Genomic DNA, 461,087 nt, shown 5'->3' with positions numbered 1-461,087 from the left:
GGGAGAAGATGTACAGTGTATCCAAAGAAATTTAGGAGGATTCCCACTGAATACAGGAAAATTTTGCTAAGTGAGAAAATTGTTTTTTTTTTTATTGAAAAAGTTTTAAAACAAACACAATTTCCCCACAACCCTCCCTCCCAACCCCCTCCCCCTCCCCGACTTCCCAGAGCAGAACACAAGGTATTTCTATTGACCTTTAACAATAAACTAAATTGCATAACCAATCATTAAACTAACACCCCCTTAAAAAAAAATTCTTAACCCCCCATATATAAAATCCTATTTCTTAAACATAATACTTCTAATATCACTTATATAGCGCTTATACAAATAAAAGAGATCATTCATAAGCTATTTGATATTTTTTGGTCTGATACTTATTTTGTATATAATCAATCCATCTTCTCCAGTCCTGTATATACCTTTCTTGTGTGTGATCCTTCAGATACGCTGAAATTTTAGCCATTTCAGCTAAATTAGTTACTTTCAATATCCAATCATCAATAGTAGGCAAAAGTCCTTCCAGTGTTGTGCTACCAACAATCTTGCTGCTGTTATCATGTTCAAAATCAATTTAGTCTCTGCAACTGTACAGTCCGTAGTTATACCCAGTAAGAACAACTGTGGAGTAAATTTCAGTCTCTTTTTAAGAATATTCTGCATCACCCACCAAATCTTTATCCAAAATGAAAGTGAGAAAATTGTTAAATGAGTTTAGTCCCATTTTACAACCTTTCTTGCCACAGTTTCGCTTGCTAAATGAATCACTGCCCTTGTTAAGTTACTAACATGGTTGTTAAGTGAATCTGGTTTCCCCATTGACTTTGCTGGTTAGAAGGTTGCAAAAGGGGATCACATGACCCTGGGACACTGCAACTGTCATAAATGTGAGTCAGTTGTCAAGCATCCGAATGTAAATTATGTGACCATGGGGATGCTGCAATGGTGATGTCATTTTTTCAGTAACTTCAAACTGTCACTAAGCAAACTTGTAAGTCGAGGACTACCTGTATCACATACTAATAACACTATTATATAACACTATTAATGAATAAACAGGTTATACATTTAAAATCGGTTTTAATTGCACTGTGCTCTAATAGTTTTTTTAAAAAAATATTATCCAGACCTTGCAATACAATGCAAATATATATTAGATACTCTAAGTTTTTGTACATTATTTGTCTTGGGCAGTCTTCAAAGTGTTAAAATAACTTTTTACTATACAAATATTAGAGGAATTATTGGATGCAAAGGTACATACAGTATTTTGACACTAAACTACAGCAGCTCAGGGTCAGCTCTAGCACTGGCAATACATGGTAATCTACCCAAGGGCAGATTCTATTCTAGTTATTCTAGTGCTTGGCTAATAAGAGCTATATCATACAATTGAGACCATAGAAGGGTCTGTAGCTTAGGGTTGAACTGTAGATTCCTTGGTGCTCTCTGAGCTTGGTTGTTTGCAGATGCTTCATTACCCAACTAGGTAACATCATCAGGGCAAGGAAATGTAGATTTTGTTCTCTGTTTACATACAGTAATTTGCTCTGCCCAAAGTTCATGAGAGTATGTTTTTCTCTTTGGTAGTTCCTTAATTAGTATTTTTTTTTTATCAAAGATCAACATAGTTCCTTGATCAATAAACTACCAAAGAGTGATGAGAACAGGGGTTTGTAAAAAAGTAGCCCTCATGAGTTTGCAAGTTTTCCAATAGCCTAGATTAGGGGTCTGCAACCTTAAACACCCAAAGAGCCATTTGGACCCGTTTCCCACAGAAAAGAAAACACCGGGAGCCACAAAACCCTTCCCGTGCCTTCTTGAGCAGCCACAAAACTAGCATATATAGTTGAATTAAAAGTTCTGTTTTCTTCTGAGTTGGATTTATCCATAGGTGGCCTAATGGGGGTTGAAAAGTTCAATAAATTGCATGCCGGTGGATGTCACACATTGGCAGTTGTGGCGCATATTTTGAGTGACAGGGAGCCGCAGCAGAGGGGTGAAAGAGCCAAATGTGGCTCCAGAACCTCAGGTTGCTGACCCCTGGCCTAGACTTCTGGGTTGGGAAGAGGATGATTGTTCATGGCATCTTTGTAATGATCACATAACTTGCTCTGGTGGTGTCTCTGGACAGCAATCTTTTCTCCTTTCTGTTTGTTTTTCTTTGCAGCGTCCCTTCCCTGCCAAACAGAAGATGTAATGAATGTATCCCTTTCTGGGTGTCATATCAGTATTTACTTTGCACCTTATAAGACTAAGCCACTGCTAGTTTTCCATCCCAATAATAACAGTGTTCCTTAAAAATGTAACAAACACTAATACTCTGGTGGTGTGCATTGGAAGACCAATACCCATCAATAATTCAGTAAATTAAATTTGTAGCATTTTATACATAGTCAAGTTTATTGTTTTGAAGGTAAAACAAATATATCTGAACATACATAGTCTCGCTTTTAGCATAAAATCCACACACAAAAAACATTTCAGCAAATTTACTGAAGGTAAAAATATTTTTTAACAATTACAAATTCCAACTTGATTTCTTTCTAAAGTTGATGCAACTCATTAAAGACTTGCCAAATGATAAACATTAAAAACACAGGTAAAATGCATGCATATTTGTTTTATATAGCTATGTCTAATATTGACAATTCCAGTAAATATAAAATAACTTAATTTGTTAATTGAGGAACTGATGAGCAGCAATGTTAATTGTGGCAATAAAGCATCATGTAAAGTTTGTGTTTATGGATATTATGAGTAGATGCACATATCACATAAAGTAAGCCACAACTAAAATGAAGAGAGATTTCATGGATTTTTCTTTCATGAAAATAATTCTTTAAGAGCCCCTGTTCCAGTCTGCATAAGTTAAGACTAAGTTCTAGCCCAGCTAGAATGAAATAATCCAAATAGTTTAAATGATTACCTTTTTTGTATATAAACCATATAAATATTACACTTTAGGAAGAAATGTTAATAAATGTATTTATAGTTTATATATTAGATTTACATTGGAAAAAAAACTATATATTCAATAAGAATCCAATAAATGAATAACATTAAAACGTATAATAAGATGTAATGTTTAAAAAAAGTGTTTGCATTATTAAAAAAGTTTATCTTATTTTCTGAAATACTATCTATTTGGAACATCACAAACAAAGTAATAAATTAAAAAGAAATATTAACAGACATTTCTACATCAGGCTCATTTGACAATGGACTGATCACCTGAATAGAAACTTAAATCAAATATTTCTCATCAAGTCAGCCTGTTATGGAAGAAACTGCTGTCTCTGGATGAAAAATGTAAAGAATCTACTGGTTCCTGTTTTGGAACTCATATAATGAGTTCATGTTAGAGTCAGCACCTGCAATATACAGGGTTTTTTTTAAAATAAAACAATGAATAAACATGACTCTTTATCTTTAAATATTCACTCATATTTACCTCAAAACACTAGGAAATATTTGGGAATTTTAGTTATAAGTCAATAGTTATAACAATTTAATTAATTGACTCCAAAAGTTTTATACTGCTAGTAGAACACTCTCACTGACTGATTTGTTCTTTCTCTTATTTAACCTTTTAAAATTTTATTTCATATTTTAATAAATTGCCTACCTTGGAGTACTTCCTTTTAATTCTTGTTCTTTTGATTGATTAACTACATAACCTCTGCATCAATCACCAAACCAATCATAATATAAAACACTCATCTTTTACTGATACACAATCCATGCAAGTGAACCACAGCACATGCTTGGAGGACTAAAACTCTGAAAACACCTTATACATATACCCTAAATTGGCAACCTAATTTTCTGAAGAAAAGAAAATAATCAATTCACAAAAATATTTATATGGGAAAATTAAATTAAGATTTAAACAATCAAGTTTAATGACAAATTCTTTCAAGGAACTAGTTATCCTAAAAATTTTCGAATCCTGGTAGGAGTAACCAGCCAAAACATTCAGAGAAAGCTAAGTATAATTATCTACATATTGCAAAGTCACCATGTATGTACAACAATTTTTCTAGGCAATGATTATGAGTTAAATTCAATGTCATGTGAACAGCTTCAGTTTATGCGCTATGTCTTTTTACCTTCCCTTCCTGCAGCCTCTGAATGCCACTTCAGAACTACTGTGAAAAGTCCTCTACTTTTTTGCAGCAGACTCAGTGACACAGGGATGGGGTATTTTTTCTGCTAGTGCTTTTTTATTTGAAGTAATTTATTTAAATAAATACTTTTCAATGTACAGTATAATTTTTTTTAAAAAAATAGTGTCTATTCAGAATTCTTCTATTAATTTTCAGATCAATTTCTTCCACTATGCTATATTAGTCTATAGAGTGTTATTATATATGAGGTTTTCTTTTACAAAAGAAAATTAAAATAAATCTGAATTAAATAAATCTTAAAATTAAAATAAATTTGAATGATATATGCAGCATTTCTGACCTTGATTCCTATTTGCCTGGTGCAAAATTTTAAAGTCAAAGAATAACATTTTTATGGGTAATAAATTATTACCTGAGTTATCAACAGCATAACTATAGTGTAGTAGTAAACCTTTAGGAAAAGGGTGTAATAAGTATCTCTCTGCTAGACTAGCTAAAGATTTATCCTTTTTAAACAAAGAAAAAATAAAAATCACGAATTTATCATTTCAGTCAACGCAAGTTGTTTAATCCCCAACAATGATAAAAGAATAAAGAGGCTATATCCAGCATCTCCCACTGTCTTACTTTTCTACTAGCAGGATAAAACATTATATACAAGAAACAGGAACGTTGTTTAACTCTTGCATTGATCATTTTATTAATAGCAAGAAATAATTTGGTTTATTTATGTGGGTCTGATTGTGAAAAATATAATACCATAAAAGAACTTTGAAAACATAGCTGCACATGTACCATTTAATTTCTGTTATTGCTCCATCAATTCCTCTAATTATACATACCGATAGACAAAAGTATATAACTGTAAATAATTAACGTTTAAATATAGTACAAATTTATGAATAGACATGTTATAAATAATAATAATCAATTTACACTCGTTTATGCTTGTATTCATGAAAATCTTCTCCCCAAAGTTATAGCTCATCAAGCTTTCACAATAGCTGCCTGTGGAAGAAACAATGGAAATATATACAAAATCCTTTTCCTGAGAAATGCGAAACCATTACTTTGTGATTTTCATGACATCCTACCAAATTTTTAAATTTTGATATTTTAAAAAATCCCTTTATTTTAATTTCTCAAAGATATTAGATATTAAAAATAAATTGTCTATACCACATATAAATTCAGTTGCATCAGAATTAAGCTACTAAACTGTTGACATTTTGTTTAAAAATGTTTTATTCCGTGTTCATTTTGAAATGGAAAGTGGCATATCATAACAAGATATTTATGTAATTTACTGAACACACCATTTCCATCTCTTCAAGATACTTATCTGTATTATCGGAGAAAAATGTTTGAAATGAACTATATATATATATCCCCTTCATGGATCACTGCCTTGTTATGGAGAAGGGGCTTGCGTAGCTCAATGAACCTATGAACTATGCCGTACAGGGCCACCCAAGAGAGACAGGTCATAGCAGAGAGCTCTGACAAAATGTGATCCACTGGAGAAAGAAATGGCAACCCATCCAGTATCTTTGCAGTGAAAACCTCATGGACGGTACCAAAAGGCAAAAAGATATGATGCTGGAAGATGAGCCTCTCAGGTCGGAAGGTGTCTAATATGCTGCTGGGGAAGAGCAGAGGGCTAGTACTAGTAGCGCCAGAAAGAATGAAGCGACTGGGTCAAAGCCAAAAGGACACTCATCTGTGGCTCTATCTGGTGGTGAAAGGAAAGTCCGATGCTGTAAAGATCTATACTCCATAGCAAACTGGAATGTAAGATCCATGAAGCAAGGCAAGCAGGACATGGTCAAACAAGAGATGACAAGACTGAATATCGACATCTTAGGAATCAATGAACTAAAATGGACAGGAATGGGTGAATTTAATTCAGGTATACTACTGCAGGCAAGAATCCCTCAGAAGAAATGGAGTAGCCTTCATAGTCAATAACAGAATAAGAAAAGCAGTACTGGGATACAATCCCCCAAATGACAAGATGATCTCAGTTCAAATCCAAGGTAAACCATTCAACATCACAGTAGTCAAAATCTATGCTCCAACCACTGGTGCCGAAGAGGATGAAGTTGACTGGTTCTATGAAGCCCTACAACATCTTCTAGAATTAACACCAAAAAATGATGTCTTTATCATCATGGGGGATTGGAATGCTAAAATAGGAAGCCAAAAGATAACAGGAATAACAGGCAAGTTTGGGCTTGGAGTACAAAATGAAGCAGGGCACAGACTGGTAGAATTTTGTCAAAAGAATGTGATGGTCATAGAAAACACTCTTTTCGAACAACCCAAGAGACGATTCTACACATCGACATCACCAGACAGTTAACACAGAAATTGATTGACTATGTGCTCTGCAGCCAAAGATGGACAAGCTCTATACAGTCAGTAAAAACAAGACCAGGAGCTGACTGTGGCTTAGATCATGAGCTTCTCGTTGCAAAATTTAGGCTTAAATTGAAGAAAATAGGGAAAAGTACTAGGCCACTCAGGTATGAACTAAATCATATCCCTGATGAATATACAGTAGAGGTGACAAATAGATTTAACGAATTAGATCTGATAGACAGAGTGCCTGAATGGATGGAGGTTCACAACATTGAACAAGAGGTAGCAACTAAAACCATCCCAAAGAAAAAGAAATGCAAGAAAGCAAAACGGCTGTCTGAGGAAGTTTTACAAATAGCTGAGGAAAGAAGGGAAGCGAAAGGCAAGGGAGAAAGAGAAAGATACACCCAATTGAATACAGAATTCCAGAGAATAGCTAGAAGAGATAAGAATGCCTTCTTAAATGAACAGTGCAAAGAAATAGAAGAAAACAATAGAATAGGGAGGACCAGAGATCTCTTCAAGAAAACTAGAGATATGAAGGGAGCATTTCATGCAAAGTTGGGCATGATAAAGGACCAAAATGGCAGGGACCTAACAGAGGTAGAAAAGATTAAGAAGAGGTGGCAAAATTACACAGAACTATACAAGAACGAGCTTAACGTCTCTGATAACCACGATGGGGTGGCCACTGACCTCGAGCCAGACATCCTGGAATGTGAAGTCAGATCGGCCTTAGGAAGTCTGAGCAACAACAAAGCTAGTGGAGGTGACAGTATTCCAGATGAGCTATTCAAAATTTTAAAAGACGATGCAGTAAAAGTGCTACACTCAATTTGCTAGCAAATTGAGCAACAGCAGCCACAGGACTAGAAAAGGTCAGTTTACATTCCAATTCCAAAGAAGGGCAATGCCAAAGAATGTTCAAACTACTTGTTATGACCTAGGCCCAAGTAGTTATTACCAGACACAATCAGTCCTAAACAAACATATTTTATTAGAACAGGTGAGAATTACTTCATTCTCAGCTTAGTCCAAATTAAGTCCAAAACAAATCCTTCATAAACAGTCCTTCGGCCTTATCACAAACCTTTGTCTTCTTTGGCACCCTGCCAAAGGCTTTTCTTGGCAAAACCCAAGATGCCGACAAGAAACAAATATAGCAACGTTGCTTTCCTACAAAGATCCCAAGAGTTGTTGCTGCTATTTGAAGCCTTCTGGGAGAGGCCAATCATCTCCTGGCCTTACTCCCGAGTCTTCCTTTTTGCTTTAGCTGCTCTTGTCTTCTGGCAGCTCTTTGCATGCATGCATTAGGAACAGGCTCCTCCTGTTTCTCTGCTATCTGCCTCTGGAGGCTCCAGAGTCCGCGCATCGTTCCCAGATGGCCCTGGCCCCATCTCTGCCTCTGATGCAGAGCCCTTGTCCGGGCCTTCCCCTGATTCCAGAACTGGCCCATTGTCCTGCCCAGCCTCCTCACTGTCTGACTCTGCTGTCAGCTCTGCAGGCTGCTGGCGGACCACAACACTACCGCACCATTGTACTCATTTCACATGCTAGCAAAGTTATGCTCAAAATCCTACAAGCTAAGCTGCAGCAGTATGTGGACTGAGAACTACCAGAAGTACAGGCAGGATTTCGAAGAGGCAGAGGAACTAGAGATCAAATTGCCAACATACGCTGGATCATGGAGAAAGTTAGGGTGTTCCAGAAAAACATCTACTTCTGCTTCATTGACTATGCTTAAACCTTTGATTGTGTGGATCACAACAAATTGTGGCAAGTTCTTAAAGAGATGGGAATACCAGGTCATCATATCTGCCTCTTGAGAAACCTATATGCAGGTCAAGAAGCAATAGTGAGAACTGGACACGGAACTACTGATTGGTTCAAAATTGAGAAAGGAGTTCGACAAGGCTGTATATTGTCACCCTGCCTATTTAACTTATATGTAGAGCATATCATGAGAAATGTGGGGCTAGATGAATCACAAATTGGAATTAAGATTGCCAGGAGACGTATCAACAACCTCAGATATGCAGATGATACCACTTTTAAGGCAGAAAGTGAAGAGGAACTAAAGAGCCTCTTGATGCGGATGAAGGAGGAGAATGCAAAAGTTGGCTTGAAACTCAACATTAAGAAAACTAAGATCATGACATCTGGCCCTCTCAATTCCTGGCAAATAGATGCGGAAGAAATGGAGATAGTGACAGACTTCATTTTCCTGGACTCCAAGATCACCACAGATGGGGACTACAGTTAAGAAATTAAAAGATGTTTACTCCTGGGGAGGAAAGCTATGGCAAATCTGGACAGCATACTAAAAAGCAGAGACATCACCCTGCCAACAAAAGTGCATATAGTCAAGGCTATGGTTTTCCCAGTTGCATTGTATGGCTGTGAAAGTTGGACCATAAGGAAGGCTGAGTGCCAAAGAATTGATGCCTTTGAACTATGGTGCTGGAGAAGACTCCTGCGAGTCTCTTGGACTGCAAGGCAATCAAACTGGTCAGTACTAGAGGAGATGGCCAGATCCTGAAGATGAAACTCAAATACTTTGGCCACCTAATGAGAAGGAAGGACCCACTGGAGAAGAGCCTAATCTGGGAATAATTGAGGGCAAAAGAAGAAGGGTACGGCAGAGAATGAGGTGGCTGAATGGTGTCACTGAAGCAGTCGCGTGAGCCTAAATGGACTCTGGGGGATGGTAGGAAGGCCTGGAGGAACATTGTGAATGGGGTCGCGATGGGTCGGACGACTTCGCGACTAACAACAACAAAATACATGTATAGAAAGTAAATGTAATTTACACCAAATTAGTAATGTAATATATATGCACACAAATTAAGATCTTTGTGCTCTCAGCATATATAAAGAATAATCTAATCTTCAGTTTTCAATATTGTACTCAAATTTTAACTGATTGGGTCCTCTGAGTTTTGGGGGGTTTTTTGCAGACATTTCATTACAAAACTAGGTAACATAATTTGTATCAATGTATGCAATTAGCAACCCAATCCTATGTCTACTTATTGAAATCTCTCATGGAGTTCAGTGATGCTTACTCATGAATAAGAGTGCAGAGAACTGCAAGCTAAATAATTCATTTCTTTGAAACTCAAAGTTGTGCTACTTCACACAAAAAATTTAAGTCCTTTTAAATAGTTACCAATGCAAGATACTGTCCTGTCCAAGTTTGGATGCATAGTTTACAGAAATAATTTGAATGTCTAACACAGTGTAGAAGTCAAAATATATCTGATAGAAAAACAACTGATTCTATGTTTTACATATCTTGAAATTAAGATGTCCACAAAAACTCAGTAAATAACATAAAGATTCACATTATGTTATTTTTCTAAAATTCTTCATGAAAATATTCTCAGGCTTTTCTAGGGTTTTTTTTTTCAGTTTCCCTAAAGAAATATGTAAGAGATTTCTGAAAACTATAATAGATATGATTATATAAAGAAATTAGTTTTTATATAAAAGGAGTATTTGCATAGGATTTGGATTGTTCATTCTACAATACAGCAAGGTATTTCTAAAATCTACTAAGTGAGGTTAATCATGCCAGTATCTAGATATAAGCTTAACTTTATACAAATTGCCTCACTAATTACCAATAAGGCTACTTCCATATTTTGTTTGCAGAACTGCAACATGTGAGCTATGGAAGAGCTCTGCATATATTTATAAATCATACTTCATAGTTTAAAATATTACCATTTAAAAATGCATCAGAAAAATCCATATTTATGAATCCAAAATATAACCACAGTGGAAAATTTTACTATAGTAAAACACAGTGTAGAGATATGAAGCACAGTGCTTGACAGAATATCCCCTTAATTTTCTAATGTATAAATGCATTACAATATACTCCAGTGTGAAACGGGCAAACTCAGATATATTATGTCTAGACATGAAAATATCAGAAAAATGTATTGCAAGATTAAATAATATAAGAAGCTCATAATTCTTATTGAAATTGCTACAGCAAATTACAGCATCTCCAAGTTGTACTCACAATATCATTGTTACTTATCAAATACAATTATAACACCAACTACACAGATGTTTGATACAGAATAAAAATCTCTTGAATATTAAGCTAAAACCCAACTGCCAATTAGCTTAGTTTTTTGATCCGCGTGGTAAAGGAATATAAAATTCTCACAGAATAATTTTCTCTTTCTCTCTTGCTCACTCTCTCTCTCTCCAAGTCAAGTTTTAAAATCCCAAATAATTTTTCTTACTAGAAAAAAGTGGAAGAAATAAAGTTTTATATGGTCTCCAAGCTATCACATAAATTAAGTTGCTGCTTATGTGTTATGCAGGAACATCTTCATATGCTGAGGAAGTGGCTTGTGTGTATGTCTTGCATAAGAAAATAGCTTCTGCATTCAAGGAAATAAGTTATTTTTGATCCTGGCAAATATATTGAAACACATCTTTGTTGAGGATTTTATACACACATGAATTTGTAAATTTGTACAATAAAATATATCTTATATAGAAAACTTTCTCTCTCTCTCTCTCTTTCTCTCTGTATGCATGCACATAGGTATATTACAAAGAAAACCAAATGTAATGAAAAGACTTGCAGATTTATGAGAACTTGTGAAAGTCTAAACAGGAGAGGACCCCAGTGCAAGATTATGCCACTGGATTACAGACATCTTTTAAAAACTGTTGGAGATGCATACATATTAAAATAAAACATTTTATATCACTTTTTTGTTTTTTGAATTTTGATTCTGGCTACAGTCACAGTGGTATTTCAACATGTCCTAATTTCGCCTCAGACTGAAACAACAAAAAAAAATCAGAAGGGACAATTTGTAAACATAACTCATTATTGTATTAAAAAGAGCACAGGCATCAACAAATTTCAATTACTATTCAAGAGAACAGATCTTCAATCAGAGAATTGAAAGATATTATCTGAATTATTGCTATCTGTAGGATGTGTTGTCTGTAGTGTTTTTGTAGGGGTAGTTTTACCATAGGACTGAGAGGAAGAAGAGTGAGAACTTTCACTGGAACTGCTGCGGGTCTCTGTGCTTGTGCTTGTCTTTTTCATCTTTCTTCTTTTTGCAAGAGGTGCCTTGTCAACGTTCTGGAGGCAAAATCCTTCCCTTTTGTACTTGTTAAAAGCCTATTTAGAACAGCAAAAACAATTCTTAGTTCTCTCTGGTTCCATCTGATCAACCTTCAGTCTCCTCTTATATGTTTTTTTTTCCTAATCAGCACAATTTCCCACTGGAGGATTTCTTACAGTTAATTTCAAAATCTTCATATATTGTTTTATAAACACCCAGAAAAAGTATTCTTTCAAATGCATCTAGCCCTTTAAGTTAGTTTTTAACTTTCCAATATCAACATTCTAATCCCTCTTCTGCTGTTATTCCAAAATTAATTTTTTTCTGTTCAATCCTTAAACATTCTTAAATTTATTTCATCCTGTAGAAACTCTTGTTGTGATACAAGTAGCCCTTCAGAAGGCTATTAACCTCCAGAAAATCAATAGTAAGCAACAAACCTAGCATCTGTTTTGAAGGAACCGAATCGTGACTTAGGCTGGGTGATTTTCTTCTAGCTCCTAGAGATCTCAAACTGGTTGGCAATTGTTATTCATTATTTCTCCTCCTGATAAGACTCTGTATGGAGCAAACTTGTGGGAGATCTTAGTTCTCGCCTTGATTTGGAAAGGAGTTCTGAGGAGCCAATCAAATCACTGGCTCTTCCTACTGCTGTGGTTGTCAGCCATGTTCTTGCTTCCTCACAAGTGTGGCCTGGCCTATCATGAGTGCTGCATACCAATGATAGATTTGATCATTGTCTTTGCCTGTTATCAACTGCAAAACACACCTAGCCATTCCAGAGACATTTGAATTTTTGATCTACAATTTAGCTAAATATGAATCCTAAACAGAGAATGCCAAAGAGTAGACTCTAAAAAGAGACTTTTTAAAAAAGGGGTATGTATATAGGATTGAATAGAAAACCAGTGGGGAACCATAGGTTCTAGTCTTATTCTAGGGATGAATTCAAGTGGGTGATTTTGAGCTAGTCACTCTTAGCCCTAGAAAGAAGGCAATTACAAACAACTTCCAAAATGTTGCCAAGAAAACAACATTGATTCATCCAGGTAGTTAGCAGGAGTTCAGACTGACTCAAAGGCGAAGAAGGAGCAGAAGTGAAGCAGCAGAAGCAGGAGGAGGAAGAGGCTGAGAAAGGTTGGGAGCAAAACATGAAAGGGTGTTTAAGGCAGGGGTGTCAAACTCGATTTCATTTGAGGGCCACATCAGGGTTGTTTGAGACTGGGAGGGGGGGGCGGGGGGGCAGAGTTACTCATGTCAGGGTGGCCTGAATCCTCTGCCAATGAAAATGGGCTCCCAAGCTCCGTTTTCTACTGTGACAGCCTCCTGAAACCCTCTGCCAGCGAAAATGGAGCTCAGGAGGGCCGCCTGCGGGCCAGTCCCTTGCGGTTTCCAGGGCAGCCTTGCAGGCCACATCTAAGCACCCCACCGGTCGGATCCGGCCCTCAGGCCTTCAGTTTGACACCTCTGATTTAAGGTAAGATATACTATGTCTTAGAGGTTTTTTTCCTAGCTGTGTATTCTTGTTAATAAGTGTGACTACACTTATGAAAATCAGGGTTTAATTAGATACTGAAATTCAGACAGAAAATGCATCTTCTTATATTCAGCTTTGTTCTGCCATTACATTAGGATAAACTTTTTACTGTTTTCTCACTTGAGGCAGAAATAGCCAACCTCAAATTATCTTCTGGGAAGACCTAACTTTCTGGAAAAGTCAATAATGTTGGGAAATGACATTGAAGGAAGAAGTAGAAGAGCATGGCCAGTCCCAAGGTAGCTAGAAAATTATAGGGGCAATGGTGCAATGTTGGAAATCTGAAGGATCAGATTGGGAACAGACCCCCAAAGGAGAAAATCTATATAATTGCTCAGTCAATACCATCACTGAGAGCACATAAGCCATCAACTGATTTCCTCGATAGAGAGACAGCCTGACTCAAGTGAAACTGAATCATCTTCAATTATCTTCTGGCAGAATCCAGAATATATAATTTTAGTATAATTACTACAATTGAAAATTATTAGTATAAGAAAGCTGACATATGCAGATTTCCATCCTCAATGGGAATTGTATATAGCACCTGTTCATTTTTCCCTTCCTACAAACTATTTCTTTTGTCCAACAGAAAATAGTAAGAATATTTCATTTCATAAAGATGGAGAAAAAATATGCTAAAAGAATCAAAATAAAGCTTAAATAAAAATATTTACCTTCTTAATGCAAACTGCATCTTGCCTTAAAAGTAAATGATAGGCTGACATAAGAAATATAGTTTAATTTAGAGAAGTAATGTGAACTTACATTAAAAGTTGCCTTGACATGTATTGAAGTTCTTGAAGATCCTAAATTGTCTGGAGTCATTAATGGGTTGGATGACAGTTGGCAACCATCCTGAAGCCAATCATTGTGTCTCAAACTGGTCATTTTAATCCTCTTATTTGGATCCACTGTAAGAAGTCCTAGTATGAATGCATGAGATATTTTAAAGTAACACACATTATCTATTGAATGTTACTTATTTAACATTCATTTCTAAACATTTATAACTTAAATACTGGCAATTGGGTTTTTTTTAAATGGCTGAATTTATTAATCTTTATTTTAAATGTATATACTTTGATATTCCTATTACCATGTTTGCCTGAAAACATGACCTACCCCGAAAACAAGTCCCAGCCTGTTTTTTTTACATGCACCTAATGTAAACCCTACCCCAAAATAAGCCCTAGTGAAGGGGGTGGCCATGACCAGTATAGGAGGCGGCGAGCGTGCACGGGCCAACAATGTCTGGCAGCAGCTGCAGCCCATGCAGCATAGGTGAGTTGAATACCTGTGCAAGCAGCAAGCAGAAGCAGAGGCAGGGGGGAGGCAGGTGATCTGGATGCGCCGTGGGAAAACTAAACGTGGGCCGAAGCAGGGGGCAACTGCAGGAGGCTTGTCTTCACACAGCAATACCAACAGCAGACAGAGGCACGGGGAAGAAGCAAGTGATCTGGACATGCCGCGTGGCCCATGTGAAAACCGGCTGTCCATGAGAAATGCCATCTTCATGTTTCTCGACTTGCCTGTAGCCCATGTGGCGCATCGGGATCGCCTACCTTCCGATCTGTATCTTCCACTCTGCATAGCCCCAGAGTGCACCAACCAAGGGACCATCGGTCCCCGCGTTCTTGCTGGCTTGTGTGTGTGTTGGGGGGCAGGGCGCCCAGCCAGGCTGATCACCCTGAAATTGTGTTTCCTCAAAAATAAGCCCTAGTGCTTATTTTGGGGCGCAAAAGAAAATAAGTCAAGGTTTTATTTTCAGGCAAACGGGTATGTAAACTTATTACAATGAAACTTTATTTACAGAAAGGTCACAAAATAATATATTAAATAGGTTAAATCACCTTGTTAATTTTAATTTAGAAATGTCTATGTACATTTGAAACTTTTTTAAACATACAAATTTGAAAGGCGGAAGATCTGAATTAGATTCTATAAAAGTAAAAACTTAAAAGAATAAGGTATGAAGCTATGTTAAAGAAACAGAAATCTAATACAGTACATAGTTTTAAGTTATTCATTTATACAGATTGTGCTAGCATCCTCAGCAAATATTTTAGTAATTTCCAAGAATTAAATTGGGCCAAACTATTTAATTCGATTTTATTTCTGCTTTTTAATTTTTGTATGTATGTATTTTATTGTTGGCTGTTCACCGCCCTGAGTCCTTCGGGAGGAGGGCGGTATACAAATCAAATAAAAGTAAAGTAAAGTAAAAGTAATATCTCCATCTTCTTTTGCACTGCCGGGTCTATGCGGACATTTACCACCAGCTGATTACCTTTTTATTATTTATACAATATTTCTGGGGCCCTTCCAATAATTTTTATTTGCATTATTTGTTAGATAACCAGGATAATCTATATCTCTAAAAGTAGCAAAATTTTGCTACATTGCTTGTAAATTCACTTACAAAGTCATTGATATTAGGAGTTAACTTTGCTTTATTCATTTTAGTGAATGTATTTTTATTAGTCAATGAACAAAATAATGTCTGTATGTCTATCTAATACTCCTAAGAATTACTAGATAAGTCAGTGATCCATATATACCTTGTATCAAATCTTTGGCTTCCTGAGAAACATTTTTCCAAGCATCTCCTTCAAATGAAAATTCCCCTCTTTTAATTTTCTTCATCGTTTCCAAAACATTTGTACATATTATACTGGTATCTTGAGACTGAAAAGGTATTTGTCCTGAAAGCATTGTATACTTTTCAGGGGGGGAAATGAAATGTTTTAAATGATTAATTACAGATAAATGCAATTCTTATTTATCATATTTGTGTAGATATACTATAAATAGCAATCGGCCATTAAGCAAGGATTATCTACAGTATAAATGAAGTATCATTTTCAGAAGTTAAAGTATAATTGCTCCAGTCACATTTTTTTCATAAGAAAGAGTACAATCTTATTACACTCTCATCTTTTATAAAAAGTGGTTAAGTAAAATGCCATTGGTTGTTCAGCTCTGCTATTATAATTTTAACAACGGACTATCCAGACAAAATATGCTTCCTCTTAATTATTGCCGAGATCTGTACCCAATCAAAGATAGTATACTGAAACAAATTTAATTGTAAATAAGACTAGGTCACCAATTACAAATTTGACTGAATTAAAGGATTTACTATAAACTAAATATGTCACCAGGCTTATGATCTAATTCAAGTGAAATCAAAATTGTTTCTGCCATTTTCTCTAGCAACCAAGGCAAAAAACCCTAAGTAAATTTATTATGATGATAAATATATTTAATTTTATTATTTTCAGATATTTTACTTACTAGGCAGTTAGTCTAAATATTTCTGAATGTGATAGGTGGTTAACTTTTATAATACTTGACCTTGTTTTCAATTATAATTTTGTTAGATAGTTTTTGTTTCTATAAGGCTGTGGATTTTAGCCAATTGAATTGCAATATACTTTTGTTAGCCTTTTCTGCTAGATCTAATGAAATACTTCATATTCTGCTCAACGTTAATGCTGAACATTTATATACATCAAATACTATTAAGTTTTCCCATTATTATTGTTATCACTCATGCTTGATTACCTCTTTAAAAATACCAAAAATACTTACCAAAATAACTCCCAGACTCCAGAGATCACAGGATTCATCATAACCATTATGATTTAAGAGTTCTGGAGCAGCATAATGAAGGGTAAAACATGGAGTTCTAAGAGGCTGATTGTCTGAAGGTTTTAATCGGGCAAATCCAAAATCAATTATTTTTATTTCTGAATTATCACTTTCATCTGTGAATAACAAATTCTAAAAAAAATTAGAGAAGTAGAATTAATTGTCTCATTATAGCCAGTAATGCTGAAATGATTTTATTTTACCGATGACAAAAGGTACCGTAACTCCATGTTATATTTTATATACTCAGGAAATCTTTTCTCTAAAAGCCAAGAATGAAAAAAAACAACCTAAAGCAATACAGGCATCATTCAGAGACCACTCATTCAGCAACCGTTTGAAGTTATGATAGCATTGAACAAGGAGACTTATAAACTTATAGTTCCTCATAGTTGTAATCTTTACAGCGTCACATGATCATCATTTGGGCACAGTGCTCTGCTGCCATGCTTTTGCCATTTGCAATCTTCACTACCAGCTTCCATTAAGCAAAGTCAATGAGGAAGCCAGCAAGGAGTCACAAATGGTGGTGATAAGATCACAGGATGCCACAGCCATGTGAAATTCACCTAACAACAGCAATTGAAACTGCTGCTAATGCCATCATAAGTCTTGTGATCATGCGGCATTGCTTAGTGATGGAGCTCCCAGTCCCAATTTCCATTGTCAAATGAGGACTACCAGTCTAGTGAAAAGCAGGGCTAGGCATGCTTAAAAATGATTTAATAAAGTGGCTCAGACCTCAAATGAGTGCAACACCTCTCAGCTACTCAATAAACTAGCTAATAATTTTCACAGGAACAAATACAGCTTTAAGAAATACACTCACTAAAAGTTAATGCAACTCTTAAAGCAGCTTCAGTTTTTTATGCTCATATGGAAAACTGAAAAAAGCTGCTTTAATGAGTAAAAGAAATTCTGTGCAAATAAGTACAGAAAAAAATCAGACAAAATGATTAGACTTATTTAAAGGCTTCTTAAGAACAACTGAGATCTATAAACTCAACTGTTTATTCAAAGCAGTATCTTCTATTTCAATTTAATTTGTTACCCCTTCAGCATTGTAGAGCAGACCAGGAAATAAAACTCACAGAAAGGCTAAAACTACTTTTATTGAGATTGGCTTTAATAACAAGCCTGTGCTATACCTGCTTCTCATTTCTCTGGATTTAAAAATGATTCAACCTCTTTCGCTAGATAACGGGGAAAAGGGCAGGTTAAAAATATAATAATAACAAGAGTTCTTATATATTGCCATCAAGGTCATCTTCCTTACTCCCTACACCCACAGTAAGTCTTTGCCTAAGCATAGCTTTTCTTGTAGGATGACTTCAAATAATTTTCTTCTACGTATAGAAATATTCCATTAGCAGAATGGTGTGTTTCGATTTGTCCTCTACAGCCATACCTCCCACAATTCCAGTGAAGTGGAATTTACTAACTTAGAATGTAATTTCTATAGTTCTAACATTAAGCTGGAAAACAGTGCATGTATAATGGACACTCCATTTAATAAATAAAACTAATAAAAATACACAGAAGGCTATACAGGTAGTCCTCAACTTACGACTAAAATCTCTGTTGCTAAGTGGGACATTTGTTAAACGAATTTTGCTCCATTTTACAATCTTTCTTGCCACAGTTGTTAAGTGAATCACTGCAGTTGTTAAGTTAGTGACATGATTGTAAAGTGAATGTGGCTTTTTCATTGACTTTGCTTGTCAGAAGGTCACAATAGGTGAGATCACATGACCCCCACTGCAACCCATCATAAATATGAATCAGTTGCCAAGCATCTGGATTTTGATGACATGACCATGGGGATGCTGCAACAGTCATAAGTGTTGTGAAAAACGGTCATAAATCACTTTTTTCAGTACCGTTGTAACTTTGAACGGTCACTAAATGAACTGTTGTAAGTCAAAGACTACCTGTATTACAGGACAGGCGAGTAGGCAATTGACTAAAATGACACCTCTCATAACTCACAGGTTATGTATCTCTTATAAGAAAATATTACCTTACTATTGATAAGTTGTCCTTATCTTAATGGTTTTATAAATATTTTATTATGCTTTTATTTATATCAATTACTAAAAAATACAGCTATAATAAATTGATAAAGTAAAGGAGAATTAATAAATTAATATGAAGGGAGGAAAGGTGAATATGGTCAGACTTCGCAAGCTTCACACATTTCCTAAATTCATACCTCGGGTTTTAAGTCTCTGTGCACTACTCCCACATCATGCATATGGCTCACTGCAGAAACTAATCTGCGCATGATGTAACTAGCTTCAGTTTCACTGAAGTACTTCTTTTTCTGGATGCGTTCAAGTAATTCTCCCCCTTTCAGTAGTTCCATTACTAGAAACGTATGGAGCTAAAAACAAAGATAATTTTTAGAAAAATGTATTTCTAAATGTAGAGAAAGAGAAATAATTAGTTGGACAGATTTACTATTCAATTAAAATACAGTACAATTTTGAAAATTCTTTCAAGTGATATGTTGTAATGTATTTCCAGGAATCAAATCAGCTTCCACCATCAAAATGGAACAGATGATTCTTCTATCACACCTTCCTAAGTTTCAGAAGAACCCACAAAATTTATTCTAGAGGCTTAGCTCCAAAAACAAAATCTCAATGAGCAAGTAAACGTCTCATCATACACCATTGGATTCTATACTCTTGAATTCCAACAACTGAGAATGTGATATGATTTGGGTTATTTGGTAACTAACCCTGGAAATAAGTTGACACATCCTGATTAAACAGCACATTTTGCTGTTCTAGATAAAAGGTTAATATTTTGAGATTAGTAAACCCTATAGTTTAAATAATACCAAAGTAGCTCCTCCTATAATTATTTCATTGGATACGGCCAAAGGCTAAAAGTTACCGCAATACTGATATTTAATTTTTCCTTTGTTTCCCTTCAAGATCATTTAAAATGGATTAGAACGTTTTAGTCCTCTCTGAAAACACTTTTTACATAGTATTATTAGACGGGGAATATAACAGGTCTTCAATAGTTAGGATGAAAAAGGCAGCGCCACATTGCTAAATACTAGAGTATTTCTATCCAGAATTGAGAAAGGGGTTGAATTTATACTGGCTGACACCCTTTCACCTGACTGAAACCAGCTGGCTTCTCTCCAACAAGTAAAGTGTTGGTCACAGTAGCTTTACACTATAATAAATATATTCATTTCTTAACAGAGTAGCTGTTCTGGCAGAGTCTATTAGTGCCTCCCAACACAACATAGAACAATTATTAATTTAACTGAAGAGATGAAAATAGAGTTTTGAAAGTTAAAACATTTCCATAGAAAGAACTAACACTAAAAACCTTCAGTATACTGTCTTATTTGTGTTCCTTTCATTTTCATTTACCATAGCATGTTTCTAATAATCATACCACCCTCTCTCGCTTGCTTTCTAAAGATTATGCAGAGCAAATACAGAAAGCAAAGCATAGTGTAATACCTGATCATGATAAATTTCATGCAATTTCACAACATTGGGATGTCCTTCACAGAGTTTTAAAGCTGTAATTTCTCTCTGAGTGTTGACTTCTAGCCTGAAAAATTAAATCAGTGAATATTATGATAAAACAAATCTGTGATTTTACAATGCCATCTTTATAAATTAGACTCCAAATTTTTATTAAAACATTTCCTAAGATGTAAACAATGTTCTTTTAAAAGCCACATCTTAATATAATGGTCATCCAACAGTTTTCAAGCTGTGACAAAGGAGAAGGCTAAGATCCTTGTTACATTAAGAACTTGTATCTTTGTATTCTTCACATTGTATGATTGAGGGTAGAAACTGTTTCTTTTTCTTATCTTTATCAGAAAGGGTGCAGTTCTAGTCTATTCTTTGTTGGGCAGATCCTACACTGAGTACTAATTTCAGCTCTAAGGACAATATTTAAAAAGGATTTAATCCAGTGGTGAAATCTTCCCTGGTTTGCCACCAGTTCACTGCCCGCGCATGCACGGTGCACGCCAAATGTGTGCGCTGCATGCGCGCATACATACCAAATGCATGCTGCACGCATGCACAATACACACCAAACGTGCACTTCGTGTGGAAAAAGGAGGCTTGGGAAGGTAAGTAGAACTGCAAGGGGGGGATGGCTGTGCCGTGCGATTTAGATTCGCTAGAAAGCAGGATTTCCTGCTTTCTAGTGATTTTAAATCGCGTGGCACAGCTGTTCGTCGGAAATACCGGTTTGCAGGAATTGGTAGCTTTTTTTACTACAGGTTCACCCGAACCAGTGCGAACCGGTAGCATTTCACCACTGATTTAATCCCAAAAATATAAAAATAGAAATAGAAATAAGAAGACATTGACTTTCTGTAGGCACGAACTAGATGTGTTCAGTACTCAAAACAGAAGACTGATGGGTCAGAATAGATCACTCTTGAACCATCTGAAGGGATGTCCAAAAAAACTAAAAGCTATTTTCTACTATCTTAGAATGCAACATAGAGTAATGAACACTTAATTAGAATATTCCTCCCTGTAACCTATTAGGGAAAACCTCCTAAGAATAAGAGCAGCTTGATAGTGAAACCAATAACTAAATAAGATGATAGGCTTTCCATCATTAAATGGATCAGTTTTTTTCACTCATTGAGCAGTTGGATGGACTTGATGACTCAAATTCCCTATCAATTCAGGGTTGACGTATGTGCTATAAGTACTTAAAATGTTTCAATATTTTTATATAAGACAGTTGTTTGTTTCAATTAAGCATAATCTTTTAAAGCATTAAGAAACATTTATTTTGTTAACTAAGTAAAGAAATTTGAGATTCTCCTTCAGATGCCACTAACCTCAGAATGGAGGTGAATGGCAGCTTGTATGAAGATATAGATATACATATGTAATCATCATGCTGCTCCCTTTTAGAGTAAGCAAAGTTTAGAAAGGAAGTAAGAAATAGGAGATTGGAAGTTTAACAAAATGAGATACGAAAAGGAAAGAGAATGTAGCACTTTCCCAGGAGGGCTTATCTAGCCACTGTGTTATTTTTTTATATAGCATGCTTCTTAATTTCCCAGACTTTACTGTAAAATTATGATTCTGTTGCTTCAGGTTTTCATCCAAAGCTTTTCAATTTTAATTTTGCTACTGTCCCATCCTGTTTTCTTGTATATCTTAAACTGTTCAGAGAATATTTAAATTGCAGGGTTTCATAGAAATTAACATTACATTAATTTTATTTTTTTTATTTTTTTTAAAAAAAGAAATAATCTATTATTGAGGTTGTTGAGAGCGTGGTGGCACGACAGCTTCCCCGACACCTGGATGAAGCTATCTATCTGGACCCGTGCCAGTCGGGCTTCAGGCAGGGATACAGCACAGAAACGGCATTGGTGGATGATCTCTGGAGGGCTCGGGACAGGGGTTGCTCCTCTGTCCTAGTCCTATTAGATCTCTCAGCGGCTTTTGATACCATCGACCATGGTATCATGCTGTAGCGGTTGAGGGGGTTAGGAATGGGGGGCACCGTTCTGCGGTGGTTCTCCTCCTTCCTCTCCGACCGCTCGCAGTTTGTGTTGGCAGGGGGACAGAGGTCGACCTCGAGGCATCTCGCATGGGGAGTGCCGCAAGGGTCGGTCCTCTCGCCCCTCCTGTTCAACATTTATGTGAAGCCGCTGGGTGAGATCATCCGTGGTTTTGGGGTGAAGTGTCATCTGTACGCTGACGACACTCAGCTGTACATCTCCACCCCAGACCACCCCAACGATGCCCTTGATGTGATGTCTCGCTGCCTGGAGGCCGTGCGGGTCTGGATGGGGAGGAACAGGCTCACACTCAACCCTTCCAAGACCGAGTGGTTGTGGCTTCCGGCGTCCCGATATAGTCAGCAGGTGCCATCGCTGACTATTGGGGGTGAATCTTTGCCCCCCACAGAGAGGGCTCGCAATCTGGGTGTCCTCCTGGACGCACGGCTGTCTTTAGAAGAGCATATGACGGCCGTGGCCAGGGGGGCCTTTTATCAGGTTCGCCTGATTCGCCAGTTGCAGCCCTTTCTGGACTGGAACGCCTTGCACACAGTCACTCATGCCCTTGTTACCTCCTGGTTGGACTATTGTAATGCTCTCTACATGGGGCTCCCCTTGAAGAGCACTCGGAGGCTCCAACTGGTCCAGAATGCGGCCGCGCGGGTGGTTATGGGTGCAACCCATTGCGCCCACGTGACACCCCTCCTGCGCGAGCTACACTGGCTCCCAGTCATCTTCCGGGTGCAATTCAAGGTGTTGGTCACCACCTTTAAAGCGCTCCATGGCACAGGACCCGGGTACCTTCGAGACCGTCTTCTGCCACCGATAGCCTCCCACCAACCAGTCCACTCCCACAGAGAGGGTCTTCTCAGGGTGCCATCGGCCAAGTCATGTCAGCTGGCGACACCCAGGGGGAGGGCCTTCTCTGTGGGAGCCCCAGCCCTGTGGAATGAACTGCCCCCGGAAATTCGTAAGATTTCTGACCTCCGGGTATTTCGCTGCGCATTCAAGACCCTGTTGTTCCGCCAGGCTGGGTTAGCAACATAATTTTAAATTGGATGTTTTAAATTTTTGGGGTTTTAAATTAAGCCAAATTTATTTAATATTTTTAAATTATTTTAAATTGATGTTGATTCTGTTTTTAAATAGGTTGTACACCGCCCTGAGTCCTTTGGGAGAAGGGCGGTATAGAAATAAAATTATTATTATTATTATTATTATTATTATTATTAGTAGTAGTAGTAGTAGTAGTAGTAGTATTATTAGTATTAGTATTATTAGTATTATTATATTATTATTATTATTATTATTATTATACCTCTTACTGATTATTTTTACTGCATATTCACATCTAGTTTTCTTGTGTAAGCATTTTCGACAGATGGAAAAACTCCCTTCTCCCAGTGGTTTTTCTTTTAAGTCCAGCTCATAATGGAGATAAAATGGAGAGTCCTGAAATGAAATATTTCATTTTATTTATTAACAGTTACTGAATAAAATAAAAAATAGACAATAGTAAGCATATACACTTAAACGGCATATGCAAAAGGAACTTCATTACCAGATAGTTTGGGCTAAAAGAAAATATGTTTATTAACAAGTTGCCTATTCATCAGTGCTTCAAGCAGTATTAGCAGAGGCCGGGTATATTACTGTGTCCATGTATGCCCATGACACTGGTTATATTACTGTGTATATATACTGTTTATAAAATGTGTATTCATTATACATTCTGTATTCATTCTGTATTCATTCAAGAATATACAGGCAAATCTACAGAGCTTTCTAAGCTTATTCTTGTGGTATGAAAACATGCATGTAAGAACTTCCCTGGGAGACCTGGATAAAGCTTATTTCTATGCCTTACATCAGCTTACTAGATGCACCCATGTCAAATGCCAGCTAACAAGCAGGATATGAGAGTTCTACTGCTATTTTTTAAAAAAAATTCTATTGCTAAGTAGGTTATTAGCAAAAGTAGCCCAGATTAAAAAATATTCTTGTATACGCAGCAAAGAAAACTATTATTTAGTTTTATATTTCACATTAAAATACATTATGTACTGTAGACTTTTTATATGTTTAAATGGTTAATGGTTATGACTACCTTCATCATAGCACTTCTCGCAATATTTGTAACTCCAGGTTGGTTATGTTTTGTCAGAAAATAAACAGGATCCATAATGGCTGCATTGTGTTTGAATAAGATAGAAGGAGCAACAAAAGAATATCCCTAAAGGATAAAGAAACCAAACATCAGTTATGTGCAAAATTTTAATTATCTAATTTTAGCCCTAATGTCAATATTAGGTTAATCATGCTTGGAAAAAAATTACAACGATCACTGTGTTGAACACTGCACTCTGTTAAAATAAATCATGCAAGCATAGTAACTTAATTTCAATAAAATACTTTCATATTTTCTGTTACACAACCTCATAACAGTTAAATCACATCTTTCTAATGACAATTAACAGAACAGTGGCAGCAATACAGCATTCAAATTGCAAAGGCTTTCTGGAATATCTTGGTTTTTAATGCTTTCCAGAAGACAATTACAGTGGCTTCTAATCTAATATGCAAAGAGAGTCTATTCCTTCAAATTGGTGTTGTGGTAGAAAATGTTGCCTTCTGGTTTCAAACCCATACACTATCTCATTGAAAAATAGGATTATCAAAAGTTTATTATTCAGGCTAAATGAAGGCAGTCCTGGAGATATGTGACCCTGGGACAGTGCAACTGTCATAAATATATGCCAGTTGCCAAGCACTTGAATTTTGATCACATGACCATGGGGATCCTACAATGGTGGTAAGTGGGAAAACTGGTCATAATCACTTTTTTCAGTGTTGTAACTTTAAATGGTCACTAAATGAATGGTTGTAAGTCGAAGACTACCTGTAAAACCAGAGAAACAAGAACCCCTTGCAATAGAATTTCTCCTCCGCAATCATTTATATTGAAAGCCGCTAAGAGATCAGGAAGACCCAGGACTGTCATGCCATCCCTAGCCCACTTGTGTTATCCGCAATACAATCAATCCTGTCTCAGTATTATACCTGAGCCTGAAACACAATTAAAAAGGATCCATAAAGACTGCTTCTTCCAGGGCTCCCTGGGTTAAAAGCCCCATCATCTTCCCCCAAACCGATGCAGTTAGAGACCAGCCAGAAATTATCTAACAATGTATTCTTTACACCTTATAGCTTCTTGGTGGTCTCCTCATTTTATTTATTTATTTATTTATTTATTTATTTATTTATTTATTTATTTATTTATTGGTTCGATTTATATGCCGCCCTTCTCTGGAGACTCAAGGCGGCTTACAATGCGTTAACCATAGCTTTCATACTTTATATTCCTGCTTAGTAGGGCTTTCACACACACACACCCAGCGGTGTTCTTTTTTATACGAAGTCAGCTTATTGCCCCCACAAACCGGGTCCTCATTTTATCTACTTCGAAAGGATGAAAGGCTGAATCAACCTTGAGCCTGGTGAGATTTGAACTTGCAGTAATTGCAGGCAACTTGTGCTACTTAACAGCACTTTGGTTTCCTGCGCCACCAAGGCGCATATGCCTCATGTAGAGGACACTATCGTACTAATACTGGTGAATGAACAGTTTTGCATTTAGACATCTTTCCTAACCATACCAGCACGTTGCTAAAGGAGAGATCAGAAGCTGGGACCCCAGTGAAGTAAGAATTCTCTTCAGTGGGAATGTACAGCGCACAAAGCAGCAATATGTTTACTACTTTGAAATGACTCTTCATCAGTTGCAATAGCCCTGTCACAAGGATAGGCTGTGATCGCAAACCCCTAATTCTGTTATAGGAGAGGGAATCATATAATCATAGTATTGAGATTTCACTGTTGTCCGGAAGGGCCCTACAATACAATCAGTTGTCCAGTGTCCCATTCCCAAGTGTGGGCAATGGTACACCATCTCCTCATGATTTATTGTTTTGCCACTTGTGTTATATAGTACTAACCTGGAACAATTACTTTTAAGACAGAAACCAGAGAGGAAACCTATGGTTTGTTCTAAGTTTTTATTACAGGTAGTCCTTGACTCATGATTACAACTGAGCCCAAAATTTCTGTTGATGAGAGACAGTGAAGTGAATTTTGTCCCATTTTACGACCTTTCTTGCCACAGTTGTTAAATGAATCACTGCAGTTATGTTAGTAAGTTGTTAAGTGAATCTGACTTAACAAGTCAGTTGCCAAGTGTCTGAATTTTGATCATGTGACCATAGGATGTTACAATGGTCATTAAGTGTGAAAAAGGGTCATAGGTTTTTTCAATGTTGTTGTAACTTTGAACAGTCACTAAATAAACTGTTGTAAATCAAGGACTACCTGTATTGACTTAATCTTGATATACACATTTCAATTTATTAATTCTAAATAAACCAGATTGATTTGCCTGTTTTGCAATAATTATATTTAAAAAGAAATTTATAGTATGTTTAAATATACCAATATACAGTAAAGATTTAAGATTATTTTATATTTATTTACATATAATATATAAAGGTATTTATATATTTTACCTTTTTTTTTTTACTTTGTGGATATAGTGTTTTAACTTTTTTCCAGTGCACTCCGCAATTAGATTCTTAGAGCTATCAAATATATAACTACAAGAATTCATTTAAAAAAGAGCTGGTTGGTCTTTCTACAGCTGTTCTATCCCTTACAAACAATATGCTTTTCAAGTCCAACTAGCATTTCTGGATATTTCCTTTAACTTGCTATTATCTTTTACTTTCTATCTCTAAACAATTTGTATTACCTTTCCCCAAACCCTGATATGCCACTGACAGATGATAATTTATACTTCCCCAGCCTGTTTCTACATTTCTGCTTTATTGTTCAAGCATTCCTATGTCCAGTCTGCTACCTGTTCTTTCCACAACTGTCTTATTATAATTTCATTTTATATTCCTCACTTCATCTTCTCTGCAGGCAAAACAACACCAACCACAGAGAAAGCAAAATAATTGTCCTTCCCCTGAGAGGCCATAGAATCTCCCTAGTGCAATCAGGCCATAAGCAAGTTTTCCCAATCTCTGTTACTATTTTAAACTTGTAAAGATTTGCATCTGCACAAGCCATTTTTCTTATTTTATTTTAAAGTTTATAATCCTACAGATTTAAATCATTTATCAATAATGGATTCTCAATTTCTGAAATAATATTTCCTATAAGGGAAATGTTGGAAAAATCAAAATGTAATATTAAATTTCTTTCTCAGTTTTTTTTCTTTGTATTTAATCATTCACTAGTTGTTTCAATCAAACTAATCAATCACTAATTTTATCTCATGCATCACAGATGATGTTAGCTGGCATTTCATTCTTTTATATTTCTTTGTAGTTTATTATATACCAGTTATATTTAATATGATCCAAAGAATGCTACTTTTTTTAAAAAAACCTTTCTCTTAATACTGGAATAGAATTCTGTATGGGAACGCAAGTGATGAGACATGCATATGATGCAACCCACAACATGCATATTTATGCAGACATCAGGTCTGAGAGTGCAGAGTTTGCAATGTTGATGTAACTTCACTTTGCTATTGACACATATGCATGTTAGACACACTCTTCTCTAAAGGATAGTTGTAGCTGACATAGCAGTGATTATTTAGTTTTCTTCTTTATACTAATTTTAATATCTCTCTTCCAACACTACAGTTGCCTGTAGTTCAATCATTTGATAATAGGATGGATGGATGCTCTTATTTAATTTGTAACTTATCTCTCCAAAAATTTTAGTAATATTATTATATGGCTGGAATTTTCCAGTTACCTGGAACAGCTTGTCTGCAGCCTCTGGAGTGGTTGCTGGAGAATATGTTGGATCCATTTCTGTAAACTCCTCTGCAAAATTACTAACATCCAACTCATCACGAATTATTGGTTTAAATGGAGCAGACACTTTTTTGGCAGCCAAGTCATTCCAATTTATTTTCTGCATCAATATATTAAATTAAACATAGAAAAGAGTGAACAGACCAAAAGGTAATTGTTTCAGCTGTCAATATAAATTGTTCAGAGAAAATAGATCATGATTTACCTTTCCATTCATATCTATTCAAATATAAGTGGACTTATTCTATGCATAGGATTACAGGATTAATTATGATTTACAGGTTGTCCTGATTTACAACAGTTCCATTTGGTGACCATTTGAAGTTACAACAGGACTGAAAAAAATGAAGTGACCATTTTGCACACTTACAACCATTGCAGCATCCCCATGGTCACGTAATAAAAATTTGGATGCTTGGCAACTGACTCATATTTATGATGGTTGCAGTGTCCTGGGGTCATGTGATCACCTTTTGCGACTTTCTAACAAGCAAAGTAAACAGGAAAGCCAGATTCACTTAACAACTGTGTTATTAACTTAACAATTGCAGAGATTCACTTAATAACTGTGGCAAGAAAGGTCAGAACATGGGGCAAAATTCACTTGACAATTCTCTCACTTAGCAACAAAAATTTTGGGTTCAATTGCAGTCATAAGTCGAGGACTACCTGTATTATTAGCAAATATAGTCAAAGATAAATTGCTGAATGGTTCATCATGATCACCATTCAAAGAAACTGCTTAATGAATTACAAATAATGGCAGTAACACTGAGGAAAATTATTCATATATTTTTGAAAAAGTAAGGAGGCATTATTATTGATTGATTAGTCATACCCATACCCATACCCATTCAATATGGCTCCTATAGAGATAGGGGCAATGCCCAAAAGCTCACCTTTTGAGATTACCAGGCTTGTGCCCCATCGAACAATGCAAAAGCTTCATTTATTAGCATAATTTGAAACAGATGTTCTTAGGAAGTAAAAATGGTGGTCTTCTATTTGTTAAGTGTTCCCCATCTGCTTTAAAACCCAAATGGTAAAGGGGATGACAGAGGCAATTGTGTTGTCTTTTACTACATGCCAAACTGTGAAATGATTTACCCATAATTAAAATGTCTTTAAAATATAGAAAGGAAAAACTTATAGCACTTTATTCTAGAACAATTAGCCAAATTCAGGTTAAAGGTTGTGCTGAAATATGTGATTCTGCTTTTGAGGGCACTTAAATACTGTACAGAAGGAATCTGATATCTCTCTCCAGGGATTAGTATCTAAAATATCTAAAAAATATAATATCTAAAAAATAGCCAATATAAAAATGAGTAGTTTATAACAAAGACAAAATTGATTTTACCTTGAAGAAGGAATGTTGTTTGATTTCATCAGCACTCCCTGAACCACAACCCAATCTTTTCTTAGGATCTTTCATTAGAAGGCACTGAATTAAATCTTTAGCTAATGCAGTCATTTCTTGTGGATATGGAGGTTCACTTTTTAATATTCTCCTGAAGTAAAATTATAGTTGATTATTTTGGGAATTCAAAACAATTCTAAAACTTACTAAAATGTATTCATTACCCTGCAATAACAGCTGTAAAAACATACAAGGCAACAAACTGCAGTTAAAATATACTGTATTATTTTTTTTAAAAATTCAAACAGTAAAAACTGTTACTTAAAAGCAGAGATAAACTAGCAGAAATAAAACAACTGCAACCCTAACTTTAGAAAAAAAAATTAAAAGGCCATGTAAATAAGAAATTGTTCTGGTATTAGGGGGAAAAAAGCAAAGCCAATCAAGAAATGTTAGGAACAAAGAGAGGAAGGCCACCAAAAATGGCTGTACTACTTGATCCTAAATTGTGAAACATTTAAAATCCTTGTATTTTTAATTCAACCCTCAAACAAACCAAAATTATAATACACTAGCCAATGAATAAAGCCAATGAAATCAGTAAAGATAATATAATACTGATGTTATATAAGCATGATGCCTAATTTCCAGTTGAAGTAGATACTCTAGTAACCATATTTTGTAAACTGACCCTTCTAGATCATCATCAAAAATAGCTTTAGGTAATTTATTTATCTGACTTATAAGATACTCCATTATCAAAGCCTCAGGGTGACTTACAATGACACAAAACATTAAAATATAATAAATTAAAACATGACAACGAAGTACAGTGCATCCATTCACTTTACAATAATCTACATGAGAGTTTACCTTACTTACTGGTAAGTAAGGTAAACTCTTACTTACCTTACTTACCGGTAAGTAAGGATATCTCTATCCAAGATATAACCACAGGTAATATGCCTGCTTTATATTACAGAGGACATTTTTGCCCCTAATGCTATCAATGTTCCTCTGTGGCAGCTTCTATTTTATGGAACAGTTACCTGGAGATTATCAATTAGAAGGCCCTAACGACAGAAGTTGTTCTGGAGGACCTTAAGGAATGAATATCATTATACTTTCTGTATTATAGTTACGATTTTATCAGATTTTATGTATTTTTACTGTTTCTATGTTATAAACTGAGGGATGCCACCTTTGTTGAACCTAACAATACACAACACAAATAATGACAAGAGATGGGTCTAACATCCTATATGTATTTTGGGGAAACACAATCTTATCCTTTTAAAAACAATTGAATCAAATTAACCTGATACACAAATACAAGGACATCCTCTGATGTCTTTATTTGAATTGATAACTTACCTGGATATGTCAGTTTGTGAATTTCTCTCCCCATCAACTGTAAAAGGTGATGCTCCAGTCAACAATTCATACATAAGAACACCTAAACTCCACCAATCAACAGCCTATAAAATAATTATATATCAACGAAGATTATTAATGCAACTCCTCTAAGAAATAATAAACTATACATATTTTTAAAAATATGAAGTATATGAAAAAAATTAATTTGTAAAATAAAATGTACCAAATGTGAGCTATAGCTTGCATGTAAATAAATTGTATGTAAATTGAAATCTATTGCTATTAGTTCTTAAACAGATAAGATATTAATATTTATTTAGAGTATTCAGACACCAATATATAACAATATTACAATTTGAAAATGAGCTAAGGAAAGTTTTAAATTCATGTGTTTCCCATTACACTCTCCTCTAGTACATATGCAAAAATAAAAATGGTTCTCTTTTTTGATCACAAAATTCTACTCCTTTCAACTAAATAAGGTTTTCTTAAGGCTGAGAGAGCATGCCTGGCCCAATGCCATCCAGCTGATTTGACCTAAATCAAATTAGAACTCCTAGCTTTTTGGTCTTAACTACTATACTAAACTGGCTCCCAATCAATAAATACCGGTAGTCAAATTATATTCATTTTCATCAAAAACCTACTTTATCATGTCCTGTATTCCCTCCTCTGACGATATCTGGAGCCATATATTCTATAGTTCCACAGAAAGAATAAGCTCTTTCATTCTGAAAAAAATGTATGAGATTATAGCCAATATAATAACTGATATCACAATCACAGGGGGAAAAAAACAAAGGAAAAAACATATTACTAGGATTTACATCATTCTATTTAATCATCCTCTTCAGACATATTTGGCTCTCTCTGTATAATATCATTTGGACTACATCTTTTAAAACATTTCTCTCTCACTCCACACTCCAAAGGGTAAATCTGATCCCTCCATCTCATCTCAATGGAAAAAGTTCAATACCTGGATTTTCTGGTTTATTTAGAAAGTTACTTAATATGCAGATACTTACTTCATCATTAACAAACTCCTTACTCAGTCCAAAGTCTGTCAGAACTACATGTCCATCTGAGTCAAGAAGAATATTTTCAAGTTTTATATCACGATAGATAATTCCCAACTGGAAAAAAATTAAAAATAATTGTACATTATTGAGCAGAGTTAATTAAAATAAATTAATTAAAATTTGTTGGCATGTAACCATATATTTCAAATATAGACACCATGTTAAATTGGAAAAATGCCTATATAAACAATGACAAAATTGTATTTGCTCTTAAAGTTACATATTTTAGATATAAAATGAAGATATTTTAAATTATTTTTTGCCTGCTTATTAGCATTAAAAAGGATGTGTTTTTCACAGAACAGTAATTATGGCTTTATGATTCAAATCAGTGTAGAATTATATAAAATATGTCAGTAATAATTCTAAGTGGAAGTAGGCATTGCACTGAGCTTGCACAAGTGTATCTGAAAATGAAGTATGGGTAGATGGATAACATCATATCACTTCTGGGGAAGTGTCAACTGAAGGGTTTGTGACTTAATCATAATTCATGGTAGCCATGTCGATAAACATATTCCACAAACTATCACATACAGTAGTGAGCTGTTAAATACAGATTTTTGTGTCTCCTTCACTCAAAGTAAAAACACGATCGTACAATTAAACTAGATTAGATAATCTAATTTCACTTACATTTTTCCTTTCAATAAATTTATTTCAAAAAAGTTGAAAGTATGGTCTCACCTTGTGAAGGTGTTCCAATGCCAAAACAATCTCCCCAATATATATCCGTACCTCATCTTCATTAAATCTCTCTCTTTGTGAAAGATGGGTAAAAAGTTCTCCTCCATTTATGTAATCTAAGATACAGGAAATCAAGTTATATACTAGGGATCTGCAAAATTTCTGAATTGATTCCAAAAATACATTTTATACCACATTGTAGCAAATGTTGCACATACTGTTTTGTTTCTTTTGTTTTTTATCACTAGCCACAGTTGCTTCCTTTGGAAAAATTATTTGGACTCTCACATGAATACCATAAATGTCTCAATTAGAGGCTGGCTTTTTTACTTATTTATTTATAGTTCCTATTTCTAAACTGCCCATCTCCCTCAGACCTGCTTTAAAATAGTTGAAAAGTTTAAAAAGAAACCTCAACATAGTTGCAGTAAAATATAATAATTAAAAGCTTTTAAAAAAATATTGGGACTGTACTTTCTACCAGGCTAAAATTAGGTTAAGTAGTCTTTGCTTAGTTAGCAGATTCTACCAGGATGAATATTTCATGAATCAATTTGTTGTGCAAAGTCAAGAAATTGCAACGAAATAAGGGCAAGAGACTTGGACTATACAAGTTGATCTTCACTTATAACCATTTGTTTAGTGACTGTTGAGATTACAGCAGCACTGAAAAATGTGACATGTTTTCCACGTGACATTGCAGCACCCCATGGTCATGGGATTAAAATTTGGACGCTTGGCAACTGATTCATATTTATGACAGTTGCAGTGTCCCAGGGTCACATGATCTCCTTTTGCGACTTTCTGACAATCACAGTCAATGGGAAAGTCAGATTCACTTAACAACCATGCTACTAATTAAACAACTGCAATGATTCACTTAAATGGTTATAAAATGGGGCAAAACTAACTTAACAATTGTCTCACTTAGCAACAGAATTTTGGGACTCAATTGTGGTCGAAAGTCAAAAACTACCTATAGTAATTAAACTGCAAAATTTCCATAAGACTACTAGATAGTAGCAAAGAGTGATAGTAAATCTAATTAGAAGGCAGTAAAGTGTATCAGTTTGATTCTTTGTGGTAACTGTTCTGTTGTGTATATCCAAAATACATACCATTACAAGGGAGGGAGGGTGGAGCTCATTTCTTAACTGGAACAGCAAATGAAAATAGACCTTATTTTTTTCCCTTCCTTCTATGGTTCTTTCCTTTTTACACTTACCCAAGATGAGATGAAGTTTTGTATCTGTCTGGAAAGCGTAATGCAAAGTGACCAAAAATGGAGACTGTCGAATGTGCTCTAATACTTGTCGTTCAGTCTTTGTATGTTCAGTTGTTTTGGCTTTTTGAATTATTGTTGCCTTTTTTAATACCTTCATTGCATACAATTTGCCAGCATCATGACCACTGATTTTCCTCACCAGAAATACCTTTCCATAAGCTAAAACCAAAAATATTACAAAGGTAAAAAATAGTAGTAGCCAACCTCCCATCACAATTCCACCTCCAGAGCAGAGTGCTCAAATCAAGCTATTTTCAAAATAACAAACTTAACAACATAAATCTTTAAACCCAATGGCATTTGTTTATCTTCTTGATTTGATTAACACATAAAATATTATTTTAAGAGAGCTATGCCCCCAAAGAAATGTAAAATCCTAATCCTTAACAAGAGTCTTAGGAGAAGAAAGCTATCAGAGTTAAAATGGAGCATCTGAAAAACAAGAATATAGTCATACTAATAGGCTTACAAAGGTAATAAAAATAAATCTCAAAACAGCATCAATTGTATAGACAAAATCAACCTTATTATTCTTTTTATTTAATACAATCATTTCCACCTTTGTAAATAAAGATTACCAGATTAATCTCTTGCTTATATTTCAAGGAACCTGAGTATTTTATTTAAGGTACTTGGTTTTAATTTCAAAAAATGCTAGGAAACCAATGATTGTTTTTTTTTCTTTCATGAAGACTCTAGAGAAATATGCTCCCAAACTTTATCAAAGGTACACATTTGAACACTAGATACACTGATTCCTCTTCCTACCCTTTCTGGATCAACCAACTTGCTGATTGAACATGTCTTGGAAAAACAGCCACATACCATTTTTAAGAACATATATATTTTCTAGATGCTCTTTGGATTTTTTCCACTCGTAGCTACTTTGCTTTTTATACCTCATGGGATGACAATAAAATAAAGTAGTTCAGCACAATTTGACTATGCATAGGATGATTCAATAATCCTTTACTAGTTTGCATGTAGATTCAGATTTGAGTAACTATACTAATTCAACTGCCACATGTCTACTTAGAAGGAAGTCCCCCTGCTATTTACTTTGAGTCCAGAACTATTTTATAAGCAGCAGTGTAGGAATGTTATACCAGGAGCTAGGATAGTGTCTGGATGAATGGCACCAGATAGTAGTTGCCTCCTAATGACAGAATTAGTCATATAAAAAAAATTAGCTACCATTGAAAAGCAATTATGATAAGCACGAAGAAAACAGGGAAGTCCTCACTAACTAGTAACTCTCAGGAAGCAACAGGAAGCATATTGGCCAACACCACAATTGTGTTCAGTTACTAACTTGATAAAAACATGACCAATTTGAAAGACCTACTTATTGCTGTGAACTAGGAAATAATCTAATGCTTCATTAATATTTATTTTCTAGATAGTTCTATCATCCAGAATTGTAATTACATCAGGTCCATTCAGGTTTTAGGCAAGTGGATTTCACCTTTTCATAGGCCCAATGCAAACATGTACAGAATCCATCAAGCAATAGTCTTCACATCTTTATAGCACTGTAAAGTATTTAACATGTTTCACAATCTCTACAATAGTAATTCTGTGTTACAAGGTGCTATATTACACATGTTAGGCCTGCGGCTTAAGGGAGAAGAACTTCCCTGTGGTTCCTTGCTAACATGATAGTGGCTACAGGCTTGTGTATGTGCATCCTTATAAATGTTTCTCCTCTTCACAAAAGCACTCTTATGAAGGGCAAAAGTGTGTGTCTGTGCGCTTTTATGAAGGGGGAAGCAGGTGTTTGTGTGCATCCTTGCACACTTTTCCCCTCTCCACAAAAGTGCTTTTGCAAAAGGGAGAACAATGGCAACAATGAAAGGAAAACAGCTTTGCCAACGTCCAAGAAAAAGATGGCCGCTTTTCTGCCACATGGCCCAGCCTATTCTCCTTTCCTAGCTCCACTTCTTGAGCTCTGGATATCTTCAAAAGGTAAGTGAATGATCGGTGATTTGGTGAGGAGGAACACGTGGAACCCTGTGGGCTAGCAAAGCAGGCCCAGTGCCTGTGAGGACCTGGTAGGACAAGATCAGAGGGAAATAGGTAGGAGCATATTGCAGTGTCTTGGTGGTCGGTCGTAAGGGTGAACTTCCACTGTAGTGCTGCAACATATATAAATTCAGGACTAGGTTATAAGTACCTGGAGGGGGTGCATAACTTTGATCTGTTGTTACATGAACTGTCATAACTCGAGGACTACCAGTAATGTTTCCTTCGAGGGTTTGAAGTAATTAAATATAATTTAACATTTATGCATATTACTTTTTTATATATTGTTTATTGATGTCAGAGCCATCACAGAATTCACTTCAGGAGAGATCAGACCTTGGGAACTGATGGGAACCAGAATCTTAGACTTAGCATTGCAAGCAGGGAAGACTTAGAACTTCAACTGAAATACCAGAGCGACAAATCCCAATCAGGATTTTCACTATTTAAATCTGCAAAAGGAATGGCAACAGATCAAACCAGAAGGCTGAGAAGCAAAGAAGCACAAGACTGTAGAAAAAGCTTCTTGAGAATAATTCAGTCACTGTTGCTCCTCACTAGACCAATTCTGAATTGAACAACTGTGCTTCAACCGTGTTACAGCAGAGATTTGAAATATGGAATATAAAACTAAGTATATGGAAATGATCCAGTACTGAAAACAACAGTTTTTTGTTTCTATTACCAATTGCCTAGAATGTTTTTCCTGACTCTTTGAATTGAGTCAGTCTGTACTTGACTTTGCAGCTATTTCAGCCTTTCCAAAATGGATTTGGTTTGCCTGAAATGAAGTCGCCTTGGAAGATAAGTGTTGGAATTGGAGTGGGGAGACCACCTCTAACCAATCTTCATTTATGGATCTCATTGGGTGATTAAAAACTAGGAGGAGGGAGCAAAATTTACACTGCCATGAGCTCCTAATTGAAAAGAAAAATGCAATCTAATAAATAATTAAAAAATTATACTTCCTTGCCTGATTGCTTTAGTTGGGAAGATTTTGCTCTATTGATACCTCTCACTGCCTACCCTACCCACTCAAAATACTTATCTGTAAAATAGAATTTTATTTGGTTAATGTTTTAAGAAGTACATTCATTCTTTATTAGCAACATTAAATAATTCATACCTCCTGTCCCAAGAATTTTCAGGAGTTCGAAGTTCTCAATGCCCACCTTCTCTGTGTGGCCTGTCAAGTTTGCTAACAAAAGAAAAAAACATTCCAGCGTCAATATTACACACACTAACAAACAAACATATAGTAATATAAATTATATGGTATCCATGATTAAGATTCCTCCATTATTCATATAAGATCTATAACACAGCTGTCACTAAAGTGTCATTATATTCAGATTTCCAGGTATATAACAATTAAAATGAATATAATTTTATTTAAAGTGTATAGATTTTTATAATGAGAATTATTCCATTTCAACTAATCATTTCAAAATGTTGTATGAGTGTTACAATATACTAGTTAAGGTAGAAGGATAAGTCACTGTTGCCAGGATTCAGTTCTTAAATTCTGGATCATTTGCAATTATATATCACAACATTCTTAGTAATTGGATCACTTTTCTGCATGTAGCAAAATTTTGGGTAGGTTTATGTACATACATCACTTGAAGTCAATACATTAAGCCTCTACTAAACTGAAACAGCTAATATTGGTCTATCTGATCAATAAGCAAACTAGAGAATTATCTATTCAAAAAGATTCTCATATATGTTAAAATGAAATAAATATTTTTAAATCAACTCCCATTTAATTTTCAGTGCAATGTATACAGTACAATTATGGTACAATATTATGCTTATCATTTTATGCAAACTAATATGGTTTTAAAGGAAAACCCAAATAATAAAGATACAGTTGAGCTTTGTTATGCATTGACTAATGCAATTGTTCTATCTACCATAACTATACAAGTTGTTCATCAATAGGATATTATGAACTACTTGGAAAAACTGCTATATCAGATCATAAAACCAAATACTGTAAGTTATATTTAACGTTTCATCTTCTTGTAGCATCACACAGAAATAGAAAAGTGAGAACAAAATATTTCAATATTGCATACAAAAATACTGAAGATACATTCTGTAATCCACAACATACTTTAGCTACTAAAATGAACAACATTTATAAAATGAAGGCATCTTCATCATATATTCATTTAATTGGAACTTAGATAATATGTTAAACATAATTAATAAAATCTGCATACACTGAAGTGGTTACTCATGCAGACAGAAATAGAACTTCTTTGAAGAACTTCTAAAGAGAAAAATGGAATCTTGCAGAAAATACAATTATTCTGTTTCAAAAGTGATACATTATATGTGCTGTGTGTGTGTTGCTTTGCTTTTGAATATTCTTGACAGCCCTAGTAGATGTGTTTTTAGATTTCAAATATCCTCTGGAAGCAAGATGATTTAACTGATTAACATACTTTTTTATTTCAACAGTTGCAAAAATCATCTAATAAAATAGCTTTTTTAGAAAACTAATTTTTAAAATGATGTAACAGATTGCACATGAGTTTTCCTTGGTAGGTCATACAATACTTCTACTTCAAGGAAGTATCAGATACCAGTTAGCTTCCATGTGCAATTCAAGGTGCTGCTTATCACTTTTTAAGTAGTTGATGGTTCCAAGCTTGAATGTCTGCAAAACCACTTTCTCTCAATAACATCTCCTTGCCCAATAAGATAAAGAAGTGTAGGCTTACTCCAGGTCATACTCCAAGAGACCGCCATGAGGAAGGGACCTTGTCATCCTAACAATGTAGGGGGAATTAGTATGTTCTCCACTTTCCAATGCATTGAGTTTACTTACTCCTCACAGTTTACTTTTATCATCTAAATCATTTTTCCTCATCCACCAAAGCCACAGTTTCCTTGGAATCACAATAATAATCTGCCAAAACCAGCACCTACCATAACTGAACCCATGCTGATCTTTTGGCTCTTCTTACCAGTTCTTAGACTCAAACCAGCAATTTAGAGATCCTGTCAAATTCTCTATGGCATATTCAAATGCCCATATTCAAATGCCCTGAATGTTATGACAAATAGAGACCCTAAGATACAGAGATAAAAAATATAAAATTTTTGATCCAGATAATATTATTAAAAAAACTATTTTCAGTGATAAGAGTTAAAAAATGTTCTTTATACCAATCTGTATAAAAGAATGTATAATACTTTATCTACAGAATGTTTTCAAAAGTATTGTTTTAAATGATACTATTTTTAGGCATGTTTACATTTTCTGTATGTCAATTTTATCTATGTTAATTACTACTATACAGTTTTTTTCAAATAATATATTAAACATGCTATGTTTAAAAAATATAAGATTTCATTTTAAAGAACATAAAAATATTTCAAGACAATAACTCTTCGGATTTTATTTAGGATAGTTTATTAGGATTGTTGTTGAAATTTTGCATCTTATTGCTGCAGGTTCACGTCAAACTTTTCTGACAACTAATTCTTAACTAGTTCCATCTTTCTGTATAGATGCAATATGATAACAAGTACTTCTGACCAGTTGCTATCCTCTTGGATTAACAAAATGCATCTATCCTCAATTGTGGCTGAGGAGAGGCAGAGAGTATTTTGAAGATCCTGATTGGTTATTAAAGAGGGATATCTTTCCCATTTTTCATCAGGGCTATACAAATGACAATACAAGAGCCACATAAACAGATCTCCCCAAAAGGGCAAAGAAGCATACTAAAATTTATATTACATCACATTAAAATTTATATTACAGCCTTTTCTTTTCTTAAGCAGAAAAAAGTTATTACGGTTCAGTATAAAAAGGAAGAACACTGAGCTTGATAGGTAATTCTAGTATTAATTTAAATGACAAGTTAGAAAAAGTCATGAGTTGACTGGGAAATTAATTTTCTGGGAAGTTTTTTAAAAGATTGTATTATGATTGTTGCTTGGAAATATAGCAATTGTGAGCAATTGTCCAAAACATGGGCAATTTTAGGTACAACAGTACATATAGCACTTTTCGTATCTTATTACACCAGTCTCCAGAAATTATAGAACTGACACTAGCCAGGAATTTATTAAGAGATGAACTTTGGGCAAAATGCAGAGCCATTATTGGTTCTTGCAGAAGTTTTTATGTTTTTCCAAGACATCAGCCCCCTCCAGGCATGGGCAAGTGGAGAATCTGGTGGCTTCCTTGGCTGAAAAACGGATGTTCTAAATAGTTTCCTAAATAACTTTTGTTCAGAATGTACAAGAGTAATATAATGGAGAGCCCATGAAAGTTTCAAACCCTTATTTCGTCAGTCCCTTTAGTTACATCGATTTAATGTGGGTTTCACAAGATGCCATCATCTTCATCATCATCCGGATATTAAAGTGTCCACGCTTTTTAAGTACAAGACAGAAACCGTTATCGTTCGCGTATTTCGCCACCGCCTTAAGTCTTCGCCTAAGCTTCTTGCTCCGTTCGTTCTCCTCAGGGCCCAGTCGCCGCCCCTTCCCTGGGCTGCCAGCCCCAACACCGCCCTCCTGGCCGGCTGCCCCACGGCATCCCGCTCCCTTTTTACTCCCGAGGCGCCCTTCTCTCCTAAGCCTTTGTTTCTCCCTCGCCGCCCCTTTCCGCGCCGTCCTTTGCAACGCCGTCCACACTTTTCTACGCTGACCCATCCTTCTCCTTCGGGGCGCCCCCCCCCTTTTTTTAATCGGGGGACTTCTCGTGGGGGTGGAGGGGGGGGGAGACGACTCCTCCGGCGCTTCCCGCCCCTCCTGCAGCCTCCTCCCCACCTCTTTAGCTTAGGCGGGCAGACTCACCGTTCTTCAGCTCGTGCCTGACGGTCAACAGCGACGGCTCCCTTTCTTCCTCAGCGCCCCCGGCGGGTCTCTCCATCTCCTCAAAAGCTGGAGGGCCAACTCGGGGGAGGGGGCGTGAATAAGTAAAGGGACCCTGGGTCGGTGCCGCCCCACATGAAGGGAAGGAGAGGGGCGTTATTCCTTAGAAACGTACTCCAGGACTTGCTGGTGGTGGAGGGTTCCTGTCTGTTCAAACAAACAAACAAATAAATGGGGCGCCTACAGCTGACAAGCGCGAATTTAACTGCCGCTTAGCGCACTAACCAGGCCCTCCAGATTGCTTCCCCCCCCTCTCCATTCCCAGAGGAGGGAGAGAGGGAGGGACTAGCGCGCCAAAGAAAAAGCGGGGGGAGGGAAAGAACCTGGAACAGCCAAGAAATTCAATCTGCGCCCCCATCTACTAAAGCAATAAAAGAGAAGGGAGTCGAACTGAACGCTCATTGGCTTGAGAGATTACACTCCAGGCCGGGGATTGGTCAAAGACGGAAACAAAATACACTCCCTTCATCCTAATCATCCGCTAAGAGACACGGATCCTCATTGGTTTAGCGGCCACACCAATCGCGAACGCTGTCCCCCCCTCCCCCCCCTCTCTCTCTCCTTCCCCCCACAATCTTCAACCAATTTAGATCTTTCCTACCTGCGAGTAAGTATTTTACCTCCCTAGTGTAAAAAAGGCAGGTAATCGGTTGCGTAGGCACGAAGATTAGCGCGGTGAGTGACTTAAAGTTCATTGCAAGATCTCTTGGAAATATTGCACATACTGTTTACGCTTTCCAAAAACCACCCATTATTTACGGGCTGCATATATATATATATTTAATTCACGTTAAAAGGAAGGACATGAATGTTTACTGTAAAGAAAATAACTGAAGCTGAGACTGGTAGTTCAAGTGAAGGGCTCCATTAAGGACAATGTAGGATACTCACGAACCATTAATCAAATGCTGAATTCAATGCTGAATTCCTTGGAAGGCAAGGAAACGAGCCAAATAGAAACGACATTGCTGATCTATTTTTCGTTGGTGTAGAAGTTAATTCTTGTGTTCAGGTGTCTCACTACAAAATAGATCTAGAAGCTGTCATTCCATCCTAAGACCTAAGCACAGAGGGGAGGCTGATGGAAACCCTGCTTTAGCTGTCCAGGGCTTAAGCAACTTGGTAGAAAGAGCAAACTTTGGCAGTGGTTTGCTCTCCAAGCTTGTTTCAAACCCTGCTTTGGGGATAGGACAAGAGTCCAATTTCAGAGTTTCACTGAGATGAGAGCATATTTCTGATAATGGATAATTAGGCCTGTGATTTATTTCCCAAAGTTGCTCAGTTTGAGCAATAAATGAATGAAAGCAAGATAGAAACACTATCTATTTGCAATATTAGCTGATTTATAATTACCATTTTTATGTGATATGAAGAAATATTCTTGCTAGTTCTTTATAAGTTAATTGTTCATTATTCTAGAAATAATATACTCATAAAAGAAGAAAATAATACTCATACAGAATATAAAGTTGGGAAACATACGAAACAGTTCATAAGCAAACTGAGTAAGTGCAATTAAATTCAATATATGACAGAATGTCTGCTGTGTATCTTATAAGAGATATATAGAACGTATTTGAATAATAATTTCAAAACTACTTTGCACTTATCTCATCCTGAAGCCGTAGATGAAATCTGATAACTGATTTTTCTGAAAAAGTTTAGTGTTTTTTTCTTGCTTTTGATATCCTGTTGACTGACAAGCCTGATCGCTGATAACTGACAGTGTAATCATATCGGTACAGATGTTGATTTTATTATAAGTAGTCCTCAATTTACAACCACAGAATTTTTGTTGCTAAGCAAAGTGAAGGTTAAGTGAGTTCCGCCTGATTTTCTGACCTCTTTTTGCCGTGGTTGTTAAGCAAATCATGGCAGTTGTTAAGTGAATCACATCGCCATTAAGCAAATCTGACTTCCCCCATTGACTTTCTTTGCTAGAAACCAGTGGGAAGGTAACAAATTGGCCATCATGTGACCCCAAGATGCTGCAACTTTCATAAATACATTTAGTTGTCTAGTACCCAAATTTTGATCATGTAACCATAGTGATGCTACAACAGTCATAATTACATATACTAGTCATAAGTCACCTTTTTTTCACTGCCATTGTAACTTTGGTCACTAAATGAATGGTATGTAAGTTGAAGACTACGTACATGTCATTGGCTTCTGACTCTAGAGGCTCTTTATTTTGTACTGTTACTTTACTATTGTTATTATATTATACAGGTTGTTCTCAGTTTACAATCCTGGGCAGTCCTAGTTATTATCATAAATCCAAAATACACAGGTTAGGTGATGGGCATTACGATCCAACCATTCCTAGTTGGCCCCCTCCCAGCCTCAGTACGGTAAGAAACTATTTGCTCTTCAACTCCCCCGACCCACCTGTCTTCCCCTATCCCTGCACTTTGGGCCACCCTGCACAGGGGCATTCCTTGGTGGTAACTGCAGCCCAGAACCTTCAGCAGTCTCGGCTGGTTGCAACTGCCCCCAGGCATCTACCTGCAGCTAGAAGCCGTTACTGAAGAGTGACGCCTCAGGCACTGCACCACAGCCAGCCACCAAGCTCAAAGCCCCAGCTTCCTACCACCTTGCAATCTGCAGTTACTGCTAATTCCAACAACTTCACCATCTTCCTCACACTGCTGACAAGGTACACCCTTTGCAATGTAGCTGTTGGCCAGGCCAAGCCTTATTCCTGACACCACTTGCCCCATTCTCCAAGTCAAACACGGCATTCTCTGAATAGGCCTGGGATGGCGAACCTATGGCACGGGTGCCACAGGTGGCACGCGGAGCCATATTGGTGGGCATGCGAGTGTTGCCCTAGCTCAGCTCCAGCGCGCATGCGTGCACCAGCCAATTGATTTTCAGGCCTTCCAATCCCACCGGAAGTCGGGAAACTGGCTGTTTCTGGCCTCTGGAAGGCCTCCAGGGGGATGGGGAAGGCTGTTTTTGCCCTCCCCAGGCTCCTAGAAAGGCTCTGGAGCCTGGGGAAGGGAAAAAACAGGCCTACCGGGCCCACCGGGCCATCGCGTGCCAAAAGCAGGGAGAAGTATGGGGGGGATCACATGTACATGCGCCGGAGGGCGGGGTGCATTGAATTATGGATGTGGGCACACGCACACATGACCCCCCGCGACCCCCGCTTTTGGCACGCAATGGCAAAAAGGTTAGCCATCACTGGAATAGGCCATCTTGTTCTCACAATGCTACAGAAAACTTTTGGAAAGCTTCCAATGTCTTCTGAAACATTGTGAGAACAGGACAGCTGACCCTATCCAGATAGCTTAACCTGTTCTTGCAAAACCTTAGAAGATCTCAGAAGCTTTCCAAAGGGTTGCAGAAGCATCATGAGAATGGGGTACACTATTTGGAGAACAGTGTGACCAGACTTGGGAAGAAGGCCTGGCATAGCCAGAAGCTACCTTGCATAAGGTCAGGTTGGGCATAATCATCAGCAATGGAAGAAAGATGGCAAAGGTCAACTGGACATGGTAAGGCGGTGGCAACTGAGGCTTATGCTGTGGAGCTGGCCATAATGTGGAGCTTGAGACGAGATTTCTCAGTGGTGTGGGGGGCTGAGGCAGCTGGCTGAAATGTCTGAAAACTCCAGAACTCTATTTCAGTTCCAGCCCCATTGTTGCCACCCAAGAGTGCCTCTGCACAGCCAAAAGATCATCAATGGCACCAAACCACAGCATCCTGAGAAGCACCAACAGCTTCATTGTTTTCATGCATAACATGGTGCCCCACAAATATTAGCCATTGATGCAAATATTGGTACTATCTCCGCTCCTAAAATGACAGCTCTGTTTATATTTTAGTTTCCTTCTAGTGATAGAGCATTAGGAAAGAAAAATCAAGTTAATTAATGAGCAGAAAATATTTAGTATTCCACAAACGAGTTTGTGTTGTTGCTATTATCATTGTCTCAGTAGGACATAAAGGTTTTAAACCTTTTAGGAAAATAATTTTTGTTTGTTAGGTAAATTAGTAAAAATACAAAGTATATCTAAACTGATGTTATGCAAAAAAAAAAAAAAAAACCCTTCCAAAACCAAAATCAAACTTCAATGAAATTCTCACATAGATTTCTCTCCATAGCACTTAGTACGTACAAATCCATTTTGGAGCATCCTATAAGACCTCCCAAAGACAGGAGATAGAAGTATTAAAAATATGTTTTTCTGCTACAGCATGACTACTGGATCTAATCTATATATTAACCTATATATTTCAGAGTAAAAGCAGCCTAGGTACATAGACAAATAGGTTGAACGTGCTTTAAAATTATTTGAAAGAAGTACTTTGGAGTTTGCATGTAGACAGCAGATCTGTTCATTAAAGCAACCCATCCTTTTTTAAATACACATGAACATGGAAAAAATGGCTACTGAAAGTAATCATTTCAGGTCAAAACAGTCAACTGGAATCTGTAAATTAAAGTGATTATTTTGAGAACTATAGTCTGAAAACTGAATGTCTATGACATTCTTTAAGGTATTGGAAGAATACTGTCATATCCCTTCTAAGGTTAAAATCTAAACATATACAGGTCCTTCAAATCTTGCATCACTGGACTTATGGTAGTTTCTTAGCTAATATCCTGTTAACAGTCTAATTGCTCTTCTCTGAACTGGTCTAGTTTCTCTAAATCTCATTTAAAGTGTAATGTCCAGAACAGAACACAAAACTTAACATTGGTCAAAGCAGAATAAATTATTATTTCCTGTGATTTGAAAATTTTACTTCTGTTGATGCAGCCTATAATTCATTCATAGTACTATTTTGCAACTATGCCAATTGCTGACATGGTAACTTTCCAATCTACTACCACTTTAAGATCTTTTCAGATAAAAAATACAGTTAGATAAATGAAATACACATAAGCTATGTTTTAGTTATTCATCCAAGTAACAGATACTCTAAAATTTCTGGTTTTTAACAAGTAGATGATACCTGCATAAGTTACTGTCTATCACAATAGAGCTATAAAGTTTGAACCAGTTTAGGGGGAAACAAATAGAAGGAGCAAGAGAAGCAGCCTGTTCTTTAACACTAATCATTTTAAACCACTTCCAGGAGGGGATGCAAGTCAGATCATGAATTGAAGAGGGGCCATTATATAATTCTACTTTTACAAGGCTTGCTTCTTCTATAATATCCTGGCTTCTTGTTGCTGCTTCAATATATTTAGGAAATATAAAGGAATAAATAAAGGAATGTCTGCATTTTCATCCTGCGCGTGATGGCTTCAGATTGACTCAAGGGATCAACATGTACAGATGGAAAGAGCAAGATACTTTGCCACTAATACAGAGAATCCTGTATTTACCCTCTGAACAAAGGGCAGAGTTTTTTCAGTGCAAAACTTCCTTTCAAAAAGAAAAAAAACCCACTCTTTGCTCCTCAGCAGATTGATCAGGCTGAGATATCTCTCTACTCATCTGTTTGCCAGGAAAGGCAAGATTGTCTATCAGTTCTACAGTATCTACAGTATTGCAAACTCACTAACATGTTAATGTGCCCATTTCTGTAGCATTCTGCTTGTCTGAAAATAAAACTCTCTGAGTCAAATTATGAAATCAAAAGACTTGGCTTATGGAAGGACTGATCAACTGGAAATGCCCCAAATATCAAGGTGATAATATTGGACTGTTGATTTCAGGAAACAACTGTAGGCATGGCTGAAAAAAAAAGAGTTCAATCAGTTGCTTCTCATGAGTATTTTGTATAGAGGCCATTCTACATGATATAAGTCAAATTGAGTAATCCTAGAATCATTAATAATATCATTTCTTCTAAAAAGCTGAAAACGACAGATCCAAAATTACTGAAATGGAATAGTTTACAAGCCAATTAAATATACTTATCTACTGTGGCAACAATTTCCACAAATAACCATACCCATCTTAAGAAGAAGGCGTTTTATCTGTCTGTGGAAATATATAATTTGTTTCACAAATTCAGCAAATTATATACTTTTCCCTTCTGGTAACGTTAATCAGGATAGAAAATTCATTCGGTTCAGTGAGAGACAATACATTGAAGCTACACGTATTAAAAAGGATTATGAATTCATTGTGTAAGGAAAAAAAGCTCAGTATTGTGAACAATTTTAAATATAGTGAATATCAGTCAGTATTGGAATCAAAATTTTGATACGTGTGTTTTACGTGGAATATGCAAGAAACAACAAATGTTCATGCATAGTTTTAAAACTCCACTTACAGTCCAGTTATGAAAATAACTGTCCCTTAACTTCCCTTTGCAACGTATTTTTTGTGGTTCTGAAATGTTTGCATTGTTCTGTGGCTGGTTTGGCAACAATTCTGTTACCCTAATTAGTTCACTTGGTATCATAGAAGAAGTACATGTAATTCACTATGGAATTTGGCATCAGTAGAATTGACTATCAATAAAGAGAGCTTTGCAAGGTAAGGTTATCATAGTTCACTTGCTCACATCCATTTTTCTGATAATACTAGTAAGTGATGAAAAGGACTTCAGCTACTTCTTTAAAAGAGAGGGATTTATGCTTTTCTTGTTGAATTACAGTTCCCATCCTGGCTAGAACTACTAAGGATGTCATTTATTTTTCATCTAAATATGTAAAATATCTGGTAAAAATGGGTAATTCTATATACTTGTAACAAAAGATAGAAAACAAACAATATTCAGTTGAAGTCTTGCTTTGGACAAATACCAGAAATTTTTATTCTTTTAAACATTCAAAATATATAACCAATCATGGATTAAATATTAACTCCTTAATTTTAAAAGAACATCTGTGAATGTTCCATGCTTTAAATCAGTGTTACTGCTTCAGGAATTATTTTCCTTAGAACTAATGACTTCAATGGAATTAAAGGTAAATTTAGACATAAGATGACTGGAAGTTTTTTTGTAATGTTTTATCAGTAGTAGATCCTGAAGCTAGTAATTATAGAATGCTGAAAAGATTATTGAAATTAATCTTGAATTATTAAGGGGCAAGCGTGTGAGAGAGTTATACAGAATATTATATAGAATATAACTTAACACTAAAGGCAATAGCTTTTATGCCATGCTGCTATATGGCTGTGCCATGCTTCATATTTGAGCTCCAAAATCTATTTCATTAGAGAGTGAAGCCATATTTCTTTTAGAAACTAATCAGCTAGAATATCCATGAAGTGGAAGATTGAGCAATACACCATTTCAAAGACAAAGTTCATTGACTAAAATTATAATGTTTAAAATAATGGTTGTTTAAATTTTGATATTCATACATTGTAATAATAATAATAATAATAATAATAATAATAATAATAATAATAATAATAATAATAATAATAATTTTATTTCTATACCGCCCTTCTCCTGAATTTATACCTGAATTATACCTGAATTATACCTGAATATCTAGGTATAATACCTATCTATAAAACTAAAATATAGTTTTATCTCCCTTTTAGGATGAAATAGTTTTCCTGGCTGGTTTGAAAGGTCTTCTTCCTTCTGCTGTCAGAAATCTGATTCGATCAAATAAACTCAACATTAGCAATACCTCCGGAATGGCAGAAGGTAAATATAAAGGTAGATCAATGAAATCCTTTTGGTGAATCCTCAATGTGTATTATGAAATAATTTATAGTATTTTAACTTATAAACCTGTGTTTCTTAATTTAATCAGTTTTAGTACAAAAAAGAGATGGACTAGGAATAACATTCAATCTGCGTTGTAAACATTCATGCATGAACTAGAAGATACATATGTGAACTGCCACAATTTTGAATACTCTCCCTTTCCCCTGCAGTCAGGAGAAAGGATGAATGGGCATTCTATTCCATTTTGTCCAATTAGTTGTTGTTAGTTGCAAAGTCATGCCAACCCATCGCAACCCCATGGACAACGTTCCTCCAGGCCTTCCTGTCCTCTACCATCCTCTGGAGTCCATTTAAGTTCACGCCGACTGCTTCAGTGACTCCATCCAGCCACATCATTCTCTGTCGTCCCATTCTTCTTTTGCCCTCAGTCTTTCCCAGCATTAGTCTCTTCTCCAGTGAGTCCTTCCTTCTCATTAGGTGGCCAAAATATTTGAGTTTCATCTTCAGGATCTGGCCTTCTAAAGAGCAGTCAGGGTTGATCTCCCCTAGGACTGACCAGTTTGATCGCCTTGCGAGTCTTCTCCAGCACCGGTTTGATCGCAGGAGTCTTCTCCAGCACCATAGTTCAAAGGCCTCAATTCTTTGGCACTCAGCCTTTCTTATGGTCTAACGTTCACAGCCATACATTGCAACTGGGAAAACATAGCCTGTCCAATTAGTAAATCTAGTTAATTTTTAGACAAGACAGTGTTTTTGCTGATCTGATCACTTCAGGGAAATTCCTAGTTGATTATGCTCAAAGTCACTTCTTATGTATAAATTTAAGACTTTTTAAAGTATTTTTTAAAATTATATTTTATTCACATCCCAGCTTTCTGGATGAAAGCCAATCAAGCTGTCTCCGTTTGGAAGTTATTTTTTTAATGTCATTTTCTTAACATCCTGTTAATTAATTATTCTCCAAACTTCAGACTAATATGAAAAAGGAACATCATAGGCAGGTTTTTCCCCCAAAATGACATATAAACTGATTGAACAGAAGACTAATTAATTCATGAATTAATGTAAATGTTTCCCCAAAAATAGTTTATTTAAATTACCAGCATCATGTAGAAATTCTAGTTCAAGTTGTCTTAATTCTCTATTCTCTAATTCATATAAATTAGCATATTCAATTATTACATTTATATGGCAAACTAAACCATTTTATGGTTGTGCTTAACATGACTTTTGAATGCAAACCAGAATTTAAATATTGATTAAGGAATGGTAGCTTAATTACCATACGAATGTATGAGTTGTCATTGTTATTCAATATACCATCCAATTTCTATGGGAATTTTAAAAATATTTTTACATAAAACTTAAAAGAAAAACAGGAAATGTTAGGCAGTTTGTACTTTGCAGCTGTTGTGTAATTTTGAAGTTGTGCAACTCAATGGAATGAGAAGAAGGGGGAGGGTCATTCAGGTGTTACACTAAACTCATTTTTTGCACTTGGGGCAGTCTATCTTTGCAGTGGCAGATACAGCAAAGTTGCTCACAGTATTCCTTCCTGTATCTTCAGATTTTAATGTTTAGTATAGAGTGAGGCTCTTTTTCTGATTATGAGTTATTTATTTATTATCCTGCTTGTATAATTTTGTAAATAGCTCAAGGAGACAAACATACCTAATAGTCCTTCCTTCATCTGTTTTTCCTACAATAACAATTCTGTGAGATGAATTGGATTGAAAGAGAATAACTGGTCCAAAGTCACCCAGCCAACTTTCATGCCTAAGGTGGGACTACAACTCACCATCTCCTATTTTTAGGCCAGCACCTTCATCATTACACCAAACTGAATCTGCCTTATTGTTTTGTCAGCATAGAATTTTTTGTTTATCCAGCATTTCAACGTTATATTTTACCTATTTCTTACTACTCTATTTCAACTTCCTATGATGGCATCAGGGTGAGTGTCTGGAGTGCAGGCTTACCTTGATGTGATATTTTAATATTAAGTTTTGGTTGCAAATACACATTTTTAAAACCAAAGAAGGTCTGTTTCATGAAATCTCAAATGAATCTTTTATAGATGTGTAGTTTTGTTCCATATAGTATCAACCTTGTGAACTCTCAAGCTCTTCCTCTTTCTGATATGTATTTAAGATGGACAGTGATATATATTTATACACACATACACACCAGTGGTGAAATCCAATTTTTTTTTCTACCAGTTATGTGGGCGTGGCTTGGTGGACATGGTGTGGCTTGGTGGGCGTGGCAGGGGAAGGATAATGCAAAATCCCCACTCCTGGGGGAAGGATATTGAAAACTCTCCATTCCCACCCCACTCCAGGGGAAGGATATTGCAAAATCTCCATTCCCACCCCACTCGGGGGCTAGCCAGAGGTGGTATTTGCCGGTTCTCTGAACTACTCAAAGTTTCTGCTACCGGTTCTCCAGCACCTGTCAGAACCTGCTGGACTTCACCCCTGATACACACATACGTAACATACATATACACATGCTATATACATATATTTGTATGTATGTAAATAGCAGTGGTGAAATCCAAATTTTTTTACTACCGGTTCTGTGGGCGTGGCTTGGTGGGCATGGCTTGGTGGGTGTGGCAGGGGAAGGATACTGCAAAATCTCCATTCCCACCCAACTCCAGGGGAAGGATATTGCAAAATCTCCATTCCCACCCCACTCTGGGGCCAACCAGAGGTGGTATTTGCCGGTTCTCCGAAGTATTCAAAATTTCCGCTACCGGTTCTCCAAACTGCTCAAAATTTCCGCTACCGGTTCTCCAGAACCTGTCAGAACCAGCTGGATTTCACCCCTGGTATATAGCATGTGTATATGTGTGTTATGTATGTGTATACTTTTGAGAGCAGGCAACAGAATTTCAATTTTAATTTGTGCCAGTATGTCCACAGTAAAAAATGACAATAAAGGTTTTCAATCTATCCCCTTTGAGAGATGGTAGCATCTCTGAAAGATTTTGTTCCTGTATTAGTATTGATTTTAAAATGGTGGAAAATATTTTATTCTGTGAATTTTATGAGTCTTTAGCAGGATGTTACCTGGCAATATTTTAAAATCAAAACCAGGAAGAGCTGCTTCTTAGGACAGATAATCAGTTAACAATAGTAATTGGGATTGGAATTTCCATCACTAAACAGTACAATCATAACACATGACATCCCATGATTGTATGACTTAGCGGCAGCAATACCAGCAGTCCCCGTTGCCATTGTTATTTATTTATTTTATTTATAATGCAATTTATATGCCGCCCTATCTCCAAGGACTCAGGGCGGCTCACAACAGTAAAGATGCACAGTTCCTCATTAAAAGACAATATAAAATTAAAATTCCAATTTAAAACAATTTAAAATTCATTAAGAAACCCCCCATAAATATAAATGTAAAAAAAAATTAAGTATTAATGTCTAACCATTGAAACACAGCTGTCACAGTTCTAACCAATGCCATAATTAAATAATGAGCCTCGAGCCAAGCTTCAAAAGAAATCCAGTTATTTATTAGGAGCTTCATGTGGGCATGTTCCAAGTGAAGCCAACTCTGGCCTCACTTAATTCATGCCCCAGCTCTGACGCTGTTTCCCCCTCCCCCCAAGGTGTGTCATCAGTCAGATTCCCCAACGAAACAATTTCGCAGGTTGTAGAGCCCTTCCTCCGGCCACTGTGGGTATCCGTGGAGATGGCCTTGATATAGAAATGGCTGGAATGTGCTTTTGTTTTATTTATTTATTTATTTATTTTATTAAATTTGTATACCGCCCTTCTCCTGCTAGACTCAGGGCGGTGCACAGCCAAAATAAAAAACATCCCAATACAAAAGTTAAAATTTGTTAAAAGAATTACACAACTTTGGCCCAAAATTTAAAACATCCTGACAAAAACCCATAAACAATTAAAAATCTAACATCTTAAAAAAAGGGGGGGGGGTTACGCCAGCTCTGCTTGGTGGAAAAGAAAAGTTTTTAGGGCACGGCGAAAAGCCCAGAGATCTGGTATCATGCGTATCTCCGGGAGCAAATCGTTCCAGAGGGCAGGTGCTGCCACACAGAAGGCTCTCCCCCTGGGGGTCGTCAGCCGACACTGCCTGGCGGACGGCACCCTGAGGAGTCCCTCTCTGTGGGAGCGTACTGGCTGGTGGGAGGCTATCGGCGGCAGAAGGCGGTCCCGCAAATACCCAGGCCCTATGCCATGGAGTGCTTTAAACGTGGTAACCAGTACCTTGAAGCGCACCCGGAAGACCACTGGAAGCCAATGCAGCTCACACAGGAGAGGCGTCACATGGGAGCGCCCCCTCGCTCCCATAATCCCCCGCGCGGCCGCATTCTGGACCAGTTGGAGCTTCCGGGTGCTCCTCAAGGGGAGCCCCATGTAGAGAGCATTGCAGTAGTCCAGGCGGGAAGTGACGAGTGCCACTTTTGACTGAACTGTGATTCCCTCGCTGCAGCTGCGAGGCTTGGTTCCCCATCCCCTGCCTATGGCAACTTGAGTGCAGTCAGGAATGCTTCGCGAGTTGACAACAGCATTGTTTAAATGTAAAAAATCAGATACTGGACCAATATATGCCTTCAGTTTACAGCCAGTCACAGTGTAATCTACAGTTTGACCTGGGACCCCACAGTCACACTGAGGGGAGGATACTATGCCCCATTTATAAAGAGATGTTTGTTCTGTTAGGTAAGGCTTACTCTTAACTTAGAGTTATACTTAGAATTCAAGATATTAGATTTAAAAAGGAATACCAAATCTTGATTGCAAAAACAGACAACCACTGCGTGGAAGCAAAACAGAATTTTTGTCATATCTATATACCACATTTGATCTGTGTTACTGTTAAGGTGACGCTGAATTTTATCAAATCAGAGAATATAAGAGTATTGATGATTAGGTTCAATAGAATGCTATTTAAAAGTTGTGCTGAGAACGTAAGTGAGATAATTTATGATTTATCCATATATTTGTCAATTAATCTGAATGTGAGATACCGGTATGTGCATACCTAGCAATATCTAAGCGAGCAACATTGGAGAATGAATTTGGTACAATAGATGATCTTGCAAGTAAATAAACCACTATATCAGAAATATATATTTCACTTTTATGTCTGATTATATCCAAAAAATGATAAATATTTCTATTTGAATAAATAACATTAGATTAAACTTCTGCCTTTTTATATTTACAGGATTTGTACAGGCAAATGTTATCATTATGCATAAATCTTTTGCTGATGACTTTGAAAAATTTTGTCAAGCAAATGATGGACCGCTTCCCTTGCTGTATAGAAGTAAGCCAGGGGAATGGAAATGTCCTTTCTTGAGCAACAGTTCTGATATAAGGTATGTATAGATTTGTTCGTGTTGGAAGCTATCAAGAAATATTTTAGCACCATTTCTGTGCATTCTGCAGAGAACACTGCAGAAATATCAGTTTTTCTATTGTAATTATTATTTTCTATTATTTCAAACTTTTTAATTTTCAAAAGTCGATTTAGGGTTGCGTAGTTTTTATAAGCATGTGAATTATAAGGGAGAGAGAGATTTAAAATATATAAAACTAAGTTGTAATGATTTCTCATGACTCAGGAAAACCCAAATGCAGGTTTTTTTTGTGCAGGCAGAGTGATTCTATTTCTCAACATCTACATACCTTTTAAACATAAGAATTGATCCTTCAATTATCATCTAGATGACAGTGCATCCATTTTACTTAAAAGTATGTCCCATTGAGTTCAGTGACCATTTCTCTGAAAGTAAGTAGATGTTTAGTTACAGCCAGAAATCAAGTAGCTAGTCCAATGATGACGTTAATTCATTTTGCAGAAGTGACTGCTTGCAATACAAGAAATATGAGCACGGAATATCCACAGGAATTGTGACAAATCTGAAAGAATATTCTGAACAGTTTAAAGACATGGTGACCTTTTATCTAGGCTGTAGTTTTACATTTGAAAAGGCACTCCAGAAAGCTGGCATTCCTGTAAGAAATGTGGAACAGAAATGTAATGTAAGCATGTACAAGGTAAGAACAGAAGAAAACAATTAAAAAAAAAAAATCCCAAGAAAGTCAACTTTCTTTTTGGAAAAAGCACCTTTGGGACAGTATCTCCTGGAGATCTGCCAGCCAAGTATTACCGTATTTTTCGGAGTATAAGACGCACTGGAGTATAAGACGCACCTACCTTTTTGGGTGAGGAAAAGAAGAAAAAGAAATCTCCCTCTGCCTCTGAACAATTTTGCCTCGTTGCAGCAAACAGCCTGCTTTACTTTTATTTTTGTTTTCAGCATAGCTTGATTAGTACAAGGAAAAAAAAAAATCTGCTCCAGCAATTTACCTCTTTGCAGCAAGCAGCAGAGCCCTGCTCAAAACAGCTTGAGAGCAAATCAGCTGAGATTCAGGAGGCTGATCCAATCAACTTGTGCTAATTAGCCTGTGCTGAAGCTGAAAGGAGCTGTTTTTTCTTGCTGTTTGCTTGCAAGGAGGTAACTGCTGCAAGGCAGAGGCCAAAGGGTGGGGGCCATTGGGGTGGGCAGGGCTACATTCGGTGTATAAGACGCATCTAAATTTTCACCCCCTTTTAGGAGGGAAAAAGGTGTGTCTTATACTCTGAAAAATATGGTAATCTGGCTCAAACATCCATTAGCTTTAGACTCAAACAACATAAGCCAAATACTGCCACCTGGTGGGAATGTTTCTTAAAACACATAATAGCACAGGTGTCAAACTTGATTGTGTCACGTGATGTATCGTGACTTTTTTGTCTTTGCTGAGCCAGAGTGGACATGGTCCGCGGGCCACCAGTTTGACACCCCTGCATAATATTATATAAATAGTGGCAAATACAATCAAAATAATAATTAGTATTAGTTCAGAAAGAATGTTGGTAGGCATTCTTAAGTTGCACATGGGCATACAAAATTCTAATGCTCTTTTCTAGCGTCTAGTGAACAGAGCAGCTAATTCTTTCACTCTTTCCATTTTTTATTTCTTTTTTTTTTTAGCTGATAACTTCAATATTGTTTTATTCAATTGCTTTCAAATACAGAATTATTTGATTTGTAATATGTTATGCATCTTTTTTATTTCTCTTGTCTGGATGTGATCACTGCTTATTAAAAAAAATAGAAAGAGATGCCATTTTAGTTGTAGTTCCCACCCATTAACATGAACCAGTCATTTACTCAAACAATAAGATAAATAATAGTGTTTTCTTTCTATGTCTTTGAAAGTCCTGGAACCATATGGAGCCTATGGAGTATTGAAATTATGTCCAAATATTTCCAAATATACAAAGTGATTAAGACATTACTTTGGAAATTTCAGTTTTGTTTCAGAACATAGAAGTATTTGATTAATATAGTTTCATTAGCTGTTCATCAGAGCTAGCAAATAACCACCAGAGGGCAGCAGATAGATATATAAAAAATAATTCATGGCTGCCATCTGGTGGTCATTTGGATTTTTGTAGCCACAAGCAGGAAGTTTTCACTATTAGTGCTATAACCCATTCTTAATTGAAGAAAAAATTGCTTTTTTCTTAAAACAAATACAAATATTTTCTCAAGATCAGCTATTAATCACAGCAGGAGACATAAAGCATTCAATTTGCTCAGCTTCTCTTTTTATTTGATTGACAAGTACTATAGTCTGATGGAAGCTTATTCCTTTCTTAATGCAACCCTTCAAAATGAATAAGCTGATCAGCATGTGATTAACTACACTTGTTTTCATGTTGAGATTAGTTTAATTACAAGGAATATTTTTACCAATAAAATCTATATTTTCACTTCCCATTATTTTGGGGCGACGATCTTATATTTCACGCTGAACCTCAATTACTGTAATATCTGCCTATTTTATTTAATTGCAAAATATGTTCTTGAAACAATAATAACTTAATGCCATTAGAAAAAAAAATCTAATATGACGTTACTAATTTATCTAATATTTCAATGTTTAGTTGCTGTGACTGTGTAATTAAATAGAAATTTAGCAATAGCAATGACATGAGCTTAAATAGAATGCCATCTGAATCATAAAGGGGATAATAGATGATATGTGGTGAAGGCAACTGAACATGCTAGTGATTTATCTTGTGGCCTTTTATCACCCAGTTGCATTTACCTCAGAGGTAGGATGCCCTCTACTTGAAAGAAAAGGCCTTTGGAGATGTCTTCGTTGTTCTTAATGCTTGGATCATTTTTTTAAAACTTTACCAGACTGCTGTTCCTTGCTGTGATACTGAATGTTTTCACTGTAATCTAATAGTAACTATGAGATATATACCTAAAGATAAACTGAAGGAGTGTGTGCAAATCACCCATCCAATGAAAAAATCACATGGAGCACCAGTTCACATTGGCTCTTCTGGTCAGTCTATTTTTTTCTGTGTTTCTATGATCTATAATACAAAGCATGCATGAGAGAGAAAAATAACTGGCCCTAGACTTGTCTGGTTTACTAACGTACAGTCTAGCTTTTTAGTGACTTTATGCACAAGTAAGAGGATTTAAAAGAATTCCATCCTAGATCCTACTACTAATTCCAGGAAGTGCTGGGTAAGAAGCCTCTAGGTAAACTAATGTTTTTTAACAATTGTAAACCACCCAAAGTCATTGGGTCAGGTAGCATATAAAATCAATGAATTATGGTTGTTCACGCAGTCAGCTAGATGTATGTATGTATGTATTCAATATATATATAGCTTAGACTGTATTTACATGTAGCATTTTTCTTCTATTTTTATTTTATTCAAAAAAAGTTAAAATACAGAACACCAAGAAGCCAGATTCCAATTATTGTTGTCGTTGTCATCATCATCATCATTATTAAATATTAAAGTGTCACAGGCTTTTCACTGTCTGCCCTGAGGTTCAGTTTCACATATTTTTTCCAACAAAATAAAAAGTCATGCCAAAAATTTATTGTATGTCACATTTGTTACCTGAACCCAGTAATTCCTTTATACAGGTACAGGAATAAATAAACCATTAACTTTTATTTTATGTTCACCTCGTAATAAAATAAAGAAATGTCAGTATCCCATGCAACAGTATCCCACTAACATCACTTTCCATGCCACATCCCATGCTCTTCTAGGGAGTTGTCAGATGTTTTACAACATTAAGTCCCAGCCAGTGATGGGATTCAGCCGGTTCGCACCACTTGGGAGAACCGGTTGTTAACTTTCTGAGCAGTTTGGCAAACTGATTGTTGGAAGAAATCATTAGGGCAGAGAACCGGTTGTTAAATTACTTGAATCCTACCACTGGTCCCAGCCTAATTGGGTTTTCTACATTTCTGCTTGAGTATTAATAAAATTTCAATTTTAGATTTGTTAGGAATTAAAGATCTCTCCAGTCCAGAATATGGTGATGCAGTACAAGCTCATCCTGGAGATGTACCAGTCTTTTGGGCCTGTGGTGTAACAGGAATAGAAGCTGTCATCAATTGCAGTATGTATTTAGTGGAATTACCAGAACTGCTGCTTTATTATAAAAAACCAGGGATGTTTAAAAGTTGTTGTTCGGTCACTTCTGATTCTTCATGACTCAATGGACATACATACTTGCAGTAATTGCTTCTTTGGATTTGTTCATTTACTCATATTGTCTGTGACAGTATCAGCCACCTTGTCTTCTATTGGCTTCTTTTACAAATGCTTTTGTTTTTTTCCAAGCTCAAGGTCTTCTGCATTGAGTCCTGCTTTCTCATGTGTTTGAATTTTAAAATATAACCTACATAAAAGAACCAACAACGCTCATAATCCATCTTCCAGTGTTGGTTTTTTTTGCCTTGAACTTAACCAAGCTTTTTTCCACAAAGCTATAATTTTCCCTTAATCATGCACAGAATAGTCCTGTAAAATAATCTTATTACATGCTAATCTTTTAAGAATTACATGTCTTTTTTCTGTGTATCCTGCCTGAGAGTAAGGCAGGTATTTACCCGAGACCCACTTAGTTATGATACATTTTTTAAAAACTATCACCAAACCAGAACAGAGTGCAATGGTTGTTTCCTATTATTTGGAAATTATATTTCTATTGATGCAGTCTAAAATTTCTTAGTAAAAATTATGAACATTTGTTTGAGATTTTGACTAAACACTATTACTGTGTTTCTATCTTTTAGAAATTAAGCTACGTATTCCACCCAGCTGGTCATCATCTGAAAATTTATGAGCATTCCTTATAATTCATCATCCAAATCATTAATGAAATAGTGAAGAGTAGATGAGCCAGGACTTGATATCAAGCCAATGTGATAAGGAACCGTTGATGAACACACTTGGAATAGACTATTCAGCTAGCTGAATGTCCACTTGTCATGTCAGCCAGTCCATACAAAGTTGCTAATCACCATGTAGTGTATTAAATGCTTTGCTGAAGTACATTATGATTTTAACATCTTTACATTATACTGAGAAAGTTACATGATACACATGAATAGTATAGCAAGGTATATTCTTGACAAATTCAAGTTATATCAGGAATTTTGATTGCGTGACCATGGGAATGCTGCAATGGTCGTAAGTGTGAAAAAGTTATAAATCAATTTTTTCAGTGCCATTCTAACTTCGAATAGTCACTAAATGAACTGTTGTAAGTTGAGGACTACCTGTAATTGTTAATTGATAAAGTACTTGTAATTTTTATTCCATGTAATCCGCATCTGCATAACCAACCTATTTTCATCTGCCTTTTCCTCCCATCTTCTCTCCCCACATCATTTTAAAACTGTATCAGCCTAGACACTCTCTGTATCTGATGAAGTAAGTGGCAGCTCATGAAAATTTACACCTTTTAATAAAATGTATTGGCTGGAAAAGGTGCAACCAGACTTTATCAGCTATAGAGTAAGCAATAGTAAGATAACCATGTATTTGTTCTTTTTTTCTGGGTACCCACTTTTATATTCTGTTGATATTCATTTATTATATTTTCATTCATGACCATCTTTTCTTGCACACCATTTTTTCCATATCCTTTCCTCCAAAGAAAGAGGTTGATTACTAGACAAAGGTTGTCCAGTATTTGGGGGGCCAGTTATAATTTCTTAAGAAGACAGTGCATCACTGTATTTTCAGAGTAAAAGGGATCACCATTCACTCAAGGATAAATTCACCACCATTTTATCCCAGGCAGAAGGAACATGGAGCTAACCTATAGGTGATTGCACTAACAGCTCTCAGAACTCTGCCCATTTCTTCAAAATTCATGTGCTCAAACTCCTCCCAGATAGAAAGGCCTTGATTCCTCCTGTACACTGCTTATTGGGCTTCTCTTTATTTTCCAGAAGCTCCACTGGCTTTTACCCATTCACCTGGTTGCATGTTTATCACTGATTTGGAAGTTGAAGATGATGCATCTGGTAATGATAAAGATCTCCCTGAAGTCTACTGTATTTCTCAGGATCCTTTGCATTATAGCATTGCTTCAACAGCAGCTGTAAAGAAAATTAGAGGCTTAGAAAACATAATAGCGATAGATCCAGGTAAGAGAAAAAACACAATCATGTTAGGAGTCTAAAAGGTTTACTACGATAGAAAAAGCGATATCTGTATAATTTTCCGCAGCAATCCTGTCAAAAGGAAAATTTGAATTAAAAAATCCTACCTCTAATGCTTGCATTTATTTCCAAACTACCATTTTATGGTTAAATTAGCCATAGGCCATCATTTAAATTAATACTTAACTTGTAGATCAACTTTGCAGAGACTTCCTATAGAATATGAATGAATGATGTATCAAATGTTGTTCTGAAGAGGTAAAAAAATCAGAGGGAAGCCAAAACAAATAACTTTTCTGAGAATAATAGTTACCAAGCTATTTGCGTGTTCAGGCAAGAAGAAAAATCTGGTTTAGCAGCTCTGAGATCTCTTCTATCTCATTTCCTAATACTATGAGCCATTGCATCTGTCAGCTTTAAGATTTTTTTATCTATCACAATCAAAACAAACTAGTTTTATTTTTAAATAAATGCCTGTGACAAACCACTATCTTCAGGATGTTCTTAGTTTAAAATATTTGTATTTTCCATGCTTAGGGAACAGAGGTGTGAAACATCTGTTTTCTCAGGATGAACTTCTGAAGGCATGCCTGTCGCTTTCCCATGCAAAATCGGTGTTGATTACTACAGGATTTCCCACCCATTTCAATTATGAACCACCTGAAGAAAACGATGGGCCGCCTGGAGCCATTGCAATGGCAGCAATCTTGAAAGCCATGGAAAAAAATGTAGTTATAGTAACTGATCAAAGAGCTCTCGATTTAAACAGAAAGATTATCAAGGAATCTGTTGAGCAAGGTATGGCATGGCTCATTATAACCTGATTATGTTAAAGTGTGTTTCAGTTTCTTAAAAATTGAAACTGTCCACATTGTGCATTTTCATTTATTACTGTTGGTTATTTTTTATGTTACTTATGTTAAAATCTAGAATCTAAAATCTAGAATAGTTATAGAATATTTACTAGGTTTGCTTCACTTATCACTCTAAACTATAACGTGATTTATTTTCTTCATTTATTAAATTTGTATGTCTCCTCTTACCATCAAATGACTCTGAGTGGCTTAGAGTAGCACAAAAGCAAACTAAACAATTAAAATCAAAACCTTAAAATATCAAATCTTAAAATTGAAATGGTTAACATTATCAATAAATTAAATGAAGGATCAGTGTGTAAGTGGGGTACAGGTGGGATATTAGAATAGAATAGAATAACAGAGTTATTGGGGATGGATTTAGGATACATAATTAAGCTTTCTTATAAGAGTATTCCGTTTACCTGAAAGAAAGACAACATTTTTTTCCACCAAAATATTTCACTTTAAAATGGGAGGAGGTCTTGTATTGCAGCTAAACATTTCACCCAGTATCTTGTGGGATTTAATTATTCTGTGCAACTGAATTGGGAATAATCTAATCAAGGTATAAAGACAGAAATAATTTGGTTTTAAGAAAATTTGTTAAACAATATTTTAATATTCTTCTATTGAAATCAGTAGAGTTTCCACATGTTTAGGTCTGACTCAGTCATATCTTCCTTTACATTCATCCTATTTTACAAAAGAGGAGAATGTCCTGAAAATTTCAGCCACAGAACTGATCCTATTTAACATTGAGAAGACAAAACAAATAATTGTGAAACAGTGATCAGGCATGTGCAGATTATTTGGTGAGGCACTTTGCTCTTTAGCAACATCTCTCTCTGAATCTGCAGACTGTAGGAAGTAAGTAAGTGCAGGTGTTTGAAGGCACAGCAGCTCCTGCATGCCTGGAAGAATCCTATGCACAGGCCTAACAATGGCATGATTAATATCATGATCCAAGTTACCTTTGTCTTTCTCTATATTCTAGAAATACTTCAAACACCTGTTCCTGTAATCAGCTACCAAAGCAATTCTCCAGATTCAGCTCTGCAGTTCTTATGTGAAGATGGGAATCCAGAAAAACCGAGGTATATGTCCCCAAAAGCAAAGCAATGCCAAACTCTAGCTAGCATATCTCAGAAGGGTCTAGGACAATTTGCCGCAGCCAACTCACCGCAGCCAATTCATTGTGGGCCATCTTGCTGTAGGACAATTTAATGCTGTATTAAATTGTTTCATTCAATTACTTTTATTATTGGTGACCACGTTTTCTCAAAATTATTGTAACTTGTATTTCTGGACTGGCTTTATTTTATTATTATTGTCCACAGTTCTGTCAAAATTTAACTTTTGTATTTGTTGAATTGTTCCTTGGTGCATTGTCCCACAGTGAGTTGGCCACCGTGAGTTGTCTGTGGCGAGTTGGCCGCCGAGAGTTGTCCCATTCCAATTTCAGAGAGTCTTTAGTGTAGGATACGGGAACAAGGCTTAGCTCCTGAAGTCCATATAGTATCACAGATGCTAGCTAAATATCATCTGGTTGACTTCAAATACCAGAATGGCTTTAAAGCAGTTTTCTCTAGGAGTCTGTCTAACCTGCAGCTTTCTTTGGGAAAGATAAGAGACTAGTATATTTCCTCCAGGTACTCTCTTGAAACAGAAAGAAATAAACAGAGTGTAAAAGACAATGCTAGAGGGGAGAGCATAAAGGACATGTAAGCAGGGCAAAGAGAAAGATAAGAAAAATTTTAACTATTTGCAGGGAAGAATTTTACTCAGGTTATAAACTAGATTTCCTCAACCTGCTTAACTCCCAGCTATAGCTGTAATCCATGTCAGCTGCGGAGCACCATACTGTGAAAATTTTGGAGTTAGCCAAAGTATATTATTATGAAGACTAAAGTGATAGATTGGGGAACTGGAGCAACATTGAATGGAGCAGAAACTCAAGGACACAGAGTTGAGGAAATTGAATAACAAAGAAGTTTCCTCATGTTCTCTGATAGTAAATGGAGTATATGGGGTTTTGAATTGAGAAACCTTAAGAAGTAATGCTGAGTACAGCAAGCTATCATTAGCATTAGAACTGAATTTTAATTCTTTTTTAATTCTTTTTCTTTAGATTTAATCATTTGATAGCAATAGAACGTGCTGGGATGGCTGCTGATGGTAATTACTATAATGCAAGGAAAGTTAATATTAAACATTTAGTAGATCCCATTGATGAACTCTTTATAGCTGCACAAACTCTGCCAGGAATTACTACTACAGGTACAGTATGTGTATTTTCCTTCAATGATCTGATAAAAATACTAATGTTGCTATCTGGAGACATTAAAAACAGGGTCTATCATGCAACTGGAATAACTGTGGTGAGGCAAAAGAATTGCTGCTCAAATTGGTAAGTAATATTTAGCTCTCTTAAGATTTCAAATGTTCACAGTCATGGAGATAGGAATTTCAATGAGGCAATTTCCAATTAATCATTATTTACTGATGCTCTTTGAAATTTTCTAAATATGAGATGCTTTTTAAATATATTAATGTGGCATTTATTCTAACCCTGCTCTTTGCTTGTATGAAGACAAACCCAAGGCAAAGAGAGATCAGAAAAATGTACACAGAAGCAACACATACAGATGTGTTCCTGAAATAAACTGTAATTGAGCCTGCCCATTACGGTTGCATGTCAAGATGGCCGTTAAGTGAAATGGCCTTGCTTAATGATCTCCAGTCCTGCTGTCCCTGATGTGGCCATTAAACAAACATGAGGGTTCTTAAATGGAGCATGGGATGCTTCAGGGTGGGAGAGACCCTTGGAGGCCTAGCGCAGGCCTAGGCCTTCCTGTCCCAGACCTTCCATGGGCTCCTACACACACACACAGACCCTGAAACACCCTATGCTCTTCTTTCCATCTCTCGGGTCCCCACAGGCCTTTACCTAATCCTACCAGGTGGCCTCAATTCATACACCACCAGGCCAAGCACTTTTCCCCTCAGTTAACTTTTAAAGAACCCCAAGGCTTCTTGGGGTTCCAGAGCACTGGAGCACTGGAACAGATCACTTCCAGAGCACTGGAACAGATCACTGGAATAGATCACATCATCACACAGACATGTGATGCAATTGTGGAAGCTGCAATGATATATATAGCTAATTTTTGGTCAGTCATAAGGGTGAATGACTGCAGGGGTATTGCAGGAGCCATAACTTTCAAAACAAGATGGTATGGAGCTTTTGGGAGGTTTGCTGTAACTTCAAGTGGCTGTTAAGTGATCAGTCATATCTTGAAGACTACCTGTATGTGTTAGATTCTTAGATTCTGGGAAGAAAGTGGACACATATAAATTAAACATGTCAGTGGTACTCCTCAAAATAAGGGGAGACCAGGAACACACACCCAGTTTGGGCTTTGAGGAGAAAATCACATACAAATATACAGCAAGTATGACATTTCAGTATATTGATGCACTAGAAGGCAAATAAAGAAAGGATAAGTGAAAAAGTATGGCAGTGTCATGCCCCCATCGGAGTCTGAACCCAAGGGGGAAGACGAGCAGCTGACAGAGAGCGAGAGAGTGGCTCTGTTGGCTGTGGAGGAAACTGGAGAAGGGCAAAGTCAAGCTGGGCAGAGCAGGGGAGAGGTTGAACAAGGGAGAGGGGGTTCAGATGAAGACCAAGGCCCACTCCCTCCTCATCCTAGGGCATGCAGGGAAGAACGGAGAAGAGAACAATGTGGGTTGCGTGGCTTACAAGGGAGGAAAGGGCCCTGATTCTCTTCACAAGGCACACCTGGGGATGGAGTTTAAAGGAGAGGCAAATGGGAGGGGCGGTTGTCAGGAACAAATGCTGAGTTCATCTTGTGTTAACTGCTTTATCTGAGTTCCTGGTATCCTCCCAACTGGTTTGATTTACTGCCGTGCTACTTCACTTCTGGAACTCCTTATCTTGCTTGCCCTGCCAGATTAATTACCTTATTTTGCCTTGTTGGATTTATAGTTGAAAGTTTTCGGTTTATAACGCCTGGACTGGAGTATTTTCAGCCAATGGCTGTTCCAGTTTTGTGGGAGAGCTTTTCTGCAAACGGAAGAGTAAACAGGACATTGGGGGCAAAGTTGGAGCTAATAAAGCAGTGATTCTCAACCTTCCTAATGCCGCAACCCTTTAATACAGTTCCTCATGTTGTGGTGACCCCCAACCATAAAATTATTTTCGTTGCTATGTGTGTATATGTCAGCGATGGTGAACCTTTTTTGGCATTGCGTGCTAAAAGTCCAAGCGTGCGGGCGCTCACGTGCTCTCACGTACCAGCACCCATAATGCAATGCAAGGTCTCAGCCTGGCTGGCATTCAGAGTTCATTCTGAAACACAAAACTTTTGAAAGGAAGAAAAACGGAAGTGTCCAAAAAGAGATGTTTATGCCAATATTATGGATAAAAGACATTGATTTCATTTTCTTTTCTTTTTAAAAAACCTATCATGCCAAGGAACTAGCATGGACCCCATCCACTCCTTCCCAATGAAACAGGATGCCCTGATTTTATACACCCCTAACATCTTTTCTTTAAAATTCTACAATTTTATTTTATTTTTTTAACTTTTTAAATAATCCATCCAAAGCTGACAAGCGATCGCCTGGCTGAAAGGCAGGAACTGAACCTTTTTCAGTTTTTTTTTAGGAAAAACTTTTTAGGAAACCTCAGTATTTTCTAGGCCTAGAACCTGGGATGCCAAACAATGCCATTTTGCCTTTTTTTTTTTCTTTTTTTGCAATCTCTCGTTATCGTAGGATCTAAAACTCTCAACTTTTCCCTACTTCCTACTCCTAACCGGTCCCTTCCTCTTCTAAAGCAAGCAAGAACCCAGAAATTTGGCCTCTACGTTGCCCTCCGTTTCAAGCAAACCAGAGGAACCCAAGAGAGGAGCCCAGCCCCAGTTCTTCCCTTCGACATTTGGGGATCCTCAGCCTGCGCTCTATCGCCCCCAAACTCACTCTCCCACCAAGGGTCCCAAGTGGAAGAGAAACGATGGCCAATTGCAGCGGTGACAGCAGGAGCAGCAGCTCTCCTCCTGAAAGCCCAGACAGAAAGGGGTGGAGAATGGACTTCACCACTCAGCGACATGGGGGGGAGGGCTAAAAACATATCCCAGGAAAACTCCCTCTCCCGAAGGGTGACTTTTTAAATATATCCTGCGCCCAGATCCAACCCAGCGGTTCCATCTGCATCCGTTCCTAGAAGACGAATCTTCCCACTGCCTTTTAGCAGCCTTCCCACGCCTGCGAAGAATGGTATGGCCTTCCCGGCTTCAAGCTGAATGGAAGACGCGTATATTAAAGGTCCAAGGCAGGACTGGGTTACATCAGCGTTGCTCAACCTTTAGACTCTATCAGTGTTTTCTGATGATCTTAGGCGACCCCTGTGAAAGGGTCGTTCGACCCCCAAAGGGGTCGCGACCCACAGGTTGAGAACCGCTGTAATAAAGGGACTCATACTTATTCTTTGGCTGTGTTGCCTTTGTGCCACACCTCGGGTCATCACAGGGTGCTTTGTGGTCAGCTTGGTTTGTACATGTACAAAAATTATAAATACATAAAATTACTTGTCTATTGGAACTATTCAGCAGAAACAATGCATGCAAAAACTTTGAATTATATTTTAATTGAAAATTCAATAAAGCTAATTGGACAGTAATGAAATAAAATGCATTGCTCCATGCGTATCGTGATTGACCAAACTAGGTAATAAAGTTTAATGGCATCAGTAGCATATTTTAGAATGTGCTGGGAGGGAGTATATCCTTAATAATAACTTTATAGGATTTTAAATAGAATATCTCTCATACATTAACATTTAGTTCTGTTCAAGTTTGAAAACATGTATTTTGGCAAGGCATAGTCCAAATCAACTGCTGTCTGCCCCAACTATACTGATATTGGAGAGTTATTTACCTAACCTTGCAGATGGATAAACATGCACAAATCCTGATATTAATAAGTCAGCAGTTTAGACAACAGTACAAGTTTCCAATCACACTTATGATTTTAATTATTTTGTCATTATTTGGCAAAATTCTTTGTACCTGTGAAAGCAGATACAAGTGTTAATATGCACGATAAATAAAGCTGGGGTATTTCATTGGTTACCCAGAGTGTAGTTTTCATGGGAAGTATTCACAGTAGAACTATTATTAACAGTTCCACTAATTTTTAATTTTTCATCAGATTTTCTATAAGGATCATTGGTATCAAAATCTATGACTAGTATGGTAATATTCCAATGTAAATTTTTCCATTTTAATTTAGGTATTGGAGATGGAGGAAATGAATTAGGAATGGGAAAAGTAAAAGAAGCCACAAAGAAGCACATTAAAAATGGAGATGTCATAGCTTGTGATGTGGAAGCTGATTTTGCAGTTGTTGCAGGTAAGATTTGAACAAGCCAAAATATGTACATGTGCAAAATCGTAAGAAGAAACTAAAACAAAAGCTGCATTACTTTTTTCTGATTATTGTATTCAGTCATCACTTAGATAACTAAATCACTAAATAAGCTGTTTGTCATCTTTGATACCTAATGTGCTATCAGGGTGGCTCTGGATAGCTAATAGTTAAAAACAGAATATATAACTGGCAGCCAAGGTAAGAAAAAAAAAATCAAACTAGAATTATCCCAAAGGTGCTTTTTCAAGAGGCAACTGGACTTTCTTGTTTTTCTTTGAAGGCGTTTCACTTCAAAACTGAAGAAGCTTCTTGGATGCGAAGTGAGACGTCTTCAAAGAAAAACAAGAAAGTCCAGTTGACTTTTGAAAAAGCAACTTTGGGACAACCATGACCTGGATGATAGAGAATCTCCATAGACATCAAACTAGAATTAAAGTAGTATCTCATGGGCTCCAACTAACAATCTTACCTCCATGCCCAGGCACAGAACAACATTTTCAATCTTCCTTGCAAAAGATTGGCAGGGTTGAGGCTGGTCTGTTTCCCCCAATTCTCTGCGAAATATTTCAAACCACAAGGGCTACAACATAAAAGTGTCTTTTCCGCATAACTTCTGTGCCACTATTTTATTCATTTATTAATTTGTGTAGCTGCCTATCTCAAACCAGTGACTCAGAGCAGTGAGTATTCATAAAAACAAAACAGTTAAAACATAGTACAAAAGAGAATTAAATACAATGGCAGCCAAGAGATATTACAAGCCATTGTTGTCAACATAACGAGGAAACACTTGGGACCCCAGGCCCTGGCACATGGCCAGGTCTTCAAGATCATCTGAAAGGCTAGCAGGGTCTGTTATATAAGTATATAAGCAGGAAAAAATGGCCTGCACTGCTTTCTTATCTAGATTAAATCAAACCTCTTGGAGGTTAAACCTGAATACTTTTTTGAAGGAGGAGATGGTTCCGCTTCTTTTGAAGGAAGCCGTGGTTTGCTCTTTTCTCAAGAAGCCATTTTTGGATCCGATGAACCTGCACAATTTTCATCTGGTTTCTAACCTACTTTAGAGAAGGTGATTGAGAAGGTGGAAGGTTTCCTATGCCAGAGAAAGCAGATTGTACAGAGAGGCAGGTTTTCAGGCAGGTTTCAGATCAGTTCTGCAGTGGCACTGATCATACTTGCCGATGATCTCTGAGGGGCTTAAAATGCGGGGGGGAGGTACACCTATACTGGCCTTCCATAATCTTCCAGCAGCCTTTAATACCAGCCTTTGATCATGGTATTGTTCTGGATCAATTTAAGAGCTTGGAAGTAGGGAGACAGTCTTGCGGAGTTAATTATCATAAGTATGCTGAGGCTATTCAGCGCCCTGGTCTAATCAGGTGATGCCATTAAAGTTCTTTCCCAGTGCCTGGTGGCTATGGAGGTCTGGATGGTAAGGCATAGGCTTTAATTTATCTGTAACAAGATTAAGTGATTGTTGGTTTTAGGGACCCTAGAACCTGGAGATTATCCATCTGTGACTAAGGTAGCACAAATTAATTTATTTAAATAAATTAAGTAATAAAATTCTATGCCCTGACTGTTGTTCATGCTGAATAGAACTAGTACTAAGTGGAGCTCAAAATATCTTCTAGGCCGTCTCTAATAGGTGCTAAATGATGTTCTGAAAATAATCTAAACCAGGTTTTAGAGAGTCAGGAACAAATTTCACTATTGCTTTAAAAGGCATAGATCAACATATTACTCTCTGAACAAATAAGCCAAAGCACAACAAGATTCTGTTGATCCTAGAAATGATGGGAAAAACTGCATTTCCTCCTGTTGTCCAAATATTATGGTGCTAAGTTTCAACTATAGGCCAATGTTTTGTATTATTAAGTACCGTTCAGTTGTTTTAGCTAAAACATTTTATTTTAATGGCACTTTTCTTTGGCAGGTGTTGCCAATTGGGGAGGCTATGCAGTTGCTTGTGGACTATATATCCTCAAAACATGTGAAATACATGGCCGCTATCTGAGGAAAGCTGTTGGATATCCCAGGTTTTCCAAGTATAAGAACTGGGCATCAGCATTACCTTCTGTGGCTAAGGTAACTTTTTGGAAGAAGTTTTTCATGGAATAACTTTTTTCTATATAGGGCAATTGGAAGCAATATGCAGAGCTTGCTAACACTGGGTGATGCTTGGATAGCTATTGAAATTGAGTTGCCTTTGTTAAATACCATATGCTGATTATGAGTCCTGATTTCACCTATTAGTTTTCTAGAGCAAAGAAAGTTTGATTTAAATAAATGTGTGTAACTGAAATCTTCATAGCTTAATTATCTAGCTTTCACGATGATTCCTTTTTAAAACTTTCCTAAACTAACATGTGCTTGTTCATATCTAGCCATAATCTAGCTATTAGCCATTTCTTTTATAATCCCTCAAATTTATAATTGTAAAATAAATGTAAGTGAAAGTGTTCACCCTCATCAAGGCCATTAACAATTGTATGCCATTATTTATGCAGAACTAGAACTACTAGATTGGGGCAATGCAATGCAATTCTGAATTCATGCAACTTTTTCAGAGTCTTTCATATTGTAAAATACAATAAGGTTAACAATTGGGGCCTGAATTTCCATTGCTAAGCAATATGCAATATCAAGTGATAACATCACTTAGTGATGGCAAGCCTGACATGCCACATTGCTGTCATTAAGCAAGGACCGTGGATTGTTAAGCAAATCTTAGGTGCCTCGCAGATAGGTAAGCACGGGGTGGCTTCTGTTGGGCTTCTACAAAATGAGAGCAACTTACTGAAGCAACTTGCAACTTTCCCTGCCAGCTTCCCCATTGAAACCAGCAACAAATGGTGATCATGTGATCGCAGGACACATTGTAAGTGCAAGCCGGTTACCAAATGTCCGGATCGTAATCACATGCTGTGACGGCCAGAACTTTAATGATTGGTTATAAGTCTCCTTTTTCAGCAGTATCATAATTTTATAATTTTGATTATTTTTTCAAAAATATTTACAAATTTTATTTGTTCATAATGTTCTCTGAACAAACAGTCAGTAAGCAACAACTATCTCTAGTCTGTTGGCACAGATTCATTTATTCATCAAAACAAATGTGTGGGAAGCTGCTGAAATGTAATGTATTAAGATTAATATATGTTACAGAATACAGATCTGGAACTTAGAGTCTCAGTCACCAAGATGACTGTGAATCATAATATTAATGATGTTGCATTTCCAGATGGTACTTCTCCTTCATTTGTTTTCTTTCTCTTTATTTTTCAATGCAACATCATTGATCTGTCTTTTTGACCCTGTTGGATTTACCTTCGTTGCTTCATCCTTTTTATCCTCCTTCTGCCATACCTTGGCTTCAGACAGATTTTACAACTTATTCCTGAACTCATTACTTTTTTTTACCATTTTACTATGAAAGCAGGGCATTGGTAATTATAGATTATTTTATAAACTGAAATTATGATGCCAAACATCAACAGTATAAACCAGGGGTCTCCAACCTTGGCAACCAGCAGAAAAGCTGACTGGGGAATTCTGGGAGTTGAAGTCCGCCAGACTTAAAGTTGCCAAGGTTGTAGATGGAGACCCCTGGTATAAACAGTAGCTTGGAAGTTCTTCTAGTATAATATTATTCTAATAAAGATGCTAGAAACAATATAATACAAATGGATTCCATTCCTACATTTCCAGATTATTGTAATTAGATAGCGAAGAATGCATTTTAACATTTGAGTGACAAGAGTGCTGTAAAGCACTATGGGGCAATATATAAGCCTAAGTCCTATTGCTATTGCTATTTTATAGTTAATGTGGACATGTCTAGAAAGAAACTGGGAATAAAATCTTCCCCAACAAGATACTCTTATTGTGAACTTAAGCAGTAAATATTAAACTAAATTCCTGACTTTGAGCACTTTCAACTATTAAAGTTAAAAACCTAAATTTTAAAGAGAATAAAAATTGTACTTTGTATTTTACTATTTAGGAAGAAAACATGCTGAAGATATTACAGCGGCATCACGTTCGCAGTGGAATAACTGCAAGTTTGGCAATGGAAGTGGATGCTCTGCCGTTCTTTGACATTCATTCAAATTTAATAGAAAGACTGCGGGAGGAAACTTTCAAATAATACTCCATCTCTAACAATATGGTATATTAAACACATTTAATCCAGAATATATATTACCACTACATTCCCTGATCAGATATCCTGCCACAATTTATTATTCCAAATAGTATGAGGTTGAAGAATGTGTAATTATACAGTAAATTTCTGGAATAATGTGAAGGCAGAATTAATAGATTTTTCAGAATGATATCTTTTTTTAATTATCTGAGTAAAATATATCAACAATAAATTAATTGAGAATGTATTTTCTTAGATTTAAACAAGATTCATCCCTGCCTCATTTACCAGATGCCCTGTTAAAACTGTAATTCAGGCAGTAGCCATTTAATTTGATTGCAAGTGAGCCGACTCTATTTTTCTCTGAATTTCACCTCAGAGAATCCTAGGAAGCCTCCAAAGGAAAGTTGTAGACACTGAGTTCTGAAATACTTTCTTCTCTCCCATTAAATAATAGGAATAGAAGGGGCACTTAGGCTACTGAGTTCAACTCTTTGTTCAGGGCAAGCATCCAAATTAAAATCCACAAAAGTCTGTCTAGCTTTTCTTGAATACTTTAGTAGGCAATTGGTTGCGCTGTCAAGCTGCTCTTCTTAGGAGGAGATTCTCAACTTTGAACCAGAATGTCAGCATTCCAGAAAAAACCTCAACTCTAAGTAAAAACTCTGAAGCAAGCGTTTTTCAAAGTTCTATTTACTAGAATAGGTAAACTGGCACATCTGGGAAAACCCGAATCTGAGAGGTCCGGGTTTTCCCTTAGTAAATAAAAAACCCCCAAACCATCCCCTCAGTCCTCAGTCGATCACATGCTCCAATCAACCGCTGTCCTATCTCGAGACAGCATTCCGACCACTCCTTCTCCAGATGCTGGATCGGCCTGACCTTGACCAATAGGAAGAATGCTATTATGTCTAAAGTCAACCCCTCTACTAAATCCCCCCTCCTACTCCCACATGAGAAGGTGGCAGCATGGAAGCTTCCGGCCTAATATGGCTTCCAAAGCTGACAGGCATCCCCCCCTGCAGAAAAAAACACACCCTGAAAAATAAAACATACAAAACAAAAAATGGGGTTAACGCCTTGTACATAACCTCTTAACCCTCTCTCCCCCCTCCAGGAGAACCCTCTGGTTTCTCAGGGAATTTATCATGAAATTGCTTTACTAGAGTATCGGCATTCACATCCCAACTTTTCACCCAAGTAGCTTCAGACAACAGGTACCCTTTCCAGTGTACCAAATACTGTAACCAACCCCTGTATAGTCTAGAGTCTAGAGTCAAGGATCTTCTTAACTTCATAGCTCTGGACACAGAGTCTGTCTTCCACTAACTTGAGTTATTACATGCCTTGTCCTCTAGAATAATAAATAATGAGTTGTGGCCTTCTCTATGATATTACTCTGTGATTCTCTTCCAGTATGAAGAGAGTGGTAGCATATTCCCACTCAATTGCCTTTTCTTTCTAAATAAATGTATTCAGTTCTTTCTATCACTACTCATAGAATATAATTTCTAGTTCCACAGTCAAACTTTGCTGTCCTTTTCTTGAATCCTCCTTAAAGGCCATGCCCATGATAGAAATATAAAACACTATACAGCAAGAATCTGCCAGCAAAAAATACTGCCACCATTAAATGTGATTGCTTAATCTTTTCTGCCCTTATACAGGTAGTCCTTGACTTAGAATTTCCATAGCTAAGCAAAGTAGTTGTTAAGTGAGTTGTGCCCAGTTTTATGACTTTTTGCCACAGTTAAGCCAATCACTGCAGTTGTTAAGTGAATCACATGGTTATTAAGTGAATCCAGCTTCCCCTTTTATTTTACTTGTCACAAGCCAGTTGAGTAGCTCGAAAATGGCGGTCACATGACCAGAGGATGCTACCTGTGGTCATGTGACCACCAATACATGCTGGTTGCCAACCATTGGAATTTCGATCACATGACTGTGGGGATGCTGCAGTGATTGTAAATGCAAGGCCTGATCAGAAGTCACCTTTTTCAATGCTCTTGTATCTTTGAACAATTGCTAAACAAATGGGTGTAAGTTGAGGACCACCTGGGCTTGCTTGTTACTAAATTGTGTTGTCCTCCTTGGTGTGTGTGCTTTTCTCTCCTTTGTAACGTAACCTTCTCGTTGTGAATACCACCTTACCATGGCAAACATACCCAACTCAGTATGTTTTAACAAAGAAAAACAGGTCTACTGTATTTATTGTGGCATTTCTAATTTCATATTTGCATCCATTCAACTTAGTTCCTATCTGCCCTTTTCTACCCCCAAATAAATCAGAACATGTGAATTCTTGTTATTTTTTTAGTCGCTTGTGGTACTTTGCAAAAACTGGAAGGTAAAATTGACTCAAGATTTTTAAAAAACCTGTGAAATAGTTGAATACTTGGGCATTTAGAATACTTTTCTCTCTCATGCAGTAGCTCTCTGTTCTTCATCTCACACCTCCTGATTTCCCTTTCTAAAAGTATCCCTTTTTATGCCAAGGTGGGATATTGTGTTTGTGAGGTGTCTGATGTAGAACAACAGAAAGAGAAGTAGCTCAAGAGAAGTAACAGAACTGTATACAGTTAAATATCCTAATTGTAGAACCAGGGTTTCTTATCTCAGAAATGCAGCATTAAACAAGAGATTATAAATTGGACAGACACTAACACTATACTCAAGCTTGATCTTAGAAATTAGCAGAGTGTTGTGGTCAGATCAGTCAGAGCAGATGGAGGGGGTGCCTGGGTTACCATCGGGGCCTGCGGAAGCAGGAGGTCTTGGAGCCAGATGCAGAGCAGGGCCCATCTACTCATGCTCAGGCGGAGAGACAGCGGTTTTTGAGGCCTGAGCTGAGTGAGGGGGAGGAACAGCTGGGACCTGTCCCAGATGCACATATGCGCAGATAAATGTGGAGAGGAGGGCAACACAGGACTGAGGGCCAGCTATCCAGGAAAAGAAGGAGATATTAACAAGTCCCTCCCTGACTGGGATATAAGGAGGAGGGATGTGGGAGGTGTGGTTGTCGGAGACAACCGTTCATATTCCAGAAGAGTTCCCTCTGGCAGATTCCTTGCCAGGATTTCCTTACCACTGTCCAGGTTGGGCAGGACTCTTTGTGTTGGAATTGAAATACTAATTGACTTTTGGGGAACTCAGAGACAGCTTGTGAATCACCTAAGAATGTGTGACCTGGAGCTTTGTCAGTGAATGCAGTGTATTCCTGCCTTAAAAGGGGTTTCTCCTCATGAGTAGGCTGTTGAGTGAGGCTCGTGAAGGCTGGGTCAGAACACAGAACAAAAAACTATCTTGGGATTTGGAAGGTCAAATGCTGGAAGAGAAATAGTAACGATGCTGGCAGTGACCAGAAGGAAGGAAATATATTAACAGCTCACCTCATTACCTCCAAAACACTCTATAAAAATTTATTTTATATACATTTTTATTATGTGATGACAGAAGTCCACTTAAATTCTGGGCTGGGAATTGGACATTTTTGTTACAGCTCTTGAAGTTATTTTGATTTGTGAATGCAAATTTAGTAATAGAAAATTAGTTGTGATTCTGTAAACTTATAACTGAGCATATTCCAATGAAGTCAATTAGATCAGGGAGATTAAATTAAATTACAAACGGATGCAATTTCTAACTACTTAAAATCAATGTTCTCTGTAAGAATGCTTAGAATGGACCTCCCACAACTATATGACATATAGGTTAAGTTGTGACTTCTTGCTTTAATCATTGTTATACTGCAGTCAGATTAAAGTTTTAATCATCTTCAGCTATGTCTGTTTTAGAGTACCATGACCATTTCTGTTGCAATAACAAACACCAAACATTTGGGTATTCATCCTGACTCAATACAATTGCATTCAGAGAATTTTGCCCCCAGCTTAAGAAGCACATTAGGGGCAGAATAAATTGGAGAAAGAACTACTGTAAGCAAAATATAATCAACAGATAAATGCAGGTTTAGCTGTTCAGCTTAATATAGAATTTTGTTGCATAAAACTACTAATAAACTGTTGATCTAAACAAACTCAGTCTTTTTTTGGTGCAGAATATATTTTAGCAATGTATGTAATTCATTTCAGGTTCAGTTTTTATTCTGTGAACTATTTGCTTTTATATTGGACCACATGATTTAACAAGTTTGACTTAACATAAATTAATATAGAAGCATTAATACCTCCCATTTTTTTTACTATTCTAAAATTCCTAATTTTCATTGCTTTTGTTTGAGAAATCCACAATAATTCTTATCTAAACATGACTGAAGTCTTTGAATTAACAACTGTTAACATTTTAGTTCAAACATTTACAAACATAAGATTACTGCTAAAGCTTGTTTGGCAGTTCTCAAATTAATTCCTTACACATAATCCAAAGAATATGTACAAATGTTACAAAACTAACTTTTGCTGTTTATTCTGCATTAATAGTATAATGAAGAAATAGCACTAATTGTAAATAAATACTATTTTTTCTTAAATGCCCCTAAAGACGGGCATTTATTTTTTTCTCCACATATCTTGCAATGGCATTGTTTGTTTAAGGTAGTTTTTAAATAAGCTTCAGTTGACTGAGTTCCAGTATTGGCCAGGATAAATCTATGTTCATACAATAGGCTGAGCTGAAACCAAATAAACTGTATTATGTTTACATTAGTCTACTGCTAATAATTGATCTAGTTGTGGATTATTAAAAATTAACCTAGTTTTGTGGGTTTGCATGACACTCCTAACTATAAACTAACCACATAAGCTGGGTTTTCACAAGATACTGGGATAAAATTCAGTATGGCTATTTTTTGAAAACACTACCAGTTGCTTAGCACAATATGTGAACCATGTAACTATTTACCTCATATAGCAGAAGGGATCTGAAAAATTTCAGACACTATGACATACACACTAATTGCTAGACTTAACACATGATTATAAAAATATATTTTGACATCTATTTTCCAAGAATACACTATTAAAATCTAGAATATTATTTTTATCCAAAGAGTATGTGTCTGAATAGCTTATAAACTTCAAAGTTAATATAGTTTGCATAACTAACACATTGGGGTGATGTTCTGAATTGAATGAAGTTGATTCTTTTAAAGGAAGAAAGGAATTCCTCACATGGAAAGAATGCCAGTATAGCAGATTTTATTGTATTTTTAAATTATGAATCATTTTACAGGCTATAATGATTCTCATATCTATATTTAGATGTAAAAAAGTGAGGTGAGCAAATCTTTGCATGGAGAGTTTACATCACTATTTGGGTGAGAAAGAGTTCGTACTTCTATTTTATGAATAACAGAGTTCATTTAACCAATCCTGTGTTCAAATCAGCTTGTTCACTGTCTTTTTTCCTGGTTTCTGGAGTATTTAAGGTATAGGATTCCTTGTTTTCTATTGGAATACATCTTAGGCATTTTAAACAAGATCCTCCTATTTTGGCAAAATCCTGGTAGGTATTTTCACTTGAAAAGCAATATAGTATGGGATCTGCAACACAATTAAAAGTGGTCAACAAAAGAGAAATATGATAGATGTTAAAGATTTTGACAGCAAATTCACAGCTCTTCTCAAATAGGCTGCGTATTAACAAAAGAACATGATACGGTCCAAAGCAAATTAAGAAAATTAAGATTGTGCTTGAAACTAGGCGTTTAATTTGAATTTTCCTTTTTTTCTGAGTGCCATGACTCTTCCGGACAACACGTAGAATTCCATAGTAGGAAAAAATAAGGAGGCAAAATGGAAATAGGAAACCAGCTGTGAAACGGTAAAAGTTTATGTTATGTTCCCAGATTTTTATGGGATAATGCTCAAAGCACACTACGTGGCTCTCCGAGTCTTTACTCACTTCTCCATGTTTAAAAACCAGCAAACAAGTCACAATTTCTTTAGTCCAGATGACAGTGCTCACCACCACAGCAGCCTTCATTGTACGACACTGTTGGAAACGAAAAGGATGCACCAGTGCAAGATAACGGTCAATGGAGATACAGCAGAGAAAACCCACGCTGATGTAAATGTTTTCATAAAGGAGGATGCCACAAATTTTGCATAAGAGTTCATTGTAAGTCCAGTTGTCATGCTGCAAAACATACTGGAGCCAAAAAGGTAGAGAGAAAATGTAAAGCAGATCGGCTATGGTTAGATTGCAAAGGTATATTCCTAGTTCATTCTTGACCTTAACTTGCAAGTAAGCGTAGTACAATGAGAGACAATTGGCTGGGAGTCCTACTACAAAGACAAGTATATATATCACAGGTGACAACATCTGATGTATGCTATGGTCAATGGTGCAGTTCTGAGTGTGATTGTCCATCACCTCTTCTGGAAGAATCCCCATGTTCTGCAGTCTGTTAGCTCAGCAGGCATATTTTTTATTCTGCCATTTCACCATCTCTACATTTGTTTTATACGATTATCAGTACTTGTAATCACCTGCAAGAAAGGAAAAAAGTCACAAAACAATCCTTATTAAATTCAACAATAAATCAGTCTTTTTCATAATTCAGGAACACAAAGGCTATACTCTACCTAAAACTCTTGAACTTACTGGTCCCATATCATAGCACGCAGTGGTTCATTGAACCATCAGTTTTTGAATAAATGACAGTTGACTGAGTTCACAACTCACTATGACATTGTTCTGACCCAGCTCCCCAAACATGACAAACTCTCTGACATGAACTCAAAAGATTATTTTATTAGGAGTGCCAGCAGCCCTGGCAAAAAGTTTATCTCACAGGCTAACAAGTCCCTCCTATCTTTTATCCCTAGAGCTAGGATGGGGCTTAGCTAGCAGTGGTGGCTCTTCCTCCCCCAAGATCAGCCCATGGCTTTCCACTGCTCTCCTCTGACTTCTGAACAGCCGCACGTCAGGCACTGGACCCAGCTGTTCCTCCTCTTCATCAACCACCTCCAGACCTGGGGGCAGTTGACTCTCTATCTGAGGGCTGATGGATGGCTCCGCCTCTGTCTGTCTCTCTGCCAATTCCATTCCCACTTCTCCCTCGGAGCTCTTGGTTTGCCCTGATGCTGACCCTCACTCCCACACCTCCTCCTCCTCTGATTCAGCTGCTGGAGGGGCCAGCAGCCAATAGGCCACAACAGCCATAATATACTCACCGGTGATTAAGTTTACTTAATTAAACCTGTTTTCTCACTTTTGCTATGGGTGGTGGTGGGGGCGGACAGTTGTGGGCTAGGACTAGAAAGACAGAGTTCACATTCACCCTAATCCATAGTCAGCCTATCAGTACAGGGCTCCCAAGATCTGGTGATCACTAAATGGCAACAAAAAGTTCTTTTTGTCATTAGTACTGTCTGGAGTTTGCAGCCCAAATTTGATAGTCCTAGTGAAGGGATTCCTTGGGTGTCCCCAGATTAATTATTCTATCTCATCCGAGTTTGGTTATAGGGTAGTTGTGGGGGAAATATCCATACTGGCAGACTTTGAAGAACATAAATACAATAGTTCTGTTATTCTAATTGTATGGTTACCCATCTCATCCAAGCAATTCTGAGTAACTCACAACAAGTAATAAAAATACAATAAAGACAAATTAAAAACTAATATACAAACCTGGAAAAACTATCCATAATCAATTAAAAAAACAGAAAATAATGATCAGCAGCAGAATTAATTCTACATAAGGTCAACTCAGCCACTGATACTGAGCAATAAGTTAAATTGACCAAATTTGCACGCCACATCAGGCTAAATTGTAATTCACTAGTTTGTTGTTACTGTATTATAGAAAGCTAGTTTGTATACTACCTATTTGGTACTTGGATGAAACTGGGAATTCTAAGTTGTACTAAACTTATCTGAAGAAGATAATGGCAAGCAACTTTTTAAAATGTGACCAAGAAAAGTACATGAATGAAGTCATAAGGAGCTGAGCTCAACCAAAGGTATCATTACCTTTGTAAATATAACACAAAAGTTCAGACGTGGGGAATATATTTAGTTCAAGATTTGAATGAAGTTCTAAGAGTTCTGACTGCTTTTATTTTTGCAGATGTTTCACTGCCTACCTTGGTAACATATTCAATACTACGATCTTGGAGAATTGACGTCTGTTGATTAGAGAACCTCAGTATATGATTGGGTCGGTTCTACTGTTAGGTGTTTTTTGTTTTCTATCATCTAGTTTTTGCTTCACAGAAAAGGTTGCCCCCTTTTGTTTATCTGGGTGTTGGTTAATAGCTGCGTGATAAGGGATGTGGTGATTTTATGCTGTTTTTGCATAAAACCAACTTGCTCTTACCAAGTTGACCTTTGGCTATTTTATTTAAATAGACAGTGGTTGAGTCTAGGTTTATGTGTCTGTTGGTTGATAATTTTTCAGAATGCCAGTTTATTAGGGATTTTTATGTATTCTTGTACTTGGTCCAAATTAGAGTTTCAGTGGCTTCCGAGGCAAATTTATGATTGAATGTATCTGTGCACTGTGAAACATATGATGTTCTGTCATGTCTTCTAACTGCTCCTGAATATGTACTGTTAATGTTCTACCTATTTGATATTCACAGTTCATGCATTTCAATTGCTAAAGTTGAACACTGTGCAAAGACATAGAAAGCGTAAGAAAGAATTCCTCCCATGGGGGAAAATTGTTTCTGTCTCCCTCATTCACAGTTGGTTGAGGTTCCTAGTGAAAGAACATCCCATATTTGAAAGTGGCAGAAATGCTTTTCTGGAGATAAGAAATATGCTGAGGGAGAGTTGATGGAACATTGGCTCTGTTCCCAAAACCCACTTATCCCAGTCAGACACTAACCCCATCAAATGCCCTTATTGATGGTTCTGCCAGCACACAATTGCATTCAATGACTCATTTTCCTTTTGTTAAAATACGGGATTCCTATTCACTTAGATAAGCCAGCCAGCCTGGTGTGATGGTTAACCCACTAGGTTAGAAAGCAAAAGACTCTGAATACTAGTCTTGTTTTCAACATGAAGCCAGCTGGGTGACTTTGAGCCTTAGCAGTAAGCAATAGCAAACCACTTCCAAAAATCTTGCCAAGAAAGCTGCAAGGACTAGTCTAAACAATCATCAGATGTCACAACTAACATGAACACACAGAGACACACATAGAGAGACAGACAGAGAAATCACTTAATGCAGGACACTCCTGCTGCTGTATGGATTTTTTGTATCAGAAAGTACTGGCAATGCTGCATTGCATCACTAGTCTTGTCTAGTGACGCAAGCAGCTTGGATCTAGGACTGTTTGGGTCTAGGACTGTTTGGCGCCCAGGACAGTTAGCACCCAACAAATCAGCTAGAGGGGGTGGAAGTAAGGAATTCTTTAGAGTTAATAGAAATCCAGTGAAAGGAGAGAGGTGTACAAGAGTTTTCAAAAATGCCTCCCTCCCTCCCTCCCTCCCTCCCTCTCTCTTCCCCTCCACCTCCTCCCTACCCCCCCTTTGGAGTACGGATAAAGAGTTGGCCTAAAGCGTGGAATTCTGCGATTTGATTCCTGATGATAAATCCTGATGATTCCTCATCATGATTGATCATCAGGATTCTGAAGATGAGGAGGAGGAGGAGGAGGAGGAGGAGGAGGAGGAGGAGGAGGAGGAGGAGGAGGAGAGGGTTGGAAGGGAGTACTTTATCGTACTCCAAAGGGGGGGAAGAGGAGGCAAGGGGGAAGAGAGGAAGGCATTTTGGCAAACTCTTGTACGCTTCTCTCCTTTCGCTGGAATTCTATTAACTCTAAAGAATTCATTCCTTCCATTCCTATAATCATCATCTTCTTCTTCTTCAGAATCCTGATGAGGAATCACCAGGATTTATCATCAGGAATCAAATCGCAGAATTCCACGCTTTAGGGCAACTCTTTATCCGTACTTCAAAGGGGGGGTGTAGAGAGGGGGGGAGAGAGAGAGGGAGAGAGGGAGGGAGGAAGGCATTTTTGCAAACTCTTGTACGCCTCTCTCCTTTCGCTGGATTTCTATTAACTCTAAAGAATTCCTTACTTCCACCCCCTCTAGCCGATTTGTTGGGTGTTAACTGTCCCGGGCGTCGAAAAACCCAGAACGAACCTCCTTCTGTGTATCGGCCACTCCGAAGTGTGTGGGACAGAGTGGTCATGGCCCATTTCCCATGGCAAATAGGTGGAGGCATGTCAGCTGAGGAGAATAGCCAGTGGAGAATTGCCCGAGGGAGGAATGCCGGCAGAGAATTAGGGGCGGCCAAACATACGAGACGAACAGTCCCATTCCAGCACTAAGCTGAGTTGGTGCAATTAATCAGGAATTGGGAAGTGGTTTTGTATTACTAGGCCTTCTTAGTGAGTTCCATAATGAGGGGTTATTTTTAAAGCTCTGCTTCCCTTCCAACTCTTTTTTTCTTGGAGGATTAGATTGACTGAGTTTTGATGTTTCCATGGCATGGCGAAATGAATGGAATTTGTTTAACTCTATGAAGGACTTTTAGATATAGTTCACCAGATCAATTGACTCTTTTTCAGTGGTGGGCTTCTACTGGTTCGCCCCGGTTTGGGCGAACTGGTAGCTGCAGCGGGGGGTGCCTCCATCCACCCACCCAGACATCATCACAGACACTCTGCGCATGCGCAGAAGTGCTGTATGCGAGCAAAGGAAGTGCGCGTATGCACACACTCACAGTTCTGAACCAGTAGCGAAGGTAAGTGAAACCCACTACTGCCCTTTTTGATGTTCCTATAACACACTAATTCTACTACAGACACATATCCATTAACCTAGTTGTTAAGTGTGCTATGGAAAGAGGGCCACATTGATATCTTCAGTTTGTTCAGTAAAAGTAACATCTTCCAAGTGAACCTTTAAAAAATCCCTAAAGAGCCTCCAAGGAGGAAAAAGGAAACCTTTTTTTAAGTAAGCAAAGCATTTGTTCAAAGAGAAAGGAACATACAAAGGTTGGACAATGTTTCTATTGTTAACAGAGTGAAATGTGGGGAAATGTGCGCATTATTTTTCCAAATCTCAATGTCAGGAAACAACCATGAAAGGCAACATTCCCATTTCTTGTCAATGACATTGTCTAAAATCACAAAATATTAATGCATTCAGATTACTACGAAGTTTCACAAACATCATACAAAAATACTGTAGTTATTTCACTTCTATACTAAAGACTTACAGTACATTGCAGTAACTCCCATTGCAATTGAGTGTTTTTACAAGGGAGCACAAATGCTCTATAAGCCTCATAACCATTCAGTAGTACAGTTTTCTTCAATTTGACTTAAGACGGTAGCTGCAATCTAACATATCAGGGAAACATCAAATTGGGTAAGGCTATCATAAGATGACATGTTGTTGAATGTTATTTTTAACATTAACACATCAAAATATACTTTACATTCTTTTTGAAATGCCATTTTGATAAGAGTACACTATGTGAAGACTAAGAGTTAAAGAAGTTTCTTGGATGAGAACAGTGGTGAAATCTAAAATTTGTTACTACCAGTTCTGTGGGCGTGGCTTGGGGGGAGGGGTAATGTGACTGGGTGGGTGTGGTCAATTTTTTTTTTTACTTTTAAAATCATTTTTTACATGTAAAACCATGTAAAAAAATGCTTTCAAAAGGCTCTGATGATCCCAGTTGAGTTGCCTGATCGTCAGAGGGTTTTTAAAAAACCCTCTGCTGATCAGGCAACTCAGCTGGGATCGTCAGAGCTTGGATCGTCAGAGGCATTTAAAAGAAAAAAAGTCTCTGATGATCGTGCGGCTCAGCTGGGCATGGGGGGTGGGGGCAGGGATTTTTGCTACCGGTTCTCTGAACTGCCCGAGCCGGTCCGAACCGGGAGCATTTCACTCCTGGATGAGAAGCGAAATGTCTTCAAAGAAAAACCAGAAAATCCAGTTGCCGCTTGAAAAAACATCTTTGGAACAGTACCTATGTTCTGTTAATTGAGAAACTGGACAAAATAGCCTCCCTGAGGGACTTTTTCCCAATGTGGTATTCTTTTGATGTGTTGGAGGTCAGCTACAATAATTTCTAGTTAGCATGACCAATGGTATGTGGAGGGCACCAGTTCAGAGAAAACATACATAATGTGGCTGAGCCAATAGGGTAAAAGTCTGGAGATCTCAAACCTCTCTCCAGTTTCTATATAAACTGGCCATATTTCCTTGCCTTTGAGTAGCAACTTAATACCGTATTTCCCCGAAAATAAGACCCTGTCTTATGTTTTTTTGAACCCTGAAATAAGCACTTGGCCTTTTTGCAATGCACTCAAAAGCCCGATTGGGATGTCTTATTTGGGAGGAAACAGGGTAGTTCCTGCTACTATCATTTACAATATCTTCCAAGAAGTCCCCCTATGTCTGGTGTATGGGAAATATAGGGTTCTTGTGACTTGTGTGACTCTACTTGCGGTAAAAAGCTAAACATCAGAGAAATAATAACTTCTCTAGTTGACCCTAGCCTGTAGCAATGTAGCATATACATGTCTAATTAAACTTTGAGGTCTTCCTTCCCCCTTCTGGAAATTAATGTCATAAAAGATGAACAAAATCAAACTTTTTTAAAAAAATGTATTATACATGAAACTTGGTTTATAAAAATGCATGCAATGTTTTTTGCCAAATTTGAAAGCAAAATTCTCTGCTTTTTTTTCCTGGACCTTCGCTGACTTCCTGGCAATAATTCTAACCAATTATCAGAGCTGTTGGGGAAATCAGAAGGTCACACGTGATCACATGACCCCGGGATGCTTCAAACATCATAAATATGAACCAATTGCCAAGTGTCTAAATTTTGATCACATGTTTACAGGGATGCTGCAATGGTCTTAAGTCCTTTTTTTCAGCACTGTTAAAACTTTGAATGGTCACTAAATGAACTGTTGTAAGTCAAGGACTACCTTTACAATTCACCTTTGCTTGGTTTAGCTTCTCACCAGATTTTAATTTGATTGTTAGGGCAAACATTTTGACTGAAATCACAACATGCCTTGATTTGCCTACCATGTCTGTATCCTAGAAAAGAAAAAGGACCAGAGTACAGAAGAGATTTTTTTTTGTCTTCATTGTTTCATTTCCAATTTTCCAAATGCTGTTTCTCTTAAACTTTCTACATTTTTTTAAAAAATGGAACCTAGACCTGTATATTGTATGGTTGTTGGTATTTGAATAGTAGATTGCATAGCAATTACACATTAGTAAGTAACCACAGATATATTCTGAAAATTGCCGTTTTAAACAGGACTGAAATATTTAAATGAGACATAAACAATAGGCTAATTACTCATCAGTTCACAATTTCCCCCTTAAAGAGGACACATATTACTCATTACACCAAGTAGAAGTCTGAGCTTATTTACACTTGGAATTTCCATGTCTGCTTGGCTTCCTTTTAATCAAAGAGCATATTCATATGAAAGTTATGGCTATAATTTGTAAAACAGCTTTTTCACCTAAAGGATGTAGGTACAGTTCAGTATTAATTATTCCATTAATAATCCATTTATTTTTTTTAATAACAAACGTTAAATCTTGAATACAACCAAAACGCATTTCTTATTAAATCTAAAATATGTAATTCATATCTATCAAAGTTTAATATAAAGGGTCCTATCAATTGTAACTGAACTGCCTGACAATTAAAACCATGCTGAATATAATATTTCAGGAACTCTGTGGCATGATACCGCATAAATAATATCAAACCAATAAAACAAAAGTAACATGATAGTATACATCTGTTTCAGCAGAATCTACCCAGTTTAATTTTTGAGAAGTCTACAAAAATGTTTGAAATTCTAGAGTGGTGCTTCAGATATGTATTGATGATTCTGGCTAATATGGATCAATGGACTAGTGCAGATTTAAGAGATTATGTGTGATCCCAAAAAGTAGATATGGAAAACAAGACTAAGTACAAAGATAAAGAAAGGGAGTATCTATTCCAGTGAATAGTTTTTCAATAAATTGATTATCACCAGCAGTTAATAATGGAAAACATTGTTAACCATGATCTAGTTGCTATGTAGCTTTAATGGAGCATTACATAGCTAGAGGTCTAGTTGACATATCATTATAACCCCATAATGGCAACCCTATGGCACGGGTGCCACAGGCAGGCAGAGCCCTCTCTGCGGGGATACAAGCTGTCACCCCAGCTCAGCTTTGCCACGCATGTGTGCGCACCTCCCACCAGCCAGGTGGTTTTTAGGTCTCTGCTGCACATGCACAGGGGCCGGGGTGCATGCAGGAGATGTGCACGCATGCATGGGGTGCACGCACATGCATGGGTCCGCGCATGCATGCATGGGGTGTGACACATGGGGCCATGTGCGCATGCATGGGGGTGGGGTGCACACGGGGTCACACGCGCATGCACAGGCACACGGGGTCGTGCACACATGCGCAGGGGGTGCAGGGGGTGGGTGCCAAAAAGGTTAGCCATCACTGCTATAACCTATCCTCACAAGTAGCTGTAAAAACAAGAGATAGAGAAATAAAATGATTCTCCTAGCTGTAAAATATTTTGTTCACTCATCCCCCTGTTGTTGATTTTGCCAAATAAGTTTTATTTGAAACAAAGTGAGGCTTATATTATATTTATACAAGTTATTTTAAACAAAACCAGAATGTTACCAGGCACAGGCTCAAACACTGACTGCTGCACTCCCAATATGCAATTAAATAACCAATGTTAAACAGGAAACCAACTAAAAAGAGAACTGGGCTACAGCCAGCAACAGCTGAACCACCTCAAGCAGAGAGAATAGGAACAACAAGTTACCTCACACTAAACCTATTTTAATATAAGCAGCTTGAAAATTACACAAGCAAATTATACAGCAGAGAAAGCACAGTACAGATATCTCAGATCAGTACAACAAGATGCGTAAAACATCAGGACTGTAGGTTATACAAATATTTCAAATGTCTAAAATTTTTGTAGCAGAAGTTATACATCCAGTTATCACTTTGGTTCCATCTTTCATAATATCGCAGGCAGTAAAACCTCAAGCATAGATGAGCAGTATTGGAACAGATTATGGTATACATTCTTATACACCCCTGTTCATGCCTCTCATTGCTTTATGGGTGCAGGAATGACTAACAGTGCCCTCCTCCCACTCCCAGCTCATGGCAAGTATACCTGGGTTTTCCAGCTTCAATTAAAAGCTGTTCTTTTTTGTACTCCAAGCCCTCTTAAATCCTTCGGAGCAGATGGTCTCCAGCACTTTGTTCTATTCCAGTAGCAACCCCAGTGCCCAGGTGTTGTGGCTGGCAGGTCTCCGTCTCCCCTTCCATGGCTGATAGTTACCTTGGGCAGCCATTTTGTCCTTTGATGACAGGCTGCTCTGTTCTCTGATGGCTGGCAGTTGCTCTTTTTGTAATATTATGGTTGATCCAGCAATGGCCCCTTAAATTGCCAAACCATCCTCACTGGGAAATGAGGGCTCCATTCAACCTCACATTAGCCAGTGGAAGCCCTTCTCAGTTGCTGCCTACTGGATAAAGCATGCTCCCTTTGCTTTCTCAGCCCTTGGTCACAATACTGCAAAACTTCGTTTTCCTTTATTCTTTAAAACATCTTTAAGCTCAAAGGTAGGAATGTTGCTACCCTACTTTGTTTTTATGAAGCTGAATTATCAGTCCTTCCTTGTTTCCATGGTCCTTCAGAGCAAAGTAGGAAACAAAGAACAGGGGGTTCCCCTTTCATTACTTTGATTATTGCTGCAGAAGAACAAAAAGAACAAGAAAGAAAAAGGAAAGGGTCTGCTTTAGCATCAAAGGAGATAACACGAGAGGGTTATGGGTAGGTATCCATGTATGCAAACATCTGGAAAAGCAAAGGGAAGACCCAAGGACTAATGAAAAAGGAACAGCCCCTAAAAGGAAAAGTCAGACAGTAGAGAACAGCCCACTCAGGAAGAATCAGAGAAGATGAACTTCCCTGCATGGATTGGAAGGGCAAATGTTAGAAGAAGACCAGCCAGATCTTGCAGTGGCCATAATCTGGCCTGGCCTAACTCTCCTCTTTTAAATTTTTAATTCGTGATTTTATAAATTGGGTGTTTTAATCTGTGTTTCGGCCAAAATATTTAATAATTTTAAGGGATTTTTAATATTTGTATTATCTGTATTTTATCTTGGCTGTTCACCGCCCTGAGTCCTTCGGGAGTAGGGCGGTATAGAAATTTGATTAATAAATAAATAAATAAATCTAGACCCGTGATGGTGAACCTATGGCACACGTGCCTGAAGTGGCACACAGAGCCATGTCGCCTGGCACGCAAGGCTTTGCCCGTTCCTCTTCTGGGTTTCTGATGCACGTGCGATTATCAGCTGGCCTTCGCGCGTGCGGCAGTGCCAGAAACTGGAAGACCAGCTGGCCAGTGCGCATGTGTGTGCCAGAAACCGGAAGTTCATTTCCCAGCATGGGCTGCTCCTCTTCTGGGTTGCGTCCCTGATGAGCATGCACACGTGCGCACTTCCTTTTCGGCACTCGGTGCCAAAAAGGTTCGCCATCACTGATCTAGACAATGCAATAACCTAACACTGTTGTCAATTGATTCCAATCTGGGCTGGAGTTTCAGGTATTAACTCAAGAAACCATTTCAAGAACAGCATAGGAAACAAGCTGCTGTGTGGAATTCCCCATAGAACCTATTCATATTTTCTCCAGAAATTAAAACTATATTGTTAGTCCTTCCCCAACTGAAACTGGAATTTTCCTACACACAGGGTCCATACTTTTGTGTGGCTTTCTGAAATACAATTACTTATTTTTGGCACTGTCAAGTGTACCCATACATTACTTGATTTGAAGACTTTTTTCTAGGATTGGTTAACAATTAAATGGCCTCTGGGTCTTATTCCTCTTCTTAGATGTTTTAAAAAGCATAGGCATCCCTGACCAAATTGTATGTTTCAATTAATTCATAAGTGAACAGAAGATGATACAACTACCACATGGTACTAAATTAAACATAATATCTTTCTGCAAGTTTGAATGCATACTGTACCTATGTGCTGTGCAATTGTTTGCAGCATCAGAATAAGAAAATGGTGAATATCAGACACTCTTATCATTAACTGTTGTACCTTATGATTCTTGATGAATGCATTTTTTCTTTTATGTACACCAAGAGCGTATGCATCAAGACAAATTCCCTGTGTTTCCAATCACACTTGGCCAATAAAGAATTCTATTCTATTCTATTCTATTCTATTCTATTCTATTCTATTCTATTCTATTCTATTCTATTCTATTCTATTCTATTCTATTCTATTATTTTTTTATATTCTTTCAGTCAGTACTCTGAAAGTCCCCATTCTGGTTGCTTTTGCTAGCCAGATGGGACAATGCAAAAGTGACAGGACTAAAATCACAAAGAACTCTGCCCATATCTTCAAGATCCACAAACTCTACTTCCATCTGGCTTTTAATTCAGAGTAAGTATGAATTTCTCTTTGGTATTATAATAATTCACTCATAAATTAAAGAGCACTGACAATCTTGGAAAATCTCATATTCCAAATATGGGCAAGATAATTTCACTTTCTTCCAAAGCCTCAAAATTCTTTGATAGATGATAAGAAAATAAAACTGTCTCCTTGTCGATATGCTAGCCAAAGTGGCAACAATAAAGCCTGTAATTAAATCATTCTCCTTCCATATTCCGAAACAGAATTTTCTACCCTCTCTTTTAGTCCTAATACAGAAAGAAAAAAAAGAAAAGTTGGTCAGCTCATACAATGCAGGTCACAAGTCATAAAAAGTGACATATTGGTAGAATCGTAGGGTTGGAAAGCCCCTTGGAAGTCTTCTAATCCCCCCATTACCCACTCCAGAAATCCTCCTTCCATCCTAGACAAATAGCTGTCTAATTTTGAATACTAATGAACCATCAATGGCTTCAGGAGGCAGGATTTCCACTGGTTAATAATTCTCATAGTCAGAAAATTCTTCATTTTCAAATTGGATCTTTCACTATAAAGCTTCCCCAATGTTCCCCACTCATTTCAGTTCTTCAGCATCCGTTATATATTATCACACTACAACTGGACCAGTGGTGGGTTGCCCCTTGTTTGGACCGGTTCTATAGAACCGGTAGTAAAACTGGTGGGAGGCTCCACCCACTGACCCTGACATCATTAGAAGTGATCTGTGCATGCGCAGAAGCAAGGCGCGTGTGCGAGCAAAGTGAGCCCGCGCGCACAATCCCGTTGCGAACCGGTAGTAAAGGTAAGTAGAACCACCCCTGAACTGGACACAGCATTCCAAGTGTGGTCTGACCAGGTCTGCATAATACATACTACACTTCCCATGTTTTTAATATTATACCTATGTTGAAGTAGGCTGAATTGGCTCTTTTAGTAGTTGCACTACACTGCTGCTTTCTGCTTGATATGTGGTCTACCAAGGTCCCACTTCCTTCTTATAGGTGTGACTGCTGCACAGTTGTTTTTTCCTGCCTAACTGCAGCACCTTAATGTTTTTATGACTGAACAACATTTTGTTCAAATCCTTTTGAATCTTGATCCTATCTTCTGGAGTGTTGGGAAATTTTGCTTATTTTGTGAGCATCCCTTTTATTCCCTCAACTAAATCATTTATGAAGATGTTGAAAAGAACTGAGCTGAGGACAAGCCCTGTAATATCTCACTGCACACCTCCCTCCATGTGGACATAGATCCACTAAGGACCACACATTGGTTATGGTTGTTCAGCCAAGTATGAATCCATTTGGAGGGATCACTCCAAATTTTGCAGTTTATCAAGAAGTTGGTCTAGTTTATCAAATAACTAAGAACACTACAGACAGTCCTCAGTTACTGACTATTTGGTGTCCATTCTAAATTTTGACCGTGGTAAATGAGCAGTACTTATGACCTTTCCTTAAAATTCCAGCTGTTGCACCTCAATTTGGGTGCTTGGCAACCAACTCAACCAACTGGTTGCAGCTCCCTATTTGCAGTCACAATTTGCAACTTTCCCTGCTGGTGTCCCACAAATTCAGTGGGGAAGCTAAAGGTTGCAAGGTGCTCTGATAAATCTTCCTCTATCCTTCCTGCGTTCTGTGCTGCACCCTTCTTCTCTTAGAATTCCTGAACTCACCTGCACTATGCCTTCTTTCTCTCAGATTCTCTCTGTTTGCACATAACCATGCTCTCCTTCCCTTGCACATATGCAGCAGTTCACCACCTCCTCCCCCAACTCATGTGCAGCTTGCACAGGCCCTCTCACAACCTACTCTACCCATATGTGGCATCCCTGAACTGCTTAGTGGAGACCTCATCACTTCCTGCTTAGTGCCAAGCCTATCTTGGGGATACAATGGCAACCAAGACTGTCTGCATTGTCATTGCTAAATGATACAGTCACGTGCCATTGAGTTTTACAACCACATTGCTTAGCTATGGCAAAAATTCTGGTCCTAGTTGCTATCAGAACCCTAGGATTGTCTCTACAATACACAGCATTACCTTGGTGCACTAATTTAGTCATATTGTCAAAGAAAGCAATAAGATTTATCTGGCTTGACCTTTTTATAATGAATTCATGCTGCCTTTTGGTACTCATCCTGTTTGTTTCTAAATGCTTGCAAATATAGTGATTAATTATGTTTTTCCAAGATTTTCCCAGATCCCAAGCTGACAGTTGTCTGTAGTTTCCTGGATCTACTTTCCCCCCACTTTTAAAATATTGTGAAAATTGGCTCTTGGCTCTTCTTTAGTCCTTTGGCACATAGCCTGAGCTCCAGAGCTTCTCAGGCACATAGCCTGAGCTTTGAGCTTCTCAAAGATTTCAATTGTTGGCTCTCATGTGACATGACCAGTTCCTTTAACACCCTGGGATGTAATCCATCTGGTCAAAACTACCAAGTGTTCTCTCACCAATTCCTCACTGTTTATGTCTGCCTTTCTCTTCCCTTCCCACCAGCGTTGCTTCTGAAAGTCAAACTTTTTCCTTTTGTGAAAAGACAGGGGCAAGGTAGGAATTAAGCAATTCAACTTTGTCTATTTTGCCTGTAACCATTGGCCTTTTCCAACTAGTTGTCCAACTTTTTCCTCAACTTTTTTCTTGTTCTAGACATGTTATTTTTGGCATTCATCGCAAGCCTTAATTCCTGATTATCCATAGCTTTTCTGATCCCATCCATGCAGATTCTGCCTCTTTCCTGATATTCTACTCTTGTTATATTAAAAATGTCACATACTTTTTTTTTAAGTGTCCTGTTTGTTTCTCAGTTCATCAGAAGGCTCTTGGTACAACCACATCAGTTTTATCAAGCACCTTCCATTTTTTCCCCTGACTGCCTTTAGTTTTCCTATCTCCAATATGGTGAGTTCTAGGATTACATGGTCCCTCACTCCAAAGGTCCCTACCACTTACACTTCTCTAACTTACTCCCTGTTAGTCGGTATTAAGTCTAATATAGGAGATCCTGTAGCTCTTTTCTCCTCCTTTGAAAAATATGAAAAAACTCACTGATTACTGATCTATATGAAATATAGTGATACAAATAAGACAGAATGTAATTGTGATGGGTTACTCCAGCAAAATCATATGGCACCATGAGTTGCACATAAAATTTTGAGTGAATTATTAGCTATGAGCTAGTTCCCACAAATGCCATATTTAATTTGAACTAACTTTGTGCCTAAATTTAATATAGTGACGGACAACTTAAGTACATATATTGACTGTACCTGTGTGTTCAAAACAAGTCATTTTTAACCTATCACGTGACAATGCATGAATCATTATAAGCTCCTCTCAGTCTGTTTATTCTGAACTCAAATGCTATTCTGTTGTTTAACTCAATTTCCTCTGTTGGTTCTATTCTTATAGATATAACCATGCTGGCAATTTGCAACATGAACCATGGATTATATCCAAATAGCTAGTTAGTAAACACACAAAAAGAAAAGCTCTTCAAACACTCACCAACCGCCAATTTTGTCTCAACAAATAGGACTGGGACTACAGCTAATCAAGAGGTACAGTATTTTAGCTCTCACTATAAGAAAGAACTGTTATTGTGTTTGTCCATGCAACTCTTCTGGAAGGTCTTGGCATTATTCCCAATTTATTAATGAGGAACCATGACTGAACTTTCTTGTCAATTCATGCAGTCTGTTCAGGAAAATTACATATCTACTTTTGATGGTCACAGTTTACCTGCTGCTAGCAGGACATTAGGATTAAATATCAGGAACTATGGGCAATCAATTAGGCACCCTGGTTCAACTCAAACTTTGGCAGAGGAAACCTTTGATCAAGGAGAAGGTGATACTAGCATAACAGTATGAAAATAGCATAATAAAGTTTAAGATGGGGCAAACTATAGGAGACCAGACAGATACACTTAGGAAGTGGAGCAAAACTCTGAATTTCTAAGATCACTAGAAGCTTATTTTTATCATTTTCCAAATAATCAGTATTTTAAATTCAGCAAGTCAATGGATTAATGGTCAGTGAAATTCCTTAAGCATGGGAAAAATTGTTTAATTGTTTCCAAAGGCAACAATTAGAGTGCATGGCATTAAACACAGGATTAAGTAATATGTGTGGTACCATGTGCAGTATTTCAATTTTTGCTACGTTCAACACAGAAATGGCAATATGAGTTTGGAAGCATCTTAGATATGTAAAAACCAGCAGACAGAACATCCCTCAAACTTTTTACTTAATCACCTTGAGATTCCACTTGCCTTGAATATGGTCTTATCGAAAACAGTAACATTGTCAGTTCCCTTTCTTTTCTGTGACTGATTTTCCTATGTGCCTGTACAACTTACAAATCACAGCATCTTTTGCAAAACTTTGAATAACCGATGAAGAGTTTCTAATGTATGAGCTGTTTAGTGCCTTTGTCCCACAGGATGCATTCCAGAACAAAAACTTTTTTGGTACTCATTCACAATACATATTTTTAATATAGTGTTGAATTTCAAATTCAACAAAAGCCTGAAAGGCTTTATTTTCGGAAATAGAAATTTATGTAATGGAATCTTCACTGATTTCTTTGTGTGCATCTGTGTGTACATGTATGTAGGCCAGTGGTGGGTTTCAAAATTTTTTACTGTGGGTGTGGCTTGGTGGGCATGGCATGGCTTGGTGGGCGTGGCTTGGTGGGCATGGCAGGGGAAGGATCCTGTAAAATGTCCATTCCCACCCCAATCCAGGGGAAGGTTACTGCAAAATCCCCATTTCTTTCTGATCAGGTGGGACTTGGGAGGCAGAGAATAGCATTTTTACTACCGGTTCTCCGAACTACTCAAAATGTCCGCTACTGGTTCTCCAGAACTGGTCAGAACCTGCTGAAACCCACCTCTGGTGTGGGCATGTGTGAGAATGAGAGAGCATGAGTGCAGATATGTGCATACTTCCTTATTGCTAAACTTTTACAGTCACTACCTTCTACCGCCTCAAATCTGTATACTATTTCAGAAAAAAGAAGTGTGCAATTACATTGACTAATCCTGTAAATTATTCAGAATGTAAGAGCATTAGCAAGAATTCTACTAAATCACACCAGAGTGTTTCAACTGCAGCTTTCTGGTTCCTCCAGATCCAGATATCTGGGTGAAATTAGTGTTCAGCCAGATATCAGCCAGATATCTGCCTCCAATTCTGGAAGTTTCCTGATACTATTAAAATACTGTGAATTGCTCTCATTCTTTGCAAATGTTAGGACAGTGCAGTATTTTAGCATGAAAAGTGCACAAACATTCTTTTTCAAGTTTGTGATATAATGGCTTAAAGATATGATCCATGTCATCTGAAGATTAGTTGTCCATAATTATTTTCTTTTTTAAAAAATCTTGTTTATTTTCTGGCACAATGTGCCTTTTTTCCTTCCCGTTAAATCACTCACAGGAAACCAGATATCCGGAGAAAACAGACTCTACTCATAACAGTAATTATAATCCATCAGAGATACCTTAATAATTATTACCAATATTTTGCCAGATGCCTTTCTATGTGCTAGCTTTATATCTAGCCTCTTCTTTTGGAGCCCATTATATTCTACACTGGATTTTTTCTACTGTTTAACATAAACAATTACAAGTGAGAACATGAAAGAAGAATGAAAAGATATAATACAAATGGATAAACCAGAAATTTTAAAACATGAAGATTACAGCTTTCTAAAATATTGTTAATTATGAACAATGGCATATATCAGGTAGATATGTATATATAGAGAGATACAGATGTATAGATATAGATGATATAAATACAGAATTTTGCAGAGCTCTAAGAATTCAGAAGATGTGTTTCACAATGTGTATGGAAGTATTCAGACCACATGGGCATGCATGCACAATTATTTTTTGCTGGGAAGAAAGAGAATGCATCTTTTCCAGATGTTGTATGCATCCATAATATTTAGCTTTTTAAAGAACAGGGCTTTAATATACTCAATCCCCTTGAAGCTATGTTCAATTTTAATGAAACAACCTTGCTATTCTAAGCTTTGGAAGACCAGCACTGAGAGTAGAAGAAGGCAGCTACTAAATTTTGCCTTGCTGGACAGCTCCTTTATTTCTTGATGTTGTTTCATGTTTTCTAACGTAGCATTTCCAGGAAAATATTTCACCATACTGACGATGATCAAAAAAATAACCACCGACGGATTGTTGGTTTTGTGTCATTAGAAGTTAGTTCTTTAGAGAATTAAAATCTGTGATTAATCAGAAATGACTAACCTTTAAAAGCTCTTTAATAGCTCAGGCAAAAGTAAACAGAAAATCCATTTGCATTTACTAGAAATGTGCAAACGTCAATGTGAAACCCAAAGGTGCACCCCCATATCTGCAGCAAGATAGAGAGCTATGAAATTGAACATTTTCTTCAGGAAAGCAAAACCAACAAATATTAAAAAGCTGTCACAATAGCTGGTCAAATTTTTAATTCACCGTGGCACAATTTGCTATTGAGTAGTAGTTTATTTTAAAGAAGACAAACTCATTACAAATATTTTAAATGGGGTGGCAGGATTTTTTTTAAGATGCCAGGGGAAAGGAAGCTCAATAGATAAAAGAATTGATATGTCCTCTTCATGACAACAGACCTTCTGTCTGCATTCTGAGCATCTCAGTTTAAGTTACAGAGATCCTGTACCTACACAGAGATTTTATAGTGAGGCAATTATCCTGGCTTCACTCACAGAGGCTTCACTCCAGATGTTCAGCATTTGAAGTGATAAGATAGATGGATACTTTTTTAGTCAATGCTGCAATTCTGATCAATTAAAAAGTTCTTGCATTTCAGATTTCGCATGTACTGCTGTTTGTCAGCCACTGAGCTCAGCGGAACAAATATTGGAGGGGATTACACTGTCATAGGATGCTATGTGAAAAAAAGGAGGAAATCAGGATGGTTTTTTTGTGTGTGAAATGAGTTTAAGAATTTTTGGAAGGTCCCTGCATGTACAGCTTACTTATCCTCAGTTTACCACCACAATTTAGCCCAAAATGTATGTTGCTAAATGAGAAATTTGTTAAGTGAGTTTTGTCCCATTGTACGACTTTTCTTGCCACATTTGTTAAGTGAATCACTGCAGTTGTTAAATTAGTAACACAACTGTTAAGAGAATCTAGTTTCCCTATTGACTTTGCTGGTCAGAAGGTTGCAAAAGAGGATCACATGACCCTGGGACACTGCAATCGTCATAAATATGAGTCAGTTGACAAGCATCCAAATGTAAATCATGTGACCATGGGGATGCTGCAATCGTCATAAGTGCGAAAAATGTTCGCAAGTCACATTTTTCCGTGCCATTATAACTTCGAAAGGTCACTAAGTGAATTGTTGTAAGTCAAGGACTACCTGTATGCTTAATGAGTGCCTTTTGTACTTTTCTAAAGGGATGTTTGTTTATTGTAGGATCTTTTTAGTACCCAAAGCAAATATTCTGTTATTCTCAACATGCTAATCACATATAAGTGGTGACAATCAGTGCATACATACTTTTAACTACCATGCAATCACTATGAATCTGCTGCCCCATGGCATGCACATTAGTGTTACTAGCATAAGGAGTTAAACGTTAAATATTCATGTGCAGAAGGTTGGCCTTATTTCCATGCTATTTCCTGCACGCAAGCGTTTTTCTTATAGGAAATGTGTCACATCTGAAGTGGATGAAAACAATGGGAAGTTTTAAGTTAAAAGGATAGGCATGGCTTAAACTATATATAGCATATAATACTGAGTTGGCAAATGTTTGTTCCAGTCCAATGGAACAAACTGCAAATAAATGACTGCTTCATCTGCCACGTGGGAGTTGTGGTGAAAAAAGGAGTCATATAAAAAAAAGGGGGGTTAGTAAATGGACTTTTGCCTGAGGAATTTGTCTGAGCAGGGAGACCAGATCTACAGAGATATCTACAACTCAGGCTAAACAAACATCCATTATTGACACACATTTTAGATCAGACATGTGAACAGTGATGGTGACAAACATGGGTCTCCATCAAGAACTAAAATGGTTATAAATCAGTGATGAAATCCAAATTGTTTTACTATCGGTTCTGTGGGCGTGGCTTGGTAGGCATGGTGTGGCTTGGTGGGCGTGGCAGGGGAAAGATACAGCAAAATGTCCATTCCTACCCCACTCCAGGGGAAGGATACTGCAAAATCCCCATTCCCTCCCCACTCTGGGCCAGCCAGAGGTGGTATTTGCCGGTTCTCCGAACTGCTCAAAATTTCCGCTATCGGTTCTCCGAACTGCTCAAAATTTCTGCTACCGGTTCTCCAGAACCTGTCAGAACCTGCTGGATTTCACCCCTGATATAAACGTTGAATTTGCATGTACATTCATGCACACAAGAGTCCTTCCACTTCATTCTTTAACTGACATAGAAAAGTAGCCCAATTTAAAAAGCTGAAATATATTTAATTTTTATTTCTTTGTATCCCACCTTTATTATTTTTACAAATAACTCAAGATGACAAACACAGCCAAAATATTTTCCTCCTCCTATTTTCCCCACAACCATAACCCTATGACAGGGGTCTCCAACCTTGGCAACTTTAAGACTTGTGGACTTCAACTTCCAGAGCTCTTCAGCCAGCAAAGCTGGTTGGAGACCCCTGCCCTATCAGGTGAATTAGGCTGAGAAAGGGAGTGATTGGCCCAAAGTCACCCAACTGACTTTCATGGCAAAGGCGGGTGAAATTCAAACAGATAGATAATTTTGGCTGGGAGCTAGTTTCTTATACTTTGCTGCTATGAGCAAAAATATTTTTTCTGTCCTAAAGATCTCTTGATCCAAATGATCTGCTTAACCCAGGTTTAAGCATTGCAACTCTGATCCAATCTCTGCTTAAATAGTTCCAGGGAACTGTGTCATCTGCTATCTGTTCTGCTGTTGAACGGTCTCACTATTAAGTCAGAATTGACTTCCTAACAATGCTTGACCGTTCATTGGAGAAATACATTTTGGCTTCCTTGAGGCTCTTCCAACAGTGTCTTCTGTTGCTCTATCAGTGGCTCTGTCTGATTTTCTGGGGAATATGGCCCAGTAGCTGTACAACTTTTTGATGTTTCTCATAAGGTTTGCCAAAGGTTTGAGCACATTTTTCCAAAGTAACTCAGCTTCTCTTGAATGCTGAATTTATAACACACCCAGACATCTTGTTCACTTACTCATTTAGCATCCTGTCATTCTGTTCAATCTGAACATTCAAAGCAGCATATATTTTTTTAAAAAATATCCAAATACATAAAAAAAATACAAAGCAATCAAAACACAAAAAGTAACACTTAAAAGGCCCACTTTCCTCTGAGCGCAAACCAGACCTGTAGCATTAGGAATGTCTGTTTGCCTCAGAATGTAAAACCCCAGGTAGCTTAGTAGCAAGGACTTTCCTCTTCTAAATAAGGATTTTATAACATACCCCCATCAATGTCTATTCAAAACTTCATTCAGTTTAAGAGGAATCTATCCACTTACAATATACCTCCATTTCAATACTCTGGCTGCCCACTATTTCAGTTCAAATAAGGAACGCAAACCCAGCTGAGTTATTTCAAAAGAAGCTCCGTTTGCTTTTTTAGGAGTCAAAGGCATATTTATGGGTCCTCTACTTAATCCCAGCTATTTCCAACCTCTTAAAAGAAGTTCAGAAATAAAGATGTCACTATTTAGGGAAACTCACGCCTACATAGCATTGAACTGTTGCTGTTGCCCGGTTTTCACACCTATTTCTTAAAATGAGTTGATACTCACCTAGAGAAAAGCGCCAAGTTCCCTGGAAGTGGTGAAAGTTCTCCTGCCTGTGAAATGGAGCTTCTGCATCGGAGTTTAAGCGAGGCTTGTCTGACTAACCTCCTCCCAAAGAGAGCTGTCAGAGACTGATCAGGAGGAGGAGCAGCAGCAGCAGCAGATCAGCTGCTTTGTTTGTCAGTACCACACCACAACCCTGCCCTGCCCAGATGAATTGGAGGCAACTCCACCAGATGCTTCTCAGCATTTTCTTTAAGCTATTGTGTGAGGGTCTCTCAATGGTCCAGAAAGGCCCAAAAGCAAAATGTTCATTTGGAACTCTTATTCCACAAAGACCCCATTCTCACAGAATCCTAAGCAATGTATTCTTCCCACTTCAGCCTTCTTCTCTACAGTATAGAACTCAGCACTTACAAATTGCCCTGTTAAGTACTGTATGTATTTGCTTTTTTGTATTCCACCTTTATGATTTTTACAAATAACTCAAGGGGGCGAATATATTCAACACACCTTCCTCCTATTTTCCCAACAATTGGTACTTTCTGAATTTCCTTGATTTTAAGGAAATGCCTCCAAAATGTTGCTCAGTTACCTGTTGAAAAGTCCTCTGGCTCCATTCTGCAGGTTGTACTGATTGAGCAAGGAACGCATATTTACTGTACCCACTGTACTGAGACACGTAACATATAAATAAAACAACATAACCTGTTGTGGATTTAATTTCATTTTTGTATCTGACAAGATATTATCCTAAAGTTACAGGCATTTATGTATGCATGATTATATTAGGGAACTGTATATATTTCATGTACTTTATTTCTGAGGGATTTCACTGTTTACATTTTACATTGTTTAAGAGTAGGCTTGCCTAATGCTGCAACAAGTGATAAGGATTTAATATAAATATAAGATTCAAAATTGTCAGGTGGCAGGAAAAATAACAATCCTTACTTTGAAAAGATATCAAAAGTCATGAGGAAAAACATGATATGAATAGAACAGTCTCAACTTACTTATCCAATTTGGAATTTCCCCCTCTCCCCCTTTAACTTTGGAAATGTCAGAATAAAACTACAGTATTGTATTTTTTTTTGTTTTCTGAAAATACTAATGAAACGTAGACTATTTTAAAGCAACTGTTCTTTCCTCTAAGTCTTTATACCTGATATTCCAATGAAGTATTTTAAGTAACATTACAATCAATATAATTTTAAACTTAGAGAGGATAGTCTACCCATTGCCTTCTCAGTTTTCCACCAATCTTAATCAATAATGCAATCAGGACAGATGGATTCATAGGATAGATGACAAAGACAACTAGAAAGTTTACAGCTGCCCTATTCCATCTTACTCCTGCCCTCTTTCCATAATCTTTTGTTGACCCCTTTTTAATTGGTGGCTCCTTTGGGAGCAGACCTGCATTTGTGGGAGGGTACAACGTATGTAGCATATCTTGGAGAATCATACTATAGAAAGTCAACATTTAGGACTGAGTTTAAGTCCTCAATCAGCTTACAAATCCAAACTCAAGCAATTCCAGTGAATGTGCAGTATCGCTTAGCCCTTAGGCTCACTGTCAAAACAGCTTTTTCTACAATATGCCTTTCTGTAAGTTAAGACTATTATTCCATGTCCTGCACTCTGGGATCACAGACAAGAGGTACTGGTACATCTGTATGTTATCATACCTGATCTCAGTTGGGTTTTCCCGTTCTCAAAGCTAAACATAAATTCAGTTTGGTAATCTCTTTTAAAAATTGTTTTAAAGATGTTGCCCAGAACTGGACACAAAATCTGATTTGAAGTCCAGTATGGCAGAACTATTACTTCCTATGATATGGAAATTATGCATGTATCGATGAAGCCTAAAACAATATTTGTTTTTTGTAGTCCAATCACATTGTAAGCTTCATATAGTTTATCATCAAGTATATTTCCCTGTAGGCTTCCGGTTGGTGCCGCCGCCGTCGCTAGACGGTCTCCTCAAGACTGCCAGCCCCGCCGTCCGTAAAGAGCCGCCTCTACAGCTGAGAGGCGGCTCAAAAAACTCCGAGTTCCACAGGAACAGTGAGGAGAGCCGGCGAGATCAGGTAGAGCCCCCTGTGAAGTCCCCAGATTGCCTTTTTTGCTTCTGGGGAGGAAGCAGGATGAGGCTCCCTATTCAGCTCGCCGAGGCTCCGGACTTCAGGGACAACTCTGCATCCTGCAGAGCCAGACGACGCGACCAACTTCATCAGCGAAAGTAAAGAGAATTATCAAAATAAACAGGTTGGAATCAGGACCTGAAACTTAAAACTGCAAGTATTTGTACTAGCCCTGTGATTGAACCTAAAGAATGGAGAAAGAGTGAAAGTTTGTTAAAATGGCGTCCGGCTTCAGCGCTAGGAAAAGCTGAAAGCGAAAGTGGATTTGCATGATTGTTTCAATATGCTACAAAGTAATTAAAGTAACAGCGCTGGCTAAAAGAAAACGGAAAAGTCCTTTTTAAAGAGATTTTGATCTATTCTTTTTCCCTTAATTGATTAAAGTTGGGGAAAATTTTGAGAGGACTTTGTGGTGGTGAAAAGGGAGGGAAGACTTCCTTTTTTAGAAAAAGCTAGACTACATGGCAGAATGGCTTCAAAGCAAACAAAGACAGACACTAAAGCTGTAGGGGGGGGCTCCCCCACTTCTAAGTCACAAGACCAGCCTTCCAGCTTGCAGACACAGATCCAGATAAAGGAGACTGGTTTTGAAGATTTGAAGGAATTTATTGATGCGGCTCTGATCAAACAAGATGAAATTATGGATCAGAAGTTTAAAAAATCTCAACAGGAAATTAAGGAGGTGGTTCAAGAAAAGTATGACAAAGTGAAGCAAGATATACTGACAGTTTTGACTGGCTTCTCAGAAGTAATTGCCCAGATTGACAAAAAAGTGGAAGAACTTAGTTCAGAAGTAGAATCCAAAAGGAAGGAAGTTGATTATAAAATTTCTAATGTGGACAATAAAATGCAAAGGATTGAAAATGAAGTGACAATGATGCAATTTAGATTTATGGAGTTTGCTGTAAGATTGGGAGGCATAAAGGAAAATAACAGAGAGGATTTGAGAAGGGTTTGTGCTGATGCCTTGGCTGTGATGCTAAAGGTTAGCCCTGAAGAGATTTTGCGCAAGATTGACAAGGTTTACAGAGTGAATTCGTGGGTGGCAAGGGAAAGGCAATTGCCTAGAGATGTGGTGATCTACTTTATAGATAGAAGAATAAGAAATGACATCCTGCAAAAGTCTTTTGTTTCTACCTTACAAGTGGATGGAAGGCAGATTGGGATTTATAAAGAGCTTCCGCCTAAGATGTTAAGAGACAGAAAGGATTTTGGATTTTTGGTGACTGAATTAAAGAAACAACAAATTCCATTTAGATGGGATGTTCCAGTTGGCATAATATTGCGGTATCAAGGAGAGAGATATCGACTAAATACTTTTGAAAAAGCGGAAGTATTTTACCTCAATGTTTTAAAAATTGGCCCAACATCCCCACATACATCTTCAGTGTTAGGAATACAGAAGGGTGATAAAGAAAAGCAATTTGAACAAGAGATTGAACTGCAGCGGAAGCAGATGGAGATGGAAGCAATGGAAACACAAGGAGCCACAGGGGGCTATAAAGCTAAAGATCAGCGTATAAGTTTTTCAGCCTACAAACAAATTCCAGAAAAACAACAACAGCAGAGGTTTAAGCCACCATACAAGAAGGGAGTCAAGGATAAAACACAAAAACTCGAAGCCAGGGGAGGAGCCAAGCCGAATATAACAAGGGGGTAAAATACCCCCTTAAGAGGAAGCAGGTTCTACAAAATTAGAAAATTTTAGACTAATATCTCTCTTGAATACGGATCATAAAATTTTTGCAAAAGTATTAGCCAACAGATTAATGCCAGTTATCTAAGAGGTGATTCATTATGATTAAGCAGGACTTATAGAAGGCAGATATATGAAAGATAATGTGAGGCAAATTATAGATTTATTGGACTATTTTGAGAGGAATAAACAGATCCCTGCAGTGCTGGTGTTTTTGGATGCGGAGAAGGCCTGTGATCGAGTGAATTGAAACTTTCTATTATAAACTTTGAGAAAGAGGGACTATGAGTGCGTTGAAGGGAATAGCTATGAGGCAAGAGGAATACAGAACAAGGGCATTTGCAGACGATCTGGTTGTTACCCTAACACGATTTATGGAATTAACAATTTAGATGAAAGACATTATTAGAAGAAAAAACAAAGACGACCGTTGTGGTTGGTTTTTGGTTATATCATACGGAATATAAATATAAAGTCACTCGGGGGGGGTTATATATAGAAGTGTTCTTCAATGATGGGGGCAGATGGTAATTAAGGACATTAAATATTCTGTTGGAAGAAGGGATTAATCTGAGGTGATTGTTTGGATGTTACATATTATCATATATACCTGCAAGAAAGTGAAGGCTGTTTGGATAAAAAATTGATGGGTTATGTAAAATGTTTTGAGGAAAAAACTCCAATTTTTTCCTTAATTGTTTTTATTGGGTATAGTTAAGGATTTTTCACTGGGTGAAATAAAATTGATATTGTATATGGTGATAGCAGCTAGGTTATTGATTGGTTAATATTGGGAAAGGGATGTTATGTTTACTATTGAAGAATGGACTTTGAAGGTGGCCAGTTTTTTGGCGAAGATTTCAGCATATTTAAAAGACCGGACCCAAGAGATCCATGTACGGGAGTGGAGAAATGGATGGATTATGGAGAATAAATATTAAACCAGGATGTACCAGATAACTTTTAGCTGAACGTTGTGTAGAAATGTATAGTATATATGGGGTAGAATAGTTGTATGTTAGGAAGAAATGTATAGTACACAGGGGGTAGAGTAGATGGGCGGTAAAGTATTATATAATGTGATTTGGATTTGGATTTCATCCTGGGGAAGTCATGGGGGTAGGGGAGGGTAAGGGAGGGTTAGGGAGGGAAAGGGGGAAAAATCTGTATTTGTAAAACTTTTTCAATTAAAAAAAAAAGTATATTTCCCTTTCTTCTCTTTTCCAAGCTAAGCAAACCTATTACCCCTAATTGTTCTTGGTATATTTATCCTTCCAGGTGCCTTATTATTTTGGTTACCCCTTCTAGTCACATTCTAATTTAATAATGCCCTTCCTAAAATTTGGTGTCCATTGCTGGCTGTACATAACCATTCAAGGTACATAACCAATGCATTCAATGAACAGTTACTTCTTTTGAACTTGGCAATAGTCTTTGATTTATGCAATCTAGGAATGCACTGGCTTTTTTAATCATCTTCTTCATTGGAAACTCAACCTTTTCATATATTCATTGTTCATGTCTTTTTCTTTGTTTCCTTTTAACTTTCTTGTACATCTTTAATCTTGATATACATAATAAATACTTGAATTCCTGATGCTAACTACATTTCTCTCCTATGGGCAAGCTACTGATGAAAGGAAAATTGCTGCTTGCACCCTCCAGAGTAAACCAAAACAGTGAGGAAGTCTCCAGGGAAGTGGCTGGTGGCAGCATTATTGCCATATATCTTCCCAATAGTGTTGTGAAGGGTGTAATCATGTTTTAAGTGAAGGATTTAGAGATGTGCTCAAGGAAAGCAATGGGGCCAGATCTATTAAAGCTTGTATTAAGATTTATCATGCATTCACAAAACTATTTCCATATAAACTGGATACATAATCTCCACTGAAATACACTGTACTGCATTCATGCAAAATCAAGGAGTAATTCCATTAAATATAACTCAAGTTTTTGTCATGACTATCCATCACTTCAAAGAGAATTCTTACAGCAAACTTGCATTAAGAATCTGTTAAGAAATTTTTATATAACTTTACTAACAGCTATGTAGCATTTAGGGATGCGGTGGCTCAGTGGCTAAGATGCTGAGCTTGTCAATCGAAAGGTCGACAGTTCAGCAGTTTGAATCCCTAGTGCCGTGTAATGGGGTGAGCGCCCGTTACTTTTCCCAGCTTCTGCCAACCTAGCAGTTCAAAAGCACGTAAAAAATGCAAGTAGAAAAATAGGGACCACATTTGGTGGGAAGGTAACAGCGTTCCGTGTGCCTTTGGTGTTTAGTCATGCCGGCCACATGACCACGGAGACGTCTTCGGACAACACTGGCTCTTTGGCTTTGAAACAGAGATGAGCACTGCCTCCTAGAGTCGGGAATGCCTAGCACATAAGTGCGAGGGGAACCTTTACCTTTACCTTATGTAGAATTTGTCTTCCCCAACATGGCTGTTTTCAGATGTGCTAGGTAACTGTAACTGATTGCTGAATTAACAAAGCAAACATTGTTCTTGTCTACGTTGGAAAAATATGTACAATATTACACATTTATGAAATGCATTTAGTAGGCTTTGCTGTACTATGGAAGTAAACTCAAGCACTTCTATAAATATTAAAAGATGGGGAATCATACTCTGAAGTTAGAAGAAGGTGGTACCAGCCTACACACTCACACATATTAAAGCTCTGTTAAAAAGGGTGTGCATTGTGACAGCCTACATTTTGGAACAACGCTTAATAACACTTTTTTTCTGGGAGAAAGTGACAGTTTTGACAGATATTTGTATTTTAAAAAGTCTTTATTACATACCTGCTCTTCTCACAATGTGACTGCTATAAACTATGACACACTCTAATCACTGGTTGTGTGTGAGATCTGTTACAGTTTTTTCTATGACATCCAGAGAAGTTTTATGATTATGTCAATCTGTTAGAAAGAATCTCTTTATAAGCAAACAATTAAACAGGAGATCTGCACAAGGAGCCAATGAAATTCATACAATAAAATATTTCATCTGGATATAAATATGATTTCATAAAAATATGTATATAAATGGAATCTGGTTTCTACACAGATCATGCTGACCAAATTAGAACCAGAGCCTGAACTTGCAATTGTTTATTGAGATAGCTTGTAAGCTTCAACATTCCAATATCCATTGACATCATTTTAAAAGATCTCCTATATATCATTTAGACAAAAGAACTGTACACATTAGGAGGGCAGACTGGCTACACAGGTTCTCTAGGCAACCAATGGGGCCATTAAGTGATTGAATGCATGGAATGGTAAACAGATCGGCCCAGTGCAAAGAAAGTTGTCATTTAAAGGAGACTATGCCCCTCAATAAGGGTGCATTACTTCCAGTGTTTTCAATAAAAATATCACAGACATATAAAACGGCAGCATCTGTACTGCACTAGTGTTAAGTGCAGCAAAGAAGCCAGGATATTTTAAGAAGTCTCTAATTGGTAATAAGGTAACCAGTGCAAAGACGACACACTTGCATTATGCTGCTTTTAACAGCCAAAATAATATTTTAGAATCGTAAAAAGATAGCATTTAAAAAGAACAAGCAATTGTGTGTAAAGTGAATAAGATTTGAGCTCAGTAGACAAGCACACAGATACAATTTCCCAAAAAGTAAAAGAAAAAGGCCTGCAAAAGGCACAAGAGAACCAAATAGTAAGCACCCCAGACTATGGGAATACGATCCTGGAATCGAAGAAGAGAAAGAAGAGGAGATGGTTGAATCATTCTGTCTTCTAGACATCAGAACTGTTACAGTTTTAAACCTCAAGTATACCTGTTTCTACTGAGGTATAAAGCATCCAGAAGATAATTAAGACAACAGTGTTTAGCAAATCTCCCAGCGTCACCCGATGTCACTCAATTTTCAGTAGTGAAACATATCTTATACAATCCTCGGCAAAGTAGAAGCGTGGAGTCACACACAGCCATATTCATACCAAACCGTTTGCTGATCAACAGGGGGCTCGGTTGACGAAGGAGGGTTCTTGGAACCAAGCCCTTTGTTTGTTTCCTCAATGCCCTCTGCCAAAATTTTATTTTCTGGTGATGGATTTGGGCATTTGGCAATGTGAATGTCAATTGAACCAGCTCCCTGAAGATTGTTCCCTTCTGTACTGTTAGGAACAATTCTGACAGGAGTCCCAGTGGAGATCTCCCCACTTTGCAACAATGACTTTGATTTGGTTTTAGATCCATATTGTGGAGAACAGTGTTGCTCTAAATCTACTTTTGCCAGTTCCTGTGGCTGAGAGGAAAGATCATCCTTAGAAGTGGTGGAAGAAAAAGAAAATGGAGGGAACAAGTGTGATCTCTCATCTTTCGGAGGGGCAAGAGAAAGGCGCCTGACATCAAGTTGTCGACAGCGAGAATCCACACTTTGCAAAGAACCCATTATTTTTGTAGGCTGTGATCTTTCTCTCAGAAAGCTCTGAGAAATAGACGCTAAAGGCAGCTGGGAAGTCTGGCTGTCTGAGTCCTTGCCTATCTGCCTATCTGCAGCCACAGGCTTTGGAAGACTGTCATATCGTCTGTACACATCAGCGCTAGTGGCTCTCAGAAGATCTGCTGAAGCCAAGCTATAGGCCCGGTTCAATGAAGCGCTCTGCCTGCCCATGTTGTTATTCTGTTGAGAGGATGCCAATGGCTTTGATGCTCGACTGGCTTGATTTCGAGGTCCATGGGTAAGCTTATTGGAGTTTGCCACAGGTTCTGATTCTGATGGTCCAGGATTTGGTTTCAGGTAGTGGCCTGGTTTAGCTGGTCTTCCATCTTCAGCAGCGCCAGGCAACTTTATAGTTGGACTGACATAACTGGTAGGTGTCTTGCTTGGCTCCTTCCTGTGTGACTGTGGAAACTGACCTCCAGGGCATGGAAGCTCACTGGCTTTTCTGAAATAGTCACTCAGCAAGTCATCTTTACTGGATACATCCTAAAAAGAGGATTGAAATAAAATTTTATTTATTTATATACTAAACTTCTTAAATACCTATTTCACTCACAGAGAAGCTCTGGGCAGTAAGTTAATCAGTAATTGAATGAATATTAATTATTTATCACAAAAATACTTATTCTTCATAATAACTTATCTATAATATGAAATACAAACCAGTTTTAATGCAGGATTAGACCAAACTAAGTTATTTGCAACTAGCTGCACTTATGCATTAAGTATCCATAGCTGTTTACTTGTAAGCAGACACACAGACACAATCCGAAAACATTTTGATGGTCTTGAGTAGTATAATTTTTAAGCAGAAAAGAGGACAATATAAAATGTTTTAAACAAAATGCTTGTGTAATCACAATTGAAGAACAAACTGGCATAAAATCCAGGCCAAATGGATGTTTTAGAGCTGTAGTGATTTGCAATAGATTCCAGTGAAACAGGGCATGACTGTACAGCCAACTTTCCAATATGGTAAAAAAATCTTAGGATGCATTTCTAGAATGCAAGGCAGCAGAAAGTTTAGTATATTCATAAGCCTGCTTGTTTTAAAATATTATATTAATATAGAAGGAAGATAAGCTTATATAAAAACTAGGCTTCAGAACTGAGTTGCCTCCTACCATATTGAGATTAATGTCTGTCAGTACATCTGAGTATGTTTAGAGTGAGAATGGGACTGCAATCTTAAATTAATATAAATACAAGTCCATTTTAATTGTACATAGAAGTGAATACCTTATAAGGATTACAGCCTAATGGAAACAATGAGAACAAGAAATACAGGTTGTTTTCTTTAAGGGCCACCAAACATTTCATCCTAATTAAGGAGTGGGTATTCTTTTTGAAGATGGACCTTTCTCTGCCATGGAGGGCATGTCAGAACATCTATTTACTAGGAGAAAAACTAGTAAAATTGTTTTTAAAATTATAGCCTTTAAATTTGCACCCCATCTTATACTTTTGTCTTCCCCTCACAAAACAAGCAAGCAAACAAACACTGGAGTGTTGTTTTGTACATAAATATAATAAAGGTCAGAACCTTGCCTGCATGCAAGTTTAGTTTTTTGATATTTCCGTCTGAAAGGTATATTGCAGTAGTAAAAGATCCATATGGGTCAAACATTGGCCACCCCTACTCTTAAAAGAGTCTATATACTTTATTTTTACCTCCATTCTCCTTCCTATGGTGACAAACTGAATTACTACAATTACCTATATATAATACAAAAATAAACATGATATATCATTCAGTAATAATAATTTCCATAAATTTTTATCAACAGAACCAGGGAGGGAGGGAGGGAGAGGGAGAGAGGGGGGGGGAGAGAGAGGGGGTGGGGGTGGGGCTGACTTGTTAGTGGAATTCAAAGGTTTATTCAGCCTGTGGGATAAACCTGCTTGTTCCACTAGCAACCAGAGCCTCATAGTATGTAATGTAGCATTTCCCTTTCATGATCTTCTATCTCCATACAGACAACAATGTGTTTTCTGCATAATTTACTTACTTTCATTGGAGATAATCTGTTGCTTTCTTCCAGGAATTCTTCTAAGGTTACCATCTCATTACCCGGCGAGGCAGATTGGTGCTTAACAGATTGCTTCTGTACATGATTGCCTTTTTGAGATGTATCATGTAACAATGCACCATTCTTATTAAATGAGGAACTCTGTTTAGTGTTTGAGCCCACAACTGCAGAAGAGGTGGAACAAAACAGACCATCTCTAGATGTGCCAAGCATATTTTTCATTAGCACCATATCTTCACTGCTAAAGCTTTCTGATCTGTCACGAATATAGTCATAAGATCCTGTATCAAGAAATTCAAAGATATAAAATCACCTTCTTTTATTATATTAAAAATATTTGACACATCCTTATAAAAGGACTAGGGGCACCCATATATACAAATACTGATTTATTATTTGCATTCCATAGAATCTGCATTTTACGGAGCAGGGGGGAAAATGCAAGCCTTACCCAAAATATTAAGATTTAATGTATGAACATTCCTGCCTAATCATTAAGGGACTGTAGTACATGAATATTGTTGGGAAAATATCATACCTTTCAGGCTTAAAGGGGAGCTGTTACTGGATGTATTTTCACTGTTCTCTAAGCTATCTGACCCAGACACTGCAGGAAATTAAAAAAAAGAAAGAAAAAAAAAACAGAATAAAGAACAAAAAAATCAGAGAGAGAGAGGATTCTCAGCTTCTAGGCTGCATCAGGTTAGAAAGAAAGAAGACCGTGTTTCTCCATTGGAATAATCAGCCTCTAAAACCAATTTATTAGAGGACATGGGTCAATAGTAGAGCAAACACTTTGCAGGCAAGCGTTTTCAGGTTGGGTTTTTCTATCTGAAAACTGATACCTGTCTGAATTGACAGCAAAGGATAGAGGAACTAAGGTGCCTCAGGATAAAACAACTGCTTATCTTCCAAGAAACATCTTCAAAAGCACCCAAGAAGTCTGTATTTCTTCTCATGTTATGTTATTTTGAACCTCAAGGACTGGGGATAAAACTTCCCTTTAAAATAGAACTTGCTGACTTCATTCACCCTATTGTAGCCATCTTCTTCTGTGAAAATAACCCTGAATATTTGAGGATCATTCCCATCCAAGCCCCAGGACCAGAATCAAAGGCAAAGAGCTTAACTTACTGTGTTGCTTGTTGGAAAGTTGTGCTGCAGAGGAATTAGCATACAGGTCATCATCTGAATTATGGCCTGAAAAATGTAACATTTTTTTAAAAAAGTATTGTTTGCTCTTTGACATGTGGTATATTCAGTTGGCTAGTATAATGTCAGTCATTATCTGCAGGCTCGCTTCTCTTCAAGGACGTCTGCCTCACCAAAGATAAAGTAGCTAGATCCCTTCCCTTAAACATTACCATCTGTGGATGTTCGGAAGCATGCCTCTTCCATTGCAGCCCCTGCTCTATGGGACACTCTCCCCCTTGATATCCAACAGATCCCCTTATCCTTCCAGACAGCAGTTAAAACCTGGCTCTTCTGCCAAGGGTTGGAATAGGGCAAGATCAAGGTGGTATGAGAATGTGGGTACATCAGAGAAGTGTGATAGTGGCGTCAGGTTTTTCTGCTTTTAGTTTTATATTGTTTTATACTGTTTTATTGGCTGCAAACCACCCTGAAGTTTTTTGTTTTTTTTTAGTTGGGTGGCTATGTAAATGTTTTAAATACATAAAATTTTCTTTCTTCTGAACTTCATTTCTCAGGAACTAATAATATCTTACTGGGGAAAAAAATCCCCATGAAGATAAACATGCTATACACCTACCTTTTGGTCTGTTCGGTTGTCTAGAGATTGGAGCAGAGAAAGTCCTGGAACCTGAGTCCGTATAGCACTGTTTAATAGCAGGATCTCTTGTATTTTCAATGTGGTCATTGCTGCCTCCACAATGTGAAACTCTCTTCAGATTTGAATCCCCTAACATCAAATGGGAAAACATTGAAACATTTAAAGAAGTGAGAGACAAGAGACATAGGTTCTTATCGCCTTAGAAATGCATACTTAGAGAAAAACAGTACCATCAAATTCTTCTGATTTTAAAATCTTTTCATTTATGATCAGATATTATCTATTTTTATCCCATTTTCTAACCTAATTTTAGATCAGCAAGAATGAGTGACAAAGGAATGAATAGCACTTTACATACATTATGGAACAGAAGGAGCTATATATATATATATCATATGATTTTGGGGAGGGGAGGAATCACTTCAGTTATTGGCTGAAAACCTAAGCACAAGTGTTTTGGAGTATTATACCAAATTAAGTAGAATTTATTTATTTTTTAAAAAGAGAAAGTTGAGTAGAATTTGGCTTCTGAGTCTCTCTGTTCAATATTTCTGTTCAACATTTGCAACACATCATATCCTTTAGGGATTTCTGTTGCTAATATGATTTAATACTGTAATCCATTCCACTCCACTAAATATATTTGCTATAGTAATGAAGCAAAAATCATTCATTATTATGAGAGAGAACAGAATTCCTTCTTTTCTGGAAAAAAATGTCCTACTTGACTTTTTAAAGAATGAATTAGAAGCGTTCACATTCCACTTGTTTCAAGAGCAATGTTTGTCAATCTCAGCCACTTGAAGAGGTGTGGACTTCAACTCCCAGAATTCTCCAGCTATCATGGAGAATCTTCACACATCTTCAAGTGGCCAAAGTTGAGAAACCTTCTTTTAGAGTTATCTACATGAAATTCAAAGTGGCACAGATAATCCAAGAAGTAAAATAGTAAAACCTCAGTTATTTACTTTTTTTTTTTAAGTCTAAGAAAGATATAAGGAGACTGAGCCATTTATCTAAAATTATATATATAATTTCTCCTGCATTGTAGAAGCTCCTGAAATCACTCATAGCAAAGCTGGTCTAAGAGCATAACATTTTTAAGTCAACTAAAACAGCAAAGAAAAGGCACAAACCATTCCATGCTATTGAAGTAGCATGCTAAACTTAATCAAGCAAACCATGGCTGAAGCAGCAGAAGACAAATCAATTACATGTAGTTGCAAGTAGATAAGCATCTGTTGAATACAGTGTTCATTCTGATGCACTGCTATGGCATTTAATGTTAACTGGCTAAGCACAGCTGCAACTGTGGCTGTTTACTATCAGATTGCAATGGTGTTTGCCAATCAGAACAAAAATCAACTTTAATACCTATTTTGAAGTGACGGTTGGCTTAGCATTTAAAAAAAAGCAAGACATAGATTATTATCAAGCTATTTTCATCAATGGCAGAGGTCTCTATATTTTCATATTCACACTGCAATAATATTAGACAACAGACAAGCAGCACAATGGATATAGGAGAAATTGCAAAATTTGTTAGGAGTTATTTTTTAACGCAGAACAGAATATTATGAAAAGGATGCATTGCCAGTGACACAGCAACAAAAAAGCTATTTTAACATCTGGACAGGACATGAGGCACATGGGCAAATCTGCAAAGCATTAGTGTAGTACACAACAGGTTCACTTACTCAGTATGTGCACCATCACCAAAAGTACTTGCAAAATTATAGGTACAGTATGTCATGCCCCATTAAAGTGTACGGCACTGAAGAAATAGTCCACATTGTGCAACAAGGTCCTTCATTTTACTGATGGGAAAATGTTGTCCGTGTTGACTTGATTTGATCTTGCATTTATTCTGTCTCAGTTATACGCTGAGCATCTATGACTGTGTATAGAAGGGCTATAGATTTCATTTATTCAAAAATAAAACACTGGAAATGCATTGGGAATAAATGATAGGAGAAGACGTTAGAAATCTTTTGTTTCTGAGAAAGAAAATGATTCATTAGGAGAGGATGGGATGTCAGAAGATGACCAGAACCGGAGACGATTAGAGAGAGATGAGTTATTCGATGGAGACTTTGGAGACTTTTCCTTGGGCTTGCTTGTGCTTCTCAAAAAGGCAATCTTTTTACGCTGAACTGCTAAGTGTTATCACCCAGAGACCCCAGAAAAAAGGGAAAAAAATAACAGAAATAACTAAAACGTAATTTCAAACATCCAAGAAAACTGTTGACCTGAACAAGGACTAAGCATTTCTACAGCCCTTGTTAACCAGATAAGGTTTACGTAAGATAGTAAACAGCAGCCTTTAGAACAGTCTTTCTCAAGTGCTGTTCCACAATAGCTTGTGGCTGGGGAAAAAAACCCTCACATCATTTTCTGAAGGTTGCACATTAGGCAATGCTAGATGTAGCTATATTCATTTTTATGCAGAGGATCTCTGAGGCCTGAAAAGTATTTCAAGAGTTCCTCCAGGGTACAATACTGTTAAGAAAGGCTGCTCTACTATTTATGATTAAACATACATTATAATTTCTTTTATGAGATAAACATTTATTTATTTGAGTTTATAAAAATCAAGGCAACTTACAATAAAAACAACACAAAATACATAATATAAAACAAAAATAAAACCATACAGCAACCAGGCATCATCCATACAACCAGGAAGCCAGCTCAAACCCATGGTCAAGACCCCAGGCTCAAACACGAAGTTAAGTTTTCAAGGCTTTACAAAAGGCCAATAAGGACAGGACCAATCTAATCTCAGAGGGGAGGGAATGATGTTACAAAGAGCGGCTGCCATGGCAGAAAAGGCTCTCCTTCTGGGTCTCACCAGTCAGTACTCCCTAGCTGATGGTACCTGGGGATGCCTTTCCTGCCAGTAACTGGCTCCAGGAACTGCCCATGCTGCTGCGTTTTGCACCAGTCAAAGCTTCTGAATACCCTTTAAGGGCAGCCCCACATAAAGCCACTTGCAGTAATCTAACATAGAGGTTAGGAGGGCATGAGTGACCATGAGCAGTCCCTTCCCCAGTCCATAAACAGGTGTTAACTGGCACCTAACATGAAGCTGTGCAAAGGCCCTCCTATTCGAGGCCACTACCTGGCCTTTGAGCAAGAGCCATAAGTCCAGGATGAGGCCCAGTTTGCACACTGGGTCTGTCTGAGGGTACTGCCACCCCATCCAGAACCCATGAAAGATCTCTGAAACCAGAGATCCAAAAGAGATATTCGGTTTTGTTTGGGTTGAGTTGAAGCCTATTTTACTCATTCAGGCCTTCATGGTGACCTGGATGGAGATATAAAGCTGGGTATCATCAGCATACTAAGGATACCTCACTCTGAACCATCAGATGACCTCATCCAACAGCTTCATGTAGAAGATAAATAAGAAGGGAGAGAATACCAAGCCCTGAAGCACCTCACAAAGAAGGGACTGCACAGATGATGGAAATATTTTCTGGCCTGGAGAGATGTAGCTTGGATCTTTGGGATCCAAGGTTCATTTCTTTCCTCAGCTTGCCACAGAAGTTCCCTTCCACACGGGTGGGGGAAACTTCTGCACTGGGCTAGGGAAGTGAAGATTCCAGTTTTGTTTCTCCAGCCCAGTGCCAGAGTTCTCTTCTGCTTGTACAAGGAAGGGAGGAGAATTCCTGAACTGGAATGGAGAAAGATCACCCTAAAGATCTCAGCTTTGTTTCTCCAGTCCAGCACAGGGAAGCTGCCTGCCCTGCTTTCACAGGCAGTTGTTTCGCTCTGTCTGCTTAATGATCCAAGTGGTCAGTTAACAACCGCAACTGGGAGAATCAGGATTGTAGTTTGCTGAATGAAGCAGTCACATGGGCATCTCACTTAATGGCTGCTTCACCCAATGACTGAAACTCTGGTCCCAATTGTGATGATAAGTCAAGGACTACTTGTACAGTATCAGTACAGATCAAGAACATGTGTTACGATAATCAACATAGTTTCCTGGTTTTGTAGTGCTTAAGTCAAGGTAAGAATTAGGGACAGGTCTATTCCAGAAATGTTTTTAATTGAAGCAAATGTTACCCATCAATTATTATCAATGAAGTCTACTCAATTCTTTACCGAGACGTATTATGCAAAAAAATACATAAGCAAATATTATATTATTAAGGATCCTTCACATTTTTCATATTTGGATCTGTGTTGCTGATCCTCTTCTCTTTGCTCCCCCTGCTGTCATCAAGTCAGACTACACTTTGCAATGCAGAAAAATTAGGCGGGTTACAAACAAACTCTGGGGAATGTTTCTGCTTTATAGAAAAGTCCCAATATGCAAAAATCACTCATCATTGCAATTAGAAACCGAGCTTATTAACAGAATGCACCTATACTATGAAGGTAGCGTAAAGCAGATAATACTTGATAAACACGTAGAATTAGCATGTACATTATGGCATATAACAATAGTGCAATAGTTCAGTTATAGTTTAATTAGAGCTCCACGTGACTGATAGAATAAACAGAAAATTAAAATACAAGTCTAAGAACAGCACTACAACCTTAAAAGAACACAAAAATAATATACAGAACAACAAAATGGCAACAAAAAAAAAATTGGAAATGTATGACGCCATAGTAAAAATAAATCTTCAGGATACCAAGGGCTTTAAAGACAAGTGTCTCATCATAAAAAAGCCCTATTTGTTGCTGAGAATTATGATGCACTTTGTACTGAAGTATTAAAAAAAAAAGCCTGCATTGCAAAAAAACAAATGTATTTGTCTTTGTGAAAGAAACACCTGCTTAATTTTCAGAATTAATTCCAAAGTGGCAAGCTTGAACCTGAAGCTGACAAGGAACCCCATGCCAAAGGATTCTTTTTATCTGCACAACATTGGTGTCAACAACTCTGCCCTAGTCCATATTTCTAAATAGATGAAGGGAAAGGGAAAACACTTTAACATAATAACAGTATAACAGAGGTTGGATGGGACCTTGGAGGTCTTCTAGTCCAACTCCCTGCTTAGGCAGGAAACCCTATACTCGTGATGGCGAACCTATGGCACACGTGGCAGAGGTGGCATGCAGCACCCTTTTTGTGGGCACATGAGTCGTTGCCCTAGGTCAGGTCTGCTACGCATGCACGCGAGCCTCCTGCCGGCCAGCTGGTCTTCGGTTCTCTGCCGCATATGCGTGGAGGGGGGCACTGCATGGGGGGGGGGAACACACACATGTGCAGGGGGCAGGATGCATGCGGGGATGGGGTATACACAGGGGGCATGGGGGTGGGGCATGTGCGGAGGTGCACAAGCATGCACGGATGACAGGGTGCATGCAGGGGCCATGCGTGCATGCGCGGGGGCCACGTATGCATGTGCAGGGATGGGGAATATGCATGTGGCCTGCACACGCATTGCATTTTGTGGGTCTGGGTGCATGCGCGTGTGTTCGCGCGCACATGCACATGCTTTGGGCACTTGGTTTGGAAAAGGTTAGCCATCACTGCCCTATATCATTTCAGATATGGCTGTCCAATATTTTCTTAAAAACTTCTAGTGTTGGAGCATTCACAACTTCTGGAGGCATATTGTTCCACTTAATTGTTCTATCAGGAAATTTCTCCTTAGTTCTAGGTTGCTTCTCTCCTTGATTAGTTTCCATCCATAAGTCTATATTTATGGCTAGCTCTTTCACCTAGATACTTAATCACATTTTGTTAAAAGGCCTAAAGGATATCAGCGCCAAACATAAGGGATTATTAATTGGATTACAAACTCAACATGTTCTTAATTAACAAAATATTGTCAGCAAAAGCTAATCAGGATGGTGCTACAAAGCTAATTCACTCTCCAATGAAATGCAACGCCTACCTTTGACCATGGGTCCTGCCTTATGCTCTTTGTCCTCCACGAAGCTGAACTCTTTGGAGGTAGTTTCCAGACTCTTCTGTTGCTTGGGTAGCTGTGATGGAGATTGTGAACCTGCTGTCTCCATGCTTTCTAACTGAGATGGAGAACTATCTGCTGAAGATTTCACTCGTTCTCTTGTTGGCTCTTTCTTTGGCTTCATGAATTTAGCCAAGGCTTTAGCTCCTATCCAGTGGTTTTTCCTATTATTGGAAATATTTTTCCTCTTACATTTTAAATAATAATTATTTCACTTAATTTTCTCATTCTCTACAACAAGGATCCCCAACGCCCGGACTGTGCAAGCGGCAGGCAAAGCTCCATATGCACCAGCAGCAGGTACTTGCAAAACCACCCCCTCTCCCCCCCCCACTACAGTGGCCGGTCCACAGAGCCACAAAAAGGTTGGGGACTGCTACTCTACAGCAAGAAAGTAAGTAAGATTAATTAATTAATTAATTATTACTTAAAACAAGTGGTACAAATGGAATATTTTTGAATTCTGTTGGTTATAAAGGTTCTTTTTTTATCAAGGCCATAAAATGGGGTCACCATATAAAAGATCTATTTAAAATCTTTTTGGTAAAAAACTAGAAGTCCTTATGGTCCAATCTATTTACAAATTACCAAATATTTTACTACCTCTCTCTGAGTTATAGTAAAAATATAAGCAGTGTTCTGGTGCATTGGTACCCCTCACCCATCTAGACCAGTGGTCAACCAACGGCACAAGGAAGCCCACTAATTTTTCAGCAGATGGCACATCACCATCAAGGCAACACACATGAATTCCTATGTTTTCTATGAAATGGTCCAACCTGTTTTTTGAACGCAGTCAAATTGGTAGGCAGCACATTTTGTGGTAGAAAATTCAAAAGTTTAATTACACACTGTATTTTTCCCCCTTGCTATATTTTTCCAGGATTCTATTGGAATTGGGTGACCTCTTATTCTAGGAAATATTTGAAGTAAATGTCATATTTTTCTTCCGTTGAACTTTCCACTCTTTTATCAGCATATCATGCTAAAATAAATATTTGGCATTGTTGGAAATGTAACAAGCAGGTTGTATCTTTTGTGTGTGCATGTACATGTGTATGTTGGCAAAGTTGTAAAGCCTAACAACGGCAGAAAATGTTTTATTGTAGAATAGAAAAAAAATTGAAAAGCTGTAATGTCCCTGCAACCTGATGTTCAGCTTTGGAAGCCATATTAGGCCGGAAGCTTCTGCTGCCACCTTCTCATGTGTGGGAAGTAGGAAGGGGGATTAAGGAGTGGGGTTGTTAGTAGACATAATAGCATTCTTCCTGTCGGTCAAGGTCAGGGCGATCCAGCATCTGGAGAAAGAATGGTCAGGGGGCTGAGTCGAGTTGGGACGGACGTTGATTGGAGCATGTGATCGACTCGGGAATGAGGGAATGGTTTCTGGGGGGTTTGACTTACTGAGGAAAAACCCGGGCCTTTCAGATTCGGGTTTTCCCAGATGTGCCAGTTTACCTATTCTAGTAAAGAGAACTTTGGAAAATGCTTGCTTCCGTGTCTTTACTCAGAGTTGGGGTTTTCTGGAACGCTGGCACTGAGATTCTTATTAACTTGCACTAATTTTATTTATTTTATTTATTTATTTTATTTTATTTTTATACCGCCGCTCTCCTGCGGGACTCAGGGCGGTGTACAGCCGAGATAAAACATAGCATATAAAATTTAAAAACAGTTTAAAAAACAATTAAATAATTTCAGCCCAAAATTTAAAACAACCCAATTAAAACCGAATTCAATTAAAACTGAGAGGATGGGATCAAGCCAGCCCGGCTAGATGGAATAAGTGTGTTTTCAGGGCCCGACGAAAAGTCCGGAGGTCTGATATCGTATGTATCTCACTAATGAAGGATCATTGGTGCTCTCTGAGTTTGGTTGCTTTCTTGAAGATGTTTTATTATACAAACTAGGTAACACTATTGGTGATGTTATACCTAACCTGGATAATGAAACATTTGCAGGAAAACAACCAAGCTCAGACAGCACCAACAACCCTAATTTCAAAACTGAGCTAGAAATCTTCCCTTTAAATTGCACTAAAACCATGTATCTCTTCAACATATACTGAGTTAGTATTGTGTATGTTAATGGTTGCAAGGATTTCATATGTCTTTTATTGGAAAATATCTTTAATTCCCTCTTAGTATGACTAACTAAACTGTGTGAGCAAGCTTTGATGCCTAGATTAACTTTGTATTTAAAAAGAAAATCCAATGCAGAATTTAATTCTAATTAGAAACCATTCTTATACATGCAATTGTGCCACATCCAAAATTGGGGTTTTAGAAACCATATCTTAATTTGATGTATAATTTGCAGTACTGATTTAATGTACTGTCTACTATCTATAATTTTTTCTGAAACAGAAGCCTATAGCTAAGTGAAGGCTTCCTCACGTTTTCACTTACAGAAAGGGCATCATGGTTTATTCATATGTCAACTTAGTAAGTCAAAGTGTGATGACTGAAGTACAGCTTGTATCTTATGAATTGATTTGGATGTGATAATAAGACATATTTTCCTATATAAAACTTACTTTTTTGGAGTTGGATCATAAAACCTGTATTGATCCATTATTTTCTCTTCCAATTTTTCTTTGTGTCTCCTTAAGGCATTTAATTTATCACTGTTACAAAAAACATATAATGAAGAGAAAATTAGAAATTTACAGTTATTTGCTGAGGAGACATTACAATGCTAAAATTGAACTATAATATTTTTCCAGGAAAAGAAGTCAATATCCCTGATAGCAACATAAAAAATCCTTCTCAGGTCATATCTAACTTAATATCTAATTTAAACATACTTAAACATACTTAAATATTGCCTGAGAAATATGCCTATAAATAGGATTGTTTCTGTCTGTCTATCTATCTCTTTCTTTCTTCTCCCTCTCCCTCCCTCCCCAATCTATCTACCTAGCAACCAATCAATCACAAAGAACCTGGTGACAAGTATTACAATACACTGTGATATGACTTGACCCTAGCAGAAATTATACATCAAAGCTCATATAGGACAACACGTCATGCATTATTGGTGCTGACAACAATGGTGACTGGGAATAAACCTTTCTTTTTTTTTTTTCATTTAATAAGTCCAATGACTTGCACCTATTTTCATACCCAAACATCAGACTAAAACATACACAATGAACTGTACGCTTACATTTAGCAAAAGCATGCTACAGTTGCAGAGAAATTTCATGCATTGCTTTTTGGCTGCCCGCAATGATCTCTTTTAAAAAGCTTTCCTGCTCCCTCATCCCTGTGACATAATATTAATCTCATAGGTCAAGATCAGTATGCAAAAGGATTACTTCTCTTACATATATTGCTTTTGTTCCTCGTGGTATTGTTCTTTATTCTCCATGTTCTGCTCCAGTAACATTTGATTCTGATGACTTAATAGTTGGATTTGACTGAGAAGGTGATGATTCTCTTCTTCCAAGTTTCCTTTTAGTCGAGCAAGCAGCTATTTAACAGACATACCATGGATGAGGTTTTCTGCACACATTTGTCCACATGTTGCAAAGCAATCAAAGCGAAGACTTTTATTTATGAAAAATCTCTGCTCAGTGAGCAGTTCTTTGAACTTCAGTACCAGCATTCATAATACAACCACCAGCACTTAAGATACACAATTAGCACTGAGCAAAATTGGACATAATCAATACTAAATGGAAGGGACGCGGTGGCTCAATGGCTAAGCCTCTGAGCTTGTTGATCAAAAGGTTGGCAGTTCAGCGGTTTGAATCTCTAGTGCCGCGTAACAGGGTGAGCTCCCGTTACTTGTCCCAGCTTCTGCCAACCTAGCAGTTCGAAAGCATGTAAAAAATGCAAGTAGAAAAATAGGGACCACGTTTGGTGGGAAGGTAACAGCGTTCCATGAGCCTTTGGCTTTTAGTCATGACAGCCACATGACTAAGACTAGAGTCAGAAACGACTAGCACATATGTGCGAGGGGAACCTTTACCTTCTTACAATACTAAATGCAGTCAGGGAAAATTTTAAAGGATATTTCAAGTAGTCATTGACTTACAACAGTTTGGAATTGCAACTGCTCAGAAAGGATTGCAAAATGTTGTACCACCACAAATGTGGTCACATGATGGCGATCTTCACACTTACAACCAGTTGTCAACACTCTGCAACCATGTGATTGTCATTTGCAATCTTCTCTACCAGCTTCCCCTGAAAGTCAATGGGGAAGCCATCAGGGAAGTTTGCAAGTTGCTGAGAAACTGCTGAGAAGTTTGCAAGCTCCTTCTCCTCTCTGGAGGGCTGGTTAAAAGAGCTGCTTGTCAAGGAGAGCTGAACTCCCTTGGAAGGATACAGAATCAAGATCTGTTCCTGTGCCCCATTGAAGGAGTTCCTTTCTGCCCATAGAGAGGAGCTAAACGCCTTTAGTGAGGTCAGAAGCAGAGCTCAAATCTTGAACATGTGAATGCTGAAGGAGTTCTTTTCCATTCATAGAGCAAAGCTGCACTGTTTTGGCAAGCAGTTCTTTCAGCTAGCCTTAGAGATGAGAGGAAGGTGAAATCCAAGCAGAGACTGGAGAGGCAGCATGATAAGGAAAGGAGTGTAGGATGCTTCAGGGGAGGCCTGGGGAGGCCAGGATCACTCCATGCATAGATGCCTTTCTGCTTGGGGGCTGAAAATCATGCTTGGAGTTGAGCAGGGAGGATTTTCAGCTCCAGAGCCTCTCAGGGTCTTCTTCCTGCCTCTTGAGGTACCCCACACTCTGTCTGCTTAATAACCTGTAAGATCATTTAATGGCCACAACCAGAAGTGCTAGGTTTAGGGTCATGCAGCAGTGAAACACCACTTTGCTCAGTGACCACGATTACAGTCCCAGTTGTGATTGTAAGTCAAGAACTATCTGTATGGAGTTGAATTTTTATTTTCTTCTTTTGCTAGTCTAGAAAAAGTAAAAACAATTCTAAGATGGGGTAAATGGAGGGTTAGAAAGATTTTTCTCCCTACTGTCACTGAGCTTTAAAGACCTCTTTTTCCTCACAATTCAATTTTTTTAGGATTGAACATGAATTCCAATCCTAACCCATGGTTTTAAGAGTAAATCAGTTCTAACAGATTATGCATACTATATCTGTTGAATTGCAGTGATATTTCCTAGAGCCGTAATATTTTTGGATTTTCATAACACATAGCACTCACCTCACAGTGGTTGTCCAGTTTAGTTAAGGTGATATCCATAGTCTGGTGCTGCTCCTTCAGTTCATCATAACGAGCTTGCCAACGGTTCAGCTCTAGCTGAGAATTATTCAAGGATGTTTTCAGCTCCTTAGTGTGACTATGAAGCCCTTCGTACTCAGCTTTAAGTTTGGTGTGTGAGATATTCATCCTCAAAGAGAAAAGCAAAACACTCCCATTCAAATACACAACAACACTGTTAATTACTTTTGACTTTTGTAGAATTCAAATCTTAACAAGGTCAAGAACAAAAACTTTGGTTTAATCCATTGTTTTTACTACACAGATATATTTATATTCCCAAAACTTGAATATCCTATTCAATTTCTTAATATCCTATTATATTACTTAAATTAAAGTAACAATATGATTAAAATCAAGATCAATTCAACTAACAAAAGAGTTGTAAAAGAGATGGGCTTTTGCCATTTTCTAAGGACTTGGCATATTCAGGTGAACATTCCACAGCCTAAGGCTTGTCTGGTAGAAGGTCCTTTCCCACAACTGGGAAAGCAGGTTTATACCACAGTTCAAGACTTTTTAGAACTACACAGTTAATGAATTAATATAAAGTAACCTTCTCTTCCATACCTAGATAGTTATTGTAAGCAGGTGCAGCCACTGTAGCATAAATGTTAAGGATTCTCAGCTAATAGGCAGGCAGTCATTTGTATACATTTCTAAGAGTGATATGAATCAACCAAATTATCCCATTAATATACATTAACAGCCTGCATTATTTCTGAAAACAGATACCTTTCTAGTTCTTCTCTAAGCTTCTGGTTCTCTGCAGTCATTATTGTGCTTGTTCTCTTCTCCTGTTGTAAAGCATCCTTTTCTGTCTTTAAAATCATCTCCATTTCTTCCAGTTCGGTTTTGTGTTGAATTAAACTGCAGTATCTATATAAAACAAATATATATGTGCAATTTTGCCTTAAAACACATTATAAAGACGCTATAAAAATTTCAAACTAATCCAATTCAACAAAAGAGGGGGCAATACCAATTATTTTGAATGAATATGATCGGGTTGCCACAATCAGCATAGAAAGTTTAAACAAGATTTCTCTTTAACAATAATTTTTATTCTGTTGTTCTTCCATACTATTTCACCCAACTATTAACTATTTTTAAGCATGTTTCATTTGTTCCCATTCAAATCAACAGAACTATTGAATTTTGTCTACATTATGTATATATAAATCAAATTTCAGTATATACAATAATATATATTGTGAGACCTATATGAAATTTTCAAACAAATCCAATTTAACAAACAAGAGCTCAATACTGATACTTTATTAAAATATGTATTTATTCATTTCAAAACAAGTTATTTTGAATGGATATGATGGTTATGTCGTTAACTTTACCAAAAGATAAGTTTCTGAATGATATTTATTGTACTTAAGAACTTATGCTTCAGGGACATCATCTAAACATCACTGGCCGTAATGATAATAAAGATCAGATTTTCACCATATGATAATCTTCCCTCCATCTGCTGTTATTAGCTAGAGGAAAACTTCTACTACGAAGTAAAACCCTGTACCTTTCCCCTAGATCTTTGTGCTCCAAGTCAAGATTTTTGTGCAAGGTTTTTAGGTTGCTGTGCTGTTTGATTAGTGTTTCATATTCTGTAGACTGCCGTTCGTGCAGCAACACGAGATGTTCATGATCCTGAAGAAGGGACTCATATTCTGCTTTGAGCTGCTCTTTCTGCTTCAGCAGGTTGTCGTATTCATGCTCCTTGGCCAGCTGCTGATTCTGGAGTAAGGTATTCTGAGTCATCAAGGATGTGCTCTGGGAATTTATGGTTGAATTCTCCACCTAAAGAAAATGACAAATCTACTATTACAAAGAGTGATCCAGTTTCTGAAATTGTCTATTAAAACATATGCTCCTCTTTCCTACCATATCTCTCTTTGCTCTATCTCTTTAAGAATTTTCTTACTGGCTTACTTCCAACTATTAGAACTACATTGCATGGAACTTAATCAGAACATCCACAAACTCCATTTAGTGAAAGGCAATTTTAAACACAATTTTCCTTCTTTTTTAATCTATGTTTTTGGTTTTTATTTATTTTTTTGCCTTGTCTTTGTTTTTTTATCTTAGAAAAAGCAAAATAAAGCGTTTTAACAAATCAAATCCAAACATTTTCCAATTTTCTCAAAAAGTATAGGCTACTCAATTTATTGCCTTGCAGGTTGTTGAAAGGAAGATACATCACACCGACAATTGAAAGTAATTTGGATTAACGATAGAAAATATTTATTTTCTGCTTCCTCTGAAACAAAATAACCAAAAATTTTCAGATAGATTTCTTCTGACCTGCAGTTTAGCTGTTTGTGTTTGCATTGCAGTGTTATGCTCTTGAAGGAAAGCATTTTGCTTTTGTAGTGTCAGGATCTGGCTGTTGAGGGAGCCATTCTGCATTTCCAAACGTGCTAGTTGCTCCTTATGCAGCTCTATCCCTGTTTGCAGGGCTGCATTCTGAAGAGAGAAAAAAATAACTGGTAAGGTAGGAGAGAATAAAATGCTCACATAATCTGAGATCAACTGCTACACAGTATATAACTGCTATATCGGGCAAGAATTTGTATGTGGTTGGAGAAGATGACGCAGCAGCATATTGATTTAAAACCTGAGATATTCCTGTCGGGGATTCTACCAGGAAATTATAGTAAAGAAAATGTATATTTGATTATTCATGTAATAACTGAGGCTAGAATTGTATTTGCACAGAATTGGAAAGGGAAGAGATTCCTACAGATGAAAACATGGTTAAGAAAATATTGGAATATTGTAGAGCGTGTGTGTGTGTGTGTTGGAGTAACACGATTATCCTACTATTGAGTAGTAAATAGAAATTATAGAATAGAAAACTACAAAAGCGAAATACGTAAGTCGATACAAAATGCTGTAAAATTACCATTGTTATGTAATGTTTAATACGTTAAGTCTTGACATGTCTTGTTTTTATACATGTGTGATTGTTTTTTTGTGTTGTTTTTAAAGACAAACTGTTTAATAAAAATTATTTTATTAAAAAAAAAGAAAATATTGGAATGTGCAGAAATGAATAGATTTAACACTTGCAATTAAAGGATAGGAAGAATCTGATTATTATAATATATGGGATATATTTTATCAGTGGTTAGACAATAAATATGAAAGTAATGTATAATAAAATCAAATAAGTTAAGAAGAGAAATGTTACAACAATAGATATGTTAAGTATTAAGTATTAGTATTAAAATAAGAGTAGCTATAATAATGAATATGGTGGTAAGCTTTAACTGTTATGACACAAAAAATTTGTACCCAGACGACACAGTTTAATGAATGATGTAATGTTTGTATTAAAAGAAAATAAAAAAAATATTTTAAAAAAGTATATAACTACTATATCATCCAGGACAGAAAGTACTTGTGGGGTTTGCTTTCTTTCCCCATAACTAGAAAATATATTTGGCTATAACGGCTAATTGTTCTAAGACAGCAGAGCAATAGAGGAACCATTCTGGTGACACTGGTGAGGGAATAAAAAGTCGTAGGAATGGCACCCCACAATCTCAGGAAGTTCAATTCAGCAAAGAAGAAACCCATCTGTTTCTGTCCATCAACCTCAAAGACTGTACCTATTTCACTTGCCTGTATTTTATCTTTTTTTTTCTTTTTGTGAAATTACTATGGAAGATTATGAGCTAGGAATTGTCTTTTTAATATCCCTACATTCCTTACAACAGGGGTCTCCAACCTTGGCAACTTTAAGACTGGCTGAGGAATTCTGGAAATTGAAGTCCACAAGTCTTAAAGTTGCCAAGGTTGGAGATCCCTGCCTTAGAAGATTTGAGGTGATTTATGGTAGTTCCTGTCCTCAGTCCAGCTTCTTTTTGAAATCTACCTTAAGATCTGAAATGACTGAGGTTTTGCTATATATCCCACAGGAGTGGCAGGTGGTGGTGGTGGGTTACAGTTAACTGTTATGTTTGTGTCAGAGAGCATCTCTCATTCTGTGGTTTTTTCAAATGGCAGCACCTGCAATCTGCACAAGAGGATGGGTATTGGTTATGCCTATGTTCTACTGGCTGACAAGGCAACTGTATTCACAACTGCCATACTTGTTTTCAGGTAGCGTTGCAGTGAGGCGGTACAGAACTGTCCATTGCTCTTTTTGAACAAACAGTCACCATAAAAGTGACGCAGCATCCTCTGCAAAGTTGTTTTCAATCCAATCATTATGAAAAATGCTACCACCCAATGAAAGGAAGGAAGGCCTTCTCCGCTCTTTTTATTTAGGCAACTTCACCAACTTGAAAGAAAGGTTAAATGTTTAGAATGGTGAAACACAATAAAGAAAATAATTTTAAAGTATTATTCATAGGGATGCTTCATATATTATAATATGCTTCTGGAATGTTATATATAAAATGTGTATTTGTTGCAGCTTAGCACAGAATATGTTCAGAACTGCAGATGCATGGAGGAGTAGGCAGACACTACTCAATCAGTACATAGACATGTTCAGATATAACTCAATAATGAATTAAACTATGTGAATTGTTTGTAACCTAAAATAGAAATAAACACACACAGCTGACATCTTACATTCCTTTCTAGATCTATAGCTCTGTCCTTCACTTTGAGAAGCTCCATCGTTGCTTCCTTCTGACAGTTTTCCAACGGTTGATTCAGTTTCTGCATAAAAGTTCCCTCTTCTTGCTTCTGCTTAAGACATGCAAAATCCTTCCTCATCTGTAAATGTAGGCAAAGATTGTAACATGTGCAGTTATTTACTTGAAAAGATGACACAAAATTTAAGATAATCCTCCAACAAAAGCAGTGCCAGATTGGAAAAAAAATTCACAAATACAGACCAAAACCCTACATGGTCAACTATGTTTACCAACTTCCACTAAAATCAATTCTGGAGATTTTGTCTCCAAAAGAAGTACATACATGTTACCCATTTATACAAGGGCTTATGTATGCGCATGCACACAGATGTGTGTATATATGTTTAGTAAGCATAAGAATTTTAGTAGTTATTGCTGTCAAGCAAGTATGCCTAGATTACTGCAGTACCAAGGATGGATTTATTTAGAGCAGCTTACACTGGGTAAACTGGGGTAGAAACTTGAAAAATGATCTTTCGTTCATTGAACTGCAATGTTCTATGTATGCTTACTCTGTACTCTGTATGCTTACTCATACATCCCAATCAACATGAAGTTTTTAGTTTTGCTGTAAAAATCCATAACATGTTGGTCCTGTTCCATTCATATGTTAATCAATTCTCTTTTCTTTTCCCTCCATGGATAGAAAAGAATAAATGTCTGAAAAGGAGAACCTCTCTATTAATGGATTACAAGAATATTCAGTTAAGGATTCTGTTTTCATTCATGAGAAGACATTCCATAAATTTAAAAAAATTATCCATTGCATTCACTTCCTACATGTGGAAGACAATAAGAGAGCAGAGCTTAGTATGTTCATCTCCATTGAACTTGAAACGATGCTAGTAGCATCTCCTGTTTTCAGGCACTTGTTTTCATAATTTGCAGCTCCTAATCATTCCTTCACTTTGAACAGTGCATCTTCTACTCTCAAGAAATGTAAGATGACCCCACCTTCCAAATTACAGGTAATTATTTAGGAGAAACCCCTTTTAGGTAATTGTAAAATAAAACTGCATAGAGATCTAAACCAGGGGTATCAAACTAAAGGCCCGGGGGCTGGATCTGGCCTGGGGGTGCTTAGATCTGGCCCGCAGGGCTGTCCTGGAAACAGTGAAGAACTGGCCTGTGGTGCCTCTGCCAGTTAAAATGGAGCACGGGAGGGTCACGTGCAGCCCTTCTGAACTCCATTTTCACTGGCAGAGAGTTGCAGGAGGCCATCACAGCTGAAAACAGAGCTTGGGAGCCCGTTTTCGCTGGTAGAGCACTTGGGCCATCACAGGCACCCCCGACATGAGTGACGTTGAGCTGGCAACGCCCACCGCAGCCACGCCCATCCTGGCCCCCCCGAGGTCAAATACAACGCTGATGCGGCCCTCAATGAAATCAAGCTTGACACCCCTGATCTAAGCCATAAACAAAAAACAGAGACCTTCATCAATAGATTAGAAAGCACAGGGTCAAAAGCATTTTTATAATCAGGATGAAGACCTTCTGTATATATCAAGGTTTGCATTATTTCATAGGTGACCTGTCATGGGTCACTTGCTACTATTGAGCATTGTTTCTGGGTTTCTGTCTTACCATGTTTAGTTCGTTCTGTAACTGTTGGTTTAAGTTAACAAACTCTTGTAGTTTGGCCTCCAATGCAACAATTTTCTCTTCTTTACTAGCTAGTGTTGTCTTTAGAATACATTCAGTTTGGCTTTCCAAGATTTTATATTTCCTGAGGGGTGTTAAGGACAGCATGTCAGTAACTGAAAATATATGAAAGAACAAAGTCCATGTTTTGCAAGTATTAGCCAAATGCCTAATAAATATATTTACTTTATATCAGTATTTTATTTTCTCATCTGGGAAAAATCAACGAATAGGATCAATGTACAATGTATAGAATTGCAACATTAGATTAGGGGTAAAGCTTGTCCCATGCAAATGGGCTTACCTGAGAGACAAGCCAGGATGAGGAAAAATACTATTATCTCTGATAGTGATTATGTCACGTCATTTCAGAAATCCCTGGGTGAAACTTCCAGTATACCCATAAGATAGGTGCAATAGGATTAGAATTTTTAATTGATACAAGGGGAAAGTATTAAGTATACATGTGTTTGACTAATTTGATTATAATTTGATTTACACATTTATCAACCTTAAATTCATTTTTGTCCTGGTCCCTCTTGCTTTTATTCTGGCCCCCTCCACTTATTGTAATGTGGTATCTGGACCACTATCCACAAACTAACTGAAATCCTTTATCTAAAGAAGCTTTCATAATCTTTCAAGCAGTGATTGGAAGAAAGAATGCTTCTACAGAAACTTACTATCTAAGAATTTTTTTTCAACTGGTAGTTTTGTTGCCAATTGTAGGCCATTTGTTTAAATAAGAAAACCACCTGTTTAAAAGATTTAGATTAGATCCGGGACTTTCTTCCAGCTACCTGACAACTATAACTTCCAATGGCAAAGAAGCACATATGCCTAAAATCTGGAGGAGACTAAAGGAACAGAAGTTAAAACACAGAAAAATACAGACTCGAAAAGAAACTATCTTCTCACTTATCACTGTTGCCATTATCATCCTGCAGAAGCAGCTCCTTATTTAATCCCATCTTGTTTAGTTCCTGGTCCAATTTATCCATCTCACTAGATAACCTCTGGCTTTTCAACTTCTCAAGGACTAAATCCTGCAAATAGGAACAATGATGACAAACAAATAATTTCCAAGGCTGCTAGGGGGAAAAATTGTGGTGAAGATGTACACAATTTTACTGTGAAGAAACGTAAATCAAAATGTTTTAATCAAGGTTTTAGATGTAGCTGTATTTTCATGAAATCTTACTTGCACAATGATTTTAATCAGACATTTTCTATAGATATCTGGTACTTTCCAAATCTATTGGACTTCACTTCTCACAAACAGTGAGCAACTAAAACGGTTGTAGCTCAACATACCTGAAGAGTAATATATTTTTTTGGAACATGATCTTCCATAATTCGAATTATCATCTCTCAGCTTCTATACAATACTTAAGATTTTTTCCTAAAATAAAGTAGCTACTCTATGCCAAGCAATGATTAAATGAGAAAATCTATTGCGATTTCTCATTTCATTCAAATAAAGGGAAGTGCCATCAGTTATGGAACATCTGAGTATGTTAAAATTAACTTGACTGTATAATGTAATAATCTGCCCAATTTGAAATACCCATAGTTCATAAAAAGACTGATTATGTCCCATCATACAAAGAGGCTCCATGATTTTGCAAAAGGCTTGCACATACTACAGCATGATAAACTAAACTGAACTGTAGCGTAAGATAAATCTGTGCCTTTGTTGTATTGTACGTGAATCAGAGGTGGTATTCAGCAGGTTCTAACCAGTCCCGGAGAACCTTTAGAGGAAATTTTGAGTAGTTCAGAGAACAGGTAAATACCAAATACCAAATACTCTGACTGGCCCCACCCCCATCTATTCTCTGCCTCCCGAGTTCCAGCTGATCGGGAGGAAATAGGGATTTTGCAGTAACCTTCCCCTAGAGTGGGGAGGGAATGGAGATTTTACAGTATCCTTCCCCTGGAGTTGGTGGGAATGGAGATTTTACAGTATCCTTCCCCTGGAGTGGGGAGGAAATGGAAATTTTACAGTACCCTTCCCCTGGAGTGGGGAGGGAATGGAGATTTTACAGTATTCTTCTGCTGCCACGCCCACCAAGCCACGCCCACAGAACCAGTAATAAAAATTTTTTGAATCCCACTACTGACGTGAATCAACAATTGGCTTCCATGAATTATACAATCAATGACTGCGATGACTGCCTACAATTCATTATTCCTTATTTCTGAGGAAGTTGTAAAGCTTTTAATCACTACATCCTGGTTTCCTAATTCCTCATTAGATGGTAGGCAGTGAAATTTTGCTTACCTCTCTTAATGTAGCCAGAGTTCTCTTATCAATAGTAACTTGCTTCTGTAGATCTTTATTGTTTTTTTCAAATTCCTTCATCTTACTTGATGAATCACTGACTCTAGCAAGTTCTCTTTCTAAAATCTTATATTCCTTTTCAATTGTTGTCAATTTTATAGTATTCTCATCCAAGTTAGCATCTTTTAGCTCTACTTGCTGCCATAGTCTCTTTGTCTCTTTTTCCAGCATCTTTTTGTCTTTATCCAATTGAAACACTTCCTGCTCCAACAATTTCTTCTCTTTTTCCAACCATTCCACCTGTTTACTTGAGATCTTCTGTTCCTCCAATTTTCTCTGAAGACTTTGATTGTCATCTTCAACACCCTGGAGTTCTTTTTCCAGCTGTTGAACTTTTTTACTGCTACTTTCTAGAATTTGCTGCAGCTTTTGATTCTCAGCATTCATACTCTGGTAACTCAGCTCCAACCTTTCTGATTTCTTGAGCAGAACTTTCAGCATGATTATGTTTTTTTGAAGTTCTTCCTTTTCCTTTTCTAGCTCTTCGTTTTCTGCCTCTATCTGGGCTAATTTTGTACTGGTGAATTTCATAGTTTCTACAATTTGCCTGAGCTCCTTGTTTTTGTCATCTAGCTGTTTATTATTCTTTTCTAAATTTTCCAGCTGGATGGAAACATTGTGCAAAGTATCTAGAGACTTTTTCAGCGTTCTGTTTTCTACTTCCAGATCCTTGTTTTCTTGTTCAAGTACTTCTACTTTCTCAGTGGTAATTTTCATGGCTGCAACTTTTTTGGCAAGCTGGTCATTCTCCCTTTCTAGCCGATGAAGCTCTTTATCCATTTCTTCTACTCTTTCTACTTTTTCTTTAACTTGCTCAAAATCTTTTTGCAACTGCTTTTTCTCAAATTCAAGCTTACTGAGCTTGCTGTTGCTCTCACTAACTGCCTCGTGAAGTATTTTGTTTTCCATTTCAATGTTTTTCACTTTGGCCTCTGAACTGACTTGGGATCTCTGTCTTAGAGAAAAAACCACTTGATTCAGGTGGTCAGTTTCTTTTTCTAGGTCTTGTATCTAGAGTCAGAACAAAAAAAAAAAAGATCATCCATTATATACCAAAAAAGCACTCTTGTAGATTTCATATTAGACAAAAGAAAATCTGGATTAATAAAATGAAATTGATTGTTTTATAGCAAACTGTATATGAGAAAAAAAAAGTTATTGTTGGATTCATGCTTTTACTCTATTTTTTTAAATGACATTTAACACAATGAGTCATATGACATTTGTCTTTATCCAAGACAATGGCACAAATGTTAGAGGAATGGCTGAAGGCCATATGGGGTTTGCTAACACCAAGAATCAGAATCAGTGTCAGAATACATACTCAATCCAAAATTCAAGAGAAAAAGAATAAGATGATTCAGTTGAACAACCAAGCATTATTTCAAACAGATACATTTCATCAAATGGTACTCTGGAAGGCATATTTATTTGAGTCAGGTATACAAAGAAGCAATATTTGGTATTTATGAACTAAAACATTTTGGGTTTTTTTTTCTATCTGCATATAGTGATAACAAGTAACATCTCACAGTAGCCTTAGCATGTGTTAATATACCAGGAATTGAATGTAATTCCTAGTGAGTGGGATACAGGCAAAATACAAGTAGTCTTTGACTTACGACCACAATCGAGCCCAAAATTTGGTAAGCGAGATAGTTGATACGTGAGTTTTGTCCCATTTTACAACCTTTCTTGCCACCGTTGTTAAACGAATCACTGCACTTGTTATTTACTTCCTTTGTTTATATTTATACCTATACCTGCTATCTTGTACATGTTTGACAAACAAATAAAATAAATAAATAAACAAATAAGTTAATAACACGGATGTTAAATGAATTTGGCTTCCCCGTTGACTTTGCTTTTTAGATTGTCGCCAAAGGGGATCACATGATCCTGGGACACTGCAACCACTTATGCCGCAACAGTCATAAGTGTGAAAAACAGTCATAATTCACTTTTTTCGGTGCTGTTGATTTGAATGGTCACTAAATGAACTTTTGTAAGTCAAGGACTATCTGTACCTTTGTTTGCAAAGGAGCTTTACCTAGTATAATGAGACCACCCTTGAGATAAAATTAGGCTTTGCTGTCCTAATGGTCCGTGGCAGAGGTGGGTTTCAGCAGGTTCTGACCAGTTCTGGAGAACCGGTAGCAGAAATTTTGAGTAGTTCGGAGAACTGGTAGTAAAAATTCTGGCTGGCCCCGCCCTATCTATTCTCTGCCTCCCACGTCCCAGCTGATTGGGAGGAAATGGGGATTTTGCAGTAACCTTCCCCTGGATTGGGGAGGGAACCAAGATTTTACACTATCCTTCCCCTGGAATGGGGTGGGAATGGAGATTTTTAAAGACTAAGCTTAGTAAAGTTAAAAGAATAAATGGTCTAAAAGCATGAATTAAAAAAAATTAAACACAACCAACATTCTTATTAGAATCCAAAAGAATTCTGAAGAGCCAATTTTACTACAGGGCTGCACTTCAAAAAGTTGGGAAGAGTACCAGATCCATAACTTCTGTTGTATTTACTGAACTAGATGGCAATGGTTTGATCTCTAACACATTTTTTATATCAATTAGTAATTGAAACCATTTAAAATAACAACAGGGCTGGTGCTGCAATGTCAATGTCAGTGTGCAATCATGCACCTCAATTACACCTATAGCAATGTGAGTTGATATGACATCTCATAACAATCACTCTAAATCATTATACTGAGGTGACTCAACCAGAAAGACAGTTCCTGGAGAAGTCAACATTTCAACCAATTTAAATATATTATAAATATGAGGCGGGAAAGGATAAACTGCTTTCTGTTTTGAGTCTGCTCAGTCCTTGAATTCAGCAAAAACATGTTTCTCCTCTTGTTATATATGTAAGCCAACAATTTCTAACACCCAACTGGTTATATTTTAGGAATAACTTTGGCAAAACCCACATGTCTACCTGTCTTTCTTGATCAGCTTTTAAAGCCTCCATTGTGTCCTTAAGATCTTGCTTTTCTTTCAAGAGTTCTTCACTTAAAGCCTCCAAGTCTTGGTTACTTTGTTTCTCCTTTTCTATCTGATTTTGCAGCTTCTCAATCTGGATAGAAAAGGTTTTAAGTAGCTCAGAAAAAACACTGTTCACATAGAAGGACATTTTGAGAAATTAAGTATTTTAAACTTTATCAATAAGTTTGCCAAAGCAGTATAACACAACAGAAATAAAATACGTTGACTTCCAGTCCACCTTCTTTAGATGTGGCAATGAATCAAAAACAACATAGTAGCTACTTAATGGGAGGAGATGGAATTTCTAAACTATATTTGCTGCATATTTGGATGAGCATCTACAACATTGCTCTTTGATCCTGCCTCCTTCCCTTCGCCCAAAGTACCAAAAGTAGGTACTTTTTAATGCAACCATGATTACCATGAATTCAATGATACACAAAGAATGTAACACAAAGATGTTTAAAGTAATACTCTATAAATTCTAATTCCATAAGAGAATATCCAGTCTTGGCTGAGCATCCAACAAGCCTGCTGAAACTTGGCATATAAAAAATTAATTGGCCATGAGAGTGCTGGGCCAGTTGAGCTCTGATTTCTGAATGAATTGGCAATATATCCCAAAACTAACAGTTATTGTCACTAAGAAGTATATGGATGACTTAGAAAAGGGTGAAGGCTGGAGGATCAAGAACACACTTTACATCACAGGAAACTTTAGATAAGGGGCTCATCCTCATTCAATATGTAGATGAGAACATTTAACTTTAAGAAGCCTATAATTGCAACGTGCTTTACTGTTCTCAAGAGGATATTTATTGAAGGTTGGAATATCAATCATTTGTGGCAGTAAATTCAACTTGCAGGAATGTCTGGTCAGAGGACAAGAAATGAAAGGGGAAGATCTAATTAAATCTGCCTCTTTCCACTCAGAGACTCTCAGGGTGAAATGTTACAATTTCATTCAATACATGAAATTTAAAAAATATAACTCGCGTGTTTAAGGCTTGCTCAGATTATTGAAAATCGAAGATTATTTAATCTATTTTAGGACATCTCAAAATCAAGTCTACTAAATATACTTTCAAAATTTCTGAAAGTCCCAGGTTACCATACTGAATTATCCTTACTTATATGCTTGTTTACAAGTTAAAGGTTTTGAGTCAAGTCTAGTCTTTGCAAAAGCTTTAAATCAAGTTCTATGTATATTTTTGATTATTTTCTCTTTAATAAAACTTTCTACTGTTTTACTAAGAATGGATATAAAGCTTAACCAGACTAAAATTTGATCCATTCTCACTCCTTAATTCTTTAAAAAAATAGAACTACATTGTCTGCCTCCCCCATTTCTTGACTATAGATGAGTTGCATATTTTTATTAGAAAATGAATACTTTCATGTTTTTAAGAAGATATAGGTAGATAACTAAACTTGGTTATACATGTATGTTTTCTTTTTCAGGCTTATAACTTTATTTCTAGCTCTTTATTTCTGGTCACCTATTTGCGCAATTCTCCTCCTAAATAAGCTCGGTCAGATGACGTGGTCTATTTTGTCAACCACAAAGACAGATGCAAAATGAAGCAGATCAAAAGTCATTAACCAATGACTTTTATTTTTAACAGCTGTTCTTCAGATGGTCTTACTCTTTTCTAGCAGCTGCCATTATTACTTACCTTTCTGCATTCTTTTATTTATTTATTTTTGCCCATCCTCTTAACACCCTTCAGCATTTGGTCAATCATAATCCCAGGGCTCTGAAAATACTATTCTGTTTCAAGCCAGAGGACAAACAAGGGAACTGAATCATGCTGAGCTCACAAGATCTGGGTATCACCTTAAGAAGGGTGAAATGAGATAAGCTCAGAGGTATGGGCAACTGTCATTTACTACTTTAACTATGTAATAGATAATAAACAACTGCCAAATATATAGCAAAATCTTCTGTGATATGTCATGAATCTGCCCTCTCTATCCAAAAATATATAGTATGACTTTCTGCCATTCTGCACTATGCTGAAAAATATACTCAACATTATGAAAAAAAACCCACTAATAATGACAATGAACACTAATAAAACATGCACCCCTCAACACATAGCAGTACTATTTTCTTTGCATCATAGAGCTACCCAAGACTGTGGGCACTCCAAGGACAGCCCAACTAAAGGTTGCCAATCCTAACACTAACAGTAAAGCCACTCTGTTCTTTTTAAAAAATAGAAAATTGTCCTACATAAACCACACAGAAATGAGAATTGGCAAACTGGTTATACTCTCAGTGCAAAGCAGATGCAGAACGAATATGAGTGTAGAAAACGTTAAGATCTGACCCTACTTTCTAAGGATGCTGTCAATCAGTCAACAGGAACTAAGAGGACCAAATAAAATCTAAATAGCTTATCTAATACAGTGTTTCTCAAGCTTGGCTACTTGAAGATGTGTGGGTGTCACTCCCAGATTTCCCCAGCCACAGTGGGTATTTCCCCACTGGCTGGGGAATTCTGAGAGTTGAAGTCCACACATCTTCAGGCCAAGGTTGAAAAAACATTGTTGTAAAAAGTACAAGAAGTGACAGAATGAAGGACCTCTGACCTGTCTAGTTAACAGTCTTTTCTCACAATTGCTCTGGTCTATCTAGTCAACATCTTTTCTCACAATTGCCCTAGTCACTTCCCATCTTGACTATTGCAATGCGCTCTACATGGGGCTGCCCTTGAAGAACATCCAGAAGATCCAGTTGATGCAAAATGCAGCGGCCTGTATGATTTTGTGCAGACTCCGGTGTACACATGTGTCACCTCTCCTGCAGGAGCTGCATTGGCTGCCAAATTGCTTCTAGGTGCAATTCAAGGTGCTGGTTTTCACCTTTAAAGCCCTTAATGGCTTGGGATCAGGTTATCTGAGGGACCGTCTCTTGCCGGTCACATCTACCCAACACATCAGAGTGGGTAGGCAGGGAATGTTGCAGGTCCTATCCCCTAGGGAGATACACCTGGTGAGACCCAGAAAAAGAACCTTCTCTGTGGTGGCTCCCTCTCTCTGGAACATCATTCCCCCAGAGATTAGAATGCCCCCCACTCTAACACTCTTCCGGAAGGCACTGAAGACCTGGTTCTGCCAGCGGGCTTGGGGAACCCAGAGTGGGATGGAGCCCATTAAATGGCTTGTGTGATTTGCTGTCACCAGGGTTGGGGTGAGGGATGATTTTATTTTATTATAATAATTTATTTGATTCTTTTTTATTAGTTTTATTGTTTTAAATGAGGTTTTATATTCTGTAAGCCGCCTTGAGTCGCCATGTGTGAATAGGTGGCAATATAAATTCAATAAATTAAATTAAATTAAAGAAACCAAGAGCACAATTTGTCTCCTAGCAGACTGCTTTCAGAGGCAGCTATACTGCCTTCAAGGCCAACAGCTATAGATTGTCCAAACCTTTTTTAGAAGCCAACCAAACTGGTAGCCAACACTATGTCTTGCGGGAGACAGCTTCCAAACACACTTGATTGGGTGACTGTAAATATAAATTATGTTATTTACCTTTTGGCCAAGCTGTTGATTCTCATTTTGTAGTTCTACAAATTTGAGGTTATTCTCTTCAGTGACTACAGATGCATCTCTTAGCTCCTGGATGATATTTTGCAGGCTCTGGTTATCCTTCTCAAGTTTCAAGATACGACTTGATGCGCATTCATTCAACTCAAAGACAAAAGATTTCCTTGCTGTTGAAATACAATATCCAGAATGCCCAACTATAAACACATTTGCAAACATGGATCCATTTCCAGCTATTTCTTAATCTGTTGATCAGAACGGACTAATTTATTTAAATAAAATATTTTTAATTTATATTACATAATTTTAATTTATCTAAATAATGTCCATTTAAAAATAGGGGGTTAAGGTACACCCTAGCTAGTGTTATTTTATTAAAATGTCATTCTATACAACTAATAAAAATAATCACTTTTAAATCCATTAACATGGAGTTAAAGGGAAATCCAGTTTAATAGAGAGTATCTCATTCTGCATAATGGATTATTCTGCAAAATGAAGTAAAATAAGTCATTTTTAAAAATGAGAAAGGAAAGAAAGAATATCTCATAAGAATGGAACGCAGAATTACTTTTGATTATTTTGCAATATATGAACCCAAGTTCACTATAGGAATTCTTAGTTTTTCCCATTAATTCTGAATTAACGTACAAAAATCAAACACATATGATATTAGGAGTAGAAAACTGATTTGTCGTACTTACTATCCGAGAGATCTGTATTCTTTGACAGTTGTTCCAGTTCCTTGCCGAGGTGGACTGACTCATTCATACTTTGTTTCTGTGCAATTTCTAGCACCATATTTTCTTCCAAAAGCTCTTCAATTCTCTTTTTGTCAGTATCCCTGTCCTAATGGAGGACAAGGCACATAGCTTTATAATCTACCTTGGATGATGGACAAAGAAAGCTATGCAGCAAAGGCAATATTTACAATTTCTTCAACCTAAATAGGGGGCTGAAGTTTATCCTGACCAAGATATCAATGTTCATTCCCCACCAGTTTGACAGAAGAACATCTAGTGCACAGTATGAAAATATCTAAAATTATGGCTCTAAAATCACCTTTTGTCTGGCTTTTCTTAATGGAAGATGAATTTGCTGTGTAAATATCAGCAGAACTAATCTAATATACATAAGAATAAAAAGGAAAGATAATGATAAAACTCAAATGTACATTAAAGGATACCAATGCCTATATTAGTGATGAATCACAAACTGAGTAGATCAGTCAATTATTCCTATGTTTTAAAACAATGCTTCTCTTAACCAGAATAGAAGAAAACTGCCATAAATTGTACATAAAATTTGCTTTAGCCAGCATCCCACTTCCCATTTTGGTCAATTAGAGAGCTCACAAAGAAAGTATGAAGCAAAATGTAATATAACTTTTAATCATTTGCCTCCTATATTTCTATCATATTGCTTCAGAACACTGAGCCTCCATAGCTTCTTACACACTCATTCTGCCTTCTCACACCTCCTAAGCTTAATGTATTTTGGAAACTATTTTGTCTAACATGAGCATTCTGAGAATAAGGCTTTGATTATGGGCTGGAATTGGGATGTATGAGAAATATTTTATGCATTCGGAAAGATTTCGCTTGCCACAAAGACTGCAGTCTGGTGAGACCTTAATCCTAAATGTGGCAATTAAACATTTAGTTTCTTCTATGAAATATGTATTACCGTTAAAATATACAAACTTAACACATTAATATAACTTCATACTTTCAAGCTAGTGTCAATTTGATTCTCAGTATTTTCAAAAAATACTGCACTGTTTCAAAGAGTGTTTTTGGTATGAGGTCGCTGTTCAGTCACCTGAAAACTAATTAGCTTGAAAAGAAATTCCACCAATGTTTAAAAATATCACACTGTACCAGTTCTATGTCATGAAGTTTGGATTTCAATTGCAAATTTTCTTTTTCAATCTCATGTAATTTATCACCACGAGCTCTTGCTATCATCAATTGCTCTTCCAACATTGTCTTTGTTTCAATTAATACGATGTTGTCTTCTCTAAGCTCCTGCAATTTAAAAAAAAAATCACAAATCACTGAATGATTTAACCAGGGTTTCAAACACCATCCAATTTTAATAATATCAGTTTAATATCAGCATCAATAGCATACCATGAAATATTTTTCTGTAGGCAATGGATGACTTAGAAAAATAATGTTGCATCTATAGAATTCTTCAATTATTGAGCTCAAAGTTAGAATTTAGCTAGATTGGCAAAAATATTATTTGAAAGCTAGAATGTAAAAGTAATTTTCATGTGCATTTTCCTACAAGAATGGAATCATCCCCTACATTCCTATGAAAATAATTAAAAGGATGAAATACAATTGTGCCTGATGAAACACTAGCAACTGCTTCTAGGTGAGATGGGCAGCAAACAAATGAAATAAGTAAACAAACAAACAACACATCTCAAAAATGATCTCAGGGTCCTGTTGCCAATTAACAGTTGCAATTAGCAGTTGTAGATAAGATGACAGGATGCAATGATGGACTACTTATTACTTCTTCCTCTATGCAGATAAAAAGTTTTAATCTCTTAATCAATTTGAAAGCAAAGAAACAGTCAGCACTTTACTAAACAGCATGAGTTGATGAATTCTAAGAGAGTCAGGGAGAAAAGAGGTACTCCAACTAGATTCTGTTTCTGCAGCTCTTCTTCTTAAATGTCTGAGAAAGCTGCACAATAAGCTGGGATTACACAGCAGGCAGTTTAGCCATTCCACAGAAAAGAACATTAAAAGAAAGCAAAGTTGTATTCTTACTTGCAACTCTGAACAAAGCTTTATTAAATGGTTCTGCTTTTGGAATAACAGGTTCTTCTTAAGAAATTAATTTTATACTAATATTCAGGGTCATTACTTTTTGATGACAGCTTGGCTGATATAAATTTTTTTTTCAGAAAAAACCAGCAGTGTTTGCTCAAAACACAAAGCCATACTTTTGATCAGTCTAATTTACTAGTAAATAGCAATATTTTGGAGAACTCTCCTGATCACTTGGAATTGGTTCCTCCTTTGCTGGGCATGGGTAAACTTAAAAACAGAAATGTAGAGCATTACACTGAACTTCTGAGATCTGAACTTCTTCAAAAATGAAAATCTGAGGGCAGATTTTGGAGTTAGCATATGGAGGTTGATTTCCTAGAAAAGTGACACACCAGAATCTGAATATGAGTATTTCCAGGAGCAACTGGGCACTATACAGCCCAGGTAGAGTGATCAGATGGAATGCATGAGCATGCTGTCGATTACCAGAATCATTAACCATCTGGACTTAAGGCAAGCACAGATTCCAAATCTAACAGTGAGCTGTCACCTATGGCCAGGTCTTTTGCTAGAGAGGAAGAGTGTCATTAGTTTTAAGTAACTTGGGCTGGAGTGTTAATTGTATTCATACTCTTCTACCAGTGTCTTCTGCTACAGAGAAGAGAAAGCTTCAGGTGGACTTATATTTATAGGCTGGCAAAGGGGGCTGGAATGATATATTCCCTTTCAGGTTTCTCAAAAACTTTATCAAGGACAGGATACAATTAAGAATATAGGGTGACCAGCTCTCAGGTGGTGTCTTCAATCAGAGAAAGGATAGGTCATAACCACCTTTTATATGGGACCGTGGCCATCAAATTGTCCAAAGGCTGCTAAAAGAAATATGTTGTTATCATTGTATGACGCCATTAGGTAGCAAGTGCTCATCTAAAGAACTACAGAATATAATATATATCAGATTAAATTAGCAATAAATGCCAAATTTCCCATTCTTGCTATACCCCCAACTTGCCTCCATCCGTGCTTTGTAGAAATCCACGTCGTGAAGCTTTTCTTTACATCGGACCAGCTCCATCTCAAGCCTCTCCACTCTGTTTGCTTTCTCCCTTAAGGAATCTAACTCATCCCTGTAGGCTCGAGCAGAGCGGGCATCTGCCATGAGGTTAATATTCTGAACAAAGTAAAATCAGTACAGCAAACTTTTGAAATGACTTATTAACAAAAAAGGAAACACCATAAGGAGAGCAAGACTAAGAAACAATACTATTTTCAGTATGCACAAGTTGTTGTGTTGCATGCCTATTCATTCCCACAAAACAAAGATAAGTGTATGCCAGAAATTATGAAATTTGTGGGTTATTACTATGCCCAGTAATTCTTAGCAACTAACACAACGATAAATGACCTGAAATTGCCAATTGATCTGCAAATTCAGATCTCTCCATTCATTAAGTTTGAATTCCTTAAATACACTAAGAAGGGTTTCTTGTCCTGTTAAAAGATAACCAGCCCCAAAACTGGATGTGAATGTATGTATGTATCACTTTAAGATCAATACATATTAATAGCTGTTCTTTATAATTTAATAGATATCATTACCTCCTGCTTTATTTTCTGTAGTTCCAGGACTAGCTGATCTACTTCATGTCTGGTGTCAACAAGCTGCTCTGATTTTTCTTCCCTGAGGATTTCATACAAGTTCATTAGTACCTCTTCTGCCAAATGTGGAAATCACTGAAGTTCAGCAAGAGGAACATAAAAGAGTTCAAGTTTTCTTGTCATTAAATCCACAAAATCAGCAATGACCATAGACCAATGAAAAAGAGGCCACAATTATTAGAAAGTGGAGAAAAGGCAAAGGCATCACAATGATACTGAACAGTGGGTTTCAGCAAGTTCTTCTGAAAGAAAATACAGATGTCACATGGCTGCCATTTGCAACCTCCTGCAAGCTTCCGCGTTGATTTTGCTATTCTGAAGCCGGCACAGAAAACTGCAAATGGTGATCATGTGGCCATGGGGACATTGCAATGGCAAGAATTCTCAGGACAGGTTTTAAGTGGCACTCATTCAGTGCTGTCACAAATTTGAATGGTTGCGGAACACTTAATAGTCATTAAGCGAGGACCTCCTGTATTTACATCTGCTCACATTTCTAAGTGTGTACAGGTAGTCCTCAAGTTACAACCACAATGGAGCCCAAATTTATGTTGTTAAGTGAGAAATTTGTTAAGTGTGTTTGCTCCATTTTACGACTTTTCTCGCCTCATTTGTTAAGTGCATCACTGCAGTTCTTAAATTAAGTTTTTAAGTGACTCTGGCTTCCCCTTTTGCTTGTCAAAAGGTCGCAAAAGGAGATCACATGACTCTGGGACATTGCAACCATCATAAATGTGAGTCAGTTGCAATATAAGTGTGAAAAATGATCCAAAGTCACTTTTTTCAGTGCCGTTAACTTTGAACAGTCACTAAATGAACTGTTGTAAGTCATTGTTGAACTTTCTGCTAATTCTTTACACAAACTGTTAAGAATGGCTAGTGTATGGATGAAATGGCTAGTGTATAGATGCACAAGTAGGAGGGAGAGAGAAATGAACCAACCCTACAATGTTTTGTTCTTTATGGTGTCCTATCCTGGAATGATATTATAAATGAAGAACTATCAGGACAGACCAAAGTGCTGAGTTCTGCATTACTACTCACAGCTCCTGCCTGATCCTCCTTAGTTTGGCTTTTACATCTGCAAGCTCCACGGACAAATGCTGCTTATCCTCATTGGAGAGACGGCTGGCAAGATTTGGGGAAGAAGCTGGACTTGATGTTTTTAGAGGACTCAACGGCTGTTGGGACTGCAGGTAATCTCTGTCTTGAGTGAGATCTACAATCAACTGGAAGGAAAATAATGAAAACTAAAAGTTATGAGGAAAAACTGCATCATATATGTATATATTCGTAGAAGGAGATGATTTATGAAAAGAAAATGGCAAATATAAAAAATTGTTGTGAGACAAATACAAGAGGTTACAGCAAGCTTAATTGAACTCTTAACAAAACAGACCCAAGATGCTGGATTTATTTAACATGTGTTCCTTCACGGAGCTACAACAAAGAGTCATATCTTCATCTTGAGGAATTTGTAATCCAAATCTGACATGAATTTATGGGAGGAAAAGAAGGCAGTAAGATTACAGGAAAGTAAGATGCTTTCAATTCAGTTACATAGACTTTAAGATTTTTCTTCTTAAAATATATGAGGAAATACAAGACTCATATAGGTTTTACTCTTTTAAAAGAAAAATATTGACTCAACTGAACATTTCAGGATAGGGGGCCAGCTGTCTTTCCCTAATATCGTGAACCAGTGCATATTGTGCCTCAATACCTCTACGGGCAGCAATGTATACAGGCACATAATTATCCATAAAAGACCATGCAAACTTATTTCTAGATTGAAGCATTTTCCATGCAGAAAACTAATTAGGAATGTTGAAATGGTCATTAGAGATGGCTGCTACCCAATTTGAGAATTATGATGTCACCATTTCCTTCTAGTTTCTTCAATTATTTACAGATTTAAAAGTCCTAATCTCAGTTTGGGATCTTAGGAATTGCCTATTTCTATTATTTTCCTTTCCACTATTCTAACATGCATTACTGAAATGTACAGTGCTTCCTTATAAGGGCATATATGTTAGTGAAAACTTAAGTATATCTGAAGCACGCTTTTAACAAAAACAGTATGGAAATAATCTTAGGATATACTGACAATAGCATGGGGCAATGGCTTTAAAAACATTTAAAAAGTTATTTTCTGATATACCAATGTAAACTCATCCTTTCCTTATTATCTTTCAATCAGAACAGAGCTGGAAGGGACCTTGGAGGTCTTCTAGTCCAACCCCGTTCAAGCAGGAGATCCTGTACCAGGATTCTTGGTATAGGAGCTCCTACTCCTATAGGATCCCCTGTATAGGATCCTCCTGCTCAAGCAGGAGATCAAGAGGCTCTAGTGAACCTTCTGCAAGAAAGAGTACAGTGGGGAGCAAAAATCCCAAAAAATGCCTATATTTTGTATCTTAACTTGCATAACTTATTCCCAAGTACTTTTTTGTCCATGAAATTCAGATTCCACCAAATGACTCCAACTAGAAGAAAACTGCAAGGGGAAGAAGACAGACGGAGGGGAAGTAAAATAAGAAAGAACAACTGTTGTGTGTTTCTCATCAACACAATATTTTGCTATTACACTTAGTCTTCCCACACATCTCCATTTCCTGTATCATCACCACCGGCCCATATGTGGAAGACAGGCCTCCTTTAGTCACATTAAGTCACACAGTCACATTTAGTTTCATTCCTAATGTGAGACCATCTTGCAGAAAACAGGAAGGTTTTTAAAAGAGCTGATATCAAAGGCAAAGATTCTTGTGTCTCAATGCACAGATAAAAAATGGTGAGTGAAAATAAGTTAGGGAAGCCTTTTATTATACAGAATAAGTGCTAAATTTAAGGAACGTACAGAATGGCTCAAATGCAGGAGAGTAAACAATGCAAAATCCTCCTAAACCAGGTGCCAACCAGGAGTCAGAGTTAACTTAAAGGAATCTTTAATTTTACCAGATTTTAACTTCTTAATGTTAATATTTGTAAGCAGGCCAAAAGAATACTACTACCTATTTTATATTAATTTTGAGAAAAATAAAGAGAAAAAAATAAAAGTGTGTCTTATAAAATAAAATTTTATTTTATAAAAAGCTCATATTTGAGAAACAATGAAACAATCCAATATGAGAGTACAGTGTTAAGAGAAAATTAAAGTCCAAAAGATGCCAGCATATTAATACATACCTCAGTGCACTCATCTCTCTCATCAATCAGCCTCTTAAGGTGAAAAACCATATTTCTGGAAAGAGACTCTAGTTCTTCTGGAGCCATAGCTGGTAACTCTAACCACTGCAAGTCAAATACATTCTCTTGATTATGGGTTACCTGAAAGTACGAAGGGTAGAAAGCCATGAACATTTGTTTATTGTTAGGTATGAATAATAGATGATTCAGCCAACAAGTCTGATCCTGGCCTTGATATAATAAATGAACAATAGACCAAACTGCACAGATTTGTTAGCCACACCCACTAGCATAAGAAGCTTGCCTAAGAAATTGTACCAGACCATAGTCTGCTGTTTAGCAACCCACTTTTAATGATGGAAAGACTTATTAAGATTTTTTTTCACCATGGTCTTTTCTCTTGGCTTATTCTATTTTTGCAAACCCATCTGCACGTGTTATCCCTGCCCAGACTGTCACGCTTAAATTGCAATGTACACACTGTTCTCATAGTGATGTTTAAGAATGCCAACTAAGTAAATTAGATTCTAATAACTTTTCAGTATAATTTACGATAAATGGTTGTAATACTTCTTTATGCCAATAGGAATACTTTTATTTTGATTTATCAAATTATTCTTCCTAAACCCGATCACTTTGACTTCCAACAGCAGGAAACAATAGCTGAGGAGGCTTCGGATGAGGAAATGAGGAGACTGGAGAAGGATACCCAAAATGTTGGCAAATCCAAGTTACCAGGCAAACTGCTCTTGCTTTTGGTAGTTGTAGGCAATAAATGAAATCCTTTGCTATCATATGTGCATTATTTTAGTGAAAATACATTGTATTTATTCTAAGGCTATAAAAATTGGAAATCCAGGATTTTAGCACAGCTAATAAAACAGTCGAAATGGATGTGTTAATAACCAGTGGTCAAAATAAATAAAATTTGCATTATGAAATTAAATATAGCTGTAGTTTTGGAATAGTTATTTAAAAATCAAAGAGCAATTTAAAAAAAATAAAAATAATGAACTTTTGCAGTAAGGCCTTATTTCTTCATCCACGCAATGTGGTAAATATTTAAAAAATCAACATACTGATGCAAACAACATTAATCATCAATTTAATATTGTGATATTGCTGATGTGTTGAATTTAGACTAGGAGACTGAGGTTTAAATTTCCACTTCAGTAGTGGGCTGATTGGGTGACTCTGAGCCAGTCACTCTCTTTCTCAAACCAGCTTGAGTTGTTGTGGGGTTGATAAAATGAGGGGAAACACCCCCGCCCCATGTACCCTGCCTGGAGTTCTCAAGAGAAAAGCTGAATATAAATACAATAATGAGAATTACAGGACAAGAATACTTTCAGTCCTGTGACTGAAAAAATGTGGTTGTATTATATAACCCTGAAGAATAGCTAAATGTTGGTGAAGCAACATTCAGGTGGAAAGATCATATATAACTATGATGGCGAATCTATGACATGCATGCCGTTGCCCCAGTTCGGCTCCGCCGCACATGCGCACGCACCTCCCGCTGGCCAGCTGGTCTTTGGGTCTCTGCCACACATGTGCTGGGGGTGGGCCACGTGCGGGGGCCCCATGCACATGTGTGGGAGGGCAGGACGTGCATGTACAGGAGGGTGGGGCACGTGCACGGGGCGCACACATGCATGAGGGTGGGGCACTGTGCAGGGGGCACACACACTTTGCATTTTGGGGGTTTGGGCACGCTTTGGGCACTTGGTCCAGAAAAGGTTAGCCATCACTGATATATACCATTACCCTTGGTGTTGTTATTCAGTCTCCTGACATTTTTTTAAAAAGGATGTTGTTGGGTATGAACTGAATTGTAGCAATAGAACAATTAACTGCTAGGTTAGGTTAGAAAAAAGGAGAAAAATGGAGAAAATGCATAATCTGGACAACAGAAAGGTTTTATTATAAAACATTATTAGAACTTTAAGGTAATTAGAATGTCACCTCCTGGATATGTGAAACAATTGCGGCTTGAGTTTCAATATCTAGCTGCTTTATTCTTTCAATGAATTCTTCTTTTCTTTCACACTGTAAGCAAACAAATAATAATAATGAATGCATCCTACACAGGTTTATCAGGTTCACAAATACAAAGCACTTTTACTATTCTGAATATTTAGAAGTTCAATGATATATTAATGTAACAACTAGGGAGGGGTAAGAAATTTCATCACCATTTAGAAAGTTTGTGTCAAGTATAATTTAAGTAGTTAATAAATTATTTCCAACTGCTGAAATCCTAACCATGTAACAAAAAGGTTGACCTTAAATTCTGGTTCCCATAGTTATTTTAGCAGAATTGTGTGTTCACTTTATACAACCTTTCCAATAACAGTTAATCTATTCTTCTTGTGCATAACCGTTATGGCTTTTGCCAATTTCACATGGGACTGAATAATTGGAAATAAAATATAACTCAACTGAATGAATGTTTAAATCTGATAAATGCTGCTAAGAGCATCTGAATACTTAAAACATCAAATTTACCCTGCAGGTGTTTGAAGTATAATTCTCAGCTTTCATAACATAAACTCAGAAATTGGAACATAAGGTGTTTCTTCTGAAATTTCAACATATATATGAGAGTTGTTAAAATAGTCATTGTTTACATTTGAATACTAATATATGTAAAATTTTATATACTGACTGAAATGTATGCATACTGTGTGAAATAAGCCAGTGAATACGTAAGATCTCTACTAGTATTTTACTAGCACATGCTACTGCAATATAATGGACACAAAAATCTAATTTCAAAATTCTGTACAGCTATGAGCTTCAATGTGATTTTAACATTAATGGACAAGATAAAATGAATTTTTAGTTTTAATTCTCTATTACAACTATGTGGTACTTTGATTTGGCCTCCAAAAGGTGTTTGGTATGAATGTTGCATCAGTCTAAAACATCATAAAACTGTTGCTGTGAGCAGTATCTTTTGAAAATAAACTCTTTAAGATGTTACACAGACTTATTTCCTTCTATTATTTTTTGAGTAAACACAAAGTGTAGTTTACATTATAACAGCAGTAACCTTCTATTTAATTATAGGATGGGGAAAACCAACTATCGTATTTTTAACTCTAAAATGCTTATGTCAATTTAGTTCAAATTATCTAAACTTGAAAAAAAAGTTTTTCTATATTATGTACTTTGTACCACTATGGATTTTCTTTTACATAAGCAAGTTACTAGGATGGAAGAGGTTATAGAAAATGATTTGCTTTGGTTTGATATTTTATTTCACCTGATAAATTATTTTTTACCAAATTGTATCAAAAATGAGCAATTTTTATTTCTTTTGGTGAATCAACAGCATTGAGAAGGAGTCAGACTGTAAGTATTCTGTTATCAAAGTTACCATGCAGTTGTTATATAGCCTAATTTGGAGGTGTATATATACCTCATGACACAATTACTCAGTTATACTTCTACTCAGACCCAGACTGTTGGGGGCAATATGCTAACATTTGTAAACCACTCAGAGTGTGTATAAAGCACTGTGGAGCAATATAAATCGAAATGCTATTGCTATTACTAGTGCTATTTTTCCAGTTTTTTTAAAATTGTGTTGTAACCTATAATCTCTATAAACAAATTGTGTTGGAATTATAATTATTTCCAATCTGCCTTTTTCCAAAGTGATTCCTGATGGTTTACAATACAAATCAAAGCACAGAGTCCAATAATTAAAACACAATTAAAAATACCAAATTAATAGCAATGCCCTGTACCCCCTAATCTCAGTGGCAATTATAATATCCTAAATGCACTCTCAAGCAGAATTATCTTCATGGCTTTTCTAAATTACAATCAATCAATATTTTATTATGATTAAAATTATGATTAGAATTAAAAATTTAAACATTAAAATATAATAGAATAGAACAAAGCATAATATATTATATTATGTATATTATAGTTAATGGTGAGATCATCAATGGGCAGCCAAAGTCTTCCTTATTTTACATAGAGAATAGCAGTATTTAGCTACGCTTAAGGAAACTGAAAATTAGAACTGTGAAGCCTGCTCTCAAAATGTTTAAATATTAAAGGGCAAGACTTTTTTTTTTCTTTAAAGCTAGCCATCACTAGTCACTCACTGCAGCATGACTAAAAATCGTGCTTTTTGTTTATATTTTTATTTTTGAGATTTTATGACAGCTTTATTATCTTGGATTGTAAACTGGCTATGGAGATTCTTAATCATCCAAGTCATAGTTGTCTCAAAGATGGCGGATAGTGTGTGTGTTTATGTGGGGGGAAATGAAAGGCTTAGTTCTGACCGTAATCCTTCCATCCCTCCAACCATTAATCAGAATTGATGAAGCTTCTTGGAGGAGAAGTGAAATGTCTTCTTCCTCAAGGAAAAAACATTTCTTCCTCAAGGAAAAAAACACACAGTACAGTTGCCTTTTGGGGGAAAAAGCCTCCTTTGAGATGATTGCAAACTGTGTTTAACCAAATATGGCTTACAGCCTCATATAATTCTTAAGAAAATAATTCAAATGAATTAATAGCAATCAAAACCAAACTTACCTGTACAGCACAACCCAATACCAAAAGTAGCAGCTTCTTAATTTCATCCATACTTTTACCTAAGAAGCAAAAAATTGACCATTAATATAAAAATTATGAAGGTTTTTATTTTAAAAAGTATATCATGTACAATTTAAAATCAGTGGCAAACTGCTGTTTAGGAGACTGCAAATCCTTAAATTTGGATCACATACAAGGTGGTTTTATGTTGTATTTTTATATTTCTGATAGAGAATATAAACTGCTTATAATTTGAAATTATAACTGTAGATCTCATAACTGCCCTAAGTTATATAACTGAGTTTTAGAACAATGTATAATGTTATAAATGGAATTGGATTTAGTATGATTAAAAGGCTGGAAATAATTCATTATGATCCATACTAATTGAATTACAGCATACAGAACATCTTTTAATCTAACAAACATCTAATTTAAGTGTTATTTGTTAAATATTTCTTTGTTAAATTTAGTTTATGTAGAATTATAAATAAATGTGTCTTTCCCAAGCTATAGACTCTGTAAATTGACCTACTCTAGGGGAACAATGTGTTACTCTTTCATGTCTAGTTTTGCATGACTGAAATTCATCCTCCTTGTTCCAGTCGAGCTAATACAATCACATGCTCCCTGAAATAATCGTGCCTATTAAATGCTCCTGGGAGATAGCGGGAGGAGGCTGAAGTCATTGAGTAACAGACCTTTATAAGATGGGACTGGGTGTACATGTAATGACAATTCTTCTATTTCCCTCTAGGTCACCTTAAAAAGAAAACTAGAAGCTAGCTACTATTTCAACATTTACCCTTTCACTTGTTTTAGAAAAGGTAGCTGTTTTTATTTTTAGCTTTCTCTACTAAACACTGAATAGATGGGCATGATGGGGACAAAGATGAAATACCCTCATCTGACATAGAATTAATGGGTACCATGTATCCATTGTGGCTTGATGTTTCACTCTGGAAAAATCTATTGCCTCTAAAAATGATTACTCACTGTGTCTGCCTGCTCTCTCTCTCTCTCTTCCTCCCTCCCTCCCTCTCCCACCCACAATGTATTTTTTTCTTTATTAACTTCAAATATATATTTAGGAAAAACTAGATAATTCCTTCCAGACATCATTCTGGCATTACAACTGTAATAGTTAGCAGGTTTGTAAGGAGACTGTGAAAGAGAAACTTGGGTTAACAGATTCAACAAATTATGTCATTATTTAAATGAGGATTCTGACTGTAAATTTCAAAAAAGCAAGCAATCATTCATGTCCTTTGAATAGTGTTGAAGTAATTCTTCAGCATTTACATTCTATATGAAAAGGGTAGCACACATTTTGATTATGCTTTCCATTAATAATTTATTCAGCAGCATTATATACATTATCTCTTAGGTCCTTCCTTCTTTGCTTACATCTCTGCTTCACAAACTCCCAGGCTTTTAACTATATATGAATCAAGGTCCAGTTTACACATCTGATGAAGTAAAAACTATCTTCCCTGCAAAAATGGATTGCCACAATGGATTGTAAACTGAAGGGACCACAGAATGCTCCATCTTTTAAATTTGAAGAATGGGGTCTCCTACAAGACCATCACTGCTTTAAAAATTAACTCAGTGCCATTTTCCTTTTCCAAAAATTCCAAGGCAGCTGCTTTCACACTAGCTAACTAGGTAATTAAAATGGAGGGATTTGTAGTACAACCATCTGCTCCCCACAATGGGCTAAGGTCTTTAGATCTTTAGGGAATAAAATCTAGTCTAGAAGCTTTTCTATAGTATAAGACCAGAGAAGGGCCCCCATTCTCACAGTGTGAGAAATAGGGTAGAAACAGATGGTAAGATTTTGTGGGAGGCAGCAAAGAGATTACAGCACAACACAAAGATAAAATGACAAAGAAATAAGATTAGGAGAATAAAGAAGAAATGGTTGGAAACACTGATTTAAAGTTAAGACATTCGATGCACTCAAGATTACTGGGTGAAAGGTTTATTTTCATAGAAATTATGGATTGAATAGGCTTAAACCTGTTTTAAAAAAGGAATGAAAAATCCAATATTTACTTGATTAATTTCCTCATTCTTCAACATCTTATATGCTACTCGACAACAAACGGTGGTAAATTTGAATGATATAAGGAGGATCTGTCAATTTATTGAGTGTGGTCTGATAGATGACATTATTATAAACATAATTCAATTAGTGTTGCCAAAATGAATTGAAATGCTTTACCAATAAATGTTCAATGCTTTGCCTTCTATATCAATCAAACCACAACTCCTTTTGCCGATATCGTCAGTGCTATCAACTGAAGTAGTTGATCTATCCTGCTCTAGGACAAATCAGTCTTGTTGCAGCGCTTTTCTCTGCATCACTTCTCAGCAATAGTTCAAAATAATCCGTTAGTTTAGCATGGAGACTGTAACTTCTGAGTTGTTATATACTGGAAAGCATTTTGTGGCACCTCTGTAGCCAAACAAATTACTAGCAAAGGCTCAAGAGAAATGCAGGCTACATGTCAATAAAGAAAAACTGGCTAAGATGCCACTTTAGGAAGGCTCTTTGTAGTGTATTACCACTGCACAAAGCATTTGAAAAGGTGCTTTGCAACACGTAGGAATATAAACGAAGTGTCTTGTTCAAATCATTAAAGCAGCCACATCTTATGGCAAGGCTGTTTCAAAAGCTTTACCTGGCTATCTCTATATGCCAAGTTTTATCAAAGATGAAGCTAATTCTATAACCCAAAGCACCCCTTTCACATCCTCCACAGAAGATGAGAAACACAAAATATGAAAGAAACAAGTTGGTTTAAAATAAATATAAGAGTGCATGTTTCATTTTCCATCAAGCTGACATGTTAAAACATTTACAATATTTCATTCTAATAAAACAAACTTTCCTCGGGGTGAAATCTTTTTGAGTATAAAAAATACTAGATTTTGACCATTTTTTTAAAAAAAGAATCTGCTCTTGTTTTTAACAAACCACTTGAGCAATTGATATTATAGACTTGAGCATGCTCCAATGATCTGGTCCACACAGCCAAGTTTATCTTTATGGTAAAGGGAGTTGCCTTGATTGAGACAAGTGTTGAAATTAGTCTCAAGGTGAAAGACTTTTGTTTATATATCAGCTCTATGCAAAATGAAACCTAAAAGGTTTTTTTTTGGTCTGTTCCGAAAAGATGTATTGTATGTTTGTCTGTGTTTTTTAAAAAAAAATTGCAAAAACAAACAAACAAAAAAAACGCTAAAAGGTTTTCAGAAGATTAAGAGAATTTAGAAAAATGTCTGCCTAATAGTGAAAATTAATTACAAGGGCAGATCTATAAGGCCATGGGAGAGATTGCTGATGTTCCGGCTTTATGGACTGCAGTGTGTTATCAAGATCTACAATTGCTAGAAGAGTCACCTGCACTAATGAAGAGAGTTTATAACATATATATTCTTCCTCCCTTCCTCTCTCTGTATATAAATATATGCATGTGTGTGTGTGTACACATGTATATTTATATTTGTACTAGTTTGTTAAGCTAAGGCCACTGTATAATAAGAAATAAGAAAGATTGCTGACTTGAATTTACCTTGTAGAAGTAACTCTGTGTGGATGTGGTTGTGTGTATGTACATGTTCCTGTGCATTTCCCACCATCTCACATCTATTAATACAAGTTCTTGTACGACATATGAATTACAAAGCAGAATTGAGTCCACAAGTTATGCTCAGTATTTTATTGGGCTTTAAAAATAAGTCTTAATTTCACCTTCCTAGTGGATTATTATATTGATTCACATGTTCAAAAGACTAATTATGTAATAAAATCTTCTGCATAAAACTTGACTTCTGCTAAATTCAAGGTTTCCTCTCTATGTAGTTTTCTTGGCAATTGTACAGAAGAAGAAAGACCTTGCTTTTTGAAGTCAGCCTATAATCCTAGCAATTTGTTAGCATATCCAAATAGTAACCAGGTACTATTCTGCTTAGCTCAGTCAACTAAGTGTTGGCATTACAAGGGTTGCCATTATTTTTGTATGAATATGTTGTCAGGTGAGCCATGACGCAAAATTGAATATCCAGATTAAAATTTATATCTTTCTCCTGTGGAAAAAGCAAGAGTAGAATGTCTAGTTGAAATTATGATAATAATACCTTGATGGATGAAACCTTGTGAGCCTTGTAGTTGAACCACCTCCCCATCATCAAATATTGACCAAAAATACTGCTCAGTATCCCATAGCCCATTATTAGAAAAGGTAAAATTTTACCTGAAAATGCAGAAAAGTTCTTTATGCTAATCTGTATTAGAAAACATTCCATATAGGGCTCTCTTATACCCCGCCCCCCCAGGGTAGGAATTTCTGTTGCTAAGCGATGGGGTCATTAAGTGAAGCAGTCATGTCCAACTTTATAATTTTTTTTTGCTGTGGTCAAGTAAATCACAGTATCATTAAGCAATCTGGCTTCCCCCACTGACTTTGCTTGTCAGAAGCCCCCTGGGAAGGTTGCAAATGGTGATCGCATGATCCCAGGACACTGTAGCCATTGTAAGTAGATGCTTCCTGCCAAGCACATGAATTTTGATCGCATGACTGCAGGAACATAGCCATGTTTGTAAGTGCAAGAACTGATCATAAGTCACTTTTTTCAGTGCCATCGTAACTTCAAACAATGGTTAATTAAATGGTTCATGACTACCTGCACTGTTTTCTTTGATTAGCCTAGAAAAAGTAGGCACTTATAAGTGTAATATGCCCATTACTGACAACTTAGACTACATGCTGGTATCTAAGAGTTTCCTGTTTTTCAAGCCTTGGAAAATATATCCGACACTGCAAAATCCTACAGTAAAAATACAGAAGGGCAAAAAAAAAAAAATCACCATGGTAACCTGTCTTTAGACATAGACATTCCCTCTGCTGCCTAAGCTGGCAGCAAATAGCAGGGAAGAAGAGCTGCAGCTAAAATCACAACTCTACAGTCCCTTGGTCTCATTTCTGGGATGACTGCAATAAAACAATGCTGACATACAGGAGATTACATTCTCCCCCAAATGACTCTTAGGGCACAGGTCTCTATTGTTTGACAGAAACAGTATACATGCACATACACCATTTTTAATTTGTGCCATTATTCTGCCTACCCTGTTCTTCATTGCTAAATTAATGTTAAATTATATGTAATAAAACATTTGTCAACCCCGAAGCTGACCTGACTGTGACCTTTTTGAGGCTTCAATGCTGCCACAGCTGGAGCTAAGGGATAGGGAGGGGCAAGTAGAGATAGCTGGGGTTTGTAGCCAAAACAAAATACTTTCTCTTGGGAACCAAGGACATTCCAGCAGGTGATTTGAAGGAGGGGACTGAAGTCATCTAGCAATTGGGCTGTATCCTGATTGGACCAGGGATGGGATTCAGCCATTTCAGACCATTTCGGGCGAACTGGATGCTAATTTTACATATGGTTTGCTGAACCAGTAGTTGCAAGGAATGGCTGGCCCCACCCACCCCCTCCCAGGACTCTCCACGCAGCCCATTTTGGATGCGAGGTAAGTGCAGGGCCTGCGCAGAGGCTCTGGGATGATGAAAAATGGGCCCTCCGGAAGTCCTGAAACGGGCCCATTTCTGGCCTCTGGAGCCCAGGGGAGGCAGTTTTTGCCCTCCTGGAGGCTTGAGGAAAGCCTCTGGAGCCTGGGGAGAGTGAAAATGCCCCCCCCTGCCGTGGTGTAGGAGGCCGAGTAGGCCACGCTCCCATGGCCATGCCCACCCAGCAACTGGGCAGAGAACCGGTTGCTAAAATTTTTCAACCCCACCCCTGGATTGATTGTTTTGAGAAAGTGAAAAACTTCTACTTTTAATTTAGATAAAATTAGTGGGTTTAGTGGGTTTAGAGTCGGTTTTCACTAGCTCAAACCAATATGACATATCCAATAAAACTATTCTTTGAGGAATCTACTTGCCACGGAATTTTGTTTCCTGTAGGTATGTTACTTGGAACCCTGACAACATTCATATAAAACATTTGTGTGGTTATACAGTATATAGTAAAACATTTAGTTTAAAGTAAAAGGGGTCATGATGTTACCAAGATACTTACCAGAGAGAGGATCTTTGCCAATTGTTAAAACATTTGGCAAATTCATTATGATCAGTTGCTGGAGGACTTCCTAAAAAAAATGGAAAGAAGTACAAACTTGAAAGAAATTGTCATTAAATGTCACTTGTCTAAATGACACACACAAAAAAATCTTTAACTTTGAAAAGAAATTAATCTGATCAAGGATAATGTGTGCTGAATTGAATTATGTATTAAACTGCATATGAAAATCACTTATAGTACATCTGCAAATTATTAATTTGGGGAATTGTATATAAGCATTTGTATGCTGAAATGAAATGAAATGTATTCAGCTTCTATTCCTACTTTTTGAAAAACCCTCAAAAAGGATTGTGCATCTCTTTCTATTTCATAAAGAAGCTTTATAACAACCATGTTGTTCATGGACCATGTACCACTCTCTTTGAAACAGCCACTTCTTTTCGTTGGTTCATGTAACCAATTGCTTCATTCAGGGAAACGGTTCTTTCTTTATGAAAGGGATAGGCAATTTTCTGAAGGGGTGAGAGTCACAGGAGGCCATGATATAAATGGGAATGGTTATAGTACATCAAAGGCAGAGATGGGATTTTTTTGTTTCCAGAGGAATTTGCTATCCTGCAATTTCTGTGTGCTTGACTTCTCATATTGGTAGAAAAACTCATCATTTTTGGTAAAAGTATCACTGAACTTTTTAAAACTCTTGTAAGACACTTTTTGATTTGTATTAAGACTATTTCTGGTAGTTTATTTAGAGGGAAGGCTGACACACAAAGCAAGGTGTCTATATTCTTCTTGGTTATATCCCCAAAATATGTAATTTATCAGGCTATCAAGAATGTAGGAAATGGCCAAAACTATTATATGACACCGGAAGGATGAATTTACACCTGACGTGCAGCAAAGGGTGTGCGATTTGTCAAATTCTCATGTTTTTTGTTTTGTTTTGACAGAATGAAGCAGTGGTGGGTTGCTCCCGGTTCGGTCCTGTTCTATAGAACTGGTAGTAAAACCAGCAGGAGGCTCCACCCACCCACCATGATGTTATCATGGGTGATCTGCACATGCCCAAAGTGCGTGCGCTCCCGCTGCGAACCGGTAGTAAAGGTAAGTGGAACCCACCCCTGGAGTGAAGAAAAAGAAATTGAAACCATTTTTTTCCAAAGTTGCAGTTATTTTATTCACAATATAAACTCATCTCCCCCCCCCCTTTTGTTATTCGGATTTATTCCTCTTCCTGTTATTTAGTTTGATATGAATCTTTTTTTTAAAAAAAAGAAAATCCTAATCAGGAAGCCATTATAGTAGGCATGAACAATTTAAATGGAAGAGGAAGAGACAATGACACAAGCAAAGAGCCCTATCTTCCTCCTTCCAATTTAGATATGACTTGTCAGGGTCAATCGGGGTCAGAGAGTTAAAGAAGTAACATTTGTTTAGCAGACTTTCTTCAAAGTCAGCCTCAGCTTTGTGTAAATAGGGTTAGTGGCGGGGGTGATAGAATGTTTAAATGGCCAAAGGGCAGAGTTAGCAAACAAACAGCTAGGAGAACACGTAACTCAGAGGGCATATAAGTGACTGTTCAATTTTCATTCAACTATTACGGGAATTGTAGAAACCCCACAAAATTAATGAGCCTCTTTATTAAACTTGCAGAATATCAATGCTCTACTATTTTTCTCTCAAAGTCAATGTTTGGCTAATTTCAGCATTTGGCTCACTAAGGACATTGGCACTACCAATGATTTTACTGTTACTTGAGCTAAATGGCAAACATTTTGATATTTATGGATAATTCTTGAAAAGAAGAACATTTTTCCTGCTCACAGATTCTAATGGTAATTCAACATCAATAATTAACATTCACATCTTGTTCAGCAAGGATTTCAAGAGGTACAAATTCAAGATCTAACACACATTTTAGGAATCAGATTTTATTTACCACAAGGTAATCTGCAGGCTAATTCTGCTGGCTGCCAGCAGTTCAAGTCTCACCAGGCTCAAGGTTGACTCAGCCTTCCATCCTTCCGAGGTCAGTAAAATGAGGACCCAGATTGTTGGGGACAATATGCTCTGTAAAAACTGCTTAGAGAGGGCTGTAAAGCACCGTGAAGCAGTATATAAGTCTAAGTTCTATTGCTATTATTATTAGTGGCCTTAAGCTGACAAAGCTATTATGATTCAGTATTTATAGCACAGTTGAACAATCTTGGGGTATTATGAGACGAGAGGGTTAAGGGCTGTGATGGACCTAATGCTGGGACTTTGAAGCATATGTGGGTGAGGTTTGAATATTCAATCCTAATTTAACTAGTTTAAACTAATTTAAACTAGTTTGCTAATAGAATCTCTCTACAGTTGAGATCAGCTTTAACCCATCAAGAACTCTGAAATGCAATCAGACTTTTTAAGCAAGTGCTCTTCATTTTCTCTCAGTCTTCTGGCAATCATAGCTATAGACTTTGACTCGACACACCTCTGAAGGCCCCAAACCAAATTACATGCAAAAAATAAGATTTTTTTTTTTATAATTAAAGGTGTTCTGTGATTAGGGATTTTTTTTTAAAAAAACCAGACCTTCCTTTTTCCTCCACACAGACTGTTTAAAGCCACCATGACATCTTGTACTAGCTCTGAGAGCAGAATGGAGGAAAGTGGAAAGAACATTATAGGAATTATTGACCTTTAAGTGATGCTTAAAGGTCAATAGAGGTGATTTTAAACCATAAGCAGAAAACAATAAATTAAAAATGTGAGAACTGCAATGCATTCTGGAATAATCTTCTTTGAACTATTCTGAAAAGTATTGTAAATGAACTGCATAGAACAATGCTACGAAATCTGTTTGTAGCCACTTATAAATCATTATTAAATATTTTATTATAAAATAACTGAAAAAATTGACAATAGTCAGAGAGGCAATGTGAGCTATGGGGGGGGCAAACAGAATGTTTTATTATGCAAAGTATTACAGATTTTATGATTAAGAGTAATTAATGTGATTTATGACTGCCATACTGATCCTGCTTTTCTTGCTTCTCTGTATTTAATGTTTTTAATATTTTTATATTTATGATCTTAACTGTAAACCAACCAGAGTTGTTTTTTACAGTGAGATGGGTGTTAATTTAATAAATAAATAAGATGTATAACCCTTCAGATAGCTACAACCATCCCACGAATACTTTATGCCTCCCTCCTCCCAAATCTCACTAGTGAATATTTTGTCTTTTGTGTGTCTGTCCAGTTCTTTTTGAGCAGTGATGTTCCTTGTCCCTCTGGAAAATATTTTTTTTAGTTATACTGTACATCTGGGAGCATTTTCTATAAGTGGATTTTTTATTTATGCTTGGGCACCCAGCTGTATGCTGTGTTTTTCTGTATTTAATGCTTTTAAGATGTCCAATGTTACTACTGTGAGTTATAATATAGAATCAAATGAATAAATGTTGTCCCAGACAATACATATTTCCACAAAAAGTTTTGGAAAAGCTGATTTTAAACCTTTGCTTTTATTTCAAAATCATGTCTTAATCATAATTCACACTAAGTGAAAATCCATCTGCATTCTTAAAGCAACAAACTTTGTGTGTAAGTCAGAACAGTGTCTCACTTTCATCACAGAAAGAATACTGTGTTTTACCGTGTTTCTGTCATTATGAAAAAGTAGCCAAATAAATAATTCAAAAAGTGTGCTGTCCTCCGAAACTCAATATGCAAAGTTAATTCAATATGTTAATTGTCTGGATAACAATGCCTACAAGTTCTGTTCTTCGTGTGTAAATGCTTGCCTTCTTGTATAAATAAGATTTATATTCCTATTAATAAACAGTTTAAAATTGTATATATTGTTATATGCAAATGTGTATTTATGCAATTTAATCACTCTGCTAAACAAATAATTCCCTCAACACTGTCGAACTATTTACTAAGTCTGCACTTCTATTAATCTTCTCATCGTTCCCACCACCCATCTCCTTCCACTTATGACTGTATGACTGTAATTTTGTTGCTTGTATCCTTACTGATGTTTCCTGATTGCTTATTTGTACCCTATGACTATCATTAAGTGTTGTACCTTATGATTCTTGACAAATGTATCTTTTCTTTTTATGTACACTGAAGCATATGCACCAAGACAAATTCCTTGTGTATCCAATCACACTTGGCCAATAAAAAATTCTATTCTATTCTAAGTTCATTTTTATTTTATTAATATGTAAAAATAATACTACCTGTTTATAATCAACCTACTTGTTGGCTCAGTAGCAAAAACAGGTTCTAAATCAGACCATAAATCTACCTAAACAGATTCCTGATGACCACATTTCTATGCAGTCTTCATAGTGCTGATATGGATTGGAAATGGTTTTTCATTGCATTCTTCCAGGAATTTTTTTCATACAATTTTATATAATTATAATTTTTAGCTTTTTAAATTGTCAATGGGTTTTAGTTTGAATGTTTTAAATTTTGGGCCAAAGTCATGAAATTCTTTTAAAAATTTTAAATTTTGTATTGGTATGTGTTTTAGTTCTGGCTGTGCACTGCCCTGAGTCCACGAGAAGAAGGGCGGTATACAAATGGAATAAAATAAAATAAATAAATAAATAAATAAAGAGAACCTTAGGATTGCATTTTGCCACATCATCTTTAGTTCTTAAATTACAGTAGATATATCCTTTAATAATCAACATCTGTGAATCTCTCCTGTTTGCTTTTAATATTCATGCTTCGACATTCACTTTATTTTATTGCTGACAGTCACAGAAAACTTTGTTGCCAGAGGAAACATAAGACACAAAACCTATCAATTTGTGGTGATTCCTACAAATCAAATTCAAATCTTTATTGTCAGTGCACAACATATGTACAATGATATTGGTTGAGCTCCCTCAGTGCATCCCCCCCCAACACAATACAACTCACAGTGAAGACAGAAAATCCCTAACCCAATAAATCATATTAACAAAACACCCAGTCCTATTGCACCAGTGTGAAATGTTACACATTGCGCCGGCCCTGCAGTCCATCATACTACATAGTTATGATGTTATTTCTCATTCAGGAGTCTGACAGCCCACAGATAAAAACTGTTCTTCAGCCTGTTTGTATGGCTGGCTATACTTCTATATCTCCTTCCCGATGGTAGGAGGGTAAAGAAGTGATGACCAGGGTGAGAGTCGTCGCTGAGAATTTTCCTCACTCTTCTAAGGCAACGAACCCTAGCGATCTCATTTAGTGGTATCAGGGGACAGCCCACGATGTTTTGTGCTGTGCTCACCACCCTCTGTAATGTTTTTCTATCCGTGGCTGTCAGACCAGCATGCCATACCGTGATGCAATAAGTGAGGATGCTTTCTATTGTGGACTGGTAAAAGGAGGTCATCAGTTGTTGTTCCACCCTGTTTTTATGCAAGACCCTAAGGAAATGGACCCTCTGTTGGGCTTTCCTGGCTACCTGGATTGTGTTGTTTTTCCAGGTGAGGACTTCGCTAAAATGGATTCCCAGGAATTTAAAGGAGGAAACTCTCTCTACACAGCCCCCCTCAATGTAAAGTGGGGCAGGTTCCTCTCTCATCCTCCGGAAGTCCAACACCATCTCCTTGATCTTGCTGATGTTCAGGTGCAGGTTGTTTTTTAAGCAACATGTGGATAGTTTTTGAACCTCCCCCCTGTACCCTGTTTCTTCTATTATCTATTATTACACAAATACAAATCCAATGAAGCAAATGCATTGCCAGCAGCGTATTTTATCAATGTATTGCCCAACTAGAAATTTATAAAAACAATTCTGGTCATTTTCACCATACTATCAAATCATATGCAACCAATCATTCATGTTTATAATGCTCTCCAGGCAAATTACCCTAGAGTATTTTAGGATTATACTGCCACATAGACCATTGATGGTTTCTCTACTGTAATTGGTAATAAGAAAACATAACATATTAAATCTCTGTCACTTAAAGTTACATATAGATGGTTAAATTGCAATCCATCTTTCTAGAAATGTAAAAGTCTCAAGAGACTAGTAAGATATTTGAATGTTTTAATTCAGTTTGCACTCACTAAAAGCTGGCAACTGACGTAGTACTTTATTTAATCAAATCTTATAATTGCTACTTGCAATTTTGGAGTATTTACAGAATATCCTGCAAATACCATGGGCTTAATTCTAATGCTTAGTTGTAATTAAACTATAAATGCTACTTAAGCATTCTAGCTTTTCTAAGATATCTGTATTTTCTATTTCTATTTTTTTCCAAGTAATCTAAGAATTCTGTATGAATTAATCTCATAATTCAACTATGACTAATTGCAAAGCTGGTAAATCATTTCTTTCAGTAAAAGTAGTCCAAAATGATATATACAGTAGTATAAATTATATAAACTTGTATAAACTTTATAATAACTCAATATTCAGTAATACATATATGAGAAAAAATTAAACCTCCCAAACCCAAATCAAACAACAAGAAATATATGAAATTGCTCAAGGTAGAGTAATAAGAGAAGTTGCTATGTTAATGGTTTATTTAAAAAAAAAAAACATGTCCTAAGTCAAAATGTTTATCTTGCTGAATTTTATCTTCCTCCTTACTAGAGCCAATATGCTTAGTTAGCCAACCAAAGGAAACGTTAAGGAGAATAGAAACTGCTCTATCCCCTTCAACTTGCTGCAATGTCCACCAACTCAGAAAAGACCTTTGAACAAGCAGGAATAGAAAGATGAACAGCAACAGGAACAGAGGACCAGACTGCCAAGCACCGGGTAAATCAGGAGGTTCAGGCAGTATAAAGTATAAAGATTTATTGCAAGCTTAAGAGCTGTACAAGAATCTGACCAACTAATGGTGAAAGGAAATGAGTGGGAAATAAGAGAGGCATTGAAGGTGGGCTGGACTTAGATCTCTTGTGGGCACAAAGGGACTCATCACTGATGATGTGTGTCAGTGTTCCAAGTAACACCCAAATGAAAGAAGACTCCCAGGCTTGAAGTTCCTCAAAGTTCCATTTTATTAGAGATGTCATTTGGCACATCTGGGAAAACCCAAATCTGAAAGCTTCCAGGTTTTCCCCACCCAAAGGAAAGTCCAAGTCCCTGCCCAGCATCCACATGTCCATCACATGGTCCAATCAAAGCACCATCGCAACTGGAGATGCCTCCCAGTTCCAGACCTCCAGGTGCATAGCAAGATGTCCTTGACTCCCTGAGAAAGGAATGTTACTGTGTTTCCCTGAAAATAAGACCCTGCCTTATATTTTTTTGAACCCTGAAATAAGTGCTTGGCCTTATTGCCATGCGCTCAAAAGCCCGATTGGGCTTATTATCAGGGGATGTCTTATTTTTGGGGAAACAGGGTATTATGACTATATATTACCCATGCTCCATACAATCCCCCTCCCAATTTCCCACAGTAGTAAATGTAGCAGGTCTGAAGGCCCAATGCAAAAGACTTCCAGGCCTGACGACGTGTTTAATCCCTCCCTCGGCTCAACCTAGTCATCTCCTACACAGACTCCATAGTTACAGGCCTTGACAATCACCTAATCATACTACCTTAGGCACTGATTCTGAATGATGCTTTCAAGTTTCATCATTATCCAGGAGCCACTAATAATCTGAGTTGTGAATACAACCATTTGGTTTAAAGTACAGGTAGTCCTCAACTTACGACCACAACAGAGCCCAGAATTTATGTTGCTGAGTGAGACATTTGTTAAGTGATTTTTGCCCCATTTTACAACTTTTCTTGCCACATTTGTTAAATGAATCATTGCAGTTGTTAAATTAGTAACACGGTTAAATGAATTTGGCTTCCCCATTGACGTTGCTTGTCAGAAGGTTGCAAATGATCACATGACCCTGGGACATGGCAACTGTCATAAATAGGAACAAGTTGTCAAGCATCCAAATGTAAATCACGTGACCATGGGGATGCTGCAAAGGCCTTAATTGTGAAAAATGGTTGTAAGTCACTTTTTTCTGTGGTATTGTAACTTTGAACGGTCACTAAATGAATTGTTGAAAGTTGAGGAGTACCTGTAATCTACTGTTATTTTACAATAGGTTAACATTAAATAATTTGATGAGATTTAACTGATTCTCATATTGTTCTTTATGTTCTTTATCTCATTGTAAGAACCAATAACCAATTCAGCATTCTTTACATTGATGAAAATCAGCAGTGGTAGATCAACAGCCCCCAACCTTTCGGGTACCAAGAACCAGTTCTGTGGAGAGAGGTTTTTCCACAGACCAGAGGGGGTGTGATTTTGCATGATGCCTACATCCCGTGGTTGGGGCTTCACTTGTTTGCACTGCCTGGTTGCTGGCATGCTATGGACCAGTGCCGATCCATGGTTGGGGACCCCTGTGCTAGATCACAGAATGCCTTATCTGCATCAACATTCTACCTTGTTGAATTCTTTTCTGTCTCTCTTTCTCTCTCTCTCTCCTGCAAATCCCTTAATTAATATACCTCTGAAATCATGAGGTATTTATTATTTCACCTGGAGTAACTATAAAAGACATGGGGAAAAAAATTAACAGGTACACCCACACCAAGAAGATGCTTTTGTCCTAACATGTAACAAACCCACAGGTAAATGTGCTCTATCTTTAATTAACATTAATTAATGTTAATTAATTAATTAATGAGTAACCTCAAAATAGATGAGTTTCAGAGGGATCCAAGTATTAAAGTTGCACATTATAGGCTCTCTTGATTTTGTGGATTATCATCTGTTTAAGGAACTGAGGGGTGGGTGGTATTTTTCAAAAGTGTGTCAACAGCAAGGTTTTATGTTGTCCTGTTTTCAAATGTCAAGAAATTTCATGATGACACTTCCTCAGGTGCAATTCTGATACAGTTCTTCCAGACAGAAATTAAAACTGAGGGGGTATGAAAAAATTATAAATGCTGAATTCAAAAACATCTGCTCTTACACTTTTCATGAAATACAAAAAACATTATATAAACACCTTTACAAAATCAACATGGAAGGACACCTCTTTGAATGGAGCTTGTTCAGACACAGCAGTATTAAGACTCTTCATGTCACTACCTAAGAATATCCATGGACAAGGTGTCACTTTACCCTGTCAAACCTGTTATTTGAAAGAGAAGGAAATCAGGTAGTTGATCTTAATAAAAGGCTGGTAAGAAACCATAGAACTATTGGAATTACCTCATTCCGTCACAAAAACAAACTTAAAGGAAGCCCTCGCAAGCTTTTTTTTAAATCAGCAACATCTAACAGGAATATATAGGATAGTAATCTTAAACCACAACATTATTACTAAATTGATTCCAGACTTTCTCTACATACAAAAGTGTTATTAAAGTGTCATTAAATTGTGTTATTATAGAATCAGTACAGTCTGATGAACAGAGCACTTGTGCTATTATGCATGAAGTACATAGCCAGCCCAATCAACTATAAAAATATGAAGTTATTTCTAGGGTCAAGGATTTCTGAATTTTTTTCCATGAAGGGCAAAGGAAGGGGAAGATAGAGCAGTTGGGGAAGTGATTCTTTGCTCAAACAGGAACAAGTTGACACCCACATAAACAGGATTTAGGATTTAAAACAAGGATTTAGACTGTTTATTCAGTGGAGATACACACTGAATATACACATATGTTTTCATACTTCAACTTTTGCCTTGCTTTTGAAAGATACAATGCAGGTAAAAAGTTGTTACAGTTGTTACCATGTCTTTTCAAAGATTATTATAAATTAAAATAGGAAGAGAACTATGTTCTGCTCAATAATGTTTTATAAACATATAAACCAGATAGATCCTTTATCAATGGTGAGTGTTTTCTGTCACTCTGTATTATGTACCATATACTGTATTTTTCGGAGTATAAGACGTACCTGAGTATAAGATGCAGCTTAGTTTTTGGGGAGGAAAATAGAGAAAAAAATCTGCCTACCAGGTAATTCATCTGGCTAGCGTCCTTAGTCTAGTCAGCACATTATTTTGTGCTGACCAGACTAAGTCTTCAGCACATTATTTTGCTGGCTTTTTATCCCCTGCTTGGGGATAAAAAACAGCTTCTAAAGCACAACTAAGAGGAAGCAGCAATGAGAAAAGCAGGCAAAGCACGGGGAGATCGCTTCACTTGGCTAGCGCCTAGTAAGGGCTGAAAAAAAGCTTCTAAAGCACAGCGGAGAGTCGAGTTGAGGGAGCAGGCAAAGCTGGGAAGATCACTTCACTCATTAGCGCCTTGTTAGGGCTGAAAAAAAGCTTCTGAAAAAGCTACATTCGGAGTATAAGACGCACCCAAATTTTCAGCCTCTTTTAGGAGGGAAAAAAGTGCATCTTATACTCTGAAAAATATGGTAACTTCAGGCAATTTGCTTTGCTCTTTTGAACTGGCACCTTTGAACTTAACATGCACAGTAGTAAGAAAGAATGCAATTTAGAATGTGTGTATTCATTCATTAAATCATGAATAGGTAGGTATTGGTCACCTTCAGCTTCAAAAGCTTATTGGGTGACTATGAATCACTTTCCCTTTGCCCAACTTACATCATGTGGCTGTTCCTATAGGGAAAAATAGGAAAAAGGAGAGGAATGTATGCTGCCCTGCTATCTTTGTACAAAAGTGAAATATAAATGTAACAAATATGTTAAATAACCATGTTGTACTATTGTTTCTTTTACATTTTACTGTCCTTACAATCTACAGTGATTAGCTTGAAATGCTAAATACAGGACCAAAAAGAAGCACATTAAGATCTCTGATCAGTGAAAAATAAATACTAAAACCCCTGCCACATGCCTGCTGATTGTCAACACCTCAGTTCTTCAGTCTTCACATATCTTCAGTAGAAAACTACCTCTCTTTGCAACTATAAATTTCAAGTAACTTTTATTAGGAATAAGGTGAACATTGATGATCAATGACAATGATTCATATATAATTGTGAACATAGTGTCAAGGAAAATAACCAAAGACAAATAGAAGAGGCAGTCCTTAACTTATGACTGCAACCCGGACCAGATTTCCTGTCATTATGGTTATAAGTCAAGGCACCCACATGACTAGACTCTCCAAATACATAGCAACTCCATGTTTGCTTTTTGTCACTATGTTCCAGTGATGTTTTCTCAGAATGGCAATGGTGATGGTGGATGATGGCTGGCTGGGGAATTCTGAGAGTTGAAATCCACAAGTCTTAAAGTTGCAAATGTTGAACACCCCTGCTTTAAACTGATAAATTCCTGGTTGAAGGAGAACATCAGTGCCTAAAAAATAGCACACACTCAGACACTATTCAAAACAACCCAGGAAATCAATCTGTTAAAAAAAATTCCCCATCTAACATTTCCACAATCAGAGAACTGCCCAACTCAAAATCTCCAGTCACCTCGAATAGAAAATCTTTTGTCTTTGTATCCTATCAGCTTTGCCTTCTGTTTCTAAAAGGCAGGAAAATATGCATGAACCTTTTAGATAAAGCCTTAGCAGCAAATCATGATTCTTTTAGGTTAAAGCCCTGAAATCCACAGTGTTTTTTAGTTATTCAAAAGAAATAAATTATCTGCTATTAAACTCATTGTATATGTTAAAACTGTACCCATCCTGTAATTCTTAAACAGTCTATCTTAACCTTGAAATAGAACAAGAAGTCTCTAGAAGGAAGCGGTGGAACTGTATTTCTCTTGTGTCAGGAGCTACATAACTCTCATATTTATATCATCTTTCCTATACCATTTATATTATGATCATTTCCCCATCATTCCCTTCTCATACTTTGTTAGGGTTAACTTATCTGTGATGAAAAAATCATGGTAACCATATGATAGTGTCAAAGAGTTTCGGTATCTCTTTGCTCTTATCTAATGGTTGCTTAGCCGGACATGAAGCCCCTGTATTTGGGAGGAAAACTCAAAATTTGGAGCCACATCATTAGGCATATACACCTTTGGGGGCATAATAAAATGCATGCCCTATTTCCATCTCCAAATCTTCTTCAGGAATACAACTTTCAAGAAATGCAATAAATTACTTTATATTATGAAATATTAAATGTGTTGAATTACTTTTTCCAATTTATCACTGTCCAGAAGGATTGGATTACATACCTCTAATCAATTGTAATTGTCATAGTAGATCAGAAAAAGAGAAAATACAAAGGGGTTGGTTTTTTTTTGAATGAAGTAAAAAAAAACTGTTTTTGAATTGAATGAATAGGGCTACTCAAAGGAACCCTAGCAGTGTGAATGGAAATAAAAATAAAAGCAATTAAACAATTTTGGACATCACCAACTCTCATGCTAATCCTGACATGAAACTGAAGACTGGGAATGTTGGAAAAAACATTTCAAGATTAGCATGAGCTAATGATGTCATATTAATAGAAGGTCTAGGTCCCAAGAAAAACATTAACACAGGAAGTAGTATATGCTGTGAGAATGCTGCAAATGATAAGGCTGCAAGTGTAGACGGTGTAACCATATTTAACCTATTTATGAGGCTTGTGATCTGGGAAATTGAATTTGGGTCTGTCACTGGGACCAGAGATTTACTCTTCTGAGCTTTCGGACTTATGCTGGTATCCATCTTCAGGGAATTTCTCTACTCAAATATGTGCTTTGGACTGTTCTCTGAGTCATGTTTATGTGGTGTCTTCCTTACTGTGATCTGTGTTTGATGATTGGTAGAATATCATCACTGCAAAAATTACAGAGGCATTACTTTGTTTCTGGAAAAATATTAAACCGAATTCTAATTTGAAAGATACAAGAGATACAACAAAATTAATGCACCAAGCTGGTTGCTGGACAGAAAAAAAATGAATTGGTTACAAGTTAAAACAGCAAAAAACAGAATAGCAAAATATTTAGTAAAGACAGTAGAATGGTTCAGCAAAGATATAGAAATGGAGAAATTTTAAGGCCTGCAAATGTTGGCAGAAAGGTAGTAAATAATAGTGTATTGCAAAGAATGAATATAAAAAGAAGTTGTACATAGGAACATCTATAATAGTATAATAGCATGCTTCTGCCCAATTTGTTACATGGAAGTGCAAGTTATTTATATCAAGAAAAAGAGTTATTTATCCATTCCAATTTAAACTACCTACATCAGCCAAGCCAGTATATACCTCTAACGAAGTGAACTGCATCTCACAAAAGCTTATGACTTTTAATAAAATTTGCTAGTCAGAAATGATGCTATAAGATTTCTCCTGATATTTGGCTATCATAGATTCACATGGCTCTCCTCCCAGAATTTTGAATATATGAAACAAGGGTGTCAAACTTGATTTCATTGAGGGCTGCATCTGTTGTGGCCTATCAGTGGCCTGTGCAGCTAGTAGCTGATTCCGACAGTGAGGAGGCTGGTGGTGCTGTGCCGGCAGCCTGTGCAGCTGGCACTCGAGTCAGACAATGAGGAGGCTAGAGAAGATGTGGTGTCAGAGGCAGAGATTCAGCCAGGGCCTTCAGAACCTCCAGAAGCTCCCTTAAGTGAAGAGGACGAAGAGGAGGAGCCTCTTCTCGATGCATGGGCCCGCAGAGCTGCCAAAAGGCAGGAGTGGTTCCTCAGAAGGAGGTCTCCTTGACAGTAAGGCTTGGGGCTAATTGGCCACTCCTTTAGCCTATTTAAGGACGACGACTGAGGCAATTTGCAGGGAACAACTTCGTTCACTCTCCTTCGCGTCCTGATCTTAGTTCTCTTATCAGGTTCCTGCAAATGGCTTCTAGGCTTTCTGCTAACCATAGTAAGATTACGATTATTTATTCTTTGGATTCTTGTAGGTTGTTAAGAAAATTAATTAACAGCCTTTATTTGAAAAAGACTGATTTAATTTAGTAAACTAAGGTTTGTACAGACTTTGTGTGTGCTGCGTTCTTTGGGGTCCGTAGCTGGGGCAGAACAGCATCAGGGTTGTGTTTGACCTTGGGAGGCTGGGGTGGGTGTGGCTGGGGTGGGTGTGGCCAGCTTGATGTCACTCATGTTGGGGGCACCTGTGGTGACCTGAGCGCTCTGTCAGCAAAAACGGGCCCCCGAGCTCTGTTTTCAGCTGGGACGGCCTCCTGCAACCCTCTGCCAGCGAAAACGCAACTCGCATGCAGCCCTCTTGAACTCCATTTTCGGTGGCAGAGGCACCGCAGGCCAGTCCTTTGCTGTTTCCAAGGCGGCCCTATGGGCCAGATCTAAGCACCCCATGGGCCTTGAGTTTGACACCTCTGGTATAGAACATAGCCTTTTAAAAGTACTTTTTGATCTTTTCTTTTCCTATATCATGATCTCCAATGCCAGGGACTATATTTCAAAAGACACAAACCATAAAAGGAATAAAATTATGTTTTGCTTATTCCAATGCCAGACACTATTTCCTTGGGAACACATTATAAAGAGTCTATATTTGAAGTATAATTTTTTTTTAAAAAAAATTGCATCAAGTTGAATTTCCAGGCCAAACTAGCATCTAATTATGGCCCAACAGCCAGCGTAATGTAGTAACACAGAGAGGAGTACTTTCGGCTTAACCCAAAACAATGTTAATCTTAACTGTTAGAATGATTGTTATGAAGTGTTTAAAATGTTAACATTTCATGAACTTTGAATGTGCAAAATGTGTTATCTCTCCCTAAGCAAACAGATTCCTAAAAAGAGATTCACCTGGTTTCACTTTCTAATCATGGCTGCTTGTAGTTCCCAGGGGAATAGAGCCTTTGATATTTTAGTACAATGCAGCTGTTCCAAATAAGCTAAGAATTAACCCCAAACTGACCTTTCCCCCTTCTAATCAAATGAGTGTCAAAGTAACCACAATACTGTAGGTCTCTTGTTAAATACAGATTAAAAACTGCATCTCATCTCAAGCGCAATCTTTCCCGTAATCCTGTACAGTATATTTGTTTTATGTATACTGTAGACGTGTCTAAATGGTTTACTTTTATCTTGTAGTTCAATGCAATTAACTTGTGTTAACTCATGTTTATCAAATTTGACAGACAGGAACAACACCACAGCAAGGGAGTTTTAGTTGGCAGAATACATTCCTTATTAAACCGGATTAAAGGACTATTGAATTTAACCTATCTCAATCATGTCTTGGGTTCAATAAACCCTGGTTATCATACCAAATTTCAGGGCACCTATCTAACATTCAAGATGGACTTTGATTCAAAATACTGTGTTTTTAATGTTTTTCAGTGATTGCAAATCAGGCAACAGATGGGGTACATGGTGCCAACCAGAGGTGGCCCAGGTCATTTTGTTGATTGAGGCTAAAACTAAAACCCCAACTATACACCATACTTCTAACACAGCTAAGAACTGACAGCTAGTTTAGGGCAGGGGTGGGCAAATGTGGCCCTTTTACAACCTGTGGACTTCAACTCCCAGAATTCCTGAGACAGCTATTTAAAAATTCCTGAGACAGCTATTTAAAACATTAAATATGGGTATTCCATATTTAAAACATTAAATATGGGTATTCTATCACATTGGACTTCTTAATATATTAGGAAAACTAAAACTGTTCTTTTATGAAGGAATATAAAGAGGCTGTTACAAATTACTACTTTTTAATTTTATCTACTACAGAACAACCCAAGTTAGAAAGGTCTCATTTTCTTTGTCCAACTAAGCAATAAATCAGACACAGGAAAAACACTTACCACTCAAATACATTGAGGGTGAAAACTTCCCTTGAGGAAGTAACATACCCTACTTCTATTGTTGCTTAGGAACCTCCAAAACTATTTCTATTGTTCAATTTAAATCAAGCACATTTTCACATAGTAACCTGTTCACCTCCAGCAAGTTAAAAAAAATTGCATTTTAAAAAATTTCTGAGTTTGCTTTTAAAAACAAGACTAAAGATCCCAGAAAAAGCTAAAGAATATTTGCTTAAGAAAGCAGCAATTGGCACAACTGTTTTACATGTAGAGCAAAATGTTATTCAATTTTTCAAGAAAAAAAACTGGATGCAGAATTTGAAGAATGTACCGTATTTAAAAAATGGGTTTTTTTAAAAAAAATATTTGCTTCGGATAATGCCTGATTTGTACTCCTGAGAAAACAAAAAGCCATTTCAGAGAGAAAGGCACCAGCTTGACAAAGCAGTAATATAATTAAACATTTGGAGACAAATAGGGAATGTAAAGAAAAAAAAACATGCCCAATCTTGCTAATGGCCTCCAGCTCTTACAAAGTAAAGAGTTTTCTATTCAGTTTACAACTAGATTTATGAGATTGTAAAAATTAAAGCAGCAGTTTGGAACTGGCAAGATGCTGGAACTCAGCTGACCTTGAGAAAAAAGTCACCATTTCTGTATTGGTCAGAAATAGTGTGGGGGAATCTCCATGATACAATTATTTTGATAGCAATCATGAGTGCAAAATAATCATCTTGACTGCAGGATTGCTGTTCCTTAACAAATTTGGTCCACATTACCATCGTTCCCATTGTTCAACTTTGCTTTTCTGCATAACTCAGGGAATACAAAGCATTCATGATCCAGAGATAAATTAAATCACTGCATTCTTATTTCTGTTTTCTTAATTACTCTACGGACGAAAGAAGAAAACACATGTGATCTTTTCAGAGGAGCAGAATTCTGTGGCCAGAATTAATTTACACTCATTTTAGAGTCCAGTCAACTAGGAGTCTCCAAAACATATATCAGCTGACCAACATCTGCTGCATTATGGGAACATTTATAATAAATGCCTTGGTAGTACAGAGGTCTAAAGCACCCTGTTATTAACATTAGCTGCCTGCAATTACTGCAGGTTGGAATCTCACCAGGCTCAAGGTTGACTCAGCCTTCCATCCTTTCTAAGGTAGGTAAATTGAGGACCCAGTTGTGGGGGCAATAAGCTGACTTTGTATAAATATACAAAAGTATGAAGGCTATTGCTTAGCACATTGTAAGCCGCCCTGAGTGTCCGGAGAAGGGCGGCATATAAATCAATTTTTTTAAAAAAAAATGCAAACTACAGATGAAGTATAGGCTGGTTCCCAGACACTGTATAATAGAAGTTCTCCATATGATTAAAATTCATCTACTATTCACCTATTCACATGGGGGGACACACTCTGGACTTGATTTTTGTCTCTGGTCAGTGGCAGAGTGATTTGGAAAGAGGGGATTTAGTCATCGAGCCCTTGTCATGGTCTGATCACTCCCTCCTTCGCATGGACTTTCGAACCGCTACACCTCGCCGCAGGGAGATGGAACCAACTAGGTGGTTCCATCCCAGGTGCCTGACGGACCCAGATAGGTTCCTGACGGAGCTTGGGCCATTCCCTGAGACTCTGGCTCACGGCGCTACTGAAGAGCTGGTGGCAGCCTGGGATAGGGCGGCCACCAGAGCTTTGGATCGTGTCATGCCTTTGCGGCCTCTGACCCGGTGCCGATCTCAACTGGCTCCCTGGTTCTCCGAGGAGCTGAGAGAGATGAAGCGCCAGAAAAGATGCCTGGAGAGTGACTGGAGGGCCAGTCGCTCCGAATCTGACCGAACACCGGTGAGGTCTCATATTAAGATCTACCTAGTGGCGATAAAAGCGGCAAAATTTAACTATTTTTCCGCTCTTATCGGGTCTTCAGAGAACCGCCCAGCAGCCCTGTTTAGGGTGACCTGCTCCCTCCTTCATCTGGGAGCAAGAGAAGACCCCTTGCAGGGCAGGGCTGAGGATTTTGTGCAATTCCTGCATGACAAAATCACTCAGATTCGGGAAGGTCTGGACTCTGATTGGGTAGATCCGGATGGAGTGATGGAGGGGAACCTTGAGAATGTTATCTGGGAAGGGTTTGACCCTGTGACTCCCAAGGACGTGGACAGGATTCTGGGGAGGCTTAGCGCTGCCACATGTTTATTGGATCCGTGTCCCTCCTGGTTGGTGCTGGCCTCCTGGGAGGTTACGCGAGGCTGGCTCCAGGGGATTATTAATGCTTCTTTGAGTGAGGGTTACTTCCCCGCCTCTTTGAAAGAGGCGGTGGTGAGGCCTCTCCTCAAGAAGCCTTCCCTGGACCTGGCTGTATTAGCAAATTATCGCCCAGTCTCCAACCTTCACTTCGTGGCAAAGGTTGTTGAGAGTGTGGTGGTGCGACAACTGCCCCAGTACCTGGATGAAGCCAATTATGTAGACCCGTTCCAGTTGGGCTTCAGGCCAAGGCACAGCACGGAAATGGCATTGGTCACATTGGTTGATGATCTCTGGAGGACTCGGGACGGGGTTGCTCCTCTGTCCTGATCTCTCAGCGGCTTTTTATTTATTTATTTTATTTTATTTCCAATTTATATATCGCCCTTCTCCCTGAGGACTCAGGGCGGTGTACAGCCAAAATAAGAACATAAATACAAATATTAAAAAACAGTTAAAAATATATATAAATTTGGCCCAGAAGTTAAGAAATCACAAACCGATTAAAACAATTTAAAAAAATTCTTCTCAAGCCAGCCCGGCTTGCTGGAAAAAATGGGTTTTAAGGGCACGACGGAAGGCACTGAGGTCATGGATTCTCCTTATCTCTGGGGGCAACTGATTCCAGAGGGTACGTGCCCCCACAGAGAAGGCTCTCCCCCTGGGGGTCACCAGCCTACATTGTTTGGCTGATGGCACCCTGAGGAGGCCCTCTCTGTGGGAGCGCACGGGTCGATGGGAGGTCGTTGGTAGCAGCAGACGGTCTCGCAGATAGCTAGGCCCTATGCCATGGAGCGCTTTAAAGGTGATGACCAACACCTTGAAGCGCACCTGGAAGACCACCGGGAGCCAGTGCAGCTCACGCAGGAGCGGTGTTACATGGGAGCGCCATGTTGCTCCCATCACTTCCCGCGCTGCTGCATTCTGAACCAGCTGGAGCCTCCAGGTGCTCTTCAAGGGGAGCCCCATGTAGAGAGCGTTGCAGTAGTCAAGGCGAGAGGTGACGAGGGCGTGAGTGACTGTGCACAGGGAATCCCGATCGAGAAAGGGCCGTAACTGGTGAATCAGGCGAACCTGACAAAAGGTCCCCCTGGTTACAGCCGTCAGATGTTCCTCCAAGGACAGCTGCATATCCAGGAGGACTCCCAGATTGCGAGCTCTTTCAGTGGGGGCCAAAGACTCGCCCCCAATAGTCAGTGATGGAGTCAACTGACTATATCGGGATGCCGGGAGCCACAGCCACTCTGTCTTGGAAGGGTTGAGCTTGAGCTTGTTCCTCCTCATCCAGATCCGCAGAGCCTACAGGCACTGGGACATCACTTCAAGGGCATCGTTGGGGTGGCCTGGGGTGGAGATGTACAGCTGGGTGTCATCAGCATACTGATGGTATCTCACCCCGAAGCCACGGATGATCTCGCCCAGCGGCTTCACATAAATGTTGAACAGAAGGGGCGAGAGGACCGATCCCTGTGGCACTCCACAGATGAGAGGCCTCAAGGTCGACCTCTGCCCCCCTGCCAACACAAACTGTGACCGGTCGGAGAGAAAGGAGGAGAACCACCGCAACACGGTGCCTCCCACCCCCAACTCTTCCAGCCGGTGCAGCATGATACCATGGTCGATGGTATCAAAAGCCTCTGAGAGATCTAACAGGACCAGAACAGAGGAGCAACCCCTATCCCGGGCCCTCCAGAGATCATCAACCAATGCGACCAATGCCGTTTCCGTGCTGTGCCCAGACCTGAAACCCGACTGGAACAGATCTAGATAAGATGTTTCCTCCAGGAATTGTGGAAACTGTCGCACGACCACACTCTCAACAACCTTCGCCAGAAAGGGACGCAACTGGTGCATCAGGCGAACCCGATAGAAAGCTCCCCTGGCCACGGCCATCATGTGATCTTCCAAAGACAGCCGTGCATCCAGGAGAATACCCAAGTTGCGAGCCCTCTCTGAAGTCTTGGAGGGGTTGAGTTTTGAGCCTGTTTCTCCCCATCCAGATCCGCATGGCCTCCAGGCACAGGGACATCACGTCAAGGGCATCATTGGGGTGGTCAGGGGTGGAGATGTATGTGGAGTGTTGTCAGCGTACTGATGGAATCTCACCCCGAAACCACGGATGATCTCGCCCAGCGGCTTCACATAAATGTTGAACAGAAGGAGCGAGAGGACTGACTCTTGCGGCATCCCACATACAAGGTGCCTCGGGGTCGACCTCTGCCCCCCTGCCAACACAAACTGCACATGGTCGGAGAGGAAGGAGGAGAACCACCGCAACACAATGCCCCCCACTCCCAACCCCTCCAATCGTCACAGCATGATACCATGATCGATGGTACTGAGTTTAAAGCACTCCATGGCTTAGGACCGGGGTACATATGAAACCGCCTTCTGCCATCAACAACCTCCCACTGGCCAATATGCTCCCACAGAGAGGGGCTCCTCAGGGTGCCGTCGGCCAAACAATGCCGACTGGTGACACCCAGGGGGAGAGCCTTCTCTGTGGGGGCACCAGCCCTTTGGAATGAGCTGCCCCTAGAGCTTCGTCTTAGCCCCGACCTGCGTACTTTTCGCCACGTCCTTTAAGACCCTTCTGTTTCAGCAAGCCGGACTGGCTTAATATGAATTTTAAATGGGCGTATGTGTGTTTTAATTTGAGGGCCAAATTTTATATATTTGATTTTAATTGGTTTTAAATTTTATAAATTTATGTGTTTTAATATGGCTGTACACTGCCCTGAGTCCCCTGGGAGAAGGGCGGTATAGAAATCTAATAAACTTTCAAACTTTCAAACTATTGCCATGGATATTTAGAAATTAACTCTTCAACCTGTCACCTACTATATATATATTGTTATTATTTATTACCAGCTCTGATCAACTGCTTTAAAAGTTTGTTTTAAAAGCATTCTTACAATTATATTTTCAAACACTATATTCAACTTATATTCTTTTAATTATGATTTTTTTTTTAACTAATGAAGAAATCAGTAGAAATTTTACAGGGCAAGAAAATACGAATTTTAATACAACTGAGTTTAGCATACATTGCCTTTCTTGATTACCATTCTTCTGCAGAATATGATATTCAATAGTGTAAAAAATTTACTTTGCCAAAATGTACTGGAAATTCAGAATATGGAAGCTTCCAAGTTAGCTGGCTGCAGAACTACATCTCCAAATATGTGAATTTAATGAAAAAAGCAAAGATACATTTGAATCATGTTTAACTCTGAATGTCTGAATACATCCATGGAGATTTCTAGACAATATCAAAATAGCTTGTTACTGCCTTCTTTGTGATTTTTTTCAACTTTTACTCCTATCTTACAGTTTCTCATCCAAACACAAGCCAGTCAGACCTTATTTAGAATCCAGAATTAGAGAACGTCCATCAGATTTAAAATTAAGCATGTGCATATTAATTATCAGTAAAGTAGCATAAAACTAATGTGCAATATTTTTGGATAGTAGAATCCATTTTAATTTTGTTAATAATTCACCTTAAATTAAAATCAGAAAAATAAAATCAATTGGATTTGAGCAATATTATGCTTCAAATTTTGATTCCAATCTTCTCTTATATTCAATGACAGCTTTAGGGCCATCATCCATCTCTATCAATGTACAGAAAAGTTGTAATGGAACACGTGGATGATCTTGAGGGATGACGGGAAGAGATGCTTGCTACAAAACAATTAGATGTGTGAGGGAGGAGTCCCCATTGGCTTAACGGTCATAGAAAGAAACTTAGACCTGCCCTTATGGATCAAGCAATTAAAAGAGATGATGGGATGTTTGTGCTTTCAGTCTTGCAAGATTCTGTTAATGTAGCTTTACAATAAAGTTTTAATTAACTCATCTAGTCAGTTTCCTGTCTGGTTTATCTGCAAGGGCTGACAAGATTACAGGAAGTCTTTTTATAGGCTGCAATTTTGAATAGAGAGAATATTCTTGAAAGTTAAAATTATACCACCTTTTAGTACTCATATTCTGATCATTCTGGTAACAGACTTATCAAGACTTTATATAGAAATACATTTTATAAGTTGAAACAAAGTAAAAATTACAAATTAGCTCATTATAGTTTACTAAATTATATTTCATTCAGATAATACAGAAATCACGATTTCCTCACCAATTTAAGCTTGAGTGTTAGCGCTGATGAAATAACGGTAGATTTTGTTATAGCAATTAATCACCTGATCAATCTGAAACTAAATATACACTGCTGGATAATTTGAGTGGTATGAGCTTAAGACTGTTCAACCATAAAATAATGTTCAAGTTCTAGATGTGCTCATCCAGGTGAATAGTAAATGTTAGATATGGACCAGTGATTTGCTCTTGCTAATAATAACATATAATTATGATACTTTATTTAACTTTAAACTGCCAATGCCACCTCCATACAGAGGAATTTAGTTATGCAGGTTCTATTTTAGATTTGACCTTAGGGTTTTTCATTAAAAAAAATTAATAGTTATCAATTTTATATAATTTCACATGACTTTTACCAAAAAAAGGCTGACATTACTTATACTATAAAAGTTTGGACCAGTTGAGCTACACACACGTTATACAATCTAAAAACATACAGGAAACCTTCAATTCACATTTTAATCTGCTACTGATATGTGCTTTCCATGTAATCATTTCAGTCTAAATCAAGTTACATAATGACTTAACTAAGAAGTCAAAAGAAATAATTAGTCTATGGCTCAACAATGGATGCTCTGATAGACTATTCTTGGATTTTAGTAAGCTAAAGTATCAATGTTCTAGATAGGCTTTACATGAAAAACAGACTTTGAAAAGATTTTACTGCAGCAAATTCACATCCCAAAGTTGCTTTTCAAAATGCAACTGGACTTTCTTGGGGGGGGTTCCCCTCCCTTGAAAATGTTTAGCTTTTTATCCAAGAAGTTTCTTTAGTTCCTTTTTCTTCCAAGGAAAAAAACTCCAAGAATGTCCAGTAATACAGATTACAGTGAATTTGCTGCATCTCTATAGAGATTCTCAATCATCCAGGTCATGGATGTCCCAAAGGTAATTTTCTTGGGTGATTGAGAATCTCCATAGACATGCAGCAGATTCACTGTAATCTGTATTATTGTCTAAAACTAGTCAATGGACATTATCTACCTCAAATCATTCTGGTGATAGAAGCAAATGTCTGCACTTTTATAGGGCTCAGTATTTTTCTTAACACGTTTCAAGGATCAGAACATTAATTGAAAATTTCAGCAAACACAGTTTCCTCCAGTCTTTTCTTTTCACAAAATGTTTTATAGTATTTTTCTGGCAGATGGTATTACAGATAAATACATGTACATATGTATACCTGGTAATAGGTTTTGATGTTCCTGACCAAAATAGTGAGGTTTTGAATCCGTAGGTTTACATCATTGTTGACATGCTCATTGAAGCGTTGGTTGGTTGGCTGTGCATCTCTATAAGAAAAAGATTAGTATTTAGAAGAGTTACACCAATTTGAAAATTAAAGAGTTTAAATAAAATATTATTAAAACATTTGCCGACTTAAACTTCTTTACAGTAACCTGATGCTCAAAACTTCTAGGAAGGTTAAGAGAATGGAGTGATAGAATTCTTGTTAAGGAGATAAAGCTCATGGGTCTTATCCACTTCCTCCAACTAGTACACATATGCAATTGGAGAACTTGGACATCCAACCTTAAATATGCTACAATATAACTCCTGTGCTGTCCAAGAGTTCTCAGAGTTGTAGTCTGATATTTCTGAAAGATATCAATGTTGTAGCAGGCACTGAATGGTGATACTTCAGAAATGTTAGTGTAATGTAGTCTAGTCTTTTTCTCAGTGTGGTAGTTTCACTGTGTACATAGTATATGTACTACTTCCCAAACTAATTCACAGTTCTGGCATTCCCTGGTGATCTCCCATCCAAATATTAAAACAGGCCCAACTTTTCATGGTTTCTGAAGTCACAAGGCTGACACAATCTTCTTCCCTGTGTACTTATTTCACTACATATACTGAGTTTTCATTGATAGGGTATCATTTTAAAACTCAATTTTCCATCTCCGCACTATAAATCGTACAAGTTGTATAATTAATTATATATCCTGTATGTATTTTGGCTCATGTATCATTCACATTAGGCTGCAGCTTTCATCTAGACCAGTTATTTCTCAACCTTTGGGGAGTTTGAGACGTATGGACTTCAAGGTCACACAGCTGGATTTTGCCAGGATTCGGTAACATTGTCTAGATAGTGAATTAATGATAGTGAATAGTATCAATATAGTCTGCAGATGAAAGAATGTGATTTTTAAAAATAATCAAACTAGTAATCACTTAGCAAGCAATAGTGGTGCTTATTGTCCACTTTTAGAAATGACTGAAGAGCTAGTTCACACCAGTCTGAACGTAACTTCTTAGATCAATGTTTCTCAACCTTGGCCACTTTAAGATGGGTGGACTTCAACTCCCAGAATCTTAAAATGGCCAAGGTTGCAAAATACTGTCCTATATCATCCCACTATATTAACATATAGATCAGGTAAAGTGACATCTTTGTTATATCTAATTATATTTACAATGGACAAAACCTAATCACAATAGTAGTTAAGTAATAAAGCTTAAGAGCAATTTGTATAATAATGACAGACATTCACTTTGAATAGGGCTTGTTTTAACCTAAACCACCTTTTCTAACATATTTGGACGTTTCATTCAATAGTTAGAATGCTAGACTTTGACTGTGAAGATCCAAGTTGAAATCCTCAAACAGCTACAAAATTCACTTAATGACTGTAATCTCTTTTATTCCAAACTGTTCCATTTTTTTTTAATTTGATTTATATGCTGCCCTTCTCCGGAGACTCAGGGTGGCTTACAATGCGTTAAGCAATAGCCTTCATACTTTTGTATATTTTATACAAAGTCAGCTTATTGCCCCCACAAACTGGGTCCTCATTTCACCTACCTTAGAAAGGATGGAAGGCTGAGTCAACCTTGAGCCTTGGAGAGATTCGAACCAGCAGAAATTGCAGGCAGCTGTGTTAATAACAGGGTGCGTAGACCACTGTACTATCAAGGCTCTTATTATTGTAATAAGAGAGAAGATGGGGTATAAATGCAAGAAAAAAAATACTTAATCACAGACTTTCTTGTTATAAGCCACTCACCAAGTTTATTGACTAAAGTATATGAGATTCAAGTTACTATTTAGTTGCTAATATATTAAAATATATATTATTTTATATTATGCCCCAAAATAAGACATACCCTGATAATAAGCCCAATTGTGCTTTTGAGTGCATGGCAATAAGGCCAAACATTTATTTCAGGGTTCAAAAAAATATAAGAGAGGGTCTTACTTTCGGGAAAACACAGTGATAATATAAAAAATATTCACAAACCTTACAAAAGTTCAGCCTTGGACAAATATAAGCAAACTAAGCACAAATAATTCAGAGACAATTTCCATGATGATGGGGAAAGAAATGCTGTTGCAACCACAGTGGCTACATCAATGGTGAGGCTGGAGACCTGCCCAGAGCTGGCAGCAATAGGACTTTTTCCTGCCCTGCCTCAGGCCACTGTCTTAACAGGAGGCATTAAGTATGCAGACAAGTGAGGAAGGCAGCCATTCACTAACAAAAGAAAAGCTGTAATTAAGAGACGTTTAATGCAATTCATCCGCATGACAGAAATCAAACTAAAAATAATAATTTAAAGAATTGTAGGAAGTGATGGCAAAAGCAGGTGCCTCAGGCTTTCAAAAGATGTCTGGAAAAGATTACTACTTAAAACTTTGGAATCTAGATTGTTAAAGCAGCTTCTCTGCAAAAGATACAACTTGGCTGCGAAGCAGCAAAATTGACTGTCAACCAAAATTTGTAACTCCTCTTTTCTCTCAGAGACCTCAGCTTTATTACATCCTAGCCAAAAGGACTGCCATATCTGGCAGTGAAATGGAAGAACAGAGGTGTTATGGGCAATGTAAGATATGGAACAAGGAGTAGTTTATACACCTGCTGTTTCTCTTATCATCCGCCATGCCAAAACAATCAACCTTTGAAAAAGGGAGAAAGACTTCCTTCATACTGTTATATCAACTAGGAAAGCATTAGATACAGAAGGAAAAGTAGCATTCTGGGCAACCTGACAGCTAAGGCTATATTATCTCTTTTCTATTGCCAGGCAATGGAAAAAGTGGCTTGATTCTATCCCAAATGCTGGAGTTTGCTTCTCTGCTCCGAGAAGCAAGGGTCTGCCACTCATTAATATCAACATTCCTAAACATTTGGCTCATGGAGTATTTTGTACCGCTTGGCATTATATGAGCTCGAGCTGGGGCCTGCCCATACCAGCACTCCTCCTCCTCCTCCTCCCTCTAGCTTTAGGGTGAGAAGTATGGCTCCATACCCAGGTGGGACAGATTAAAGCTGTAGGAAGGAGTTGCACTATGCAATCAGAGAAAGGTTAAGACTTTTATTGACACTTTTGCTTTGATGGCCCCTTCTCTCCATAAAAATAACAATATATTAAAATGTGTATTTCATATGATTTTATTTAAAACATTTGCATAGCTACCCAACTTAAATCAAACTCTGGCTAGCTTACAATCAAGAATATAACTCAAAATAAAAACCAAAAATCAATAACAAAAAAAAAAAAAAGCAAAACAAAAATTCTGGCAATATAGCCATACCTCCCAGAGACAATGAACATTCTCTCCTACTCTAACCCTATCCCCGTGATGGTGAACCTATCGCACACGTGCCAGAGGTGGCACGCAGAGTCCTCTCTGTGGGCACGCACGGTGTCTCCAGCTGCTCTTCTGGTTTCCGCCGTGCATCTTCGCAAGTGCCAGAGCACCAAAAAACGGGCCATTTTGGGGCCGTTTTCCGTGCTGTTTTTCAGGCTGTTTTTTTTGGGGGGGGTGTCTGTTTTCAGCTTGAAAAATGGGCTGAAAAACAGCCTGAAAACGGCCCAAAAACAGCCGAAAAATGCCCCCAAAACGACCTGAAAAACACCCAAAAAACCAGGCATGCTCATGCCGGCCAGCTGGTCTTTGCGTTTCTGGTGCTCCAGTGTGCATAAGACCAGCTGGCTGGCATGCATGTGCATGCTGGAAACCCGAAGACCACCTGGCAGGCTGCACATATGCACTGGCCAACTGGCCTTTGGGTTTCCGGCGCTCCAGCATGCACACTTGTGCATGCATTCCAGTTTGGGCACTCAGTGCCGAAAAGGTTCGGAATCACTGCCCTATCCTATCCCAGTTGCCAGCTTTAAGGTGACTGGACTTCAATTCCCAGAATTCTCCAGCCAGAATGAGTTGAAGTTCATAAAGTTTTTAAAGTCGGAACACTGTCCCATCCCAAAGCCTATCATTTAAAGATTTATCATTTTAAGTGCTCTCCTGAAAATTAAAAGGATTGGGGGGCCTGTTAGTCTTCCAGGAGGAGGTCCTCCCCATAGAGGAGGGGCTGTAATGGAAAAGGCCCCTAAAATGCCAATGTTTAAGGGAAAGGACCTGGAGCATGTCCCCTTTATTCATTCTGGTAGGATGGGATGATATTCTCAGGGACAGGAAGTCACACAGATATCTTGTTCCTGGCCTTTGTAGGACTTTAAAGGTTACAAACAGTGCTTTGAATTGCACTCCTGAAGGAAACTGGGAGGCAATGAGCCTGTACAACAGGGATGTAATATGAGCAAACTTGGGGCATCCAATACTTCAATATTGTCTTCATAGTTTTACAGATAAATAGTACCTGAGTACTGTTTAATGATAATAATCAGTTGTTGCCAATTAATTATATCTGTGGTGTATCTTCAGAGTTACTATGTTGTAGTATCCATACTATGTTTTACTTGTAGGTTATGTGTTATTTATTGGATGTATTTTCAAGGAAAGGAAAGACATGAAAATAACTACATCATTTTATATCTCTGTGGCCTAATGTCCCCCTCGGAGAGGGTTCGCAACTTGGGCTTCCTCCTGGATACGCGGCTGTCTTTAGACGATCATATGACAGCCGTGGCCAGGGGAGCTTTCTATCAGGTTTGCCTGATTTCCCAGTTGCGTCCCTTTCTGAATCGGGACTTCTTATGCACGGTCACTTACACCCTTGTCACTTCCCGTCTGGACTACTGTAACGCTCTCTACATGGGGCTCCCCTTGAGGAGCACCCGGAGGCTCCAACTGGTCCAGAATGCGGCCGTGCGAGTGGTTATGGGAGCGACTTGTGCGAGCTGCACTGGCTCCCAGTGGTCTTCTGGGTGCGTTTCAAGGTGCTTGTCACCATCTTCAAAGTGCTCCATGGATTAGGACCGGGATACCTACAGGACCGCCTTCTACCACCGAATGCCTCCCACCATCCGATACACTCTCACAGAGAGGGCCTCCTCAGGGTGCCGTCGGCCAAGCAATGTCGGCTGGCGACCCCCAGGGGGAGAGCCTTCTCTGTGGAGGCTCCTGCCCTATGGAATGAGCTGCCCCCGGATATAAGAAGGATCCCCGACCTCCGCACCTTCCGTCGTGCTCTGAAAACTCTATTTTTTATTTTTATTTTTATTTTGAATTTGTATACCGCCCTTCTCCCTGAGGACTCAGGGCGGTGAACAGCCAAGTAAAAACATTAAGTACAAATATTAAAATACAGTTAAAATATACATATATAAATTTGGCCCCATTCATTAAAAACAATAAACAAAACACTTAAAAACACTTAAAAAATTAGGCCAGCCCGGCTTGCTGGAAAAGGAAGGTTTTAAGGGCACAGCGGAAGGCACCGAGGTCTTGGATTCTCCTTATCTCTGGAGGCAATTGATTCCAGAGGGTAGGTGCCCCCACAGAGAAGGCCCTCCCCCTGGGGGTCACCAGCCTGCACTGTTTGGCTGATGGCACCCCGAGGAGACCCTCTCTGTGGGAGCGCACGGGTCGATGGGAGATCGTCGGTGGCAGCAGGCGGTCTCGAAGATAGCTAGGCCCTATGCCATGGAGCGCTTTAAAGGTGATAACCAACACCTTGAAGCGCACCCGGAAGACCACTGGGAGCCAGTGCAGCTCGCGCAGGAGCGGTGTTACATGGGAGCGCCAGGCTGCTCCCGTCACTACCCGCGCTGCTGCATTCTGGACCAGTTGGAGCCTCCGGGTGCTCCTCAAGGGGAGCCCCATGTAGAGAGCGTTGCAGTAGTCAAGGCGAGAGGTGACGAGGGCATGAGTGACTGTGCACAGGGAATCCCGATCAAGAAAGGGCCGCAACTGGCGGATCAGGTGAACCTGACAAAAGGTCCCCCTGGTTACAGCCGTCAGATGTTCCTCCAAGGACAGCTGCCTATCCAGGAGGACTCCCAGATTGTGAGCCCTCTCTGTGGGGGCCAGCGACTCGCCCCCAATAGTCAGTGATGGAGTCAACTGACTATATCGGGATGCCGGGAGCCACAGCCACTCAGTCTTGGAAGGGTTGAGCCTGAGCCTGTTCCTCCCCATCCAGATCCGCACAGCCTCCAGGCACTGGGACATCACTTCAAGGGCATCGTTGGGGTGGCCTGGGGTGGAGATGTACAGCTGGGTGTCATCAGCGTACTGGTGGTATCTCACCCCGAAGCCACGGATGATCTCGCCCAGCGGCTTCACATAAATGTTGAACAGGAGGGGCGAGAGGACCGACCCCTGAGGCACTCCACATATAAGAGGCCTTGAGGTCGACCTCTGCCCCCCTGCCAACACGAACTGCGACCGGTCGGAGAGAAAGGAGGAGAACCACCGTAATACGGTGCCCCCCATCCCCAACTCTTCCAACCGGTGCAGCATGATACCATGGTCGATGGTATCAAAAGCCGCTGAGAGGTCTAACAGGACCAGAGCAGAGGAACAACCCTGTCCCGAGCCCTCCAGAGATCATCAACCAACGCGACCAATGCCGTTTCCGTGCTGTGTCCAGGCCTGAAACCCGACTGGAACGGATCTAGATAGGATGTTTCCTCCAAGAATTGTGGAAACTGTCGCGTGACCACACTCTCAACAACCTTCGCCAGAAAGCGAAGGTTGGAGACAGGACGATAGTTGGCCAATATTGCCGGATCCAGGGACGGCTTCTTGAGGAGAGGCCTCACCACCGCTTCTTTCAAGGCGGCGGGGAAGTGACCCTCACTCAACGAAGCGTTGATAACACCCTGGAGCCAGCCTCGTGTAACCTCCCGGGAGGCCAGTACCAACCAGGAGGGACACGGGTCCAGTAAACATGTGGCCGCACTAAGTCTCCCCAAAATCCTGTCCACATCATCCGGAGTCACAGCATCAAACTCCTCCCAGGTAACATTCTCAAGACTATTCCTCGTCACCCTGCCCTGATCTACCCAGTCAGAGTCCAAATCCCCCCGGATCTGAGCGATTTTGTCATACAGGTATTGTCCGAAATCCTCCGCCCTGCCTTCTATTGTTCAATCAAGCCGGCCTGACCAAATAAATTAATGTTAATGGGTTTTAAATTGGTTTTAAAGGGGTTTTAGTTAAGGGTTTTAAAAAATAGCCAAATTGCTTTAATTATTTTAACAGTTTTTAATTTTTGTGATGGGTTTGTTTTAATATGGCTATACACCGTCCTGAGTCCTTTGGGAGAAGGGCGGTATAGAAATGTAATTAAACAAATAAACAAACAAACAAACAAACAAACAAACAAATAAATAAATAAATGGTGCACTGCATCCAGGGACTGAGGAAGCTAGGTAGAATGGTGTTTCCTTGCAGGATTATGGGTGCAGTTGCCCCTTGACCTGCCCCAACAGGGCCTGGAAGCAATGGTTGTGGCAGACAAAACTGGTAGAAAGCAAGCACAACGCAGGCATCATACAAGTGGAGGGGAATAATAATAATAATAATAATAATAATAATAATAATAATAATTATTATTATTATTATTATTATTATTATTATTATTATTATTATTTTATTTCTATACCGCCCTTCTCCCGAAGGACTCAGGACGGTGTACAGCCAATTTAAAAACACAAGACACAACAATAATTAAAAATTAAAATAATTAAATAGATTTGGCCGATTTAAAACCCCAAAAATTTAAAATACCCCAATTTAAAATTATTAAGTTGATAGCCCGGCCTGGCGGAACAACAGGGTCTTCAAAGCGCAACGAAACACCCGGAGGTCGGAGATCTTACGTATTTCCGGGGGCAGTTCATTCCACAGGGCTGGGGCTCCCACAGAGAAGGCCCTCCCCCTGGGTGTCGCCAGCCGACATAACTTGGCTGATGGCACCCTGAGGAGACCCTCTCTGTGGGAGCGGACTGGTCGGTGGGAGGCTATTGGTGGCAGAAGACGGTCTCGAAGGTACCCGGGTCCTATGCCATGGAGCGCTTTAAAGGTGGTAACCAACACCTTGAATCGCACCCGGAAGACCACTGGGAGCCAGTGCAGCTCGCGCAGGAGGGGTGTCACGCGGGCACAATGAGTTGCGCCCATAACCACCCGCGCGGCCGCATTCTGGACCAGTTGGAGCCTCCGAGTGCTCTTCAAGGGGAGCCCCAGGCCAAGAGGATGGCCAGGACCTGTTCTGGAAAGGAAGAGGAGGAGGAGGCAATCCCACCTGGAGCTTGAGTGTTTGAAGCTTCATCCTTTCCAGATGCTCTCCACATAAAAGTTCACATCTGTCATGCTCCCCCCCACCCCAGCACAAACTGGAGCAAAATGTTGTCTTCGTATGATGCCCTTAAAATATATATTACCCCTTTATGATCAGCAAGATACCCTTCCTCATCAGATCTAAGGTGGACTATTTTGCCTGCACGCACTCACCAATTTTGCAACCAGACAGAGTTATTTGTGGTACATTTCTTCCCCCTGCCTTTTCTCTTGCTGTCAAAAATGCAGCTGCTGGCAGGGCCCTTCTAGCAGATGTTTGAAGAAACCTCTATGGATTATTGCAAAGCTGTCTCAGAACAGCTGCTAAATCTGTCTGTTAAGTATTAGCAGGTGCTGGGCTGCTCACACTCTCAGGGTGTTAAGTACATTTTAATAACAGTAGCTGGGGCAGGGACATGGAGGAAAAATAAACAGAAGTCAAGTGTAACATTAAATCTCTTCACTGCACCGCAGCAGTCCCTTGTAAATATTACAAGCTTTCTTCCATCTGTATTGCTGGTGGCCCCCAAGGCTGGAAACGTTGCTTTTGATCCAGTAAGGCAAACTGATACCGAATGCAATACTACAGCTCTCTTTTTAGAAAAAATAGCTAGGAAAGCCATAGGACACCCTTGAATTCCTATAAATCCCCCTTTTCTAAGTTAGTTTTAAGACTGAGCCACAACTTCTGAAGTCAGCAGCGGCAGCTGCTAATGCACCTAATACTCCTTCCTCTTCTTATTTTCTACACAACCACTCTGTGAGGTGAGTTGGGCTGAGAGTGTGACTGGCCCAAAGTTACCAACTGGCCTAGAACTCAGTCTCTTGGGTTCTAGGCCAGCATCTGGACCACCACACAAAATAACACTAAACATAAATCCATCCTAAGGGGTTACAAAAATGGATGGGAGAAGTACAAACATTTCAAATTGACTACAAACTTGCAAGATTCACATGGGTTGACCCAATAGCCTTTGGTCATGGAGGGGAGGGGGAGAACTTATCTTTCCTGAAAACAGCAAATGAATGAAATCCTACATCTTAAAATGACACTACTTATTTAGTTAATAACTAATGGGGCAATATTTAACATTCTGCTTTATTGCAATATGGTAGAATTAGAAATAATAGCGACAGTATCTCTAATTTCTTTTGAAGCTCACAAAGCAGGGTGGGGCAGAAATGCCCTTGATAGTATGTAATACTTATGTTAGGCGTTCATAAATATAACATATTTACAAGTTTAGCCAAGTAAACTTTGGACTACAATCAGAGTTTAACAGAGGTACAAGGGGGAAGAAGGAACCAGAGGAGGTTTCATATAAAGCAGGCGTGTCCAGCCAGCAGCCCATGGGCTGCATGAGGCCCTAAACAGCTAATAATGCAGTCCCATAAGATCGTAAACTTTTAAAATTTTTAGGTGATTTTATATACATTAACTATGTATTTTATATGCAGCCCAAGACAATTCCTCTTCACTCAATGAAGCCCAAGCAAGCCAAATGGTTGGACATCCATGGTTTAAAGGTTAAATCATAGATTTACAATACAAAATTCATTGATCCATAAATGGAATAGCCTGTTATTTCTGATGCCTTTGACTATGCTAACTGCATAATCCTTGCTAACTTCCCAGACCTTGTGATTCTGATGTCTGTTTGTCATTTTTGAGAGTAAAACTTCCAAATCACAAGTAATTTGAAGGGTTCTGGAAATGTCCTCTTTCAAAACCAGTATACTCTGAAACATTTTGAAGTGCCTCTAGAACAGTAAGGTCTAGAGCAGATTAATGCTAGCTTTAGTCAATTTTGCTGCACGCCATTCTAATTAAAAGGCTTCAGTTTGATTTTTATTTCAGTTCCTGCCGCATAAACTTATTTGTCCTTAAATTTGCTTACTGTACGTGCTGCCAAAGGTTTACATTTCTAGAAAACTCTATGCGACAGCTAATGCGATGTATAGCACTTTGGAAATAATTCACAGTACAGAAGATGTTTTAAGAGATACAGAAATGTGTCAGAGTTGCATTTTTGCAAGCTTTGAAGCACCTTTTCCCAAGTCCCCGCACAGCTTTAGTTTCTAAAACAACTTCTGTCTGTGCTGAACTTTGCAAGAAAAGAACAGGCAAGGATGGCAAATAATATCCGTACTGAATCTCACGGTTTTCAAATTACTAATTATAACGTCTATTCCTCTGCAATTAAGCTGACTGTAAGCAATTACCAAGTCAGATTTCTCTTGATGTGGAATGATGGTAACAAGCAAGAGCAGGCTATCATTATGATTAATTTTTGTTTATATTACTTGATGAGCCATTAAAAAATTCACCAATAGTGTGTCTTCCTATTTTAAGATATACAACTTTAATCTATTCTTATATTAATTCTATTATTAATATAAATTATATCTAAGAAATTTGTGTATTTGGCATTTTTTTTCAAATTAATGAAGACTATCATTAACAAAGGATGTCATAAAAAGATATAAGTGGAGTGAGGTTCAAGTGAACATTCTGCTTCCAGGCTTTTCATAATATTAACAAGACCACACTTATAATTTTAGGCTACAGACATTTTTCCTAACTGGAATATGAGCTTCCAACATTTTGGCTGAGATTATGAATATATTTAACATGCAGTGGTGGGATTCAGCCTGTTTGGGAGAACCGGTAGTTAAATTGCTGGCTGGCCCCTCCCCTCCCCGCCCTTTCCAGGAGTCCCCCTGCACTCTGTTTTGGCTCCCAGGTAAGTGCAGGAAGGCCTCCTAGGTCCAAAACGGGGTACGGGGGGTGCAGCACACCCCATGAAATGGGGTGAGGGGGTGGCACGCCCCCCCCCACAGCCTGTTTTTGCTCCCAGGTGGGTACAGGAGGCCGAGTGCTGCCTGTCATACTCCCCTGGCCATGCCCACCATGGCCACGCCCACCCAGCCGATCATTAAGGCAGAGAACCGGTTGTAAAATTATTTGAATCCCACCACTGTTAACATGACTTAGAAGCAGTGGTCTGAAACCTGAAAGCACAAGTGTGGCACATCACTGCAACTATTAAAGCACCTGAAGTTTATTTCAGGATTTTATGCAATCTAAAAAATTCAAAGCAGTTTCAAAGAGCTACATTAAAGATGCAAGTACATTAAGGAGTCAACTTTTTTAAACCAGCTCATTTCCAGGATCCTGTAGAAGGCAAAAAAAGTGCTTGCTATAATCAGTGTAGCACACCTATGAATTCAGAAGCATTCTTCCAAATCATTTTCAAAATATCCACAACCCTAATTCAAGATGTTAAACTCTTAGTAAATAAATTCGACTCAACCTAAACCTTCAGGATTAGGAATGTGTCTTTTTCATCACATCAGGAAAAGTTGTCTGAAGAAAAAGAATAAAAAGAATTTTAATTTTTTTTAAAAAAAGCAGACAGCATCCTTCAAAGAATCATCCATATTTTCCAATGTATGCATTTGTGGAATCTGCTGGCTATTAAACAGGCTCAGATGGTTGACTGTCCTGAGATGGGGAAGCGAGAATGCAACACAATAGCACAACACAGGACTGAATGAGGAGCCAATATAAATGGTTCAGGTTCTGCTGATATAATCCTGTCGTAACAATTTATTTCTGATAGCCAATTTTTATTGCTTTAAATAATATCATAGTGCAAAATGTTCTAAAAAACAAATATGTCTAATGTTTGTATTAAAACATCAACATTAGCTGACATTTCAATAGGTAAGTTAGTAAGATATCTATCTCAATGTTTCTCAACCATGGCAACTTGAAGTTGGGTGGACTTCAACTTCTAGAATCCCCCATCTATCTAATGTAAAATGACCTAAAAAGGTTTTTTATATTGTGAAGATTACCACAAGTGTTGGCAATTTTAGGAGGGGACAGCTGTTGTACAAGAGCTCCCAGTAACACTGGGGAAGGAGTTGCAAACCCCAATTGCCTTCAATTTGCAATTTGAATTTCTAAGAACTCAGTGTATAATTAGATAAGCTTATAACCAAGTGCATATATATTTCAAGGAATTCTTTGTATGGTGAATTATCTGCAAATATATTCTAGTACCCTTGTTCCAGCTGTCTTTGAAAAGGAGAAAGTAAGCATTTTCTTCAAATAAAATTACTGTTTCTACTGTTTCTACTGTTACTCTTACATTTACATCAAGCCTTTCTGCTCAAATCAAGATGATTTATAAGAATAAAAAGCCAGCATTTATTTCAAACAGGCCCATGCAGGGTCTACTAGTTTCCACTGAAGTCCCATGTGAACTTAAGAGCAGAATGTAGAGTTAATCAATATTCACCTGTGGCATCATAGTGATGAGAGAAAAATAAATCAGATTACTGGGAATAAGTAATAACTTCTCCAGTAAGATCTGGATCCACAGGAAACAGTCTGTGTAGTACAGTCAATAGTACTCTAGTCTGAAGCATTAAATTCTACTGCTTCATGAACTCTAGAATACAGAGATATGTCCCCAAACTTTCCAAGGATAATTTTGTTAGGATTTCAGGTTGAGGGGTTTTTTTTAATATTCTGTGGATACTAGGCATTTTATTGAGTGGCAATAGCTAAACCATACTGTATCACTCACAACACTAATTGCTCTGAGGTCTGCTCCATAGTACTATACTGACAACAGTGGGGCTTTGGGAAGTTCAAAGCATGCATCTTTCATCTGATGTTAAGACAACTGATAACCTCAGAACATTTTAGATACAGCATTATTTAGAAGTTGTACATCTTAGTCATTTACTATTCCAGTTGTCACTGTTTTTGGAACCCACACAACTATCTATAGCAGCACATTTGTTCATACCACACAACTGATCTTATGTTAAACCTTGAAAAAAATGATGGCCATGTTGTTCAATGAGTAACCTATGAAGGGAATCCAAGAAGCTATGATCCTGTCTCAACTACTTTATAGTACACACTGAGAACTCATCATCTTTCTACATCTCCTCCCACTTATGACTGTATGACTGTAACTTTGTTGTTGGTATCCTTACGATTTATTAGACTGTTTCCTATTATGATTTGATTGCTTATTTGTTCCCTATGACTATCATTAAGTGTTGTACCTTATGATTCTTGACGAATGTATCTTTTCTTTTATGTACACTGAGAGGGTATACACCAAGACAAATTCCTTGTGTGTCCAATCACACTTGGCCAATAAAGAATTCTATTCTATTCTATTCTATTCTATTCTATTCTATTCTATTCTATTCTATTCTATTCTATTCTATTCTATTCAGTTCATGGGTATTTTCCAATAAGTCAATAATAAAACTGTTTTAAAAGAAGTTCCAAAAGGTTGGGATTCCTAATGATAAACAAAATAACTTATTATTCAAAGAGTTGAACAATCCTCTTCTTCTGAAACAATAAAGGAGTTTTAAGTTTTTCAGCTTACCACCTGGGAACTATTTATAAAAGATTAAGGACTGATACTATCACAATACAGGTGACTATGAAACACTGGAGGGGTAGAAGATTGTCTTACAGATATCAATTTACCTACTGCTTTTTATTCTGGGTTGAGCAATTTTGTACCACCATAGAATCTTTTCTATGAGATAGTAAGTAGATTGCCTGCTCAGTTTAAAGATCCAACAAGATTTTTTCCAACTCATTCTTGTAGATAGCACAAAGATATCAGTAGAAAGACAGCCATACTTTCCTGGCTCCCAAAGCTATTCTAATCAGATTATTTTGAAAGTGGAAGACTTAAAAAAAGACCAACTCTTCTAATAATCCAGTTCCGAATGTGGTATGTACATTAATACACTAGAGTACTGTAGTACTGTATAATAGTACTCTAGTATAATAGTATACTAGAGTACTGCAGTGACTCAGGTACTGACTCAGATTGAGGAAACTCACATTCAAATTTCCCATTTCCCTATGGTGATCTTTTTATGGTCTTTGACTAGTAACACTCAGCCACCTCCACGTAAGGTAATTAAGGGTAATTAGGAGAAACCTCTATGTAAACTTTGAACCTTTCGCAAAAATAAATGCAATGAACCAATACACTTCATGACACTTTATATAATATCTGTAACTGGCCATAGGCAAAAAAAAATCCATTTGACAAGCACAGTTATAACACTATAGGTGGGCTCCATATACTAAATACCAATTGAAATATTTGACTGGACAGTAAGATGCTGTTGGGCTCAAAATCCCAGCAGCCCCAGCCTGGAGCTCATAGGAGTCTCTGCAAGGTCTAAAGAACCTTAAGCAATAAATCAAGAAGCACAAAGCTGTCACCCGTGACTTGAAATCTTTTTTATGGATTATATTATTATTAAATTTGTTATGGCCCCCCATTCTGGGCTGCTTACATCAGATTATACAATTAAAAACACCCCCCCTTTTACAACCCTGTAATCCCTTTATTCGGGGAAGAGTGGCAGTGACTGGATGGAACTGAGCGTTTACTGGCTGAATGCCCTTCCTGACACCATGCAGAGTTCACAGCAAATTTTTTTCTTTGCGCCCCAGGAGAGAAAGATCTGCCACTACCTAGGATTGAACTCTCAACCCTTCTGAGTGGGAAGCGAGCTTCTTCACACTAGGCCACCATATAGCTCAAATCAAACTAGGCAATTAAAACAGCTAAAAGCCGTGGTTCTCAATCTTTTCTTCACGGCGGATCCCCTAAAAAGCAACCCTAAAAATAACAACAGCACAAAGACAGGATTCCACAAGGACATTTATCCCAGATAAGTGGCAGAGACAGGTCTTAAGGGCCTTCTGAAACGAAGACAATGGATGCTGTTCCAAAAGGTGGGAATAACAACACAGAAGTTGTGCTTCCTTAGTCCCACAACATAGCAGTAATTGAGGGGAATTGACATGTCTACCTGGATGTACTGAGTAGGCAGAAACAGAGATGTGTGATCCTCCCCATAACAGGCCCTATGTTATGAATATAACTGTTGGTCAGAAGTAAAGAAAGAAATAGTTGGGGAGGAAGTATTACAATTTGGGTATAAATTTTCAACTAAGATCAAAGAAAACACAGATAGGACAGGAAATACTACTTTAAATGAAGAGTGCAAACAAGAATCAACCTACAGCAATCAGAAAAGGAAGTTTAGTTCATGCCATTACAAACCTCAAGAGATAGAACAATGCTGTTTTGGTAAAGTGGTATTGCTTGCACTGTAATGCATAGCTCCTGAAGACACGTCATTGCACAAAAACAAGGAACAGGATTGGGCCATTAACAATATGCCATTACCGCATTCCTAATACAGGTTCACATGGTTCTCAAACTGTTATTTTTGACATTCAAACTATCAGGTCAAATTGAATCAGAATTATGGATACTGGCTGAAACATGTTTAACACAGCACATGTCATACCTTTGAAAGGTAATATAAATTAATTTGTACTGAGATTAGGAAATTATTTGGTAAAATAATATGGCTGTTAGTTCAGGACTGCTAATCTAAGATGCCCTAGAACTCAATTTACCATAGGTCATGTATGTATGTATGTATGTATGTATGTATGTATGTACCGTTTCTCCAAAAATAAGACATCCCTTGATAATAAGCCCAATCGGGCTTTTGAGTGCATCCGCTAAAATAAGCCCCCCTGAAAATAAGCCTTCCCTGAAAATATTTAAACACATGCGCAGCCGGTTCCCACCATTTCCTCTGGTTTCCTCCACATGCCCCAAAATAATAAGACCTCCCAGAAAATAAGGCCAAGTTCTTATTTCGGGGTTCAAAAAAATATAAGACAGGGTCTTATTTTCAGGGAAACATGGTATGTATGTATGTATGTTTCAACCAACTCTGGGCAGGCTGGTTTATTTATACCATTTATTTATTATTTCACAAAGTTTCAGTTTCAGTTTATTTAAATTTATATACCACCCTACTCCCAAAGGACTCAAGGCGGTGAACAGCCATAAATAAAACAAATATAATATAAAATTTAAAAACAAGTTAAAAGACATATTAAATAGATTTGGCCCACTAATTAAAACACCCCTATTTTTAAGAACAGATCCGAATTAAAATTAAATAGTTAAAAAGGGTTAGGCCAGCCCTGCTTGATGGAATAAAAAGGTCTTGAGGGCACGGCGGAAAGTGCGCAAAGTGCGCAAATCCGGGATCGTCCGTATCTCTGGGGGGAGCTTGTTCTAAAGGGCAGGTGCCCCCACAGAGAAGGCTCTCCCCCTGGGGATACTAATAGTCATAGTATCCTAAGTACTCAAAATCAACATAATTCTTTGTAATAAACTAAAAATGTGGTATAGATTGAAAGTTAATTTACCGGAAGTTAAAGTATGGCTATAAATAAACTCAGAAAAGTTGTTGGAGTGGAATAACCATGAAAAGTCCAATTCACAGCTGGTGGTGTTATAGTAAAATGTTTAGTGTTCAGAAGGCAGCGATGTCCATTAAATCCAAATTTACAAATTTTGCCTCAATTTATGTCTTTGTGTAATTATGTCATAGTCATAAGTACATCGTTTGCAACAAAACCATTTATGGAATAAACCCTATAATTAATAGACACCCCCACTCAATTTAACAGGCTCCCAGTCTGTTAAATGGAAGTAAGTCTCTGAAAGGAAAATATCTCCACTGTATTTCACACTTGCTAAACAGAGGAATATTGAACCTAGAGCTTACTCTATTTCTTACAATTAATTATCATGCACAATTTGCTCCTTTATGTAGCCAGCTAATGTTTACCTACTGTACCATACTTGCAGAGATACCCAAAGTTGTGGTCCTGTATTTATAGAGAAGCTCAATAAGCAAAATGTGCTGTGAAATTTTGGAAAAGACCACACAGCAATACATGGATTTTTTTTTTATCAGAGACCTTAAGAATAGACTTGCCCTGGGAGAGAGAAAAAAAGGTTTATTCTTATTTTAAAAGGTCAGACACAGAAAAGAAACAAGGAAGAGGAAGAAAAACCTGTGCTTTACAGTGGAGAAATAAGTACTTTGAAAAGCCTGAACAGCTAGCCTAGACCGTCACCATGATCACCTTACAGTGAAGCTAGACTGGACTGTACACAAATGCTACCATTCTGGTTTTGTGTTAAACAGACCCAACCCTACTGGATAAAGGTTTTAGTTTCATTGATCTTGAGGCACAACTGGGCATGCTGCCAACACTGGTTTTGTTTTGTTTTTTAAAAAAATCCCTTCTGTAACGGAAGAAGAAAACCAGCTTTGTTGAGCTGCTTCAACAGTCCCAGTTTTAAACACACGTCACATCTGTGCAAAATGTTCATTTCTGGAAATCAATCAGCTTTTCAGATGGGTGGGCATGTCGTGCAATAGGAACAGAATAAGGACATCTTTAAAGAAAACCTCAGGCTTGAGAAAACTATATGATTTAAGACTCTTTGAAAAGTGCCTGTTTCAACTCAAGCATGAAACTGAAATAGAAGAGGTTTTTTTATCCCGCCATAAACTCTGCAACAGGAAGAGATGTGGTCAAAGTCAGGCTTAATGGAGCTAAAAAAAAAAAAAAGACTTATGCACAAATTAAAATTTCCCCATCTTATCCATTACCATTTTAGGTAAATTTCTAATCTAGGCTTGATAAATAATGTAACTCTTAAAATGGAAGGGTTTAAGACACTTCTTACACAGCTATGAAATATACTTGTCAAATATAATAAGGGAAGCGGGCATGGCATATGAAAATCCTTATGATCCCTTAAGGACAGCCCCCATCTAGGTCATGTGACCAGGAAGAAGGAAGTAGAGAGGCTATTCTCAGCAGGCACTCTGCTGCCTCAACGGTAATGATGCGCTGCAGCTCTCAGCTGGATCCAGCCCATTTTTGAACTTGATCTTTATTTTGCTGTTTTCTCTCCTACTCCAAATTTTGTCCTTTTATGCTAAATTTTCAGAGTCATCCTGGGGACAGACAGGAGTCCTAATCTCCTTTATGTACTCGATTTCTAACATTCATGGGTTGGGGAAAGTAAATGTCATTGGGGTCTTCCATCTAAAATATTAAAAAATTATTTTCAAAAGCCATATGACTCCACTCCCAACTTCTAAATTATACCTTAGTTTTATGACCATCAGGCATACTATTACCCACACCAGTTTTTCTTACAACTGAACACCTCCAAAAGTTTCAGTTTCTATTTTCTATAAATCCAATTAGCAAATCAGGAATAACGGGAGCAGCTGTTCAAAGTTTCTGGAGGGTGGTTTGGAATAAAACTGTTCAAGGTTAAGTGTCAACTGTTCTCCAAGCTCTCAGCTGGAAACTTTTCTCTGCCGATTTTCTAAAAATTTCTAACTGGAGGTATCAAGATTTTCATAAGAGACAATGTGTATGTCAGAATGTGCTCTTATGGTTATGGAACAAGAACTCCCTTTTGCTTAATTATTGGCACAATATAACAGATTATCTTTTCTGTGCTGTTCTTTTTTGAAATTTGCTAAATATATAACATAAAACAAAAAAGTCTTCCAAAACCAAACATAGGCTAGGAATGATTCTTTATAAAATTTTCCAAAGGGAAAAAACACTACACTACACTATCTAGCATGGAAACAGGGTATTTGTTCAGTCTCAGTGATTTCCAATACAGATATATTTTATAAAATATAGCCATTTGCTATAAAAGCCATTTGCTCTTTTGGGTTAACTTACATTTGCAGCATTATTTTATTCAGGAAGACTCCATCTGCTAGATTCATATACACTGCAAGTTTGTCTTCATTATCACTCTCTAGTAGTCCAAATGTTTTTACCTGCCAGAAAACATAAAATAAAACATTTTAGAAAATGCTTTCAAAAGATGAAACATTCTAATTTTGTTTTTGAAACTGCATGTTTATATTCATTTGAATTATAATTTGAGGGTTATAAACTAATCATGAAAATGGTTATCATACTCCTTTTGGTGGCAAAAAAAATCGTTCTATTGGGCTGGAAGGGATTCATTCTCCAGCTATTAACAGTGATCTGAAGAATCCACATCTCCTTCTGTATTAGAACAGGAATCCCATTTAGTGGAAATGTGTACTCTTCTTGCTATTTTTCCCATGATATCTGCAGCCATACTAGTAGTGATAAGGTGAAGGTACACAAAAAGCTCCTTTTACAGAAAAAGAAATGTCCATGATTATCTCTGCTATTTTTTCCCCCTTCAGTTCAATTATGTCTGATTCCCAGAGATTGACTGGACATATCCCTACAGTTTTCTTAGTATGGTTTTTCAGAAGTGGTTTGCCATTCCTAAGGCTGAGAGAAAGTGACTGCTCCAAGGTCACCCAAGTGGCTTCACAGGTAGAACTAGAATTCAGTGTCCCAATGTCTAGCCTGATGCCAGTTTCTCTATCTCTGCTATAAATCCATTCAAAATTCATCTGAACCAGATCTAGTTTTTTTCCAAGATCTTTGTTAAATTCATTTAAATTCTCCACACTGACCAAGGCAACTGACTGCTTCTTAAAAAGAATCTGTTTATCGTGAAATTTTTGTTAGCCACTTATAAGGAGAACAATTCTGCTAAAATATAAACATGTTTGGCTTCTTCCAATGTAACCTTGTAACACTTATCTTACTCCTGCTACATTATTAAGAGTTTCCATATCGGATTCTTTAGAGGCCTGATCTATACATGCCACAACATGGAACAAGAAGTCAAAGTTCAGGTAAATTACTGAATTTTGGAGTAAGAATTTCCTGCAAACAAGAACTAACCACCAGGAGAAATGTACTAGCTAGTTCATTCAGTATTGTATACATTTTTATTAGGACTATTTAAGGGAATATCACTACTCTGTTATTATTTCTGCGCCATGTAATAAAATCAGGTTCAATCTGTAATATAGAGTGTTTGACTACAAAAAGCAGAGCAAAAATATTTGGTCATGTCAGATTGGTTAGCTTTTCCTTTCTTCCCAAATGCTGGTTTGGTAAAGACACTTTTTAGTTTTGCTGAAATCAAAGGAAGAGATAATAAATGGATAAGCTTGGCATCAGAGGTGACACATATACTACTGGTTTTATCCTCCCCTGCAAATGTTCAAGTTTTGTATAAACACCTGAAAATTAAATGCCTATCCACAAATCACCATCCTTCCATCTGCTCCGATGATTTCAATAATTTATTTTCTAAAATCTATGGTACTCTTAAAATGCATTGGTTCCTAGTACCAATCTCAGACACATTTCCTAAGTGGGCCCACTTCCTTCCAACATAAAGGAAACTGATTAATCAAGTAAGATTCTATCCCTAGACCAAAAAACAAATTGGGATATATGTCTAAATGCAATGCAATGCAGCAATACACCTGTTCAAGTAAAACTTCTACAAAGTGGCTAGCACACACCATATAAAAATCATTTGTACAACAATGAGGCATGCATGCACACCCACGATTCTAATGTACAGGAGAGTCTACAGTACAGGAGGCAGCATAAAGGAAGTTAGAATCAAATACAGTCTTACAAAAAAGTGTTCAAGTGCCATGTACATAATGACTAACTCAAAGTCGTTAATGATTGACACAAGATTTGTACATTTATGAAAATATTTTTTTCCTTACAAGATTTGATATAATCATGTATTTACAACGCAGAAGCCCATCTAGTTAAAAAAAGGGGGGGGGGGAAGCTCCCCCTTTTAATCCCGTGCCTGACACCTTGCTGCCATATCGACAACAAAACAGAAACTACTTTCTTTCAGAACCAAAAGGCGGAACTTCCAACAATACTCCGAGTTTTTTTTGGGGGGGGGGTTTACTCTCTGCCCTCCGTCTGGCTTTTGATCCGGTTAGTCCAACATCGCCAATAAGTTATTGCCTTGGCAATCACTCACGGTCCGCAGAAACTAACCTTTCTCATTGATTTTCGCTGAAATAACCGTTTCCCCACCACGTCCAACTAACTTGCTCCCGCTCGGAAGGCCAGAGAAAAGTCTCAGCGACCAAAAGCCCGACTTTTGACGCTCGCCGGTCCCAATTCACTGCCCTCCCCATCCACGCTGGCCAGACAGCGCGCTTTCCCAGGTGGCCGGGCCCGGTGCGCCACGAGGGAAGCCGCTTTCCACCCATCCCAAACTTTTTTCCCTCTCCCCTCTTCTTCCCCCACCCCACCAATCCGGCCGAGCGCTCGGTCCGCCCTTCGCTGCCCAGCAAACGGTTCTGCCACGCCAGGCCCGCTTTGCAAACTCACCCAGGTCACCAAAGGGCTCTGCAGGAAGAGTTCCAGGAGCTCGGAAACGGTCACATCCATCTTGCCTCCAGAGGAAAAACTCCGCGTTTGCTTTGGATCCGAAAGCAGGAGGCGGCCGGGGAAGGGCTCAGCCTGGGAACAAAGGCGCGGAGCCCATGGCCCAGAAAGGAGTCGCCTTGCTTAGGGGAACAATGCGAGGTTCATCTCCTTTCCCCTCCCCCTAGGCGGGAGTGGGGAGGGACGCGCGAGCAGCTCCCTCCCCTCCTTCCCCACTTTCTCTGAGGTGGGGGGGGGGAGAAAAAAGCCGCCGCCCGTTCACAACCTGCTGAGGGGCAAGGCAAGTAGCCGGCTAGAGGATTGGAGCAACGGGACGGAACTGCTTGCAAACAGCTTTTGTGGCTTCTAATCGTCGCCGGTATTTATTTTTTTTTATTCCCCCCGGCGGCGGCTACTGTTGTTGCCGTCGCCCAAGAGTTTCTACTTCGTTGAGAAGAATAACAGCGAGCTTTTTTAAACCGGCAGCTTTGGCAAGTTTCGTCCCGTTTCTCTCACGGAAGGGCGAAAGCAAGAAGCGAAGGCGCGTCACGCTTCGCGTTCGCGCGCTCTAAGCCCGCAATCTTTTTACAGGGCGACGGGAGCGCTGGAGCTACTACCTGTAGGAAGGACGCGCGCTTTTTTTTCTCTCTTAGGTTGGAAACGGAGAGAGAGGGCGGGCGGGGGACAAGCGGGAGGAGTCGGAGGGAGAAAGAGGGGTTTTTTTTTTAAAGAAAAACATGATCGACGTTACGGGTTGCAAATGACAATCTGAGGAAAAGGTTTGAAGTGACCAATAGAAGTGGGCTTGCAGGCGAATTGGGCTGGAAAGGTGTTCGCTGGGCAGCGTTGGTGAAGCCCTCGGAGGCGGGGATGGGGGGGTCGCCGAGGGGGAGGGAAAGAGAAACAAAGTGTGTACAGGAAATGGGGGGGGGTCTCGCATCGAGAAGACTCTTTACGCTTCTTTCGCGGGCGACGCGATCCTGACTTGCGAAGTTATGGCAAGTCCGGATCGAACCAGCCATTTTTCCAGCAGATAAATCCAGCTACCGGCTTTACCGGCTGGCTGGGGGATTCTGGGAGTTGAAGTCCACCCATCTTCAAGCTTCCAAGGTTGAGAAACACTGCTTTAGAATTAGATAGACAGACAGTCCTGGGGATAAATTTAGGGAGGGTGATGGAGAATGCAGATTACAGCTGTTGCTGAAACTGCAGCTCTTAATGGTGGGAACCATAAAGACAACATCCTATTGTCTTGGCTTTTGCTGTGTGCAAGGAAGCTCTTTCCTAGTCAAACTCTTCAGAAATGAGCCTTGGTACTACAGTGGTTTAAAGCACCCTGTTATTAACACAGCTGCCTGCAATTTACTGCTGGTTCGAATCTCTCCAAGGCTCAAGGTTGACTCAGCCTTCCATCCTTTCTAAGGTAGGTTAAATGAGGACCCAGTTTGTGGGGGCAATAAGCTGACTTTGTATAAATATACAAAAGTATGAAGGCTATTGCTTAACGCACTGTAAGCCGCCCTGAGTCTCCGGAGAAGGGCGGCATATAAATCAAATTTAAAAAAAAATAGTTTTTAATAATAAAATATATAAAAGGGCCTTAATAACTTGCTTTCTTCATGCCTTATTACCTTATCTTCTATAGGAGTGATAGATTCACATTTAGTTAAGACCGGCAGCTATTGGAAGGAATGGAGACAAATACCCAATACACAAAAAAGGATTAATTGTGGTTATGTTCACACAACACACTCCCTTGTGATTTATGGTAGTAATACAAATTTATGTTTGATGTCTGCTGCCCACAGCCAGTTGTTGAGATGGGCGGTTGTAGAAATCAAATTTCTGGATTTGTCTAATATGCAGAATCACAAAATTGCTTCAGGCAACAAATATAAATTAGCTTGTATGTATAATACTGTGGAAACTCAGTCTACCAAAAAACGTTAGGTTTTAATAGATTTAGCGGAAGCAAAATAACTAGATTATCTCTTTTAGAACTCAAAGGGACAGTCCTTTTAACTCAATTACATTGTGGGTTTCATATCATACCATAGATCAGTGTTTCTCAATTTTTGTCACTTGAAGATGTGTGGACTTCAACTCCCAGAATTTCCTAGCTAGCATGGGAATTCTGGGAGTTTAAAGTCCACACATCTTCAAGTGGCAAAAATTGAGCAATACTGCTGTAGATGCTTTTCCTTAATCCTTGTAAGGTGACAACTACAATAAAGTGCTCTACTAAAGCTTGATAAAACTAGTGTTGTAGTTTAGAGCATCTGTCATATTTCCCCACATCTACATAGTAGATCACAAGGATTGCATTTGCTCAAACACAGGATAGTTAACACTGGTTTGCTAAATTAAACAACCGAACTATAAACAGCTCACTTACTTTTAACTTAATATGTTGTATGAACTCATTCTTTTATTAGTCTGGTGCTGCTGAGGAGGACACTGATGCTTAAAATAGAAAGCTTGTCTAGAGCTTCAGCTCCAATTCATCATTCCAGTCAGTGGAGTTAATGGACATATTGTTTGAGTTAAATAAAAGTTGTAATCTTCACACAACTGGAGAGTGTGAGGATGGGTTAACCATGTATGGTCACCCAGGTATTTCAGTAGGAAGAAAGTCCTTCCCAATTTTCTCTTGACTGAGATGTTTAACCTCTGGAAGCATAACAAGTTGGCTTTTACAGGGAAGTTCAATTAGTGTTTGACTTATTGGGTGTTGGAATACAGTTTAAAAGTTCCTTATTTTATCCTTCTTTCTGACTTCTCCCTTAAAATTAGCTGATAAGGACCATAGGAAGTTAACACTCACCCCTCTCCTAGAAGAATAAATACTTTAGGAAATATTTGTCCAACAGGACAGAGATGTACTAACTGCACTTTTGAAAACTTAAAAAGTTTCTCAACCTTGCCAAGTTCAAGATAGGTAGGCTTCAACTCCCAGTATTCCTGTAAATAAATGCTTTTACCACTACTATAAATCACAATCCACCCATTGGATTTGTTACAAATGATTTCAAAAGATACTTTGATTTAATACTAATATAGCATAAATTAAAAGTTTATTCATCTCAAATATTTTAACTACTGTGATTTCTAGCCAGAGGAAATATCCTCTGCCTCTAGAGGAGAACTTAAAAAATAAACAAGATAGGTGTCATGAGTAGCATAATCAAAGCTCTGCCCCTCCTCCCAACACCTTATATCCTGCATGCTGGGGAATCCTGGGATTTGAAGTCCACACTTCTTCAAGTTGCCAAGGTTGAGAAATATAGTTTGACTGGGAAAAAAAAGATTTTAAAAGATGGACTTAAGGCATTTGGGGGAAGCTATGTACTGAACAGGTGGGTAATTTGTTATTGGAAGGTGAAAACAGTGTCTTGTCTTAATAAATACATGCCAATCAAATAGGAAATCACTTCCTATTTATCATATACTGTATAGTCCTGACCCTGAACAGATTTTCCCAAATCAGTAGTGTTGGAAATTTGAATCTGCATTATTTTCCATTGCTAATAAGTACTATGAGACAGCCAGACGTCTAACATTTCAGAGGCATTGATGTGTATGGATATCGGGAAATAGTTGCAGCTTTGGAAATTGTAGTCTAATAATTGACAATCAGGAAATGCCTGTGTATACAGTTGGGCTGTGATGAGCTATTATCAGCTAATTGTCTGTCTTATTTTCAAGGTTATGCTTAGCTTTGATTGGTGGAACTGACATTTTTTTTATAAAGGAACGCCTTCCAAGGCATAGTTTTATAAATTATTGTTTTAGAGCATGGAAAAGCAGGAAAGGGGTCTGTTGCTTTTACCACATTACTGTTCAGCATTGTGTGATGCATAAATGAAGCAGAAACTTTAATGACATGTTTGGCAGGCACTGTATTAGGTTTCAGTGTAGATAGGAGAGCTGTCCTTCAAGCATACGGTATCAATTTTTCTTTCTTCCATTTCTCTATTCCTTTAAACAACTGATGCTGTTTCTTTGATGACATTATTTGACACCTGTCCATGTCTCAGGAAAAAGTTGTTAAATAAAAATGTGGATAATTTTCAGATATTTTTCTGCAAATTAATAATAATCTCTATGAATTTCATTCAGTCTTTGTGTTCCTGGTAGAAAGAACATCAGGAGGGAAGTTACTGGAAATTTGAAGAAGAGTGAAAAATTATACGAAATAAACATTTGGGCTTTGTGGGGATATACCAAGTGTTTTGATTTCATACATAGTACCTACCAACTTTGATACAAATATAATTCTGGTGTCTTAAAAACTAATACATCATGAAACTGAAGCTTTAAACATGGTGATTTAGCTTACAAAAGGTAAAACATGGTGCATTTTACAGTAACAAAGACCTTACAGTAGTATATTTGCACCATCTAGTGGTTATTATGTCAGAAAAAAATATCCTAATGACCATAGCAAATGGGGAATTTCAAACAAAACACACATAATACAAACATGATGCAACCCACCCTCCCAGATTGAAAATAGGCATTGCTTGCAGCTGGATAAACCGTTTCAGCAAGTATTTGCTTATTCTGTTCTGAATGGTTACTTTGTTACATTAAATGTTTGCTTTTAACAAACACTTTTAACTGTTGCACTTTCATCACTACCTTTGCTGGCTTGTGTTTTTGTTATTTGTCATGCTATTAGCCCTCTTGTACATCATTCATATATATATATATATAATGTGTGTATGTGTGTGTGTGTCTTTTTTCCTTTTTCATAGGCTTTTATGTGCATATTCTTTCTAGCCAGGTTTTACCTACGTAAACTAAATCAGGGCTGTAGAACAACTTAGTTTACGTAGGTAAAACCTGGCTAGAAAGAAAGAATATGAATATATATATATATATACTCTCATGTATACAGAATAAAATCATTACTTAAAAGATCTGTGAATGTATCGTTTTATTTTGATGTACCATTAAGCCATTGTTCAGAACCAACTGAGAACACAATTGTACATATAAAAGAAATTCAGGTAAATGGCTAACACTAGTTCAACTTAAAACTGGGGGATCAAGCAGCTACAAAGACTAGCAGGTATATTTTATTAAACCTTAAGAAAAATTGACACACCAATAAAGGAGAATATTTGTAGCTCAGGATTGAAATGAGGGGTCTTTGATGCTCTCTGAGGTTGGTTGTTTTCTTGCAGATGTTTCATTACTTAGGTAATGAAATGCTAGCACTGATGCTGTTACCTAGTTTAGGTAATGAAATGTGTACAAGAAACTAACCAAGCTCAGAGTGCAAGGACCCCTCAAATCAGCAATTATCTTGAAATAAATTTTACTATACACCATGGACTTTACTTGTAGACATGTATAGGATTAAATAGTGGTTAGATTTTTATGATTTTTACAACACAACAGTGGTGTCTGCCATTTTTTATAATCAATTGTTCCTTTTTTAAAATGAAAATTTCCTTCAAGCTTCATCTATGCTGTTTCAAACCAGAAAGTCTGAAAACGTAGATAAGACTACCAGATTTGGGCTGGAAAAAAAATCCAGTTAGTCACTAGATAAAAAAACAAACTGTTTTCTGAATTGTTTTCCTGCCATTTAGTGGTAACATTATTTTTTCACTGAAGATTTGTTAACTCTAGATGTGGATGATATTGCGGTTTCCCTAGGCATATTCAAACAGTTTTGGAGTTGAGAGGAATTTCCTGTGTGAAAACATTTCAAATATATGTGCCAATTGTCAACAAAATAATTGCCTGCTTTTGACTGTCTCTCGGCAACCATTCCAAGTGTCAACAAAAGCTTCCTTGCTCATACGTTTCTATTAGTATTTACTAGGGGGAAGGTAAAAGTATTTTGGTTTTAGAAAATGGCTGGACAAAACTAAAGGGATGGCAAGCCATGCCATTCTCAGAATTTAAAAAGAAATCACGTTTCTTGATTTAACAAGTATGACAAAATTGTAGCTACTTCTTTTAAAAAGTAAATATATTTAAATTTGCAAAACAAAAAACAAAAACCCTTCAAAAACTACATTGCTAGAAATACAAGCCAGATTATGAACTGATTGCTATTTATAAAAATAAAGCTGGTTTATTTGCAATTGATATATTTTGTTATTTATACATATACCCAAGTAATCAGTGGGCAAGCACTATTTGCAACTGGTTTTAACCTTTTTACTAAGTGTTTTGTAGATTTAGATTAGAAGCAGGAATTTTGGGGAAACAAAAAGGGAAATTTCCTAAATAAATTTAAACAAGTACTGAGTTCCTGAAATAATGTAACCCTTGTTAAAAATAAAGATCCTGATGCCACGATTCTATATTTGTTCTCAGAAAATGAGAGTTTACTGTAAATTTGTACACTATACATTCAAGAAGTAATAAAACTAAATTGAGAGATAACGAAGATAACCATTTTATTCTCCATCTTTAGAATATCAAAACAAATATATTTGTTTTGGCATGGAAAATGAAGTCAAAATTGTAGCTTAATCCCTCTACTTATGCTGACTTTCATTAAAAAATTTTTTTAACAGCTTCATAAAGTGGGACGCTCTCCTCTCAAATGCAAAGCATTTTAAAAGAATGGAGTCAATTAAAATGAACTAAAATCAACTAAGAGAGACAGTGTGCCACTTGAAAAGTGTTTAACTTTGATGAGAGAGATCCAAGTTCAAGTCCTTGCTCAGCCATAGAGGTCACTGGGTTTCTTTCACACAATATACATAAAAAGATTTTGGCAGGGGTCTGTTCTCCGAGCTTGCTGTTTAGCTCCTGGGAAGTTTTGTTACCAAACTAGGTAACATTTCGGTGGGGTTTTTGGGTGAAGTAGGTTGGCCTTGTGACAAGACCAACCAACTACCTAGGACTATATAAATGAGCAAGACACTTCACCCAGAAATCCAGCTGAAGATGTTACCTAGTTTGGTAACAAAACATCCCAGGAGCTAAATAGCAAGCTTGGGGAACAAATGCCTGCCAAAACCTACAACCCAAGCTACAAATACTGTCTAGTGTCATAGGTCCAGTACAATCATGTGATTTTTTTTTGCTTGGCAACTGTAGCACTTAGCAATGGAATGGCCAGTCCCAAATGTGTTTGGTAAGTGAGGATTACCTGTATTGTGTCCTAAAATACAAGCACATTTTAGGAATCGCTCAATGATTTTCAAAGCTGGTGTGGCGTCCTTGGAGGGAGATGTAATTAAACAAAGTTTATATTCCTTGCTCTGTGATATATGAAGCAAGAAACTCGTTACTTTCTGGAATGTGAAGATTTGACATAAGATGACCTATATGTTGGACTAGGAGAAGGGCAGCATCATTGATGGAGGAACATATTGTAGTCTAATTTGTGCCCATGTAAATTGCATGCAATGTTCATCTTCCAATCCAGCTTCAGCATGTAAGTTGAATAAATAAGGAGAGAGTACACAGCTTTGTCATACTCCTCTGCCAATCTGGAAGCAGTCTGTTTCAGTTTTCATGTTTTGACCATACCATGGCTTCCTGACCTATATGTAGGTATCTCATGACACAGTCCTGTGCTTGCCATCAACCATTGCTCACAATTATCCATGGTATGGATAGTAAATCACTGGAAGCAACAACATAGATGTCTCCTTATTCCCTGGTGGATTGTTTGAGAACTGTGTTATTAGGATAAACAGCAAATATATCTAAGATACATTTGCAGCTAATACATCTAAAAAACCCAAGACAATTTTGTAAAGCACAATATTTGGGCATTGGAATTTAATGTGAAGTTTTAACCTAAAGAATAAGTCTTCTGAACTCTTAAGAAATGAGGAAACTGGATATAAATCATACTTGAAACCTGCACTTTTACAGAAAAATTGCTGTATTTTGATGACTAGGATCTAAGTGCATTCAAATAAAATCTGTATAACAGTTGTTAAATTGGAATATTAGTCTACTATGCAGCAATGATAACTATTTCCTCTCTAGAATAACTTACTTTCTTACCAAGAATGAATTTAACTGAATTCTCATAAAAATGTCATAAACCCAGAATAATGTGCAACATTAAAACTGGTATTCCAAAGGGAATCACTTTTAAAAAATACCACTAATGCTGTAGTCCTTAATTTTAATTTTTTTTTATTTTCAAAATTCAAATGTGTTAGTATGACTGTACTCTTGATAACCACTTTAAATTGAATTTAAACATACCAGTATGTTCCGAGTTAAGAAATTTCAAAATCTCTTTGGAATACTAATTTCATATTTATAGATTACTTAAAAAGTATTTTTCTGGTAAAAAAAAATCAACCTATTTCCCTGAATTGTTTCAAGACAGTTGATGATGTAAAGTTTAATATAAAATATTTAGTCACAAAATAGTATTGCTTTTGTATGCACATTGTGGCAAGATTAATTTGCTCTTTTTCAATAAAAACTATACCATCTCCCATAAAATTCTAAACACATTAGGAAATGTGATGTAGAACAGAATTACACATATGAAACAGGTACCAGCACAACAGTGAGATTATATTACATCAAAAAATTTTAATGGTCCCAAATATATACTCAACAACCAAGCATACACTCGGGGCAAAATAAAAATAAAATTATGACATAAAAGTGACATCTAGAATTCCATTCAATCTTTTAATTAAGGGACAGATATATCCCTCATCTCCAAACAAAAATCTGCAGTTTAAAGGGCAAAAGGGAACAGATTAAAAAAAGAGGAAACATGTTGAGCCCTCCCCGAAAAGAGTTTTTTTTTTTTTTTTTTTTAAATCTGTTGAAGTTTGACTAAAATGTTCAGAATGTGTGGTTTTAAAGGCAGGTCTCTTTATATAAAGAAACTGCTGGCATTCTTAGTTAATGAAGAATTATGGCAGAAAAGCCTTTTCTTCAAAATCTCGTACATGGTCCAAGAAATCATAATCTGATTGTAACAACTGAACAGCCAATCCAGAATTCCACCATCAAAACTCCTGCCCTGTTGGCGTTGTATTTTCCATTTCCTTCCCTGAGAAAAGGGCAATGTGTGGTCCAAGCTGGAGAGGTCAAAGGCATGTTTTTCCATAAAGCGTAGTATTTCCTCTTCTTCTGCTCCGCCAAATTGGCACTGATTAGCAGAAATCTGTTTTAAAGTTGATCTGTGTTATACACAGTAATTCATTAGAGTTTATTATTTTTATAATATGGACTTCCCACTCTGGAAACCCGGAAACCTAGTTTATATCATAATCCATACTGGTCTTCATACTTGTCATTATGAAGACTCTAACTTTGCTTTCTGTGTCAGAGGTAGAGTTTCTTCATCCTCTTCCTCATCATCATCAGGATAATCTACGAGCCCAACAAGTCCTCTCTGAAAAAACGAAAAACCATTTGTAAATTGAACTGACTTTCATTCATAAATTTACCAGCTCAATGAACTGTTTCATGTAGAATTATAGTACCTTGATAAACTTGTAAAACACAATGTTTACAATATTTAATTACAATATTTATATTTAAATTATTTAAAATTATATTTAAATATTTAAATAATTTAAAATTTATATTTAAAATTTACAAAAGTTAAAGTTTACAGTATTTAAATTAGAAATTAACTTTTATGAAAGAATTTCATAACTTCAACAGGAAAATTACACTGCTCTTGCTGAACTGCAAATAAGACTGATTCAACCAAAGGGTTAAGACTGCTGTCAGGAAACCAATTTTCCATGAAAGCAGTTAATGATCGATCTATTGATATGTCTGAAATGTTTTGTAAAATATTTGATATGAAAGGCACATTTGAGTGCCCATCCAGAGATGTCAGCGTATTAGCGCATCTGTCACATTCCTGAAAAGTTTTAATGGCTATAGGCCCATTGGGAATGATTTTCAATTTTATTTCACGTTCCCCAATAAAAGTTCATCGTTCTTTAAATGCTTTATTGTAGATCAGGATATATGGGAAAGCCAAAGCAAAGGTGAAGCAATTTATCTCAAGAGAAGTATAGAACAGTCTCAATGTCTGATAATTTGGAGACTGAAGAAGAACTGAGGGGAGAAGGTAAATTGGAGGGCAGTTTTCACCTAGTATCCTCAGGTGAAATCCTCTATAATGAATCCTCTGTAAGTTTTCTAAAAGTATACATTTTAACCATCATGTTGAGAAACTCAGAAAGCCCTGACCCCAATCTCTTAATCTTTACTAGATTAATTTCTATCAATTATTTCAGCAGTCCCCAAACTTTCTGGCTTGGTGGACTGGTGGCAGCAGTGGAGTGGAGGTGGGGGAGGGGATGGTTTCACGCACACATGTGCCACTTTAACAAATGCAGCTTCACACTTATGCGTTTGCCCTCCATTTCTGCAGCCTGGTTCTGAACAGGCTGCAGCCTGTCACTGGGTCACGGACCGGGTGTTGGAGACCCCTGAATTATTCTTTACATTTCCAACATGGATAATAAAAAATAATAAAGGTGAACTAGACATAAACAATGATAATTATTTTAAAGCAGTTAATTGTTAAGCAGATACAAAAGTAGAGAAAGAAACACAAGCTCCATTCAAACAAATGGCAATTCTATTTGCACAATAGTAACTGTGTGGATTGATTGAATAATACAGAAAATATAATACTGAGACACGATCAGACTAAAGGGAAAAAAAGTACCTTTGTAGTTATAGCTGCCATCTGAGATGTGCTTTTAGAAACTGATCCGGGAGATCCTGGTGACCCAGGAGATCCTGGAGATCCAGGGGACCCAGGCAAATTACTTGCTGATGACTGGCTGGTGAGGTTAGTCTTTGTACCACTTGAAAAGGAAAGTTTAAAACTCGGACTCTGGCGACCAGAAATGTTAGTTTTCAGAAGGACTTCCTTTTCTTCACTTTCTTTAACTAGAATGTAAAACAAACACTGCTGTAACAAGTTGGACTATTAAACTAATAGGATAAAGATATAACCTGCTCACATTACTGAAGTACCTTTGCTTATTTCAATGACATTTTATCACCACTTATCCCCCAAATGGAAAGGACATTAGTTGTTACCTATACCTACACACTACTACACACATTATGTCGTTGTGAGTAGGTAGAAGTAACAACTAATGCAGAGATACAAATCTACCAAGTAGGTAACAATATTCTTCAATGGAATGGCTTGCCTAGCAATTATTTATATAGTTTTTCAGTACAGGATGCAGATTTTTAATTTTTCCAAAGCATTTTAAATCTGTGAATTTTAACTGACTAAATTTTAGCTTTGCTGTAAAGTTTTAATTATTCATTTACCTGCTTTATGAACTGCTGCTGACTGATATGTATTGCATTACTTTCATTTATTACAAATTTATATTGTATTCATTGTTGAAAGGGACTCACAGAATTGCTAAATAGATACAATAGTTATTCTCTCTATAGATAGATACCTATTTATCTATTATATTGATAACACCAATATCTATTTATTATCCAAAAACAGTCAGGTAAATTTAATTCAGACAAGCTTTTCTTGCTAAGTTGCTTTTATGATTGAAGAGTGTTATAACCAGATCTAAAAATAATAGCAAATCCAAATTCGCATTAGATTACAGCTATATCTTGACAATAATAGTGTAACAGAATAGCAGAGTTGGAAGGGTCCTTGGAGGTCTGCTAACCCAATCCCCTGCTTAAGCAGGAAACCCTATACCATTTCAGACAAATGGTTGTCCAATCTCTTAAAAATCTCCAATGTTGGAGCAGAGTTTCTGGAGACAAGTCATTCCACTGATTAATTGTTCTAATTGTCAAGAAATTTCTCCTTACTTCTAGGTTGGTTCTCTCCTTGATTAGTTTCCATACATTACTTCTTGTCCTGCCTTCAGGTGGTGGCAGCCCCTTAGATATTGGAACATTGCTATCATGTCACCAGCCTTTTCATTAAACTAGACATATCCAATTCCTGCAACCATTCTTCATGTTTTAGCCTCCAGTCCCCTATTCATCTTTATTGCTCTTCTCTGCACTCTTTCCAGAGTCTCAACATCTTTTTTATATTGTGGCGACCAAAATGGATGCAATATTCCAAATGTGATCTTATAAAGACATTATAAAATGCTATTAACACTTCACATGATCTTTATTCTATCCCTCTGTTAATAATAAGAAGTTGTAATCACAATAAAGGGCAACAGAGGAAAAGCAGAGAGAGATCCATGTTAGAAAGATAACTCCAATAGTTTATTGGTTGCTTTTGAAATGTGTTGGAGAAGACTCTCAAGAGTCCCTTGGACTGCAAGGTGATCAAATCAGTCATCCTAAAGGAAATCAATCCTGACTATTCTTCGGAAGGACTGATACTGAAGCTGAAGCTCAAATACTTGGACCACCAAATGAGGAGAGAGGACTCAATGGAAAAGACCCTAATATTGGGAACATAACTACCCTGTCAGAGCTTGTGAAATGAGTTGAAATAAGAGGAGACAGATGGTCCTCCAAATGATCTAAAGGCTTTTCTAACTTCTGAAGCATCTATCTCCTTGCAGCTTTACCTGTTCTTTTCTACCTCATGTTGGCCAGGGGGATTAGTGATGGGGACAAGGCTGGCAATTAGTAACATGTTCCCTCAAGTTACTTACATTTTTTTCTTTCCATAAATTTACTTATAGGATCCATAATATCTTCATCATTTTTACTTTTATCAGCGGGTGGCACCACTACCTCTCCATCTTCCATATCATCTTCATCAGTGTTAAACCACATTTCTTCTTCATCCTCCAAGGTCCTTGCATCCCTTCTGTATCTATGGTTTCTTAAGATGGATCGCATGCTATAAAAGATGATTTTGTAATGAGGTTATAATATATGTACACTGTTAAGAATGAGTATCATACTGAATCGTAATTCTCTAATATTTTTAGAACACACTCAACTACTTTAATACATTTTCCCAATAAACTAACTCCAGATTGCAGTCATTAATGAAAAAGAGAAAGTGTTCATGTGTTAATGTGACACATTATCATTTTTGACCTAGTTACTTAGCCACTATGCAAACATATGGTTATTCCAAAATAAAGCACTTCAGCTATATTTTGCAGGTGTGAATTTGTAATATGTACTTAAAATTTTGTAAATCAACCCTGAATTATATATACAATAAAAAACAAAGAACAGTCTCCTAAATCAGTAAGCCTAATTGTGATCAGATTAACAGGAGCCTTGGTAGCACAGTGGACTAAAGCACTGTTATTAACATCTGCTGCTTGCAATTACTGTAAGTTCAAATCTCACCAGGCTCAAGGTTGACTCAGCCTTCCATCCTTTCAAAGGTAGGTAAAATGAGGACCCAGATTGTGGGGGCAATAAGCTGACTTTGTATAAATATACAAAAGTATGAAGGCTATTGCTTAACATATTGTAAGCCGCCCTGAGTCTCCTGAGAAGGGCGGCATATAAATTAAAGCAAAAACAACAACAACAAAACAAACAAACAAACAAAAAACATAATTACAGTTTCAGGTATTACATAAACCAGGGGTGTCAAATTGGTGGCCTGCGGGCCAGATGCGTCACAAACAGGCCAAGCCCCCTCCCCCAGCTCCACAAATGGGAAAAACTTCATGAAACATCATGTGACGGCAATGTAGTGCCGCAAGTTTGACACCTGTGACATAAACCAACTCCTAGCATCCTCAAGGAAGTATCTATTACTCAAAGTCAGATCTGGGAATTCAGATGCATTCTTAAAAAGACATTTTTCATGCAACTTAAGTCAGCGAAGAGACTGTGCTTAAATTTCATCAATTTTTCACTTTTTCACAGATTTCTACTACATTATATCTACAACAGTGGTCATCAACTGGTGGTCCGCAAGAAAATTTTGGTGGTCTGCAGAAAAATCTTTGCATTTTTGCATTTTTTATATTGCACTGTTAGGGATCCTCAAACTATGGCCCCTGGGCCAGATACGGCCTGCCAAAGTAATTAATCCCACTCGCTGATGGGATGGGATCCTTCAGGCATTTAGCTTGGCTGCCTGTTTAGTAGCTCCAGCTTCTCCCTCCTTCCTTGGGAGTCCAGGTGCTTCAGTCAGCGGTGCACGAAACGTCAGCCGGGCTGCTCGAGAGACAGAGTTTGAGGGGTGGGTGGGTGGGTGATCTAGTGCCTGGGCTGGCTACAAGACAAACATTCATTCTTGGTCGTATTTGAGATTGCTAGCTGCAATGGACAGCAAAGCTAGGGTTGACCCCGGGCGCTTCTTTGCTAACAGGTGGCCACACTAAGTGCCTGAAGGACCTCATCCCATCACTAATTCCTATTAGTGGTCCATGGGATTTAAAATTATGAATTTAGTGGTCCCTGAGGTCTGAAAGGTTGGTGATCCCTGATCTACATTATTTGAATGACTGAAGAGGATCTGCCACGTGAGTATATATACAAATTATGCTTGTATTATGAGTCTAGTACCTATACCACTATACTGGTAGTAAATTATATAATAGTTGTTAGGAACTTCTGCTTTTGACAATGAATAATATGAATGTATGTTGCAACATTCATATAGAAAATTTATTTTGTTCAAATGTATGGATATGTTTATTTTCTGTACAATACTTTTTTAAAAAACTTAAAACATATCTCCACTCTCATTTTTGCTGTTTCAAAATAAATGATCATTCAACTATCCATAGAAAAGACATTTCAATAACCGGACTATGGATCTTGTTCTATTTTTCAGTAAATTTTCAATAGGCAAACATCTAATAATAATTTCAGAGTGCACTAACCTGTCAAGTTTGGGATTATCTTGTCTTTCCCTTTGTTGCTCATAACGTAATTTCAAACCTTTGAAAGTCTGTACATAATCTACATCTTCTAGTGCCTTCCAATAATTCTCAATTACATGAGCTGTTAAGGATTTTATGTCTTCCTGGTAAACAAAGTTATTTTAATCCATTAAAAACATTAAAAACTATACAATTTTGGTCAAAAACATATAATAGAGTGTATCTGATCTGTTAATAAGTCAGGTAGTCTTTCATGTATATAACTGATAAGCAACATAAACATAATTATCACTGCAAAAACAGCTGGTCTACTGCACTGAAGTGGAATAGTTGTAAATTGTCCATCTACCTTAGTATGTTTTTACTTTGTCATTTAATCTTAGCATTTTGTCATTCTTCTTTCAAGCAGAACAAATTGAAAAAAGAAATTTAAAACAAATTATTTGAAAGAATCAGTCATACTACATTTGGATGTCCTGGCAACATAGTCAAATAAACCAGTGCTATTTGTGGAGGCAGAAAGGAGTCTATGGCCCCAATTCATAGTAATAACATGGTAGTCTACAGAATGTCCATCAACGTTTTATAAAATTAATTCTTGTTCATTTTATTTTTGCTCAAAACAGCTAGGCTTCAAAGTATCATTTTTAATACAAGTTATAATGGTGTTATTACAGCCTTCTGAATCAATTCTGACTCCTGGCTGCTACAAAGACAGACCTATAGAGTTTTCTTAGCAACATTTTTAGTAAGTGGTTTGCCAATAACTTCTGGGATGGTTTTCAACTTTCCATGCTAGGGCTGAGAGATAATGACTGGTCCAAAACCACTCAACTGAAGTTTGTACTTAAATGAGGGCTAGAACAGAGAGCTACCCACTTCTAACTCAGAATCTTTAACTACTACATAAAACTTGCCCTCCAGAACTGGTAATACAAAGTACTTTTTTAAAAAATGTATAAGCCTCTATCTTAAATACCATTATTTCCTAGTATGTCAGTGATGATCAGAAGAGGCGGTACTAGATCAGAATTATCTTCATTCCATTTACATTCCACTTACAGGATAACTTCCAATTTGGCAAAATTAAAATTCATAGAATTACATGTTCATGTGGTCATTCCATAAGGAAATAAAAGAAAATATACTTTTCAAAGACTTCAGTACTTTTAAAACAATGTGAGATTTAATTTAGAAAATAATTCAAAAAATATTAGGGCCATCATGTAAAATAAATGCATTTTTTTCTGCTTAAGACTTGGTGTGTGTGTAAGAGCAAAACACTAGCTAGGATTTGTTAGGAGCAGCACCCAACACAAGTCTCTTGAAGGCAAATGATCCAAATTCATTAATCCCTAGCCCAACACATTTTTTCTAAAGATCAGGAATGGTGATTTCCTTGTGTACAATCAAACCAAGTTCTTTATCTTCTATATTCCTGACCTAATGTTATAGAACCCTATTTTGTGGCAAAAGATTAATCACAATCTTTTGATTCACATAAATTGTGGATTTCCATTTTTACATATTTGTGTATTTCTGAGCCACTGTCTTTATAACAATGATTAATGGACATTTTTCCATAAGTCTTATTTCTAGGTAAAAGTGATTGTAAAGGTTTTCCTCAAAGAATCCATATAAAGTCTCATAATTCCATCACAATCAATATTATGGGAATATTCGCTCTTCCTAATCTCCAGTTTCTGATTTTGTGAACTTTTCCTTCCATGTGAATATATGCAAGTCAACTTCACTTAATTCCCAAGTATCAACATTCATTCTTCTCTAAAAAGAAATACTCACCACTCTAATAAATTCAAACATTTCTATAATAGCAGAATTCATTAGATTATAGCGGGATCCATTGTTGAGAAATGCTTTGACCACTGGTTCAAACAAAAAACTTTTCATTATATAGCGATTGTAAAATTCATCCTTCAATCCAATTATCTTTCTTTTAAAACGTAGAGCACCTAGTGGAGAAAATACATATTTTCAATAGTGAACACAGTCCTAGGATTAGATCATAGACAGGTAACATTGTACCTGCAGACAACTTCCTACATATTCACAGATATACTTCATTTGACTTTAATATTTTAAGATTCTTTTAATTAAAGAATTGGTCTGTGTTAATATTTTTAGAAAATAAAGCATGTTTTTCTGCAGTTCAGTGCTTCTTGGAATTCTACCCCCTATTCTGAATTTTAAAAAAGGAAGGAAAAAAAAGCATACTGGAGATTCAACAGTATGCTTTCTTTACCTTTTTAAAAGTTTGGATATGAGACAAAAATTCCAAAAACACTGAACTGCAAAAAATCATGCTTTATTTTCTAAAAATGCTTCATTTATTGTGTCTAGTAAATGTATGTTTAACAACTGGCCATGCTGTACAGATAAAACTACAATACTGATGAATAAAAACTGCCCACTCTTTGGTCAAGACGTTAGTAATGGTTTTGTTTTGTAGAGTGTATTGTCAAAAAGTAGTACTATATATAACAGACATGTAATATTGTGTAAATTGATTTCTAGTTGTGCAATGAGAAGTTCTCTATTTCCTTCTATCTGTAGCTCCTATGCTCTGCCAAATTCTACACTGAAACATCATCCAACTCTGCAAAGTGGATTTGATGGGCTACATGAAGGGAAGAGCGAATTAATTTTTTTAAAAGAAGCTATTCTATCTGTAGATATAGGGTCTTTTCTTAATATAGCAACATTATAGCAAAAAGCAAACTCAGTTGACATTGGAAATATACTAACAAGAGTAAAAGTACATAGAACAAGGACAAGCAGTTTTGGGCCTTTCCAGCAACTTCCCATCAGTCTGATCACTATGGTCAATAGTAGAAATCTGCAAATTATATCCCAAAGCATCTCAATATCAGGTTCCCTATCCTTTATACCACTCATAACAGGTATTAAGCTATTATATAAAAAATAATAAAAAATACTTATAGCTAGAAATTAGGGAGAAAAAATAAGGCTGTGCAGCACTTTGGATTCCGTCTCTATAAAGTGTTTAAAAGACTATATGAAAAGAGTTGGCTACACCACTTGTTCCCAGGATGGAAAAGCAGCTGTACAGGGCAACCACACACCTCTGGGAAAAAGTATGCCTGCTTCAAGGTTCTGCAGACAGATACTACACATTTGTGCTCAGTAGTATCTTTTAGAGATTAATTTCAAAGTACCACACAGTGCTATTAAAAAAACAACACAAATTATGTTTTATTTCATGTTTTCTGTTTTCATTCAAAATAACAGGCAAATGAAACATCTAAAAAGACTGTGAATACATAAAGGCAGAGGCCTACACTACATCGTACTTACATAGTGCCAAGAATGCATGCTTTGAGGCCATTAGAACTAGTACTCTTCGTAGAATATCCTTGTTAATTATGTAGTTCTTTATATGGTATGTATGATGTTCTACACAGAAAGTTAATAACTCTAATATCAAGGCCAATAACTGGGCAGTCTGAAAGTCATCTAAAAGCAAAACAAATAATGTATTTGCTGATATACATTTCCATTATTTTCAACAGATGTCCTTTTATAGCTCACAATTTATTACCTGCAAAAGCTAAACATAAACATAAACACACGCTATATTGTATCACTTAATTTTCCTCTCAATTGTTAGGCATGTAAAGCAAATACTTTATGGAATTTAATACCGTTAAAAAAGGGAGGAAAGCATAGACTTTTTTTCCCTCACCACTATTTCTTAAGTTCTTTTACCACCAGAACTTTATAATATAACTCTATATTATAACTCTATTTATAATAGAGTATACTATAGTATACTTTATAGTATAACTCTATTTATAATAGAGTTAAGATATAAATAAAGAGCTAAATAAACTTCACGTCTATAAGCAATAAATTTGGGCTTGAGTAAAATACATTCAAGAGAGCGGTAACATCTAATAACTTTAAAAAGGGAACACTTTGGATCTATGACCCAAAGTCTAATAGGAATGTAACAGAGTATGATACCACACTAATCCTTACAGTAGAGTTCTTCCTTATATGCAATCATCACTTGCTAATTTTATGGTTCAGAAAACAGTGGAAAAACCTCCTGAAGGCTCACCTTTGCTAGGCTTTTCTTCTGTAGTATTGGCCAGTAATGGTGCAGTGAGGACATGCATACAGTGTTTATAAAAGAATCCCAAAAATTCTGTCTTTTCTGTTTTCTATAGAATAAAAAGAAACCAATTTCTACTTAATGCATACCAATCCTTTAAGGTTTTAACAGAAAAAAAATAATGTAAGAATTTATTTTTGTGCTTACATTTGCAGTAGCTAGCATGTTTTCTGGATCCACCAAAGTACGTAATAGGCCCATCAACTGGACTGCTCCTCCAAGTTCTGGATCTGTATCACAAATCATGTGTTCTATGATGAGGTTAATGAGCAAGATATCCTAATTAAAAATATAAAACACCAAAAAAATTAAGCATAACTAAAAGGTGAAATATACCAAAAAGCAATTCCAGTTATGAGGTCTGAACTTGTGAATCAAACAGAACTGTGTTTCTATATCAGCATCCACTAATATTGCACTCTTTCAAAAAAAAAAAAAAGTAAATGTGTCCCAAGGTCATATATTATAAAAAGATTTTAAGACAGCATTCACAAAGAGAGAAGGATCCTACTAAGAGTTATAATTATTTGTTTATTGCTTGATCTATGAAGGCAGCAAAAATATTTATGTAATGTCATTGGACAATGATCCACAGACACTTATGTTGACTGCACAATTTGACAAGTAATATATTTATAATAGGAAATATGCAGCAAGGGACTGAAATACTTAGTGTAGACAAAAGTAACCATTTTTGAAAAAGAAGCATTTATCTTTCATCCCCTCAAGAAGCAATCAGTAAATTGGTTATTTTAGACAACTATATAGTCTTGTCTGCAATTTTTTTCTTTTCAATGAATATTGTTAAGATGATCAACAGAGAATCCTGGATAAAACTGTTTATTTGGATCTCTATCAACAAGCGTTGAGCCTAGTCATGGAAAAAAAGCCATAATGGCCGTTCTGTTAGAAGATCATTTTGGGGACTCTGGTCCTATGGAATCTCTTAGTGGCTTTCAATATCAGGGTCATGATATTTTCCTGGATATGATGTAAGGATTGGGACTGGGAGCACTGAATTGGAGTTATTCTTCCTGAGTGGCTGATTCCTATCAATGATGGCAGGGGATGAAAACTGCTGGGAGAGATCATCTGTCAGCAGTTATCATCATAGATAGATAGAATTCTTTATTGGCGAGGGGTCTGTAAATATTTTCACAGCCTTCTATATATCATTATACTACATCAATATACTAATGATACTGTTATTCACTCCTGGTCTGACAGAAGATATAGTGATACTCTGAGCCAGTCCTTAAAGAGGATTAAGAGTGGGATCGCAGAAAGCACATTCAGACTGAAACTAGCAAGACACAATAGCTGTGGATTTCAAGCCAACTGAATTGGAATATAGTCAGCCCTTGGGGGCACAACTGTACCCTCCCAGATTAAAATGATCATAGCATGGGGGTCTCCTTCGACCTTTACTGGTTCTTCTTTTGTTGCTTGCCATATTATTTTAGATAAATAAATTTATAATAGTTAAAAATATTTTCTGTCTAACAGAATTCAAGATAAATAGTAAAACTGTGCCACTGAAGAAACAGTTTTATCAAAATAATATAGTATATTATTAGTCAACTGTTTTAAAGTGGAAGGCCATTTCAGTGCAGTTGCATATATGTGCACAGTTACCATAGATAACATGGATTTATACATGTGTAAGTATACAGAAGGTACATGGAGAAAGGATGGACTGCTCAGCCCTTCCAGTGGCAGTTCTAATTTTTTCCCTAAAATGTGAGACATCTGTCCTCCACACAACCAGCAATGAAACTAAGGGAGAGAGAAGAAATAGCTCATCTGTAGCCCCCTATAGGTAGTTTTATGACCAGTTCCTTAGTGACCATTGGAAGTTCAGTGAGGTACTAATACCACTCTTTAAAGACTTAGTAAGACTGCACCTAAAACACTGCATCCGGTTTTGGTCACCACACTATAAAAAAGATGTTGGGACTCTAGAAAGAGTGCAGAGAAGAGCAATCAAGATGATTAGAGGACTGGAGGCTAAAACATATGAACGGTTGCAGGAACTGGGCATGGCTAGTCTAGCGAAGAGAAGGACCAGGGGAGACATGATAGCAGTGTTCCAATATTTGAGGACACAGAAAGGAGGAGGTCAAGCTATTTTCCAAAGCACCTGAAGGTCAGACAAGGAATAATGGATGGAAACTGAACAAGGAGAGATTCAATCTAGAAATAAGGAGAAATTTTCTGACAGTGAGAGCAATCAACCAATGGCTTGCCTTCAGAAGAATATCTGAACTTCAGCTTCATCACTGGAGGCTTTCAAGAAGAGACTGGACTGCCATCTGTCAAAAATGGTGTAGGGTCTCCTGCTTGGGCAGGAGGGTTGGACTAGATGACCTACAAGGTCCCTTCCAACTCTTTTAATCTGTTAAATTCCAACAGATGCTAAAAAAAGTATTTATGATCTGGATTCAAAGTTCTGACAGTTATCCCTCCCACAAGGTTCTGTGATCACGTTTTGGGAGCTTGACAATTAGCCCACATTTATGTCATGTGCCCTGCCTTTAATGACAGGACCATGATTTATGACATTTTTTGCAGGAAACAAGTATTTACTTCTGGCTTCCAGCAAAAACCAGCCAATTATGGACAGTGGGTTTGCTTAATGACCGTAAGTCACTTAATGAATTAAGGTGATTAGTTTAACAACCACTGCAAAACTGTTATAAAATTGGGTCAGTCACAAGATGACTCACTTAATGACTGGCACAATTTACAACTGTAATTCCAGGATCAATCGCAGTTGTAAATTGAGGACTACCTATATTTCTTTTAGTAGCATGGAGGAGAAACATTTTAATAGCTGAATTCTTGCTCATAAGATTACAATATGATTAGCATTAGAGTTAATAAGTAGAATTCTCAAATAATAATTTAAAGGAATTGATTTGCAAATAATAGCTATATAAGGAAATCTCATTTGTAACAATAATGGTTATTACTGATAAATAAGTAATACTGAACCAAAGTTGAAGACCTGGGAGGAAAAAAAGAAATACGTGCTAAGAAAATAAATTTGGGAGATGATTGTATACTCCTCAAATTAAATTCTAAACAGTAAACTCACTTGCAGGAAGTCAGTGAGAGATTATTTAGATTTTTTTTCTATAAAGTTTCATCAAGTTAAATAAATATTACTAAATTTATAATCCAACACATCTCAAGGAGTTTGAACAATTTTACTGTATGTTATGCAAAACTGAGAGCCACAAATTTATATAACTGTTAGCCACTTTTAAAGTTATACAAAAGTAACTCAATTAACAGTTCTGAAACTAATTTTATTCATATTCTTTATTAATGGATGCATCACCAAAGATCATCTACTTACATCATCATTCTGCTGAGCTTCTTGCATGACAAATTCTCGTACCATAGATGGGTTATATTCAACTAAATATGAGAATATATCAGTAGCCGCACTACGTACTTGGGCATCATCCATGCCCTGGAAACAAACAAAAACAGATTGTGATGGAAAGGCATAATCAAAAATTTATTTTTCATTGCTTTAATTCACTTATTTATAATTTCATTTTCTATGTACTGTCTCAATCTTAAAATATTCTCCATTCTGACAATATTGCAGTTCGAGTTTGTTTCTATGGTTTTATATAAGACTGAAACAAAATGTGTTCCTTGACTAGAAACTTGAGTTTTTTAGGCTTTTCCTCTTTTTTTCTGTTTGCCTGTGTTTTTGCTCTGTTCTCTTTTATTTCTTGGTTGGATCATGATAGGACAGAATATAAATCACAAAAACACTGTATATCCACCCAAAAATTAAATTGTTTATATTATAGAAGGCTGAAAACAGTTACCCAAATTAAGATACCTAGTTTGGAAACTTACTAGTATGACTTCTAATGCTGGAAGTATGCCCATATTTGACAACGTTTTGAAAAAAGCATCACGGTTTTGAGGTTGTAATGTTTGAGAAAATGCACAAAATTCTTTAAGGAAATTTACCTGAAACACAGAAAAAAGAACCATGTTTATCAATAAAGAAAATACAGCAACTGTCTTTTTAATCATTTATAAAAACATTCCTACCAACTCCTGTCTTTTCTCTTCATCTGTTGCTTCATCTGTAAGTTGTGCAAATAGGTCTGTTAAGAATTTTTCATCTTCCTATGAAAATAAAACACAAATCACACAAATTATGTTCAGAAATTTGAATTAAAACTAAATATCTATAATGTATATTCCATCATTCCCCTCTAGGAAACAAAGCACCAGGGACAAATCTGGTAATTTGAAAGGACAAGTACAGTATATAGATCATTGGTATGTGCTCAATTTAAAAATATTGTAAAAAAATAAATTTCATTTTGCTTGTTAAGGATAAATTCCCACTAATTTTAGAAGTCAAACATACCGTCTACAATATTCAATCATTGAGAATGTTTTAAGAAATGACCAGGTTCAATTGTATTTCAAGACATAAGTCATTATATAATATCACCAAGGTTTTTGCAGAGACATGAATAGAAATTATGTCATGCTAACCAATTGCTCTTCAGTTTATTTCTGTTATTTTTCTGTGTTCAGAGGATGTTTTAAATATTTTTTAGCAAAATGCTATTTAATTTTCACTTTAATCAAAATACCTATTTAAAAATATCCAGATAATGGTATTTGAATAGTTAGACCTATTTTAACTACTATCTCCCATTCCTAAAACTAAAAATGGACCAGTTTTAAAGCGTAGGAATAACATTTTTTTAATATTAAATGAAAACTATTACTCTTTCAGAATGTAACATGGATCATCAAAAGCCAATCTCTAATAAATAAACAAATAAAATTAAAACTTTATATATGAATAAGGTTTATTGCTATAAGGAAGGAAGACAATGGTCTTCACTTCTGTTTCATCATATTTCAGAATATGATCCTTTTATTCTTTGCAGGTAGTTTATTTTTAATAATTACACATATCATTCCTTATTTATATTATCCCAAATACATTCTTATTGCATCTAAAGGCATGAAATTCCTATTAATACTGTAGAAAGTACCTTTAGTTTTTTGTTACCATAGTATCATAAGCCAGGTAAATAAAAACGATTTTAAATAACTAAAATTGTTGCTTAAAATGTAAATACATTTTTTCAAAATATTATAATACTTTTTTTTCTATATTATTAAGGAGGAGCCTATCTCAGATATCACAAGAAGTAAACCAAAATATATTCTATAGATGACCGATATCTGGAGATGGTACAGACAGAACAGATGTCCTTCTACAGTTGATGTCAATGTACACATCCCCAATCAAGCCCTTATCCTTTTCTCTAAAACATAATGACAAAAGTACAAGGAATATAGGATGTGGAGCACAGATTAGATAATGAAACAGAGACAACATACAGGCTCAAGCAAAATTATTCTGAATGTCCATTATTGATCATAAAAAGGATTGCCTACCATAGTAATCCTGAAAAATATAGGTAGTCCTCAATTTACGACAATTGAGCCCAAAATTTCATTTGCTAAATGACCAGTTATTGAGTTTTACTCCACTTTAAGACCGTTCTTTCGACAATTGTTAACTAAATCACTGTGGTTAACTTAGTTACATGGTTGTTAAGTGAATCTAGCTTCCCCATTGATTTTGCTTGCCAGAAGGTTGCAAAAGGTGACCACATGACTCTGGGAGCCAGCAACCGTCGTAAAATATGAGTCAGTTGCCAAGCGTCTGAATTTTGATCACATGACCGATGGGATGCTACATTGATTGTGTGAAAAACAGTCATGTTACTTTTTTCAGTGCGTTGTAACTTTGAACAGTCAATAAATGAACTGTTGTAAGTCGAGGGCTACCTGTACAATAGGCATTGATAAAACTGGGAAACAATGTTTCTTTCTTAGATTGCAAACATAAAGAAAAAGATAGATGACTCCCCCTTTAAAAAAAAATACATCTACAAAAAACAATTCAGAAATACATTTCATTAATTGAAATTAATTTTATTAAACCATTATTTTGATTAATTTTTATTCCATAAACAATATAAATAAGCATTTTAATACAATGTAAAAGCTGCTTAGTCATGATGATTCTCCTCTAAACCTATGAAAAAAATATCCTCGTCTTACTTAAACTGGAAATGAAACTGGTTTACTACCTAAAGATTTCTCAGCTTTGCTTCTGCTTTAGTATTAAATATCATCATCCAATTATTTTACAGTATTAACATTAATCAGAAAGAAACAAAATAAAAATGCTTCATAATAGTTGTACTTAGAAAGTAAACACATACCTTCTATTTGAGTAGAAATTAATATATACTAAGGGTGTCAAATAACAAGAATGTACTTAATTTATCATCTCAGAAGCAGCTTAATTAAAACTGAGCTTTAATCAGAATAATTCCTATCTGGCAGGTACCAATATATCTATTCACCATAATACCTTACTTTTTAAAATGTTCATTGTGTTGCCTATTCTATTACATTACCATTCCACACTTATTCCTATACATTACAGCCCTATTACTTGTTCAAGTCTTTATTCTGACTGTCTAGAAATATTTGTAGCATGTTAATTTTTTCTACTTCTAATCTACTAATAACCTCTAATCTTATCCAAGATAGTAACAAAGGTAAATAAACCAGTTTTTAAGAATCAAAGGAGATTTAGTATTGTATGTGAAGATACTTAGCCTCTCTTTGCCAATATTCTTTTCAAATAATTTTTTTTGAAAATAAATTATGACTTGTTTAAATGATTTAAGAACATTGACCTTTTATAAACTACTTTAAAAAACAAAACAGTAAATACCTTGAACTAAAATCTACTATATTTTAATAAAACCTTATAATCATATCTCAAAATAACAAAATGCTATGAAAAGGAATGACAATTTTTCATCATATGGTACATCAGTCAAATTCAAATTATCTCCACATAAAGCCTCATAGTATATACTTCTGATTTATCAAACTTTTATAATGCTGTAATCACAAAGATTTTCTAGTGATTAACAATGTAAATATAAATATGAAAATTGAACAAAATAACATGATATCCCTAGTAATAAATAACCTAAATCAAACCAAGGGAGCCCATGTCCTTTAAACCTGTTATCAGGTTCTCTGATAACTTCCCTAGAATTGATGATGTTACCTAGTCAAGTAATGAAATGTCTGCAAGCAAACAATCATGCTCAGAGTACCAAGAGCTCCACAGTTCAACCCTGAGCTCCATATATTCTCTTCTATTAGTTCTTTGATACAACTTGTCTTAACAAGCTTTCATAAAATCATTAAGGTTGATATCTGGTTTTAAGAGACTGTTTCTGGGTCTTTGCTTCTCTCACCTCCCCAAAGCAAGAAATTCTCAGTAGCTCTGAAAGCTGTATTTCAGGTCAATTCCATTTGAAAAGGATGGTCCTGAAAAGTATCTGTAAACCAAGTAGATGATCAAAGCCTAACAGTGTTCTGCTAACTATGGTCTGTTCTACAGTATTTTAACAAGTAGTGGTAATGCATAGTAGAAATGATTTTTTTGAAGGAAGAAATATTCTGTTCTGAAGTACAGATATTGTTGCTACTGGCTGTGAGTGTTACCCTTCTCTGTTCTAATGCTGTTTAGTCAATACTTCCTTTGAATGAGAGATTATGATGGAACATGGTTCCAGACATATTGTTATGAAAACAAACTTGGCAATTTTAATTAGAAGTGATTCACATTTTCTGGGCCACATCAGCATTTGGGAAGTGCCACTTTCTATCAACTGAAAGCTCCAGAGGCTGCTCTTGATAAAGCACATCGCACTTGCACTCTGCTCTGATAAAACACATTGCACTCTTAAATAGCTCAGATCCAGTCACTCAAGATAGTCCCTGACTGGAATATAACAAGGAGGCAATAAAAAGCACTCCTGGTTACTGCTACTGCCTCTTAGACACCAACAAATAAATCCAAAAGGCCCATAATGGTATTCTTGGGTGTAAAAGAAGAGCAGAGCTATAATGTCAACAGATTTATAATCTCAAACTGTCATTAGATGAATAAGGAGGAATCAGAAGTCTCCCAATTTAGCTTCTGTAACAGAACATCCAGGGACAAATGCTAACAATGTGATATCTAAAGTCTAGGTGAAAAGTGCTCTAAGGGGATCCTATGGTCAGACTGATCACATGCTATCTACAGATCAAATAGAACCAAGACATTATCATGAAAATCTGCTACCACTTTCCATCCAGAATTTAAGATATCTAAATTAGAGCTGCCACAAAGAATAGCAATAGCACTTAGACTTCTATACCATTTCACAGTGCTTTACAGCCCTCTCTAAGCAGTTTACAGTGTCAGCATATTGCCCCCAACAATCTGGGTCCTCATTTTACTGACCTTGGAAGGATGGAAGGCCAAATGGAACAACTCGCTATGGCCAAGTCACCACGGCCAATTTGCCAGGGACAACTCGCAATAAGACAATTCAACAAACACAAATGTTAAATTAATTTCAACAGAAATGTAGTCAATAATAATAAAATTAAAAATCTAGAAATACAAGAGTTACAATAAATTTGAAGATAATGTGATCACCAATAATAAAAGTAATTAAATGAAATGATTAATTCAGCATTGAATTGTCCCAGTGAGTTTTCCCATGGCGAGTTATCCCATGGCAAGTTGGCCGTGGTGACTTGGCCATAGCGAGTTGTCCTAGACCATCCCTAAAGTTTAAATATACTCCTCCCCTCCCCAAATCTTATTCAGAAAGAGTATGTTGGAATCAGTAGTATTTGCACAAAAACCTTTCTTTAAAACAAAATCCATGCAATTTTTCAAAAAGCATATTAATTTGGAAGATTCTACTAATGCACATCCCTAAACCAGCTGCTCAAAGAACCATATCATTGATAAATCCTTGATAGAAAACCATATCCTTGAGAAAAATGAGTGCAGCCACTACATTAATTGAACTGCTTATGCATGGAAGATGCTTTCATCTTTTGCTATGGCAAGCGTAAAAATATCTGTCTTTGCTTTATAGACAATTTCTGTATTTTTACTTAGAAAGGCTCAATATATATTATATATTAAAAATTCTCTATTTGTATAAGGAAACAAAATATTTCTATTTAACATCTTAAGCCTTGCAATTGTCAACAACCCTCTGATGTTTTAGAGAAAGGAAAAAACATTTCAAATTCAAACTGTTCTTAATTCCAATACCTGGTGCTGGTGCATAATGGATTGCCTTTATCATTTGGGAGATGTTTCAAATTAAAAGCTAACAGCTTCAAGGACAAACTCTTCTGAGATTATCAGAATGTAAAACTGGCCTGTTAAAAAGTGATTTTACATTCAAAACAAAATACACAGAAGTGGTTCAAATTCAAAACTATTTTCTTCACCCTATTCATACTTATGGCACTTTGTTGTGAAAGATGTGTTGTCAGCATTAAATGCAATATTACTTTTAACAGTAAGGCTGGTGCAAGGACCACCTGTAAATGAAAAAAAAACTCAATTTAAAAAAAAATCCAGACTTACCTGTAACATACCAACTATTTCTACTTTATTAAAAAATATGAATGAATGAAGAGTAGACAACATGTTTTCCTCAAATACTGAAGGAGTAGGCAGAACCATATCTTGAATATACTGTACTCTGTATGTCTGGTGTATTTTTTGTTTCAGCTCCGGATCAGATATTGGAATAACTTCTTTAAATTTTGCAGTTTTTGTCAGAAATTCCCTGTGTTTCCGTGACTGTGATAAAGAAGGATCATATTCTAGACATCCAATTACATCCATTATACATTCTTCAGAAAACATGACTTCAAAAAGTGCAGTTCTATTCAAGAGGAAGATTCCCTTAATAATTTCATACAAATGATGTAGTCCTTCCGTATTTTCCAAGTCCTCACACACATGAAAAATTTCTAAGAGTTTTTTTATGTAGCCCTCATTTTCAAGTGCTAAAGCAAGTTTTTCACGCCGCAATGGGGAAGGCAGTGAAGATGCCACAAGTTCTGCAATCTCTTCTAATCGATTTAATTCACAGGATGGTAACTCTAGACCTGGAGATGACATATCATCAAAACGTTCCTCTTCAGATTCATCCACAAGATCCTGAGTAATGTCCACTGAAGGGTCTTTTCCCTGAACCTGTTAAAGAGAAAGAAAACTATAAAGTATACCATTTCAGTTGCTAAATGTCTTCAAGCATATACAGATATATTACTATAAAATGTTATTTTTTTAATAGAATTGAGAATTATAGATCTGCATCAATAAATGCAAAATAAAGCACATTAAAAATTAAATACACTACCAAGTACCATAGAACAAAGTCATGAATCAAGGAGTTCAATTATATAAAAGGCTATGATGTTGTAGCTACTATTTCCAATGAGTATATACATTAAAAATTAAAGATAACAAAATGCTTAAAATAACTTTTTTGATGTAACCACTAATAGTATTTAACACTAACAACTTTCTGTATGTTCATCACTCTTTCTTAACAGCCTCAGAATATTATGTAGGCATGAACTTTTATATTTTGACTTACAATATTTCTAGTTCAACATACCGTATTTTTCGGAGTATAAAACGCACTGGAGTATAGACATAGCTTAGTTTTTGGGGAGGAAAATAGGAAAAAAAAAATCTGCCTACCTGGCTATTCATCTGGCTAGCATCCTTAGTCTGGTCAGCTTCAGCACATTAGTTTGCTGGTTTTTATCCCTTGCTTGGGGTTAAAAAACAGCTTCTAAAGCACAACTGATCTTTGGAGAGAGAAGCAATGAGAAAAGCAGGCAAACCACGGAGATCGCTGAAAAAAAACTTCACAGCTGAGAGTTGGAGGGAGCAGGCAAAGCAGGGAAGTGGAGATCACTTCACTTGCTAGCACCTCGTTAGGGCTGAAAAAAAGCTTCATTCGGAGTATAAGACGCACCCAAATTTTCAGCCTCTTTTAGGAGGGAAAAAAGGTGTCTTATACTCCGAAAAATACGGTATTCATTTAACTGTTGTAAATTGCCCTGAGTTTATCCTAAATCAAGACTGCATATCAATAATCTATAGTTTTCCAGATAATGACAAAGCCTTCTATTATAAATTGATGTTTTCCAGTTTCCTGATCAATACAGGTATTCCCCAAGATATGAAAGGTCACTTAAGGCTGTGGTCCCCAACCTTTCCTGGCCCAACAGAGTGGGGGGAGAGGGGACGGTCCCTTGCAAGTGGTAGGTACATGTGCAAGGGTGCACAACTCCACTTTTTTTTTTTAGGGTATTCCCTAAAGCACCCTTTTGCATTCAAATCAAAAGTGTTACATAGCTATATTATTTAATCTACTTAGAGTAGACAACTTTAGTCTACTTACAACTCCTTTAAATTATTTCCAACTACAATTCTGAAAACACAGTGTATGAATTTCAAGAGGTGAAACTTTTGGGGAAACTGAAAATAATTATTTAGTATTGTTATTTGCATTAATTATGGCAGATAAACGTTCAAGGTACGCATCTTACCTGACATATTTTTTCCCATATTTCATCACAACCAGCCTTTTCTTGAAAGCTAAGAGCCAGGTCATAGTTCTCCGCTTCAGACCACACAATTAGCGTGTCCTTCAAAATTAATAAATATATACATAGGTACATAGATATTTACTAGAGCTGTAGTCAGTCAGGACGTGCAAAGCAGAAGTTTAATAGAACTGCTCTGGATAAAAATACTACACATCAGTGGTGAAATCCTCTGCGGGTTGCCACTGGTTTGCTGCCCGCGCATGTGTGATGTGCGCCAAACACACGCTGCGCATGCATATGCAGTGCACACCAAACATGCGCTGTGCATGCGCATGCGCACCAAACATGCGCTTCATGCGGAAAAAGGAGCCATTTGAAGGGGGGAATATCCTGCTTTCTAGCAAATGTAAATCGCGTGGCACAGCTGATCGTCAGAAATACTGATTTGGACAAACTTGTAGCTTTTTTTTTTTACTACTGGTTCTCCTGAACCAGTAACTTTTATTACCACCAGTTCACCCGAACCGGTCCGAACCGGTAGCATTTCATCCCTGCTACACATCTGGAAACACCTCCTCAAAGAAGTGGTGTCTTTTTGTGGGCTCACATGATAATCCTAACCAACATATGCATTTGAGGTAGGAAGGTCAATAAGCTGCTTCAGAACAAGCCTCTTCTTACCTCAATGTGAATTTATCAGGATTGCACTTCAAATATATTTAAGAACATAAAAGATTATCTAAGAATTACTATAATAATTACTTTCCTAGCTACAATGTGCAAATAAATGCATATGTATAGGACAATGACAATACCCATAAACTGCACCTGTAGCATGTGAACTACAATTGCTTGGCTCATTTATTTAAAACTGATTTTATATCAATATCATAACGTTGATGGCAGATGATTAATTTTATGTTAAAATATGCTTTATTCTCTGAAAATCCATTTTGAAAAAATCCTACGTTCTCATAGTATTTTTCTCATATTATGGATACATTCTTAACTATCATCATCCTAATTTATCCATTCTTAATGTAACAAGATATCCCTTAATTATTTTGATTTTTGTACTACTTTATACTCCTTGATTTGGATATGTGTTGTATTCAAATTGCAGGATAATAATTCTTCCTATTTTATCAATTGCCACCCACATGGCCATAATAGTAAAAAATTCCTTTGACTTTTAGTTTTGTTTCATTCTTCTCATTCACAATTAATTTATCAATTTTGACCCATTCTTTATTTTTAATAGAATATCAAATGACTGTAATGCTTGTTACACATTTATTGATAAAGCTTACTCAACTTTTTTCTTTAGGTATGCAATTATAATTTTAACAGATTGATGAAGTACAATCACAAAAAACTTGGTGAACTAAATTAAAATGTATACAATTTGTTGGTATTTAATGTGGTATAAAACTGTTTAAATAAAATTTATGGGATTCTAGCCTCAAATACTGAACAAGCTAGTTTAAAGATGACAAAAACGAATTTCAAACCACACCTATAACTTGCTTTTTGTCTTGAGTTTTATTGAAATATGGACGAAAAATTTACAAGTTTCTTCCCAAATCCCTATATAAGTGTAATTTAAAAATTTCTGTGCTAGTCTCACAGAAAGACTGGGTATATAATAGCATATTTCCCTCCAAGTTAATTACATAGGCAATTTCATTACTCCAAAGCCTTTTAAAGATATATTTCAGTAGCAAAGTTATCATAAAAGCTAAATTGAGCACACCATACTTTGTGTAATAGGGATGTATCTTCTCATGTGCAAGGAAAGAAGTTGCAAGTTTTCAATCACATTTGCAACTATACTTTTATGTATCAATACAAGAAATATTTTGATCAAACTACAATCAAATTAATCTTAAATGCAGAAAAATACTGCAGTCTGTTTAAACTAAAATGGAAAATTATAAACTATGTCTGTTTGCACAGAATTAAAAAAAGAGAAACAGAAGGTAAATACATGGAGCCAGAACTGTTGCCTTCTTATAATATATCATTAAGATGGTTTTTTTTAGGGCACAGAACAAAAATTATCACTAAATATAATAACCCTCACATTTCTGTGATGTAAAGTGGGAGGGGGGGAATGGACTGAATTCTCCCTATAAGTATCTGATAACACTAACAAATCACATTGCATCTAACTTAGAGGCCTATATTCCAGTGACTGAGAAGAGTTTTAAAAATTTTCATAGCACAAAAGTTTCTGTAATTACCAAACCATTAATGAGCAACTGCATTTACTGTTGCTAATCAAACATAAGAAAATGTATTTTCAATATCATGCTAGAGGTTCACAGCACAGATAACATTTTCGCCAATCAACTTGAAATCTATGAATTTGAAATTAATTTGACTCATAATGATTTATGTTTGGTGTTCTATTTTAACTTTAATAAATTGTTGTAATTTTGTTTTATCAAGATAAGTATATAAATTCTCCATCTTTATTATCATTACAGTTCATAAAGAAATAATACCAAATATCTTCAATTTTTAATTAGTTACAAGGAAATAAAATCGACGAAACTATTACCTGTTGTTTCTGATAGGCAGTATTAGGGTTGATTTTGGACTCCAAAAGTAGAGAACCTAAAGAGTAGAGAAAAAATGTAATATTTATTAAAGCAAATGTATTATTTATTAAACACATTTATTATGGCTGCCCAATTTGCACATAGGTGACTCCAAGAGGCTTACATCATTTAAAAATCCACCACATAAAAACCCATGAAAACATCATCCCACCCCCAAGGCAGAGGCAGCACAATCAAATCAACCACTTGATTGGTTCCATTTTCATTTGTGCAGCATATTTTGTGCTCTTAAAATATATTTAAAATGTGCATACCATTCTACAAGGAATGCTTTAAAATTAATAGACCTATCTATTAGTAGATAGCACATGCCTTTTTAAAGAGTAATTTATTGAGTATTTATCCTCAAGAGAGTTCTTCTAGGAACTGACAATGATAAAATCGTGCAATATTTAAAATTAAAGCAAGAGTTAGACTGGATAAGCAGACTTTTTCAAGTTATCATTCTGGATGTGTTTTCTAATAAATATTCAATATGATAAAAACTATGTGAAAAAATCCAAATGGAAGAATCAACAATCCACACCTTTCTAAGCTTTTGGAAGGCATAAACAGAAAGTGTCATTATTCTGCACAATCAGAAATATAGGCAAATAACAATACAGAGATAAGCTAAGGGCCTTCTCTGTGGGGGCACCCACTATCTGGAACGAGCTCCCCTCAGAGATACGGAGGATCCCGGATCTGCGCACCTTCCGCCGTGCTCTTAAGACCCTCTTATTCCAGCAAGCCGGCCTGGCCTAATTTTTCTCCCCTTTTTAAAATTTTAAATTGAAATTTTAATTGGTTTTAAATTTATTGGGATTTTAATTGTCGTGGGCCAATATTATTTAATTTGGCTTTAAATTGTTTTAACTTTTGTATTTCTGTATTTTATCTTGTGCCTGTTCACCGCCCTGAGTCCTTCAGGAGTAGGGCGGTATACAAATTTAATAAAACTAAACTAAACTAAACTAAACTAAACTAAGAAAACCTCGTACAAATTTTCTAAAAACAGTCCCACATATAAAATTCTGCTTTTTAAGCCACATTTACTAGCTCAGTCACACTAATGAACACAAATTATAATCATTTAAAAATATTAGATGGCAATATGAACTTTCCAGGTTTGGAAATAATTCCTTAAGATTATTTCCCAGACCACTGAAACTACTGATTTGAGCTCACTGTCTGAGTCAAAAAGAAGCAACATTGTGGGCAATACAGAATATTTTCTCCTACCATTAGCCATAGTTTTATAATTTATCAAATCAGTGGCTCAAAAGTTTTCCCCCAATCTGATATCACCCAGATATGCTGGATGTACAATCCTGAAATTTGGGAACTGTAATCTACAACATCTCCAAGCATCAGATTATATTTGCTTTAATTTATAAACTACACAATTTCAATGGACTCTGGGTGGTCTACAAAACCTGAAAAATGTATAAAAACAGATAAAACATATTGATAAGGTTGAATAACAGTTGAAAAATTAGGATGGTGGCAAAGTGAAGAGGTATTTATGTCAGAGACAACAATCTTATTCCTGAAACTGATTCTCAGTGTAACTGACACTGTCAGGGCTATGTTAATATCTCTTTTATAATACAATTGTATGAAACATTTTGAAAATTACTGAAAATTCTTAAAAAATAGAAACAACACTGACTTTAATCACAGAATAAAGTTGTTTTTAAAGTTATTTCCTCAAAGCTCAACTAGAAGGAAGTTTTGTATTGCTAAAATGTCATAAAGTTAATGGTTAAAATATTAACGCCCTCACCAATAATGGTTACCTTAGAGCACGAAGATAAAGTTCACTGAAATTGACATGGGAAATCAAACATTTTCACAAAATACCAAAAAAATATAATTATATATTTTAATATAGAAATGGAGCAAGTATTTCAAATTTATTAAAGAAGTATACTTTTCCCCTAAAATCTGCTCCAATTAAGCCCGGAATAAAACTAGAGTGAGATTTCTTATTATGATGGGTTAAAGTGCTATATTGATTTTACTGCTTTACAACTTGTCACCAGGAGATGAGTTATAAAAAAATGCACTTTGACAACAAACCTCTATCTACTTTCCTAGGTGCAAGATCCACTAAAATAGAGTCGTTTTGCATTGCACTGGTTTGTGAGATAAACAATTAACAATAGGTAAAGTATCACAAATTGTTATTTTGAATGGCATAAACAACATCTACATACCATTCAAAAAATAAAAAAGGAAACAAAAGCCCAAAACACTGCCTTGTCAGCAATCAACACCCAGATGAGTAGAGGTAACACCAAGATTAACTTTAGACCAACAATTAAGAAGTGAACAATACTCCAATCAAGAAGTTACCAAATCAAACAATCTAACAGTAAACAACAGCTTAATTAAGGAACCACCAAGAACACTCCCACCAACACTGACAGGGCAAGGCACTAGAATATAAAAAGAGAGCAAACTCCAGCCCATTCTAGCACATTACCCAGTTAAGTAATGAAAAGAGCACCAAAGATCCCACACCACATTATTTTATTTTATCATTATATCAGCCGTGTATCTGATGTTGCTAAATTCTAGGCCACTGAAACATGCTGGACTTTTCTAATCATATGAGTGAGGCTATTTGAGTAGGTCTTTTTGACTTGCCACAAAGATGCTGATTAGGTGAAGAGGACACAGGTTTTCTATCCATATGGTTCCTTTGTACGCAACAGATTGCTCAGTAATGAGGAATGACAACAGTGGGTGCATGTTTACATCCATGAAAAAAAAAACCCAACACCCATTATTTAAACATTGTAGGACTGTCTCAAAGTATTTTAAAGGTTTCAATATATCCTGTTTGATACTCTTTTTTTTTTTTACAATATCAATAAAGTGTGATCCTTAATGGTAGTAATTCAAATGACTATTATAAAATCATAGGGCTAGAAGGGACCTCGGAGTCTTCTAGTCCAACTCCCTGCCAGAGAAGAAAGCTTAAGTAAAGCTTTCTTTACTTAATCCACAGTAATTTCCTCTAGACCTGTCATAAAACTGTAATGTCTGGACCAAAGGTGTTTTTCAAGAGGCAACTGGACTTCCAGATAGTCCAGTTGCCTCTTGAAAAGCACCTTTGGGACAACCATGACCTGGATGATTCATAATCTCCATAGAAATGTAATGTCTGGAGTTCAATTTGTTCCTCAACCACCAATCCCACCTCCCAAGGACATATATTATTCAAAGTATAATCTTGTTACGATGGAAGGACCATATAAGGGACCATATGTCGGTTGGCTAGGGGAAGATCAAATGTATCTTGCCATCCAAAATGTCACATGGTCTATATTCTGTTTGGTGGGCAATACTGATCTATTTACAATCAGTATTTACAATGTCAGGTACATCATAGAAATTATTATACTAATACACTCAAATGAGGAATTTCACATTTTTAGTATAATAAACATAAGGTACATTTCTAATAATCTGTTGCAACCTTCTAAAATTATTTTATATTCTGAGTCTATTTGAGTATTTGGTTAAAATTATGACCACGTCATTATGTTTTAACTTAAACCAAAGCAAATACCTTAATTAGGATCAGACTGAAATATTTTTATGCACATATTAAAAACAAGTCTCATTGAAGTGAATGTGACTTTCTTTCAAGTAATGACATACTGAAACTGGTGGCAAATTGATTCCAGTTTTATTTTCCCCCTATCTATCTATTCATGCTTGCATTTAGAAGAAAAACCTGCAAACTAGTTATGTGAAAACTGCAGTTTCACCTATATGATTAAAAACACAAGAATGATATGGCCGAATAGCCAGAAGTACTAGTACATTGAGACAAGATGGGATTTTAAATTTCATTTGTTATAATTAAAACTTATTGAAAGAAGGGAGATTAATGGATGGGGTTTGTTTTTATTAAAAAAACAAATTAATTTTTTTCTACAGGATATGGAAAACATGACAAAGTATTTTAAATAGTCTACGAAGTTTCTAAGCTAATATGGTATAAAGATCTGGAAACATTTTTTAAATATTTGGCCATACAGTATTTTAATGGTCTACACATGAGTTAAACAAGAATAATATAAGTTTAAACAATTAGGTTATTTAGGTATCATAGGAAAAGTTCTCAATGTCTAGGGAAAAGTTTAATACTTTAATTAACACTATCCATAGTCTGCCATCTAGAAGAATTTAAAGTCACATACTTGGACTGTTAGGCAACTTACATGAAAACAGATGGAAATTGTCTTTTGTGACACCTATCATATCGAAAATAGTCCTTACCTGATTCTCATCCTCTCAATGGCCCCACATCTAATTATGAGCATGTGGCAAGAGTTTATTAATACAAGGATTAATATATTTGATGCAGACTTGTTCAGCTATACTTACCATCACTTTCTGCCCTGACAAGCAGGGACATGCCCTTCAGCCTTTCCACATAGCCAGAGGACACATGTCCAGTGCCCCGATCATCCCACTGTCTTTCTTCATTTAATGTATAAACCTTCACTCTCCTCCGAGTATCCGTCATTCTGCCTTTTCCAAACCACAAGGGTCTGTGATAGTCTTATCAAGAAAAGCTGTGATGGGGGGGGGGGCTTTGCCCCCCTCAATGAAGGAGAGCAGAAAAGGGAGCAAGAGTCCCACACAATACCCCAAACAGATCTTTTAAAATAAAATGTTAAAATAACTGCATCACCCCAAAAGGGGGGGGGGCGACTTAAAATAGGAGGCAACGCTACCAGGGGAGCACACAGAACTTTTTTCTGTCAAAATGGTAGCTTTGTAGAAAAGGGGAAAAACAGGAAATAAAAACGCCAAGATTTCAAAGAGAAGGAACAGAAGAAACACCAGGAGCAAAATGAAAAGAGGGCGATGAAAATGGGAACAGTTCAAGAGGAATCTGGGCGATTCAAAGCAAAAGCATAAAAACACAACAACAAATAATTCACCAGTGCAGACGACTAACGCTGGTTAGGGGGCAGATGAGGTGAACCGAAAAGCAGCAAGTGGGAAACAGGCCCGTGACAGGAAAAGTGGGAAGGATTAGCCGGCCCTGCAAAAAGCCTTCAAAAGGAGAGGTAAAAACGCCACGGGGACGGGGAGGAAAATCCGTGGGTAGTGCCGGGGCATCCTTAGGAGAAGGGGGCGAAGAGGCCAGCGGAGGGGAACGGGGAAGCAGGGGGAAAGGGGGTCAAATCCCCCCTTCGACCAGGCCTATTGTGCAAGGCGCCGCTAGGCCCGAAGCCCCTTTCCTCGCGCTCCGTTAGCCAGGCGAAGGGACCGAGACGGAACCGCCCCTTCTTCCCAGGGAAGGCCACGACCTAAAAGGGGGCCGCCGCGCTTGCCGGGACGGGAGCGCGGAGAGGAAGATGCCCGTGTGCGGCAGAATGGCACGCGGCGTGGGCGCCCGTCTCCTGTGGCGTGATCTTCCCCCTCACGAGCAGCGATGACTGCATTCTCGACGCGATGCCGCCGCCGCCGCCGCCATGTTCTTCCTGCGCTCGCTCTTCCGGATGCTACCGGCACTCCCGGCCAAGCTCCCTCGTCCCTTTCACGCCTCCGGAGCCCTTCCGTGCACCCGGCAAAGAAGCGAATCCCCTCCGCGGGTGGGGAGGATGGCTGAAGCGGTGGCCGTCCCGTGTCCTTCTGTCTCCGCCTCAGTCACTATGCGGCCGCCATCTTGGTTTCACATCTCACTGGAGATACGGGGTCTCCCAGCCGAAGGCAGCACGGGCCGGGCGCGAAGATTTAAAGGGCCCGCAGCCTCCAGGAAAGCTTGAAGAAGACGAGGCTCTGGTGGAAAGGTGTCCGTTTCGCACCTGTCTCCTTGACCGAGTGGGAATCACGGAGCACTTTCCTGCGAGAAAGCCGAAATGCCATCCTGCGAACAATTATGATGTTCGCCCCTATTTTCTTTTTTTTGCTGCAGCCAAGACTTTTCTAAAAGACATTTTAAAGACAACGGAGTAGCAAAAAATAAAAGTGCAAATGCAAAATGTATCTACCTTATTTGCCCAGGTTTGAAAACCGGCTTTTCGTAAAGCTTATTCTTGGAAAACCTTCCTCCCGGTTGACTACCACAGCAGGCTGAGGTAAAGGTGGCAGGGCTCACAACAAATAAATGAACAGCAGTTTTGTAGCTTTGAATGCTTACGACCAGCAAGTAATTAACTATTTTATAGCCAACCATTTTATGAGCCATAACTAGGTGGCTTACAGCAACAGTGATAATATTTAAAAAACAACAACAATAAAAGCCAACATTGGATACATACTCCAACGCCCAGTACCCTAAACCAGGGGTGGGCAAATGTGGCCCTTTTACAACCTGTGGACTTCAATTCCCAGAATTCCTGAGACAGCTTGGCTATCTCAGGAATTCTGGGAGTTGAAGTCCACAGGTTGTAAAAGGGCCATATTTGCCCACCCCTGCCCTAAACCAATGGTGAAATCTAAAATTTGTTACTACCGGTTCTGTGGGCGTGGCTTGGTGGGGTTAATGTGACTGAGTGGGCGTGGCCAATTTTATTTATTTTTTTTACTTTTAAAACCATTTTTTCTACAAGCTCTTGGGGAAGAGGTTGTAAAAAAATGCTTTCAAAAGGCTCTGACTATCCCAGCTGAGTTGCCTGATCAGCAGAGGCTTTTTTTCTTTTAAATGCCTCTGACGATCCGGCAACTAAGCTGGGATCATCAGAGGCTTTTAAAAAATGCTTTTAAAAGCCTTTGAGGATCCCAGCTGAGCTGCGCGATCATCACAGGCTTTTTTTAAAAAGCATTTTGTCTGCCAAGAGGTTGTAGAAAAAATGCATTTAAAAGTAAAAAAAAAGCCTCTGATGATTGTGCGGCTCAGCTGGGCATGGGGGGGGGCAGGGATTTTTGCTACTGGTTCTCCAAACCACCCGCTTCCATCGCTACCGGATCAGGCGATCGGTCTGAACTGGGAGCATTTCACCCCTGCCCTAAACTAACATCCCCCAATATGGCCCAAAAAGCCAACTAAAACCCTTCAAAACATCTTAAGAGAACCAAAAGACGCAGCAACCCCAGAAGAAAAAACAGGAGACCTCTACAACATACAGTGTAAGAACTGCAACAACCACTAGGTAGGACAAACAGGCAGAAGTCTGGCAGGACGCATCCATAAACACCAACTGGCAGTCAGAAGACATGATGAAAATTCTTTAATTTCACAACATATTGTCTTTATGTGCACTGAGAGCATATGCACCAAAGACAAATTCCTTGTGTGTCCAATCACATTTGGCCAATACAGAATTCTAATCTATTCTAACATATAGGCAGATTTAACCATAGTTTCATTTGGGAAAATGTGACAATCCTAGACCAGGCCAAATCCAAAAATGCCAGGGAATTTCTAGAAGCCTGGCATTCTTGACAAATCAGCCATCAATAGACATTAACAACATCTATAGATCATGCAAAAGAGATAATCAACCAGTACCAAAGAGCACCTCTCCACCAGCAATCAGCACTCAGATAAGCATAGATAACTCCCAAGGTTAATTTCAGACCAACAATCAAGTAAACAATACCCCAATCAAGAACCGGCCAAAGAGACAACAGTAAACAGTCCAACCAAAGAATCCCTAAAATAGCCCCCACCCACACAGACAGGCAAGACACCAAATATAAACTGATAGCAAACAGCACTCCTTACCAGCACTGATGATGTTACCTAGGTAGGGTAATGAAACGTTTGCAAGAAAATAAGCATGCTCAGAGAACACCAAGGTTTCCTCACTCCCCAATATATTTAAAAAGACAGTCACTGGGCTCCAGCCTCACTCTACTCAATGCCTGAGGGAAATCTGGCTTTTTATTCGACGTACTTCATTACTTTTGTTTTGTCCCTCTTTTTTAAAAAATTCTTCAGAGGTCATATTATTTAAGATGCTTAAAATGTTCTTCAGCTTTTATTATGATGGAGTATTGCAAAAAATATGTTGATGCAATCATAGATACAATGGTTGGAGTGGTAGCTCTTAAGTTAATCAGAGATGCGTGGGGTGCCTATGGAGAGATGACATTGTGTTTTCAGTGCCTTTTGCATGACTAATCCCTCCTGCAGGGCCCTTGTGAAGATCATTGAAGGCATTTCTTGGAATAAATTACCAGGGTTTGCTCAGAATTAGACTTTAGTTGTACAGGTCCTATGGAGGTGGCGGAGGCATGGTCCTTCTTGCTTATCTGAGAAGAGTTTAAACCTGTTAACCATCAAGAAGTAAGTGATGAAAGTTTGTGAGTTTTAGCCTCACTTTAGGCATGAAAGCCAGCTGGGTGAGCCTGCCTCTCTCTCTTTCACCCCCTCTCCCCTCCCCCCCTCTCATTTATGTTCACTTTCTCAGGCGGCGTAAAAATCTAATAAATTTTTAAAATGAGATGGACAGATTCTTTGAAGCTGTAGTTTGATGACCAGTACTTTAAATTGATGCCCTCAGTGATGGTGGAGGCTCTGCAAAGTGTCATATGCCTGAGTCCATGAAGCAGTTAATGGTTCTCTGCAGGATGGTGACATCTGTCTTGAAAGAAGCATTTATATGTTCACGCCCAGGGGTGGGTTCTATTTACCTTTACTACCAGTTTGTAGCGGGGCCGTGTGTGCGCGCTCACTTCGCTTGCGCAGAAGCTTCTGCACATGCACAGAAGCGTTTTGATGACATCGGGGTCGGTGGGCGGAGCCTCCCACTGGTTTTACTACCAGTTCTATAGAACTGGTGCGAACCGGGGGCAACCCACCACTGTTCACACCTCAAGAAATCATTACTGGACCCAGCAGAAGAGGATAATTTTTGCCCAGGTTTTGAACTATCATTTTAAGGGAAGGTTGTAGTGAAGATAATCAGTTTACAGTTGTAGAGGATTCTGAAGAAAGTAGATTATGTGGAATATTTTCAGTCAGGTTTCAAACCTGGTTCTGAAATGGTTCTGAAGCAGCATTGATCACATTTGTCCCTCAGAATGGGGGATACTACATCTATCTGGGCCCATCTTGACTTCTCATGGCTTTGATACCATTGATTGTAGTATCTTTCTGGCTCAGCTCCAGATGATATTGTTGATGAAGAGACAAAAAGCTTGCAAGGTTTCTCAAGACTCTCTCTCTCCGCTTCTCCTTTAACATCTATATCAGTGGTCCCCAACCCCCGGTCCGCGGACCGGTGCCGGGCCGTGGAGTACCTGGCACCGGGCCGCGCAGCGGCCGGGGGACATGAACGCTGCAGCGCAAAGGCTCCTGGGCCGTGCGCAATGGGCCGTGCGCAAAAGCTCCTGGGCCGTGCCCCCACCCCTGCGCGCGCTCAGCGGGCCGCGGCGATAAAAAGGTTGGGGACCACTGATCTATATGAAGCTGCTTTATATAGATCAGGGATGTCAAACTTGTTTTCATTGAAGGCCCCATCAGGGTTGTCTTTGACCTTGGGAGGCTGGGTGGGTGTGGCCAATTATTTGGTTTATTATTATTGGTAAATATAATTAATTGATTTGTAAGAAATTGGATTGCATGGAAATAATTGGAATATTCATGTTCATATTGATTAATATACAAAAAAGATAGTTTTATAACTAATTGATTTATATTAAAATGTTGAATTTGTATTAAACAACTGTATTACATAATTACATAATTAAACAATGTGAGGATGGATATAAAAATAGATGACAATGGGAAGGGGTATAATATAGAATAGAAGGGAAAAATTGAATTTGATTAAGATTAGAGATGAGGATGAAGGGTAATATTGGTTTTTTTTAAAAATAGATGAGGAATAAATATGGCAAAAAGGAAATATAGAAATTGTAAATTTAATTGAAATGACTAAACGCTGTTTAAATTTGTGAACCAGCCAAATATTCTGTTCAAAGAAAATACATTGTATGTTTGTATGTGTGTTTCTAATTATTGCTATTTATTCATATTTGTTCTCTTTTATTCTTTAAAGTTTAACAATTCATTCTTTATCTTAATATCTTTATATTTGCTTGGGGTTGGCTTTCTTCCCTTTCATCTTTTTTATTGTACAGCAATCTTTCTCCTCAAACCTACCACCTCTCTCTTTTCTTTCCTTCTTACTTTCTCTTCCCCCCACCCTCTTTTTCTCCTCCCTACTTCCTCTTTCTTTCTCCTTCTCCTTCTCTCTTCCTCCCTCTCTTACCCTCACTCCTACTCTAATTTCCATTCCTTCATCCCTCTCTATTGCTGTAATCCTTTAATGCATATGGACTACTCAGAGGGCTGAAAAAGTTATTTTTGACTGGTCCTCACACTTTTGACCAGTCCTCGAACTTACGACTGTCCTCACATTTTACATTTTTGCCCTATCTTGTCACCATGTTGAAGAGAAGCAGTTGTGAAATGAGTGACATGGTTGTTAAGAATGCTGCACGGGCATAAATGTGAGGATGGTCATAAGTGTGAGGACCAGTCAAAAGTGCGAGGACCTGTCAGAAATGACTTTTTTCAGCCCTCTGGTTAGTCCTTTTGTGCATATGGACTACTCAGAGGGCTGAAAAAGTTATTTTTGACTGGTCCTCACACTTTTGACCAGTCCTCGAACTTACGACTGTCCTCACATTTTACATTTTTGCCCTATCTTGTCACCTTGTTGAAGAGAAGCAGTTGTGAAATGAGTGACATGGTTGTTAAGAATGCTGCACGGGCATAAATGTGAGGATGGTCATAAGTGTGAGGACCAGTCAAAAGTGTGAGGACCTGTCAGAAATGACTTTTCAGCCCTCTGAGTAGTCCCTATACACATAGCCATGGCCACCCGGTCACATGACCAGGTAGCCACGCCCACCCAGTCACATGGCCTCCAAGCCATGCCCACACAATAAGCCACGCCCACAATGGTGTCCTTCTTACCAATGTTAAAATCTGTTCACCTTACCCTATAGACATAGCCATGGCCACCCGGTCACATGACCAGCTAGCCACGCCCACCCAGTCACATGACCAGCTAGCCACGCCCACAAAATAAGCCACGCCCACAATGTCCCTCTTTACCAATGTTAAAATCTGGTCACCTTATGCATGCAGCCCTCACAAGCTCCATTTTCGCTGGCTGAGGCACTGTGGGCTGATCCTTCACTGTTTCCAGGGCGGCCCCACAGGCCAGATCTAAGCACCCCATAGGCCGTCTCCAGCTCCCGGGCCTTGAGTTTGACACCCCTGATATAGATGATCCATTGATTCAAGGCTGTGAAGGTCTGGATAGAGAAGCAGCTCAACCTTTGTAGGACTGAGCAATTGTACATTTTAAGGCCCTCCAGATCCAGTAACTTTCCATCTTCATCTCTGAATGAAGGAGCATTTCCACACATAGAGGTTCCTGTTGTATGTATGAAGTGTATGTATGTGTGTATATTTAAAAAAATGAAACCTCATGGCTAAAATTGATCAAACTCTAATTATATTGGACTCTGGCCTTGTAGCAGGTCCTATGAAGGTGATAATCAAGGCGTGAGCAAGAGTTTGATCTTTTTGGACTTGAGGATGTGGATATAGTTCTGATGGCTAGTAGCCCAGCCAGAATTAGATTTATATTCCTCCTGGTTAGCCAAGACTGGCTGAGCTACTCATATATTATTGAATTGTGGGAAGCACCCCCCGAAGAAAGAAATATTTTGGGAAATATTAAAAAGGCAGAATATTATATTCCCTTAAAGGAGAAATGGAAAAAATCTTAAGGGAGGCAGGAACCAGTATCAGTTTCCCTGCCCCAAGCAGAAACTGAGGAGGCCAGCTTTTAGAAATGCAGATTTGGTAATCCATTCAGAAAGACTGGGTCAAGACAGATACTTAGATAAGCAACAAACAAAAGATTGACAAAATTAGCTCAGACAATTTGCATTTCTCCTTTTGCCTATAGAACCAGCCATGACCCTATAGCAGTGATGGCTAACCTTTTTGCCATCACGTGCCAAAAGCAGGGGGGAGCGCAGGGGGGGGGGTCACACACGCGTGTGCTGACACCCATAATTCTATGCACCCCGCCTCCCACGCATGTGCGCATGACACCCCCCCATGCTCCCCCCGCTTTTGGCACGTGATGGCACAGTGGGCCCGGTAGACCCATTTTTCACTCTTCCCAAGCTCCAGAGCCTTTTCTAGGAGCCTGGGGAGGGTGAAAATGGCCTTTCCCACCCCCTGGAGGCCCTCTGGAGGCTGGAAATGGCCTGTTTGCCGACTGGTGGGCCTAGAAGGCCCAAAAATCAGCATGCTGGATAAAACGCACCTACTCTCAGCTCCATTTTGTCAGCTGCCCAGAATCACATGTGGTTGGTGCTTCTGCTTCATCAATAAACCTTTCTTTCCAATCAACCTCCATGTTGTTTCCAGCATTTTTCTCCCAGCTTGGAACTAAACCAAATGGATTTTCCTTCCAACAGGGTCCTGGTGGTGGTTAGTTTTTCTTTGAGAGAGGGGATAGTTCCAGTCTATTAGGGAAGTAGTGGTCTGCCTCCTCCTCAAGAGGCCATCAAAGGTACTGGACAATTTTCATCCAGTTTCCAACCTTCCCTTTTGGGGGAAGGATGTATAGAATATGGTTCTAAAGCAGCTTCAAAGAACTCTGGAAGACATGGATTATCTGGATCTCTTTTTTATCATGTTTCAGGTCTGGGTGAGACCAAGATAGCATTGGTTGCATTTTTGGATGATCTCTGCAGATAGAGAGATAGGGTTGAGAACCTATCTTTGCTTTTCTTGACCTCTTAGTGACTTTTGATATCATCAAACATGGTACCTTTCTGGTATGTCTCAGGGATTGGGGTTGAATTACATGTTGTTATTCTGGTTCTCTTCCTTCTTCCATGGCTGGTTTCAAGCAGTGTTGACAGGGGAAAAGCGATCCAGCCCAGGCCCCCTCTTATGTGAGGTGCCATAGGACTTGGCATTCTTTCCTCTCTTGTTTAACATCTACATGAAACTGCTGGATGAAGTCATCTATTGATTCAGGATGAGGTATCATCAGTATGTCCTGGGTTCTCCATATGATGCGATGGAGATCCTGTCTCAGTGTCTGGAAGTAGTGAGGGTCTGGATGGGGAACAAGAGGTTTCAAAGCCTCAAGTGGCTTTGAAACTCTTTGGTTCTACGGACTTTCCATCTGTTGTTCCAAGTGTGGTTGCACTATTCTAAACAGATCTTGTAAGCAATTTGGGAGTATTTCTGTACTTGTGGTTCCTGCTCAGATAGCATGTGGTAGCTGTGGCCAGGAGGATCTTTGCAAAGTTTTGTGTTGTGCATCAGTTGCACTCACTCCTGAACCAGGAAGCCTGGCTCATAATCATACATGCTTTAGTCATTTCCCCTTCGGATTATTGCAAAATGCTGTGAAGGGATTGGCCTTGAAGAATATTTGGAAGCTTCATCCAGTGCAAAATGCAATGGCATGGGCATTTATGGGAGTTTTGATACATGTGACACTTTTGCTCTGCAAGCTGCATTGGCTATTGGTATACTTTCAGATACAATTTGAGGTGCTAGTAGTTATCTTTAAAGCCCTTTGTGGGTTAGGGTTAGGGTTAGTAAGGCATTAAAGATCTGAATGGTTTCACTGGCACTGGGGTAGGAAGATTAAACAAACCCTGTTCTTAGCACTATTTTCAGTACTAGCAATCTTGATGTTTCTACTGGTAATTCTTTATCTTTCTGCTGGTAATTCTGCATAAGCCATTATTTTCTCTTATTGTAATTCTTCTTTTCAAGGGGTCAGTTCATAGGTTGTTTCAGTGCTGGTTTGTACTGGCTCTGTTGTTATTACTTCTTCTCATTTCTGCAGTTCATATCAGCTTTTCCTCAGTGGTGAAATCCATTTTTTTTTTACTATTGGTTATGTGGGTGTGGCTTGGTGGGCGTGGTGTGGTGTAGCTTGGTGGGCGTGGCTTGGTGGGCATGGCAGGGGAAGGATATTGCAAAATCCCCATTCCCTCCCCACTCCTGGGGGAAGGATATTGCAAAATCTCCATTCCCACCCCACTCTGGGGCCAGCCAGAGGTGGTATTTGTCAGTTCTCCAAACTACTCAAAATTTATTCTACTATTGTTTTGGAATATTCCATTTTCACAATTTTTCTGAATCTCTTCCAGGCCTGCATCCCTGTTAATGAATTTCCTTTGATCTGCTAATTGTTTGTTCAGTGATATTTGAGTCTGTATAAATTATTTTCCATTGTCCAAACATTCACTTTAAATATCCCAGCTTTGTTGATTTCAATTTATTATAGGCCATAAAAGCGTGATTTTCAAACACAGCATTGTTTTGTCTAGTCTGTGGTTGTTGTTCTACAGGGCTAGGCCCTGGTCATTCAGCTGTAGCTCCTGACTCCTCTTGCTCCCCTGCCAACAGATGCCCAGGAACTTTTACATGGTCCTTGATTACCTGGGCAGCAACCAATCTAGTCTAAGATTCTCAACGGTTAATGAGCTGATGGATACACATAGTCTGGATTTTTGCTGAGGCCTGTCTGGAATGGGTGACCTTTCTGTTAGTATGCTCTACCACCAACATAGCTCTCAATTTTTATATTATTATTATTAGGTTTATGCCTATGTACTAAAGCACGGGTGTCAAACTGGCAGCCTGCAGGCCGGATGCGTCACGTGCAGGCCATGGCGACCCCAGCTCCGTGAAGGGGAGAAATGTTGCGATATGTCACATGACAGCAACATGATGCTGTGAGTTTGACACCTGTGTACTAAAGGAAATGAGAATCAACCAGAATTGCAGATCTGAGGAAGGAATGCAAAAGATGCAGAAACCTAAATCTCTCCCCCAGAATTGATAAAACACATATCATTGTTCATTTTAATGAGAAGGAAAAAGAAAAGAACTGAAAAAGTTTCTTGGATGAGAAATGAAACATTTTTAAAAGAAAAAAAAAGCCAAGAAAGTCCAATCACTTTTTGGAAAAGCATCTTTGGAACAACCATCACCTGGATGGTTGAGAATCTCCAAGTACAAAAAAGGAAATAAACTTGAAACGACCATTCTTGTTCTCCATAAACAAATATGCATTGTATCAAGGCCACAAGAAGCAGTTTGAGAGGAAAGGGCTTGTGTGGGTATTTCCGACAGAACTGGTGAAGTTGTAGTGCATGATCATCCTCTGCCATTTTGCAAAATTGTGTCCAGGTAGCCCTTCCAGTGAAACAAATATTTAAGCCTACCCATTCAGGATCTGGAATCCAAAATAAACCCCACTTTATACTCCTTTCCCTCATCTAAGAAACTGGTGGGAAGAAGATGATGCTGGATTGAGAAGTAGGAAAGTCCATCCTACAGAAGAAAAGAATGGTGAAATGATTGATGTATTTTCATTGAGATGGACAATTGCAAATGAAAAGCCACTGGGTTTATCTGAGATAGATGATGTCCTATCCCCCCCTCTCTGTTGCGAGAGGGCTGTTCAAGTTTTGGGATAGCCACATGTTCTGAGGGCTTCCTTGGGTACTGCACCAAAGCAGTAAAAAAATCTTCAATAAAAGTTGGCAAAGCCTAGAAAATCTTGGAACTTCTTTGCACTTCTAGGTGCTTCCCATAAAAGAACTAAGTTTTTGCAGAATGCACCTGCATGCCTTCTTTAGAGATCTGTTATTCCAAATATCAGATATCAGCATAGGAGCTGAAATACATTTCTGTGGCATGAGTATAACTAATGGCTTTTTCTGGAAAAAAAAATCAACATGTAATTCAGATAAACTACTACATATTTGCACAAAGTGTCTGAAAATGTCTAATTCATGAATCTGAAAAATACAGCTGGACTATAGGGCATAAGACTATAGGGTATTATTGGATATTCATATTTGTCGTATCAAGTGTCAATGTGCTCAAGCCCTTCTTTCATCCAGATCAAATTGTAAGCACTCCTCTGATTTATCAAGTTTATTTGGAAGCAGTGGGTAGTGATTTGCAATGGCCACATGATTTATAAGTTTGTAATCAGACCTTGAAGAATTAGCTTTCTTTTTATAAAAACCAAGGTACAGATGTAAGGAAGACAGGAAGATAAATCCTTTTTTTCAGATTGTAGTCCTTTTTTGGCAATGAAAGAGGTGAAGACAGAAGTTTTGAGGGGGGGGGGAGGGAGGATGAAAAAGGATCCTGTATTTGGTAATGTTGACATTGTGAAGGGTTAGGGTGATTGCCCCATGGCAATCAGTTAGAGCCTGGAATGAAAGGATGAACTATATATTATTCTTGTCAAGGAAGAGTTCATGCAAGGTATAAATCTGACCCTTGCCTTTATTCCAGATTCAAAACAACAGATGACCTATATCTTATATATGTGGATTATTTAGTCATTTACTGCCAAAAAACATGTGAAAGAGCCAAGGGCCAAGAGAGTGAAAGAATATTTATTCATTTATTTATTTCATCAAGCATGTATTAGATAACAGGTATAAGTATAAACATGATTATGAATACATGAAATGGATACGAATAAAAAGGAACATTAGGACAGGGACTGTAGGCACACTGGTGCGCTTATGCACACCCCTTAAAGACCTCTTAGGAATGGGGTGAGGTCGATAGTAGACAGTCTAAGGTTAAAGTTTTGGGGGTTTGGGGAAGAAACCACAGAGTCAGGTAGTGCATTCTAGGCGTTGACCACTCTGTTGCTGAAGTCATATTTTCTGCAATCAAGTTTGGAGCGGTTTACCCTGTGGTGGGTTGTCCCCCAGTTTGCACCAGTTCTACAGAACCGGTAGTAAAATCGGCGGGAGGATCTGCCCACCGACCCCGACATCATCTTCTGCGCATGTGCAGAAGAGCAAGTGCGCGAGTGGCCCCGTTGCGAACCGGTAGTAAAGGTAAGTAGAACCAACCCCTGGGTTTACCTTAAGTTTGTATCTATTGTGTGCTTGTGTATTGTAGAGCAGGGGTCACCAACTTTTCAGACCTCAGGGACCACTAAATTCATAATTTTAAATCCCGGAGACCACTAATATGATCTGTTTAATGACTGGCTGGGTGCGCGTGGCAAGATGGTCATGTGACTGGGTGGGCATGGCTAACTCAATGTCACTCACTTTGAGGGGCACCTTGCCAGCCTCTACTTGCTACTCTGCCCGGGCTCTTTAGAGCCCCAACAGGAAGCAGTTGCTGGAGCTAAGCAGCACTATGAGAAAGTATTGGGAAAACAGCTGGCTCAGGTCAAATTGGATCTGACCGAGAAGGAGGCTTAACAAAAGCATCTCACTGAGGACTACGAGCATAGGCTTTCCAAACAGAGGGAAGATCTGCGGGAGTGCAAGGCCAGATACCAGTGCCTGGAGGCTCAGCAGGCTGAGATAGTCAGCCAGTTCCAGGCCATGATGCAGTCCCACTGGAACAAGGCCCTTCGCCACCAGCGGCCCTTCCCTCCAGCCTTCGCCCAAAGTCCCGCATCATGAGGCTGAAGCAGACACCAAGCCAGAATTTCTGCCCCCCCTCTGACCCACACAAAAAGACCCCAAAGGGGGAGACTCTCTGCAGCAACATAAATGTTCATTGCACGTATCCGGCCCAGGGGCCGTAGTTTGAGGACCCCTGATTTAGTGCAATATAAAAAATGCAAATAATTTTTCTGGGGACCACCAAAATTTTCTCACGGACCACCAGTGGTCCATGGTCCACCAGTTGGTGACCGCTGTTGTATAGACTCGTGTATTGTATTGTGTATAGATGAGTGTATTGCTCATGTATTGTCTCAGTAGAATCTCAGTAATGAAATTGATATGAAAGTGTTGGGAATCAGCTTTTCCTATCTTGGCATCCAGACAGAAGAAGAGTAAGATGGAAGTGACCTCTTTAGCCAGAAACAGAAGACAAGTTCTTCTTCAGTATCTGGGGCTGGCTGGAGCAAATGAGATCAGTGCCCCAATGGAAACTCAAAACGTACAGCAGACTTCAAACAAGGAAGTCTGAGACTACAGGACAGCAGCTGGGAAATGAAAAAGCCAGACTTTGTCAAAGCATTTGGATTCCTGTGCAGGAAGGCATCAATCACAGAAGTCTGGATTCTAGTCAACAGATTTAAGGGAATTAAACTAACTCTCAAGCTACCAGCTAATATTCTGTATTAGTATTGCAAACTGGATTGGTATTGTATTGGTAAAGTATATGGATGCCAACAGGGCAAAATACAAGACAGATTGTTAATCCTGTATGGGAATGAGCCAATCAGCTAGGCAAGTGAAACACAGCCAGTTGTTGTCCTATTGTCTAACAAAGCAGACTTCAGGATTTAAGACCAAAGCCAATAATATCTTTCAAAGACAAGCAAGGATGTATATCTTTAACAATTCTCTGTACTTTCTTTCTTTTACCACGTTAGAGAAAATTTTTGGGTCTTATCATGACATTTACTTTTTTTCTGTCTGAAAAGTAATACTGCATGCTATGCCTGCAAATTTAAATTCAAGCCCCCCCCCCAAATAATTGATCTGAATTTGGATCTAAGGCACACCATTTCTGCAAACTGCAGTTTATATAATTACCACTAGATGGTAATATTTTATTTTATTCTATACTTTTGAGGCTCGTCTTCTGCCTGGTTCTATAGGATGAAAAATTAGAAATCTACTCCATGTTTGGCTCTATAGTCACCTTAGATATTTGTTATTTTGTTTATTTTATCCAGATGTGATTGCAACTTCTGATACTGTACAGAAATTAGAGGTTTTAGAGAATTATGTGGGGTTCCTAAGCCAGCAACCTTGGGAATCACTTAGAGAGAAGGAAGAGAGAGAAATAGAACAAAGTATTACATTGAATCCTTGAACAGGAATGTTGTTATACTACTAATTTTTATTTCAGGTTCCATTTTATATCACACATATTTTTCTCGTAGGCATTCTCATGCTATATGGAAATGAACCAACCATATTAATCTGTAGGGACATAATTTTAAAAAAAACAATATTTGAATCTTTGCCCTTTGCTTCAAATTCCTGGATGTATAAAACACATATGTAACAGTAGTTGGTGGTTTTTTAAAGCAATAGCAATAACACTTAGACTTATATACTGCTTCACAGTGCTTTTTATAGCCCTCTCTAAGGGGTTTTGAGGGTCAGCATATTGCACCCAACAATCTGAGTCCAATTTTACTGACCTCGGAAGCATGAAAGGCTGAGTCAACCTTGAGCCTGGTAAGATTCGAACTGGCAATCAGCAGAATTAGCCAGCAATACTACATTCTAACCACTGCACCACCATGGCTCTTTTTCTTTCTTTTTTGCTATATGTACTTTTGTTTTCCTTTGAAATTATCTCTGAATAACTTCTTAAAATCTAAAAATGTTCCTGTTTAATTTATTTACTTTTTGCTGACGGGGGAGATATTTTAATGTAGTATATATTTTAATCTATATTTTATCAGCGTCATTATTAGGGAATTTCTCCCTACAGTAAAATACAGAACAATGCATTCATAATTTTGTTTTTAAATTCATTTGTTTTTAATCTTGTTTGTTCTTAACTTTGTTTAGTTACTTTATTTTTGCAATGTATTAACATAAATGACAATGCTTGCAATAACTGCTAGATTTGGTTTACAGAACTTTTAATCAAGAAATAAGTGGTACTTAATAAATACCGAGTTAGAATGGGTATATATTTAATAACTCTTTTCTTTTACATTTTAATTAGGTTATTGTACACTGTTGAATGACATTTTCTGAACATCAGTCTATACTTTTGCAAAAAATACCGGTAAATGCATACATAACTGACTTCCTCACTCAAAACCTAGGAAGTTCATGGCAACAGCGACTGGAATAATGTCATATTTAGAAATAAAAGAATATTCTTTTTGTTATCTAATAAGAAAAAAACTGTAACAAAACCCTTCAATTCTTGTGGGCCAAATTAAACAAAAATAGCCGCTTACTGGCATGTCAGTGAGAACATTGTGGCATAATTGATAATTATGATTCGTTACTTTCATATGATGCTTCAGTGGCAACTGAAGTTTTTGATTCTACTTTGTTTCTGGGTTTTTTCCTTTTAAAAAAATTTACTATCTGGATTTCATAGATGTGCAGAAGAAAAGCTGTAAAGAGAATCCCTCCTATTGACACAGCTACAACTGTACTGATGAGATACTGTCCTGGAAAAGCCAGTGGTGAATCATCAACATAAATCTGCAATAAAAATATATCCTGGTAAATTGAAAAATCATACTACTTTAAACGTTACTTTAGATAGATAAGTTTACATTAGTAAATGTACCTTTGAAGGCAAGGCTAGCATTGCAAGATTAAATACGGATTTGAAAATTTATTACAATAAAGAAGCAGAAAGAGTTCTTTCAGCTAAAATACAGTACAGGTAATCCTTGATTTATGACCACTTAGTGACAGTTTGATATTCTGATGGGCCTACCTGAGATGTACTTATGACCTGAATTAGAAGATCCAGTAGTTGCACCCCCTGTGGACACCTGACCATACTCTATGGCAATTTGCAATGTTCTGTGGTCACATGAACAAGTTTTGTAACCATTTTATAAAAGGTCATGTAACCAATCATTTTATACCCAGTATATGTTATGATTGTGATGGACAGGTTCCATTACAGTTGTAACCTGAGGTTATATTTATATTATAAGAACTGAATAAATGGATGGATGGATGAATATCAATAAATCAGTCTCCCTTTGGAAGGGGAAATAATTAAAAAATCTTAAATTGTGCAGAAATTAACAGATTAACTTTGATGATTAAAGAGAGAGAGGATACGAATTATTATAAAATATGGGAGAAATTTTATGATTTTTTAGAAAGGAAATATAGATAAAGATTGTGATAATTAAATAAGGAGAATGTTATATTAAATGTATTGTAATTTGGGGGAAATATAGCAACAGAGAAATGGAAATTATCAAGGAAGAAATTAAGATAGGAGGAGTAATAAAAAGAAAAAGAAGTCATGGAAGAAACACCGAGAAGACACCCGGAAGGATTGATATATTATGTGTGTTTGTTTAAAAAAAACACCTTGTTTTAAAAAATAAAAAAATCAGTCAATCAGTGACAAAGTCTTGTAATGTTGTATTTGTATTCCTTAATGGTATATTTGCTTAACTTGCTTAAATTCTAGAAAGAGACAAGTAGGGGCTCAGACCTGTGGGACATCCATTGTAGTTCTCAATGGAACTATGTCTACATGGAGGGAAGTATGCATTAGGATACCCCAAGATTCTGTCTTAGGTCCAATGTGTCAGGGAAATACTTTAAGAGCTGACCAGATTATAGCTGTAATGCTGTAAGGCTATAATACTGAAATGATGATGCAATGAGAATGAGTCAGCAGGGTTATTTAACTTATTACTTTAAGAGGCTGTTTTATAAGAGAAGCCCTGTGAGGGTATCTCTCTCTGTGTGTGTGCTTCCATGCTATAGCTGATGATTGTTTGTCTGACTTTGCCTAGTACGTGTATGTATATATTCCTATTATATATACATAATTGCCTAATAGTGGTTGATAAACCACTATTTAAAACACAAACCTCTGTTTACTATATTTTGCTCCTGGGTTGTCTCAAAATAGTCACACTGTGTGCACTCTGACAGGCTATGGGCCCAATCCAGAGAGAGGGCCAGAGTGACTGTCACTCTGACAGTGGCTTCTGTCAGCATAATGGGGGGGGGAGGAGTTTTTGTGGTGTCTTGGCTGAATGAGACAAACTACTCTCCTGGAGTGTAAAGATGGAGATGTACCTGCAAAGGGAGGAGTTGTGGATGATAGTTACTGATCCACCAGCAGTCCTGGATGATGGGGACCAGAGAAGAAATGAAAAGGCATTAGCCAGCATAATTCTGGCTCGGGAGGACAGTCAGCTGATACACGTAAGGGGTCTCTAGTTTGCGAAAAAGTGCTGGGAGATGTTGTGCAGTGTGTAGTTAGAGAGACTGCGGGCAGTAAAGTCTTGCTGACAAGGAGACTGTATAAAGCACAACTGAAGCCGGGGGAGAGCATGTCTACACATCTGCAGGCTATGAGAAAGGCATTCCTGGAATTAGAGGAAAAAGAAATGACGTTTACTGAGGCACACAAGGTATATGTGGTGCTCAGTTCATTGGACGCGCCATGGGACATTCTTGTGACTAGCCTAGAGTCTATGCAAGAGAATGATGTAACCATCATGTATTTTACTGGCTGATTGTTGGAGGAAGAACAGAAATAATGGCTGGAGAGGTGACCAGGAAAGGGAGGAGATAACACTCAGCACAAGCCAACATCTGCAACATCCCAGGATGCTGGCAGAGCAGCTGAGACTGTTTACACAGTGAGACGTTGCTACATATGTGGTTCTACAGACCATCTCCAGTGACGCTGCCCTGAGAGGAGAAATAGAGGAGCAGCAAGACAAGGGCATAAGGCTACTCAATACATGAGGGGTGGTTCTTCATCGTCGTTTTCTCTGACAGCAACAGCATTTGAAAACTCCAGGAACACTCGGGGGTTGGACAGTGGGGCAAGTTAGCATATTGCTAATAATCCACAAACATTATCTGGCTTGAGACCAGCTAAGCACACATTTGTTAGTTTGGCTAATGGTCAACGATCTGCTGTTAAAGGTATATGTACCCGAGATAGGAGAATCATTATACAATGTCTTATATGTACCTGGATTAGATCATAATCTGTTGAGTACTTCCAGGTTAGATAGCCAAGGGTATGAAATACTGTTTGCTAGAGAACAATACATCATCAGGAAAGTGGAAGAATTCGTGTGCTAGGGGTTAAGAAGGCTGGTCTGTACATTCTAGGAAGGCAGGAGAATGGTTGTGCATGAACACTTACAAACACTCCCACACATGACAATTGTGTACATTTATTGCATAGGAGATTAGAGCATGCAAGTTTTAGAGTACTGCAGAAGATGCCAGAAGATGCCAGTCCCTAGCTGAGGGACTTAGGATAAAGAAATGCAATGTGTATTTAGATTGCGCAGTTTGTAAGGAATCAAAGTCCAGGGTGTATCCTGTAAGTAAGAAAAACTCAAAGCAAGCAAACAAAGTTATACCTTGGAGACCTGAAAGGTGTAATAAAGGTATACCTCCTGAGCGGTTCACTGCAAGTGAGGTTAGAGTAGGTAGTATTTGTAATGAATCCAGTAAGTACCAAGAGATATGGTCATAGTCATTGCCTAAGCAAAAACAAGATAAATGGAGGAAGTTAAAGAGAATGTCAGGCAGACAGATAAACCAAACTGAGGAAAGTGAGCTGTGAAAAGGGAAAGTGAAGGAATTCAGCCAAGACATGGTGAACATGCCATAATAGAAAGTGTACAGAGTCATTAGATAATGAAACTAGCAGCAGCAGCAGTAGTAATGGTACTAGTAGTGTTTGTAGCAGTGAGAGTAGAAATCGAAGCAGGCGGCATGGACATAATAGTGATAGAAAGCAACATGAATCTGTAAAACATTCAGCTGTTCAGCTTTAAAGGGGAGAAGGAAATACTTTAAGAGCTGATCAGCTGCTGTAATGCTGTAAGGTTGTAATACTGAAATGATGATGCAATGAGAATGAGTCAGCACAGTTATTTAACTTATCACTTTAAGAGGCTGTTTTATAAGAGAAGCCCTGCGAGGGTATCTCTCTCTCCGTGTGTGCTTCCGTGCTATAGCTGATGATTGATTGCCTGACTTTGCCTAGTACGTGTATGTATTATTCCTTGTATATAAACCACTATTTGAAAGACAAGCATCTGTTTACTGTATTTTGCTCCTGGGTTGTCTCAAAATAGTCACATTGTGTGGCCTCTGACACAATGCTCTTCAACATCTTCATAAACAATTTAGATGAGGGAATAGAAAGGGAACTCATCAAATGCAGATGATACCAAACTAGGGAGAATAGCCAAGATAGGCTCAAGATCTGAACACTGGGCCCTATCCAATAAAATGCAATCCAATGGTGAGAAAAGTACCGTAAGGTTTTATACTTGGGTAAGAAAAACTAAATGATAGGTATAGTACCTGGTACCTGGCTCAATAGTATAACTGTGAGAGGGATCTAGGAGTCCTAGTGGATAATCACTTAAATATGAGCCACCAGTGTGCTGTAGCTGCCAAAAAAGCCCCTGGAGTCCTAGTCTAGATCAACAGAGGGATTGTACCAAGATTGCACAAACTATTAGTACTGCTATATACTGCCTAGGTAAGACCAGACTTGGAATACTACATCCAGTTTTCGTCCCTGCAATATAAAATGATACTGAGACTCTAGAAAGAATGTAGAGAAGAACAACAAAGATGATTAGGGTGGGTGGGTGGGGTGGAAGCTGAAACATATCATGAATTGTTGCAGGAATTGGGTATATCTTATTATTATTATTATTATTATTATTATTATTATTATTATTATTATTATTCGTATTTCTATGCCCCCCACTCTCCGAGGACTCTGGGCAGCTTACAACAAAGACAACATGAACAACATATTGCCCCCAACAATCTGGGTCCTCATTTTACCCACCTCGGAAGGATGGAAGACTAGTCTAGTCTAACAAAGAGCAAGACTAAGGGTAACATGAAAGCAGCCTTCCAAGATTTGAGAGGATGTCAGAAAGAAGAGGGGAGTGAACCTATTCTCCAAAGGAGTACAATTAATCAGTGGAATGACTTGCCTCTAGAAGTTGTGGATGCTCAAACACTGGGGTTTTTAAGGAGGCGATTGGACAGCCATTTATTTGGAATGTTATAGGGTCTCCTGCTTGAGCAGGAGGTTGGACTAGAAGACTTCGAAGGTCCCTTTCAACTCTGTTCTTCTGTATTCTGTGTATTTCTGTTACAACAAAAGTATCAATCTTTGAAGCAGAAAATGTTATGGCCCGTCAGCGGCCTGTGCAGCTAGTAGCTGATTCCAACAGTGAGGAGGCTGGTGTGGTGCTGCGCCAGCAGCCTGTGCTGCTGGTACTCAAGTCAGACAATGAGGAGGCTGAAGAAGATGTGGTGCCAGAGGCGGGGATTCAACCAGGACCGTCAGAATCTCCAGAAGCTCCCATAAGTGAAGAAGAAGAAGAGGAGGAGCTTCTTCTCGGTGCACGAGCATATAGAGCTGTTAAAAGGCAGGAGTGGCTCCTCAGGAGGAGGTCTCCTCGAGAGTAAGGCTTGGGGCTAATTGGTCACTCCCGTAGCCTATTTAAGGAAGGACGACGATTGATGCAATTTGCAGGAAACAACTTCGTTCAAATACCTTCGCATCTTGATTCCAGAAACGTTTTGATTCGGCTCTTGTTTCTCTCTTATCAGTTTTCCTGCAAGTTGCTTCTGGGCATTCTGCCAACCACAGTAAGATTATGGTTATCTGAAATACTGTGCCTCAGAACTGAGTTATTGTTCTTTGAATTCTTGTCGGCTGTTAATGAAGTTAAATTAACAGCCCTTGTTTAGAAAAGACTGATTTATTGTACTTGTGTTTGAACAACTACTAAGAAAGCTCATTAGTAGTCTTTAATTAGTAAATTAAGGTTTGAACGGACTTTGTTAGTACTGCATTCTTTGGGGTCCGTAGCTGGGGCAGAACAGAAAAGGTTCCACTTGCTACAAGGAAAGGAATAGAGAGTCCGCCTGTGCCCACGGCTCTTTTATTATGTTGGGGGCTACGAAGACTGGATGCAGTGTTTGCGTTCTATCAATATTCATTTGTAGAAATGTTATCACTCAGACATTGTTGTGGGGACACTTCAGACAATATCACTTAAATTTATTGAAGATTGAATTGCTGTTGATTATATTTGTACTAAGATACAGTTACTGTATATAAATAATTTTTGCCAATGTAATTATTCTATATATTTGGGATTTGTTTCACATTCTTCTATATTTTAGTACTGTGAAAAATATACCTGAAATTCATCAAATAAATTGCAAAAGGAGACTCCGGGAATAGTGGATACTCTAAAATGGAAAAGTTCAGATCCCTATTAAAAAGAAATGTTATTTTTTATTAGTGCAGAATAATATTTCTTTTGCTACAAATACATTTTCTAACATTGCTTAATCTGCTAAAATGAATGTTATTTTGGAGGACATTTTGAAGGACATGAATTGAAATGTCTATGGGAATAATGCAATGCAATGTGTATACTAACTAATTATTGTTTATTCAACAAATCATAGATAGCAAAATCATGCAGTTTTAACAAATATGATTTAAGATTTTTTTTTCTTGAGATGCAGGTATTCAATTTAAGATACATCGGTTGAAGTAGTAATCAACATTAGGATGGAAAAATTCTCCCTTTGGTGCAAAAACAAAGACTTTCTCTACAGTTAAAATTGTCACTTCTTTGATTGGTCATTGTGACCAAGATCATTACAAATGTAGTTTCTACTTGGGCTGCAAAAACCTGGATGATAGCTACTTGACATGTACCTCCTCGCTGCCCTCTAATGATCATCCAGAAATTTGGAGCCAAGATATGGTAGTCTTAAAACAAGGTGGGATAGGATTCAAAATATGGTATGCCAGATTGTTGCAACACTTTTGGCTTTTCTATTCAGAATATGTATTTTATTAGAAGCTTACACTTATTGATATAGTTAGCCCATCTGGATTATACAACTTGGTTTTGACCTTCTTTTCCAAGTACAACCTTAGTTTTATCAAACTAAATGTTTCGTTGGTACCTGAAAAAAATAGTTTAAATGAGTTATAGTTCTAGACATTGTCTGATTATATATTACAGTGATAAATTAATCCTACATAAAAAGGGTGAATTAGCCTATGTTTTTAATATAGATATCATTTTGTAAAAACTAACACTAAAAATTTAGATTAGAAATTAGAAATGGAGACCTATCTGCAGCAGATTTTTTGATATGATGATAACTTATCAGATGAAAGGGCAAACTTAAACCTTGGTAAAGAGAAGTATCATCAAAACTCTTTATCATTAGTGCTTGGGTGGAAACATTTCAAGAATAGTGAAAATGAAGAAAAGTAAATAGATTTGGAAAACAATATTTTTCATTTTAAGTTATTGACAAGGAAGAGAGCATTAAAGAGCATGGCAACACAAATATTTTGAACAGAATTTCTCAGAAAAATTCCTTCTGAACCCCAGCAGTCTGCTTCTTACCTGAAACTATCCAGTTTGTTCTATTATTTACTTCTTTTATGGTGACAAAATAAGGAGATGTCAGATTAACAAAATGACCCTCATCTTCCACAACAAAATAGAGAGGAAGCTTTACTACTGGAAATTTCATCCGCAGAGCCTAAAGACAAATGAACCATAGAGACAGAGATGTTAAAATCATTTTATATATTTTTACCAACGTGGGTGCATGGTTTCAAATGAGATAGCATTCAGACAATATAGGATCCACAAAAACGTATTTAAACTCGCCTCATTCAAGTCAAAATTCAGTGGGACAATCTGTTTTGAGAATATTTTTCCATTTGAAAGATAAGAAGTTAGAGAAACTGACTTAAGAAGAGATACTTCGTGTATTATTTTGCATCTTCCTCTCCCACTCACAGATGTCTTACAGGGCAGGAATGGGCAATTAATTTTCCCAAGGGGTCATTTGAGAAACTGGGATTGTTATGGAGGACCAAACCCATAACTCCTGCCTGAACTCTGCCCATTCGCCCAGAAAGCCATACTTCAACCCACGCAGCAGTGGGTGGCCGAGCCCAAGCCCCTCATGCAATGACCACTGCCACCAGCACCACCACCTCCTCCTTAGGCTGCTCTAGGTGAGGGGCGACCACTGCACAGGTGCAGAATAGTCCTTAGTGTTCTTGCCCTCCTGCAACTGCCAGCCAACTGAAGGAGCCCACAGTGACTTGCAGAGCTGGACTTGATTCATCTTTTCCTGCGCCCTATGGCATGCTTATTTACATTTGATTTTTAATTACCGATTAATCTTAGGTGAGCCACACAGGAACAGCCAAAGGGCCAGATGTGGCCTGGGGACCGTAAAATCCCTAGCTCTGCTCTAGAGGCCAATAGTCACTCCATAATCAGATCCTCAGACAGGATTTTCAGTGGTTCCCTTTCTAACCCTTCATGTAAATCATTGATGAAGATGTTAAAGAGTACTGGGCCTAAGACAGAGCCCTGGGGTACCCCACTGCATACTTCCCTCCATGTAGATGCAGTTTTGTTGAGGACTATACATTGAGTGTGGTTGGTCAGTCAGTTATGAATTCATCTGATGGTGATGCTGTCTAACCCACATTTTTCTACCTTATCAAGTAGTAGGTTGTGGTCTACTCTATCAAATGCCTTACTGAAGTCCAAGTAGACTATATCCACAGCATTTTGCTGGTCCACTAATTTTGTCAGTTTGTCAAAGAATGCAATAAGATTTGTCTGACATGATCTGATCTGATCTGTTTTTGACAAACCCATGTTGGCTTTTGGTTATGATTTTGCTTGCCTCTAGGTGTTTGCAGATTCGTTGCTTGATAATCTTTTCCAGAAACTTCCCAGGTATTGATGTAAGGCTGTTAGGTCTGTAATATCCTGGATCCATTTTTTCCTCCTTTTTTGAAGATGGGAATTACATTAGTTCTTTTCCAGTCATCTAGTGGTTTCCTGGTGCTCCAGGATCTTTGAAAGGTATGTTTCAGTGGTTTTGCAATTACATCTGCCAGTTCCTTCAGAACCTTGGGACATAATCCACCTGGTCCTAGTAATATTATCTCATCTAGAGTGAATAGGTGTTCTCTTACCATTTTCTTGCTTATTTTGACTTCCATTCCTAATCTGTGTTAAGCAGTTTTGCTTTCTCTCTGCTACTTGTCACCTTCTTATCATTTTCTCCCGTTAATAGATCAATAATTTCCTTGACTTTTTTCATGCTTTGTACATGTTGAGAGAAGCTTTTTGTTATTTTTGACATTTGTTGCAAGTCTTAGTTCCTTTTGAGCCTTAGATTTCCTGACTTCATCTTTGCAAGCTTGGGTTATTTTCTGATATTCTGCCTTAGTTATGTGCCATTTTCCCACTTTGTATACTTGTCCTTTTTGCCTTTCAGTTTATCAGAGTTCTTTGTGCAGCCATGCTGGTTTCTTTTGAGTTCTCCTATTTTTCTTCTTCATTGGTATTGTGCTAGACTGGGCTTTTATAATCTCACTTTTAAAGTTTCCCAAGATTCTTGGGTTGTTTTCCCCTTGAGGATTCTCATCCATGGAATCCTTCCCAAGCTCTCTAAATTTATACAAATAAACTTTCTTAAAGTCCAAGACTCTAGTTTGGTTTTTTTCTATTCCTTGTGCTTGCATAATGTTGAATTCCAATATTGCATGGTCACTCCCTCCAAGGTTCCTGTAACTTCAACATCTTCTACCATTTCAACTCTGTTAGTGAGAATTAAGCCTGGTGGGGGAGTTGAAGTCCACAAGTCTCAAAGGTGCCAAGTTGGGAAACCGCTGCTCTACTTCTCTACCTTTTGGGAGACAAAGCTGTCTGATAATTTGTCAGGTTTTTCATTTCAAGGAAGATATGTTTGCATACTAAACTTTCTGTGTATCAATAGAAGAGAATATTTGTAGCTCAGGGTTGAACTGTGGGGTTCTTGGTGTACTGATGATATTACCTAGTTTAGTAATGAAACATCTGCAAGAAAACAACCAAGCTCAGAGAGTACTAAGGATGCACACTACTTGTTCTGACCTAGGCTTCACCAAATCACAATACAGACCCTTTGACCCAGGGGTGGGTTCTACTTACCTTTACTACCAGTTTGCAACGGGGCCACACACGCATGCTCGCTTTGCTCATGTGAGCGCTCTTCTGCGCATGCATTTTGATGACGTCGGGGTGGGTGGGCAGAGCCTCCCTTCGGTTTTACTACTCATTCTATAGAACCGGTCCGAATTGGGGGCAACCCACCACTGCTTTGTCCCCCAAAAAAACCTTTTTTATTTGGCTAATGTGAATTCCTAGCATTCACATCCAGCAAAGTCCTGGCAAACAGTCTTTCAAGGATGAATTGCAACCACAGACCTTATCAGTCCTTGGATAATTGCCAGGCCGATAGCTTCCAGGTGCAACACTGTACAATGAAATGCTTGGCAAGGAGTCTCTGTGAGGCAAATCTTCACACTAATAAACAAACTAATTGTCTCCTGCAAACACCACTCCCCTTTTGCTCCTATTTATTTCCTATGGGGGGGGCATTCAGCATCCCCTTGTGCTTTTACTTCTGACTTGACCCCTGTTCCTTAATTGTTCCCTTCTCCTGACAACTCTGTGCATGCGCACATCAGGAACAGGCTCCAGCTGTTCTTCTGCCCCTCTTATCTCTGACTCCGAAGGTAGCTGATAACTGTCGGATGGCCCTGGCCCAATCTCTGCCTCCAACACAGAGAACTCATCAGATCCTTCCTCAGACTCAAGGACTCCCCAAACTCTTCACTGTCCGAGTCTGCTGCCAGCTCCACTGGCCACTGGCGGGCCACCACACTATCTATGTAGAGACTTCTTGATCCATATTGGGTGGTAAAAAAAAATTCAGTTGGACAGTCCATTGTTGAAATTCTTTTCTTAAGAGAGGTGCGCCTCTCACACTTTTTCTAAAAAATATTGCTAATTAAATATCACATAGTTGATTATATTTGGTTATGAATGTTACTGTGTCTTTAGTTCCTATCTCCCAAATTCTGGAATAAAGCCCTTTTCAAGTACATTAATTTAATTAGATGGCAGTTAATGCTTACCTTCTCTTTACAGTCTGAAAAGGCAACAGAAAATGACAGCTTCATATAATCAGCACATTTGCACTTGGCTCGGCTTGATTTGTTAGCACACTGTTTGTACTTTCCAGATTTCTGTGGAAAAAATATCCATTGATCTAAAACTGCAAAATCAAAGTATGACTAAACAGTGATCTGGTTTTTAAGTCAGTGACATTTTTTGACTATCATTTATTCACATGTAGGCTCCTAAATGGTAGAATAGCGATGGAAAGGGATTTGCAACTGCTTTTCATTATTATGTGACTTGTAATTTATGAATATACTTGTATATTAACATTGTACATGAACATAATGCATAGCAGCAAGGTATTTTAAGCTTATTTAAGTCTTAAAATCATGGCATTCAAAGGACAAAAATTCAAAGGACAAAAATGATTAATAACCAAAACTTACTTTTGATCCTTCAAAATAATCTCTCATTCTAGGTTTACTTGGATCTGCATTATAAAAATTATCTGTGAGTGGAACAGCAATTCCCATTACAGACGGTGGTCTGTAGTTCACCTACATTAACAATAACAACAAAAACTGTTGGAGAATACGAAGAGTACTTCAGCTTCCTTTTTCTAATCCCAAACTCCTATTTACTAGTATCATTGGCAAATGATTCCTTGATTGATTCCTATGAAATTACCCTGATTCCACTGAAAGTGGTCTTTAAATATTGTGCTAGAAATCCCAGTCTTTAATATAATTTACGTAATCAAATATGCATGTGCAGGAGATTCTCCCCCTCCCCCCGAAAAAACATTAGCCAGCTAGTTGTTACTCATGTCTGTAATTATAATGAAGTGTTGTAACTCCCGGGGAGTTTACGGATATAGTAATTTCTTCAAAAGCAAAGTGTGAGGTCAACAAACCAACAAACCTCAAATAAAGAATAGCAAAACAAAATCTCTACCTACATATAAGGGATAGAGGGCCACAGTGTTGCTACTAAACCCACAGGTTTTTTAACTTACCAGACTATTGAGGGCAATCTAGTTCATCGAAGGCAAATGAATTGCCTTCAGGAAATACATATACAAACTATCCACCCAATCCACACGCTAAAGAGGGAATAGGTACACATATACAATTTATTATTTACTGTTTATTTTAAAAAAATTATTATTATATGTATATGAAATCTTAATCTGTTCACCGCCCCGAGTCCTTCGGGAGAAGGGCGGTATAGAAATTCAATAAATAAATAAATAAATAAATAAAAATATACAAGTCAAATAAAGGATACAGAACTTTACACAAAGTTTAAGTGTGACACACCCATTTGCTTCCCATCCCCCCTGGACTTTCACTCCATTTCACTCTTGGGACCTAGGAATTGCTCTTCTGGGATTCCAAGAATCCTGCTGGAGTTCTGAAGCTTAGCTATGAATCTGTGACCTAAAATTGATGGGATCACCTGGGCTTTTCTATATTCCTGGAGTCTGGAGATGCAAAGGAAATTAGAAGGGCATAGTTGGTTCTGATGGATCCAAAACCAGGGCTACATCTGAGTTGTCCTCTACAAAGAAGTTGAAAAATATGGCTTGCAGCACTTTCCATTTGGGCTTCAAAGAAGCTTCAAAATGTGCAGGAGGGGAAAAAAATATAACACTGGAATAGGCATAACTACTTTAAGCTTTCACATTATGCTGCTATTTGCTGGGGATTAAATCCAAACATTGCACAGTCCTAATGTTTTGTGACAAATAGCTTTGACCAAGAACTTTGCAGTAGCTGGATTTCTGCATTCACTATAAAATATGATTGTATGGCTAGGGCAACAGAGGCAAAGATCACGGTTTGCAAAAAAATGGTTTGCAAGAAAACACAAGATGGGAGATGTTCAGAATTTTTAAAATGATATTCCTGAACAAATTTATTTGTGGCTGGCTTTCAATAAAAAGTACTAAAAACAGTTAAAATTAGAAAAAATGAATAGAAAAGTTAAAAACCAAGATGATGGGAGGCCTGGGAATCTTCTCTACAGTCAGACACCCCAAGGCCAAGCAACAGAGTCCAATTCTTAGGCTCTGCATAAGGTCAGGAGTGTTTGAGTGGACCTCACCTCTGACAGGAGAATATTCCAGAGGGAAGGGCCCAGAGCATTAAAATCTTTTTCCTGGACCCCACAAACCAAAATTTTTTGGCTGATGGGATCTGAAGTAGGCACTTTCCCCAGGATCGAGTGCGGCAAGCTAGTCCCATCACAATGAGATGATTTCTTAGATAACATACTTTATCATTGTCAGATGGCCACTGTACTTGTACCCCCCCCTCCTTTTTTTTTTTTAACATGTGTCATGTACTTTATAACTTTTTTGCTGCCTATACTTCTTGCTTTGGTAACATCAATCAATGTTCTCCTCAAAAAATGGTAAAAAAAAAATCAAGATGACAGTTATGAGATTGAAGCTCTGTCTGTTTTTTTTTAAAAAAATAATCTTTATTTACATTTGTCATTAAAAAAGAAGACAACACACCACAAGATAGAAGGCCATGATTTACAATAGGGCTGGCATATGGCACTCTGGCGGGATAACACTCCACAAAGCAAATGGTTTACCTGGCATTATATAAGGAATATCTTAATTCGAAATTGGGAGAAGATCAGTAAAAAATACTATATTAAAACACCGTGCTGGATATCACCTCTAGAAGCGTTGATATATCCAAAATTATAGAACCCTGTGAAAAAATTAATGTACAAAGACTTGCTGAATGCACGAGGAGAGCTAAAGCCAAAACAGGAATTGAATTCCCAGGGACTACAATTGGATTGGTGGACCTATCTACAGATTCAATCAAAATATAAAAAAGACAGAGATAGGAAAAGTATAAATGTTGACTTGCAGGAGTTAGACAAAATCTTGATGGGCCAGGAAAAAGGCATGATTTCTAAAAGCTATAAACTGTTGATGAGGTTAGAGATTGGCGACGAGATAATAAAGGATACAATGATTACCTGGGGGAAAAATTTTGGCTACTCAATTCATCTGGAAAAATGGCAAGAGATTTGGTGGGGGAATATGAAGCTAGTAGTTTCTACGGCATATAAAGAAAATATTTAGAAGATGGTATATAGATGGCATCTCTCCCCCGATAGATTGGCCAAAATGTTTACTGGACAGTGCACTGAATGCTGGAAGTGTGGGCTTGAACGTGGCACTTATTATCACCAATGGTGGACGTGCCCAGAAGCAGTAAAATTTTGGGGAAAAATAAAAAAGTGGCTCAACAAGATCTTAAACCAAGAGATTGAATGGCGACCAGAGACATGCTGACTCGGCTCCAAACCGGAAAATATTTAAAAAGATTCATGGTACCTTGCATTACATATTATTACAGCAGCGAGATTAACATACACTCAATTCTGGAAAGATAAAAATACCCCATCAGAGGAAGCAATTATAAAGAAGATTTTGGATTGTGCGGAAGCAGATAAATTGACTAAAAAACTGAAAGATAGAGACCAAACACAAACATGTTTATCTTGGGAAAAACTATATATCTGGCTATCAAAGAGGAAACTATAATCCCAAACTAGATTAGGAGTCGTATTTATTGAAGAATTTATATGATACAAGTAAAGTGAGGTCGGATAGACCTAATTGATTTATAAATGTAAATTAGGTTGTTCTGCCTCCCCCGGAATGTAACATAGACATATTGTACTGAATATTAAGTTATTAAGGTCGAAGCTCTGTCTGTTTTTTATGTGCATTGCACACACAGTACACATACAAATATGAGCAGAATTTCAGTAACCCCTTGTGGCCGCCATCTTGACCTTTTTGATCTCACCTTGGAAAACAACACTGCACCAACTGAGATTTTTTCCTAACGTCTAGCTTCCATATGGAGAATCAGGAAGACTAGCTACTACTGGAATGATTGTCCACTGAAGATTGTCCAATTCTCTCAACCTTGTTTACCTCCTAATTACACTTGATAGGTTGCTAAGCAATGCTATCTCACAAATAAGCAAAGCTATATTTAGCTATATCTTTACCCATGACAAATTTGCTATAGTTTCCTTATCCTTTTTAAAAAGTAATAATTCATTTCCTAATTAAAGGAATGGTTACAATGAAATTCAGTGCCATACTTTGATGCCAGGTGTCTGATTAGGTCCATCTCTGAAACAGTGGTGGCCAGAGACCATATTGCTACATCTTTGTTTCCCCCTGTCTAGAGCATTTTAAAAATTCTTCAGTATCCTTACCGGCAGAACCTTCAAATATTTATTAATCTCTGAATTATTGTACCCGAAGGTATTCTCTGGAGACAGCCAGTCGGATGGAGACAGTTTATAAGGTAGAACATAGTGTGTTGCTTTAAGGTAGGAGCAGGAACTCTTCAAGGTTAATATAATACATACAACATCACATAAGAGACTGGCATATGGCATAACCACAGCTACGGTAGTTTTACCCTAGGGATGATAATTAAAAAGCATAATATTAATTTGCCCCAACATAAAATAAATAATTATTATCCCATCATAAGGCTATATCTACAAAAGCTCAACCATTAAAATGGTTAAATATCTATGCTGTCTTTCATTACAATAGTTCAAGAATTCTAGGTGGGAGAAATATATCTTCAGTGGCGACATTATTTGTACATTGAAATACAGCAAATATAAAATACAGCAATTTTAAGAGAATCTTTCCAGTCAGCTAAAAAGAGAAACAATAACACAAAAGTTATCCATTTAAAAAAGTATATATTGTTGTTTTCAGGAATCTTGCAGTGCAGTCCTAGAAATACTATGAATGTAATTGGGCACAAAGACAGTACATGTCACAATTTAATGTACAGTAGTTGGACTGAAACAGATGAATTCCTGCCTTCATACAAACTTCTTCAGGCATTCTCCTAGAGGGCAGTGGCTTATGTAGGGGGACAGTGGTGGGTTGCTCTCGGTCTGGTCTGGTTCTTTTTTTTTTTTTTTTTTTATTGAAAAGGTTTTCAAATACAAATTTTTCCCCCTTTTTCCCCCCCCTCCCCCCCTCCCTAACCCCCCCTCCCCACCCTTCCCCCCCTGTGACTTCTTCGTAACAAAAAAAAAACCCTAATTCATAACAGATTACTTACTCCCTCCTCAAAATACTGACCTTTACTTACTAAAAGTATTATAAATCCCCCTTTATCCATACATTTCAGAAAAGAAGAAGAGAAAAAAAACAAAAAAAAAACAAACACATTATACTATAACTATTATAAAATAACTTCTAATTTAGCATAATAGTGTTTTATATCTATACATTATTGCAACAATTCAAAACCACCTTCCACTTTAAAACTATACGATAAGTCCTACTTTAATAACATTTCAAAGCGGGCTCCCCATAAAATCTAATTTAACATTTATTCCACTCTATCCATTTCCTCCACTCCCCTAAATGTATCACTTAAAAATCCCTTTTCTTAAACTAATCAGTCTGTAGCTAGCTTATTCACCCACTGTCTTACAAATTTACCATACACAACAATTCTTGATATCTTTAATTCACTGCCCACACTACTTAAAAATATATATATATATATATTCCATTATATCTAAATAAAAAAAGAAAAGACAATAACTTTAAATTTATAGTCCATATAATATCTTCTTGAAGTCTTTCCACTGGATTGTTAAAACCAACATCCATAATAGGGTAACATAGCTTGCTGATGCAACAGTTTATTCAAGATCTCCAATCATATCTGCCCCCATCAGTAGTAAACATCTTCTTATATATATAAAAGTAAAAACAACCACCCGAGTGACATTATAATTATATTCCATATAATAATAATTGTGGGTTTCATCAGGATTATTAATTTCCATCATCGTATTGGGTAACAACCCGATCTTCTGCATGTCCCAATGTGATTCTCTTGCCTTATAATTCAAGATAATTATAATATATTTATCAGAAGTTTCAAAGTAGATAATTCAAAACCATCAATTTGAGGCTCTTTCCATGTCCCAAAATTACGGCAATGCAGAGATCTGCCACTATCCTCAGGATGATATTGACCAATATGTCGCCTCCTCTATGTTTTCACATAATCATTCATATTTTAAAATCACTGGCTTCACTGTTGCTTGGGTTAGAAATTTCTATTTTTGTACAACCTATTTCTTTTTTTGTTTTCTTTTTGTGGGTTTGACTTCCATCCTAATTTTTTGTGTCTCGCATTTCTTTTTTATCCCTTGTATATCCTCTAATTGGTTTCCATGCTTGTCCTTGCCTTGATAAGTCATCACATTAAAATCAGATGGCACTTCTCTCAAATTTGTAGATAATCCAGCTGGGATATCCGATAAATCCAAAGGCAATTTATCTGGTACAGTCTCTGTCTTTAGTTCCAACTCCTTCTGCTTATCCTGTATTATATCTGAAGACGTTAAATTCATTTTCAACCTATTTTGATAAAATTCTTCCGCTCTTTCAACAGTATTTAACTGGTATCTTTCTCCTTGATATCTCAATATAATACCAACTGGGACGTCCCACCGGAATTGAATATTTCTCCTTTTTAACTCAGACACCAGAAAGCCAAATTTCTTCCTTTCCATTAATATCTTAGGTGGGAGTTCCTTGTAAATCCAAATCTTTCTTCCATACAATTGCAAATTAGAATTGAAGGAATTTTGCACAATTTTATTCCTAATTTCTTTATCTGAAAAATAGATTACCACATCTCTAGGCAATTGCCTTTGCTTGGCAGTCCAGGAGTTTATTCGATAAGCTCTGTCAATCCTACAAAACACTTCCTCAGGTTGAATCTTTAAAATCCCAGCTAGAAATTCAGAAGATATTTTCCTTAAGTCATCTCTGTTATTTTCCTGCAAACCTCTAAGTCTTATTGCATATTCTGTGAAATTATATTGTATCTTTAGAACCTCTTTTTCAATCCTCTGTTGCAGATTTTCTACATTACCAGACTTTTGGTCAGCATCCATTTTAAATTTTTCTTCTGAACTATAATCCTGAATATTTAACAAATCATTTTCAATTTTTTGAATTCTATTGTCCAATTTATCTTGAATTTCATCCATTTTTGACTCTAGTAAATTAGTATTTGTATCCAACCGAATCATGAATTCTGACACTTTTAAAATTTTTTGCTGCAAAAAGTCAAACTTGGATTTCACCAATTCCTTAGTTTCCTGCTTAAATTTTTCAAGTTGCTGATTCACAATCTCATCCCTTCTTTCAATCTCCTCTAAGAGAAATTCTATTATATTAAAATCAGGTTTCTGGGACTGAAGAGTTAAAACTTGTTCCTTTAAATTCTTAGTGGGGGAATCCCCCCCACCTATTTGTTTGTCTGACTTCACAAGCCTCAGTGCCATGTTTCCGCCTAAGCAGGCTTTGTTAGAAGAAAAAAAAAAAAAAAAAAGACAAAAGACTTCCAGCCAGCAACAATGCCTCCAGGGGAAAAAGAGAAAAACAAAAACAGGAGCGGAGTTTTGTCTACAAATGTAGCCAGTGGTATTTATTCCGCTACATTGTAATAATAAAAAACGGAAGAACTTTCCCTCTCAAACTCTTCTCCAGCCGCGGCAGACGCCATTTTAAAAAGAAACTTTTTTCCTCTTTCTCTTCCTCTATTCTCTTAAGTAATTTTTAAAAGATAAGTAAAATACTTGCGCTTCAGTATTACAGGTCCAGCTCACATTTTCTTTGAGTAATCTGTCAAATTCGCAGGCTTGCTTTTGACGCCTGGCTCTGCATTAGCAGAGGTCTCCCAAAGCCCGGAGCAGCGGCTGGGGATATGGGGCATCTCATCCGCTCCATCCCAAAAGTAAAAGAAAAACTTTTGGGACTCTGCAGAGAGTTCTACCCACCCCTGCCGGCTCTATCTCCATTTCCTCATGGGAACGGAGTTTTTTCGAGCCGCCGTTCCGTTGTGAAGGCGGCTCTGACAGGCAGTGGAAGCTGACGATCCCAAAGGAACGTCTGGCGGCGGCCAGCAGCAAACAGGAAGTCGGTCTGGTCTGGTTCTTATGAACTGGTAGTAAAATCAGTGGGAGGCTTCAGCCACCCATCCAGACGTCATCATGGACGATCTGCGCATGCGTAGAAGGGGTTCTGTGCAGAATCACGTGTGCTCTCGTTGCGAACTGGTAGTAAAGGTAAGTAGAGCCCACCCCTATATGGAGAGTGATGGGTCTGTACACACTGGTCACACATCCTTGCTTGAGCAGAGCAAGAAGAGTTCTGCTGGCAGTTTGCTTGAATGTGAGTAAAACTCTATATTGAATTGTGGATCCTGCTTTATTAACATATGCACTGTAATCTCATGAAAAATTATAACATGTTTAAGTACATGTGAGTTAAGTTTCCATTTAAGCTGCATGGTTTCCACCTGAGAAAATCTGCAGGGACCAAAGAAAGGAAAATATCTGTTTGCGAGGTGCTGTCTTATACATTTAAGCATTTCTGGTCTGTTTTGATACTATTAATCATAGCATCTTGTGGACCACCTGCATTGTTTTGTCGTAGTTCTGCTCATTACTTCTGAATGGTTTCTATCTGTTGCAGTGGAGAAGGAGAGGTTGTCCCATAGCTCCTCATTAAGGTGTACATCAACCCCTTGCTTTGTAACATTTATATGAAATCACTGGAAGAGCCATTCAATGTACTGATGGACTATGCTATGCTATGCTATGCTGTGCTGTGCTGTGCTATACTTTATACTATACTATATTAATACTAGTACTAATACTAGTACTAGTACTAATGCTATGCTATGCTATGCTATGCTATGCTATGCTATGCTATGCTATGCTATGCTATGCTATCAGGGGTGAAATGTTCCCGATTCGGACCAGATCAGGTGATCCAGTAGCGATGGCAGTGGGTAGTTCGGAGAACTGGTAGCAAAAATCCTGCCCCTCCCCCGCCCATGCCCACCCAATTGCCCAGTCCCCACTTGCCCACTTGGCAGCTTGCTGTTTCTTTCAGGTTCGCTTGCTTTTCCTGCCTTGCTTCAGCTGCTGCAATCCATTGCATCAGCTAACAACTCAATCTGCCTACCTGCAATGAATCCAATTGGTGAGCAACTCTATCTGCCTGCCTGCCTGCCTTGTGCCTTCAATTTGGTAAGTAACTGGGTTTTTGGGGGGGGGGAGGAGCTTTAAAAAAAATAGTTCATTAGGTGCTTTTTTTAGGAGGGTTTTTTTGTAGACAGCAATTTAAAGTTAAGGAAGTTTTAGCTGCTTTTATCTAAAAATATAAATAAAATAAAATAATAAAATAAAATATTTGTGCAGCTTTCTGAGATTTGGTGTATTTCTGTAGTGTTTCACTCTAACTACACAAACACACAAAATCTCACAAAGCTGTATGTGGCACACAGTAAACTCTATCAAACAGTTGAGCAAAACAGTTTGTATATTACCTGTTCAAAAAATTTACTGCGAACAATGATATTGAATACATAACTATGATTATCATCCCAGTAATCTGCTGCAGTCATATCCAGTAGATTAGGCCTTCCAATTAGAACTCTCATCATATACTGATGAAACACTATGAAAGCTGTGGATTGAAACAACCATGAAAATTATATTGATTACAATAAGGGAGTAAAACACTTAAAAATTAAAAACACTTAAAAATTCAATGGTAAGAAAAGATTTTACACATAGGCAAGCAAAATCAAATGTACAGTACAGGTATAGAATAGGTGGAACCTCAATAGAAGCAACTGTGAGTGATCTAGGACTCCTATTGGACAACCACTTAAATATGAGCCAGCAGTGTGGCAGTGTGCCAAGGCATTCCTAGGCATTCCTAGGCTACATTAACAGAGGAATAGACCAGTGGTGGGCTACTGGTTCGCTCGCGCATGCACCATTGCTTCATGCGCACACACAAACTCATCTAGGGTGGACAGGTGTTTTCTTACCATTTTTTTTTGCCTACTTGTATTCCTATTTATGGTACTGTTTTTGATAGGTTGGACTGTTTTTTCCTTTAGTGTAAAGACAGATGCAAAAAATGAATTAAGCAGTTCTGCTTTCTCTCTCTTGCATATCAATTTCTTGCCATTTTCTCCCATTAATGGACCAATAGTTTCCTTGACTTTTTTCTTGTTTTTTACATGTTGAAAGACGCTTTTTTGTTATTTATTTCTTTTGTCACAAGCCTTAGTTTATTTTGAGCCTTAGCTTTCCTGACTTCATCTTTATAGGCTCGGGATATTCTGTCTTAGTTATGTACCTGTCTTTTCACCTTTTATACTTGTCTTTTTTGTGCTCAGTTTATCAGAGAACTCTTTGTGCAGGCATGCTGGTTTTTTTGAGAGCTGTTATTTTTCTTCTTCATTGGAATTGTGTTAGACTGGGCTTTTGTAATCTCATTTTTCAAAATTTCCCAGGCTTTTTTTCCAAAGCACTAGAAGACAGGACAAGAAGTAATGGACGGAAGCTAATCAAGGGAGATACAACCTAGAACTAAGGAGAAATTTCCTGACAGTGAGAACAATTAACCAGTGAAACAGCTTGCCTTTAAAAGTTGTGGGTGCTCCATCACTAGAGATTTTTAAGAGATTGGACAGCCATTTGTCCAAAATGGTATAGGGTCTCTTGCTTGAGTAGGGGTTTGGACTAGAAGACCTCTGAGATCCCTTGCAACTCTGTTATTCTGTTACTCTATACCATACCATAAAAAATAAGAGCACTTGTTTCTATTTCATTAAACTGAAAGGATTGGAAAGATGCATTGTGCTTGACAGAGATCTAACATAGCTAGGTGATGTTGTCTATGGAAACTATAATGCCAGCCCATCTCTTTCACTAATTTCTTTTAAGTACTACAAGTACTCTTCATTTAATGAGTGCCTTTTGTAGCAATTGTTCACAATTACAATGATGAACATTTTACAAGTAATCTTACAATTATGACCTTCACAGGCCTGTAAAACAAAGGAAAGCTGAAGTAAGATCACAAACACAATCACAGCTTTAGTTAACAACTATTTTGTTTAACAACCCAATTGCCTGTCCCAATTGTGGTCAATAAATAAGAACTGCCAGTATTGCCTATTTAAATCCTACTGATTCTAGTTACCTACACTAATAATTTTATTATTATAATCTTACATTAAAATGATAAGAGCTTGGAAGGCAATTAATGATTAATTAGGCAAGGATAGCATTTTCCCCCAGTGTAGAATCAATCACCATCTAAGAAATTTTGCTTTAGAAGGTTGTAGTGGGGGCCAGGGATGAAATTTTTCAGCCTTTTCTACAGATTGAAAAACAGATAAATGAATTATGCATTTCAGAGCCTGATATTTCTATTGTGAACATTTTAAAGATAAAAAAGGCAGAGCTGCCTACCCATGAATAACAGTGAATATTTGCACTGAGGTTAGTAAAAACATACATTTAACTTAAATTAATACTTTCATGCTTTAAAAACCTATTGTACATATATTTATAACACACTGAGAGTTAAAAAAGAGAGAAAGATACATGCATGATTCCAGTGGTCTTACCAGTATTAACTGGAGTTACTCTGAATGAAAATCTCAATTGTTGCCCAAGATCCAGGTATTTAATGGCATGGAGTGGTAGATCATCAAACTGTTGTACTATATGTCTACATGTGTCAACTACAATTTTCCATTTTCTACCATTTGTTGTGCCAAAGTCATACATAAACCACTCATCAGGTGGAAAAGAGTAGTTTAGAAGCATTTTTTCAGGCAAAGTGGTAATTCCTAAAGCGTTAAGATCATCCAACACCTCAGTGATAAAGAAACTGCTAGTGCCTGGAATCACCACTGTCTTTTCAACATCACTTGCCTTAAATACATTAGTACCTGGAAAAAAAATCACACACAGAGAGACACAACTGTCATTAAAAATGAGTTGGCATTATAATGAATAAGGTTAATTCATTCAAAAGTAATTGCCTGACATATGCCAGTTTCACTTAGTATAAGGAACCTTAGATTTTATACCTTAATTAACAATAAAAGACACATTCTCTGCAAAGTAACCAATGAACTATTGAGGATAGCCCACAACCAACTAAAACACTGTAGCCCAAACTGACAAAAGCACTCCAAGTGTCAATATTACCTGGATTTTTAAGGCTTCATTATCAGCCTTTTAATAAAGGTGATAATTAGCATTATTAGCATGGCATCTGTGCCTCCTTCTGGAGTTCGGGAAACCAGTAGCCACTGGAAATAAAGTTGTAATTCAACAAAAATAAATTTTTCAGACTCAGAAATGCAAAGATATATGAATAAAACAAAGGCTGATGCATGTTTGAAGGAGGCAGACAACCAAGGAGCCAGGAGGAGGTAAATGCTAGCTGATAATCCCTTGGGAGAGAACACAATGTAAAGAAATGGTACAGGGGAACAGCACTCCTGAGGAGCCAATTGGGGTTCGGGATCCTGTTGTGTAACCTATACATCCATCAGGAGACAGCCAGTAGTCATAGTGTGCCCAGGAATGTGGACAAATATACAGGTACCTTTTACAGGAGAAGTGATGGTTGGAGCCTTATTCTTTTTGACTTGAGACTGCTGGAGGCAGTGGAGGCAATCTGAATGCAAACAGAATAGACCCACCCCTGCCAAATGAACTTTTGGATCCCATGGGCTGAAATGACTGAGTGACAAGTGGACCAGATGATGGTTGTAAAGACTATACTCTTCACTCCTTCCCTTGATCTGCCATCCCCATCCTACTTCTGAAGGATTAATGATGATCTGATTCTGGTCTTTCATCCTCAGGAAGGAGCTGTGGGGGTGCAGTGCAGTGCAAAACCTGCAATCATGCAATTAGATACACAAGAGGGAATGTACAGCCATGGGGATAAAGTGGGGAAGCCTCAAAGGTTACCCACCTTCTGAGAAAATCAACTAGACTGCAGGCAATGGAGTCACATGAAAAAGAACAAATCAAGACACAGCTCCTACCTAAAGCAGGGCTTTATGGAGAATAGGGAATTGATCAGGAAGACCTGACATTTACTGCTTGCCATTTTTTCCTGGGTCCTGGGAAATTTAGTTCAAAAGTCTCAGCGTAATAAACACCTGAGAGAATTTGCAGGATTTGGCTCCCTGATCAGGTTGAGGAAACATTGAATGTGTGTTTGAGAAACCATAATTTGGAATTTTACAATGTTTTCAAGAGATTTGTTAAGTTGGAACTTGACCAATGATATCTAGCTGAAATGGAATATCATTCATTTTGTATAACAAAAAATATGGCTTTTAACATTATAAGCATAACAATTTTTTCTTATTCTTATAGAATTTCCAAAGGATTTCAGATACCACAGTAGTACAGTTAATACATTAAAAAGTATAGCTGTTCAGAATTTAGAAAATGCTGATATTTAAGAAAAATACTGAAGGGGTATGACTCACATAAGCAAATTCAGAACCAAAAGTTCTTCATTATCGAATGATTGACATACCTGCAGTACTAAGTACAAGTTGATATACGGTAGTGGTAGAATTAGTAGGTAGAATGGTTAAAGTATTTGCTGTACAAGGGCTGTCAGTTACAGATTCAATAGGAAAATGTTCCAGAACATCTACCAAGATAGACGATACAATTCCTTTAGGATTCATACGTGGGAAGATTGTGTTAATTACACCTGATCCTCCTGGCCTTAAAAAAACAGAAAATATTATTGTCTTGATAGTTTTGTCCAATTGCATTTTATATGTACCACAATTATAGCTTGTCATATGGCATTCTTCTCTCAGAAACCTTCTAGGTTTGATCCTGTTTTCTGCTTTGGGGTAGCATGTGTTTCTGCTGCTAACAGCTGTCTTCTAAGGGGCTCCCATTGGGGGAAATAACTAATCCTTGATTCTATATAGTATTATAAGAGGAAGTGCTTGATCTTTAATATTCAGATTAAAAAACTCTGGAACAAGCACCATGATAAATAAACTCATTCTCTGTTCATTGGGGTTTAGTGGAGTTCAGCAGGATGTCAAGTTTAAGGGCCTCTCCATACTTTTCACTGCTGCTATATCCTCATAGGATTTGTGGCCTTGTTTTTCCTCCTGAATTCTACTGTGCATAAGATAAGGGACAAAGCTTGAGGAAGAGGAAGGTAAGTTTGAAATCATTTGTCCTTGACATGTCATAAGGTAACATTTTATCAATAAGTTTTAAGAATTGACAGGGGGTTGTATCTTAAAATTCTGATTCTTGGCTATTAGAGGTAGGTAGAACTTTGAAAGGACCTATGTCAGAATGAAGTTCTAACACAGTTTGTTTTAAATCTTCCAGCCTTCAAAGAATATCAATTTGTTCTTCCTCAGGAAATTGTCTTAAAAAGTTTTGATTTAAAATTTCCTCTATAAACTGTTCAGATTATGACCTTATTAAATATTTACTAGGAGTCATAATTTTCAAAGTCGCTGTATCAGGCACATTGTGGCCATCAGTGTTCTGTTCCATTTTATGGGAAATTGGCTTGATATTATTCCAGGACTTTTTATTAAACAGCCGGGTTCTAATATATTGGTCAAACTCCATATTTCGGATAGATTTGAAAACACTCCCATGAATTTCCTTACTTTAAGTAACATTAATATAAATTGAACTTTTATATTTAATTATAACTCTATAAGTACTGAAACGTCTTGCAAAACCTCTCAATAACTTCCATTTATCTGCAACATTTGGCTATGGGGAAGCTGACTCAGAGAACATATTGCTTTATGGGAGACTCATTATCTTTTGGAATGAAGAGGTTTTTTTCCTTATACATTTGACTTATACATTGACTACCGTGCTGATTGTATCAAAAGTAAGTCCCACAAACCACATCCTAACATTCAACCCCCCATCATCCAAAACTAGACACGCACGCCACTAACTTCAATACCAACCGCTACTGATCTTAAATGCAAGCTACTTAACACAAGAAGCCTCGTAAACAAAATGCCTGAATTTCTCCTCTTACTAAATACGGCTATATTCGACATTATATTTATCTGCGAAACGTGGCTGAACGCATCCCTTCCTGATTCCATTACCATAGTAAGAGACTATCATGTTTATTGGTCCAATCGTGAAATCCATAGAGCAGGTGGTATTGCTATCTTCTATAAAAAGTCCCTAAATCTAAAAAATATTCAAGTTGCACAGGAATTCACTCTTCCTGAGACCATCGTCTGCGAGCTGTCCATAAATACTACATTTCACTTCTTACTATGTTACAGAGCCCCTGATTATGACCTCGTACATGTGAACAAGTTAACTTCACTACTAACATGGGCAGCCTCCTGCCCACACCCTCTTATCTTTCTTGGTGACCTCAATCTACCATTTATTAATTGGACCCTAGACGAATGTACAACTGAACCCATACATGCAGTCCTGTACAATGCTGTTACTAATCTGGGACTGGATCAACTAGTAACTAACAATACTAGACTGAACAACTGCCTTGATCTCATCTTCTGCAACAGTTTAAACTCAATTTATGGACTACAAATAAAAGAACCATTCTCCAACAGTGACCAAAGCATGATTGATTTTTGTCTCAATATACGTCCTTACAAAAATCATCATAATGATGGAATCCACAATTATAACTTTAAAAAAGCCAACTATGATCTCATAGACACCGACCTCTCATCTCTTGATTGACAAATTCTATTCACTAGCTGTAATACTGCCAAAGACCATTATAACATTTTTTTGCTCAAAATCAAAAGAGTCATTAAACTATATGTACCACTAATAACCCCCAAAACCAGAAAAAACAAATTACCCATAACAATAAGGAAGCTCCAATCCAAAAAAAAATCTCTTTGGCAAAAAAACAAACTAGCTATGTAGATAACTTTAAAAGCCACTGCAAAAACGTATGCCACCAGATAAAGACTGAATGCATCAATTATCACATCAAACAAGAGGAAAACCTTCTGCGCACAAAATCCACCTGTACCTTCTATAATTTTGTAAACAACAAACTTAAAGACTCGAGATCCATCCCACCCCTAAAAAGACCTAACAGTAAAGACTGTAATGATGAAGCCGTTAAATCCAACCTCTTTAACACATTCTTTGGCTCAGTCTTTCTAAACAGCAATGTTTACAATATTGGAGTCATGTCCAATATTTCCTTAGTCGTATCACAGATAATTACAATGATTTAATACATATCGATTTTACAGAAGACAACGTTGAAAAGGCACCACGTAGTCTAAAACCATCTCTATCTATTTTACCTGATGGACTATGTGCCTACTTCTTAAAAAAGCTTTCCACTGCCATAGCAGAACCTCTAAGCATAATCTTTGAAAAATCTTTCAGGACCAGCTCCTTCCCCAACCTATGGTCACTAGCCACGGTCATCCCTATCTTCAAAAAGGAGACCCCAATCTAATTGAAAATTACAGACCAATCTCTTTATGTTGTGTCACCTGCAAAGTCACGGAATCAATTGTAAACCAATCCATTACCCTTCACTTAGAGATAAACAATTACTCTCTAACAAACAATTTGGTTTCAGGAAAAATTTATCCTGTAATCTGCAACTCCTACATTGCAAAAACATATGGATTACACAACTCGATCAGGGCAAAGCAGTAGACGCAATTTACATAGACTTCTGTAAAGCCTTTGTTTCAGTGGTACATGCCAAACTACATCTAAAACTAAAATCTTCTGGCATTTCTAGACTCCTGCATAATTGGATAACTGTGTTCCTGTCAAACAGGCAACAAGTGGTCAAAATAGGGAGCACCTTATCAAATCTTGAACCTGTTAACAGTGGTGTCCCCCAAGGCAGTGTTTAGGACCAACACTCTTTATACTTTACATAAATGACCTTTGCGATCATATTATAGGCAACTGTGTTCTCTTCGCTGATGATGTAAAACTATTCAACACCACCGACAATGCTGCTACTCTTCAAAAAGACCTTGATTATGTGTCAGAGTAGTCAAACAATTGGCAACTCCAAATCTCAACCAACAAATGCTCTGTCTTACACATTGTCAAAAAAAAATCAGAACACAAAATACAAGCTAGGTGGACATATAGCATCCTGAACCAAAACCAAATAAATCATATTATATTTTACCATGGTGTACAAATTAGGCCTCTATACTCTAATAAAAAAAAATGTTAAGGGGGTCTTGTATAATCTCAATTCTGCATTACTGGAATAATTTAATTTCAGACGCTGACAAATGTGATTTCATTTTAAAATTATTTGTGCCAGGTCTGTTAATACTTGCCAGGTATATTACAAGTTCTGTCCCTTAAATCTGTATTTTAAGAATGAGTGCTATTTATTTTTTTTAGGAAACAGACAATGTTTTAAAATTCATTATACTGGAGTAATTTAAAAAAAAGTAGAATAATTTAAATACTATTGGTATTTACAGATAATCTATGCGCTTTCCATTTTGTAAGTTGGTGAATGTTGGCATAGTATCTGGTGGCCCGTAGTGAAAAAATAGCATTTGCTCTTCAGTAACATAATGTGGAGATAAAGGACCATCAAAACCTAAATCTGTCTCCTGAAACAAAGTGAAGAAGTAATTAGTTGATTTCTTCATTTAGATGTACAAATTTTTAACTATTTTAGGGAAAAATCTAAAGGGTTCTTGGTCAACAATATGACATAGTACATGTACATTCATGTCTCCAGGCATAGACCACTCATTCTTAGATTCAATCCATATTCAATTTTAATTTATTCACAATCAATTGATCCTTGATCCTGTCTCTTCTTTTTTGCCATGCAGATTCCATTTAAGTAATTCATTGTCACTTCATTCAATTTTCTTTTATGTGTCTTCAGACACCTTATAAAAATATTCAACACTGGAACATGAATCAAAGCAACAGCAGTTAAGATTGTTAAGTCCATGCCCATTATTATTATTTTTTTTTAAAGGAAGAGGTAAAATATACATTCTGTAAGAGAGAGTGAGTTCACAGTAATAGAACCAACTCAGTAAAAGCTATTTTGTTGTACCCATCTGTTTAACAAATATAATATTGGGATAATCTATGTAGCTGATATCAAGGGTCTGACAATCTCATTTAAACATGAACGGCTGTGACAAAATCATCTTGTTTTACATAGGGTTCATGATTATGGCTCATGAATCAGCCAAAGTTGATAGAAAGCATTCCTGGTGGTAAATCAGTACATGTCATCATCATCAGTAGCTTCAAAACCACAATAATCCTAAATGTTCACCTGGTCCTTTAATGGAAAAAGATCCTGCTCTGACATGTATTTATACTTGCAGCAGAAGGTTTGCCCACCAGAGTATTAAAATAACTTAGATTTAGAAGCGGGGAGCAAGGTGGCCAGTTTTCTGATGCTGTCAAATTGTTCAGATCAATAAAATAAAAGATGAATTGCAAAAGTCCAGTGATGGAAATTTAAAGCAAGCAAATGTAAAGTGATGCACGCTCGTCCATAAACCTCTGATTTCATATGTGCAGTAGTCCAGAGCTGATAGTAAAATCAGAAAATGGATATTAAACCCTTGGTTAACAGATCAACAAAAATGTCAAGCTACTTTCCAATGGCAAAGCCAAATCCCACACGTGGAGTTATTAGAAAAGAAAGTGTAAATAAAACTGCTAGTTCAGTGATACTTATATAAATATAGAGTGTGATGACTCTTGAAACACTGTATATTTTTGTGGAGCCTGCATCTCCAAAAGGATATTGATATCACAGCATGATAGTAGGAGCATTTCGACAGGCATTCTAAAGAATTAATGGGAGCTAGTGTGGATTTATAACAAATAAATCATATTAGACACGGTTGTAAATTAAGAACTACATGTACTGGCAGGCACGCTGCTCAGTTGTATATCTGAGCAGACAGATGGAATCTTTGCAGGTTATGACCATTCCAGTGTTCTTCTAAAGTCATGTTTGATGTGTCATATCCAGGCACAAGAAGAATTCTAAGGGAATTTAAATCTTAAAATTATATTATGTGTTACAGAACTCAACTACAAATTTAATAGTTGCTGGCAATACTTAAGAAATGGATATGATTCAATAAAAGCCAACAATTTCTAAAACTCTCATTAGTTTCTAAGAAATCTCTAATTCTTTCAATAAGAATAGAATAGAATAGAATAGTAAAAGGCGAAAGATTTATACGATCTGAAGAGAAACCAGAGTATTGTGATTGTACATTGTCTTTTTAAAAAATTGGAAAATTCAATAAAGTATTTAAAAAAAAAGAAAAAAAAAGAATAGAATAGAATAGAATAGAATAGAATAGAATAGAATAGAATAGAATAGAATAACAGTGTTGGAAGAGACCTTGGAGGTCTTCTAGTCCAACCCCCTGCTTAGGCAGGAAACGCTACACCATTTAAGACAAATGGTTATCCAATATCTTCTTAACAACATCCAGTGTTAACTGATTAATTGTTCTAACTGTCAGGAAATTTCTCCTTAGTTCTAGGTTGCTTCTCTCCTTGACTAGTTTCCACCCATTGCTTCTTGTCCTATCCTCAGGTGCTTTGGAGAATAGCTTGACTCCTTTTCTTTGTGGCAGCCCCTGAGATATTGGAACACTGCTATCATGTCTCCCCTAGTCCTTCTCTTCATTAAACTAGACATACCCAGTTCCTGCAACCATTCTTCATATGTTTTAGCCTCCAGTCCCTTAATCATCTTTGTTGCTCTTCTCTGCACTCTTTCTAGAGTCTCCACATCTTTTTTACATCGCTGCAACCAAAACTGAATGCAGTATTCCAAGTGTGACCTTATCAAGGCATTATAAAGTGGTATTAACACTTCACGTGATCTTGATTCTATCCCTCTGTTTATGCAGCCCAGAACTGTGTTGACTTTTTTGGCAACTGCTGCACACTGCTGGCTCATATTTAAATGATTGGATAAGGATAAGGATAATTTTATTTCTCTCCCGAAGGACTCGGGGCGGTGTACAGCCAGGTAAAAACACAATACAAATATCACAATTTAAATTAAAAAAATTATTAAAAGTATTACATTTAAGGCCAATTAACTAAAAACCCCAAAAATTTAAAAATTCCAAATTTAAAACTCAATTTATGAAGCTAGCCCTGCCTGTCGGAAGAGCAGGGTCTTAAGAGCACAGCGGAAAACTTGGAGTCAGAGATCTTGCATATGTCCGGGGGCAGTTCATTCCAAAGGGCAGGGGCTCCTACAGAGGAGGCTCTCACCCTGGGTGTCTCCAGCTGACATAATTTGGCCGACGGCACCCTGAGGAGTCCCTCTCTGTGGGAGTGAACTGGACGGTGGGAGGCTATTGGTGGCAGAAGGCGGTCTCGTAGGTACCCAGGTCCTGAGCCATGGAGCGCTTTAAAGGTGATAACCAACACCTTGAATCGCACCCGGAAGACCACTGGGAGCCACTGCAGCTCACACAGGAAAGGTGTTACATGGGCACAACGAGTTGCACCCATAATTACCTGCACGGCTGCATTCTGGACCAGTTGGAGCCTCCGAGTGCTCTTCAAGGGGAGCCCCATGTAGAGAGCATTACAGTAGTCCAGCTGGGAGGTAACAAGGGCGTGAGTGACTGTGTGCAAAGCATCCCAGTCCAGAAAGGGACACAACTGGCGAATCGGGCGAACCTGATAAAAAGCCCCCCTGGCCACGGCCGTCATATGCTCTTCTAAAGACAGCCATGCATCCAGGAGGACGCCCAGATTGCGAGCCCTCTCTGTGGGGAGTAGGGATTCACCCCCCTATAGACAGCGATGGTGTCAGCTGACTATACCGGGACATGGGTAGCCACAGCCACTCGGTCTTGGAAGGGTTGAGTCTGAACCTATTTCTCCCCATCCAGACCCTCCAGGCAGCGGGACATCACGTCAAGGGCATCATTGGGGTGGCCTGGGGTGGAGATGTACAGCTGAGTGTCATCAGCGTACTGATGTACCCTCACCCCAAAACCACAGATGATCTCGCCCAGCGGCTTCACTCAAATGTTGAACAGAAGGGGCGAGTGGACCGACCCTTGCAGCACCCCCCAAGTGAGGCGCCTCGAGATCGACCTCTGCCCCCCCTGCCAACACAAACTGCGAGTGGTCGGAGAGGAAGGAGGAGAACCACCGCAGCATGGTGCCTCCTATTCCTAACCTTCTCAACCACTGCAGCATGATACCATCGTCGATGGTATCAAAAGCCATTGAGAGATCTAATAGGACCAGAACAGAGGAGCAACCTCTGTCCTGAGCCCTCCAAAGATCATCCACCAATGCGACCAATGCCATTTCCATGCTGTACCCCCGTCTGAAGCCCGACTGGTAAGGGTCCAGATAGACAGCTTCATCCAGGTACTGGGGGAGCTGTCGTGCCATCACACTCTCAACAACCTTCGCCACAAAGTGAAGGTTGGAGACCGGATGATAATTTGCTACTACAGCTGGGTCCAGGGAAGGCTTCTTGAGTAGAGGCCTCACCACCACCTCCTTCAAGGCGGCAGGAAAGGTCCCCTCACTCAGAGAAGCATTTATAATCCCCTGGAGCCAGCCTCGTGTAACCTCTTGGGAGGCCAGTACCAACCAGGAGGGACACGGGTCCAATAAACATGTGGCGGCACTAAGCCTTCCCAGAATCCTGTCCACATCCTCGGGAGTCACAGGGTCAAACTCTTCCCAGATAATGTTCTCAAGACCTAGCCCCATCTCACCCCCTGGACTCACCCAGTTGGAGTCCAAGCCTTCCTGAATCCGAGCGACTTTATCATGCAGGAACTGCACAAACTCCTCAGCTCGACCCTGCAAGGGGTCTTCCCGCGCTCCCCCCTGAAGAAGGGAATGGGTCACCCTAAACAGAGCGGCTGGGCGGTTCTCTGCAGATGCGATAAGAGCAGAAAAATAGTTAAATTTCGCCGCTTTTATCACCACTAGGTAGGTCTTGATATAAGACCTCACCAGTGTTCGGTCGGAATCAGATTGACTAGTCCTCCAGACACTCTCTAGGCATCTTTTCCGATGTTTCATCTCTCTCAGCTCCTCGGAGAACCAAGGAGCCAATTGAGATCGACATCGGGTCAGAGGCCACAAAGGCATGATGCGGTCTAAAGCCCTGGCGGCTGCCCTATCCCAGGCGGCCACCAGGTCTTCAGTCGAGTCATGTGCCAGAGTTTCAGAAAATGGCCCAAGCTCCATCAGGAACCTATCAGGGTCCATCAGGCGCCTGGGACGGAACCACCTGGTTGGTTCCGTCTCTTTGCGGCAAGAGGAAGCGGCTTGAAAGTCTAAGTGAAGGAGGGAATGATCTGTCCATGACAAGGGCTTAATATCTAAATCCCCTATTCCTAGATCATTCAACCACTGACCAGAGACAAAAATCAAGTCCAGAGTGTGTCCTCCTGTGTGAGTGGGGCCTTGAACTAACTGGGTCAGGTCCATGGCCGTCATGGAAGCCATGAACTCCCTAGCTGTCTCCGACGTCTCACCGACGGATGGCAGGTTGAAATCCCCCATGACAACAAGTCTGGGGTTATCCACTGCCACCCCGGCAATAACATTGAGCAGCTCGGGTAGGGCTGCCGCCATGTGGCAGGGAGCCAGGTATGTAGTCAGCAAACCCATCTGCACCCCACGACCCCACTTCACAAAGAGGGAATCACATCCGGCTATCTGAGGAACAGTGGCCTCCCTCGGCAAAGACTTTCCCTAATAATCGTCGCCAACCCCCCCCGCCCCTCCCGTGGGCCCTCGGCTGATGAAATGCACGGAAATCCATGGACACATTTCTACGAGGGGGACCCCCCTCCTGGCCCAAGCAGGTCTCCGTAATCCCTGCCAGGTCTGCACCCCCCCCTCCAACAAAAGTTCACAAATGAGGGGGGCTTTATTAATCACCGACCTGGCATTACACAACATCTGCCGAGGACCTAGGGCCTGAGATTCTGTGCAACCCGGGAAACGAGACACGCATTGGGGGCCGGAGTACACAATCGCTCGCAAACAGTGAGTGTGTATCCCCTGAACATGATATGGCCCCTGCGTCCGCCATACCTGCCCCTCCCACTCACCATTTCAATTGAGCTGCCCTTCATCTCACCCCCCGTCCCCATCCCCGTCCCCTCCGCTGCACCCATCCGACCCACCACCCCCTTCAGTGCTATATGCCCCCCCCAGGTCCACCTTTACAACCCCCTCCCCCCTCCTGGGTCCCCTTAAAATTTTCGTTAAAAATTTTGTTAAAAAACCTCTCAATTTATGTCCCTTAAAACCCTTAAAATCCTTAGAATCCTTGTGCCACCTCTCGGGGTCCCAAGACCCATCATTAAGATAGGTCTTTGCAAGGCCCACTGGCCACACCCAAGAATGGGGGGAATTTCTCAAGGCGACCAGGTCCGCGATTGTATAAGTTCGTAAAGTCATCCTCAAACATAGAGATGGGAATGTCAATGGTAGCGGAGGCTATCGAGATCACAGGTCAGTACTTCAAGATCTAAAGCCTAATATCCGCCCTGGCCATAGACAATAGGAGCCTGCATTCCCAGATGCCCTCTCATGGCAATAGGAAAATGACAGACGATGGTAATCTTCACTGCCCTCTCACCACAGCAAGGTTCCTAGGCCAGGTAGGAATCATCCGGGTGGGATCCATAGGTCATTGATGCTCTCCCACCGCAACACGACTTGGTCACACAACAGGTCCACAGCTGCCCTCTCACAGCGGCGGGCAACCACACCCAGAGAAACTGACCATTATAGGGCTGGAAAAATGAAGGGCAAGGGCTCTAGATGCCATCACCAGTCCAGGTGGTTGCAGCAGGAACAATCAGGGGGTCAAAGCAGTAGAGATGGAACGTCCAGGCAAGGCCTTCAACCGCCTGTGACCCCCAGCTCGGCCCAACCAATTGCCCACTAGGACTCCAAGATCCCTCTCACAGTTACTATTATTGAGCAAGGTACCACATATACTAGACCTGTGCATTTTGTTTTTCTTGCCTAAATATAGAACCTTACTTTTTTCACCATTGAATTTCATTTTGTTAGATAGCACTCAATGTTCAAGACTGTCAAGATCCTTCTGTATCTTAAGCCTATCTTCTGGAGTGTTGGCTATTCCTGCTAGCTTGGTGTCATCTGCAAATTTGATGAGTTCTCCATCTATCCCCTAGTCCAAGTCATTGATGAAGATGTTGAAGAGTACTGGGCCTAAAACAGAGCCTCGGGGTACTCCGCATACTTCCCTCCATATAGATGCAGTTCCATTGAGGATTACATGTTGAGTGCCGTTGGTCATCCAGTTACAAATCCATCAGGTGGTGATGCTTTCTACCCACATTTTTCTACTTTATCTAGTAGTAGGTTATAGTCTACTTTATCAAATGCCTTACTGAAAATAAGTTTTGTCATAGCTTTGCGTTACTAGCTGTTCACACAATAAATTAGTTAAATCACATTTTAAACACATTTAGTATCTAGTCAGAAATAATTTCAGTGGAGTATGCATTTAGGCTGTGTGTTTTTAAGGAATCACAGCTATATTATCTTTACAAAGCAAGTAAATATGCATTTCATACACTCAAACTGAATAAGCTTTACATTAGTCTAACATTTTATAAATCATCTTCAGTAGAACACCAAATAAATGATAAATATCAAACCTCCATTAAAGTGTTCCTATCCACCACAGAAACTGACAAACCATCGATACTTGTGCTATTAAAACTTATATGATTTAAAATTCCCAGATGATCAAAGTACATGCTGAAAACACCAAGTGGCATTGTTGTAAGAAATGTATATGCAGTTACTCCTACAGAGAGAAAAAAATATGTGTGCATACCTTATGTTACTATTATAAACTCTATGACTTCACACAGAAATATTTTCAAAGAGAACATTTCTTCTAATCAAACTGAGTTTGCTCTACGTAATCAGGATACAAGATATTTGATTTAGAAAAAAGTGAATGTAAATGTTTTATTCCATAGATCCATGTCAATTAAAGCAATATTTTCTTTAAAAAATGCAGCAGTGGACAAATCTACAGGTACAAAATGCTTCACGTGGAGAAAAGAAGATTGGCAGTATTGAGGACTTAGTTTTGGAGTGGTTCTATGTATTTTATAAACTGCAATTTTGACTGGTCTTTTGTCTTTGGACAGAAACTGCATATAAAATTAATGAATGAAAAACATTCAAGAGCCAATGGAAGATTGCACTGAGTTTCTTCTATTCCAGCCAATAAGGACAGTGTGGAAAATCAACAACTGAATTGAATGTAAAGACACCGTAATTTCCAGGAAAAAAATGGATGACAGAGAAAATGTTATTAAATCACAGCTTTTAATATAAGTTATCTCAATGCTTTGTTTGTTTGTTGCGCATACTTCTATATCACCTCAGTCATAAAACTCTAAGCATAGCAAATATATATAGTATATTACAATAACTTAAATGTTATCCAAATTATATAATCACAATCTCAACAATATAAATTCAACAACAACAACAACAACCTCCGAGGAGCTCTACCTTGTCGTGGTGGAGGGGCTTGCATGCTCTAGTGATCCTAAGGGCTATGCTGAACAGGTGCAACCATATCAGACAGATCTTAGGTGAAGGGCCAGACAAAATTTGCTCCACGACCCATTCAAACATGGTGAATAGAAAAAAAATGAAATTTATGCCGGCTGAACCATCGCCCGGATTAACAAGGGTTCCATTGTATGCTATGGCTCCTGGGCATTCTACACAAAATGAGTTACAGGGCTCAGCTCCCTCTGCTAGGCAACCAGGGCATGGAGCTGACAAGCTACTGGAAGAAAAACCCAAAAAGCGAAAAATCTGGACTAGGGAAGAAAACATCTCTATTATGGAAGCTTACTATCAGTCTGAGCCAGCAAAACGTGGATTTCAAAAACAAATGTATCGGATTTGGAAGATGAACCACACGGACTGTGACACCAGTGAACAAAGGTTAATGGACCAACGACGTGTAATCCTAAACCACAAATTTTTCACTACAGAAGAATTAATAGCAATAGAAGAGAAAGCAATTAATGGTCTGAGTACATCAACAAAGAAGAGTAACATCAAGAATGATTTGCAGACTCAAAAGCAAATTGAGGAAAAAAGGAAGGAAGAGGATACTGGAAATGGATGAAGATAAAGAACAAGGAAGCACTGAAGAACAAACACCAACAGATAGTGCTCAATTAGCTGGAAAAATAAAGCATCAAATGGAAGATGCTGAAAGAACACGTTTGCCAAAGCTGAACCAAGTGAACTGGAAAGATTTGAGAAATGTACTAAAAAAGGTCAATGAGGCTGTGCAAACTATTCGAACCACTACATTAGCCGAAACAAACCAACTGATGTATGCAGCAGCCGTCATAACCATCAAAGAACTGGGTTTGAAAATATAAAAGAACCAAAGAGGCAAGAAGGAGAAGCCTAAGTGGAAAATTTGGTTAGAATTAAAGATCAAAAAATTAGGTGGACATTTGAGCAACTTGAAGAACCTAAGGCAAGGTCAGCTAAAGAACAAGCAGGTCAAAAGCAGCCTGGAAGCAAGATATGATCTGAGGAATAAGGAGATTGCGGTAATAATTGAAGAGCTGAAGCAGAGGGTTGTTGCCATCGCTGAAAAGATTAAAAGGTATGAAAACCGAGTAACTCAGTTCAAGGAAAACTCACAGTTCAGAGCTAATCAACACCAGTTTTATAAGAGCTTAGAAAATGGAAACAGAGTAACAACAAATGAAAAGCCTGATAAAGAGAAAGCTCTGAAATTCTGGAAGAATTTGTGGGAAAACAACAAAAAGCACAACAGAAATGCAAAATGGATCAAACAGGTTGAGGACTCTATTAAAGTGCATAAAATGGAAGACGTGAAAATAACAAAAGAAATAGTGCAAAGACAGTCAAGAAAAGTGAAGAACTGGAGTGCACCTGGACCAGATGAGCTGCATGGCTTCTAGTTAAAGGCACTTACAAGTGTGCACAAAAGATTGGCAGCCCAGATGAACCAGATCCTGAAAATGATGAATGGATGAACTGGAAGGACATTTTTGATCCAAAAAGATAAAGAAAAAGGAAAGGACCCTGGAAACTATAGGCCAATCACCTGTTTGCCAACAACATACAAGCTTCTTACTGGTATCATTGCAAATCAAATCTATGGATACTTGGAAAGAAATAACTTGCTTCCTGTAGAACAGAAAGGATGCTGCAAAAACTCAAGAGGAACAAAGGATCAATTGCTGATCGACAAGCTAATCCTAAAGAACTCAAAGAAAAGACGAACCAACCTGTTCATGGCTTGGATAGACTATAAGAAAGTGTTTGATTCAGTTCCCCATAGCTGGATCAAAAAATGCCTGGAAATCTTTGGGATTGGTAGCAACATACAAAAATTCATGGAATTCAATGAACCTCTGGAAAACAAAACTTATGGCTAATGAAGAAGAACTGGGTGAAGTTGAAATTAAATGAGGCATTTTCTAGGGAGATTCCCTTTCACCCCTACTTTTTATACTCTCAATGCTACCACTGACAATCATTTTGAAGAAGATGAACTGTGGATACGAACTTGCAAAGAAAGGACTGACAATCTCGCACTTGATGTACATGGATGATTTGAAGCTGTTTGGTAAAACAAAAGCTGAACTGAATTTATTAATTGAAAACACAAAAGAATTCAGCCAAGACATTGGTATGCAGTTTGGAATTGACAAATGTACAACAATAGCAACCAAAGCAGGCAAGATCATAGAAGAGGATGGAATAGAACTAGAGAATGAAGAAATGATAAAAGCAGTAAAGTCAGAAGAAGGCTACAAGTACTTGGGGAATTTAGAGGCCTCTGACTTAATGCATAATAAAGTCAAGGAATTAACTTCAGCCAAGTACATTCAGAGAATTTGTAAGATATTAATGTCCAAACTGAGTGGAGGAAACATCATAAAAGCCATAAATACCTGGGCTATACCTGTGATTCAATACTCTGCAGGAATAATTGACTGGACCCAGATGGAGTTAGACAATTTGGACAGAAAAACAAGGAAGCTTATGACAATGAATCATGCCTTGCACCCTAAAAGTGATGTTGACCGATTATATTTACCAAGAGCAGAGAGTGGTCCAGGACTCCTACAAGTAAAGCAGACTGTGGAAGAAGAAAAACACAGCTTGAATGATTACATCCAGAAAAGTGAAGAACCAATGATTAAGAAAGTAAATAAAGGAGGCCTTTTAAAGACAACTAAAACAAAAGCAGAATATAAGAAAGAAGTAATTGAGCAGCAAGCTGAAAATTGGAAAAGCAAACCTCTGCATGGCCAATACTTGAAAAGTATTGAAGGCAAAGCTGACCAGAAACTAACTTGGAACTGGTTAAGATCAGGAGTACTGAAAAAAGAAACAGAAAGCTTTATTTGGCAGCTCAAGAACAAGCCCTAGCCACAAACTTCATGAAGGCAAAAATTCAGCACGTTACCACCAACAGCAAATGCCACCTCTGCAATGAGAAAGACGAGAGAGTCGACCACCTGATCAGTGGGTGCAGCAAAATTTCACAAACTGACTACCTACAACACCATGACTGCATTGCTAAGATCATTCACTGGAAATTGTGCCAGAAGTTGGGATTTGAGTACAGCAAAACCCACTGGGAACATCAGGTTGAGAAAGTTTTAGAGAATGAGAAACTCAAGATCTTGTGGGACTTTAGGATTCAGACTGACAGGCACTTGGTCCACAACACACCTGACATAACAATAGTTGAAAAGAAAAAAGTATGGTTCATTGACATTGCAATACCTGGTGATGCACGGATTGAAGATAAGCAGCAAGAAAAAATCACAAAGTACCGGGACTTGCAAATTGAAGTTGAGCGACTGTGGAAAAAGAAATTGTGTGTTGTCCCGATTGTAATTGGAGCCCTTGGAGCAATACTCAAAGGGCTACCCCGCTATTTAGAAATTCTAAATTTGCCGGACTTGAACATTTTGACTCTACAAAAAACCACCTTACTCGGAACAGCTTACATCCTCTGATGATATCATAACAGTTCCTAGGTCCTTGGTTAGGACTCGAGATGCTGAGCTATTAACCAGCCTCAAAGGCTGTGAATCTCACTAAAGATTAACCAACAACAACAACAACAACAACAACAACAACAGGGTGCCGCCTGGATGTGGCGGGCGGCTTAACTGCTCCAATGAAGCTGAGAGCTGTGCTGGTGGTAGTGTAAACTACCAGCAGGTCCAACCATGTCAGAGAGGTCTAGGCTGAGGAGCAGAACTGAGTGCACCCAACAACCCATGCAATGAATCATGGTGAAACACAACTGAATGAAGCCTATACTGTCTCGGTTATTGCCTGGGTTAACAAGGACCTTGTCGGGTGTTGGGGAACCTGGACATCCGTCGACAAGTGGGCTACAGGCCACGGGTCCCATAGCTGAGCAACCAGGGCATGGGCCTGCAGAGCTACTGGAAGATGAACAACCTCAGAAGCGGCAGAAATACATCATGTCAGAGAACCGCAATGTAATGAAATGCTACTACAAAGTAGAACCAGAAAAATGAGGCTACCAAAAAAGTACCAATTATGGAAACAAAAATACCCAGACTCAAGGATAATTGAATTACGATTAGCCAATCAGTGATGATTCATCACTTGGAACAAAGTGCTCAGTGAAGTCGAACTTGAAGAAATACGGAAATTTTCTGAAGTGGCAGCAGAAAACACTCTAATAACATCTGGAGCAACTGAACAGTCTGAATTTGAAAAAACTGCAGATATTTTGCAAGAACAGGATCAGCAAGGGCCTGAAGTCATCATTGAAACACCAGGAGTACTCAATGCTAGGCAGCAAGAACTGAAAGCTAAAATCTTGGCACATGCTGCAATAAATGCAGAAAGAAGAAGGCTTCCAACTGAAGCCAATTGGCTTCCAATTGAAGACTGTGCCTAGAAAACATTTGGCGCCATTGATGATAGATGCAAACTATGCACTTGCAGCAGTCCAGATAACATCAATTGAACAAACAAATCAGCTTGCCAGATGTGGGATACGGAAATTGAAAAACCTGAGAAAATGGCAACTACTCAGTTTTGGAAAGACCTGTGGGAGACTGAGAAATGTTACAACAAAAATGCTGGGTGGATCAGAGACTTTGAGACGAAATTCTCCAAGAACAAAATGGACCAACTGAAAATAACTACTGAAATGATAAGCAACAGAGTGAAAAAAGTCAAGAACTGGACATCGCCTGGCAATGATTAACTGCATGGCTTTTGGCTCAAATACCTGACCAGCCTGCATGGAAAAATGGCCGAACAATTCAATGAGATGCTGCAGACAGGAAACATCAGTGAATGGTTAACAGCTGGGAAAACCTACTTGATACAGAAGGATCCAGTAAAAGGAGCAACACCTGCAAATTACAGGCCAATAACGTGTCTGCCAACCATGTTCAAGCTGCTGACTGGCATTATAGCTGACAGGATCTAGGACTACCTAGAAGTAAATAACATCTTGCCAGGAGAGCAGAAAGGAAACAAGTGATCTGATCCCCTTCCTTGAAAGTTGCTATAATATTTAGAGAAGGGGGGCAAAATACCAGATACCAACAAAATGTTTGTTTCTGTTGCCAGGTCTTTCTTCAACCCTGTAACTCATTTTTCAACAGCTGCCCAGGGACAGCAACTAACCTGGGCAACGACCAACCCAGTGCGGGATTCTTTTTCTGTTGCCACATCATGGTTAATGGGTTGTGAGTACTCTTAGTGTGGCTCTTCAGTTGAGATCTATCTGGCTTGGATGACCCTTCTGCTATACCCGTGATGGTGAACCTATGACATGGGTGCCACAGGTGGCACGTGGAACCATATCTGTGGGCACGTAAGCGTTGCCCTACTCAGCTCCAGTGTGCATACACACGCCGGCCAGCTAATTTTTGAGCCTTCCGGGCCCACCTGAAGTCAGAAAATTGACTGTTTCCAGCCTCTGGAGGGCCTCCCACAGGGGGAGTGAAGGCCGTTTTCGCCCTCCCCAGGCTCCAAGAAAATCTTTGGAGCCTGGGGAGGGTGAAAAATGGGCCTACCAGGCCCACTGTGCAATCGTGTGCCAAAAGCAGGGGTAGCGTGGGGAGTGGTCATGCACACATGTGTGAGGGGGGCCGCATTTAATTATGGCTATGGGCACACACATGTGTGACCCTCCCCCCGCATGATCCCCACTTTTGGCACGCGACAGCAAAGAGGTTAGCCATCACTGCGCTATACTTTCTGGTGGCATACTTCCAGCATAGCTCTCAACCTTAACAGAATAAATAAGCCTTTCCCCCATGACAAATGGGTATCCACATGGAGGGGATATATTCATATAGGAAGATTTTTATTGGCTGGTGTCCAGGTTGATGACAGCATTTAGCCAACCTATACCGATCTTCAAAAGCTAAGCAGGCTGAGTAGGAGCTCATCTGGTAATACTGTACTAGTTATAAGCTAGACTACAATTTAAAAAAAACCTCAGCCCGGAGGAAAGCATTATTAAACCATTTCTATGGCTTTGACAAGAAAAGTGCAGGATTGTTTCTATTAAATCATCAGAGTTCAAACTCAATAAGTAAGTTTGAAAGAGAAAGGAAGAAAAATAAGAATGCAATATTTTATGCATCTGGTACACAGTTGTGTGGCTCCTGGGAGGTATTCAGGACTAATTACATCTGACTCTCTCTTTAAGATGATGCTATGAGTGCAAAAATGTCACATCTTGGGATTTATGATTTTTTGGCCCTATTACTCACACTATCACACTATTTACACTATTTTCTATGTATCAAATAATATTTGATATATCTGTTCAGCTGGTATTTAGAGAGCTTAAGCTCATTAAAAGCTTACTTTTCAGACTGCCAATGTGCTTTATTTTAACAGACTAATACAGTTATTTCTTTTTATAATAAATACATTCTAATCTTTTTTAAATTGCCATTCTTCATATTTCAGTATTTGATGTTTTATTATTCTATATGTTAATGGAGAAAGACAATAATTTGCATCAGATCAGATTTTAAAAGCTTCACAATCCAAGAGTAATTTTAATCTTAAAAGAATTTCTTACCTGCTTTAGTGTAATAAATATTTGCCTTGTCTGAAACATATACAATTCCCTGAGTGTAAACACATGAATCTGCATTTACAATAGTCTCATTAATCAGTATAATCAAAGGTATAAAGGTGTTGCCTCCATCAAAAGAACCCCATATCTAAAAAAAAGACAAAATTGAATACAATTTAAAATCACAATGACTGAAACTTTTTAATTACTTTGTTGGGGCTCAGAAGGAAGATATGGTTGGAAGGACTTAGAAATTAGGACCTTTTCTAAGAAAGAAAGAAAAAATGTCCCAGAAGATGGCAGTGTAAAGCTGTCGTAAAGAAAATGGCAAGATTATGTCCAATTTAGTCAGTAGGAGTGTGCCTGACGCCAAAGCACTTTCAGATTTATTTTTTTCATATTTTATTGAAAAGGATAAATTAAAGATTACAAGACCCTTCAAGGAGATTTTTTTTTCATGATAAAGCTCTAGGACCATGAATGTGGACAAACTCGTTCAGAGTAGAATTCTTGAATGCAATTTAGAATGTGATCTAAAGATAAATGTATGGTTGTAAAGGGTCCTCTATTGCCTGAGGACAATAACCAAGCAAATATATTTTGCAAGATAATAAAGACACAAACAAAAACAATACCACAGAGAAAGAAAAACAAGAGACTCCAGACAAGACCGGCATGGTTGCACAAACAGTCTCAGACAAGCTGAGGGATAAAAAGGACAAATTAAAAAAAAATGGAAAGAGGGGCCTATATCTAGAGGAGGAAACCAGCCAATAGCCTGAATTTGTAAAGAAGGAATCAGGAAAGCTAAGCTCAGAATGAACTAAGGCTTGCAACAAATGCCAAAAATAACAAAAAGTTTCTTTCAAATATGTAAGGAGTAAGGAAAAAAAACGTCAGGAAAATGGTTGGACCACTAATGGACGAAGATGGCAAGAAAGTACAGTCAGGAGGGAGGAAGACTTTACACAAAAGGAAAATATAGCCCAACCTATCAAAAACAGCACTGTGTGGAAAACAGAACAGGAATGCAGATCAAAGTAGGCAAGGAATTATTGATAAGAGAACATCTATCTGCTTTGGATGAGTTCATATATCTGGAACCAGGTAGTTTACATCCCAGATTACTGAAGGACCTGACAGATATGATCTTGGAACCATTGAATGAAATCTTTCAGAGATCCTGGAGCCAGAAGACTGGAAAATGCTGATGTGGTTCCAATCTTCAAAAACGGGCATTTTAATTAGATACAGTGTAATTTATAAAGCTCCACAAATTTTGCCTGTAATGGAATTTTAATAAACTAATTTTTCAATGTCTTGGAAATAGAATCAATTTAAATTGTGGACTTCCTTGGATGCATAAAAGATTTTTTTGCTGAAATTAACCCTCAAAACAAATCCCTCCAACAAATATGTTTATGACTCATTTGTATGAATATGTACTGTATATAACTGTATATATTCATGTAAGGCCACGTTCCCATAAAAGACTGGACCAGGAGAAAAATTAAATCAATATAATAAATATAATATCAATAAATCAATATAATCCAAAATCAATATAAATCAATATTAGTAAAATTAATAATTACTGCTGAAATTAATTGCCAAAAATAAGAGTTTGAATGACTTATTTATTTGCACCTCTTTGCTCATATGCTAATCTTCAAGCATGTCATCGTTTATTGCCATACTTCCAGCCAATATAAGATGATTTTATAGGAAGTTATTTGGGGAAAAATACTCTCTTTCTTTCAGGTAAATTTCTCCTGCATGTGATTATATTTGTTTATGGTTCATGACACAGTAATATTTTACTATGTAATGTTGTTATTTATCTTGTTATTTTAGTTGTTTCAATCCTATTTGCCTAATGAGAGCTATGCCATCCATCTGACAGTGGGACAGCATTTTCAAGAAAAATTGTGGCTGGATGCTGGATCCAGAGTGGCAAAATTTCTCTAGAGAAAGGAGAAATAGTTGAGATAAGCCTTGTGCACTTCAGAAAACCACTCCTCATAATTAGAGTGCAGGAATTGTGGTTTTGTGGTTGGCTTATGATTTGAGTGGCTTGGAATCAAGGGATACAATCTAAACTTATACTCTTAACACAGCCCTTTAAGGACAAAAAGCTTGACAACTCCTCATTTCATAATTATTATTTGGATTATTTTTTAATTGTATTGCTTTGGAAATATTTTATTGCTTTGAAAAAAATTAAGGCTTTTTCAGTTTTTTAAATATTCAACAAAAGGATGAATGGAGTATTGATTTAAGGAAATATGTCAATGAAGACTTAATCAGCCAGGCCTTTATACACCTTTGGCCTGGATGATTGAGTCTTCATTGACATACTGCAAGCCACTTTGGAGAGAAACCCCTAAAGTTGGTTTGGCAATAGTTGGTAGATTCCAACAACTCTCTGCCTAACTAATTTGCTCTGACTGATAAAGTTGCTTGGATGAGCAATGAAATGTCTAAGATTAACAAAGTTTGGGCCAGTTGCCTTGATTCAACCTTTAGATGTGAAGTTTTGAAGTATACTATGGCCTCAGATGAATTCAGATTAATTATTTTAGTTTAGTTTACTTTACTTTACTGTCATTGCGCATTGTACAATGAAATTAAATGCCCCCTTCAGTGTACATTATAACTATAAAAATAAAAACACAAACATACATCCTTTATATTCTATATAACTGAAATTGAAAATCCGATATTGCACTATACCGTAGAATTCAATATGGTTATTGCCCTGGGATAGAAGCTGTTTTTCAGCCTATTTGTTCTTGTTTTTATTATCCTATATCATCTGCCAGATGATAATAGTTCCAAAAAAGGGTGCCCAAGATGAGATGGATTTTTAAGAATGTTTTGAACTTTCTTAAGGCAGCAGGAGCTATAATGCTCTTCCAAAGAGGGGAGAGGGCAACCAATGATCCTCTGGGCATGTAGATGCAGTTCCATTGAGGACTACACATTGAGTGTGGTTGGTCAGCCAGTTACGAATCCATCTGGTGCTGATGCTGTCTAACCCACATTTTTCTATTTTATCTATTAGTAGGTTATAGTCTACTTTATCAAATGCCTTACTGAAGTCGAAATAAATTATATTGCTAGCATTCTCCTGGTCCACTAATTTTGTCACTTTGTGAAAGAATGCAATAAGATTAGTCTGACATGATCTGTTTTTGACAAACCCATGTTAGCTTTTGGTTATTACTTTGTTTGCTTCTAGGCGTTCACTGATTCATTGCTTGATCTTTTCCAGAGTCTTCCCTGGTATTGAGGTCAGGCTGATAGGTTTATAGTTTCCTGGGTCTATTTTTTTTTCTTTTTTGAAGATGGGCACTACATTAGTTCTTTTCCAGTCCTGTAGCAGTTCCCTGGTGCTCCAGGATCTTTGAAAGATATAGTTCAATAGTTCTGAGATCTTGTCTGCCAGTTCCTTCAGAACCTTAGGGTGTAATCCATCTGGTCCTTGTGATTTGAACTCGTCTAGGGTAGACAGGTGCTCACTTACCATTTTCTTCCCTATTTTAACTTGTGTTCCTAATCTATTTTTTGTGGTGCTGTTTTGATAGGTTGGACTGTTTTTTCCCTTTGTGTAAAGACAGATGCAAAAAACATGTTAAGTAGTTCTGCTTTCTCCCTATTGCTTGTCACCTTCTTGCCACTTTCTCCCAGCAATGGGCCAATTGTTTCCTTGACTTTTTCTTGCTTTTAACATGTTGGAAGCAACTTTTTTTTGGTTATTTTTTACTTTTGTCGCAAGCCTTTGTTCATTGTGAGCCTTAGCTTTCCTCACTTCATCTTTGCAGGCTCGGGCTATGTTTACATTTGGGAACAAACATAATTAATAAGATGGCTTTGAAGGTTGCCTACTAAAGGACAGATGGATTCCACCAGAGGAAAGCAAATAGTAGATCTCTGAGAGTGTATTACTATTGGATTCAGAAAATTATTTAAGAAGAACATACATAAAGTATATTGCAATCATTTTAATATAAGAGTTCAATCCACAGTATTCACATTATCACATGCCCACTAAAAATAATTAAATCAGATATCTGCATCACTTAGAATCATAAGAATACCAACACAGTATTTCTTCACTGGCTTTGAAGAAACATGTATTGTACAATAATAGTTCTACACTAGGGATGTCAAACTCTCATCATCATGGCGGCATCATGTGACATATCAGGACTTTTTCCCCCTTCACTAAACCGGGTGGGGATGGGGCAAGCACGTGACACATCTGGCCCACGGGCTGCGAGTTTGACACCCCTGTTCTACACCCAGTTGAAAAGTATCCTGTTACACCATCTTGAAAATACATTTTGCAATTTGTTTTGCAACTTCTTTTAAAATTGTATTTGTCTCAGTTACAGAAGAATAACTGGGTTTATACATGGCCCAAGGCTCCAGATGGCATCAGGATGTAATCACTCTTTGTTCTCTTCATGTATACCTACAGCTCCTCCCAAAAAAGCAACAATTAAAAGAATAGTTGAAACTGTCAGTTTCACATCTCTTCCATTATACACACCTGGTTTCCATAAACATACACAAAATGACTTCCTTGATGAAAAAATAATCCAGTTGGTTTTAAACTGTTTCCTGGAAATATGAAAGGAGGAAATTTGGTTTTTTTATCCAATGCACCGTCGTCTGTTAACTTATGCACAGATACAAGTGTTTCGTCCTGGGAAGAAAAGAAATTTTTTTTACTAAATTACTGTACCTTATCAAAGGCACAGAATAAACTAAGAACAACTACATGTAACTTAGCAAGTAAATTTGCCAGCGGAACAGCATTCATCTGAGCTTATGAGGCCATTATAAGAAACTGGAATAGTATCAGAAAGCTAGAAGAATTAGGGAGGGGGGCATGGAGAGAGAGGGACAAAGAGAATAAGAGAATAAGAAAAACTGGGTGAAAACTTTTCTTCCAGCTCAGCTGTGGTATGAAAACCAAATTGCAATATACATACTTTTTTGATGAGGAAAACATCCTTCCCATCTCCATAAACATCAGAATTCATCAGAATAATTTATTCTAATTCTAGCAGGAATTCAATGAGTCAATGACTGTGAAAACTTGGCATATTCTAATGGCAGATAATTATACTTTTTTTTAAAAAAAAATCACTTTGCCTCATAGGACCTGTGTCGCAGTAGTTAAGTGCTCAAAGCCGATGTTGCCTTGGGCAAATTTGTTTGGAGTTCCTTTGGAAGAAACATGCCAATGTCCAAATGACTCCTTGTGGGTCTCATTAAACTCTTTCCCAAATACTATAGAAACAGTTGTACCTACATAATAGAATACAATTTCCTAAAGAATGATCCCATTATCTTGGAATTTTGAGTGAAAAGGGGCAGTAAAGGACAACTGCCGGTTCTTTTTAATTCTCTTTGTAAAATGGGGAAATTCATTCTACCGAAGGATCTGAATATAAAACTGGTTTATTGTAATGGAGAATGCAATCATTTTTCTTTGCTGTCAAGACCCCCATAAGGCGGGGGGAGGGGGTTTTCAAATCCCATCGCTACCAGTTAGCCCATGTGTGTGTGTGTGCGTGTGCGTGCTCGCGCATGCGCAGAAACATTTGGGCCAGTGGATGGAGCCTCCCGTCACTGCTACCGGTTCACCCGATCCGGTGTGAACCAGTAGCAACCCACCACTGCCCTAAGGCAATTTTTTGATCCATATGAAAACATTTTAACAGGTGCTTATTTTTAAAGATATATTCCCATGAGATTTATTATAAAAACTTGTTAATACACAAGATTATAACGAGAAACTATCAAGGAATGATAACACTATAACTGGACAGTTAATGATTTGTTCTTCAGGAAGTGATAAAGGCTAAAATGCTGGTAGTCTTTATTGTGGATGTGAGCATGCCCAAGTTAGCCATACATCTAAAGATGTAATGATTCCCATACAGGAGAATAGATATTGTTCAGGGTTGAATGGCTGGGTTCTTAGCATTTTCTGAGTTTGCTTCTCTGTTGAAATAAAAGCAAGCTGAGAGAACATCAAGAACTCAAGCCTATGCTGATTATTATCTAAGAATAATTAAAGATTGTAACAACTTTGAAACCAATAAACCAGGGATGTCAAATTTGATTTCACTGAGAGCCGCATAAAGGTTGTGTTTGCCCTTGGGGGGCCAGGGTGGACGTGGCCAGTTTGACATCACTTGTGTTGGGTGTGCCTGTGGTAGGCCAAGCAGTCTGCCAGCAAAAATGGGCTCCCGAGCTCTGTTTTTGGCAGTGATGGCTTCCTGCAACCCTCTAGCAGTGAAAATGGAGCTTCTGCAACCCTCTGCCAGTGAAAACGGAGCTCAGGAGGGCCTCCCGTGGCCCTCCTGACCTCCATTTTCATTGGCAGAGGCACCGCAGCCCAGTCCTTTGCTGTTTCCAGGGCGACCCTGCAGGCAAGATCTAAGCACCCTGTGGGCCAGATCCAGCCCCCGGGCCTTGAGTTTGACACCCCTGCTATAAACTGATAAGATGAACTATAAGTTTGCTCCAAACCACCTTGGTGTAACAGGCTACAATGCCAGCTTGAAGGGCTCAGTGAAATGAAATAACTTTGATTCAGATTCCTTGAGAAAACCTTGCTGATAAATTAGTTCCTACTATGATTTTGTTTACAAATTTATTTATATATTTACTTATTTATTTACATCAATGTCCAGCAAATTAGCCTTAGCACTACAACAACATATGAAAGCAGGCTCAAATAATAAAAGCAACTAAAACCACCATATAGACTTGCCAAGTAGCATTTACACACATATAAAAAAGAAAGCGAAATAAAACAAAACAAACATAAATGTTAGATAAAATAAAAGGACTCCCTCATAACATTTTTCCAATATTAGGATACCTTTAACCTTGGTATGGCAATAACTGCTAATAAGAACTTGGCAACTTTGCATGTAGAAGGAAGGTTCTCGTCTGAGAGTATAAAACAAATCACCTATGCCTCATTGAAGGCTTGATGTCTACCAGGAGGTAGTTTAAATACTGTACTTCAGCATATCAGTTCTCGTAAGACAGACAGTAAAGAAATACATGAACTAAGATTTTCTTGTTGATGGAATTCTTTGGGAGAAGCCAATGTTCAACTACTGCCTCTACCATGCTAAAAGCATAACCAGCAGTGCTGAGTGCTTCTTTTCTCTCTCCTTTAAAAAAAATAATAATCTGAAAAGCTTTAGATAATTTGAATTTGAAACAATTCCTTTAAAAAAAAATCATAATACGAATAGTTTGAAAGAAAAGCCTCATGTGTACCAGTAATACAAGGATGAAATTGGCAAAAAGCATAAAGATATTTAAAGAGCAATAAATTCACATAACTGAACAATCAAAAACAAGTACTGGGGTAAGGAGAAAGCTGAGGCAGTTTTATAAGCACCCAGCAACACAGGGATAGTAAAGTCCTAGATTGCTTCAGATATCCCATTGTTGTTCACTGTATCATAGCACAACTGAAAAATCTTGATCAAATCATTTTTAATATTAAGCACATTTTAAAACTGCATGATGAAGGGAAGGGGAGGGGAGGGGAGGGGAGGGGAGGGGAGAGGAGAGGAGAGGAGAGGAGAGGAGAAGAGAAGAGAAGAGAAGAGAAGAGAAGAGAAGAGAAGAGAAGAGAAGAGAAGAGAAGAGAAGAGAAGGTCTCAGTAGTAACGAAGGATACATAAACAGAACTAGTAATTGAAAAAGTAGCATTTCTAATACTCTTACCTTTTGCGATAATAGCGCTATACCAGTATTCTGCTCATAATCAACAAGAAAAGAAACTACCCGTCTAGAAATATGCTTTTCGGCTTGGGATTTATGTGGTAAGCAACTGTGCCATTTTATAAATGAATCATTACTATAGAAGCAGGTGGATTCCTGTAAAAGCATGAGAAAGATATGAAAGTGCAATATTAAACTGTTAATATATCTAGAAATATATTATATTCTTGACTTAAAAGTGCTACCAAAGAATCTGTTCAGCATATTAAAACAAATCAGAAAGAAAGGGGCCAAGAGTTCAAGTTTCCAATCAGAATGAGCTTCTCAAATGCACTGGGACCTGTATCAATTTTCTGGTTAAAATTATTCCTCTCTCCGTTCATCCCCCAACTGCTACTTGTTCCCATACAGCCTTAGGTACAAAAACCAGCAAGGCTGATGGCATTTCTAGCTGGAAATTACCTGTACATATAAAACCCAACTAAAAAAAAAATGTATAGTTGGCTCTAAAAAGCAGGTGAAGAAAAAAGAAATAAAACTGAATTCACAAAAGACAAAGTATCCCACTCTGAGAATACACATATTATATTCAGTTATATTGGAGGTTTTCTAATTGTGTGAACAACTTGTGATTGGCAAACAATGTTTATAGATTAGAATTATGTATGGAGGGAGTCAATGAGGGCTAATAATATTGCGAATCCAATTGATATTTTAGTGGAAGTATAAACTTTTGAGCATGTCTGCTTTCCTCACTTCACCTCTATTTGGTGTACTGCCCAATATGCTCGACTTGTTTGAGATTTGATTGAACTTTCATGTTCCCATCTCTTCTTGTCTGAGTATTCTTGCTAACATCTCATAACGTAATTTATAGTTTAGTAAATAGGTTAGGCTTTAGTAAATACAGGTAGTCCTCGATTTACAACAGTTTATTTAGTGACTGTTCAAAGTTACAATGGCACTGAAAAAAGTAACATGACTGGGTTTTTTTTTACAATTACGGCCTTTGCAGCATTCCCATAATCATGTCATCAAAATTCAGATGCTTGGCAACTGGTTGATATTTATAACAGTTGCGGTGTCCCAGGGTCACATGATCTCCTTTTGCAACTTTCTCACAAGCAAAGTCAATGGGGAAGCCAGATTCACTTAACAAACATGTTACCAACTTATCAACTGCAGTCATTCACTTAACAACTGAAGTAAGAAAGGTTGTTAAATGGGACAAAACTCACTTAACAAATTTCTCACTTAACAACATAAATTTTGTGCTCAATTATGGTTGTAAATCGAGGACTACCTGTAGAGAGAGAGAGATTTTTAGGCTGAAAAATCTCTCTCTCTCTCTCTCTCTCTGTATGTATGTCTCTGTCTGTCTGTCTGTCTCTCTTCTTTTTCTTTCTTTCTTTTCCACATAGCATCAAACCTTCTCTCCAGCAGTGGCAGAAATGACTTTGCATGGTTATCAGTTAATAAAATTGGATTTTTATGGACATTGTGCTCAATCCTCTGTATGATGTTCCTGGGTCAGCTTCTATATTGAACAAAATAGACCAAGCCATGATAAAAATGGTCATTATTTGTCTTACCTGACTCAATGTCTTATCTTTGTTGAATGAGAGACTGACATAATCCGCTAGAAAAAAAAGGAAGTGCATGTAATTGCTTACATTTCTAAAGTACAAAGATGCATGCATCTAGTTACATGCGAACAATTGCAGAAAAATGTAGGGTGTTTTTTTTTTAAAAAAAAGCAAGGTAGCACAAATTAATATGACTGAGATTTGTTTTTAGAAATTTTTTTGATGTGTAATTCACTTTTGAATCATCCAGAGTCACGTTATAGAGAGGATGGATAGCATAAAAATTCAATAAATAAAACGGTCAGTAGCTTTGTAGCATTTTCATACTCTGTACTTTTTAGCATCAAATATAAATAATTAATTATTAATGTATAATAAACAGAAATATTTGGCAGAATAGCTTTCCTAGATGGTACGAAACATTTAAATTAGGTTAATTTAATTTAATTTAATTTAATTTAATTTAATTTAATATGATCCCAGATTGGGATCATATCTGTGGCTATTATATACTTTGTTGCATGAAACTTTCTGAAAAAGTTTGAAGTGTTATATACTAATTATAGTCTGTCTTTCAAATAAGAGCTGAAAGCATCATAACTTCCATGACTGAGAGTGACCTTGAATTTGGATCTGTCCAACACTTTAATATTACAACTAAATATTGTGTATGAAATACTCTATAGAGAGAAAGGTTTACATCCATTATAAGTATCATTATTAACTAGCATTTTGTTGCTCTTTTGGTTTAGAAAATCAAACTTGTGAATAAGGATTTTTTTTCTTTCTACGCTGTGTCAAAATATTTTACATTGTGGTACTATATTCCAAGTATTGCAACACTTCTGGGCTAGGGTGTTATACTGGGATAAAAAATGTGAGGCCAGAGGATTATCAGCATCTTCATGGCAGTATTAGGGTGGCCCCTTCCTTTTTTTTTTTTCATTATAGAGGGAATTAAGGAGCATAATATTTGCTTCAACCCTGCTCAAGTTTTAACACTTCAACATTGCCCTCTTGCAAAATAAATTCTATCCACTTTTGGAAGGAATCTTCCAAAAGTCCAGTGTAGCTCAAGCTGATAGAACTTATGCACTCCTGCGTTACTTGAATCCCAGTTTTTTTAATCTAATGACAACATGCTAACAAGTCACATTGATCTATTAGATAAAAATGCTAAGTTTATATGGTTACAGTTCATAGCTGTGGGGTCATGCTTTGTGCTAAGCTAAAACCAAATATGGCACATTTTGAGTTTTTTTTTTTTAAAACAATAGGTCAAAAATTCAGCAGGCAAGGAATAGAGTGACCCAGTTGTTAAATGAAGATGTGTAGGGAAGCCTTTTATTTCAGTCCCACGTATATGTTGCAAATGTGTGTGTCAAAAGTTTAAAATGTAACTACTATGGTCACTATCTTGATTCTGACACAACATCACTGGCTGACATAATTTCCAGAGCTAACATTAAATGCCAATGATTATCACTGAAAAACTAAAAGTGGGGGCTATTTGAAGTTCTGTCCTTAAACTCACCTATGTGTGAGTTTACTGTTCATTCTTTAATGGACTTAAGAAAAAATTGAGTATTTGATTGATTTTGATCAACCTGAACGTTCCAATATGGTTTAAAGTGAAACTGTTATTGATCTTAAAATACACTTGTTTTAACTCTTAACGTGAATTTAAACTTTTTATACTGCTACCTTAGTTGACAGCATACTTGTAATTTGAACATTTGATCTTGAGATAATACAAATATTCACAATTAATTTTTTAAAGATTAAATTAAAAGATTAAATTAAATTCCTCTCACCCCTTCTGTTCAACATTTATGTAAAACAGCTAGGCGAGATCATCCGTGATTTTGGGGTGAGTGTTCATCAGTATGCTGATGACACACAGCTATACATCTCCAGCCCAGACCACCCCAATGATGCCCTTGCTGTGATGTCCCGTTGCCTGGAGGCCGTGCGGATCTGGATGGGGAGAAACAAGCTCAGACTCAACTCCTCCAAGACCGAGTGGCTGTGGCTTCCGGCGTCCCTGTATAGTCAGCTAGTACCATCACTGACAATAGGGGATGAGATCTTGCTCCCCACAGAGAGGGCCCGCAACTTGGGTGTTCTCCTGGATTCACGGTTATCTTTAGAAGATCATTTGACGGCCGTGGCCAGGGGTGCCTTTTATCAGGTTCGCCTGATCCGCCAGTTGCGTCCCTTTCTGGATCGGGACGCCTTGCGCATGGTCACTCATGCCCTAGTTACCTCCTGTATGGACTACTGTAATGCTCTCTACATGGGGCTCCCCTTGAAAAGCACCCGGAGGCTCCAACTGGTCCAGAATGTAGCCGCGCGGGTGATTATGGGCGCAGCTCGTTACGCCCATGTAACACCTCTCCTACGCAAGCTGCACTGGCTCCCGGTGGTCTTCCGGGTGCGATTCAAGGTGTTAGTTATCACCTTTAAAGCGCTCCATGGCTTAGGACCTGGGTACTTATGAGACCGTCTTTTGCCACCAATAGCCTCCCACCGACCAGTTTGTTCTCACAGGGAGAGACTACTTAGGGTACCGTCAGTCAAATTATGTCGACTGGCGACTCCCAGGGGGAGGGCCTTCTCTGTGGGGGCTCCAACCCTTTGGAATGAACTGCCCCCGGAGATACGGAATATCCCTGAGCTCCGTGCTTTCCGCCGTGCCCTCAAGACCCTGAGGTTCCAACAGGCGGGGCTAAACATACGAACATGTGAATGATTTTTTAAATGTTATCTAATTCTGGGTTTTATTTAATTGACCAAACTAAGTAATAATTTTAATTAGCAATTTTATGATGTTTGTGTGTCTATATTTTTCTTGACTGTACACCACCTTGAGTCCTACGGGAGAAAGGCGGTATAGAAATATAATAAATAAATAAATAAATAATAAATAAATAAATAAATAAATAAATAAATAAATAAATAGAACTCTTGAAATTAATATTTAAAGGGATCAGATCTAATAGCTTTTACACAAAAGATATGGTGTAGCCTTGATAACCTCATGAATTACTTATTAATTGTATCAGCCGTGATGCCTTTATTACTAAATCCTTACAAAGTTGCAGAAATATATCATGACAATCACTTGAAAAGCACCGATAATATAATTCTCATTGACTATTTTGGATATATCTTTATGCATCATACATTTTACTGCTGGAAAATCTGGTTTTCTTACCTTCATAGTTTTCTCTATTAGCTAAACACTGAAGATTATACCAGATTTTTGCTGTATAATAATCATCCTGTGGAAATCAAAATGTGAAATAAATACTTAACATGTAAATTGGAACATGATGTATGTAAGTATTATACATGATTGGACCCACTGGAATAGATCTGAATTTCATTTTCCTTCTGCCACAAGTGAAGCTGAGGAAGATAGATGTTAGGATTATCAAATGCCAGCAAGGTTAAATGACAACCCAGGATCTCTAGTTGCAGTTCTGGTGACAATGGCAATTAACAGCAGAGACCATCACTATAACATTATTATGGAAGAGTAAGTCCAGTAATTCAAGAATAAAGTGGAATTAACCAATCACGGTTAATAAAAAGAAGCACATAGGGCACATAATAAGAAATACATATTTCACAGAACCTTCTTGATGCAATTCAGATATTTGACTCTTACTAGGGATTAAAAGAAAAAAAAGTTTATTCTTAAATGATGGCAATTGGGAGCACTACTTGTTCATATGCCATAAACTACAATATAAAACAGGGCTATCAGATCCAGTTTTAAAAATCTCATTCAACACCCAGAAATCTCTAAACTCTTTGCTTCTGTTCAAGGGTTACTACTATATCCTTGTTTTGTGTCCAGTCATGGACAGCTCCACAGATGGCAGCTTAGCTAAACACTTGCAACCAACATAATCTTGACACCAAATGGCTACAAATTGCTATCCCATATCCCTCCCAAATGCTTTTTCTTATCAGTCATGCAACCACCATAATCTCTAAGTAGAAAAATAACTATAGAAGATACAATGGCCTTGTGACCAGTAGGTCTTGAGGTGCTATTGGATTTGGACCCTCAGCAATAATATTTACTGCAGCATAACCCTGCTGAAGAGTGGGATAAAGCAGGCAAGACTGGAAGAAAATATGTCAAGAAAAGGGGAGACATTAACTGGCACCTTAAATTTTCTTAGAACACTGCCTGTTCATTTCTTGTCCCAGTCATGATGGTGTATAGGATTGTGATCAATTCTGTATTTAGAATATAATAGTTGCATAGCAACAATGTGGCTTCACAAAAGTTATTTAATAGAATCATAGAATCATAGGGTTGGAAGGAACCTTGGAGGTCTTCTAGACCAACTCCTTGCCCAAGGCAGGAGTCTTCAAACCATCTCAGACAACCAGAATGGTTGTCCAATCTTTTCTTGAAAACCTCCAACAACGGAGCACCCACAACTCTGAGAGGCAAACTGTGCTATTGATTAATCATTCTCACTGTCAGAAAATTTCTCCTTGGAAGACTGGTATCGTATCTCCAGTCTTTGTGAAGCTAAATGCATATACAGTAATTCCTTTGGCCATTCTTCATAGGATTTAGTCTCCAGACTCCTTACCATCTTTGTTGTGCTCTGTACTCTTCCTAGGTCTTGCAGTGATCAGAACTGGACTCAGTATTCTAAATGTTGCTCACCAGTGCCATATAGAACAGTACTATCACGTCCTTTGGTCTTGGTACTATCCCTCTGTTGATGCAGCCCAGGACTACATTGTCTTTTTTTGTCAACTGCAGCACACTGTTGGCTCATACTTAAGTCTCTCTAGGTCAGAGGTCTTCAAATTAGGCAGCTTTAAGACTTGTGGACTTTAGCTCCCAGAATTCTCCAGCCAGCTATGCTGCCTTAAAGTCTTAAAGTCTTTTTTTTTATTGAAAAAGTTTTACAAATACATTTTCTCCCCAGTTTCCCCCCCCCCGCCCTCCCTATCCCCCCCTAACCCTCCCTAACCCCCCTAACCCTCCCCTTCCCCCAGGACTTCCACAAAATATAATCCAAATCAAAATCTTATCAATATAAAACTTGAACCCCTCCATCCCGTGTATTATTCAAATCTTCACAAAATTCAATTATTCTATCCCTATATAATACATTCAGTTAAAAGCTATCTGATATTTCCTAGTTTGATATTTATTCTGCACATAATCTATCCACTTTTTCCACTCCCATACATAAGTCTCTTGAGTTCGGTCTTTTAAATATGCTGAAATCTTCACCATCTCTGCAAAACTGGCCATTTTCAAAGTCCATTCTTCAACAGTGGGCATAGCTTCATTTTTCCAATATTGATCTATCAGTAATCTCGCTGCTGTCACCATATACAATATCAGCTTTGTTTCACCCAATGTAAAACCCTTAACTATACCCAGTAAAAACAATTGTGGAGAAAACTGAAATTTTTTCTTCAAAACATTTTGCATGACCCACCAAATTTTTATCCAAAAAGCCTTCACTTTCTTACAAGTCCACCACATATGATAATATGTGGCATCTAAGCAATCACATCTCCAGCATTTTGGTTGAACATTAGGGTACATACACGATAATTTCTTAGGATCTAAATGCCACCTATAAAACATTTTATAAAAGTTTTCCCTCAAGTTCTGCGACTGTGTAAATTTAACATTCTGAACCCATATTTTTTCCCATGTTTCCAACATCACTGGTTCTGCAAAATTTTGTGCCCACTTTATCATACAATCTTTAACCAGTTCAGTTTCTGAGTCCCTTTCTAGCAAAACATTATAAACCCTTTTAATATGCATTGGACCTTTCTCTTTTATATGTCTAACCAATTCTTCTTCATGCATCATTATACCAATTTTTTGGTCCTCTTTCCATCTCAATTGAAGTTGATTATACTGTAACCAAGTTAAATTAATCCCTTCTTCCAACAGCGTTTCTAATGTCTTCAGTTGCCATCTGCCCGCATCTGTAAAAAGAACTTCTTTATATAAACCCCCCCCGAGTGACATTATATTTGTATTCCACATGATATGACCAAGATCCAGCCATAACGGTATTTTATAATCCCATTTGAGTCGGTGCTTCTTCCAAACTCTCATCAAAGAGTTTCTAAGTATGTGGCTTTTGAATACTTTATCCACTTTATTCTCATAAAATAAGTATGCATGCCAACCAAATTCAAGATCATAACTTTCTATATTCAATATTCCAGTCTTTTTCCTTCCAAACCAATCACTTGCTTGCGTCAAGGCTGCTGCTTCATAGTATAATTGTAGGTTTGGAAGTTTAAGGCCTCCCCTTTCTGGAACATCTTGCATAATTTTCAGCTTAACTCTCGGTTTTTTCTCATTCCATACAAACTTGTTCACTCCACTTTGCCATTCTCTCAGTTGTTTATCACTTTTAAGCACCGGAATCATTTGAAACAAAAAAAGAAATCTTGGCAAAACGTTCATCTTAACTGCTGCTATTCTTCCAAGTAAAGACAGCTGCAGCTTTTTCCAGGTCTCCATATCTTTTTGTACCTCTCGCCACAACACCTCATAATTATTTTGAAACAATTTTATATTTGATTCTGCAACCTGAACTCCTAGATATTTAACCTTTAGTACTATCTCAAAACCTGCCTTGCTTTCAAGTTCCTGTTTTTGATCTTGTGTCATATTTTTGGCTATCATCTTAGTTTTTTTCTGGTTCAATCTAAATCCTGATACCATACCATATTGTTCTATAATGTCTTTCATCTGGATTATTGTTTCCATCGGCTGTGTTAGGGTAACAACCAGATCATCTGCAAATGCCCTTATTCTGTAATCCTCTTGCCTTATCACTATTCCCTTCAAGGTACTCGAGTCCCGTATTGTGTTCAACAAGACTTCTAATGTTAAAATAAATAACAATGGGGATAACGGACAACCTTGTCTTGTTCCTTTTTCAATGCTAAAATTTGTTGTCAAACTTCCATTAATAATAATTTGTGCCATTTGTTCTTGATAAATTGCTGAAACCGCCTGTATAAATTGATCCCCAAAGTCCATCTTTCTTAAAGTCTTTAATAGAAAGTTCCAATCCACTCTATCAAAGGCCTTCTCCGCATCCAAGAAAACCAGCACTGCAGGGATCTGTTTATTCTTCTCAAGATATTCCAGTAAATCTATAATTTGCCTTACATTATCCTTCATATATCTGCCTTCTATAAATCCCGCTTGATCATAATGAATCACCTCTTGAATAACTGGCATCAACCTGTTGGCTAATACTTTTGCAAATATTTTATAATCATTATTCAAAAGAGATATTGGTCTGAAATTCTCAGGTTTTTTAGGACCTACTTGCTCTTTCGGTATCAATGAAATATAAGCTGTTTTCCATGATGGAGGTATTTTACCCCCTTGTTGTATACTACAAAATAGATCTTTAAGATGTTCAATCATTTCTGCTTGTAGAGTTTTGTAATACACCGCAGTTAAACCATCTGTCCCTGGTGCTTTAGCTGTTTTCAATTGCTTAATTGTGACAATAATCTCCTCAGCTGTTATAGGATGATTCATTCTCTCCTTTTGTTGACTAGAAATTTTTGTAACTCTTCTTTTTTCTAAATATTTCTCTATAAGTCCATTCTGTACATCATCTTTGTCATATAATTTGGTATAATAATCTAAAAAAACTTCTTTAATTAATTTTTGTTGAAAAATTTCCTTCCCTCCACTATCAATACTATCAATGACCCGTGTACTCTGCCTCTTCCTTAGTGTATAAGCCAACCATCTGCCCGGTTTGTTAGCGTTACAAAATGTGTTATGTTTCGCAAATTGTAAATTTGTTGCTGTTTGTTCTGCCATAAGCATTTGAAATTGATCTTTCAGAAGTTTTATAGCTCCTCGTATTCTTTCATCTGTTGGGTCTTTTATAAGTAACTGTTCTTTGTTCTTTATTTCTGCTTCCATTTCAGATCTTTTCTTTTGTTGATTTAATTATGTTTAGAGTTCATATAAATGAGTACCCCTCTCATATATGCTTTACTCGCATCCCATACAATTTCAATAGGGGTACCCTTGTTCAAGTTCATTTCAAAAAATTCTTTCATCTGCTTTTTAAGTTCTGTTATGTTCTTTTCATATCTAAACAAATTTTCATTTACTCTCCATGATCTTCTCTCACTCTTTCCCATCTCAATTTCTATCCATACCGGGCTATGGTCAGTTAAAGTCCTTGGAAAAATCTTTGTTCTTTTCATTTTTACAAGTAAATCAGATGATAGTAAAATAAAGTCAATCCTAGAAAAGGATCTATGTCTATCTGAAAAGAAGGTAAAGTCCAAATCTTTTGGGTTATGTATTCTCCAAATATCTTTTAATTCCAAATCTTCTTTCATATCAAAAAAAAGTCTGTGGCAATCTAATCCTTGACTTTGCCAAACTCTTTTTATCTATTTTAGAATCAATTACTCCATTCCAGTCTCCCATAATTAAAATAGATCTATAGTCCCATTGCAATATTTTAGAATGCAAAATCTTATAAAATTTTTCTTGTTGTTGATTAGGAGCATAAATTCCAATCACCAACATTGGACCATTTGCTGTGTAGAGTTCAATTGCTATAAACCTGCCACAATCATCTGCTTCTATAATTTTAGCTGACAGTCTTTTATTTATATAAATCACCACGCCATTCATTTTTTCCAAATTCGAAGCTATGAAGTGTGTTCCTAATCTTAAATTTATCAAATATTTTTGATCTTGTATTCTGATATGAGTTTCTTGTAAACAAATTATATCATTATTAAATTGTCTCAAATAGTTAAATAGTTTCTTCCTCTTCTGTGATGAGTTTAATCCATTCATGTTCCAAGATAAAAATTTAATTGTCATCTAAACTTTTTTGAAGCGACAAGAACATATGCTGAAGGCTCTCCGAATCGGTGGTCTTTGGTTTTGCTCCTCCCATGGCTTCACATTCTTGTGTATTACCCTTGACTCCTTTCTTGTATTGCTGTGATTTGGTCCTTTCCTGTTGTTGTTTTTCTTTAATTTGCTTAGAAACTACTCGAGTTATACGCTGACCTTTAGCTTCACACATCCGGGCTAGGTCCAAAGCCACTTCTCTTGTAGTCTTAGGTGGATCATTTACAATTTCCGAAGGAAGATCTATCAGGGGCGCATCCAGAAATCCTCCGGTCGCTCCCTGCATTTCCATTGCCTCCAATTCCAGCTGCTTAGACTGCTCTTCCATCTCTTGCTGAAATTGCTTCTCCTTATCACTCTCCTTTATCTCCAGTACAGAAGATGTAAGTGGGGATGGTGAACTCACTTTGAAAAAGTTAGAATAAAATTCTTCTGCCTTCTCAACAGTATTTAATCGATATCTTTCTCCTTTAAACCTCAAAATTATGCCAGTTGGAGCATCCAACCTAAATGGAATTTGTTGTTTTTTTTAACTCATTCACCAGAAATCCAAAATCCTTCCTATCTTTTAACATCTTAGGTGGCAGCTCTTTATAAACTCCAATTTCCTTTCCATCCACTTGCACCGCAGAGACAAAGGGCTTTTGCAGAATATCATTTCTTATTTTTCTATCTGTGAAATATATCACCACATTTCTAGGCAATTGTCTTTGTCTGGCCACCCAAGAATTCACTCTGTAGACTTTGTCCATTTTACAAAAAATCTCTTCAGAACTAATCTTTAACATCACAGCTAATGCATCAGCACAAATCTTTCTCAGATCTTCCCTATCATTCTCTTTTAGGCCTCTGAGCCTTATAGCAAATTCCATAGTTCTGAATTGCATCATTGTCATCTCATTTTCAAGTCTTTGCATTTTATTGTCAGCATTAAAAATTTTATAATCAGCCTCCTTCATTTTAACATCCACTTCTGATCTAAGTTCATCCACTTTCTTATCAGTTTTGATAACTGCTTCTGACAATCCAGTCACCACTGTCATTAATTTTTTGGTCACCTTGTCATAGTTTTCTTGCACCACCTCTTTAATTTCTTTTGTCTCCTGCTTAATTTCCTGTTGTGACTTTTTAAACTTCTCATCCAAATATTCCTCTTGCCTCATCAAAGCCTGAGCAATAAAGTCCTTTAAGTTTTCAAGATCAATCTCTTTTTTCTGGCTCTGCTGGCTGGGAGGCTGTTGTTCAGGCTTGTGTGGGGGGGATTCCCCCCCTGCCGCCTTCACATCCTGTTTAGTCTGCTTAGAAGCCATTCTGCCACGTATTCTAACTTTTTCAAAAAAGGAAGTCTTTTTTCCCTTTCCTCCTCCACAAAGTCCTCTGAAAAATTCCCCCAGGTTTAGTCAAATTAAAGATGAAATTGGATCAGAATCAGGCTTGTTTTAAAAAAGATTCACTTTTCCTTCACTTGTTACAGACAATGCTACTTTGTAACTTGTTGAAATAGCTATGCAAATCCACTCTCGCTTTCAGCTTTCGTTAACACTGAAGCCGGGCGCCATTTTCAAGAGACTTTCAGTCTTTATTTTAAAATTAGTCACAGGGCTAGTATAAATACTTGCAGTTTCGTGGTTCAAGTTCCGATTCCACCCTGTTTGTTTGGAAAATTCGCTTTGTTTTCAATAGAAAGGTTGATCCCGCCGCCTTGTTCTACAATATGTAGAATTGTCCACGCTGTCCGGAGCCTCGGTGAGCTGGATAGGGAGCCGCACCTGTTTCCTCCCCAGAAGCAAAGGGGTGCTATCTGGGGGCTACACAGGGGCTCTACCTGACTCTCGCCGGCTCTATTCACGATTCCTAGAGGATTCGGAATTTTCCGAGCCGCTTCTCCTTGTTCAAAGCGGCTCTAACAGGCAACAGGGCTGGCGGTCCGAAAAAAGACTGTCTGTCGGCGACGGGAAGCAAACCGGAAGTCCAAAGTCTTAAAGCTGCCAAGTTTGAAGACCTCTGTTCTAGGTCCATATTCTAGGTCCATGAAGGCACCCAGATTCCTCTCATAAGTACCAGTGTTAAGCACATAATGCCTATCCTGTATCTTTGCATCTGATTTTTTTCCTGCTTAGGTGAACAACCTTATATTTCTCATCACTGAGCTGCATCTTGCTGCATCATGCTCAAATCTGTCAAATCCTTCTGAATCTTGAGTGTCTTCCAAAGAGTTAACAATTCCTCCCAGTTTTGTGTTATCTGCAAATTTGATGAATGCCCCTTCAATCCTCTCATCTGGGTCATTTATTAAGAAGTTGGTCTCAAGAGGCAACCTTGAGGAACCACTCTGCATATTTCCCTCCAAGTATATGTAGTTGCATTAAGGACCACATGCTGAGTGTGGTTGGTCAGCTAACTACAAATCCATCAGGCCTGAAAACCTGACAGATACTGTCTATCCCATATTGTTCTTGTCTTACCAAGAAGTAGGCTGTGGTCAAAGAATGCACTGAAAACTAAGTATACTGCATTTCATAATTTGGTTATATATTATAATGTATCATTCTGAAGATCCTTCCTTCCTCTCTTTTCTTTTTCTTTTAAAGTAAAGATGTTAAAAACAAGTACTTAGAGAAGTCAGAAGCTTTAAAGGGTTTGCGATTATGTTGTGAAATAGCATGTCAAATAATTGAATGCTATGACTATGACCGTAGGAAAAATATTAGCAATTTCTCACCATTTCAAAGCCACATAAAGCTGGTTTGTTGAACTGGAAGAAAGAAAAGGTAAAATGAAAAAGCAGAAATGTATGAATAAATTAAAACTTCTAAAGCTTGCAAAGCAAGTGCAGAAACATATTATATATTATATTATATATTCACCTAATACTTAGACTACCTTGATATGGTGCTGTGTCCTAATATTATAAGTTTCTCCTGTGTTTGTACTAGCATTTAATTCCCAAATATTTCAGGCATGGGGACTCCATTTAATTCAGGAGTTTGCCTGCTAGAATTGCAAAGGAGGAGCAGTTACATCATCATTCTCAGATTTCTAGTCTCAAATGTTTATACTCATTGTTGTAGCTTCTTTGTGGGCTGTTTCTTTCCACAATCATGACTGCTTATCTATCCAGTTAACCTTGTCGAAGTTAATTTTTTTGTAAATCTTTTCTACTCACTTAGCATGAGTGCCACAAATAGTAGTCCAACATAGGAATTCTTACATTGATAGAAACCATTCCTAGAACACAAAGCCTTTTACTAATAGACTTCAAGTGAAAGCTGTACTGGAATCGTGACATTCTTACCAGAAAGTTGGTATCTAATTCAAGTGGTTTTTTTAACCAGCTCCATTTACACTGACATTTGTTCTAAACTGCCATGAGGGAAAAGGCTTGATTGCCTTTACAGCAGAATAGTAGAACAGTAACAAGGACACCAAAGAACAGGATAACAAGTTTAATATCATACTCTCTATAATATCCGCCTTGCCATGAGGACAAGTTAATAGCTTTACAGAAGATCAATGACTTAAATAGAAATATAGGCTATGTATCTTTAAAATAAATGCATGAAAGTAAAGTGTTTATTTGGCTATAGGAAGCCCAAATCTTGAGCTACAATCTTATTCAGGATGATTCAATATTCTGCCATCATCAGATTTGCTACTGGTTTTCATTTTTATAGAAGAGGCAGAGAGAGTAGCTATGAAACAGTTTGTGAATATCTTTCTATAGAAACAAACAGTGTATTAATCTCTTTCAGTTCCTCCCTACACCAAGAGTTTTCTAACTTTTTCCTCTGTGTTCTACTTCTTTAGTTTGATCTGGCTTACAGGCACCCCTCAGTTTCCCTCAATGGATTTCTGAAAGCCTAAAGTGTCACTTTTCAAACTTTCTCTGAACATTTTTTCAGTATGTTCTTTGTTAACTTTACTACACCGTATCATAGGGGAAGGATATATTCAAAACACACTTTCAGTTTATGTTTAGAAGGATACCGCAGATCTTCACTGACAAATAAACCCAATGTAGTAAGCATTATTAAACGTGTATTTGTTAGAATGATATCCACAAGTGCAAGACCAGAGCAATCTGTAGAAAAGAAAAAGATTCATGGGAGAGTGGTTATTTTTCTTTATATCTTTTAATGTTTTATTTTCTACTGATAAGGCAAATAATGTACATTTTTCAAACATCCAGATTTGAGGATTGAGGTAGTAGGTGTGTGTGTGTGTGTGTGTGTGTGTGTGTGTGTGTGTGTGTGTATGCAAGTTTTGGTGTATTCAGGTCTTTACCCGTGAAAGATTGAGAGTATATTGGCAACATTTCGACGAGGTCCCACTCGACATCTTCAGGCTGGTGTCTTCGGCTTCGTGCTTGCACAAGAAGTACAAGTACGAAGCCGAAGACACCAACCTGAAGATGATGAGTGGGACCTCGTCGAAATGTCGCCAAGATACTCTCAATCTTACATGGGAAAAGACCCGAATACACCAAAACTTGTCTTGGCAACGTTTCGACGAAGTCTCATTCGTCATCTTCAGGCTGGTGTTTTCGGCGTCATTCTTCTAGGTGCTTCTTGCTCCTAGAAGCATGAAGCCAAAAACACCAGCCTGAAGATGACGAATGAGATTTCGTCGAAACGTCGCCAAGACACTTCCAATTTTATGCGGGAGAAAACCTGAATAACCAAAGACCTACATACAAACATCCGTGAAAACCTCAGAAAATATATATGTGGATAAGGAATGCTTGCCAAGATACATTTAGATGTTTACATTTCTATGCAGAAAATATTGCGTTGCTATCTGAGAACTTGAATGATTTACAATGGATTTTAGATGGACTGTGTGATGCAACAAGGAGAATGGACATTTATGTTAATATATTAAAGACCAACGTATTTGGAGCAGACAAATAACTTCTCTTCTGAGTCCTATCAGAGGGAGTGCCATGGCAGAAAGGGCCAATAACATGTTCCTCTCTTGCCAGACCTGATGTTCTACAAGCTGCATTCGTTGCCAGTTTGCTTATGGGTCTAATTCAAGCTGCTGGCTTTGACCTTTAAAACCCTACATGACATTGAGCCAAATTATTTGAGGAACCATCTCTCCCCAATTATATCTATTCATCCCATCAGGTCTGGCAAGAGGAGCATGTTATTGGTCCTTTCTGCTAAGGAACTCCCTCTGATAGGACTCAGAAGACAAGTTATTTGTCTGCTCCAACTATGTTGGTCTTTAATATATTAACATAAATGTCCATGCTCCTTGTTGCATCATACATCTAAACATATCTTGGCAAGCACTCCTTATGTATACACACACATATACACACACACTGACTGATATCCCCCCTAGGGAGGAAAATAATCACTAAATAACCTTGGCTAAGAAATGGAGATGAGCACCACCCTCTAGAATCAGACCTGACTGGAAAGAGGAAACTGTTATCTTTTGATTTGTGATGTAATTTTCTCAGTTGATTGGAATAAAGGCGAACTGAATGTGGGCGACTTGCTGGAATGCCCTTCCCAGAGTGGCTTGATTGATGCCCATATTAGCATTATTTTGTCGCTGTGGGAAAGCCTTTTTATTTTTCCTTTATTTTCTTTTAAATTGTTTTTTAATTCATATTATTTTAGATTTTGAAGAGTACCTTTATTTCTTTTTTTTTTTTTTTGGTGTTTTTATTGTAAACTATCCAGAGAGCTTCAGTTATTAGATAGTTTATTTCGGAAATAAATGCATAAAATGGGAGAGGAAGCCTATTTCCATTATGCAAGTGTATAATCTACATTGTTCATGTGTCTAATCTTTGTTTTGTCCTAATTTGGTACATGTTTTTTAAAAATTTAAAAGCATTTATAATTAAATTTTATTTTAAGATATTGATATTTGTACAGTATTAATAATTTATGATCTGGTTTGAAATTTTGAGAGAAATGCAGAATGTATTTGAATCCATATATTTAATCTGGAAACGGCAAATTGAGTGCATTTCTGTAAAACAACAATGAAAATAGCATTGATAGGAGGATGGTACAAAATAGAGGGAAGCATTTGGGCATGTACAGGGACATCAACTCACTCCAGCTTGGACCTGACAATTAAATAACCGTGACTGAAACATCAGCAGGACAATTCATGGGAAAAGCCAGTTGGTTATGAGGCATTAATAGAAACCCCTGAACTCCAACTGGTTATTTGACTTTAGAATGAATGGGCCCTAGCCATTATCTGTTAGGGATTAAAAGAAGAGCGATTATTCTGAGTCAGTGAAGAGATGACATGATACATCCTGATCTTCTCTCCAAAGCATAAAATTACCGTACAGAATTCTAATAGGCCTTAAAGAATGGAGCATATAACGTTTTCAGGCCCTTTCTCCAAAAAGCATCAGACCAGACCAGGAAATAAAACTGAATTTAATAAAACAATAACAGATTTGGAAGGAACCTTGGAGGAATTCTAGTCCAACCCCTTGCTCAAGCAGAAAGCCCCATACCATTTCAGACAAATGGTTGTCCAATCTCTTCTTAAAAACTTCCAGTGTTGGAGCATTCACAACTTCTGCAGGCAAGTTGTACCACTGATTAATTGTTTTAACTGTTAGGAAATTTGTCCTTAGTTCTAGTTGGTTCTCTCCTTGATTAATTTCTATCCCTTGCTTCTTGTACTGCCTTCAGGACAAGAAGCAATGGATGAATAGGTTTACTCCAGTGGTGAAATCTAAAATTTATTACTACTGGTTCTGTGGGCGTGGCTTGGTGGTGGTGGGATAATGTGACTGGGTGGGCATGGCCAATTTTTAAAAAAACTTTTAAAACCATTTTTTCTACAACCTCTTCGGCGAAGAGGTTGTAAAAAAATGCTTTCAAAAGTCTCTGACGATCCCAGCAGAGTTGCCTGTTCGGCAGAGACTTTTTTTCTTTTAAATGCCTCTGCCGATCAAGCAACTCAGCTTGGATCGTCACAGGCATTTAAAAGAAAAAAACCCTTTTCACCCCTGGTTTACTCCCTCTTCTTTGTAGCAGCCCCGTAGATATTAGAACACTGCCAGTGGTGGGTTGCCCCTGGTTCGGACCGGTTCGCAAGAACCGGTAGTAAAATCAGCGGGAGGCCCCACCCACTGCCCCAGATGTTGTCATCGGCAATCTGCGCATGCGCAGAAATTTCTGCGAATGTGCAGAAGCAAGGCGTGTGCATGAGCAAAGAGAGCACATGTGCGCGCTCCCATTGTGAGCCAATAGTAAAGGTAAGTAAAACCCACTCCTGAACACTGCTATGTTGTCCCTAGCCCTTCTTTTCATTAAACTAGACACACCCAATTCCTGAAACCATTCTTCATATGTTTTAGTCTTCAGTCCCCTAATCATCTTTGTTGCTCTTCTCTGCATTTCTCTAGAGTCTCAACATCTTTTTTATATTGTCGCTGCCAAAACTGGATGCAATATTGCAAGTGTGTTAAGTCTTACCAAGACATTATAAAGTGGTATTAACACTTCATCTAATCTTGATTCCCTCCCTCTATTAATGCAGCCAAGGACTGTGTGGGCTTTTTTGGCAGCTGCAGCACACTGCTGGCTCATATTTAAGTGACTGTTCACTAGAACTCCAAGATTCCTCTTGCAGTTACTACTGTTGAGCCAGGTATCTCCTATTCTGCATTTGGTTTTTCTGCCTAAGTGTAAAACCTTACTTTTCTCTACATTAAATTTCATTTTGTTAGATAGGGCCCAATATTCAAGTCTATCAAGATCCTTCTGTATCTTGAGCCTACTTTTTATTTTCATTAAGCTATAGTTAAGTTAGTATGTTTACTGTTCAATCACATTATTTAATATTTTCTCACTTCAGTCTGATCAGAAATGATAATTGGTATAAATTGAGGAGAAAACTCTGCTTCTGTCATAAAATTTAGGAGCTATATACAGAAATTTACAAATGAAAAAAGACAAATACTAATTGAAAAGAAAAAATTACCGTAATCCATGAGAACACAAACGTTATTTGTTAAATTTTGCCAAATTACATCTCGAGACATAAATCCATCGTAGGTGACTCCTATAACTATTCCTATGAATCCCCAGAAAAAAGTATACAGACATGAACACAGAGTTATATATAAATCTGGATATTAATACATAGTACAATATTATAGGCTTCCCATTTCTACAAGCGATCTAGAATTTTCAGAGGTGAAACAGATTTGGATTCCTGTGGATGAAGAGAAATAAGGCATTTCTTTCATATTTGGTTTTGCAGGATAGGTGGAGACATAACACTGCAAAAGGAGCAATATTTACTATAGTCATAGCTCATCTCTAGTTGGAAGCCCTTCTGCCTCTTCAGGAGCTTGCAGAACATAAGAGCTCAACTGAATTTCTTGTTCTGACTGAAAACTTAACAAAATGTGGAGGATAGAGGTGAGTAGCTAAACAGATTACCATGGAGTTTTATGTATGTGCAAGATTCTGAATTCAATTCAGCTAAGCCAGAAAGAGATCAACTCAAAGACCATGTGGAAGTGTCCTCAGTCCACAAGTTTCCCAACAGAAGAAATATTTCTATGGAGATTCTCAGTCATCCAGGTCATGGTTGTCTCAAAGATGCTTCTCCCCCCCAACCCCCCCTCCTGTATAACTGTGTTTTTTCCTTGAGGAAAAGGAAGAGATTTCGCTTCACATCCAAGAAACTTCATCAGTTTTGGCTAGATGGTGGTGGTGGTGGGGAATGGAAGGATTAGTTGTGAACAGTTGTCAGAACCTATCCTCCCATTCCCTCCCTCTGCCCCAGCTAGCCAGAACTGAAGAAGCTTCTTGGATGAAAAACGGAATGTTTTTGTTAGATCAGGCGCAGGGAAAGAAGACATGACCAACTCGATACATTTAGTAACTTTATTGCAACAGTAACAAGACTGGCGCTGTGCTGCCGGAGCTCTCCTTATATTCGCTCCAGCAGACGCACCGCCCCTAAGACAGCTATTCAAACTTCCCGCCCGAGGCTTGCAGCCAATCCGGACGGATGTCCTTATAAGGACATAACACTCCTCCTCCCTAGTTCTTAGTCTGTCCATCAATCAGGTAATCGCGCAGGTACGCGGGACGTCGAGAAGTCCTAGATGACCTGCGCAGTCCCATTCTGGTTTGGCCGTCTTCTTGGACGGAGGGAGTTCCTGCGTCTCCCGGTCCCCTCCCAGGAACCGGGCAGGATCCGGCTGTCGAGTGCGTGGGCTGGGTCCCCGCGCCTCCGGCCTGGTCTCGGACCTCCACCCGCTGGCGATGCTGGTCTCCTTCCCTGCCTGGGTTGTGGATTACTTGCCGCTGGCTGTCGTTGCCGACTGGTACGGAACTACTGAACCCCGGTAAGTCTCTAATGTCCCATTTGTCTTTCACCGGTTCGGTGGTGGCTGGTTCCGGTCAGGGGTTCGGATCTCGCGGCTTCATCTGGTTCTGGTCCCGATGTCCCTCGGTTGAGGCTGGTGCCCTCCCATGGTGACTGCCGGGACGTGGTGGTTCTTGTCCGACCTCGCCGGGGTGGTGCTGGCCTCCTCCGCAGGGGTGGTGTAGGCCCTCTCCGCTGGGATGGCGTCCCCCGGGTGGTTGATGATGTCTGCTGCCGTCGTATTGGAGTTGGTCATCCCTGTCGGGTTGGTGCAGGCCTCCCTCGCAGGGGTGATGTAGGCCCTCCTCGCAGGGTTGGTTTGTGTCTTGTCTGGGGTGTAGTTGGTCTGCCTGGTAGGGTCGCTGTAGGTCTCCCTCCCCAGTGGGTTGGGCGATGTGGAACTCCCGCTGGGTCGGATACCGGTCTACTGGCTCTTTTCGGTGGAGGTCTCCCTTCTCTGGGTGTTGTTGACCAACCTCCCCGGGGCGTTGTGGGGTGCGGCTGACCTCTGGGTTCCGGTCTACTGTCCCACGGTCGCAGGTTGAGAGGTCTCTGGTCCTGGGGTGTTGCCGGCCACCCTCCCTGGGGGGTTGTGTGGTGCCCCCCATGGATGGTCCCTGGTCTACTCGTGCCGCGTCTTGGTCAAGGTTAACGCTGGGTGGTGGTGTTCTTGCCTCGGTGGGGTGTGGGAGGCCAAGCTCGTCGGGGTGTGGTAGGTCTACCTCGTCGGGGTGTTTCAGTCCTACCCCGTCTGGCTGGGGCAGGCCTACCTCTTCGGGGTGTTGCAGGCCTACCTCTTTGGGGTGTTGCAGGCCTACCTCGTTGGGCTGGTTTTCCCCCACTCCCTTCCACCTCTTCCGGAGCTGGTCGATGTGATGTCTACAGACCTGTCCATCTTCCAGCTCTATCCGATAGGACTTCGGGCCGGTTGTGCTCTCGATCTTCCCCTTCAGCCATTTCGGAGAGCCGTGAAAATTCAAAGCAAAAACCGGATCTCCTATGGCGAAGGTACGAAGTTGGCGGCTGGCGGTTGTCGGTACCTCTGAGTCGTATTTGGGGGTGCAGCCTGTCCAGTGATGACCGGATTCTTCTGCCCATCAACAGCTCCGCCGGGCATTTCCTTGTGATGGCATGCAGGGTGATGTGTTGGGTGAGGAGGAAGTTGTCAATCCGCTCCTGCCAATCACCTGTGCCCACTTTGGTGAGCGCTTCCTTGGTGAGCCTCACCATCCGTTCCGCCTGCCCATTTCCCGCCGGCCTGTAAGGTGCTGAAAGGGCATGGCATATGCCCAGTCCGGCCAGGAATGCCTCCATGGCCAAGGACGTGAGTTGGGGCCCGTTGTCAGAAACCAACACGTCCGGCAGCCCATGGGTAGTGAAGGGTCGGCGTAGAGCCCGGATCGTCGCTTCGGTTGTGGTAGATGCCATGAGTACCACCTCGAGCCACTTGGAGAAGGCATCGACGACGATGAATAGGTGGCGCCTCTGCATCGGACCCGCGAAGTCGATGTGGATCCTAGACCAGGGGCTGCTGGGGGTCTCCCACTTCATCGGTTCGGCTTGGGGTGGCGCTGAACGTACTTCTTGGCACGGGTCACATCTGGAGACCCATTCCTCAATGTCTCTGTCCAGTGATGGCCACCAGACGTAACTCCGTGCCAGGGCTTTCATGCAGATGATGCCGGGGTGCCCGTTGTGCAACGTTTCTAGCGTTCTTCGTTGCAGAGTGCTGGGAATCAGCACTCTGTCTCCCCATAGTAAACAGCCTCTTTGCTCTTTGCTCCTTTTGCTTTCTGGTGAAGGGGCCGAATTTCTCTTCTGCCTTCTCCGTCGGCCACCCTCTGAGGATCCAGGACTTGACTTGGCGGAGTGTGGGGACCTTTTGTGTGTGGGCGGCCACATCTGCAGATGTGACTGGGCAGCTGTTGTCATTGTCAATGTGGAAGAGGTCGAGCGTGGGAGCTGGGTCTTCCACTGGGTCTTTGGATGGGCATCTGCTCAGTGCGTCGGCATTCCCAATGGACGTTCCTGGCTGGTGCACAAGCCTGTATGAGTAGCCGGCTAGGAAGATGGCCCATCTTGTCATCCGCGGGGACATGAAGGTCGGGGTTGGTTGGTCGCCTGTGAGGAGCCCCAGCAGCGGCTTGTGGTCGGTCACTATGGTGAAGCTCCTCCCGTAGACGTACTCGTGGAATCGTCTGACTCCTCCGACGATACTCAGAGCCTCTTTGTCCAGCTAGCTGTAATTGCGTTTTGCACTGGACATCATCTTGGAGAAGTATGCTATAGGGGCTTCTAAGCCATTCGGTAGTTCATGGCTGAGTACTGCTCCAACCCCGTATGGTGATGCATCGCAGGTGAGCTTGATTGGGAGCATCTCATTGTATTGTATGAGGACGCTTTTGGATGTTAAAAGTCCTTTGATGGCCCGGAATGCCACTTCCTCCTCTTGGTCCCACTTCCAGGAAGCCGCTTTCCCCAGTAGGCGGTGGAGTGGCTCAGCAATCGTAGCTTTCTGTTTGAGGAATATGGCATAGAAGTTAAGCAATCCAAGGAATGCCTGAAGCTCTGTTTTGTTTTTTGGGCTGGGAGCTTCATGGATAGCTTTAACTTTTGATTTGGTGGGCTGGATGCCTGTGCCATCTATGAGATAGCCCAGGACCTCAACCTCCTGGACCCCTAAGACGCATTTATCTCTCCTGACTCTCAAACCCTTGGCCTTGAAGTGCTGCAGGACAAGCCTGAGTCTTTCAAGGAGTTGGGCTTTGGAATCTCCAGAGATTAGTACATCGTCGAAGTACGGCACCACCCCTGGAACGCCTTGAAGAAGGCGTTCCATCATTGATTGAAAAATTCCTGGGGCAGCGCTGACTCCAAATTGGAGACGGTTACATTTGAATGTCCCCATGTGAGTAACGATTATTTGGGCCTCCGCCGTTTTTTCGTCCACTGGCAGCTGCTGGTAAGCCTGGGCCAGGTCCAGTTTGGCAAAAATTGAGCCAGTTCCTAGGGAATGCAGCAGATGCTGCACCACTGGGACTGGGTATGCGCTCTGCGGCAACGCCTTATTGATGGTACACTTATAGTCAGCGCAGATGCGCACAGATCCATCATGCTTTATTGGGGTCACAATGGGGGTTTCCCATGAAGCATGATCGATAGGTTCCAGAAAGCCTTGGGCGATCAGCTTATCTAGCTTAGCATCTACTTTTGGCCGCAAGGCAAATGGAACCCGGCGGGGCTTCAGCCTAATTGGGGTGATTCCCTTGTCCAGATTAAAGGAGATTGGCTTTCCCACAAATCTACCAAGCTTACAATCGAAGACTTCCTGGAACTCTTCGATGAGGTTATCGAGTTCGTCCTTCTGAATCTGGTAGATGCCTCCGATTGATAGCCCTAGTAGTTTGAACCACTCCACTCCCAGCAGGTTCAGGCGGCTGTGTTCCACGACTGTGATGGGAAGGTTGCCTTGGAATTGCTTGAACTCGATGCGGAGCGTGGTTCTGCCCAGGACACCGATGGGATTCCCGCTGAAGTCCACTAGCCTCGACCGCAAGGGCTTCAACTGGTTCTTCTCACAGGCTGACTTCAGGCGTTTCAGTTGCTGCCAGTCCATAATGGAATAGATGGAGCCTGAATCTACTTCCATTGTGCACGGTGACCCCTCTGCCAGCAGTGTCACATTGAATTTAGTGGCACCGTCGTCACTTGTGTGAGCGATTGTGGTTTGGTGCACCGCTCCACTGCGAGGGTATTCCTCGTCTCCGCGCCTGGACTGGTACGAGGACCGTTTGGATGTCCTCTGGGTATCTTTGCGATTCTCGCGGAATCTTGGCCTGGATGGTTCGGGAGCTGGATCTGCTGCTCTGCAGGCCTCGGCTATGTGTCCCCTCTTCAAGCAGCGATGGCAGGTTGTGTCCCTCCATCTGCAGTTTGCTCTGGGGTGGTCATCTTTGCAGCTGCCGCAGCGTTCCCCCCAGTCATCATGTTGGGGATTTTCCCACCTGGGGGGGCGGGAAACCTTGTGTACGGCCATTTCCTCGTCAGATTCGGATGGCATGGCGGAGTCATCTGAGGAATTTGGGCCCTATTTGTGGATCTTGTGGATCCCCCTCGCCTTCACCATTGCGGCAGCCGCTTTCTCGGATGTCTCAGCGGCTGTGGCTTCTTCAAGGACTTCCTTGAGTGGGATCCTCTGGCGGCTCAGGAACTTCTTCTGGAGACCCACATCCTGCATCCCGAAGACGATGCGGTCTCGGATGGTGTTATCAACGTTGTCAAATTCACAGTTGGCAGCGATTTGACGAAGTGCGGCCACGAAATCTTTGATGGATTCATCTTCCCGTTGATTCCTCTGCTGGAAGGTGAATCTGTTTGCAATCGGGGTGCCTGTGAGTGCATAGTGTTCCTGCAGGACTTCCTGCAGGTCACTCCAGGACATCTCCTCAATATCTCTGGGCGCCACGAGGTTGATGACCATCTCTAGAACGTCAGAACCGCAGTGGCCCAGGAACAGGGCTCTCTTGCGCTCATCATCAAGGTTTTGGTAGCCGTTTCCTTGGAGGAATTGCCGGAATCTGACCATATATGACCTCCATTTCTCTCTTGCCGGGTCAAATGGGTTCAGCGAAGCGATCGGTGCTTGCGGGGTTGCCATTCTGTAGGATGCCGCGGTTGGGTGACTTCAGCTCGGTTAAGGCGATCGTGCCACGCGTCTTGCTCAGGTTCTCTTCTCTAGTCCTTCGTCGCCAGTGTTAGATCAGGCGCAGGGAAAGAAGATGTGACCAGCTCGATACATTTAGTAACTTTATTGCAACAGTAACAAGACTGGCGCTGCACTGCCGGAGCTCTCCTTATATTTGCTCCGGCAGACGCACCGCCCCTAAGACAGCTATTCAAACTTCCCGCCCGAGGCTTGCAGCCAATCCAGACGGATGTCCTTATAAGGACATAACAGTTTTCTTCCTCAAGGAAAAAACATCATCCAGTTGTCTTTTGGAAGATGCCAAATTTCTTATACTTTTGCTTGTTTCTGGGTATGTGTGGTAAATTTGAAATAAATTTACTTAATTCTTGTGTTTATAGATACAATAAAATAGCTTGCAGTCTTAAGCAAAACATAATTGTGCAATCCTTTACAGGCTTAAAAGACAAAGTCTGTTATGAGTTCACTTATTTATTCAATAATTAAAGCACTGAGCTCACTGTGACTTATTCCTAAGTAAGTACAGATAGTCCTTGATTTACAACAGTTCATTTAGTGAATGTTCGAAGGTACAGCAGAACTGAAAAAAGTGACGACCATTTTTTACACTTACTGTTGCCACATCTCCATGTGATCAAAATTCAGATGCTTGGCAACTGACTCATATTTATTATGGTTGCAGTATCCTGGGGTATGTAATAATCCTTTGCGACCTTCTGACAAGCAAAGTCAATGGGGAAGTTGTAAAGTAACACTTTACAACAGTGTTACTAACTCAACAACTAAAGTGATTCAAAAACTGTGGCAAGAAAGGTTGTAAAATGGGGCAAAATTCCCTTAACAACTGACTTAGTTAACAACATAAATTTTGTACTTGTGGTCATAAATCAAGGACTATCTGTAGGAATAGGAACATGTAGTGGCATTTGGTTCCAAGTACACATATATCAGATTAGCTTGTTGGACAGTAAATCTATCATTGTTGGTGGTTATAGCTATGTAACACTCATCAAATAATATGCAGTTACAAGATGCTGCACTTACCCTTATCTTTCTTGTTATAAATCGCACCAGCTATTGCTACATCACTTGCACAAGGACTCTTGGCTACTTTCAATTTTTTTATGTCAGATATTGTTTTCTCAATAACTACGTAAGTACCAAGTCTAAAAACCCACTGAAGAATTGGCTCTGTAAAATATAAGACAGTGAGGTTAATATGTAAGAAATGTGTATTCTGCATAGTTTTGTAACTTTACTATAAAATACAGATATAGAATGAAAATACAGATTTTCATTGTTAAAATGAATGAAAATATATTTACAGCCCCATTATTATGAGCCCAATCCCAAATACTATGTATCTAGTATCTAAATTCCAATACTTCCTGGAGAACAATGCCATTAAAAAAACAAAGCAATGCTATCTGTCCTTCATATTTCATTTGGATTTATTTGTCCTAAATTCCAGGAATAAAAGTCACTTGAAAATCTATCTCAGGTGCCAACAAACAAATCTCTCCTTGTGACCGTAGTGTCTTAGCCAATCAGATGACCACCATTTAATATCTGAACACCTTCAGAAAACCTTGAACTGAATGTAGCTACTACAAGTAATTTCCTTGGAATGTAGCTCTAACTTACCTCGCATTATATCCAATAATGTTCCTTCAGTGGTGAACATACCTAACCCATGATGCATATTGAATTTTACAAACCATTCCTCTATTGGAGCAATATCTAGTCAAACAAGAAATAGAAAATGAGTATAATTCCTATGAATATCTAAGTGTAATATTAACATCTTTCTTTAATATATGATACACCCAGGCATATTCCATGGACTTATTCCGTGGACTTTTTAGTAATGAGTATGTTTTCATATTTGGGGGTTCAAGTAATTTTCTTATTTATATTAGCATTTACATTTATATTTATCATTTTATATTGTTTATGGTTAATATGACATAATAAAATAAACGGAAAAGACCACGCTACTTGAGCATTGGTGCAAATTAAACTAAGGAAGCAGCAATAATCCCATTAGAAGAAACGTGCTATTTTAGCACTTAGACTTATATACCGCTTCACACAGTGATGGGTTGCCCCTGGTTTGGACCGGTTCGCAAGAACTGGTAGTAAAACCGTCGGGAGGCTCCACCCACTGACCCAGATGTCACCAGGAAGCTTCTGCACATGTGCAGAAGCGTGTATGCACGGTCCCATTGCAAACCGGTAGTAAAGGTAGGTAGAACCCACCCCTGGCTTCACAGTGCTTCATAGCTCTCTCTAAGCGGTTTACACAGTCAGCATTTTGCCCCCAACAATTTGGGTCCTCATTTTACCCACTTTGGAAGGTTGGAAGGCTGAGTCAACCTTGTGCCTGGTGAGATTTGAACTGCCAAATTGCAGACAACCGGCAGTGAGCAGAAGTCGCCTGCAGTACTGCACTCTAACCACTGTGCCACCGTGACTTATAAGTATCTCTCACCTGTATTATATGTAATCTTTTTTCTAGGGATATTAATAGACCATGAATCCACTTCTTCATCTTCTTCTCCCTTTAAAAATTATGTCAGAAAAAGACTTTCAGACTTAAAGTTTAAACAGCTATAGTCATTTGCACGTCATAATTTTAATTATATTTAGTATTGTATGGTATGGTAGGTTTAGATTTGGTTCTCTTCTCAGCCAAATTTACTAGCTTAGCCTGCATGAGTCAATCTTTTAACCAAATTTATTGCTTGATGCTTAGGTGGGGATAAATTACTCTTGAATAGGTTATGACTCCTTGGGAAAAATCAAAAACAGAAGTAATGCAAATTTCTTATTTATACTTATATCTTGCAAGAATTACATGAGGTCAATGATTAGTATTCAGATGAAAAACTACAAAGAAATCCCAGGTTTCTTTGAGACTAAATGTAAACTAGGTGTAGATACAGTATATATACTGGAAGAAAACAGAAAACAGTGACACTCCACTTCTGGCCAAGAAAATAAATGAGTATGTATTATAGAAACATCAAACTAAAATAACAGAATGTTTATGCTGTTCATTTTATGCAGAATGAACATTTTAATTTAAGTCAGTTTATAGGGGTGATGGGCAGCATAAACATGTAATACATAAAGTAAACATTTTAATTTAGATTAATGCAAATTATACCAGACTATAGTTATGCCCAATTCAGCAGTCTTTTTCCCCCAAGAGTTGGTTATCAAGGCCCATGAATGGATCAAATCATCTCTTGCTGTAATTCACAGTAACTGATGACTGAGATCTGATCCTGGAAGTAGTATCAATCATCATGAATGCCATATGTACACAGACACACATATATGTTGTATGTGTATTTGCTTGATATTTAATATTATCAAGTACAGAGGTCACGATATGCCTTCTCTGCTCAACTACAATACACTCCACTTTCAGCCTGAGCAATGTTGTAAATCTCTACTTTTTCCTTTACAAAGATCACAATTTTTTAAATCAAATCTTCTAAGCACTGTGATATCTGGTAGTCTCATTCTTGCAGGAATCATGGCACACATGATCCTCTTAAAGGAAACCAAAATTAAATTTAAAAAGTTAAACAAGATAACTTGTTTAAACTAAATGGTGGAAATTCCACGAGATTGCCAAATCCTATACAATGTTAGCGGTATAAAAAGGACCCAAGTCTTATAAAATCCCTATTTTTGCACAACTGCAAATTCAGGTTTTAAAAAAAAGTTTTAGAAAAAAAACATTTTAGAAATGTTGTCTATTTTTGTAGCACCTGATGTAACATGTAAAATCAGACAATAATGCCCATCATCTGAAAAGATTGCTGGCTTCTGCTACAAAATATCTTCCCCAGTCATTTTATTTACCAGAGTCGGTTCGAAGAAGAAGACTTTTGAGTAGGTGCTATTGAAGATCTGTATGCTGGGAGCAAGACCTGCTGAAGAATAGAGCAGAAGATTTTTTCTTCTGTTCTCCTTGGTATCTTCTTCATTAATATTATACAAATGGCAGATGACTTTCTTTGAGATGAGATGCACACCAAAAAAAGGAGAAAAAAAAGATTATACACAAAGCCATATTGTCCAACCATAGCACTGAGCATGTTTAAATGTGAAATAATATACCAATACACACACACACTCCTACAAAAACACTTTCCAACTTGCTGCTTCTGTGATATAGCTAAATAGATTCAATCTATATCTTTATTATTAAAGCAGATTTTCCTGACCTCCATGGAAATAAAGTTATGGAACCTTAGAACCTAAATGTACTTGAAATGACCAGATTCAAAAAGCTTCCTTTAAGTAAATATAAACCAAATTTCTCATTCCTTGGGACCTCTGTCCAGTGCTTAAATGACAGCGTAAATGAGGTAACGGAGGATTTTTTTCGTTTGTCTCCTTCTGCCATGGAAATGGCTCTCTCTAGGCCAATGGCTGCAAATAAATAGCTGTGTCCCACATTGTTCTGGCTAGTAGAAAAGTGCATATTTGGAAAGCTTGAAGTTGCAAAGTTGTATTTTTGTTTTTTGTTTTACAAAAAGGAAACTATTTTCCAATCTTTACAGGTATTTTATCCCACAATAGGTAAATGAAGACTGTCATAAGTCTTTTACCTATTTTTGCTGGCTACTTCTCTAGACTTGAGTTGAGCAACTATAAATGAAGTGGGATACTACTTCTAATAATAATAATAGACAGCAGAAGAGAAAAGAAACAACTGGAGAAAAATCACAAAATACAAAGACTTATAAATAGAATGACTGTGACAAAAGAAAGCAAAGATAATCAGTCAATTGCAAAATGTAACTGTACTTAGAACAGCTTATATCCTGTTATGATGCCTCTAACACCATCAAACAACATTTTCTTATCTCATGTCCTTGGGAATGACTCAACTGATGGATAAAAATGCCAAATCCACTCTAAACATAATAATAATAAAAGACTTCAACATTCACAATGAGTGAATGAGTTGTTGATGTTGGCAATTCGTTTTTTCAGAAAGTGGACTCTTAGCTGCTCTAAATCCTTGTCTTATCAATACATACAAAGACATGGTTGTTCTGGTCCGCCAGAGGCCTGCGGAGCTGGCAGCGGAGTCGGACATTGAGGAGGCTGGGGAGGACAATGGGCCAGTCCTGGAGTCAGGAGAAGGCCCGGACGAGGGCTCTGCATCGGAGGCAGAGATGGGGCCAGGGCCATTTGGGAGCGATGTGTGGACTCCAGAGCCTCCAGAGGCAGATAGCAGAAAGGCAGAGGAAGGAACAGGAGGAGCCTGTTCCTAGTAAACACATGTGAAGAGCTGCCAGAAGGCAAGAGCAGCTAAAGGAAAAAGGACAACTTGGGAGTAAGGCCAGGAGATGATTGGCCCCTCCCAGAAGGCTTAAAAGAGCAGCAAAGGCTCTTGGGATCTTTGTAGGAAAACAACATTGCTACATTGTCTCTTGTCTTGCTACATTTGTTTAGTGTTAGAGTCTCTTGCTTCTGAATTTTTGCCAAGAAAAGCCTTTGGCAGGATGCCAAAGAAGTCAAGGTTGGTGATAAGGCCGAAGAACTGTTTGTTTATTTATTTATTTATTTTTAATCAAACAATTTTTATTTTAAAAACAAAAAACAAATTAAACATAAAAAACATCACCATTCCAAACAATTACAGACAGTTTATCGATCGGTTAACATCTTTTTGTGCTCCTTCCTCCCTTCAAAATATCGCTATATATCCAGAAATTTATTTCCAAAAAAAGATATTTCACTTAATTTATCTCAATGTCTACTTATTTCCAACACTTCTCCGATTTATTCTGGAACATTCTGGCTATTCTCGTTGGGGGTAAATGCCACCTGTAAAACATCTTATACAAATTCTCTTTATATGTTGTAGACATTGTCATTTTATAATTATGTAAAATTATGTACCACAATTTTTGCCATTTCTCTAAATCAATACCATGCCTCTGCAGTCCTCTGCGCATGCTCCAAGATGGCAGCCTCCAGCTGATCCTCCGTTGCCGGAGGGGGTAATTTTCGGCATTTTCGAGGGTTTGTATGGGCCAAGCTTCTTTTCTTTGGCCTGGCCCAGCTAGATGAATATGTTCCGGTCCCATAGAGAGCTTTTAAGAGCCTGTGCCTCCGGAATATCTTGGGGACTGAGAAGAGCCGAGAGGAGTTGATGTGAGGGCGGACACCACTGGGAGGCCTCGGCGACGACGATCGGGGCGGCAGCTGCAGCTGCAGCTACTCGGCGTGTTGCTGGGGGTGGCTATAGCAGCGACGGCAGCCAAAATAGCGGCGGCAGCGTTTGCGGTGGTGGCGGTGATGCAGCAGCCTTTGTTGGATCCCTGGGGGCTCATGGAGGACTCGAGGGATGATTTGGCTGCTGGTGGCGGCAGCGCAGGGGCGGCTATGATGGCGGCCGTTCAGACAGCACTGAGAGAAGTCAGCCTGGTCAAATCATCTGCGGTGGAGAGTGAGAGGAGCTCGCTGGTGGCTTATCATCTTGGAATTGCTCCGGATAGGAACTTTGTAAAGATCTGGGAACCTGGGAGCAACTATATGAATTATAGGATTGCTGGAAGATCTGAAGGAGACTTGGAAGGGCTGGATGGCCACGGACTTTGTTGCCCTATTCGGTCTCTCTTACCCCTATGGCCTGGTTTCAGGCATTATTTGGTCATCTGCCATCCGGACTATTTCCATCCGCCGTGAAGAACTCTCCCCTGGCCTTGTAGAACCCTCCCTGGATCCATCTTATCCTCTCTTTGTTACCATCTTTAGTCTGCCCCCCTCGTCTTGGCTCTATATTCCATCTCATACCTTTTAGCCGTAAGGAGAGTTCTTGGCCTTTGGATTGTGGGTACTGAGGGAGCCTGGTTCACTGCTGCCGTTCTATTACCAAAGGTGATAGTCCATCTTTTTAATGCCAGCCATTGTGAGAGGGTGGTTTTGGCGTTTTTAACCTCCGGTTTCTTTTGAATGGCTGAGACTCCTTTTCACTGCCGTGAGAGGGCAGTGGATTCCAGATGACCCATACCCAAAGGCTCTGTATTTTCTCTCCGGGACCATTTTACTTGTCGATCATAATTGAATCCCCGGCCATATATCATCTTACCCCAGGCTGTTTTCGGATGTATTCAGCAGCTGAACTTTTGATGTTGCAAGACTCCCCCCTCTTGCAGGTCTGGCCCTCCACACTATCGAGGGCCTACCTTGATGATGGGTTTTGGAACTCTGAGAGGTGGCATGCAGCGAAAAGGAGGCTGAGGAGTTTTCTATCTAAATTTTTAATTAAATTTTTAAGGGTTTCTAGGGGGGGGGAGGGTTGGATTGGAACTAGGGTTGTGGGTTTGGGGGATAACCCACCAAGGGAGGGATCAGGCCCGGCTGGGGGGCATGGCATGGGAGGCACAGGGTTCCGGGTCGATGAGGGGGCTAGAGCTTGTAACGATGAGGGCCAGTACATCAGTACTGTGAGTGGGAGGGGCAGATATGGTGGGAGCTGGGGGCCAAACCTGGTTCTGGGAGTGCGCGCCTGCTGTCTTCAAGCCGTGGCGCGCTCCGGCCCCCAAGGCTCCTCTCGTTCTCCAGGTAGTCCAGATTCTCAAGGCCCAGACCTTCGGCTGATGTTATGCAATGCCAGATCTGTAGTAAATAAAGCCCCCCTCATTTGTGATCTAGTTCAGGAGGGGGGAGCAGATCTGGCAGGAATTACGGAGACCTGGTTGGGCCAAGAGGGGGGGATCCCCCTCGTTGAAATGTGCCCTCCTGGTTTCCATGCATTTCATCAACCAAGGTCACAGGGTAGGGGTGGGGGGTGGCAGTTGTTATAAAAGAAGGTCTTGGTCCAAGGGAGACCACTGTTCCTCAGATTGCCGGTTGTGAGTCCCTCCTGGTGAAGTGGGGTCATGGGGTACAGGTGGGCTTGCTGATCACATACCTGGCTCCCTGCCACATGGCAGCGGCCCTGCCCGAACTGCTCAACATTATAGCCGGGGTGGCAGTTGATACCCCGAGGCTTATGGTCATAGGGGATTTTAACCTGCTATCCATCGGTGAAGCATCTGAGGCAGCGCAGGAGTTCATGGCTTCCATGATGGCTATGGACCTGACCCAGTTAGTGCATGACCCTACTCACACGGGGGGAAACACTCTGGACACCTGGAGAGCGGTTAGAGGGCCAGCCGGTCTGAATCTGACCGAACACTGGTAAGGTCTCATATTAAGACTTATCTTGTGGCAATAAAAGCGGCAAAATGTAACTATTTTTCCGCTCTTATTGCATCATCAGATAACCACCTGGCTGCCCTGTTTAGGGTGACCCGCTCCCTGCTCCTTCAGGAAGCGTGGGAGGACCCCTTGGAGGGTAGAGCCGAGGACTTTGTACAGTATCTATCTATCTATCTATCTATCTACAGTATGATAAAATCGCTCAGATTCAGGAACATCTGGACTCTGACGGGGTAGATTCAGGGGGGAGGACGGAGGCAGGTCTCGAGAATATTATCTGGGAAGAGTTCGATTCTGTGACTCCAGAAGATGTGGACAGGATACTGAGTAGACTGAATGCTGCCACATGTTTATTGAACCCGTGTCCCTCCTGGTTGGTGCTGGCCTCTCGGGAGGTTACACGAGGCTGGCTCCAGGGGATTATAAATGCTTGAGTGAGGGTGTCTTTCCCGCCACCTTGAAAGAGGCGGTGGTGAGACCTCTCCTCAAGAAGCCTTCCCTGGACCCGGCAGTATTGGCAAATTACCGTCCAGTCTCCAACCTTCGCTTTGTTGCGAAGGTTGTTGAGAGTGTGGTAGCACGACAGCTCCCTCAGTACCTGGATGAATCGGCTTATCTGGATCCGTTCCAGTCGGGCTTCAGGCCTGGGTACAGCATGGAAACGGCATTGGTCACATTGGTTGATGATCTCTGGAGGGCTCGGGACAGGGGTTGCTCCTCTGTCCTGGTCCTATTAGACCTCTCAGCGGCTTTTGATTCCATCAACCATGGTATCATGCTGCACCAGCTGGAAGAGCTAGGGGTGGGAGGCACCGTGTTGCGGTGGTTCTCCTCCTTCCTCTCCGACCAGTCACAGTCAGTGTTGGCAGGGGGGCAGAGGTCGACCCCAAGGCCCCTTGTATGTGGGGTGCCACAAGGGTCGGTCCTCTCGCCCCTTCTGTTCAACATTTATGTGAAGCCGCTGGGTGAGATCATCTGTGGTTTCGGGCTGAAGTACCACCAGTATGCTGATGACACCCAGCTGTACATCTCCACCTCGGACCACCCCAATGATGCCCTTGAAGTGATGTCCCAGTGCCTGGAGGCTGTACGGATCTGGATGGGGAGGAACAGACTCAGGCTCAACCCATCCAAGACCGAGTGGCTGTGGTTTCCGACATCCCGATATAGTCAGTTGGTGCCATCACTGACTATTGGGGGTGAGTCATTGGCCCCCACGGAGAGGGCTCACAACTTGGGGGTCCTCACAGCTGTCTTTAGAAGAGCACTTGACGGCTGTGGCCGGGAGGGCGTTTTATCAGGTTCGCCTGATTCGCCAGTTGCGTCCCTTTCTGGATCGAGACTCATTAAATACGGTCACTCATGCCCTTGTCACTTCCCGCCTGGACTACTGCAATGCTCTCTACATGGGGCTCCCCTTGAGGAGCACCCGGAGGCTCCAGCTGGTCCAGAATGCGGCCGCGCGGGTGGTTATGGGAGCGATGGGGCACTCCCATGTGACCCCCCTCCTGCGCGAGCTGCACTGGCTCCCGGTGGTCTTCCGGGTGCGCTTCAAGGTTTTGTTACCACCTTTAGAGCGCTCCATGGCTTAGGACCGGGGTATTTACAAGACCGCCTTCTGCCACCAGTAGCCTCTCACTGACCAGTACGCTCCCATAGAGAGGGGCTCCTCAGGGTGCCGTTGGCCGAACAATGTCGACTGACGGCCCCCAGGGGGAGAGCCTTCTCTGTGGGGGCACCCGCCATCTGGAACGAGCTCCCCCCAGAGATACGGAGGATCCCGGACCTGCGCGCTTTCCGCTGTGCCATCAAAACATTTCTTTTCCAGCAGGTCAGCCTGGCCTAACCTCTCTTTTAAACTTTTTAAAATTTTTAAAATTCTTCAATTTTAAATTTGTCTTATGAATTTGGGGTGTTTTAAATTTCGCTTTCTGGGCCAATTATTTAATTGTATTTTAATGGTTTTTTAACATTTTTATTATATGTATTTTATTTGGCTGTTCACTGCCCTGAGACCTTTGGGAGTAGGGCGCTATACAAATTCAATAAATAATAATAATAATAATAATAATAATAATAATAATAATAATAATGCCCAAAGTTTTCCCCCCATGCTATCATAGATTCTTTAACTTCTTCTTCTTCCAGATTTATCTCTAACAAATATCCATATAGCTTTTTAATTACATGATCATCAGAACCCATTAAAATCTTATCTAAGTTAGTCAAAACATTGTACAAACCTTCTTATTTAAAATCTTCTTCATATCTAGTACGTATTTGCATATATGAAAACCAATCCATTTTGCATTCCTGATTTTCTAGTTCTTGCTTTGATTTAAGTTCACCCTTTTCATCCAATATTTCACTATATCTTACACTTTGTTCCCTTTTAAATATTACTGAGTAAGAAAAAGCTTCAATTGTAGATATCCAGACTGGAATCTTCAAATAGTAAAATTGTTTAACTTTCTCCCAGTTCAACCATAGAGCTTCTCGAATCTGATGTCTTCTAAAATACCCCTGTATTTTTGTTCCTTTATACCATAAAAAAGCATGTCACCCCATCAACAAATCATATCCCTCCAAATTCAATAATCTGGTGTTTCTCAAAGTTATCCATTTTTTAATCCACATTAAACTAGTTGCTTGATAGTACAGTTCAAAATTAGGCAAGCCAAATCCACCTCTCATTTTAGCATTTTGTAACAACTTTAATTTTATTCTTGCCTTCTTTCCCTGCCAAATATATTTCAGCATCATTTTATTCAAATCTACAAAGAATTCCTTATCCAATTTTATTGGAATTGTCTGAAATAAATACAAAATCCTAGGCAGAATATTCATCTTAATAGTTGCAATTCTACCAATCAAAGATAACTGCAAATTTCCCCATCTCACCAAAATTTGTCCTATCCACTGTTTAAGCTTATTATAATTATTAAGTGAATAATTAAGTGAACTACACCTTGCTGTCAAATGTATCCCCAAATATTTTACCTTATTTGTGACCTGCATCTTTGAAATCTCCATCAGTTCTTCTTTTTGCTTTTTCAAAATATTTTTAATCATTATTTTCGTTTTATCTTTATTAATTTTCAAACCGGCTACTTTCCCAAACTCTCCAATAGTTTCTATCAATTTATTTATAGATGTTAATGGTTCTTCAATGATAAAGACCAGGTCATCTGCAAAAGCTTGCAATTTATATTCTTCTTTTTGAATTTTCATACCTTTTATCTCTTTTTGTTCTCTAATATTTCTATTTAAAACTTCTAAAGTCAGAATAAACAGCAATGGGGACAGTGGACATCCTTGTCTAGTACCTTTTTCTATTTCAATAGAATCAGTCATTTCTCCATTTATCATTACTTTTGCCGTCTGCTTAGAATATATAGCTTCAATTGCCTGGATAAATTTCCTGCCAAAACCCATCTCTTCCATTTGAAGCATCATAAATCGCCAATTTACATTGTCAAAAGCTTTTTGTGCATCTAAAAATATCAAGACCATCTGCTTTTCAGGATGCGCTTCATAGTATTCTAAAGTGTCTAGGATTATTCTTATATTGTCTCTAATTTGTCTTTTTGGGAGGAATCCATTTTGATCTGAGTGTATAAAGTTATTCAAGTATCTTTTGAGTCTTTCTGCCAATATTGAAGCAAAGATTTTGTAGTCTGAGTTTAGCAGGGATATAGGCCTATAATTTTTAATTTGTTGTGGGTCTGTGTCTTCTTTGTGGATCAATGTAATATAAGCCTTGGTCCATGATTGGGGCATTGTCTTTTTTGTCATTACTTCATTCATAACATCCAATAACGGGAGGCTTAAAGGTTCTTGTAACGTCCTATAATATTCAACAGCAAGCCATCTGGCCCTGGTGTCTTTCCATTTTTCTGTTTCTTAATTGCTTCTGTTAATTCCATCATTGTTATACTCAGTGGTGAGATTCAGCCATTCGCACCGGTTCGCCCAAACAGGTAGCTAACCACGCCCGGCCACACCCCTTGCCCCTTCCAGCCACTCATCTCGGATGAGGCTGATATGTAATGCCTTTTCTCTTGCTGCGCGACCCTCCCAATCAGCAGAGGCTCTCTAAATGAGAAAGCTGGCCGGGATCTGTCCTAGCTTTGCTATCCATCGCAGCTAGAAATCTCAAATAAAGCCCAGAATGAATGCTTGTGTTGCAGCCAATCTGGGCGCTAGCTAGGCAGGCGGCCTGCAAACTCTGTGGTCTTCCGAGGAGCCCAGCTGAAGTTTCACTCGCTGAGGCACCAGGACTTCTGATGATGGGATGGGGTCCTTTGGGCACTTAGTCTGACTACCTATTAGCTCCAGCCCCACCCTCCACCTCAGCGAGTGGTGCGCAAAAGTTTGGCCGGGCTCCTTGAGAGGCAGAGTTTGCAGGAGGCCGATCTAGGGGCTGGTTGTAGCACAAGCATTCATTCTGGGCTTTGAGATTCCTGGCTGCAATGGGCAACAAAGCTGGGTTCGTCCCTCTGATCCAGCAGCTGGAAAAGGGGGCGGAGAGAAACAGTCCCATTGTCAAGGTACGGGTCAGGAGGGGGAAGAAATTCAAACTTCAGCCTCCTGGTGTGGTGTGGGGCTTTGGGCAAAGGCTGGAGGGAAGGGCCTCTGGCTCGCTCGCACTCCCTCCCTCCCCAGTCTAGGTTGACGCAGGTAGAAGCTCACATTGCCCTTTCCAAGCCTGCTGTCGGAGAAGCTGGGCGCTGGTGGGGCTGGCTTTTTGCTTAGCTTTGTCTGGCTGTCAGGGGGGGAACAGACAGGGGCCTGAGGAGAAAGCCATGCCCCCCCAAACAGCTGGACAAAGCTAAGCAAAAAGCCAGCCCTCACCAGCACCCAGCTTCTCCGACAGCAGGCTTGTAAAAGGCAATGTGGCTCCACCTGCAATCAAGCTAGAGTGGGGAGGGGGAACACAAGCGAGCACTGAGGAGACTGCAGGAGGAGGGAAGACAGGCAAACAGCGAGCGAGGGCATCTGTAGAATGCTGTAGCACATGCACTTTCCCTCAGCCCCCTTCTTTCGGAGGGCTCCGATTGGCTCCCCCGCCTCTCCTCTCACCCCATTAGCCAGCCTGCCAGCAGGAGGTGAATTGGTGGGCTTTATTGCATTCCAGGCATTTCCCACCCGAACGGAACGCCGCGTTTGCAATGGGGGGAGGTCTTTGGGGAAGGCAGCGGGGAAATTTTCTAAGCCTAAAGCAGAGAGGGAAGGAGGGTGGGAGAGAGATATCCAAATCCAATCCAATCTGTGTGTGTGTGTGAGAGGGAGCGGGAGAGGGAGAGAGATGTGGCTTCTTGAGGGTGCATTTTGGAAAAGTGTCAAGAGAAATGCTAAAAGAGATAGGGTCCCAATGAGTATCTTAGCCAGTGGTGGGTTCTAACGGTATTACCACTGGTTCATTTCGTGCACGCGCTTTGCGCGCAATCTCCCCGAAGTGGGGAGAATCGGTAGCAACCCACCACTGGGCTTAGCTATTTAGTTTAGGAATAACAGAATAACAGAGTTTAAAGGGACTTTGGAAGTCTTCTAGTCCAGGGGCCCCCAAACTTGGCGGCTTTAAGACTTGTGGACTTCAACTCCCAGAATTCTTCAGCCAGCATAGCTGCATAGCTGGCTGGAGAATTCTGGGAGTTGAAGTCCACAAGTCTTAAAGCTGCCAAGTTTGAAGATCTCTGTTCTAGTCCAACCCCCTGTTCAGGCAGGAAAACAAGATGCCAAATCCGAGTGGAGGGTCTGGGAAAGGTGTCAGAATAATACTTAGAAGGGACCTTGGAGGGGACCCTATCCCATTTCAGAGAAATGGCTGTCCAGTCTCTTCTTGAAAACCTCCAGCGTTGGAGCGCCCAGAACTTCTGAAGACAAGCAGTTCCATTGGTTAATTGTTCTCACTGTCAGGAAATTTCTTCTTAGTTTTAGGTTGCTTCTCTCTTTGTTCAGTTTCCATCCATTGCTTCTTGTTTTGCCTTCTGCTGCTTTGGAAAATACATTGCTCCCCTTCTTTATGGCAGCCCCTTAAAAGCCTGTTGCCTATCACACTCTTGGGCAAAGCATATGAGCCAATTCCTCCTTTCAGTGGTCCATGAAAGTACATCTATAGTATGTAGATGCAGACAATAAAGTCGAAAAAAGTGAACATTTTACAGAACTATAGATACGTTGAGGCCGGGGGCGACAAGGAGTGGCTGGGAGGGGAGGGGCTGGGCAAAGCACCCCTTAACATGAGTAATGTCGAGTTGGCCATGCCCACCCAGTCACATGACCACCCGGCCATGCCCACCCAATCACATGATCACCCAGCCATGCCCACCAAGCCACACCCACCAAGCCACGCCCACAGAATTGGTTGTTAAAAAATTTGAATCCCACCACTGGTTATACTCCCTTCCAACATCTCCTCAATATCCTTTGAAATCAAAGGTAATTTTGCATTCTGTAAATATTTTTTCACTTTTCCATCTTCTATCAACTCTCTTTTATAAAGTTGTTTATAATATTCTTGTATTATTTTTCCCATCTCTTTATTTCCAAATTTACTTTGTCCTTGGTCATCAATTAGTTGTGTTATTTTTCTTGATTCTCTTTCTTTTTTCAGTTTATATGCTAACCATCTTCCTGGTTTATTCGCATTTTCAAAATAGTTCTGTTTAGCACTTCTTATTTTTTGGGTTAATTCTTCCTTCTCCAGTAAGTCCATTTTGTGCGTTATTATATCCATTTTTATTTTTACATCTTTCTTGCATGGATCTTTCTGGAGTTCCTTTTCAAATCTCTTGTGTTCATCAATTAGTATTTTAAAAGTTTGTCTTTTCTTCACATTTCTTTTCCTTGTATAGTCCATTATTAGGCCTCTGGCATAGGCCTTCATTGTATCCCAAAGATTTTGTGTCGATGTATCTTCCTTTTTATTCTCCTTAAAGAAAAAAATCCAGCTCTCTTTGCATTTTCTGTACAAAATCTTTCTCTTTTAAAATTGTATTATTCAAAGTCCATCTAGTTTTTCTTTTCCAGATTACTGTCATAGGATTGTGGTCGGCCCATAAATTAGTTTCTATTTCCACATGTTCTATTTTCAAAGTTAAATCCATTGTTGTCCATATCATATCATATCTGACCTGGACCAAGATGAATGTCTATCAGAATAAAAAGTATATTGTCTATTTTTCCCATTTCTATCTCTCCATACATCTTTCAAATTTGTTTCCTCTATCATTTTTAAAAAAGAGTTCAGTAATGTCTTTCTATTTGTCTTACTGTTTTTAGTGTTTTATAATCCAATTTTTCATCTACTATTCCATTAAAATCACCCATCATGCATATATTGTCATACTCCATTTCAATTATTTTCATATGCAACTTTCGATAAAAGTCACTTTGATTATTGTTTGGTGCATATATTGCTATTAAAAGTATTTTCATATTATTATCAATTATTTCCACCATCAAAATTCTGCCTTCTGAATCTGCGTATATTTGTTCCGCCACTATTGAGTTTCTAATGTATAGAACAACTCCTCTCTTTTTACTGTGTGACAATGATAAGAAAATTCTTCCAAGTTGTAGCAATAATTGTTCATATTGCTTTTTAATATGAACTTCTTGTAAACAAATTATGTCAAATTTTAATTTCTCTAATTTATGAAACACCTTTCTTCTTTTCACTACCGAATTAAATCCATTTATATTTATTGAAATTAATTTCGTTGTTTCCTTATTCATACTTTATATGTAGGTTTTGTTGCTCTAGTTGATCTTACTTCACGGTTGTTCCTTGTGTTCCACAATCCCACCTACTGCGTCTTCCGTTGATTCAATCATTGCCATTTCCTTTGCCACTTCTTTTTTTCCGTTTCCATTGCCACTTCCTTTTCTTTTAGAAAATCTTCTCGCTTTATCAATTGTATCCAACCTATACCTTTGAAGTTGCCATGTTAAGATTAATCCTTCCGGTATCAGCCATCTGTAATTGACTCCCTTTTGGATTAGTATTTTAGTCAAAAATTTGTACTCTTTTCTCATATCTCTCACTTTTCTTGGTATTTGTTTCAGAACCACCACTTCTTTCTCCTTGTATTTCAGGGTTTTTCTCTTGCCACTTGAAGAATTTGTGCTTTGATCGATTTCTTAGTAAATCTTATGTGTACTTCTCGTGGCAGTTTATTATGCATTGCATATCTAGTGTAGACCTGATAAATCTCATCTACACCATACATCATCTCTTCTTTAGTTATTTCTAAAGCATCTGCCAGCATCACAATCATAACATCAGAAAGATTTTCTCATTTTTCTTCCTCCACATTTTGAAACCTGAGGTAGAATTCTGCTTTATCCATTTTCAATTCAATTAAACCACTCCTTTCACTTTCCACCTCTATCAGTCTGTTATCTATGTCTTTCATTCCCCCCCCCCCTTTTGATCATCTTTCTTCTCCAACTCTTGCAGCCTTCCTTCATATTTTGACATTGTCTGTTGAATGCTGACCACTTTTTCATCTGTCTTAATTAGTTGCTGTTCCATCCTTTGGACTTTCTCATCTGTCTTAAGTAGTTGTTGTTCCATGCTCTGAACTGTTTGCAGAATTGTTTGTATCGACGTATCTTTGTCTTTATCTTTCTCTTGTTAAAGCATTGTCTGGATGGTGCGTTGTCCTCCAGATGGAGATGAAGAAGGCATGGTTGCAGCAATTCCCACTGTCGCAACTTTTCTACTCATTTTGTTCAATAATCTGCTAGGGCCAAGGCCAAAAAGTTGATATATATATATATGTTAAGGCCGAAGAACTGTTTATGAAGAATTTGTTTTGGACTTAATTTGGACTAAGATGAGAATGAAGTAATTCTCAGCTGTTCTAATAAAATATGTTTGTTTAGGACTGATTGTGCCTGGTAATAACTACTTGAGCCTAGGTCACAACAATGGTTCTTCCTAGACCTAATGCCATTAGTACATATTGTTATATGTTTGGGATTAGCTGTCAACCCTGAATGAAAACTTACTGCAGCAAGTGCTGCAGATGTTTTTTTCTGAATGTTTTTCTTATCCATCAATACATCAGGAATCACAGCAAACATCCACAACTCTGCCTTCTGCATCCTGTTTAAGATCCCTGTTTTCCCCTTGTTGCTGTAGGCAGGAAGTGAGTGCTTGCCCTTTGAAAACACAGGTGTGAAATGGCGGAATAAAAGGTCCTCAATACCAAGAAAATGATACATGTGGCAAGAGTGGACAATATAATTATAACTTTTTATCTCTTTTTAAAGATTTTTTAAAATCCCACCTTTATTATTATTTATAAATAACTAAAGGTGGTGAATATACTTAATATTCCCTCCTCTTATTTTCCTCACAACAACAGCCCTGTGAGGTGATTTTGGATGAAAGAGTGACTGGCTCAAGATCACCAGGCGGCTTTCATGCTTAAGGCAGGTGTAGAACTGATAGTCTCCTGGTTTCTTGAGTGTTGCCTTAGCCACTAGTCTAAAATTGATAGCTGAGAGCCATTTCTTTAATTTACATTTTATTTATCATATTTTTTCTATACTTCCATAGATTAAAAAATCCCCAAACAAGTAAAAAACTATTCTTTATTTTCGGGACATTTCTTATCCAAAGTACTTGTATATTCAAGTATACAACTGGTTCAAGCTGAATTTTATAGAAATAATAACAAAACAATATTTTTATAGAAATAACACATTTTCATTCATACAAAGAAGAAACTCTTGATTTAATGGACTCGTGGGAGAGAAGGGTGAATCGGTTACAACCAAATGTAAAATAGTTCCTGTGTGGAATGGTGTTATGCTTGAGTAAAATGGCATTTTGCCTGTTGTTTATGAAGTCTGTGAAACAGAGATTTGGTAAACATATTTACTGGATAGTGAGTTTGTAAAAAGTTATTGTTAATTGCTATAATTTAACTTTCTGCACAGTATATGAAACTGAATGAGAAACTTACTAAGCTCGTCCGTGGAAGATATAGTTTGATTGCTTTAAACTTTGCAGTATCATTTGCGAAAATATCTGTGTAGCAGGCAAAACTTGAAGTGGACACCCCTGAGAGAAAATACAGAATTGCTATAATACCATCTCTAAACATGTTTATTTATACCAAGGATGTACAAACTTTGTGGGGTAAAGGCTGCATCTGGTCTTTGCTCATGTACACCTATGACTAGAAGGGTAGAGGATAAAAACCAAATTTTAATCTAACTAAAATTAAATTAAATGTAATTAATATAATGAAGTGACTATAGTATTTTTCCTCTTATGTCATATTACAAATTCTAATATGATTATGTATACATTCTAGGACTAATACTCAAGATTTGGGAAAGCAGTATGCAACCAATGAAACTTAGATTGTACATCCATGATGCTTGATGTTTAATATAAATGAAAGCTTGAAGGAGAAACAGATTAAAAGTTTAGAGAAATGGATGAGAGATGGAGAAATGGAAGGGGAAAGAAAGAAAGAAAGAAAGAAAGAAAGAAAGAAAGAAAGAAAGAAAGAAAGAAAGAAAGAGAGAAAGAAAGAAAGAGAGAAAGAAAGAAAGAATTCTCGGTGTTATCTACTGTTAATATTATCACTGGGCTTGTGGTAAAAATTAGTTTAAATTAAATTGCCTCCTTGCTTCTTTTGGACCAAGTCAAATGCTTAATTGCTTACAGAAATTTCATATATCATAGAATTGCAAGCAGAGAGTTATTCTTTTAATTTAAAGAATTTAATTTACAGAACAACTACCACCTTAATGAATATTAACAAATTTTGCACTGGACCAGAATTGGATATCTTTCTCTAATGAAACTGTGGTGCAAGAATGATTGTTCTGTTATATATATGAGACTGAGGTCAATTAAGATTAATTTGTTTCAGTTCTGCCTGTAACAGGTTCCACATAATGCATTCATAGAAGAGATAGATTACCATCATAACATCTAATACTGTATGTCTTATTTTGAAATTTTCAATAGCTATATCTGCAAGATCGTCAAAACTTTTCCAGGAGGCATACAGTAGGACTGCCAGATCTGGGCTGCAGAAACCTGGAAAACCACTAGATGGTAGACATGAGTTCTTTGCCAGGATCCATTGTTCATCTGAATTTTTGCAGCCTGGATTTGCTAGACTTAAGATATACCGGTAATATGATTCTTCAGAAGTCTAGTCAGGAAGCTGAGGATGCCCTTGTGGTGAATGATGCATACTATATCTATTAGTACTTGTGCCGCAGAAGGATTTATTCTAATTCCTGGAATCACATATGTACATAGATAATTCTTACTGTAACACCAATATTCATTATTGTTCCTTGTATAACTAAAATTCACTTTGGTTTAGAGGATGAATGATGCAGAGTGAGATCATTTAAAGAAGGATAGCCTGAGGTCATAATGTTGCAAAGAATGTAAATATAGAAAATGGAACCAGGTGGAAAACAGAACATAGCAAAAGGCTCTGGACTGCAAAGTGATCTGAAATCAAGCAAAACAAAACAGAAACATTCAAAAGCAATTTGACAAAGCCAATGAGAGATCAAAATCTCATAATAAAACAAGGACATTACAACAACTAAAACACAATCCATTATGAAACGTAACAAGCATGATTTCAGCTGTCATTTAAAGCAAAATTTTCTTATGATGTCAGGAACATGATTGGTGGTCATTGCAGCTGACTGGGACTGCACAAAAAAGCACAAAAAAGCCAGTCCGAGCCTTCCTATGGCATAAACAGGCAAAGAAAGAGAAAAATGAGCAAATTCCCTAGCCTGAGTGTCCATCTTTTCCTTTTGATCATTCTAACAATTAGGAATGAATGCATTTGAAATCACAACTTGCCTCTTTTATTGTAGGCAATGCCTGAAGAAAGTTTCAAAACAGCTCCAAGCAAAATATAAAGCCATAGCAGCTCCATCTGTGAAATAAGGAAAGGAAAGAAAATGTGAATATAAAACTATACTTAAAGCTGTTTCTCTTCCCGACATGGTCAAATAAAGTCAAGATGATAGCCCCAGCAGTGCGATCCCAGCTGTTTTATCTGAATTCATTGGCCAGATGTCACTTCATCACGCTGCTGTGTATGTCATCTTGTTCTTTTCAACCATACAGATACTGTTTACTGTGCTGCATCCCACTCTTGTGATATCTCTGCTCCAGTGGCTGGTTGATATTTTACATATCTGTTTAGCCCAGGCAGCTAGGCTGTGCTGTCCTCAGAGGATAAGTAGTTTCTTTCTTTTCTTTTTTTAAATCCCAGTTGATCACTGAATCCAGTAAAATCTCCTGGCTACTCTGGTTTCCCCACCAGTTCTCCTAGCCTTCCTCCAGGTTAACTTTATATCTCCTGCGAACACCTTGTTTTTGATTTGATTTGCTTAGGCTGGTAGAAGCACATTCTCCGCTCCTTCTGACCCAATGCCCTCTGTATTACAATAGTTCCCTTCCCCACTTTTTAAACCTTTAAACTACAATTTAGGCATGTCGGAATGAAGCCACAACATTTCAATGAATACTATTTCTTTGCTTCTATGAACCTGAACTATCAGCTCTTTATTGCCACAAAATTGTTATGGGACCTAACAAAAGAATAATGTGTTTTTTTCACTTTAATCTTTGTAGCATCAAGGCAACAATAGTACAATATAAGAGAAAAGATGGATGGATGGATGGATGGATGGATGGATGGATGGATGGATGGATAGATAGATAGATAGATAGATAGATAGATAAGAGAGAGGGAGGAGAGAAGGAAGGAAGGAAGGAAGGAAGGAAGGAAGGAAGGAAGGAAGGAAGGAAGGAAGGAAGGAAGGAAGGGTCTGCTAGTGTCAAACAAGAAAGTGTAGGAGTTGGTTCCAAGGTGTATAAATATTTGGAAAAAGGACTAATGAGAAGGGAGCAATCCATAAAAGAAAAAGACAATCACTGGTAGACCTGTCCACAACTAGTCTAGTCAGCAAGACTTGCCTTCCATGTATGATAGGGAAGGGCAGGATGCTAGAGAATGACTAGTTAGGGCCTTCAATGGCCACACAGTGGTCTCTAACCCTTGGTTCTACAGTCCAAGACTGGGTTGCGGCCAGGGGTGGGTTCTACTTACCTTTACTACCGCTTCACAACAGGAGCACTCACACTTCTGCACATGCACAGATCACCCATGATGACACTGTGGTAGGTGGGTGGAGCCTCCTGCTGGTTTTACTACTGGTTCTATAGAACCGGACCAAACCGGGAGCAACCCACCACTGGTTGCGGCTCATTAAGAACCAGACCACGCAAGTTATAATTGAGCACACAAGCACATGAAGCTCCATTTGAGCAAACAATGGGCATGCACACAAAACCACCCCCTTTCTCCCCCTGCCACTGCCACCGCCACTGGTCTGCGGAGCTGGAAAGGTTGAGGACCACTGGGTTATAGCATTGCACCTTGTCTACCACACCCCACTGAGTTTCCATTTTTTCCTACTACTAGTGAATGTCTGTAAATCTCCCATAACTGAAAGCAAAGTACTGGACTTATAGAACCAGATTTTGGAGGAAACAAAATCGTACTTGCTACCAACTGCAAAGTAACAATGATCTAATAAACAGATTTCCCCCCAACTATACATTTTGGGATATTTTTTCAAAGACCCAGACAGATGTCATTGTTCTGGAAACAGTTGAGAGGGGGAGAACGGCTTTCTCTGCAGTTGTGGCTATGGAACTGCATCCCCCTGATGGCTCTTTCCTGGGGTTGGGTGTGCTGATTTGCTCCCTGATGGTATTCTGTGCCTAAAATTCTCTCTTTTGGTCCTCCCCCCCTTTTTTTCAATCATTTTTCCCCAAGGAACAATATGTATTTTTGTTGTTAGTGTGTATTATCTATGTTGCTTTACTTGCTGCCTAAACCTTAACCTTAATATGGGAGGTCACTGAGGTGCCTAGAATTACTGAGTTGAGGGTGTGATATAAATAAGGAATCATCATGTCCTGTGCTAAACACATTTGGCTACAAGCAATAAATAAGGAATGAAAGTCAGCCAGGGCTGACTTTAGTAATAGGAGAGATTAAATGAGATGCAGCTTTGTTAACAGAAGGATTATCTAGTAGATCTTTCCTCTACTGTGTAATGGTATACCTTATGAAAGACAGAATGCTATAACAATTGGCTGATGATACTAATGATGGGGAGTGTAGTCAAATATACATGAGAAACATAGGGCAAAGGCAAATAGTACCTTTCTCTGCTTCCTGGGGTCTTCTCCCTTGCACTCTTGCTGTTTTCTACCTGCCCCACACCCATGAAGGCCTTTGAAAGAGCCAGTCAACTGATTCTTACATTTGAATCTTCAGAAAGGCAGTTAGAAGGATTCAGTTTCTCTTCCAACTGTCATGTTACACGAGCAGATCAAACTACAGGTAGTCCTTGATTTACAACTATTCGCTTAAAGTTACAACAGCACAAATTGGAAGCAGAAGATTGCATGAGACAATCTCTTGCAGAATATAATTCCTAAATATAAATTGGCAGAGCTAATTTGGAAACTTTATTTGTTTATAGGGCAGTAAAGTAAATAAACTATATTTATAGTGAAGGTCAATTACTGGCAATTTATTTTGGCAAAAAATAAACTTCCTTGAACTCTGAGGGATATAAATTAAAACAAATGAAAGGACATAAATAAATTATCTAAGGCTAATGTTTAGGCTTACAGAAGAAGATTATGAATAATAGTGTCAACTATATTTAACTAAATGCATGTTCAGCTTTTGTCCTTACCCCACCCACTATGCTTTGGCCCCCACCACAGACTCAAAGACTGGGTGAGATCTGGAGCCCAGAAAGTCACCTTCATTTGACTCTTCAGTGATCCTTTGCAAGAGAGCTTTGTCTGTATGCTCTGACATGCATACTCTTTCTGGCTTTGAAGCCCCTTTTCCAATATCTCTGACACCTTCCTTTAAGTACCAATTGCAGGTCTTAAAAATGTTGCACATGCTTAAGATGCCATAAGGATTCTATTTTCTAATGGGTTTGGTTCCAAGCAGTGGTGGGATTCTGCTGGTTCTAGGGGGTTCGGCCGAATCCTTTGTTAAATTGCTGCCTTGCCCCACCCCTTGCCCCGCCCCTCCGCACTACTATTTATTGCCAATAAATGGGGCGAGCGAGCCAGCAATTTAACAAACGGTTTGGTGTTTTTTTATAATTTATTGGCCCCGCAGCACACTGAACCATTTTTTAAATTGCTGGCTCGCCCGCCCCTCACCCCACCCCACCACTGTTTATTGGCCAGGCAGCACACCGAACCGTTTGTTAAATTGCTGGCTCGCCCGCCCCTCGCCCCGCCCCGCCTCCCACCCGCGCGGCGCCAGCCTATCCTAGCCAGGGGTAGGCAATTGTGGCTCTTTTACAACCTGTGGACTTCAACTTCCAGAATTCCTGAGACAGCTTGGCTCTGGGAGTTGAAGGCCACAGGTTGTAAAAGAGCCACAATTGCCCACCCCTTCCCTAGCCTGAGTTCCACTGCCTGGGATCCATGTGGGCTGCCACGTGGTTCCCCACCAGCACCGGATGGGCTCCAGTGGCTGCAGCGGCGACGGTGGCGATGGCATCTGGGCAGATCCAACAGGTGAGAGCGCAGGAGGCACCGCGCAGCGCAGGTGCGTCTTTGCAAAACGGCCTCACGGCCGGCACCTCCTTTCCCCAGCCAGGGCTGCTGCACTTACGCTGCCAGGGAACCGGCGGAGGGAGTGGGGAGGGTGGGCGTGCGGGGGGGGGTCTATCCAACTGGGCTTTTGCAAAACAGGCACGAGTTGGGGATTCTGATGCTCGATGCATGTTTTGTGTGGCTCACTGGGAGAGGGGGGTGGGCAGGATTCTGAGCCTATGGACTGGCTTGTTTGGGGTGGGGGGCCAGGATCTCTGATGACTGGGACTTCTAGGGGATGCTCCTGGCTTTGCAGCAGAGGGGTCTTTAAACCTGCCTTATCTGCATTTCTTTTCTTTGCAAAGATCCCCCCCTCCCAAAAAAAGGATGGGTTGCCCAAACATTTGTGCTGCTGGCTTCCCTGCCTGTCTTGGCTCTATCAGGGTTGGGTATCTCTCACTTGGGGAGAGGGTCTCTTGGATATGTATGTGTGTGTTGTGTTACACTAGGCAGGGAGGTGTGATTCACATGGTTGTTAATTTAAGTGAATCTGGCTCCACCCCCCATTGACTTTGCTTGTTGGAAAGGCTTCCCCCCCCCACCTCTCATTGCCATCTCAGCCCTTCTGCCCTGCCTTAACCTTAAACCGAGCTGCGTTTCCTCCGAAATCCAGTCTTTTTCCTTGCTGGGAGAGACTTTCCTGCCCCTGCCACTCAATTTTCAGGAGTTGTTTGTTTACAGACAGGAAACCTTCCAAGGTTTCTGGTGGGGGGAGGTTTGAGCTGTGGAATATCTCACTGCCACACATGTGTGTCCCCCCCTTGCCCTTTTTTGCCTTGAAAAGGCAGAAGCTTGAAGAGGTTGCAGGAAAAAAATGCTCTTAGAAGCTTCTGAGGATCAGGTAACTCAGCTTAGATCGTCAGAGGTTTTTAAAGGGATTTTTTGAAGAGGTTGTAGGAAAAAAAATCGCCTTAAAAGCTTCTGGATCCCAGCAGATTTGTGTGATCGTCAGAAGCTTCTAAAAGCATTGTTTTCTGCAACCTCTTAAGGTTGTAGAAAAAATGCTTTTAAAAGTAAAAGTTAAAAAAAAATTGGCCATGCCCACCCAGTCACATTACCCACAGAACCGGTAGTAAATGGACTACTCAGAGGGCTGAAAAGGTTATTTTTGACCGGTCCTCGCACTTTTGACCAATCCTTGAATTTATGACTGTCCTCACATTTTACGTTTTGCGCCCTATCTTGTCACCGTGATGAAGAGAAGTAGTGGTGAAATGAGTGACATGGTTGTTAAGAATGCACAACGGGCATAAATGTGAGGATGGTCATAAGTGTGAGGACCGGTCAAAAGTGTGAGGACCAGTCAGAAATGACTTTTTTCAGCCCTCTGAGTGGTCCCTATGCACATAGCCATGCCCACCCGGTCACATGACCAGCTAGCCACGCCTACAGTCACATGACCAGCTAGCCACACCCACCCAGTCACATGACCAGCTAGCCACGCCTACCCAGTCACATAATCGCCAAGCCACACCTCCAACTAAGCCATGCCCACAGAACCTGTTGTTAAAAAAATTGAATCCCACCACTGGTTCCAAGCCAGGAAATGATGTGTGAATCCAGTCAGTATAAAAAAAGCATGCAGATAAAGGTGATGCAAGTAATTCTTGGCCCTGTTCACTGTTTATAGCAAGCTGAACCATAAGGGAGAGAGAAATGTGTTGTGCAATTACGGTACTTTAACTTGGCCAGCTGACTGTATCAAGTGACCCTGGTGGGGTTACCAGGTGAATTTTGCTTTAGTTCCCAACAAACAAAGGTCTGTTTTGGCTAAAACAATGAAAAATTAATGTCATTGCATGGGACTAAAGTGACTCCACCCAGTTAGTCATGTAGCAATTCTTCATTATCGCTTTATTTTATCATTCAATGAAAAACGATAAAAGGATTTCACTTAACCAGAAAAATGGATATCAAATCAGCAAATACAACTCTAAGTGTGAACATTTAAAAAACATTTCCTCTATGTAATCAACTTCCACTAAAAGCCAAGTTTATATTTGTTTACAAGTTCATTTTTCAATTGGCAGAGTCTCTGCTGGCATAGAAACATATATTCATTTTTATGCTATGTCCAAACTGGGTTTGGTTTAGCCAGAACATGGCTAAAACAGCAACATTTCTTCTTAGTAACCTCCTCCCCTTAAATAAATAAAAAATAAAAAATAAAAAATAAAATAAAAAAAATATTTTTTGACATAAAATCCTTTTGTATCACCTTTAGAGCTGAGGTGGCACAGTGGTTAGAGTGCAGCACTGCAGGCTACTTCAGCTGACTGCTAGCTGCAGTTCGGCAGTTCAAATCTCACCAGTTCAAGGTTGACTCAGCCTTCCATCCTTCCGAGCTCAGTAAAATGAGGACCCAGATCATTGGGGGCAATATGCTGACTCTAAACCACTTAGAGAGGGCTGTAAAACAGGGGTGAGTTCTGCTTACCTTTACTACTGGTTTGCAGCAGGGCCGTGCGCACACTCTTCTGCGCATGTGAAGCGTTTTGATGATGTCGGGGTCGATGGGTGGAGCCTCCTGCCGGTTTTACTACCAGTTCTATAGAACTGGTGCAAAGTGGGAGCAACCCACCAATGCTGTAAAAGCACCATGAAGTGGTATATAAGTCTAAGTGCTATTGCTATTTAACTGATGCTTAGTGAAGTAAATGAATAAAGCTGCAGTTATCTTAACTTTATATCTCAATGCTTTCTCACTGGGGCAAAGATCCATAAAACTGAATTAACATAAAGTATTTTCTGTGGGCTTGTGGCAACTGAGGAAGAGAGTAGAGGATTTTGTTCCACTTGTGCAGTCTAATTCAGTGTTTTTCAGGCTTGGAAAGTTTCAGATGTGTGGACTTCAATTCCCAGAATACTGAGAATTGATCCACCCATCTTATTTAACTTTGCCAAGTTTGAAAAAAAACATTTGTCTAATTGATCTTATGGCAGCCAGAAGCAAATCAGTTAGGAGATTGCAGAATCTACTGGCTGGACTTGACGTTCATAAACTTCATTCGGGTTTGCCTGACCCATAGAGCTCCAATTCTATGAAGCTCTCTATAAGAGAACACTGTTTGCTATCTATTTTTCTTTGGTTTTTTTGATCTACTGTTAAGGCATCCAGCTGTAAATTATCTTAATAACCATTACATCACTTTGGTTGTGGAGTGTTAAGTTACATCCACTGTTTGGATTTAGGGTGTGGAAGGTGTGAAATTTCAAAACCTCAAGTTTTGAAGTTTGAGGGCTGATTAGCTAATTTTCCTCCTTCCATTAGCAGATGGCAAGAAAAGACATCTACTGTAATTCATGACATCAAACCTAAATCCCTGGAGTTCCTGGAATTATCCAACACATGAGCTCTCAGAAGATTAGTCAAAGCATGGAAGACTTGGTCTGGATGCTATTGTGCACCAGACATTTTAGAAAATTATCAGTTATCAAGTGTTCATTGCCCAGAGTCTCTCTCATGTGAGATGGATAGATAAATCAGCATGCTTGTTCCAATAGAAGAGAGTATATGTAGCTCAGGTTGAAACTGTTGGGTTTTTAGTGATATCTGAGCTTGTCTGTTTGCTTGCAGATGTTTAATTTCCAGCCTGGGTAACATCATGAGTGCTTGTAGAGAGTGCCATACAATTGTGTCCAAGATTTTCCCATCAAATAAATTACTGTGTCATTTAGACATTTCTTTCACCTCTCCATTTTTGCCATGGCTATATTTTGGATAAATACGCATATATTTTCTGCTGTAATTGAAATATACTTTTATACTTCTGCATATAAATTATGAATATATAAATCCAAATCAGACTTGAAAATATTCCTCCACAAATCACACTTCAATACATTTATTTATTGCTTTATTTATTGAATTTGTATGCTGCCAAATTCAGTTGGATTCATGGTAGTTTACAGAACAAATAAAATACCCACAATACAACATGAAAATGAAATAATAAAAGATCTATAATAAAAATATCAAAAATAACACTGAAACATCTATCACAATTTCAATCAGTAAACATTACATAAATATTCTCGTGCAATACTTACATCAACAATATAAATTACATTAAATTAAATTAGAGAACAGAGAACAATACAGTAGAAATCCACAGAGGACAATCTCATGATTATATGCAAGATAATATTCCACTAAGGCCCTCCATAAAAATTTGGCTTCCATTGCCTTGTGAAATTTCATCGCCATGGAGACTAACATAATACCCAAACAGAGTTGTATTCTATAAGTGCCATAAAACCATTGCTTTCTAACTTTAGATTAATGAAAACGTAGAACTTCCAAATTCTTTTCCCATTACGACCATGTCAAATAGATAAAGTCTAGTCAAAGAAGATGCTCCTTGAAATGTCTCAATGCCAAACTGTAGATGGCTTTATAAGTTCAAGCCAGGCCTTTGAATGGCCCTAGGAAGCCTATCAGCAACTAGAGCAAGCCTTGAGCACAGGAGTAACATCCTCAAGACAATCAGCATCTGTCAACAGTTGTATTTTGTAGCAATTATAGATACAAAATATAGAAGTTTTCATAGGCAGCCCTATAAAGAGGTGATTAGCACATAGTCATGACGTCCTGAGTACTGTTGCAAGGCTGTACACTGTAGGTAAGGTAGTTACTACCAAAACAGCCATGGCATCTCCTGCTTGACAGCTTGAGACATTGCTGCTACCACCAAATGGATATCTATGTATGTGTGTGAATGGTCAGTTGACCTGCATAACAAATACTTGGTGGAATGGGAATGTGCATATTACCCTGTTCAAAATATGCTTTCCTGCATATTTTGTAGTTTAGATCTGGAGCACAACTCCATGTTTGGAATTGGAGCATGATAATGTTTCGTTTCCTTCCTTCCTTCCTTCCTTCCTTCCTTCCTTCCTTCCTTCCTTCCTTCCTTCCTTCCTTTCCTTCCTTCCTTGTAATTAGAAGCACTGCCCCACCAAGTGTGAGTTATTTCCATGTGCCGTTTGGGTTGAAAATCAAGTGAATTATTGCTGGCTGGCAGCAGCCTTGCATCAGCTTTTGGAACTCATATCTGGCCTGATATTGGAATCTTCCAAACTTCTAGTGTTGACAACTTCAATCTCCATGCCTTGAAATTACATTTTGGTTGGGCTTAAGATCACATAAGACAGGCCTTATTTATGCTTATTGATTTTGCACTCAACCTCCAGGAGTAAAACTGGATGGATTACTGTTATCCACTCCAAGCACCTGAGAGATGTTGGCTTTTTTAATGTCCTTGAGGGTTTCCCCAGATATCAGAAAGGCAGATTTACCACATCTCTAAATCTGCTTTGGAATTCTTCTCTGGAGAGCATTGGGTGAAATTTCTCCCTCAAGATGGCCTACCCTAATTTGCAGATCTCCTTGGAAAACCAAGGAGCTCCAGGGAATGAAATAGTTGAAGAAACAATAGAGCAGGGGTACCATAAAAGAATAAATGCGATCAAAGAAATTAATATACTATATCTTTAATATTATTACTTCTATACTTTTACCTTACCTCCTGTAAAGTACCCTTAAGTTTATTCTTATTTGGGGGGTAAAAATAAAAAAGGCGATCTTCCTACTGACTGCTGCCACATATTTGTGAGACTGTTTGCAGATAAAATTGTTCATATTTGCTCATAGCTAAATTGGGATCTGAAGAGATGATTCAGGTGACATCTTGCAACAGTAACTGGGAAGTTCATGTATAAACACAAGTCTTCATAATAAAGTAACGAGTGACCAGTCAGCAAATGACAATTTAGAATGTAAAACTTCTGGAATAATTCTCAACTTCTTAATTTTCAGAATGGTCCTAATTTTAGCAACACTAAATACTGAATTAATCAGCTTTTTATTTTAAAGCATTTTATCATTTTAAAAACTGAAATAAAAACAAGTAATATGGAAAGGCCAACATAAAAGGAAGAGTTTAGAAAGAGGTCCAAAATGTATCAGTTCTCTTGGTCCAGCATACTGCAGAAGACAGACCATTTCTAAGGCCAGGTGCTACTTTGAAACCACATGTAGCAGTTCTACAAAACTAGGCCGTAGAAAGCAGACTATTCTCAAAGAATTGCAGGTGCCTACAGAATTGCTCTAACTCTTCATACAAGAAAGTATACTCTGTTAGTTTTCTAATAATTAACCAAAAATATGCTCCGGCAATGTAGTTAGTTGTCAATAAAAACAGCGTGTAGGTTAATAATAAGACTTGAAGTGTACTGTACAGCTGTGCCAGGATCCGGGATTATTCATGAGGTAGATTAACAGTGACGTCATTGTTAACATTTGGCATCACTAGCTTGCTGGTCAATTCATTTCACACCCTTCTTAAACAAAGTCCTGGCATGAGGCCTGGCATGTTGCATAATGTGAAATTCTGGGATACTCAGCTTCACACCATCATCAGGAAGCTCTGAGAAAGAGATTTTTTCCTCTTTGCTTGAGTTTTGTTCAATAAAATCATCTTTGTGTGTGTGTTCATTTGTATGTGCACGGGTATGGGCACATGTGAAACTCCTCAGGCATATTTTTATCATTTGAAAAGCAAGCTAAATATTTTTGACTAGAGACTTTTGCTAAACAGATCAGACCACAGGTAGAAGGCAAAGTCAGGCTAGAATCTATGTATACAAATGCTTCAATTATTATATTTATTGCATTTATTTATTAAGCAGATTTATATGGCTGCCCAACTAACACAGGGTGACTCCGGGGGGCATCAAAACACACGTGCACGTACCGTATATATTCATAAAAATGCATTAATATATATATATATAATAAAACATCTGGTCATTAGTGTATTACAGTACTATAAATTCAGCAGAAATTCTATATATTCTGATATTTGAATGTGAGCTTCCTAGGAATGTTGTTATTACATGAAGCCCTCATAAGATCTCCATTTATCCTACTAGACAGCATGTACGATGTTTATGAAAAAGAAGAGAGGAAATAAAATACTGTACCAAGACTGTTAAAGCAGCTTTGCTCATAATTTCATTGTTCTAATTTCAGTGATTATTTTGCTTTAAAAAGACACTATTATTCTTTTTACCACATACAGTAGAGAAATAATTTTTACAGTGACAGACTAACATCACCTTTACCATGAACTGGATGCACATAAAGTACGTTGTTAATAAAAGTCTTAACCAAAGAACTGCAGGATATTTAAATTTGGATTTAAATTTCTAATGCAACTTCTAAACAATCCATTTTTTTCAACTGTACAGTGACTATATTGAATGCATTGCAAGTCACAATTTTGTATTTGCTTTTTATTTGCTGAGACCAATGCTCTTCAGAAAGACTAGCTGCTATACCTTACCACTATTTCATTTGCTCCCCCAGATTTAAATCCAACTAAGTTAGCATTTAATTCATACATGTAGTCCTCAATGTACGACTATAATTGAGCCCAGAATTACCGTCATGTCTGCTTAACGGCTGCCACAAAAAAGGTCGTAAAATCATAAACCATTGTGGTTAAGTGGGTCACCATGTGACCATGCCTGATTTTTGCAGCAATAATTAAGCAAACATGGTGATCATTAAGTGAATTGATGGTCATTAAATGAACCTGTTCATCCAATAGATATTTTTGGCCAGAAACAAATATTCGAAAATTGCAAAAATTACAATCACATGACCTTTGGACATTGCAAATGGCTGTAAATGCAAGCCGGTTGCCAAGTGTCCAAAATGAGATCACATGACCATATAGGAGTGAAATTGGGTCATAAGTATCTTTGGGGGGGGGCAGGGATGAAATGCTACTGGTTCGCACCGGTTCGGGTGAACCGGTAGTGGCAGCAGCACATGGTTTGGTGAACCAATAGCGGTGGCAGTGCGAAGCTCCGCCCACCTGCCTGGATGTCATTACTTCCTGGTTTTAACCAGGAAGTAACCTGTTTTTGACCCTCTGTGCATGCACAGGTGGCTTTGTACATGGGCAGAGGGTTCAAAATCGCACGTAACGCGGAAAGCACACTTCCGAACCGGTAGGGAAAGTAAGTACATTTCACCCCGGGGGGGGGTCTGTTGTAACTTCAAACGGTTGCTCAGTGACTGGTTAAGCAAGGACTGCTTGCATAGCAAAATTTTTGCTACCTAATTATAATCTTTTGAGGATATAAAGAGACATTTGTTTTCTGAATTGTTCCAGATTTCATTGTTTTGGAGTAAGTGTGGTTCTATGTCTTCTCCAGTTTTATGTTCTTGTTATTCTTTTCATTTGATTTTCTTAGTGTGGCTTTTAGTTTGATCATTTTTTCACATTCTTCATCTTTCCTGAACTTTGGTTTTCTATACTGTCATTCTGCAGCTAATGCCACCTTTTCTACACATGCCTTTCTTTCTTCCTCCTTCCTCATAAAAATCTGGATTCTTCCAGCTAATTACTCTAAAGCTATAATTTCTGACTCATAATTCATTATGCACTTAGGGCATTCTGTTTCATGCATCGCCAACACCAGCCAAGTCTGACAGAAACAAAATTCAGACACCAGCCTTGTCATTTTTGAAACCAGTACATTTTAAAATAGTGTAACACTGCCTGTAGCAATTCCTAATGTTTTCAGCAGAGGCTGCAGAGAATAGAATTTCTGAAGTTAAATGATCTATAAAAATATTCATTTGCTGGAATTATGTATGGTTTCATTTCTGATCATTGCATATATGCATCCATTGCATATATGCTTTCGATGTTATGAGTCATAGGAATGGTATTGTGGGAGATGGTTCCCACGGAGGGGGAGTTGGTGTGATGGACGACAATGACGTGGCAGTCTCCCATGAAGGAGGGAGCATATTCCAGAAAGAGAAGGAAGACCAGAGGCAGCACATCTCAGTGCTGGAGAGAAGACAGAGGAAGAAAGTAAGGATAGCCACTCCTTAGAATCTCTCAGGGTGCATCCATAAGGCTGAGACTACTAAGGGTTTACTTTGGCAAGAATCTGTCTGCTATGTGAAAGCAAATAAAGAACTGAACTCTGGCTGAATTATTCCATGTCGTTCTTGGGCATCATCTGACAAATACTCCTGAGATTACATCAGCATGAGGGCTGATGTTAAATGTGCCCTTCCAGGTTCATATGGCAACAGCTTTGAGGCAAACTGAATCCTATTTATTGAAAGCTCAGTGTGAACTGATAATCTAATGAAAGAGGCAATGAAGGCATTCAAGTTAAATCATGCTGCATTTCAAATCCCCATGAAAGTTTTTCAGTTGTTACTGATCCATTTTTCCCAATGGCTGCACAATGCCTATTTCAACTACCAAACTTTTTGCTAAACATCTCAGTTGTCAAGACACTGTATTGTATGCAGTAAATGCAGATCCTTGTGCCTTAAAAATGCTTTATCTCTATTAAAATAGTCAGGGTTCCTGATTGATTATGGCTGTTGGTCTCACAAGGTTCAGATTTGGGCATCTGGGACTCTACAAAACTATATAAGTGGTGCCAGTTTAGTTATCGATGGACTTGTTTGCCATACAAGCTCTATTAGCCTTTATCACTTTATGTTATCTTAAAATACTGAAGGGTGGAAAGGTGCTTATTTTTCAAAATAATTGATTAGAATCATGATTGCATATTTTGTTTTGTTTCTTTCATTTTATAAGGACTGGTGAATTCAGTTTTCCTAAAATACAGAATACTGGGTCCCTGTTAGTTCTAAGAATGAGATCAGATTCTACTGAATTTCATCATTGGAATACTTCTTATTAATCTATCTCTCTGTTCAAAACAGTAAAGCAAATTCTACGTTGAAGAACTGTAAAAACAAACTCATTAATAAAAGAATTGTTACTTCCCTGCCCATGTCTCAAATTTACTATCCAACACAACAATTATTCTTAAAAATTACCTTAAAATGTTTATTTCAATTTAAATGGTAAAGTATTATTTCTACCTCCCTGCCTACCTTACTCACTTGTTCAACATATTGGTAGAAATAATAAAGTGTCCACAGAATACTTTTAGAAGCAAAACAATAGTTGGAACATGGTTGTCAACTAATACATGGAGCAAAATCTTCTTGAAGGATAGTCCTTCTATGGTATTTTTCACTAAAATCTATACAAAGTTTTTAAATTAATTTAAAAATTAATGTTTTAAAATATAAATATTAAAATGTTTTACATATAAGCCTTTTGGATCAACAGTCAATTAATAATCAAGCCACTAATTTTTCAATGTGGCTTTTGAATTTTCATGTACTTTGCTAGGATTTCCAACTTATGCTTTTTCAACTCTATTGCTTCCTCTGTGATTTTCTTGTGCAGAGATGATATTGTATGCATCCATATAGATATCTCTTTTCTGTCTCTTTGTTATCTGATGGCTGGTCATTTTAAATAAGTGCAAAAGTCTCTGGGCTCAAGTCCAAATCAGTACCAAAAGGACTGTTCAAAGCAGAATCACGCTGGAATGATGTTATGCCATTTAACCACCACCTTCTCTGGATTTGCAATTGTGTCCCTCCATTGATCAGCAGCTTCTGCACTGTTGCTGTCACTGCTTAACCAAACCTGCATGATAAGAAAAACAAAGAATCATTATAAAGAAGACGCCAAGAGCTGTTTTGACATTTATCTTGATCAGTGTATAAAAATCATGTTTATATAACATAATTATATGTATATAATGATATATGATCCACCAGTTGCGGCCCTTCCTAGATTGGGATTCCTTGTGCACAATCACTCATGCCCTCGTCACCTCTCGACTGGACTACGGCAACGCTCTCTACATGGGGCTCCCCTTGAAGAGCACCCGGAGGCTCCAACTGGTCCAGAATGCAGCCGCGTGGGTAGTTACGGGAGCCGCATGGCACTCCCACATAACACCACTCCTGCGTGAGCTGCACTGGCTTCCAGTGGTCTTCCAGGTGCGCTTCAAGGTGTTGGTTATCACCTTTAAAGCGCTCTATGGCATAGGACCTGGATATCTTCGAGACCGCCTGCTGCTACCAATGGCCTCCCACCGACCTGTGCGCTCCCACAGAGAGGGTCTCCTCAGGGCGCCATCGGCCAAGCAATATAGACTGGTGGCCCCCAGGGGGAGGGCCTTTTCTGTGGGGGCACCTGCCCTCTGAAATCAGCTGCCCCCAGAGATACGAAGAATCCAAGATTGCTGAGCACATTGTAAGCCGCCCTGAGTCTTCGGAGAAGGGCAGCATATAAATCAAATTAAAAAAAAAAAAAAAAAGACCTCGGTGCCTTCCGCCGTGCCTTTAAGACCTTTCTTTTTCAGCAAGCCGGGCTGGCTTAACACTTTTTAAAATGTTTTTAATAGGTTTGTTATTGTTTTTTTAACTATGGGGCCAAACGCATATATATCTTTTTAACTCTATTTTAATGTTTGTATTTATGTTTTTACTTTGGCATCGCCCTGAGTCCTTCGGGAGAAGGGCGGTATATAAATCTGATAATAAATAAATAAAATAAAAACATAGAAGATGAATCAAGAATATGTATGCTAAGATGAGTGACAGCATGTGCTGATAAAAATATGCATTTATTAAAAATGGATTCTAAAAAGATTATGTTCTCTTTTATTTTGTTTTTAGGATTTTGAAAAAATTACATTGGATGTAATTTTTACAGCCCATGATCTGGAGATTTCTGCTACAATACCTTTGTAGCATTTAATCTTTGTCTCCTAATAATACTTTACCTGTGTCTTGTAAAATTACATTCTATTTCTTATAGTGATTCTTCTTGCCTACTGTTTTTAATTTCATTTCTATTTTCCAGGCTATTAGGTATTCTATTTCATGTTGTGCCATCTATATAATCTACAAATAGTTTCAAAATTTAGCTTTATTGAATTCAATTTTTGATATCTATAGTTTTGTGATGGATGGATGTGGCTTTTGAACTATTCACAAATTTATACTTCCTGACAATTTATAGAATAGAATGGAATAGAAATTTGTATCTCCTGATAATTCTTTGGGTTGTAAATCTGAGATTTTTGATATAAGATTGCATAAGAGGAAATTGCTTATGGTACAAAATTATTTATTCATAATGAGATAATATTTTTAAGGGATCTAGCAATGAAATTAAATCCATATTTAAAGAAATTTCTGAATATCAACTGACTAGACAATATTCAGCAAAATCTGGAAGGTTGCAGGCTTCCTATTTCTGTTCTATTTCAACCAGGATGATATTAATGGTAACATTTTTTGGTAAAAAGCGAAGTTTATGGTCCACATACATTTTAAGTTTAGAATTCAGAAACTTTTGCATTGGGTGTCATGTGGGTGGGGGGAGGGAGAACCAACCTGTCCCAGGAAATGTTTTCTTCTCACTGAGCTCCTACTATAGAGTTTGATGAGAAAGTTTATTCCATGTTCATTCTGGCTCACAGGGAACATCAGGGTTTCTCCCCATTTTACTTGACTGTTAGTAGATTTCAGCAGACGAGTTTTTTTCTTATCAACCAATCCTTCAGTGCTGAGCATCACAATCTTTACGAAAAAATCTATGGTAGAATTAACGACAATTTTTAAAAAATGTTTTCACTGTGTGAAGTTTGAAATCCCAAAATGAAAGAACATGTTATTGTTAATTATAATATGATGGGCAAATGGGGAGAGAGGGTCCCCCCAGAGTGGATGCATTTTAAGGCATAGACATTCATTGCTCACCCCTTGGAATCAAGACTCTGCTCACTGGAAAGCAGCTTCAGTTCCCAGTACCAGGCTGTTATAAAGACCAATGGAATTCACCTTTCCACTTAAAGTGCAGGTTTTTGCTTATTGATCCACTGATATATATTGATATCATATTGATATATACTGATATTTCTACAACCTCTTTGGCCGAAAAAATGCTTTTAAAAGTAAAAATAGCCTCTGATGATTGCACAGCTCAGCTGGGATCGTCAGAGACTTGTAAAAGCATTTTTTTTATAACCTCTTCAGCTGAAGAGGTTGTAGAAAAAATGGTTTTAAAAGTTAAAAAAAAAAGGCCACGCCCACTCAGTCACATTACCCCCTACCAAGCCACACCCACAGAACCAGTAGTAACAAATTTTACATTTCACCACTGCTCTAAACGTATTTGAATATTAAATAACAGGCTTTAAGAAAACATATTTTAAAATAAACAGAATCAACTGAGAGGATTCAGAAGAAATGGCTTCTTTTTAGTTTTACTAAAGCCTAGATAGTAGATCAAGATATGACATGCCTTGATATAAAAGTTATTATGCAATCATAAAAGAACAATAGTAGCCACACAGAGATGTGTAGTTTTGTATTTAAACATGGTCTCCTTTATGGAGTTTGAGCAATAAGACTATAGTATTTACTTGAAGACAATGGTGTGGATGAACTTGGAAGGTTCTGAGCTTCCAGGATTTGCAACTGAATCCGGCTGTTTACTGCTTGAAAACAGGTGCCTATTTTCAATTCTGCAGAACACACCTGCACAGAGAGTCAAAGAGCAAAGAAATGTTCCATCTTCATTTTAGCTAACTTTCACAAATAAAATATTTTGTTACACAGGTGTGAAGTGAAAAGATCAGACTTTCCATTTTGACAAAGAAACATCAGTTTAATCAAACAGTAGCTCTCTCTTTTTAAAAAATACCTGATAATGCTACTTTTGTATGCTATAGAATTGTAAATTCTAATCCTTCCAAATTTGCCAGAATCAAGATTGGGATTAAAAAAAACAACCCTATTGTATATGTTTTGCGAAAAGTGTTGTCAGGATTTCTGTGGGATCTGTCCATTTTTTAAAATGGCAGGATCTCTTTTTTCCAGATTATAAACTGTTTTTTAAAAAAAACTGCCTTACATTTCTGAAGACTTTTTCATGAGGTTGGGATGACCTTTGGTTCATGGAATTCATTTCCTGGTTCTTTAGAGCCGGTTCTGGCAGATGTTAATAAGTGAAGCTACAATATAACTTCCTTGTGTGGAATTCTATAGTGATGAAGTTTTATAATTAAAATACTTTCATTACCAATGTTACTCCATTTCAGAGGAATGCCAATCTGTCTTACATATGGAGAGTAAAGAAGATGACCTTGATATATATTTTCAAGAACCCTTGCCACACAAAAAGGAATTACAAATTGCAGAAATATTCAGAAGCAGGCAAGTAGTTCTTTGATTCATGGAGTAAACGAAAGAGGGTAAAATACTGCCTTGTAAGGATCTCTTATTGTAGACTATCTCAAGAAATTATAGTTTTAATTTTCTTGTGGAGATATCAGCTGTTCAAGGTAGGCCAGACCAGTGAAAATCAAGAGACTTATTTAGGCTATCCTTTTCGAAACAGGTCAAATCCTGTTACATAATCCAGCCTCAGAATAAAAACTACTATTATATTAGAGATATAAAGCTATTGTGAATATATAGTTAGGATGGAGGTGAATTTACAACAGGTGAAGAAAGAGTTGCAACATCTAAAGAATTATAGGCTTTGCACCCTGTTCATAATTTTTCAGACATTACCTTTGTAGATGAAAAGGAACAGTTTTCATTGCAATTTGGCAATGGGAGAAGTGAGTGTGAAAGTCTTAGCCGATAGGGGCTACAAGTGAGGGGCCTCTTTTCTCCCTGCACCTCCCCCCTCCCAGAAGCAGGGAAGAATCAATGAATATAAACAAAAGGACCCAAAACCAATTCTAGATTTCTGTTCCTGCATAAAGCCCCATGTATTTCCTTCAAGAATCCTTGGGATACTTTAACTTACTAAAGCTTTGGAAGGAGGTGTTATCATCAGCCAATAATCCACTTCCTGTGAACTGAGGTCTCGCAGGGGCAAAATACATTCTCCTATAGTTTTTCTCCTGGGAATCAGGGATTGTACTTTGAACACAAGTCTTGCAGTCTGGAGGAGTTGCAGTTTAATAGCAAATACAAAGGTTTCCATGAACTCAATGTCCTAGAGGCGACAGTCAAATGTGAGATTTGAAAGAAAAAAAATCCTTATCCATAATCACTCATGTCTCTACTTTTATCAATTCACATATTACATATAGAAGAATTTTGAAATAGATTTTGTGTTTTTTTTAAAAAGTGCCACTTACATTGGAAGCTTCTTTTGCTAAACATCTGAACTGCACTGGTTTGTGTAGGGTAAGGATTCCTTTGATGGAAATTTGAGGGTGTTCTTCACAAGTAGATGACCAGTTCAAATCTTTGCACTACAAAATTGAAAATTAAATAATGCAATGTAGGAAAACACAACTACATGCTTAGTCTCCTTATGTCAGTGTGTTTTATTTATGATTAACATTACCATTCATCTTACTATAAAATATGGTTCTCCAAGTTCATAAAATCTCAAAGCAACTGAACAATCAACTCTTGCCAATTCAAATTATTGCATTAGATAATTATTGCTGAAAAAGTGGTTTAATACTGGCTGTCTGAGTTACAATAATGCCTCTTTCTCATACTTTCATGAATACAGAATTAACACAATAAAAATTATAATGAAATGAAGTAGATTAAAGCACAAAGTACTCTCTTTCCAAATAATGTTATGTCTGAAGATGCACTGGTTTATGAAACAGTATGTACTCTGTACATACACTGTTCCAATTAAATTCCTCTCATTTTCAAATAAAAGGATTTCATACAGCAAAATTCTAGTTTTATGTCCAGAAGGAATGGATGTAATGGAAGATGTTCCAACTCAGTATAAAACAGTTTCCTCTATTGCTAATAAAATCTAGCTAGATCAGTAATGATGTTCATATATATATAATAAAAAGTGCAATTGTCCATTAAGACTTGTTAGATGGATCCATTGTTGAGTGGGGCAATTTTATCCTCCCTTCACACTAGTTAGGGGTGTGTGTGTGTGTGTGTGTGTGTGTGTGTGTGTGTGTGTGTAATGATTTTTTTTTTATATTTTTATCTCTTGTTTTTACATTTGGTGTTTTATATGATTGTGTACTGCCCAGTGTCACAATTGGTGAGACAGGCGATTGTACAAATTCAATAAATAAATAAAATAAAAATGTCTTATTGTTCCCAGATGTACTCAGGATGTGTATGGGATTACACAGAGAAAGACACAGTAGGTGGGACTGCCTGGGAGTGTGTATGTGTATCAGCAAAAAGTGGAAGTGAATGGGGGATTGAGAAATTCTGTATAATGATTAATGAAAATCTCACACATATTTTCATTGTTTTATTTAGAATGGTTATCATTTAAAACACTTTATTGAGCTTTCCAGTGGATGTTTCTATTTTTTCATACAAGAGCCAGATGTACCAGTCTTGAATGAAACCTGGATAACATGAAATTAAAGTAGGGTGAGACGAAGTAAAAAAAAAGCTGCACATATTATTTGTCTGTTTAATTTGAATCTGTCCAGTAAGTGTATCTCTGAACAGGTTACTCTATAATGTTTATTCACTAGTAAATGGAGCCACTGTGGTTTTTAGAAGGAGGCTTCTTTGTCAACCTTATGGTTCTTGCCTAACAGCTGAGTTTAGAGTATAAACTAGATTTTTTTTTCACAAGTGCCCCTAATGGAACTATTCAAGAACCAGTAACTGAATCCTTTTTAGGATTACTTACTTTCAAGACGGTGATCCATATCTGTTCTACAGAAAAAATGTAGCACACCTTCACATTCAGTCTGCCAAATTCTCTTTCGTCACCTGATAATGTAATTGTATCTGGGGATAAATCCAAAAACACTTTTGGAACTTGTTCTCAAAGACTGAAAAAACATTCGTTTATCCAATGAACTCAGACTACTTTTTAAAAATCTGTTCTCATTACTTAAATATTTCTCCTTCCTGCCAGGATATGTCAGCTGTACATAAGGAAATACATGTGTTTGATAGAAATCAAATTTGTCAGTGTTTCAGCTGTTTATGATTAATCCTGCCTTAATGCATCATAAAAGGTGTTTTCAAAACTACATTAACAAGCTAGTGGGTTGCCAACATTCTTCAGCATACACCTGCACTGGCAGAACCAGAGAGATTAACCTTTTCACCAGCGTTGTATCACTCTGCCAAGCAAAGTTTATGCTAAAAGGACCAGGACTAGGCAAATGAGTCTAAAACAATGTGCTATGCTAGGCTTCTGAAAGTACTTTCTTTTAGTCTACAGCAATCTTCACCAACCTGCCACTCTTCAGATGCAGTGGGACTGCAATTCCCAGAATTCTGAGCAAGGATGATTTAACACAGGATGCACTGTGTCAAAAACACATTCAATAAAGTTCACTCCAGTGTAGTGTGAGGAATATTTCTTTATACTAATAAAATGCTTGCTTCCTTGCTGTTAGCTTTGGAGCAGTGATTTCAGGAGCTTCAACTTGAAATGTCATTTCATTCTCTTAATCCGATTATTTTCTATGTGGTACCCTCACTTACTATTCAATATTTGCCTATTTCCTACAGACTGGTTTTTTGTTTTGTTTTTTTTGCTTCAGTGGATTTTCCCAGTCCTTGGCCCTCTTTCCCTAACCCAGGGGTGTCAAACTGGCAGCCTGTGGGCCGGATGTGTCATGCGCAGGCCAAGCCCACCCCAGCTCCATGAATGGGAAAAACATCATGAAACGTCACGTGATGGCAACGTGATGCTGCGAATTTGACATCCGTGCCCTAACCACTCAGAATTTCCAATGATTTTTCGCCCCTAAAATAAGGATTGGCTTTTGAAGAGAGTATATGATTCAGCCATTCCACATTTGTACCAATTCATATTGTAATTACATATTTGAATATGCATAGGTAAAGAAGTTTCCATGTGGAGAATAAGGTCGTTATCAAACCACTTTTATGAAATTCCTCTACTCTGGATACATTAGCTTTTCATTAAAGGGAGAGTTTTATTTCTTTTTTTACTACAGAGGATTAAAAAATGTGTACCTTATGCTTCTATTTATTATATCAAATATTGTAGTCTAGGAAGTCATGCAACATATTTTAACTAAGTCTCATATTTGTTGGGTTCAATCAACTTAAGTTAAGGCTTAAGGCTATAACTTATTCCAACCTATATTTTTCTTCCAATGAAGTCTATTTTAACTGTTATTAAGATATCAATGTAACCTCCACTTCTAATAAAGCTAAAAAGAGAAGTATAACAGAAATTCTGGAACTTCTAAGTCAAAATATATTTTGATTTTATAAGTACATAATGTAGAACCTATATAGGCCTACATCTACAGTATGATTGTACCAGGTATTTCGGGAGTTCACAGACCCCTCTCATCATATGAAGCCCAGTTTATTAGATCTCTACCAGAAGTAAGACAAGACAACAGTGCTCATTACCTAAACTTCTGTTACTACCTTGTGAATTCTTTCTGGAGGAGATGCTGCTTGGTGTACTGGAGGCAGAATCATACCTCTTCCAGGAAAAAAAGAAAGTCTGATTAGTTAACAATAACAACAACAAAAACCAAGAACAAGGAAATACAGAACTAGGTGTGAGATTGAAATATATTAAGGAATTATAGGTAGTCCTCAATTTATGACTGATCGTTTAACAACAATTCAGTTATGACAGACTCAAAAAAAGTGACTTACAACTTGTCCTCAAAGTTACAACCATTGCACTACCCCTGCAGTCTTGTGATTGCAATTCAGGCACTTGGCAACTGGCTTGCATTTACAACAGTTGCAGCATCTTGTGACCCTTTGATTTGTGACCCTTCCAGCTGGCTTCCGTGAAGCAAAGTCAATTGGGGAAGACATGTTTGTTTAACAACTGTGTGATTCACCTAACAACCACATGATTTGCTTAATGATTGCAGTAAAAGTGGCCAGTCAAATGATGATTTACTTAATGGCCACATCATTTAGCAAACTGAAATTCCAGTTTCATTGGTGGTCATAGGTCAAAGAGTACCTGTAATCAATCATTTACAATTATTAATAAAGCTTGGTATCACATCAACACTAAATAACACTTATTTACCTGAAATCGGTGGGATGGGCTTGTAAGATCAAACATAGAATGACTTAAAGAGGAAGAGCAGGGCAATGTGCTACTTCTTAAGTCACAAACTGAAAAAGGAAACAGAAATTTCAAGAGCAATTTAGTTTTTAAAAATTCTATACAATATTTTATAACTCAATAAAAATGCTAAACTTGAAAAAATTCTATACCAGAATGGGGTTGATATGAAGTTGCTATAAACTGTTATAAAAGTTCATAGATTAATTTGATTCATAATCAAGTGAGAAATTGCTATCACTTCCTAAAAACAGACAAGTCTAACTATGGAAAAAATCAGGAGTCTGGTGGAATCTTTTCCTATTAACAAATATCATTAAACTGCATGAACTTTCATGAGCTACAACACAATTTTCCAGAGAAAAATTGTGAATTTTTTTTTCTTCTCTGGATTTCCAGAGAAAAATTGCAGACTACCGGAACCAGGAGCACTACTTAGGTGACCCTGTGGACAAGGATAAACCTCCAAGTGCTTCAACGACCCTCAAAAAGGATGCAAATGACCAGCTGTCTTCAAGGAATAAAAATCCTTCCATTCCCCACTATCCTGTCAGAGATGAAGAAGCTTCTTTGGATGAGCAGCGAAATGTCTTCAAAGAAAAAACAAGAAAGTCCAGTTGTCTCCTGAAAAAGCTCCTTGACCTAGATGACTGAGAATCTCTACAGACTTTTACAGCACAAGTTTTTGTTAAAGTGAGCTATAGCTCACAAAAGCTTACGCCTTCTAATATAACCTGATAGTCAGAAAAGGTGCTACCAGATTCTTCCTGTCTCAAAGATGCTTTTTCAAGGATTTTCCAGTTGCCGCTTGAAAAAGCCCCTTTGGGACTACCGTGACCTGGATGACTGAATCCATAGACAGATTCTTCCTGGTTTCTAATGTTCTAACCATAGCAAACAATGGCAACAGAAGATCAGAGCTTTGCTCCCCTGATTTTTATTTAGTGTTGCAAGAATAGGTCAGGTGACTGTCTATGCTGACTGCTAGTACAGACAAAACTGGAAATGTACAGTAATTGCCAACAAAACAAAAACAAGCACGGGAAAAAGACAAGCAGAGGTTGAATCTTTTATTAGAAAAGGATTCTGCCCAGCTTTATGACAGAGAGAGTTTTCCTTTACATCCTTGCATTCCCTTAAATTTTCCCTGCCAAGAAGGTAACACAAGACAAAGAGAGCCACGCTTTAACTCCTGTATGAATGGACCTGACTCTATGGCACAAGACTGCAATGGCAACAAGCAAAAAAGACAACAAGCTAACAAGAAGTCCTGTCGTAGCTCTAGGAGCAGCAAGCAAGTCTGAAAAAGCTTCACACCCCCAACAAGAACTAAGTCAGCAAAAGTTAAACAGCAGAATCAAGTGACAAAAAGAGCATGGAATGAAAACAAAAGAGTCTTAGGTTTAGGATTTTTAAATATACTTTTAAAAAATTTAACAGGGTACAAGAGCATATATAAAATTGACATGTGCCCAAAATTGCAACAAAACAGTCCAGACCAACATGGAGGCTCTGCATTTTTACCTGCATTCAGACACTCAGCATCAGAAAGACACAACAGTATGCAAACAGTAAATTAAAGTTCAACCAATCATCCCAGTTCATGTTCTATGGATATTTAAATAACTTTATACAGCCTTAAGATCATTAGCAACATCTGAGTTTAAGTCAGTCTAATATGTACATTCATGCATGTACTGTATAAAAAAGCACCTACATACATATACATGAAATATATATATATATATATATATATATATATATATATATATATACAGACATACACTACCCTGTTTCCCTGAAAATAAGACATTCCCTGATAATAAGCCTAATCGGGCTTTTGAGCGCATGACAATAAGCCCAAGCGCTTTTTTCAGGGTTCAAAAAAATATAAGACAGGGTCTTATTTTCGGGGAAACACGGTATCTATTTGCATAGTGCAATGTATGTAAGCTGCTTACCTACAGCAGCTTACATACTTCTTACTTTCCTATACCAAATATTTTTTAAGACTGCAATAACTTAGCAGGAAGACTGGCAGTCATGCAGATACAACCAACTTCTTCTGTGTGTCTTTGTGTTTAATAGCTGTTCCCCTCTCAATATTCCACTCACACATCACTCCAACCAATCTAAACTAACAATGGTAGGTATCAGTGACTGCTGCTATACTAGCTAAGCTGGAAAACATTTGAAAGAAAAGCAACCCAACTAAAGGCCAGAAAGTAGTATGAATAGAAGTTAAAAAAATCAAAGATAATGCCACACATAATATCTAAACTTCCAATATCAAAAACGCAGCAAATTTATTTCTATTTCAGTACAAAATTCTTAAAATACTACAACTATACCAAAGTGGCCCTCAAGTGTTACAGTATGCTTGTGAAAAACTATTCATTGATTAATTCCCTAAAACACCACCATTCAATTGGGCTTGGACTTTTCCGTACTTCACCTGATCGGTCTATGTCAAATACTGATCATCCTTAAACTATTTTCTTCTTAGACAATATCTGCAGCTTCTGCTTTTGCTTCAAAGAAATGCAGTCCATATAAATACCACAGAGATTTATCCTCTCAGATAAAGCTGCTCTTTAAATGAACTTGTTCTTCTTCCTTTCAGAGTTTTGCACCTAGAGTATGTAGCTTTAGTGTAAAAAAGAGCTTGAATGTCTTGCCCATGAACTGAATACAAATACAAGAATGACCTGAAATAACAAAATACAGTACTGTACTAATAGGGGCAGCCTGAATGGAAGGCAATTCGGGAAATCAATCAGAAATAAACACATAAACATGTAGAAAAATATGTCTCATTTATGTTTTTATAGTTTAATATAGGCCTATTTTATTCACAACTAATATAAAAAGGCAGAATTCATGTCTGCTGTCTTTTAATACTATTCTTTAAAATGGTGTTAAAACTGATGAACTCTTTTACCTGACCCATATAATCTCTTGTTCACCATTTTTTCTGTGTGGACTTGACTGAAATCTGGAGAAAGAGGTGGCAGTTGCATATAGAAGGGATTATACACCACATCAGCAGGAGGTCTTTGATGGTATATATTGGAAAGTTCTGCTTTCCGATCACTGAAAGACGTTACAACTGAACCTGAAAAGTATGATATATCATTAAGCAAATCATCACTGAACTGAAATTATCTGTAAAATATGAGCAGGAGGTCAGCCTAAAATAGATTTTAAAAAACATGTTTCTTTTTCCTATGTTTCATGGCTATATAGAAGTCAGTATTTTAATATAAAATATCACAAAAATAAAAGCTGCTACTAGAGTAAAGTACTTTAATACTGATATTAGACATTTTAAAAGCTGGGGGAAATTAAGAGCATGTTCCTTATTTTTTGTATTATTGACATTTGTTAAGCATTACTAGCTACACTAATTGGTTGTTCCAGCAGGAGTTGTAGGGGAGCAGGAAGAGTTTGCTCCAAGTAGGGAAATAACTCAGAGGAAGGATGTCTATGCTGCTATTGCTCTTGTGGTATAAGCACAGACTGGATATGACTGTTTAGCCAATCTATAGCAAAGCTTGATGGCAACCATTATCCAATTGGAGAACTGTCGAAAGGAAGATCATGCTCTTTAAGATTGGCCTTGGAAAGCCAGGAATAAGCATTGGTCGCACTGAAATGATACTAAACAGTCCAAATAACAAGTCCGTGTTAGAGATATCGCACCCCTCCCAAAAAAGTATCGTAATGTTTTCAAAGAATGCCGAGATGGTGAGGAAAACTTGATCCAAGCAGAAGGCCAATACTGACTTTGGAAAGAAAGAAATATCTGGGTGAAGGGGGAACAGGATCTTTTTATAAGGCAAACAGTTTACCAGGTTGACAGGCCAATGCCATGGCTACCAAAAAGACTATCAACCATGACATAACTGGGATGGTACAAAAAGAACAAGAGGGAGCCCTCAGTCCAAAAGTAGCCTGGATGTTTTTAAGACAGACATATAGTTAGGTCTTTCATAAATTGCTTCTGTAGGTTATAGAAAAACATTTGGGAAAAACAAATAAGGAAAGGATGCCATTACTGAAGTGAGGAGTAAGGGTCATGCATCAAATATCGGAAAATGATAGACTTGATAATACCAATAAAGAAGAGTATTTGTAGCTCAGGATTGAAATGAGGGGTCCTTGGTGCTCTCTGATCTGGGTTAATTTTCTTGCAGACGTTTCATTATCCAAACTAGATAACATCATCATGCTAGTCTTTGCTAACCCTGATGATGTTACCTAGTTTGTGTAATGAAACGCCTGTAAGAAAACAATGCAGCTCAGAGAGCACCAAGAAACCCTCAATTTGATATGCAAGGACTGTTTCCAAGTGAAGTCTTCAAAAGGCTTCTGTTTAGGTGCCCAGGGAGCCCCTTGTGGAAAGCTTGTAAGAGGCAATGTAACCATCTCTCCCTGTAAAGGAATGCAGGGATGACTTTGGGCAAGGAAGGCATCAATTGTTAAAGGAAGTGAAACGGCAACTCAGTCCTAAAAATATGGAAAGCATGAGGAAGAAATTTGAAATAATTCCATCAGGATTTTTTCTGCTATAAGAGAAATAAGAGAGAGTGCAGAGAGAAACACTTTCAAGATTCTGTTATTCTACCCCCTACAATAAAGCAGCATACCTAGAATCCCTACAGTGCCTGTCTCCTGACTTGGCCTATCTCAAAGGGCTGACATCAATCCTGAAAGCTTCACTACTTTCATCAGAGAGGCATCAAACCATGCAGTTAAGATTTTTAAACCTGGCAATAGATCTGAAGGGCACCTCCATAAGGGATTTGTGGTGTTAGGCAGTTCCTAAATAACACAAATAAATAAGCACGCTTGTAAGCTGCTTTGTTCTTCAGTTTGCAGGCAATCTGATGCACCCTTGGTATCTTGTTTCATACCTAGCAGAAATTATACTTAATCACTTAAACAACTTAATATACGGAAGTTAACTTTTGAACATGGCTTATTTTAGATGATTAGAAATTGTTCAACATTGTTCTCATTTCTCTTCCCATCGTTAAAGAAGCAAAGGGGTTACAAGAGTCATCCCAATTCACTTTCATGATCAAATTTATTATGATGATAACAATGCTTGGAATTGAGCATTTCAGAAAAAGAAGGAACTCCTCTGTATGGCTAGCTGGGCAATTCTGGGAGTTGGATCTTAAAACTGCCAAGTTTGAGAACTTGCTCTATATCATAAAACCACAAGTGCAGATTTAATGTGCAAGCCTAGCATTGTTATGTGATTAAAACTATGTTTAAGAATAGTTTAAATATTTAAGAGCTAAAATTTCCAGTAAGACAAAACATTTGACTTTTTTTTTAGATTGTAATGCCAGGAATACATTGTGCTCTAAACGTCTGGCTTACACAATTCTCTGCTCTGACAGTCCTTGAGGTGCACGCCTTTCACAATAAGATACTGTTTTTTCATTCAACAGACTCTAGGGACAAGTAAGGCTAGCAAGTTCAGAAGTACGAACAAAAGAGCATATTGTCATGAGAAGGGAACTATATCTGGCAGAAACAAGACCTTTGCTCTATTGTCCAATCCAGATTAAGTCATGTAGCTGGAATAAAAACTATCATCTGAAAGAAACAGCAGTTTTTTAAAAAAAGTTTGATCTGGATGTTTAAAGAATAAAAAGACTATAACCAATCTCAGTAGAAGACAGGAGTTTTCCTTCTTGGACATGGACAGTGAAATGCATTTTAGGTTAACAAGTGGTGGATAGGACAGACTTCCATGAAGTCACAGAATAATCCAAAACAGTAAGAAAAAATACATACTTTAATAATCTACAATTCATTATAGAATTTAGAAACAAATCAGCCAATACAGCATTTATAATTTTTGGTTTTGCTTTTAAGCCACAGTAAACAAACAGGTAACAATCCAAAAGGATCAGGCACAAATAAAAACATCAAAAAAACAAAGCCTATGGGGAAAAGCTGTGTTTTTACTTTATTTACTTGGGGGACCATCTGCAGCCAGCAACAGCTTCCCATCGCCCGGTGCGTTCCCACAGAGAGGGCCTCCTCAGGGTGCCGTTGGCCAGACAGTGTCGGCTGGCGACTCCCAGGGGGACGGCTTTCTCTGTGAGCGCCCCTACCCTTTGGAATCAACTGCCCCTGGAGCTCCGGGTGGCCCCCGACCTCCGCTCTTTCCGCCGCGACCTGAAAACGTGGCTGTTTCGTTTGGCCGGCCTGGATTGATGGGGTTTTAATTCTAATTTAATTTTAACTTGTTAGTCTTAATTGTACTTTTAACTGTTAAATTATGAGATTTGGATTTAATTTTTTAACTTTTCATTAGATGTTTCTTAACTGTTGTGAGCTGCCTTGAGTCCGGCTGGAGATAGGGCGGCATATAAATCTCATAAATAAATAAATAAATAAATAAATAAAGTTTAAAGAGTATCAATGGCCTGCTTCTATTTCAATGCTGCATGTGTAGGGGAGATAGGTGAGAACCCAAGAAAGACTTCTACCTAATCTTAAAGAAGATCACTTTTTTCTGCATGTATCTATATAGTTCGATCTTAAGTCTTAATTAGCAATTTGAATAAGTAATCAATTGCATAAGCAAGTTTCCAATGCATCTAAAGGCAGCCTCTCAAAAAGACACATTAATTTTACACTCTTTCATCTTTTTACCTTGAAGTCCCCCAAGGTGTGGATTACTAACATTCCGAGGTTGGATGTAAGCAAGCTTGAACTGAGGAACTACAAAGGGTATTTCTTTGCCACCGGGTGGGAACTTAGAGAGAAGATAATCTTCTGAACAGCCAACCTGCCTTTTCATGGATACAGAAGACAAAGGAGGTTTCTCCACTACTTTTGATGTATACTTGTCGGTAACTGTAGACTGTTTCTCCAGAGAGGCTGTTATATAACACAAAAAGAAGCAAATGCATTCAGTACTTAATTCATGATCTTTTGTATTTTAATAGGATCACAGACAAATACATTTTTCCAACATATTGATTGAGATATAGAGCAGTTAATATATCAATTTTGAGAGGGTTTGCAATGGTTCTAAGATATTATAATTGATGATTTCAATTATTTGTCAGTGCTGGTTAAGAGAAGATCTCAGAATCAATAAACTACCAATTTACTTAAAATTATAAATACAGACAAAACTTAATTCTAATCATTAAACTATATATGTATCCTGGAAAAAGGTTAAAGTGCCAGTTGACTGGAGTATGACCAATTTTATGCCTCTTTAAGCATTTGTAAAATATTTTGATTTTGGCAAACCGTTTAGAATAGAATAACAGAGCTGGAAGGGACCTTGGAGTCCAATCCCCTGCTTAGGCAGGAAGCCTATGCCACTTCAGACAAATGATTATCCAATCTCTTCTTTAAAACTTCCAGTGTTGGTGCATTAACAACTTCTGGAGGCAAGTTGTTCCACTGATTAATTGTTCTAACTGTCAGGAAATTTCTCCTTAGTTCTACGTTGCTTCTCTCCTTGATTAGTTTCTACCCACTGCTTCTTGTTCTACCTTCAGGTGCTTTGGAGAATAGTTTGACTCCCTCTTCTTTGTGGCAGCCCCTGAGATATTGGAACACTGCTATCATGTCACCCCTAGTCCTTCTTTTCATAGACTAGACATAGAGTTCCATTTCATAAAGTACAACATGACATTCTGATTAGCAAGCTAGCTGGCAAGTGTGGGCTAGATATAGGATGGCAACCTAGTAGATGAATAACTGAATCAAAAATGGAGTTGAAATGCTGCCCATCAAACTGGAAAGAGGTACAAGTAGTCCACGTCTTAACAACAGTTCATTTAGTGACCGTTTGTAGCTACAACGACATTGAAAAAAGTGACATGACTATTTTTCACACTTACTGATCAAAATACAGATGCTTGACAACTGACTCATATTTATGACTGTTGCAGTATCCCGGGGTCATGTAATCACCTTTTGTCACCTTCTGGCAAGCAAAGTCAATGGGAAAGCCAGATTCACTTAACAACCATGTTACTAACTTAACAACTGCAGTGATTCACTTAAGAACTGTACCAAGAAAGGATGTAAAATGGGGCAAAATTCACTTATCAACTGTCTCGCTTAGCAACATAAATTTTGGGCTCAATTGTGGTCATAAGTCGAGGACTACCTGTACAGGAGTTAGTGCATGAGTTTAAGCGAAAGCGAGACTGACATCTATTAGGGAAGCTTTACTTTGGACTAGAGGTGGACTAGGGAGCCTAAAAGGCCCCTTCCAATTATACGATCCAATGCGTGTTATTTTATGCAATTTGTTGCTCTTTACATATTTTTGATTATATCTCCCACAATATTTTCCTTTTTGCCATACTGGTTGAGAATTGTAGTTCACTTGAAGATTACCACCCTGCAGTACTAAATGTACCTATAATTGGTTCTTTTAGGATCAGATATTGTGACATCACAATTAGATATTCACAAATTTTACCCATGACACTGTTGAAAATAATAATTGCTCCTCCCAAGCAATGGCTAGTTTTGTCATGTCACCATTAAAAAATTAAGATATTTAAATTAATTAAACTTACCATCATGTTTTTCTTTATTAGCATATAAACATCCTCTACAACAATTCTTAATGCATTCTGTTGCCATTACTGCTTCTAAGCAAGCTGGACGCAATGAAGAAGGCAGACCTGGAAATTATTAGAAAATTAGATCAGAAATACAGAAAAAATCCTCCTTTTGCTCATTTTATGAGTGTTCAGTGCAATGCTTAGAAGTTCAATCTCCTAAAATAAAACATGGGAACAATGTTAAGTCCAACTTTTCACTTTCATAAGTATATCAATATCCTAAACTACACTGCATTTAAAAAAAATTTTTTTAGAACTGCAAAATGAAAAATATGCAGGAAATTTAAAAATCTACTGGAGAGCTTTCTTCAGCACATAAACTCTGGAGGACTGGAACATTAAAACTATTTAAATGTTAAGATTGAAACCTGAAGTAAATTAGTGTTAGTAAGTGCTGAATTTATAGTCCAATAGAGGGTCTACTATTGCCTAGGGCAGTGTTTCTCAACCTTCACAACTTTATGATGGGTGGACTTCAACTCCCAGAATTGCCCAGACAACATAGCTGACTGGGGAATTCTGGGAATCATACCTTACCCATCTTAAAGTTGCCAACATTGAGAAATTCTAGTCTAGGGAATGAGCTATTTTCCAGTGCAAAATTTTATGTAATAGAAGCTCCTATGAAACTCCAAAGTCAATATGACATTGCAGTGGCTTATAGGGGATCCCCAAAGACATCTGAAGAAACGCATAAAATATAATTCCTCTGTATCCTGTCTCTCTGCTTTAGTAAATCACTATGCACTTTCTCATCATTTCATTGGGATTATATTGAATCTAGTTCTTCTCACCCCCAAAACATAATACATTTTTTAAAAAAAAGATTATGCTTGAAATTTATGCAAGACAAAGTATCAAACTCAAGTACAATTTTATTTCCAAGAATATGTCTGGGCTCAGAAACACCTGGGGCATTCTTAGGAAAAAAAAAACATTTTGGGACAGGGGAGGGTTACAACCTTGTAGTATTTTTTTTTTTTTTGATTTTGGAAATATGCCATCTTATAAACAAATACTTTTAACTTATCTATCTATACAACTTACAAGGCTGCCTACCTGACACAATAATCCTAGGCAGCTCATAATAAAATGAATTAAACAACAACATACAAATACTTCATATCCTTCCTATCATGGCACTCCAATAACTCCTGGGCTCTCCCCCATCCTGTCCTTGAATGTTTGCAATATTTTCTTCAGATTCCAAATATAACGCGTAACAGCAAAGGGCTGATGCTTCTTTTAATTAGTTCATTTGGTGTTGGCTTAGTGTCATGCATGAACTCTACCATTTTTATTTGTAAACTCCAGCCCTGTGTAAATCAGGTCATTGTGGCTTCAACAAATCATATTGTACTTAAAATAAATTATGGATAGTGTAACATACACAAACTTAGTTATTAATGTAGACAGTAGTGAGTTAAGTAGATAGTCTACTGACTTACTTCCAGAGGAACATGAAATGGATCTCTGAAACAGATGACTCACCCTTACTATTGCTCTCTGGAACTAAAAACTAAAATGAGCTGCTCTCTACTGTTGTGACAAAGATTTTCACTAGAGACCATTACTGATACAGGGTCCTGGAAGAAATATCCTATTTCTTAATTGGGAGAGGGATATCTATCAGCGGAGAAAAGAAATCACACATTATACTTTGATTATGGAAAAGTACTCCAGCACCTCTGGAATGAACTCCAAATTATTAATGGTCCCAGAGGTTCTCCTTTTGCCTTTTATGGGCAATGGTGTGTTTGTGTGTATGTGTGCTCTCTTAGTTAGTGCTGGCAGAAAAAAGGAAGCACAGTTTGGGGCGTGGACAGACTAAGCCCTCTAAAGACCTAAAGCTAGGTTTTTTAAGGGCAACGGACAACTATACGGTAGTTAAATGAATTCTTTCTCTGCTTTCAGAGTGATAAATGTCAGTTTGAAGCAATGTCTTTCTATAAATACCATCCTGAGGCATGTCCTAAGTTAGCAGACAAATCATAATTTCTATCTGTACTAAATGAACTTAGGTAAATATTCATGGCTAAGTTATGCATACATAGGTTAAATATTCTGTTATGGATAATAGGTTATTACGCTCAGTTTTAATCGTTATTAAAGTTGAGGATGAACTGATTTCACCTTTGCAAACAGAATGGCAAAAAGCAAGTATTGCTATACTGCAATGTAGGAATTTACTTTAATGCATGGGTATCTACAGAACAAAACATGGCATCTTAACCTACTTAATCATTTTGCTCCTGAGTGAGCACAAGAGTCACACTGAAAACCTCTGATCTCTTACTATGTTAATTTCTCTCTGATAAGGAAATACCCTTAAATAATTGTATTTCCTAGAAGGAAATAAACTTAGTACTCATAAGGAGAAAACCCCTATGAAATAGATCATGTTCTTTAATGACAGATACCTCACAATACTGCAACAGTACTTAATTGGATACTACACAACTCAACAGTTAACTCCTTAAGTTCACGACACATGGACAGACTTAACATAGCTTGAACTGGGAAACTGTGAGCATTCTAGAACAAGCTAAGTCCCAAAAAAGCTGGAGCATTTCTAGAGGCCTGATTCTCATACAAATTGGCCATCAGCAAGTACATAGAGATAAACAACATCTATATACCATTTAAGAGAGACAATCAAAGAGCCAAAAAGGAAACAAAGAGACCAAAACACCTCCTCACCAGCAATCAACACCCAGATGAGCAGAGATGAACAGCAAGATCAACATTGGACCAACAATCAAGAAGCAAACAATACCCAATCAAATAGCTACCAAATCAGACAAACAAGCTAACAGTAACAACAGCCCAATTAAGGAACCACCAAGACCACTCCCACCAACATTGACAGGATAAATTACTTGTATATAAAATGAAAGCAAATCTCACTCCCTAATATCTTTGGTGATATTTCCTAGTTTGGTAGTGAACAATCTGCAAGGAAACAACCAAGCTCAGAGAGCACCAGGGAGAAGCTCAACCCTGAACTACAAATATTATCTTCTATGGATACTACACAGAATATTCTAGCATACTCATTGTCCCAAGTGCTCTAAGACAGGGGTCCCCAATGGATCTAGGTAACATTTATTTTATTTTTTATTTTATATCCAATTTATATACCGCCCTTCTCCCTGAGGACTCAGGGCGGTGTACAGCTGAATAAAAACATAAAATACAAACATTAAAATAGTATTAAAAGAATATATATAAATTTGGCCCCGTAATTTAAGAATAACAAACCCATTTAAAACATTTAAAAAATTAAGAAAAAAAGTTAAGCCAGCCCGGCTTGCTGAAAAAAGAAGGTTTTAAGGGCACGGCGGAAGGTACCGAGGTCTTGGATTCGCCTTATCTCTGGGGGTGGTTGGTTCCAGAGGGTGGGTGCCCCCACAGAGAAGGCCCTCCCCCTGGGAGTCACCAGCCTACATTGTTTGGCTGATGGCACCCCGAGGAGGCCCTCTCTGTGGGAGCGCACAGGTCGATGGGAGGCCGTTGGTAGCAGCAGGCGGTCTCGAAGATATCTAGGTCCTATGCCATGGAGCGCTTTAAAGGTGATAACCAACACCTTGAAGTGCACCCGGAAGACCACTGGGAGCCAGTGCAGCTCACACAGGAGAGGTGTTGTATGGGAGCGCTATGCAGCTCCCGTAACTACCCGTAACTACCCATGTGAAACCACGCCCCAGTCCCTACTGCCCAAGCGTTTGGGGGCCTCTTCCCTGAGATTAATGTAAAACCACCATACAAAGCTTTCTTATATGCAGGCTGTCTTCAACTGTATGGGTTCCCAACTATCTGCACTGCAAATGGAGTGCCAGTCAGCAGAGTACACAGCAGTTTATAAGTGAAGTTACCACATGGTACTACAGCATTCCTATTTCAGTTACAGAACAGGATCAGCAGGCATGGTTAAAAAGTAAATAAAAATAAAGTGGAAATACAGCCTGACTCTTGATTAGATTATGTGCATATTCTGTGAATGCTAAAATGTTTAACCAGTTATTCCTTGTCTAATTCAAAGCAATGAGGATACAATAGTTAATTTATACAAATGAAGTTTCAGAAGTAGCTTGATACACGGCATCTTCAACATTTTGCTCTTGAGTGAGCACAAGACTCAGAGTGAAAACCTCTGCTTTGTTATTTTCTCTCCAATAAGGAAATATCTTCAAATAAATTGTGCTTCTAGAAGGAAATAAACTTGGTACTCATAAAAAACCCCTCTGAAATAGATCATGTTCTGTAAATACTGTAGTGAATCACACATTAAATTGGGCATTAAAAATGGTAGACCACAATATTGTACACAGAACATAAGGTAATAGAAATATATCAGCCATTCAAACCCAAGCAATGGGTACATTTAATTATTATTTATCTCTGCTTCCATATCTTATTTATCTTCTATTGTTTATGGTGGTACATGGTGGTAATATTTTAGTATGAGAGTTAAATCGTCTTTATTTACATAATGACCAGCACAATTCTCAAAAACTTAATATTTTTAGCATTAAAGTTATGTTATGATCTTGATCACAACAGAACTAAAGCCATTGCAAAATAATTCCTAAGGAATTATTTCAACAAAATAACTCTATTATTATAACATTTCAACAAACAAACAAAAAAACCCCTATATTATTAGAGTTCAATGAAACTGAAAAAAAAAATCATCATTATCTTTGTGCCAGCCTTTACCTTATTTCCATTGCGGCAATCCAGAACCAGTGGTGGGTTGCCCCCGGTTCGCACCGGTTCTATAGAACCCGTAGTAAAACCAGTGGGAGGCTCCGCCCACCGACCCCGACGTCATCAGAATGCTTCTGCGCATGCGGCCCTGTTGCAAACCGGTAGTAAAGCTAAGTAGAACTCACCCCTGCCCAGAACCTAGCTACTGGGTGAATGATGGAAGATTTCAAATCTTCCAAAAGGCCTGATTGTCTTCAACAGGTTTATACTGTATAATAGGGGTAAAATAAAATGGATCTGAACAACCTTGTAAAATTTGCAACATGTGGCTGATTGTTTCTTAGCACAACATGGGCAGGTGCTCTGTCAATGGAATTTTAGTGTACTTGCCTTGCAACAATGCATAAATAAAGATGCTAGTTTTAAAAAGTGGTTTTCTCACCCTGGGAGGGAGGGAGGAATGGATAGACAGACAGATATGATATAGGTTGCTAAAATTTTATGGAGACCAACAAACTATTTATACATTCCTGGGTAAATATTGTTCTGATTCCAATACAATCTTAGTAACCCAAAATTCTATTATTCTGGGACAACCTTTGTACCTCAGCCTGATGATCTATACCATTCATTCTTTGGATGACCATGTGCCTAGTCTGTCTTAATAACATTAAAAATGGTATGTAGTAAGTCTGCATGGTGCAAATTTCTACCCTACCACTAATTTCCTTTGGAAATGGAAAAGTCATCAGCAAAAACAAAAAGCAGCAAGCCTACTGGAAGGAAATGGCTTTTAATTACCTATTAGCCTCTAAACCTGTACCTGAATTTTGGGTTCTTTTAAAAAATTACATTTTTCAATTCATTTTTGGACAGACATCAATTTAATTTCACTTGCAAATTTCAGACAATGCACCATTTATCATAATTGTATGGTTGAGATGGTCACAATAGCTGACAGTTTATATTTGCTCTGTAGCCTTCTCAAGCATTTAAAATCCCTAATTCAAAAAAGTAACTTTTCAGAAAAACTTAAATCATGCCTGCCCAACATTTAGCATTCTTTATAGAGAATTTACTAACTGATCCCAGAACAAATACACTATGAACTATGAAAACTAATGTCACAAATAAAATTAGAGCACTGGAAATGCAGATTCAATAGATATGTGGAGATGGTGGTAGATAAAGTTCTTGCACAGTAACTTTACTATCTTCTTACTTCATAATTTGAATAAAACACCCATTATGAATGCCTATGCATGAGGGGAAAAGGACATAGAACTGAAGAGATGAAGGCTCTTAGTTTAATATGTAACTTTCCTGCTCATGATCATTGCCAGGTAACTTCTGAATTTCCTACATTCCTACTGGAAGAAAATGACTTTTAGCAAATCATAAAAATGATTAGACTACATGCAGTCTATATAACTAAGAATCCTCTTAGTTATAATATATATAATCCTATATAACTAAGAATGTAAATAGAATCCCCAGCAAAGTATATGGTATATATATGGTGTTTCCCTAATAACTAATAGTCATGATTAAAATAAAAACTATTTTAAAATGTCATGATTAATAATCATGATTAAAATAAAAACTATTTAAAGATGTCTGAATTTTAATTCACAGGTGCCCCAACATCATTAATAACTGCTAGGCTGCATGACAGAGTAATGGTAGGGAGTATGGGTTTCAAATCCAATCTCTCCCCAAGCAATCATAATCCCAAATAGATTATTTGATAGTTCACACAGCTGACCAATACCATATCTGTGGTAGCACATCCCTTAAACTCCAGGTATCATATCTAAACTAATACATCTTTTTGTCAGTTCTGAATTTCAGTAATAATCAGTACCATTGAATGAATCTTTGTTCTAGTATTATGAAGAAAACTGTGCAATGTCTATTTTCCCCACCTATGCATAATTTCAGAGACCTCTAACAATATTATTCCTCTTTTATTCCATTATCTCTCTACATTTAAAAGCTCCAATACTGTAATATAGTTGATTTTTAAAAAGAACTATTTCAGAAACCTAACTTTTGACTGCTGACTGCTTTTAATTATGACTTGTAAAAATCAACATTATTTCTCAATTTTCTATGACATTATTTATATTTATTTTAGTGGCAGCTAAAGGTAGAATATACACAACAAGCAGATATCAGTTTTGGCTTATACATAATGTAATTAAGTATATGTAATGTAATGTAATTAATTAATATAAGTACTCTATTTTTGATTAATTGTTCCTTTTAAGGAATGACTAATCATATATAGAGTACTTACATGCTTGTTTTCCTAACTTGCTTTTCCTCACTACCCAGCTAATTCCTACTTTTGTTCTTTCTGGAATCTTTATTATTTGGGACATTGAGTCTTCTTTCTCCTGTTCACTTATTAGAACTGCATTTCATCACAATAGCACTCCTACCTATAGCTATGAGTGTTTTTCTGCAGTCTCATTTTCAAATGCCATGCTTCTTAAATGGCAGATTTTGTTTACACTTTCACCTCTTTTAAGCATATTGGTTCACATCTACCACAAATGCAATACTAAAAGTTACTCTTTACTATGTGGTTCAACTTGCCATTATCTCTGCATTATCCAACCTCAATGCAACACTACCTTAGAATTCCTTTCAGTTGGCATGGAGCAGCATAAACACTGCTTACCCTGCTCAATTTAATTTCACATTCTCTTGAATTATAAGTAAAACCGCTGAAGCTTCTTGGGTTTTCTTCCCCTAGAAAATCCATTCAATCATATCTTGCTTCAGCTGAATCAAAGCAAGGTAGAAGCCAACAAATATCCAGAGCTGTTGACTTTGGGTTATGGACTTCGTCTCTTCTCCAACAGAAAAATACTTCGGTGCATCATTTTTATCTCTTAAGTTATCCTGCATTATTTTTGGTCTCTCCAAACGCTACACACCAACAGTAAAACACAAAGGGAAGCTACGATCCATCTGGAACTGCTGCACAACATATGAAAGAAAAAGAAATACAAGAAAACCAAGCAACAACATATACAGTAAATATAATAAATGACTGATAACTCAAATTGCTATGGAAATCACCTGAGCAATGACAATCTTTTATTACACATTACATAAACATGTATGAAGATACCCAGTTCTATGATTGGCCCAGATTAAAACTCACAATGTTATCCCTTTGTTAATCACGGAAACCACTAATTGCTTTTAACTGGATAATTTCCTCTTTTGGTCACTTATTGCATAATTATGTGTTTTCATACTATATCCCTTTCTTTTCCTATTTCTTAAAATGGTCTTTTCTAAGAACAAAAAACAGCTCTACAGTTACTGCTAACACCACAACTTCTGTAAATATTATTTTTCTTCAGTTGTAGGCAGTTGATGATATTCTTATTTCCATTTGCTGACTCATTAATCATATTTTGACATGACTCTTTATGTCATAGTGTAGATCTAAATGAATTGACATTTAACTAAGAGGTCAACAAAAGCTGAATGAACTCAAGCTTCGTGAATGCAAATTAAAATATATGCAGATGCAGCATAGTTTCATGCAAATTAAGACCCCAAAGGAGGAGCCAAACGAAAAAAAAAGGCATTTGGCAACAGTTTTCATAAAAAAATATTGAGAAAATTTAAGATTGTAAGAATTAATGCAAGATCATAAAACTAATTGCTCAGAATCAGGGCTTTATTAGACAAGGCTCTGCATAAACTAAAGGCAGCTATAAACACTGGAAAAGATCAGAAACTATTCCTATCCCTCACTGAGGGAGGAGAAATGGAGCTCAATTCATCATGAGCAAATAAATAAATTTGTAGATTCCTAATCAGTAATGAATAAAGAATCTTCGATGACAGAATTCTGGCTGTAATTCATATCTGAAACTAAAAACAAAATATCACAAATTATTTTTCTTATTTAAAAAAAATCATAGTTTTTGGTCATTTCCTTTGTGTGCAGAAGAGTACTGGCACAGTTGACTGTCTCAAGATTAAGAAACTTAAATTTATACTGAATACAATCCAATTACTTTTCAAAGTATTAATATTGTACTATTATTCTCTTGGGTTGATTTGCAAAGTTCCAATGAAACTTTGTATCTTGCATATATTTTCTTACATGCTAACTTTAGCTCATTATACTATGCAAACTCAATTGTTATGATCCTTTAATACAGTTTTATAGTTTAATGTCTTATATGAATAATGTCAACCTTAATTATTCAATAAACTATATTTAAGCCTACTCGTAAAACACACAGGTATTCCTGTGTATTGATTTATAACCACAATTGGGACCAGAATTTTAGTCATTAAGGGATGTCAAGTGAGCCATCACATGAGCAGACCTGACTATGACCATTTTTACTGTGGTCATTAAGATGGTTGTTAAACATAACACATGGCCATTAAGCAATTCTGGCTTCCCCAATTAACTTTGCTTGATGGAAACTGGCTAACAAATCACAATTACATGACCACAAAATGCTGTTATTGTCATAAATAGAATAGAATTAGCTGGAAGGGACTTTGGCAGTCTTCTAGTCCAGCCCTCAGCTCAAGCAGAAGAACCTATACCATTTTAGATAAGTGACTATCTAGACTGTTCTTAAGAACATCCAATGATGGCGCGCCCACAATTTCTGGAGGCAAGCTGTTCCACTGGTTAATTGTCCTCACTGTTAGGAAGATTCTCCCTAATTCTAGGATGCTTCTCTCTTTGATTAGTTTCCAATCATTGTTTCTTGTCCTGCCCTCTGGCTTTGGAGAATAATTTGACCCCCCTCTTCTTTGTGGCAGCTCCTCAAATACTGGAACACTGCTATGATGTCATTCCTAATTCTTTTCTTTAGACTAGCCAAACCCAAATCCTGCAGCCATTTTTCATATGTTTTAGTCTCCAGGCCTTCGATGTAAACATCCAAATGGCAATCATGTGACCATGGGTCATGGAACAGTTGTAATGTCAAGGAGAGGTTGTACGACACTTTTTCCAAGGCCATCATAACTTGGAACTGTCATTAAACAAATGGACATAAGTCAAGGACTATCTGTATTCTGTTGTAGTATAGAACAGCAATTTATCTAATGCTATGCAATGCAGGAGCAAAAATGATTCCGGTGCCAGCCCCACAGATTTTTCTGCAGTGAGGCAATCTATGAAATAAATAAATAAATAAATAAATAATTTGCAGACACACTCAGTCTCTACCTTTCTAATAAACAGATGGTTTACAGGGGAAGATTAATTCTTCAAAAAATGTTAAGTAATTTATGCACCATATATATAGTAATGCAATCTCAGAAAAAAATATTTTCCATTTCTTGAAGTATAATTTTAAATTCTAGTATTTTGTTATAGAAGTTTGCAATATTTATTTGCAAACTGTGATGCTTATGAGAGCTAGTTTGGTGAAGTGGTTAAGACATCAGGCTAGAAACCAAGAGATTGTGAGTTCTAGTTCCACATTAGGCACAAAGCCAGCTTTGGCCAGTTACTTTCTCCTAGAACTAGCCCTAGAAAGGAAGCAATGACAAATCTCTTCTGAAATTTTTTTCCCAAGGAAATTGTGGGACTTGTCCAGGGAGTCTTCAAGAATCAGACACAATTAAACAGAAGGAAAAAAAAGACTATTTTTTATTCTATGATAGCATTTTTTAGTTAAACTATAACTGTAGGGCATTCAAAATATTTTCAACTCATAACATCTTGGATTTTAACTACTTTTATGTCCTGTTTTAACTGCAAAACAGTTTTGATCATTTTGGAAGTATTTGAAGTTGATAACTTGCATTAGGGATGCATCGTTTCATCCTTAAGACACTTCCATGATTATAAGATAACCTATTTCATCTATACAACACCATGAAATGCAACAGTTTTGCATTCGAATTAAGCATTTAAATCTCCAAACAATTTGAATTTGAAATGTTTTGCATATCCTCATGTGTGAAATTAATGTTAGTTATTTGCTATTTGTTAAGTGAGTTTTGTCTCTTTTTATGACCTTTCTTGCCACAGTTGTTAAGTGAATCACTGTAGTTGTTAAGTTAGTAACACAGTTGTTAAGTGAATCTGGTTTCCCTATTGACTTTACTTGTCAGGAGTTCACAAAACTTTATTACATGACCCCAGGACACTACAGCTGTCATAAATATGAGTCACTTGCATCTGAATTTTGATCACATGACCATGTGCAACGGTCACAAGTGTGAAAAATGATCATAAGTCACTTTTGTCAGTGCTGTTGTAACTTTGAACTGTCACTAAATGAACTGTTGAAAGTTGAGGACTACCTGTACACTGCACATCCTTTCCTGACTAAGATCAATCTTAAGAGAAATTGGTTCTGCCACTTGATGGCAGAAAGCATCTGTTATGACAGCAATTGGCTAAGATTTCTAACATTACAAACCCACCATCAACCCAGAAGCAGTTTTGCAACTTTTAAATTTTTAAAGCAGCGTAGGTTAAGGATGAAGAGAATAGGGTCAAATGACGACTCACTTGAAAGTGTGGGTGAGGAATATAAGGCAGATGAAAGAATCACCATTTAAGTTGCTAATAGTTCATACTTCGAAGGCAAAGAACTGGTCTCACCCTGTGAGAATGGGAAGAACATGATTATATTTTTCTTATAGTGCGGTGCATAAATATAATCAAAATTTTAAAAGTAACAAACACATTGTCTACATCCATACGCTCAGGAGCAAAATAGTCTCTTAATAAATAAATTCTGAGAAAATACAAGTAGCATACTGGAACAAAACCAATAGTAGACAATATGGCAGAAATGAGACAATGCACTGTGGAATCTAAATAGAATTAAACACAGTCTGTGGGGCACATTTTATTTATTTACTGTACTTTCAGCCATAAGGCATGTTTGTAATACTGTAAATTATTTGCACGCATTGGAGTTTACTTCCAAAAAATACACATTTCTAATAAACAAAAGTTAGCCTAGTGTGTTTCATTAAAAAGTAAAGAATTCAAATAATATTCAGATTTAACCTCTGTCTGGATTTCAAGTTGGAATTGCAAAAAAGCAAACTTAGTTTAAACTGATAGCTTCACCCATCCTTGTAAGAATATTTACAGTTTTAACCATTGAACAATTTCCAATGAAAAAATAAAATAAAATAAGGGGCTGTGGAAAGGGAAGGGAGAAATATTTATTTATTTATATATTTTGTAAGCCACTTTTCAAAATCAAATTTTCCGAGAATAGTTTACAGTACAATACAATATATGGAAATCACAAATATCCAATAAATAAATGCATTAATTAAAATATAAAATAAAATAATTCATATGAGAATAATATTGCAAAAAAACCCCACCTACTTCTATTTATTTATGCAACAGTAGTAATTGAATCAATGCTATTATTGTGGTCCCTTCAAATACCCCTAAAGCTGATTCTACTCTTTACCTTAAAAAGTAAACTGAATGACAACTCTAGGACTTCTTCTCCTAGACACAACATAGCTAGGATTTTAAGTAGAAAAAATGCACCCAAATGAGGGTTTGCCAAGACTTCCTTTGAACCTAAGTTTTAAAAACTAATTGTATCATACGTGTTTATTTTTAGACAGCTATGTGACATGGCTAGATACTATAAGCACAGCCAGCCAGCTGGGTGATCAAAGCTATGCATCAGAACAGAATGTCCTGATAGTACAAATCTTTATCTAGAATTTAGATAAAAAGTGGTGTAGGCAGGTAAGGAAAAAACTTTAAAGCAAATGGGTTTGAGGTTATTTTTTTATTTTATTTATTTTTAGTAGTTACAGGGCACTCCCATGTATAGCCATTCAAGGAGAAGGAAAAAAATTCACCTATTTTAAAAAAATGCACTAGACGACCTATAATTCCTTGCTATAACACATAGCAAGGAAGAAATACAATTTTGACTTTTAACTGCAATGAACTTCAAAAACTATTAAGGAAGCATTTAATTGAATTCATATCTCTAATTCAAGAGTTTCAACTATACAATATTTGTAATCACCTTAAAAGTAAATGTAATAAAGTAATTATAAAACAATTCACAGGCACAGGCTATCCATAGTTTATAAATTCTGAACAAATATTAGTAATGGGATAAAAGCAATAGAAACTAATATTCTCTTATGGATAAGAAGCCTTGAGCCAACTCTACTCTACATCAATAGAGTAGATAGAATAGAGTGTTTATGAGCCATACCATCCTTTCAATATCTGCCTAAGCTTCACTGACTAGGACAGAATATGAACACTGATCTGCCAGGTCTGCATGACTCTTTTTCTTTAAAATCCATTACGCATGCAAAATTCAGCTTCATAGAAAAACAATCTACTTAGTAGGATTGACCACTGATTTAAATATTTAATTTGTTGATACCGTGTTACCCGCAAACAAGACTCAAATATATATAATGCATAATGCATATTTTCATAATATATAATGCATATAAAGATGCATTAGGGCTTTTTTTTGGGAAACGCATTATCAGGGTGATGGTGAGGGACTGCCCCTTGCCCCAGCCCCAGCCCAGTCCGGCCAGACGCCCTACCCCTTGGTTATGTGCACAAGAGGCGGCAAGAGTGCGGGATCAACAGAATCTTGCAGCAGCCACAGTCCACCGGTCCCTTGGCCGGCGCATTCTGGGGCTGCAAGCCCGTGTAGCGCAGATGAGTCTGAGTGCTGCAACTGCTGATCCGGCCCTCCAAGCAGCAGGTGGAGGCAGAGGCAGAGGTGCGGGGAGGTATATGATCCGGCCCACCAGATGCATGGCACGACCACCCATCCACTCCATCCCACCATCTGTCTTTGCTTGCCCACAGCTGCAATGGGGCAGGTGGCTGTGTGGCAAATCCAGGGACCTGATCGCATGCCTCCCCATCTCTGCCTATACCGGCTGCTTGGAGGGCCGCCCTGGTGGTCGCAGCACGCAGACTCACCTGTGCTGTACAGGCTGCACAGCCCCAGAGTGTGCTGGCCAAAGACACTGTTGGCCCCTGCAAACTCGCCACCTCCTGTGCTGGCCATGCTTCTCCTGAGGACTGATGATCTTAACAGGGGCTTATTTTGGGGGGTAGGGCTTATATTACAAGCATCCTGAAAAATCATACTTGGGCTTATTTTCTGGTTGGGTTATTTTCGGGAAAGCAAGGTATATCTGCATTTACACTGAAATATGTACACTTTTGCCAAACCTCTGCAAAAAGATATTTTTTGATGATCCTGAAGATATCCCTTATCTATATGATAGACTACATTCCCACTCACTGCTATATAGGTTTATTCAAATGATATTAAGCAACAAAGTTTGTTTATTTGTGTTTTGTGAACATCATTTTGGTGATTTGTACAGAACTCTTAATGGTCTACCATATTGCATACATATAGCCATTAGAAGCGAAACATACCTTTTAAAGTTAATTATGATGTATCTTAAATCTTTTTTTAATTCTCCTCTTTTCAGCACATTTTAAGATTGAAAAGGGTTAGTTACATCTGAACTGGAAAAATCTGGACGACCAGTTAATGTCAACAATGAACAACCCTACCTTTGTGCTGCAATCTAGCTGAGGTCTGGATTTTGGTTACCCTGTAACAGCTCATTCTGAAATGTAAAATAACTATGAGATTTGGGTATATGTTATTTGCTGTTCAAAAATAATTAGCATTTCTTATCACCCAGACTGGGGGAAAATCTATAATTAAATGTTTTAATTGATTAGCTCCAAATATACAAGATTATAATCTAAGGCCTCTTGCCCAATTAAAATAAATGAAGATGTTAAGTCAGGAGTCATCTAAGCACTGTTGGTAAAATTCAATCACGGTAGGGTTAGCATTTAAAGCGGCAGAGCAGGGTAATACCAGAAAATTACGGTGAGTAGCTGCTAGTTTTACTGTAGCAAAGATGGGATTTGTTAGCATTCCATTGCTTTTAAAATATTAGTCAAAGATTTTGTACAAAGAAGTGTAGAATACAAAGTGTAGACACATTTAGGAGAAAGTAATATATTCTGGAAACGTTAATCAAACAGGCTGGGTTTGCCCACCCCAGTAAAAGTGTTGTTGGCTAGTGTGAGGCTCTATGTGATGCCAACACAGCCCCCAGTTGACAGCACAAAACAAGCAAAAAACGAATAATGGAGGTACAGCACTAAAGTAATTGAAGTGTTAAGGTTATCAGCAAGAAATGAACTTGGCTTTCCAAACGCTTCCAAAGAAAGCGTTCCAACGAGCCTTGGTAGCACAGTGGACTAATGCACTGTTATTAACATCTGCTGCTTGCAATTACTGCAAGTTCAAATCTCACCAGGCTCAAGGTTGACTCAGCCTTCCATCCTTTCTAAGGTAGGTAAAATGAGGACCCGGTTTGTGGGGGCAATAAGATGACTTTGTATAAAATATACAAAAGTATGAAGGCTATTGCTTAACACATTGTAAGCCGCCCTGAGTCTCCGGAGAAGGGCGGCATATAAATTAAAGCAAAAAAAAAAAAAGGAAGATCCATTTTCCCCCAGATCAAGAAAACAAAATCCTGCTTAGTTGGAGACCCCTTTTTTTCTGGCACATTTTCCCGAATCGCGCCCTAATCTCTTGAATCAAACAGATGCAACACTCCCTACTAATGTCAAGCCAGGCGAAGACTGCCGTGTTTCAAATGCACTAAGAAACGGGTATTATTTATCTGAGCCGGCTGACCCAAGTCCCGATTCCCTTTCGGCAACCTTCCTTCCTTCCTTCCTTCAGAAAAAAAACTCACCGCGCGACCCAGGAAACTACCGGCTACTCGGGGCAGCCGCCCAACAATAAACTCCGCCGGTCGCTTCTCTTCATCGTCCGTCTCTTGGCTCTGTTCTCCAGCGCAGTCCTGCCCCAGGCAAACCGGCAGCAGCGGAGAGAGAGCGCTTCAGCCCTCGGGCCACAAATGCCTGGCTCCTCCCCGGGAGCGCGCACAAGCTTCGGCCGTAGCCTCAGCTTTCGGGGCGGACGCGAGTCCCCCTTCGCCCGAGGAGGAAAAGCGACGCCGGAGCCCAGGTGGCCGAGGAGGAGGAGGAAGAGGAGGGTTTCCGCGCCCGCAGGAGAAAACTTCTTTTCCTTCGGGGTTGCAGAGTAAAGACTGTGCTCTCTTCTTCCGCCAACGTGTAATTTCTCTCTTCTCCCCCACCCTCCACCCTACTTCTTCCCTCCTCTGGTCCGTTTTGCACGAAGTGTAAAGAATTAACCGCCCCCCGCCGGGACACTTCGTGCTGCCCTTTTCATCGGCGGGGAGCTTGCCGCCTCCAAAGGTGCTTTGGGAAATGCAAATCGTTTTCCTCAGGTTTTGCGCTTGGTTTGCCCGTAAGTCTCTGCCGTTTGCCCTTAAGGCTTTGCCTGTGAGTCGTCTGCCAGATTTTAGCTGGCAAAGTGGCGCCTTTGCTGACCTTTCCCGGGTTGACAGACCTTTTTCCTCGCTCCCGCCGCCCGGGTTATTTGGACTCCGGGCTCGACCTCCTTCGTCTGGATTCTCCGGAGTCTCCCACCCGCTCCGTGCAACGTTTGCTCTTCATCTAAGTAACAGAACAGGTTTTCAGGCTGTGAATGTGGTGTCCTCCCCTCCCCCCACCCCCCCTTCTTGGTAAATTATTATTGCCCTTTCGCAAAAACGAGTCTGGTTTCCTCCCCTGAAGGTTGCAGGCAGGTGTAACTGCCCTTCCGCTCCCGAATTGATTCCTGAGGCATGAAGCTTTTAACTTCCTTAAGCGCTTCGGACGTTTTCTTCTCTTTAAACTGGATGTGACCCTTTGCATAGGCCCTAAAGGTCTCAGGTTTTGATCTGCAAATATTGGAATTCCCTCGTTTGCAGGATTTAGGTGAGGCAGCAAATCGTGGTCGGTTAGTGATTATCTAAATAGGGAACAAAGAGAATAGAGTTGCCACCTTGTGATCTGGAGAACAAGTATAATGGCTCTGTTCAGTGGCTAAGCCGTAATAGAACTTTCTTTGTTCAGCTGAATGTGAACTCCGGCACTTGAGCAGTTGTTGGGAGAATATTAAACCTATGGTAGCTAAAAGTCTTTTCTTACCGAATACATTTTATTTAAAAGCTACATCTCATTTCCTCAGACTAACTCACTACATAATGTAAAATTTAAAGTGGGAAGGAAGGAGTGGCCAAGACAGGTTGATTATGCAGATTATATTGATGGGTTTAAATTTCACATCAGAATACAAAACAAGGGCAAAGTAATCTTAACAACACTTCAAAGTCCCATGAATTTATTTTCCTTAATTATTGCATCCAAAAAACAACACCACCACCCAAAGGCAAAAGGTGGGAAGGAAAATAAAAACATAAGAAAGGAAATTAAACAAAGAATCATATTCACCATTTTTGTCTTGAATAATAAAGACAATTATTTATGAAAAACAGTTAAAATAGCTAAATAATGGTGACCAGTCTGAATACACCTGTCTTTAACTGCTTCAAATGCTTTAGAATGATTTAGAATGCTTTAGAAATCCTAAGAGATGCAGACTAGACAGGAAGTAAAAATTGCAAAAGATGACAAAAAACATTTCTGTATTGCTAAGAAAACTGCAAGTCCTGATCCATGTAGTTATCAGGAGTTGATTTTGTTGCAAGAGAGACTTTCACTTGATTAACTCTTAAGCAAAAACAATTTCTAACACTTTTAAATATCACTTCCTGGAGAAATGTGTTGTTTAGTTTTTCATTTTACAATAACAATCTGAAATCTAATAACATAAATTCTTGCACTGGTTTATATGTCTTATGAGATATAGTAAATCATAAATAAGATTAGTTATCAGAGATTCTTGAATAATTTTCCTATTTTATTTTAAACATGTCTTGACCATGAAGAATGACTACTTGGGTATCAAAGATGGCAATATATACCAATTTGTTTACAAACACCTCTCACATTCTGTGTCATGCAAGTGGGTTCCACTGGTTCTACTACTCAATTCTTTGAGTAAGAGGGCATTTACCTCTTAAGGAGGCTTTGGTTTGCTTTCTCCTCAAGAAGCCATCACTGGACTGCACTATATAGACAATTTTCATCCAGTATCTCACCTCCACACTTTTGGGAGAAGGCGGTTGAGAAAGTGGTTGTGTAGCAGCTTCAGAGGGCCTAGGACAAAGCAGACTATTTAAATTCTTTTCAGTCGGGGTTCAAACCTGGGTATGGGATAGAGATAGCATTGGTCATACTTTTGGATGTCTGGTGTGGGGAGGATGGGAATTGTGCATCCATATCAGGCAGCTCACTTCTCGGCCCCTGGCAATTAAGTGACATTTTATCCCAGTGTCTGGAGGCTGTGAGGGCTTCACTGGGGAACAAGAGGTTTCAACTGACCCCTGGAAAGACTGAGTGCCTTTGGATTTGAAGGGCCACTGGTTCTAGGATTGTGCCACTGCTCCACACTAACACCATACACAATTTGGGTGTTCTCTTAGATTCACAACTCCTGTTTGAAGAGCATGGCTAGGAAAATGGAAGTCATGACTAGGAGAGCTATGGTACAACTTTGCGTTGTGCACCATTCCTAGTTTGAGAGGCTCTTATTCATGCTCACTTATGCCCGCATCACCTCACTATTAGATTACTGCAATTCATGCTATATCGGGCTGCTCTTAAAAACCATCTGGACACTTCAACAGGCAGCAATGGGGACAGTTATGTATGTTTCTCAAACAACACATGTTACATTCCTGGTCTTTGTTTTTGGGTCCAATTCAAGGTGCTGTTTTTGATCTTTAAAACGGGTGAAATGCTCCTGGATCGGACCGGATCACCCGGTCCAGTAGCGAACTTGGCCAGTGGTTCGGCGATCCAGTAGCGATGGTGGAGCAAAGCTCCGCCCACCTGCCCAGGTGTCATTACTTCCTGATTTTAACCAGGAAATAATGTTTTTTACCTTCTGAGCATGTGCAGAAGGTTTTGTGCATGTGCAGAAGGTCTGTGCACACACATGACATGCGTGCAGGCAAAGAGATTGTGCGTGCGGCGCATGTGCTTCCGAACCGGTAAGGAAGGTAAGTAGATTTCACCCCTGCTTTAAAACCCTAGATGACTTGCGACTGGGTTTTCTGACTTACTGCTTCTTGCCAATTACATCAGATCCCATCAGATCCAGCAAAAGAGGCATGTTTTAGGTCCCATCTATTAGAGAATTAGATTTGGTGGGCTGAGGAGACGTCCCTTCCCTGCTGTAGAGCTCGCCTTATGGAATATTTTCCTCCCTGAGGTGTGGTCAGCTCCATCCCTATTAACTTTGCTTTCTCCTATTTTTTTTAAGACCTTATCATATTTCTTATCTTTCAGATGAGTTTCAGCCTCAGGCCTCATTATGTGGCAATGGACTCTATCCTTGACAAATAATATGACCCACAATAAGGAAGACAAGTGACAAAAATAGTATTGTAAAATAGAGATGGGTTGCTACAAGGTACTTAGAACTAATCCCTTCCTTGTTTCATCAATTTCCATTTGAGACATACAGTATGGGTGTATATGGTTATATGAAAAAAATGACATGTGTTATCTATGTGTCTTCAAGACATTTCATGACTGAAATTTTCATTGCTGAAAATAATTGAGTTGCTTCTCTAAAGTGCATCTAAACCTAGAATTGATGCTATTTCAATACTATTTAATATTTGTTGGGGTAAGGGATGATACTGGAAGAGTTGGAAGTATTATTGTGAGGCAAAACAAATGCTATGCCAATTTTGAACAGGTGTTTCCTAAAGTTATGAAGAGAATTACCAAATTTTTGTTAATTTGAAAAGGCTCAGAATTTGAAGCTTTGAATTGTGATGTGCAGTGCTTCAGATTGGAAGACAGATGGAATTGAGTAATACACTTCACCTATCAACACTGTCTTAAGTTTAGTAGGCTATCATAGCAATAGTGCCATCTCAGGAAAAATTAAGGGGTTACCCAAAGGGTTCAAGATAATGTACTTTGATTTCTGTGTTCTGCAAATTTCTGTGTACTGCAAATACTGTACATGCTTTCATTGATTACAATCTAGTGTCACATTTGTGAACTTCTGCCATAAGCAAGTTCTTGAACCTAAAATTGAATGTGTGGAGAGATGAGATTTATTGCTGCATCTGGCTTGAAGCCTGACAGTTGGAGCTTTGCAGAGTTTAAGGTGTGGACAATTTCCCGTTGATGGGAACTATTGTTTTTGCTTGTTTCCCAGTTCCTGAGCTGTCCTTCCCTAAATTAAGACACCTCAGCACCATCCTGCTCTTTATTTACCTCTTTCTAACCAAACAGAGAATTTAAAGGTCCTTTTCATAGTGACCACTTCAATTTTTCAAAAAAGCAAGAAAGCAATTAATACAATATGAATTATGCATCTGGAAGGGGGAGGGGGAGGGGGACACTTCCTAGATCCTGGTTTTTATATTCTAATGATCAGAACGAGTGGTTGGATCATTATTTGTTGTTTTTTTTCTTGAAATTTTAAGCTCAGTCAAAATATTGACAAATATTTCTTAGGATTTGGAAAGTGAAAACGGTGACGCTGTGGAAGTGATTTTGTTAAAGTACTTCTATTTCATTCGTGTATTGATTATTTCAAGTAGAAAAAGATTAGGTGGATAGAATAACATTAGTTCCAAGCCATCTTACTTATTGGAAGACTGAACTATTATTTTGATTTTAATTTGGAAAGTTGATACAACTGCAAATCATGTTTGCAAGAAAGATGCTTCATTTATGGTAAAACAGATTATTATTTAGAATTGTTTTTTTTTTTTGTGTGTATGTGTCAAAAGGTGTTTATATGAACAACAAAACAAGGGAATCTTATCTGTCTGAACATTTGTCCAAATTTTATACAATGGGATAATTAAAATAATTTAGATTCATGCAACTGAATTAAAAACCATTTATATTTTATTATAAAACTAGACAATATCCTTTGCATGACAGTTCTGTAGATTTCCAGCAGAGCTACAGACATGCAAATTACATATTTATTAACCTCCTTTTTTGATTGACATTAGGCAATTAACAAAACAGTTTGGATTCTTAAGACACACTAATGTGATTGGTTAATTTGTTTTTTGGTGTCTTGCATAAACAGTTATATTTGGGATTCATTTTGCTTCTATTGCTTTCAGCGTTTGATAGCATTGAAGTAAACTATGTTTTTGACCTGCCTATGATACTAGGAACAGAATATCTGCTCTGTCAGTAAGATATAGTTTAACAGCTTGTTATACAATAGGGATTTGCTGCAGTTATTTTCACCTGTCATATCAGAGGATATTGTTTGATATATTTTCACAGAACAGTGATCCCACATTGCAAAGGAAACATCTGTAAAGTATGGTAAGCTGTGTGGCTATGCTATTGCACATATTTCACCAATAAAAATAAAATTCATAAAGCAATTCAAGTGTCTCCGAAATTAATTTTTTAATACCATATGTGGATTTGTTTATTGCAGAACAGTGGTTCAATGTAAATTCAGACCAGTATTGTTTCTGTATAGCAATGATTATATGAAATGTATGATGTTTGTAGACAGCTTTGTGTATAGACAGGCTAAAGACATAAATTAGCAGTGCGTTATACTTAAAAAATATTTCTGACCTCTGAGGAATTCAGGGGGTGTGGCCAATCATATCACAAATATGAGAGAGTCACATTTGGTTCTAATCTAATAAATAAATAAATAAATAAATAAATAAATAAATAAATAAATAAATAAATAAATAGTTTTGAGCAGTTACAAAACTGGCTTCATGTATCACTTGGTTAGGGCATCATCGAGCCACAGTAAAGAACTGGAAAGAAATATAATTAGTGACTCCTTTCAGATTTGAAAGCAAAGATATTTTATACTGTTCTATATAATGATCGCGTTATCTCATTTTTAATCTCTGAAGGACCTTTAATATATCACATTTGGACCATGACAAAAAGCTGTTCATGCACACTTAGAAGAACATTTGTATCTTGACTCTGAATGTTGATTTTAAAAATTTGTCAGCAATTAGTTTTGTACTGATGGAGCAGCAAGACTGGACAATACAAGTCCAGTTGACTAGTTTAATTATTATTATAATTCATCACATAGCCAGGTATTTATCTTGGATTTGGCATTTTTATCCAACTATCGAGTCTTTCCAAAGGACCTGGGATAAGCAGATGTTGGTGTAATTTGCAAAGCTGCCTTTTGCAATTGACTGATGGTGATTTTGTCAAAGCCAATGGTGTTCAAATGGTTTTTCAGTGTCTAAACTGCCCTAACTCCCAGCAACTTCTTTCAATTCATTGTTTAAAACTGAATCGCAACACTGAAATGTATGAAGCTTTGCATATTAATAGCATGTTATCTATCTGTCATGCTAAATATACAGAGAAATAGATCTATAATTTAGGCTTATAGGTGTGTTGCTTTTTTAAAAACTCTATGATTTAACCTATAGGATTGTTTTCTTTTTTCATTTCCCTGTTTCCTTTTAAAAATATTTCTTAATTGTAATGTTTCTGAAATGTAATAAGATAGAATAGCATTTAAAAAAGGATTTGTTCACCAGTTGATTAGGTTCTTAAAATATTCATTTACAACATGATGGTTCAAACATGACAAATGCAATTTCAAAGATATTAACTTATCTTTTGATCATTAACAAATAATACCTTTTCAAATCCCCCAACATTGTATTGCCTGAAGGTGTCTTTCTGTTGCAATTATTCTGATGCCTGGCTACCAATGCCTTATTTTTATTCTCAGGCATGAGAAGGCATTCATTTCACAGCAGTTTAGAGATCAACCTGACTGCCTGCCATATGCAAAATGACAGGGAAAGTTGAAATATTCCCTCCACCAGATTCAGAAAGCAATTTTGTGGCATGCATCTTTAAGTACTTAATTGACTTCTCATTGCCTGATTTTCAGCCCTTCATATGTTCTAGTTATTTATTTACCAGTACCTGTCCCTGTTCCAACAAACTAGTGTATTCAGATGATGTGTTTCAACTGATATTTTCATATGAACTGGAAGGAACTAGATAATTACCTGTGAAGGGCTTTGTAACATTATCATCTGTACTAGGAAGGATTGCATTCAATATAGAGCATGTACAGTAGTACCTTGGTACTCATCATTAATTGGTTCTGGGAGGTGCAATGAGTACCAAACAAATTTTTCTATTAAGGAATAATGTAGTGAGTCAAGGAAGCCAACACCTACAAGTTCTAGTTTGTGCATTGAGTACTAAACAAATAATGAGTACCAGAACAAAATGTTCATGTCACTAGGAGCCCTGGTGGCGCAGCAGACTAAAGCACTGTTATTAACATCAGCTGCCTGCAATTACTGCAAGTTCAAATCTCACCAGGCTCAAGGTTGACTCAGCCTTCCATCCTTTCTATGGTAGGTAAAATGAGGACCCGGATTGTGGGGGCAATAAACTGACTTTGTATAAATATACAAAAGTATAAAGGCTATTGCTTAACGCATTGTAAGCCGCCCTGAGTCTCCGGAGAAGGGCGGCATATAAATCAAATTAAAAAAAAATGAGTTGAGTACCAAATTCGAGTTTGGTTTCAAAGCAATTGAGTACCAAGGTACCACTGTATTTTATATAGCAAAGAATCTAAATTCAGTATCTCTATCTGTCTGTCTATCTATCTATCTATCTATCTATCTATCTATCTATCTATCTTTAGTTAAATAAGGTAGATAAATAAGGTAGATAAAGTATGAATAGTATAGCTTCTGGAATTCTTTCCAATATTAACAGTAGCCATAGGAATTTTCTGGAAATGTCATTGTTTTTCCTGTTTATAAAAAAGAAAGGCATTGTCTATGATATGATCTTAATGACAGGGAATTGCAAATTAATTTTTTGATGCATTGTTATATTGCCGTTTATTGTTGATCTTTGTATGTTACCTAGTGTCATTTGAGTGAAGTAGCATAGAAGTTCTCATAATCAAAAATTATAAACATCTACACAAATTACTGTGTATGCTCCAGAATAAAATTAATATGTGAAATAAGTTCCCCAAAAGAAGCCACTGTAGCACATCACCATATCGTATAAAACCATGTTGGATCAAATAACAGATAAGAGAAAAATACATGTAATGCAATAATGTTTGTTGAATTAATTGTAATGTTAAATCAATAGAAATATAAAGGATAAGTGGTAGTGGCCTTTCATGGTATTTATTAATTAGATATTCCAGTTGCATATTCCATCACTTTTTATATTTTTGAGTATTTAATTTATCATATTGTGACAACTGTTTATAAACAGTTATTATTTTGTAAAGACCATGTTAATATATTGAGAGCCAATTTGGCTTATTTAATGCATAAAGTAATGGCCCAGAGACCATGAGTATGGTTAGATTAACCTTCCTCAACCAGAACCACTTCAGATGTGCAACTCCCAGAATTATTTAGGCTAGAAATCGTTATTATCCAATACATTATTTTTTATATATTTATTTGTATCCCACCTTTTATTATTACTTTACTTTACTTTATTTTATTATTTTTAGAAATACTCAAGGCAGAGAACTTATCCAATATATCTTCCACCCCCTATTTTCCACATAGATAAACCTGCAAGTGCTTCAATGGCCCACTAAAAGGATGCAAATGACCAGCTGTCAGCAAGAATATAAATCCTTCTATTCCCCACTATCCTGTCAGTGCTGAAGAAGCTTCTTAGATGAGAAACGAAATGTCTTCAAAGAAAAACCAGAAAGTCCAGTTGCCTCTTGGGGAAAAAAAGCATAACAACCATGACCTGGATGACTGAGAATCTCCATAGATATTTTCCTCATAACAACCCTGTCTGGAAGATTAAGGATGGCTAGGTTAGACACTAAACTACATTCCAAATATACCCCATAAAACTTTATAGAACATTCCAGTGGAGAAAAATACTCAGAGAAAAATCTGTAATGTAGATCAACTTGAAATATTTTCCTGTGTAAATACAATACAATACAATCTGAAAAAAAAAATGAAGTAACTAATGGATAGAAAATTTCAGAAACTGTGCTTGGAATTTATAAACTTCAGCCTGAATTTCTTAATCTATAGACTGCATAAAGTTTTTTAACATTACTTGAAGCTTGAATGACCAGAGGACATAATTCAAGCTGAATGACTATTGATTAAGAAAATTAATCCTGAAGTTCCTGAAAAGCAAGTCTCATGTATTCAGTGGACTTTTTGAAAGTAGTAAGTTGTCTCTGCAATTACTGTTAATAAATTCTGAACTAACTCTGATGTAAATCCTACTATCGTAAATAGAGCTTACTCCCAGGTAAACAATATTAATTCGGGTTGATTGTGACTAAATTAATACATCAAGATATCAATCTATGGTTGTCATTTAACATCTTCAAACACCAACAACTGCTTATCCCATATCCTTGGGAAGGATTTGATAGGCGGATAAAAATGCCAAATCCATACTAAACATCTGGATGACTGCAACAAATCATAAATAAGGCAGTAGCAATAGGGTTACAATATAAGTGAACAAGAATGAGGAAATAGGGAAGAGGGTCCCAGGTAGTGGTGGGTTGCTCCCGGTTCTGTCCGGTTCTTTAGAACCGGTAGTAAAAATGGCAGGAGGCTCTGCCTACCCGGCTGGACATTATAATTGACAATCTGTGCATGTGCAGAAGCGTGCGCGCATGTGCTCCTGTTGCAAACCGGTAGTAAAGGTAAGTAGAACCCAACCCTGGTCCCAGGGTCTGGGGGAAGGGCTGCATGGAATGTAGAAGCAGTTATAAAATTTTTCAATTCATACATAAAAGACAAATTACAGAGTTAATTGGAGACACAGCTTCAGAAAAGGAAACATACATCTGAAGCTCAAACAAGCTAATCTACACTACAGTAATAATATATTCAACTAGACTTATATAATTGTCATAATTGATTTAGTATAACATGCTTTTATCTGTACATATTTGGAGTATTTAATCCCCCCAGTAAATTATACTATCCATTTGGCGCTTAGGAACACTTAACAATAATAAATAGATTCCCTTTTCTTATGAAGAATATATGGGGGAAGAGCCGATGTATTCCAGCATGAATAAACAGATGAAATAACATGAGTCACATTAAGACCTAGTTTGTTCAACATGGCAAGCAATGTTATAGTTTGATTTGTATTTTGTAATCTGCAATTTGTGATTTAGTATGTTGGCATCTAGCCAATTAAAGTTTATTTATCAGACCGGCAAACCATGTCATTACCTGCTATATTAATGTGTATGGATTGCACTGCATTCAGTATGTGATGACTGCAGCTGGACTATCTGCCATTCTTTCATCAGACCTACACTTTATTATGATAGTCTAATAAACTAATGAGATAAGAGTTTTATGACAGCAATTGTCATAAAAGGCAGGCAAGAAAATAAATGTGACTAAACTGGTTAGCAAAAGGACAATGCGGGAGGACAAAAGATGACTGAGAATCATGCTGGACTAGGATCTGGAACTGCTGAAGGCTTGTTTGTTCCCACTCTACTTGGGCCGAAGAATAGTAGAGCTGCCTGAATACCGTAAAGTAGTAGAGAAAGGAAATGGTAATCTGCACCAAAGGTCCATATTCTGGAAGAAGATTGAGGATAATCGGGTGAAATCCAGTAGGTTCTGACAGGTTTTGGACCTGTACCTGTTTCCGGTAGCGGAAAGTTTGAAAGAGAACCGGCAGTGGAAATTTTGAGTAGTTCAGAGAACCAGCAAATACCATCTCTGGCTGGCCCCAGAGTGGGGCGGGAATGGGGATTTTGCAATATCCTTCCCCCAGGAGTGAGGAGGGAATGGGGATTTTGCAGTATCCTTCCCCTGGAGTGGGGTGGGAATGGAGATTTTAGAGTATCCTTCCCCTGCCACGCTCACCAAGCCACACCCACAGAACCTGTAGTAAAAAAAAATTGGATTTCACCACTGAGGATAATGGTCTGCCATTCTGAGATATTGCCAACCAAGTGTAATTAATGTCTTAACTCTACAGGAGATAGAAAGGAGAGTTAGAAATAGTTGTCTGCTATAGAGTCATAATGGTGACTTTGGAGGAAAAGGATTAAATTGGCAATACTGGTACAGATAGCAATAAATCACTCCTGGATTCCTATTCCTTTATGGCTGAAACAAAAGAGTGGATGAGGGAAAATACTGGTTTAACTGTCTGATTATACTATTTGTTTGTTTGTTTGCTTGTATGTTTGTTTATTTAATTCTGCCTTTATTATGGCAAACATATAATTAATCATTCGTACTTAAAGACCAAACCAACATGTTCCTTTCTCGGTGTGATTCAACTAGGTGGTTTTGGGCCAGTCACTCTCTCTTAGCCCAACCCACCTCAGAGGGTTATCTGAGCGCCTGGCCCCCAAAAAAGCAGGAGGCAGGACTATTAGCTATGTTTGCTGTCTTAAATTATTTATCCTGTTTTTATTATTTATAAAAAATATAAGGCAGGATAAAACAATAATACTTTTTTAAAAATCCAAATCTGACTCAGTTTGCTGGTTTGCATAATGTATTTAACCTCAGCAGCGTATGGAAAAGTAACAAATTATGATTTTTGGTAGCAAAGAAGGAAGAATTTACGTTTTATCTCTACAATAGTAGCCAAGCAGCACAATCTACTGATAAATTCTACTGGAAACCTACAGCAATGTGTGAGAACCACCCAGAAGCAAAATTATCTCTTCAGGCATAGTTTATTTACTTAATAATTTCCATATATTTCAGCAGGGTTTTCTCCGGTTAATAATTTCCTCAGCACATTTTTCATAGAAGTATTTCGCCATTAATATTGGCTTTTTATACAGCAAAGAAAAAGTATTTCTGACCCTTCGTGTTCAAGCAACACTGACGCAGTTACATTGCTTCATCATATAATGCACTGGAGGGGGGGATTCCTTTTGTGGGTGAGCTGGAGCAGGAAACAAAATCATTTCAGTGAAGCACTAATAGATGGTCATTCGATTGTTAGGGAGAAAAGCCACATTATTAGCTAATAGTACAAAAGTACTCCTCCAGAAAATGGACAACCAAATAACTATTACATAATTTTCCACATGCACATGTAAAATACCTGTTTTGGACATAAGCAAAAAGATAGTTCAGCATTATATGCATGAGCAACAGTAAATTTTTAGAACAAGTTTTTGGAACTTTGATAAGAGAAAAATATGTTCTCAAGCCTTTCCTTGAACTGGCAAGGAAGCTACTCATGATCTTCACATAGTCTGAAGTAATTATAATTATTTGGAAGAAGTCATCCAAGGTTTGCTGCTGTTTTAGAGTCCAAACTTAGATACATTGCCAAATATAATTTCCCTTTTTAAAAAATCTGCACATCTTTTTTTTACTTTGAATAAAAATTTAAACAACTTATAAATTAAGCACAGCTGTACTAGGAATAGAGCCTCTTACGTGATCAGAACATTCAGAAAAATATAGTCCCTTAGTGAACTGGTATGTTCACAATTTGGTTCTGAACAATATATTTTTCTTCCAGGAAACCTGGTGAAACCAGTGAAAAATTAAAACAATTGAAAATAAAAATACAGTTTAAAAAAATCAGTGTATTGTTTGCGCTATTGAAATTATTACAAAGCATATGTGCAGGAAAGCAACTCTTTAAAATACATGTTCAGCAAATGACAGAATTACATCTGTTGCTACTATGATTTGTTTTGATTTTTACTCCTATAAATAAATGTTCCCCAAATATGTGTGCAAGTGCAATCACAACTATCATCTCAAATCCCAGGACAGGTGCAATCAGCTTTTAAAAAAACTAAACCTTACTGAGCTTCTGTTGAAATTTGGACCACATACATTATTTTGAATATGCATTGAGAAATCAGATTTAGCGTAGCTAGTTAGTGTTCCTTAATCTTATGTGATCTTATCCATAGTGGTAATCTTAAAAATGTTCATAATATAGTAAAGTATGAAGTAATTCATGTATTGGAATACCTAAGAGATAAACTATTCCTATATATAAAAGAGCTGTAAAAGAGCTAGTTTGGTTTACTGGTAAAGTTTCGAAAAGTGAAGTCTAGCCACACCTTAGGAACAGAGCCAACTGGGTGAGTTGGCTTCACTTATTGGCCACATAGTCCCAGAGGTGCTTTTCAAAAGGCTAATGGTGGAAAGAATATAAATATAAGAATATAAATCCTTCCATTCCCCACCATTCAGTCAGAACCTAAGAAGCTTGTTGGATGAGAAGCAAAATGTTTTCAAGGAAAGAAAGTCCAGTTGCCTTTTGAAAAAAATCTTTGGGACAAACATGACCTGGTTGATTGAGAATCTCCAGATACATTATTGACCACATGATTAATAACCACAGTGATTCACTTAATGACCACGATAAAAATGATCATAAAAGTCATGTGATGACTGCTTTATAACTGCACCAATTTAGAATGAATATTCTGGTCCAATTGTGGTCTTAAGTCCAGGACTACCTGTATGTTTTAATATAATGCCTGCAGGTAGACATTGGGTAATTGGGATGAAGAAGTCCATCACTAACCAACACGGTTATAAAACGTGTCACCTGGCATTTCCATTTGAGGTCATTAGGCAAATCCTGTTTTTATTATGATGTCACATGATCACCATGTGAGACCTCCTGCTGGTTTCCCCATTGACTTTGCTTGCCAGAAACCAACAATAAGTTGCAAATGGCAATCACATGACTGCAGGACACATCATGTAGTCGTGATTGCATGTAGCGTCATAATTGCAAGCTAGTTGCCAAGCAATAGTACTTAAACTTATATACTGCTTCACAGTGCTTTATAGCCCTCTCTAAGGAGTTTAGAGAGTCAGCATATTGCTCCCAACAATCTGGCTCCTCATTTTAGTGAAAGATGGAAAACTGAGTCAACTTGAGCCTGTCAGGATCAAACTCCAGACTCTGGGCAGAGTTAGCCTGCATTCTAACCACTGCATTCCCAGGCCAAGGACCCGTATTGTGATCACGTGACCCCCAGAGATGCCACGACAGGTGCAACTTTGAGGACCGACTGTAAATTGCCTCATTCAGAACTGTCACAACCTAAAACTGTTGCTGAATGAGTGGCTGTTAATCAAGGACTATCTGTATGCAGAACATATGTCACTGAATACAGCACATCTAGTTTTTTAATACGCTACCTTTTTCAAGGTCAAACCACTAGTCAATTTAATGGCTGTGGCTGCTACTTGAGGCATTAGATAGAGGTTTTGCCATTCTGCTTCCTGAGGTCTTTAACTGGGAAGACTGGGGACTAAGCTAGGAACTTATATACTCTCTTATTAAGCCATCCTTATTACTAGCCTGGGTATATTTTTTCTTGAATTTCAGATGCATGTCTTTTCCTATGCTGAAAAAAGAAGAGGAATGATATAAAATAAGCATAATAAAATTATGTTAGAGTTGCTAAACTGACCTGTAAGTGTGGATTTTTTTTCTGCTGACTTCTTATTGAGCTATCATTATGCAGCAGTGGGCTGCTGTGAGACTATTAAGGAAATGAGCCTGGAATAGATAATGAAAAGATAATGGCCTCTTTTTGAGTAAATATTTTCAAGTATGTCATTAAGTTACATGCATACTATCCATAATGGCCAATATCCAAATAATTATTTTATGTGTGCCTGACTTCTTGTGCCTAAAATAACTTTTTAAAAAATCTGTAAAGTTGAGCATTAAACTTGACATGCCATCTATGTTGTTTCAAAAAGCTGTTTTTGAAAATTATCTCTATTTTAAGAACAGGCTGCCTAGAGTGTAAGTGGGTATATTCAAGAAGTATAAGCACAAAGTTCTCTTAAGCAGGCGTAATAGCTGTGTTTGGTTTAGATTCTAGTTAAGATCTCCAGGCAATCAATTCCCTGGCCTGGAAGTAAGAAAGGGGGAAAGTATAAAGCAAAGCCAATAAGGAATTATTCCCCCTGAATCAGACCCAGGGTTCGGAATGTAAGATTATTCCATAAAAAATTTTTTTTGAGAGAGTAGCTGATGCTTTCCTGGTCCCACAAGCATTTTTACTTGTTTTTCTTTCATTTTTAGAAAACAGAACAGTAGAAGCTAACTTTTCCCAGTTTCTCTAGTGTCTTAGCTAAACAGCGTTGCCATTACAGTGAAAATCTTCACAGTTTTTAAAGCTTTTAATCACACTTTAGAAAAAGTTTGGAACGGAAGACCAAAGTATCTAAACACTCATGAGCAAAATAAAATAAAATAATTCTATGGAATCCACTGATAATTCAAAGCTCAGGTGTCTTTAAACCGCAAGAAGTATTGTCCAGTTATTGTAATATGAGCCATTGTAACATGTTTTAATACTAATTTCAGGTTGGATTGTTAGAAGAATTGACTCCTGAGAAAAAAAAAGTTTGGGCAGAAAAGGGTCCATTTTCAGCTGCTGCTGTGGTAGTTTTAAAAAGAAAGCAATGCCAGTCTAGGTTTAGAAGGGATATTGTGATACATAAATCCTCAGTCGAATGACAGAACTTCCTCTGAAATTGATGACAGTGTTAACAGTGACCATCTCCAGGTCCAACACCATGTCACGCGGCCCCTTCAGAGGACGGGTCATCACAAGAGTGGCACTGATAGGTCCAGTTTGCTGCATGGAGAAAGCCAAGGAAAAATGTTGAAGTACTTCAAGCATAGGATGTGGCCAAAAGCTGTCTTCTTAAATATATGTAACAAAATCATGACTTTGTTATGGAAGATTTATTTTTGTTGGTGTCTCAAGGCTGTGACCAGAATCACTATAAAGAACACTTATAGCAGATCTGTGCCAAACCAGAATGTGGTGTTGGTGCTGAGCTAGAATGTATTGGTTGGGGGAGAGGCTGAGGTCTGCATCTGAACTGAGTCCTGCACCAACAGTTTGCACTGAAACCAAGTTGTCATTTCACTTCTATGGATCTAGTGTTGGATAAATACTGTGTGAATGCAAAGAGCTATTGCCCACTGACTGCTGCTTTTTCTGGTTCCTTTTTTTGATTGACTTTATTTATTGACTGCTACTAATGTTCTGCAAGAGTTGGAGTAGCAAATAGGATGGATATTGTGCAGAAGGAACAGATTGGGGAAATAGCTCAAAAGAAAAGAAGCCGAGGTCAAAAAACATAGGAAGGGAGGATCATATTTATTTAATAACTGATTATTTAAACAACTGATTTTTCACCTGATTTGGTTCACAGTAGCTGCAAACAAACTTGAAACAATAGAGCCAATCTTGGCTTCTAGAGATTGTATAAATTTCAAAGAAATAGGTGTCTGAATTGTTCCCCTTGCTTCTTCCTTCTTTCCACTGATGGAAGTGTTTGAGAAGGTGGAAATTGCTTTGTCAAATGCCACTTAAAATTGCATCCCCATCTAGCCTTCATAATCTTCTTGGAGAGAAGACTTTAATTCACTGTGCCAAGTTCTGGAGTGAATTAAAGCTCTCTCTTCTGCCTCATTGCCTATTCTACAGTGCTCAAAAATAAAATGATTATATTGAGTAAGGTGGGAATTCCATCTAATTAACACCATTTTTCCAGTTAGCATATATAGCCCCCAGAAAAAGTCACAAACAGGTTGTTGTGGAGATAACATCCATGTGATCTCCAGTACTTGCTAAGTAAAGACAACACTGCCTGTGAATGTCTGAAACTGTCTTTTTCTTTATCTCAGGTAATGGCACTCACCTAGTGTTCTTTATAATATGAATATTTTTGTGATTTTATTGTTTAAACAGTAACCTTAAAATAATACATATTATTTTGAAAAGAAGACAATGAAAATGTAAATCTCGCTCACCCGCATATAGAATTCTCTGCCTTCATTTCCTGATTTAATCTGAAAGATGTAATAAGCACCAGGGTAGCGAGAGGTTGCCTGCATCTGAAATACATCGGCGGGCACAGTACGTCCTGATACATCCATGTCTCTGTACAAGATGGTGAATGGCTGGTCTCTACAGCTAGGGTTTTCAGTTGGACATATACAGTGACTGGTAGAACAAAAAGAAAAATACTATTATTATTGACTATGGTTCCATAGCTAGCCAAATGTTTAGATTGCACTTGACATTTTTGTCCATCTATCAACCTGCTGATTTGTTTTAATATGATTTTAATAAAGCTTAACAAATTTATCATGGTGCATTATGGTGAACTGTTATGTTAGCTATAATTTCATACCTGTTATTATTTTTGCTGTTATAATCAAATTAATATAAGCCAATAAGAATGCTACTTTCTTTATTGCTGAACAGCAAACACATGAGTGCTATTTTTATGCTGAGATAGTTAAATCTTAATGTATCTGTTTGGATGTTTTAATATTTTATTTTGTATTTTATTGATCTACACATTTTGCAAACGGCCCAAAGATTTGTTGTTGTTGTTGGTTGTTGTTATTAGAGTATTGTGTTACATTATCCAGGAGACCACAATGCTATTGCAGAGTAATAGTTTGGCTACCAATTTACCAGCTCTGTTGTGAGACATGCTTGTGTGCTTCCCATGATGCACCACAAGAAGGCGAGCTGGCTTCATACCAGAAAGAAAGACAAACAGCTTCTGAGCATCACTTAAGGCTCCCTCCCCTCTCTTGCAAACGGCTCACAACCAGAAAGATTCAGAATCTGACTGCCTGCACAAAGCACCAACTCATTTCTCCATAGAAGTGGTACCTATTTATCTACTCACATATAACATGCTTTCAAACTGCTAGGTGGACAGAAGCTGAGGCAAGTGATGGAAGTTCACCCCGCCACAAAGTGCTAGTACTTGAACCGCTAAAGCAAAGCGTCATTAAGCTACTAAACTACCGTGCCTCTCAAAGGCTTGGTCAGTGGATGATGTGAAAATATAAAGAATATGAAGAGTAAAATATTTCAGAACATAAAAGAATAGTTTTCATTTCAAAAATAAGATGACGATCCTTGTTATAATGTAATATACATGATAGAAAAAAATGAAAGTAAAAAAGCATATCAGGTTTATTCCATAATTTTTTAAATTTGGTACGCATAAATTATTTGAGCATAAATTATTGTCAAAATATTTATAGTTTGAATTCATAAATCTAAATTCAGGCATGGCATAAATCATTTTTAAAATGTTATTTTCCATTTCTTTTGTTTCTCTGGGTGTTTAATTATGTATTTGACATTGCACTTTTAACACTGAAAAGAGATCAGAGATGACAGAAGGGCCTTTAACGGAGGATGGGTGATAAGCAATGTATTACTAACATACTTATGACATATCTATAATTAAAAACTCAATTTTAAAGACAACTGTATATATTACAGGAGAACATGATTATGATAAATGCTCTTATTATTTCATAAGCACTTCTACTTCAAGAAGTGTAAACAGTTGAGTATTCTGCCATCTGGTGACCCGATAAAGAACTATTTTATAAGTTTTTTATCATTGAACATTTCCATTCGGAGAGGATAAAACTTGAAGGAATGAGTTTAGGACAAAACTATGGAAAATTGCAAACCGTGCTAACAAGTATTTCGTATATTTGAAAATGCTAGTTTAGAAAGACATGCATATCATAAAAACTACATTTTTAGCTATTGGCTATTTCATATGTTACACAGCTAGAAACTGGATTTGAAAATGACTATGCACTCAACAAGTGGCAATCCAACTCTTGATACCTTTAGGAAATAAATATTTTCAGTCATTGGTCAATTTCATATTAAGTTCATCTCTCAAAAATAATGGGAGAATGCATTCTAAAATCAAGATTGAACAGGGCTAGCATCCGAAAATAGCAAGTGCAATTTGAAAAGTAACTAAGCACTATATAATGTGCTTCTTGGAGAATATGATTTCCCTAATTTTTTCTATTAATAAATTACTCACTTTTCATTGATCCGGATATAAGGATCCTCGCATCTTACTGGGTCTAGGCACTTGAATCCTCCTTGGACATTAAAACATGTTTGCTGCACATTACAAGTGTGATTCCCAACCTCACATTCATTAACATCTAAAATGAAGAAAAAAACCAGAAAATATGGCATTGTAATAAATGAGTTAGTACACATTGTTCGTTCATAATAAAAACAATTTTTTTAAAAAAACCTTGTAGGTCTGAGCCCATAGGATGAAAGACTGGGGTCTCCCACTTCTGGGTCTACATATTCTCGCCCTGCCTTCCTGGCTTTGAATAGCAGCCTGGTGGTTTGGGCTGCCAGTTCATACCCTGCAGTGCTTTACTTGGCAATCTCCCTTTAACACCTTCATTCTTTAAGACTGCACCCATTCAGTATTGGAAATAAACAACTATAATGCAACATTCAGATCACAATGATTTATTTGCTTATTCTTTGCATTGAGCAAGACTATAAATTGCAGTAGAAAAGTTGTAAGATTCCTGGTTAAAACATATCTATGAAATAAAACAGAGTCTTGAAATAGGTCTTTCCCTACTTCACGTGGATTATCCCTTTTCCTGGAAACCAATAAATTAATTCCATGGGAAACTGTAGAATCTCACTGATTTCTGGCTTGGTCTAGAAACTTCTCTTGAATAAGTTTCCTTCCATGATGTCCCAAATTTCCCAAAAGCCTCAAATTTCATGAATCCAGCAAAGAGGCAGCAACTAATGTAATTCCTTTGTATATGATAAAAAGTCTGGCTGAATCTTATAGTTTGTAGTCTGAATGTCTGCCATAAAGACTGGGATGTTTTAAGTGACTAAGTTTGAGGCTGCAATTTGCAACAGTCCTATCTGATAGTCCCCTTCCATAATATGACATTTAGCAATAGCACTTAGACTTATATACCACTTCACAGTGCTTTTACAGCCATCTCTAAGCAGTTTACAGAGTCAGCATATTGCCCTCAAACAATCTGGGTCCTCATTTTACCGACCTCGGAAGGATGGAAGGCTGAGTCAACCTTGAGACAGTGAGATTCGAACTGCCAAATTGCAGTCAGCTGGCAGTCAGCAGAAGTAGCCTGCAGTACTGCATTCTAACCATTGCACTACTGCGGCTCTTTAGTATATTTAAGAGAGTCTTTTCCAAACCATTGCCCAATGTTCGGTGGTCTTGGGGTATATTGGATTTTAATTCCTGCTTTCAGTTAGCAATGATAGCAATATCATCTGATATAAATCTAAAACAACTGTGGACAGTAACAGATAGGGATGCTGGAAATGGACCATGAAAATCTGGATTTGAATCTCATCACTACAAAGCTTACTGGGCATCCTTAGGGAGTTTATGTACCCACAACTTCATCCATCTGATGTGACTATTGGGAGACTAAAATGAAATTACGCATTGAAGTCTAGAGATCTTCAAAGGGCTGTGAGATGTGATGAGGAAATATAAAACAGGTTTCCATTATGCATAATATTGGACAGTGAAGCTTTCTGATGTGTGAGAACAATAATTGAATAATGATCAGAACAGCAGATTTTATAATAGAGGAAATGAGATTTATTAATAGGAAGATTTAAAAAATGCTTTCTCTGAGTTTGTTTAAAAAGTAAGGCAGAAGAGAGATCTCAGATTAACACTTAACTGCATTCATGTATGCGGAAAGCGGAAGCTGGCCCTGAGACCTGACCAGATGCAAGGCATTGCGAGATGAGGCAAGGTGAGACCGGCGGAGGAGCCTGGAAGAACCAGCAACCTGAACACTGCTAGCTAATTGGTGTAAAGATAGTTCATCCCTGCGGTGCACCAAGGATAGGCGCACAAGCGCCGATTGGAATGAACTAGCAATCTAGGCTGTCAGGACTGCATTGTGTCTAGTATGTGTAGACTTCCCTGACATACACTAAATAAATAAAGCAATCTCTTAAATAAGGAGCTAGAAGAGGGATAAAGACAGAAGATAGACTTTAACTTTTTATCTACTACCTGTTGCCCACTTGTGGTCAGTAGGACATGTGCCATTGGATTTGAACCTTCAATACAAAAGGCACTGAGTGATCACAGCTTTACTTCAGATTTTGAGAAGGATTAGATTTCTAAAGAGGTTACTTAACATTGGTTACAAAAACCACATAACTTCTTTCACCTCTCCATTTCTGATAATTTTTCACATACTGTACAGTAGTATATTTTTAAAAAATCATCACTGTATCTCTTGTCTTTAGCAAACTAAAACAAAAATACTTGTTTTCTTGCTAATTGCCATTAATAGGCATTGGGAACTAATAATTGAAATATGTTTAGTGGATTTTATAGCCCAAGTAGATCTAGGATCAGCCTTCTCCACAATATTCATCTGTGCAGAACAAACACTTTGTATAAATGAAATATGCTTCACAGAAAAGAGAACATGTCACAAATGACTGGAAGAATGAAACCTTAAGAGACCCAAGTGGAACTTGCTTGCTATTGGGGAAAACGATAGCATAATTTGTGAAATATCTGGGTAATCTCATCTACTACACAGTCTTGAAATGTATTTTCCAGTTTGTAAGCCAGTATATTTTTGGCAAAAGGAAATAATGTTTGGCTGATTATTATATGTTGGAATGCACCAGACGAGAGGGATATATTCATAATTGCTACCTGTACTATAGAAACTGATGAGGCCAATCTTATATGTAGAAATACTAAACATAAGGAGCAAACTCACTAACCCACTTGGAAATCTCTACAGACTGTACTAGTTTTTTAACTCTACGGGCTTTTTGTCACAGTTTCTAGGAAGATACTTTAAAAGAAGGGTTGAAAGCATCAATTGGACATGATTTTACTATAAAGTGAAGCACTTAGGAGAGAAGACTGTCAGACATCAATAAAGGATCCTTACTTTCGTAATTTGACCATTAATGAGTAAATTGTATAATTTATTATGCCTCCTCATATGTTTGCAGCCTCTTTCAACCAGTCTGTCAATATGATCAGTTGAGTTTATGGAGACCTGCAATAGTTAAACTCTCATGGTTGGTTGATCCTTGTGAGGCGAGCTCACTCGAGTTCATTCTATGTTATTGCGTATTATGAATATAAGTTCATAATATAGTACTAAGATAGGCTAGGGTTTAGATCTGCCTATCTTGGATATCTTAGGGGAAATCATATGGATATAACTTTGGCAGATATGTATGTTTATATATTTTTTTATTTTTCCAGTTTGTAGGGGTAAATGGGGAGTGGGGACAGATGAGGGTAATTTCTTGCTCAGTTGATCTTTCCCCTTTCTAGATGGGTTTTATCATAAATTAAAAACTTGCCTGTTTACCCAAGCCTTCTATTGGTTTCTGTATTTTTTTTATTACATGCCTAATTACTGTTGTTATTATTTTTATTAATTTGTTTTTGGTGTTTTAATCATTTCAGAGTTTTTGTGTTTCTATTGTAATTTTCACCTCTTTTTTGCTAATTTCTTCAAACTTTTTAAATGAAAAGTGGTACAGAAATACAGCAAATAATTATATTAAAAATGAGCATTTAGTAAACACAGCTTTCACTTAAAAATGTTATTTATATCCCAAGGCAGCATGCATAGCACTTACCCTATGTTTCCCATAATATTTTATTTTTTATTTTATTGATCAAATTTCTACACCGTCTCTTGTGTAGATAATAAATCCTGTGAGGTAGGTTTGGCTGAAAGAGGGTGACTGCCCCTCCACTATCTTGATAGGTACACTACATCTTTCAAGCTACAGTAAAACTGTTGTGGTCCGCTAGCAGCCTGCAGAGCTGGCAGCAGAGTTAGACAGTGAGGAAGCTGGGGAGGAACATGGGCCAGTCCTGGAGTCTGGGGAAGGCCCAGATGAGGGCTCTGCATCGGAGGCAGAGATGAGACCACGGCGATCTGGGAATGATGCGCGGACTCCGGAGCCTCCAGAGTCGGACAGCAGAGAGACAGAGGAACAGGAGGAGCCTGTTCCTAGTGCACTCATGCGCAGAGCTGCCAGAAAGCATGAACAGTTAAAACAAAAGGGACGACTTGGGAGTAAGGCCTGGAGATGATTGGCCCCTTCCATAAGGCTTAAAAGAGGAGCAAAGGCACGTGGGCACTTTGCAGGAAAGCAACGTTGTTAATTCTGTTCCCAGTCAGCAACTCTGTTTGATTCTGGAATCCGTGTGGCTTTGCCAAGTAGGTCTTTGGCAGAGGGTCAAGGGAGTTAAAGGTTGGTGGTTATCCCAAAGGACTTCTCCAGAAGGACTTTTTGCAACTAATTGGGACTCAGCTGTGAATGTACGTAATTGACAGCTGTTGCAATAAAAGAGGTTTTTGGGACTACTCGTTTGTTTTAATGACTCAGGAAGCCTAGGTCACAACAAAAACTCGGGTTTACCCATTGCTAGCCCAATACTTTAATTACTGTACAAGACTGACTCTCATTTAACATTACCAGAGGTCAGGAGAGTCCACATGCTATGGTTAAAAAAAAAAAAATCAAGATGATGGTCACAATGATTTAATCAAAGCCTGCACATAAAAAAATAAAAATAACAAAAACAGATGGAACTTTGATTATACCATAGTGGCTGATATCTTGATCTTTTAACCATAGTCTGTGGATACCTCTGATAGAAACTGAGTTTTACCTACAAGTCTTATACTCTCCTTTCTCAGTTTGGGTATAAATGTATGAACAATTGGTTGTCTATAAATCTACTTATTTGTATTTCATTAGCTACACCAATTGCATTGCTTTTTGGACAACAAGCTTACTGATCTTGGCCTCTTCCTAAATAAGAAATAGAAAATTTATGAACTACTGGTGTGGTATACCCACACGAAGGCTATGTACTGAATAATCTTATATTTATACCCATCTTAAACTCAGCAAACAAACAAAAAAGGGTAAGGAAACTACTGAAAAGGAAATTGTGTTATAACAGCTTAGTTCTGCCAAGTAAGTCAATCAACAGTTCTTTTGAAATATGCTCCCTGGATGCATAAAGAAAAGTTTTGCAGTCACAAAATACTTTCAGAATGTTTAAAAAGTCCTCTGTTATTCATAGCTAGTAAATAAGAATGCAATTAGTATAGAATCAGTTTTCTCCATAAAAGCCTTCCCAATTGCAAAATATGATGCAATATACAAAATACAACATGTGTAGAAAAGTATAACAGCATTAGGTGATCTTTAGCTGCTCTGGAAAATAGTTGGTTAGCCAGAAAAGCCATTAACATTTCTCATTTACTTATGCTTCAATGATATTGTGTAATAGCTTTCAATACTATCTTTTTGTAATGAAGTTTGCAAAATCGGATTCCCTTAGCATTACTACTCTTTCTATATTTTCCAGAAGAGTAACTACTGACTCATTTGCTCTCTAATTATATTTAAAAGACAAAATGTATGCAATGTTCTTACCCTGACACCGAGTATCCTCAACAAGAACGTAGCCAGACGGGCAGAAACAGTAGTAACTACCTGGCTGATTAACACATTCATGCTGGCATAGAAATTCTGAGAAGCTGCATTCATCCATATCTATAAATATAAGAATATGAAAAAAAGGATGCTCATTCTTAATAGAAATGCTATTACTTTTTATCTAAAATTGCTATTTTAGATTCGCAAGTGACCTAGTAGCAAAGGTAAGTGAAACCTACCCCTGAATTTAATTTTCAGCAAATCTGGAGTATACTGCAGCACATTGGAAAAGACACAAAAATCTTGTGAACATAAATAATTCAATGTAGTTTCTGCAAAGGGCTACTCAAGTAAAGAATTTCACAATGTTGCGAAGATTATGCAATCTTCACAAAGTTTGATGGAATCCAGATGCAAATATGTGTTACTTGATATATTTAGGGAAAAGAGGCCAAAAACATTTTAATGCATAATTCAAGTGGGAAAAAGACAATAACAGTTTAAGTCACTGATATCTTTTGACAATAATAGGGGAGAGGAAATTAAGACAGTCAATTGCATTTTCTTTCATTTTTGGGCTCCTGGAATTAAATCTGACTAGCATAAATTTATTTTCTGGTAATAAAGAAAAGGAAGCTCTCCAACCTGAAGATGCCATACCTAAAACCATTGTTGACAGCCTGATTCAATTCTCTTGTGGACCATAATCAACCACACTGATATAGATTTTGTTTTACCTGCCACTCTAAGTTTGAGAAAGAATGGCATTTATATGTTCCAATTCCTAAATTTATGAATGAAAATGGGGTGAAGGCAAAGACATTTAAGAGTGCTAAATAAAAGAACATTGTTTTAAATCTTTGAGCAAGTTCTACATTGTTCTTTTAAATAAAAAGTAATACGAGCATTGAGGTTTGGCACATAGATATAGTAATCCTTGGACTGTATAACTAATGAAACCAGATTCTGGAAAAGGGAATGTAAATGATATATTTATGTTCATTATTTGCCCCAATAAGTAAATAAGCAGCCCTACCCTGGAGTGATGTGTCAAAAACAAGCGTTTAGAATGAGTTGTGCTAATTCTTAATCCAGTGCAACATCATGGGAAAAATGCTAATATAGGAAGATAAAGAAAAGTCAGCTGTCCTTCTCTAGGTCTGGATCTTGAAGTGGTTTAAAATAACTTTCTACACATGCTCTTCTGGCTTCCAAGAGGCAAAGTTAACAGTTACTTATATTAAATTGGAAGAAAGAGAATTCCCACCCTGCCTCAATACTCATTTTTTGCATTGCTTGAGTAGACATTTTCATTTAAATAGGCACAATGGATTTTTCAGGATATCAGTTTCATACTAAACCAAATGCTTCATGTGAAAACCAAAACAACATAATTTCCCAAATATAGTTATATAATTTTTGCTGCTATTGTGGGTTTGAATTAATTGACTCAAGTGGTCATTTTTAGAAGTTTTTGTGGCAAGAACACAGGCTGATGCATTTCAGTTTCACTGCTGAAAACCAAGCAATCTGTAACTGAGAGTGTTTCTGCAACAAAATACACATGGCTATAATCCTGGGCATAAGATTAATGTATTTACTATGGCATAGAGTTTCATGAATTGGAATCCACTTCATCAGTTATGCAAGATGTTATCTGATTCCCCAAACTGGGGATGAACACAAAGCCAGAAATATGAAATACAAATAAAAATTGAGTATGAATTTTTTTTAAAAAATTGGGTTATACCAACCAGGGAAGGAGATTATTGGAGGTGCATCTCTCTTTGTGCTTATACATTTTTCTTATTCCTCCCTAATCCCCACCACCACCAGAGGGATAGAGTTAATAAATCAATATGCTGATATAAAGGAGAGGGCCAGTTCTGAATGTCCCTGATGTATAGTGCCACAGATCCAAGGTCAGTATTGTTTGTTGTGCTCCCCAGACAAATGGTCAGTCAGTGGTGGGTTTCAAATTTTTTTACTACTGGTTCTGTGAGCGTGGCTTGGTGGGTGTGGCAAGGCTTGGTGGGTGTGGCAGGGGAAGATACTGTAAAATCTCCATTCCCTCCCCACTCCAGGGGAAGGTTACTGCAAAATCCCCATTTCCTCCTGATCAGCTGTGTATGTTCAGAAGTGATTTGCCAATGCCTTCTAGCCTAGGGCTAAGAGAAAATGACTGGCCCAAGGTCACTTAGCTGGATAGGAATTCATAGCTTTCCAATTTCAAGCCCAGTGCCTTTAACCACTACACCAAATTGCCCCCCTATTATTAGATACAGATATATTTTCCATTTGATTCAATTCTCAATTGAGAATTGAGGATTTCTTTCAGAATACATTCTTCTCCAAAGCTTGGTTTCCTTTTTCTAACATTAGATTGTACTGTACTGTGGAATTATTTGAAATGATTGAACAGCGAATATATGCCCGTGATCAAGTTACTAATTGTTTCCTAATTATTGCAAGAATATTCTCAATATTATAAGAATTAATTTTCTTATTTATGTCACATTTTCAGAATTCCTATCTTCAATGTTAAGTGAGAAAACATGTTTATTCCCCTCCTCCAAAAAAGGTTTATTTCCTCCCAAAGTTAAGATACTCCACAATAATTTCTACTTACCAGTACAGCTGATACCATCTGTCTCCAATTCATAGCCAGGATCACAACGACAAAGGAATGAGCCATAGGTGTTGATACAGTTTTGTACACAAGGGTTGCTACCTGTACATTCATTCACATCTGTGGATAGCCAGTTCTTAGAAAATTAATAATCTTTCTCAAGCTTTAATTAATATTTACAGCTTTGAAAAAATATCTACAATAAATACTGCAATCCAAGCTTACTTTTAGATATTTAAAATAATAATATAACTACTTCCCACCCTCAAAATCCTAAAACTAGGATCCCTCTTTATTTCTATTTGCTCTGCTCCAAAGTAATCACATACAGTACTCCAATCTTCATACAGGAGATCTGAAGTTTGTGTTTCTTATCTGCTATTAGTCCACAGATGAGTATCTTCAGCAATATAGCAAACTTGGATCCCATTGGTTGGCCTTCTAGATCACCTGCTGGTTAGCCAAATGTAACCAACTTTGATCAAAAGTAACCAACTTTTGATAAAGATTTGTGTTTGTGTGTGTGTGTGTTTGTATGTGTGTATGTATGTGTGTGTGTGTGTAAATCATGGTTACAATCTGGCACATGTGTATCAGTTGTTTACTCTCTCTTCTTAAGAGATCGTGCTCTTTTTCTTTCTTTCATTTAGGGACAGATATTTCAAAAAGTCAGTTTAGGATAAACATTGATTGGGGTAAAATAAAAATTTTCCAATTTCTCAACATTAACAACATGGATGCCTAAACATTGGAAACTAATACAAGCATTGAAACATGAATGAATACAAATGCATTGTATTGCCCCAAGTACAATAAATCATCCATTAATGTGGTTTTAAGTATTATACATGCTATTAGAAGTTACTACTAAATATGTAGTACTGGACCCAGGGGGAATGCAGGCCAATCAGAAAATTCTTCCATTTATGAGCAGAAATCCTGTGATCATAGGTGGAAAAGGAGAAGTCTCACATATAATTCCTTCTGATTTCCATATATTTATTAGTTGCCATGGTTCATAACATTTATTACATAACCAGTTGGAAATATGAATTTTTCTCTCTTTAAGCCAAATACATTCCCCTGAAAAACTATTCTATGGCTCAAGACATAAAATGGAATTCTACCAATAAATATTCCCTTAGTGCTCATGACCAATGACCCATTTTTGAACTTGCTTAATAACCATTTTATATACAGAATCCAATTTTTACTGGCGTAGAGAGTTTCTTTTTTCCAAAAGGAAAAAGCAGAGATAAAGAATAAATGTGGAACATGCAATCTCAGTATATAATTAAAAAGGTAGCAATAAATATACATGTTGAAGTGGCTTTCAGTGCCCATTAAACATTAGTTATATTATCTCTAGGCCTTTCCAGCCTGTAAGTGTGAATACATACATAAAAGTTGGAGTTTAATGCATTTAATTGTTCGTTTGTTATGAATGATTCTGTATTAATATAGCTAATTATAAAATGGTTACATTACTCTGATGACATATTTTCAAAAAGCGAAAGAGTAGAAAGTTGCTGGGATAAATATATTCATAATATTCTGTGAATACCGATAGAGGAGAATATTTGTAGCTCAGGGTTGAAATGAGGGCTCCTTGGTGGTTTCTGTTAGTATGGTAGTATGTTATATGAATGTTGACATGAATTCCTGCTTTTTCTCCCTCTTCCCTCCTCTACACAATACCTTGACACGATCTTCCATCTTCATTCAGTACAAATCCTGGGTTGCAGGTACAGGAATAGGAGCCAGGTACATTGGCACATAGTTGCTGACAGTATCCATAGCGACATTCATCTATGTCTAGTAAAAGAGTTGAATTAGAAGTGAAACCATTTGCCACATTGGGAAAAAATTAGAAGCCAATATCTCTTAATAATATTTATTAACAGACCTTAAATAACTATGGTGTAATCAATAATTATGTGGTTACGGCTATCAGATTGCATGCACAATTTTATTTCATCACATATTGCAATCTCCTTTCATTTAAAGTCTTGTTCAGCAGCTTACTAAGGGCAAGTGGCATCAACACTTGCCCTTGGTAGTACAGTGGTCTAAAGCACCCTGTTATTAAGACCAGCTGCCTGCAATTACTGCAGGTTTGAATCTCGCCAGGCTCAAGGCTGACTCAGCCTTCCATCCTTTCTAAGGTAGGTAAATTGAGGACCCAGTTGTGGGGGCAATAAGCTGACTTTGTATAAATATACAAAAGGATGAAGGCTATTGCTTAGCGCATTGTAAGCCGCCCTGAGTCTCCGGAGAAGGGCGGCATATAAATCAAATTAAAAAAAAAACTTTTCTTTCTTTCTTTCTTTCTTTCTTTCTTTCTTTCTTTCTTTCTTTCTTTCTTTCTTTCTTTCTTTCTTTCTTTCTTTCTTTTTGGTTCTCCTTCTCCGGAGACTCAGGGCGGCTTACAATGCGTTAAGCAATAGCTTTCATACTTTTGTATATACCTGCTTAGTAGGGCTTTTGGCCCACGCAAGCGGTGTTCTTTTTTATACAAAGTCAGCTTATTGCCCCCATAATCCGGGTCCTCGTTTTACCTACCTCAAAAGGATGGAAGGCTGAGTCAACCTTTATAACTGCACTCTATTTGTTTTTAGCCTAATTCAAACCATGCAAGCAGAGATCAAGCTGTTTGATATGTTCATTTGAAGCACAGACTAGTGGCTCAGTGGCTAAGACATTGAGCTTGTCGATTGGAAAGGTCAGCAGTTTGGTGGTTCGAATCCCTAGTACAGGTCTCCTGCATGAGCAGGGGGCTGGACGAGATGACCTGCAAGGTCCCTTCCAACTCTGTTACTGTTACAGATCATTTTTGGCCACACTGCAAATCCTCTGTCAGGAACTTTGACTGGCAATAAGCAAAATACCTATTTCAGCTTCTGATAAGCATAACACAGCTGGGCTGAGATATGAAGGGCCTGATTGCATGAACTGGTGATGAAAACCAAGACTTTTTGCTTCCCAAGGCAATGAAAATGGTGCTATCCTTCCATTTCTATGTACAAAGGTCAATTCGTTGGCAGTTGAATCTTATTTCATGCCAGATGACACAATGGAGGAACCAAATGGTAGACAGTTATTTTCATTCTGTTAAGTTTTTCTGAGGAAAGGACCACTGAAATGCCTAAATAGACTTAAAGGTATGTAGGGGAAGCCATTTTTGATCATCTCCATGAACTGCCAGATTGTAGACAGGACATTCTGGGAGTTGTACTCTAATCTACTAGTTAGAGGATAGCTGCTTTAGATAATTCAATCTACTCTGGTGAAGTTCATATAACACAGTTCATTAGGTGGTTGTGCTAATTGAACATCTGTGGTTGGTAAAGCATGGTTTAGTTCAATATGCAAATTCAAACAATTGTGGATTATTTAGCACAAATTTAATTGAACTATTTTTTTTAGTGGTTACAGATTGTTATAATGCTGTTGGCAAATATTCAAAATCAGGAAGAAAGGAATAACAGATGGATGGATGGAATTAATAGAGAAGTAATAGTAAGATGGGTGGCCAATAAATTTAATAACAAATAAAAAATAAATAACCAATAGATTATTTGGCATAACAGCTAGCAGTTTGATTGTTGTCCTCTTGGTGCACTTATGTTTTTTAAACATAGTTAATAACTTTGTTATCTGAGCTGATTGATAATTAAAAAATTGAATTGACATGTAGAGCAGAAATGCAGAAGCATTAGGCATATGACCAGGGCCACTTGTGAAGTTCCAATTAAATTGATTTAGTGCTCATGCCTATGCACAAGAATCTAGCCAATTAATGATTACCACTATTTTGGCACTAGTTAAGGTTTAATGGAATTCAAAAAGTGTTGGATTTAGTCTGCTTCTGGCAACCTAGAAGCTCTAGGCTTCTCTTTTGACCCTCCCCTCCCCCAGGCTCTGCCACCTCTTCTCCTACATTGGTGACTAATAATATTAGTAACACCTAATGCTTGGTCAACTTTTGTTCTTCCAAGTGTTAAAGGATGTACTTAGTCATCTAGATAGCCCAAGGCCAAGGGGTCACCAATGTGCAGTGAGCAAAGAACAAGGAAAAGGTGATGCAGTACATTGAATATTGAAAGCCTGGATCCAAACACCTGAAAATGAAATTGGGAAGAGGAAGGCAATTGTAGCACTGTGCCTACTCCTGTTGAAATATATATAAATAATGTCAGTTTTAAAAAGCTGGAGAAACACAAATCCATAGCAGTTGATAATGTATGTTATACATTCAGTTAAAATCAGTAGTAATTTAACAACCGGTTCTCTACCCTAATGATTTCTTCCAACAACTAATTTGCCAAACTGTTCAGAAAGTTAACAACCGGTTCTCCCGAAGTGGTGCGAACTGGCTGAATCCCACCACTGATTAAAATATATTATTTTACAGCCCAAAGCACCATACACAAATACTTTAGACATCTTATAAAGTACATCCTACTTCATATCTCTTTTGAAGAATGTTTCAAAGATAGACTCCCATATTTTGTTAATGTTCTCTTTCATTACCTGTTTTACATTATGTTTGAACTTTTACAAATATCTAAATATATGGGCATCTATGTTAGTGCTGAACATTCTTTTTTCACATTTATATTTAATTCAGTTAAAATTCAAAATTCAACAAGCAAGACTGCAATATTTTCACCTGCATTATAAGACAATTTCAGAATTTTAAAAAAGCAGATATACTGTATATATATGAACTGCAGCCAGAAAGGATTACTTTATTTCTTCTTTGTACATGCTAGAGACACAAGTATGCCCAAAAGATAAATGCATTATTTAATAGAATTGAAGTCAACAATTCTGATGTAGGGTTGCAGTTTTTTTTACTTTGTCATCTCAGAAATGAAGAAGAAAAATAATTATATTTTCTAATCATTTCCCTACCACTCCCTTAATCTGGTTCTGTGTCTGCCATTTCTCTAGGTTGCATCCTAGACTGTGTTTATTTGTCCAATAATTTCAAAGTCAATTACTCTATTCCAAAAGTGCCTTTTAGATGATTCCAACAGTTTTTCCTGGAAAATTCTTTGATTATATTCATGGTCTATCTTTCCCAACACCTCAGTTATTTTGGCAGTCAGAAGGCAATACTAGAAAACATTTCTCTCTATTTCCTGTAAACAAGTCACGACGGATTTTTCTTTCAAATAGAGGTATTTTTTCCCCTTAAAATGGAATGTATTGCTATACTTGAATCAAGTATAAGGCTGGAAGTTCACTATTTATCAACCTGGACTAGGAGTTCAAGTTTCTACCATAAAATATCACAGTCACATGTCAGTATGAAATGATAAGGTCATGAGCTACTGGAGTTTTGTATCCAGAAGAGGCTTCAAGTGATGTACTAATCAAATCCTTCATGGTCATGGCTTCTAACTGCTGTTGCAGCAGTAGCCACAAGTCAAGAGTGGGTCCCAAGTTGCAGACTTGATCCTACAAGATAGTAAAACCCTCTCTAGAGCTAAAGAGGGAAGAGTTCTGGAGCCCGAGGATTCTGTTTTAGTGACAGAATTGGGACAAACTGAGATGAGGCAGATTAAACATAGACTAGACCAGTGATGGCTAACCTTTTCCGGACCGAGTGCCTAAAGCGCATGAGCCCAAACCCCCAAAATGCAATGTGCGCCTGGCCCCCATGCATTCACCCCACCCCATGCATGCGCCCCACCCCTGTGCATGCACATGCCCTGGCACATGCCCCCCCTGCATGTGAGCCGTCGCCCCAGTTCAGCTCCGCCGCACATGCATACACACACACCTCTGGCCATCTGGTCTTTGGGTCTCTGCCTTGCATGTGCATGCCCCCCCACATGCCCCACCTCCTGCGCATGTGTGCGCACCCTCCCACACACCCACACGTGCACATGCGTCTGCGCCCCCGCACATGCATGCACGGCAGAAACCCAAGGACCAGCTGGCCAGTGGGAGGCACGCATGCCTGCACGGCAGAGCTGAACTGGGGCAATGGCTTGCATGCCCACAGAGAGGGCGCTGTGTGCCACCTCTGGCACCCGTGCCATAGGTTCGCCATCACAGGACTAGACTTTATTCATTAACAACTGCTATAATGGCTATAACTGAACTAACTGAACGTTCCATCTGACAACTCCTTTTATATGTGAGCTGTCAGACGTCTCAACCAATCAGCACTCGTCTTTTTCCACTCATGCAGCAAGGCCAGCTTGTAACCTTAAAACACTACACCGAGGTTTTCTAAACAAACAGTAACCTGCTGGGATTTATTTAGGCCTGTACCATCCTATCTAGCCTCCCACAAAGTTCAGGCACAACATAGTGACTCCTGCTTGGCCTGAGGTGGAGATATAAAACTGAGTATCAGCAGCATGTTGGCAGCCCAAATCAATGAATGATTTCTCCTAATGTAAAAAAAAAAAAAGACAAGAAAGGGCCATGAAAAAGACTGAATAAGCCCTCTGTAAATGTTGCTCTACACCTTCTTAATCCCCTCTAAAAAGGAAATTTAGTATCTTACTTTGATAGAAAGTAAGGATGAAGTAAAGACCTAATAAATAATAAATACATGTACTTATGCCTCCTTCATATCCCAGAGTTTGACTCCCCCCTCCCCCCATGACTAAACTGCCTGCTTGATTATTGGGAAAGGATCCATAAGGAAGTTGGGGCAGGTCCTCTTGCTTGTTACCTTCTCTTAGCAGAAATTTATTTATTTATTTATTTATTTATTAAATTTCTATACCGCCTTTCTCCCGTAGGACTCAAGGCGGTGTACAGTCAAGAAAAATATAGACACACAAACATCATAAAATTGCTAATTAAAATTGTTACTTAGTTTGGTCAATTAAATAAAACCCAGAATTAGATAACATTTAAAAAATCATTCGCATGTTTGTATGTTTAGCCCTGCCTGTTGGAACATCAGGGTCTTGAGGGCATGGCGGAAAGCACGGAGATCAGGGATATTCCGTATCTCCGGGGGCAGTTCATTCCAAAGGGTTGGAGCCCCCACAGAGAAGGCCCTCCCCCTGGGAGTCGCCAGTTGACATAATTTGACTGACGGTACCCTGAGTAGTCCCTCCCTGTGAGAACGAACTGGTCGGTGGGAGGCTATTGGTGGCAAAAGATGGTCTCGTAGGTTAAATTAATGGTGCCATAGTAACCACAGAATAATCAGCATGACAAAAATATTGTTGTTGTCCATATCCAGAACACATTCTCACTGTTCCAAAGCTGGAGCCCAAGAGTGACTCCCTATGTATGCTGAGCCCATAATGATTTGGAATAAACTCATAGTTATCATGAAACTATGAAAATCCAAGCAAATCCTGAACTCATCCCCTAGACAGAGTAAAATCCAAAATACATAAGATGAGGTTGAATACCCTGGACTGGAAGGTTTAAGGATGGCAAAAAGGGTGATATATCATATTTTTACTTGGTGCATATAGGAATCCATATCCAGCAATCTGTGTAGCAGGGCAATTGACCAATATAAATTTCAGTTAAGTGCTTACTTAAAAGCACCTAGATTTGGCACCAATATAAAGGAAAATAATAAGTGGAGTATTCTAAAGATTTTGTTTCATTTGGTAGAAAGAATAGAATAATCACAATGGTTTGCAATTTAAAAGCATGATGCCAGAGAGAAAGGAATGAAAAGAAACTCCTTGCTCATTCATAGATGAGAGAGAGTGAGAGAGATAGGAGATAGATAACAGACAGACAGACAGACAGACAGACAGACAGACAGACAGACAGATACACAGTCCGGTCATCATAACTATATGATGAACAGAAGGAAATGGCAGGAAATTGTCCTGAAGGGAGAGAAGCCAGATATCTGCTGTTCCCAGTAAGGTTGTTAGACTGTACTAATGTATTTCACCATCTGATGAAATCAGCTGGAACTTAGACCATTGCAAAAGTTCAAAGCAGACCTAAGAGGCTGGAAAAACCAATCACAGCCAACAAAAGCAATACATTCAAAGCAAAGAATCCATTATAGAACTTTCCTAGTGTTTCAGCTAATTTATTCCTTTGATAATGATTGAGCTAGCTCACATGTTTTTGGGGGCTCTTAAAAGATCACCCAAATTTAATGCCCTTTCATATAACATTTTTTAAAATTCCTCTTTATAGTTGGAATTCACGATCTCATCAATTGATAAACATGTCATGAATGTAACAGTACTGTTTGCCAATGTAACACCATAATTTGGCTATGTGCTGGTATTGTGTAACTAAAGGGAATGTTTTCCTCCCTAATCAAGACAGGAAAATATGTTAATCTCTTGATGCCGTTTATGTCCCTTGGAATATGGACAGAATCTAGAGAGGGACATTCAATAGTAATAGCAAGAAGAAACCAGTGGTGGGTTGCCCCCGGTTCGGACCGGTTCTATAGAACTGGTAGTAAAACCAGTGGGAGGGTCCACCCACCGACCCTGACATCATTAGAATGCTTCTGCGCGAGCGAAGCAAGCACGAGCGGCCCCGTTGCGAACTGGTAGTAAAGGTAGGTAGAACTGGTAGTAAAGGTAGGTGAGCGGCCCCGTTGCGAACTGGTAGTAAAGGTAGGTACCTACCCTGGAAGAAACACTCTTAAGAAGTTCTCAAGTCATTACAGTTAGTCCTCATTTCACAACTGCCTCATTGAGCAACCATTCACGGTTATTACAGTGATGAAAAAATGATTTTGCAGGCTTGTAATGAGAAAAAAAAAAGCTGAAATAAGGTAAGCACAGTCACAATTTCACTTAGTCACCATATCACTTAATGACCAAGTTGTCAGTTCCAATTTTGGTTACTAAATGAGGATTACCAGCATTGAAAGGAAATCATAAACTACTTTTCTCAACTCCACTTGTAATGTTAACTTCCCCCTTCTTTTCCCAAATTATCCTTACCCTTTAGTAGAGGTTTGGAGGGGGATGGTCACCGGTATTTCTTCTGGGTATCCTGTAGGAATTCCGGACAGCAGTTTCTAAGAGAAGCCAATCCCATTGTAACCTACCTAAGCATTGGCCTTCTAAAAGCCAGTATCCTTCAGTGCAGGAACAAGTGTATCCTCCTTCAGTGTTGATGCAGATTTGGGTAGGGTTGCACTGATGTGATTCAGTTGCACATTCATCGACATCTGCAATGCAAGGAATAATTTAGGATTACTTTATTATTCAGAAGGAAAGCCACATTTATTTTAAGTTCTGGGTCCCATCCCTATGATACAGCATAAAAAGATTCATGTAACTAAATAAATCAAAAGGAATGCCAAAATAAAGTTGGAGTTGCTTTCAGAATGCCTCTGAGGCATTGGAGATAATTCACTCTGCGCCAAGATCTGAATGAATCAAAATCATTGACAGTACTCCACCCACCAGATCCTCTGTCTCTTATCAAGTTAATTCAATGTCAGGGGGTGTTCGTAATTTCTTGTGTTACATTGACTGGTCCAATTCCTGGAAAACAACATTTCTGAATTCATACCAACTCAGCATCCAGCATCCTGTTTCTGTCCTTGTTTCATTACATTTCTTTTTACAGGGAAGAAAACCCAAGGGATGGTAAGAGCTGCTGCAAAATCATTCTTCAGCATTATTTAGGAAACTGAGTGTAGTAGTACTGTGGTTTAGCAGTTGCAAAGAAAAGAAAGTCAATGAGATAGAGTTTAGGGAGAATCCTCATCAGTGGGGAAAAATTGGTGATGATGATAAAAATGTATAGGCTGCCCATCTTATATATATATATATGACTCTTGGCGGCTCACAATTAAAACAGAATATAAACAGTGAAACACAACCAAAATAACCAAAGCAAAAACAACATAAAAATAACAGCTGAGAAAACTCACAACCGATGATACGGGATCATGCATACCATCAGGTTTAATGACAAAGCCAGGTTTTTATGTCCTGCAAAAGGGCAGCATGGTTGGGGCAAGTCTAATTAGGAGAGAGATGTTGTTCCAGAGGATGTGAGTCATAGCACATCCTCCCTCCTGGATGCTGACAGGTGACATCTTTTCATAGACAGGACACAAAGCATGCCTCTCTTGCCATATCTCACAGGATGGATAGACAGCACTGGGAAGAAATGGTCTCATACGTACCATAACTGATGGTGGGACAAAGTTCCACTAGGAACTCCTTCCCTGACTTGGTGCCAATCTTACACAGCTCTATTTATCCAAATTTTTGGTGCTGCTTCTGCTGCAGTGACAATTTTATGCTAAGACTTGACTGGCTTATTACTACCCTGGGCAATTATGATTATTATTACCATTAATTTCAGCCATGTGATAGTAGATAGTGCAGTACCTGGAGACTGAATAGAAGAAAAAATGGACCAAATACAAAGACCTGCAAATAGAAATACCGTGTTTCTCCTAAAACATGACCCAGTCCAAAAAGAAGACCCAACACTGTTTTGTGCGCATGTGTTAAAATTAAGCCCTACCCCCAAAATTTGGCCATTTTCTCACATCTCTTGCAATGCAGACAACACGAGGTGAGAAGGCAAGGGGGTAAGGGTGGGGGGGAACTTGCCCCACTCACCCCACCCGCCTCGCCTGTCCACCGGACTGCTTCTTTCACCGCTGAAAGGAGTAACCCACGCGCCCCACACACCTGACCTGGCCACCGGGCTGCTTCTTTCATGGCCGAAAGGAGTGATCCATGTGCCTGGCCTGGCCACCAGGCCACTTCTTTCAAGGCCGAAAGAATGATTCACTCATGCGCCAAATGTTCCACATAGCAACAAAAATTTGGGGCTCAATTGTGATCGTAAGTCGAGGACTACCTCTATTAGTGAGAGTCACCCTTCAGAACCAGAAACTGAGCTCATCTCTGTCTTCTGTAGCCAATATTTAACTTGAGGTCAAATTAGAACAGGGGATTGAGATGAAATAAAAAATATAATAGGAAAAAAGCAAACACAACTGTTCTAGAAAAGACAGTAATATGTATACTTATTGACTATAGGAAGCTAGATATACAAAACCCAAACAATATCAAATCAAACAAAACTGAGAGAGAAAAAGAGAGAAATCACATACACAAGTGTTCCAAGGACATTCTTTGGCATCTTTTTGTTCTTTGAAAAACTATTAGCAAAGTAAATGGACCAGAGAGTATTATGCAAACACAACTTCCCCATTCAATTGCTTAGTTTAATGCAACCGATCAGTCTGCTGCCAGGACCTTGAACTGGGAACATCCCTGAAATATGCAACCAAATACGGTTTATCAACTTTTTCACTTCGTCTTTTATAAAAAAATTGTCTGATTGGCCAAATTAGAAAGTAATGACCATGTGTGACCCAGAAGCAGATCGTCTGCAATGCTAATACTGCATTAATATGAAAGAACAGCAACATTAATTACATGTAAACTTCACCCAAATGGTTTTTTTGTACTTACTAAGCATCCCTTTATTTACTTTAATCTCCTTTATTTTAAGTCCTTATTAGAATCTGACATGGAACTCTGAGAATGTTGGTCTTGAACAAAATTTGGCAGAATATGAAAAATATTTAAAATAGATTAAATCTTTTCTTTTTAGACACTGCTCTTCTATATCATCAGCTTCATATAATTATGTCTATCCTAACATTGTATAATTTTCTCTGAGCTACAGAAACACATTGTATGATTTTGTGTTTGCATCCAATGATCTATTTGAAAAGGTTTGCTCATATGAGGGAAAAACATAATTTAAACATTTGGAAATTACATAATTACAAAATTAATGGCAAGTTACTCTAAAGTTCCAGAGTAAAGTACTTAAGACATTATATGTAAATACAAGCCTTTGATAACATCCAGCAGGACTTATTCCATTTGTGTTGCTATCTTTCCTAAAGATGCTTGGATTAATCATTAGTAGAAATGAGGTGAAATGCCAGTTCATAGACTGAATGAGGGGAAATGCCAGTTCATGATTCAGATAGCCAATCACATAACCCGAAATCAGACCAGGACTCAGAAAACTATTTAAAGGTCAGTGCTCCCCCAGATAAGCACAATCCAAAGTGCACCAAATCGCCAAGCTCAGCGCTCAAACCAACAATAGTTCATAGATTTTCCAAATTGTAATCACTTAACATTCCATTAATTTGTGAATTACTAATGGTACAATTACTAATGGTACAATTGCTGGAGTCTGGAGTCCCCAACCCCTGGACCGCAGCTCAGTACTGGCCCGCAGCCCGTTCAGAACCAGGCTGCGGAAGCAGTGGGTGAGCAAGTGTGCATACGCGCAGCTCCACTTGCAACCTGTGAGCATGCACGTACGAAGTTCCATTTGTACAAGAAATGGGCACACATGCCTGCTGCATGCACAATTGGAGCAACGCATGTGCACTCGCTCACCGCTTACACAAAACCATCCCTTCTACTGCTGTCAGTCAGCAAAGCCAGAAAGGTTGGAGATTGCTACTCTAAGTCATGAAAATGTTTGGTGCAAGCCCTTTAAACAGTCAAGAATATATTGAATGTAGTTGAGAATCTTCACAAATTATTCCTACTGCTCCTGAAATGATTTGCCTATCTTATAGTATAGCATTCTGTATAGGTAGTCATCACTTAACGACCAACTCAAAAAAAGCTACTTATGATCTGGATTCAAAGTTGGGATATTCCTCCACCTCCACCCAGATGACATGATCACATTTTGGGCACTCATTAACCAGACCGTTTGTAGCATTCTCTAGTCATATGATTATCATAATACAATTTATAATTGTTTTGCCAGAAACCACCATTTACTTCAAATTTCCAGCAAAAAAAATCCCCATTGCAAATAATGGCCCACTTAACGATCACAGCATTCACTTTACAACTTTGGCTTTTGTTTTATGACTTCCACATTTGCTTAACAATCCCCATTAAAAAAAGGTTGTAAAATCAGATTGGTTATGTGATGACTTGCTTAATGACTGTCCCACGTAAGTCAAAGTCTGCCTGTAGATTTTTAAGGCTGTGTTTCTACACATACTTTGTGTTTAAATGCTTAGATTCCTGACATTTGGGAATTAGTTATACAAAGAAATCCAAATACATTAATCCTTTGCCAGAACTGTTCATAAAGCAAACAATCAGCAGGATACCCATGAAAAATGGCTGTATATGTATAAAAAATATCTAAAATCCTTAAAAAGACAGTAATTTTCAAGTTCAACTAAAGATGTAAAAATATGTAAAACACCCCCTTTAAAGCACTTTTAAGTCTTTCAAAGCCTGCATTAGGCATTATAATGTAAAGATGGTCTACTTAATATGGATTTGGGAATTTTTCTTAAGGCCAAGCTAGCAACCTTTGCTTTTCATTCATATTCATTTAATTTATTCCATTTAGGCACCACCTAACTCTGAATTGGCGCTGGGTGGTATACAATGCAATCAGTCTGAATAAAAATATAATACAGCAAAAAAATTTAAAATCCTTTTCTTCCTATGAGTGTCTATGGAGATTCTCAGTCATCCAGATCATGTTTGTCCCAAAGGTGCTTTTTCAAGAAGCACCTGGACTTTCTGGTTTTTCTTTGAAAACGTCTCACTTCTCATCCAAGAAGCTTCTTGGTTGAGAAGTGAATCGTCTTCAAAATAACCCAGAAACTCCAGTTGCTTCTTGAAAAAGTACCTTTGGGACTTCCTATGAGTGGTATGTGTCTTCCACAATCTCAGATCTACCATCAGAGGCTGCGACATTGAAGGTTCTGTTCAGCATTTTTATTTATTTATTTATTTATTTATTTATTTATTTATTTATTTATTTCTGATTAAAAATACAAACCAATTAAAACATTTAAAATTTCTTCTTAAGCCAGCCCGGCTTGCTGGAAAAAGTGAGTTTTAAGGGCACGGCGGAAGGCACTGAGGTCTTGGATTCTCCTTATCTCTGGGGGCAACTAATTCCAGAGGGTAGGTGCCCCCACAGAGAAGGCACTCCCCCTGGGGGTCACCAGCCTACATTGATTGGCTGATGGCACCCTGAGGAGGCCCTCTCTGTGGGAGCGCACGGGTCGATGGGAGGTCGTCGGTAGCAGCAGGCGGTCTCAAAGATAGCTAGGCCCTATGCCATGGAGCGCTTTAAAGGTGATGATCAACACCTTAAAGTGCACCCGGAAGACCACCGGGAGCCAGTGCAGCTCGTGCAGGAGCGGTGTTACATGGGAGCGCCATGCTGCTCCCGTCACTACCCGCGCTGCTGCGTTCTGGACCAGTTGGAGCCTCCGGGTGCTCTTCAAGGGGAGCCCCATGTAGAGAGCGTTGCAGTAGTCAAGGCGAGAGGTGACGAGGGTGTGAGTGACTGTGCACAGGGAATCCCGATCAAGAAAGGGCCGCAACTGGCGGATCAGGTGAGCCTGACAAAAGGTCCCCCTGGTTACAGCCGTCAGATGTTCCTCCAAGGACAGCTGCATATCCAGGAGGACTCCCAGATTGCGAGCCCTTCTGTGGGGGCCAAAGACTCGCCCCCAATAGTCAGTGATGGAGTCAACTGTCTATATCGGGATGCCGGGAACCACAGCCACTCAGTCTTGGAAGGGTTGAGCTTGAGCCTGTTTCTCCCCATCCAGATCCGCACAGCCTCCAGGCACTGGGACATCACTTCAAGGGCATCATTGGGGTGGGCTGGGGTGGAGATGTACAGCTGGGTGTCATCAGCGTACTGGTGGTATCTCACCCCGAAGCCACGGATGATCTCGCCCAGCAGCTTCACATAAATGTTGAACAGAAGGGGCGAGAGGACTGATCCCTGCGGCACTCCACAGATGAGAGGCCTCAAGGTCGACCTCTGCCCCCCGCCAACACAAACTGCGACCGGTCGGAGAGAAAGGAGGAGAACAAATGCAACACAGTGCCTCCCACCCCCAACTCTTCCAGCCGGTGCAGCATGATACCATGGTCGATGGTATCAAAAGCCACTGAGAGATCTAACAGGACCAGAACAGAGGAGCAACCACTGTCCCAAGCCCTCCAGACATCATCAACCAACCAATTTTAGCTGTTCCTAACATTTATTTATTTATTATTTATTTATTTTGTCGCATTTCTATGCCGCCCAACTCCCAAGGGACTCTGGGCGGCTTACAACAGAGATTAAAACAATGCAACAATATCCCATACAAAAGTTAAAAGAAGACATTAAAACATTAAAATGTTAAAACACAATTTGTGGCCGAGTCTCGCAAGATCACTATAACGAGATCAATGGCCTCAGGCCTGCCAGAAGAACCAGGTCTTCATCACTTTCCGGAAGGCCAATAGGGTGGGGGCGGTCCGGACTTCAGTAGGTAATTGGTTCCAGAGAGCCGGGGCAGCCACAGAGAAGGCCCTCCCCTGTGGGCCCGCCAGCCGACATTGTTTAGCTGACGGGACCACTTAGTGGGATCTTACCAGTCACTGGGAGCTATGTGGTAGAAGGCGGTCTTGAAGATAGCCTGGTCCTGAGCCACATTACACTCTTCTGGAGAGAGAATTCCAGTATTGTTCCTGGGATCTGTTGGAACCACTTTCTCAGCTTAGGGCTTACAGCCTGAGTGCTCCTACCACCATTGAAACCATTTTAGTTTTTACTTTCCACACCCTTTCTAGTTCTTCTTTCAGGCTCTGGTACTTCTCCAGCTTGTCATACTCTTTCTTCTTGATATTGGAGTCACTTGGCACTACTACATTTATCGCCCCTGCTGTCTTCTGGTCCTTGTCTACCATCACAATCACAATCACCTTGTCTACCATCACAATCACTGCCCTGAGTCCTTCGGGAGTAGGGTGGTATACAAATCAAATAAAACAAACATAAAACATAAACAATGTCTGGTTGATTGGCCAGTCCCTGCCTGTCTTGATGATGATAATAATAATAGCAATAGCACTTAGATTTGTATATACTGCTTCACAGTACTTTATAGCCCTCTCTAAGCGGTTTACAAAATCAGCATCTTGCCCCCAACGATCTGAATCTTCATTTTACCAACCTCGGAAGGATGGAAGGCTGAGTCAACTTTGAGGCGGTGAGAACAGAACTCCTGGCAGTGAGCAGTGAGTTAGACTGCAGTACTGCATTCTAACCTCTGTTTCACCACACAATGATACCAAAATATTCATAATATTAATATATCAGAAGCAAGAAATTGACCATGATACCAGCTGGAATAGCAGGAGAATAGAAGGGAATTAGGAGACTGCTAAGAGTATTTTGCATTTTTTTAAAAAAAATTACTGTTCAGAAGAAGTAAGATAAATGACAGCACCTTAATCAGCATTTGAATGTGGAAGGCTGAAAAACATAGACTATTTAAAACATTGACAAACAGCACACATCACCAAACTATTCCTATACATCAAATTCAGATTCATCAATCCAGGTGTATCAATCCACATTTCTTTTATCCATCTCCATATGTGAAAAGTGTGGCTCTTTATGTATTCAATCTTCTATTTATTTTTACCTCAGCTTAGCTGTTCAATTGCCCACCTCCACCCCCATTAAAAGCATTTCTTAAAGAAATAAAAGCAAACTTCTGGCTTTCATTTATACCAATATTGGAGCTTCTTTATCTTGCCTTTGGTCTTGTAACATTGCAATGGTCTATCTCTCTGGATATACTTATTCTCTGTTCTGTTTTTGTCCTTTTAGACTAGGGTTCATGGTCAGTTTCTTCCCCACCCTCATGTGAACATTCCAGAATCATCCTCATCTTCCACAGAAGATTTTTCCCACTGAATGCTTGGAAATGCTTGTTGGCTTTCCACCAAGATGAATATTAAAATGACATTAAGCTCTGTTTTCTTTGACCCTTTCTGCACACTTTCTAGTTTTAGGATATCCGTTTCGAGGTGAGGTGACCAAATGGTATATTCCAGAATGTTGTTTTTGGCCAGGATCCTCATTAGGAACAACTGATGGGGCACAAATGAAGTTATTCTGAGACTACCCACTACTGACTGCCTGTGCAACTGCATGCTTTATATTATAACTACCAGCCCAGGAACAAACTCAGACAGAAGCTCTTGAATCACAGCGTGCCTCATTTTTATTCTGTAGCCGATTAACAGACTTAGTTCCAAATATCAGAAGAGCAGGTGTTTTGGCCTTGGCAATTGATAGCCATTATAATGACAACACATGATTTTTTTAGAAAGACTTTGGTAGAAACTGTTTAAAACTAACCAGTTTTAATTATAAGCATAAGCTTTCATGAGCTTTATGATATTTAAGAATTTATGATATTTAAGAATTTCTCACTGGTGTCTCTGACCCGCCATCTTTTCAGTTGCATTGGGAAAAATCTTAATAGGTTCTGGAAAACAAAAGATTGTCCATTCTTTATGTGTGATCTTTGGCTTTGCTGAAACCAGACAGCTTATGCAGAGGAAAGTAAATTGCTTTTCAAATGTTATTAAATTTTGGGTCTGTTCCTTAGCCAGCTGTGCTCCAAGTGCAACCCTCATAAAGCTACACTAATTCTTCTCTAAGCAATGTGGCTTTGGGGATTCTTTCTAAGCAAAGAAGATATATTGGACAAATGCCAGCACTGGAGAAACATCCTTGAGTGGTTTTGGCTTGAAAAATATAACAGCTGTGTCCTCATTGCCATTAAACGGACAGAGTCTATGTAATGTTTTTACAAATGTACATATTACAAAGTCCTATCCCCTTTTACTTCTTTCAAGTACTAAAGGTATTTAGAAATGCCTTTAATATCAGTTGAAAGAATAACTCATTTATGGTGCAATTTACCGGTCGTACTTATTATAAAAAGGTGTTCTGCTTTAAAACATGAATAAATTAAAGAAATCAGGATCTGATGTAATACTTAGTTGAGTGTAGTTTATCCTTAATAATTCATTTGATAAACTGCTTTACAGTATTGAAACTTTTAAAGAAGGCAATTACCAGGATAAAGTAACAAAGCTATGTTAGCTTTTGGCAGAAAAACACACAGAATAATTGTTCACTTTTACATGAGTTTTAATTTTTTAAAAAATAACCTGGTGCTTCATTAGGTCCACAAATACATATGTTGTTATTTGTTTATGCATCTAAGGGAGAATTATTATGATGATACCCTCAAAATAATAAAGTCTATGAACTTGAGAATCAGAATTTGAAGAGATTGGAGGCATATAATCAGCTGAAAAGGGAGAGGGAGTGTAAGCATGAACTGGGGGTCGGTGATGGCGGTCAGATTTCATGACAGTCAGTTAATGGCAGGGGGACAGATACTGAATGAGTGATAGCTCTCTGTACTACTGGCCAAAAGAAACTAGAGGTGATCAGCTAATAGTTTCTATATGTAAGCATGCCCAGATCCTAATCTCTGAAAAGAGCTGAAATGGAACAAAATGAAATATCATGATTATTCTTTGGGCTGTAAACTAAATGGTGAATTTGCAACAGAGCTGCTCTCTTTGTGATGGTATGTATCTATGATCTGAATACATGTTCTATCTGTTGTTAATCTCTGCACCACTCCATGTTGCCTCTTATGCAAAGGTTCAGAGTATAAGCATCTCATGCAGGAATCCTTTTGTCATTTTACATGAAGAGGACGCATCAACCGAAGCAATAATGTATCACTGAACACCATGGGTCAAGCTAGATATTAACTATATCTGCACATAATAATATTGACTCAAGAATCCCTTGGCCACCGCAAGGATCCACATCTGGAGCTTGAGGTGAAGAATAGGCTTAATCCTTGCTCTGTTGGGTTTTTTCTATAAACTCCATGTCAGTTGCTTTATTATTGTGTCTTTGGTCTCAGAATTGGAACTTGCAGATTATTATTTTTTTTGCAATGCATCATATTTGCTATATAGTCAAAGAAAATGGACTTGGTACTTCATAGAATGTGGCTGCAGATAACACATAATATAATGTACAGTTCTGCAGGGACTGTTCACATAGAAACTATCTGCTTTGGCATGAAATGTTAACAACACTGTGATGTTATAAAAAGAAATGTCACAAGGCATATTTAAGTAACTGTGAAAGGCATAATTCTATGGGGTAGAATGGCAGTGGAAGTAGAATTGGGCCATAACTAATCCATATAATGCTCAAAAAGGTAGCTAAAGGGAAATGCAAAATAGTCTTTGAGTGAGTCGGAGACAATCATTTTTGCAGAAACATTCTCAGAACCGTCATTCCATTGACAAGCACTTCAGAGCAACAAAGCATTAAGTCCACCCTCCCAGGTAAATCAGACAGGAAGCATAACTAGATGACTAATTCTACATTATTGTAAGGCTGCAGTAAAGTTGTGTCCAGAAATTCCTGCCCTGCAGCTCCGTTCAGGATGATACAAACTATTTGGGGAGGAACAGGGATGTGGGGGGCAAGAAGCCTGCAAGCCACTCTGATGGTTTTATCCATTCTTTGTTGATAAAATTGGTCATGTTTGCTCAGAGATAAACAACATTTGGGCAGAGCCATGCAATATGAATAGAGTGATAACTTGCAATGTAATCTGAGATTCTTCTGAATTTGTGCAAGCCAAGGAAGTAGACAGGATGCTCTGTAGTAAGAAATCTTCCATTTGTGGTCTGGACCCATATCCTATTTGGCTGCTATGTTGAGCACGTGTGTCTGTGTGCAAATGTATGTATAATCTTTATATCTTAACTCATTTTTATTAGATATCAGGCATGTATAAACATTACATCTTGATTGTAGTAAAGCATTTGATGAACTACCCCCATTAAATGCTGATTAGGGAAACTAGTTTATGAGCTGGATTTCATGGCAATAAAGTGGTTACATAGTTCTCTTGAAAATTAAGAATGCTCATCAAATTGGAGTAGCAAGATTTGGAAGAAGAGGAAGAAGATGGGATTCTTATTCAATCTGCAATGTCACAAAATTTTATGGGAAAATTTATATCCTAGAATATTGAATTAAAGTTTAAAATGATCTTGATAGGTTGGAGAAATGGGTTGAAAATAACAATAAAATTTAACGAGAGGTGCAAAGGTCACTTAGGAAACCTAAGACCTGTTCTCGCTTTTTCTAGAGTAGAATACATGGAATAATGGTTTTAAGTGGGGGGAGGATAGATTATGATTGACTATTAGAAAAAAAATCCTAAATTAAGGACAGCTCATGGTGGACACAGGAAAAATAGGGACATTTAAAAATAATTCCATATGCCTATATTGATTCTTACTAAACTTAAAATTGAAATGAGATGCATGTCCTAACATCTAAATACTTAAACACTCCATCAATTGTCATATGTAATAAAATCACAAATAGCATATTTATAGCTTACCCAGACTGTGAGAACACTTAAAGGAAAAGACGTTTGCTTCCTGTAAAATTTAAATACCATATTATGTTACATCTTTTGTTGACCAATGAGTGTACAATCAACAGCATGTTGCAGCTAGTGCTGATTCTTACATGATAAATATATTGATATTTCTAGCTGTAGTCACACTTTAAATGTTTGGATCATTTACGAAACATATATGCATGTATGCATTTCACATATAATGTGAAAAGAGGCTGAGTGAAGGAATATAACTGTAAGAATCGGCAAAAAAAAAAAAAAGGTTAGATACTGTATATTAAAAGTCCACAAGGTGAAATGCAGCATTTATGTTTCTAAAAGGCAAAATACATTTATTCTTAAGACAAGATAATAAAGCAACTTTTGCCTTTCCTTATAGCAGCCTTGGCCAACCCTGTGCCCTCTAAATTTGAAAATGCTGTCTGGCAAATCTGCAAATGTTGATAAACGAATTCATATTTCTATATATTTTGGCCAAAGATCTTGATTGTGGCATAGGAATGCAGCCAGATGTAGATCTGGAATCAAAATGAAGAGAACAAATAAATCTGAACCAAGAAACATAGGAGCCAAGAATAGCAATCAGTTTGATATGTCAATATGAGTGCTGCCATCTCTTGATGCTATTATCAAAGCTAAGACAGCACGATTTTCCAGAAGACTGAAGACTATTTCAACATGACAGAAGGCATGTGGAGACTTCAGGAAAGTTTCCATAGTGGAGAGTAACATGGACAATACCCAAACTAGCAGCTTGGAGCAGCCATCATTGCAAGCTCTTTTCTCTCGGAGTTTGACAGCAGATGTAACCCAAAGAAAACATATTGCAATCACATGACCGTGAGGGATGGTGCAATGGTTGCAACTTTTTCCAAGGCCATTGCAACTTCAAACCATTGTTAAATAACAGTTGTAAACCTGTCACTTCTCCAACTTAATCCAAAACCATAAATATATATGCAAAAGCTTTTGGTGCAGTGTACAGATGGTATTGTCCCAATTATTTCATGGCACATGACATAACCAAAAGTTACTAATGGTCAATGTAATTTAATTGTTCCTGATTTTTTTTATTCAGTAGGTGAAATGCTTCCTATCTTAAATTATATTAAAATAGACGGGAAATATTAAAAGCTGTATTAATTTCATATTTTGACAGTACTAAAAGACAGAGAGAAATAAATACTGCAATGAAAGGAAAGCCAGAAAACAGATTTGAAAAAGAGAGCAAGTAACAAATGAAAGAGCTACTTGCTTCATTTAGACATAATCTTAAATTATAATAGCTCCCTGTTCTTTTTTGCCCTTGGGTGAAGTCAGAAGAAAAAAAAATCCATTGCTTTTGTTTTTCATATTTTTAATCATGGTAAATTGCAAATATGGGCTGGTGAAGAAAGAGAAGGAAGTAAACTACTATGAGGTTCATTCACATCACTCTAAATCATATACATGAGAATCAATTCCATTTGCTACAATGGAAGGTTTGAACAAATCTAAATTTTAATCTTGCTCAGAAAAGAAACTTTGGGCTTCAGACTTTAGTCTAACATTTCTCTTAGGATTTTTGTATGCAAAATGAACACTGTTCTAATTTCTCAGAAAGAAGAGTAAAACAAATATATAATATATAATTAAATTCTGCATGTCTTGAGAATCAGGTTTTTTTCCAGTTCAGACCTGCTCTTACTATGATAAACCTGCTTAAGTGACAGGAAGTCTCATTGCATTGTGAGTACTGTGTTGTCCAATGAAAGGAAAACTGGCTTTTCGTTATGGAATTTAATGTTGTGAGAAACCAACTCTTCACTGCACATTTATAAAAGTGAATAAAACTAAAGGAGAACTGCAAGCAAAGGAAAAGCCAAGAAACTGTTTTAAAAAATTAATGAATCTGTAATTTGGAACTAGATGGTGCTTTTTCAGTGCTTTCAACACTGAAAAACATCCTAAAAATGATTAAGAATAGGGACAACACATATTAAAATTTAGTGCCTCTAGTCCCAGATGAACAATCAGAAATGAAAAACAAATGGAGAAAGAAAAGAGCCAAAGGACAGGGTGTTACAGTTGGAACTTGAAATAGTAGTTCAAATTCCAGCTCATAAAAATGGACTCATTGGGTGGGAAAAAACATGCCTCAGCTTCAATTCTACATCTGTAAAAATAGGATGGCTGAATCCAAAGGCTAATTGTAAAAAGAATATGAAAATAAACTAAGGAGCATAAAGTGCTAAGAATACCGATGTAGAGGGATTAAAAAATTGGGAAAGCTAATTTTGGGCAGGGAATCACCATCCCAAAGTAAAATTAGAAACATTTCCAAGGGGACCTAGGGAGAGATGTGAGGAGTGTAGACTTAAAACTAAAGGAGAGGGGAATCCTTTATGTGTGCACTTTTTAACTTAGCCACACTAAATTTTAAAGGTTAGGGCTGTTCCAAAGAAGCAAGGACAATAATTAGGGAAGGATTACCAGGTACTTGGTCAGCTTGTTTTCCATCAATCTTTATAAAAGAAGACATGGTTCCTATCATGACATGCGTAGCATTTAATGGAGAGACCCCCAACCTTTTGGGCACCAGGGAACAGTTCAGTGGAGAAAGTTTTTTCCATGGCCCAGAGGGGGCATGATTTTGCGTACTGCCTGCATACCATGGATGGGGCTTTGCTTGTTTGCATGGCCCGGTTGCTGGCATGCTGTGGACCAGTGCCAGTCTAGTCTATGGACCGGGGGTTGGGGACCCCTGATTTAATGCACCAAACTTATTTTACAGGGAAAGGCAGTCACCTGCAATGGCATAAAAGGGAAGGAACCAGTGGTGGGTTGCTCCTGGTTCTGTCCGGTTCTTCCAAACTGATAGTAAAAGCGGCGGGAGGCTCCACCCATCTGCCCAGATGTTATAAGGTATGATCTCTGCAGTGCAGAAGTGTGCGCACAAGCACGCGAGTGAAGCAAGTGCACATGCTCCCGTTGTGAATCGGTAGTAAAGGTAAATAAAACCCATTAGTAAGTAGTGGAAGGAATCTAGCCAAACAGCCTTCATTCAGGGTTGCTGTATTTTAGGAAGATTATATCTAGGTTGCGTAAGATGTGTAACCTTTTTTTTTTTAGTTGCTAGCCTGCAATTTGGATTTTCTTCATACAGCTGAAATTTTTCAACGCAGCTGTTGTCTTTCCAGTTTACTGTTATCCAATCAGTTCATGTCTAGGGACTGCCAGCAATCAAACCTACCTCCGTAAATTTTAATCTGTTTTTAAATTATTGGGGTGTTTTAATCTGTCTGGGCCAAAATGGTTTAATTTGATTTTATCTGTTTTTTTAAATTTTTTGTATCTATGTATTTTATTGTTTGGCTGTTCACCGCCCTGAGTCCTTTGGGAGTAGGGCGGTATACAAATCAAATAAACTAACTAACTAACTAACCTCCGTGAAAAAGGGGACATTACCTTTGATCTTTCTCTCATCTCTTAGATTAGTGGGGTGTACTTTTTTTCTTTGCACTTCAGTGAATCTTTGATATTGAGTCTGTTCTGGGACTAATTTTGCATCACCCTTCTACTTTTCTCTGTATATATGGAGAAAGCACGATTCTGTAAACTTAACAACTCCAGAACGAAGTAGTTATAATGACTAATTAATTTCTTTTTAACTAGGCATTATGTCCATGCTGAATTCCTAACACAGAAACAGTCTACAGTTGTTATTATACATATATACATTTAAGAAAAAAGAGCGACTTTTTTGAATTAGCCAAAGATGATATTTAGCTAATATTTTAACCACAGTAATCTTCAAACAATAAGGGGAGGTCACAGGTATAATGCTGTATAACAGCTCTGGAAAGGATATATTTCATGCTACTATGATGTAAGCATATCTCTTTCCTAGGTACAGCTTTAAGTAACTGATAATGAATTAACACTGAACAATAAATCAAAATCACACCATTAAAATATAGTCTCACAGGGGCTCACTCATAATAAGTAAACCACAGCAAGTTTATCCAGTGCAGGTGCAATTAACAATTTTTACAGATGTTTGATGTACGTATTAGCAAGTCAAATGCTAATCAATGTAAAGAGAGCAAATAAGCATTAACTTGGTATACTGCGTAGTCAATTTGAACATTCAGAGCAAACCAATCTATATTAGTCTAATTATAAAGAAAGAACAAGAAATGCAACCAGCATTATTGGCATCATCTGGGATGGGACAGAATAACCTCCTCCAAAAAGTTATCCAGCCGAGGTTTCACTCTCTCAACATATTCCGTTAGTCTTCTTCCTCCTCCACAATCCTCTCTTACAACAAATAGTTTATTCCAAAATAACATTCAAAAACATAATTTTATCATGAATTAATTTTAGCTGAAAGACTTCCAGTTACTAATTGGATAAACGTGCGTTTTAAGATAATCCATGATAATGCCAGTAGGGAACCATTAATGATAATCCTCAGCAGCTGCTATTGTATCTATTCAATAATCAAGAATAGATATGGAGTCCTCCCTCAGAATGAGGCATCATGATCAGTAGTCACTTTGCAGATGGCAGGATCTACTATGGATGTTTGGGGAGGTGGGGGGGGTTATTATTATTTAAATTGAATCCAATAAACAGTATCTACATGTTCATTCTTTCATGTGTTAAAGAAAAATAAATAAATTCTTTCCTGACCACTCATCCTTTGAGGAACAGAACAAAGTGCTCTCTCCTATCCATCTTTTTCTTGGATTTGCCAACTTTCAGAATCCAAATATGTCAACATACCTAATCTATTTCTTTTAGTCAGTTTCACAAAATGGATGGAACATTCTTTAAGTTGAAATTGCCTGGATAAGGAATGTGCATCTTCCCTGAGCAACGTCCCACAAACAAAACAGATTGTACCGCAACTATGAAGAATATTATAGGTAGTCTTCATTTAGTGAATGCCTCGTTTAGTGTCCTTTTGCACTTACAAAGGAGATGAAAATGCAATTTCATAACCAATCTTTGAATTTATAACTTTTGCAGGTCTATAAACCAAAAAAGAAAAGTTAAATTAAAAAAATAAGTACATTTGTGGTTTCAGTTAGTGACCATATTGCTTAATGACCAAATTGCCAGTGACAATTGTGGTTGCTTAATGAGAGCTACCTGCAGGGGTGAAATCCAGCAGGTTCTGACAGGTTCTGGAGAACCAGTGACGGAAATTTTGAGTAGTTCGGAGAACCGGTAGTGGAAATTTTGTGTACAACCTCTGGCTGGACCCAGAGTGGGGTGGGAATGGAGATTTTGCAATATCCTTCCCCTGGAGTGGGTGATAATGGAGATTTTGCAGTATCCTTCCCTGCCATGCCCACCAAGCCACACCACGCCCACTAAGCCACGCCCACAGAACCGGTAGTAAAAAAAAATTGATATCACCACTGGCTACCTGTAAAACTAAAAAAATGCAAGAAAGCGGCAATTGCCCAAATAAATAGCTCTTAAAGCAACAAATCATAAAGAGGTTTGAAAGAAAACAGTACAGCTGTAGTCAGAATCATGTATTTCCTGATGAAGGCGGTTGGCACATGAATGAGATATATTCACTATTTATCTCGCATTAGACGGTTCATAAAGCTGGCAGTCAGAACCATCAGTATGAAGCTACGTGCCTCACGTGTAAGCTAATAGTCCGAAAGACAAGATAACAAAACAAAAATTTGCCATGATAAATATCTTGCTTTGGCAGAATAAGCAATTCATATGTGGTACCGAAGCCATTGACCTATTGAAAGATAAACAAGGCACAATAAAGCAGGAAAATGCTGTGCAGGCCATTTGCCAATGTTTTGCTCCTCAGTCATGAAAGCTTGGACCAATCCCTTGACTAATGACCATAATTGAGCCCAAAATTTCTCTTGCTAAGTGAGTTTTGCCCCATTTTACAACTTTTCTTATCACAGTTGTTAAGTGAATCACTGCATTTGTTAAGTTAGTAACATGGTTGTTCAACGACTCTAGCTTTCCCACTGAATTTGCTTGTCAGAAGGTTGAAAAAGGTGATCACATGACCCTGGGACACTGCAACTGTCATAAATGTGAGTCAGATGCCAAACATTTGAATTTTGATCACATTACTCTGGGGATGCTGCAATGGTCGTACGTGTGAAAAACGGTCATAAGTCACTTTTTTCAGTGCTGTTGTAACTTCAAATGGTCACTAAATGAATGGCTGTAAGTCGAGGCCTACCTGTACTCCCTCTTTGTCTCTGTCTGTCTCCCTCCTCTCTCTCACACAGTTCAGATAGCAAATTGTGATAGGCTAAAAAACTACACAAGACAGGCATAAATGAAACATCTTGCTATTTACCTACACACTGGTTGTTTTCATTCATTCGATACCCAAACCGACAAATGGGAGGTGCTCTTCCAATAGTAGGATAATTTGGAACAGGAGCTGGGACTGGAGGCGGTGGATACAAACTGGATGTGTAAGGATTCGTATATGGGGATCGCTGGTTGGGATTTGTTCGTGGAATGCATAAATAGCCCCCGTTTTGGTTGACACACACCATATCTCCTCTACAGGCCTCAGCAATAGTGCGGCATTCATCAACATCTGAAATAATATAGAAATGGAAATATTAATTCGGATCTCTGCTGATTGATAGTTTGTGTCTGATTAATCGCTTGTTGTTACAGTCAGCTAATTAATTAAATATTGTATTTACTTTTAATCACATCATAAATTACTTATGCTGCTTTTCATTTTTGATTAAGAAAGGGAGAAGTTTACAGACATAGACTGGTTTTTAATAATATCCTCCCCCCACCCTCAATGCAATACATGTAAAGCAGTAAGGACCAAAACCCACTAATTTCAAACAAATAAATCAGATCAAATAAATAGAATGGGCACAAATAAATAAACAAATATATGAAAGCTCAGACAGTTGTTGATTCTAAAGTTTACTAATATATCCATTAAATTGATATTCAGAACAATGCTATGCATGTTCGATGGGTCTTATTCCCAATATTGCTTAGATAAGAGAATAGAAGGGGAACTCATCAAATTCATAGATCAAACTAAGCTGGCAGGAATAGCCAACACCCAAGAATACAAGCTTAGTATTCAAAAAGTTCTTGACAGACTTGAACAATGGGCCCTATCCAACAAGATGTAATTTACTATGGAGAAAAGCAAGGTTTTACACCTAGGCAGGAAAAACCAAAGATACAAGTACAGATTAGGCAAAACCTGGTTCAAAACAGTAACTGAGGGACCTTGGAGTCCTAGTGGACAATCACTTAAACATAAGCCAGCAGTGTGCAACTACAGCCAGAAAAGCTAATACAATCTTTGGTTGTATAAACAGAGACATAGAATCAAAACCACATGAAATATTAGTACCACTTTATAAATCCTTAGTAAGACCACACCTGGAATACTGCATGCAGTTTTGGTCGTCACATTACAAAAAAGATGTTGAGACTTTGGCAAAAAATTGCATCTTTGGCTTAATATATTGTATGAGTCCAGATGCTATTGTTTTAATCAGATTTATATCTTATCATAGAAGAGAATATTTGTAGCTCATGGTTGAACTGTGGGGTCCTTGGTGCTCTCTGAGCTTGGTTGTTTTTTTCCAAACGTTGCTACCCGAATGAGTGCTACCTTTCTCCCTACTAGCGCTGATGATGCTACTTAGTTTGGTAAAGAAATGTCTGCAAGAAAACATTCAAAATCAGAGAGCACTAAGGGCACATATCTTATCATATTGTCCAAACCTAGTTATGATGTATTTAGTACACTATGGATATATGACTTATCTTAACAAAGTGTAGGTCAGATTATAACTTTATATCCAGCCCTAGACTGATTACCTTTCATAAAGTGGATTGTTTCATTTTGGCACGTGTGATTTGTGAATTAAGACGTTTGCAAAACCATGGTTTGGTGAATACCTATAGTTGGTTGTAATCACCCCATATATTAAGGCATAGACTAATTTGACCCTATTTTGGTATCAGCTGAGTAAAAATCCATTTTACCTTGCTCTTTGTTTCCAGTAAAAGTAGAAATGGTCTGATTTCCTGTTCTTCCTCTACTGTAGAGTTTTATTTCTAATTACAAAAATGACAGCCTTTTCCTGTTCAAGTCATAGCACTGGCACACACATTTTAGGTTGGCTTTTTTTTCTGAAGGCAGCAAAGATTTGATTTGGCGGTTGTAAAATCTGGCTCTTGATCTAGAATTTCACGCGTCTTATATTCTTTTTTTGTGTAAACCGTGCAAAATGTTGGATTGTGAGGATTCATTTAAGATCTTCTGTTTAAGCTCTCAGCAAAATTTTAGGCGCTTTCGTGGAGTACTAAACTGTAAACTGACTTCAGAAAGGCATGAACAAACTGAAGAATAAGATCAGAGAGCCAACAGCCATTTTGGAGAACAAAGGCTATTCCCATTTAGAATAATAAACCAATGTTGTTATTTGAACATGCATGCATCCGGGTGTCCCTTTTGAGAGAAAGAATGCGAAGGCTGAGATATATGCATGCAGCATCATTAGCATTTGAAAATCATGACCTCTTTTCCACAGCAGGGGATGTGCATTCTGACCCTTTAGGATATGATTTATCACACAACTCTTAGAATAGCAGATTCTGGGCAACTGCTGCAAAAACCTAGAAAACAGCTTATTCAGCATGATCCTTGGATGAGATTAGTTCCTATTTGAGTTGAATAATGCTTTATAAATTTGTTTTTATGTTTGATTTATCTTTGATGGCAAATACAGATGCCTATATGAATAACAATAATAACAAAGAGGAAGAAAAAAAGGAAGCTGCAATTTCTCAAAACTCCCTTGTAGCATTTGGTGCACATAGAGCCCACTCGCACACTGAAATGGTTGAATGGTTAGGAGAGGAGACCACTGAGTCTCTTGCATTGTTCAGGCAGGGCCAAAGTGATCCAGAAGCCAAATGTTGCCTCTGAAAGGCCGTACTCCAAAAACCAGTGAGAGACAGATCAAAGAAGTGGATGGAGCCAGGAAAAAAAATCGAGTTGGATTTAATAAAATTGACATTTTAATTATATCACCGATGCTTTTAATTAATTAAATATTTTAAAAAAATATTTCCTAGTTTTCCTTTTCTGTTGTAAAATGATTATGATTTGGCCATACTGTTTAGAGATCTTCTCATGGCTGTACTCAAAGGTCCCATGATTCTTGCGTTTCAGGCTTTTCATTCTTGTTTCACAGAATTAACTTTTCTAAACTGCCATGACAAACTTTCCTAACTTAATTCCTGCCCAGTGTCATGGATGACAACTGCCATCACTTGTAAACAGGATGGACATTTGTTGTGCCTGGCTGGAAATGATAATGAAATATGCAGGCCATACATCTGGAGGATATTAAGTTAGCAAAGCATGCTAGATAGCATTTAGAGACACTTATGTCATATTGGCATTACTTGAATTATTCCATTATTTACAAATGGGAACTGATGTGATGAAGGAAGAAAGCTGTCATTTTGTTGATTATTAGATTTGCATCAGAATCAATGTACTATCTAAATACATTGCTCTATAAATCTGCTTAATAAATAGTTTGCCTGATTGTGTTGTTGCCATCGCGGGTGTGGTGAGAGTTGGGGGGGTAGGAGTTGAACTGTAAATTTTTAACTAATGTTGTATGTCACCCAAAATAATTGGGCAGCTACCGTATATAAATCTGTTTAATAAACAAATAAATATTTTTTCCTCCATAAGCTCCGTAATGTCTTAGTTCTATATCTCTATTTAGTATTTTCACTGCAGGCTTTCAATAGCAGCAGTTCTATTTACTTTTTGCTCTTGTTTTATTTTCTTGGTTATAAAGCAGGACTTCAGAATTAGTCTTTTTGTAGCTATACGCACTGGATGTTATATTTCAAATTCAGCCATCAAGACATTGATTCTTCCCTTTTATGGTCAGTTCCAATTAAATTAGTTGAATCTAGTCTTATTCAATTGAAGATGTAATTAATAAATCATACTTTTTCATACTGAATATAAACATAACCCAAAGTTTCCTGCACACACTGCTTATAACATATGGTACACTATTAGCTGAGACAAACTGGTATAATAAAAATCTTACCTAAGCATTGGCCTGACACACGATCCATCTCAAACCCATTTGAGCATTGTTGCTAAACAGAAAAGAAAAGAGGATCAGACAATGAACAATTAGAAGAATGCAAAATTATAAATCAGAGGGAATATCATGTTTTCTTTTTCTCTTGGTAGCAATAGACATGAAAAAACCTGATCACTAACTGAACAAAAGCTAGCAAGATGAGATGACACAGCCACATGCATTTTTTATATTTGGTAAAGTTTATAATAAATTTAATATTGTGCTGTTTTTCTTTTTCCCCTATGCCAGCCCATGTAATCCTTTCCCTTCTTTCACACACAGTCCGTATCTCACCTGTGTCGTTCCATGACCAATGAGGCAGCCAACAGCCATGAAAATGGGCATTAACCTGCAAGAGGTATAACAAAGTTATTATATGTATAATATATAAATTATTAGTTATTATAAGTTATTATATGTACCAAAGCAATTTGAATTAAATAGAAACCAGCTGTTTTTAAACACAATAGCCCAGCTTCCAAAATTACATGAGAAAAAAGTGTGCCTAAAGCAAGAGTGGGAAACCAGAACCTTTAATGTGGCTGAACCAAAGTTCCTAGACAGCACAATGAACATTGTTAATACAACAAACAATGCATATACAATGCAACAAACTTGAAACAAACAAAAAAACAAGAGAGTCAGTTTGATCTGATGATTAAGGCACCAGGCTAGAAAACAGGAGACTGCGATAGGTGACTTTGTGCCAGCCACTCTCTATCTAATTTACCTCATGGAATTGTATTGGGGGAAATTAGAAGGGGAAGGAATATATTCTCTGCCTTGAGTTATTTATAAAAACAATAAAGACAGGGTAAAAAAAAAATCTAAAATACAAAACAAAAACTTGGAGGGCCACAGATTCCCAACCATGAGCTAAATGTAAAACACCTCAGTACTGCATTCTGATAATATATACCAATACCTGCAATAATTTATAGCTGACATGGCAGAACTGAATCAGTTTGATGTAGTAATTAAGACATCAGGCTAGAAATTGGGAGACCGTGAATTTGAATTCTGGCTTAGGCACAAAATCAGCTGGGTGACCTTGAGCCACTCAATTTCTCTCTCTGTCACATCTGCCATCCGAAACACTTCAGCCTGCTTCGCTTCACTGGCATCCTGCCATAAAATGTGGGAGCGGCGAGAAAGAGAATGTAGGGCGGAGAGATGACAGGAACCAGAGGTGCCAATCCAGAACAGGCCGGCGCATCCAAGGACATGAGCATGAGAACAGGATGCGAAACTACACCAAAGAGGCGTCAAACCTTAAAGGTGTTGCCAAAACACGAAATTCGAATATTATTGGACATTTATGAACTGTTCAAGGAGGGAGGGGCCGGGAAATAGGGAAAAGGCAGGTTTTGAATGGGAATATTGAGATCCAGCTTTGGTTATGTTGTAACCATTTGGCTTTATTAAAAATATATCTTTTGCTACAAATGGAGTCGAAGGTCTTTTTTGCCTAAATGTCCAAGCTTGGACAAGCCTGACACTCAACCTGAGGAAGAAGGCAATGGCAAAGTCTTGCCAAGTGAACTGCAGGGATAGTCCATGCAGATGCCAAGAACCAGCACAGATTTAAAGACACCATAAATAAATAAACAAACAAAGAAATGGCAGAATAACAGAGACTGAAATTGCAAAGAACACTGACTCTATAACGGTCTCTGTTATTTTGCCATTGATTTACTTATGGTAGCTTCAAATTATATATAAATGTTATATATCACAGAGCCTGAAATCAGGTCTCAAATAGCCAGCTCTGAGGCAAAATGTATACAGTATGCTCCCATATCTGAGGAACTGGGATATCCAACAGAACAGCCTCTGGTAGCAGTTCCCCCGAGAGAGATTAGGACTATAAATCCCAGGTATCCTGTTGGTCAGGAATTCTTGGAGTTACAGTCTGAGCATTCTAGAAGGTACCACATTGAGGAAGATTGCTGGAGAAAAGTGGCTGCAATTCAGATGAGTTTTCATCCTTTCCTTTACATCTGTTTTTTCCCCCCCAGTTCCGAATGGTCCTCTCATTGTATTTTTTTCACCAAGGAAAAACCCATGGTTCATCCCTCAACAGGAAGACAGCCATTGATATGGATGAGGACTGAGGACAGCAGAATCTGAGCAGGGAAAATGGGTGAGGATGCTGGGAGTTGTAGTCCCAACATAACCAGAGGCAGTAGTGGGTTTCAAATCCCGTCACTACCGGTTCGTTCGTGGACACATGCGGGCAATGCTTCTGCGCATGCGCAGAGATGTGCAGGTGGGTGGGCGGAGCCTTCTGCCACCACCGCTACTGGTTTGCCCGATCCGGGGCGAACCGGTAGCAACCCACCACTGACCAAAGGTAGTCACCTCAAAGAACTTTCTGCATCATCCATCATTTCCTGCTTTCTCTTAAAATCTTTCCAAGAGATGGTGCGAGTCCAAAGGCAGACTGCATATCCCAAAGGAAGATTGTATTCCAAGGAAGATTGTAAGATTGTGGTCTTAGTAAGATCACAGTTAGAATACTGCATCCAGTTTTGGTCACCCTATTCTTAAAAAGATATAGAGATTCTGGAAAGAGTGCAAAAAAGAGCAACAAAGATTATTTGTTAGGGCTGGAGGCTAAAATAGATGAAGAACAGTCGCAGGAATTGGCTATCTATAGACTAGTGAAAAGGACAAGTGGGTGACATGATAGTAGTGTTCCAATATTTTTTGGAAATTTGTAAATATTTGTAAAATAAAATATTTTGAGAGGTTGCCACAAAAAAGAGGAGGTCAATCTATTTTCCAAACCACTAGAAGGCAAGCAACGGATGGAAACTAACCAAGGAGAAAAGCAACCTAGAACTAAGGATAAATTTTCTAACAGTGAGAACAATTAGCCAGTGGAATGGCTTGTGGCTGCTCCATCACTGGAAGCTTTAAAGAAGAGATAACCACTTGCCTGAAATGGTATAGTGTCTCCTGCTTGTGCAGGGGGTTGGACTAGAAGACCTTCCAACTTTATTATTCTGTTCTATTCATGGAAGAGTCACTTCACAGGACAAAAAAGAAAGAAAAACAAAACACTGGCCATAAGTGACAACCAGTGTCCAATTCAATCGGACATTGCAACAATCTAGGCATCCTGACAAACAAATTCACATCTCCCAATGACTGCAAACATATACAGATTAGAGTCATATCTCATAAGAACTTTGCATGACTGGAACGTATGAAGATAAATAATTACTCTGCTAGAGCAGGAAAAATTCTGCTGAATCCTGAATCTTTCCTATAATAGCTAGTCATTAAATAATTTTTCCTCCTGAGATAGAAATCTCTTATGTTAAAAATATTACTTTCACATTCCTCTTAGTTGTGTCCACTGCTTGACAGGGAGTCATTTTCATAGGCATTAAAAGAAAAAAGAGGCCACACCTGAAGGAAAGTAAATCTAATAGCTGAAGTAACTGAAAATGCCAGATATTTCCCTTTTATTTTGTATCCCTTTCTCGGTCGTATCTTCTTTTAAAAATCTAACTGTACATTCTTTGGTGAAGTGATATTTCCTTTATGAAACCCCATAAAGAACAGTAAGCACAGCTATAGAAATAGTAAATAACAATGTAAAAACCAATTCAATCTTTCTTTATAATTTCAGTTACTTCCTCTTTTTTCAAGCAATTTGTTTTTTCCTGCTTTGAAAAATAAGAGAAATGTCCTCCTAAAAGATTTCAATCTGGAACTACTTCTTCAAGATAGTTATCTTCACGGGAAAAAAAATAATAGCCACAGCATATGATATGTCTGTACAGTTCCCTCAGGAGAAATTGAGTTAGTCAGCAGCATATTAGTGCAAAATATTTTTTTAAAACACAGTCCGCTGCTGTAAACTGATTTTGGTCTATAATAAATGTTGATGCACTTCTGCACAAAAACTTTTCATAGACTCTGTAAATGGCTTCAGTGATAAACAGCTGAATTCAGTACAAAGGGGCATATTGTCAGATGTTAGATCTACATAATACTAAAGGAATAAATTTATTCCTCCCCTCTCCCGCACAATCTCTTGCAAATATAATGGGATGTATAACTTAAGTAGCTGACTCAGAACTGCATTCAGCAAACTATCAAAAAAGAAACAAAATAGTAACGTAATGCAGAGAACATACCTTTTAAATGCTGTCATGTCCAAAACTGATGAATAAAGCCAAGGAGGTAAAACAATAATGCCCGTACAGCTGAATATCTAAAAATACTTTTGTACATTAAATCTTTTGCTAGAACTTCAGACCTACCATCATTTAATTTCCAGAGAATGAAAGGCCAAATCATAGAGAAACGGGGAGAGAGAAAGAGAGACAGAAAGAATGAGGGGAAGAAGGGGAAGGAAGGAGGAGGGAGGGGAGAAGAGGGAAGGGAATCAGAGAGGTCTGCTCCTCCTCAGACACTGGAGTGAATACAGCAAAAGCACCTGGTTTTGCTTAGTTCTCTTCTGTAATTCAGCATTAAACCAATTGGAGGAGGAATGTTAAAAATGAATACTTCATTTTCTAAGTATGTTAAAACAATGCAAATGGGAGGCCTCAATCTAGGAACAGCTGGTTTAGATTAGAGAGCTCACCAACTGGCTAGACTCCTTACAACACTCCTAAGAAGCCTGTCAGATGAAAAATAAAATGAAATCAATAAAAGCAAGGGGAACACTTCCTAGACAGTGTACTGCACATCTGGCAACACTGGCATGAGCAATCAACTTCTATCAAGATATTATGGAGAGATCTGCAAATATCGAATTGTTCCTCTAGAGCAGGGGTGTCGAACTGGCGGCCTGTGGGCCGGATGTGTCACACACAGGTCATGCCCACTCCAGCTCTGCAAAGGGGAAAAACGTTGCAATACGTCACATGACGGCAATGTGATGCCACAAGTTTGACACCTGTGCTCTGGAGTTGTGACTGCCTGGGAATTCTAGAATTGTAGCCCCAGCATATTTGGAGGGCATCAGATTGTGAAAGTCTGCTTGAGAAAGATTACTTGAAGTTGAGGCTCATTCTCTTCTCTGGTATCAGACATTTGTTGCCAATAGAATATATGGGAAATAGCTTCTTCCAATTGATATGTTAGAAGGTTAACGTCAATTGCCTCTTCACGGGTCAGAAATAACTATTGTATTGTATTATGTTATTCAAAATATGCAATGAAATATTGCAAAATATAAACAAAATTAAAATGTTTGAATAACTTTTATACCCTAAATGTTGACATTTCCATTTATGCCCCCTCTGTCAGAGTATACTGAGATGAAGACTTCACTTTGCCAAAGTGGAGGCATGTGAACATTTCCTTGCAGGATTAACATCACATATGTATTGCCAAAATCTGTCCACTACAGATACGTGCTACCATATATGTATGGCTAAACTTCCATATATGTATTGCTAAAATCTCTCCACTATATGGTGGGGAGGGAGGGCGTTCTGGGTCTCTTTGCTGCCACCTTGAGGTTCCCTGGATTTTTGCAAACCTGATACGATAGCCCTATATCACATGATTTATCTTCTTCTAACCCAAAATTCGTTCTTCCCTTCCAGAAAGATCCCAATGTATTTGCAGCATACAGTATGAAAGTCTGTTGGCTGGGTTACTAGATGGCACAGAGGGAGATATATGGAAAATGTATAATATTGACTGTGCACACACTGCACAAAGGCAGAGTTAAGCAAATATTGTATTCCCATCATCATCGTATCATCAGTGACCATACTTCTGAGGTAACCAACATCCAGAATGCCATAAATTGCATACTAAATCTATGCAAACAATGATAAGGTACACATAAGAGTGTGACTGAAGCATTTCTATCTAAGTCACTAAATCTGCTGTGTGTTTTGCAAGGTTCCAACTGTAGGGACAACTTGCACCGCAAGTAGATGAAAACATTAATGTAGTAAACACTGGCAATTCTGAGGTGTTTCGTTGTATATGATTATAAAAATTCTATTCAAGAAGATCTTGCCTTTAATAAACTACTTCCAACAAGAACAGCCGAAACCATTTTAGGCTAATTGACAAATTTATCATTGTAAACAATAGTAACTTGGAAAATAAGTGTTGGACTGAACAATGTTTGGACTGAAGCAACAGCAGAGTCCTAGGCTATGTATGATTGTACTCTAGTATTAGCAGAGAAACACTATGGTAACTGTACCCTCTTTTGAATACCACTCTTCAAAAATGTGTGTTTTATGAATCATATAAAATCTCATCTTTTACGTTCAATAATATGTACTGCTTTAGGCAAAGTATTATGATGTCATGAAGATTTCTTTTTACACTGAGAGGTGCGATAGCTATCTAAAAGAAAGATTTTGAAAGAACTTCGAAATGAAGAATTACGTCCTCCATGAGTCAAAATATTTCACGTTTAAAGCCAGGTTTTGTGGTTTTAATTTAATTTTGTTAACATTTGTGGGTTATGTGACATACTCACTTTTTATGAGTTAAATCTGAAATTACAAAACACTTAATTTAATATGTTCAATGTTCATGGAAACGCTGAAACAACCATTTAAAAGCTTCATTTATGGACTCCTATTAACAATAATCAATAGAAATTTTAAATCATTATGCACTTTAACTAAATTCTATGAGTAATATGATGAAATAAGTACTTTGGTTGTGATCTCTGTAGCAAAGAACATCTTATTGCTAACATCAAACTTAAATAAATATTTTCCTCTGACCCATGCCAATAAATTGTGGATTTACAACCACTATTGATGGAGAAAATCAAGTCAGTATTAATGTACTATAATTGAAGACATAAATTGATTAATTGAATTTGACTATAATTCTTCCTTAAAATGCATTTTGAGAAATTCTGTTTTCAAATTTTAAAATATTCACATTTTACCCAAAAAAAGCAGTCAAATACTCCTTTTCTATACTCTACTCTGCTCTACATGGATTATATTTATAGATATATTTTTATCCTTTGTTCTTTTACTGCTAGAGTTCTAACTACCACAGATGTCATCTACAGTTAGTTTCTCTTTATGTGAATAATCTTTCAGTAAAGTTAACAAAAACAAGGACGATGCTAAATATAAATAGGCAATGTTAGGTAATGCTAACATTGTCATACAAATAATTCCAAACAATGGAATGAGATCAAATGATAGGGATTAGTCTATCATTTGACACCAGTTGGATCTCAGCTGCTTAGTGCAACTGTTTTGTAACACATTCAAACGATCTCACCTTTAAAAGCACACTTATAAGCCACATGCACAGTGTAATTTCTGTAAGTATAAATTCTGTATATATTCTGTAATATATTCTGTAAGCCGTCTTGAGTTGCCATGGGTGAATAGGCAGCAAGATAAATTCAATAAATAAATAAATAAACTTTGTCTTGATTCTTGGAATAAGTGCAAGACCACTGTTATTATCTGAAGGAAAGTGACTATAATTCCAAGCTCTCCTGATTTTCTGATCATTACCATAGAATCATAAGGTTGGAGGTTTTCTGTTCTTGGTAGATAACTAATTTCTTTTTCATCTCCCCACTTTTGAGTTTGACTACGTTCACACAACATACAAAACCAAACTGCTTTGTTTGCGGCTTAGTGTAATGCATTAATCCAGCCAGAATAATTTGTAAATCATGGACTATTGGATAGCATATTGAATGAATCTAGCAATTATTTGGTAGATTCATTGTTATTTAAGCATGAGAATTACAATAATATTGACATTGCTAGCAAGAGGCTATCCTTCAGTTGTCTCATCTTCATTCCCAAGATTGTGTCTTTATTACGTATGAATAGAAATATCTAGGAA

At 38.0% G+C, this 461,087-nt stretch overlaps 8 protein-coding genes and 1 pseudogene across 27 annotated transcripts; 2 read left to right on the top strand and 7 right to left on the bottom strand.

The window, feature by feature from the left end:
• Positions 1–10,386: 10,386 nt before the first annotated feature.
• On the bottom strand, positions 10,387–41,295 carry RPS6KA5 (ribosomal protein S6 kinase A5). 5 transcript variants are annotated; one of them, XM_034418319.3, is made up of 18 exons: positions 41,137–41,295; positions 40,834–41,058; positions 37,136–37,207; positions 33,928–34,146; positions 32,703–32,818; positions 31,962–32,069; positions 31,581–31,664; positions 30,931–31,034; positions 29,557–29,707; positions 28,135–28,296; positions 24,419–24,544; positions 23,630–23,763; positions 20,279–20,372; positions 19,003–19,173; positions 16,731–16,922; positions 15,698–15,857; positions 13,905–14,062; positions 10,387–11,655 (listed from the first exon to the last, which is right to left on the bottom strand). In XM_034418319.3, exons 2-18 carry the CDS (start codon positions 40,907–40,909, stop codon positions 11,416–11,418), a joined length of 2,367 nt encoding a protein of 788 aa, XP_034274210.1. In that variant the 5' UTR covers positions 40,910–41,058; positions 41,137–41,295; the 3' UTR covers positions 10,387–11,415. The 5 variants fall into 5 exon arrangements, with proteins under 5 accessions (XP_034274210.1, XP_034274214.1, XP_087729062.1 ...); XM_034418323.3 differs by adding an exon at positions 38,950–39,092 and having other exon boundaries at positions 40,834–41,282; XM_087872936.1 differs by having other exon boundaries at positions 40,834–41,294.
• Positions 41,296–41,374: 79 nt separating this feature from the next.
• On the top strand, positions 41,375–73,818 carry DGLUCY (D-glutamate cyclase). Of its 8 annotated transcripts, none has more exons than XM_087872972.1 (13): positions 41,375–41,518; positions 48,378–48,486; positions 53,728–53,881; positions 54,365–54,563; positions 56,762–56,912; positions 57,875–57,997; positions 59,841–60,038; positions 60,591–60,851; positions 61,905–62,004; positions 63,039–63,187; positions 67,223–67,342; positions 69,300–69,451; positions 71,370–73,818. In XM_087872972.1, the coding sequence occupies exons 2-13, from the start codon at positions 48,477–48,479 to the stop codon at positions 71,511–71,513; spliced, it is 1,761 nt and encodes a 586-aa protein (XP_087729098.1). In that variant the 5' UTR covers positions 41,375–41,518; positions 48,378–48,476; the 3' UTR covers positions 71,514–73,818. The 8 variants fall into 8 exon arrangements, with proteins under 8 accessions (XP_087729098.1, XP_034274220.1, XP_034274222.1 ...); XM_034418329.3 differs by having other exon boundaries at positions 41,426–41,586; XM_034418331.3 differs by having other exon boundaries at positions 41,480–41,518; positions 48,378–48,498.
• A 2,831-nt stretch (positions 73,819–76,649) lies between these two features.
• Positions 76,650–98,837, bottom strand: GPR68 (G protein-coupled receptor 68). The gene is made up of 2 exons (XM_034418636.2): positions 98,727–98,837; positions 76,650–77,959 (listed from the first exon to the last, which is right to left on the bottom strand). The coding sequence occupies exon 2, from the start codon at positions 77,862–77,864 to the stop codon at positions 76,827–76,829; it is 1,038 nt and encodes a 345-aa protein (XP_034274527.2). The 5' UTR covers positions 77,865–77,959; positions 98,727–98,837; the 3' UTR covers positions 76,650–76,826.
• Positions 98,838–105,336: 6,499 nt separating this feature from the next.
• On the bottom strand, positions 105,337–200,954 carry CCDC88C (coiled-coil and HOOK domain protein 88C). Of its 3 annotated transcripts, XM_034418332.3 has the most exons (30): positions 200,251–200,954; positions 197,719–197,819; positions 178,758–178,866; positions 155,507–155,576; positions 149,417–149,475; positions 146,822–146,905; positions 144,857–144,997; positions 142,712–142,896; positions 141,608–141,689; positions 141,021–141,179; positions 139,100–139,246; positions 137,924–138,068; positions 137,205–137,386; positions 133,615–133,752; positions 130,608–131,678; positions 129,242–129,369; positions 128,267–128,408; positions 126,615–126,761; positions 124,335–124,496; positions 123,553–123,830; positions 122,757–122,900; positions 121,965–122,151; positions 120,116–120,261; positions 119,324–119,413; positions 116,713–116,951; positions 110,834–110,983; positions 110,197–110,262; positions 109,601–109,669; positions 109,042–109,343; positions 105,337–107,518 (listed from the first exon to the last, which is right to left on the bottom strand). In XM_034418332.3, exons 1-30 carry the CDS (start codon positions 200,308–200,310, stop codon positions 106,505–106,507), a joined length of 5,997 nt encoding a protein of 1,998 aa, XP_034274223.2. In that variant the 5' UTR covers positions 200,311–200,954; the 3' UTR covers positions 105,337–106,504. The 3 variants fall into 3 exon arrangements, with proteins under 3 accessions (XP_034274223.2, XP_034274224.2, XP_087729058.1); XM_034418333.3 differs by lacking the exon at positions 109,601–109,669; XM_087872932.1 differs by lacking the exon at positions 109,601–109,669 and having other exon boundaries at positions 109,042–109,226.
• A 7,641-nt stretch (positions 200,955–208,595) lies between these two features.
• PPP4R3A (protein phosphatase 4 regulatory subunit 3A) lies at positions 208,596–238,625 on the bottom strand. The gene is made up of 15 exons (XM_034418336.3): positions 237,732–238,625; positions 233,288–233,343; positions 230,725–230,823; positions 228,737–229,354; positions 223,276–223,353; positions 223,075–223,191; positions 222,557–222,673; positions 219,343–219,474; positions 219,142–219,244; positions 218,376–218,534; positions 216,843–217,012; positions 215,040–215,182; positions 212,889–213,079; positions 210,938–211,164; positions 208,596–209,638 (listed from the first exon to the last, which is right to left on the bottom strand). The coding sequence occupies exons 1-15, from the start codon at positions 237,871–237,873 to the stop codon at positions 209,540–209,542; spliced, it is 2,451 nt and encodes an 816-aa protein (XP_034274227.1). The 5' UTR covers positions 237,874–238,625; the 3' UTR covers positions 208,596–209,539.
• A 14,166-nt stretch (positions 238,626–252,791) lies between these two features.
• CATSPERB (catsper channel auxiliary subunit beta) lies at positions 252,792–351,666 on the bottom strand. The gene is made up of 27 exons (XM_034418339.2): positions 351,005–351,666; positions 348,623–348,698; positions 346,737–346,834; positions 332,395–332,547; positions 331,010–331,079; positions 330,163–330,258; positions 329,563–329,709; positions 322,413–322,505; positions 318,401–318,519; positions 317,161–317,193; positions 308,727–308,793; positions 305,516–305,562; positions 303,927–304,079; positions 300,712–300,867; positions 296,160–296,304; positions 288,685–288,836; positions 281,462–281,598; positions 277,518–277,714; positions 275,575–275,901; positions 273,472–273,611; positions 268,292–268,501; positions 264,475–264,585; positions 264,043–264,153; positions 260,450–260,588; positions 259,897–259,997; positions 259,214–259,288; positions 252,792–253,499 (listed from the first exon to the last, which is right to left on the bottom strand). The coding sequence occupies exons 2-27, from the start codon at positions 348,696–348,698 to the stop codon at positions 253,284–253,286; spliced, it is 3,369 nt and encodes a 1,122-aa protein (XP_034274230.2). The 5' UTR covers positions 351,005–351,666; the 3' UTR covers positions 252,792–253,283.
• LOC148116405 (uncharacterized) lies at positions 279,005–280,227 on the top strand (annotated as a pseudogene).
• Positions 351,667–359,126: 7,460 nt separating the features above from the next.
• TC2N (tandem C2 domains, nuclear) lies at positions 359,127–401,486 on the bottom strand. Of its 7 annotated transcripts, none has more exons than XM_087872905.1 (15): positions 395,571–401,486; positions 394,360–394,415; positions 391,312–391,405; positions 387,475–387,776; positions 380,031–380,138; positions 378,133–378,360; positions 374,396–374,569; positions 371,416–371,504; positions 370,770–370,845; positions 369,055–369,155; positions 367,550–367,666; positions 367,213–367,404; positions 365,819–365,933; positions 364,788–364,987; positions 359,127–363,024 (listed from the first exon to the last, which is right to left on the bottom strand). In XM_087872905.1, exons 5-15 carry the CDS (start codon positions 380,095–380,097, stop codon positions 362,914–362,916), a joined length of 1,470 nt encoding a protein of 489 aa, XP_087729031.1. In that variant the 5' UTR covers positions 380,098–380,138; positions 387,475–387,776; positions 391,312–391,405; positions 394,360–394,415; positions 395,571–401,486; the 3' UTR covers positions 359,127–362,913. The 7 variants fall into 7 exon arrangements, with proteins under 7 accessions (XP_087729031.1, XP_087729033.1, XP_034274232.2 ...); XM_087872907.1 differs by having other exon boundaries at positions 387,475–387,725; XM_034418341.3 differs by lacking the exon at positions 387,475–387,776.
• Positions 401,487–407,535: 6,049 nt separating this feature from the next.
• FBLN5 (fibulin 5) lies at positions 407,536–457,816 on the bottom strand. The gene is made up of 11 exons (XM_034418347.3): positions 457,415–457,816; positions 453,558–453,612; positions 453,225–453,276; positions 449,444–449,692; positions 431,824–431,946; positions 424,497–424,613; positions 422,799–422,918; positions 420,167–420,286; positions 414,723–414,849; positions 412,654–412,846; positions 407,536–411,466 (listed from the first exon to the last, which is right to left on the bottom strand). The coding sequence occupies exons 1-11, from the start codon at positions 457,429–457,431 to the stop codon at positions 411,305–411,307; spliced, it is 1,335 nt and encodes a 444-aa protein (XP_034274238.1). The 5' UTR covers positions 457,432–457,816; the 3' UTR covers positions 407,536–411,304.
• Between the last annotated feature and the right edge of the window lie 3,271 nt (positions 457,817–461,087).

The sequence above is a fragment of the Pantherophis guttatus genome, chromosome 1, assembly GCF_059756535.1.
Source record: "Pantherophis guttatus breed Tessera chromosome 1, ASM5975653v1, whole genome shotgun sequence".
NCBI lineage: Eukaryota > Metazoa > Chordata > Lepidosauria > Squamata > Colubridae > Pantherophis > Pantherophis guttatus.
Note: the sequence above shows the minus strand (reverse complement) of the source record. Positions and strands in the feature narration are given on the sequence as shown.

Coding starts and splice junctions, on each gene's coding strand:
- RPS6KA5 (XM_034418319.3), bottom strand. CDS start 40,909: ATGGAGAGACCCGCCGGGGGCGCTGAGGAAGAAAGGGAGCCGTCGCTG. Junction 29,708..30,930: donor TCACAAACTGACATATCCAG/GTAAGTTATCAA, acceptor ATTTTACTTCAG/GAGAATATTAAAAAGTGAAC. Junction 19,174..20,278: donor ATGAAATTTATCATGATCAG/GTATTACACTAT, acceptor CTTTGTTTTTAG/CTCCATACGTTTCTAGTAAT.
- DGLUCY (XM_034418325.3), top strand. Junction 60,852..61,904: donor CAAGGAATCTGTTGAGCAAG/GTATGGCATGGC, acceptor TCTATATTCTAG/AAATACTTCAAACACCTGTT. Junction 63,188..67,222: donor GCCAGGAATTACTACTACAG/GTACAGTATGTG, acceptor ATTTTAATTTAG/GTATTGGAGATGGAGGAAAT.
- GPR68 (XM_034418636.2), bottom strand. CDS start 77,864: ATGGGGATTCTTCCAGAAGAGGTGATGGACAATCACACTCAGAACTGC.
- CCDC88C (XM_034418332.3), bottom strand. CDS start 200,310: ATGGATGTGACCGTTTCCGAGCTCCTGGAACTCTTCCTGCAGAGCCCT. Junction 122,901..123,552: donor CACAAAGATCTAGGGGAAAG/GTACAGGGTTTT, acceptor TGTTTTATATAG/ATACTGCAGTTTAATTCAAC. Junction 110,263..110,833: donor ACAACCGAACAGACCAAAAG/GTAGGTGTATAG, acceptor TACATTTTTCAG/GCCATAATTCAGATGATGAC.
- PPP4R3A (XM_034418336.3), bottom strand. CDS start 237,873: ATGACGGATACTCGGAGGAGAGTGAAGGTTTATACATTAAATGAAGAA. Junction 219,475..222,556: donor AAGCTCAGCAGAATGATGAT/GTAAGTAGATGA, acceptor ATTTTTAATTAG/GATATCTTGCTCATTAACCT. Junction 217,013..218,375: donor GCATGCATTCTTGGCACTAT/GTAAGTACGATG, acceptor TTTCTCCACTAG/GTGCTCTACGTTTTAAAAGA.
- CATSPERB (XM_034418339.2), bottom strand. CDS start 348,698: ATGGAGCTGCTATGGCTTTATATTTTGCTTGGAGCTGTTTTGAAACTT. Junction 318,520..322,412: donor TTGTGTTCTCATGGATTACG/GTAATTTTTTCT, acceptor TCTTTTCTACAG/ATTGCTCTGGTCTTGCACTT. Junction 304,080..305,515: donor AAGATAAGACATTGAGTCAG/GTAAGACAAATA, acceptor ATGCTTTTACAG/GAATCCACCTGCTTCTATAG.
- TC2N (XM_034418341.3), bottom strand. CDS start 391,357: ATGGTGATTCTTTCATCTGCCTTATATTCCTCACCCACACTTTCAA. Junction 369,156..370,769: donor AGGTAGTAACAGAAGTTTAG/GTAATGAGCACT, acceptor ATTTATCCCCAG/ATACAATTACATTATCAGGT. Junction 364,988..365,818: donor ATCCACACCATTGTCTTCAA/GTAAATACTATA, acceptor ATTCTACCATAG/ATTTTTTCGTAAAGATTGTG.
- FBLN5 (XM_034418347.3), bottom strand. Junction 420,287..422,798: donor AGATGGTATCAGCTGTACTG/GTAAGTAGAAAT, acceptor TTATATTTATAG/ATATGGATGAATGCAGCTTC. Junction 414,850..420,166: donor TGAGGATACTCGGTGTCAGG/GTAAGAACATTG, acceptor TCTTCATTTTAG/ATGTTAATGAATGTGAGGTT.